The following is a 569,342-nucleotide window of genomic DNA, read 5'->3' as shown; positions in this document are numbered from 1 at the left end:
AACCGTTGATTTAAGCCGTAATCTTTAAGAAATTGACCAATCACAGTCGAATGTGAGAAGAATAATCGACTGTGATTGGTCAATTTCTTAAAGATTACGGCTTAAATCAACGGTTACGGCTATTATAAACCAGCCTAAGCCGCTCAGTACCAGTCGAACGTGATTGGCTCTTTCTTTTAGAACCAACCAATCAACGCGGAGTGTTGATAAGACGAACTCAATAGTTGTATCTGCTGAACGCGGCCATTGGTCGCGTTCAGCATACCAAGACTATACTATGCCAAGACGCTGCGCTGAGTCGCAGTCGAATGTGATTGGCTCTTTCTTTAGAACCAACCAATCAGCGCAGAGTGTTGATAAGGCAAACTCAACAGTTGTGTCTGCTGAACGCGGCCATTGAGCGCTCGCTGAGCTGCTTTTTCCGCGCAGAACCGGCAGAACATAACCAATTTTTCGTCTTTTTCCTCTTTCCACCGCCAGAGAGAAACCTGAGAGAGGCCATCCCGGCATTTTTCGTCAATTTTTCTGTGTCGCATTTTCCGACGCGCCGCCTGAGAAAGTGCAACTCAACTACGTCGTTTCGCTCGGTAACCGCACATGGTTTGCGTCCGTGCTAATGGTTCGTGTCCGAACTAGCCACACGGAAAAAATTTTACGATTGTTGCAGCGCAAACCGCAGATGAGTTTCGCGTTCACGATTAGAAACAAATGCTTTTTTTTGGGACAGCTGCTCTCCCAAGTTGGCAATGCAAGTTCATATTTTTTAATTTACTATAGCTCAAACGATTGCTCCCTAATTGCTCCCTCAGAATCGACGATTGCTCCCCTTTTAAGATTATTATTTTTTGAGATATTTAATAAAAACGAAAAATTTCTAATTTTTATTGAAAAACATATTTATAATAACTCTATGCAACTTTATAGGGCATAGAACGATTGCTCTTTCATTGCTCCTTATTGTTCCATCATAATTTTAATGATTTATTGCATTTTTATTGAAAAAATAACAAATTAATCATTTCACTATCGGCCGCCTATTGTAACTATGGCTCGGCAGCGCATGCGCATGCTACCATAACTATGCGCATGCGCGATGGTATCTGTTAGAGCTTTTACGGATACCATAGCGCATGCGCGTATGGCTTCTGCTTTCTGCTCATGGCTCCTGCAATTTTATGTGCTTCCATCTTAACTATTTCTCGCTTCGCTCTATTGGGATTTTTAATCGCTCCATTTGTATAATTAATTTTGTATGATATTTTAGCAGAGAACTGTTTATTTTCTTGGAAAAATACATTTCTCACAGTCTTCTGCAAGTATATCCAACATAAAACGATTGCTCCTTAATTGCCCATCTGTCAGCATTGTGCATGAGCCCTTATTGACGTTAGGCTTAGTTTCCACGCGTCGCGTCATCTGTCGTTAAAGCCTCTTGCACAATGCCAGGCAACAGGCAATAGGAACAGGGAATAGAAATCAGAAATCATGTATAAATGCAGAATAAACAGTGACACAATCAATAGACACAGAGTTTCAGTCACGTTGGAAATTCTGTGCCTATTGCCTGTTGCCAACCAATCATAGCATTCGAACTTTTTAGGTTGTAATTAACGATTTTTTTAGTTATTTCCTGTTCCTATTGCCTGTTGTCTGGCATTGTGCAAGGGGCTTAACCAATCTAAACATCCCATTGCAAATAATGTAATAAAATAAGATGTTTTGATTGATCGCGACGGATAACGCGATGCGTGACGCGCTCAGTGGAAACTCGGCCTAAGGCTGAGTTTCCACTGAGCGCGTCACGCGTCGCGTCATCCAATCAAAACATCCCATTTCGATCCCGTCACAAGAATGTAATGAAATGGGATGTTCTGATTGGTTAACTTGTGACGACGCGACGCGTGACGCGCTTAGTGGAAACTCAGCCTAAGGCTGACGCGGCTTAAGGCCTAAGGCTGAGTTTCCACTGAGCGCGTCACGCATCGCGTTAGGCCCGGTCTACAATGGATGTCGGAAGTCGGAGTCGTAAGAAATTGACCAATCACAATCTATTATTCTCCTTGCGGTCGAAAAATAATGAATGGTCAATTGATTGGTCAATTTCTTACGACTCCGACTTCCGACATCCATTGTAGACCGGGCCTTATCCGTCGCGACCAATCAAAACATCCCATTTTGATCCCGTCACAAGTAATGTAATAAAATGGGATGTGTTGATTGGTTAACTTGTGATGACGCGACGCGTGACGCGCTCAGTGAAAACTCGGCCTTAGTGCCCATCTACAATGACTACAATAGGTGTTTTAAACCCTAAGGGTGCCTCCCCATGCAGGACGGAATCTCGGAAAACGGAATCTCGGAATCATTCTGATTGGTTAGTCCCATGAGGCTAACCGTTAGCCTCCGCAAGGAAAATAATAGATTGTGATTGGTCAATTTCTTACGACTCCGACTTCCGACATCCATTGTAGACCGGGCCTAACGCGATGCGTGACGCGCTCAGTGGAAACTCGGCCTAAGGCGTCACGCATCGCGTTATCCGTCGCGACCAATCAAAACATCTTATTTTATTACATTATTTGTAATGGGATGTTTAGATTGGTTAAGCCCCTTGCACAATGCCAGACAACAGGCAATAGGAACAGGAAATAACTAAAAAAATCGTTAATTACAACCTAAAAAGTTCGAATGCTATGATTGGTTGGCAACAGGCAATAGGCACAGAATTTCCAACGTGACTGAAACTCTGTGTCTATTGATTGTGTCACTGTTTATTCTGCATTTATACATGATTTCTGATTTCTATTCCCTGTTCCTATTGCCTGTTGCCTGGCATTGTGCAAGAGGCTTTAACGACAGATGACGCGACGCGTGGAAACTAAGCCTAACGTCAATAAGGGCTCATGCACAATGCTGACAGATGGGCAATTAAGGAGCAATCGTTTTATGTTGGATATACTTGCAGAAGACTGTGAGAAATGTATTTTTCCAAGAAAATAAACAGTTCTCTGCTAAAATATCATACAAAATTAATTATACAAATGGAGCGATTAAAAATCCCAATAGAGCGAAGCGAGAAATAGTTAAGATGGAAGCACATAAAATTGCAGGAGCCATGAGCAGAAAGCAGAAGCCATACGCGCATGCGCTATGGTATCCGTAAAAGCTCTAACAGATACCATCGCGCATGCGCATAGTTATGGTAGCATGCGCATGCGCTGCCGAGCCATAGTTACAATAGGCGGCCGATAGTGAAATGATTAATTTGTTATTTTTTCAATAAAAATGCAATAAATCATTAAAATTATGATGGAACAATAAGGAGCAATGAAAGAGCAATCGTTCTATGCCCTATAAAGTTGCATAGAGTTATTATAAATATGTTTTTCAATAAAAATTAGAAATTTTTCGTTTTTATTAAATATCTCAAAAAATAATAATCTTAAAAGGGGAGCAATCGTCGATTCTGAGGGAGCAATTAGGGAGCAATCGTTTGAGCTATAGTAAATTAAAAAATATATGAACTTGCATTGCCAACTTATTTCCGGTGCAGTGGAGTCGTTTGCGCGAATCGCGGAAAAGGCTCCATTGTGCGCCGGGGCCGCAGCATATCCCCTCTAACTGGCTAGTTCGGACACGAACCATTAGCACGGACGCAAACCATGTGCGGTTACCGAGCGAAACGACGTAGTTGATGCGCACTTTCTCAGGCGGCGCGTCGGAAAATGCGACACAGAAAAATTGACGAAAAATGCCGGGATGGCCTCTCTCAGGCCACCGCATATGCCTTGCCGATGTCGCGGGGACGCCGACACGTCATCCAGTGTGAGTTTGTCAGAGAGAAACCTGAGAGAGGCCATCCCGGCATTTTTCGTCAATTTTTCTGTGTCACATTTTCCGACGAAAAGTGCGTATCAAATACGTCGTTTCGCTCGGTAACCGCACATGGTTTGCGTCCGTGCTAAGGTTCGTGTCCGAACTAGCCAGTTAGAGGGGATATGCGCGGCCGCGGCGCACAGTGGAGCCGTTTGCGCGAATCGCCGGAAAAAATTATGTTACTTGTAAAATATGCAATGAATGATCATAGAACCTTTCAATGTTGACTTATAAAAATTGCAAAAGTGTATATTTATTAAAAATTAATGATAGGAACAAGTATTTGATTGAAATTAAATAAAATTCAATTTACATTTAATTTACGTATAAGAGCAAAGTAATTCTTGCGTCGATCATCGCTTAAGTCTAAATTTTTTTTATGTGATTTACTTCTTAAACTAGTTATTAACGGATCGGATGACACGAGCATCATATGCATAACATCTTTATTTGTAAACAGACGGCTACATTTTCTACTATGATTAAGTCGATATTGTTTATAGTCCTTAATTATTTCTTGCCTCTTGAGTTTCTTCGATAATGTCCCAAACAGGTAACGCTGCATTTTCCGAGGCATTTTCTATAATTTCCTTACCGTGAAGAAAAATTTTATGAACGGTAATTGGCATAAAGTACCAAGAATATTTTTCAATAAATATTTCCGCTGCCTTGTACGCATAAGAACCGAATTTTTCTGAATTTATTCTTCACCACAATTAATCGTTTGTAATATTGTGAAAATCTTCTGATCAATTTCTCGTCAACTCCAGTTATTTCTGCTGTGATTTTTGGATCAGCAAAAAATCGTCGAGAAGTATTTCCGTCATTAGATGATCCGGAACCTTGTTTAACGATGTCTACCCTCAGTCCAAGTTTATTATAAAAAGCGTCTTGTATTCTTTTTTTGTTTCTTCTTTTTTAACGCGTGTTTCTGGCGTTGTTGACCACTTATTCTTGAAAGACAAATGTAGGCAATATGTAATATACATTCCATGAATTTGATTCGTGCGTGCAAGGGTGACATTCCTAATTTGAGTGCTTCTTTTCTTGTTAGACCTTTTATTAATTTCTGTTAAGTTGTTCATTTGAGATGGTTTGGAACCGCAAATGAACCACGAAGATGATGAAGGCGTGTGGGTTACAGCTTGAGCTACCTTACCGTCTATCATCGTAAATATCATTTGATGATTTATTTGAATGTGGTTCCGAACTTTTCTATTTCTGTTTCTCGTAATTGAGCAATTTCGTCATCTATACATACGTTGCTTTTCACTTTTATTTTTTTAGCAGTTTCTTTTGTGTATTCAAATTGTATTGCTCTGCAATATCTCGTTGAAGAAGGGTCGATCATTATTCCAAATAATAATATTTTTATCGTAAAAATGAAGTAAGACGTATAAGGGCATCATCTGTGACTAATTCTTGATAGGAGATGGAAAAGCTTTTCATGTCTTGAAAGGAGAAAGGAACGCAACGGATAATTGTTGTTTCGAGTGCATTGTTGCTGCAAAAGTCTTTTATAACAATTGGCACTAACTAGTTATTGAAAAATATTTATTGAAAAATATTCTTAGTACTTTATGCCAATTACCGTTCATAAAATTCTTCTTCACGGTAAGGAAATTATAGAAAATGCCTCGGAAAATGCAGCGTTACCTGTTTGGGACATTATCGGAAGAAGTTCAAGAGGCAAGAAGAAATTAAGAACTATAAACGATATCGACTTAATCATAGTAGAAAATGTAGCCGTCTGTTTACAAATGAAGATGTTTATGCATATGATGCTCGTGTCATCCGATCCGTTAATAACTAGTTTAAGAAGTAAACCACATCAAAAAAATTTATACTTAAGCGATGATCGACACAAGAATTACTTTGCTCTTATACGTAAATTAAATGTAAATTAAATTTTATTTAATTTCAATCAAATACTTGTTCCTATCATTAATTTTTAAAAATATACACTTTTGCAATTTTTATAAGTCAACATTGAAAGGTTCTATGATCATTCATTGCATATTTTACAAGTAACGCAGCCTATCCCCTCTAACTGGCTAGTTCGGACACGAACCATTAGCACGGACGCAAACCATGTGCGGTTACCGAGCGAAACGACGTAGTTGATGCGCACTTTCTCAGGCGGCGCGTCGGAAAATGCGACACAGAAAAATTGACGAAAAATGCCGGGATGGCCTCTCTCAGGCCACCGCATATGCCTTGCCGATGTCGCTGGGGACGCCGACACGTCATCCAGTGTTGAGTGTTGTATACCAATATAGATTAGCGGTCCGGTACGTTAGACGTTTGAAATATTGAAATTAATAAAAGGTAAACAAGTTGTATCTCATAATTGTAAATCAGTATAGAAAAGAAACTTGTAATAGAAGATTTATGACATTATATAAATATGCAAAATAAAAGTACTTTTCAGCTTGAATATCTTATTTTTATCAAATTATTTTTATCAGATTATTTTTATCAGATTTATAGAATTATAAACTGAATATGTAACGAACAGACATCACGTGAAAGATATCACGTGATTTTGTGCAAATCTACTGAAATATAAAACGTATTAAGTAAATTTCTGTCAATTTTAGGAAACCAGGAGGATGAGGAACATTGATGTCAAAGCTGTGATTCGGGATTTTGCGCGTACCATTGCAAAAGCCAGAGAGCTGAGCGAAACCCCTGAGGTTAAAATCGAGCAGCATGATACATTTTTCAAGGCAAAGGATGGAAGATTAAAGTTACGAAAGTTTAAGGTTGGAGTAATTATTATAGTTTTTCAATTAACACATCTCTATTTTCAGCAGATTAAAATATATACTTCGCTCAGAACGTATTACTCTTTAAGAAACAATCGAAAATTTATGATACTTTTAAAGATTAGAGAGAGAAAGCATACAAGTATAAATTTTGATTCCTGTTTTAACGTTACATTGTATTATTATCTTAATACAAAACTTTTTTTTTCTCGTCCCATAGGATGGTGCGGCAGAGTTAATTTTGTATAAGCGACCCGATGTTTTTGGACCAAAATTATCTACTTACGACAAAGTAGAGCTAAATGCAGATATCGTAGAATCGATCACAAATATTTTGTCCCAAGCCATGGGTGTGCTAGGAATTGTTAAGAAGACAAGACTCTTGTATATTGTGGGGCAAACTCGAATCCACATTGACAACGTCGACCGTTTGGGTGATTTTATAGAGTTAGAGGTTTGTAAATCTACTTGTTACATTGTATGTTATGTAGCTGTATTCTGTATTAGTAAAGATATAATCCATTTGCAATGATTTATTAATGCAGGTAGTGCTGAAAGAAGATCAGGACGTAGAAGAGGCACGGGACATCGCTGAAAACCTCATGCAGAAACTGTTCATAAAAGAAGACGATTTAGTCGCAAACGCATATGTAGATATTCTTAATTCCAAATAACTATCGTTTATCCTGCTGCTTTCCCATACAAATGTAAAAAGAAATAATACTTGCTCGAAGATATAAAGTATAATATTTTTGATAATAAATTATACGTCTCATCACAGATGACAAAGCAGTCTTTTTTTTTTTTATAATGGATGCATGGTACATGTATCATGAAATAATTAATTTTTCTGTATGCCGTTTGCATTGATTATTTTAATGAAAAGCGCTAAATTATACTTTTTACACTTAAAATAAGTATATAATTATCAGCTGTCGGGCTGTCGGAGAGAAAGAGAAAACAGATGAAAAGAGATCAGCTACGAAGAACAAACTTCTTACAATTTGAAAAGAGAAAGAGCGAAGACACAGGCTGCATTCCGATATTCACTGTCAGTACTGCAAATCTATATTTTACGTCACGTATACTGTAGATTTTCAGTACTGAAAGTTGCTGACAGTGAATATCGGAATGCAGCCTAGAATATTCGATACTTTTGAAAGTGCTGAAAGTGTAACAGACCTACACTACAGTCATCGCGTCGTGTTCCGTCGGGACGGTACGTTTCCCAACCTCAAACAACATCGCTTTAATAACTTTAATTAACAAACGGAATTGCATTATTTTGTAATCGCAAGTGTCGTATTTCGCACGCCTCAAAATGTCTTACATGCTATCGCATTTGGAAAACGGCTATCAAGTCGATCAAGCCATTCTATCTGAGGAAGACAGAGTCGTGGTGAGTTTGTCGAATATTTCATTCACAATGTGTTTCAGTTTCACTTTTATTCTCTATCGTCATAGATGAATGTTAAATCGATTGCGACAGAATTATTTTGAGTTAGAATTCACTGAAAATAATGTCGATCTTTTTCCAGGTGATTCGCTTTGGGCACGATTGGGATCCGATGTGTATGAAGATGGACGAAGTTCTCTATAATATCGCAGAAAAAGTCAAGAATTTTGCCGTTATTTATTTGGTGGATATCACAAAAGTGCCAGATTTCAATAAAATGTAAGTAAAAACTTATATTCTCGTGAGTTCATATGTTGCATTAATAATTAATTTTTAAAGATAGATAAATTTAGTTAAAAATTAATTATTTTAATTAATTAATATTTATTGTTGAGATATATCGTAATAATATAATATTTCAATAATATATATTTAACAACAATGATGTATACTTTTATAGGTATGAGCTGTACGACCCGTGTACAGTAATGTTCTTCTTTAGGAACAAGCACATCATGATAGATTTGGGTACGGGAAACAATAACAAAATTAATTGGACATTGGAAGACAAACAGGAAATGATCGACATCATTGAGACGGTTTATAGAGGTGCAAGAAAAGGTCGAGGTTTAGTTGTTTCTCCTAAAGATTACTCTACTAAATATCGATATTAATGCTATATTTATTTCAAGGCGAGCTGTTACATGGAAGAAATCAGATGTATCTGATTTTGAATGGACAATGCATTGTAAGCTCTGTTGTATAATTTATATTGCACATAAATAATAAAATTAAAAATAAATAAACTAAAATGAATATAAAGGTGTACAAGGCGCATAAATATGAATAAGTGTGTACATATAGTTCTTGTCAATAATACATATATTTTGAAGAATTTTATAAAATTTCTTATTTACTATCGGTTTATATTTATAAACATACTTTCTGGCTACAATATCCATCTCTGGCATTTAAAGTGTTTTCTAGTTGGACTAGAGATCGTTTAAGGCATGTGTTAGATAATAATGCTGATAAGCATATTTAGTATCACATAATATATTCTGACGTTTGGTGGCATGTACGTTTGTGATTATTTATAAAAAATAGTACGTGAAGTATATACATCAATCCTCCATAAAGTTATATTTACACGTAATTACAGTTTATATTTTGGTCTAATATCTATACATTCGATGATCAACTTAACAAATAATTATACATAGTTCAGTCGTCTCTCACTTATCTGCAAAATATGTCGACTTATTAAATCACTGTTGTTAAACAAATAACATGAAAAATTTTTTTAATGTAAATTTTTTAACAAAGGTGTCAGACTTACCATTTATTACATTTTACACGCTATCGCCAAGTATATCAGCTGACCTTGAACAAGTTAATAATGGCAGACTCTCCTGCATTAAATTTTCCCTATTTAGCTTGTATGACGAGTCTCTCAGTGGTTTAAAGATACAATCCAGAGTTCGGGATTTTCCTGAAAAATAGCATTTGCCAACATTGTCCTAACGATAAAAGTAATATAATAATAATATATATCTGATATCTTTTACTGACCTACAGTAATGTGATGAGTTTTTGCATTTATGGCACCCGTCGATTTGCACTGCCTCAAATCTTAAAGTAAAATTATGTTAAATAAAGTCTGTCGCCATTATATAAGTGATATTTAAATTAGATATATAATATTGAACAAAGTTGTGTTCCCTTTTCTCGTCATTTAATTTTCAATATAATATGTAACAGTTTAGACTCGCAAAATTTTCTTTCAGTCTTACCGCTATTTGTTATGTTTGTTGAAGTTGACTGAGGAAAAAGATTGAAGGAGATTGATCCCAGAGACTCCATAGATACGGAATTATGTTTTTTTACTGGAACAATATGAATCGTGCAGTACATTAGAAAAAACTCATTGCTAGAATGCTAAATAACAACATAAACAATTATGCAATATAATACTGACTCAGAAAAGCAGTTCGGTGATTATAGCTTTTTCAGAAAAAAACATTACAGTAATATAATTTTACTTTTTAACGTATATGCAAAAAAATAATCACTGGCTTATAATACAATTTATTCGTACGATATTGCATTATGCCCAGTGTGTAAATGATCATAGTAAACGTATGTCAGCTGCAAAATTACTCTCAAACCATACACACAGAAAAGCAATGAACATGTTATATGTTTAGCGCTCAGAGAAGAATTAAATAACTGATAAATAGATATATGAATGGATTAAATGAAGCGAGAGAGGAAAGCAAAGCGAAAAGAAGACAACGCGATCCAAGCATTTGTTCCTACCTCATCACGTATTAGATAGTTGGAGAGACTCTCATTCTGTAGTACAAAATAGATTAGTATTATTTCTATCGTGCTTTCTTTAATACTATTAATAATAAAGAGTAAAGAACGTCTAGTCTGCTATAGAGAATAGAGTATATATGTACAGGTGTTAAATATATATTACATACATATTTCAATATTGTTGACTAGATTTGTGTCTGAATTTGTTGTATCTTTGGCTTTCTTAGAGGTGTTCTCATATACTGGCTCAACTGGTGGTGGTTTGTCTACGAGAATGCAAGATAATGAATTTTGGAAAAGTATACACTAAACATAGTATATTGTAAGAGATACTTACAAGTTTTTAAGAAGTAAGGATTTTTGAGTACTTGCTTTATACAATTATATATATAAGCGTATTGGCTCTGAAAATACGAAGACATTTTTTCTGTATTATATGAGATTATGCAAATATTAATATATAGAATATTGTAAATAAATTGTAAAAAAAATATATATATAATGTGGATTCTACGAAACGTGAAATCAGTTTTTAGTAAAATTTAGTAAAATCCTTTTTTAGTAAAAATGTTTTTTTTTTTTGCAATTTTTTAAGTTCCAGCATTCGATATCTTATTCTAACTAAAATATGGATTACACGAATTTTAGATGCGTTTTTTTTGCTAGTTTATTCTAATACTATTTAATTATGTAATTACTTACTTCTCTTTGTACCATATTTATTCTATGATGTCGCAATCTATATACAGTTCCGAATACATCTAATTTCCTATTATCTCTAATTTGTTGCAGAAGAATATCTATCGCTATTAACGTTCCTGTTCTGCCAATCCCTGCACTGTAAAGTAATGATATTTTTTTTTATTAAGAAGTATAAATCAATCAATCAAACAGCTCTATTCAAGGAAAATTTATTCACACCTGCAATGAACGACGATAAAACCTTTATTAGCGGAAATATTGCGGCGCATTATTTGGCAAAAATTGATCATCGCATCGAAATCTTCTGGAACATCGTGATCGGGCCAGTCTTTAAAGTGCAAGTGAGTGATAGTCCTTTTTTTATTTTCCTGCAATTATTCGTATCTTTTATAAATACATTCTTCGCATAAAAATTTTCTAAAAACGTGCTATTCACATTAAGGAAGATAAACCTTTTGTAATATAAGCGTTCTTTGGGTATGCGTCCTGAAATCCAATTCACTCGTACATCGTATCATCATGTTCTCATATCGAAAAGATTCTCCTATTGTCGGATAATATTGATGACATTTCTCCTGAAAAAAAATATCAATGTACAATAAGTGGCATTTGGTATTATGCAAATTTTATCAAATTATTATCGACGATTATAATTTACTTTGCCCTTCTCGACCAACTGCGTCAGCATAACTACAATATTAACGTTATACTGATTGACCATTCTCCAAAAATCGTAAGTAGTTTCCTCCTTTGGACCTTGACAAGCTATGTATTCATCTTCTCCTGTATATCCCTGATGCAAAATGAATTTACATTACACATACACATTTTTTTCATTCACGTAAAAAGATCTGTTTTTGTTCTTAATCAATTGCGATTTAAAATCATGTTTTTATTCATGTTCCCTAGAAATATTTATAATGCTTTTGCTTGAGCAAAATCATCTCAATCATTGATAGAGGAAGATTGTCGAATTAATATGCATACACCACATGTGCGTATGTAAAATATTTACCCTTATGAATGATGCGTTGATATAATCCGTGTTCGGATCGTTATCTATCACTTCCAGCTTTACTCTTGAGAAATCATCTGAAAGCATGAATCATGTATAAGTCGCAAATCGCAAGTCGCTAGTGTGCGCGAGTGAATTGCAAAACAAGTTCGTACAGGGCAAAATGTCGGAGTAGCGATTCTTCTTTCGGTTAGCTTGCAGACAGGCCGTATTCGTGGGCATCTGCAAGTCGACGCTGAGTGTCTGAAGCAGTCGAAATTCATTGCTTAGTTTCCCAGGATTGTCCACCAATTGCTGACAATGGCTGATGAATTTCTTTCTGGTGAACGGCGCGGGCACAGGCGAGCCAGGCATGTCAGAGTGAAGAAATCTTCGGAACACTCTGAAAGAGAAGAGATTACGGCGAACGTGAATTATTCTATAAAGCGCACAAAGCAAAAAGACGTATTAATATATCTTATCGTATATTTAGTCAATAAATGCGCGATCAAAAAATAATAAGGATAAGATACGTGTGAAGAAATATGCATGTATATGTGTGTGTGTGTACGCGCTGAAAAAAATTTCTCGTTTTCTCGTTTAAACAAATTCAATGATAAGTTTTATGTGTAAGGTATTGACTGTTTTTTGCTGTCTCTCAGAGAGCCTCGTTATTCCGTTCTCGTCGAGTATACAACCACGTTACGTTTGACGAAGGCTGTCTATTGAAAAAAGAAAACGAGAATTAAGATTCTTGTGCAATCTGTATATATCACACTGAGAAAAAAAATTTGTCAATCCCAAGAAATATTTAGTCCGATACGTTCAACTAAACATTTTAGTTAGTTGACTAAACATTAGTTGAATTAATTAATTCTTGATTGAAGAAACAAAATAAATTGTTGAAACAACCAATATTTAGTTAACTAACTAAAATATTTAGTTGAACGTATCGGACTAAATATTTCTTAGGATTAACAATTTTTTTTCTCAGTGCACGATAAAATAACAATATGTACGGTAAAATAGCGTGCGTAATAAAATAATAATATGTAACACACGTAATAATACATATACATGTACGTAAAGTAAATGGATATTAGAAAAGTGATCGCTGAATGTGTTTAACGTTTTCCGCTGACGCGCTTGACGAACGCTGTCGAAGCAACGAAGAGAATCGTGAACAGAAGTGCGCAATAGCATTCGCATTTTGTATACACATATCTTTCCTTCGCCGGTGGAGCGTAGGCGACTCATTCATAGTAGGGGAATAACGAAAACTTACGCAATGAACATACGCGCCTGGCTAGAAACGGACCCAAGGACTCGATTTCTTCTCAAAAGTCAGAGTCATAGCCGAAACTCCGTCGATCTCCGCGACGACGCTATTTCTATTGTCTCACACGCGTCTCGCGCACGCTTGAAAGTATTTCCGAAGTAATTTAAAAATATACCGTCGACTTTTCGGAACTCAGCAATAGCACGCGGTAGCCCGACGTTTAAACCTCATCGAGCACCGAACGCCGACCGTAGTGTACTGTATATCTTAGCGTGCGATAGACGTGCGTGCATCGCGCGACCTTGCTCACACTCTAGCTATAGTTCTCTCCTGTGAGTCATACAATAAATATCGATCATTGTTCATGAACGCGCGTGCACCTGTTCGGTGGATTTCGAGCCTACGCATGGCTTCGCCGTGACGTGATTTCGGTTGGGCCGAATATTATTATTGCAACTTTCTGCTTGAAATTTTTTCCCAATGATTACGAAAATCTTATCTTATCTTATTTCGCTGCGTTACGCGGTGTAGAACGAGTTCCAATTATCTCCGATCGAGATATATGTATCGACATCGTAGTTTGTATCTTCAATCAAGATACAAGAATATCCACATTGATATGCGTTAATAACTCCTTTTTTTTTATCCGTTACGCATGTTACACGTAATGAAATCGTGACTTACATGTACGGCGAGCATCTTCGCACGAGCAACATCATCGTCACTAGTATTCCCATGAAAAGAATGCCGAATACAGCTCCGATAATGAGAGCGACATTCAGTTCTGCATCTGATGGTATTACGAAAAAGAAAGGGAAACGGATGAAATAATATGTGTTTCACGTATTTCTGTTACGTAAAATGTTTGCCGACTATTTGCCGGCCAATGTTTACGAGATACTCACTCGTTTTTATCGTGAAAGTCTCGGAATCGGCGTAACCACCGTCAGTAAACGCCCTCATTCTAACATGATACCACGTGTCCGGTTTAAGAGGCCCGTTGCAATACATCCGCTTGTCGTTATTGGCCGAAATCTCCTTGCAGGTGGTGTCATCGCCGATCATATACTTGACAGCTTTCATGTAGTCCCCGTAATCAATAATGTAGTTCGCTAAACAGAGTCACAGATATTTAATAATGCATGCGCGACGGGTTTCAGGTTTCAGCACTTTGTAAACAATCGTCTTGCATCTATCTACGGGGATATCACCTACGATAAGGATTCCACTTTGGCATTGTCGCTTGATACGTGATTGAGAAATCGTTCATCATCGCTTCCTCCCAGGAGGTCGTATTGGGCCAGTACTTCCTCTTCATATCGAATCTCATATGCGACTGTATTTTATTGTACCCCATCTTCGCCACCATGATCGCGTAGAACTTGATTTCGCCGCTGGTATTGGGGAATAAGGGCAGCAAAATAGTGGCGGTTGTTGTAGATTTGTGCATCTTATATGGATCCAAGGTGATAGATTTAATTTCTTCATCTTTGGGCTGTGGTGGTACTACGATGGAAAAAGAATCTTCTTAATTGTGAAATTGATCGCAGAAAAATTGAAGACACGATTACGTATAGGGATAGCTCGGGGTGTGCAGTTTTTTTTTTATCTTACGTGAAGAACGCGGTGTTAGTAATAACATAGATAGAACTCTATCTCGACATTCTGATATAAATTATAAGTCCAAAGCTTAATATAATAGAGGAAAAATTATTAACGACAATTATTCACACTAATACTTACTGCCGGCAGGATACAGCACGTTTTGACTAACTGGCTCTCCGAGAGTATCAATGTCCTTAACTTTGGCGGATATCGTGAAGTTATAATTATACTCTCCTTTCAACTCATTCAGATTTATCGAACACATGTAATCGTGGTGACCGTAATCCGTGCATTCGTGCTTCTCGAAAATAAAATCGGGTGGATATCCGTCTCTGGTACCAAGCCCCAATATGTCAAAGAATTCGAGTTCACCGTTCAATGAACACGGCAGGCCCCATGTCAGAATCGTGTCTAATACGTTCGTGTCATTTAAATTTTCTCTGATCGTGATGGACGAAGAATTGAATTTCGAGATTGCCCCTGGAACTGAACAATCACAATCATAGTATTCAAATCACAGGAAGAAGCTGAAGGTTCAATATTGTTAAAATCCATGTTGTTAAAATTGTTAAATGATGTTTGTATGTAATTGCATAAATATTTTATTAATAATAAAGCTAATCGTTTATCAACGAATGTTTATGTAGTTCGAGTTATTTGTATCAAAATTTTATTTTTGACAAAATATTAATAGTACACACAGAAACACGACTTAGTATTTTAAGGATTACGAATAATCTTGCATTATAATGAAATCAAGAGATATAAAAAATAAAATATACCTGCGCTATTACTTAAACATGTTTTAGGATCACTGCTGTTGCTCCACCCTTGCCCTGTTTTCGCTCTCATAAATATTTTGTAACTCGTGAATGCCTTTGCTTCAAAATCATACTCAAACACGCTGCCGTTTACATTAAGTTTTTTAGGATAATCTGTATCTTCTTCGCGAGGGCACCAATTTGGAGGCGGATATTCTGATTTCCAATCGATAACGATTTCAAATTCTTCTAAATGACCGGGCAAGTAATCCGGTTCTTTCCAAGATAAAGAGAATTGCGAGTCCGTGATGTTTTTGATGGAAAACTCAGGTGGAGACGGCACTAAAATTGTAACACGAAATATTATCTAAATTAATAAACATTAAGTTAATTAATTATTAAATATATCCTGCAATATTAACCCTTAAATGCCACACCTCTCAAGAATCTCGTAAGTTCACTGAGGGGTCTAAAAGACCCCAGCATGAAAAATGTTTCCTTACTCATTGATTTTTTTATCTTTAGTTATGACAATTTTTTTCAATGTTGTTCAAAGTCTGGAGAAGAGTATAAAATGCTAATATTGTTCAAATTTCAATTTCGACATAGTATAAAAAATTAAGTAAACTGCTAAGTGTACACACGGGTAAGTCAATCACTCAACTATCATCAATGGGAGCATGAGCTCCATTTTTGGCAAGAACATTTGAAAACATTTCATTCTAAAGGGTCTGGGGTCCGCTGGACCCCACTGGTCATTTAAGGGTTAATAATGCGTCTAGCAAGTGTAATTCATAAAAGAACTTAGTCCCTATTAATAATTATGGCTAACAATAAGATTGTTAATCTAATTTAGTAGTTGATCATTTTACTTTTCCCTATAAAGTTGATTTCATAGAAAATATTAAAAGATCATTTGTCTAATTGTTTATAAAATTATATTATAGAAATAAGAATGAACGAGAAGTTAATACCAATGTTCTCAACATCATAAAATGTCTTCGTCAAATTATTTTTTCACAAATTTACTTATTTTTTACAAGATTAATCTGATACATATTTCTTGGAATGTTAATCAGATGTGTAGTTGCAAGATTCATTCACTAATAAATTAAGTTAATTGAATTAAATTAATCTTAAACTAATGAGATAGTGCATGTGCGCTTACCGTCCTCCAACGTTGTGGCATTGACTCCGTCACTTAAGTCGCTGAATCCTCCGTTATTAATGGCATGCGCCCAGCAAGTGTAACTTGTGAAAGGACTTAGCTCCTTTACGGTTATATTTAGTACGACAAAAGGATCTGCAGCAGTATTGTGATCTATATCCATCTTGAACACGCGATTCTCAGGGTCATAACCTTTCCCCTTTTTTTCTGTAACATTGCACCTAGTTATTATAGACGACAGCTGGCAATGATTTTTCTCTTTTTTAATGGTCCAGAATATCAACAGGCTTCTGATACTTGGTACTACTCCTGTAGTAGCATGCGAAACTGGTGGATCTGTTTCTGAAATATTGGAGAAAATTATTTTCATTAAATTCATCTTCAAGCCGGAACGTTGACGAATTAACATCGGATTGTATACCGTGTGTGATATGAGGAAAAAAAAACAAGAAGTCTAAGTTAATTTTGCTTACTGTATGGATGCGGGGAACCGCTCTTATCTATCATGTTTCCCTCTTTATCGTCTTTATTCACAGCGCTGATGAACACGTTATACTTCCCGCAAGCGTGCAAATGCGAAATTGTCACATTCGTATTCGTGGTATTGTCGGTATACTTGAAATCGTCTGTCTCTGAAATCGTGGTTACACGATAATGCTTGAGGCAGGCCGTGCCAGACTCCGGCGGCTCCCATTTAACGAATAGCGAAAAATTGCCGGGTATTACGTGGAAGGACTGCGGCGCCGACAATACTGCAAATTGTCCGTGTGTCAGAGACGGATTTGCCGAGGATCGAAACCGATTGTCCCGGAATTGGCGGAAAGTGGGCATAGAGACGGAGCACGCTTCGACAGAACTTTAATTCCGGACTCGTTCGCGTCGAGCGGTGAAGCTTGATGGGATAATCTTTCAATTTCGCGGGAACAAATTGATCGCAAATTTCACAGGCATTCTACGGTGTCTCTACGTTTTTCCACCAATTCCAGAGAACGGCTCGAACTTACTCGGCGAGGCTGTCTCCGCGGTTTGATCTACGCCGACGGACTCCACGGACGGCGTCACCGTTTTAACGGTGAAACGATACTTTGTGCACGGCTCGAGATCGTTGGCGATGTACGTCGTGACGGAAACTGTGGTCTCATTGCAGGATTTCTCGTCGCACTGGGCAATCCAATAGTTGGATATGCATTTCGCGTACATCTCGGGCGCCTGCCAAGTCAATTCGATGTCGTTGACGCTGACGTTGCCCACGCTCAGGGAGACCACGTCCCCGATTTCCGGAACTGAGGAGAATCAGCGCGGTAAAGATGTTCGTTAATTAATCTCGTATTTCAATAGAGGTAGGACATATTACGCTCAACAGGCCACGTGTACACTCACTGGCGTGATCCGTCGTGGCTGACAGATCGACTCCGTCCGACACCCAGAATTCGGTAAGAATTTTCACCTTGAACGCATACTGCGTGCATGGATCGAGATTGGTAGCGTTATGCCAGGTATTAGTCTCATTTGTCTGGATGCAATTTTTATCGTCGCATCTCTCGATGGAGTATATCACCGAGACGTTCGTCACGTCACACGGAGATTCCCATGAGAGAGAGATCCATTCTGTGCCTATCTCGCCCGTCAAGTTAAACACTTCCCTTGTATCCGCTGAAGAACAAAATTGCAAAATATGAGTGCGCAGAATGTCCCGGGACGTATCGTAATGAGATACTCGCTAATAATCTTGCGAAAAATTCAACCATAATTATTATTAAATTGTACAAAAAAAAACGAGAAAAAATATGATATTTTCCTGAATCTTTTGGCTTAGTAAATTTACCGCTTAGTGGTTTCATGTCTCGCTTATCGCGACATAAGTATGCGATCAAAATTTACACTTTTTCTATATTCTATCTTGTAATACATATTTCTGTTTCCGCATTATTGTAACGTTTAGATTCATCGGCATTTTCTCTATCAAATACTCGTTTTTAAAAGACACCTTCTAATCTCTTAACTTAAATAATTGATTCTTATATCAGTAGGATTTTTTTTTCATTTTAATTACCGCTTGCGTTTATCGGCCACGTCGGGTCGCAGATCGTCATATTGATCAGACTATCGACGGTAATCACATCGTCGGGCACAGTAGTGGACCTCGTAGTCTGCTCGACAGTCGTGGATGATGAGGATTTATCGTCATCGGTGACCGGCTGGAAATCAGTCGTCAGGGGTTCCACGGTGGATCCGTAGAGAGTCGTGATCGCGTCGTGGCTCGCGAAGCTATTCTCCGTAGATCTAGAAATGCCCTCGTAGATCTTCCCCGGATTTTCCATCGCGTCCCCATCGTAATCCAATCTCGCCGACCCGGCGGCGTCCCCGGCGATCGTTGTCCCTTTCGACGCAAGTGCGTCATCGTTGCAGAGCGCGCGGAGGAAGTGGAGAGCGAGAACGAGGAATATCGGGCGTTTTTCAAGGATCATGTTCTAACGAACGCTGCAAACAAAGCGGAACTGTTCGCACCGTCCCAACTGTCGCGAAATAACTTAACGCGTGCGTCTTAACGCGAGAAAAGCAGAAATCAGGAGCGAAATCCCGCTGAATCGGCAATCAAAATTCATTACGTTCGTTACATTCGCGTTGTTTGCGGAAGTTGTGGAAACTGCGAGAGGACCTATTTTACGTTGTATTAATTATATAAGTATCGAATAAAAAGTATTTCTATTTCAGCTTGGGAATAAACTCGTGAAACTTTTACGTGACTTCAAGCACAATTTTCTCTCGCAGGCGCGTCACGACGCGATATCTTTCAAGTATCCGTCGCTGACGCAAGAGGCAAGAGTCAAAAGATTTCTGTTAGAATGAAACGCATCCTAGTTTTAACACAGAACGGATATGATTTGGAAAAAGCAACGGTGATTTGCAACGGTCATATCTGTTTCCTTTCACGCCCGTCCGAAGGACCGCATATGCGTCATCGTTCGAGGATGCGTCCATGCGTCCAGTTTTTTCCTCCCGAAACCCGACTTTTTGGACCCTCCGCGTATTTCCACACGCACACACACACTCTCTCTCACTTTGGCAAACGGAAATTTATTTCCGTCAAGTTTAAATTTAAAATTGATAAAAATATGTGACATTGAAAACTGCAAAACCACGACTCGCTCCGACGCTTATATGCTCTAAGGCCATTAGTTGCGCGTTGCATTATCAATATACATATATTATACACTGTACATCGATATTGATACCGTCGACATTCAATCGATGCACCGTTAATTCGGAGCGGAAATCCCCGCGGGAAAACTTGGCGAATTGCATCAGATGCTCTTTGTTTTTTTTTTATCAACCACCGAGATTTTCACCGAGGATTACGGAGGCACAAACACTCGATCGCTGCCGATCGCGATAATTTATCCGATAACACCGCGCGCGATATTGTATCGGCTCGCAGGTCTGTCGGTGACTGTGGAGAATGTCAGTAACTCGAATCATTCGCCGTCGTTGTCGGCTGTGCTTTCGATAATCATATTGCCCAACTCGACCGCGCTCGTTGACAGCCTTCCGCCCGGTTGGCCGCTTGTCGCCGCTCTGCTAGTTGATATCACTGATAACGGGCTAGAGTCCACTCGTCCGAGGAGAGTGCACTCTTTTGCGGCCACTTTATTAATCAAATACAAGCGCCGCCGGCCGTTCCAATCCCCCATCCCTATACGGCATGGGCACGCACAATTTTTTTCATGTTCTCTCCGTCCGCGGGGAAGGAATGGGAAGGCCGCCGGCGCGGGCGATCACTGATTTTTCCATCCCGCACCGATAAATCCGCGTTCCGATATATTGCTAACTGAATTCGTGAAACCTCTAATGTCCATTCACGTCTTCGTGGTTGTCTTTTCCAATTCGAGAAACGGGAGGCCGTCGTTCCGCATCGTCCAATCGATTTTTTCGCAATCGAGAAAATCAAGTAAATTTAGCTTCTTCTAAAAGATGCAACTTTTGTATTTATTTCGTTAATTTTTTGTGATTCTAGAAATTCGAATTTTTCTCTAATTTCTCTATTATTTTTTTAATTGTTACTATTCGGTCATTATTTTTATTCACCTTTTTGATGTGAGACAATCGGTTGACGATCAAAACACGGTTTTTTTTTCATTTCGTAGCGATCAACGTGCCATTTCTGCAATTTAATCGATGACCGTCCTTACTAAAAACTCCGACTTTTGTAATTTAATACTGCAAACGGATTATCAGCGATTTTTTGCGCTTTAATTGCACAATACAATAGTTTGAGAAATATAACTAAATACATCTCGAAGTTATATACGTGCTTATCGCGTGTCACGGAAGCTGACAATTTTATCAGAAATAAATCAGGTCTCCATATCAGTAAATCGTAATACGAATGGCATTATCGTCTATTATTTATCAATTACATTTATCTCTTCTTCTGTTTTTATTTTTTCCTTATTTTCTTAGCATTGTTATTTTCAAGACACGTTTCGAAATTTTGTCATAAAATTAGAATAATTGGAATTGTACACTCATATATTAAGATTAAATGAAAATAAAAGATTCGTCATTTATTTAGCAAGGCAACAAAAATCTGCCTTTATCTTCAACCGCTTAAATTATAAATTGTACCGAATCTTGACAGGCAACGACATAGTCTTTGTCTTTCTTTGTTCTAAATTTAAATATATATCAAGAATTTATTAATTATATATACATTATAGAATATATATTATATACACTCCCTCTCTCTGTACTCTGTATTAAATTATTTTATTGAAGCATATAAATATAAGCTGAAAGTGTTCGCAGTATAAGGTTCGGAGCAATTTCGTATCGGGGTCTCGGACGATCCATCATTATCTCTGTCTCTCGAAAACAAGTTCCAAGCACATTCAAACTCACCCGAATACTTTACTCCATCGATGCTCATCCAGGAATCCTGCGAGGAAACGAATCGGAGAATGCGCGGAGCCAGTCAAGAGAATTTTGCAAGGATCACGGGCGTAAAAGTGCGAAAAAGAGGGAGGCGAAAAGACTAAACGCGGGTCCTCGGCTCCGCAGACATCTGCTTACGAAGCGGAACTCGAAACCATGTGCCTCTTCAAAGCGCAGCGACCGCCACCGGACTGCCCCCACAAAGATCGTTGGAAATAGCGTGGCTGTGGTGCGTGCCTGTTCAAGCTTAGTAGACCTCGGTGGTAGGACCCACGCACGCATACACATGTACACACCTACACGTAAACGCGGTCCCCAAAGAAGCATCCGTGAACCGGATCCAGGGTCCGGCTACGTCCTTTATCGCGCGACACGTATAGGTCCCTTACCTACCACATACCTTTTCGACGCAGTTCTACCTTAGCAGGTAGCTACTGGATAAATGATAAAGCCAAAAAGAATTCGAATACAGAAAAAGAATGCGAATACCTCGAATTACTCATCTAAAATATATCGGAGCAATCATGAGATACGTTATCGCCAGCTAGACATATGTGCGATATTGTTATAGATTTTTCTAATCTCTTTCTATTTTATTATGAATTATGATTATTAAATTGAGATTTCCCACTTAACTATTGAAAAAACCCAATATATTATATATCAATAATTACTTCGTAAATATTTTACAGTAATAACAGCATATGTTCCGAGCAGATTCTGTCTGCGACATAGCGAGATTAGGCTTTATCTTTTTGTCTTTATCGATAAGTTTCTCAAACCAACAAATTCATATTGCTTTAAACGTTATCAAATACTTATAACACCGCAGGATTATACAAAAGTCTAGTCTTATCATAGTTCTAAGAATTTGAATCAATTCTAAAGTGTCATTGAACTTAAAACATCGGAAAGCATTTATTTGTCGCACGTGAGAAAGAAGAGCAAATTTATTGATTCTTTTGTCAGTTTTATTACAACGAATATACATTCGAAATGTATCGTACCAAGTGCAACTTAGTACAGCCTCTGTGGTGGTCCCATGGTAGACTTAATGTGAAGCGAACGTACATTCTGCCAGTGTTTCTTCAACAAGGAAACAAGGAAGTTTATCGAGAGGTGGACATTTTGCACCATCTCATCGGGTGTCATATCAACGTGTCCGACGGCTACCGACAGACACAACACCTGTAGAACAAAAGCAATCATATAAAGTACGAACGAAGTTGTATATTAAAGAAAAATTTTAAATAGAAAATATTGCGGGCAACGCACCTTCTTCATTTGGAATTTAATGGTGGCCTTAACTTCATCGATTTTGCCAACCATCGATTCCTGGTGAGACAACAGCCCAGGGAATTTACCGGCCTTATTTAAACCAGGACCGAGAAGACGGGGAATTTGCTTGATCAATGACTCGCTAGCCAAGAACGCATCGTATTTTTTTGCTGCGAAAAGAATACAAATACGTGGACAAATGTTATTCACGTTTAACCCTCAACAAATTGCATAAATTTAAAACACATTAGCTCCTCTGTCAATAATTTTGAGAAAAGTTTCTAGATTTAAAAAATACTTATAAAAAAAAAACAGACAAAGGTTTTTGAAACAGATCTTTTTGAATAAGATACGTGTATCGACACGGATTGAGGCGCAATGATACGATTCACATTGCCCTCACCTAGTGAAGAACCTTTAATCTCCTTCCTCTTGACGACCACCATTGTTCGAAAGTTAAGCAATGATGGTGCTTTTGGGAAGGTAACTCAATTGTTCGAAACAGCGAAAACGCATTATTAACATACCGAGTTTCTTGACGAGCTTTTTGTTCTTGTTAAGTTTCTTCAGCGCTTCCGCATCCATGTACGGAATATTATTAGCTTTAGCTTCGTCGCAGTGCTGCTGGTCGCCAAGAACACATACTTGCATTTTTGGTCTGGGAATATTCTTCAACCTAACATAATGAAAATCAATAGTGATCGAAGTTTAAGTAAATGCGCTTGCGTCTGCGATTTTAACATGATTACACATGGTCTCTGCAGTATTTATTCTCATAACGAAACTATATTGTTAGAATAAAAGTTTATATCACCCATACAAATATAAGAAAGAAATAACAATATCTAGAGTCCCAGTATTCTCAGATTTTAATATTTTACCACATGAATTGTTCAGATAATACATGCAATAAAAAAGACATCATAGAATTCTGGTGACTCCATGAACTTTAGCTGTATTGATGTACATCACATATTGCAGCCTGTTATATGCATTTATTGATTGCCAAAACGAAAATGTATAATATTTCCTAAGAATTTCTTAGGACTATTCTCTGTTCCACCTCTTCCTTTAAGGGCCAATTTCACCAACCACGGTTAGCTTAACCGACGGTTAAAGTTAGCAGTATTGACCAATACTATTGGTTAATACTGCTAACTTTAACCGTCGGTTAAGCTAACCGTGGTTAGTGAAATTGGCCCTAATAAGTGCGATGTTCCAAGAATAACTTACCAACAGGATTATGATCCTGTATTTAAATAAACGGTATAAATACCTCCCCAATTAATTTAAGACCCTGGGTGCAGGTCCGCTAGATAAAATCTAGCTCCCTGACGCAACACACGAGGCAATTTTCATATTCTTCTTAGTGAAGGATATATCGTATCAAAAGACAAGAAAAAATGCCTCAGTCAGGTAGAAACATACTTGACAGTGCCCGAGAAACGCTTGTCCTTCTGCGGATCATAGTTCTTCAAACCGATCTGCAACTCTATGGTTTCCAAGAACTTCCTTTTCTTATCTTGCGAGTTTTGGAGCACGGCATTCACGCACTCGTAAAGAGTGTCACGGGAGACCTTCGATCTGCAATCAAAGCGAAATAAAATACACGTGCTACACGTGCTGAGTTGTCTTTGCAAGTTGAAAAAAATTTTTATAAAAACGGCAAGTACCCGATAACCGACGGCGTTTCTTATTTCGCGTATAAAAAGCGATGAGAAAAGCTTGTGCTGTGTTCAATACACATCAGAATAAGGCAAATCTGTGCAAAGCAGGTACAGCTTTTAAGATTTCAACGCGACGCACGTTAGCGGTCATATTAATAGTCGTATTAAGAAATATCTCAAAAATAATATGCATTTATCGATAAATGCGGTTCGACGCGTTTGTTCGTAATAAGACGGCGAACTTGACGCCAACGATCGCTATTATTCGATAGGATTATATACTCACGTCATTTTATCGGGTGGAGAACGACGAGGAACGAGGACGCGACTAACCTTCCCAACGAGCAATACCGGAAAGAGAAACGAAACGTGACGCGCACAGGAACGCGTCGCTTAGGTTGCACGAGATGGCACGAGATGGCAGTTCTGCGGCGGACGTGACTTGTAAGTTTATTTATGTTCTAGGCATTTCCGGAATCTAAAATTAGGCATTTTTTATCTAAAAATGAAGAAATTCGTGCGTTAATTCTACAACGTAAAAAATAATTAGAATACGTACGACAGTAATAAATAATAAATAATAAATTTAATATTGCGTCGTCAAGGGTAACGTAAGACGTAACAGGAAGGTTTGACCAATCGCGTTGCTCGATTCGGTTATGGACGGCCGAGTCGAGCAACCTGATTGGTCAAACCTTCCTGTTACGTTTTACGGAAAGTGTGTGTTATAGCCAACGTCATCCAACGAGTTTCTCCCTCTCTATTTCGTTCGTTCACGGCGGTTGAGCGAGGCATCACGTGATTCACGTGTACGCGCTTGACAGGTGCCGCGACCTACGGCTGGCCGGCGAAGCGCAAACGTTGCGCGGCGGCGCGCATGGATGCGCGCTTGCGCGAACGAACGGCGGAGGCGCGCGCGCGTCCACGTCCAGGCGATCAGCTGTGCGCGTCGCGGGTCGGGGATTCGATTATCTCGCGCGTAGCGGAGGGGTGCGGGTGACGCGCTCCGACTGCTCCGAGAGCTCCGAGTGGACCGAGTGCCGAGTGCCGAGTGCCGATCCGCGAGTGTACTTGTTGTGCCGTCGTGGTCGTGGGGATACGATTAGACGATTCTCGTCAATCTCGTGCGTGTTGTCGCGCGCGCGACTCCAGCACCCAGCAGCCCCCAGCTAGCGGAGCGAGCACAGCGAGGGCATTCGAGGACAATCGAGGGCCGGTCGTGTCGGAGAAGCGCGAGCGAGCCGATCACGACGCGGACGACGCGGCCGCGGGATCGGCGCGGCGGGATGTGCCTCGGCCTCGGCGGCCAGCGGGGCATGACGGGAACAGGTGACAATAGAGCCGCGCCATGTTAGATTTCACGAGATCGCGAAACGCGCGCCGCCGCCGCCGCTGCCGCCGATGCTGCTGCTGCCGCTGCCGCTGCTGCTGCTGCTGCCGCCGCTGCCGCTAGCTGCCTCCTACCGCCTGACTACTACCGTGGTGCTGGTACTGTGGGGAAAGAGTGAGAGAAAGGGAAGGAGAGGAGATTTACACTTTGTTTTCCCGTCTATCGCGCGCGCTGCTTTCCTCACGACGGTGATCCACACGAAAATCATCCAAGCTGGATAGGTTACCCGAGTATCTCCGCGATACCGTGGACTGGTTTATGGGGTAAGTCCTTCTGTGTCTCTCTTTCTCTCTCCTCGCGTTCTCTTTCGCGTTTACCGTCCACGCGAATTAAATAAAAGGCTCCGTGTTTCTTCCCCCCCTGTTTTTTTTTACTTCCCTTCCCCTCGTTTTCATGCCGCGCGCTGCCCGACTTGTCCGCGGTCTCGTGTACCTGCTCCGCTCCTCCGGCGTGAGGTTAACCTCCAACCTGAGTTAACCTGCGTTCGCGAGCGAGCGAGCGAGCGTGCGACGTGCGATCGCTCCGTCTCCCTCGCGCGATTATCCGCGCGCCGGGCTCGCCTTTTCCCCGCGAGGAGAAAGTAACCGCGGCGAGAGTCCCCGTCGGTCGCTGTGCGCGTCGCGCGACCGTCTCCGTGGATTATTCGACGCGTCGCGTCGCCTCGAGAACGTCCTCGTCATCGTCGGCCGATGAGTCGAGGTGACGCGTGCACCTACAGGCCGCCGAAAAACAACGCGTCCACGCGGCGTCACCGTTGAACTCTCTTCTCTCTCTCTTTCTCTCTTGGACGGAAGTCGAGTTTTTCCTCCAACCGACAAATTCGATCCCGGATCTGTTACCCTTCGTCCTGTCGCGTCCAGCTCCTAGCCCGTCGGTCGTTCTCGCGTTTCGACATCGAGTCACCTTGGCGCGATTAAGGATCGCGATTGGGAGCTCGAACGAAGCGTTAACGGAGCCTTTCCAGTCCTTCGGCATTGTTTATTTCCGTGATCTCAAAGTCGCACTGTGAAGCAAAGTCCGCTTGCGGTCAAGCGAAAAATAGGAGCTTGTTATCTATTTGCGGAACTTAATTTACAAGCAGCCGTTTGTTTTTGGCGGAAAAAGGTTTTTTTTTCAGATATTTGCGAGAGAGTCTTCTTCCGCAGTTTCGGAGTTTATACGTACAATTCACAGTTCAACATCCAGATACAACGATATTTTCCGTTTATTTATTTACTTTGGATATGTTCATTTACTTGTATCTTATATTTAACGGACGTTAATATTTAAATTAAATATTTAAATTAAAACCAATGTGATGTACGTGGTGAAAGAAGTTTTGAAAGATTGCCAACTAGTTGAACTTCGGCCCATCTACTGCTAACGACAATATTATTTTCGTAGTCTCGTATTCTTATTCTTCATTGGGTAGCGTTAAGTGTACAATAATACTCGACGATAACAAAGGCGATATCAAGTACGACGGAGTCACATTTATCAGGTTTAATTCGCCGAGCACGCGAACCGCTCGTATAATGTAAGAAGACGTCGTGTTACAATTACTGTTGAATCGATGATGGAACAGCGATCCTCCAGTTCCTTTCTCCCAGTTCCATTCCACCGGGATATCGCGAGCCACTTCGCCGAGCTCCCCGGTGCGGGCTTTTTACCGGCAAATTTATGCATAAGGTTTCCTTCGTGACACACTATTTTATATATATTAAAGTTTGCACGTTGGACTCTTCCACTCGTCACGACGAAATGGAATCGCGCGAGTAATTGAAGATTTCACACTCTGCTTTCGTCGAATTTAAAATGCGATTTTGGTAAGATCGCGAGCGCCTTCGTATTTCGATCGCAAATATTTGCGTGATCTTTCGAAAAATCGACAAAACACCTTCAGGAAGTTAAAAATCATCCGAGCTTAAAAATAATAAGATTATCAAGCCAATCGCCAAAATCGATTTTTTTGAAAACGGACTCTCGTACAAAAGGACTCTCGCTTCTTTTTTTTCCGCATTTATTTCTTCACACAAAATCATCACCTTCCCAATCATATCGTCATTAATGAGAATAAGTCGAATAAGTCGATAAGTCGATTAGCTTTCGAAAATCAACGACGTTTCGCACTTTATGCGCATTTCTTTCGGCGATGATATCACTTTAAGGGCCGCCGGTCGCGCCGGCCTCTCCGATTCGGACGCTTTCCTTTGGACTGAAGATTTAATTAGCGGTATCTGCCATCGGAGTTAAACGGACTTCGTTAAAGCGTAAACACGTCGCCGCGTCGTGTAAATCGTTATCGTGTTATCGGTTTGCAAGGGTCGGAAAGCGTGAGCGTTGAACGCATATTATGAGAATCTTGGCGCATACATCATTGTAGCGGTAAGCTTTTTGATTTTGTAAAATATTCTAAAAACGAAAGTGGATGTATGTAGACGGAGATCCCTCCCCGCGTGAAATTTCGATTCTTTTATAAAGAAAAGGTCATCGCCTTTTATAACTTTTCGAAATGACGCGCGATATTTTGGTGCATCGTCGTTTGTCGCTCGTTGCAACTCGAAAGGCAGGGTGAAGGGTCTCTCTCGTGGTGTTAATTTATAATACTTGGCTGGAAACGGCAGTCCGAGTGTCTCTACAGTCTACCGAGGGAACGAAGTCTCTGGTTCGCTGGCGCGAAACCGAACGTAGCGATGACTCACCTTGATCTCTCGCCGTGCGATTGGCTTGCTCGGTGATTCACGTACGGTTGCGCGTTCGCCAAAACGCGCATTCGTGACGTGATGTTTCCAGCGCGATGTGTCGCGCGTGCTGATTCTTCCCGATCCTTGATGGAGAACTCTGGAGCGAGTAATCGGGACGATCATAGTTTCGACAGCGAGCAGAGAACCCGAGCATCGACTCGATCTTGCATCACAAGCTCGATCTTGTAGTTTAGCTATTCGTGTCTCTGCTCTCGTTTGAAAAACCTTCTGCACTGAGGTCACGCAATTTTCGGATTAATTCAGACGATATTTATGATTTTGAGACTTGGCTCGTTCCTGCCACGATGCCAATCCGCTCGATTACAGCACGATTTGGTAAATTTAAATCCATTTGACGAGCACAAGGAAAGGTGTTTACACGTATGCGTGACGTGACTCATAAAGATGTCCAACCCACGTGATTAATCAACGTAATCACCGCCTGAAAAATTACGGCGGCGTAGCGCGGGTTGTCTTCCGTAATGAAACAGGCAGTGAAGAAGTAAATGTACCAGTTTTCCGAACCATCGAATTCTCTCACACTTGCTTGAACATCTGTTATCAGACGAGTCGTTCGGCAGGAAGAATTAATTTAGAATGCCAGAAATACACGACATTAAGATGTAACGAACTGGCGACACGTGTCGAAAATTACGATTTTTTTTTCAATATTTTTCGTACCATCTAAATATTTTGTGCTAAACAAATTCCCTCGGATTGCGCAATATTATGAACCAACCAATCGATACGTGGCTGGTTCATGATATATTCTATTCTTTTCTTTTTCTGTTTTTAATTCATAGTACTGTCTCGATATTACACTACGCGATATAGATGGTATAAGCGAATAAACAATAGGTAAATTAGGTATAAGTACGCCAATAGAACGGTCTATTGAGTGAATTAAACACGTGCCCATAATATATTCATTTCTCTACGATCGAGAATATCAAGCGTTGCCTTGTCAGAGTCCGTTTTATAGTCTCTACGGGTCGCAGGTCTCTACGGGTTTTACTTCGGTAATATCGTTTGATAATGTTGAATGTATTGCAGCGCAATTAACATCAAATTTCCAGAGTTTTACAGATGTTTGAACGCAATTTATTAATCCTTAATCATTTATGTGGATTTTACCTCGACTGGAATAAAATATACGAGGAAAAACTATTTTTTTTTTTTTAATAATACTTTACATAGCGTGGCGCAATAAGTTTATTAAAGCGTAAAGATGTAAAGACTCGGCGCGTGTGTTTTACTACGCAAATATTTACTTGTTGACTATAGTTCCGCAACACGTATGCTATCGCGAGACACGTCGGGTGTTTGTAGTTTCTAGTTTATATAAATCCTAAAACGTAGTCTACAAGTTTGACGTCTAATTTTTCTTATTTATTTAGATTCGATATTAATCATAAATCCGTTCTCAAATCTTTTCCAATTTGTGCAATCATTTCCTACTTTACAGACGATATCTTTTAGATTTAAAAAATATAAATCTTTAATCTCTTTCGTTATATAGCCTTAGTTCGTTACAATTAAAAGATAATCACGTTTTTTGCAATTTCTAAAAATGAAACAAAACATTTACTTCTTACAATCTTATAAACCAAAATAATGTCGAAATACGAAAAACTGGGACGACATGATACCCGAGTACGTTTTAAAACATCTCGAAAAAGTAATTGCGATTATGGGAATTATCCTAATTACATGTGGACGCCTTAATTACGGTTTAACTTCACGTTCGGTTTCCTTAGTTTTACCCAGCTTAGTGTTAATGAGAGTTTCGAAATAATCCTCATTTGGATCATTGGAATTGCTAACGCGAACGAACGAGAACGTCTTTTACTTAAACGTAACTTTACTTTACATGATAACCATTTTATCGCTGGTTTTTTACGATAGCGGCAACCCTGCCAACCGATGCTCGCGATTGCACGTGAGCATCTTGCCAGTTTTTCTGGGTAAACAGAGTTATCGCGTTTATCACAAAATATCGCTGCAACGCTCCGTTGTCGTGCTATCGAGGCCTTCACTATGCAGACCAAAAAATTACGGTAAAGCTAACTGGTCTCTCGCCAGCGATGAAGCTTATACGAGCATCGTAATAAAACCCAATGTCCGGGGGGCGAATTAATCCTTATTTAAAAGAAAAATAAAATTAATGTTTGCTCAATTTTAAGGTAATTTTTCAAACAAATTTTTTATTTGAGCTCAGTTATCGAGACATTTAAATATTTAATGTAAAAAATTAAGAAGGTATAAAAAAAGAGAACATTTAATTAAAAGCCTTATTAAAGGGAAGACTTTCAATCGGCTAAAGAGCACGTCTGCGAAATTCAACGAGTTTACTTTAGATTTAGTTGCATGAAATATTAGAATATATATGGTACTTTATTCGAAGATGCATGCAAATTTACACTTTAATAAAACATTCGCCTGCCTGACTCTAGCACCATTACCATTTTTTCACTTTGATTTACCACCCTGTAAGGAGTTAATCAGCTGATGGGAGAAAAAGAGGTGGGCGCCGTCAAACGATGATAAATTACTGAATAATAACGCCGGAATTAATTTTTTTTTTTACATCCCTTCGGTATAATTATATCGAGATGTACGTATGTCATCGTCTAAGGGCTACATTGTTTATGCGACACCCTTGTTCACGACGCCGCGCTACCCGACTACCTAAAGACTCCCGAAGGATGCGTCGCGGTCTGTAAGTGCTCAGGTCGACGTCACATTTACTTGACATTCATCCTTACCCTCGTTATCTCCATGCTCATTTTTCACGATAATGTCATCCGACGTTTTTCGTTGGCAGAGGCATATTCGTGAACGGAGAAATGTCGGGTGATTCAGCGAGCGAGCGAGCAAAAATAATCGGCCTCGCGAAATACTCTCGCTCCGCTGGATAACAACCGCTGCTCGTTATCAATAATCGATATCGGCCGTTATCAAGGTACGACGAAGATCGATAATAATATTCTATTGCTAGCCGCTATCACGCAAAATTTGACGCGATGAAGTTATATCTGATGATTTATTTATACGCACCTAGTTTCAGGAAAGTTTTTTGGCGTTTCTAGGCTGCAGATGAAAGAAAAAAAGAATGCTGTATGAATATTTTGCGCCAAATATCATAGATCATCTTTTCAAAATGTTATTTCATGACCTTTCTGTGCCATACGATTCTCGTTGTTTCTAATTTAACTGTTTTTTTTCTTTTTCTCTTTCTCCATCGGTATCAATTGTTATCGGTCCGATAAAAAAATGTTGAATCTGCTCATGATGTTCGATGACGAGTCGATAGACGAATAATATCGATAGCCTGTCGAATTTAAGCATCATCCGTGTCGCCAGGTCTCCCGATTCAACGCGCGCTAATAATAGCTTCTTGTAGCATTCGCTCGCAATTGGCGACGGTATATCGGCCAGTTTGAGAGACGGCCGTGCTGCACCTCGATATCTATTCGCTATCGACGTAATTAGCATTGATATTTCTCTTCCAACTGCTGACTACCGCCTTTATTCTTAGTAACATTTCACCGTCGCGTCCGTCCGTTTCCGCCATTCAAACCGCGAGGGTACCATCCATCTCGTCGGCGTCCTGTAATTCGTCCGACAAAATTTTCTCTCGACAACTTATATATATATATACCTCTTCGATCACATATACATGATACCGCACACTTCCGCATTATTCATTCGCGAGTTGTTGTAAACGTGATTAATTTTCGCTGCGGATGGACGTGAAATCGCGGGTCTGTAATATACGGGAATAAATGCTACATTTCAATGCTTCAATTTCAGTTTTTATTTTAGATTTAATTAGAATCGGAACTCGAGTGGTTGGAACAATGACGTGTAAGTTTAGGCTCGCAAATCACTCAGCTTCTGCTTCTAATTGAAATTAAAACTCGTTCAATGATGAAAATCGAAGAGAGTCGTCTCAAATCTCCATCTCTTTCGGTATTTTTTCTATAATGGAATCGTTTCCAAATTTGCCAAAAATTGACGATTGATTCGTTAAAAATGAAACACCCCATTATATATACCCCTGTAGTCGGAGTGAGCCGATTGTGCGTAAAAAATCGATGTCACGGGGTGAACAGTTTTGAAAGCGGACTCACGCAGGAAAAATATGATGCACGCACTAAATGACCTTAACCTTTCACATTTGCAATGCGAAACTCGTGAACCAGTATCATATATTTATTCGCACAGATGGAATATATTAAGCACTGTGTGTTGTGTAGCAATACATAGATATACGTATATACACCGGTTACGTCCCAAGCTCGTCCGGATGCACTATCAGGATTAGCACTTGCAATGTCGCAATTAACAGAAACGTTATACATTCCGCCTTTAGCCCTCCATTTGCGGAATAATTCTAATACGCTCCCGTTGTACAATCGGTTTTAGCCGAAAAGAAGCTTGAAAGGAATTCCTCACCGAAAATTGCCATTTACACGCGAGATTATATTTCAATTACCGATTTGATACGAAACGCTCTTTTGCCTGTCCGCGCTATATTATATAGCAAACAGGCATACTGACATGAAGTCAATAAGCGAAGAAGCAGTCCGGTAGCAACTCGTCGACGATTAAACCTTTATGTATTTTATTGATTAGCCCTCCGAGACAACGGAAATTGGGTCAAAACTCATTGTTGAAATTTTCAGGCATACATATGTCACGCAGTTATGTTTCGGCGGCATTTGGTTATTTGTTATATTATTTATAAAGCAGACTTATTGTTAAATTTATAAATGCGTAAATATATACATATATAATTTATGAGTGTTTGATATAACTTTGTTATGATACATATGTGTATAAGTTATACGCACATGTATATCATATTGCTCATATATGTGCGGAATTTACTTTTATTATATATTCTCCGAACATTACAAATGCATTCGGCAAATGTTTTCTACTCGGGACGCAACGGCTTCTGATGTACTTAATAATTTTATCGAGTACTCTCTCGCTTCTCTATCGCTCTTTGGTCCAAGTTAATTCTCTCGTGACATCTCTGTTGGCCCTTCTTTTTGGTCGGGCGCTCAACGACCCTGACGAGGAACTGCTCGACTGACAATGGACTGCTCAACTGGGAATCCGTGATCTCTCGCGTTGCGTCGCAACACGGTAATAAACGAGGAGAACTTGTTCGGTTTCGGCTCGGTCAATCGTTAATTGTATTATGACGAGTCCGTTCCGACGAGGACACGAGCTAGAAAGGGGAAAGGGGGGGACGTAAAGAGAGGGAAGTATAGCGGCGATTCTACCATACTCTGACCTGAGGAAGCCCCTGGTACTATTTCTCGTCTTTCTCTCCGTCTCCCTCCCGCCGATCTCCGCTTCCTCCTGAACGCGGCGGAACCCTCTCTCCCTCCGGCGATATAAACCGCGTCTTCCCCTTTCTCTTCCGCCTTCTCTATCTGTCGTGGTGGTGGCCGCCACGGCAGTGGCAGCGGCAACGGCAGCGGCGGCGAAGGAGGAGAGGACGGCCGCGACGTGGACGTTCGCGCGGTGGTGGTACCTGGCGAACGGTGGCCTGCCTGCTTGTCTGCCTGCCTGCCTGCCTGCCTGCCTGCTCGCTGCCTGGAGAACGGCTATGTCAGTCTGTGCTCCGTTGCTGGCCTAGCGGCCGGCCAAGTGATTCCAACCAATCAACCGGAGCGGAGTAGATATATATTTTACCTTTTTCTTTCTCTCTCTCTCTCTTTCCTTTCTGTTCTCCCTCCCCTTTCTCTTTCCCGCCCTTTCCATTGTTTTATGCCCCAGGCCCATTTGCCCGCGCTTCCCTGGTACCGCCGCGCTCGCGTCCCGATGTTCGGACTGGGGAACAGGAAGGTCCTCAAGTACTCCGCCATCGAGACGTCGCTCTCTATTGACGTCGAGGATACTGTCACGTGTTTCTGCAGGTCAGTTTCTACTTACGTCTTGCTCCGACGTGACGACGAACGCTACTTGCGTTCCCTTATACGTACATACCGGTGACGATGTGTGTGTCGGTACGATGCTGTTAGTATTAGCGATAACGTTAGCGTCCTCTCGAGCGTTCCCATGAAAACCAATCAGAGTTGATACAAAGTGCACTGACAATTTTTATGCACGTTTGTTAAAGGTATTCATCTGTCGGTGATATACGGTGGTCAGCACGGTTAAAATCAGTTGTATCGCGAAATTCTTACAAGCAATACCACACCAATACCAGTTTATTTTATTATAACCTTTACTTCGATATTTTTGTTTTATGGTTTGAGACAAATATCTTATATAATATATATATGTTTCTAAAAGGTATGCTCAGTAATTATATATTTCTGTTGCTTTTAAAAATACGAATATATTATCATTAAAGATGTATTAGATTGCGTAGGAAATGATTTTATATCAATGATTTTTATGATTTTATTTCATTCGAACGTAAAAAGCTTAAAGGTAGAAGGGATTAGAAATTATTAAAATTAGGGTAATAAGAAAAATATTCTCACAGAATCATCGTTTCTAAACTTCGAGGCCCATCAAAATCTTAGATTTTTAGATATATTTCTTTATAATGTCTCTGTCTCATCCAGGACGTGTCACAATTCTGAAATCACCGTACAAATCAGTTAATTGTGACTGAAAATCATTATATTCCGCGAAAGAATGCGTTGTCATTTAAAACGGTTTCTTTTTATATGCTGTTGTCTTTCAACTTAAGTTGCCGTTATCTCCGTCTGAAAGATAGAGGTACGCTGTCTCATTGCTATCGCTGATATGTGGACTTTTGTTAACGATTCAACGACGTAAAATGTAACGCACAAGGAAACTAACGCAATTATCTTCGATTCATTCTTCAACAATTAAACTTGCGTCATCGCAAAGTAACGACATTCACAATTATTCAGTAACGTCTTTCGTTTTTTTTTCTCTTTTTTTTTTATTGTTACGAAACACTCGCAAATCGCACGTGGAAGGACGGCACCGCTTAACGGAGCGGCATTCATATGCCTGTCCGATAAAAGGAAGTGTATTCTGGTCATACCTTTCTCATAAGGCACGATAAGGTTGGGAAATATATGAGAATAAAGTGCATATCCCCCTTTTTCGCAACATCTGTTCGCGAGAGATACCGCGGTGAAAAAATGTAAATGGGATACGAGAAGGCTGCTCGAAAAGCCGTCCACCGAAAACACGAAATATCGTTTTATCAGGCGGTGAAGTTGTTTCTATGAAAGGACGAACTGGCAGGTTTTACTCCTCTCGACAAGGTCTAAGGCGAGATACTCTCGCCCACGAGGAGGTGAACGAGTATTGAGATGCTGAGACGCGAGCGAAATGTGAACGCCTGCTCTCATACAATTTTACGAAATAAATCTCGGAAGAAAATACAAGAAGCTGCAAGAATACGGCTACAGTAAACCGTCTTATCGAACAACTGTTTCTCGCAGAAGACTCCGTTTGCACAGTTTGCTTCTCGCTGTTTACTTTAATGACGTACGGTATTTAGCGGCATTATCTTGCGCTGAACAATCGCGTCAGCTAAATAATATCTCGAGACTTTAGAAATTGTCTGCGATTTTGTTGGAGGATTTCGCGTTATCGCACATAAGGGATTAGTCGGGAGAACTTGAATTCATTCTCGAAAGCGTATTTAGAAAACGATGAAAGCTTCTCGTCGGACGCAATATCTATCTTCCTCGAAATCTAAATTTAATTTGGAGACAAGTTCTATTATGGGAACGAGTTTGTGATCTCGAAGTAATCTCAAAACCCACGGAGACGGAAATGCCAGGGAATATTCCTACGTTAGACGGTTAAACACAAAATCTTCCTATCCCCCCCCCCCCCCAAAACGGGTATATTTTCCCTCAAAGTGCGGGTTCTCGCAGCCGCATCAACTCCGTCGTATCGCGACTTTGTTCACGTATCCGTGCGACGTGATTACGTTGCGGACGTGTGTGACGTGTCGCATCAGCACGTGCCCCACGGCACGGTCGTCCTGCGCTCGAGGTGGTCAAAGAGGGGCCGGCGCCGGGCCGCTCTGCGGCTTTCGAAACTCATCATCGAGGATGCTCGTATGCCGTAAGCCGGTTTTTCGTCGCACTGCCCGGCGCGTGGTCTCAAAACGCTCCACTTTCCTGACGCGAACCGACGTGTTCTCTTCTTCCTCGTTATGGATTTTCGGCCGTCCGAGCCACACCACCGCACACGGGTCATATGACTCGACGCGTTTTGAGCGCAGAAGATTTTACGCGATTTTCATCCGTTTTCGTTCATTTACATAGCGTACGACGGCTGCGATATAGCCTGAAAATGAAAATTATAATTAAATCCAAGCGCAAATATCATGTATGATATTTGTTAATTTCGGATTGCTTCGCAAAGGATCATAAATTATATACATCTAAATTTAACCGAACGTTAACTTTATTACATTACATGACAAACATCGCTGCGATTAATTATCGATCCTTACTCATACATGCGCGTTATATGTATATAGTACTTTATTTTACGAATAAAATTTCAGTCGATGTTTCCTTGGCAAAGTTGCCAAAGACTTAATTAGCGCGAGAGTATATTTAAGTTTCAAGGTGGCTTAAAATGAAAAAGTCTCAGCGAATTAAGATTTAAATGCGTGGATAGCTAATGGAACTTGGTTTTCGCCGCGTCTTTGAAGAAAAAGTGGTCTCCTTGAGGGAGGTTGTTAAAGTGATCAAATGAAAAAGAAGGAAGGCCGTATGAAAGAAAAGAAGGTCGTATTGTCGGAAATGCACATTAAATATTTAAAGAAATATACAAGACAAGTATAAAGCTTCGTACTGCGTTTATGATTCTTTTTCTTTTATTTTCGTCTATCGACCGTAGAAACAAGCTCCCTTAAGGAGACCATATACTCTTCAGGAAAATACCTTGTATATCTACGTCTCTTTTCGAAATGCGTCAGCGTAGTGCAGCATACGATTAAGGCTACGTCAATATTTGCATTTAGCAAAGTGCTATTGGATGGGCAAGTTTCACACTTCGATATCTTCCGCTTGGATCGATATCAGAATTAAGACGACGACGACGACGACATGACCTCGTTTTTTTTAATGACGACCGTGTCCAGTTGAAGACATGGGATCGGCCGTGATCGAGTACAAACATTGATTTCTAAACCCTGCGCACGTGGTTAAAAAGAAAATAACGCCCTTCGGGGATAGAAATTGCGTCGTAGTTAGAGAAAAATTAAAGTGCGAAAAATATTACGTTCTAGAAAAATGAGCAATCTATGCGTGCGCTTTTGGTATATCTGCGTTTTAATGTTACAGGGTGGGACACGACGGGAAAGGGAGAGACCGCGAAATTTATTACGACCTAGTGACGCTGCGTATGATAATGACACATCAAAGTAGTGGCGTGACGTTTATTTCCGAAATGCGAGACCGTTGATGGCTCATTTGGCTCTAAGCGAAATGAAGCGGATTGATGAGAGGAATATCTCGCTCGCGCGAATGCGTGCCAGTTTCTGTCGCGTGGCAAACGCGTTGAATTGGATCACACATTTTCATTAAGCTGATTAACATCCTGACATTGACACCGTGACAAGGTCACGGTAGAAAGAAATCACCCATCAGCTGTTACCTTCATCTGGGGTTTTTTTTTTTATGATAGTCATAGTTGGTTTAGCGCGTTTGCCTGGCACTTACTCCGATATCGCGTTGCCAATCGATTAATCGCCAGAGGCGATTACTATCACCCGCGTATAATCGCGAATACGTGTTGCGATCTTTTTTACCTGTTTATCAAAAGATTCACTCTGCGTCGGGAGGCGCGCGATGGTCCTTTATCCTGTAATATTCGGTACGCGGCGAACGAGCAGTTACGTGGGCGACACGAAACACGAACCGATTAATGGACTTCCGGCTGGGAGACGCCAGGCGCGGCGAGACGCGACGAGAAGGCCGGTTTCGCGGAAACCACAGGCCAACCGCAAACTGTCGTGCCACACACACACACACCGCAAGACGGGAAAACCTCCGTCTGAGCGGAAGTGTTTGCACGCAAGTCGATTGTGCGAGGAGGAAGCGTCAGATTGACGCGCAGTGCGGAATTTGTCCAATCTAGAAGAGCGAATATAACTTTAGCCATTTGTCACATTCTTAATTTAAAAGTAGGAAAATTATATTAGTTTCATGTTCGTTTTTATCACTTTGTGGTGCTCAGCAAAGCCCATTTGCGAAGCCCAGCCTTGAGAACGTCGACAAGGCAAGGACGGAGGTCGAGATACGTAACTCGCGAGAGTTACTTGGCGAATCTCGCCCCCGTGGGAGTGGTGGCGCATGATGGGGGTAAACAAACGCGAGGGAAATGTTTATCGATGGGGCAGTGCCGTGACGTCACGCGGAGGCGCCTTTGAGGCGCCAACGTTCGTCCGTCCATCGATCCGCATCCTGTAAGGATGTAATCCCGCAGAAGAGGGTATAAGCCCAGTGGCCCCCTGATGGCGCCTGGCGCCAACCCCCGACCTATCCCCCGGTCCCCTCGCCCGCCGATCGTTTCGATAATTATTTCCCTATGACTGCGATCTCCCGGACGACCCGGACGTTCCGCGTTGTCAAAGCTAATGTACAGGATTCAACCTCAAGGATTCAACCTCTGTCCCCTAGCTTTAATCGTTATCGATCGCTGGCTTTTGGTCGTTAAAGGACTCAATGCGGAAACCGTGGAGTCTAATCTCGAGGGCCTTGTGCTTTGCGCTATAATTTCTGACGTGGATTACTCTACCGGATCTGCCAGATAATCTCCCGGTAATTATCGATGCGGCATCTCGCTTTATCTCTGCCAAGTACACGTATATAATCATGTTTGATGGCTAGTCTGCATATCTCGTGATAAACAGGTGCAGGGATAAGCGGGGAAGAGCCTTCTCTGATCAGCATCCATTGAAAATCACTCGCAGTTGTGTATGAAGAAGCTTTTATTGTCTGAAACAGTTTTGGAGATGGCAATCTCTATTCATACCGATCATAGTGCCGCGAGTCTGTCTCGTATCACGATTTTCGTTCTCGCTGATGCGTACGGCGATGGCATAACAAACGAGTTATTTCTTTTTGCTATTTTTGAGGCATGCTGCATCATCGACCATTTGAATATAATTCCCCGGCACGAAAATAGATACATCGCAATCGTTTCGTGCACGCTTCTTCAAAGATATGAAACTAAAAAATTGCTCGAAGTATGCGGGATATTTTCGTGCTCTTTGATCTTCGAAAGATTATACCGCCTGGTAACAGATCATTCAAATCAAATAAAAGTGATGAAAATTTCTGGCAGAACCGGAAGCGTTTGTGTTTCAAAAGTAGAAACACATAATTCTGCAGTCCTGCACTCGTCGCCGAGTGAGCTTCCGCTTATATTGCATTACGTTCGTTTTGTATTTGAAAGTATAATCCGGAGTGGGGAATTAAAGATTTCGAATTTTGAATAATCACGTAAAATCGATCGAGGAAGACTGATACGCGATACGAAGATACAAAGCGACACATGATCCGAGGGAAAGATCAGAGAGATAGAATGGGAGAGAATATACCCGCGCGCTGCGCGGAGCGATGAGCAGCGAGGCGCGGCGGGTGGCGGGGGTGGAGCGGAATATTGATTGTCGCAGAGTCAGGGTTCGGGGCTCGGGACTCGGGGGCACCGCTACCCCTCGCCGCCGCGCCACGCGCATTGCCCGCCGTCCGTTCGACAGTCAGCTGACTCGTGTTACCCGACTCACAGCTGATCCGACACACGCCGCCGCGCCGCGCCGTGCCGTGGTGGCGCAACCACCGTCGCATTGCCGCCCTCGCGCTTCTCTCCCTCTTTTCTTTCTTTCTCCTCTTCGCCGACCCTCGTCCTTCACGACGGACATCTCTTCCCTCTTCTTGCCTCTATACCCTCCGTGCATACCCGTGACTGTCCCTTTGAAGCGCAATACATTTTAGGCTCTTTGAGGGAGAAAAGCGAGAAAGGGAGAAGGGAAACAAAGTAGTACGGCAGAAAATGCGACGGGAATAAATAAGTTTCGCGTCCTCTCGTGAATAAATCGAGTTGACCTGAACGTGACTCCGAAACTCGCGGATATTCCGACCGGCCGAAGCCGGCGGAACTAATTTCATTGGACATTTTGTCGGATATCTCGTTTTCCTCGTTGGGGAAAAGGGTAAATGGCGAGGGTGTCGCACTTTTGTGGCTACGCGCGACGCACTCCGATCGTTGCGGACGGACACGAGGCGTGTCCAAGTTAATTCAATTTTGCAACTGAAATTGGTATTCGTTTGACAAAGCCCGTTTTTTATGTATGCACACGTTGGATAGATATTTCTGGCTTCTGGCATCAATCGATTGATCGCTACTCGCCATAAATAACTTGTTCATTGAAGAAAAATGGGCTTCTACTCAAGCTTGGTAATTGCAGGAGCTACAATTTTTATCCTAAGATCCAGATTTAAAATAAATTCTAGATTATTTTTACATATTTTTATGTCTTACACATTTCTCAATTTTTCAAGGACATGGGTTTGATTATAAGTATAAATAAAATTACGAGAACACGACACGATAGCTTACACGATAAAGATACGTAAAATGGGTTTTTGATACTTGATTTTTTAAGTACAAAATGTATAAGTGTATCAAATATATTTGTAATATTCCAATTTTTCTATTTCTAAACATACTATACTCGACAAAGGCATTTGTTCTATCTTTGCGCTTTGTGTTAAACGTTCCGTATGGCTTTAATATAAATATCGATAGTTCCTCTTTGCGAAGCTATCGGAATTTATGTGCGCTGGTCAGTGTTCCGCGGTCATGCTAATCCCTTCCAGCTCCGAGTTAGGCAAGGGAAGGTCAGATCTGGCAGAGATCAACGCGCTCATATCTCGCGATTGCATTAATATCACACGCAATGTCGTGGAGCACGAAACAGCGTCGACGGAATAGCTTATCGGACAGAAATGTGCATGCGCGAGCATGTATACCTCGGTCCTGCGCATATAGTCGAATAATTGAACGAGATGCTGGGAGAGGAGGATCTCCCAATATACATTAAACACAATGTGAAACAAAAGAGCATCGATAAACGTTGTTAGCTCAATAACTGATTTAAAATAAATCTGATAATAAAATTAAGGCGATTAGGTAAATTATTTAAATTAAATAAATTTAAGTTAGGTTGGTGCGACAATCAAACAGGGACGATAATGAAAGGCAATGCTCCTGATTCTAGGCACGTTTATCATGTCCAGAAATTATTTGGCACGTCTAACACGAATCGATTGAATAGTTTACTTCAAAGCACCATCTCGTTACTGTGCTGTCTTTTAATAATCGTATCTGGGAGCCGTAGTACTAAATTCCATTCTGTAATCTTTGTTAACTCTCGTTAACTCTTTCACCGTTACAAACATATCAAAGCGGGAAGTTCCGTATTTGCTTTTCTCTGCTCTGTTAACGAATCATTAATCTTTTCTCGTTGTTTTTCAAGATTTCGAGAATCCAAAAAATGTCGGAGCTTTTCCATCAGGAAACGCACATAGCGAAACTGTCGGTAGATATTTGTTGGTATCCGGGCATCGGCTCTAATTCGCGCTGCACATCGGCGCGTTTCAGCTGTGGCTCCCTTCGCCCTCCCACCGATATAACGACTCCGCGATCTCGGCCACGACACTCTCGGCAGTCGCGTCCGTGCGCTTGACGGCGACGCGTCGCGTTACGTCACGTGAGGTCGGGTTTGCGACACTTCGAGCTACGTTCACTTCCGGAAGGAAGAAGAGAAGGAGGAGGAAAAGTCTCCGGATCGCCGACTCGCGGCCGCGAAATGCGCGGACAACGCCTCGTCGGAACGACGGCCAGCTCGATACGTACGATCGGCGTACGGTTTAGAAAGTTTACAACGGCATACTACTCCCGCCTCTCTCGTTCTTTCAACGTGAAAGAGAAAACGTCTTTCCGCTCGTCGTGATCTGTCATATGGTCCATATGGGTCCATGACAGCGATCTGCGGACGCGATGCAGCGTGATTCGATTAGGGAATTAGAGAAGGGCAGGATAGGGTGCGATGATCTCGCGAGGAAACGTTCGCAACGTGTATTTTTTTAGACAGGCTGATTAATGAAAAGAATATTGACGAGAATAAAAATGAAATATACATGTAAAACACTCATAAAATTTTTTTTCTTTAAAATATCTATAGAGAGTTTAATGATGCCTTTTCAAGTCTGTTAAACTGAAAAGAATTGTTTGCCAGCGTTTTTTTTTACGTCAGAATAATTTCATTGGATTTTGCGCGATGAACATCCCGGAAAAGAGTGGAAATTATTATCTCTGAGAGAGTTGGAAATTAAACAGAGGATTATTATTATGTAATGAAAGAGGGATATACATAAGAGAAAGAAAGGAGATTGAAACAATATAAACCGGAGGTTAAATAGACCTTCTGGCATGCCTAGAAATTCTCGTGAATTTTTTAGAAAACGTTATGTTTTCGGGAGCTCTAGGGAACGAGAAAATAAGGTGGTCCTTTATTTACTCCCCTGATCCTTCGGGATTCTCGCCGAGAGGCCGACCGTGACGGATTCTTTCTGTCAGAATCGAGGCCGAAGTAGCTGAATTTAGTCCCAAGCAGATGGACGTGGAATTTTTTTCTTAATTCCCGCGGGATAAAGAGACACTTAAGCGTTCTTGAAATAGATCGCCAAATTTAGCAGCGTATTTCGTTCACAAAAATAAATTGAAAATGTTATTTCATATATATTATATTGTATATAATATAAATAATACATGAATTTTATATTCATATTACGTAAATTTCGCGTCGGAAGGGAAAATCGCAACTTATCTTTGTTCGGTAAATCGCTATTCCCGGGTTGCATGATTAAATTTTGGACGAAGACCGACGTGACCTCGTCCGGGTCAGGATCAAGGACGCAAACGTCACGGCTCCGTCGAGTTGTTCGAAATCGTCGGTATAGCTATTTGGCTCGATTTCGTTCACTTCGCGACGCATCGACGCGATGCGGCCGCGGCGACGACGCTCGAGTTTCCGCTCGGACGGCTAACCGGGTTGATAAGTCGCCAGTGCGCACTATTATTTCTCGTTGTCTGTCAGTAAATTGCAGCGTAGTCATAATTGTAAATTATTAAAATAAGGTAGACTTACGCGCTGAGAGATCTCTCTATTTTTTAATCTACGGGAATTATTATAAAATTATTTTGCGTGACACACACGCGCCCTCGAGGTTTTTATATTAGTCTATTTTTTTTATCTTTTAAGATATAAGATATTTCTTGAGGGACTATTTTCTCTTTGTAAAAAGCAGATCGTAAAAGGAAAATGGTGATCGCATGCATCGTTTTAATCTCAGAAAACATAAGTCTCTCTCGACTTCTGCCGCGTGTGTTATGAGAGTTCGGTCTAGCGCAAAGTTCGCGTTTTACCTGCGCACGGATAACTCGCGGCAGGAAATAATGTTGGCGGAAGCAATGTGGACTTTTGCGCCAATAAAACAAGCGCTCGCGAAAAAACGAAGGCAAAGTATAAAGTACAAAACGAGCGGCCGTCCACTGAATGAAACGCGTTTATTCGTACTACGTTCTTTAAATGACGTTGTGTATAATGATGATTTACATTATATTGATAAAATTTATTATATTTATATTGTATTTCGTTTTTGTGCCATATTACATTTGATATCACCGTATCACAGTAAGCTAGATTTCGCCGATAATCCTTTACATTCAACACTCATTAACGTCAACAAAATCGCGATACCGAACTTCGTAACACGATAGCTGCGTCGAGTTCTGCACGTTTGCGGGATATTGCGGGGCGTAATTCCACATGCGCGAAAAGTTAGTTAAGGCACGAACTCGCCCGAACTTATCCGCCCTCGCTCGAGGTACTCGTCACGAGACGATCATCGATTCTATTTTGGCCGACCGGTATCGCTAATCCCCCCCAGCTCCTAGCTATATTTTTCCTCGTGGCGTTACGGACGCACGTGTACGTGATAACCCAGTTCCTGAAAGACATCGAAGCGACAGACTCGCGACGATAGCTCGAAAAACGAGAAGCCTGGCCGGCCTGGCGCCGCGCCAGCTACGCGTATTGCCCGAATTTTTTTGGATTGGCGGATCGCCGCGAGGACACGCCGAGAGAGAGTACGTAGAGGAGAGAGAACGTGAGAAAGCGGGGTGAAATGCAATTTATTGATACTCCGAAATGTAGATTCCTCGGAAGTAATAATTTCGCGGGGGATAATAATTTCGTATGTGCAGCCTCGTATCTGCTACGCTGATCAAAATGGAAATTTGGGACTATCAGTATACCTACATTAATCCGCACAGTAGCTATACGCGGGTTCTGTTTGAATCATTATTCTTTTCCGATAAAACGGTTCACCGAAAGCAAACGCTCGAATTTTGCTCCAGATCGACGATGAACGATCTTTCACGACTACCGTAAACGAGATCGATTGTCTTCCAAGCAGCGTGTCTTCCGCAACTTCCGTCGTCTTCCCGCGAGCTACATATTTCTTCTCGAGCCGAATAGTAGATCGGGCGTCACCATCATCTATGCTACTGAACAAATCGCCAGACCTGGTAAGCCGATGAACACGGCGAGATGAACGAGAGTCCGAGATTAGTTTAGCTAGACCGCTTTCAATTTGGAGGAATTATCCGAGGAAATTATCTGAGGGAATAACGCACGTGAACTCTCTGAAAGAACCCAAGTATGCATTTAAGATGCATGACAATCAAGTGACACTTGACATCAGTCTCACGTTCTCAGTACGACTATCAAGTGATTTGCTGATTACTCCTCGTTTTTTCAGCACGGAGTGAGAAAATATCGTTACTAAGAAACTTGAACACATTTATAGTACACGAGTATTTAGAACAGATTTTAGAGAAGAAGAAAAAGAAGAGGAGCGCGGAATAGAGAAGAAATCAAAATCTAGACGGATCCGACCGATTCTCAAACCTGCCATTAACAGGTGCATCGAGAAAGGAGATTCTCCGATATAATCCCTCGATACGAACATTCCGTCCTCGATACCAAAGAGATTATTTAACACGCTCGGGGATTCTCGGCCGAGTGATAGCTCGCCACCGCGCACCGGTCTCTGCATAAGAGGGAGATCCAAAGAAAGCCGTCCCGGCGCGTGCTGACCAACGTTCGATGACAAACGAACAAGATTTGGTGCCTACCCAGCGTGCGTGAGCGGATCCTCGGGCACGAGGGCGGCGCGCCGAGGCCGAGGAGATCGTCCTCGACGACGACGATCGCGACGACGAAGACGACGGGAACGATGCTACGCTCGCCGGCGCGCGGCGCCGTCACCGTCCTACGGGTGCCCTCCTCCGCTTCCGCATCCGTTTCTGCCGCGGCGGCGGCGGCCGCGGTGGCATCCTCGACGGCCACGACCGTCTCAGCGCCGCCGACGCCGGTCCACCACGGCGGCGCCGGTACCGGGGCCGGCAGCTCGAGCAGCGCCTCCTCCTCGCGTCTCTCTCTGCTCGACACCTGCCATAGGAAGATCCGGCTCTTCGGCGAGCTAGTCGCGTGAGTTTCCTGTCCTCTCCGCCCTGGCCGTCCCCCTTTCCCTCCTTCCCCCCCCCCTTCCGCAAAAACGATATCGTGTTATAGATACATATGTGCATATGTGCGTGCCGTAACGTGGAAATTAGCCCGGTGTAATTAAAGCGCATCTTCTACGCGAGATATACGGATTGAAATGGGAAGAGTCGAGTGTCCGTAATAAATTGCCGTAACATATGCCCGAGGCATCGATAGCGTCATAGACGAGAGAGTATTATTGTACGAGATGACTGTTGTACGCGATTAGAGACACACGTCATTGGACAAGGATAAATTTGTATATCTGGGCTGACTTACGTCAGCCTTTTTCCTTCTATACGGAGATGCAGCTTCTTTCCAGGAGCATGGAAAGCATGTGCGCGCTTTCTGGAGAGAGATTTGTGCGCGTGAGCTTTGGATCGTGTAGACGTGGCTGAACCTCGTTGCTATCGTTATTGCATGTAATTGCATTTTTCACTGGCAGGAAGCTGAATGTGCGACACGGCTGCTGCGTACTGAGCAAGCTCGAGCCGAAAACCAGTTGTTAATGTTTAGTCCTCACGTGCAGACAAGAACACTTCTCTATGTTAGTTGCGTATTCTTGTGCGATTCGCATTAATTGGAACTACCGTTTACTTTCTTCATTTTTACTAGAATATTATTAAGTTGGTGCAAGAAATTTCTCTTTCCATTTTTAAGGAAAATTATGGTTATCTGAATTTTTCGAAAAAACAAATAAAAAAATTATTTTTTTTTTTTTATAGAAGGAGCATAGTCAATGATAACTATTTTAGTTTGCTAAAAGTGCTACAAAAATGTATAACTTTGCTTTTAACTTTATTTGACAGATTATACGACAAATCTTTTGCACCCACGTAATAATAAGATTCTACTGTATTATCTCGCAATTTCATATATGTATGTGTATCTATATGTATCCACTAATAATTATATTTAAAAAAATAGATTTTTTGTATTAAATACACACAGGATGTCTCTTGAATAAAGTTCCGATAACAAATTATTTGGAGTAGACTTTCCTTTTGCGAAGGTTCAATTAATCAACGTCTCAGGTCTCAGTTCATAATTTGTTTTATATTCTGGCATCAAACGTTAATTAAAAATTTGCAATTTATGTCCAAGAAATTCAATACCATTTAAATTTAATTAATTTTATTTAAAAATACTTTCTTGTTATTTTAACGAAAAATTTTTTTAAAGCTTATAAGAAATATTGATTAAAATTTGATATAGCAATATAGTAAGATATCCTGTGTATTATTAATATGTAAAATATAGTGTTTTATATATATTATAAAGTTAGAGCTATATTACTATCAAAAGTAAGGTAAAATTTCTACATTGCGTACGATAATGGCGCATTGTAATCGATTTTTATAACTATTTGTAATTTTCCACTAAGCAATACTATTTTGTGACTTTTTCCATCGAAAGATTTTTAATTAAGCGATGTTGGAAACGTTCTCTAGCGTCTTATTTACGCAGAAAAAGAATTCGTTCCTGAGAGTGTGATGTGAGAAACACCACGCTCGGCTTCGCTGATAAATTAAAGAGAAATTGAATAGACTCGGGAAGCGTCGAGGGTAATCGTGCAAATCCGATAATTCACCGATTTGATTAATGAATTCGTGTCAGCCGATTAAAGACGAAACGCTTTGTTCAATCTGTTCCGGTCAATCTGGAGACCGCAAATTAGCGGTCTCCTATGAAATCGACAACGATGGTGCGTTGTAAAAAAATTTCTTGGCACTTTCGTTGACTTTCCCGGAGATTTGCTCTAAACGACATACCGCACTCGATATTAGTGTATTATCTTCTGTGACATTATCATTTATATTTACGATTGGCACGTTTTCATAATTTTAATCTTCAATTATTTTCTCTGTAGTTCAATATTCAATATCAATTCTATATTCTACATAATAGATCCGATTTTTTCTCGCTTCTTTTGCAAGTATTCTTTCATTACTGTATAAACTGTTGAAATCAAACTTACTTAATCGTGAACTCTATACTCTTTTGATAACAATAAAATGTTATAAAGAACAATCTCTCCAAGAACCGATCAATTTGGTTTCGGACAACGTGCTTATCGATCTCATCCACACACGAGGCTGTGCTGTGTTACATGTACACATTTGCGCCTTTTACACGCGACATCCGTGATTCTGCTTGGCTTGAGCGTTTTGAAAAGAACTTTTCCATAGAGGAATTGTCTCACTGACCGTGCGACCGCTTTCTCGTTTTGCAGAAAGGCCAGACGAAAGGAGAAGGATGCGGGAACCACGGAGGATCCGAAATTGTACCTGGAGGAGGCCGCCCTCGAGAGGCAGCTACCGGAGCTGGACCTGAGGATGCTCGTGGACCTACCGCCCGGCCTGGACTACAACGAGTGGCTGGCGTCGCACACCCTCGCATTGTTTGACCATATTAATCTCGTCTACGGCACGATATCCGAGTTCTGCACCATGACGGGCTGTCCCGACATGACCGGACCCGGCTTAAGGTACGTACGTGTCCCCTTGTCCCCTTCAGCTCCGAAAGAGGTTTTCAAGAAATATAGTGTCTTTTAATCGTGCGATACTTTTATTGGAGCGTAAACATCCATTCGGCTCTTTCAGTAACTGGAACTGTCAGTTTTTGTCGTGGTTTCTATCCCCTGATATCTATATAATATACGATCTTTGCCAAATGCACAGTCACATTGTCATCGCGTTTCCAACAAAACATCTTTCATCAACGCAAGTTTGATCGAAATTGTTTACGTACGTCATTTGCACGTCATGTCATTTTGCACTCGAAACAGTCGATATCGATTTGTGACCATTGATTTATTGTTCCAGAACGTATCTGTGGTTCGACGAAAAGGGAAAGAAAACGAGGGTTGCGGCGCCACAATATATAGACTACGTTATGACATTTACGCAACGCACCGTTAGCGACGAAACTATATTCCCTACAAAATATGGTAAGTTGTCTTTCCCTTAACGCTATGTATTTAATTCATTCTACTTGGGATATATATCTCAATATAATTAATTAACTACGTTATAACTTAGTACGTAACGCTCCCAAGATTTATTATTGATCGAACGGTTTATTATTGACCTTATTCGCGTTTACGTTATATGATCAAGCGACCGATGTTAATTTCGCCGTGATGTTTTTCAGCAAACGAGTTCCCGAGCTCGTTCGAGTCGATAGTGCGTAAGATCCTGCGGCTACTGTACCACGTAGTGGCACACATCTACCACTGCCACTTCAGGGAGGTGGCGCTTTTGGGGTTGCACGCTCACCTCAATTGTGTATTCGCCCACCTCACGCTCCTTAATCAACGCTTCAACCTTATAGACCCCAAGGAGACGGAGATCCTGGGGGACTTGGAGGCCGCCCTCTTGGGTAAGTTTTATACGTTGCCGTCGCGACCGTCGCGTCGTCGCCGCCGATGTGGTATTGATCGATGCCGATTACGCAATGCCGGCGAGAGATCCGAGACTGGATTGCGCATTTTGAGCGACGGAATATTTCTTTCTTGACGATCAATAGGGGGTCACCTTCATCAGAGAATCTTCTCGTTACTATAACAACTACATAACTACCCTTAACGAAGCAGACGATTGAATCACAAATCGATGCTCGGATTGAGCTAGAGAATTTGTTTAAAAAAAGATTGGCTGTGTATGGAAGTGCTTTCGATAACTCCCGTGGTGTTTGTTATCGAAAGCAGGGTTGGCGACTATCGATACATATATATATATATAGAGAGGGAATGTTTCTTTGTCAGTTATGGGTCAAAGTTACGCGCGATTAAGGGACGAACCCAATTACGGTACATTAAGTTTATATTTAGTCTACTACGTTATACAGCCCGGAGAGATACACGTTTGATTTTATGTTATTGATCCCTCCTTTGGCTGGTTGCTTGCAGGTGACTCGACATCCGCGCCTTCGCAGACCTTAGCCATCCAGGAGACTCCGACCACCACGAACACTAGCAGTACCACCTAGATCGCTGCGATGCGTCATAGCGAGCGAGCAGAGGTTGCAGTTCCTGAGACTAGGTGACGATAGGCGATACGTTCGTTCATTCGGTTTCATTTGTCTCCTTTTTTTCTTTTTGTAGATTACATGCGAAAAATAAGGTTTATTGCGATACGATCGGCCGGTAAAAGAGAGGAGAAGTATGAGAGAGTGAGAGAAAGAGAGTGAGAGTGCGAGGGAGAGAATGAGAGAAAGCAGCGATTCTGTAAAAATGAGAAAAGATATACCAGTAGTACCTGTACATAGCAAAGTGTGAACAACTAAATGATGTAATTAGGTTCCTCCGTTTGTTGTTTGTGAGATTGTACATAATTTATTAAATGGTAAGATACACGAGATAGGGGAAGAGAGAGAAAGAACGAAAGAAAGAAGATGAGAGAGCGAGAGCATGCACGAAAGTGACAAAGAACATTGATTATTATTGACAAAGCTAGTTGCTATAAGAGATAATTTGTTCTGTAAAAAAAATGACACAATAATAATATTGTAAAGTTAAAATAATACCAAATATATACCTGGTGTTAAGGCATGTGTTGTTGGTGATGTATCGAACGTGCGTCACGCAGGAATGCAGATTCCTCTAAGGAATGGATCTGTGATCCTCGGATTCGCGAAAATCCTTTGAGAATGCTAAAATATGAAGGTTATTCGACCAATCTCCGTAATCGAGCAAAATTGCAATTTTATAACTTTCACATTTTAGCTTTGCTATTGTCGAGCATATTGTGTTTGCTCTTCAAGAATCTTTAGTCAAGTTACTAAAGCTCGATCTTCAAGAGTCTCCAATTTTCGTTTACGAGCTCAAGTAGCAGTGGTCGGGGCGTGAACGTGCTTCACCTCCACGAGCCTGATCGCGGCGCAGAGATTCGCGATTTCCCTCAGGAACAGGCCCATCGCCTCGGCTATCGGTTCGCAGAGGTCCCTCAACGACGTCGCGATATTGTAGAACAAAATCAATACAGGTTGCACGAGGGCGTTAAACAAAATAGACAGCAGTGGTTTCACAAAATAATCCGCTATCAATTGAAGTATCCCCACTGTCAACGGCCGGATTACGCTGTAGAGCACAAAGCGTAGGAGCTGCAGAATAAAGGCCGTGACGAAGGCGATACCGATGTGAATCGTGCCGAAGATCTCCGCCCAAAAGCGGGTCGCTGCCTGATCGGTCTTTTCGGCGCACTTGTCCGTAATTAGTACAGGATGGCAATCGGTTGTTCGATAATATCTGCGAGAAGTATTATATCCGAGTAATTAATTACTGTTTCGTTAATCTTTTGATTGTAATTAATTTGGAAAAAAATTATTCTAAAAATTGAAAAGAGTTCGCTGCAATAGAGCACATGAAGCAAAATTGGGGAACATTCTTTATATTCGAGAAATATTCTCGTCGAGTGGTCGATACCCACGCGGAGCTTCCATGGTCAAAATAGTAGATCTCGATCTTCTCCGCTATTTCCTCCTTCTTGAGTTTCGTTTTCGTTGGATATTTAAGTGGTTTCGGTTTGCCGGTCTCGTCCTTGGCGTTTTTACTCGGTATCCCTTCCGACAGTTCCTCGCGGGAAACGAAGGGTTGAAATTCGTGCGGCGGTTGCAATGCGTCGAGGTGTTGTTTAGGCGTGCCATTTAGACGCTGCTTTGCGTAGTGAGGACACTGAACTTGTTTCAGCTTTATCTCATACATCTTGTCCCTCTTGCCGTTTCTCGGCCGTTTCCAGCGGCTCCAGAACGGACGCGATTGCGGTTTATCTGAAAAATACGATCACCGTTACACTGTGTACCTTCGGTGCGCGTCTCGACGGCGTCTCTAGGTACCTTCCTTGAGTTTCACAGGCAGAACGTAGCCGTTGCTGGAACGATAAATCTGCTTTGAGAAATAAATGAGCTAACGAGATAACGACAAGCGCAACAGCGTTACATTTTGTGACTATGACAATGGCACGGGAAACTCGATTTAAGTTGCGTCGCAGGTGGCTGACTCTTCGACTTCTTCCGCTGCGACTGGCGATCCAATCTTCCTGGGACCGCAGATGGGATATCGGCCGCCGCGGCTACGCAATAAGTTGCGACCAGTGATGCATCGGAACACTTGCAGTCCGTTTCTGCGTGCAAGACGCAAATAGAATGATTGTTCAACGATAAATTAAAGTAAATAGGATAGACCTAGTGTAAGATAAAACAAGGGACTAAATCATAGACCTCCATCCATGCAGATATTTTTTCGAAAAAAAAAATTGACAGTTTCGCTAAAAAATTTGCTGTCAAAAGAATATTTGGCGTGATTTTCGGGCGCTTTGTACATATATAGTTTGCTTTCACAGAACGCTTGAAAAAAAATGCAGCAAATATGCCTTTGGGTTTTTCAACGGCGTTGTTCCTCTTATCGACCGTCTCGGTGCAGACCGCATTTACATCAGAATTTATGGCTGAGGTAGCGTCATCCGAGCGCAAGGACGTTAAATTGGAAGGTTCCGTCGTGTCGGCGCAAGAACAATCCTCTCCGGTAACCATGTTAAACGCATTTCCTCACGTCAAACACATGAAAAATTAAAGTAACATCAACATCGAATAACGCAAACCAAACTGCAACACAAACTCAGAACTCGGAACAAAGGCGATAACAAAAGCGACCTGCAATCGTACATACGTTGCGTATTCAAGTCATATCAGTTATGATCTTGGTATAGGAATTCGAATTTAAATATCACAGACACACGACAGTCATGATGATAGATACAAAAAGAGTCCAATAAAATATTCGCGATAAATTATGGAAAACGATTTTGTTATCGCGAATGAAAGTCGATTGCAGAGCGTTATTCTGAGAATTATTTACAATTAAGCAGGCATATTAATTCAGGTTTATCTGTCGTAACGTGTTATGGGAGTAATGTGTTACGGGAGAAAATAAAAAAAGGAACATATAGAGATATTTAATTTTGCTTTTCGGGAAAAACATGACACACGTACATACATATATCTGCGTTTTAAAGTTTCTCTCAAGTGAGGTAAGTATTTAGACACATTTAGACTTTTATTTACATCGAACAGAGCTGGAAGCAGAATAGGATGATTATCGCTTAAAAAGTAAATAACGCACCATCTCATCGTGTATATATTATGTTATAATTCGTCAAAAATTTAACAGCAATTCGAACATTCAATGCAGATTACATATGTTTTTCGTATTACCTCGCAAATCACAGTAATGGTAAAGGTGTCGCATCGTGAATTACAACTTTATATCTGTAAATCCGTTTTTTTTCTTTTTTTTTATTAAATATATTTCGTATCTTAAAATCTTAAAATTATCTTTATGGAGCTTAAGAAAATGTAGCAATGTAAGAAACGTGCGTGTGTTAATAACATCCATTGTTATGACATATACATATATGTTTCCCGGCTGTAAAAACGTGTTATTACTTTTGTATCATATTATTTCGCTTGTTTAACGACGCATTGACACTCATGATTTGCGAGGATGGAAATCGGTATAATTAAGCGAAAATCATTATGCGCTCATATCGTTCGTTTCTCTCTATCCATCTGTAAATTCGGCAAAATTATATCGATTTCGACCTAAATCTCCAAATATTACAAATACATTAGAAGAAGTTAAGATTAGTACAGCTTACTTCGACGGTTAGATCTTCCATATAGGAAGTAATCACAACACATAACAAAACATATCAATGCTATTGTTTTGCTACTAATCTCATTTGGACTAGACTGAGAAATAAAAGTAATTAATGCAACAATTGAATACAGCCGTCCGACGCAAAGTAATCCTTTTGACAAATATAATTGTCCGACAAATTATATTATAGTACAATCAGTTGGTATCTTCTATATATATTGCTATATTTATCATATTTATACACGTATCTTTTGCTAACAACATTGACATGGAATACTCGGTTTGCAGAAATCGTGTGGTTGCTATGTGAAGTATATCCATATTAAAACTATCTGTATGTTTTTCAACATTTTGTACACGAATGTTTCTTATCGTTCTGTACAAGAAGTCGTCGGGCATGAAAATATGTATGAACTAATACAACCGGTAAATCGAATCTAGAGTTAAATGTATATCAATGATCTCGAAGACGTATTTACTTGAATCATAAAAAGTCCTTACGTTAAATTCGATACTAAAATAAAATTGAAATACTTATTTATAGACGCATCAAATCAAATATAAAACATTTACATACAAATAAACAATCATTGAATTTCCTATAATTGAAGGGAACAGAAATTTCATTAATAGAACTAGCATTTAAAATTTAAACGCACCATGCATCTCATGCATGAATGCGTATTTAGAATAATTCTGATATTAAATATATATTTGTACCTATATATTAATCATAAATCAAAGCTGTACTGTGCAAATATCCAACCTTTGATCGATTCGCTTTTACATTACAACACTTAGCGAAATTAAGAATTATCAAATTAAAATTATTTTCCTTTTAAAAACAGGAAAACTTTACATTAAATAAAACGTAAAATGCACTTTTCGAGCCTTAGAGAAAACCATTTTACGTTATACTTACACAATTTTAATTTTTATGCGTGCATTAAAAAAATTATACTTATATAGTATACTTCTTCATCAATCAACTTATTCGGAATCAAAAGATTTAATGAGATATTCTATAAATTGACATTTTCTACATCCTCGTTATAAAATGCTACCGCTTTAATTGGAATGTACAAGCAATAATTTTCATTTTTTTTCTGCAATAATTTGTACATATAATTTGAAAGAATTATCAGTTTGGAGTTAAATACTAAGTTACAATACACAGATCGATCTCTGTCGTATTTAGTCAAGTTAAATAAATTTCTTTGTAGCGTAACGATACTCTAGACTTACTCTTTGTTTAACATATAAAAAGCGACTTTGTGACTTAAACGCTTTTGACAAGATATGCTTCATATACGCTATAACACAGTCCTTAAATAAATATTACGAATAATTTGTAATATTGATTTGTGATCTCGCAAATATCGTAATTATTATAAATATTACATTTTAGTCGCAACAGTAACCAATACGAATAATAGTTGATCTCAACAGAAGTATGTGATGTCGAGTACATAAATGCATTTCAAGAAGCATAACATGGCACTTAAGTCAGGTAGACTCTCTTACAAATTCGAACAATATAGAGTAAACAGTATAAATAGCTGTTATGTAGTTCTCTTTTGGCTATATAATTCTATCGCACAGCATTTGATTTTCTTATGCGTTCTAATTTGCATAGTTTATAACATTTATAGCGATGTCATAGGCCCCACATCTTTATTATTTATTTTACTTTTACGCCTTACACGAATTTTTAAACATTGCATCATATTTGCATGTTTCGTTATTTCTTGTCTATCAATGAATTTTACACGTTTGTATATTTATTTATTTTTTCAATTATGAATTGTAGAATTTGTCGAGAATTAATGCATATAAATATTCTTCGAATAGTTGCATTAATGAGAAATATATAGACTTCCAATTATTTTATCGATAAGAAAATAATTGTAACGACAGTGATCTTGTAGCTTAAGTTACTAGTACAATTAGAAGTATCAGATTTATAAATTTATAATCACTGAATAGTATATATATATATATATATATATATATATATATATATATATATATATATATATACTTTCAAATTCTAAGTGCGTTTACTTCTTGAAAAAGCAAGTTGAATCATTAGTTGCTATTTATGAATCGCAATATTAAAATTAGATGAAATCAGGAATGAGCAATAAATGTCAGTAAATGAATACGATTCAAGATAAATATTTACAATATGTGTTTAATATAAAGAGTAATTATTTTATAGTTTGGTAAAAAGAAATCTCGATATCAGAGATACAAATAGGATGATGCATAATTGAAATGATTGATTGAAGAAATTAGTAACCCTATGCTGCCCAATTACAAATTAGTTTTCTAATCTGCAATTCTTTTCATATGTCTCTCTCTATTTATCGATAATCATAGTTTATATATTACAATAAAAGTTAAATGATACAGAAACTCTTTCATGCTTATTATGTTTAGGCAACAAAGAGTTAATTTAAATCATGAAATTTGTGCATTTTTATCGTTTAATCACTCATAGATATCTTTAAGTAGAGTATAGGTGGGATATGCACACATTCGCAATGCAACAGTCTTTTACGACATATGAAATCGAAACATATGACATCGAAAAATTGTTATTCAGCGATTGCTGTATAATAGAGCTTAGAGAATATGCGAACGTAATCGCCCGTGTATGCATAATTACTGCCGTCCTGGAAAGTCACTTACATGTTTGCGGCAACTCTTTGGTGGCCCAAGGAGTACGTCAGGCATAAGTGATATGGTGTATGTATGTATGTGTGTACAATTAGCTTCTCACGGCTGCTTACAGAACTTTAAACATACTGAAAATTATCTTTCTGCGCGAGCAAAGGTAACTTCTCGATGCTTTGCTTGAGATCGAAACTGTGCAACCAATCCGAGCTAGGTTTCGCCTTCACTCCGCAAAAGCTGAAGTTGCAAAAGTCAGCGGCATTCTGCAGGGCACCGCGATGGAACGGGTTCCCCTGCTTGAAGTGTTTATAACGACCGGCATTCATACGTTCATTCGTTGTCATTCCCAGGACCATGATCTGCAAACACATAAAAAAAAAATAAAATCATGATCACTCGCAGTAACATAATGTTCAAAAATCAAAAAAAGCTTCCCATTTTTCTTTATATAAATGTTTGTTTATATAAAATATATTAACATAATACAATTATATAATATCGCCGTACCTGATAACATTGACACGCCAACAAAGTCCCAACCCAGAAAAAATGAAGGGACGTGTTGGCTGCCACCCACATTACCCAAGCATCGCAGGTAGCTGCAGCTACTAGATAGCTGTCCGCGCTATGACCGTTCGTTAAGTTCGACCAACACTCGAATTGCCAATATTGTATACTGGCAGATAAGATAACGATACACAATCCCAGCAAAGACGCCACAAATCCAAGGAAATACTTGTGGTTATGTGCACCTGAAAATTGTAGGATGTAATAAAAACTATTCTGTGTTTAAATCGTCTTACACTTAATTTTCATAAAACATGTGTAACACTTAATAATTTCCAGTAAGACAAAAGAAGTATAAACAGAATAAAATAAATAAGAAAAAATAGTAATCTAGTATCAAAATCTAAATAAACAGATATAGTAAACTGATTATCAGTCAGTAACAAAAAAAATTATGTTGATACTAAATAAAGTATTTGTATCCGCTTACCAATACAGTTATTAACCCATGGACAATGATGATCGAATCGCGCTACGCAACGATCACATGTGGAACAATGTTTAGATCTCACGGGTCTTCGGACTAGACAACTACTGCAGAACCATTGCGGCTCGAAACCACCCGACTCAGCCAATTCAATTATCGTCTGCAAATAAAGCTACGTGTACATTTGTTATTCGTGTACATGAAATAGTTTTACAATAGTGAAAATGACAAAACATTAGTACATTCAATTTATCCTCCTGAGTAGCCACGATAATTCCGGGATCACCCCGCCAAGACTGCAGGAAGCATATCCAGAGAGGAACGGATCCACCGACTAATAACAACCATAAATACCATGCTGCATGGATACCTAGCCAGAATATCCATGTGACGTATATCCACATCTGAAAAAGTAAAGAGAAAGAATCAGCTATTAACTATACAGATCGACAAGCAGTGAATCGATACCTATATGTATTGATGCAATTGTTCATTAATACATTAAAAAATGTCTAAATAAGATATATTTGTGGACGATAATGTTAATAACTTCTAAGCAGTTATTGCACTTCTCATACGCCTTATCTTATTAAAATCTTATTCAGATACATATTATTAAACATGTATTATCATGCGTGTAAGCATTTACAAGAACTTAAATTTCTTAATATTATGACTAATTTTAAGTATTAATTACATCGTTGCACACTGCTAATAATTTTAGTTTATCCATAGTGTTATTGTAATATTTATTTAATATTGCGTTGTAACACTATCTTTAGGCTTATCACCTTATCAACAAAGTGTCTTATCACATTTAGCAGCTTATCAGAAACTAATCGTACGTAAACGTTTTTGATTATCTAGAATACAATTCGGAATTACACCTACCTTGGTTGCCAAATAAATCGACATTGGCAAAATGAGAAACAGCCGTTCATCGAACACGAAATGGTTCATTAGATACACCACTACATAAAGGGTGATGAAGGCACCTAGTTTTAATAAATAATCCCATCCACTCTGTAGAACCATACCGATCACATAAAACGCTATAAATGGCGTACTGACCATGCAATACCAACGAATTCTCTGCAAGAAAAATACACGATGATGTTACAAGAAGAGCTGAATTCTCTCTTAAAAAGCGTATCAACTCTGAAAAGAAATGCACCGATACATATTACGATATACTTATGACACATTATCATTACCTTATCTCTACACCATGTTCTCGTACGACCTTGCTTCTCCTTAATTTCGTGACTGATTTTATGCCCTAACCACGCGGCGCCGATGTGCGGGCCTAACAACGTCATTGGAGTTTCATTTTGAAAATTGGGCACGTCTAACGAGGCTCCGTGTTGTACCAAGGTGGAAATTGCCGTGTTGTTTTTTGCTATAATAGCCCAATGCAGGGCTGTGTTACCGTGCAGATTATCGGTAAGTGAGTGCGACGCACCTAGAGTCAACAACAGTCGTGTTGGATCTAGACTGTAAAAAGAAAGACTTTTTAAAGTAACCAACATAACATTATTCTATTGGAAAAACAAGTCGTTTGTAGAACAATAATTCGGTGCTCTGTGTACCTATTGACTTTATAGGCGCTCCACATAAGGGGAGTCATGGCACTTCTATCCGGCATATTTGGATTGACGCCTTTTGCCACCAAATAAGCCACTATGGCCGTGTGGCCAAATTGTGCCGCCAGGTGTACGCAAGAGAAACCTTCGGAATCCCTCAAGGTTGGATCAGCACCTGCCCTCATCAGTATTACAACAGTGGAGAGATGGCCCTGTCTAGAAGCACAATTGAAGACTAATTCTCTTTTTAAGTTCTTTTATTTTTAAGTAATCTTGTAAATTTACATTTAAAAAATGGAGATTAAAAAGCTAAAAAGCTAAAAAAATCATAGGAAGTTTTATGCGTTGCGTATAATTGTTTATTTTTTTAAGTTTTCAATTATTCTTATTGAAATCATAATTTCACTCAATTGGAATAATATTGACGATTTGTTAAAATACTGACCTCGTAGCCCAATGCAATGGCGTGGAAGCTAATTCACCGCCAACAGCATCGACTACGGCTCCCTTTGCAATAAGATATTTAACAATATCTTTGCGATTGTTTATAGCAGCCCAATGCAACAATGTCACAGTCTCCGAATCCGGCTGGTTCACGTCGGCACCACCTTCCACCAACTGTGTCACTCGATCCAACGCCCCATACTGCAAATACACTTGGTCATCTTAATCCATATTTTTAGTAATGCAAATTGCATGATTATGAGCTTATTATAAACTTTCGAGTTATAGCATATATATGGATCTTCATCTTTTCAAAGTATGAATTCAAGATGTAAATAGATTCTTCACAATTCGGCTATTGAGATTACCTGTGTAGCTCTGACAATATCGAAAGAACTGCAATCTTGGGTGGCAGGTCGCACTGGTTCCTGATGAAGGGTGCTGGGGTCATCGGGCTCACGGGTGCCCTCGCCCTGGCAGGCGGTTTGCATTTGCAGCGCGTACATGCTATAACCAGCACAGGACAAAAACATAAGTGTCTAAAGATTGCATTAGCATATAGAAAATATCAATGCAAAAGATATATTAAGTCGAATAAAGTCAAAAGCAATATTATACAACTTTGAAGTAATTTATATTTATGTAAATAGTCATCGCTGGTTATTAGTAAACTTTTTTCTGGCATAGCAAAAACTACTCAGTCATAATTAATATTAACCACTGACACAATCCATGAAATTCCCTGTTTTTTTTCTCTTTTCTAATATAATAGCTAATATAAACTTTGTTTATTTATTTATCGATAATCTCCTATGTAATAGAAATAGGAAATAAAGTTGATATCTTTTGCTTCTTTTTGTAAAATACATTCAATGATCAATCGGTTGTCCTTTTATTATTTCTCTTGCAACTAGACAAAAAACCCAAGTTTTCTGCCTGAGGCCTTGCCGAATTGAAAAACCAATATCCCTGACTCGTAATGCTCATTCCCCCATGACGCACAATGTACTAATGTACTATTTCGTATTCGTGTCATTGACTAATGTTGCACGCTGCGGTGTATATAAATTACGCTAAATCATACGTGTTCAAGGCTGATTGTAAGATGGGTCATTCTTTTTCCAGCTATGTTATCTATAGGCTGCGGTCCACTTGACGCTACAAATGCTTCGAAGCATTCCTCTTCTCTTTTCTTTCAATGAAGAAAGAAAGAGAAGAAGAACGCTCCAAAGCATTTGTAGCGTCACGTTGACCGTAGCCATAGTCAATGAATACCTAAGACATGATTAGATCTACATGTTTAGTTGCTTTTAAAATGTACGAAGTATATATGTATATATTATATATACTACATCAAATATATTATATTTATTAATATATAATGCTTTAGAGAAAGGTAAACAAAAGTCAAGATACTCATATATAAAAATCTGTTTCTTTTAAGTATATTACATTAAGCGAACGAGCCATAAGAATGAGAGGAAAAAGAAGGAAAATGTCTTGTTTATATGTTCGTTAATTCGATATACTGTATCTATTCATTTAACCCTTAAATGCCACCCGTGGTCCAGCGGACCCCAGATCCTTTACATCGATATATTTTCAAATGTTCCCCCCAAAAATGGAGCTCATGCTCCCATTGATGATAGTTGAGTGATTGACCTACCCGGTTGTACACTTACAATTAGCAGTACTCAGTTTACTTAATTTTTTATACTATGTTGAAATTAAAATTTTAACAATATAAGCATTTTATTCTCTTTTCTAAACCTTGAACAACATTGAAAATAATTTTCATAACTAAATATCAAAAAATCAATGAGTAAGGAGACATTTTTCATGCTGGGGTCTTTTAGACCCCATGTGTCATTTACGAGATTCTTGAGAGGTGTGGCATTTAAGGGTTAAAATTAATTAAAGCTCAAACAATTTTTTAAATAAAAAAAAATCAATTTTTATTCACATTTATATTTCTTGAATCGCGAATCGCAAAGACAGATCCAACGATTATGATTTTTTCGTCTTACAGCACTATCCACTTATCGTCTCGATTGTAGAATCGGAGTGACAGAACATTTTTATTTATTACACCTGCGTATCGCAAATCTTTTCTATTTCAGACCGTAAGATAATCCAAAGTAGATAATTAATTACATCAGTATCGCAAGATAAACAGGAAGCGAGAGTTAATTTTCTTCTCCGCTCGAACGATTCGGAACTCCAAACGCAAAATACCCCCGCATTTTTTTCGCTCTTGGTTTATTTTCGGCGTTTGGAGGTGGACGCGACGACGCGACTCACCCTCGAAACTCGCCCTCGACACCGACCAGCGACACGTTCTTCCGTTCCCAACAGAGGGAAAGGGAGGCGGAAAAACCGGCGGAGAAAAGCACTCATCGCCAATACATTCGCTGATCGATCTTCGGAACGCGCACAAAAATAAATCGCTTCACACATACATACGTACATATAGGAGGAATTAGGGGAAACGGCCCGGCCCGGCTTACCTCGACGACGGCGTTTATGCGCTGTTAATACGTGGTACGCATAGTAGCGGGCGACGACGATGACGACGACGACGACCGGACCCCCGGGGTGCGAGGCGAGGAGTCAGTTTTAAGGGACGAATCGTATCGTGCTTCGTGCTGCACCAGAGAGTGGGGCGCCGGCATATCACACGCGCACACACATATGCACGAAGAAGACCACGGCGGACGGCGGCCGAGCTACCGGGGGCGGACCTTTCGTCAACGGCACCCTCCTCGATCGCGGGAAACGTGAATTATGTGAATCGCGCGACTCTTTCACCGCCGTTGGAGTGACTCGTCCACTCGTCCTCCTCTTCGACGAGTCCAGAGTACTCCAGAGACCGGCGTCTCGAGCACGAGCACTGAACGATCACTTCCCGCTTCAGAAGTGGAACGCCGCGGTGCTGGTGACCACCCGCTCCGTCATCGTCACCGTGTTTTTCACGGGATTTACGCGACGATGAGCACTTTGGGGGCTTGGGCATTGGGCAGGGATATCGACCAAACGCTACGCCGTTCAACCCGTTCGGTCGGCAATATCGGCGATTATTCGGCACAAGAACCGGCGGATAAAGAACATTGTGGAGACATCTCTGTCATGATGATGGTATACGTTTTCGCTGCATTCCGAAATACATCGAAAAGAAGCGTTCGTGTTCGCGAACGCTGACGAGTGGCGAAAACGCGAAGCAAATGCGAGTGCACATCTCGTTGACGCACGTGGTGCACGCCTCGTTTGAAATTCGTGGCGGTGAAGTGAGGTTAGGAATCTATTAATTTGGAAAATCAGAAAATTCGACACGATTGCGATGGAAATTGAATCCATTAAGAAAAATCGTCCTAAAATGAAATCGAAAGATAAATCTGTGATGGCCACGAATAAAGACGAAGCCCAGATACAGATACGTTTTGTAACCAAGCAGCAGAGGTAAGAAATTATTTTAATTCTTTCTTTCCATCGCGGTCGACTTAAACGGAGTTTATATTTTAATTTCAACGATTCTAGATATGCAGTACCGGATTATCCCTTAGCGGTTCATAGCTCGATAGTCATCGACGAATTAAACAGTTTGATAAACGAACTTCTGAGAGGTGAGGAAAGATTGATCATGAAAAAAGAACGTCCTGATCACATTGAAGACCAAATTGATTGTTCGCAGAGTCGAATGATGTCCAGGACCAAGTGGAGTTTGATTTCCTGGTTTGCTCACAGTTTCTACGTAGCTCTTTGACAGAACACATCGCTGACAGAGGAGTTTCTACGGAAGAGGTGGTAGATGTGGAGTATGTGGAGAAGCATCCTCCACCAGAGCCAAAGGATTGTCTGGTGCACGACGATTGGGTATCGGCTGTTGCTGTTTGTGGAAAATGGTTGGTTCCTAACTATGAGCCAATTAAACCAACAGACCAATTTTTACAATATGCTTGGCATCTGAAGCGTAACTGGAGTAATGATACCTCGAATGATTCTGTTTAGGATCCTAACTGGTTCTTACGATAATATGCTACATATTTGGACATTGAAAGGCAAACATCAACTTGTAATTCCTGGACATATATCTCCCGTCAGAGCAGTGGCCTGGATATCTCTCAATGACGATAATGCTTCCTTCGTTAGGTAATTTGATATAAAATATAGAGTCAATTTTGTGCCATTGATATATCTATGAATTTCCTGCTCCTATGTAGTCAAGTATAGGTTTAATCAAACCAATATGCAAAAAACATTTTTGAGATACATGGGTGAACCTTCAAGCATATCGCAGTGACAAGTGTTTAACAATGATTTTACATTTACACAAATATATAGCGCATCAATGGATCAGACGTGTATGATATGGAGTTGGGATATAACGAGGAATTCTGTGGAATGCGTGCATGTCTGCAAGGGACACAGAAGAAGCATCGAAGCGGTCAGCGTTAATTATGATAAAACATTAATGGCAACTGGCGCCTGGGATAATATGTTATACATATGGTCAACATGTAAGTATAGTAGCGTAAGAAATTGAACATCTTATTTTCTCAGATCTCAATGCATATTATTGAAAAATTAAAATTATGCAATGTTTTTCATAAATTGTAATATATTATTTTCTTATTTTAAAAATATGATTTTAATGCGAAGAGAGAAAATTAGAGATTATAAAACAACCTGAATATGGATATAATTTGGCAATAGTGAAACGTTAATTATTCAGACAAACATCTCTCTTTCTTTCTTAAGCTGCGCAAGAAGAAGACGATACTGGAGAATCCGCGTCGAAAAGGGCAAGATCGGAATACGCGAGTAAAACGAAGGTATGCAGATTATTGATGAACATCAGTTTAATGTTTAAAATTTTACGAGGAAGAGATCATTTATCCTGATCGTTGCATTTGTTTTACGCGCAGACGCCAAAATGTGCGATGAAGGGACACAAGCAGGCGATCAGCGGGATCGTGTGGTCCGACAAAACGGAGATCATCACAGGCTCGTGGGATCATACCATAAAGACTTGGGATACCGAATTAAACGGCATCAAGCAGGAAATTCACGGTGACAAGTGCTTCTTCGACATCGACTATTCGCCACTGTCACGTGTTGTGATAGCGGGATCGGCCGATCAACATGTGAGGCTGTATGATCCGAGATCTACAGGTGCTTGAAGTCTCTTGTCGATGTTTTTCTAATTTTTCGATCTTCTTTGACAAAATCAGGGTTACGAATTTTATTGATAAAAGTGAATATTAAATTTTACATTATGAAAATTTATCTCGTCTTTGAATTTCCAATTTATCTAACTTCTTACTAATTTGGTGTACACTAAGAGAGTACTTCAAACTTCATTAATTTGTTATTATATATTTCAGAAGGTGCAATCGTGAAAGCTAGGTTCACCTCTCACACGCAGTGGGTGTCGTCAGTACGCTGGTCGACTGTGGACGAACATCTCTTCATCTCGGGAGCATATGATAATATCGTCAAGCTCTGGGACACCAGAAGGTTGTTCACAGATTAAAATATCTATCTGGAAAACTGTTCTCAAATGCTCCGTTAAAAGAACACGAGGATTTTGTATAATTTCGTTCGGTTGTGCACGGTCGATTTAACTTTCAGAATTGTTCTAGAGAGCTAGAACTGCTATCTTAATGTTAAATTATAGATTACTCGAAAAAATTATCTTCAAATTAAAATTACGATCAGATTCAGATATTTATTGCAATCGGAGAATTAAATCAGAAATTAAACTGAAAATTGGAGAAATAATAGTATTATCCGAGATTTATGCGAAATTAACTTTTGCTATGCCTTTTCAGCCCCAAGGCACCGCTGTTCGATCTCCTGGGACACGATGACAAAGTCCTCAGCTGCGACTGGTCGAATCCTAAACTGATAATGTCTGGTGGTGCGGATAACACACTAAGGATATTCAAATCCAACTACGTAGAGCACTAATTCGCACTAAACAAGGTGCGATAGAAATTGTTATAAAACATTGTGCATAATCGATATCGAAACGATCGGAACTCCTGTTTCATAAGATTATGTGCTTGAATTTGTCACATTAGTTAATAATTTTTTAAATTTAGAAAATTAATAATAATAAGAAATTATTATTAGGCAAAAGGGATGTTCCAATCTCTTCTTGTAATGACCATGTAATATTTTTATCTTTTGCGTCTGAGAAATTTTTTCTTTGCGTTGAGTGTGCTTTTTATATCGATCTTTGGAAACGAAACTTGCGTGTAGTTACGAATCCATTGAGAAATCGACTCTATATTCAATCACATGATAATATCGTACGTGAAGAATATAAAGGCTTGATCGATGGTACAAATAACAACAATTTATCTCTTGTAATAATGAAAAGGAATAAAAGCAAAAATATTAATAAAGGATCTGTTTAAAAAAATCGGTTGCTTTTTTTGTTCCTGGATTAGCAGCCGCTCTCTCCTTTCCTCTCTTCCTGAAGTTCTTTCTTCAAGAAGAACCGTGCCAGATGGGTGAAGTAAGAGTCGTGTCGGTCGGCATAAATCCCCAAAAACAGATCGTTTATTGATCAAAAATAAGGGATGATAATCGTGACGAATCCGGGAATTCGCTTTTCCCGCGCATCGCGAATTATTTTATTATTTACCAAACCGTTTCTTCATTACTCGTAAGTAACTCTAAAAAGACCACCGATTCAAGTGCACGCCCCTATAGTAGAGACACACATAGGGTGTTACGCGGTAATAATACAGGAGCAGCGGAGAACGTGCATCCTCTCCGCAATAGCGCACGCACATTTTTTCCCTCTTTTTCTTTCTGTACAAGTGTGTGGCGGTGTGTATGTGTGTGTGTGTGTATGTATGTATGTGTTCCTTATAAGCGTGTGCTGTGTGTAAAATAGGCAGATGACGGTTCTTCGACAGTACGCGTTATCTTCTTTTCTTCTTCGAAGTTACGCACACACCTACGTACACACATGCGCACACTCTCTTCCTCTCGTTCGTACACTCTCGTCGGCCCCTCTCTCTCTCTCTCTCTCTCGTCGCACGATTGTTTTTTAAATCCTTTTTCCCTTTTTTTTTTCTTTTTTTTTTTCATTTGTTTGCTTGTTTATTCTCCGAAGACCCTATCTAAAAAAATCCCCATATTACTATCTTTCTCTCGTTCTCGCTCGCTCTCTCTCACACACAAAGACTAGCGTTTTTTTAAACGATCCAAAATAAACTAAGGGCACTTTTTAGTGGCTTATGCCCCTTGTGTCGTCGACGTCGCGTGTGTTGCGTTCTTTATTTTTTTTTCTTTACGTTTCTCTCATCTCGAGCTTTTTTCATTCTTTTTTTTTTTTAATTTTTTAATTTACTTTATTCATGAAAAATCTAATTCTGACTTGTTTCTTGTGTTAAACTTTGTTTTATTACAGCACCTATTCGACTTCCTAAGAGTCTCCCTAGATCTCTTAACTAACTATGACACAACTTGCCTTAACGTCTAAAGATTTTTTTTTTCTTCACATTACATGCTAAACGCTTTCTTTTCGCCTCTTGCCTTAAAAGTACTCTCGAAATTCTACAAATTGATCCTCGCGCGCGGATTTAAAAAGAGTCCTCAACGTCCGACGACATCGTTCCCCCTTTTATCGTCTGTTCTTTTCTCTATCTCTCTCGTGATCTTGAAAAGATAAGCGGTACGCACGGGGTACGTGTCTCTCGTCTTCCGTCGTAGAATTACATTACAAATTCCGCTCCCTTCGTCGGTTCGTTCGCCGTCGAACACGAAGGACGAGCGGAGTACAAATGCAAAAAAGAAAGGAGGGACGGGGGGGGGGGGCACGGAGATACATCGGGGGAGGAAGAGAAGGATGTGTAGAGGAAGAAACCCAAGATGTCTCGAATAATTACAGCTAAGTCGCTTAACAAACACGTGTAAAACAATGACTTAAAAACTTGGAAAGCTAAGGACTGTACAAGCCGAAGTACAAGACGATGATCTAGTCTCACTTCGGACCTCGCTTTATCGCTATTCACTCTCTCTTTCTTTCTATCTCACACACACACGCACAAGTACACGTATTTCCTTTCACTCTCTTAAGCCGATTTCGACTAATGTTATTTTACTCTTAAAAACATCCTATATTTTTTCGTCTCGCTTCTCGCTCAATCAGTTTCTCGCTCCCTCTCGTCTCCTTTTCTACAATCAGCCTATCAACTATGGTACGCCTAATCTAAAGAGTGTCTACGCGAAAAACTCTAGAGAAAAGCTTTACGGAAAGCAGCATTGTCCGCAACGGCAAGAACCGTTTTCCTGCCCGAAACTTGTTGGCGGCCGGGCTGCGGAAGCCCGAGAGCTTCCGCGGCGAGGGGGAGGGTTCGCGTTAGAGGCAAAGAATCGCATAGGAAAAAAAATTCGTATGATTTTTCGCGTCTGACGTCCACGTGATCCAACGTGGGGGCACCCCTCCGAGCGACTAGTCGGGAGGAATCGTTTCCGTGCGCTTCCGGTCCTCGGATGGGGGGGCAACTCCTGCCGCGGAAATCCCACGAGTCCCCGCACCCTATCGAGTGCAAGAGCCCACATCCGGCCAGCCCACGCACCCGACCCGCGGTGCGCAGCAAGCAAATAGTTCCTTACTATTTATACAATTATACAAATAGTTCATATATATGTATATATACATATATATATATATACATATATATACATATATATACATGTATATATATTTATCAATATATGAATAGCCAGTCAGTCTTGACGGGTGCGAGGTGCATAGGCTGAACGGTGCCCCACGCCCGTGCCCCCCGTGCCCGCGACAACACACAGAGGGAGGATAGGGGACACGGAGGATGAGAGGCATATTCGTATCCTAACTACTATGTAACTAAACTATTGTTCTACCTATCTACGTCTATTTATAAACTTAGCCGCTTCTTAATCCGATAAAAGATCGCCCCTTTCCTATTATCTCCTAATCCGAGCGAGTGCTCGCTCACTCGTCGCTTAGCCTACGGTTTTTTTTTTTTTTAATCATCAAGTTCAACTCTACCTATGCGAAAAACATGTCGCCGCAAGAAAAAAAAGACGCGTGTCTGCGCGTTCTCTGTACATAATAACTATACTCTCGCTCGCGATCGCTCTTTCTCTCCTTTTCATTCTAACTCTCTTTCTGTTCCGGCTACCCTTTTTTTCCGGATTTACTCTCGTGGAATCTCTTTGCCCGCATCCGGAGATGCTAGACACGCAACAGATTGTGTCCGCCGTTCTCATCCCCTTCTTTCCCTTCTTCATCCCCTGAACCAATCGGCGCAACTATTACTGCTGCTCTGTTATACTCGCTTTTCTCCCTCTTTCCTTTTCTTCGTTTGGTCAGTCACGATAATTACTTTAGTTACTTTTTTTTTTAGTGTATACAAGTCTCTATTTAGTAAAATTCTCAAAATTTACTATTAAAATCACATGTGGATTTTTTTGTCAGTCAAGTGGTGACAATCTCGCCTTGTGTAACAAATACACAATATGCACTCGCTAATAAGTGCTCCTCTCTCTCTCTCTCTCTCTTTTTCGCACTTTCCTCTCAGCACTTTCCATCTTTCACTCACTTTTCTCTCTCTCGCTCTCTTTCGTACACAATCTCTTTCGCACTCAGTCACTCTCCCTTTCACACTTATTCTCCGCATTCTTTTTTTTTTTACTTTTTACTTTAATGCGTGGACTCAAATCGAGTAATAAAGTCTGTCTCTTAAAAAATAGCGTATTCCGCCTTTCTACTTCCTCGCCTTCGGCCTTTTTTTCGTCAATTTATCTCTCTCGTTCTCTCTATTTCTCACTCTCACTCTCTCGTCATCGTGATGTACCAAAATAAACTAAATATATTATTTACTTCAAGTCTCAACAGTGTAAAAATCTTTCATACGTTTAGATGACGTCAATAATAGTAAATCGTTAATTATAATAATACAGCATCATTATTGTAATATTATAATAATAACTACGCGACTCATCTCTCTCTCTCTCTCTCTTTCTCTCTCTCTTCGCTAAAACTCTATCTAATTACCCGCTCGCCTTCTTCACCTTTATCAGTTTCTCGTATGTCGCGCGAGTAGTCTGCAATTCTCGCGTATTTTTGGTAAAAAGCTTTCTTACACTCTCTCCCTCTCTATCGCTTCTTCACTCGATTCTCAACTATCAATCCTAAGTCGGACAACGCGAAACTTCGCCGGATGCACGAATAATGACGATAATGGCAATGATGATGATGATGATAGTAATGGTGATGGTGGTAGATATGGGAGAAGAGACATCCAGAAGAAGGGGAAGAGATGGAGATCTCATTGGGCGCAGGTTGTAACGTGAAGAATAATCAAGACTCAAACGGGGCTCAACACGAAGGTATTTTAATGAATTCAAGTAATATAAGCGTTTACTTTTGCAAATTTCCAAATTCTTGAGAAAATATACTCATCTCGGTAAATACAATTATCCGCGCGGTCGCAAAGACGCTCAGGAAGTTCAATCTTCCTCGATCGAATTTTCCGTTTGATCATTCAGACGAATACTTATTTTATTTACAGCCATCAATTTCGACATCTCGAAAGATGACAGAGTGTCGTCTCGATTACTCTCCCCTCGATCTGTCTGTACGCGCGTGTATCTGTATAGGCGTGTATACGTATACATGTGTACGGTGTAGATCGATGCATCTTTGCGTTTTTACCTTTCGTTTATTCTTTCTCGACAGTATATATATAACGCGTTCCTTCGATAAAATAAATTAATTTACATTCTAGTTTCTCATCATGTAACAAACCTACTTTTCTTCATTTTTTTTTAATCTCTCTTTCAGACACATTTTCAATCACTCACTCTCACTCTCTCTCTCTCGCTCTCTCATTATCTCGCGTTCCGTTTCTCGACTTGTCGCGATTTGATTTTCCTAGATTTTTTCTTTTTTTCTTTTTATTATTACGGACTGTCTCTGTGCTGTGTGTGGATGTCTATTTCATTTTCTCTCATACAGTCCGACAATTCCAATTCGATAATGCATGTAATCACGCGTACAAAATCTATCAAATTGACAACGAAAACAAATGTATAGAGATATTTAACACAAAAACAATTACAGATATATTAATTAGAAAATTAAGATTTGACTCCACATCTGAATTTAACGATGCGTAAAAATATATTATAACAATTTTCTCCTGCATATATATATCTTTCTCTTTCTCTCTCTTTCTTTCTCGCTCCCTTTCTTTCATTTAACGGATCTGTGTGAAAAGGCACAATTCTAAAAAAAATATTTGTATTCACTGTACAATTAAAAATTGATATCGATCCGTATTTAACTCGCAATCATCGTAAATATAACACTCTAAAAAGTACTGTTCCATCTTTTTTCCGTCTTTCGTACAATAATTGTACGTAGATCCTGAAAATTGCATTCCTCCCCTTGCCCGTTTTAGAAACAAATTTTACCGTCGTATTTATCTTCTCCTAGTTTGTCTCTGAAATTTAATCTATAATAAAAGTTCATTGTCGTAAAAAAAAAAAACAAGGAAACGCAACGCGATAGAGATGCGTGGTGCCGCTAGAAAAATTGATGTATTCCCGATTAAAAAATACCTCCGCGTAGCGATGCGCGCATATACTCGGTGTGGAATGTTTCTGAATGTAAAAGCAGAAAATGAAAAAAGAACTCGAAAAGATACGTGAACTTTGATGAGGGTGCGGTGGTAAATATCTGTTTTGTGTATTTTATGTAACCTGTACGCGAGAGAACGGATGAGGTGAAGTGCGCTATCGCGGAAGATGAATTGTGTTCACGTGCACGTACTCTCAACCGCAGACAAGTATCTTCGCGAGTTTCGCGAACAAACACCTCCTCCTTTTAGTCGTAATTATGAATCTTTGAATCTCTTCTCAAAAGGCCTGTTCGTTTTAACTGAATTGTGCAACAAGTTCAGCTAAAACGACGAACAGGCCTAACATTACATCGTCCTGGAAGTAGTGCATCCTCTCTTCTCTTTCACACACATTCTCTCTCTTTCTCTCTTTCTCTCTCTCTCTCTCTCTCTCTCTCTCTCTCTCTCTCTCTCTCTCTCTTTCTCATTCTTGCTGTATATTATTATTATTTACTATTATTTTCTCGGGAAGAATTCTCCTTTGTATATTTCTGAGCAGTATTACTTTTTCTTCTCCTTTTCTCGTTCTTTATAGTTAACACATTCACACACACATTCTTCCTCTTTCACTCACTCATTAAAATACTTATCCATACTGTCGAGCTCTCGAGATTAGCTTCGATTAGCTTCTGTCATCTGTCCGTAGTAAACATAATACCTAAAGTTACATCATGGAAGCCTATTAGCTTGACACTAAACTGTTCTTCGTAAATAACTTGGTTTTTTTTAGTTACTGTCGTGTATGATGTCTCTCTTTCTCTTAGTGTATGTATGTGTGTACATGAAAGTGTACGTGTTGTACATCACGTAGCTTTAACGGAGCCATACTAGTATGGAAGCACGTGCCATTCCACGCGGATGACACGTGATCGCTCTCGTACTCGTCTTCCTGTACTTCCTTCAATTATATTCTCTCTTTCTCTCTCTCTCTCACTCCCTCTCGCTCGCTCGTTCGTTCTCTCTCACTCTTACGCATTCTCTCAACATTCACTCTGCCTACTCGTTGCAAAATATCATCTACTTTCCTCTATTTACTGTTGGATAAAACGTATAAAAACGCTGGCAAGTCAATTTATCGTGAGGAAGAATCTTATTCGTTACGTAATGTAGTTTTTTTTTTTTCAAATCTATTCTTAGTGTAATCCGCTCTCGTATCTGTTGCTCTTCTTCATTCTACGCATATCTTCATATGTCAATCAGTAATCCTTTCCTAATTCATGTAACCCTTAGCGCGATCGTACATCTGCAACCGAAAGATCCCTTTATTGTTTGTTTGTCGTCTTATTACGAGCTAAGGGATTTGTATTTCGGTACAGTATTGCATCGTATGGCGTAAAAGGAAGAAAGAATCCTGACCTATTATAAACCGTGGCCTACTTAGGCTGTTGAGCCTGGTACTGCTGGTAGGAATCGTCGGGGGATGCTGCGTTACTCGTTTGCTCCGACTCGCCCAGTGGCATGGTGTGAATAATGCTAGGGGCGGGATAAGTAGTGTAAGGATAGGGATGCGGGCTCGCTATGTACTGAAAAAAAGAAACGAAAAAACGATCAGTTGTCATTTGTCACAATTGACTCGAATTAATCCATCCCAACAACACAAATGTCCGAGAAACATCGTAAAGACCTAGCTTAACTCTAATGTCTCTATCAACTCCGTGCATTTTTAACACATTCAATCTAAATATTTAAGACATTCTGGATCGTCGAGATTTTTAGATTTAAATCTTTCTATATCGTTGAAAAATAGTTTAGACTTCAATCTTTGAGACGTCTTTCTTGGAGATTTATGTCTGGATAGCTGTTAAAAAAATCGAGAGAAAACTTACGGAACCAGTGCCGAGATGCAAGGTAGACATTTGCGTGGTAAGCTGAGGAATCATACTGTACTGCGGATTACTAGGATCAGCCGACGGTATCATCTGTAATGAAGATCGACAGTCCAATGATGAAGCAGAAGCGATAATCAGCAAATGATGAAAAAAATCCGAAAAAAAAAAAGAAAAATTCATAACAAAGCTAAGACACAAATTGAACGTGATCTTTCTAAACGGAAAAAATGCGTATCCAAAAACGTGGTTGATAATTAAATAATTTCGTAGACATACTGATATTTCAATTCAAAAGACTAAGTTTTCAACTAAGACTAAGTTTTAAGATTAAGTTTCCAACAGTTGAAACAACACTAAAATGAATGCCATTGAATTCTATTTTAAAGGAGACAACGCGTTAGTTTGGATCGAATTGCCTTATATTCAAATTTGAATGTTAAATCTACAAAATTTATCGTGTCCAATCACATATGTATGCGAAATTACGCTAAGTTCTCGAATTCGAAACTCGATATAAAGGCATTCTTCTACCATATATGCAAAGCAATAAAACAAAATGAACGAAAAGTGTATAAAAACTCACGTCAACCTGTTGCATATGTGGCGGGGAAGGGTGCACGAGGTAAGGAGCCACCCAGGGAGTGCCTGGCACACTGTAACCAGGCAATGCCTGACTGTAGTGACGACTGTACTGTGTCAAAGCCGTCGCTGGAAGCATATGAGTCGTAGCAACGCCATTCTGACCAACGCCGCTCGTGTCGTAGTTCAATGTCATATTCTGGAAGGAAACATAAAAATAATGAAAATTTGCATTGGCACTACCTCAATCGCAAAAAGATTCGCTTATTAAACCTTTTGAGATTTGTTTCTGAAAAGCACGTACCTCTCCGGTTTCTCTCCATATTGTACTTTTAAACAACGATTTCTTTTTGTTTCCACCATCAGCAAACTTAACTAATAATGAATCCTTTGCGCCTGTTAGGACTTTTCCATTAAACATTTGGATGATTTGTTCACACTTCTCCTTTGATTCCATTCTGTAATGCAGTCGCAAAAACACTAGATTACTCGTGTATTCTAATGTATTACAATTTCAAATCAAGAGATGCGGTAGCAATATAATTAAAAATTCATGTCTCGACAAAAGAGTCTGAACGAGGAAGAGTTCCTGAAGTTTAAAATGTTTTTTTTTTTTTAATTCAATGATTACTTATCGGAAAGTTACATAAATTCGTATTTGCCAATTCAAAACTCTTTAATTTTATTACGAAGATCGTATTATGTATTGTATATAAAATAAAAATTTACCCGAAATATAACCGTACATTCGTAAACGTAATCCGCATTGTATTATAACCGACGTTTTTAAATCACATCGTAATGTTAAATAAACCTGCAACAATATATATGATGCGCTAATTATTTTTATTCTCTACCGATGAAACGAATCTCGCACCAAGTAAATACAGCCGTCAGGAAACTAGTGACAATACTATCATAGATTTTGCGAACCTTGCGAATCCAACTCCTTTGCTCTGGCCAGAAGTGTCGCGCAGGATACGGGTAGAGATAACTTGTCCGTATTGAGCGAGTAATGCCTCGACGTCGTTCTCTTTGAAGTTCAGCGGCAGATTGGCGATGTACAGATTGGTGGGGTCCTGCTCCTGTTGCTGGGAAGAGAGTAAAAACACTATGCAATTACATAAAACAGGGCGACACAATGGATATAATGACTTCCAGACAAATCTGAAGCGGATTATCATTTTAACTTCCACGACTGTCGTTTCTATCGCCGCTCTCTCTGTGAGTTTGATCGATCAAAAATGGATGCACAGGCAAGACGAGACGATAATGCACAGACTCGAAACCGATTGAACACGCCTGCGAAATTTGTCCAACTATTTCAATACCATTACTGTATCGTTTATTACTTTCATCATCGACACAGATTGACGTGGAGTGATACGAACGAATGATAGGAAGAATCTTGCGACAAACGAGTATGCGGCGACCGCGCAATTTCCTCGCTTAGTCTGGAACGTTAAAATGATATTCGCGAGTTTACTGAATGACGATCGAAATAATAATAACATACGGAAATAACATACGAAACAGTAACGAGATGTTTCTAACTGCGATAACGCGGACACGTGCGATAAAAATGAGTTCAAATGCCGGACGCGTGAAAAAAGTATCGATAGCCCCGTTGTAAATAGCACAAACGTAAAAAAAAAAAAAGTTTCTACCAACATTGACACTACGAGGAGACCATTAAGCAGTAATCGCCGTCTAAAAATTTCGAAGAAAGAGTGCAAAAACAGGGAACAAATGGGTATCGAAGACCGATATCGGAACGTGGTACCGACTGGACGCTTATTTAGTCTCAATGTCGGAAGGTCATCATGCTTCATGGCAATTACGTTACCACATTCTTGGTGGCTCTCTAAATTTGCTTGCTTCTAGGGATGCATTCGATTCATCTCTCTCGGCTAGTGTACTTCTACCTCTAAAAATACGGCTCTCCCGACTCTGCGTTTTCCGCGCGCAGAGAGCATGCTAACGCGAACAGGTATTAAATTATATTCCATACACATACACATTAATGATACCCGCGTGAGGACTCTAGTCTGTCGAAAGATCGCGTCGGTTTTTTCTACGATTCCAGGATTTAGAGTCCCCCAAGAAGTAGACACGACAGAGATAAGAGCAAAGTGGGCGTAGACAAAGTCAGACGTAAAAGTAGTCTGAACGAAGATGTAATAAAAAACGGATAAAGGGATCAAATAGGAACATACAAAAGTATCGAATTGTAATGATATAAAATATACAAATATAAAAAAAGAACATAGATTGTAAAAACTTCTCTACTGTGGTCACCAGCCAAAATATCAGTCGAAATTCTATTAAAGAAGATATTCTATTAGATTTTCTATTTAATTTATATGGAATAATGAAACCAGAGTACGTCGCTTGTGCATACACTTTGTCGCGTTTTTTCCCCCGTGAGACGGAATTGGACAAATTTTCCCGTGTATTGTGCACGTGAGGTGAAATTTGATATGAAACGCTTGTTTGCGCAATGGTAATCGTCTCGAATTACCGTGACATTTCGAAATTTCATGACGTATATAACCGATACACACTGTAAATGTATCATAGAGCGTCCGCAAAAAAAAAAAAAAGAAAAAAATTTCAATTAAAAACACGCGGCCAAATTTCTACACATCGGCAGCATAAAAAAAAGAGAGATAATCGAGAAAAGTACCTACGAATTACATATCTATCATCACGTTTCTAATGTTATTTACATGTGTCGGAAATCGTCTTCGTCGTTTTTACAAATAACCATTCAAAGCGGTAATAAAGAATAGGGTCAAGTAACATGTGACATTTCATTGGAAACAGAAAGAGAGAGAGAGATAGAGAGAGAGACAGAGAAAAACAGAGAGAGAAAGAGAGAGGGAGAGGGAGAGAGAAAGAGAAGCATGATAAAGAAAAGCACAGGCATTTTTACATATACATATATATATATGTATAAATATATATGTATAAATATATGTATATACAGTTATATATCATATATGAGTAATGAACGAATGTGAAGGAAGAGAGCAACTCTTGACGAGTATAGTGTCGCACAAAACACATAATATATGTGAAGTATATAGACGTACATATACATGTGTTCATGCTCCGATTTTTTGTATTATGAGTTCCACAGGAGAGTATAAGGTAAAACAGAACAAAAGAGGACAAGGAGGAGAAACAAGAAAAGAAAAGAAACAAAGAGAATGTAGAAAAGAGTAGAAACGTATGCGTGTCTGAAGACTGATGAGATATTATGCACCCTCAAGCATATTTCGAGATCCACCACTTTTGTCAACGAATCAATCAAAAGTATTCTACGATTACTTGAGTATATACTTATACTTTACGACAATTTACTTCAATCTTGCGAATGCATTAAAACAAAAAAACGAATAATGAAAATATCATGATATATAAGCCAAGCTGATGGCATTTAAATATATATGTATACACATATATGTATATACATACATACATACATATATACATATGCACATGGATGTATCCACGTGCGCATATGTATGTGGGCTGTCGCGAAATGAGACAGTTATTAACAAAGCGGAGCTCTTGCTCTTTTTTCAGTAAATGTATGCGGACTCCAAGACCGCCGACTTTCCGTTTTCACTACCAGATTCGTTATCAATCGCACCGTCATTCATTTCGCGACGTCCTGTATATATGATCAGATACAGTAGAAACTCCATTATACCGAATGCCATTTGACCGAATGTCTGATCATTTGAATAGCACAGGAAAAATATGCGACTGTTCGGACGGACGTTTTCTCGTAAAAGCGACTGACTCGGACAATCGTTGAACGTTTTTCACGCCGTTCGAATGATGGAATATTCGGTTAAATGGTGTTCGAGCAATCGAGCTTCCGCTGCTTTATGTCTTAATTGTACTTTTATATTCCGATAGAACAGTTCACAGATTCGTCGAGAATACGACCTATGCTATCGGGAACTTTTCTATAAGATTCAACAGCTTGATTTATCATTGACATTTTCTGTCGAGTAGTTCTGCTCATTTTATCTGATTCCAATTATTTCTTTTATTCCGTGTTTATGGCTCTCTGTAATCCTCTGTAATAAAGATCATTTATATTCATATAATTATATTTGTTGCACGAATAACATTCACATTTATACGATTTACACGAAATAATCGATTTGATCTTTTTTTTTTATGTAGTACAAGTAATGTTTAGTTACCGAACGTGAGGTCCCGTACTGTCTGAATCTTACGACCGGCTCCCGATTGCACGTTTCAACCTGTAGGTGTGTTGTGATTAAAGTTTTATTATACATTCGTACATATATGTAAGACAAGTGTACGTGTGAATCTGAACCAACCAACACCCCTCCCCCGAGGAAAGACAACGCCTATATCCGGATTTAACCACGTAACCCTACGGGTATGGGATTAATCGACAATACGGTACTGTATCGCTTTTAGTTATATCATATCGCATGCGATTGACATCATCATATCATCATCATTGTCACACAGCTGCTGATCATCACACCCCGTGCTTTTTACCACGGTCAGCTTAAAGGAACTATTCCATTGGAGTTAGTTGTATGAGGACAAATGGTACAAACAGGCGGGAGGCCGATACTCTCTCGTTCGGCATTGTGTGCTTTTTCTTTATTTATAGTTGTCTCGAGCAGGAACGCGATTTAATGCAAGAGAACGTGAGACTGAGACGACTGTCGCAGAGCAGAGTCGGGCGAAGTGCAATCGAATCTTCGATCAGCTAATAAGATCAATTCGGCATGATTACTAAATAAAAATGGTCTTTACTCGCGACTTTACTCGAATTACGGAATTTTTGCATCAATATGCAAATTATCATCGTCTTTGATGATAATTTGGAAATAAACGATCACACACCGCCGAACACTGCTATCGAGTCGACATTGACAAGTTCAATTTGATTTTATGGTTTGAGGTAATACTCTTTCTTTTAGACTGCTAACATTACACGGAAAACATAATGAATATATGTTGCACAATATATCGATGTTACTATACTAGAACTACTATTGATACGTCGTTTATGCTGCCATACTTCAATGCAATACTTTTCTTCTTTTCTTTTTGTTATCAAATTATTCACCGAGTTGGCGAACAAGATTTTAAGTCAAGCTCCAAGGGTGGTATTCATAGATGGAAATAATCGTAAAATATTTTTGATATCTAATAGCAAACGTATTTACCAGTTAGCTAAACAGATTTGAACTCATGAATATTATTATCAAGTTTTTTAAATTTCACGAATTAATATTTGGATAATCATAATTATTAACTGATCATAACCACTCAGCTTTTGTTTATTATATTGTATAATTATTGATTCATAGTAAATAATTTTCAAGTTGTAATTAATTGGAATATACTTTGACATCTGCTAAACTGTTTGTCCCTCGATTATAAATGCTATTTTTCATAATATATTAGTATTATAATTGTATATATAAAAGTTATACGTTAGACGAAAGCAGATAATATGACACCTGAAAAGATATATTAAATGTGTCATCCTATCTAAATAATCAACAATTGAATTTATCGTTTATCAAAGAGAATATTTAAAGACTTCGAATTTATAAAAAATAAAAAATAAATGACAGATAGATATATTCATGAAATCATAATCCTGCATCAAATAATGACTATGAATACGACCCTAAACTTCATGAATGTCGACGCGTTATTGAATTTTCACATAGAGAGGTTCAAAATTAATGCTGAAATTCGCAGAATGCAATTCTCATGACATGGCGTTGTAGACATATGTCGACATAGCATAGTATCGGCTGTATTTGTGGCCGAGGTATAGCAGCAAGCACCGATAGAGGTCTGGTAGGTAAGGTACGTAAGACGGAATGACAGACAAAGAGTATCAGAGAAAATTGCTAGATAAATAAAAGAGGCAGAGAGGAACAGAGACAGGCTCTCAATGGAAAAAATATTACAGTCCCCGGTATGTATGGAAATACCCGCAGAGAGATATTATATACATTTATTAGAAATACATACTGCTATACAAAATATAAATTCTCAATCAAATTAATCGTTAATGATTTACGACTGTTTCTTTCAGAACTTTTGCCGAATTTAGTTTCTGGGATTATGTGACCCTCGAAATTTGGATTTAATTAAATTTTATTTGAAATAGACGAAATCGTAGACTCATTTATCTATTAAAGAGAAACCGATGAGGAAAAAAAAACATTTTATTTATATAATAAAATATTTTTCCATTTATGATAAATCTTTTCGTGTATGAAGTGAAGACTGAATAAAACCAAATGTGAAGCGATACCTTTTCATTCACGAGAACTTAACTTTTAGAATTATTCTTTAACAATAATTTATTAAGAGTGATATAAAGTAATCAGAAATTTAAAAAATAATAATATACAGTACGATTGAATACTCTGCAGAACAGTTGTTTCGAATGCTACGCGTAATGGAAGAGAAATCGATGTCAAAAAGGCGTCGTGTTTCGCATCCGGAAACAGCGTGAGAAGATCTATCTCGATCGGCTCTCCGACGAAACGGCTTCGCAAATAAAATGGGACGATGAGAAAGGGAATGAAGAAACAGATGGAGAATATAACAGAACGACAGAATGGATAAACAATGATAGAGACAACGGAAAGATAGAGAGATAGAGAGACAAAGAGACAGAGAAAGAAAGAGTGAAAGAGAAAGAGAGAGAGGTTTACTGTTACTTTGGTATTACTCTGTACTTGCATGCACAACCACGTACACTGTCCAGTCTACGGAGCAACCAGATACCCACTTTCGCCATCTGCGCTTGGATGCCCTTGGCGACCAGTGCTTTCACAGCACCCTCTGCCGCCATCGGTGACTCGAAGTCTACAAATCCGTAACCTGCAAGACAATCACAACGGTATAAACCCCCGTAGATAATTTTGTCATGCGTAAGAAGACGCAAATAGAATATTTTGTCCATCGCGTATTATCTTAATAGCGTTATAAGATTTCGCGTAACGCTAATTGGAAGAGATACAAGATAAATGTATCAAAACAACGAATTTTGCTAAATTAAGTCCAGGAAGTTAAAATAGTGAAGAATGAGAGTGCGTGCAAATAATTACCTTTACATTTGTTTGTATTTTTGTCTAAAATCGCCTTGGTGGAAGTTATAGTTCCATACCTGCAAAAATATTGAGTCTTTTGGTCTGATACATTTACACTAATTTATATAATCACTACACTTGTATTATATTAATTTCAACAAGTAATAAATCATTAACCCTTAAATGCCCCGTGGGGTCCAGCGGACTCCAGACTCTTTAGAATGAAATGTTTTCAAATGTTCTTGCCAAAAATGGAGCTCATGCTCCCATTGATGATAGTTGAGTGATTGACCTACCCGTTTGTACACTTAGCAGTACTCAGTTTACTTAATTTTTTATACTAAGTTAACATTGAAATTTTAACAATATAAGCATTTTATTCTCTTTTCTAAGCCTTGAACAACATTGAAAAAATTTTTCATAACTAAAGATAAAAAAATCAATGAGTAAGGAGACATTTTTCATGCTGGGGTCTTTTAGACCCCTCATGTCATTTACGAGATTCTTGAGAGGTGTGGCATTTAAGGGTTAATAGTAATAACCATCATAAACTGTTGACACAATTGTTAAGCTATACTTATTACATAATAATTTAACGATTTAAATTTCTATAATCAAGTATATTGTGACAAATAACGTCAATTTACGTTTAGAATGCCAATAGCTCAATGTCAGAGTAGTCGCTTGTTAAGCAAAAGATCCGGGTTCGATTTCCGGAATTGCCATGTGGCATATATGTAACTGCGAGAATTTTGAGTGAAAGTTTCGACTCGGTGTCATATAAGCGAAAAAGAATTTATAACATTTGTATAATTCATTACGATAGAGACCTACAATCACGTGTACAACGTTACTTACTGAGAACACATATTAACGAGGTCTTTGTCAGTCGTATTCTGGTTGAGGCCACGGATGTATAGATTCGTTTTAGACAGCTGCTCCGCTTGTTGACCCTGCATAGCGTTGTTGCTGAGATTCGTGCTCATCGTCCCGCTTTGACTGCCGGTGGCACTACTGGAGCTGCTGTTAGTGTTCGCCGGGGATGAAGCTGTAGGCACCCGTTGTCCACCGTACTGCAAGCACCATCAATACTGTGCGATAACTGAAGATGTTCGAAAAGAGCCAAGGACAATTGATTTTATACAGAGTGTGCCGCTTTTACCGGATCGACTATCGATCGACGCGGCATGTATTATCTCCAACTCTCGTGTTACACAACAGGCTAAATCACGTATCTTTACATGAAGTTAGCATCCCGCTTTAACTATCACAACATAATCGATAGTTACACGTAACAGAAATATGAAGTTGGCATTCCATATATTCTTCACTCTCTATTATTTTTCGCATTTAATCACTTAAGATTCACTTTGAAGTGTAGCGGAAGATTTCAACAATTCTCTTTGACTCCACGTTATTTGCGTGGGGTGTAAAATAAACCCTAGCCTTAGAAAACTACAGACAAAGTTTTTTATCGATTGAATGCTGCGCGAATTGTTTCACAATTAAAGAAGAACTTTTGCACTTATCTTTATTTAGAAGATATAGAGAATATTTTCAACCTTTATTTAATTGTAAATCAAAGAGAACAATAAAAATAAAGATGTAACGTTTGGGATGTAATATACACCCCACTTCGCCATCTCACGCAAGTAATGTAGAGTTAAGAACGAGTGATAATTCTATATATTGAAAATAAAAGTATTAACTTCTCATTAAAAGGACAGCGCCGAAAATGTTACGTATATTTGCAAACAATTTATATTTGCTTCCTCGGTCCTCATTTGTAAATACCGTACGTAGAGCCATTAAACGCTTATCAAAGTGACCTATCTTCTCGTTCACGGCTCTCACGGTCGCATGCCGCACGACGGTCTCATGTTTACCGTCACGCGGAACAAAGTTGACAGGCTCTACCGCGATCGGAAGTAAGAAAATGTTGGCGAATGCGACTTACCGTCGCGTGCTGCGCGTACGTGGCGGTGACGAAGGGATTCGCGGATGCCGGTAGCTGCTGAGGACCGCCACCGGCCGCGGCAGCCACCGCTGCGGCCGCCGCGCTCGGGTAGCGCGTGTAAGGCGGGTACGCGGCCGCTGCTGCCGCTGCTGCGGCCGCGGCCGCGTGAGATGGTGCCGTGCTCCAGGCGGCCGCACCGCCTCCACCGCCGCCTCCGCCGCCACTCGCACGATACTGCACCGGATTGCCGCCGCGCGGTCCACCACCCGTGTTGCCCTTCAATCCGTGGCCACCGCCACCGCCACCGCCGCCGCCACCACCGCCACCACCCGCGCCGGCCGCGGGTCCCACGCCGACGCCGCCTGCATTAGCGGCGCCGCCGCCACCTCCGCCGCCGCTGCCGCTACCGCTGCCGCCTCCGCCGGCGCCGCCGGCGTTACCGTTGTTGGCACCCACGTACGTCGGCCTCGGTCCATTCGTATTCTGAAAATCGAAAAGAGAACCTCAGTTAAACAGAAGTCTTTTTCTTATTTGATCGTTCGTAATCAAGTAATTATTACATATGGTCTTTTTGTGATAACCCGATGAAGTGTGTATTTATGATCACGAAGAATTATTACAAAGATACACGGAATAATTGAAGATGTAAATGGGATTTAAACATTTTATTGAACAGTATCATTCTTTTTTTTTCTTTTCAGATGAAATTGTAGGTTCTGATGACATCAAACAATATTTACACTCAGGAAGTATATATAAAAAAAATATAGGGGAGACCGGGGCTAACTCGACACTGGGGCAAACTTGACACTAGGCTTTTTGCCAATTTAAATCTATCGTAGAAACTTGCCTTTCCTACTGTAAATGCGTCTTTATGTGCCAGTATTATCAACGGAATTTGGTAACATTCTGAGTTATAGTGTAATTTTTAACGCGACATAAGCGTTTTTGATAGTAAAAAGTAATTTTTCTGATCTCTCGAAAATGGTCTACTCTTTCATCGAGTTTTCGGGCAAAACTAAGCGACGTACAACAAAATTTCCTTAAGCAATTTTGTACCTGAAGGAACGCTCTTTAAATGTGTACCATTAAATTTGCTTAAAAATTTTAATTAATTGTTAAAAATTGCCTTTGAAAAAATTGTGTCGAGTTAGTCCCGGTCTCCCCTACGTCTTAAAAAAGTTATTCTTGGAATATATAATAAAGAATATATATAAATATAAAGTATTTATATATATAAAGTAGAGAAGTTAGTTTAGCAAAAGTATTTAGCTAGTTTAGCTTTCCGACAATGCTTGATAATTAAAGAAGGAAAGATAAACGTAACGTATATTATCAGTTCTGGTGCAATGCCGCCGTTCGAAATGACTTGTTAAGAACGTCAAGTACGCTTATCAGTGAATTCTCTTGTTTGAGATTCAACAATTGGACGATGATGCGCTCTTATCGTGTAATAAGTTGATCGGTCATCGTTACCATGTTAATTTTTCTCTTAAGGAATCAAGAAAGACGTCTTCAATTTAGCATTCTTGAAATAATTGCCACTGCTTTCATGACCAATTAGCAATAGTCTTAAACGTAAATGTATTACTCGTTCGTTAGTAAATAAAGAAATCAACAATTTACAGAAAAGAAAGCAACAAAAACGCGCTTAGTATTCATCTGAAGAACTGCTAGAAAAGCAGTACTTCAACACAAGTTGCTGAATTTCTTGAAACTTTTCCTTCGATTAAAGGAATAAAGTGCGTGGGTAAAAATATTCTTTGATGGTTTAAATATAAACCTGATTTAAAAAAGGCGTGTGAAGTTGAAGGAAGTTAGGAAACTTAAAAAATTCATAATCTCAAATACGATTAACAATAAAAAAGCAATTCGCCGTCGATTTTTCGCTCTTGACGGTCACAATCCATCGCGGCTGCAGTGACCGGACCTTTAATATCGATGCAACCGTTGCGTCAGTCTCTATCGATTTTCTCAAGCGAAACGGCGTACTATTTTAGAAAGCGATCGCGTTTCGCCGGCCCCATAGTTTCCCCGCACACGTCGGCCATGCACGTCGATAAGACGAGAGAAAGAAAGAGAGAGAGAGAGAAAGAGACCCCACCCGTTATCGTTTATCAGTGACCTCGCGCGGTCACGCCTCCCGATAACGAGGAAGAACGACCGTTCGGTCTCCTGCACCTCGCCAACTTCTTCGTCTTCGAACGCTTCATTCCCGCTGATTCCCGCGACGGTGCACTGGGATGCACCTTTCTAACAGCATTCAGGAGCGCCCGTATCGATTCGCGTATCTCTATATATCGACACCGCCAGCCGTCACTTATCGCACAACTTTCCCATTTTCAACATTATATGTCTTCACGGAAATTTTACCGAAGCGAGATTTACGTGAAATTGATTGAAGGAGAAATACGATCTTATCATTTCATTTACGTTCCTCCGAAGCCCGCTCCTCAAACCGATTTTGGGCAGCTACAAAAAATATCTAAATTCATCTTTTTAATCCCCCTACATGTGTGGGAAGTTTTATTAAAATCAGAATTTTCCACTTCGCGAGGTTCCCTTGTTAGACTGCTTAGAGGGACCGCGGGATGACTCGATATTTTCACGGAGGAAGAAAGATCGGCTTGCGACCGGCCGAAGAATCCGCGGTTCAAAGTGCATTCAACGAGGAACACCCTGTGTATAGTTAGATATGACTCATGACGCATCGACGGAACGATATAAAATCAGACAGGATGATTCGGCCGTGGTAAGACCAACGACGGCCGCATGGTGTATGACGCGGCCCTCGGTGATGACAAAATGCGCGATCGTGTCGTGATCTAGCCAGAGAAAGAGAGAGAGAGACGACCGACCGATTGATCGACCGACCGGATGTCACTTCCTGCCCGTGGTCTGCCCCGAGTTATAACGCAAATTTCGTCCGTTCGCTCTTTCATCTTCATCTCCTTTCCAAACTCGCATTCTCAATGTGCGACGTTTGCTGCATTATTTACCATAATCGTCGAATGTCCTGACGTCAGGACGTCAGAAGAATAATCATGTGAATAATTATTTTCCGCGTCTATTGTACGTCGAGATAAATCAGTTCTTCCTTCGACAACGTAACGTTTCGCAACGATCGTACATATGTATTATTCGTAGCAAAATTCGGGTCGCCTGCTGCTGACCTTGCTCCTCCTTATCGTAGTTGTCGTGAGCAGTCGAGATCCGAGGTACGTCGGGATGTCGCGGATAACAGGCCGCCGCGCGGGGACTCTTGCTTCAACGACACGCCGCTTACTATTTTCATTTTATAATACATCGTTTATGCCACGAGAGATGCGAGAAGCGAGCGAGCGACGTTTATCATATCGGTGTATGCATTATCATGACGCGGCCGCTAATTGGACGCGCTCCGCGAGCGTGTATCTCGCGCTTTCTTCTAAGGACGTCGAGAGGAATGAGATCCAGGATGTGTACCACATAATCGGAGCAATATATCCAAGTGCGCGTGCGATCTCTCGCCTACTTTCGGACGTGTCATGCTCTATTAGCGGGCGGACGCGCGCCCGCGATAGCCCGGAATGTGCGAACGTTTTCGGTTTTCCTTTACTGTTATTTTAGAGAAATTCCCGTCGCGAAGTACCCGTGATGCACGGCGGAAGTTTCACCGAAGGCGACCGCAGGCTCTTCGCGAGTTCAACTTTGTCTGCGAGATATAATATAACGTAATAAAAAATTTATGCATGTGATATAAAATCCAAATTACGCACGTGTCTCTTAAATTAAAAGACAAGAGATATATTCATAAGTAATAAATAATTTTTAATAATTCTAGATGCTCTATTTTCAGATAAAAAAATATATCTTGTTATTTTTAATTCTAAAAATATCACGCGTAATTCCAACGATTGTTTAATAAATATTGTTCGTACTTCCGTCTCATGAAAATATCATTCACCATTGTAATTAATAATTTTCAAAAAATGCTTAGAAAAATTTTAGATAATATCATCCGATAAAAAGATTAATTTAGTATACGTCGCGAGAGGATCTCGGACACCCGGTGTGTCGTGGTCGCGCGCGTATTCTTCCAAGGTGAAGAAACGGTATGCGCGGTATGCGCGCACTCGCGCGAGTCGCGCGTGCACACGGCGCGAGCGAGAAGGAACTCTTTCGTGCGCAGGCAGACAGATGCATCAGAGGTGTAGTCGCGCGAACTGCATTTTTTTCGCAGTTCGTCTTGAGTCCAGCGTCCGAGAGTAACTCTTTCCGGAATTAACAAAATGAGGGAACAAGAGCGCGCGAGAGCCGATCTCATTGAAACGTCTAAATGACCGAGGAATTCAATTCAGCGAGCTGATTCTCCTTCTTAATCCAATTCGAGAAAGCCGAAAGATAAAATCAGATCGCATCAAACGCGCGACGGAAAATAAAATCGAGTCAAATTGTATAAACTGAATGTAAAAATTTATCATATTTATCTTCCGATTGACGTAACTCGACGTTCGCGGCGTTGGAAGTTAATCCTTGGACGGTTGAGGAGACAAGAGTGGGCTGCGTCTCGCGCGTCAGGCACTCTCGCAAATGGCTATAATTCACCGTCGTTTACACACGTACGGAGCGCGTACGGTACGTCCGTCCTCGGGAAGGCGGCTCGGCGTCCCGAGGCTCGTAATCGGTCGAGACGAGAGTGCCGCGGCGCGTTGCGCTGCCGGCCGCCACGCCACGCCACGCCACGCCGCGCCGGTGGCGATGCATCCGACCATCCGTCGCCAAGGAACGACATGCATCGCCACGGGAAGGAAAGCTATGCACGTTGCCCGCGTTTCCCGAACAGCACGTATCGTCTACGTGAGCGGTGGCGTGAATGCGCGCGCGGCTGCTGCTGCATTGGCCGCATATGCATGCTGCTCGTAATCGTAAAAGAACGAAGCGAGAGAACGGGCCGCGTAACACGGATGCGCGACGCAAGCGGATGCAAACGTTGGTGATCGACCGATCGATTAGGCGCTACTGACAATAATGAATCTCTGTAACAAAAATTAAAACGATAGTTCTCTCCATAACAGTTAAAACATTAATATCTATAAAATCTTTTCATGAAAGTATCACTAGCATTGATCAGGAAACAAGCAATAAATTACTTCAAGTTTTCCTAATTAATAAAAAAATTAAGACTTGAATTAAAAAGTAGAAAATTTTCCTTTTTATTAGTATATCTATATTTTTTTCAATAAATTACACATATACTAATAAAAAGGAAAATTTTCTTCATTTTAGTAAATGGAGTCACCAGTTGTATGCGAACTAATATTTACTAAAATGTAGGAAATTATTTTCTCAGTGAAGACTGCCGACAATTTATCATCACTTAAAAAAAGTTAAAAAATCATATGCATTGCCGATAACTTGTGCGAAATATTTTAATATTGCAAAACTTGGATCCAGATTTTATTTCAACATTGGTATATAATTTTTTTTAAATTAATTTGAGCAATTAAGGATCAGTGTACCTACACTATCTGTTTAGGTCTATGGATCTTTCTAAAAAGTTTAAAAAAGCCTCTCTAAAAAAGGAAAAAAAGGAAACAAACAGAGACGTGACCCAGGCTGACTGCCTGGGCGTCTCGGATTTGACACCCTTTATCCGATTTTAGGCTGGCGGCGGGTATTATTAGCCGGCGTCGCATGCTTCCGTCTCCTTATAGCGCACAGGGGACAATGCTGGCGAGAGATATATGGGTAATATAACGACGAAATATACCGACGGCTTTCGTCAATTTTGCGCGCCAGCCGAAATCGAGGTGATTACGAGTTCGGATTTCAATGATACATCGAAGATCAAGATTATCGCTACAATTTGGAGAGATTTTTCGAGATTCCCATAAACCGCACGCGAACGTATCGCATAACTTACGGCCTTAATTTTAATAATTTGCTGAATTTAGAGAGTTGATTTTTCCTTAGAAAAAACATCGAGGCATTAGTATTTCCGAGATAAGCCATTTTTGAAGGGAAAGTTTTTTTTACGAAAAATACTTTTAGAATATCGTAGATATTTCTCAAGATTTTAATACATTTTAATAATTTTTTTTTTATCTAAATACAAATTTGAAAAGAAGTTATTGAACTATAATATTAAATTTATTGACTTAATGGGGTAGCGTAATATCTACTTAATCTCATCTCTCTATTATAATAAGTATTATAGTAAGTCTTAAAATGATCTGTGTGAATGCTCGGAAATTTTTCATGCATGATTTTCGTTTGAAAGAATATTCACGAAAATACACTTGGGACTATATCCCGAGACGATCACGCAGGCTAACGAACTGCCATTTTTGTGCGAAGGTATAAACGACGTTACGGTTACAAATTGAACCCTGCAACCCCCGTGGTGAGAGTTTGTAAACATGGTCAATGAGCCTGTCGCATTAATTTAGTAATTTAGTACACTTTCGTCATTGTTGATCATACAATCTATTTCTTTTATTTTTGCCTGGTCTACTGCCTTACTGATCTGAGACAAGTAAATCCGAAACCTGCAGATGCAGAACATGAAAACAAGCTTCGTCATCTGATCGATGATCATTTTGTCCTTACAATTAACATCACTATTACCATAATAGATTATTATAAATATACGATTGTCAGCATTATTATAATTTCTGTATTATTTTATCGAATTCCAATTAAATTTTCTATAAGTATATAATTAGAATTCACTTTTTTCATATATATAAATATCAAGGACGTAAATTTATTTCATCTCGTTAAATAATTTATTGTTCAAAATATATTCATTGTCAAAGAAACAAATCATTTTATCGACTGGAGAATGTTTCTCTTGTACAAAACGCAATTTTTCGTTGCGATTAACAATCGTAAATTAATAAACAATATTGAAAATATAATTTTTTATGTCAGGAATGCAGACAATAAAACAGAGCTGGTATTGCATATCGATAACCAATTATAACATTTCAACACAGGACGGTATACATAAATACAGATAATACGAAATCAACTCCGATATAAAATCTCACAAACAAAAAATGGATTTGTTTTATATTATTGCAATTTACATGAATTAGCAGGTCGCGACTACGCGAATTTATTAGCTTGTACGATCTAATTTTATTAGTACACTGCGACGAGCATGATAATTCAATTGATACGTCGCGAATATTTTTAGATTTTGAATGTGCATTTTATATCCATATGAGATGGCAATATAAAAGAATTTTATTTTATTACAATTAGTTCTTTATCTTAATTTTTCACTTATAAATCACTATCTTCGTTTAGGAAACCTTTGAAATATGCACGATATAAGCATTAATCTATATGATCTCGTGTCGAATCGGATATTATTCTACTAACAGACAATTACTACTACTAATAGTCAATCTGATAATTGTGATGATATAAATTTTATAAGTAATACATAATTATCTTTACACAAGAACACAATGTAGTATAATTTTTCTGTGGAATATATAACCCTACTATAAATAAATATAGAAGCGTTTATTTAGTCGCAATTTTATCTTTTAATAATAATAAAATATTTAAAATTGTATTCATAAATATTCCAAGTTTGATACTAATAATAAGCTGCCTATACCTTGACGGTAGGTTTGACACCTATGACACCTATGGAAATCAGCTTTTTGTCGATAATGAATCATGCAGCCACGAGACCGTCATGAATCATGCCATTGTGAGTCAAATTCTCGAAGCAAATGTGTGTGTTTCTATATGTATAATATCTATTAAGATTTAAATATCTCTTCGTGTACTAAAGAGTACAACATTTTTGTTACTCTTCTTAGCATAGTTTACGCTAAGAAATAATTCTCTTAATAACGCTGCTCCGTGGCAATACCAGATTAATGTCGATTGAGATGAAAGAAATATGCAAAATATTTCTATGCGTTCTATACTTTCTACACGTTCAGATGGAATCCTATTGTTCCCTTCATAATAGGCAAGTTTCGCCCTACGCAGTGCGATCAAAAGTGCTGCTTTTCGCGTTAGATGATGTAACGAAGGTACACGCCATGCAGACAAGCAGACGATAGACCTTGACTGCGTGTATCTAGGCCGGAGGCCTTCTCTCTCCCGCTCCCTCTTTAACCTCAGACCTAGATCGTTTCGCCTCGATCGTAACTACGAGAGACTGAAGAGAGAATCCTTATCCGGCCGAGATGCGATGCAAAATTCTTCCTAATTTCCATGAAAAAAAGCTCAGGGCATTTTCGTTATACGGAAGGTTTCATTCGAACAAAATACTACTATTTATCTACGTAAAATATCTTTTGACTTCTCTCCCTGTTAAAAAAGAATCTTTAAACCTCACTTTCATAGAAAAGATGACTGATAATAAACTTTTGATGATCGTAACTTTCCTCGTCGAATCAAGTAATTCTTTCTTTAGGCATTTTTCTCGTATTCGATATACTGGCATTCGATAAATATTTCGAACACTGTATAAAAAAATTTAGCAAAATTTTTGAAATATCTGATTCCGCAGCTTCTTCGAAGAATCATAAAAATTTCCAGTAATTTAGATATAAATAATATCTCGAATATGAATAACATTTAAATATACCTATTAAAATATAATTTCTTGGACGGTACATTATTATTTGCCGAATTATTATGCCGAATAAATGAAATATCTTTGTTCTCTGAAACCGGGCAAATATGTCGCATCGTCACATAGTGACCGGATAGCGATTCGATTTTCTTCAAGAGTGTCTTCTAGCGACCACGACACGTTAGAAAGGCCACGGCGCATCGGATAGACGGACAGACGAACGAATGGACGAATGGACGGACGGACGACCTTGACACCGGCGACCGGCGCGGCGTCGTCATCGGGTACCGTTGTGCACCGCGTGCCGCCGGCCGGTAAACTTCGTGAATGGCGACCGCCGAGGAGGTGAAACGAGGCGCCGAGACCGCCCAAGTATGCAGGTGGAAACGATAAAGGTGCTCACGCTCGCGCGGATTTCAAGGTTTAGTTGCATCGCCAAGGTGCAACCCGTATTTCACACGTATCACTCGTGTAGAAAACAATTTTAAAAAATCAATTGGAGCGACACCTTCGCAGAAAGTTAGGAAGATTTTTTTCCAAGTTGTTTTCGTGCATTTCTCTTGTGTTTATAACAATAAACCTCTTCCGCGAATAATTCGATTATACCTAAGGACATTTTCTCTAAGAGAAAGGTGTGTCGGAGGTTTGTATAAGCGGCTAAGGCAATTTTTCATCAATCTTCGAAATGACTTTTCTCGGGAAAATAGTCTCGAAGAAAGATCCATCATCTTGTTCCTGCACAAAGGATCTTCCCTTGTTCATCACGACGCCTTGTTCGGCGGCACTGATTGCGCAATTATGCATAAGCGCGTATTTTTCCAAGGACTTTCTGACACGTGCGGCCGTACGTTTTGTAAATCGCAGCACGAGACTCCACTGGAAATCTTTTCCAGAAACTCTGAAAAGTCGGTGTCAGAGTGGAGACGTGCTCTCGACAGAGACGCCGTTGACACGCGTAAGATATTGTCCACGACGCGGAAAAGGACGGCGAACATTCATAGGGGATTGCGTCAGAGAGCGGCAAAGGGGTGCGGTAGGGTGGAGAATAGGCGCAGCAAGGATGATATCGATTAACCACCACGGCGGTGGCCGACGCGATGCCGAAAGGACGAGCTCTCTTCTCCTCTTTCCACCGGAAATCCCTCTTCGATCTCGTTAATCTCGTTTTCGCGCGCCTTCCGGTCTCGAAATAATCCCCAGCCGACGGCCGAACGCGATGGGGTGCGGAATGGAAGCCAAGGGGTGGGGTGATAATGACACTAATGCGGTCCGCGATATCCCGCGGCGCTGACAGAACTTTCCTTTCTGGGGAACATGATCCCCTCAGAAGAGATGCTAAAAAAACAACCCCAATCTTCTACCTATTAATTATTTATATTATTCTCATATTAACACTTGTATTAAATATTATATACTTTTTAAAAGTTTATACCGATACTTGGTTAAATACCGATCCACTTTTACTCATGAATCATAATTAATTCAGTCCATTATTTATAATTAAATGATTAATATCAAAGTACCTTAACTGCGATAAAAGTAGAAATTTTCTATATCTATTTACCTTTCTATATTATTCTTTATATTTAAAGAAATTAGGACTGTCGAATTAATTTAACACCTTCGATCATGTACGAGGCAGTGTTCAGTTCTAATAAAAGGAAATAGATAGGCATAGATACTAAGTCGCGACACTCGATAACCGGAGTACGGCTTCGGTTTTATTTTCGCTCCAATGCCCACGGCAAAAACTTCGGTTCGCCGCAAAACGAAGAGAAAAAGGCAAGTTTTGCGGTGCGCGCCGAGTCGTTCACTCGGTGCAATGACTAGAATGCATCATAACTGTCAACAACTCGAGCACCTGATCGGTCTGAAAAGTCTGTATTAGTCTATTACCTTATAAACGTTAAGAAAATAATTATCTGGTATTCATTATTAGAAGAAATGTATATAAGGGAAATATATTTAAAACTGAAAGACTATGTCTATGATACCGGAAAAATATTAAATATTTGATGTTGAAAACATTGTAATGTTGAAATATTGGGCGTCAATGAATTTCGCAATATTTCTCTTTTCTTTTAAAAAATGGTAACTTATTAAAATTCAATATATTTCAGAAAATGGATTTCTCGTAAAATATCTTACATCGTTAAACGTTTCCAGCAAAAACAAGGAAATGCCGGAGTCAGTTACATCCCGGCACAGGCTTCTATAGTTACGAAATAATTAATTTATCAACCATTATAAAGAGTCCACAAGAGAAGATTCTAAGGTACAACTGCAAGAAATAAACGCAGATTCTTCTCCTTCCAAGAATCTCGTGTAATCCAAGAAAATTGCATCGACAAATAATATAAATCCAGAATTATTTTTGTTGTTCACACTTTACATGGGAAGCGAGATATTGCGGATAATTTATATTCGCATAAAATTAATTTTTCCGTAAGAATAAATATAAATTTAAATCTTTCTTCGAATCTATGTGTAATTTTATGACTCATGCATGTAACATAAAGTTAATTGATGTCATTTTCTATCTCTATTATATTATTTCGGACTACAAAATGTAATCGCATTGTGACGAATGCAGTGGCGATTAAACGGCGCATCGACCTGTCGCTCGACTTGAAGAATCACTCCTTGAGAATCTTGATTAAATATTTGACGAGCGGAGTTTAAAGTACGAAAAGATGGCTACCATCTTTCTGATTATCCCCGACAGTTTCAGCGTTCATCACGGCAACGATTATACAATTCAACAAAAAAAAATCGATAAAGCGAAGCGCGGATCAATCGTGCCGAACGCATTCGTATGCACATTTAACAACGACGATAACGAACGATTCTCCAGCGATTTGCAGTCCGACTTGGGAATCCCGTATGCAATGCCAAACTTGGCGAAATCGAAAAAGTACGTTCCTAATTGCGCGCAACGGAAAAAAAATGTGTGAATGCATAAATAATGTGACTAAAAGTTGAGAGAATTCAATCGAAGCTCGTTTAAAAGGCTATATTAAAATAAAAATCGCTTTTGAAGATAACTTGGAAAGTTAATTTTTATAAAGCTATTCTTGCGACAAAAATTACTTGTTTTTTTTTTTAAGCACGACCATCCGGTTATTTATTACCGCCGTGTATTGGAACGCGATAAAAAAATGCATAGCAACGGTGACGCGTAACAGGCTGTACTGTAAGAACATTGGAAAATTGGGAAGATAACAGCCCCGCAGTGTCGACGAGTAGCTCGAAAAGACAGTAACTCGTCGTGTTGGGCGACTTTCAAACCCGAAGGAAATCCGCGCGCGTTCGCTTTCTCTTTATCTCACGCGCTTATTTAGTCAAAGCGCGATTGTATTATCAGCACCTTCGATAAGGACACAAACAAAATGGCACGGTTATCTGTCTACAAAAAAAAAGCGATAAAAAGTAAGAAGACAGGAGTTTCGTACCGATATATGCGATAAGCGGCCGATCTTATCCGACGGTTCTTCGAACCTCAACGTAATGCCGGTGACAATAAATTACCGTGTATTCGAAGAAGCAAAGTGTACTCGCGATAACGTTTCTCTTATTTTTTTCTTCGCATATAATCCGACGATCGCACTCATATATGTATAGGCGGAACTTAAGGCTCCTGGGTAGTCACCGCGGCCATATTGGATTCTTACTATCGATGCGAGGAAAACACCCAATTTTGTTGTGCATGCCATTTTCAAATAAAAAGACATTTCAATAAAACATCGCTATAGATCGTTTCAGAACACTTCCGAAATTGGCCGAAAACTACCCTTTTCCCTCGACAATAAACAAACAGCCATAAAACGAAGCCTAAACATACGGGAAAAACAGCCGTTTAACGACTATCGAAAGGTGGTGAAAACGTTCCTTCCGCATGCAAATCTTACTTTTCGGCCAATTTTACGACTTTCACGAATACGTTAAACGTTAGAGCACAAGCACAGAGCGAATAATAAAGAAATAGCACACACAACAAAATAGGTTGTCAACATGTCACAAAGGACAGAATTCTCCATTGGAGAGAGTTCTGATTTCTGCCGCGACGGTACGTCGCCACCGTCAACGCAGAGTTCTCGGCTCAGGGACCAGGAGCCTTAAAATTCCTCCCGATATTCCTTTGTCCAACCATTGTTATCTATTTTAAAGAAGACTTTTACTCTCTCGCTTACAAAATAGGACCTGCACTTTTACGCCAGCGCGCAGCGATACTTACTACCGTAAACCGTTACACGGTTCACAACTGTTCTCGGAGTTCTTGGATTAAAAAGACAGTTAGATCTCTCTTTTATATCGCGAAACCCTTTAAAAATTCGCACGTTCATATATGCACGTACGCGTTACAAAGTGCAAGGTGCTTGTCCGATACGTGATGCAACGCTCATTAATCAGCGCATATTATCTCGTGGCAATTAATGCGCGACCTAAAGCCAATTACGAGCGAGCGAGGTGCGAAAAGATTTAATTACTCGGCAGCGACGCGCTTTTCGCGCTTCTCACGGAAAATTATTTTGCGATTATCACAGTTCCGTGATTAACTTCAAGATGTATAGATATATCATTTGATCTTTATGAGATTATTTTTATATCGTGTGCGTTAAACAGTTATTTATACTAAATTATTATTAGAGAGTCTCGCGTTACATCATATATAAATCTCGATCTCTTTTGCATACATGTACATACTGCACTAATTACTTTACTTATTACTCGCGTTACGAATTTACTTTACAGTTAACGTGTAGAATTCATCTAATTGTGCACATTTAAAAACTAGAACTCTGACGTGAAACGCGAGGCTAGGCGTTTCAAAAGCCACCAGACGGTAACGTCGGGCCACCCGGTATAAGAATCGCCCAATTATCGCACCGTGGCAGAAACTGTGCGCATAAAAGAAATCTAAATTGAGACAGAGCTCGTCGCGAGAGATGAACAGCTGTTTTGTACAATGACTCCTCCCGGCGATGATCACGGCAGAGTAGCTTGAACCCGTTCATCGCGCGATAACCTCTTCTCGACGACGACAGTTGCGAGGGGTAAACCGACAATTCAAAATTTCGCGTGAAATGAATAGCAAAATAGATCGTAGAAATGAATAGATCTATTAATGAATAACTCAATGAGATTGTACGTTTCTTCGATGGAATTCGATGAAGGCTTAGCCGTTTGAAATCTGAAGGACTTGAAATACTTAAGAAGTCCTGTAGATTTCTAAAAATTTACTTTTAAGAATACAAGTTTTTTTTAAAGGCCGGCTGAGTTTTTCAACGACTTTCTCAATTTTTGGGTTTAACTTCCGAGTCTCTGAAGGATTAATTACCGGTTCTCCAAGGGATAGCGAACTGTCCATTGAATTTCTAGCGTTCGGCTTCTCAGGTTCCGGACTAAAATTAGCAACCTGTACAACCGAGAGAGAACGCCGTTGCAACTTGCAACACGTACTGCGTACTTACTGTCCGTCGCCGAATTCCTACTCTCGTCTAGCGAGACGCATGCCTTTCCAGACATCTCTTTCGACCCCCGCTCTGTTCTCGTCGAGTCCGTTCTAACACTCACTTAGAAATTAATTACCTTGCCACGAGTGGCACATGCGTCGCATTTTTGAGATACCATAACGCCCGCACCTCGTTGCCGATTCCACGATTTTGCCGCGATCTCCCGCTTCTATTCGTAAAATATGGAAAACAACTTAAAAGGCAACAACTACATTTGGCTTAAATTTGTACTGGCTTTCAATTTAATCGTCGTGCGTCCGGTTAGAAACATGTGAAACAACTTTAAGACTTCTTAACGCATCTTTCCTCAAGTGTACAACGTAAAAATAGCTTTAATTAATTCACAACTTATAAAGTTAGATATTCATTTGTTTCATAATTGACTATTCTATTTGATAACTCTACTCTATCGAATCTCAGAAATGTATATTAATATAAAAGCACAAATATGCAGTATATAATTACGTGTACTTTTGTATTGTTACTACCTGCACTGTTTCACGAGAAATATTTCGACTTAAAGATATCGACACTTCTGCTCATGTGTTTGACATTTCACAATTTATATCAGTAACAGATTGTCGATAATAATGACGTGCTTGCTAATGGTCGAGTTTAGAGATAAGCTTTGTCTCGTGCTACTTTGGGACACAATCGGAGAATATCTATTGTTTAAAGAATGTGCCCACTTCCGGTTGTGTTTTAGAAAAATAGAGGATAGAAATACAGAAACCCCCTCGGAGTCGATCTCTAATGGGACTTGACGGACCGCGACGCAATCTTGGTCAATGTAGCACAATACAAACAGACACCAGACCTCGTTTATCTCGAAACGGATTTATCGTACACCCTAAATAGCGCCAAGCCGAGATAAGATCCTCCAAATGTGACGTCCAAACGAATATATCGATGTCCGCCGAGTTCGTAGGACCGCGCCAACACGCAGGATTACGAGAAAAGAGGGAAATGTGTGGCCGAAAGGGGGCTTGGGACGGATCGAGCGTTCGTCGCGAGAGAGCGAAAGAGGAGCGCGGTCGAGAGGAAAAGAGAAAACGTGGAGCGGACAGCGTGGGGCAACGGAGGGAGGGTTACGGCAGGCATAGTGAGACGGTCGAAAGAGGCACGGACGAACGGACGAACGGACGGACGGACGGACAGACGGACGAACGGACGGGCCGGGCGGGGGAGAGAAGAGAGCGAGAGAGCGGAGAGACAGAGAGAGAAAGAGACGACTGGGTGGGGCAGCAGCCAGACGCCCCGCGGCAAACTGTCAAACTACACCGGCGGTTCCGCAAGCCGTCCTCCGTCCTCGTCGCCGTCGGCCGCCCCCATGATTAAAACTCACCATGGCTTTTCCGCGACTACGCGGTGGTGTGCGCGCGCGCGCGCGCGCACGAATGTTCCCCGACGCTCTTCCTGGCGGAAGAGCAACTTTGGGAAAGCGTATCGTGGGAAGAGAGAGAAACGGAGAGAAAGAGATAAGAGGAGATAAGAGAAAGGGGGAGAGAGGGAGAGAGAACAGAAGATTAGGTTAGGTTAGGTTAGGCATTCCTCTGCCTACAACGCATCATGCTTTTGTGCTCGTGATGAGTATTTATTGGATGTTATTGGTTGAGAGTATTATGGATAGCTTAATGATAGAGCAGTCGTTTATCGAGCCTGAGTTCGATTTCCAGTTTTGCCACCTCGCGTATAAAAAAAAAATGTTTCAACGAAAAGACAGTCTTATTTCTAATTAGAGACAAGAATCGGAAACGGAAGCGAGATACCAAGGTAACTGGACAATAAATTGTGATATCGCGTCCCTTGGAGGGCAGAAAATTCAGATAGCGAGAAAATTTGCAAGCGCAAAACGTGAAGCGAGTATCAAAGATCATCTCGGGATCAACATATTCTACGAAGAAAGGACTTACGACCCTCTCGGTGGAAAGGTCTTTGGGCTTTCAGGGAAAAAGAAACGCAGAAGATATCGCGACAGAAATTACACGGCGATACGCGCGACCGATAACGCGGGGAGAGAAAAAAAGGGAGGGAAGATGGTAGAGAGACGAGAGGGATATACAAAGCGTGAACACGGCATCGAGAACTCGTCGCGCGCGCCACGTTAGCATGCGCTCGCGCGCACGACGGAGCTGCGCGAAGTAAGCGGCGAGTTGCACGCGCACTGCGCAACCCGCCGTCGCCGTCGATCGGCTGAGAGGATCGAGAAAGAGAGAAAGAGAGAGCGAGAGCGAGAGATAAAGGGAACGAGCGTAAATATGTATGTATGTGTATGTGTCGGAGACAATCGTGTACTCACCATCATTTTATAATTGATCTTCCGCGCGGCCACGTTTTCCATTCTCACGGACATGGTCGCGATCCCGATGTGGCTGTTGCTGCAGGAAGTAGAGGAATCCGTCACGTCGTCGCCCGCTCGTCGGTGGGACGATACAGCTACAGCCGCGATGATAATAACAATAACAAAATACGCCGGCGCGACGCTGCGCAGCCTAAAAACCACCGTCAGCCGTCGCCGCCGGTCGCTTTCGTGCCGCCACTCTGGTTCCTTCACCTCCTCCGCCTTCTTTTTTACCTCCCGCACAGCCGCCGCCGCCGCCGCTTCCTCCTCCTTCTCCTCCTCCTCCTCTGCCTTCTCTCCTCGTTCGTCGGCGCTTCCTCGCCGCCGTTCCTTCGTACGTCCTCGTCCGCTCCGCGGCCGACGACGTCGTCACTTGCCGCACTGCAACACCGCGCGACGAGCTTCCTCGCTCACCGGCGACACTGATGGGACAACTGAGCAGAGAAAACCACACACTGTAGCGCGCTCGCACGATACGATACGATATGATACGGCACGGCACGGCACGGCGCGACACGGCACGTACGCACAGCAGACAGATAGATCACTAAACGCGAATTCGTGCACTCTCTCGATCGGCCGGTGGAAATCGGAGTAAAGCGGAGAGCAGAGGGAGAAAGAAAGAGAAATACGTGCGTGAGGCCGGCGACGTAGTGTAAGAATACCGGGCGAGACGCTGCCGCTCGGCTCGGCGTGCAGTGACGAGGGATGGCCCAATGGCGGCGTAGGAGGGGGTGGAGAGGACAGGGACCGATCCGATCGCACCGTACCGTACCGTACCGTATCGCACTGTGCTTATGATTTTAACGGGCCTCGCCACCAGCAATCGGACGTTGTCGTCGTCGTCGTCACCGTCCTCGTCGCGAAATCCAACGTGATGATAAATCGCTTTGCGCACCGTCGGACGGAGAAAGACGACAGATACCGAAAGAGTAGGAGCACTAGCGGGAGAAAGAGCGAACGTGTGCACGGTTAGAAACGAGGAAGAATGCGAGAAGAGGGGAGGGATAGAAGGAGAGAAAGATAGCACCGTACGTTGGCGATTCTGTAAGTGCCCGGAGGAAAAAGCGAGATGGAATGACGGGAGGGGACGAGAGGGAGAGAAGGGAAGACGGAGAAAGAGAGAGGGAAGGGGATAAGAGAAAGAAAGAGCGAGCGAGAGAGAGAGAGGCCGCTGCCGATCCGATGGCGATGCGAGCGACAGATGTCAAGAGGGTGTGTCGTGATCGTGGCGAGCGCACTTTTCACCGATTACCACTCGTATCGCTTTTAAATTGCCGCACAGCACGCCCCGGCGGCCGGTCGGTCGGTTGGTCGTGCTACACTCTCGCCGCTCGCGTACCTTTTCTCCGTCGCTCAACAACGGCGGCGTCGTCGTCGTTGATTTTCTTCTCGTTAATCTACACGCGTATCGAACGAATGGACGAACAAATAAACGAACGTACGTACGTAAGTGTGCACGCACGCCACGCATGCACGCACTGCACACACCCGACGAGGGGTTTCCCGCGGAGAGGAAAAGAAAATGGGGGAGAGAGGGGGGGGGGAGAGAGAGAGAGAGAGAGCGCACGCCGCTGCGCCGCACCGCGCCGCGAAACGGAGAGACTAACGGCGCCGCGACCGACCGTAAATCTGCACCGAGTGTAGAACGGAGTCGCGCCGCGCCGCCGCTTGTCGGGGCTCGGGGCCGACGGGGCCGCTTACTCGTTTCTGCCGCTGCTGCCCGGCCGCCACTGTCGCCGAGCGTCGGAGGCGGCGTCGATCGGCGACGCGACGATCCTTCCCGTGTTTCTCCTCTCCTCTCGTCGATCCGTTCCCGCGGGGAACGTGACCAGCGGAGCGTCCCCCTCGCGCCTCGCTCGCTACTCTCGACCTCGACGTCGACGTTGCCGTTGCCGTTGGTCGTCGCCGCCGCCGTCCCGGCCGTTACGACACGCGCTCAGCTAACTGAGCTAACTAGCCGTCGCTTCACCGAGCACACACGCGCACGGGCACACACATGCATATACATATACACACACGTACACGTACACGTATACACATACACACACGCACACAGGGAACGGCCGCTCCTTTTTCTCCCAATATTCTCTCCGCCGCTTCCTCCTTCTTCGCACGCTTCTTCCTCCGTCTCGTTACCGTTCTCCTCGTTTTCCCGCGCGGCCTTTTCCTCGCGTATCACTTCTCTCCACTTCTTCCAGAGTAGAACGGAACGGGGGCTCCTTTCCCACTTGAACGGTGTCGTACAACGTACACCGCGTTTACCCGTAGCGGGGTGAGCAGAGCACACACTACTTTTAATTTAACGGCGCGTTATTACAAAAATAGAGCTTGCGTGTAGAGCGTAGTAGTACGGAGCGATGTGAATGTTTTTCTTTCTCTCTCCCCTCCGCGTGTTTCCCTTAAATAAGATTAATGTACACGTGGTTAATTGTTACTATAGGAAACATTTAGTGTGTGTGTTGTCTTGTAGGTAGAGACTAAGCTACTGCCCGGCGAGGTGCGCCCATCTTGCCCGAAACTGAGGGTACACGCCGACGGGCGGCACCACCGTCGGCCGCCACCGAACGCCGGGGCCCGGGGCTCCGGCGGCCGCGCCTGTCTGCGCTGCCGCCACTCAACACACGCGCGGAACTACGCGGCACTATACGCGCGCCGCTCCGGTCGCGGCGGCGCGCGGCTTCGGCCGCGAGCGAGACAGCGCGAGCGGTCGCGCGCCCGACCCGACGAAGATCGACTACGCCCGGCGAGCGCGCGATCGCGACGAGACTTCGCGAGACGAGACGCGCGACGCGCCAAGGGGTCGGGCGCGCGAGCCGGTAACGCGGCCAAGTTTCAACGCGCCGCGGTTGGCACTCGTGACTCGTGCGAAACGCGTGGAGAGCCGTGGAGCCGCGAGCGCCGCGGCCGCAGGGTGGAGGGGAAAAGATGCGGCGAGAACGAGGAACGAGCAGGACGAGGAAGAGGGAGGGAGGGAGGACATTTCACATTCATTACAATCATTACGCTCGCTTCTCCGAGAGAGTCCTACCGAAATTCTGTCTTCTGTCCCAAAACGGCTCGTTTTCACCTCGGAATAAGAGGCGTATAATGCCCAATGCCGAGTTTGTACTTATCGCGAGAGAAACAGGGGGGGGGGAGGGAATGAGAAGAGAAATGCCTTTATCAATAAGTACGTAACGATCGAGCGCGACAAGTGCCGAACGTCTTGAGAGTATCGGGCGGGCGGTGGCACGTCGCTGTAAAGGTCAGAATTGTTGAAATAAACTTGTCAAGTGAAAACGTAAAGAAAGCTACATAGGTGAAAGAGGGGGGGGGAGAGAACGGAAGAGAGAGGAACATCGAAGAGGGTTGAGTACGCCTGCGGGTACGCTCACCCCCGCTCATCCATTCACTGCAGCCAGGCAAAGATCGAACCGCGTGTTTAGTCTGCTCGCTCGCATAAAAAAAAAACAAAAAAAAAAAACCATGCGAATTCCCGTCTCGAATGGATGGTTTACGTACGAATCAATAACATCTGATAATACGATGATAACGCGAGAAACAGATCTCCGAGAAGGCGTCGCGACGGAATCTTCAATTCGTTCGGCTTTCTCGAGGCACGCTAACTCGCGACGAAATTTTCTCTTCGGTAACGAAGATTCAGTAACTCTCGATTTTAATCCCCGTAGCCGAGTTTCAATTCAATTTGCGTAGCGCGTTCATTTTATGCGGTTCGTTTGCCCAGCCGCGTAACAAAATCCTGCTTCTCTAGGGAGTTTCCGGCATTCCGCAGCCGGCTAGCTACCTGAAACGGACGAGCTGTTCGGGAGAAAGCGAGACAGTGGGAACAGAGGGACACGGGGAGAGGGACGAAGAGAGCGAGAGGAAGAAGCTGGCCCTCGCGCTCTCTTTCCGCAGACCGAAGGATCGATTGTTCCGGTCCTTTCGCCGTCTCTGCAGGGATGCTGCCGGCGAGGTTTTGTACCTAGCCAATAGAGAAACTCGCATTATTGTTTCTTCTTTTTTTCAATCGACGGGCAAACGTGAGAACGTTAAAAGACCTCTAATACAATTATTTTCCCCGCTAATGAGGAAAAAGTCGGTTTCGACGAAAACGAGAAAGACAGGAAGGGCGAAGAACTGTATTTTTTCCCATTCCACACACGTATGGAGAGAATGGGAATCTATACGTAAGAAATGAAAATTGAAGAACTAATGGGACAATAACATATAATAATTCAATACATTCTCGTTGAAATAATTTATTTACATACATTTTACCAAGCGCGTTCGGAAATTTACACCTGTTCGAATATAATAAATCAGTTATCGTTAATTTCGAATCGTCTTCGAAATGCAAATATTAATTAAAAGCGCGAATGCGTCAAAGTTGAAACGGTCGTTCCAAATTCAAATGTATTTATTTGTAGAGCTTCGAAAGGTAATTCAGGATAATAAATAATATTCCAACCCAATTTACCAAAAATTTGTATATATTAGCAACATCGCGGGTGAAGAGAAATCGCGTATTTATCAGATGAGACGGGGCGGTTTCCTTCTCAATCTCCCTTCTCTCCATATGCGCCCCTCCTCCCCTCGCTATCTCCTCTCCCCCTCTCCCTGCCGTCTTTCTCTTCCTCTATCTCCCAATTCCTTTCCCCTCTCTCTCTTTCACACATACACACACACACTCTCTCTCCTTCTCTCCGTACGCGAAGTTCCTTCGCACCTTGGTCGCGGAGCGTGAGCGCGTTTATCGATCGATCGTAGAACGACCTCGCTCACGTCTCCTACTCCTCCTGGAGGTCAGGAGTCGGCGGGCTGGATTTTTCCACCCTACCTCCCTTTCTCCCTCCCTCCCTCGCCCTTCCGCGCGATTTTCTCTTCTTTTCCTTGCAACGCGACGCAACGCGACGCGACGTGACGCGACGCGACGCGGCTCAACTCCGGTGCGGACAGCATCCCTCCGCCGCCGCGCCGCGACGCCCCGCGCCCTTTGCCGGTCGTCGACTCGCCTGTGCGCGTCTCATTGACGAGCCGAGTGCCACGCGAGTAAATCGATGCGCAATTGTCACGAGAAGATAATGATCGGAACACATTAATCCTGGTTATTGAGATTTCGACGAAAAATAGGAAAGACGAATGATTAATGATGCCTCATTCGCGAGAAAAGAAGAATCTTTTACTCGGACAGAAACCTATCACGAAGAGACATTATATTTGTATATATAGTCGGATAAATAATTTGAAATATATGTAAAAATTTATTTGAATAGCGTTCTACTCCGATGAGATATTCGTCACGTCGACGAATTATTCCAGAACTAAATGAGTGATAATAGGTACGCAATTAAAATTAGGTGATAAATTATAAGAATGCTAATGGAAGTAGATTGAAAATGGATTGGAGCAAATGAGAAAGACACGTATAATAAATTTCTGATCGCTCAATGGTTGAAATGATCAAAATGATGCAAATGTGCTAATGACAAAATTCGACATTTTCAATTAAACATGTAGAATTAATATTTTAGTTTATTACTCCTCAAAAAGAGCGGTCGCAATTCGGTTAAGATACTCGTATTTACAGTTGCGTTTCTGCCACGAGAAATTCGGTTGAAACTAGCTTGGAGATGGATCTTGGAGAATCAATCGGATGCTTGTGATATCATAGTCGTAATCACGATTCGAGAAGCTCAATCTGCTCAATCTCGAGACACAGCCTTGAGATCTATTTTACGCGATTCAATAATCAATTATCGTGATGTCTCGTGATGCCCCACGAATGAAAACCGATTCGTTGTAGGCAGAATCGCTTCCAATCGTGAATTTAAAAGTTTATTATAGAAAACTTTATTGATCAAACCTCAAATGGAGGATAAAATCGAACTACACCGGAAGCTCAAACTGTTAAGAATATCGAGCTGTAAAGAAGTCTATGTAACTTATTTACATTACAAACGTCACTGATATTACCGAGTTTCTCAGTTCGGAACGACTCTCTATGCTTGCTGATAAAGATTGTCGTGAAACGCCTTGTATACATATGTATATGACGCTGTGCCAGACAATCTCTCTCCCTGTCTCTCCTTGTCTCTTCTTCAGAATATCGCTGTCCTGTTAAAGCCGTGGCACACAAACAAACTTCCCAAGTAGCAAGTCACAATAAAGTCAAAATGATGTCAAAATGACTGCAAAACGACGATTTTTTATCATTTTACCATCATTTTACCATCATTTTGACGTCATTTTGATTTTATTGTGACTTGCTGTGCTACTTGGGTTGATTTAAGCAGCAAGCAAATCAGCCAATCACAGTGTCAAGAACTTAAGACATAACGTAAACGGTAGCGAATCGAAACTGACGATTTCTTTACTGTTTACGTCTTACCGCTTAATTTTTTTGTGTGTGCCACGGCCTTTAAGCGGTGCATCATGCGCGATGCGTCACAACGCGGTCGTTTGCCACTCGCGAGGGCTCGCATCGTCATCGAGGACGCCCGGCGTCGTTGTCGTCTTACAATTAGTCATCGGGCCCCGTCCATCGCGAATCCTCGCTAGATATTCGTTCATTCCCGTCGTCTTCGTGCCTTCGAAAGACACTCAAGAGAGCGGGCCGTCGGTTTTGACCGATGTCTCTTGTCGTGTCTGTGTGTCTCTCTACCTTCGCATCTCTCGCTCTCTTCCTCCTCCTCCCTCTCCCTTCTGTCTATCTTTCTTGTCATCATAAACGCACACAGTCCCACCACATCACGGACAAGGTCAAGGTCGTTAGCCTTCATTCCTCCGGCGTCCTCCTCCGCGAACCTCCTACGAGGTATAGCCTTTCTCCCTCCCTCTCTTTCTCGTTTATTCTAATTAATACACTCTCGCGAGAACGTTAAGTATATTTTTAAGTTCGGCTCGAAACCCTGGAAGCCGTTTGCTTTGCGCTTCGCGGATCCACCGCTTATATGCGTTAAGTCAACCCTAAGAGGATTGCCGTTTAGTTCGGACAAGCGTATTACTGTTTTCCAACTTGTCCGGGTAATTGACATCTCAATGTATTAAAAACTAGCAATTTAAATATTGATATTGTGAACACTGTTCATTAACATTTTTCGTAATAAACTATTTATTAATAACATTATTTACACAGTTACACGTTCCATTGTACTATTAATACCAATTGTCTTTAATAATGATATATTTGGCAAAAAAGAAAAAACTAAAGGCTTCTATGTAAACGCTTGAAACTGAACGTTTAAACCTTTGCGTAGTATAGAACGATCACAGCGCGCAGCGGCTCGATCGGCCTGAGATGAGAGCGAGCAGCACTTGGGACATTCCATTGCTGCCACTCGTGCGAACAGGTTCCCGAGCGATTGGAAAAAAGAAAACGATGAAAAAAAAGGATGGTGGAAAGACGCTGGACGAAGAAAAAAGAAGCGATGTGCGGACCGGCGAGCTAAACAGAGTCATTCGCGGCGGATCGTTTGATGTAAATAATGAAATCGCGAGACCAGATTGGGCGGGCGTCGATTTCGTCCCTATATATTACCGAGAATTCCCGAGAACGGGAATCAAAGCCGACACGTCGTTTTTCCGGCGAATTCGATTTTTAGATACGGAAAAATATGCACTCCGCGCAGCCGAGTGAATATAAACGCCGCGATTTTCGCTTATTTTTGTTGGATCGAATCTCGACGTCGCTTATTTTGTCGCTCTCTCCCCGTTTTTACCTAAATTAATTTACTACTTACAATTAGTCATATTAATCAGTTTACCGAAATTCGATGGCTAAAATCCTGACGCAGAATTTCACGATCCTATCGCGTTCAGATCGTAGAATCTGTTCTTTCAGCTGATTTTACATTCTTTCTTCTGATTGTACTTTCTCTTCCTCTCCTTTTTTTCCAGGGAGTGGCTGAATGTACTTATATTTCGTTTGCAGATAGTTAACGTCAGCGCCGCTGAAAAGAACGCAGACTTCTAATTCAAATTGCCTCGCGAGGATATATTGCTAATAAAGGACCATTATTCTGTTGTAAGATAATTACCGAGCCCTCTTCCTGATTGCAGGACGGGATCAGTAAGGTGCCCCTCGGAAAATTCTGCTAGTCATACCGAAATTCCCAAGGAGGGAGGGAACAGCCGGGTCAACCGGAAGTCAAGGCCACGCGGTCAATCGCCCGGTGATCCGTCGCCGTTATAAATAGATACCGAGCGCCCCGGTATCTCTACGTATCTGCATTCGTATGTCGCATGCCGCGATATCCGAGTACCTCGTCAGTATGCCTCACGAATGCCGTCATTTTCCCCTTGGATGAAAATTTTGAAAATATATTGATCTCTCTCTCTCTCTCTCTCTCTGATATTTAAAAAATGCATTTCTTTTTATCTATCAAACAAATCTCTCTCCTAAGCTGTTAATTAATTACTTACAAATGCGGAGCTTGTCGAAATGTCGTATAACTGGGATAACTGCTCTGCGTGTGCATCTTTGATGCACTCACGCCCTTCGCCTTCGCATGCATTATATCGATCGGCGACACTGTTGCAGCAGCTCGAACCTGTGCGAAAATGTTTCCATTAGCGTAATTAATCGAGGGGCAGAGAGGGACAGTCGCGTGGCCGCGTTTCGCGTTTGTTTTTTAACAATTACCTCGGAAGGGGTAAACCCCTTTCAATTTTATCCTTTCATTTCCCCTTCCTCCCTCCCCCCCTCTCCATCCCATTCGACAAAGCTCGCGCATAAAATTTACCTGGTAATTTGCATACCATTAAAGCGACCGCATCGGCCTACCACACGACAGTGAGTGGAGTTTGACGGTTTGACGTTGTATCGGGCGGTGCAGGAGGCACTGGCGATTGGCGATTCAATCATCTTAATTATCCGCACTATTTTCCGTCCTATTTACGCCGTTTATCCGGCATGGCGGCGTAAATCAACGCAACCGAAAGGAAAGCGAGACAGAGCGTCCTAAATGCAACGCAATTTCTATTCAGTCAATTCGGAGTCGACTGAATATTAAATCTTTTACACTAATAAATTTTTATTTTCGGCATGTTCTCGTAAAGAAATTATGTCGCTGCGATTCGCATTATTTGATCATTAGGGGACGTGTACCTCGTAAAATAAAACCATATCTCTCGGAATACACGTCGAGACGCACATCGAGACGGGACGATTCGGGGGACGTACAGCCGAATGATTATTATTACCGCTTACCGCGTTCTCTTGTTTTCGTATTTGTTGATATGTTATCGTCGGGACAGAGAGACCGACGCGACGCGCGCGCGGATTACGGACTCGCGTTTTTGTCTTTTGGGGAAAGTGGTGGTCGATATCCGCGTCCGGTATTCCGAGGCGTCTCTCACCCTCGTTGCACAGGCACCACGGTGGTACCCCCCGAAGATCGTTCGGGCAATGACCCCGAGATTATATATTCCGCCGGTGTGCGCGGGGTGGTGCCGTAGAAGGGGACTCATGCCCTCCGAATTCGCTCGTGGAATCGCACGGCGCGAATCAACTCCGACGTAACGAGAATCGCGCAAGGGTTCTTTCTTCCTCTCTGAACAGTGTCTGAATTAAAAATTATTGTTTACGAGATAAATATAATTTCTTCTTACAGCTTGCAGTTTCCACGGCAGGAGTAGACAATTTCGTTTCTGTTTTCGACAACTTTTGTTAACAGTATATGATTTTGGAGATTTCTCTTGTGATTGTCTTTCGTCCATGACGAAAAAATATAAATATATCTACAGATGTTCGTGATACAGAACTATTCACTGCAGAAATGTTTCTCGATTTTTAAATCGCCTCTATTTCGCGCAAGAACCTACTTCGGAGTTCTGAAATATAATTCAGTTATTTAGAGCGCGAGAAATATCGGGTATAATTCTGGAATTCAATCGATAAACGACAACGAATCCAAACGGAGCTGCATTACATATGATACATATATATATAGTACGTTACAATAATATACGTTAGAATATTAAAAAAATAACGTATATATAATTTCAGACTACATAGTTAATAGTATATTGAAAAGCAACTGTTGCATTATTTATTGTTTTTCGATTTATCTTCGCCTTTAGCTTCGTCGTTACTCTTACTATTCAATAATATCACGTACGTATTGATTTTAAATTTCTCTCTGTCTAGAAATCTATACGTTTGTAATATAAACCAATGTGCCTGATAGCAGCTTTAGAAATAGCTTCGAAATTATGGAAGGTATAGAATTAAGGTGAGAACAACGGCTGAGGTAAAATACGTTGAAATTTTCGAAGATGCGTCGATGCAGGTGGTGCATTATCCGTGTCTCGGAAAGGTTCTCCCGCTCGTAGCAGACCGAAGGGAGAGCAGCAGCGCGCAAAGGGACGAAAGGACGAGGGCGGAGGGCGGAGGGTAGAGAGAAGTCGGGCTGGAGAGAGGACGGAGGGACAAAGAGAGAGAGAGAGAAAGAGGATTCCGCGCGCTTCGTCGGGGTGGTTGCCCTCGTCTGCGCTTTGTGGGAAATGGCCGCTCAATAACGCGTAGGTCCTCCTCGTCCGCCCCTGCTCACCCCGCCTCGGCGAGGCAAGGGCCGATGCCCCAAAAGACAGGCGTCGAACCAACCCTTGTCCTAACCGTCCCGCTATTCCCTCGAAAAGGTCAAACCTTGCCCTTTCTCCTTGTCCCTCCTTCGGTAGCGAAACCCTACGGGTCGTAACTCGTAGGGACACAAAAGAGTGCAGGATGGCGATTGGCCGAGGTTGCAAGAAACGTCGCGGATAAGAGCTAGACTCTTTGTGGATCGCGATGAGGATTGTTCGAGGATACAGTGCAATAAGTATTTTCGAAAAAGTGTTTAAACCTGCAGAGTTCGAAAAGATTTGGATTATTTGGAAGGGAGAGGTTCAACAGCTGCATTCGCGTTCAACTTGTCCTAGGTCAAATGTATCACTAATGTATTGATCTAGGTAACATTAATTTGTGCAAACTATTAAATTACGCCTATAATAAATGTGTTTTATACATTTATATATCTTTTTAAATAAGGAAATTACTTTTCAGTGTTGTGAATGTAAAAATAAAACAATATATTAAGTAGATCTCGGAAGAATTAGATGTTTCTAATGGTGAAGCTTCCAGTAGCACAGATTTCACAAAGTATACAGTTTGCTGTGATCGAAAATTCATTGTGCAACGAGATTGTTGGATCGGAGTTTCTCGGAGGAGAGTCGGATCGTTTAACGAAACTACAAGACTTGCAAAATCGGGGTAAAGGCAAGGAATATGGATTAACGTATCGATCGAGCTGACGAAAAGCACCTTTCAACTTCCATCTTTAATCGTATCTCGTCGTCGTTCCAAGCGTACTTCCGGTCAAACCTATAGCAGTTTCCTTATAGATCCAATACGCGCATGTCTCGCGATTTTATAGCGAGAGCCAAGGTGCGCGAGATCATCCAGTTTTCGACAGAGGAGCGAGAATCGAGCTTCCCCGGTTTTTCGCCTTTTCATTATTTTTTTTTTTTTTTACCACTCCGCCCTTTTTTTCGTCACCGATGAGAGTTCGCCGAGCGAGATCGATGAGCGCTATAACCCGTCGCGCGCGAAAACACCGGCGAGGGCGCGGCGGCGGGGCGAGAGGAAAAGGCATGGGAGAGGGAAAGGGAAAGGGAAACGGATCACGGGGTGTATCGATCTCGCCCCTAGGGACTCGCGGCAGGATTAGGACGTCACGGTAGCCACCCACGACGAGGCGCAGGAGCGGCGCGAGGACCTCGTGGCCCTTGGTAACCGGTTATATACCAGCGTTGCCGCGCGCGCCCGCTTTCTCTTATCTTCTCGCCTACTCGCCTCTCTCATTTCGCTGTCTGTGTTTCGTTTCTCGCCTCGCCGAAAGGCTACGGTCCATATTCTCAACTCTCTTTTACTGATAAAAGATTGTGGGCCTATGTCACTAACGGAAAAGCGCCCTCGCGTAGGTACGAGCCGACGATCGCGGCGTGTCCTCGCGCGAGAGTTGCACGAACAAGGGCGAGGGGAAGAGGGCGGAATATCGCGTGAGCCGAACGATGGACGATGCGAATTCGTGTAATGTCTTGCGCAGCACCTATCGCAAATTGGAAAACTGTTAAGAATGGACTTTCGAGTTCTTGTTTTCGCGTGTTGTGCGAATTAGGGAGGAAAGATCAAAAGGTGTCAATGAAGAGTTTTTTTTTTTTCATGAAACTCTGAATTTTTAATCTTTGAACATCAGAGATTAACTCTAAAGTCGAATGTGACTTTATCAGCTTCAATAGTTATCTGTTGATTTTAATCCTTTTAAGGGTCAGTTGTTCCAACCTTTTGGTAAACTAACTAATAGTTAAATCATATATATGTCTTTGTTTATCCTATACATTAAACAAAGATAGACATATGATTTAACTATTAGTTAGATTACCAACAGGTTGGAACAACCGGCCCTAAATGTTAAATGTACTTTGAAATATATATAAATTAAAGTTTTACACGTGATCTCTTTCCTCCTCATTCGCTTCATTTCGAAAGATGGGTCCGTTTTAATTCAAAAATGCAATTCGTTATCATCAGAGCGGCTTCTCCGCTAATCCGGATTATTAGTACCCTCGAAATCGATTTTTCCAAAAATAGTCGCGGTCCGAGCGGGATGCTATATTTAGAAACTAGCAGACCCAGATGAAGATATTGGATTATCCATCTGCTCCTTGGGACAAATGCACCGCACCGCAGCCAGATCCTCTACCTCTACGTCCAACGGACGCTCGGCTGCTCGCATAAAAATATAGCGCTTTATTCTCCAAGTTCCATATTTCGACATATTAAAAGCGTCTAATTAAATACCGAGAAAAGGAGCAAAAGGAAAAAAAAAATGGATCCAAGTGCAACGGGCATGAGATTCGCTCCTGCGCGACACCGGAGTCGGAGCATCCGCGGCGGTGACGCAACTCGCGCCACCCCCGCGACTCGCACCCCTCGCGTCGCGGCGCGGCGCGTCGCGTCACACCCATCGACCCATCCAGCTTCCGCATACCTCGCGCTCGCGCTCGCGCATACCCTCAACCTAACCTATATCACTTTCCTTAGGTCGTTGATCCTGCGGCCGCGCGCGCGATCGAACGCACGTCGCACGCCGCACGCCGCACGCCGCCGCTGTGAAAATACGCGGCGTGCGATTTCGCTTCGCATGTGCCGAAAAGAGCGAACAGGTCCCTACCAATACCGCGGCCTCCATGGGAGGGGGGGGGGGAGAGGGTGGAGACGTATAATTCGCGTCTCCGTTAACGCTTTCACGCTCGCTCATCATAGAATATAGAAGCCGCTCGGAAAGCAAGACGCCATTATCATCGTTTAACTTTTGATCTCGCCCTGTTACATCCGACATTTGAGATAGAAAATGTAAATGTCAATGAGACGGGAGTGGCTGTTTCATTCAAAGCTGTATTATCTGTACTTTCCCGCGATTTTTACTTTTTTAAGCTCTCGCCTCTCAGCAAAGAGAGCTTAAAAAAGTGCGCGCATTTTATTTTAATTCTAAAACTTCTCTAATTTGATCTTAGAATTTGGGTTATTTGGCGCGTTATATCTTCAGTAACTTTATGTAATTAAACATCAGTACGAATTGATAACATACCGGAAGTTGAACTACGATAGCTTTAATTAAGTATAATACAAAACACAAAATGCAATGTAAATTGCTGGAAAAATATAAAATATATGGAGTTCCCCTATAATATAATACAAAAAAATTACTATGAAACCGGAAAAACATGTAAATAGCAAATTCTTTGGAAAAAAAAAATTAATAGTCTGACGATTTAAGGGCCAAACGCACAGACAATGCGGCTGAAACGAACAAGTCGAACAAGTCCAAGCTTTACAAAATGGCCGAAAAACTCGTGGCTCGCAAAAGCGCGCGCGAGGGGAAAAACCGATTTCAACCTAATCTAACGGGAAACGGGACGTAACTTCAATATATAAAGTCAATACAAAAATTATATTATTAATATCTTATAATTATTTTGAATCTTATATATTTTTCTACGTTCCGCTCTCACATCCGGTTAAATGTCACTTTTTTGTGAAACAAAAAAGAGAACAATGGAGATAACTCAGGCACACGGGTATACTCCCTTTTCCTTCTAACTCGCTAAGATAGAAAGAGATGGGAGTATACTCGTGTGCACTCGGGTGACGTTTCCGAACGCAACCCACAGATAACGACATTCACATCAACGCGATCGGCGGTCGGTAGAGGCCGGTAGCCGGTACAGCCTCGCCGAATTCATCCCTCAGCCTTCGGCGCGCGAACGGCACGCGAAAGTGGCCCTTTCGAGTTCGCTCGTAATTCGCAATGATTGTCCTCTCCTCCGGCCTCCGGCGGCTCCGGCTCCGGCTCGGGCCGGCGTGTCTGGCGACGTCGGAATTGCGACGGTGCTGGAGGCAGTGGAGGCTGGACTCTGGCGCGCTTGACCGCGCCATTTCGCCGCATTTCGCCGGCGCGTTGTCGAACATGGCCGAGGTGACGACGATCGCGGGTAACCGGGGTAACGACGACCGGGAAACGGGAAGGCCGCAGTTCGGAACGCGGAATTTGCCCCACGATGGAAACGTCTTCCAGCACAATGCATGGTACGTCGCGGCTCCAGCTCCACGCGCGTATGCGATCTGACGTTCGACCGGGCGCGTGTCCGGCCTAACCTAAAAGAAGCCGCGGAGTCGAAGAAAACGCATGCATTAACCGTGATGTTTATTGCGGTCGTTGTTTTTAGACACTTGAAGATATATATATTTTTTTATTTTGTTCGAAAAGTCAACGATTGATGTTACATTGACGTATATTTGTTGTATGACAGGTGTGTCCTAACCTATAAACTGGGACATTTTAGAGTCGACTCTACTTTCGCGATGTTATTTCGATGTGATTTCATGCGTAATAAATATTATATTCAGTATTTCATGCTTTATTTTTATTTTCCTTGTTTCCCCACGGAGCATGCATCTATTCTGTTTTAAATTTAGTCAAGACAATCGGATTTAATAAGCACATGATGATCATTACATTTTCTCTATTTGAGTATTTATTTTTTACTTTATTTCACATTTTGCTCGTTAATTAAAATTTATTTTGTTCAATATTAGAATTTATTGAATTAAAATATTTTTTATTTATTACCTAATTTTATATATATTTGTTTAAAATTGCTAATACATTCAGTTATATCTGATATATTGAGCATAAAAATATAGAGTAAAGTGTAGATTTTGTTTTCAATATATCTACTAAATAGATAGTTTGCTTAATTGTTGAATATTTGCTATTCTAAAAGGGATAACATCACATGGGACGAGGAACAAGAGAAGTTAGCGCAACAGAAAGTGAATGAGAATTCTATTGTTACGATGTCACCTGAGCAACTCTCTAAATATGAAACTGAAGCGGATAAATATTGGGACAAGTTTTATGGAATACACAATAACGGGTATGTACGCTCTAAGAAAAACGTTTTCTCTGTGTATTAAATTATTTAGAATATTAGATAATCAATCGAATATTGTTTATTCGATGAATCAGCATGATGAATTTTTACTTAATATATTTATTATTTCAGGTTTTTTAAAGACAGACATTGGTTACTGATTGAGTTTCCAGAATTAGCGCCCAATACCGTAAAACAAGACACATTAAGGCCCATGAGAGCTGCACTTACGGACGAAGATAAAAACTATGGAGATAAACACATAAAAATTCTCGATTTACCATGTAAAGACAACTGTAGAATATTGGAAATAGGATGTGGCGTAGGAAACACCGTTTTTCCTATACTCATGTATAATACAGACTCAAAGTTATTTGTATATTGTTGTGATTTTTCGGCGAAAGCCATTGATATATTACAACAAAATCCTGCTTATAATGTAGATAGGTAAAGTGTTCTAAGAATTCATTTAAATTTATTTAACATTGTCTAATAGAGTCTATAGGATGTAAATTACAATTGTCCGCTTTAGGTGTAAAGCATTTGTCCTGGATGTAACTCAGGAAACATGGACGACTCCTTTCGAGCCCGAAAGTCTAGATATCATCGTACTTATATTCATATTGTCTGCCATTCATCCCGATAAGTAAGTTTTATATTACTAATTATTAGTTATTGTATATATATATATATACACACACACACAATATTTTATTTATTTATTTATTCTAACTAAATTTAGTTAGATGAATATATACATAAATACATATATATATTTGAAAACATTTTATATTACAAAAATAATAAAAAATGATATAAATTATATAAATACCAGTAATATGAATATATGAAAAATAGCAAATCAAAAACTTATTCGAGAAAAGAGACATAGAAAAGAAAGTTGATATATTCTTTGATATTCTATAGGATGCAACATGTTGTACGGCAAATATATAGATATCTGAAACCAGGTGGAATAATTTTATTTCGTGATTATGGCAGACACGATTTAGCACAATTAAGATTTAAGAAAGGCAATTGTCTCGGCGAGAATTTCTACGTGCGTGGAGATGGTACCAAAGTATACTTTTTTTCGCAAGGTATGTAAACAATCTAAACATCCTTGAAATTTTAATATATTTTAATGCTGTAGAATTAATATTGTGATCTAAATATCACTCTTATTGCTATATAAGCCAAAATTTTTTTCTTATATATTACTATTTCCAAATTATAATTACTGTAGTCCACTGAACGTTTAATAATTGAAATTTGATAATATTTTACCGAAAATTATCGCAAAATTATTTCTACAATACTCATTGTATTAAAATATCCATTGTTCCAGAGGATATTAGAAAATTGTTTACCGGTAATGGCTTCATTGAAGAACAAAACTTCATGGACAGAAGACTGCAAGTTAACAGAGGTAAACAGCTGAAAATGTATAGAGTGTGGGTGCAAGCAAAATATCGAAAGCCGTCGTAGAAGCTATGTAATGTGAAAATTGTTATCAAATTTCCTCTGAAGAGGCGAAGATTTACGTTAGAAATCAGTAAATAGAATTATTGCATAGAAATATATTTTTATACATTGTTCTCGCGCTCTTTAAACGTTTGTCCCATATAGTACATTAAAAATTGACTTTTGTTTTAAACACAACTTCCCAAATGTAATAAGTCAACTTATCGTCGTAAGATATTTTAATAATATGTACAGACTTTTTTAGACTATTTACGACACTATTTGAAACAACGTAGATAAATAAAAAAGAATTGTCAACATATGAACAATTATGTTAAGATATTAATAAACGATACAGCAATATTGTTGTTAATCTTTAAAAGGATTTAAACATCATTAAAATATTCTCATATCATAAAATATTACATTTTTCGCCAGATCAATATTCATTAGGTTTAATAGAGAAAAAATTAAATTTAAAAGAAATTAATTTCTTTCTGTAATAATAAATTAATAATAATCGAAATAATGATGTAAAATATCTTATATTAATTAATTTTGTTGTAACGATAAAATATATGTGATATTGAGGTAAATTATAGGGTCCTTTTCTCGCCAATTAGAAGTAAAATGAGAAACATGGATTGGATACAACAGGGCAGTGTAATATTAAAATAATTTAATTGCACAATTCGACAGTTGAATTTTAACAAACCTATGCATGTCTGCTGTCGTTTGCAGTCATAGCGGCGTCGTCCCTTCTCTAAAATTATAGAGTATTAATTAAAATATTAATTATAACTGTCAGAATCCATGAACAACAAAAATGTGCCGCAACAAACCCACAGTTGAGTTCACGGATATTATTTACACTTACATAAATATCAAATTGATTCAAAAGCTTCGTCATTTTTTCATTAAACTCTATTCTAATTAAAGGTAGAAAAATATTGAATTATTTAAAAGATAAAAAAACCTTTCAATGTTTTTGCGAAACGCTTCTTAATAGAAATAAAACTTCAAAACTATGAAGTTTTAATTTTATTTGATGACTAAGCTTTGGCACCAATTCAATATTAACTTCTAATAGTATATATCAGAAATATATTCGCAATTTATTATTTTCTTTAAATAGATATTGACCGAAAATGGTCTACTTAAAAACGCCATGGGTGAACTATGCTATCTAAAAAATATGGCGAACATGAAAAATTTCATTTTATCTCACGAATTTGTTACAATATGTGTTATGAATACGATACGGTGGAGGTACGGAGGATAAAAACGCCAGTACGCGAACTTCATAGACATGCATATACATACATACGTTAATTGGACGGTGTTATGCAGGAATGAGTTTACCTAGAATATTAAAAAAGTAGAATAAATGTAAGTGTACTTAGTGCATACTACTGTGACGGCAACATGAAACTCAGAGCTTCAGACTTAATTTATTCAAAATTGCTACTTTGGCAGGTTAACTCGTTCTGGCATAATTTTGTCCAGTGTATTGGATAACCGCATTTAACGTTGAATGGTTCTACAACATCGCGCTGGATTATATCCTCCTAAACCGACCAACCAGAGATTCGTGAGGGGAAGAAAAGAGAGAAGTTTTTACACCCCTCGTCCTTTGCACATCTGAAGTTTCTCTCTCGCTAAATATTCTAAACGCTTCTCTTTAAAATCACTGGCCGTTGGTTTGTTGGTCGATGTCGTTTAATAAGAGAAGGCCGAACCCGATTTCGCGAAACTTAGCTTTCTACGAGTACACGAAAATGTACATATTCTATGTAATACAACAATTGACGTGATCATGCGACAATTGGAAATGGTCATTCTTCGTATTTTTCTATAGTACCGCTGTAGAATTCAACTTGCTGAAATGATAACTTCTATTATAGGGTCCGATCCCCTCTATAATACATAACGTTCGAAGTTGTTCAATCGCATCTCACGTTTATTGTTCTCGTGATCATAGATAGTAGACAATGGATGGTACCGTCAATTTGAAGTCTATCTCGTAACATTGCAACATTTGCAATGCTGGATGATGTCTACGGATAAAAGAATGTTTATCATTCAATAACAATTCAATTAACCCTCCGTAGTCACACTTATTTTTTCAAACAAGGAAGTCACTCTGGGTCATTTTGACCCGAGACGAACTTTGACCGTTCGCCATTTGACCATTTATCCACCGATCGTGTTGAAAAAATTCTCGAATGCACTTGCGATATTGCTAAATTGATTGCTATAAAAAAGAAGGGCCTCAGGAATTTTTAACATATAAAAAAAATTCGCGAAAAATTTGTTTAAAAAAAAAAAAAATTTTTTTTAACTACAGCTAGAGGGCGTCATGCCCGCCAATTTTCAAGTTACGCGCAAGATATTTACGACCAAAGTTGAGGCTCGGGTCAAATTGACCCGGTGTGACTACGGAGGGTTAATAAAAAGTTCTTTTTTAGATTTTTCTTACTTTTCACTTTAAATCGAATAAATTTGTAAATAACATTATAAAAAAGAAATAAAAAAATAAATCTAACGATGAGAAATAAAAAGATTAATCTCACAATGAAAAATAAAAAGATTAATCTCACAATGAAAAGTAAAAAGATCAATCTCGTAATGAATTTGCGATAATAATTTGTAAAATCCATTTTAAATATAAAATATATAAAACGAAAACTTTTTTTGTTTTGTCTTTGCATCAAACCTTTTAAATTGATATTTTACTATTAAAAATATTACTATGACTATTATATAGTTATCGCGGTAATATACAGATCCTTCCAGAAATAAACGACCAAACATAAAGAATTTATTCTCATCTTGAAAAAGTCATACAGTTACATGTCCAAAAATGCTGTTTTTCTTTCTCTCTCTCTTTTTCTTTGAGTTATACATACTTTGCTCTTACAGTCTGCGGTAGAATATTGCGAGAACGCTGAGAAAGTTCATAAAAGTTTAATCTTAGAATAAACCTTGTTCTTTTCTTTTCATTCTAAGAGATGTGTGTCGCAGCTGAGAAACGCTTGACATCGAAGCCTCATGCCTCATGTCAAGTAATACTGGAATAGCACGTCTCTTGAAGTTTGGCCGTTTATTTCTGACGCATCCTATTTTCTAGTCACGGCCTAGTATATTACGTCATCTGGTTTCGCGAAGATCCTGATGCGAATAAATAAGCGTCACGAGGAATGATCGATTAATCTATCGTCGTCGGGATGCGATAACGGAGGAGACTGAGAAAATACGACAAGGGCGATTAATTCACGACGCGACTCGCCGTCGTGCGAGACTGAGTTTACTTTAGAAGTACAAGGGGGTGGTCTCCGCATACACGGAAATCCTAAATCGATGGGACTTAGGATGGTAGTAGGTTACGTGTCGCTCGCGCCTACGAGAATCAGGCGGGGTCACGCGATTGGGGCTGTGCTGGAAGCAGCTTCCTCGTTGCTGTTCTCGATCGGCTTATGCGATAGGTGGTACGCCCGCGCCTTTTCCTCCCACAGTTTTTCACCTTCCAACACCCTGAAAGGCAGAAATTAAATATACATGAATCGAACAGTTCTGATATTAAATAAAATAAGAGTATAAGGAATAAAAAGCCCACATTTGTTTAGAGCTTAAAACATGGTTTCTATAACTTCAATTGCCTTTTATTCTTCCAGAAATCGCATACGTTTACAGAACTTTACCGTCAGGCGTTACTTTCGTTTTTGCAAAGAATACTTTAACGCTATATTAAAGAATTTAGAATATTTTAGAATATTAAAGTGAATAATCATTAATCGGTAAATATTTTTTTATGCGAATGCTGATAAAAATCTACAATGTAAGATTCTCTTAAGCTTGAATAGTTACTGAAATCTATTGTTCGACAATTCTTAATTAATCAAGTTTGAAAGCTCAACTGCGATATTTCGTGCGCGTTGTATTCCTGCAATATGCTAAAATAATTTCGTCCTATTTCGGTTTAATTCCGGTGCACCGTACACCGTTTGAATATACATCGCTTGTGAGCAATACTATATGTAACAGTAACAACTGTAACAGTCATGCGGCGTAACAAATGGGCACGTACCGTCTGGTGTTGTCGCTAACTAAACTGTCCGGTGCGCCATAAACGGGCGGATTTGCGTAAGGATCGTAGCCGAGCACAGAGAGCATCGGCGCGATGTCCGCCATCTCCCGCACCACATCCTCGGGAATGTTACCAACCCATTTGGTCAGCGCCGCCAGATTTACAGGCTTTATGATTTGGTCCGACGATCTCTCGACCCTGTCGTCGAATGTGATTTTAATGTTCATAATGCGAAACATCATTTTATATACACATCTATAAATTTTGTCATACATTATTTACATATAAAGAGACACGGTATAGTCGCGTATATCTCGCGCCAGGTATTATACGCGCAGCGAGATTATTTATAACGTCACTCTACCGTATGGTAAATATTATTCTAATGCTGACAATGCAAAAAATTAATTCGTCGTATTATTATTATAACATTATCTGGTATTAATAATGCGAAGGATTATTTTATTACATTGCCACATCATTTTCGCATTATTAATATGAGAAGCATTATATTGTCACATTATTACCTCGTGTCAGGATTAACAATATTATTCTGTCATAATACATTACTTTAACGCGCGTACATGCGTCTCGCTCGAATTCTGGAATACTGTTAGATCTAAATGCGCTGCTACTTCCACCGCTCTTCTCGCTTACTTGCTCAGAGGCACTCCGCCGGGTTTGTTAATGAATTCCTCGTGATGCATGACGGACTCATTCCACGGCACGTCCAGATAGTTTAATATCTTCTTCATCCATTGGCGCGGATGAAGCACCAGCTGTTCGTAAGGGACCATCAGACATCTCTCAGGTCCCAGTTCCTTGCATTGGCCGTACATTACGGAAATCGCGTGATTCCACCTGATGAGAGACTGCCGGTAAGACGATAAGTCGAATCCCGTTATGGTGACCTGTAAAGAGAGAGAAGATAGATTTTTCTTCTCTATGAGGAGAATCGTATTGTACTATTATATGATAAGAAAAAAAAACGAGGCGAAAAAACATATAGCGGCGTGCAGATTATAAAAATCTGTAATAATAAAAATAAAAAAAATCACAAAAAGAAATTAATAGCAAGAAGTTTCTCAGTAAAAGAAAGAAATATAACCCGCAATTTTATTTAAAACATAACTTGATAGAGAAACGACATAACTGTCGCAAATAACCGAATATATTTTTAGGGGAAAAAAAAGAGAATAACGTTACGCGAAGTTCTTTTTTACCTTCCTGGATATGATGGAATGCACCGTCGCGCGTCCGTCGCGCACCATGAATATAAATTTTGCGTTCGGGAAGAGCTCGAGGATGTACGAGCCCATCTTCAGGGTGAGTGGATCCTTGTTGCACAACCTCGGCGCAGGCTCGGCGTGTCGCGCTATTATTTCCAAGCAGAACGCCGCTATCGCGCTGTCTATCACCTAAAGAAAAATAGCACACTCTCGATAGTTCAAGCCCCGTAGAATCCTCCTCCGTTCCGTGTCGCGCGTTGTAAAACGCAGCACTTCCCAAGTTTCGTACGTGTAGATTTTAATTTTAATTATTCATGAGAGATGAGAGTTTGGAGAAGTTATCGTCGACCTCTTACATCAGCTCTTAGACTAACACGACCAGCTTACGATTTACACGGAAAACTTTATAATTTCATGTCGCAGTGATGTAATTATTCAAATAGCGCACGCAAATTTTTTAAAACCTTCATTTAATTTCAGAGGAAAGAGATGCGCATTTAAATACCGTGCAAGCGCCCCGAATAAATACGCTGCGCTACAGCGAGAAGTCTTACAGATTATACTCCTCGCGTTTATCAAGTGCGCAAGAGAGGTGTACCACTCTCGATAAAATAGGAAAAACGTTGAAAACTTTTTCCTACTGCGAATTTTTTCGTTGGACGATGCTTAAATTATTCAAATCTGTCTCCGTGTTGAAATATACCCTTTTCAGCGCTTTTCAGAACGCAGACTTTACCTCTTTCGAGATCCCCGCCTCGGTGAGCCGTACGTTTTCCTTCTCGGACTTGGACCAGTGCATCTTCATCTGGAGAATCCGCGGTATAACTCTGGTCTCTTGCCCGCATCTTAAACAAAATCCGCAAAGATATTAGATCGAGGGTGATCCTCATTTTAAGATCACTCTAAACAGTCTAAACGATTAATAATTCGTATCAGATTTCAGAATAAAATTCCAAATTTCATATCGTGTATTTACATATGCGTATTTTAATACTTTATGATTACACATATATATGTAAAAAATATATCTGGTCTTGGTGATTACAAATTTTATTTTGCAACGTGGACGATGCTGTTATATCATATGAATGTAAATTTCTTTACTCCCTTTTGCAGCGTTTGCTCTCATGAAAATTTATAAATATTCTGGACGCTGTACCAGAGACAGATATATCAGCTACAGAAAATCAAATCGAGGCTAATACAAGTTTACAAGTGCTGACGCCTACACGACAACACAATTATCCTTCTTCATGCACTTTTAACGCTTTCCACTCTAACTGAATTGACTTTTATTCATTTATTTATTCCGGCAGTTATATCATTCTAAATGGTGATTGCGACACTTACCTCACGTCAGGATGCGCGTCCAGCATGGCACGCATTAGGGTTGTACCTGATCGTGGTACACCGCCGATGAAAATGAGCGGCATGTAACGGTCGTACGTGTACGTCTTGCGATCAAACGGCCCGATCACGTATTTCTGTTCGGTAAATTACAACATAACAATTAAAGACCGTACGGAAAATATTAGCGAAACGGTTTCTTAAGCTCGCTTTAAACAATCTACAACTCGGGATGTTAGAATACAAAACCCAGAATAGAATTTTATTCATAATTTTATGTGCGACGTAATATGACAGACATTTAAAGAATCAGAATACACGTATGTACAATACATATTAAAATACACGTGTATATGTATCCAAATACGTGACAAAAAAAAATTATAAATAAACTTCTATCCTATGCGAATCGACGTGAATCATGGATCGTCTAAAGCGGGCTTTAAAGTTTAGTCTGCAGTTTCGTTTTTTGTGTGGGTCTTCGAAAAAGACTGCTGACGAGTGGTTTATTGAAAATTTGTCTGCTGACCTTTTTCATGCTTTGATGAACTTTTAACGTCAAATACCTCGGCAACGGCATACATGTCAGATCAGAATTCAGTTTACGTGACTTGAAATTAAACGAAGAATAAGAATCTGTCATTTATTTACTGTGAAATTAATTTACGAAAAACACCTTATGCCTTCTATCGTTTGTAATTAGAAAAATTATGACTGTGCATACCTTGTACTAAAAAAAATTTTACGTCTACTCAGGTTAGCCCGCAACATGCATACCGTTATCTCATTGGGTAACTGATACAAGCGTTGTACTTAAAAAATACTTTTTACCGAAGTTACCCTCATAAGTAAGTGGGATATAAACTCTTCCTCGTCGTTCGTTCCGGTATTTTACCGTAACTACCTTAACGCAATTAAAGTAAGTCTACAAGAAAATTAATAAAAGCGCCTGCAAGTCGACGTCGGACAGCGGAAGTAGATCGGGAAAGGCGCGGAGTTGGCTCGGAAGTTAGACTCGTCGTCGGTGTATCGACTTCGTCGGTAGCAGCAAGTTCGTCGAACTATTCTTCAGGAACGTCGGACATCCCTTTCTGTACGCCCGGTAACGGCAGTTTTGGCGTTGATTAAGGACAAGATGAAGCTTCAGGAGTTGTGCAGTTGCCCGCCCGCTAATACGTGGCCTGACGGTTTAAGTTCGTAGACATATTTCTTTTTCTTCTAATCTGGCAGCAATGAAGCGTGACACGATACAAAACACGATAAAATAATTATCTCTCATTTCTTCGTACATGTTCTCAACAGTATGCTTTGTTCGTAATTTATCATTTAACTCTTTATATCGTCAGACTTTTTTAAAAATAAGAAATAAATGTCCACTTTAATTTAATTTAATTAAAAATTGTTTGGGACGGTCTTCTTTAATTAAAATGAGTTCTATGTTACCTTAATAACTTGATATTTATTGGATTTTTTTCAAATATTCCGAACATATATATGTCCAACTGAACGTCAAAGAGTTAATAAAGTTAATAAAGTATCTCTGCGTCACGGCAAAAAAGTGGAGCGATACTTTGAAGCAGTCGAAAATCAACAACGAAGTTTCTCGTTAAGAATTCTCGGGGAAAACTAACGAAAATTATGAGGACTTCGAAAGACGAACGCTTATTAAGTTGAGAAAAGTTTCCGACCGATATCTCAACTGCTATCAATAGAAGAATTGTACTTTTAACGGCGGAGAAATATCGCCGGAATAAATGTATAAGGCGCGCAGCAGAGGAGAGATTCTACTTCGAGGAGAGAAGAGATAACATTTAATTTAAACGCAAAGTATATTCGAATTGAAATGAGTTCCGTCCACGAACCTCATTCGGCCGGGCCACGTATTCGATTGGTAAACTTGTTCGAATTCGATTGCGCGAAACGGACCATTTAACAACTGGGCACAATTAATACTTTAACAATCATTAATTGCCGATTAATAATGTATGGACACTGCCGCGCCAGCCGCGATAATACGTACCACGCTCGTATTATATATTATCGCTATTATTATTAATTCCGATTAATTATTATTGTTATTATCGCGCCGGGACGGGGAGAAGAGGGCCAAGGGAGCGAAAATGAAGTGAGGTTGTTGCAAAGTGGATAATTAAAATTTCTCGCTTAAATAGAGAGGATAATTTCTGATGGAAGTATACGAAGGCGCATTTTCAATTATATATTTAATGTTCTCCCAAATTCTAATTTTATTTAATCGCGAAAGAATTTACTTTCTTTATCTCGTCGAGTAATCGGAAAAAGGATGCGATTTCTATCGAAGGAACGGAAAATTACTGATTGATCGAAATCCCCGATAGCGTTCTTACCTCCTTGCTGACCATCACAGCCGCGGGCATGTACCTGGTGGAGCCGCAAATAATGCCCAGCTGGTAAAGAGCGAAGATGAGAAGGAGGCCTACCAGGCAGGCGATGGGCCCCTTTCGGCCGCCGCGGCTCGACAGCAACATTTCGCCCGTCGCGCTAAAAACCACCTCTCACCAGGTACTCCGTGAACAGTCTACTACTACCTCATTGTATCTGCAATGCAAATAAAATCTCTCTTAATTTCTCCTTTTAATTCTTTTTCTCACGGGACGGGCTTTTCTCAGACATTTAAAGCATCAGAAGTTACGATTTCTATTGAAGGCGAGATTGAAAATTTTATTCTCGCTAGTCCTCGATAATCTCGGGGAAAGTACGAATCTAGTTCCCGGACTGTACACGGTAGACCGTAATGAGCATTAATTTCTGATCGTCTATATGGACTTTTTACAGAGATTCTTTTATGTAATACTTACTTCGAAGTGGCGATCTTTATTGAACGTAAAATCATGCATTTATTTTCTTGCGTCATTAATCTCGGCATATTTCTCATATTAAGACTTTAAAATAATTAATCAAAAAATTAACGGACTATCAAGCAATGATCTGGACGTGATCGCCAATATCTGGTTCACGAACGGACCGCGAAGAATTAATCGTCCAACCTCTCGGAATCGAAGATCGTCAGCTCTGGATTAAATCGAGACAAGTGAAATAGCGTGAAGAAATCCTGGGGGTGATTTTCGAAATTCACTGATCGCCTCGACATTTCACATGTCGGCGTGAAACATATACGCGCGCGGCTCGTTTTACCACGGCTTTTCTCCTCGCGTTTTCTTTCTCTCCGAGCCACTTTTCCAGCTCCCATGAATTTTGCCCGATTCTTCCGAACATGTGCCGTCGATATTGTTTTCGCGCTCGGTACCTTAAGCTCCGTATTTGTCTAGCATGTCGAATTGTCGTAAAATTGATATCCGTGCAGCACCGTGGCGGGAAAGAGAAAGAGAGATCAGCAGCAATGGGGTCGATGTTTACGACAACGTCTGGCTGCTGGCACTCACAAAATATTGTACGTTTTTTCGTACGTTCGCAGTATCTGAATGATATATCCCTAAAATACGCACCCAGCCGTGCGATTATATGCTAATGGACGAATATAAAGAGCCCGGGCATCAGGTGATTGACGTGTATCGAACCTTAAGCTCGAAAAAGGACGACTTTAGGGAGTGTCGACAAACGAGATGGCAAAGATGGAATATCCTGGCAACTCCGTCAGGGATCATTGGCGACTCGCAATAAGTCTACGATTTCTTGAGAAATTTATAAGAAGAGGATCACAAGCTTCGAAGCATGACTTTTACCAATACTCTTATTAAAAAATATATATATAAATAAAAAATTAAAAAAATTGCGATTTTTTTAAAACAGTTTCACGGAAGAAATAGTCTCTTTTATTCTGTTACCCAGACCATGCGATATAATTTGAACAACGATGTTTAAACGAAAGTTGAATTAAAGTACGCGCCGTATTGACTTACAGAAAGACCTGCTGCAATTTTACTGCCTCGTCAGGAAAGTGCCGAGAGTACCGGGTCAAATTTCCTTCTTTTTTTTTATCTTCTTTTACGTTTAAAATCACGATGGGCCTGTAATCGTATGCCGCTCGTCCTTGATGTGTAAGTTTAATGGAAGTTTAACGTGCCTTAGAGTAATCCGGCTATTTTAACCGATACCCCATTATAGCCGACGTCGTTGCTTGACTGGCGGGCTAACGAGAACGAATCGATCGCAAGACAAAGGGCGGGCCTCATTTGAGTTTCTAGGAAAGTTATTGATTCGACCTAAATCGTTCGATTCCAATCCATAGCAAATCCTTCGTTAATACTACGCAATGTGTGGCAGCAACAATTAGCAGCTCGAAATTAGAATTACTGTAACGGTATTAAATTACAGGATGCATATTTGCTATGAAAATTATCGATAATCAAAAAAGTTTGCGTTTCTGTTTGGAAAAATGTGTCTATAAGTATTTAATAATTTTTTCGCTAAAAAATCAAGAAAATAGGTTCCATATCACATTATGATAGAAATAGATAAATAAATCCATATAATTAATTAAAAAATAAAAAAACATGCCAAAAATAATCCAAAAATGTCAAATGATATAATTCCATAATATCAAATCTCGTTAAAAATCATGGTGACAGAATTGCTGCAAAATTTATCTCAATTAAAAAAAAAAGCGTCAGATAGAATTATTATTTCGCTGTACGTTTCGGAGTTTCGATTTCGCCAAACAGTAACTTTGCAATTTGACATGCAATAGCGGGGAAAAATGGTGATTTTTGTTTCAAAGGGCGGCTGCGAATTCAGCGGAAAGTTACGATGTCCATCAAATATTTGGCTTCCACCTTTCACGTATAATCACGAACGGTCCGTTTCTCTATCAAGCTCATCCACCGCGCCGAACGCCGCGCCGGCTCGCTCGCAATTTAAACTTTAATCGCGAAAGCTGTGGAACAATAGCGGCTACGATACAGGGATGCGGACAAAAGATATGCATTATAGACTGGTTCTGGAAAAAAAAATAGAAAATCTCCATTCATTCGAAACTGCAGCGACTACAATATCAACTAAACGCTCGAAATGCAACATTTTAGACATCAGGAGGGAATGGGAGAAGAAATGAAAGGAAAGAAGAGCTCAATTGCATGGAAATTGGACAAGGATTCTCGTAGTATCCGGTTGCACATAATAATTAATGTGATCTTTTAAAATTAGTTTCGTACTAGAGCATCCACAATTTATTACGGGATAACGCAATTGAAATTCATCGACGCGTGATGCACGTATAGTAATAATTGTAATTATAATGACAATAATAATAATAATAATAACAACAGTCACAACAATAATAAGGGATCCCGCAATTTCACCTCCCGTGCGTCATTTTAGCTACCGACTGTCGTTGTATATTCGCAACGTTTTCAAATTCAGTCGAGAGCTTTTACATCACGTCGTCAAATACCCATGGGCTATTTTGTGTTTTACTCGCGTCCTTTAAATATTTCATGTCAATTACTCGATTTCCCGACTATTCGTTGGAAAACGAAAAAGCAATTCACGTGACGGGATATGTGGCCGTTCGGTAAAACGGCCGCGTTTTTAACGCGATTTAATTCTCGAATTCAAGGAAGATTCGCTCCGTTTTATTCGTATCGTTCATTATCACATAGATGAGACTTCACTTAGGCGAGTCGCTGTAGTTTATCGAGATTCCCCTTTGTTCCCCGCTATCGCTATCGAAAGTCGATGGTGGCACGAATTCTGGCGGAAACTTCGTAACTGCGCGTCGGGAACAGAAAGCAGCGGTCAAGCTTACTTAGCTCGACATTGGCCATTCTTTTTCACTTTTTATCCTCGCGACGAAAATTCCTTTATTACACTGCTTCTGAAAAGCGTCAACCCGTTAAAACGGTATTACGTCTACAGCGCCGGCGAAAGAACGGAAACCGGCGGCTTTTTGCAGCGGACACCTCCAGCACGTTTCGCATATACGGTAAAATATTAAAGATTCATACTGAGAATAGTGAGAATATTACGTAGGTGCAAGAATAAAAGTAATAAAAGTAATTCATCGAACTTTCAATAAGCAAAAATCGATCCTAAATTCGCAAAAAAATACATCCGTAAAGTTTTATTTTACGGCATATTCTGTGACCTCACTTACTCTACTATATATAATTTTAGTTCATATAACATTCTCCTTTCTTATTGTCCTTTAGATTTAGATTCTAGATCACTCTCTAAAATATTAAAAAGTATTAAGTAAGTATTAACATATTAATAATCAGTTATAATAAAATCATAATCATAACGTACTTCACTGTAATTTATATATTTATGTATAAATCGTAGTAGTTTAATATCCATTGTATAATAATCTTGAAAGGCTTAAATGATTAAAAATCAAACATATAAAGAACAAGCACAAAGCCATTGTACAATATTGTATAACATTAAAAATTGAAAAATCTTCTATTTATATACACGCTTTAATTAAGAGCGAAAGCTGTAGCTTAGAAATTCACCGAACGACGATAAATTGCTCAGTTTACATATACTGAAACGTATTCTCTGATTCATCGATTTTTAACGGGGAAACTGCCGGGATCAGCGGTCGGAAACCGAGCACCGGAAACCGTGAATCCGCGCAAATGCAACATCGGTTCGCGCGTGAGCTTGCACGCTAATTGAAAGCCCGCGTTCGTACTCGCGCGCTCGCGTGCGATAAACCGCAACGAGTTAAAAGTTAAACAAATGTCAAATTTAATTTGACTATGCGCCAAAGCTGATGCACCCTAATATCGTAAAATTGACGGAAAGTTCGCATGCTTCCTATACGAACCCCGGAATCGAATTTGGCCCGCGAAGATAATAAGTAATAATCGTCGAAAACATTTCGTTAAACAATTTAGATCTTCTTTTGTAAGATTTAACTGTAATTTTAAATACTGTGTATTGAAATCTGTAATATTGTCTGGAATAACAAAAGAAAGAAGGAAAAAGAAGAAAAAATGAATTAAGGTGGTCCTTTCGTGAGAACAATAGGTACCTAAATAGATAGGTACCTAAATTTGATATATGTTAAATATACAGTAATAAGGGGCATGTGTACGAAAAATCAAGTGAGGTTACCGACACTTTACAAGAAATAAGTCATTCTAAATGTGCGTTCGCGGAGCGTGCCATTGTCATTCTATCCTTGTTTACATCTAATGAACGAGAAAGATAGAATGATGCAAATCGCCACGTCCGAGGTTTTCAACGAATAATACATGTACTTAGCGATCAGATGAATACATTATTCATGTCTTAAAATATTCCCTGAAGTTTCCGGATTTCGTACATACCTTGAAAATAAAGGCTTGCCGAATGTTTTGCTCTGATATATGAGGTTAAATAAGTAGTGGTCCAATCGCATATTGCTTTACTCGTACTGTTATGCCTGACCTAACCTAAATCGAGTCCAACCGCACTACTATTGTGATATTTTTTTAATTAGTAAATAATTAATACGATTAAATCGTGCGTGTAAAATCATATTATATTATTATAATTATTGGGATGTTGTGTAATGTTGTCAATATGTCTGTTTTCAATTACCTCATGACGGACTGTTACTTGACTAGCTGGGTCCGCGAAAGGACCACCTTAAATAATTATTTCTTTGATTTTTATCGAACCTTTTCTGACAGTTCTCAATGTACGGCGTGAATTTCCGAACTCGTGGCAATTCCGATTGTCTCTTCGAAAATAAATTCCGCGCTTCGAAGTCCTTCCACTTTTGCAGAAGAGTACCGCCGCAAGTTTTCTTCTTCGGGGAATTCGGTTAAGGCGCTCTGGATGTTATCGATCGTCTCAAAATAATGTCCTTTCGGGTGATTCCTCAGTCCACCGAGGAGGAAAGAAGTTGCCGTTTGGCGACGAAAGCGACGAAGGAGAGTACACTGGGAGCACCGAAGTGTTTTTGAGGTCAAAAACTCTCGCGAAGGATGCATTATCCCGATGCAAAAGCGTCAATGTGACACCGACGTGTTCTTTTCGATCCCATTCTCTCGCGAAGGATCAACAATTTTTGCGAACGCTTGAGAGGACGTCATTTTTGTCTGAGTCGACGACAAGGCGCTGCAACCAGTGCAACCGACGCTCTGAAAAATATCGCGGAAAAAGATTCCAGGCATCGTAATAATATCACGTATAAAAATCTTCCATTCTCGGATTTTCGTACGAGCCGAAAAACAACTGTGCATGCCACATGATTTTTTATTATCTCCATGTTACCGATTTTCCGCGATAACCCCCGCGAAAAGCATCGACGAACAAATTTTAATTACGGCATAGGTATTCGCGAAATTTCGGAATCCAACCTTCCCCCCCCTCTCCCAAAACTCTCGTTCGCGTAACGTGTTTTGTAACCCTTTTAATTTCGCTTCGGCGCGTTACATTTTGGTCAAGGTATAGACCAGCCCTCGAGCGAGATTTAATCGTTCGATTTATCGTTTCGCAGCGAGAAATAATTCGGATTTGTCAGGCTATCCATGGGGAAGGGAGTACGGCATCGATCGGCATCAGCATCGACCGTGCGAATCTAACGCGAACGAATATCGCGAAAATGAAATTCCGGCTCGCTTTTATTGCCCCATGTCATTTGATTGCACCGATCTCATCGGCCGGTTTATTATTGATGGTACAAATTTTCGCGAAAGTTAACTGCTCGCCGCGAAACTCGCCCGCCGGCTCGTTTGGTGTTCCAACACCGTCATAGCTGGGATGAAACGGGATGCAGCCGGGTTAAGCGGGTCAAATGTGGCTCCGCTTTAACAATACCCACTTAATTGCGCGCGAAATGTTGCCATTAACCTTTATCCTTTTACCTACAAAAAATGTTTCCTTCAATTTCATCGATAAACAACATAGAAATGTATATCCCAGGTAATCGGATTAACAATTATTGATCGCGGCAAAGCCCACTTTAGACGATCTATAATTCGCGACAGAATTCAGAACGGGATTCCATTTATGATTTTATGTGCCATGCATCGTGATTTGTGCATGTGCACACTCTGATATATATGCGTTCTGCATTATACACTCGCGCATTTCAATTCTGCAAATGTTTTCTGCTTTATACGGCGCGCATTAAATTATAAATAAAATTCTGTCAAGAGTAACAGATAATTTTTAAAATCGGTGTACTAATTTTTAAAGCGAGAAAAATAAAAGAACTTGAAATTTTTGATAGCGATACTTTTAAAAGTATCGAAGTATTGTTCGCGTGAATTCACGCGAGTTATCGGTGCCTCTGCAATTGAGTAGTATATCGCATTATACGTGCTCAGTAATGTAAATAATTCATTAAATCATAGTCATTAATAAATTATGCTAATTCGATTACTCGTGATTGATCATGATTTGATAATCGTTAATTTAATGTTAAATCAAATTACGTTTTGCTCATTCGCGTGTGTAACCCGCCAGCAATTTTTCTCGTCTGCAACGTATCATAATTCAAAACGACTACCTCACGTATCGGAGAATTATTATCCGCTGGGGTATATCCCGTATCCTGAGACGGCGCCCAAATGAAGTTAAGCCACGCGATCTCGCCGCAAACGTAACCGATCGATTTTCCTCACATCGAAACGGAAGATCGGGTCTTGTAGTTTCATCTAGCGTCTCGGAGAGTCCAGAGCAATTTTAGACGATCCATTATTCCCGACAGAATTCGCAATGGAACTCTACGTACAAGATGTCCCAGAACTATTAAGAGCGTACAATTTGAATTTACAACGGGTAATAATAATGAGTTTATGCATTATCACATTGCGATGTAACGCGTAAAAGGAGTGGAGGATAGTAGATGGAATTTTCTGCGTAAAAACTCTGCTTTTTTGATACTGTCTTTTACATGTATAAATATGATCTTCCAATAATAAAAATCTCAAGACCAATATGTATTATAGTCTTAAAACGTAATATTTAAAAAATAACGAAAAGTTTTAATAGAGATCTGGGACACTATTGTACAGTTAGAAAGCAGCTCCTATACATCCTTTTTAATTTCTACAACTTAGTAAACGCGCTGCAGAGACGGCCAAATCGTTTTATATAAAAGCTGTCCAATTTAGTTTGTCGGTCACGTGCTAAAAATAGATTTTTTTTATAACGAACCCGTCGTTTGCATGGCGATCGTTCTCAATTTATATCGAATGCCCGCGGGCAATGGTTCGTAACGAATTTTTAAACGGCTTTTTAAATAACCTACGTATATTGCATTTCACCTATGTCTCGTCCCATTACCTCGATTGAGAACATAATTTTTCGGCAGACGTCACGGTATAATTGTATTCTTGAGCATCGATAACTATATAAAGTTGCGATATATATTTATAACGATAGAAATAGATATATATCTGTTTCTGCCGGTTATTTAATTGCATTTGTAATTAATTTTGCTAATTCAATATAGTTCAATATGATATATATATGTGTGTGTGCTAAATCATATTGTATATATCTATATAATTATGTAAAGATTAAATTAATTAGTATTTTGGATTAATATTTCGTTAAAGACCTGCAAATTGAAAAACAGATGATGTTCCACTAATTATTTGCGGCTTCAAAGTTTAATCCGCGGAAATTGCTTGCTTTCATATTCAATAGTTTACTAACTCGGAAGCTATCAATTTCTCGACGTTCTCACCGATAAACACTAACATTTTGCAAAAGATAACGGTTACGTGATCCATTCTCCGATGATTCTAGGATACCTCATATTTGCATTTAAAAAGTTCTCATTGCAACGGATTAAGGCGAGCGTTAAATAACGGGAGGAAAAAAACAAAGATGCAAGAAAAGTCTTTTCAATTTCGAGCCGATTACGAAACTCCGTATCTCTACTTAAAGTTTAAGGGAAACAGGAAGCGCCTAATGCAATTTCCTGTTGAATGTAGCGTTTGCACGGTATTCTGAGAAAATCGATAACCCTCAGAAATACATATCTGTATAGAGAAATATCTCTCCTATCGCGCTTTTCGACGCTTCAGGATATTAGAAACGTGCGTGGATTGCGACGAGAGCCGGAAATGGCCAGCGGGCTCTCGATACTTGGATCGAGAATGCTCCGAAATCGAGAAGCAGCCCCGGGTAGGAGGGGAAATAGATTTAATCCCCTCTTGGATCTAGCTGCGGGCTCTCGCAGACTCCATCTGAAACTGCAACTTCCTGCGAGGCGGACAGTTGAACGAATAAACATTTGCAGAACATCAGGGTGTTATTATATCCCGTGACCATCGTGTTTATCCGATAATTTTCTTTACCCGATTACTTTTCTTAACGGCTCGCAAATAATAGAAATAATAAATGACGAAAGTAAGTTACGCAGTAAAATCTGCAAGTAATATCTTAATATTGCTAGATAAACGCATTTCCTCGAACGATACCTTCTGCCTTTCGTCTACTGCCACTAATCTTCCTTTTACGAAAGTTCAATCTCTTCGGATTGTGGCAGTTACGATATATCACGGCAAAACTTTGCGAAAATATACTTGTTGTCGACAAGTTGATTTGTATTTCGTCCAAAGTGCCCGTGGGAAACGATGATTTCGTATTTCACGATCGTAAATTTCTTTTACCGACGCCTCGACCAGAGAGTGCACGCGCCATTCTTTCGAATACGCGCCGGCTTTTTACATCGTTTTGCTTTCGCTTTTGTCGCGCGCGAGATGTAACCTACATTCGGCGAGAAGCGAGCGATAAAATACATATAGTGCGTATTACATCTCCATAACGTGGCGAGAGATGCGGAAAAGGAACGAGGATGGAGGCTGCATAGGGCGATACGCCTGATAAGTATATTGCATTTAATATATTTTTACTACATTTAATATATATTCTGGTTCGACCCTTTAACCAGACGAATGCCTGTCGTCATAACAGTTTCCACTTTTACTAGTTTTTATGATTGAAACGAGGAAAATTGAATTTAATTTACATTGCACCGTCGAGAAAAAAGGACGATGGACGTATAAATAGTGAGCAAATTATTAGATTTCCCATTTTGTGCGCGGCTCTGATTTTTTATTTATTTAAATACTTAACTCATCGACGTTCTAAAAATGTGCAACTACGTGGCTTTAAAAAAAAAATGTTTTCCTATAAATGGATTAATTCTGTAATCAGAATGACGAATTTTATCGTATCTAGGATTTAAATAAAAAACGTCGAAGGACTTGCGCATCGGCTACTATATCGACGTACTGTCGTATATCCACGCGGGATCATATATCGGCACAAGGATAGGTCGATATTTTCCGCGCGACTTTTCGGCCCGGAAAACAGTCAAAAATATATAGAAACGACCTCAAATCCTCGCCGGAAAATAGAGAGCCAAAGAATAGGTACGAGTTGGGAAGCCGCGTTCCCGGAGCTTTGCCGGAGCACTCAATTTTTCAATACCGCGAGCGAGCAATATATGTTCTCTTCCTATTCGCGTATTTGTATTTGCATCGCCCCCCCTTTTTGTTGTCGTTCATGGACGCTTTTATACGCGAGACAGAGTCCCTTCGCCGGGGAATAAACAGAGTATCATCGAAAAGAGGGCGAAGTAATTAGAGACCGTTCGCGTCCGAAGCTAACTGCGCTCGAAGCGAGAGCGCTTTTGTAAAATCGGCTTTGAAAATAAGAAAAAGTGCGTAAGCTGACAGAAGTGAAAAATATGCGCGTAATATTCCTTATGCTTTTCTTTTCAAATGCGCGCTTTCCATATCCGCTCTTTCAGGATAAAATGACGAGACCGATGATAAATATCGCGATAATGAAACATTTCAAGTTTCACAATTGCTTCGGTTTAACATGAATTTTAATTCGAATATAAAAACCGCATATTATTAACTTAACTATGAATTCGGTTTAATGACATAAATTTATTTGCACATTATTTTGGAGAAGGATCTAATTGATTTTTCCGCCGAAAGAGAGAACAGTTCGCTGCAGGCTTAAATAATCTGTTAACAAAAGTACGTGCAGGAGATCAGAAACCGCCGGCAAATGCATTGTAATAATACTGATCCCGGTTGTATTTAACGCAAACGACATTATAACGATTATATAATAAACGCTGCGATTCCTCTATCGAGTTCGTAGCGAAAGAAATGAAAAATCGATACTATCGCGAAACAGCCAGGAACCTCTCGCCGTTTGTGAACGAGAAAGCGAGGAAAGGAAAATCGGCTGCATACGGCTGATAATATTCAGATACTTTACGCCATTTCTTCTCGTCGACTTTATATAGTCGAAACGTATATCGTTCTACAAAAATGAAATAAATCCTCTCTTTTACTTTTAGCTTTGAAAATATTTTCTTGCGAAATATAATATCAATAAAAGAGGCATTAATTAGAGATAATTAAAATAAAATGTAATCTATTAGACTTTCAGCTGCGTTTCTATTATTCGTTGGCTTACGTTATAAAAGCGAGTCCATTAATTAACAATCTACGAACACAAAGATATATATTCGTATTGCGTAATCCACAGGCTTCTACGTATTTATAGTCTCTCTTGGAGACTAACGTTTCAGATCGGCACCCCGATGTTCGCGCGAGTTACAATACCCACATGTATAGCACACGATATCCGGTTGAATCTCCGTGATCCCAATTTATAGGACATCCGGGGATCTCATGCGGGGGATAGCATTATCTTTCACGACTTTTTCGCTAAGGAAAAGATTATGCCAAAGAATCCGTAGTTTGAAGGAACATTCAATGATTTGAGGACAACCTGCACGCTGCGGCTTTCTGCCGCGAGATTAACTAAACTATTTTTAAAATCGCGTGCGATTGTAGCGATTAGTTGGATTTTTGCTGAGAAAAAAATCGTTTTCAAATGTGTATCAAAAAAGGGGAAAAAATCGGCGGCCATTAAAGTGTGCGGTAATATCGCAGAATTACCGATAATGTCGTTTCTCGTTTAACACCTGGAAAGGGAGACTCGGGGGTTGAAAAGATATGAAAATGCAGCGCAAAATCCCTTAATCGCTTTTTTCTTCTACGCGCATTTGCGCGTAATCGAGCGTGAATTAAATGCAAAGAGTTCGGTACTCGCGTTACGTTCGCTCGCTTTTAACGAGGAGCATTTTCGGCACTGTGACTTAGTCAATCGCGTTTTCAATTGTAACAAGTGAGAGAAAGAGGGAGAGAGGGAGAGTCAGATAGAGAAAGAGAGAGAGAGAGAGAGAGAGAGAGAGAGAGAGAGAGAGAGAGAGAGAGAGAGAGAGAGAGAGAGAGAGAGAGAGAGAGAGAACGAGAGGCGTCATTGATACTGCAAACGGGAATCGGCTTAAGTGTTTTAGCTGCATTTTAATTGTGTCGAGCTATCGAGCGCATCCTGTTTCGTTATTTTTACTTCGCGAAAAAACCCGAAAGGCTCAACAAATAAAGATATATCTGAAAATACAGCAGATACAATCAATGATAATTTAATAAATAATTTATTAAATAATCTAAAATTGTTCCTGTGGCATCTTATACAGTTAGAACTGCTTTATATCTGGTACAAAATGCAAGAAGATGCATGAAGATATATTTATTATATCCTCTTGAACATAAAAAAACAATTATAAATAAATTAAATAGCATTTACACAGTATAATTTACATTTTATTCTTATAATTAATATTTTTATCCTTTTCAATTTTTTAATTTTTATTTTTCCCTTTGCTGTGCCTCACAGTACAATTACAATCCTTCCTCCCTACCTTTGTCAACGATCCGTCGGGAAGAGACGCCTATTCTTCTTGCTATGCGATGCAATGCGATAGACAGTCATCGATTTTGGATCTATCGAGAGATCTACAGCGTGCTTTATGGCATGTCGCAGGATTCTCGCGAGGGATATCCGGCGCACGTGTGTCAGGAATAGTCGCCATAAATAGAGATTTCCGTCGTTGGATCGATCTCTCGCCGGAAGGTAACGTTATCCTTTTGTTGCTTTTGTCGTGATTTCTCTCGTGAGCAATGTGTTGTTGTTTATCGGACCTGTCTCACAAAATATAGATTGGTCATCTAATAATTTAGCAGCAGCACTCGACACAGATATTGTCATTCGGATCCGGCCTGTTTCTGATGTATTTTCGATATAAGATCAAAATGTTGCTGGAAAAATCAAGTGAGATCTTTTGCATGCTTCATTGGATGAAATTAGCATAAAAATCTTGTGTATTAAAATTTCATAATATTTAATACCAATATAGTATACTTTATTGCTAAATAAATATAATAATTCTCGAAGAAATAAATTTACTGTGAGAGTTCAAAAATATAAATCTAAAAATAACAATGAACGATAAACGTATGTTTTTTCGTATAAAACAAAAATGTGATATTGTTAAATATTATTATATTATTATTGAAATAATATGTATGATTTAATAAAATATTGTAAAAAGCTTTTAAAGAAATGGAGATATATGATGAAACACGATCACATTGCATCCAATCGTACGAAAATCAACATATTCACCGTCCTATGCGGTTCGGGAAATTTTCCTTTTGTGCACAATAAATATTAAGCGACACGGTAGTCAGAGTGGCGGAATATTCTACACGTTATATCTCTTTATTCTGATCAGTAGTCGCGCGTTTTATCGATCTATCGATCTGGATACGAAAGGCGAAACAAGGGCACGAATGACGTTTTAAGGAGGGCAACGGCACCGTTCATCGATGAATAATTCAGCCGTTGCATGTTGATTTGCACGACTCAGTGGAAACGTCGGATTCGATTTCGACATCGATTCTGTCGTTCCCCGATGGCGCGCTTAAAATGAGCTTCCACTCCGCTCATAATTCGACACGATGAATAAATGACACAGGGTGTGCCTGTCGCCTAAAGTTGCCGGCCGACGTGACACTTTAACTGCAGGCACCGGCGACAAATTGGAATCGATTTTTCCGCGGCAGTTTCTTCGTTGATATCATTGCCTCAACGGTTTTATTATAACGTTAAGAAATAACGAGAACTGTCACGTATAAAGGTCACGTAAAAATAAATTGGAAAAAAAAAGTTAAAGTTTAATAATATATCTAATAGTCAATTTAATTTTCTTTCTCTCTTTTTCTCTTGGAGAAATAAGCAATTACAGAGAAGCACGCTATTAACCTGGGATACCAGGTATACGGCGCCTCAGCGACACGAACGTACCGGAAATTAGAATTCTAATTTCCGTTAGATCAAAACGCGAATCCCACAAGTGTACTCGTCTCGCGCGTCAATGCGCGCTGCATATTTCAATGCGAATATTCGCGCCGCGGTCGCGATATACTACCGCGATATTTCATGCGCGCTCTCATAGAGTTTTAACGCATCGCGAGATAATTAGGTCCTGAACAGCCGACACCGCAGCGCCGCGCCGCGCGCCTGGGCTGTGACGTGGGATTTTTGCGCTCTCGGAAGTATTCGCGCCTCCCTTCCGCCGAATTATTTATTGCCGTCCATTTATCTCTGCAAATACGCCGACAAATATAAATTGAAAGATAAAGAAACTGCCTCGAGCTAACGCTGAAACTTAACTAGATTTTTTTTATCGTTATACTTTTCGTTCCGCGCATTATTCCGTGGTAATTTATCGGGTGGAAATTTATTGCGAAGAAACAGGGCTATCGAATAGATGTAAATTCGCTTCGTTAATGAGCTCAACAGGTGCGTGGAGAATGAACATCGACTGGAGATTGAAGCCTTTTAACTTCACGCTTGACAACAGCGCGCGCGCGCACACACATGTTCGTTCTTGTCGGCGAAATTCACTTTTAATCGGATTATGTATGTGTCTTTCCATCCTTCGTGAGGTCAAATCGCTTTGTATTGCGAATGGAGGAAGCGAAAGAGAAACGAGGAAAATCGGAAGGTGGACTTGGTGAATTAAGCGCGAAACTAGCACGGGTGAGATGAAAACGGAAGAATCCTCCAATTCTTTCCAGAGGAAATCAGAACCGTATGGTAGTGAGAAGACAAGGGAAGAAGATGCGCTTTTATGCTCTTCGAGCGAAAGAGAATTTCGTTGGAAACGAACGCCTCGACGAAAATACGTTTGACATAAGAAGATGGGAAATGCTTCTTCTTCAAGTTATTGCATTGACGCGGGCTTCAAAATTCTAATTCGTTTCGCGATTAACGCAAGTAGAAAATTATAGCGATATTTAACAATAAGAAAATACCTATAGGTCGTAAACATTTAATTTCAAAAATATAGATGCTTTCGGAACAAAATAGAAACTTTATTCTGTAGATCAAATATTTTATCATACGTTTTGTACTTTCTGAAAGAAAATATGAATGTTAAATTCTCTCAGGACGTAACATGATTTTTTTTCCGCATATAGTGATTAAACTGATTGACCGCGCCATGTTAATCTTTCCAATTACTGCTCGAGCTTAATCCTAAATTTTCCGAAAAAGTGTCATCAGAATAAAAATGTCAAAAATAAATTAAAATGCCAAAATGAAAATGGAAAATGAAGTTAAACAAAAGAGACACTATTTTTCCAACAAAAAAGATTATTGTTAAAGTAAAGAGCGAATGTATTAAAGCATGTGCTTTCGAATAGTGGTTTTGCAGATCGATGTTACGTCTTGAGAGTTAATCCAGAACTAGTTCGCTTAACCGGGTAACTTTTTGGTCACACTCACCCCACTTCGCCCAATTTGACCGCTGATCTTGGATTGGTCCCGGAATAGTTGGTAATCGCGAGACAACGGCAAATAACGGCAATCCCTTCGTCGAGAAGCGGCGCAACCTGCTGAGAGATTTAATTGGCCGTTAAACGATCGTTCGCTCGAGCCCACGAGCTGAACCGGGCTCTCTCACTCTTCGTTCAATTAACACTAATTACCCGTAACCGTGGTTATAACCGATATACATATATATACTGAAAGACGAAAGGACGCGCACGGTAATAGTTCCCGATAAATCGATAAGCCGTAAGACGATACAGAATTGAACACGAATGCAAAAAGAACGTTAACGTTAGTCTTGCAAATTTTCATCCTGGATGCTATAAATGTGATTTTGACTAACGTTAAATTTTTCCACTTTAAATTTTTAGCTTTGAAACGTCCTGCGCGATATCGAGAAATATTGTGCTCTCTCTATTTCGATATAAAATATAATTATCCCGCAACGATTGTAAACGGATTATATTACAGAGATCTTACAGAGAGAGATATATATATATTATATATATATATATATATATATATATATATATATATATAGTTTTGAAATACGAGCTTGTGGGTGCGTTATTGCGTTTCGGATACAAACAGACCGGTCTGTTTGGTCGAACCCGATCAAATGCTGCTGTGACCAATTAACAAACGTTCCGCGCACAACGTGGTATTCTCGGATCGCGAACAATGTCGAAATAATTAGCATAGCGAACAACGCGCCGTGTCGGAGAATAAATGCATTTGTTAGAAACAAGATAAATCAGAACTTTTTGTTATATATACATACATATACATATATATGTACATATAAACAAAAAGCCCTGATTTATCTTGTTATATATATATATATATATATATATATATATATATATATATATAATCGCTGACATATTATTTATATTACAGGAAGTAGAGCGGTGAAGTTTCTCTTCTTCGTAGTGCATGCGCCTCATATTTTTTCTGTAATTTGTTGCACCAGACTATCTTGATTTATATTTATTTATTAACTTTGGTAGTGACATAGCCAGAGATACGTATTGAAAGAGCATTTCTCTTGCACAATAGCTTTTTAGCAGATAATTAATATACGAACAGCGCTGTGTCACAGGACAAACGCGTTCGTTAGAAAACGAGACCCTTCCAATCCTTTTAAACGAGACCATTATGGCTTAATAAATATATACGCAAACATAAATTTTATAGAAACTGTGTGCGTAAGAGCGCGTAAAATAACTAGGATATATTAAGTTATACAGTTACATAGAATAACAAAGTATACGTGCGCTCTGTATGTGTGTTTGCTTAATAATGGTGACGTCAAAGGGTTGATCTTTCCATATTTATATACAAGTATTGTAATTTTCTAACAATTTTCCCAGTTTAAATACGTGACACACTCATGCAAAATCTTTTGATACCGCATGTATGTGTGTGTGTGTGCGGGGGGGGGGGGGTGTGTATATAATATAAAACAGAGATTTTATTAATATAGATAATAAATGTTTCGTGTAATATAATTTATTATCTAGAATGTCATACTGTTTTTTGAATACAGTTTTTTAAAACCTGTTATACGCTCGCAAGATATCAGACGTCGCTTCATAATATCTCTTTTATAACAGTTCTCTTTTACGAGCGCAAGTAACATTGCAGCAGATCGTTTATGCGCCATGGATTATAAGTTAGCGAAAAGCGCTGTTTCGAGGATCGAATGCATTCCGCCGCGATGGATGCGAGGGATGAAGAAGAAGAAGCAGAAGAAGAAGAAAAGGAGGAGGAGGGGGAAGAGACGGGGGAGACAGGCAGCTTATTAAATTCTCTAGCGAAATACATACAGCAAAACGAATACGGCTACTCTCCCTGGGCTCGAGTTAATAACTCTCTCTTATATACGGTGTTCCAAGTCTTAGTGGAGCTACTTTTCATCTCCGAATTCTTTGACCAATTTGGACTTGATCTTTCCTCGAAGCGGAAATGTCGAGGAAGTTTCTTATTCATTCACAATTTTTTAATCTTATAATAACCTGAATTTTTTAATTAATTGCAACCCATTTCATATTAAAATGTCTTATCTTTCGCCCTAACAAGAGTGCTTTCTTAATATTAAATACGATCGAATGTTATAATATAATTATTTAAATGTTATTAATAATATAATACACATTATTTAGTATTAAATATTTAAATGTTTCACTGATTAATAATTTCTGCTTCTAACAGTTTATTATATTTGACTAAAAAAATATTCTAATCAATTTCCTAAAAGTAATTTTTTGACACTAAAATATTTATAAATGTTCTACCAATGATTAAAGTAATCGTAGTTCAGAGTCAATGTTTCTCGTTAGTAAATTTCTTAATGGAGTTTAACATGCTCGACAAAGAAACCTCCATCCCAGAGGCATTAAACGTAATTGAAAGAAAATGCGTTCCGTTCGTATGTTGTCATTTCATTTGTTTTTGCACGCTACGTGTGCTGTAAGAAGCCCAAGATTTACACTCCATTTAAAAAAAGCTTCGTCAGAGCATAGAATATCGCGCTACACCGATAAAAGCAGCAAGGGTGGTCTCCTAAAAGCTGTTTGCACGCCCTGGATATACGTGAAGTATCTATGTAAACCGGATGAAGCTGAAAAGTGCGCCGCCGCGCCGTAAAAGGCATGTATACAGGGTGTCCCAGAACCTACCGGATATTCCCTTAACCATACCATATTTGGACAATTTGGAGCAGACTTTCTTGAAAAATGAATGTTTCAACAGCTTCGGATAACCGCGCCGGAAAATCCTTTCCTCGGAAAATATCCTGTACCACCGCTATCATCGCGGTGATACAGAATTGAGAGAGATGTGCGATCTTAATAAACAAAGTTAAGTTACGTCAGCTTTTGACCTTTTTAATTTACCTTAATTTATTAATTAATCTTTATTTAGGCATGCGTTACATAACCATAATTTTACTACCCGAGCATATATATATATATGTATACGTAATTCTTTCTCTTATTTCGCACTGTAGCATATCTCACGAACATAATGAAAGCTTTTGCAAAAACATGCGCTCGTCATGAAAGCACCCGGAAGATAAAAACAAAACATGACTGATAAACATTGAGTGTTTTCATAATTCGTCGGTCTCCGGCGGGCTGTTAGTTCTTTCTCGGGAAAGCGGAAAAAGTCAGAGTATTTTTCTTTGGCTGGAAATATCAACAAAAATTTGAGTAATTTTAACTAAAATTTTGTGATTTTTTATCTCTGGTTAACCTATATAATACAAAAATAAAAAAAAATTATTTTAAAAATATACATTAAAAACATTTAATAATACAATACGTATATTACTATTTGATAATATAACGTAATATAATATTTAACATACACATTTACTCACGAAACATCGATCAAATGTTTTACACCCCAAAATCTTTTCAAAAGTTTTTTCATAATGTACAAGAAGAGAAAGAAGAGAGAAGAATAAGTATTTTACAGTTTGCGTATTGCTAAAAGGGTAAATAAATAATATATTTTTAATAAATAAATCATATGAAAAGTTTTTCGAAGCACTTTATCTCACGAAGCATCGTATTTAATATTAATGAAGTAGTCATTATTAGGTAATAGAGATAAAGATTATTCTTAGCATCCGCGAACATGAGAATTCGGGTTTCGGTTTCAGTTTGAAGATATTTCATGTGTTCAGGATATCCACGTGTATCCACAAATTTACAATGCGGCCGTTCCGTTATCCTCGGGGGAAATTACACTCGCGGCGGTACGATAAACTTCGAGCCAGACGCTAATTATTACTCGGAAAGGCAATCTATCCGCCCGTGTAAAAGTCGTATCGATTACTGCGTTAGACGGTAATACCAAAGTTCTCGATATTCCGCCTGGTGGCGGGATATGAAACAGGAGCTTCTCTCTATCACATTAAGTAGAAAAAAAATAACTCGCGCGAGACACTCGATCGATCCGTCCGATTGTGGAAATACGGATAACGTTAATTGGTCGTAAATATTTAATTACGTGCTTAATTGAATATCGAATTGCTTGCGAACGCGCGGAAGGGAGTTCGAGAAGTATATAAATAAATTCTCTGTTAAATAGATTTTTTATTTATATACTCGATGAATGTCGCGCTTATGAGACGACGGGAGAAAATAACGGAAAATATAGCACGGTAAATCCAGCACGCGTGTCACGCTATATCTCCTCGCAGCCGAGTTTTCTGAAGCTTGGAACTTTCGTGTAACGTCTCGAAAATCGGAAACTTCCAATCGTTATCACAAAGCCTCTTGGCGTCTACGAGTGTAAGTGCATGTTAGGGATAGTTGCGAAGACATCTTGTCGCCTGAACGATAACAAAAATGATTTATCCGGCGCAGCTGGAACCCGTAATAGTTGCTGCCGCACGGGACGGTTACTGTGGATGCAACGCTAGATTACACCAACGTATTTCCCAAAAGACACGCGGTATACACCAACGCGGACAGTCAGGCATTTCCCCCCTGGGGAAATACGGATTGAATTGTTGATGTTGAGTAATACCCAACGACGCGCTGTTATCGAAAAGCGATAGCAACGATGCGCAATATAACGGCTAATCTCATAGACTTCAGATGTAGATACGCGATTAGTCCAGTCATTTGGTAGTTTTACCTGGAAAGTTTTCCGGGAGTTTTGAAAATTGGTAATTTTATATATTTCGATGTGCTCTTTCCGAATTTCAACTTTGCCACCTCGTATCTTTGCCGCTCGTGCCGCCATATTGGAAAAATGACGCCTAAAGCAGTTTTTTGACAATATCTCCTTTCCGACTCATTCCACGATAAAAACATTTATATACAAAATAAAACTAGAGAAATTTCCTACAATTTATGTAATAACCTTTTTTTTCGTAAAATTAATAGTTTTGGCATACGAGCGCCGCAAAGTGTAGTTCAACACGCGTTTTGGCCTAAAAACTCATTTCCACACCACCTTGAGGTAGAGTAAGCGGCGCGTTTTTTTTACCGTGGTATCCCCAGTAGGCCTAGTCCACATGCAATTCACTATTCTAAAATTTAGCGCATTCTTCTTCGCTTCGCTGTTCTTGATGGACCAGGTGTTGCGAGTTCATCGTCATTAGTACTGATCGAAACGTCACAGACCGAAATTTCTTCCACATCATCCGCGATGGGATTATCAGTTTCATCGCAATCCTCTTTGTTCTCGATTTCATCATACGTTTGCTCGAAATAGTCTCCGTTTCTTCCTCTTCGTCGCTATCTTGTGATGGAACTTGCGAGTTAATTATCACAGGTACCACTACAATTCGTGCATATAACTGAGCACTTTAACCCAGCCTTTCTGCATTCACAGGCTTTTGACATCTTTTTTGACATCTTTTTTATTTATTTATTTAGTGCTCCGTTATATGCACGAATTGTACCACTACAATTCGTGCATATAACGGAGCACTAAATAAATAAATAAAAAAGATGTCAAAAAAGATGTCAAAAGCCTGTGAATGCAGAAAGGCTGGTTAAAGTGCTCAGTTATATGCACGAATTGTAGTGGTACCTGTGATAATTAACTCGCAAGTTCCATCACAAGATAGCGACGAAGAGGAAGAAACGGAGACTATTTTCGAGCAAACGTATGATGAAATCGAGAACAAAGAGGATTGCGATGAAACTGATAATCCCATCGCGGATGATGTGGAAGAAATTTCGGTCTGTGACGTTTCGATCAGTACTAATGACGATGAACTCGCAACACCTGGTCCATCAAGAACAGCGAAGCGAAGAAGAATGCGCTAAATTTTAGAATAGTGAATTGCATGTGGACTAGGCCTACTGGGGATACCACGGTAAAAAAAACGCGCCGCTTACTCTACCTCAAGGTGGTGTGGAAATGAGTTTTTAGGCCAAAACGCGTGTTGAACTACACTTTGCGGCGCTCGTATGCCAAAACTATTAATTTTACGAAAAAAAAGGTTATTACATAAATTGTAGGAAATTTTCTCTAGTTTTATTTTGTATATAAATGTTTTTTATCGTGGAATGAGTCGGAAAGGAGATATTGTCAAAAAACCGCTTTTAGGCGTCATTTTTCCAATATGGCGGCACGAGCGGCAAAGATACGAGGTGGCAAAGTTGAAATTCGGAAAGAGCACATCGAAATATATAAAATTACCAATTTTCAAAACTCCCGGAAACTTTCCAGGTAACCTCTTCTTTTACGACCAAATGACTGGACTAGATGCACAGCAATGTATTTGGTCGGTTTTTTCCCCTCCTTTTTTTCGGTTCCGGCGATTAATTTGGTCTTTCTCTCTGCAAAGCTTTCCGCAAACCGCATCGATAGTCCGAGACTTTGTTCGTCTCTCTAAAATGTAATTCCCGCTTAGCTCCTGGTGTAGAACAACAATGAAATAAAGTCAAAAAATAGATCCGGCGAATTAATTCAGATTCAATTTGATATTATGTGAATTTATTATTAATTGAAAATTGTCAATTAAAATTGATTTCTTCGCAGGCTATATGGATTATACATAAGTATACATATAAAAATAATGTATAATATATGAATGAAAGTGTAATTAAGACCAACCGAAATATGTACACGTTGCGTATACACGGATCGATGCCGCAACTTCATCTCCTTAGAATGTAACGTCGGATCGATCGTCGGAGGAGAGAAATGGAATCGCACGCCAATTATTTCCCCGACCACGTACCACCGGGATTGGATGCTAATGTATTTGGGCTTCTTATTAGGAGAAAAGCTTCACGATTCAATTAGCGTCGAGTTTGCCGTCGTGTCTATACGCGTGATGGATTCGCGAGAACGGAGCTGCGAGAGACGGTTTCGCACCGCTTTATAGGTTCTCGTTGAGTCTTTCGGCAACGGAACATTCGCCGTCGAACTACCCAGCGTTTTTTAAATCAATTTTTCTGTCGGACATCCAACTTTTCTATCGGGCTGCGACCAGCGAGATGCGTGGGACACACGCGCTGTTTTGTATTCGGCGACCCCCGAGGCCGTGTCGCATTGGAGAACACGATCATATGATATGATTCATATCGCGGCAGATGCAGTTTTTAACGCGCCTCTTATCGCGGCGCGCGGCGCCGTGCCATTTGTCGATTATTAATTCCGAGCTCGATTCCGCCGGCGGCGACGACGGAGTCGTATATAGCTAAATTAATTACGCGACCGTTTGTTTCGTCGTGATTACAATGTCCCGCACGGACGTCGTTGAAATGAACCAAAATGAACCAAACGAGAAACGGGGACCGATCGCGATGTAATACGGCCATGCCGGTAACACGGCGCGCAGAGTTATGCGGGACTTACTACTTTCCGGCCGCGCGTTTGCATTGTAATGAAAGTACCCGCGAGCTAAGGATTGAAACTGCTGTAATTTCTCCGACAACCAGGAGAGTGTCTTTCAAGCGAAAATTAAAACAGCGGCGATGCAGCTGTAAGGTTTATTTCCCCGTAGATTTGCACTACGTCGATAATTAAACTCGTCGAAATCGTACACCAGTTCCGATATTCCCGTCGCTACGATATATCGGACTGTTGCACGTAAAATATCGCATTTCGAAAGTATCAGTTTCCTCGTTTGCTCTTATATAGGGAACATCCCTCTTGATAATCAGACTACAAATCACGTGAACGACGTAACGGGATTTGCAAATCATGCCGCAGTTTGTGCAAAAATAATTTTTTAAGTCGTAGCAAATGTTCAACGATGTAATATTCTGCTAGTATTTTTTTAATAAAAATCGGATACGATTGTAAAGGCAGTTTGTGGTATCCAATATCTTGGTGCAACTCCGATCATTAAGCCGCATTTTTTGGAAACAAATGAATCGATGAAGTAAAATACATAGGTAAGAAAATAACAAAAACGTAATGCGAAAATGCAATAAATTAGCAAAACCATGGACATTTTAAAAATTCTTCTCGCGATACGTATTCCATTATATCCCATAAGTTCCGAAACTTGGCCTTTCAACTTCAATTTTGTACGACTCGTCACGTCGCGTCGCGACGCGAATTTTTCAACGAGTTCATCCAGCAATTTCGTTACAGCGCCAGTTCGTCTAACGAAAAAGTTACTTTCAAAGTTACAGCTTTACAGCGTGAAATTGCGGCGTCGCCGTTGTTTCCAGTTCCCACATGGCGGACGGAAAAGAAAGAAAAAAAAAACAGGGGAAATAAAAACAAAAAAATTCGTACGCTGCCCTTTTCCTTCCCTTGCCGCGCGTGTCGTCGACCGACCAAATGTCGATAATCTTTCTCGGTCCTTCGGGACACGTTTCGGCCCGTTTTTATCAGGGCGCGTCGCTCGAAAGTCCGATAATCCAATTTGCGGCCGCCGCGATTTCCGTCCCCGCGAACCTACGTCGTCGGTTATGTACGAGGACACGTTAATGCTTCCGCGTCGGGGTTTTACATCGTACATGTTAATGAACAATTTCGTTACGAATTCAGTTCCGCTGCGCCTTCCCCGCGTGCAGGAACTGATAATGACCCAACGTAAAATTCTCGGGTCTGCGCGCACACAGACCCAGACATTTCAATGCAATTAATACGGTTAGAATAATTAAATACAGTTAAAATTCGTCCAGTCGCGAATCTACGTGATACTTCGATCACGGAGACAGACAAAATACTCGGAAAGGGTGAAATTTCCAGGAGATTCGAGCAAGGAAAGACGCGGTTGACAAAAGCTGGATTAAAGCGAGAAAGCTCGGCGAATACTCGCGGCGCATTCGAAATAACGCTAAGACAATGCGAGGAACGTAAGACCGTGGAGGAAGAAGGAAGAAGTCAGGTGAGAGGGGGAAAATCTTCTCTCGACATATCTCTAAATAGCTTCCTTCCGCGTTAGCCGCGCGCGCGTATATAACTTTCCGCTCTCGCGTTAGCAAGGGGGAGGGAACGAATGTTCGCCGCTATGAGCGCGGCGATAAAGGCGGCACGAATATTCCCGGATCTCCCGCAATTTTCCAGAAGAATGCCGCCGGCCTCCCCTCCGCAACCGATGCGAATCGGATTTCGCACCGGGATTTCCTCATCCCTCCTACGGAACCTTATTCGGGCGCGTATATTACCTCCTTCGAACAGATTGATAGCGCGGTCTCCGCCGCCTTTTCTCGGACCCCACGACAATTTGCGCGGATAAATATACACAATTTCTTTTCTACTTTCTGTAGCTTTGCATTCTACACTTTTCTTTCACTTCCTACGCCTCTCTTTTCTTCCTTCGTTTATTCTTGCCGTTGTTCTTTCATGTCTTTTCTACTTATTCCAAGATCCGTGATTCTATAGAAAAGACATGAGTCAGTTGAGTCAGTACATAATATGGATTACGTGAATTGATATTGCAGATGATATAGGTAGAACGCTATAAGAGCATTTCTACTTATTCTACACCAAGAAGCACCGTGCTAAGAAATTATTAGGCGGGTAGATAAAATCTTAATGTTACAGTGGGTTGACCAGACTATGTCTCACGGTAAGCACCCTATAAAATAGTCACTGCATGTGATAGAAGATACAAGAAAATGTAACAGAACTCTCTCTCTTTGCCCCGTTATTTTTTTATGAAGAATCCAATGATGAGGAAAATTTTTATTTAATTTTGCCAAGTCATTTGGATCACTACACATTTTGAAATAGAATATCATGTAATTTATTTTTAATATATAGACTTTTTAAAAATAATTTTTGTCATTCTGCTTTTTCTGTCATATTTTTTATTCTTTATAGCATTCATTTTACAGTGAGTTATCTTTTATTCCGTTCCACTGGAGCACATTAATAAAATAATTTAATTTCTGGATTTTATAACAGTTTGCAATATACATATTATAAAATTCAACCATTAATGATGTACTATTATATTCATTAATAATTTAATTCTCGAATGTATTTTCTTTTTGAGCGTAACACAAATTCATAGATTAGGTAACAAAGTGATTTGGAGATTTTCTGAGTTTTCTCAGATAGTAGATAACAGGTAAATATTGACGAAGATCGCTAATATTATTCAGGCTAATATTATTATTTCAAGTATATGAGGTAAGCTACGATAAATTAGGGAACAAAGTTGGCGAAAATGTAATCGAGTTAATAAGTGCTGAGTGTGATTACCGGATAATGAAATTAGCGACTAATGGTGATTACATAATAAATAATCGAAAAAAGGGTCGGTAAAAAAAGACATTTTTGAATAAAAAACGAAATAATGTCTCAAAGTCTGCGTTAATGAAACAAGTCCAAATAAAATCACGTATATTTGATATCTCGCAGAAAATGATTCCATCCACCATTATCTACCTTATAATTGTGCAAATCTAAATTGATGCAACCGTTGCAATATAAGAATGTAATATATGTAATAAACATATAAAAAAATATAAAAAAATAACAGCAGGTATTAAATATATAAAGTAATGTAAAATGTCAAAGTGTAAAGTGAAAAGTGTGTACATAGTGCAATCGTTACATCGACGATTTACAATAACGGTTATTTACGCGAAATGTTGCGCACACATTTTTCTCGGTTATCGCAAAAACGCTGGTCGACGGGATAAAATATCGAAGTACGCGCGTTATCTTCCACGCCACCATTAATGCACCGTGCGGTCTCGTAAATATTCCGACGAAACTTTGCGCTCCCATACGAAAATGGGGAATTATACGGGCACGTGGGACTCCCTCAGGCACGCCTGGATCGAAAGCTTTTTCTCCAAGAAGAGACAATATCAGTGTAGACGCTGCTTCGATCTTCGCATTACTAACTCATGAACTTATTCGAAAGCATATCGCGTTTAATCTTTATAATATCAAGAAGTTTTAACGCAACTTGCATAAAATTTTATATTAAAGTTTGCGTTTTAAATTTTATTAACTTTTTCAACTAAAATATTCTACGGATAAAAAAAAACAATACAATTTTTCAATAGGTATTTTTTCAATATATTTTTTTTATAGATTTTTAGAGAGAGCATTCTTAGGATCTGCAGCGAGAGAGTTCTGTTCCCTTAGGAGGATTTACAAGCTGGATTATCCAACGCTTCGAAGGTTCGATATTTAAGGGCGAAAGTAGGTGAGAGTATGAGTTAAAATTTTGAAAGAATCTGTGAATGTTTAGAGGAAAGTTAACCCCTTGCAGCCCTGTATCGAGGGTGCACTCGACACTGTGATTTACGAGAAGCTTGTATTTTTCCCAACGCTCGAAACGGTGAATGATTACACCCGGCAAACTACATTGCTCGAATGTTTATAGAGTACTCCAAATGGCGGAGATCGATCATTGTGTCAGACTATTGTTGCGTAACACTGGTCAACTTAAAATAAAGACAAAATATTTAACATTCGTCCTCGATTACAATTATCGACTGCATACGAATGTCGATGCCGAAAATTTTACGGAACACATGTTTTATTTTTAAATCTCTCCTCTAATTTTCTTTTGGTTCTGGTCAAAGCGAAAGATTATAAAAACAGCTTCTTGTTTTTTGAAAAATGTGAAAAACATTATTAGTATTTTAATTACATATATATTCTGTTCCCTGGAACATTACCTGAGAGGCATTGAAGATAAAACCGACGATGTTTTTTCTGTAACGACCCAATAATTCGAATCAATTTGAGACCGAAATGGCCCGGAATGCAGACCACCGAAAAGCGCGGGTGCCGTTAACGCGACTATATTTCCGTTACAATGATCATAACGATAATGGGGAGGTCGAATTTGGCAATTACGAGGCGCGAAGTACGTCGATCATAGTTGCCGACGGCAAACTTCCTAATTGAACGCCGCTCGTTAAACTTACTCGCATCTGCCGCGCGGTGCATCCGCTAATTAACGGTGGCCTCGTATTTTTCGAGCCTGACTCTCCCGGCGAAGTTAGAGCTTCCTCCTCCGTGTTAAATACGAACGACGAGCTAAGATCGAATTTCATAATTGGCCGGAGGTTCCTAGTACCCCGTTTTTCATCTGTCCGAGATAATAATCGTTCCGTAAATTGGAAAGAGCTGAGATCTTGTCGCAATGCAAATCGTGACCGCAAGAGGAACGAGAGATCTCGAGGAGATTGTGAACCGAAGTAATAGCGATTCTATAACGATGTTGCAACATTCATTCTTACAAACTCAAAATGCTAAAGTGCAGTATGTATACTTTTAATAACGGAAAGATGCTGAAACGAAGCTGTTATTTTATAATTGAATGGACAGAATGAATTAAACACAATTTCTGTTTGTAGAAAAAAAAAACACATTATTTTCATTAGCACATATTGCAAGAAGGATATTTCAGCAATTCCCTAATTGTCATCCTGCACGTAACTGAAAATATCCAAACTCTTGGCTACCGACGATGTCAGATACCAAATTCGTTACAAGTAACTGTAGTGTGAACGTTGGTGGAAACTCGAATAACTACGGTAGTCGAAATGCAAACGGGACCAATCTGCGCGAGTCACGGAAAATGTGGTCGTGCATCCCGCTGTCCGCGTTTGCGCCAGCGATGTAATTAAAATGTCAACGTACCGCAGCAGGACTAGGCGTGCCGTATGCTCGGTTTCGTCGCTGTATATATATCCGTGGCGTACGATGTTGTGTGCATGGGCTTTTACGGTTTGTTTCCTTAAATCGACGGAAATTTCGCGACGACGGGCGCCAACAAGCGTCGAGGCTCCGCGCCAGCGCGTCGAAAAGAAAACAGACTCCTACGTGGAGCTCTTTCGAGAGACTTACTTAGCCCGGTTTCAACGCGTCACGGGGCACGACTGACACGCGTGAATATCTCGACACAGGAAATTAGTTGCAAAATCACGCGATATTCCAGCTGCATTTGCGAACAAAGGTCGTGAAAAAAGCGCGACTGGTTCCGCTTCCATTTTGATAACACCACTGAAATTTCCATCTGGTGAATTCGAAATCGTCGCCGCGTTGGAACCTCACAAAGAGAAGGCGCGTTCTTGTAAATTATATTTTCCCATCGGATAAAATTTTTTTGTAATAAAATGCCTTTTTGAGATTATAAAGGATATGATTGAAACTGAAAAATGAATCTTTATAGTAAAATGATTCTTCAATTATTTTTGGATCGAGAAAAAAAAAAAAAGATTTTTCTCAAAATGTGTAAAACGCACATACACGTTTTTAGAAAATGTTTTTCTAAAATTAGTGAGGCTCACGCGATGTATATTTATATATGGAGATAAAAAGTTGGAATGTGGATGCACGTATATCTCAGCTTAAAGATTGTGAAATAAATGGTCAAAAGATAAGAAAGATAAAAATCAACGGTATACATATGGTTTAAGAAGATCAAGGAGAATGGAAAAAACGGAGAAAAATGTTTTTGCTAGACATAATGTGAGGTAGAGTTTTATACGGGGTTCTTATCCTTAGTCCTGTCCGAAGGAATTTTCTAAAAAGAATCTAGGTAGAATTCACAAAGATAGTGTCTACTGATTTCCCAGGGGGAGTAATCCCTCTCTACCGCCTTTCTTCCTTTCTAGAAGAAGAGGAACACTTCTGTTCCTTCTTCTTGTGAATCTCTCCGAATTGAAAAGCGACTATTGCCATTAAGACCGAAGCTTGATCGATTTCCAAAAAAGAAAAACAGAGCAAATCGAGTGTTCGGAAACTGTTTGTAAAAAAATCGTTTAATTCGTTCGTCCTTAAGTCAGTCTAAAGGCCTTCACACACGAATTGTTATAGACGTAACGTGAGACATATCGTAAGAATTGACCAGTTACAATCGTGTCTACTCGAAAATGTGACAGAGCCTTACGGTTCGAAAATACTTAATGTGATTGGTCAATTCTCTCTTACGGTACATTTCACGTTACGACTACAGCAATTCGCGTGTGAAGCCCCTTAGTAGAATTGATCTTCGAACGGTTCGATGATTCTAGAAATCATAAATTTTGTAATTTCTACGAGGCATTACGTAATGCAACTTATGAGAGATCTGACTAATCAAACTTTAAAGAAAGATATATGTGAATTGGGCGATACGTTACATATACGTATATTTTTCGACATTTATGAGGATCTTTTCAGATCTCCTTTTCATTCCGATTCCAATAAATCACAGTATTTTTAGGATTATCAGATCGCAGCGCAATTTCCTCGTCCAATCAAGTTCTTATCCTATTTCTCCCATGAAATTACCTAGATCATTATTGCCAATTCTGCCTCGTGACAGAAGTACCTGAGCGATTCGTTAGATCAAGATTGAAGAATTTGTTAGGGCGCACGCTTCAGTGATCGCGGGGGGCAATCTATGGCGACATAGCCGCAGTTATTTGTATGCAAAATACTGGGTCGTTGGCACGGCCAGCCGCCGTCGTCCCCGGGGATTGTCATCGCCGGTCGTCGGTCTAAAGCTTGTCTCGGACAAGCGAAGCAAGCAACGTGTCCCCACGAGTTCTTCTTCCCGTGCAAAGCCGCTGGGATAACTTCCGGACAACGCGCGCCATTGTTTCGCGTCGGAGAACTTGGCCGAATGAAGTGGTAGACTATACACAGAGAGAACCTTGTTGAGAGATGAGTCAGAGAGCGATTATAGCGGTCATAATTAAGAGGAAACAAAGGTGCATCCAAGTAGGTATCTCTTCCCATCTTTTCATAAATCTGGATCGTTGAGCACGAGTTTCGCTCTCCTTTTTTTGCAAGTTTTATATACTTTCATAAAACATTTGTATGAATTATGGGAAAGGCGCAGGTGAATGGGGATTCATAATACAGAAAGTTTTTTGCACGCCACGTCTCTTTTTGTACGTTATGATACGATATATACATTCTTATATTACACGTGTATACGTTAGAAAAAAATTAATAATGTACACATTTTGCAATTTAATTAAAATCATATAAAGTGATAAATTTGCTAAAATGTAGAATAATAAAAAGGCGAAACAAGAAAATGAAAATTTCATTTCCTTTCCAATAGAAATGCTAATCTAAAATCTAAAATAAAGAAAAATCACATAATTCCAATGACTCGTGAAGTTTTTCAGATTTTCTCCGATCTTTCTAGAGAGAAACAAATATCTTAATTTTTCCCGACTTTCCAGAAGAATGACGATCCCGATGCGAAAAGTAGAAGAAAAATAAACGTTCCCGTTTTACACTCTATGTTTCGACTAGAACAATATCGCTCCGAAGCGAGGCGGAAGAAGTAAGTCAGAGCAATCCGGAAGAAAGAAACGGTAAAAATACCCGTTTCCAAAAGCACAGAAAGAAGCAAGGGAGGAACTTTGCGCCCGAGTATATATACCGATACAGCAAATGCATCGACCCGAGAGAAGTTTATCGCCCGTGGGAAATTCGCAGACGCGTCCCCGAAAAAATACCTACGGTAAAACCGTAACCGGAAAAGCAAAGGGAGCAAAACGTTTTCCGGGAGGAGTGACGACGAGGTAAAAAGCCCGGCGCAGCGCGCAGTTGCGAAAGACAATTATACGACTGGAGAACGGGAAGAAGGAGCCAAGTATCTCGCCTCTGCTCTCCACGGTGCGTCCGACGATTGAATATTTCAGCGGAGCCATTAAGAGTCGACACGGGCACGGTTCAACGGAGCACCGGAATAAGGATCGCCGAATTAACAAGCATGCCGTCGCAGCGGATTTCTGTCCGGTGCACACTACCGTCGCGCAGACACGGAATGCCGTGCCCGGAAGTGAAAAACGAAGGAAGCCGAGCGTAGAGCGAAGAAAGTGGTTAATTTAATTCGTCGCCGAGACAATGACGACTACCGGCGAAGAGAAGAATTGCAGTATATACACATAATTATGTACCGAGTATACTTTCTATCGAGGATATATATATACTAGGGAAGTCCACTTATTGTTAGACATTCGACTGATGATACGTCGTTACGTTGAGGCTATGAGGAAAAAATGGCAGAATTCTGTAGAGTAGAGAAACGAAGGAGAAAAAAAATAAACGCAGAAAGATAAAGGATATTGAATTGTAATGTTTTTTTTTACATTTCTCAGAATAATAAGCTATTTCTATAATTTCATTTCAAATAAACATAGGAAGTTAAAAAGGTGAAAACAAAAATATGTTTTCAGTTTCAAATCTGAGATCTTATTAAATTTCTAGGTTTAAAAAATGTAATGTATATTTTTTGATGTACGTAATATAATCGCGAATTACATTAAATAATGTAATCGCGATAGAAAGTACTTGGAATATAATTATATATTTTTTCTTTTCACGTTAATATGTATATGACTGTTTCCTAAGCAAGGAATTTATATTATAAATTATCATGTTACCTTCTCTGAATTTAAAATCATAGAGTGGCGCATAATATAAATTTCTCTATTTGCAAAAATTTACTGTAAAAGATGCAAGTACTTTGCGCAAACTAAAACGTATTTTTGTAAAATAATCACGTTGCTTTAATAAGATAACTTGATTATTAGAAATTTATTTTACATGACTTGTTTCACAAAATTGAAATCTTCGAAATATGGGGCATTTCATGTGCCATGATCCACTGTAGCGAATCAAACATTTGGCACAATACATGCACTGAAAAAAAAATTTGCTTATTTTTAGTAAATATATTTACTAAAATTAGATTTACTTAATTTAAATAAATAATGTTAAATTGTAAAACTTATTAATTTGATTATAGTAAACTGAAGCATTAAAATCAGAAAATGTTTTCATCTTGAAACATTTACTTGAATCAAATTCAGGTTTACTATATTACAGTATAATAGTTATTGAAATATAGTAAATAAATTTTTAAAATACTAAATCCGAATCTTTTAATTTTAGAAATGGCACTTTAATAAATATTTGCTTAAATTCACGTTTCCAAAATTATAAAAATAATAAATAGTGTACTTTAAAGAAATAAATATTTTCTTTAGTGCAATTTATTACATTTGAGGAAACGTATACTGAAATAAAGTTAATATATTCGACAAAAAAGGAAAGGAATATTTTATTTGTAAGCATTTTTAACTCGACGGAATCCTATAAGTTCGTAACAACGCGCGACGCTGCTAGATGGCGTATGATGGGAAACGTTTCTCAAATTTAAAATATATCCAACTATAATATATAAGCAGACCCGCTGCGAGGCGAAAACCACAGAGTCCACTATCGTAAGTGGAAGAATCCCTTCTCTACAAGAGTATTTCTTGGCGTTTGGATGCCAATTTAGTATATGTTTTAAAAAATTTTTAAAAAGTTTTTACTTATATAGGTAAAAATAATTTATAGAAAAATTATTTTCTTAAATTAAATAAATATTATTAGAAAATCGCTAACTTATAAAAAATAAGATTCATATCTCTATAAATATTGACTATATATTGTACAAAATACTTCTTCAAGTTTATGAATTTTTTACTTAATAAGAAAATGCATTTTATTGAAAATAATAAATATAATTAAAAAATTACTAATTAGTAAAAAATAAAAATTACATTTCAATAATCATTGACTGTATTGCAGTAAATACTTGTTATAATTAATAAATTATTTTCTTTATTAAGGGAATTATGTTTTTTAAATAAGTAAATAAGTTTCTTATTTAAAAAAAACGCGTTCACAGTTGCATGCAAACACGCGATTTACTAAAATTAAGCTAAATTTTTTTATTTTAGTAAATTTTTTTCTCAGTGTGGAAATTGCAGACAATACATATAGAAGAATGAAAAAAATAAAATGTAAACAGCGTAAAATCGTTTGAATGGAAAAGAAACTGTTTTTACTATCAAGAATTTTATATAAGGATATATTTATAATTGGATAAGTTCAGTTGGCTAAATTATAGAAATCCTCTTCCTTAGGATTCAATTAGAATTCGAATGCGCGTGGCGAATCTCTTGACGCAGTAGTCTCCTTCTTAAAAAAAAAGAAATAGAAAAACTCTGCTTGGCGCGCACGAGCATTTATCGATTAATGCTGCACTTTTTTTATCACAGCGCAAGGTGGTACTACGTCAACTAACATTTTCACAGGAATTTAATACTCGACTCGCAAAAGCCTCTCGTGGGAAGGTGAATATCTAAGCATGGCGTGTTTTTTGTGATTGCGAGATGACAAATGAAACAGAATGAAACGCTGACAGACACAGCGATTTGAAATTAAAAATCTTCCGACTTCCGCGGTTAACGTGTTGATGCGCCTTTTTCATCAAGAGAAAGAAAGAAATGGGACAGGCTGACGAGAAGAATAAAAAGTGCAACGCAACGTTTTAGCGTGCGACGTGAATTAATAATCAAACGTTTCTAGGATGAGTGATTAACTCGGAAGATAAAATTCACTTAATATAGTTGTGCACTTAATATAAATACATTTAATAAAATACAATTTATACTCTTTCAAAAATTTTGCACACAATATCTTTATGCGTATTAGATTACGTAAACTAAATCTATTAAACATCAGTATAAATTACAATAAAAAATTGTAAAAATATAAAATATCTAACAATAATTCTAACTTTTCCAATGTCTCAGTAAATATTTTTATCGTTTATGGAAATTAAATTGACCGCGGAATAATCGATCTTTCAAGCGAAGAATTTAATTTAAATGGCACAGCGGTAGAAAACTTCTGTATTGTTCTTGACGACAATAATCACCTCAGTAAAACCTGACTACTTTGGTACTTCGTGCCACGGGTCGGCATACGACTTTAGAATTAATATTCAGGACGCAAAGCTCCCAGGGAAGACATCGAAAGTAACGTTTCGCAAGCTCGTCGACTCGCTCAAACGCCCTGAGAGATATCTATTATCCCATTTAAAAATTAGCATCGGAAAGGCAGCCTTTATTCGTCGTTATCTTGCTTCACATGTTCTCTCGTCGTACTTTCATGAATGCCGAACGCGTCTCTTTCTCCCTATCTCTCTCTCCCTCTCTTGCCGAGAGAAGGGTCACACACAGAGAGTGAACTCGAGGCTTTGAAGGGCACGTACATACGCTGGCAAATCGGGGGATGTACCGCCCCTCTCGCGAATTCCGTTTCATCTCGTTAATGCACTTTGCCGGAGTTCGGGGACGAAGTTACGGCAGCGTCGGCGTTACGTCCGATCGAGGTGCTTGTATCGAGAGGCAGATCGAGAGAGAGAGAGAGAGAGAGAGAGGCAGACAAGCTCCCTACATATCTCCATTAATATTCGTTTGAATTGCGAAATGGAAACTTCACGAACGTGCATGCACATGCAACGTGCATGCGTTTCGACAGCTTATTCGGTTCTGCTACTTGCGATACATTTTGTACGAGTTTCAATAATATCAAGTTTTTACTATATGTAAATTACTATGTAAATGTTATATGGAGTTTAAAAAGTGCCTATTATACGTATCGAATTAAAATAATGTGGCATCTTTGTAAGAGAAAAAGATTCAATTTTGTTGAGCAACGTTATCGGGGGTCGGGGGGAAAAAAGCACGAACGAGAAAAAGCATAACAAAATTATAAAGGGTGTTCGATAATCGTTCTTTTGTCACATAGATTAAGCTCTATATATACTTGGAAACATCAGACTCTCCACTTCTATCGTGTTCACGTGTACATCGTTTAGTGAATTTACCGTGAAAATCATCTTTGGCGTGTTTATTACGGCGTAAAAACGTGCAAAGTGACTCTTTTTAAAGGGAGACAAAATTTAATTAGTACGGTCGATTCCGTCCAGCCGCGACGGTAATCCCGGCTAAAAGTTTCGCGCGCGATTCCTGTCTGCGGCGCGTTTAAGCGGAGACTTTATAATTCCTCAAAAATTGCCCAAGAGGAGATGCGAGAGGGTAAGTAATAAAAAGGGAAGACACGCACACCAGGAGACGCGTCAGACACCGGGAGAAAAGAAGAAAGAAAAAAGGAGAAAGAGAGAGAGAGACAATATAACCGAGTTATATTTTCCGCTTTCGCGAACGCACGCGTGGGAACGAGGGAAACCTTTTTCGCTTCCGCTTGTTTCTTCTCTTTGCCGGGGCGCAGAATATTCAGTGCACGGAGGAAACAATAACTCGCGCGTTTTTCAGCGGCTGTATTCCACTCGTGGAATTTCGGTCAAGCGATTAGGGAAAAAATTTATAGGGTACACCTCTTCGTTGTACCTCGCACAATTGAATCGGCAAAAGTGCAGAAACAAAATATTTTACGAAAAGTTCTCTTGTAATGGTATGTCGCTAAAATTAATTCTTGCTTGACAATAATTATTACGGAGTAAAATGCGATCTAATTATTGTGTATTTCCAAATTTCGCATAATACTTTTCTAGCAGCGAAATATTTAACTCTAATTGATATTAGTAAATCAAGACTTAATTTAGATCCTCCTAAAAATAGTCAATTTATAAAAATTGATATTTAAAATTTAAAGTTTATGGAAAAAATATATTTTTATATTATTTTATATTTGCAAGTAGTTTTTCTCTATTTTTTGAACATCATTTTTCTGTAATTATTTATAATAAGAATTATAAAAAACTAACAATTTTTCTCAATTATAACTATTTTTTTATTTCGATAATATAGATTTTTATATTCCTTATTATACGCCATACATTTAAAACTATGTTGTTGCATGATATCGCATCATAATTGCCTGGGCGGGGCGGTAAAATTTCATTTTGTTGATTATAGGGAGACAGATTTTCTTCTGCGAAGAACGAGAAGTGTTTCCGAGGGCGCACGATCACCAGTCGATCGATGAGACGACAAATGACGATGGCCGAACAAGACGAGCCTGGAATACCACCCGTGTTGGTTCAAGGCAGCTACGTCTAGGTTTACATTAGGTCCACTTCCGTTCGATTGATTATTCCGAATCGGTTTGCTCAGTCGGCGATTTCTACCGTCTCGCTAAGAGACCCCTATCGATCGCCGGCTCGATTTCTCATTAACGAACCACCGTGTTATCCACCGTTACGATCCACAAAGAGCTCGGAATAACTCATCGCACGGTTTATCTTTCTCCCGAAACTTTTAGAACTTTCAACAAAACGGTAGCCTTACAAAAACGACAAAGAAAAGAAGGATATAAAAGTATTATCCGACATGCTCTTTGACGAGACGAGATCGTCGCCAGATTTCTCATAATACTCGTAAATAATCTATTATATCCCCGGAGGAAAATATTGCGAGAATCACGTTTGGTCCACGAACGAGCGGCTATTTTCGAGCGGACTCGCGGAGGATTAAGAGCGGTTGTACACACAACCGAACCGAACAGGTGTACGAGCTCAACTCGTTATTCGAGCTCAGCTCGTTACTTCTCACTAAACGCTCTTGTATTTCGAAGCGAGCAAGAGGGAAGGAATATTTACTACGCTCGGAGAAAAGAAAAAGAGTCTAGCGAGTTGAAAAATAATCTCATTTCGGTGGTCGAGAGGCCGTGACCGGTCACGACCGTATCGTCGAAAGAACGAACGTCTTCGTCCCTCCTCCCCTCGTCCTCGTCTTTCGACCGACGTTTATTCTTGGGGAAAAATATTTTTAGCTACCGACGACAAGCGCCAACGTCTGCCCGTCGTCGTTACGCCGATTAATAACCCCTTCTTCACGAGCACCCCTTTCTTTCCTTCCCTATTTTCTTCCTTTTCCCGCTATCCAGTTTCCGCGGCTGCCGCTGAGGTCCATTTGTCTGCGGGACTGTTTGGGCGACCACATTTCTCCGCGCTGTACTCGGACAATTGGCGAGAAAACTCAGGAACCTTCCAATTCGCAAAGAGAATAAAATCGGGACACTTGCACCTGTCTTCTTATTATCAAAAATCGTTTTGTCAAATTATCTCATTATTAATTATTCTCTGCATATAAATACACGTGAATACTAAAGCATTTCGATTTAGCATATTTATTTCTTTCTCCGGAAATTATAGAAAAAATCTGCTTGACAAAATTTCTGATATGTGCAAAACATAGTTATAAGTTGAAATTAAATGTTAAAGTTAATAGATATATAAAATAAAAAATTGTAGCAAGATACATGAACCAATGTTGGTAATTAATAATATTCGACTTACTACTTTAAAGTTTTTACTAAAATAAAAGGCAAATAACTTTTGTAAAAGACACTTTCTAATTTATCAGAAACTGTATTTTTAAAAGAAATAACAATGAGTCATCACAATCGTGTAATATTAATATTTCGCAGTGTACAAAATTGCGAAATTTATTTGGCAAAAACCATTTTTTTATCGTATTAATTTATCATTTATATTTGTGTTAATATTGTGCAACTATTATATTTTATAGAGATATACAAGTATAACATGAGAACATAAAAACTACTAAAAATTTAATCAACGGAATTAAAGTAAAAACGCACTTTTTTAACACAATTTTGTTTTAATCCGGATTAATCCGGATTTTCAGAGATTACTAAATTACCAAAGAGCCTTAATAACAAAATTTTTTAAATTTACAACTTGAGTGTATGTATAAAATTCAAATATTTTGTGTGGTTTAAGATTGCGTATATATATAAATTTTTTTTACGAAATAATTTTACATACCAAAGAAAAATAAGAACTAATTGCGCAACGTTCTTTGTTTCCCATGGCTGTTAATTCAGAAACTCTTAGTACTTTAAAACTTTACTCAGAAAAAGACATTAAACTTCACGAGACATACGTGCCCGCTTTCTACCAATTTCGAGATACTCTGTGTGTTCGCAGACTTCGCGGTTTCTCTCTGCAGTGGATTAATCGTGCGTTAAATAACGAAAGGAACAAACAAAAGCGGAAAGAAAGCTCTCTTCCTCCTTCTTCTCGGTCGTTCTAATCGCGTTAATGCAAGTTCAATGCCGAGCGACGAGAGCATTTATAAGAGCGCCGCGAAAGGAACTCAATCGCTTTGATTTTTCACTCCAGGAAATTACCGCTCGCTGCCATCGGAAGCTTTCCCGTTCAGAAAGCGAGAGAGTAGAAAGAGAGAGGAAGGAGAGGAAGTGTGAGAAACTCGATTAGCCGCGGTAATTCCGCTCTGTTTTATTCGACGCCGAATCGCTTTCGACGCTCCTTTAAGAAACCTTTATTCGAATTTATCTCGCGCTCATACCAAGCGATCGCGCTATCATCTCGCGTCAAACGTATATATACATGCCCTTTTCCAGGATAGCAAATTCTTTATCTGAATTCGAGATCGAATTTTCCTTAGCGAGAATGTTTTCGCTAAGGAAACTGTTCCTTTTTCCTTTCACCACAAAAGATGGTAATATTCGAATTCCTTTGCCCTCAATCTCTCATTCGTTTTCCATTTCTTCACGTTTCTCTCTATTTTACTCGCTTCATCTTTCTCTCTCTCTCTCTCTCCCTGCTTTCCTCTCTCTCTTTTTTCTCTAATCGTTTCTCCCTATTTTTCATGTTTTCTTCTTTTTCTCTCCAAGTCCTCTCATTTTTTTTATCTTCTCATTGTTCACCCTTTCTCTCTTCTTCTATTCTAGCGGATTGCTTTCGACGCGTTTTCAAAGAGTCTTTATTTGAATTTATTTCGCGCTCATATAAGTAATCCATCGCGCGCAAAGAGCAACCCTTTCACGACGCCGTTCCCCGCTGGGTGGTTCATGCATAATGCATTCGCACCAGCGGATGCTGGCTTACGCCGCCGCGGATAGAGCGGTATCATTGTTTGCGAATCATTGAATCGACCGAAAGCATTATCGTGTAGTACGATACAATTGTGTATCGAGAGTTACGAAAAGTTTGGAGGTTTACTACATTAACCACATAATACTAATCGCAGCAATATTAACCCTATAACGATATGTAAAATTGAACGATCTTTCAAAAACAATTTTAATGTATTTGAAGCAAAAAATACTCTTGTTAAGAAATTTTGCGCAACGGAGCTATATGTTTGTAGTAATTTAATTTCAAGAACGAGTTAAAATGTGCGTTGAGAAATAATTGGGAAAGTGCTGGAAAATTCAGCATTATTATACATACCCCTGAATTTTAATGATGTACGCTATTTTCTAGAGTTGAGATCTTAAATGAAGTAATTTTCAACCAACGTCACGTAAGACCAGCCGGCTTACCAAACTTATTTGCAAGCTAAATCTTGTTTCTCTTATGCAGAAAGACAGAATTTCATTCGTCGCGCCTTGTGAATCGCTAATCAAGCGGTAGTTTCTGAATCCATTAGATTCGCCTGCCATGGGTAAGAATTTACGAAACTTTGTTCACAAAGTAACGTTACTTTCCCAAATAAAAGAAAAACACTGTAACTAGTATTTCATAGCGGAAACGCTATAATAAAATGTTTGTAAATTGAAATATGATTGTATTGATGTAGAATTGTAGAATATATGTCAAAGGTTATCACGAAAATCGCATCCTCTGAATAAAAGCGTCCTTCGTATAAGTTGCGCTGAATGAACGATAAGATGGTTTGTTAATGAATTTACAAACTTCGCTATGGCCGCTGATATTGTTTTGAACCGGTCCGATAGAGTGTATGAATTATCTATGCGCGTTAATGCGCGTGAAAATCCTTTAAGCAGCTTTAGATGGCCGATTTGCCGCGAGATAACGCTCCATCGGCATAGAAAATCAACAAATTTTGCACGTATTAACGCAAATATATCCGCCTTTATCTCGAAAATCTAACGAATAATCTAGATATTCGACCAATGTACTATTAAAAATATCATTTTGGAGATAAAATTGATTCTTTCGGAAACGTCGAATGATCGAAGCAAGTTCTTTATTTTAAAGAATTTTAAAGAAATTGTAAAATGAAAACGGATACTTTAACCGACCTTTGAAATCAATTTTAAGAATTCCTTATCATTTTTCAATCTCTCGGCAGGAACAACTTTTTTTCGGGAAAATCTCGATTAAGCGTGCTTCTCCATACGATTTTCTAACGTTTCTGCATCTCTCCGATGGCCAAGAGATAAATTAGCCGAGGTATTTACGGATCGAAGTATAATTCAATTGATTTTGGACGCCCTATATATTTGGTTCACCGAATAGAGAAGTAAGAAAATCTTAAGTTCCTTAAATCGTGGAATGCTCCTGTCCGGCAGAGAACGATAAATCAGCTCGAAAGTTTTTCCCGCGGCGGAAGTTCTCGCGGCGCGACGGCGGATCTCATCTCGATTAATCAAAAAAGTGGCGCTTATCCGCGAGCTGCGAATTGCCATTAATATCATTCGGTCGAGTCGCCACGCGACGTCAAAATACAGTGGTGACGCGCGATGCGCCAAGTAAAGTTTGTTCGCTATATATACATGAAAAATGGCCATCCTCGACCGATAACTTGATAAAAGCGGAAATTTGGCCAAAGTACTACGAGTTCTGAGATTAATCGATCAAAATGGGGTGCCCCAGATCGGAGCGAAAGCCATCTTTCATCTGAATCTTTGATCAGAATTAGAGAGCTTTCGGTTCAAAACTGTCTTGAATCCTATATCATATTATTCCTATATATCATATCATTATAAATTAATCTTTTACTGAATTAATATATAATTATACATTAATCTATACACACATATATGTACAAGTATATTTACTGTATTATATACACTGCACATTTACATATATTTTATATTAAAATATCTATAATTAATTTTATCAATCTCCTTTTTTTAAGACAATTTAGAAATAAGATCTTCGATTTTAAACTGGTTTCCACGACAAAAAAAACTTCGAGATATTCGTCGCACGTTTTCAGTCCGTGATACCAGATATCTTTATCCTCACATTTCCCAGTTACAATCTAAACAGTCAAAGTTTATTTGAATTTTGATAAAGAATAATGTTATTACATTTCTGAAATTTAGATTCCGAAATTTATCTTCAATCATTTATCGACTACAAAATTATTCTTTTGATTTTCATATTTTTTCGAGGAGCTGAGATGCGATAGGAGAAAATCTTTAACACAGATTTTCTAATTTGCGTAATTTTCCCATCATGTAGCAATTAAAAATCGTAATGCATATATCGCATCGTTCGACAGATTATATTAAATCCTTTTACACCACATTAACCGGATGAAAATGCTTAGCATATTTTCTACGCTCTGAAAGCTTATAACGCGTGACGCGACCTCGTTTCTAACATTATTATGGTTCTTTTCTTATAAAAACCATTTTGGAAAACTGGTATACTCATATAGTCGAGTGAACTTTAGAGCCAATTTTTCTTTGACAGAAATATCAAAAGAAGTTTCTTGTTCATATATTAATGTTCAACGTTAACTTCTTTTCGTATCACATAAAATTTTTATTAAAGTAAAATTTATAATCAAAGAAAATGATTCTTTATTTTCAAATTCTCGATATGTTTCTCAAGTCTAAGTATGTATTTTTTCACTATTCGGTATACCTACAATATTTCTCGATTTGAGGTAGCCACTATCTTATCGTTAACCGCGACATTTTGGTTGCCTATCCACGTGCGTATGTATATTCTTTCTCTCAAACCCTGTCCCAATTGTAAGTTATCGATTCCAGCGATCGGGCGAACGAACCTGCAAATTCAAACGCGAACTCGGTCACCGGGAAGATGGAATGGCACGCGATAGTTGGGGAAACTTTCGCCGAGTTTCCGAGTCACGGGAGCGGGAGCGCGTTCGACAAGGAAGAAGAATCTGGAAAGATTCGTCCAAGTTTATCGCGCCTCCATGCGCGAAGGAGGCACGCGCATTCCGATCTCGCGTATCGCGATCTCAACCGAAATTTCGCAAACTTCGACACTGAAGACGATAAAGACCGACGCTATTGCTACGCGAGTAGAATTGAGAATTTCCTGATATCCTATACCAGTCCTCCGATCAATATCCTCCGCTTTTCCGGATCTTCGTTAAACTTCAATTTAATAGATCGTTTGACACAAAATGTCGTCTTTCGGAAAAGTTGCAGTTCCATCTTCTCAAAAGTTATCTAAAAATTATTTATGTATGAAAAGTAACACTTTTTTAAGAGTCATTAAGAATTTTCTTGATATCTTCTAACGGTTTCGTCGGATTTTTCTCAAATGAGTGATTCAATTAATGTGCACTTTCGCGAATTACCGGTCGGTACTGTATGATTAAAACACTAAACTAGTGTAACGAGACATGCCAACGGTTCTCGTTTACCGGAGGCTAAAGAGAAACGCGTGCCGGAGGACCGACAATTACAATAGAAGCGGAAATCGCGCCTTGTTTCTCTCAGCGCATAGTTACACGTTCGTTAGTTCCATTCTCTTTTTCTCTCTTCTTCTTCTTCTTCTTCTCTCTCTCTCTCTCTCTCTCTCTCGCGTTCGTTCTATTTTATTCTTCTTCTTTTTTCAATGTCAACCACCGTGATGAATTAGTCGGTGTCCTGTTAGCGCACTCGTCTACTATTCATTTATTATTTACAAGTCGAATAAGTCCTCCTTTTTATTATACGCTACGCTATATCTCGGACATCTATGGATCTCATCGATCACATCGCGTTACCGTTACATCCATCTTGTTCTCGCTTGTTCTTACCTTGTCTCCAAACTTGTACTCTTGCGACATTGTGTCCTCAGTATCTGCAATCGCCTATTCAATCCCAGTCTTAAGAACCTGAGTGATGTTTGCAAGTTTCTAAACCTATCCTTGAATAAATTGAACTTAACTAGACACACACATACATTTATCGCGTCGGAATATAATAATCCAACGGCACTTTATATGGAACTCCCAATTTTAATCGTACGTGAACGGAAGAGTAAATTGTTAAAGAGCTATTGTTTTACGCGCATGACACATCAATGATAAAATTAGTTAAGTTCACGGTTTGATAATCATTAATTTTAACCATCGCGGAGAATAACTGTTTGACTTCTCATAGCACTCGTCGCGTCTCGAGAGATAATAACGCGTTAGACGGAGCTGCTCGCTCGAGAATCTCACCATTAAAATGGCGAAGCAAGCAGGTAACTGTGTGTAAATACAAAACCATTGTGTTCGTATGCCCACACTCGGCGTACGTCGTGAAAAAAATAAGCACCGAGATTTGCCAGCCACATCGTGTGTCTCGCCACCACAAAATATTTAATATTCGTAAAATGAATATACATACGGGATATGTTTTGTTCCTCATATTCCGAATTGATTTTAATGAACGAGCTATTATCATGCGTCGACTGTTTGAGTTTATAACGATTATTTGGGGAATAAAATTTAATTTAATCGAGAAATCAATTTGAATTGATTTAGTCTTCTTGCCATTGTTCTTTATCAAATGTTTATGTTCCGATAAAAATGCAACAGCGTTTTGAAAATTCAAGAAAATTTTCCGTATGATTTTAAAAAATCGAGAAATAAACCGAAAGAAACAAGGTAATTTATTCCCACTTTTTTATTTACTAAAATTACGTGACTATATACATCTGGGAGTAAATTTATAATTTCTTCAATCAAAATAAAGATGAACTTTGTTATTCAGATTTAATATCAGATTTTGTAATTTCTTCTAAAAGAAGCAATAAATTATTCATTCAAATTTTCGTTTAAAAAAGAATCAACTAATTTCCAATGTAACAGTTAAAATTTCCTATTTGTCGATATCAATTAATTACTATAATGTACATACAGTACGTACACATAAGAAACAAAAAATCAATAGAACGGTATTAACAAATTAAAATCACTAATTTGTAAGAGTCAAAGCTAGCGATATTATTTAAAATAAAATAACAATAAAATATAAAATTAGGCAGTTGTAAAATCAATACGTTCAACGGGATGTGGACAAACGCGAGTGCTTGTTCAGGAGATTTTTATATAATGCCAAACATATACATATGTTCGAACTCGAATCAAAGAGAAGAATAAAGAAGTGGGATCCGCGCGGCGGATTCAAGGGGTAAAAGAAATTGTCATGCGGCTGTCACATATCTGGACCGCAACCGAAGATGGAAGGCGTGTGTGGTGCGACACGAATGCGCCTCTATCCCATCGATCAGAAGCACCGACTCACCTCCGTGCAGGAAACGCGTGAAATGGAGTGCGCGCGATAGTGCATAAAATACGAATATCATCCGCGTGCGACGACCCGCCCGCTATACCATCCCAGCCCCGCTGGAATATTCGGGGCCGCATGGATATCAATCTACCGATATATTATCGGTGTATCGACATACCGGGACGCCGCGCGCCGCTTCGAAATATCGACACGCTCATCTCGCTTTGTTGCGCAGCGCGCCGCGATATTGGCCGCGTTAACGTCGCCTGCGTTTCGCGTGTATGCCTTTCCTCGAGAGCAGCACATTGTGTCGTATATAATTCATCTCGCACCAGTCGGTCCATCGATGGATTAGAAATCATGTCGTATCCTGGGAGGAAAAAGTGTGCGCGCGACATTTTAGATCGACCTTTCCCTTTCTCCAAGGAAATTAGATATTTCCGCTTTTACGAAAAAGCGCCGTATGCAGATAATGCAACTCGATTGAATTGCATTTCGCTTATTAAAATAATTTACAATTTTTACGATCAACTGAATGACACGATGATGAGATGCACTCATCTAAATTACGAATGAATTACGATTTTCCTGTATTAAAATGATTAAATTACCGAGATATTATCCACGAGTTCGCTTTTCGAGTATCGACGAAAATTAATTTGTGACATGGAATACGCTATTAATAGCCGTTAATGTGTGAGTGAGGTGCAAATCCGTGCCAATATCTAATCGAAAAATATCACGCGACCATTTCCATTCAAAAGATTGCAGATTAAATCCCCTGGAGCGCACATCGTATTGGATACACACACACACACACACACACACACACACATACACATATGAGTAACAATATTCAAAGAGTCGACGTATTTTCTACTTTCGAAAATAATGATTAAAATAGTAATTTGGATTAAACTCTTCAAATTAATTTTGAAATTTCAAAGAATGGGTGTCTCGAAAAAGACAAATGTGTGTATAAACGTTATGTTACGTATTTTTCCACGATGTCCTTTATAGGCCGTGCAAGTCACTCTCGTTCGTCGAATTCTCGCGTTGCAGATATCCCGGCTCATGGTTCCGCTTGCCGACTTTTTGCAGCGAATTGCACGGGCGGCAGAGGGGCAATAGGCAGACACGCCGTACCCCGCAAAACGTTATTACGTCCGACACTTTATTCGCTCTATCGCTGCTGGCACAGACGAGGGCATTCCTCTGAATTCCGCGAGTGCCGCGAGCGCCCGCGCGATGTAATTTGCTGCGGCTATGTAAGAGTAACGTATAGCGCGTATGTGTGTGTTTGCATTTGTATTTGCATCGATCGTATGTCGAGATAATTACAACGCGGCACGTGTGAGTGTCGCGTCCTTCCACTTTGATAAGAAGTGCTTCGTGGATTGCAATCCGGACACGACCCGGCGTACAATAGAGACGCGCGCGCGTCCAAAAAGGAACACCACCGAACGCCACCGTGCAAATTAGATTCAGCTTCGCTTCTGGTTAATCCCTCTGGACATCCCGTTATTTAACCCTCAGATATCCGAGCATTTCAAATTAACGTAAAACATTGCGCTTTTCGAAGAATTCCATTGCTTTAATCAATTAATGAAGGAAGAAATTATACAATTATTACTATTAAATTAATGCACCCAATGCACCTAAAACAATCTGGCGATCGCTCTGCTTCCGATCTAATTAGTAAACATATAATTTTATATAAGCTTTTCTTAACTCATAATTTTAATATTCGATAAACGTGCGTTCACATGTAAATATAACAGTTTACACATGTATTATGTAAATATAACACATGTAAATATAACATGGCAGTTTAACTCTTCGACATTCGAATCCATTCGAATTTGGATTATTTAAAATTTAAAGGGATAATTTTCTGACTGTTCCTAGAGAAGTATGAAACTAGTGTATATAATTTTTTAGGCTTGGCCTAAAGCGCTTGGTCCGTCGGGTTTCTCAAGTTAAATTACCAAAAGCAGCGTATGTGTTTCTTCATACGTCGTGTTCTATTTGTCTGGTATGCGTCGTTGGACGCACACATGTGAATACACGATGATATGTCTCTGGTCGCGTACAAGTATTACATCCGCGCAACTCGCGCGCGTCCAACAAGTCTCGCTCAAAGGGGACGTAACAGTACGTATCGTGTGTGCCTGAAACACGTCGCGGCAATCTCGTTACCCAGCTAAAGACGTCTCTACCCCTCGGCAACATTCGAAGACGTCCGGACCAAAACCAATTTCGCTTAAACCTATCTCGGTGCTGTTCTTTCTCCTTTTCCTTTCTCCGAAACCTCTCGCTTCCAGAAGACTGTTCCCCATGTGCCAAAATAGCGCCCGGTATTTGCTAAGGGCGTCGAGAGATAAGAAAATTCAATTGCGTCGCAATGTCGCACGTCAATGGTGTTAAAAAGACACGGTCCTGAAAAAAGAAATCCGCCGTTCTTCTCTTTTTCGCCGAAAAATTCTCCCCAAAAAATTCCAGCGGGTTGTTGCACGTGCCATGGAATATTGCGTACCAAAAGTTTCAGTTTCGTGTAGTGCTCCGATAAAGTCAACGTTTTCCGATAATCGAATGTTATGTATCGCGTTAAAGCGATATGTTTCTTTTGCATTTTAAATCCTCGTGCGAAATATTTGCAATTTTTTGAGTTATTCTAAAATTTTGAAACCGTCGGAAAAGCTAGAAACTCTTTTTCTCGCATGATATTATACTCTACAATTTTGAAGTTTCCAAGTAAATTGTTATTAAGTGCAATTTCAAGCTTTATAAATTAATTAAGCGTTTGTAGCTTATAACATCGTGAACTAAGACGAAGTTTGGAGTACTAATAATCAAATTAGTAATCCCTTAATTCCCTTTTAACGAAGACAAATTTTCTCTTGTGTAAAGATGTCCTCGTGGAATCTTCTTGTTCTTATAATCGACGTAGATCGAACGAGATTAAAAAGCGATTACGCGATAACGAGCAGTTTAACATCAATATACTCTTAATGATTCTGTAAAATAATTGAGTCTTGACATCAATGGAGTGCGACGTGCCCGCGCGTGTTAAACACTTATATACTCATAAAGACGTTCAAAATCCAATTCGTCAAGCAAAATTCATTTAAAAATCAATTTGCAAAAACACGGAGCGATTTACACTTAATTTCGCAGGCTGAATTTGACATTGATAAAATTTAAACCCAGAATATTTTTTGATTATAATTCTCTTTTTAAAAATTCATTATTTTTATCTTATTATTTCAAATTTAAAAAACTCGGATTTTTATTTATATTTATTGAATGAAAAGACAATCGCGTTTGTCTTATTATTCTATTTGCGGATTTTGAGATACGACTTTGTTCATTTCGTAAAAAATAAAAATTATAAATTTAGCAAAAGCCTGTGTAAATATCACTGTAGCAGCGTTAAAAAAATTTTGTAGACCAATGCTGACAGAAATGAATCAAGCGACAAAGGTTATTCTGCGAAACGTGGAAATTGTTCCACGCTATCGTTACCGGGATAATTCCTGATGAAGCGCTTAATAATAGTAAAATCAGTGTCTGCGACATTACACGCGCGCTAATAAGGTGATTTCGAGCACACATTTATATATATCCGCATAGGCAAGGTAATTAACGCGATAGCAATGTCAAAATGTCGGCATGCCGACGATTACTGTATGGTGCATTTAATTCGCGCGCTAAACCGGCCGGAACGGAGCTTTATCCACTTTGCGAAGACGATGAAAATTACATCGGACTTACGCACAGAAAGAAAAGGTATTTACTCGGATGAACGAAACGCAACCATCTCCCTCGCAACCAGCTTAAATATAAATATCGCACACCTCGATCAAATTACATGTATACCTAACAGTAAATTCTATCTCTTGATGCACCTGCAGCGATAATTATTACCGTTGGATATTACACAGAAATATTTCGAAACTGTTCCGTAACATGCTGTCGGCTATCTATGATTAATATTCAAACGTTACATCGTAATTAAAGAAATAAAATAAAAAATATGGATGATTCAAGATATATTAAAAAAAAAACCTTTTGTATTTTATTTAAGTTACTGTTGCGTACACTGCGAGAAAAAAATGTTCTGGATTTTAGTAAAAATTAGTTTGCATACAACTGTGACTCTATTTACTCAAATAAAGAAAATTTTCCTTTTTATTAGTATATTTGTATTCACTAGGAAAAAAATATACTAATAAAAAGGAAAATTTTCTTTGTTTTAATAAATGGAGTCACAGTTGTATGCAAGCTAATATTTACTAAAATCCAGAACATTTTTTTCTTAGTGTATAAGTACGTAACAAAAGTACAGTATGGAGCTGTATTAACTGCATAATTTGTCCGATCGAATTTGTACTTGTTTTGTCTTGTCATCGTTAATCGAGAAGCTAGTTCGCTTCGTTCTGCTTTTCTTTTTTCGACATAATCTCACCGTTGGGAATGCGAACTATCGACGGACGAAATTTCATAGGATTTTAATTACGGGCGAAAAAATCGATTTCTAATTCCCGCTTCGGTGGTGCGCTATACAGAACAATTCCCGCAGGTTTGCGAAATGAGAAGAGTAAAAAGGGAATTTTCCCCGCTGTAACCGACCGATTTCACCCTTAAGTGGAATGTTTTAAAATTTCTCACCGACGACGAGACGAAGGGAAAAAGCGTAGTTCGGCAAGAAGGGAAAAAAAAGACAAGCCATGCACGAATTCGTGTGAGTATGTGCGCTTTTTTTACGCCCTTTTTTGTCGCGGCGGAAAAAAACGCCGCGCCGCGGCGCCGTAACGCTCTGACGATGTCATTTTTTCCGGCAAACCAGCGGCGATTCTCTGGCCGCGCGTTTCACATGAAATATTTTCAAATAAAAAGAGTGCAATTAAAAAATGACGCGCGCACACGGACGATATTTGATAGCATTACAAACGCGTGACATCGCGAAATTATCGCGCGGAATTGTTGTGGGAATACAGAACGCAAAATTTCATAACCACAATTGTGAAACTCACCCTCGAGATCCCTCGTTGGACGCACGGCTTCCACAGGGTCGTTTAATCTTAGGACAGGATATGCCTCACCACGGGTGATCAACGACGCTTTAATAGTCACCTGTGATACAACAAATACAACTCTCATTCTCGGCTCCCGAGACCATTTCTCATTTGTATTGTATTAATCATATATAATATACGGTGGAATATTTTCCATTAGGAAAAAAAATTGTCGTATTTTAATATCGATATCGCTTTTGTATTAATATCTAGAATATTTATCTGTTTATTGATTTTCACTTATTTCTTGTCGTATTAAAAAAAGAATAAGTAAGTGATGTCAATCAACCGAATTGTTAGCATCTTTTTAAAATATTTATTTTTACACGTTTATAAAAATACTTTTGCACTAAGTGTGTGCTAATAAAAATAATTTCTTCTGCAATGTTTAATTCACTTTTGGCTACTCATTAGAAAATAACAGCTATTTAATTTCAGCACTTCCCGATTGTTTATACCCTGCATATTGCCGGACGAATGTTGATTTCCTTATTGCCGGCCGTTCAGTCAGGTCTTTCGACAATACGTAAATTAATCGACAAATTAGCGATACCACTCTCGGTTACTGCGAGAGACGCGATAGGGCTCCGGGTTATGCGACGGCCATACGACAGTAATGGCGCTCGCAGCTGACGACGTTAATAGAAGGATTTCGGGGGTGAGCTTCCTCCCTCCGCTCGCCGGACTAATTAACCTCGTTATATCGCCGGTCCGACCAACAGGACGCTACTCCTGTTTCCGATGTAACGATCGTCGTACCTCTGTACGATCCGACCCGACGCGAGACATCTCGCCGTCGAGAGAGTTTAATTAATCTAATGACGGTCTCCGTAACATCCTTGAGTGACCGATGTAACCCGATGTGACGTAAATACACGAGGATATACCGGGTGCCCCCAGTCCGTTTTTTGAATCAATTTTTTATTAACAAAAGTATCGAAGTAAAGTCATTATTCATAAAATTAAAGAACAAAAAATTCCGATAAACAACGTTCTCATTTGGTACTGACGCTGAACGGAAATTGTTTCCAGACCGCTCGAAAAATCCGTCATTCAAAAATAATGTAGCATCAGAACTGAACCACGCATTATTTACCGTCACTAATTATAACCTTAAAATTTTAAAGTATATATTTTTATGTAAGAGTTAGTATTGTAAACGTGTTCGTTGAACTCTAAATAGACAAAAAATATCGAGGCATTGAAATGCGAATAGTATTTCTCTAAAAGTTCAGCCTGGGGAGACCAGATGTTACATAGGTCGATGGTAACTTTAGTTTTAGCAACTGTCGCGCATTTGTTACTGTTCCATCACACTGAGTGTCACAACTGACGATCGATGGGTTCAATCGAAATACGAAAGGCCACAACTCGCGATTCGCGACAAACACGACGACCACCGTCACAAATCGAATTTAGCATTCGAGGCAACGTTTCGAAAATCCGCGAAAAGTCACAATTTTATTTCCGCCGGACGAAGCGAGATTCATGTTTCAAACTATCCAATCTATCATTTTTTTTTAAATCAAAATAATCAAGTACCTAATATATCACGAGCACTGGTAAAGTACTAAAGTATACAAATATTGACACAAAAAGATGATCCTACATTAAAAAACTAAAAAACAGAAAATGTATGATAAAATTATATTGTACATAGCCGTTTTAAAGAAAAAAGGTTGGTATCAATCGATAGGCGGAAGCCTACATGGTTCAAAGTAACGAAGCCCCCTCGGTGCATTGCTCCGACGGGAGACATTAACCGGAAGTAACTCCGCCTCTATCAGATGCCTCGTCATACTGTTCATTACTTATCGATCCAACCAGCGAAATTGAATTTAGCGGGAGAGGGCGACGGGAAAAAAGATCGACGTAGTATTAGGGGGGGGGGGAAAAATGAGGGATTGGCAGGGCAGGAGGCGGGCAGGGTGAGAGGGCACGTTTCGAATCGTGCGCCAAGAGCAAAGAGCGAAGGGTGCAGGGCGGGGAGGGACCGGTCGAAATAACCGAGACGAGAATCGAGGAGAAGCGAGTCGCGCTCTCTCGTGGAATTTATCGCGTTAGTACTACGAGCAGGGCGAGCGAGCGAGCGAAGCTCTAACACTCTCGACACCGGGATTCCAATTAGCCACTTTAGCCATTTCGCGAGATCGAATTCTACCGATTCTCGTCTCGTTCCTCTCTTCAGTCTTCCCCTCGCCTCGGTCCCTTACCTCGCGAGGCATCGCGCAGATCTCGCAATAGCATTGACGATGTTGGAGTACCTCGCCTCCGAATACCCGATTATATTGAGCATTACGGGTATTAAATGCTTACTAATTCGATATCTTCGGTAATGTAGTATAATAGAATCTTCATCATTTCCATTAACCGAATGTTCTACCGTTCGAGCAAAATATTCGACGTGTGGAACATTGCTTCTTCTATCGAATTAGAATATTGCGCTTACTTTCTAAAGGTGCGCTTCCTGACTTTCAAACGTTAAACAAAAGGTTTTAAAAAATGACATAAAATTAACATAATTTCGGTTAGAACTGCACTACCAGACTTACATAATTTAGCAGACGTGAGGGGTCCATAAACGTCAGTTTTGCGCAGATCGTTCTTTTCTTCGAAATAAATAAAGTTAAGCGTCGAGAAAGCGATTGTTGCTCTCGGAACGACAAATCGAACTCGAAACGGCGAGACAATTTAAGTAATTTTATCGAATCCGTTTTCTCTTCGTGTTAGCGGCGTTAGAAAAGCGAGCTAGACCGAACTCGTTGTATTGACTCATTCCGCGAGCATAGAATTCCGGTGGACGGAATTCTCTCGACGGTGCGATTTCCGACCGTATAACCAAGTGCAATCGTTAGATGTGCGCGCGCGCGCGCACGTTCACGTAAAATAATAACCAAGAGGCGCGAGCTCCGTTTTGCACGTGTTCGCAATTCCTTTCTTCTCTTTCTTTTTTTCTTCTTCTTCGTCCAACGACTCCTTTTTCCTTCGACGGTATTTCGCTTTTACGTTCTCGTGCAATAACGAGGTGTTGCTGCTTTTCATGTTCACACTCCTCCCTCTCTCTCTTTCTCTTTCTCTCTCGGTTTTTTACTTTCTCCACAATGTTTCTTCTCCATGTCTATCGTCGACTTCCTTAACGTCGCTTTATGGAGAATGCTCACTGCTGTTTCGCGTCTTGCGTTTCGTTCAGCGAAACGAACTCGCCGTCGTCAGCGAAAAAAATTCATCTTCACCGTGACGCGAAAGAAACCAGCGACACGAAGTAATTCTTCATTGCAGAATACGTAGAACGCAGCCTGGCACATAACGTCGACGAAAGGAAGACATAACACAGACGAAATTGCGGATTCCGCGACAATATTGAATGTTTCATATATTTCAAATATCTTTTCCCACAGAATTTCGAAATTTTTATTTCGCATTCAAGTCAGGTTTTTCGAAGTATCCTGTGATTCGCACCCGGCATGCGAAATATGTTTTTACGATATTTTCTCCATCGGGCTCTGTCTATAAATAACATCGATTCGTGAACCAATCAAAATACAGAACCCTATATGGCCTATATTATTTTTTTTTTTTTCACCATTTGATGGATACAGTTTATAAAAGACAAATTACCGGCAGATTCTAATTTCCTTTTAACGAGAGACGATATGTGTACATCGTGCATCATTCGATTACGCGAAGTGTCCCGCAGTTTGGTAGTCGTGGTATTGGATGAAATTGCGGTATGCGTGTGATTGTACGTAAACTGCGTTTGTTGACAGATGTATTTAGCGCGAGGTCCGAGGTGACGAGAGGAGGAGGAGAAGAGTGTCGCACGCACATATTGTGTCGCGCGCATACCGCGTCGCCGTTCATCGTTTCATTCGGGCTCGTTAACCATCGTTAGCGCTCCCGTCCGTTTCCCTTGTCGACTAAACCAGCGCGCGGCTCGCCGCAAAAACCGCGAAACGCGCGCGACAAAACTGTCCCGAACGGAAAACCGCAGCCTTACCGGCAGCCACGGCGCGGCGGCGGTCGCGTCTTTCGTCTACGCTCGTAACGGTAATTGCGCCTGACGCTCGCACAGGTATATTCGAGAACGTCGCGCGACTCGTGCGGCCTGTCCTTCGCTCATCATTTCCTTCGCAGATGAAGGACAGAAGAGATTTCTGCGTATCAACGACAAGAGACATTCTGAAGAGAAAGGTTTATGAACTACCACATTTCTTTGAATTGTGATAAATGCAATTGTAATAATTATATAATCATAACTTTCTGTAAATTAATAATTATAATAATGCTTCCTATTTATTTTACTTAACGTTTTCTGGGAAGCGTGCGTCGCATCTTCGCGTTTATGACTCAAGGATCGACCTAGGGGTTGACGCGACGCCCGTCTGGAAGAGCGACTCTGCTCTGACTAAGTACCTCTTCGGAACACACAGCGTGTATTCGTCGACGCGACGATGCTGGTGTCGTCTCGTTTGCGGCCACGGAGACTCTCGCAATCATTGCGTCACAAATTGCCCCGCAAACGTCTCGCGGAGCGTCCCAGTAATCTCGCCGGGATACGGTCGTGTATTCACGTCTGTCGCGCCATGGGGGATCGTAAAGTACGAGTACACGCATATACACGCTCGTAGAGCCGGGCGGAGATTTAGGAAAATACACGAACTACGGAAGAGAGGATCTTGCCGAATCCCGCCTGTCGCGATTTACTCGTTAATAGTTAGCTTGCCGTACGGGTTGTTGTCCCGCTGTTAAATGGGTAATGACAGAGAACTCGGATAAATTTAGTGTCTTTAGCAGAGGTTTCGAGGAAAGACGTCGCGGTTCTGTGATCCTTGACGTTAAATATCTTCGTGGTGAGACGTCGAGTTTTAATGTCTCGCTTAAGTAAATAGCTTTAAATTAAATGGCGAGTAAAATGTCAGTGGCGTTCTTCGTCAGTATACAACTCCGCTTTAAATATGCCAGTATTTTAAATTTAAATTTAACAATCAATATTTTTTTTAGAGAATGAGGAGTCAGTTTATTTATGATAAATCCCTAAAATTTATTACAATAAGTACGTATAAGATGTGCGCAACTTGTAGAAAATTTTAGAAATACATACGAGCGATATTACTTTCTTTATAGTCCAGCAGCCACCGCCTGTTTTTTTCAGTGATTAATAACAGGCTAAATCTTCGTGAGTAGGTTCGATTCGACAAGACTCCCAAGTTCTTCCTTGTGAAAATTCTCGATAGAGGTAGCTAATGAAGTGCACAGCACAGGTGTAAAACATGTCAATTTGGTGGGGTGCCGAAATTGTCTGACTATAACAGTAAGTTTTTTATTGAAATGTTAAGATAATTGGATAATAAACTCGGAAAAAAACAATTGTCCTACAAAATGGATGGTTTGACTGGAGCGTCCTCCGCTCCGAATATGTCCAAATAACGAGATCATAAAAATTATTAATAATCAGCTGATTTTTTGTATGCAGCTTAGTAAATATTTGTATAATTAAATGGCCACATAGTCCTACAAATTTGGTGGTACGTTTTCCCAGTCCTACGCTTGGAAGTTGTCGATTCCACGGTAACTGTTATTAATGAAAAAAGTGTTGTCGAACCGAACCTACTCACGAAGATTTAGCCTGTTATTAATCACTGAAAAAAACAGGCGGTGGCTGCTGGACTATTAACTCCTCTCCGTAATTTTTGCAAATAAGCAGATACATTAAGTCTTTCGTCTTCACTTTAATCTCCTTGTCAAAACATATAATAATGTAACAATCAGTTTATATTATTAAGTTTTATGGAAACCTTACACAGATGTAGTTTCTCAACTATGTATAATCATACATTGCTTTGAATGCTGGAGAACTATACGGAGGATTGCCCCAAAGCGTTATATGGAGTCCTTCATAACACCTCCGTCGAGTTTACCGGCCCGGGTGGTGGTTCATTATGCTCCTATGCCCGACGAAAATCAGATTGGCAAGCGTCAACGGATGTCGGAGAAATCCCTTCGTCCTTTGTCTAATATTTGCCAAACAATGCGCGGGACATTCGTGGTCGGCGAGTCCCGGAAACGATCTGGCGTCGATCCAACACCACGCACGTAACAAACCTTCCTTGGAATGTATATAGCTCGAACGTCGTCCTCATTATCGTTTCAAACCGTCACCGACGAATACGAGGTCGGATATCCGGAAATTCGCTGCCCGCGTGATCCATGCGGTGAGAAAGAGAGAGATCGGCGGAAATTTCTTCGGATTCGTCGAGATTCACCACCGATATTCCGTCGAATCACGAACTTTCCGAGGGTTTTCGGGATTCTACAATCTGCCCGGAATTGATGCCTCCCGACTATTGAGGTCGTTGCATACGAAATGTCGGAGCCCGAAAGTTTCAGTTTTATGGAACGCTGAGAACGCTCGCTTATAAAGTAGATGTCTTCCGATAATCAAATATCACGTGTCACGTCAAAGCGACGCGATTCTTTTACGAAAGTGCGCTGCAGCTTCCGTGAGATGTTTTTCAAGTACGGTAAATACGCGAGAATGCGTAAATATAGAAAGTTCGTACAAAAATGTCACTTCACGATTTTAAAATGTGATATATTATAGAGGAGATAAATTCGTAAAAATTCCATTCTTACGAAGAATTGTCCATTAAATAAATTTAACATCCGATATAAGTTAAGACACATTTTCAAGTTTTGACTTTATTCAAGTTTAAAACTCCTCGATTTAATTCATTTCGAAAAATATCTTTTAGCGAAATAGCGTAGAAAAATATTTGTAACTAAAATCGCACAAAGTGTACTGTTTATTGACGCCGATCGAAAATTGTGTAAGGTGAGTCATTAGAAACAGAACGGTCGATCTCGAACACTCCCTACACGGAACGGTCTTGTCGATTGAATCATAATAGGAGACTTGCAATCCGGTCTCGCCTGGTCGAGCGCGTATAGCAAACATCAAACGAACGCAACGGATGGATATTGGAACCGCGCAGGTTAACGATCAGCGTTACATCACGCATTGACTCGAGCATTGACTCGAACATTGGCTCGATCTCGAGTTTAAGGTCAAAGACTTTATTTGCTCCTCTGTCGGTCGGTCGGTGCATAATGAATGCTATAGAGCATGGCCGAGAGAACGGCACACTGCGTTTAACAGCATAAATCACGAAAGCGTTACCTGAAACGAGATTCGCCGCACAATCCCGGTTCGATCCTTCGCTACAATTCCGAGTTTTCGCACCCTTTCCCCCCACACGAAACGTGCGATAGACGATCCTCCACTACGTCGAACAGAATCCAATTATCTCGCTTTTTGCCCATCGAATCACGGTCGTAATCCGCCGCAAGACGAGGCGAGTGGTGCCAATTTTCGTGCCGCAAAAACATCTCGCTCGTACGTCGCGGAATCACGGCGGCTAGGAACAGATAAATCTCCAACTTTTGTGAGACGCTAATTTGAACTGTTAATTGAATGGCAAATCAAATTAGAAAGCTGCGTTTTTCGATGTCTATTCGTTACAGCATTTGCAGCAACGTCCAATAAATCTATTGTCCCGCAATATTTCGAAGATCGCACTGAACGTAAATCAGGCTTTCTTTCTGAGAAAGCCAAGAAATATTACTTCAAAATACTTTCTCATAATTATTTGTTAGAGCGTATGTTACAAAAAATTGAAATTACACGTATTTTATAAACTTTTATAAGCCAAGATTTTATCCTATAGCTCTAATAAGCTTTACGCGTTTCTATCGTCAGCGTGCTTTAAATTTTTACTATGTCGCCTGCGACGACGTTTCGTTTATCGGCTTCCTCCCATTCGTTACTCTCGTGAAACATCCCGAAATCTCTCTTCTATGGCCGAGATTGAAGGCACCGTATCTCGAATAGCTGCTTTCCGGATTATCTCGCGCGCATACTAATCCTCGAATGGCGCGATGTATGGAGCCATTATTCTAGCCCGGGTGTAAGGTTGTGCCTCGAGTAAATATATCTTAAAACAAAGGGAGTTTCGCAAACACGCGACGTATACACGAAGCGCAAGTCTCGCACGCAGATTTCAGTGTGCATTCGCGGAAATCTGTACCAACGACCGTAAACACAGGTCGCCGGTAAAGTTCCGATGAAACTTTAATCAGGTCAAACGAATTTGCACGCAAAATATTCCGCCATCAGGAATATAAAGTACCTTCTATTTCTTTATAACTGTATATGGATATATACACTTTTATCCCAGATTACTTCTTCCGTTTAATAATTCACTAAAATGTCTCGAGGCGAAACGTCACTCACGATCAGACTTGATAATTCATGAAAGTACTCTTTGACAGAAATTCAAAAAAGGGATTAAAATGCGTAATAATACAATAAGAATTTAGTAGACTTTTTACTGTAATAGTACAGTAAAATATCCAATAAATTATAAAATATAAAATTCACAATTATTTATTTAATTCATAAACTTTGTAAATTAATTATAATTAATAGACACTGTATAATCTAACGCTTAGTAGTTTACTAATTTGAACTCACTCATAGGTTTCTGCACAAGAGTAATCCAGAATTAATAGCCACGTATTTCTCTCCGAAAATTAAAACTCCAAGAGACATTAATTTCTCTCGTTCTACGCGTTTCTACTTGTATAGCTTTTAAAATCACACGAGAGAAAAATGTTTATCGAAATAAATACGAACACTCGAAATATTCGTAACTCCGCCTGCATACCTCCTGTAGTGACTATTCATAGCTATGCAACTAGGTACATTTTTTCCGAGTGCCCGCACTTTGTGTACTTACGCCGCGTATATAAGCGTATAAAGGTAAAATACTTTCGCGTTGTAACGACATAAAATTCAAAAATTTTGCAACGCCGCGCTGGCGAGGCAAAATTCGCGGGACGCGCGCTAATTCGGACATTTATTTATTCTCACCGCGTGCCTCCGGAGAAGGAAAGGAGGATAAATTAGTTTTTCACAACGCGACAACGCGCGCGTAAGTTCGTAAAATGACGTCGGTTAGACAAAACAAAAATGCAGAACTAGCCTGCAAAATTTTATCTGCCTTTTGTAATCTAATGACTAATAATCTTCCATTTATCACGCCTTAATATACGTCACTCGCCTTTGGTACTTTCGCTCAGCGCCCATGTATAAAAGCGATCCTCGCTTTCCTCATTGCCCATTGATGTTTTCATTTCATTACCGCAACGGTAACGAACGAGCGCGATACTTCTACAGTTCTATCTGTAATCCGACACACTTAACGCTACAAAAAGATCGAGAAACGAAGCGAACCTGCCGCCCGCCGCCCGTCGCGTCGTCGTATCTTTCGCGTTTGCATAACATTAACGTTTAAGAGACTTCCTTTCGGGATGGAAATACGACCCGTCTGTCTCTCGCTAGAAAGAAAACTCCGCGTCTCATATTGCGCGTTGATGTTGTTACATTAACTACGTAGCGTTTTCTACAGCGCGATGCCGCGATGGCGCGGTAATGCCTGCGACGCTTTGAGAACCGCTCTGACGAGTGTCAGGTAAAATAAATTCGCATGAATAACGAGTATTTTATATTTTCCGCTAACTAAACTGACACAAGCCGATAAATTTCATGGAAATATTACGTTTCACATTTCACTTACTCTTAATTCACTTATTCCAAGTTTCTTTTCACGAAATCATATATGACATTTCATAATTAAAAAATGGAGTTTTTTTTAATTTGGAGTTGACTTCCGTTCCGCAAGAATGTCGTGGCGTTACTGACTTTTCAATTACAAAATGTTTGAAATCCTGTCTCGTTTTCCACTTTCCATCAGTCGCCGAGAGAACGTATCCTTTCGATCGTGGATCTGTCGACATAAGTATGTAAAACATTGCTAGATAGACTTGCGCGAGTTTTCACACATCATTGCTTTTATCTCGATTGCGTAGTTTACTAAGACGTTGTAAACGCAGTTGTTTTCATTAAGTTGAAAAAGTTTTTAACGTAAGATAGCTCTTGGCTTATACTCGAAATTACACAAGATGCCTCACAATCTGTCCGTCTATTCATCTTACTGAAAGCCTTTCTATTAATTCGAGACAGCAAAGGGGTAACAAATGATTCGTGAATCGACGAGTTATGAATTAAAGATTATTGAGAGTATGACTCGTCAAATAATGATCGGCTATGAATAAGCTTTTAAGTCATCGTTGATTAAAGAAGCATTACTCGCTAATCGATTCTCGAGCGACAATTTCGTTACGCAAGATAACGTCATCCTGTCGCAATGTATAAGCAACATTTCTCCTGTGACCATGAACACTTTCGAACGGAAATTAGTGGAGTGGAAACTGTGCGCTAGTGGAAACTGGTTTCGATGCGCGATTCGCGGCACGCGCGTCTTGTACACGTAATCGAATTAAGTAACCCGAATGCAGTTATATGTTATTGCATTTCGTGTCTGCTTTGTCGTTGCTTCGGATATGTCCCTAATGCGCCTTTAGTCGACGTGTCTAACTGGCAATAATAATCGCATCAGTCAAACATTAAATTGCGTATGTCAAAGAAAAAAGAAAATAACTGTGACTATTAGATTTTGAAGCTCTTTACCACTGTAAAAGCTTTATAAATCATAAAATGAGTTCTTTGAACTTGTTCCGGATGACCAAAGTTCCAATATTGCACGTGACAATAAAAAAATATCAATATTTATTTAATAAAAATACTTTAATTGCACATGATAAATTCATATTGCAATAATATATATATATATATATATATATATATATATATATATAATTGCAAATTTATATAATTGTACAAAGTACATTTTTAGATTAAGAACTTAAACCTGTTTGAGCCAACATTCAGGATCTGCGAAATATTACAATAAAAGGAATTTAAGGAAATCAAGTTTTTTAAGCAAAACATTAATAAGAGACACTTATTCTCATAATTTTTTAATACACAACAGATAAAATATCTTGGGTAATTTCAGCTTTAGTTACCAAGATGTTCCTTTCGAGTTCATGAAAAAGCTCGATATCATGTTTCTTTCATACGCGTACACTTTCAGAATAAACTAGAAAAATAGATAAGGATAAATTCGATCGAGCTGAAAACCTATAATGTAAAACAATATGTAACAAAGTAAGTAAAAAAAAAAAGACTTTTTGATGGGTTTTTCCGCCTCTCGAGTACGGAGTTATGACGTAAGCAGGAGATTTTTTCGCGGGACCCGACGGCGAGCTAAAAAATAAATACACCACGATTCCGTCGTCGCGATGAATATTTCATGACCGCCCTCCGCATGACGAGCGGTACATTTAACGCGTATGACCTATTTGACAGAGATGCGCCGTATACATCGCGACCGTTCGTTGACGACTCATTAACGAGCTTAACGACCGCCGGCATGTTCCGAAGAATTTTAGCGCGGAAAACGGGACGAAGCCTCCGTAGCGCATTATCGCGTCGAGAAATTTCGCAATCGCCCATTCTTTCATTTAAATTTCGGCCGCTTGAAAAAAATGCGGCAATAAATTAATTAAATTCGACCAAAATGAATAATACAGCATAAAGATCCCGGCGAATTTAATTAACCCCGGAGAAATTAATTAAATTCGCCGTTTAATTACAAAGCTATTTATAATGTTAACCTGGCATTTATGATTTACTCCAGTCTGTATGGAACAATACTCGTTGCTGGAAAATGAAATAATTTTTCCTCAATAGAAGTATCGAAACGGGAAATCTGGTTAGAGAGCCATCAAAAGACTGACCTATTTTCAATCCGCACAGTTCTACGCCAGACGAGACCAAACTCTGAAGTTTTTTTTTTACATACAATTTACTTTTTTCCAACTTTTTCCATTTAGTAGTACGGAGTGTTCCTAAAGAGTACGCGGTCAAGTTTTACGCGATGCAAATATTACTCATTACTGATAAAAGATATCATACAGACATAAATAAATGTTCGTTGTGCACGTGCCACGAATTTTCGAAGGATCATGGATCTCTACGCTCCAAAGAGAATTAGAAGAGATTGAAAGAGAGAGAAAGAGAGAGAGAGGACGGAGAAGAACAATGCGGTGCACCTGCCGTCGGAATAACACTGGGAAACCATCCGTCCTTCGAGTATCGTGTAACACGCTCGCATCAAGGCAGTCTCCATCTTATTTAGGCTTAGCGTTGCACAAGCCTTGAAGTTCGTAACCCTCTTTTCAAATCACACCCTGTATACCCGAGCCGACCTCGCGACTGGCGTATACGGGAGGTCATTTACCTCGTAAATTACGAGATACCGAGATTGCGCCCCGCGTGATTTACGTCATGTGCGTAAGGCAGGCACAGCGAGTTTAACTATCGGAAACAGAACTACCGTGAATGATCGCCGGCGAATACGCGACGCGCAGAATTCGGCGTTACAAAGCGGCCGGGCCGGGCCGGGCGGTTTGCGTCGGGCCGGGGCTGCGCGTCCACGATCTCTTTGCCACAAATTCGCGTTTCGCAAATCGTTTTAACGGTGGTTCGATCGATCTCTAATCGAGAGATTATCCGCGCGGAAACCGCGCTCGCCGCCGACCGACCGACCGACCGATGACGGTATCATTTTCATTGAAGCAAAGCTCGTTAAATTGATCGGATCATTTGGTGAACAAAATTTCGGTAGCGAGAAATAATTTTTCTCTCTTTGAATTTCGTTGTTAGCGACATTGTTACGCTATAGCGTTCGTTACGTTGCTCAATGCCTCACTCACATCTTCATTTACTCGGATGTATCCCGCGCGGATAATGGCTAACAGCTATATGCACCATTATCTGCCTGCGCGGATAATGGACGTCTCATATTGTGCCTCGGAATAATCGGAAGCTACGGTATCTCATCTCTCTGCCGCCATGCTCCTTTCATAGGTAAGATTCTAGACAGGCATATATCGTTAACGCAGAACCGGAATACTGCTAAGGCGCCGTCCCGGCAGAGTGACGTAACGACGCGGCTGACGTTCGATCCGTCCGGGCGCAGACGTCGTCGTCACCGCAACAAGTTGCTCGACAAACTCGGGTCTGGAACCCGAGGGGTTCCCACGAGAGGCTGGCTGGAGTCCCACCCCGCGAGCACCAGGAGTACCGTGCACGTATATGTATCGAATGCAAATACACGGCCACGGGGCGCCATGCCATGCCGATGCCGTGTCGCTCGGTTCACGCGGAGGTGACGGTGGTGGTGCACCACGTCGGTAGCGACCCGACGATCGGGGTCTTGATTTATGGCTGGGTAGCGCGTGTTCAAACGTCGGAAACAAGGACACTGTGGATTTTCGCGTATATGCGTTAATGATTCGAAATAGCCGGCTACCGGTGGCTATCCACGGCCCGGCGCTATTTTACCTTCGTCGCTATCGGGTGATCTCCGTATATCACCCCGGAACGATCGCAACAATTATTCGACCGACGCGACGGTATAGGAAACGCTCCCAGCACTAGTCGTTATCAGGTAACGTTCAGGTAAGATTGATCAAGCTAATTATGGGATGAACGCGAATAATCTCTTGCAATAATAAACCTAACGGATGTTGCAGATAAGCGAGGATGATTGAATGCGCTGTCTTGAATGTATTGAGTTTTTCAAGATAAATGAAATTCTCCTCCATATTCCTTGTAGCAATATAACACAGCACAGTTACTCTCTAGCGATAGAATAACATACATATATTGCGCTCGTCACAATCCAATTTTCAGAGAGCAAATTATTCAAGCACCTGCGAGAGCAAATTGCTACGAGACACGGATAGGTTTCGTTTTAATGTTTTGTTTGACGCATTGTTCGCGCGATTAAATGGGTCAATTAGTTACGTATGCTCGCAGGTTTCACGTATCTAGCTGGACGTACACTCATTATTATCGTTGTGCCCGTAATAACATTTCGCGGCGTTATTGACCTACCAATTATCCCAGTCCTGCTTCACGACGGATATTATCATGTTACGAAGATGAAATATGTATCATCATAAATTTTATCAGATAACGAGGCTTTTTAAACAGTATGTTTAGGATAGCACATATATAGTGCACGATAAAAATAGTAATTTATCTACGGTTTGTATAAAACCGCAATGAAGTAAAACGCTGTTGCATTGGAACAATAAAAAAATAATCCTTAAGCCACCGTGATAAGCTCTTCCTGACACATACGAATACAGTTAATTATTCTTATCGTGGAGTACGAATAAAAGAAATGCGGAAATATAATAGTAGGTAATCTTTATATATATTGCATGCTTTATAAACGATATTAAAGACGCTCGAAAGTGACTTTTCATTTTTTAAGAAACGTGAAAAGCGTTATTAAACTTCTTTTTCAATTGCACGCGTTTAGTTTCCCGAGGAGTGAAAATCGTTGATACAAAACCAGCATTTTCTATGCGGCTCGGCTCGATGTACGACCGAGAGAGCGACATCGGAAGAGAGGAAACCGGCGAGTCGTACAGCAAAAAGATAACAAAAAAAGGAAAAAAAAATCTCGCCGCTCGTTTCACAAAACGGATATACTCCGATAAAGAGCAGTAAACGTGATTGCAGGTTATCCGTAATCAGGTGGAATATACTTTGTAATTGCGCTTCCTTTGCGGAATAATCGCACGATGAAGATACAAACGCAGATACATTTCCGATAAGCCTGCGGAAAACGACTCGGCGGTTTTCCGTTTGGATTATTTCACTCTTCTTGTCAGGCTGACCACTATTGTTTTTGCTCGCCAGCCCGTATTACGTTTATGATATTGACTTACCGTGCCGCAGTGCAGTCCAGCGTTGTGTGTGTGTACATGTGTGTGCGTGTGTGTTACGCGCCGCGTATATATTTTGCGTACCGCCCGAGCTTCATCGCGTCTTTCATACGACGTACAATATTGTAACGAGAGACTCAACTTTGCGGCGCGACGAGAATAATTTACGATACTCCTTCGGCACCACGGAAGATGTGCCAACGAGCTTTTGTTTCGTAAGATGAAAGTGTACACGTATTTTCAATTAAATCCTCGATTCTCCTCCCTCCCGGCTTATAGATTACTATCTCTTTATTTCACAACAGCGTCCATCGAGATAAATTAGTAAGATAAATTAATATAGTTAATAAGCGCGCAGTTCCACGACAGTGCACATCTGATTTTCCGCGATCCGATCTCTGTTTAATTTTTAACTTGCATTTTCGCTGACACTGATCTGTGAAATCTAACAGTATACTTTATATTCTTTTACTTCTACAAATAATGAAGGTAAATTTTATTTACCTTTTTAAATTAAATAGTAAGATTAGTTTTGACGTCTGAAAGATCTTTAAAGCTACATGTTTCTATAATAATAAATAAAGTAACGGTGAAGTATATAAAAATTATCGGTAACAAATTGTATTGTTCTGAAATTAATGAATAATAATTATTAATGAGATTATTTACAACAGAAATTAACGGATAACAAGCGTGTAAACATTTTGCCCATATAGTATAATCGATTAGCACCGGAACTGCACAACGCCAACCGTTGAAATATGCTCGACAAATGTTTGTACAAATGTCTAAAATGCCCGAAATATCTGCATAAAATTACTCACGAAATGCTAATGTAATATCGTGAAATAGCTTCATTCAAAAATCCCTCGCCGGGAATTACAGAATTAGCTAGAGAGTTTCTCTTTACAGTAATTAAATCTTGTTCACACAGGATGTTTCAGAATCCCGTCTCGTATATTTTTAATTTTTACTTATAGATTCTTCGACAAATTTGCATTTCTTGCTGCCCGTTTTTCCCCCGAACAATATTTCCGAGAAAATCATCGTATATACTTGGCCAAAACTGTATAACATTTAACGCTAACTATCCTTACGATTAAACGTTGAATCCAAACTTCAGAAAAGTAAAGTCAATTTAGATGAATAATGAAGTTTCGTTATATTTAATTTAACGTTTTCAGAAGTTTCATTCGCATCATCAAACAATCGTTTATGTTTTAGAACTCTATTACGGATTGCTTCGACATTTCAATTAAGGCACTATCAATTCTTAACAAAGAAATAAAGTTATTAAAACTCAGATAATTTCAACTTATTAATGATTCTTTCCGTTTGTAGCCGCACAATTCTCCCATAAAAATTCATATAAAAACAACTCGCAAATACGTTACGTCGAAAATAAAGTCTCAGAATTCTAGCCGTGAATAAAAGTATATATTGTTATTTCGTGTAAAATTAAAAATCGATGGATATCAGCTAAATAGTCCGCGAAACGTTGATAAAAAAAAATTCACGAAAAAAGCTGATAAGAGAAAATTAATGTTTTATATTGTATTGTTATAATGATAGTATTTTGTCCATAACGTGTAAATGTTTATTTATTATTTTAATGTTGCGTTCAATGCTGAAACCCCTTCATACATAAGGCCGCACTTATCAATGACTGACAAGCCATATTCAGCGCGCGCGCGTGTGTTTTACCTATGATACGATATATTTAGAATTTAAAATTCTAAGATACGCGCGCGCGTTAGAATTTAAAATGCCGAGATACAAACGTTAGAATTTCAAATCGCAGGGTCGACGATATACTTTCCGGTGTTGAATATACGTAAAAATTGCGTCAAATATATAAAATGTATAAACGAGCACAGCAATTTGGAATGTTTATCTACGAATGCATCAAGTACAAAATATACATTTACAAAAATACATCCTTGAAATTGTCGGTCGTCACTCGCGAATATGCGTTTGTCGGCCCCGTCGAGGCCGTCGGTCCAGGAAGTCGCGACTCGCCGCGCGAGTCCACTCCGGAAAGACGCGACGCCATCTGACGCTTTCTCCGGATCGCACGTCCTCTTCGCCACCGCGCGAAAAAAAAGCCTATTTACGTAACGCGAACGGTCGTGCGTCGTGCGTCGCGTCGAGACGCCAGGATGCGGCGCGGGTTTTTGTCGTCGGACAAAAATAAAACGGCGCGCGCGATCTTTTCGCGTGACACGTCCCGCGAGACGCGCCGCGCCATTCAGCGAACGGATCCTATATTTCCACGCATGGCACGGTCATCGACGCATCAGGTGTCAGTCACCCCGGAGTCGCGGAGTCGCGGAGTCGCGAGAACGCGAAAGTCTCGTATGCGCGCGGCTGCCGGCTGGTTTGACGCACGCACGCACGTACGCACGCACGCACCGTCTCTGTGAGGACGAAAATTGCGACGTAATACAACTGATCGCGCCACGGAATCGCGACTCGCGAGCGGAGCGTCGTGCGATCGTACATGCCGTTTCGCGAGCGTCATGTACATATTGTACATCATACATATAAATAGGACGATTCCCCGCGAACGTCGCGAGAAACTTGCCGGGGAAAGTATAGACGTCAAAAACTTTCCGTAGCGGCGAGAATCTCGGAGTAGTCTCGGAGTCGGCGAATCGCGCCAGCTGTAGCGGACGAAGATCGGCGGCGAATCTCGCGGTCACGCTCGCGAGAGAAGAAGGGCGAAACGAAGATCGCTACTTACCCGGCGTACCGTTAACCGTGGCAATTCCAGCCGTGACCCGTCGTGACCGCCGCGGCCGTGTCAGCCTCGTCGTAGTCGTGGTAGTCGTGGTCCTCGTCCCGCGTGTCGCGCGCGCCTTTCACCAGTTTCGCAATCGACGCAGAAGATGCGGCGTCCTCGCGGATCTCCTCGTTCCTCGTCGCGGCGCCGGCTTTGCTTTTTATTTTCTCGGATCACACGCGACGCGCGTCGACCGTCGTGAGACGGTCGACGGACCCCGCCGAGAAACGCACGAGCTTACGCGGACACGCACGAGCGCGAGGACTGCGAGGCGAGGGCGGAAGGAACCATTCCGAACTCCGAACTCCGTACGCTCCAATCGGTCAGCTGCTACTGGCCGCGCCGCCAGACGGCCCGACCGACGACGACGACCGACCGACAGCGAGACGGGAAAAGGGCGGGCGGGGGCGCGAGTCGCGCGCCGCTTCGCAGCGCCGCGCGAAAGCTCCGCCGTGCCCCGTTCTGCCCGCGCCAACGGATGGCGCTGCGACCGTTGCACACCCGCGATTTACGATTCACGATTACCTCCGGCAGATAGAAGCCTGAGAGCCAATTTCACCAACCACGGTTGGCTTAACCGACGATTAAAGTTAGCAGGGTGGATTTATTTCTATTGGTCAATCCTGCTAACTTTAACCGTCGGTTAAGCTAACCGTGGCTGGTGAAATTGGCCTTGAGAGAGGCCATCCCGGCCTTTTTCGTGAGACTGTCGAAAGCCCCTGATGTACGCTACCGCCAGTACATCCATTTTCGAAATTAGTACTACGTAGCCACTTCATTTTCCGACACTGCCGATAAAACATAATTTTGTTGTGTATTATATGTAAAATATATTTATATTATATGTAAATATCTAATAGCCCTTTCTCCCTCTCTTACTTTTTTCTTTCACTTTCACACTTCCCAGACAGCACAAAGTCCAAAATCGGGACATAAGACGTATTTTAGCCAAAAGACATCTTTTAGACGCCTTATGTCCCGCTATTGGACATGCGCGCTGTCTGAGTTGTTTCAAATAAAAGATATGTAGCAAAAACAATTAAAAAAGGCCAAATTTCGAGCAATAATAGGTGTTGAAATTTATATTATAAATTTCAACACCTATTATTACACACCTATAATCTTTTATATCATAAAAGATATGTATCTCCTATCAATTTAAAATTCCGAATACGAGACAATAGGCCTTTATGGAAAATATCGTTAGCAAAACGAATAATATTTGGGGAACAAGCAACAGAGAATGTTTTATAATTTTTAAATATCTTGACGACGACGGTTTATCGTCTTTTATGATATGCGCGATCACCGCGCTGCAAGAACAATCGCGACGAAATTTTTACAAACGATACAATTTAATGTTAATTTTCTATAAAACATAATAAATGATCAGTCTCTAATATATTGAATATATTTCTCTATTTACGACTTAACACGTATTAACTCATTATTTCTAATACATGTATTTATAAATATACATGTTTTGAATTTTTTTTTTCTTGTTTAATTGTTTCAAATTTTCAAGTTATTTATTGATATTAATTTTATACGTTTTATGCACGTATTCTTTAAGCTTGCAGCTAAAATACGACGATATTTGGCAATATTTCTCTCGACTTTTCCACTAATTTACTGCGATATTTGTGACAAAAATCACAAATACCTACACTTATATCAAGAATCACCAGATTCTTGCAAAAATTAAACATTACAAAATATTTAGCATTTTTTATTGTAAAGATTATAAAACATCGCGTATAATTTAGGCTCAGCAGAATCGGTTTTTCGGTTCGAGAAAATTTTCAAATTATATTTAGAAACAGAATCGACATTGTCGAACACAATTTCAATATTAAGAGAGGGAAAAAATGTAAACAGTGTGTGTACGTATCTTATCCCAAACGTTGCCGTACATCATTTCGACTGTTAGCTCAGTCGAGGAACGTATAGTGATTGGGATCAAACATTCAACGGCACAAGTACCACGGCGAGTGTAGCAAATATAGAAAAGCGAAAAGATGTCTGAAATGGCTATAAGAGCACAATTTGTAATTTGTACGTATCATAATATGTATTCTTCATGTATTATATCCTTGTAAATATTGCACAAATAATATAACAAAATCCGTTTCTTAAATACACGATTATAATCAGAAATGCTTTATATAAGACATTTAAATTTAATTGAACTATTATATCCTAATAAAGGTAATAATAAATAAGTATACAGTATAATATCGAAAAGCATCCTCACGCGTATATTTTTATTATAGAGTTACGTTTAACAGCTATTCGTAAATATTGGAAAAAGAAAGCAAATTATAATAAAATATACACGTATCTTTAAACGTATTATTACATTTTTAAAAGTCTAATAATTCTATCGTGTTCATTTAGTACATCAATCAGGTACGATTGATTCGGAAGAAAGTGAAGATCTTTTAGATCCACGCTTCAATGTAAAATATGAAGAGTTTTTCCAGATAATAGCAGATACACCCAACGTAGAAGTGGTTGATATCACAGTTGTGAGACCAGTTAAAATTATTATAACGGTAAATATACATACAATAAATATATATCACAAATATTTATATTATTAGTCTTTAATTTTCCTTTATTAATATGACGTAGAAAAAATTACTTTCAACGTGTACAAATAACAAAGCTGATATTATTTTCATCATTGGTGACGTTGAATCCACTGAGAAACGATATGCGAATGAAGCGATTGAAACTGTTACTGTTGATCGCAAAAAACTATCTACAGATTTGATAAATTTGATGACAAACATGGAAAAAAAACTGAAGGAGATTACGCATTATAAGTAAACTTTTATTTTTATTTACGTTGTAATCTTTAATTTTGTAACTCTTACAATTTATTTATTCTCACAACTAGATATGGAATACGCAACAAGACGTTATTCATTAATTTGTCTGGCTTAAACAACGATAAAAGAGAGTGCTTTACAGCAATTTTAGATATGCTGCCGAATATGACGCATTTGATACATGAAAACGAAACTCAACGTCCTTCATTATCTGACATTGCATGCTCTTTCAATGATGAATTTCCAAAACAGGTAAAATACTTTTATCGATTAGAACGTTCTGAAGAAGACCATGGTCGAAATGTAAATGTTATATATATATACATATTTTTATTAAATTTTAATTTTAAACTAACATATAAAATTTTTTTGCTCGAATTTTGACCGTTCAACTTTTTTTAGCTTTGCTATTATCGAGTGTATGTATCTTGTTTTTATTAAGTAAAATACTGTTGAAATTGTAAAATACTGTTAGAAAAACTTTTGTTAGAATTGATAATTTGTAACAAATTTATAAGATAATATAGACTACGAAATTTATTTGCATAGGGAAAAGATAAGAATGCGAATGAAAATCTTGAGACATCCTCTGTTTCGCTTACATCTTCGCAATCATCACTTACAGAAGTAAAACACTCTATACAATAAATAATGATTTTATAACATTATATATATATATAAATATGCATACATATACAAAATTAAATATACTTACAGAATATGAATGATAATCCAAACAATTGCCACAAGCAATTGTTCCCCACAATTCTTTTAGAAGAAGCATTGGACATATTGAATCAGGTAGCACAGGCAGGGATGGATAAAATAAATCATGAATCGGTGAAGATAAAGGATGCTTATGGCAGAGTACTATGTGAAAACGTACATCCGAATTGTTGCGTGCCACCATTTAGAACTTCCTATAAGCATGGATACGCAGTGTCGGTAAAAGATGGAAAAGGATTGAGAAGAGTGCAGGAAGGAGAAAATAGAGTAAGTTGAATCAGACGCACATACATATATGTATAAAATATGTAACAACCTGCAATTATTAAAATTAACTAGAATTAAACGAAACTTTTTCAGTTTCCTCCGCTTCCGCTTCAACCTGGAACATGCGTATGGGTGAATAATGGAGCGCCTATTCCCAATGGTAAGTGATTATACATTAAGCTGATCTATTTATAGTAAAGAAATTAACTGCCGTATCCGATTATAGGAGCAACCGCAGTTGTTCCAGAGAAGGATACGAAACCATTAAAAGAATCCCCGAACAACGACAGCAAGTATATTGAAATATTGATTGAACCAAACAGCGGACAAAACATTAAGTACAAACTTAATAATTTCCATACGATAAAAATTCTATTTCTATTTACCAAAACAGTTAATTTATTTGTCTGTATATCTATTTTAAAGACCTATAGGTTTCGACATATGTTCCAAAAAAAATAATATTATTCTAAAGAAATTTACACGTATTGGCCCAGAAGAAATAGGACTTTTGACAGCTTGCGGCTGTAAAAACGTTACAGTCGCTAAACAGTTGTCTATGGGTGTATTGTCCATCGGCGATAATTTAGAAGAACCTGGAGAACCTTTAAAACCAGGATTTGTCTATGACATTAACAGAATAACTTTAATCTCATTACTAAAGCATAATAGCTACTCTCCTTTGGATTTCGGAATTGTAAATAATAAGTAAGGGCGTTTAAAAATTATTCTAGCTTCGAATACACAAGCTATTATATATTGCTATATAATATTCTATATACTTAAAATTATTATTAATTTTGTTACTTTATAATTAATTAAATACTTAATACATAGTGATTTATTTTTTCTAGATGTTCGTCTATTCGGGAGAAAATCGAGAAAGCTTTAGAAAGAGTAGATATACTTGTGACGACAGGCTCTATTAATGACAAAGATTTATTGAAGATCATTTTAACGAAATATTTGAAAGCCGAAATACATTTCGGTACCATTTATTTTTCTCATTATAATTACTTTAATTACCAATTTATCAAAAAGAAAACATGCATACCTATAAATACATTCAATACATTGTATATCATTGTATATATAAAAACATGGTATAATTGTACGCGCTCTTTTAGGTAATGTAGATATAAAACCAGGAAAGTCAACGGCACTAGCAAGTTGCAAGTTCAATGACGAGACAAAGTATTTCTTATGTTTGTCAGGAAATCCGACATCCGCTTTCATTGCCGCGCATATGTTCCTTTTGCCCTTTGTGAACAAGTTGCATTGCGATTTATCTGCAGACCCTGTTGCAATATCAGTTCAAGTAAGATTGTTCTTATACATATTGCGTAATAGTAAAATATACCTCCTATTGTTACGTTGTTATAAAATTGTAGACAAACCCGAGAAACGCTTTGTTTCTTTTACATCATCGTCGTAGATTAGCGTGGGCAGATTTAGAGTTCGATGATATAAAAAAAATCACAAAAGCTTCCGGGATGGATAGTTTCTCCAAGAATAAACTATGTAATATGGTATGTTCAAACGCACTTTTACTATTACCAAAGAGAAAGCAAGATGAAAAGCTACTACCTAAAACCAATAATACTACGGCATTACTTATCGACTATCCCAGAAAGTTAATAAGTCTATTACCTTATCGTCTAAGATCTAATAAAACTCTAGAAAAAGTACAACATAAATACAAAATCTAATAATGCTTCATTAATTATTTTTACTTTTAAGTTTAAAGTCGTAAAAATCTCATCATCATACATGATTGCAAGAATAAATATTCTAAATTTCAAGTAATTTCAAAAATATTGTATGATCAATGTTTTCATCAATTTTGATTTTATCGCTTTTTATATAGTTTTTAATTATACTATACGTAGATTGTAACTAGATAATTTGCGTTTGCACATTATATCAGAATTGATGGATAATACTTTTGAAAATGCTTCTATAAATTTAGAATGTAATAATAGATTTTCGCAATTTTCATGTATCATAAGTCCTCATACAATTTTTTTAAAAAATGCTCAAATTTTAATTTGTTATAATATAACAAATATATGATGTAGTGTATATGTGTATTTTCACAAACAACTGTTTTACTAAAAATAAATGTAACAGAATTTTTATTATTTAATTAAATAATAATTATTAATATTTATTTAAATAATAAGCGTTTTATTTTATTTCAAATAATTATCTATTATTTGATTAATTTACAATTAAACAACTTATAATTTCCAATAACTGATGGTTAACTAGACATGTATACAAATGTTATAATTTTAATTGTAACGCATTTGAGCATTATTTTAGTTACATATGACAACAGTTATTTTTATTTTATTTTATTTAAATATACATTTATTACTTTATTCTTATATCTGCATTCTCTTTCTTTTATATATAAAAAATGTATTTGTTATGTTGTAATATATATAATATGTCACATATATTGTACATATGTATTACATATGTTTAATATACACATATATACAATTTATGACACATTGTTCATATACTATGTATTATTATTATATTATTGTATTATAATATATGTATAATATAGTAATGCATTATTAATGTATTGAAAATATAATAAATATGTTAAAACCACAAGAACATATCTGAAATTTTGTTGCTTTGAGTTTTCTTCTCAAATGTAATAATAGTTGCACTTTTAATTAAATTTGTCTTAATATGTGTATATATATATATATATATATATATATATATATATATATATAAAGTTGTCATAGGTATTCAAATTTAAAAGTTAGAATAAAATTATCATTTTTTATTCTAAGGATTTTAATATTCTCAAGATATCGCGTATAATTTACGTTCGGCAAAATTGGTTTTTCGATTCAAAGAGAATCTCACTAACAATAAAGTTAAATTTAAAAACAAAATCGACATTGTCGAACACAAAGTCAATATTGAGAAAAGACAAAAGTATAAACAGTATACCTCATCGCAAAATGTTCCCGTACATCAATTCGACTATTAGATAACATTACCTCAGCCAACAAACAACAATTGATATCAGACATACTGAAGAAACGACACAAGAGTAGCACGGCAAATATCAGCAAGCACGGAAAGATGTCAGAAAAGGCTAAAATGACAATAAGAGTTAAAATTATAATTCGTATGTACCGTAATATAATATGTATTCTTCATGTATTATGTCCTTGTAAATATTTCACAAATATAATAATATGATAAAGTCCAGTTTTAAGTACCTTAATATAATCAGAAATGTTTCAGTATAAACATATAAAATTAGTTAAAACATTATGTTTATACATTAGAAATATAATAAAATACCTTATTTAAAATGTATAATAATAAATAAACCTATGCAGTACAAAAGTAAACTATAACAAAACACACACACACACACACACACACACACACACACATACATATCTTTAAACGTAATGGCGTTATTATATTTTTAAAAGTCTAATAATTTTATCGCGTTTATTTAGAATGTAAACCAGATACATTTGACTTAGACCAGAATGCAGATTCTTTAAACGAACCATCATTTGAAAATTTTAAGGCAAAATATGAAAAGTTTCTGGAGATGGTAACATATATACCTAACACAGAAATAGTCGATATTATTATCATAAGCCCAGTTAAAATGATCATAATGGTAATAATTGTGCGCAGAGTGAATACGTAAAATAAATGATTGTATTATTCTTTAATTTTCTTTTTTATTAATATGACATAGGGACAATTACTTTCGTGTATAAATAACGAAGCTGATATTATTTTCATCATTGGTGACGTTGAATCTACTGAGAAACAATATGCAAATGAAGCGATTGATAGTGTTACTGTTGATCGCAAAAAACTGCCTACAGAATTAGCAAATTTGATGACAAACATAGAAAAAAAACTGGAGGAGATTATGCGTTACAGGTAAACTTTTATTTTCAATTTACGTTGCATTCTTTAACCTTGCAACTCTTACAATTGATTTACTATCAGAACTAGATGTGGAATACGCAATAAAACGTTATTCATAAATTTGTCTGGCACACACGAAGATAGAGAAACATGTATAGCAGCTATTTCAGATATATTAATAAATGCGATGCATTTGGTGCTGGGTAAACGAGAAACTCAACATTTTTCACTTTCTGATATTGCATCATCTGCTTCTGCAAGCAGAGATAATGATTTTCCAGAGCAGGTAAAATACCGTCTATGTTAAAATTTATAATTTATAACAAATTTATAAGATGATATTGGCTACGAAATATGTTTGTATAGGGAAAAGATAAGGATGCGAATGAAAATCTTGAGAAATCCTCTTCTTCGTCTACTTACTTCTTCATGTTCACCACTTACAGAATTAAGATACTCTGCATGATAAATAATGATTTAATATTGTATATATGCATGTACAAAGTTAAATATACTTACAGAATATGAACAATAATCCAAACAATTGCCATAAGGAATTGTTTCCCACAATTCCTTTAGAAGATGCATTGGAGATATTGAATAAGATAGCACAGGCAAAGATGGATAAGATAAATCATGAATCGGTGAAGATAAAGGATGCTTATGGCAGAATACTATGTGAAGACGTACATCCGAATTGTTCCGTGCCACCGTTTAGAACTTCCTCTAAGCATGGGTACGCAGTGTCGGTAAAAGATGGAAAAGAATTGAGAAGAGTGCAGGAAGGAGAAAATGGGGTAAGTTGAATCAGACGCACCATACATGTGTGTAATATGTAACAACCTACAATTATTAAAATATTAACTAGAATTAAACAAAACTTTTTCAGTTTCCTCCGCTTCCGCTTCAACCTGGAACATGCGTATGGGTAAACAGTGGGGAGCCTATTCCTGAAGGTATATATTGTAATTTACATTACGCTGATTCATTTACAGTGACGAATTAATTGCCATTTCTATCCGGTTGCAGGGGCAACAGCAGTTGTACAAGTGAAGGATACAAAGCCATTAGAAGGATCCCCGAACGACGACAGCAAGTATATTGAGATAATGATTAAACCACAACACGGACAAAACATTAAGTACAAACTTAATAATTTCCATACGATAAAAATTCTATTTCTATTTACCAAAACAGTTAATTTATTTGTCTGTATATCTATTTTAAAGACCTATAGGTTTCGACATATGTGACAGAAAAAAGGATATTATTCTAAAGAAATTTACACGTATTGGCCCAGAGGAAATAGGAGTCTTGGCAGCTTCCGGGTGCAAAGAAGTTATAGTCGCTAAACGGTTGTCTATAGGTGTGTTATCCATCGGCGATAACTTACAAGAACCTGGAGAACCTTTACAACCAGGATTTACTTACGATATTAACAGAATAACTTTAATCTCATTATTAAAACATAATGGCTACTCTTCTTTGGATTTCGGAATTGTGAATGATAAGTAAGGACTTTTAAAATTTATTACGACTTTAAACATACAAGATATTTTATTTACAAATAATTATTAATTTTGTAGCTTTAATAATTAATTTTAAATAATCAATACATCAATAATCAATAATCAATACGTAATTAATCTTTTTCCAGATCTTCGTCTATTCAGGAGAAAATCGAGGAAGCTTTAAAAAGAGTAGATATACTTGTGACGACAGGCTCTATTAATGATAAGGATTTATTAAAGAACATTTTAATGAATTACTTTAAAGCTGATGTACATTTTGGTACTTTTTATTTTTCTCATTAGTTAATAATTTATGAAAAAAAAGATATACCTCGTACAAAACTGCACCTACTTTTTTAGGTAATGTAAATATAAAACCAGGGAAATCAACGACACTAGCAAGTTGCAAGATTAAGTCTAAGATCAATTACGAGACGAAGTATTTCTTGTGTTTTTCGGGAAATCCGATGTCCGCTTTGACTGCCGCGCATCTATTCCTTTTGCCCTTTGTGAACAAGTTGCATTGCGATGCAAATACAGAACCTGCTGCAATACCAACTCAGGTAAAGTTGTTTTCACATATCGCGAGATAGAAAGATATTCCTGTTACTATATGACGTTGTAAAATTGTAGACAGACGCTTCGTTCCTTTTACATCATCGTCGTAGAATAGCGTGGACATGTTTACGATGGCTCAATAAAAAAAACGTCGCAAGGGCTATCAACACGAATAATCGCTACAAGGATACACTGTGCAATATGATAGGTTCAAACGCATTTTACCTCTTACCAACGACAGAGCAGAATGTAGAACCGCTATTTGAAACCAACAATATGAACGCGTCACTTGTTGACTATCCCAAAAATGTCTATCATTCGTTACTTGAGATGCATCTTTTGAAATAGAGAAACTAATAACGCTTTATTACTTATTTTTACTTTTATAAGTTTGAAGTCGTAAAAGTCTCATCATCACGAGTGCATGCTTCATAAAGTATATCGCGAGTTTCGCGGAAGAACCGTTAAATAAAGCTAGATTCTATAAATTTTACATCACAAGTACTATATCACAAGTACTATGTGTTCATTGTTTCCATCAATTCTGATTTCATTGCTTTTTATATATTATATTTTTAATTTTACAATATGTAGATTATAATGAGATAATTTCCGTTATCACATTATTTCAGAATTGAAGTTTCATACTTTTGAACCTGTTTGTATAAATATAGAATAATATAGTAATGCGCATTAATATATTAAAAATATAATAAATACGTTAAAAGCATAACAGCATATCTGGAATCCTGTTGCTTTGAGTTTTCTTTTTAACGTATATAACAATAGTTGTATTTTTAATTAAAAATTTTTCCTAATACTGCAACGACTATTGTATTTATTGCAATGTATTCCTTTTAAATTTCTAATATAAAAAGGCATAAATTATTAATTCTGTCGTTATTGTATATTTCTCTCGTGTCAATTTATATTATCATTTTTTATTGTGATTATTACGAAGATTTTTCAAGATTTTAAGATATTGCATATAATTTATGCTCGATAAAATTGGCTTTCTGATTCAAAGAGAACCAACAATAAGTTATATATATATTTAAAAACAAAATCGACATTGTCGAATACAATTTCAATGCTGAGAAAGGACAATAATATAAACAGTCCCTTATCACAAAACTTTCCCGTACATCAATTCGACTGTTAGATAAAATTCGTCGGCTCAGTTGACGAACGTGGCAACAGATATCAAACATACGGAAGAAAAGGCAAAAATAGAGCGGCGAGTATCAGCAAACACGGAAAGATGTCCGAAAAGACAATAAGAGCTGAAATTATAACTCGTATGTACCATTATATACATATATTCCTCATATTATTATATTCATGTAAATATATGGCATATATAATATGCCATAAGTACATTTTTAAATACTCTATTCTAACCAGAAATGTTTTAGTCAAAACATTTAAAATTAGTTAAAGCATTATATTTGTACATTAAAAATATATTAACGTATCTTATTTAATATCTATATCTATAATAATAAATCAGTCTATGAACAACATGATACTGAAAAAAATTCTCACGTAGAGTCTTATTATAGAGTCACGTTTAACAACTACTCGTAAATATTGAAGAGTACAAATTACAACAAAATTTACATATATCTTTAAACGTAATGGCATTATTATATTAAATTTGTTAAAAACCTAATAATTGTATCGTGTTTATTTAGTATATATGACAGATACAAATAACTTAAAAGAAAGTGAAGATATTTTAGACCCACGATCCAATGTGAAAGTTGAAGAGATTATTCGAGAGGTGGTAACATATATACCTAACGCAAAAATAGTCGATATTATTAATATTGTAAACCCAGATAAAACTATCATAACGGTAATTGTGCGCACAGTAAATACGTATAATAAATACTTGTATTTTTCTTTAATTTTCCTTTATTAATATGACATAGAAAGAATTACTTTCAACAAATAACAAAACTGATATTATTTTCATCATTGGTGACGTTGACTTTACTGAGAGACAATGTGCAAATGAAGCGATTGAAAGTGTCACTGTTGATCGCAAAGAACTGTCTACAGAATTAACAAATTTGATGACAAACATAGAAAAAAAACTGGAGGAGATTATGCGTCACAGGTAAACTTTTATTTTCAATTTACGTTGCATTCTTTAACCTTGCAACTCTTACAATTGATTTACTATCAGAACTAGATGTGGAATACGCAATAAAACGTTATTCATAAATTTGTCTGGCACACACGAAGATAGAGAAAAATGTATGGCAGCTATTTCAGATATATTAATGAATGCGATGCATTTGGTGGGTAAACGAGAAACTCAACATTTTTCACTTTCTGATATTGCATCATCTGCAAGCAGAGATAATGATTTTCCAGAGCAGGTAAAATACCGTCTACGTTAAAATTTATAATTTATAACAAATTTATAAGACAATATTGGCTACGAAATATGTTTGTATAGGGAAAAGATAAGGATGCGAATGAAAATCTTGAGAAATCCTCTTCGTCGTCTACTTACTTCTTCATGTTCATCACTTACAGAATTAAGATACTCTGCATGATAAATAATGTTTTAATATTGTATATATGCATGTACAAAGTTAAATATATTTACAGAATATGAACAATAATCCAAACAATTTCCATAAGGAATTGTTTCCCACAATTCCTTTAGAAGATGCATTGAAGATATTGAATAAGGTAGCACAAGCAGGGATGGATAAAATAAATCATGAATCGGTGAAGATAAAGGATGCTTATGGCAGAATACTATGTGAAGACGTACATCCGAATTGTCCCGTGCCACCATTTAGAACTTCCTGTAAGCATGGGTACGCAGTGTCGGTAAAAGATGGAAAAGGATTGAGAAGAGTGCAGGAAGGAGAAAATGGAGTAAGTTGAATCAGACGCACCATACATGTGTGTAATATGTAACAACCTACAATTATTCAAATTAACTAGAATTAAACAAAACTTTTTCAGTTTCCTCCGCTTCCGCTTCAACCTGGAACATGCGTATGGGTAAACAGTGGAGAGCCTATTCCCGAAGGTATATATTATAATTTACATTACGCTGATTCATTTACAGTGACGAATTAATTGCCATTTCTATCCGGTTGCAGGGGCAACAGCGGTTGTACAAGTGAAGGATACAAAGCCATTAGAAGGAACCCCGAACGGCGACAGCAAGTATATTGAGATAATGATTAAACCACAACACGGACAAAACATTAAGTACAAACTTAATAATTTCCATACGATAAAAATTCTATTTCTATTTACCAAAACAGTTAATTTATTTGTCTGTATATCTATTTTAAAGACCTATAGGTTTCGACATATGTGGCAAAAAAAAGAATATTATTCAAAAGAAATCTACACGTATTGGCCCAGAGGAAATAGGAATCTTGGCAGCTTCCGGGTGCAAAAAAGTTATAGTCGCTAAACGGTTGTCTATAGGTGTGTTATCCATCGGCGATAACTTACAAGAACCTGGAGAACCTTTACAACCAGGATTTACTTACGATATTAACAGAATAACTTTAATCTCATTATTAAAACATAATGGCTACTCTTCTTTGGATTTCGGAATTGTGAATGATAAGTAAGGACTTTTAAAATTTATTACGACTTTAAACATACAAGATATTTTATTTACAAATAATTATTAATTTTGTAGCTTTATAATTAATTATATATATAAATAATCAATACATCGTAATTAATCTTTTTCTAGATTTTCGCCTATTCGGGAGAAAATCGAGAAAGCTTTAAAAAAAGTAGATATACTTGTGACGACAGGCTCTATTAATGATAAGGATTTATTGAAGAACATTTTAATGAATTACTTTAAAGCTGATGTACATTTTGGTACTTTTTATTTTTCTCATTAGTTAACAATTTATGAAAAAGAAGATATACCTAGTACAAAACTGCACCTACTTTTTTAGGTAATGTAAATATGAAACCAGGGAAATCAACGACACTAGCAAGTTGCAAGATTAAGTCTAAGATTAAGTCTAAGATCAATTACGAGACAAAGTATTTCTTATGTTTGTCGGGAAATCCGATGTCCGCTTTGACTGCCGCGCATATATTCCTTTTGCCCTTTGTGAAAAAGTTGCATTGCAATGCAAATACAGAACCTGCTGCAATACCAACTCAGGTAAGGTTTTTTCACATATCGCGAGATAGAAAGATGTTCCTGTTACTATAACGTTGTAAAATTGTAGACAGACGCCTCATTTCTTTTACATCATCGTCCTAGATTAGCATGGACATGTTTACGGTTCAATGAAAAAAACATCGAAAAAGCTTTAAACATGGGTAATTTCTACAAGGATAGACTATGTAATATGACAGATTCAAACGCACTTTTAGTGTTACCGGAGAGAAAGCAAGAGCTATTATCTAGTACCGAAAATATACCAGCGTTACTTATCGACTATCCCAAAAGTTTCGATTGTCCATTACTTTATGAGATGCGTCCAAATAATAGAGTAACTAATAACGCTTTATCACTTATGTTTGAAATGGTAAAAGTCTCACCATCTTAAATAAATGCATGTGTCATAAAATATATTCGCTAGTTTGGTGGAAGAATTTTACCGTTAAATAGAAATTTTTAATTTCAAATAATTTCAGAAATATCTTTGATCATTGTTTCCATTAATTCTGATTTTGTTGCTTTTAATATAGTTTGAATTTTACGACATGTAAGTTGTAACGATAATTTTTGTTTGCACATTAGTTCAGAATTGATGGGTAATGCTTCTAAACATGTTTCTATAAATTAAAAATGTAATGACAATCGCGTTTTTAGCCATCATACGTATTCATAAAATCTGTTCGAATGATTTATTATTATCAATATATTTTATTTTGCAGTAATATGACGAATATATGATATAGTGTCGCTATATTTACAAATAATTGTTTTATTAAAAGTGAATAAAACAGAATTTTTATTCTTTAATTAAATAATAAACGTTTTGGTTTACTTTCAATTAAATAATAAACGTTTTGTTTTATTTTAAATAATTATTATTTAATTAAAATACAATTAAACAATTTATAATTTTCAATAATTAACCGCTAACTAAACATATGTAAATATACAATACAGTTATAATTTTAATTATAACACAACTATTGAGCATAATTTTATCTGCATTATTTTAGATGTAACAACAGTTATGTGATCTAGTTTTATTTAAATGTACATTTGTATTATTTGTACATATGTATTATTTGTTACCTAATATTTCTTTCTTTCGTCAAATAGTAGTAAACACTACTGTTATTTTTGTTGTATTAAAATTATATAGATATTATATATTATATATATATTTTACACATATATTATATGTGTATCATATATATATATATTATTATATTTTATATTTATCTATATATACAATGTATGACATATTGTTTGTATACATATTGTAATTATATAATGTGTTATTAATTTTATAATGTATTATATAATAAATATATTTGAATACTACAACAATTACTATGTTTATAGCAATGTATTCTTTTTAAGTGGATATCTAATCCAAATGGATACCTCTTTTTAAACGTAGAAATTAATAAATATTAACCAGAAAATTTCTTTTAATCTTATTAATAGACGATTAAAGAAAAATACAAGCTAAATATATGCTAGCTGAATAGAGAAGTGAGCAAAAAAAAAAAAGAAATAATATTAAATACGTATATATTTGTTTAATCTCTTATAATCTTTCTACACCTTTTTCAGTTTTCTTCTTTTTTTCGTTTTTCTCGTGTTACTTTTTTTTATCTCTTTTCAGGAGAAAAAACGGAAAAAAATAAGACATGTTACGACATCAACGAGATTACAATACACATATATGCCGTATAACGTTAATAATTTAAGAAAAATACAGTATAAAAATCCGGTGGAAGAAAAATAATTATTTTAGGCGTATTTCCTTTTTAATAAAATACTCTACTTTATATTTTTTCAATTATTCTCCTCATTATAAGAAATAACTCTTTTTTAAGTTAATAAATTACGAGCAAGACTAATTTGTTAAATTTGTAAAAAATTAAATGTTGAATTTAGCAGACGCCTGCTCGAGATAGAACTCGTTATTTGAACCATAAACGAAAAGATCCACGGCATGACATGTGTGCAAAATAAAACCGACATTGTCCAATTACAATCTCAAAATAAAGAAAAGAGAAAAAAATGTAAACAACATTCTTCATCGCGAAACTTTTCCGTGAACTATTTCGACGGCTAAGTCGAACTCAACTGACGAACGTGAGAATTGCGATATAACAATAACATACGTACGAGACGGTAAAATTCTCCGTAATTTTCAGCACATATGCTACAAAACAATATTAAGAAGCTAAAATGGTCATCAACTTTGAGATTATAATGGGTATGTACTGTATACTTCATGTATATTATATTTGCGAATTAAAGTCCTTTAAATAATTGATTATAATAAAGAATATTTTACAGAAAAGTATATGTTCCATTATTAAATATGGCGTATACATATGTGTACATATATATATATTAATAATGGAAAATGTAATAATATCTTGCCACAGTTTCTTTAATCATTGTCATCACTGAATCACTGAATGATTCTATATAGTACATAAATAAAATTAATTTTCACATATTTCATAATTTCATTTTGTCACGTTTAATAGTTTAACAATTTCTTTGTATATATCGAACCGTATTATAATAAAAAATACGTTCGATACTCTAACTTAACTCAATATTCCTGTCGTAATTGTCAAAATTCTAATTCTGTTACGATCATTTAGTACATGAACAGGACGCAACAAAAATAGATATAGATTATAACGTTGAAAATGTGCTAGTATCTATACCTAATGCACAAATATATGACGTGACAGAGGCTGATCCTGTTGAGACTGATATAATGGTAACTACAAATATATTGAAAATTTTCCTTGTATTATTGATCATTGAATTTATTTTGCTTATACATGATACAGGAAAAGCTACTTTGTGCGTGCGATGAAAATAACAGTGACGTTATTCTCATTATCGGTAACATCGAACCTGCAAAAAGACAAGTTGTAACTGATGCGGTTAGAAATTTTAGCGATAGCAAGCAACTTTCTGAAAACGTAGTACTATCGTTATCAAAGCTAGAAACGAAACTGAACGATAATTTGTCTCATAAGTAAATTTTTATCCTTACTTATGTACATATGTTAAAGTTTTTAGAATTACAACTCTTACAATTGTGATTTATTCTTAGAGCTGTATGTGGAGTACGAAATCAGTCGCTAATCATTGATTTAACTGGCTCAAACAAAAATCAAATAGAATGCCTCGCTGCAGCTGCAGATACGATGATGGAGGTCATACATTTGATATGTACGGATCAAGATGAAAACGTGCCGCTACATGACGTTGTACGTATTTCGGATAATATTTCTATAAAGCAGGTAAAATAACAGTATTTTACTGTCTATGTTAGAAGTAACAATATGCAACAAATTTTAATATTGTGCATTAAATCTCTTAATACAGGAAGAGGCTAAGAGTGCCATCAAGCGCCGTAAAAAATCCACTTCTCCGCTTGTATTATCTCCTGTAAGTCAGTTAAGATACTTTCCATATTAGTGACAATGTACAAATTTTATGGTATTGTATAATACGATTAAATCTTTTTACAGAACGCAAGCACAATCAAACGCCATAAGGAATCATTTCCTATGATTTCTTTGCAAGATGCACTGCTCAAGATTCGTGAAGTAATAATGGAAAGTGTAGAGGAAGCAACTTGTGAAATAGTGCAACTAAGTGATGCTTATGGCAGAATATTGTTCGAAACTGTAAAAGCCGCTTATGACTTGCCACCATTTAAAACTTCCACTAAACACGGATATGCAGTACTGGCAGCTGATGGAAAAGGCTTAAGGAAGGTGCTGAACGTAGAAAATACAGTAAGTTCTACCAGACTCGTATATGTGACAATTAAGCTAGAGTTACGAAATTGAACTTTTTCAGTTCCCTTCGATATCGCTTGAACCTGGGAAATGCGTGTGGGTGAAAAGCGGATCGCCTATTCCCGATGGTAAATAATTGAATCATTACCGATCCATTTATAGTAAAGAATTTATTGCTGTTTCTATTCGATTGCAGGAGCAACAGCGGTTGTACAAGTGAAGGATACAAAGCCAGTAAAAATCAGCGACGACACGTATGTTGAGATAATGATTGAACCAGGATACGAACAAAATATCAGGTACGAAGCTCAATATTTCCAATAAACGCAATTTACGCAATAGATTTTATCTCATTATTAAAACAATTAATTTATTTGCTTGTTTATCTATTCTGAAGACCTATTGGGGACGACTTAATGAAGGGAACAGTTGTCGCAATTCAAAACGCGCGTATTGGCCCAAAGGAGATAGCACTTTTGGCAGCTTCCGGTCGCAAAGATGTCCGAGTCACTAAACGTATATCCACAGGTGTGTTGTCTATTGGAAGCAACTTAGAAGAACCTGGAGAAGAACCTTTGAAACCAGGATTTGTCTATGATGTTAACCGAATAACTCTAATTTCGCTACTAAAAGAGAAGGAGTTCTATTCTTTAGATTTCGGAATAGTGGATAATAAGTGAGAATCTTGGAAATTTACTCTAATTCAATATGTATACATATATGCTTATATTATAATACTCTTTATTTAATTTATTGCTATAATTAAAATACTAATTATAATCGTATATTTTTATTCCTCCATCAAATACAAGTAATTCGATGAATAATAATTTATATTTCAGATTGACGCCTATACAGAATAAAATCGAAGAAGCTTTAAAAAAAGTAGATTTACTTGTGACGACAGGCTCGACTAATGATAGAGATTTATTGAAAACCGTTTTGGAGAAATGTTTTAAAGCCGATATACATTTCGGTATGTTTCTTTCTTATATCTTAATTACCAAATATATCAGAAGAGAAACATGCCTCTTGCTTACAAACACAAAATGCATTTCTTCAGGAAATATAAATATAAAACCGGGAAAATCGACAATATTTGCAACGTGCGAGATCAATGACAAGACGAAGTTTGTGTTATGCTTGTCGGGAAATCCGACATCCGCTTTCATTAGCGCGCAAATGTTCCTTATCCCGTTGGTGAACGAGTTACACTACAGTTGTGCTGGGGAACAGGTCACATTATCAGCTTGCGTAAGATTGTTTCTCGTGTATCGCGAAACGAAATGTAATGTAACACTATTACAATTTTGTAAACTTGTAGATGAAAAATCAGTATACCTTGCATAGTCGTCCTAGAGCTGCGTGGACGATTTTGGAATGGAACCAAGACGAAGAATACCCCTCGGCTTTCAGCAGGGGAAATGCCATCAGTGATAAACTAGTTAGTGCCACAGGTGCTAACGCACTTTTATTACTGCCGGCAAAAGAGTCCGCAAAGGAGTCGTCTAAAACATTTGCAACAGCCATACTTGTCAAGTTACCCAAACAAATCAATGATGACATGAAAAACTTTTGTAATGCTCAATTACCCAAGCAGGAAGAGAAAAAATAACCACAAGAAAAAGGTTTGCTAAAGAATTTGGAGAAGTAGCCTTACTTGTCTAGTTACCCAAAAGATTCAGAAGAGAAAAATTTTTGTAACGGTTACGAATTATATAATAAGAGAAGCATGTACAAGATATTTTAGGATGCATATCGCATTGTTTAAACGTGATCTTATTTCTAGCGAAAATGATGAGGAAGGTCATCATTCAACTTATTTGCATTTTTAATCATATAACTATTAAATATTATTTTACTTGAGCACAGCACAATAATTTGATTTTACTTCATTCTTAATATATCCTACCTTTTTACCTTTTTCTATTATTATTTAGTCATATAATATATAGCTATATAAAATTCATGAATAGCACCTGCTAGAACTACGTTTTATTTTGTTTTCTCCCTATTTATTATAAACCAGAGCTTCAAAAATATTTTGCGTATAAGAATCTTGCATATATAAAACATATTTTCTTAGAAATGTTATAAGAATTGAGATTTAATTATAAAAAATTCTGAAAAATGTATAATATTTCTCAGATACTTTCAGAAATAATTGGATTTTCGGAACATTTCAGTATCTCTCCGTGTATGAAAGTTTCTGTTAAATTGGGCAAATTTTCTCATTTTTTCAGATTTCTACAAAAATATGTTGACGGGAAAAATCTGAAATATTTTATTAATATATTATTTTATCTGTTTTTCTGAAAAATGTCTCAATTTGTATTAAAACATCCGAAAAATTCTGACCATTCTGAGAAAGACTTGAAATTTTTATAGAAATTCTGATTAATAAGAAAAATTCCGAGACATTTTTCCACCGGGATTATTATTACCAGAGAGGTTCTCTCTTACTATTATTAATTAAAGAAGCCAGTCTTGGATAAATTTTTCCTTATCAATTATTGATATAACCTTATCAATTGTCGAATGAATACTCAACCTCATCAACATTTACCTTGTGCACTTCTGAGACGCTTTTAAGTGCGGAAAGTGTACGACAGTGCAGCTACACTTTCGCCGTGATGTGGAAGCGCAAAACAATATGGCCGCTCGCTGGGGGTGGGGAGTGAGGACGGCTGTCAAAAATCTGAGAACGGGTGTCTTGATGCGCGAATAATTATCGGGATCTCTCTTTTTTTCCGTTTCGGAAGAGACGTGTCGTCCCGCGTGAGATAAAACGGAATAATGTTGACGGCAGCCGCGAACATGTCCAACAATGGTGGCTCCTACAGCGTCGAGAGGCCACCCACTCCAGACGGATCTGTGGATCTCTTGGAGACAATGGAGCTCCCTTCCTTTCTCAGTGGATTATTCAACTCCGATTACAAGAAGTAATTAGTCTAGAAGTGATCCGTGTAATTTCGTTCGCGTGAACGATCGTTCCTTCAGGAAATGCAGAGCGATAGTTGGAAGTCAACTTTGGAGATGAAACCTGTCATGAATATTGAATTACTGTCATATCTTGTTGCTATTTATATCTTATCGCAATTTGATTGAACATAAGAGAAATACATTTAACACGAAAGAGACGGACATTTTCATAAAAGCATATGCGTTTCAGGCATGACGATCTTAAGGAGATGCTGGACAGTAACAAGGATGGACTCAAGTTGGAAGCCATGAAACGTATAATTGGGGTACGTAAGTGCACGATTTAGATTTAGAACTGACTGGCAGCCATACCGGCAATAACTCGGTCTTTCCTTTAGATGGTGGCCAAAGGAAAAGATGCATCGGATATGTTTCCAGCTGTTGTAAAAAATGTAGTGTCTAAGAATATCGAGGTAAAGAAGTTGGTGTACGTTTACCTAGTTCGTTATGCGGAGGATCAGCAAGATCTGGCACTTCTGTCCATATCAACGTTTCAAAGGGCTTTGAAAGATCCCAATCAGTTGATAAGAGCAAGCGCTCTAAGGGTATTATCCAGTATACGGGTTTCCATGATAGTACCCATCGTGATGTTGGCCATCAAAGATTCGGCTAGTGATATGTCGCCGTACGTCCGAAAAACTGCTGCTCACGCCATCCCTAAATTATACTCGCTGGACCACGAGCAAAAGGAAGAATTGATAAACGTACTCGAAAAATTGCTGTCCGACAAAACCACCCTTGTGGTAGGCTCGGCAGTAATGGCTTTCGAAGAAGTGTGTCCAGAGAGGATAGATCTCATCCATAAGAATTACAGAAAATTGTGTAATTTGTTGGTGGATGTTGAAGAATGGGGCCAAGTAGTTATCGTTAACACGCTCACCAGATACGCTAGAACACAATTTGTTAATCCAAATACAGACGTAAGTATACATCGTTAAGAACGCGCGAGAAAATAGGATAAATGGTTCTAATTAAAAATGATAATTTTTAATATAATCACAGAATTTAGAAGAAGACGAAAATCGGCCATTTTACGACTCCGATTCTGATTCTTCCAATACAAAGAAACCAAAGTTTATGTTAGATCCCGATCATCGTTTGCTGTTAAGGAACACGAAACCTTTGTTACAAAGTCGAAACGCATCTGTAGTAATGGCGGTCGCTCAGTTATATCATCATGCAGCCCCCAGAAGCGAAGTTATGACCGCTGCAAAGGCATTAATAAGATTATTGAGAGGCCATAGAGAAGTGCAGAGTATTGTGCTTCATTCTATCGCTAGTATATCAATTACGAGAAAAGTAAGTACGGCACCGAAACGCGATACAAATTAATCTGCAGTATAATTTAACTTGCATAAAATATATAATTATATATTATATATAACTGATATATTCGTGCTGTTCAACAGGGAATGTTTGAGCCTTTCTTGAAATCGTTCTTCGTGCGAACTTCCGATCCTACTCACATAAAACTTCTGAAACTCGACATATTGACAAATTTGGTGACTGAAACTAGCATCAGCGTAATATTGAGGGAATTTCAAACGTACATCTCCAGCAGTGACAAGGAATTTGTCGGTGCCAGCATTCAGGCGATCGGCAGATGTGCAAGTAACATCAAGGAAGTGACCGACATGTGTCTCAACGGGCTGGTATCATTGTTGAGCAATAGAGATGGTAAACTTTTATTACAGCCTATATACTATATTATGTTTCATATTATACATTATGTCATATTAAACATTACGTTATTTTACTTTTCCACAGAGGCTATTGTGGCGGAAAGTGTTGTGGTAATAAAAAAGCTCCTGCAAACGCAGCCGAATGAGCACAAAGACATTATCGCTCATATGGCTAAATTAATGGATTTCATAACGGTTCCACAAGCCAGAGCATCTATCCTGTGGCTCCTAGGTGAATACTCCGACAGAGTCCCTAAGATAGCGCCGGACGTGCTCCGAAAAATGGCGAAAAGTTTCGTGAACGAACAGGATATAGTGAAGCTGCAAACTTTGAATTTAGCTGTGAAATTATGTTTGAACAATCCCTCGCAAACAAAGCCGTTTTGTCAATATGTCTTCCAACTTGCCAAATACGATCAGAATTATGACATCAGAGACCGCGCGCGTTTTCTACGGCATTTTATCTTCGAGGAAGAGGGTGACGCGAAGATGCTTCCACAGTTCGCAAAGAGAGTTTTCCTCGCACCGAAACCGGCACCAACTTTAACATCTAGGTTCAAAGACTCTGAGTATCAATTGGGCACTCTATCTCACTACCTAGACATGCCGTGCGTGGGATATCGGCCTTTACCGCCTTTCCCGGATGTTACGCAAGATCCATCCGTACGAGACGTCGCACCGTCTACCGCGCAAGAGCTTAAAGAAGAGCGACATAATAGGAAAGAAAAGGAGAAGAAGAAGAGCAAGGAAAAGGCGAAACCGTTCTACAGTGACGAGGAAAGCACTCCCGCTGAAGGTACTATCCGATAATAATTAACGTTTACGCATGTGCTATATGTATGTATACTTAAATTTTCTGTCTTTATAATTTCAGAATCGGATAATCAGTCATCTGATTCTTCGTCCAGCGAATCTTCAGACGAAGATAGCGATTCTTCAGAGTATACAAGTGACTCAGATAAATCCGAAACGGGCAGTGGAAAGAAAAATGAAACAAAATCCGATGATTCCGAAAGCGAATCGTCGAGCGGTGAAGAGTCAGATTCGAGAGACGAAGAAGAAGAAGAAGAAGAAAGCGAGACTCAAGAGAACGAAGAAGAAAAACCGAAAATTGTTAAGCAAGAAGTGAAAGAAAAGCCAAAAAGCAACTTTGACCTGCTATTGGATCTGGATGACGGTTAGTTTGACGAGAAATGAATTGAAAAAAAAAAATTAGCATTAATGCACTCATTATATATATCTATATATATTTTTTTTACACAGTTGTTCCAATGACTCCTGTGATGACGCCTAGTTTGGGTGGTTTTCTTACTCCAATTAATTCAACAATCACAGATAATGTTCGAGAAGTATCGACATCGTATGTTCCATTAAAAAAGACTACTTTGTTAAATAGTATCATAGGGCACGGTTTAAAAATTGAATATAGATTTACAAGATCGCAGCATTTAGTTAGTTCAAGTTTGGTTAGTATCGAATTAACGTTCTCTAATGAAAGCAACGATGTCGTTAAGGAGATTCAAATAGGAAACAAAGTGAGCAATATTCCAAATATTGTGTAACATGATTATTATTATGAAATAATATATTTAATGCGTACTTTCTTTTCAGAATTTGCTAAAGGGTATGTTTATTCACGATTTTTCGCCAATATCGTCGCTCGATGCAAGTGCCACGTTATCTTCGACGCTAGGCGTTAATTTTAATGACTCTACTCAACCGGCTAATTTCAACATCGACTTTGCGATTAACGACGAAAAATACTCATGTCCGGTCAGTATCAAATCACCGATCGGAGAGATAATAAGATCTGTGACCTTGCCTGAAAGTATGTTCAACGTGGAGAAAGCTAAATTGAAAGGCATGAACGAGCACATAGCGAAAATACCGTATTCTGGGAACAAAAACGCTCTTTTTCAAAAAGTGTTCGAGACTGCAAACGTCGCAAGAATATCTAACGAGGATGAAGTTATGCGGTAAGACATGCATTTCTTGTTAATCTAATTGCATTCATTTCATAAGTATCTAAAGTGTATTGTTTTAAATCTTAATTAAATCTAAAAAATTAAGCATCACAAATGTTTACAGGTTCGCCGCTCATACTTTAGCGTCTAAATCATTGGTATTGGTGACAATAAAATTCATTGATGCTGGGCAATTGGAAGTTTGCGTGAACTGTGAAAAAATGGTTATAGGATCAATTTTATTGAACGAATTTAAGAGTAATTTAAAATAAAACGGATACATGCTATTTACGAGATTAAATAATATAGGTGCGTTTCGTACACATTTATGAGGCAATGAGTACTCCTTCCTTCGTTAAGCGATGGTAAATTTTTTCAAATAATATATTCCATTTAATTTTTATATACATACATACGTATGTATGTACATATGTACGTATATTATATATGCATTTCTCTAGATATACGTATATGTATAAACATGCATATACAAGTATAATGTACAATACATAAATACCCTGTTACGCCATTGTGGTGGCTTTTATAATAAATTCTAATTGCTTTTTGTCATAACGTTGCTCTTTTCAAAGTACACCATATCAATTGCTGAGACCCGCTGATATCGCAGTCCGCGATCTCCCAGAAACGCAGCCGGTACTCCTTGTGACTCGTCAGGAATGCCTTCAGTACTATATAAAAAGCCCATGTGCACATTATTATAAACACGTTAAAATGCTGGAGCTGGATACTCACTTCGTAACATTCCGCTGGAGATTGGCTTCGAGAAACCGATATCTTCGTTTGGAAAGCGCGCGATTACGTCGGACAGAATTCCCGTACCGAAACCCTGGTTCCTATATTCCGAACGAATGTACGCGGTATCTACTACAGGCATCACGTATCTCTCTTTCGTCGAGAATATTTCCGTACCTAGGGGAATAATTAAGAATGTTATATATCGATATTTTCTTCCTGAATTTTTCCTAATGTCACGTAATTACCTGTAGGTTTAACGGTATAAAACCCGATCGCTTTGCCTCCTTGCCACCTTAGTAATACGACATCGAATTCGCCCACCATAGCGTACAACGATTCAAGCTTTTCCGGTCGTGGCGTGTCGAATTCTGGATAAACAATCTGGCTCAGTGTGTAAAAGAGCACCTTATCACGATCCGCTCGGACCTCCCGCCATTCATCGTCGAGTCGATCACAATAAGTATCGTTAACGTCGATTATCTCATCGTTCAACGTTATAGCTACGAAGTGATCGCCGTCGACGCAGTCTACGCGACGGACATCGCCTTGAATGTTCAAGCTCCGTAGATCGAGTTGGATCGTTCTCGTCTGTGCACATTTCCCGCATCTACGAATCAATCGCGTTAGTGTATCGTATCTCATTACAACTTCTTTTTTCGGATGAAAATGCGAGTAAGAACTGTGATAACGAATTTGTGTTTTACAGACAAAAATTGAGAGACAGGCTCGATGAAAAGATTCATTATATAATCGACTAGTTTTGACATTGACGACGCGGCAGGCTAATTGGAAATGAGCGACATGAATTCGTAGAAAACAAGTTGATTCATCACCTCGAACATATCATCTTGAGCAGACCGAACGAAGACGCGGGTAACGTCGTGATAAGAGAGAAATATTCGACCGGATCGGCCCACAAAAAAGTGAAACTTATTAACTGATAAGGACAACGACTCAGTTGTCGTTCTTGGACTGCTTTATCGATGATGTACGCACGTGACAAGTGTGGAATTTGCAATTATTACAATGCACGCGGGAAACAGTTCTCAAATTCGATACCAAATCTTTACGTACGCGATTTCACGAATCGATTCTATTAATTTCGTAGCACAAGAAAAGTGAATCGACACGTGTTTTCTGTGTTCTTAATACTGTGTTCTGATACGAACTATCGTGGAAACGTGCGTTACGTTTAAATACGTACAAGATATAGGACTCGCGATATTTAAAAAATCATATACATTTGTGGGAAGTTAATTACCAGCAGAGAATCAATTGAGGGAGACAATTAGTGCATCTGAAAAGGCTTTATCTGTTTCCTGTGACAGCGAATACATAGATGTGTATTACTTATCGTTAGATTCTTGCAAGGTTAGTTGAAATTTCCCCTGATGGAAATATTTTGCTGAAAGCATTGTATGAAATCGATAAAAAGTGAAATAAAAGTTATTAAAAAATTACTTAATATGTTTTTCAAAATAAATCGTAACTTTCCTTATGAAATGTAATACTAGAAAAATTAAAAATAGAAAAATTAAATTATAAGTACACTATAGAAAAGTAATAATAAATTTTTTGAAATATTAGATTATATATATAGATATAAAGTGTACTAAATTTAACTGAAAACTGAATTTCACTGAAATATTGATAGAATAATAATGAAATGGGATCAATTGAGAGAGAATTTCGAATACATTTTAGTAAAATTTCTATATTTTCAGTAAAATATTTCCATTAGGGTATAATTACGTATTATCTCCGTTCATAATTTTTGCATAATATTGTTGATTATAGGAGTAAATAGGAAATTATTATTATTTTGTGATAAGCGCATCATTCCTAACTGCCCAGCACGTTTTCCAGTGCTGATAAGAGCCGACTGAGTGTACGATTGCACGAAACCGGTTAAGCGCACAGAATCACACGTAATCTTGTCTGTAAGTACACGAGGAATGCAGCGGCATTCGTTCGTCGTTATCGGAAGACAAAGAATCCGTATTTTTGTGCTCTTCGTTATAGGTGGGACAGTGAACTCTATTACCACAGACTTCTGCATGATTTTTCGCAACACGATTATTTATAATCGACGAGTATATATTCCTTGGACTGGCCATTTGCGATTCTTTTCGCGTGAACTTTAAAATCTTGTAAGACAGTAACAGATATTAATTTCTTCGTTAATTGTCTAGATGTAAAATTTCAGGGAGATTTCTGATTGCAATTTGGGAAAAAAGTTCGTATCGCGCTGGGTGAAGAGCATATATAGGATGAGGATCGAGAACAGAAATCTGCCTTATTGAAGAATTCCCATCGCATGATTATCATTCAATTCAAAAAAGAAATCCTACATTCATCATAAGTGATCAGATTAGGAGGCAACGCAGTGGTGTAACTAATCGCGATTGCAATCGCAATGGTGATCGGCGGATCGCGCTTTTCTCTCGCCCGCCCTCTCCAAGACGCGAGCGTGCACACGTCTGTCATTCTATTGCAGATAACGCTGACGCGCATCGCATTTCTCGTTGAGAGACGCGCTTTGATAGCGGCGATAGGATGGGAGCGTGTGTCACGCGTCCACCTATATACGCCCGCGTGCGCGTCGCGTCGCGCAGTCGGAGTCGTACGTCGGTCTCGGTGGACTGGACTCGGTGGAGTCGCTCGGTGGTGCACGCCAGGCGCGTTGAGAGCTGAGGTCATCAACTCCAGGGCCCATCGATCGTGACGTGCCCTGACTGTGCCCTGACGTTGGGACTGTTGGGAGAGCGCGCGCGGGTTCCATCAGCTGGTGTAGTGTCGCGCGTCAGCTGGGCGACGCAGGCGGGACGTGGGACCAGGCAGGACGTGCGCCTGTCCCGATGTCTTCGTCGCGGCTCGGTGAACACCAGCGATTCGACAACGAGACGAGCCTGCCGCTCGACCAGGAGATCACCAATGGCTCGAGCCGACGTAAGTCCGCCCGCGGCATTCTCCGTCGCCCCAGATCCATCTAGATTTCCTGTCGATAATGTGCCTGCGTTACGAAATGGCTGCGACCTTGCGAATCGCGCACCGCTGACAGGAAGGATATTTGCCTTTGACAGTCTCTTTCTCGAACGGGACAAGTCGTGATTCTACTCGGAGACTCTTCGTCGATAACGTGTAGTCACGTAGAAATAGCTTCTCTCTCCAGCAGATGCGCCAAACTATGTTTTATTAATTTTATTAACGTGTGAAAGTAATTTAGCGCAGTATCTATTTATCGAGAAATTTTTATAACTTCTTAAAGGTACGTTATGATCATTGACATATGCTGCGTATTTTCTTCTTGCAGAATATGGCTCCATGCTGTCCTCGCCTTCTTCGGAGAGTCATGTGAGGTCGTCATTTGACAATGCTAATAACGCTAATCAATTGAATTATAAGTACGAAGTGGGTGAAACGAAGAGTGGAAGTATGACTGACAATGATATCACAGGCTTCACCACGCACGACGCGAACCTGCATTGGGAAATGAACTATCACGAAGCTGCAATATTTTTAGAGGTAACTACGTATTGATTGTAGAAGCCTATCTAAAATAATAATAGCTATTAGAACGTAGAAATACATCACAAATACGCAAGCGGAAGATTGAATGCCCAATTATTTTTTTCAAGGATATCTATTGTTCTATGGTATATACATTCTGCAGCACTATTACGTACATAATGTATGTTATGTAATATATAGAGATGTATAGTCTGTTGTTCTTCACATTTTAAGCATTGGGTGCATTCCGTTTCATGCATGATGAGTATAGTGCATCATTTATCCTTGTTTAACACTGGATGAACAACAAGGATAAATGATACACTGTGCGCATCATCGTGAAACGGAATATACCCATTGAATGATCAAACAATACTGCATCGTGGGTTATGCGAGAACTTGAAATATATATACTGAATTATACCGAACTATAGCTCATTGATTACTAAGAGTAATGTATGATTATCATACTCTTTATTATTGTCATCAAAGCGGATTATTCTTTCAGGAAGGTAGAAACAATGAGAAGTTCGATTCTCATCCAAGGCATCCTGAAGATTTGCCGGCATATCTCTTAGTCCATAACAGTTGGTACAATGGATTGGATTTACTGGCTTCGTTAATCCTGCTGTCTCTGGCATTCGTAGAGGAACCTGCCTTGCCATTATTCAAAGTACGTCATGCATGGATAAACGGCATACCACTTTCTTTCACCGATATCTTTCATATATACGCTTTGCTGTAGGTACCAGTGTGGGCACATGGCTCGGTAGAATTACTTGAGTTAATTACTATCGGCGTGCAATTGGCTTTGAAGCTGAGATGGACTGGGTGGGCACCTATGTTAAGACACAAACGTACAATGTTGAAGGTAAAAGATATCCCTCACTCGAAATATTTCTCCGTAAACTTTTTATTACAAATAGAATAAAAATACAGCGTCATAGTTTGACAACAACGTATTTACAGAAGGTACGCGATGGTTGGAAAATTTATTATTTCAGATTAATCAGATTATTTGTATAATCAGATTACGCGAGTAGTTGCTCGTTCGTACACTTGTAACTGATAATTATTATGCAACAATATATAAGAGTATCAGACAGTAATCGTATATTTATTAACGATCAACGACCGCATTGTCGTTGATAATCCGGATGAGTAATGAGTACTGAGTACTGCAACAAATATGTAATGACTTATTAGCTTACTTACATAATGAGTTTTTGAATTAGTGCAATGTCAGACGCGTCGCGATATTCCTCATGAAATTCAAATGAATGGGGAATGACGTACGATTTGAAATGAAAAACCTGACTGCCAGGTTGTTGACTTTCTTCGGATACTTTCACTCATATCGATTTCTGTTTCAGTGCATCACGTTAGCAATCATGTTTCTCGAAGCTATGACAGTCCTGGTACGGCAATCATCACATTTCCGCGTGACCCGCGCCCTAAGACCCATCTTTCTAATAGACACAAAATATTGCGGCGGCGTAAGAAGATTTATAAGGCAAATACTTCTCACCCTACCACCCATCCTGGATATGTTGGGACTTCTTTTCTTCTTGATTATTGTGTATACTGTGCTGGGTTATTACATGTTCAGTGAAATGAACAGAAATTTCTCCACAATGCAAGACAGCTTCGTCAGCCTGTTCGTTCTTCTTACCACTGCCAAGTAAGTAGATACAATCTGACATAATTTAATTTTTAACCATGTAATTTATTGATAACGCAATTTGCAGCTTTCCGGATGTAATGATGCCGTCGTATTCCCAAAATAAATGGTACGCGATATACTTTGTTTCTTATTTATGTACCATGCTGTACGTGATGATGAATTTAATGCTGGCTGTGGTAAACGAGACGTTCACGTCTCGCGAGCGCGACAAGTTCAAGAAGCTGTTTCTGCATAAGAGGAAAGCTTGTCAGCACTCTTTCAGGCTTTTGGTTTCCAAGCAGGACCCTGACAAGATGCGATTCCGTCAGTTCGAGGGTTTGATGCGGTACTATGCTCCGAATAAATGTGCGTATTCAAGATTATATATAAACTTTAGATCTGTTTTTTTATTGAATACGTACACAACTTAAATTTCATGCCATATGAAACTCAAAAGGTAAAAAAGTGATTTTATACCTGCAATAACAATTAACATTATATGCTCTTTATAGCTACGCGAGACATTGTTTTAATGTTTTGTCATATGAATGCATCGGGAAGTGGCGCTTTAAATTCCGAGGAATTTTTGTCAATTTATGATGCTAATACGCTTCAATGGGACTTGCGATACTCTAACATACCATGGTACCGTACTGCATGGTGGCCTCTGCAAACGCTGTCCACAGGCGCCCATACTGTTATCAAGTGGTCGTATTTTGAAACTTTAGTGTGTAAGTAAATGATGCGTGTACATGATTATACATATGAGAAAGCTTTGTATTTCTCTTTATTCGTAATTTTGCAGGTATGATTATTATCGGTAATTGCATCGCCATGGTAATAAGAATCATTGAACCGAGTAACAGTCTTGAAGAATCGGCGCATAGATTTGCCGCGTGTTGGGATACTGTGCTGTTCGCAGGACGTGAGTGAAAATCTTTTAAAATTAAAACATATCTTAAAATGGAAGAATATGATTATAATATGCAAATAAATTTTTACAGTTTTCATGGCCGAGGCACTGGCGAAAACATTAGCTCTTGGTATTAGATATTACCTGAGCTCTGGATGGAATCTTTTCGATTTCGGAACATCAGTAATGATCCTTGTCGCTGGGTGTGCTCTCAACTTATTCCCATCGGCTACATTTCTGGTTCTGTTCCGACCTCTCAGAACGCTAAGATTGTTTAAGATCAAGAAACGTTACCGAGACGTTTTCGGCACTCTCGTAATTCTGTTCCCCCAGATGTGTTCGACAGCGATCGTCATGCTGGTCTTGTATTACTTTTTCGCGATTATTGGAATGGAACTGTTTGCTGGATATGATATGCGTAATTGCTGCAAGTTAGTACCAAATCAATTATGATAATTAAATATAAATTTTTTTCTGAACTCTTTATATATGTATAATATATTGTCTGATTTTTTTTAAATATTCTTAAATATTTTAAATAGGAATACGACCGTTGAAGATTTCTATGAATATTCTGTCAATGGTAGCTCGGCTTTGGGATATTACTATCTCAATACTTTCGACAATCTCATAGCGAGTGGCACTACACTTTTCGAATTAACAGTTGTTAATAATTGGTTTATACAAATGAATGCATACGCATTTACCGTGGGCATGTACACAAGGATGTATTTCATGATATTTTATCTGGTGACCATGATCGTATTGACTATTGTGGTATCCAGTTTCCTGGAAGCTTTTCGATTTAGGATTCAATATAAAAAATCAACTTCAAAACATGACGGTAATAAATATATATTTGAGCTATAGATATCTTTTTTGTTTCATAATTTTTATATGTTCTTGTATATATTTTTTATTTTTTAGAGGAAAAAATGCTGCATGAAGAGGTGGAATTAAAATGGGATGAATTGCAATGCATAATCGAAGATTTTCAAACTCTGGAAAATTTGCGCAACTCTCTAGTTGTCGGAGGAAGCACTCTCTTCATTGGTTCACGGCCGCGAACACGGGAGGTTTTACAGAGAAAGATGTACACACATGAAATAAACGAATGGATAGCCGAAGCAAAGTCCGAAGAAAAGCAACTTGTACCTAATGCAACATGTAACGTAGAAGAGGGGAGCGGTGACGGTAGCTCTGATACCGATCATCTTGTGCTAAACGGCAATTTGCGTCATCAGCAAAACAATAGTATATCTACTCGTTAAAATCGGTGACGTAACTTAGACTGTATTCTGAAAATTAATTTATATAATTCTCGCTTACACTCGTGTAAGTGCATTTATCATTTAATAACGTATCTCGCTTAAGTGTTAGCGAATATGTTTTGATAGTAGGGAAAGATAATGTGTTATATATTACATTCTAGATCTTCTTTTAGTGATCAAATTCTAGAAGATACGATTAAGAAATTTTAATACAAACGAATGACTTCCTGTATAATTTTGATATTACGAACTAGTCATGAACATTAGAAAAAGATTTCATTTTTAGGAAATAATTCAATAAAATAATCATTTTCTTGAACTCACATTGACATGCATGTTGCAGTTTCATAGTGTGTATAATATAATAATTCATGCAGCAAATTTAAATATACTTTGACACTAATTAATATGAGGTATATTCCAAAGAACAATCTGGTACATCGGATCATATCATTTTGATGTCACTTTAATGCGAGAGATAAGCGATGATGTTTCCATTATTTTATCGCGAAGCTTTGACTAAGGTAAATTATTAGAGCGGGTTTGAGGACAGCGCGGGATCCGGAGCAGGATGATCTTGCTTATATTTATTTATTTTCCTTGTAAATGAACGAAATTTCAATCTGCAGAATTTAACATGTAAAAAAAAATGAAGCAAATATCCTTTCACTCCGGGTCGGCTTTGATTTGCGTATCACACAAATACGACATATCTAATATTGTTACGTATTATTAGCGCGAAAGAATATTTTAATATTTTTCCATTTTCAATGTAACAATCCATGTATTTATTTAACAAATACGTGCTTTATTATCCTTGTTAAATGTACAGAATATAGAATATTATATAAAATTGTATTTTTTTTCCTCGTTCTCTTCCACCAGGGAGATATCATTGTAATTAAATTATTTTAATATATTCATATTTAGTTACTAATATATAAGTTGTTCATTTTAATCTATTTTAAATTAATCTTCAATAATCACTCCGCTGCAACCTAGACTTGTCATCGTGACTTCGAAACCTTTTTCCTCTAACTGTTTTGTGAAAATTTTGATAGATCCGTCGTCAGCGTCCTTTGGCAGTAAAATGTATGCACATCCACCTCCACCTGCACCCGTGAGCTTCCCCGCATATGAATGTGTCATTGCCAATGTACAAATCATCTCTAACTTCGGATGTGACACGTTCAATGCGGTTAGTAATCCTTGGTTCATGTGAATGAAACACTACAAAATGTACACCAAAAGATATCTACAATTTCCAGCGGACGATTATACATGTGAGTCTTAAAAATATGTAACAAAATAATATATTGAAATTCACAAAAATGAGGCTTACCGATAACGTCGTGTGCCGATCATCTAGCTTTATAGATCCAGAGAATTGGTTAATTTCATTGAGCGTTTCCCAAGCGTGGTTCGACAGAGCGTCGATGCTATCCAGGATGGGAATGACGATCGAAGGATATAAATCTTTCAGTTCCGCTACTTGTTTCACTTGTTTTTTTGTACTGCGGGTAACATTTGTATTAACCAGCAGAATCTTGAGATCCGGCACTTGTGGTATCATGTCCAGCTGTTTATTTTTAAATTTTATTATTGAACCGTATGTGCATACGCTATTGTCGATTCCGGATGGAGACTCGTGCATAATTCGCTCACAATTTAGAGCGTACTTCGAGATCTTATCGAGTTCGTCCTTGTTAAATGTATTGTGTTCGCCTTTCTGCAACCGCGACCAATGTAGAAAACACGCTGCAAGACATACCGCGAACGATGCCGAACTGCCTAGACCAGAATTAACCGCTAATTCCGTGGATAAGTGCACGTGGAAGGAAGTTTCTTCTATATTAATGTGTTCTTCGTAGGCGATATAAACGAGCAGGTAGAAGAACGCTTGTAAGCTTGATCTCTGCCGCTCAATAAGAGTATCACTGTTATTCTTGTCTATTACATGATCTATCGAATCGATAAAATCTTTCACACGAATATGCAATTCATTTACATCCTTGATCAACGAATAATGAAAATTATTGCCAAAAAAGTAGTCAAAAAATACGCAAAAAGGAAACTTCAAATATAATTTGACATCAGGGAACTCTACTTTAATAACGTCCTCTGAATTTGGCAGTTCGGCGAATTTAAGAGTGGTGCGTAAGTTCAAGCTAGCCGCCACAGCAGTTTTTCCATGTACCACTGCGTGTTCTCCGTATAAGATCACTTTACCCGGTGCGGATATTTTGAACTCGATCATCTTTCTTATGAATAAAAATTTCTTTTATCTGGAAAATTGTAATGTTAAATGTTGAACAGTAGAACGTAGCAATCAAATCTGTACTCACAATTTTCTGTTAGAAGATGCGTATTTATCTGATGTAGGGGAGATCACCCAGATAATAATTATTATCAGTCTTTTGTGTTAAATAAATTAAAAGTAAATTAGAAACACCGGTTGTATCTTTTCATCAATTTTTTATCCATAAAAGGGATTTAACAAGATTCCACAGTCAATTTTTCGTTTTTTCCCATTGTTCTGGCGTAAATGTTGTTAACGAAATGGCATGAATTGTCTTCAATTCTTCTTCCAAAACTCCATACACAAGCCTGGATTACAAATGTTTAATGATTGAAGCTTTATGTTACGAATTTTATTAATAGTTTTATGAGAAGACATTAAAATTTATACATAATCTCAGAATTATATATCACCTGTGACGTAGCAGTGAGGGCTTTCCCTGGAATAAGTCAGAGACGACAACCACCGAAAATTTAGCACCGCAACCGTCGGATTGATCCACTACTTCCTGTAAACACACAACGTATTTTGCAAACAGTATCTTTCTAAAACCACCAATGGGCGTTTCCAGCAAATCCGCGAACAACAATTTTTTTCTTAGCATTAATATTCAATAGACACTAAATGTCAAACACATAATCAGTAAACACGTTTGATAGCGGTACATTTGATTTAACTTCATTAATCGGTAGCGTTTAAATTAAATGATAAAACTCGGATATTTTATCTACTTACAAAAAAAAGACTGAGAAAGTGGTAGGTATAGAGTATTGTTGAGATTTTTTATGAAAATATCGAAAATATCGCTCTGACGTTAATGCAAACTAAGGTGGGAAGGATTAAATCTTGGCAAAGTTCGAGGCTGTGTTGATACATATCTAATTCTCTTATTGGCATATGTAGCATGCGTCCAAACACGAAGAATTGATTTCTGACAAAAACAGTAGGACACAGTAAAGTATGTTACTAATAATGCAGTGTTTTAAAAAAATGTCGGAGTAACGTATAATATTTTACATATTAAATTCTTGATTTATTCTTCTTAGGTTCTAATATTTTAAAAATTATATTACTAATATAAATTACATATAAATTACATATCACGCAGAATGCAATTTTCATTTTTTATATAAACGTAATATGAGATATGTACCTAATTAAATATCACCCTATACATTTAATATTAACAGAAATCATTCGTAAATGTGACAAAATAAAGGATTAAAATTTTAAATATTTAGCATCAAATATTATTTGTACGCTCCGAACCACAAGTATAATTATGCATACACGTGTACGCATACTAATTTTCATAACTTAGTATATTGTTTTTTTTTTTATTATCTGTAGGTACCGCAAGAACTCTAGCAATGGTCATAAATTAAAGTGAAGTTTAAATTTTTGATTCGCACTTTACATTTTGATAACTGTTTATAAAAAGTTTGAGATTCTAAAACCTTATTCTATGTGCTGGTATAACTGTAGGCGAAAGATTCCAAATGCGCAACAGTGAAATATTCGAAAAAAAATTAATAATCTGTGTATATTATTGTGCTGCTAAATTAATCAATATGTCAAGCTTTGTTCGTAACGTATAAATAAAATTATTCATACAGAATTACCAACTTTTATCGCTTTATCGAGCTTTCAAGATCACGATCTCCATGTGTCGACGACGATGTGGAGTAACCGTGAAACGTGTACTTAGCGAGAATCAATTGACATTACGGAAAAGGAACAATGAAATTTGATTCAACTTTACATATCTTTTTTTAAAGAGCAGGTTTATTTATTCTTTACAATTGTAACAATTTACACATTCTTTGGTTTCAGTAGCTTGTTTAATGTGACTTGACTTTGCTTGTGACGATCTCTTTCCTTAATACAAATAGTTGGACGTAATTGAAATATATAAAGAAAATTACAAAGTGCCCGCAAGAATACATCGATATAAAAAGCGGAAATAGATCCGGGTATCTTGCAGGAGGTTTTACAAATGGGCTGACAATAGAGAGAAGCAACGCACCTGAAATAGATCCGTAGAACGCGACGAGAAGCCAAGACTTTTTGCTATAGTTCAACAAGTCTGAGAGAAGAAGCTTACTTTTCTTATGTTGTTTTACCCTACCTTTCGATTTTGATTTATCTTTAATTAACGTGCTGTTTGTTCTACCGTTATAAAATAGATCGGGCCATATCCAAGAGACGGAACAAAAGTAAAAAACCATCGTGCCAAGATAAGCGAGGTACAGCTTGTCCTTTATAAATAATGGCAGCATACTAAAATGTGAGATGATCAAAAACCAGAAGCAAGGAAGAGGATCACTGTGAAAGTACAGCAAAACCGGAACGGCGACTAAGAGAATGGACTTCTCGTGAACTTGAAACGAGAAAAGGAAGAATGCCAGGGCGGAATTTATTAGAGCGAGCATAAATGCCTTTCTTGTAGGTGATAAGTATAAACTGACGCAGCTCGGTAGAACCGCGCACGTTGTTATCGTTAAACAGATCTTGGCTAATTGCTCATTCGTGAAAATCTGTCGTAATTTGCAGACAACATTGATCGCGCACCAGACATTGGCGACTTTGTCTTCGAACACACCCCTGGAAAAGGGGAATAATCTGAGCACCGCGCTGAAAAACAGGTCTCTGCTCTTGAGAAATGGGATCCAGATAACGTAGAACGTTAGTAGTACCGCCAAGGATATGCATGCCAGCATGCGAACACAGTGAGACCAGGATCTTGTTTTGCCAGGTGTGTGACGTCCGAGGATATAGAAGAAAAACGGCAAAGCGTGATACAGTTCCATTTGCTTGTAGTTCAGCGCTAGGACGAACAGAACTGAGCTAACGACGAACGAATCTTGCACTATAACGGCTACAGCGGCGACGAAGAGACCTAGGGATACACAATTGTACTGAAAATGTCCGTGATCTATTAATATCAATCCCGGATAGATCAGTGCAGTCAGAACGGCGAGATCTCTCTTCGTAAACTTGAATATATTGGACTCGTCAAACTTGCAACTACCCCATGAGCACGAATTGATCATAAAGTATACAATTGCCGGCAAATAAATCAAAATGTCTGCAATCAGGACGGTCAGTCTCATGAAGTACTTGTGCGTCGTGCTCTCGAATCCCCTGGATTCTCCCAGCTTCGCGAAGGAGGGATCTATCCGGTTCGCAACGTGACCTAATAGGAGGCTGTGGTACGCCGTTAAAGGTGGATAGTCTAAGCCCCAATACTGCAGATCGTTGTCAGTGGTATTGATGTACCACTTGTCAACGGGTAGATTCAACGTGATCTCCTGCCAGTGCCGTTGGGCCTCGTAGTCTCCATACATAGGGGGCCTGCCCTCTCCGCTGTGGGAATGGTAAGTAACGCAGCATCTCAAGAGAACGGCAAAGGAGGTGATCAAAGCGAGCTGCAGCTTTCCCTGCATTCTCCCTCATACGAGTAGCCACTCGTTTGTCGCTTCGAATCGAAACTACCCGGCAAGAATTTCGAGAGGGGGTTCCTGGCAAAATGGCACGTGGTCATGCGCTTTTATCTCGGAAATAACGGGAACTGAGAAACGAAAGGAGAGAAGAGGCGATGTTCTACATACCACGTGTGAAGCTTTCAATCCCTCGGTCACTTTGTCTTTGATGTACTCCTCGCTATACGGCATATTCAGCCGCGGTTTTTCTTTGACAGCGAGCACCCGGGTGCTACCGAACGCGGGAACTGACGAGAACTAATCAGCAGTCAGCACTCAGCACCTGTTAGCGTCTCCTACGCTGTCTACTTACGTCCCACGTCCCACTACCGACCGCCTGTCGGCCTGTCCCATATCCCACGTCCCACGTTGCAGAATTTACATACCTGAAATATCGATTTCGATATCGATACCATGCGATTTATCTATTTATGGTATCGATCATCGATATAATCACCGGAGCGATCGGAGCACAGTATAATCGGAGCATAAGCGTCAATAGCGTCATACGCGCTATCTGCGCATGTAGTTTTAAAACCAATATTTTACAGAGTAACGCTGCCGGTATACAGCTAGGTATTTCGGTTCGTGTTCTAGCTGCGTCCATCGCAAATTATTACCTACCGACGAAATATTACATGGTATTGAATTTATAATTCGCATTATTAAACATTATTATTCGCATTATTATATATATATATCGCCGCGAAATTACATATTTTTTTCACAATTGTGATATAGGTAATCAAACGCGGATAGCAATATAAAAGTGCAGTTTTAAGTAAAAATCGAGTATTATCGAGTCGTAAATATATGTTTAAGAAACATCGTAATCTTGTCATTATATTATTACTATAATTATGAAATAATTGACGCTCTTTCAATAATTTCTTCGAAATGCCTATCTTGACAGAAATAACCCCAGATAGTTCGGCGCCATTATGCGCAACACGTCACCGCGCACGTATCGGCGATCTCGCGCGAGAAGGGCAGCGAAGCGGGGATGAAGCGGGCCAATCGGAACGGCAGTCGCGAGCGCACACCTCCGCCGACGGGCCAATCGGCGTCGCGGAAACGCGACGGCGTCGGCGGCGCGCTAATCGGGGGAGCGAGGCGCGTCGACGAATTCCGATCGACGCGGCGCGGCGCGCGGCGCGTTATATTTAAGCCGTCCGCGGATCCGGTGGCCACGGGTACGCAGTCGGAACGTGGTGTCCCCGGCGGCGAGCGAAAATCAATATTTCCGTCGCGTCGCGAGGACCGAGAGAGCGCACAGCGGGCCGGTCGCCATTTGCCGTGCTATATTGCTCGCGCGCTCGACCGTTCGTCCCACGACCCACGACACGGCCACGACGACGGGGCCGCTGCTGCCGCCGTCATCACCGGTCAGTCGCGCCTCGCGCCGCGTCGCCTCGCCTCGCCTCGCTTCGCTTCGCGATTCTTGTCCACGTATACGTCCGTCGGTCCGTCGCTAGACACGCGCACCGCGCACGTCGACGAGTGTACTACGAGAAGAGAAGAGACCGAGCCAACGTCATCCAGTTGATCCAGTAGCAGTAGCAGCAGCAGCAGCAGCAGCAGCGGCGGCGACGGCGGCGGCAGGATCCCGTTTCCTGCGCCTACATCACGCCTACAGCCTCGCCCGGGTATCTCGATTTACCGTGCGAGCATCGTCGTCGGCGAGCCGATTATCCGCGCCGATCGTCGCGACTTGTCCTTCGCTCTCCCTCCTTCTCATCCTTCTTTCTCTCTCCCGTCCCTCAACGCTCCGTCCGTCAACCTGAGGGAGAACCAAGCCAGCCTCGGTGAGAAGGTGATATCCCGTTTCGGTGGCGCGGAAGCCGCGTCGCCGACGGCCTCTCTCGCTCGCCAATAATTCGCTCTTCCCTCCCTCTCTCCCGCTCGCCCCGCTCGCTCTTTCTCTCTCTCTTTCTCATCCGCCTCCCTTTCGTTGCCGCGCGCCGAAAACGATGGCGTTTCTGAGAAGTGTTCCGCGACGATGCTGCGCCGGCAAGAAGCTGGCCAAGTGCGGGGCGCCGCCGTTGGCCGTGGTCGGCCTCCTGGAGAACGCCGCGGCGGCGGCTACAGCGGCGACAGCGGCAACGGCAGCGGTTACCAGGGCACCGCCGTCGTTGCGGCTGGTTGCACAGGTGCGTGGCTACGCGACCTCCTCCCCCTCCGCCGCTGCCACTGACGTCAAGAAGCAAGGACAGCAGCAACACACGGCGCTGCCACGGCAGATCGACCCGCTCGATTTGAAGTTTAACGACCCGATCGCCTCGTTCAAAAGCAAGACCACCATGGAGCTGATGCGGGCCTACGTCGTCTACCAGATGTGCTCCATCGAGTACATCGTGGAGCACAACATGAAGGTGAGGGAGAACCGCTTGTCTTGCTTGTTCAGGTTTAGGTTTAAGCTTAGATCCCTCGACCCAACTCCGATCAGTTTGATTTCAGTCATTCGTTTCAGTCAGGCTACGTATATCTGCCTGCCAGCTGCCTGCCTGCCTGTCTGCCTGCGACACTTCGCATTGATATGGGTAGAATCTTTCATCTTTCCGTCGCTTGGCAAAGGAAGAGATTGAATCCAGGGCAGAGCGGTCACGTAACTTATCCCCTAAAGCGGAAACGTGAAAAGTGAAAAGTTTCACGTAACAATCTCTTTCTATTGGTGTTGAATAGAAAGAGATAGTCGCATGAAATTTTGCACTTTTCACGTTTCCACTCTAGGAGAAAAGTTACGTGATCGCTGCCCAGGAAACTTGTATAGATCTATAGCTTAAATATTGTGCTAGTGAGCAATGATAGTTGAAGCGATCGCCGATTAAGCTAGTCGAAGCTAGTTCAAGCCGATTGTGCGAAATTGATCGGACGTAAGTTGATTTATCGTATGCCATAAAGTACATTCTTTCTATTGAATGAAAAATATCGAACTTATCCTTCGAAAGCTACCCTGGGGTTTCAGGGATCCTAATGAAATTTTTTAATTCGTATTTTTTTGTTATATTTTTTTTACAAATTCTGAAATTACTATCATAAATCTCAGAAAATTTACGATCGTTTAAAAAAAACATAACATTACAATATCTTGATATTTTTGAAACTTAAAAGCAAAGAATGGCTGGGGTCCTCCAGACCCCATGTGGCCGGCTTACACGTATGCAAAAAATGAATGTGGCCTGCGAGGGTTAAAATGCACCGCGATACACGACTCAAGTTATTTTTCTTCCTTCTGTAAATGAAATGTAATGTAGAAAGGAATAGTGAAACGTTATTTCAACTTTTTTTTCTCTCTCTAATGAAGAATCTGTTCTTATTTTTAAATATAAACATTTATTTATTCTACTTCTCTCGCAGAGAACGTTGAAATGCAATACGAATTTAAATGACCCTGAATCTTCGAGCCATTTATAAACGACCATTTATATTTATATAAAACGATAAATGACGTGGAAATTCTCGGATGATTTACGAATAGCCAGAATCTTTTTCACAGTCGATTTAACTTCAAACGCGATAAGCTTTGACGATCTCGATAATTTAGCAATGTTCTCCTCGTGGAGGTTTTGACGCATCTGTACGGTACGCACCTGTCGCAGATGCATCTCACACATTCGGAAATGTGAATTTAACTTATTAAAATCTTCAGCCAGCGATCTAATCCCGGCTTGATTTCCAAGTATCGCGATACGTGCCGTACGCGGCGCTCTAAACACGCGCGAAATAACACGACGGTCTCGCTTTGCAATTAATCACCGTATCGCTCAATCCGACAGGACGCGCTAATTACTCGAGCTTTCTAAGCGGCGCGGAATCCCGCGCGTATGTTATGACGTAATCGTCTCGCGAGGTAAATAGCCGGTCGCGACGGTATGAGTTAGCACTAACCTTGGTTAACGTGCCTCTCACCTGATCTACATTATCACGAAATATCTCGGGAAGGACGTCGCTCTCTCTAGGGCAGTCTAGGGTGGTCCCTGTGATCTGAAAAGCGGGTCAGAGGTTGACGCTCGATCGGGGACGGATTTCCGATAGCGGAACAACAACCGGCGCAACAATTCCCGCAGGAGTCGCTCGCGATATCGCCCGAGGTAGAGACCCTATAATAAGAGACTTGCTATAAGACAGCCAGTTTTGATTGTTCCGCCAGTTTTGTCAAAAGCAAGAGAACGGAAAGAGAAAGAGATACAAGAGAGAAAGAGAAAACGAGATATGAATATAAATATCCTTCTCTGAATATAATTATCCTTCTCTCTTGCACGATTTTGACAAAACTGGCTTTTATAGGATCTCTAGCCCGAGCTGGGCCTCGAGTAGCATTTCGTTTTTGCGGTAGGTCGATCGCGGTAACTTTCCAGGGGAAGGGGTCCAAGTATCGATTTACCGTCTTTCTAATCGCGTCGCTCGATCCTGCCTGGCCCGGCCGATCGATAAATCTATCACGATCGCGCGATAACCGTGATCTTGAACGTAATAACTGATAACGCCGCGGACCTTGAGACCTTGAGACCCCTAAAAGAAGGAAACAGGAGGATCCATCTTTTTCTTCCTCGCGTCTCGCAGCGATCCTTCGTCCTCTTCGCCGGAACTTATTTCCGTTAAGTCGCCCCGACAATGGTGTGGCACGACGCGACTTTATTGATTTCGCCGGACACATCGGATCGACCTAGGAATTTTGCCGCAAACCATCGCCGCCGTCGCCGCCGGGGGCAATTACATAACCGCCGCGTCCAAGGATAGACGTGTAGTACGTTCTGCCACGCGGAATCCAATCGCGATTTCCTTACGTTCAGAGAGTCGCCGATTCCGCCGATTTTTTAATCATTGTGCCACGATGCAGCAATTCCTACACGCATATATGCGCTCCTAAGTAACGACTTGGCTGAATTCGAATTAGTTTTGACCAAATTGGTTTACTTAATGAGTACAATTAATTGCCAACAAATTGCTTATCGGCATTCCCATAAAATTACCAGTCGAATAAAATTACTTGTTTCTTAGTTTATCGCTGAAACGACAAATATTCTCTTAAAATCGACACGCTCTTCGCATTCACATAAGTATCCCGAGAAACAACAAGTATCCTGGCGTTTATCTTAATTTGAGTTTGCAAATAATATGCAATTATAGATATAACCATGTTGATCTATTTTTGTATAAACGTTTCGACGTAAAAACTGGCACGAAGAGTTTTGAAAAGGCGTTTTTAATTTGTGTATGTCCTCCGCGAGAATTTCATAAAAACAAGGAATATCATTTAGATATTTCTTTTAATTAGTTTCGTATACAATTGCGCACTCATCGTACGTAATTGCGAGGAAGTAATTAAGTATGTATAACTCACTTAGTTTTTCTGTCGCGCTCACAAAGCAAGGTGCAAAATAATACGACAATTGTTATTAGATACTTTGTAAGAAACGTGGTCGTGCCTTTTTCTGAATGTTCGCTTTCAGAGAAGTCGACCGCGTTATAGATTTTCCGCGTTTGCGTACGTGGTTGTTGCGGAATACATCTTGACATTCGCGAACGGTACGAAATAATACGTCTGTCTAGCTGTCGAACTTTACGTAACGTAAAATTCATTACGTCCGTCGACCGCACGCAATCGCGCGCGATAAATCATCCAACCGGATGTATACGTTGTGCGGGTTGTGCCGCGTTGTTTGATTAACGTCTCGGTCATTCGACGTGGCATAATTCAGCGTCGCAACGCTAATTGTAAAACGTGTCGTGTTTTCCCCTTTACGGTCGAGAAATATTTTTTCGAACGCGACGGCGAGCTATTTCCCTTTTCTTCCTCGTCTCGATATTCCCGTATCGATCGTGCCCGTTCCAATGTCGCGATTCTCCGCCGGTTCGCCGCGAGTCGTAATAATTCTCATCGCGGACGAGCCATATATCGGGCCGAGCCCGAGCCCGAGCATATTCTCGATGGATTACAACGAAGCCATAAATGCGACGTAAAATAAAAAATGTCACGGGAAAATTGGCTAGCGATAATTGCACCGAGCCGTGACAATTAGCGCGGCTTTGATTTTATCACGACGCTCTTATCACGATAGTCTTTTGACTCGTAAATATCGCGAGAGGTAAATCTATTGTTAACTCGATAGCACGATAAAAGGTTAATAATAATAAAAATAGATTAAGAAAAGAAGAAAGATTTTTTCTTCAAATTGCGGATTGCTCGTCGCAGCGAAGCTTTCTACTTTTCTATCGAAAGCTTTTTTCGATTTCGATAGTCAAAATATAAATTTAGGTCGAAAGATCAGAATGGTTATAAGAAGGAATTTTCTCGAGACATTCGGTTAATTCCATGAGAAACCGTAGAGAGGAATTCGCGTGCAGACCTTCGCACATCCTCGTGGATCACGAACGAAAATTGCACGAGAACGTTATACTGCGCGAAGTCGCGTATCGCTCGCCGACACCGATGCAACCCTGAGAACGTGACCTGACCTCAGGGGGGGACGTTGGCTGCCTCGTTCTCTCGAGCCAGACTCCGCTCAGACGGTGTGCCAGACCAAGCGGCACCTCCCATACACTTTCCATAAATATTACACATGATCGAGCACGCCGGCAGCGTGAATTGGAAAATGGTAATTCGTAAAAATGATTTTGAAAGTGAACAGTTTTAACAAACACATAAGATAAACTTAAAATTTAACTGCATGGACAAACTCAATGTAACGTTTAGGATGATCGTGGTCAATCTCTTCGAATAAATACGAAAGCTTTTAAACTTGTTTATTGCACCCCGCTTCTCGAGAAATATATCTTTTTCTTATTTTTTTCCTCAGTGTAATTACCAATGTTATTCCCTTGCGCACATGTAATTATGACATGTAATTATGTTTTCTAACAGCAATAAGCGCTGCGTAGAATATCGATCTTCGTGCGTCGCCGGACTGAGAAATGATACGGGTCACTTGTCGCACGCTGAAGATTTTAGAATGTATCCTTGGAATTTAGAAGAGAAATAAGAGAGATACGAGAGTTGGTATTTGGACAGTTTGATGACATCGAATTGGCAACAAGCTGAGGTCCGGTCTATCTATTCGGCCCTGATCGCACGGCTCTTGCATCTTTCGCGAATTATTACGCTTTCGCGCTGCTTTCGTTATGCAACGCTCTACGATAAGTCGCTCGGCGTCACTGCGTCTGCCGCTCCCGTTTTTCGCGCATCGATTGGACTGTCTCTCGGTCGCCTCTTCTCGAACTCACCCTGGCGTGGACGTCTTCGAGAAGCACTTTTCGTGTCCTTCACTTGAACTCCCACTTGATACATCTTCCTTTGATTGTCCAGCTATTGTCTAACGATATTAAATTGCACGTCTCATCTCTCGCTTGACTAGCGTAAAAAATCGGAGCAGCTCCAATTCCCAAAAAATGGATCGCTCCTGATACAGAGCTTTCTGACCTCTTTGCACGAGGTTGCTTGTGTTTCAGGGCAAATCCAGCGAAACATACCGTTCCGCCAGATTTTTATCAAAGTTGACGGATGCGCTGCTTATGCATTGTATCTCAAAACTCGGCCGTTTCTGGCGCGGCAGTTGGGTAAACGAACTGACGGACCGACAGGTATTCCTTTCCTTCGGCCTCTCTTGGTCGGTACGTCTGTTCTAAAAACAGAAACTTCTCCAGATACGCTCTTGAAATACCCGGATTTCGGTCAACTCCGGCGCGCACATGTGAGTCTTCCGGCTGGTATGACGTAGGAAGTAGGAACGCGACACGAGAGCGGTCATATGTCGTGTCAATCACGCGGGCAGTCCCACACGTGTGCGCGGGAGACGAGCTGGCCGATCGGTATAACGACGCGTACAAGTAATCCCAAGGCTGTCCAGTCGTCTGGCGCCTCCTTGTGCGATCAAGGACGGACGAACGGATGGATTGACCTCCAACGAGTGGCCAATTCGATCCTAGTCGAACCGCTCGCCTAAATGCCAACTCTTACACCTCTCTCGACCCTACTGTAATGTTCCTCTCTCACTTTTTTTCTTCCCCCAATTGCGATTCTAAAGATACCAGCGTTAGATCCCGCCGTCAGTGAGGCAGTAATAATTGAAGAAAATGACATGCTCGTCTCTCGAACTTAAAGAAACACTCGTTTAAAGAATGAAATGAATGTATTGAAGAATTCAACTTGAAAATTAGGATTAGAGTATCATCGAGTATCATTGAGAATCAATTCAACTTGAAAATTAGGATGAATCATTGTGAGACATCAGTGAGACATCCTGCGGAACTCGACGGAATGATTATTTAGATTAAATTGATTGGCAAAGAATTAAAAATAGACGGTTTCGTCGATGTCGATCGGCGTTTCTGAAACAAATCGCCATTATCGATATTATTTCAAGTACACCACGCGCGCCTCTTATCTGTCGCAGGTTTTCCCCGATTATTTACAGACGCACAATAATGCTCGCCTATCATTCTACAGGATAACTCGATCTTTCGATATGATCGTCGTCAGATGACTCGCCGAATCTGAAGTGCAAAAGAAATTAGTTCTTAGTCCGAATCATTCGGTGTCTCGCTAATATAAATCAGAAATTACGAAGACGATAAGAGAGAATGTTATTAAAATAGGGAATGCACTTGACTTTCGAGGTGGTTCGCGGCCAGGAATTTTTCTAGATCGATCGCCAGCTTGAGTCGCAACCCGCGTATCGCCGCACCGCGTTCTCCAGTTGCACTATCGACGAGACGTTGATAATAGATATATATATAGTTCGACGAACCGTGCGACTACCAAGAACTGCATTTATCACTGTCAAACCGTAATAACATATACGTATGTGTCGCTCTCGGTAAACATATACTTGAGGTGTAAGTGGGAAGAATGTAGGTATAGTGTTGTAATTTAATTTGGTGGTAGAATAATGTTTCTCGCATTACCTAAGCCGTACGAGTGGTGGTCTCGAATTGTCTTACCGGTCGTAGTTGTATAACATCATTTTCGAACAATGTGCGAGCTGGTCCAAGCTGGTTTTGGCACACAGCAGCGACTCCGCTTAATCTCGCGCAGCTACATAACGCGACGTCGCGTTGCGTCGGTGACAAAGTCGACTTTTGTAAACCTATATGTATAGATTCGCGGGAGGCCGATCAGCTGAGAGATGCTGAGACATATTCGCGATCAGCGTAATTCTACTCGCTCTTCTAAGTGGACGAAATTTAAAGAGAACACAAACATAATTACAACATCGTGCGAGGAACTCGTCACCAGACGCGTCACAGCATGGGAAAATTTATCAAGCGATTTATGCAGGCACGCACTCTGTTTAGGCTTATCAATAGGTATATATAACGTTGGCAAACGTTTCGGTGAGCTCCGGGAGGCCCTCGAGTTTGGCAAACATAACAATGACTTAAGTGGCGACGTTAAGTACATACATACACTGTCGTCCGTGTAACATGTATCGACCTGCCTATCTGTTTGCATAGCACTTAAGAATCCGCATTTCCAGTTTGCTTTGAATTATCACTTCGATTACGAGCTATCCTATTAATTGCAACTACAGTCACGAGTATTTATGTGTTCACGTCTAGCGAACGATTAAAACTTTTTTTCTAACCGTCGATTTTTGTTCTGTAATTTATCACAAATTACTGTCACAATTGAATTGGATGGTAAACTTTATACCACGTGCCCCTCAATCATTATTATAGATTTTGTGAAGTATACGAAAAGTTTCTCAGGGCAATGAAGCGAGAAGTCTTATGAATGACGGTAAAATTAGAACCGACTTCCAGGCGCGCCGCGTTGCTGGTTTTCGCTGCATCCCAATTTTATTTCTACGATTTCATCTGACGAAACCCGAGCGGATCGATAAGGGGAAAGGATTGTAATCAGCGACTTCTTCCTGTCGTCGCAAGATTGTTTCTATTTTAACAATCTGACTAATCATCCTTCCTTTCACGTGTGAGCTTGCATTACACATTTCATTGCGGAATATACCTCTGCCGCTTATTTCTCATCAGATTCGGCTAATCTGATGAGAGATAACACCCGCGTCTCGCCGATTTATATCGCAAACGTCAAGTTTATTTTTATCTGGAAATTCCTTTACTCGCGCTGATCAATCGCTTTCTTCGCTTGGAGAGCGATAGATTTTTTCTATAATCACACAAGTTTTTTAGGAGCGATCGGAGCTGCAGGTTTTTGCGCTCATTCCTCTATGCAAAGATATAAATAGGTGATATGTGCATATACCTATATAGAAAGGAAAATACCGTCGCGATATAGAAGGGGTAAACAGGTCCAGCAAACCATCCGGGCCGCAATTCGACACACTGATGAAATGGTACTTTGACATTTCCATACATATTACACTCAATAAAATGTAAATGACTGACGTGCCTATACGATCTACGATATCGCAATTTCGCAACGCTATGAATCACAGAGTGTAAATTATGACTGATTATTGTTAGCATCGGACGTCGGTGTTGTTAGCGAGCAATTAACGTTATAGCTTTGGCTCTCATAAATATATATTCGTATATACACGACGTGTTTATATTCATCTGTGTACGCGCGCGTGTACCGCTTGTCTCTATACACGTGGAAATTCACATATGTATACCCCGTCATAATTTATATTTTATCTTCTGAATACCGAATGTGTACTTTATCTACCTACGTGCAAGTAACAAACGTGTTATGATTTTATAAAATTGTATGAAAGCTGGATTTTTTATTTTTAAACTCTTTAAAATGCTATTGAAAATTTTTATTATCTTCCTCTTATATTTTACATACTTTTCATCTTACGTATTGGACCTTTTGTACTTTATAGTATATTCATATTCTTTTTTTAAATTCGACTATGACTTTTAATGACAGGAGGGATGAAAGGGTCAACGGCGTATTATTCCCGGGGGCGAGCATTTCGTTCGTCAGGGGATCGATATGCCGATCTTACGTAATCGTTAGGTGCAATTTAACCCACATTTTTATTGCGAGGGCGTACCTACTGCCTACAATAACGTTTTCGTCTCTCCGCGCGATTACGTAATGCTCGCCCCCGAAGCTGACTCTCGAACGAAGAATTAGCTGCGATTTTATTTTTACATTTTTTTTTCTTCATCCTCGCGCATTACGTTACTGATTGTGAGCTTCGTCAACGAAATGCTGAGTATGTCTCAATGGTTGAATTTTGTACAGTTCATGAAACTGGCCAAGGCAATGCTGGGTGAAAAGCTGTTCACGAAGCTCATGAAGGCGACGTTCTACGGTCACTTCGTCGCCGGCGAAGACGAGGTGCAGATCACACCTGTCTTAAATAGGCTGCGGCAATTTGGCGTTAAACCGATCCTCGATTATTCCGTCGAGGAGGACATCTCGCAGGAAGAGGCCGAGCGGCGCGAGATCCAGTAAGTTATTTGCTTTACATATTTTCGCGATCGCGAGAATTTACGCTATCGCGATTATTGCGTGATGATGATCCTTTTTATTTCTCGTACGGCGTCCTTGCGAGAGCAACGCGCTGTTTTGTAGCTCGAGTCCTGTCGTCAAGTGTGAAATTTAAACCTGCGTATCGCTTTACCGAACTAATATCGGATATAGCTCTCTATTTACATCCGCTTATCTTCGCTTCTGTGCGTGAAGAAGAGATTGGACTTTAATTTCCATCGGTATACGTGATTGAAGAATTGCAATCCGTAGAGATGGAAAAAAAATCGAGAGTGACATCTAAATAGAAAAAAATCTAATGCAGAGAGGCGTGGGTTGCGATGATAACGAGTGTCCCGCCGAATATTCGGTATTCTTCCATTTCAGAGCCTCGGTGTCGGAGGCGGGCGACGAGAAGAGGGAGGGCCCGCTGAAAAAGTATCACGTGGAGAAGTCGTTCGCCGATCGACGATACAAGGTGTCGTCGGCCAGGACATATTTCTACCTGAACGAAGCGTCATGCGAGCGAAACATGGATATATTTATCAGGTGTCTGGAGGCTGTGGCGAGTGAGTCACAGACTTTATTTTTTTTGGCCTTCTGTAGCATTTTAAAATCCTTCCTAATCCTCGAGATCGCCATCTTTGACGGCGCGACATTGAGCTATACAGGATGTCTATCACAGTCCGGCTTAGAACTGATTTTTCAGCTTAAGCTTCTTGAACTTAAATAATCTTGAAGTTAAATAATAAAAATATTTTTGCCGACATGTAAATTAGAAGTCCATATTTTTTTTTATCGTTTCGATCTATCTCGTCAATTAACGTAGACAACGAAGATTAAATTCGTGTAAAGCGCCACAGACCGATCTTTTCCGCATTATCCAGGGTTTTTTTTTTTAGTACCCTTTGACCTTCTTCGGATATTCGAACGATGTAGGTGGCCGAACGGGTCACGTATCGCCATCCATGGAAATCAATACTCCGATTTACTATCTGTTAAGATTACTGCATTGTTATATAACTTGATCTTCACGTGATTACTATTACACGAGCGCGATTATCGATTCGCTGATTACGTGGAGATTAATATTCGCTGCGTGATACTAATTCGAGCGCTGCTCGTAAATGGACAATCAAATGTGTGCGAAGATATATGAAATAAATGAATTGACTGAACGAGTTGGGCAATTAAAATAAAATGAAAATTTAAAGTTACGTTTAATCTAATTTAATGAAACTGTGTAACATGGCGGAGAGGTTGTTTCCCGGGGGAGGGGTAATAGCGTAATTACGGGGGCGCGACTCGAACGTCACGAAGTCGCGTGCAACATCGATCGCCGCCTTCAACGAATTTTCGGTTCTCGTTGACGCGAGAGCACACGCCTTTTCCCGATGACGTGTGTTACGTTGAGTAGTATATACAAAATATGCCAGTGCGAAAAAGAAGGAGAAATAGCGCGTGCTCTCACCGTCGCCGATGACGACGATGGAATGGATCTTTCGAAATTCCACGAGTCAGGCACAGGCCAGTCGTAACTCGGCTATAAATATCGGTACGTGAGCGGATCACCGTTTGCGCTTTTCGCCCAAAATTATGTGACGTAACGTGTCGGAGACATTTAACGGACATAAAGCTGTCACCAGTTGATTAATATCTAAGAAATAGAGAGGAAAATAAAAAAGTCGATATATACTTCAGATAAAGAATATTGCTTCGTAAACTTACTAACTTTTACAGAGGATGAAGTTAAGACTCTACAGCTGAAATATCCCCCCTCCCAGAATATTACCACTCATGCCCAAGCCGATCCTTATCCCGGTAAGAAGACACTACTTCCCTTCTTTCCCCTGGAATCTTCTCCATATCTCCACATCTTTTCTATCATCTTGAAATATCAAGCGCTTTTGTGCGCGCTCTTTCTTTTACGAAAAAATAATTGATTTCATTAATGCTATAACATGACGTAACACGAAATATATCCTTGCAGGCGCTTCGATGGGAATGGGCATCACAGCCGTTAAATTAACGGCGCTTGGTCGGCCGCAACTTCTGGTTAGTAACTTTATTTTTACTGCTGACTTTAATTGTCCATCTGCAAACTTATGATTGTAATGAAATAATTTTTGTTTCAGCTGCAATTGTCAGAGGTAATTATGCGCGCACGGCAGTATACGTCCGACGTTATCGGCGGCGAGGGTGCCGTTCTGACACATCACGCGAAGCCTGATGATTTCAGGAAAAAGTTCGAGGAGGCACACATCAAAGACGAGGAATCGGTGCAAAAGTTCCTTCAAAAAATTCAATCGGATAAGGAAGGGTACGAGATTCAAAATCAAGAATAGAAGCGACCTTTTAATACAGAACGATATTGTAAGCACAATGGATATTTTTGTCCACACAGTGTGATTCACCTTTTTCCGTGGAGCGGTATTCTAGACGAAAATTACGAACTGAGCGAAACGTTCCAAGTACCTGATATTAAGACGGGCAAGATGGTCAGGCTGATGTCACAACTCACGTCCAAGGAAGAGGAAATGTTTAGGAACATGATCAGGCGTCTAAACACTATCGTCACGGTATGCGTTAAGCAATGAAATTTTTTTATTAATTTTGAAGTTCATTTATAATGAACTTCAAATTATAACAAGACTATTTATAATTTTTTTTTGTTTGCAGGTGGCTGACAACTTGGATGTTCGTATCATGATAGATGCAGAGCAGACGTACTTCCAACCGGCCATTTCTCGCCTGACGCTGGAGATGATGCGCAAGTACAATACAAAAAAGGTAATGTCCTAACGTTCTCAGGGGATCGCGACGTTATCACTTAGCTACTTTTCAGTGAATGATATTCTCACTGCCAAATGTCGGTCTACTTCTCAGGCTGTGGTATTCAACACTTACCAGACGTATCTGCAAGAGGCATATAACGAGGTGAAAACGGATCTCGAACAGGCGGAACGCCAAAATTTTTATTTTGGTGCTAAACTCGTTCGCGGCGCGTACATTGAGCAGGTTTGTAAACATTTCTCTTATTCTTTGAATTAATTTCGCTGAATGGCGCGAAATACCGAAGAGTTCTTATCCAGGAAAGGGCAAGAGCGGCAGCTATGGGTTATCCAGATCCCACGAATCCAACGTTTGAGGCGACGACCGAGTCCTATCACAAGACGCTCATGGAGTGCCTGAGGCGGATGAAACAGTACAAGGATAAGGGAGAAGATCCCAAGAAAATAGGAATTATGGTTGCCTCGCACAATGAAGACACCGTGCGTTTCGCGATCGAGAAGTAAGTTTCGCCGCGATTCAGTTCTATCTTTATTCTTGCTGCGAGAGAATATCAACGTGTATCTATATATACAAAATATCTTTCTACGTTTTTTTAGAATGAAAGAAATCGGAATTTCGCCGGAGGATAAAGTCATATGTTTTGGTCAGTTATTAGGAATGTGCGACTACATAACATTTCCATTGGGTATGCAATAATTGTTTAAGCTCAAATGTTTTTCTCACGATGAGGTAAAGTATACACATGCATTGAACAAAATTTCCAGGTCAAGCCGGTTACTCCGCGTACAAATACATCCCATACGGACCGGTTAAGGAGGTGTTGCCGTACTTGTCGCGGCGCGCACAAGAGAATCGGGGCATACTGACGAAGATCAAAAAGGAGAAACGCCTATTATTGAATGAAATCACGAGACGTATAGTGCGCGGAAAGATCTTTTACAAACCCAAGGGCAATTACACTCCGGTTTGAGCAGTCAATTTAGTTGCACACAGACAGAATTTTAAGTATCAAATTTAAGTAGTGATTGTAAATTATCGAGAACTCTCCTGAAAGTACTTGATGCGGGCACTTCGGATTGAAGTAACTTGACAGACCTGTTACTGTGGTACTCGGAAGAAAGAGAGAGAGAGAGAGAGAGAGAGAGAGAGAGAGAGAGCGTCGTGCGCGCTGCGCGCAGGAGTGTGTACGTGAGACTTAAGGGTATACGCAGTGTTATCTATTACGTAAAAATCGCCTTAGTGTTGTATTGTCGAATGTACCGATGCTCAAAGCTACTGAGTAAAGCTACAGTATTCGTTGCTCGTTTCGTTCGTCGTTATTAAAGAAGATGCTAGTGATTGTGCTATAATTTAGTTTCACTCACGAGAAGGTGTTTTCACAAAGATCGAGCAAAGAAAGTTTAAAACCAATCAACTCTTTCCATGGTTAATGCGTAAATTATCAATGGTTTTTTAACGATATTTTCTGTGCACAGTATTAAGGATCGACCGGATCGATCAACGGCTTTTTTTGCTATAAACGCAACGACGATGACGATTGGTAATCTTGCATCGGTGTTTTTAGCATATTTGCGTTCTTTTCAAGTTTTACAAGTTTCTTTAAGAATCTCGTCGAATATTTTCCATGTGTACATAATACACGCGCGCATATATTATTTATGATTCGTGTTCACCTAAATGTCTTATCGTCCATAGTATCGGTAACATTAAAAAGGAAGGGGCGGGAATAGGAAGAAACAAAGGACATTGCGCATAAATCAAGATGTAATTGTACGATTTGCTACCATCTCAACGATTATCGCTCACGTGAACGTAGAACTGTTTAGAGCATTCGCGATGCATATAGCAATCTTACCAAGAAGATTGATAGTAACTGCATCGCGTGCGCTTCTATTAAGCGTAAAACGTCGCTGATGAGCGTTTTAATATGTGGAGAAATGACCATGTTTGGATAAATGAGAAGAGATTAATAACACGCGTATTACGAAAAGATAGTTTTTAGGAGTGCGATGAGATAACAGGGTGAAAGTATAATAAAATTCAGGGGTATCTTAGCGAGAGACGTGCTTTAGCACGAAGCAGGAAAGAGGAAGAGAGAAAGGGAGACAGAGTCGTTCTTCGTAGTGCACGCGTCTCGAGTCACGTGAATACAAAAGTGATTTTGGGCTGGCTAACGAAAGTCGGAGAGATCTGCGAGAAACGCGATATTTCTTTTGTGATACGTTAATAGCCGTAGTTAAGCCACACAATACACGAGATATTAGTCCCATTTCGCTTCAGCCTAAAATTGCTTCTCGAGTTACAAGATAATTCGTAAGAAAAGCGTACGGCGCCGTTGGAGGACACCGCAAATATTATTGGTAATAAAAAAAAAGGATGTGCATTCCGTGCACTCATCCTCATTGTTTCTTTCCAAGGAAGAAGACAAAGGACTGTTTTAAAAACAATAAATTCATGCCGTTATTCGAATAAGAGTTTTAAGTATTAACGAATCCTTTTCTCATCCGTCGTGAGAAAAATTACATCGCGAAGGAAGAAATTTATCGGAGATTAGGCTATGATCTGATTAATGAAAGAGAGAATTGCGTCCAGTCTGATGCGTTTCGTATAATTTAGCGTTACTCGTCGATATCGATGCGGGACAGTAATTCGCGACTTCGAAAATCACGATCATGCAATCAACGATCAGCAAGTTACGATATAATTTAGCCTGTAAGATTGTACAAGCGTTTCCGAGGAGGTTGCGTAGCGCATTCTGATATTCTTAGGCCAGTATTTCCTTTATACTCGCGATAGACGACTCAATAATGTACTTCTCCAATCGGTACTATTACTATCCTTATTTTCTTTTTTTTTTTCTAGCTCGCAGATTGTCATCAGATTATACTCAATCGTTTCGTTTCTCTGGACTATCTATACGCGAGTGCAGTCATTTGTGATCTCCTCTCTTTTTGCTGTATACGTTATGCGAAAGCGTTTACGTTCACAATATGTGTGTATGTAGCCTACATTTATACACGACTGTAATAATCCAAACGAGATACGTTTGCGTAGGGTATTTACTCGCTTCGTAGAGACGCACTGCGTGCGCGACATTGATCGATTCGCGAGAGGAAAGAAAAGGAAGAAAGAATTATATCGAGTCTAGAGCGAGTCTAAAAATTTCGCTGTGAATCATGTGTGTAAATGCTGGGAGAAAGAGAAAAGGAAAATGAGAAACATGATCGATGAAGAAATAAATAAAGGGGCATTGTTACAAGTTACACGGGCTAATAGCTAAAATCTAAAATGTTTCCATGTGTCTATGTGGTATACCGGATGTGCGTGGATGCGTGCGTGCGTGTATCTATGCGTGTATGCGTGTATGTATGTGTGTATATTTCTAAACGTTATACATTGACAAATTTGATTGAGATTCAAGGCTTTCTTCAAAGCCGGCTAACTCGTGCCCTGTCACGCTCTCGCGAGAACGCGAGCTTTACTCGCGGTCCCGTTAAGACGTAAAATGCTGACAATAACTTAGATAGACAATGTTGATGTATATATACATATATGTATATATATATACAGACGTAATAGGTGTATGAGTTCTGTCACTCGCATTTATGTCACTCATTGGAAGTTAGAAGAGAGTGGAGCGTGAGACCGATGATGCGTCCCGAAGATATGAAGGTGTTTATCAGAAACCGATGAAGAAACGTCGCAAAACTTCCGAGTACTCTAATTCGAGTGCTCGGCGTTTTACTGCCAAAGCGTTCGAGTGACAACGAGATATTAATCCATTGCTATCCTTTTTAGTCGAATTTCCCAGTAGTTTTGCGTTCTAAGAGTTGTGGAGGTGATTTCACCGATCTTCTCTTCTACTTCTTATTCTCTAAAGATCGTTCTCTCTCTTTTTACGTGCAATTCTTTCTTTTTGTTCAATCGACGCTCGATAGTTGGCTGGTTTACAGTCCTAACGAGCTCTTAGAAATTCATATATCGTCAAGTCGACGTTCGTTAACGAGGAAGAGAAGATCGGCAAGATCTGCCATGAGTCTCGTGGCGATTAGCGCTTTTAGTGTATTAGTTTACGAAGTACAAAAACGAATGGACAACCAACGATCTCTATGATGAAAGTAATTCCAAGAATTAAATATAGGAGAGTGGAGGGAAGATAAAGAGAGAAATGCGTGCAATTTCGGAAGGGATTTCGAAGCGTGTTCGCTTTTTCTTGGGGACCTAGGCGGGCGGGTGATCTCGGGAATGGCGATTTTGCGCGTCGAAAGTGAATTAAAGCATCGATCGATATAAAATAAGATAATATTTATTATTTCATGAAATACAGATAATATATGCCTTTCCCCAATGCCACTGACGATATACATTCCTTGCTCCGCGCCTCGCTAGGACACCGAACGTTCTTCTCGCTTCCCGTTTTTCCCGCCCCCTTCAAACTCCCCCCTTTTTTCTCGCCCCGCGGACAATCCTTCCACGGCGAACCGGAAGTAAGCAAGTTTTATTGCTGAGTAAAAAGTATGGATTTGTCCGCAAGCGTTTTTGCGTCCTAGCGATTTTTTTTCCTCTCCTTTCACACCTCGGAACCACGCGTTCTTTCTGTCTCTTTTTATCCAGTCGTCGTCCTGCGATCCTTACTCTCGATCAAGCGTAATACGATTAACTCGAACATCGGAAAACATGTACGAGACGCATAAAAAACTTTATCGTAAAATGGGATAGGTTCGTACCGACGGAAGCAGGGGTCCCGGAAATAAACAGTGATGAAGTAATATATTTCAATCCTGATTCGCAAAAATATTGTTAATTTAAACAATTATATATCCTCGGCTTGAAATTATTGTTTACATAAATTTCGGATGATAAAAGTGCGACGTGAATCATGAGACGAAAAAAACTTGGAGAGACTTATAGATTATTTCTTTCACACTAGGGGATCTTGAAATTGTTCTCTTTTCACGGTGACGCAAAAAGTTATCCTCGTCAACGCACTTTCACTGCATATTCGCCGCGTTACTCCGTGATACGTTCGTCGTACAAACAATACGCTATACGTCCCCGTCGTGGGGAGGCAGATGAAAACCAGGCTCCGTTTCCGCCGGATGATGTATGTCAGTGATATGTTACTCCCCCCCCCCTTCCCCCAATCGTTCTAATTTAACATTCGACTCGCCTACACTTGTAACATTAAACGAGATAACACTTATTAATCTCCCTTAAACTTTACGATTACAATTTCGCATTACTTAGCTCCTAAGATCCGTAACAAAAACGTCAACTGACGGTCTGCGAACCGGGAGACGATTGCCGCTAACGCAATCCGGAAGGATGTCCTAAACGTCTAAATGCCTCGTAAACGGGCGATCGTATTTCCGCGACTCGCGCGAATGGCCGCACCACCCCCTTTCTCATCTACAGAATATTAGCGGAAGTCGCCTTTGTTAGTCTGATATTCGGGAGGATATCCCCCTCGTCGCCCGCGATTCTCATCGACAAAAATTATCGTCATAAAAAATCTTACTCGAGTTTACCGTGATGTTTTAAATTGTTAAAGGCGCTTACAGTTATCGCTAGACTCGGCCCTAGGCGTCGATTTGTCTTCAATCTTGACGCCGATCGCGGGCTCAGCTCCGACGCTCGCATAATTTCGAGGGTGATCAGTGTATACAAAAGGATAGGGAGTCGTTTCACTCAAAAAATCGATGAGCCCGTAAGACTCGCACACGAGCATCTACGATAGATAGGGAGGTTTGTGTACGTGTGGGTACGTGTATATATATATATATATATTAATTTATATCGGGAGTCCCACGCGGGACGACTATACCTTGTTGTAGCTTGGCTTGAAAGACATCAGGTACATCTCGACGTTTCGTTACGTCAAACGGTGATTCGCTCGAGTGATACAAAACGGTACGCTCGATATTAGAATACGATATATGTAGATATTACATACACGTGTGTACGTGTATGCGCGTGTCGTTTCCCCGCTATTCAGTCGTGTGCATCGATCGCACCGTAGCGAGAAAGCGTATTTGTGTACATATACATATGATATATATACATATATATGTACAATACACATGTAGTGTCTGTATACACAGCCGTTCCATCCAGCGTTGGAAGAGCGATCCTCGCATTAATCGCAGCTCGAACGCGCCTGGAGAGAGAGAGCTTTAAAGCGCCCATCGATCGTCCCCGTCCTCGCTCCAAATTCGCACGAGAGTGAGAGAGAGACGGAGAGACACGGAGCACAGAACTCTCTCCCGAGAGCCGAGTGCTAAATAGGACACTGCAATAACTCGCAATGCTCCGCGCTCACACGAGATACGCTGGATACTGCGTCGAGGTTGCACGCTGGATTACCCGCTCTCGCGACTAACTCGAATTCTTAGTCGCAAGTTCGAGAGAGGAGTCTCTCTCTCTCTTTCTCTTCTTCATCTTTTTCTTCTCGTGTGTCAAGGCTGTAAAAAGAGTACACGATTTCGTTCTTTGAGTTTTATAGAGATCCGCTTTTGAGACGGAGAGAGAAAGAGAGATGTAATCCGTTATCCTTGAGCGCATCGCATTGGAACGTTGCACTCGCAGCTACCATACACTCGGGGCATGGTAGCACACTCTCGTTTCGTCTATCGAATGACACGAGGACGCTTAGGGAGCAGCGCGTTCGCGAAGGGACGCCTTCCTCACGAGAGCGTGAAGATCGAGGAACGGTCCTTTGAACCGTCCGCGGTCTCGATGGCGCTCCTGCGACGCTCAGGAGGTTCCGCGATCAGCAGCACCGGGTTCTGCGGCGGAATAATATTTTCGTCATCGTCGGGCAGGCCGTAATCGGTGCGGCAGGCGAACGCAACGCTGTTCGCCCTGCGTCGCGGCTTGACCTTTAACGTCGCGCCGCTGGTCTGCGTCTGATGCTGATGTTGCTGATGATGCTGCTGCTGCTGCTGTTGCGGTTGCTGTTGCTGCTGCTGCTGCTGCTGCGATTCCTGCGTCGTCAGGCCGCTGCTCCTGCGGCTACCGCGTCTCGGTATCCCGGTCCACGATTTCGTCGTGGTGCCGGATGGAACGGCTCGTTCTCAGTCCCCCCGGTGTCTAATCTCAGTCGTCGTCGCCGTCTCGACGCTGGTGGACCCGCGCTCACTCGCGGTCGAGTCGCCTGGTCATAAGGGCGCCAACGTCTTGCCACGGCGGGCGATACGACTCTCCAGCCACAAGTACGGCACGACCGCGAGCACCAGGGTCACGGCGAGGCCCAACACGCGATAACGGGTGCACACCGCGCCGTGCAAGCTGAGCGCGAAGGTCAAGCCGAGCCAACGCCAGAAGAGCGATGTCGCCAGCGGCCCTTGCCACGCGTTTGGATACAGGCCTATCACCAGCGCTGAAAAAGTCAAAGATTGAAAAGTCTCTCCCTTGGTTCTCCCCTTCCCCCCCTCGCATTATCTTGAAATAATTGCCGTTTTTACGCAAGAAATGTCTTATTCCTTCGCTGCTCGTTCCATCGAGATACATTTTTAAGAGAACGATACATTTAAGATATGCTATTTTTGGTACACTGTCTCTCTTCACGCTTTTTCTTCTCGCGGATACAAAGACGATATCTCGCCTTTGTATCTTTTGTCCCGTTTTGCTTGTTTGTTGCTCTAGAGTCTAGCACGATTTCGCAATCGGTGTGTGCGCAATTGGCGAACGGCGGCGCCCGGGCGCCCGCGTTCTGACGAAACGCAGACGCGCGCCGACAAAGCGAAGATCGCTTCTGAAACTTTAGTTCGGTTTAATCGCAACGTTCGTAGTTTCCGCGAACCATCGACTGTGACTTGCACAAGCTGTCTTCGCTCAAAACCGCTTTATTGCCGCCTGATATGTCCGCGTGCCACAGAAATTAAACAGATATACGTACTGTATATTAGAGTTTCCCAGATGGAGTTACAAACTCCCCAGGCGGCTGATATGACGTGGAAGAGAGCCGGATCGTCTCCCGTCGGTCTCCAGGTTACCAGAACGAGCAGAAGACAGGCGTGGAAAGCGAAACCCACGACTAGAATGGAGAACGGAGTCTGTTCTATCTCTGATTCGCGATTGACACATTCGAATTAACATAGTCGGACCAGAATTATCTTCATGTTATGTCTACATTTAATTGTGTAAATTGACTTAATTTTTATTTTTTTATTTCTTCCTGTATGAAATTATTACACTTGTCTGACTCATCTATCCGTCTGACATCTTGATTTGTCTTTGATTCTGCATTCTAAAGTATTATTCGTTATTTCATATATCTGTATATGCTTATTTGGGTCCGACTGTGTGCTGGTTATTGAATTTGATGCGTTCGGAATCACTTACCCACGACAAAGTACCTTTTAATGTGCCTGAGCAACATCGAGAGCGTCGCGGCGGCCAGAGCTTGTAATAAAGCCAAGCTCAGAAAGCTTAAGGTCACCGTACCGACGCCGCCTAAAGCGCACACCACGTATGCCTGCACAAAACATGATCTTTATAGCCATTTGATTCTAAGAAAATACGCAGCGCAATTATTCGTCGGTCCGATATGAGAAAATTTTAAGTCAGTCGTCACGTGTTTATGAAATATTTTTTCAAACGATATATCGGCGAAATTATGCAACATTTTGTTGATGTCTCGAAGAAAGAAAATAAAGAGTATCTTTTGACCTCCGAATATAAAATATAAAATTACTTCATAATTGATAATGTCCTTGAATTAGGATTAAATTAAATCTCGAGACGATCAATTATGATATTTATCTCATAAACTATTATTAAATAAAATAAATGCGAATTTTTTAATCGATTTGTCTCATTTACCTCCATAAAATCAGCGTAAATGAAGCCCTGTTCCAAACCGATGAAGAGCGTGAGCGGCGCCGCGAGCTGAAGCTTCGGGTCTTGAAACGCACATTTCACGGATTTGAGGATGTCCTTTACGCTGGCGCGGTCGTGGTTGGCCTGAGGTTCCTGCACCCTGGAGTCGAGAAACGCGCAGGATATGCCTAGACCGAGCACCGCCAGGCCGAGCCAAATGCTGACGAGGACCCTCGACGTGCCCGGCGTGATCGTCGGCACGTAGAGCGATTCGTTGTAAAAGTACATGTCCTCCGAACAGTATTCGGCTCCGCAAACGTCGCTGTTCATTACACTAGAGTCACTAGACGGTGTCAGGTCCGTTAGCCTGACGAGGATCGCGGCGATGAGGCAACCTGGGACCATAGAGAAACGATTAAAGAACTGAATATATATGTATTAAAAATAAGACATAATTACGTAAAAGTAATTAAGTATATCAGTATGTGCATTAATTATTACATGTATAAATATAGGAAGAATTAGAAATCAAATATTTGAGTACACACACAAGTAGTCGAGTTACAATATACACTAATCAAGTAGAGATACTCGAAATAGAAATCATTACGGAGATAACTTTGAATTTTTGAAAATTATATACAATGTCACAAATAAGATAAAAAAAAAATAATGGCTGCAATGTACCGATTGCGAGACCGATATCCTCGGCCAGCTTGATTCCCCGGTTGAGCCTTCTCAGCAGGCATTCGCGCCGCGTCTCGTCGGGGTCCTCTGGACCGTCGACGCAGACCAACGCCAGGCTGGTCGCGGACACGTTGATATGCGATGTCCTCGCCAGGAAACTCGGACTGGCGCAACAACCTAACATCACGTAGCTGGGCACGAGTATGTACCTGGCGATGCGGAAGAAAAAACGCCGCGTGTATAGGTATATGTATTTTTTAAGATATTCGCTATCGTCCGTTAGCACCCGAAGCTTGTGCTTTCGATTCGTTTCATCTCTCTCATCAAACTGGGGTATCGACCAGATGATCAGTGCGACGAATGCGATCGTTCATAAATTAAAAACTCAGAATTCGAAACGTAGCGGCTATCGTACCATTTGGGATACAGATGCACGCCGACGAAGATAGCAGTGACCACGTGGCTCGCGGTGATCGCGAGATTCGTGCCGAGCCGTTGCACGACGATGGGCGCGAAGCAGCTGGTGGCGGCTGCCATCATATAGAGATAGGCGAGGAGGACCGGGCCCATACGGGGCTCGAACGCGCCCAAACCCGCCTGCAGCGGAAAAATAGGCAGGGTGGCGGCCGAGCAGCTCGCGTGGCCGAGCAGAAGGGCCGCGATGTGACGCAGCACGACCCGGCGTGGCGGCCTGGGTCCAGACGGGGCCGCGCGGACCGCCGCGATCAGCCGGCGCACCGACGACGCGCCCGCCGACGAGTTCATGGAGTCGCGACGCCTCCACGACAGCGCCGAGGTGCGCGTCGACCGGCAAGAGATCGGCGAATACGCCGCCATGTGCTGCAAAAGTGAAATAATTGAATAAAAAGATGAGTAATATATGCGTGCGCGACTTTTTTCCTCGGCGTGTTCTCCAAGTCTAGACTCTTCGGGTCTAATTGTAAGTTTAAATCTAGCTCTAGAATTTAAACCTCCCCCCCCCCAGGATCTAAATCTCGATAAATAATGTCAAATCAAACTCTTTAAATCAAAGTCCAGGTTTGATCTTCGATAGGAATCGACTTATTAGGAAATAAACGCTGGATTTTCAAGTAATTTCAGCTAATGTATCGAATATTCATAAAAATTACGATTTCATAAAGATATCGGTCGATTTAAGCTAGATCTTTCGAAATCTCAACAGCCGATGTGCTGTCGCACCTCCAACATGGCATCGTTGTCGCTCAGGATAGAATGATGATGCCCGCTACTTCTCGCGCGTTTATGCGTGTGCGCCAGCGGCGGTGGTTGCGCCGGCAATCGTTTCGGGCCGAGACCGCCGATCGGGGCCGGTTTGTACACCGGACTCCCCAGCTTGTCCTTGGACAGCTCGTGAAGATTCGGCAAGGAACCCATCGTTGTCAACCCGCCGCCGTTCTGTCGCTTCGCGATTACTCGTGTGATGCCCCTCCTCACGCCTCGCGATCAGGCCCCTCGCTCGATCTCATTACGATCGAGTAGCCACCGTCGCGATTGACGTTTTCTTCATCCGCGAGTTGGTCACCTAAAACGGAAAGAAACGAACTTTTCGTACCAAACGCAACAATGCTGATCTACTTTCATATGGATCAGATGTTTTTATACGTTGTTCAAGATTCAAACGTAGTATAGGAGCTAAAGAGTTTCGTGATGAGATTTTCTGCCAACTTGGCGTATGCTGAGATCAACTTTGTTTACTCTGAAAGAGTAATTCGATACACGCGAAACTGGATACATTTTGAGATACACAATCTGAAACCATTAAAATGACAATTATCCATTCTCGTAGCGATGTCTCCTTCGAACGTCAGATAAGGAGTCGCTTAACGTCAAATAAGGAAGTTAGCCATACGAGATTCCCGCACGCCTTGCATAATTCAATCGAATGATACTCGTTACTCGCGCTAATTACGAGACGGAGGAAAAAAAGAAAGGAAAAAAATACAAAAAAAAAACGGAGGAATAAAAATCGTAGCGGTCACCCGCGCAGCCTTGAACGAGAACTTGCTGAGCGAGCTAGCTAGATCGGCGTAAACGCTGTAAATAAATGAGACGTGCGGGCGCGGCCTTTGTCGAACGGTTCCGTCCAATCGCGGTGATCGACGATCGGCGAGCGGCGATCGGCGATCGACAGTTAAAACCGGAAATTCAGACGAATGTAAATTTCCGCGCCAAACGGGTCCGCGATCGCGTCATTCGCGTTTTTTAATTAGCTTCGACGGAAAAGGGAGGCTGACGGGGAGAGAGAAGGGAAGAGAGAAAAAAAGAGGAACAGAATACGAGAACGTGATCGCCACGCTCGCCGCAAATGCGCCGATTGTTATCTACTTACGCAACGCGAGCCTGTAACACATGCAAGTACCTGCTTTACGTACGGAGCGCACACCTCCCCTTGGCACCACGCGCGGTCCACGTTATCGGACGATCGGTGACTAGAAACGATCGGATTTACTTCTCGCCTCTGTTCGTGTTTTAATTTGTATCTGTCAGATCTCCGGATTTGTCTCGCGTTTGGCTGATATAATGACCAAGTCATTATATATGACCATATAATGACTGAAAAAATTTAGATGAAAATTTAGATAAAAAATCAAAACAATTTTCCAGCTACTGCACATAAAGAAACGGAATTTAATAACTACGAATTAGAGTAGCTTCGAAGCGAAGCAATTAGCCTCGCCTGTTCTCCGTTTTATTTCCGTGTTAAATGTCACGAGGCGATTCGATTCCCGAGTCCGTTTAAAAATTCTTCGACTCGCGATGTGGCATTCTGTTAAATTCGTAGTGTCAAATTGAGTCATTTTTAACCCTTCCTATAAGTCGCCACTGCTCCTACTCAACTCAATATGTCGTTAATTTAATTGAAACAATGTTAGCTTGACTAAACTAAAAATGACTCTCTTAAGGTAGCCAAATGCCTCGTCATCTGATTAGTGACGCGCATGAATGGATTAACGAGATTCCCACTGTATCCCTATCTACTATCTAGCGAAATCACTCCCAAGGGAACGGACTTGGAAAAATTAGCGGGGAAAGAAGACCCTGTTGAGCTTGACTCTAGTCTGGCACAGTGAAATTAAAATAATACTGTTTTGTATTAAAATAGTAAATTTCGACACACATAGTAGATGATCACAAATAACAAAATGTTATTTAACTCAACGTATTGGTTTAAATTTCATCTTTTATTAATATTTAACAGTTCAGAACAGAACTTTGTTCCGCGTGAACTGTACACGTGAGAATTGTACCCACAAGTGCTTCTTTCGGAGGGCAAAGCGTTTGAATGAACAGAAAAAGGAAGTGTTAAATCAAGACTTGTACATATACTCGTATATATGCAAGAATCTATAATCTTGAAATGAGATCTACGCATGTATTGTGTTAGTTAAACGAAGAAAACTTGTTTGAATGAAATCATTATATGAAAAAAAGTAGAAATTCTTATAAGAAGATTATAGATTTTTGCGCATATTCGAGTACATAAGTCTTGATTTGACACTTCTTTTTGTTCTTTGTGGGCATTTGTCGAGGGTGAGATCGTCGAGGAATTTTCGGTTACTGACAGGAAGTTTCGGAGAGTAATCTAAGGTAGGTTTGAAAGTGATTTGGCTGACTCGGCGATTCGAACGATTCACATCCGACTCTTCGCCCGTTTCTCGATCATGGATCTTACTCACGTTCAATCTTGTCGGTCTTCCGTTATTTCGACGCGCGAGCCGCACGCGATGGAAGTCCGACGTGTGGAAATCTACCGAAAAAAAAATCCGCAGCTATTATAGGTGGGTGTAGCCGGTAGACCGAAGGTGAACTAGTTTTCGCACGTAAAACTGTACTCCCAGCGACATACGACTCACGTTTTCGCAGAGTCCGCGGAAAATCTAAAGGAAATCCAGGAGAGGAAGGAAAAAAGAAAATGTGGTGTAAATTAGCAAACTGGTCTCTCCGTTATAAAAAGAAACTAATAAAATGATTATTATTTAAACTTGAAAAATACGAAAAAGATGACCGAGATCGATGACGAAGACGAGGAGAATCGCGCGAGTTCCTCCCGGGAGAAAGGGGGCCCTGATAGATCGCAGTTCCGGCTGTTCCCGCCACCGGGTGCCCTGAAAATCCGACGGCCGTGCAGCGTAGCTGCATTCTGCGCGCGGTATTCGCTACGTGGATGCTGAATGTATCTCGCGGCGTTGCAACGACGTGCGTCACAGGGGAAAATGCGGCCGATGCGACACGGTGCTGAATCGATATTTCGTTTTTCAGCACTGTCCGCGCTCCTGACCTTGGTTATTATTCTCGCGTCGGCCCACGTAACGTTAAAGCTGCCGATAATTACGTGGGTTTGCGTCGCCGGGCTCGGGTAAGAGGCACACGACGATTGAGAATGATAAAAAATGCTGCAAACTTATTACCCGACGAAGGCCCAGGGAGATTCGACAGCCAATGGGAGAATTGAACGGTAAAATTTCATTTCCGAACTAAATTGTTGTCGATTAAATTTTTTCCCCGTAGGAAATAACTCGAGGTTTATGATCGGATCGAGAGATGACTCTGAAAAATACTGATATAATTTTACGTTCCTCCGTATTTCGTTGTCTTTCAACCGGAAATTGATGATTTCATCACGGAGTGACCTGATCGAAGAGAATAGAGTCGTGCGCAAAGCGGGCTTTATTTTTCACGCTACGTTACGCACGACGGTAATAACTGTCGGTGAGCGAAGCCGAAGACAACGGAGCGAGGAGCGACACAGCGGTTTATTGTAACACACGTACGGCCGAGTACCGTATACCGAGTATATTTAGACGGAGAACATTTCAGACGGAGAAGCGGTTTTGAATCTTCTTCGAGGAATCGAAGGGACGTATAGGCAGTAACCAGTAACGATATGGGAGAAGATCGCGAGCTTGATGCGAGGGAAGGAACGGAGCTTACGTTTTCGCGTTGCCCGGTCGGACAATCGCCATGGTCCCCCGCCGACTAGGAGCTGCCGAAACTCAGCCAGTTGTTCCGCAGTGGGTCGTCACGGGGCATGATCCCCCCTCGTGAAACCGAAATTGTCGCTCTCATCCCGTGCGGCAGCGACAAGCCTCCTCATCGGCGTTCGAGACCCAAACGACGCAAAATCGCTTTACGTTAAATCCGCGGCACTCGCGGCACTCGCGAGATCTGAGCGTCGCGTCGGGGACTCCTCGTCGCAGCTATTCGCATCCCGAAGTTCGACGTTTAGAGATCACTCTTTGGGATTTGATGAGAGCGAAGCTTTGACGCATTCGATGTAAAGATGACGGTCGCTCGCGAACAAATCTGCACGAATCTGGCGCACCTGCGAAACTGGGGGGCGACGTAACGACGAAATCGAGACGAGGGTTGACGCGTCGCGAGCCGATCGTCATGAATTACGCACGAGTACCACTGTCATACGGTCACTCTGGGGGTGTATTGTTATTAACACGCGAAACATCGACACGAATCGCATTAAATGCGAAATACCCGAAGGACGCGTCCGAACACTCTGTCATACGTGCGCGCGAGATTTCCGTTCCAACGGATTTAACTCTGATATGCTCCTCTTTGTATCCACGAGACGAGAGATGTCAGAATCCACGCAGAAATGTCAGAATCCCGGTATCCCCTCGGGAGATGTAAACACGGGATGAGTCTGCGGAATTCTGATCTCTTCTGACGTAACAAACGAGTCCTCTCGCTTTCGTTTTCGAAGACGCTCTCGAAAGACGTATACAGACGTATACGCGAGCGGGCCGCGAACGCGAGATCGCGATCGACGGCAACCCGGGATACCGATCCGCGACAGGATCCAGATCCTGGGCCGACGAAGGGACGACTCGGAGCGGAGCGGCTCGCCTCTCGGTGTCCGCAATTCGGTGTCGCTCGGTTCTGCTCGAGCCAGCTCGGCTCGGCCTCCTCTTCTGATGGTCGATAACAGCGAGAGTGCGTACTGAGGGCGCGCTCCTTTAATTCTCACCGAATCTCTCCCGAGTGTGATTTCCCTCCGAATCTTACTCCAGCACGCGAAGAATCCCGAATCGCGAATCTTAATTGGTTAATTAACCAACGGGGCCGTTAATTAATCCGATCGTCGGCAAAACCAGTCGCACGATCTGCCAGATTTTGTCTCCCACGACGTAAAAAGCTATCAGTGCACGCCCTTATTTTTGCAAAGTTATAGTTACGCCCGCCGAAAGTTGCAACGCGCGAAAGGAGATAACAAACGCGAACGCTCGTTCAAATTACCGAGAAATAAATGAACGCAGGTGCGTTTAAAGACAATTTGCGCGATAAGCGTTCCGTTTCTGAAACAAAGCGCGTCGGAAGCGAGTTCGGATTAATTGGCTTCGAAATTCCATGTCGCTCGTTAAAAATCAGGTCGGGGTCACTCGTGGACGATATTAAATCCCGTAATCAGTATCTACAAGCCACTAATTACCCGCCGTTATGGGGACGAAGGTTTCCGCTCGCGAATCTAACGGCCTTCCACGGATATGCACGCGCCGCGGGCGTGCAGTTGCATCTTCCGATTCTGTCGCGAGTGCAGTCGTCGACGGTAACGTCGATTGTCGCACCTGTCACGCGTAGCTGTCACGTTTTACAACGGGGGAGAATCGAGCGCGAAGTTGAAGACGATTCGCGATATCGGCAGGTCGTAAAATTAATTTAATCGGTAAGGGAGAAAGAGAAGAAGAGAACGCACGTTGGTTAAACTATATAGCAAAAGAATAAAAAGAATCAAATAAGTCTCGTAATATTAGTTTTTCTAAAAAGCTCTAACATTTTTCTCCTATTTTTTCTACTCGATCGGATCGACAGTCGTTCAATCACTGTCGCGAGCAAACCTTCTGAACGTTTCAATGCTATACCCCTAAGCTTCCGCTACATTTGACTCGGCAAAAAAATCTCTAGTTATATCCGGTTGGATGGATATCTTTCGACGTTGTCGGTTAATAATTAAAAAATTCGGCAGGAAATCGCAAATCTATTGTGTAGTGCGCACATTAGTGACATTATTAATCCGTTCGCATATTAATATTCATATTTATTCATAATAACATAGGAGACTGCGATCAATAAAATAAAATGTTCGAGATTTACGGCAAACGTGATTTTTTCCTGATAAAACAAAGTCGCTTAGATCAAACTTGTGGACAAAGACACGCCGAGCTCTCGAAAGAGAGCGACGCGATGAATAAGCACGGTATCCCACTTGCAATTAGCCTCCCCCGAAGATCACGTTCTCCGATTAGCGATCGCGATCGCGACTCGCGACAATAGGACGTGAGCGTCCTGCTCCCGCCTCTCAAGGCGAAACGACGAATCGCCTTTGTCATTACACAGCGTTTAACAGCCATGACACACGAGACAGGCACGGGGAAGTGTGTCAATGTTACGACGATCGCATGCCAGGTATCTATGTATTTAGGTACGTGTATGCCGGCTCTTCGTGCCGCGGGGTTAATCACCTCGTACCGCTCATTGTGTTCTCAGCGATCGACGTAGACCGGGTCTTCCCAGGCTGTAAGAGCGATCAGCGGTCATCAGGAGTCGCCGGACCGTTTCGCAAGTAGCAGAGATAAAATATACAACGGTAAGATTGAGTGAAATGCCATCGAGGCCCTATAAGGTATCCATATAAATTATCTTTTAAATACGCTAAGAGATTATTACATTCTCGCGTAAGCGTCTCCAAGTACGGGCACGTTAATTATCCGGATGAAACACCCATGATACACATCTTCTGCCGCCAACGCGCGTGACTTCGCGCTCCGAAGGACTCCGCCGTTACCTACGTTTCCGCAGCGAGGCGTCTCTCCGCTCTCCCGCGTCGTTTTCTAGCAGTGATGATGTAACACGAGTAGTAAGGTGCAAGCGGTCAAGTCGCGGCGCGACCTTGAAAATCGAAGATCGAGAGTATCCCCGCCGTTGGTGGTGATGCATGATGATGGTGGTGGTGGTGGTCTCCCACCGTGGCCAAGTGTAATTGCACGTGTGTGTACACCATATCGCGAGTCCTGTCCCCTACTTCCTTCACTTACAATAGACGCACGGAAGGAAGGCCCGATCCTTGGACACTTTCTTATAAATGTACGTTGGTCACCGGCTCGCGCCTCATTTGACGCTCCACCCTCCTGCACGCGGAGGGATCGATCCGCGGGACCGTTCCGTTCTCTCGTTACTTGGTTCCTCCGGTTCTCCCTTCGTCGTCGCGCGTCACGCGGCCGATTCAGTGCCGAGAAGTGGATTTCTTCCGATCCTTTCTAAAGTTCGAGGATCTCGGCCGCGGTCTTACTCGTTAAAGGATATACTCGTGAGTACTCTCTAGCTCAAGCCCTGTCACAATTTCTGACGAAATTTTAAAGTTGAAAACGGCGATATTGTTCGCCCTTTTCAAAGACGGGCGATCAAAAGAACATGTAAGCTCCTCCGCTTGCCATTTGTTGAGAGGCGAGTGAGGAAGTAAATCGATAAAAGATAAACCGCCAAAAGAAGTTTAATATAAGGATATTGCGAGATTTCATATCTCTCTCTTTTTTATTCCGGAGATTTGGATCGAGCGCTTTTTCTAACAGCATATTGCGATATCTTGTGATATACGCAGAGTACCTTTATAAACTACTACCTTCCTTCCTTTCAATTTCTTTGATCATTCCATTCTAACAGAACATCAAGCATGAAGATCTGATAGGTCACATACTTTCACGCTAAGAGAAAACAAAACCGATTCTAAATTAGCTGGACAGCAATAACTTGAAGTTATCGTTCTCCGTAATATTCGCCGAGCCAGATTTTGACAATTGAATTGGAGCTGAACGTGATAAAGTGCGGTGAAAGTAAATCGAGTAAACGTGCGAAGGAAAGACAATACATAGGAATCTGTGCATACGTAATACAACGATATGCGAAGGATCGTATTCGCGCGGCTGTCACGTTTGTTCCGCGCTGTTTATACGACGCTAGGAATGTCAATAGGCAGGAATATAAATCCCCGCATGTATCCGTACGTGAATAATTACATTCGCGCATTTACTCGATTTTTCTATAACGAAAAGATTAACTACAATGAATTAAAATAAATCTATTATTTCTTTCAATGATTATCTATTATTCATTCAATATGATAACAAAAACCCTTGGCAATTCGTAGGTTCGAATAACGAGCAAATTTACTCTCGCTCCGTGTAATTGGAATCCGACTCGTCCTCAACTCTCGCTCTCGATCGCAATCTCGGTGGCCCCGGTGATTAATTAATTAATGTGCGAGCGCGATTATCGCCGCCGCTGCTATTCCACTGTTGTTCCGCGCTATTTGCGAGGCTCGTAACAACCGCGTTATGCCTTAGAGGCCCGTTAGATCCGCGTCCAATCCGGATGCCGACGCACGTTCTACACCCATATAATGTCCGTTCAGCCTTCAACTTAGCGCAGGTCTCTAATTAAAACCCTCCCGCGCGGCCGCTTTGTAAATAGCTTTGCGAATTGTACGATTTGCGATAGATTATACGCATCCGTATCAAATATTTCACGTGGCGTCGATCGATTGTCCTAACATTTATTTTGCGATTTCGGTCTTATTGCACTGTAGTTTCAATCTCGCAATTTTGTGAATGGTGTAGTACACGTCTAGATCTCTAGGAATAACAAATGCGCGTTTATAGGCAAAGAAAAAAAAATAAAGAAATATGCTCGTAAATGTAAACGTTCGCAACGAACGTCAATAATCAGTAAATTGTTCGTAACTAATCGAATCATCGCGGCTGATAAATGTACGTCGCATAAATCTATTCGGTATCACGTTGGATTAGTATACGTACGACTATGAATCAGCAGCCGATATGCAATAAGCAGTGACCGTTGTGAATTTGATAGATAACGTTTTACGTAATATATGTTTATTAGAAGTGAGAATCCAACGTTTTTAAATAGCTTATTAATTGATATTCATCCATAACAACTATTCCGCTTGCCTACTTTAGTTACCGGTTTTTCCTGCTACCGTAATCCCGCCTCTGATCGCGATTGGGTGTTTACGGAACCGTGTGTATGTCTGCGACTATTTGCAGAAGGCGAACGCATAGTTTACTTTATGTAATTAAATTCTATTTTATTTAGAGTGAAGAAACGAGAACTCAGATCGCGATATCGGGTACAACGTGTGTCGTGAGACGCTCGGGAATTTAATCGCCAAAAAAAAAAAACGTCGGAGATTTATATTTTTCATTTACTCTCGGTATAAAACTTTCACCGAAGAAAGGTCGCCGCCGGAGACTCGTAAGAGCCGCTTTTGCACGCTTCGCGGAACGCATCTCCCGTATAAACGACGCCGGTGTCCGTCGTCCCGCGGAATCTCTCGACTGACGCTGGAAAAAATCATTAAATCCAATCGGCCGGAAAACATGGGAAGCTGCTCCCTTTTTCCTTCCTCCCTTCTCCACCCCGGGGAAAGCGAGACGGCGAATGGCTTTTAATCGATCGACGGCGCGCGCGAACTCTCCTCTCGAGGCGATGTATAAATAATGTATCGAAAGGGAGAGCCGGGAGTTGAATCGTTGCCGTAAAAATATATACCCACGAAAATCGTCGTGCAAATGCAGGCCGCGAGACAGATTACAACGGCGCCCGGCGGATTGTCTCATTGATCATCTCGGCGAACGGAAAGATACATATCTTCAGACACACGTGCGGTTCGAATATAAGTTATTCATTCGCAATTCTAATCTCGTATTCCACGCAATTCGCTGTTTATTGTCCGCAGTTCTTCTCGTGTTGTATTCGAGCGTTATTCGAGCAGCTAGGATGCATACACCGTCTCGCCTCGATGCGCTCTTCCTTTTTTTTTTATTCTTACGCTAATTGTTGGCAACGCGTGAACGCACAGTACATAATATGGTGAGGTTCTGCGTTCTGTATCGCGAAGCGCAAAGCTGCATGAATGAGGATTATCGCGAATTTTTGAGCTATGCCAGCACACAAAAAGTATATCTACAACTACGTGCAGGTACATAGATATTTTCTAGCAGAATTTTTCGAAGCGGCGATTCTCAGTCTATCAACTGTGAAATTATAGAGGCAATGATTGGATTTTATCTGGAATCTACGAGTTTCTGAGAACGTGTAATTACGCGGTCATTTATTATCAATAAATAGTTTTTTGACGCACCCGTTCGTCTCGCTCGTCATGACGTTGCGGAACGATTTTTACCTGTCATTAAGTACCGCCTTTTAATTGGCATTGATGTAACGCGAGTTAATGGCACTTCTGAGTAATAAGATATTATAGATACGAGTTATATTTTATCACATAAATATACCCCCCTGAGATATTGCAATCATACATACAAAACAACATCATACATTTCTTTAGTTTTCTATATACACTTCGCAATTGTATAATCTGCGAAGCCACCTTCTAAAAGCAACGTTCGTTTTTTCAAGTCTCAGTTTCCATGACAATGACAAATATTGAAAAATGATTAAGCTTCTAACCAGATTCTAAAATTAGGCGTCAGACTTTTGATCACTTTATTATCGTTTTATAACATTTCGATTTCTTTTTGCAAAAAATCCAATCAATGGGATTCTTCGAAAAGAGATTCTGATAAGATATCTTCAATTCTCCGAGATGTGGAAGTTTGAAATCCGTTCAGTCAAAGATTTTAATTGTAAGAAACGATCCAAAGTAATCTGTGATTGGCAGATGATGTCACGTCTTAGTAAGAATTTTCGCGAGTTTTTTCTCCTTGAAAATATGTCTCCCCGCGCGAATTTGTTATCCGATGGATTCGCCGCGATTAATCGTGGATATACGTGTAATGTGCAATAATGCGATAATGCGCGCAACAATAACAGCATTAATTTCGCGCAATGAAGATTAATTGTATATTATACTCACCGCGCTGCATGTTGAGTTATAAAAAAAAAAAGAAAACGCTTTGCAAGATTATTAACCGTCGAACGAATGATACAAGATATAATTAGACAAAAAAAAATCATGAAAAATTGTACAGTATCGTCCGCATCAATTGATAGATAATATTCTGCGATTATTGATTTATAGATCATTAATTAAGAGTTGGTCGATTTTCAGGTTGTCACGGAGACACAATTGTGAACGACTTTTTCGTTCGAATTATTTGAAATGAGATTATGTTGCGTTAAACTTGCTTGAAGAAAACTTGGTTGAATAAAGTTATATTTAGTTCAACCAAGAAAAAAATGTTAAAATAAAAAGTTGAAATTCTTATATAAGAAGATATAGATATAGATTGTTTCGTATATAAGTAAAATCACTATAATCTTTTTATAAGAGTTTCAACTTTTTATTTCGATCTTTTTTTCTTGGTTGAACTATATAATGACTTCATTCAACCAAGTATTCTTCATTTAAATTTAACTCAATATAATCTTATTTCAAGGTTTCCACGTTAAAATTAAAGATATTTTCAAATAAAAAAATATTCTTTTTCTCTGTGCATCAACGCAGAATCAACGCAAAATTTCGATTTTCTCGGCGATATTTTTATCACCTCAGCTTTACCTCGCATCGCGGAAAGATACCGTGAAAAGATACCGCGCGTAATTTCATGTAGTACACCCGCTCATTACGACGCTATTTATGTCTATCTATCTATCTATCACCCGTCGCGCGCGACCGCGGCCAAGGATTTTTACGTTATAAATCATAGCACAATAATTTCAATAACTTCTGCCTCGCCTGCGACGATTCTCGCGTTACTGCGATGATCGGCATGTACACCGCATTTACGCCCTTCAATCACAATAGTCCGACGACAAATCACCAAGACGGATATCACCTATTCCCATTGACTAACAATAAGGCAAATAACTATGCCTCGCTTGCTTATCGTCGGCTGTATCAGCGCGCCGTTCGCGCGTGTAATTACAGCGGATTGAATTACAGATTCGCAATCCATACGTCGAGCGAGCCTCGTCGCTGACAGAGGCAGTTCCTTCAGCTCCGATCGAAACCGTTGCAAAAAAAAAAAACTAATTTGTCGGTGTAATTTAAAGCAAACATTTCGAGAGTATCGCGAGACTCGACGTCTCACTGCCAAGTTTACACCTTGTTACACCTTGGCATTCGCTACCGATCAGTTAACTATACGGAAATCGACGGACGAATTCCTCAAGCGTGTCTAATCGCGTGTTTTTTTGATGATATTGAAATGACCGTGCCATTCGAGACATTCGGCGAACGGTCACGGCTCCTTCGTCGATCTCTCCCGTTTCTTCGAAAATACCTTTGTCATCTCTCCACGTTCGCCGCTTTGTCTAGCGAAGCGTAACGGTTTTTGTTCGAGATCGATTTGCCCCTATGACGTTCTCGTTTAGCTTCGTCAGCTTCATCTTCGCCTTACGTAATTTATTAAATCAACTTACGTGCGCGACGTAAATTAAAACGGAGTAAAGTAATTAGGAAAATACAATTATGCGAAAGCCAAGGGTCAACGATTAACGAACTGGCTGACCTCATGTTTTTCTTTCCTTTTGCTTCGCGGCCGTTAAAGCGTGTTTTATCGCGACCGGCATGGGCAGCATGCAGCATTGTGTATTGTGACAAGCGTTCTGATATTAACGATATACACGAATGATAATTTTCGTTCCATCTCAACGATTTTGGTTCAAGGTAATCCGGCATGAGGCTCGGTGTCTTAAGCTTCTCGCGCGCGTGCACGAGAATACGAGCTTTTCAGTCCACGCGCTGCTCGCTGATCGTAATTACGCGATTCTCTTTCCATTCGCTTCTCTTCCGAAGACGACACTCGTGCGCGCGCGATAAAGAATGACGTCAACATAAAATTACGATAACGATGACGATCATGTAATTTCTACTGTTATGCGAGATTTCACGTGTCGGTCGTGACACGTGCGAGACCTACGCTCGTCATCTGCCTCGCCTTACTTAATGATCGTCGTTCTTAATGATCGTTGATTCTTTAACCCCAATCTTTCGCAAAGTATCACTATGACGTAAAAAACTATATAAATCTGCGACGTAGCGCAAAGTCTTTAACACAATTCAATATTTGTTACGTATCCCTCTTCGGCTGCAATGTTTGTACAACTATGTTGCCTCAATTTGTATATAGCGCATTATTATAAATTAAGTCGTCAATTGATAAACCGTATCTGCAAATACATATAGTAAAATATAGCAAAATATAGTATATATTTTTTATAATTAAAGTAATGATTCAACAACCTTTTTCCACACATCATCGTATTCTCGAAACTAAATATAACCCTCAAAGAACTCCGTCGGGTCGTTTTCGTCCACCCGAAAAATACGAGCCTGAATATCTTTTTTTATATTTTTTTGAGCCTGAAACTCATTTTTTATATTTATTATAAATTTAAAAAAAAATCACTTTTTTTCAATTTCTTTATGCTAATAACTAAAAAAAAACTATTAAAGAAAAAAAATTTTTAGAAACCAACATCACAGCTTAAAAGAGGAAAGTTCAAAGAATATCCATGAATTTTGCGGAATTTTTTGAATGATATTTAATGTTATTTATAAGTCGAAAGGCAAAAAGGACCCGACGGAGTACTTGGTGCCAAAAAGCACGGAGTCTTTTGAGGGATAACCATCCGAACACGTCATCTCATTTGTATTATACTATATATCACTTGTATTATGTATCTCAATAGTCTCAACAATCCATACTCTACAACAATCCATGTAAAGCGACAAACGCTAATCATGGAATAAAGTATTTGAAAAAAAAAATTTAACGGCGTCCGCGCATTTCGTGGCGTTACTGGCAAAAATCTTCCTAGCACGGCGATTATTTCTTACAAAGACCACCTGCATCCAATTAGACCGTTCTCCGTTTGCGTCCCGGACCCGTCCGGAGCTGGTGAACGTGTCACGCGGAACTCGTTCGCGTCTGCACTCGCTTACTTTTAGGGTCGATGCAACGTGCCGCTCTCGCGGCAATACAGCATTATACGTAAATCGTACCGGTGGAAAGACCTTGAACGATTGCCGGTACTGACCGGCGTAGCCGGCTACCTCGGCCAGGATATTGAAATTAGAATGCTTAACAGCTGTGCCGATACTGCCGATCGATCGGCGTGAATAATAAAAGCAGTTTCATAACGGCAGTCTTACCGCGCTGCGTTTCCGATCGCGGAGTCGCGTCGTACCGTACCCGTTTCGGCGATGAACGCACACGTGACAGGCGATCGGCATCTTTCATATTCATGAACGACGCGACTAGCGACTCGGCAAACGATAAGAACGGCAATTTTTCCTTCTGAAAAGATTAGACGTAATAGCGTTCTAAGAAAACTACATTACAAACCTAACTTAACGTAATAAATCAAGAATTTCTTGCTATGGGAATCCTTAAAAATAGAATTCCCAAGCGAAGCGCGCTTGAAGATGCCACTACGCTCTTGACATCTCGCAATTCAATCCATTGTAATTTATTACGTGCACGCGTGGCAACGTTTATCCGCATTCTATCCGAATAATGCAAGATCGCGGATAAAAGCGTCGATTGCGCGATGGCTGATATCTTCGCCGACGAATGCGATAACCGTAATTCTCGTCGCATGCTAATTATATAATCCTGCACGGCGTACGATCTTGCAATGTAAATGAGAAGGAATTCTTCTTCGAGATATGCATTTTTCAGGTCAAGCAATTGAAGCAATGTTTCGCTCGGTCATGCAAAAATTGTCATTTCTCTACAAGCCTTACGCATTGGCTATAGTGTCGCTCGGCTATGTTCTGGCAGAATTGGGTCACTTTCTGATAGGTAAGTCTCAACCGCATCCTTTGTATTTCTTCATGAATCTAATTTATGCGCGCATTAGTCGACAAGTTTGACTGATTGTGTACATTAATCGACATTATGCGATAATATTTTCGTTATCAGAATTTGATTCTTTCACCTGCGACGTGTCGCTAATTTAACACATATCTTTTTTATTAAACGACATCTGATTTCCCTGGCAAGGTGTGACGAGCAAAGCGATCGCCGAGGTCCTGCACTACGGCGACATAGCCTGCCAATTTAATTCGACGACGCTGACGGTGGCCGAGCTTCCGGTGAAATGCGAAGTCGCGAAGAATTCCACGCAGTGAGTCTCGCTAGTCGTTAATGCCACCTACTCCAGAAAGTCCCAGCTGGGAATACGTCCCGCCGGGAGAATCGCGCGTAACTGTAAGCGCAATTATAGTTTAGATTGCCGTTTCCTCCCGCGACAACTCGATTTCCTTGTAGGTGATTGATTCACCGCGCGCGACTTAATACCGCTAAGTCACGCGTCGAGAATGAAACGAGATATACTGTTACGAGATCATCGCGAGAGGACACGCGACGCCGCGCCGCCGCGACCGCGATTGAACGAAAGCCGTCGTTTATATGTCGTTAACGTTCCGGAAAAACTACTAATTGCAGGTGCCGCGAATAATTTTTTTTCGCGTGATTCACGATACGAGAAGAATCCTCGTGTAAACGAATTGTATGCGATTTGCACGGTGATCGCACGGGCAAATCGATCATCGATCACACGGATCGAGGTCTTGCGCTGCACAGCGACGCAGCAATTATCGCGTTCGTCATCGCGCCGCGCTTACCGCTCGATCCGCTCGTACAACGCGCTCTTTGTTGCCGCAGCTGTGGATCCCTGGAACTGAATGGATCTTATTACTGCGAGTGGAATTACAATGGCCTCGGTATGGACTATCAAATCTTGGCGGGGCCCAGCTTCATCGCGGTCTACACGATCGTGGGTATCATCTTGGGCGTCGCGGCTGATAGATACAACAGGTAGGCCGGTCGAATCAATTTAATTACGCGTGTCGAGCTTTTGCTATACCTTTGACGTTCTTTTTCTCTCGTTCTAGAGTGAGGATGTTGACGGTCTGCACTCTGGTATTTGGCATCGCGATCATCCTGAGCGGGGCTGTGATGGAATACTGGCAGCTCGTTATTTTGCGAATGGTCCACGCGGCGGGGTAAGTCCTGGGTAATAACCAACAGCGCTTCCGCTTCCACTTCCGGCCGTTCGCTCGCAAAACGAATCGATCGCGCCGCGTTATGTTACATTAAAATCCGAACGAATATTACAGGGAGGCGGGATGTAATCCGCTGGCGACTGGTCTTCTGTCAGACTGGTTCCCGGAAAAGCAGCGGGGCCTCGTCATGTCCATTTTTAATTGGGGCATTTATGGCGGTTACGGCATCGCTTTTCCGATCGGTCGCTATGTGCCTGAACTGAATGCCTGGGATCTGGTGAGTTAATATCCGATTTACATTGTCTCCTTTGCATTATATTTTCTCTCTCCCTTTTTTTGTATGGCTTTTCAAAACCAACGTGTTCCGGCGAATAATTGCTCGATATACATCCCGAGATCATTTCCGCGCGGAAGGAAAGCACAATGAAGGTCACGGTGAATTGCACCGATAGTGCTAATGAAATATTTCCGACGATGACGTGAAAGAGTACGCGTAAAAAGTTCGAATTTTTTAGGATTGAACACTAACGCAAATAATACCAACAAGGATAAATTAAACGTTAACTGAGATACAGAGACAATAAGAATTAATGTTAATTAAATTAACGATTAATGAATTAATCAGATTGAGCTGTTAATTGGCAGGGCTGGAGGGTCTGTTATTATGGAGCCGGAGTGATCAGCTTAATCATCGCCGTCCTCACCGGTCTGACGCTGACCGAGCCGGAAAGAAAAGTGGTCGGCGAGGAATCGACCAACAACGACGGGGAACAAGTGTCGGTTTGGAAAGTGCTACTACAACCGCGCATTGTTCTCTTATGCCTCGCCGCCAGCATCAGACATTGCGGTAAAGGGCAATACCTTGAAGCGAAAGGATTGAGATACATATCGAGGGTACATTAGCGATCCAATCGAGTTTGCACTAATCCGACGAATCCGCCTCGCCGTGATACTCACTCTCTTCGTCTCTTCTCTCTGAATACTTTGTCTAATAAAACTAAAATCTATGTTCGAATCTTGTCGATCTAAAGAAGGAAACGAGTTAAATCTAACAGCAGTAATTAAGCCTCTCTTCGACGTTTCGAAATGAAATTTATTCTAATTATCTGAAATTATTTTATTCGATTGTGACTAAATTTGCAAATCGTTACAAGAAGACAATTTTTGTTCTTTCGCAAAATTCCTATTGGCAAGTTTATTTCCCTCTTCGATCGAGCGATTCACTTCCAATCTATATCACAATCTTTTTCCAATCACATGCATGTGACGCTTTACGCAAACAGAATTAAATCGTCACTTTCTTTTTCAGGCGGCCTGTGCTTCGCTTACAATTGCGACTTGTACTACAGAGACTACTTTCCGGACTACGATCTCGGCTGGTGGCTTTTCGCTGTTACGATCGTTATCGGTAGTATCGGCGTCGTGGTCGGTGGGTTAGTTAGCGACAAGTTCGTGGCGAAAATGGGGATTCGTTCGCGTGTAGCGTGTTTGGCGATCAGCCAGTTAATCGCGACGCCGTTCGCATTCGGCTCGGTATACTTCAATCCTCTTTGGGCTATGATCACGCTGGCGATCTCCTATTTTTTCGGTAAGAAGCGACGTTGTGTGCGGAATTAAATGCTCTAAATCAGTTCAAACATTCGATAAGATATCGATATATATATATATTTCATACAGATCGCCTTTGAATTTAACAGTCTTGTCGTTCATGTTTGCAGCCGAAATGTGGTTCGGAATAGTGTTCGCCGTCGTGGTGGAGATCGTTCCTCTGAAGCTGCGATCGACCACCGTCGGCGTTTTCCTGTTCGTCATGAATAACATCGGTGGAAATTTACCGATTCTCGTCGAGCCTACCAGAATGTCCATCGGTTTCCGGGAATCGTTGTATATCTATTACGCTGGCGCTTACGGCATCAGTAAGTAATAAAATAGAAAATTAATTCTTATTGCTATATACCGTAAAATCGTTCGCGTTCACAATCGCTTGTGCCGTCGGGCTTTTTACAGAAGTTCCGACAATTTTTATAAAATCAAACCTTGATATTATTACCATATAAACATTGACGAATATCTACATAAACAGCTACGAAAAACGACCAGCAAAACTGCTCTCGCAAGTCTTTGATCGCGGAAGAGAGCGCGCAGTCGGACGATAGTATCATGATAATTTGTACGTAGGTTCCATTATGTTCTTCTTGACCATGTTCCTAATGGGCAGTCCCGCGGAGGTGGAGAGAAAAGTGGACAAGGAAGCACCGCCGGCATACGACAATAGCACATTCACTAACGACGATGGCCAATTGCCAACGTTGGAGTTGCCGACGTTTCCGGCGCGGCCGCCGATCTACGAACGTTCTCGGTTATGAGCCGGGAGAGGCTCTTGCTCTAAAGAGAGTAATGTAAATAGTGTCTCGAGCTCTCGAGCTATATTGGCAGGCACGAATCGCGTAGCTAAGGATTGGCAGCGTTAACCCATTAACGTCATTCGAAGATTTGTTACAACAAGATTGTCCCACGCCGCCGACGATTGATAAATTGAAATCGATACAATTGATATGTTTTCATTTACGGTGGAAGAATACCAGACGTATTTGTGAGATATTTTTTTACGTCTTTCGTCGATCGGACGTTAATGGGTTAAAGTTCCTCATGCCGAGCCCGAGACTTGCGAAATTGTGCGAGGGCGCGATTTACCAAGCGACAACTGCGATAATTAAGACCTCTGTTTTGTTTGAGCGCGGCGCGTTGAAAAACATTCACGTGCGCACGGCAGATTACGTAAGGCTCTTGATAAAGAAGTTTACGAAAAGCTTGATAAACTCCGAGAATCCTCAAGATGCGTTCTGCGTTCTTAAAATAGAAATCTGTAACGGAGAGTGTGCAGCAGGTGTAATTTTTGTAGAAAAATAAAGATCTTAGTATCTACTGAATGGAGATTAAGCAATTAGCAATCTGCTTTTAGGAACGTCTATTAGGATTGATCCAGGTGTATGATTTACGCACGCACACGCGCGTGCATTCATGTACTCAGAGCGTATTGTATCTCGCAAAAAGTGTTTTATTGAGAAAGTCACATAAATTAATATTAAGCTAATATTAAGTGGCTAATATTGGTTTTGGTGTTATCACATGTCATAGACAGCCTGTTCGAGTTCACCATGGCGGATAATACAAAACGGTAATGACGGTATCGTACATTTTGCTGTACGTATGAACCACGCTGATGAAAACGCTGGGCACAGGATGCGAATAATTCTACGTAGTACGTACGGGATACGGATTAGCGCTTGAGATTCGCCGTTCATCTTTCTATGTACAAATTATTTAATATAAATAAACGAATCTCTACACTTGTAATGTACAAAAGGAATCGCGAAGGGTGCCCTCTCGACGGGGCACGGCGTCGCCTCGGCGAGAGGTCTTGTCATGAGAAATGCTGTGTACATATCTACATACAGAACCGTACGGACGACACATGTTCGACGTTCTGCGTAATAAATAGCGTAATGTAAATAGCTTAAGAGTGCACGCCGCTGCAACCAGATTCATCTACCTGCGTGCGCCAGACGATGCTGCCGCAACTACGCCGACAAACGCAGATAGGAAACGAAGGGAGAAAAGAGAGGGGAGAAAGTACGTGGATGCAGTGCGTAAATAAGCGTAAAGACTAAAGCCTCCTTTCGGGTTCGGCGAACTCTAATACTTCTCGAGCCGGTTAACACCTGACGACTTGAGCGCGATAATGCTCTTAATACTAAAACGGATACTTCCGTTTAATGAATATCAAATAGCGGTTTTACGCGCCAGTTCGCCAATACGCGAGACGCAACGACTTTATGCGTTTATTTTGATTACGGCCATGGTGCCGACGCGATATTACATATTCGGTTTTGCGACGACGCGCGACGTCGAGTTTCCAAACCCGTGTCGTTTTCGAAATCAACGATTGCGTCGGTGCACTTTTATTCTGCCAAATTAGGCCTCGTTACGCACAAGCGAAAGAATGTGTTGTCGGAAGAAAGACGTGTTTGACGTGGCAATTGGATTCGCACGTAGGAGAGTCGAGGACGTAAGGAGACGAGCCGCCGACTGCTCGGAACACAAACGTTCGCGTCGCTCGGTCTCATTCACACCACATTGTCCGAAAATAAAAGGTATCTCTGAAACACTTAAAGACCGTGACGAGTTTGAAAAGTATGCCGACCCACGTACCAAAACATACGCAAACCGTCCTTTCATCCGGCCACATTACTTATTGTCTCGATCGCTCCAAGTCCCTCGACGAGCTCAAGCCACGTACGTAAACGCGGGCATAATTTACGCTGTCCCCCTCTGCATCGCGCGTATTCTTTCTCCCGTGTGATCGCAACGAACATCAAAGGAATCAGTTCTCTCGCGATTTCGACGCGCAGAGCTCTGCGCAATTTCGCGAGATTCATTGCGATTCAACACTCCTCCGTGGACGTGCTGGAGATCTGTGTGCTAGCGCCGCTGGAAAAACTGCTCCTGCAGGTCTCCACGGCGAGAGCGGTGTCAGGGACTTGGACGAACTGCACCTTCTCCTTGGGCCACCTGCTCCTGCCGTAGACGCAGTTGAAGATGTTGTAACGGTGATCCATCTCCAGGTGGCTCAGAGTACTGCTGTGCCGGCGCTTTAGCACCTTCTTCGCCATCAGGCTGCGATTGTTCTTGTAGGAGAGCTCGCGATGAAAGCAGAAGAACTTGCGCAGCTCCCGTTTCACCCGGCGAGACCGATAGCCGAAGAGCAGCGGACTCGCGTAAGCGGCCAAGATCAGAAAGCTGAGCGCGACCACGTCGTATTCGTGCGGGAACATGTAATCCGAGTACTGTGGCAAGTTTTTAATCACGCTCAACAGCACGTACGGTGACCAGCAGATTAGGCCCATTACGATTACCAGCGCGCTGATTCTGGCCGCTCGGGTCTCTTCGCGATACCTGAACAGAGAGCCGTTGCTAATCCGGTGCTTGAGAGTGTTGATGTAGCTGCTGGTGCTGCGTACACTGGCCACCCGGTGCAACGTGCCCGGCTTGCCCGGAGCCGGCGTGATCGTCACGATGGGTGTCAGAAGGCAAGACGAGGGCTCCAAACTATTGTTCCCGATGTTTTCCGCGTTTCTGCCAATCGCGTACGATTCCACATTGACGTCAAAGATACCCGGTCTCGACAAACGGCGACTGGGTCGTCTGGATCTCTTGTTCTCCAAATTACCGCTGGGATTCGGGACCTCGTTTTGCATTATTTGCTCCCGTTCCGTCATCTTGACAGAGATCTCCTCATCGTCGACGCGACGAGTCGTCCTCTTGAAAGAGTCCCGTTCGAGATCTTCCACGTCATCACGCGGTTCCTCTGTCCTCTCGCACTTAGCGACCGAAGACAGGAGGTAATCGGAGGGCCTTCGATCCGTGATCTTGCGAGTTGTTTTAGGAACTTTTAAAGAATCGAAGTAATTGTAGCGTCGCTCGTCGTCTTCGGACTCGGAATCACTCGAGTCCGCCCCGGCGATCCATCGAGAGGATTCCCGGACCTCATCCGTTAGATCGCACGAAGATTTCCGTCTCCGATCCGCTTCCGAATCGCAAAACTTGTTCACGACGAGGTTCTCGTAGGACGAAACACCGCGTCCTCTCTTGAGGTAGTTTGTCTGCAGATCCGCCGCCTCCGTTAAATTATTATCGTCTTGATCGCGCGGCGGCGACACTTCCACCGGTTGCAGTCCTACTGTGAAAACGACCCCCGACGATGTCTTCTCGTCGCTCGGTCCCGTCTGTGCGGCGTCCGAGGATGCTGAAAAAGATCTCCGACGTGATATCTGATTGGCCGAGTGCGCGGTCTCGCTGGTCTCGTCGATGGACGAGAGACTCGAGATCTTGGGTATTCTGCGAAATTCTTCGGGGAACGTGTCAGCGGATTGATGCTGTGTTTTCGCGTAGCCATATGGATCTTCGCTGAAGCTGCCCGACGAAAGAATCGGTCGCGAGCCAGTCCTGCGGGTTCTCTCGGAGTTTCGATGCGCGGCTGAATAGATGCTGAGATAGATCCAGCAAACACCGGCGAACGGAAGCAGATACGCGAATACACTGTGCACGACCGTGTAAATGAGTCCGTAAGTAACAGAGTCACTGGTCATGGTGCGTAAAATCACGGTGGAGTTCTCGAGGAGGTCGATGCTGCTATCGATCTTGATTGAATCGAGCAACGTCGACGTCGCGCTGACGATCATCTCCTCCTCCTCCTCCTCCTCCTCGCTTGTCCCGTTGCCGAAGAACGCGAACGCAGATTCGATCGACGTCTCTGCCGTCGCGGTAACGTTTGGCGCGAACACGCGTTCGCGGTAGGACGAATTGCCCGATAACACCAGTGTCGTGCTGCAGGAAAGCCACAGACTGCGCGGACTCGGATTCAACGCGGCGATCACGCCGAAGACCGCCGAGACCAGCCAGATGGAGACGATCAGCACAGCCGACTTGAGCTTGTCGACTCGGGCCCGGTAACGTAGTGGGTCCACCACGGCGAAATACTGATCGACGGCGATCAGCAGGACCGACAGCACCGACGACGTGGTGACGAGGGCGGTCGCACCTTCCGATATCGCGCAGATATTGCTGGCGGCCGATGCGGCTGATGAGGACGTCGGCGTCGACGTCGACGTCGGATCGAACGGCGACGCGATGTTGTCCGGCGTCGACGTGGAAGTCGTTAGAGTGTCCGCTGCCGCCGGGCCGTCCATCATCAGCAATGGGTTCAGCACCGCGCACGTCAGCAGATTCGAGACCGTTAGATTCATCACGAATCTGGAATTGAACAAAACGGACCGTTTTCAACATCGAACATTGATAATGTCCGACACCTGTGCGATTGTCTTAGATTAGCGAATGATTGATTGAATAACAATAGCTCATTGAAATGTGAGAGGTAGGTATAATCTTTTACGAGTAACAAATCAGTAAGATGAAAACACATTTACAGAAAATGAGATGCAGGATGGAATGTAGGATGAGGAGAGAAGAAGGGAAAGTATATTTTATTATTCCATTTTATACGCGCCAATTTTGAATCAATATATATGACTTATTGATAACCAAAACAAATAACAACGTATTCGTTAGTAAAAAGCGACATTAAAAAGATACAAGACCACAGAAGACATTGAAAAAACAGGAAGCAGAATTTCATCGCTATATTCTTTTGCTGCGCTTTCAATTACAAGTCACGTGTTATCTTGTAACAAACACGAACGTTATCATGTGATTTGTATCGAATCGTTTATTTTTACTCTTCGTGGATGGATTATATTCGCCGTTTCTGCAAATACGACAAATTCGTCTCGGGAACGGAGGCATTTAAAGGATTCATGGTGTTTCGTTTCACTTGTTTGCGCTGTCAATAGATCGACGAGCGAATTCCGTCAACACTGAAGCTCGCTTTGATCTAAGTATAGCTCAGAAATATCGTTCGCGTTTTGCAAAACACGTTGGAAGGCGCGATAATAAATGAATTTTCCTTTTTTCAGCGGTAGAACGAAACGTTACACATCTTCGAGTTGCACTGTTAACAGCGACGAAATGTTCTCAAAATACGACAGGTTTATTATTACATTTCGTTGCAGCGGTTGCCAGAGTTTGGTACTCGGCGAGTAATTGATTTCCTGGCTCAGCAGGTGGAGGTCTACGTAATAACAATGATAGATCCAGTGGCGCGGATCTATTAATACGGCTTACTAATATCAACTGCAAACGTTTGCTTTCGCGGAAATTGGTTGAGTCTCGGGTCAATCGGGTTTCAATAAACGTGAGCTGACATTACATTCGTTTCTCGACGTAGGGACATTATTTGCGATCGCACAATGTTCGAGCTACATTGATTTGCACGAAATTTTATTTGTACAATAAACAAAGGTACTTCGCACTACGACGACAGTCATCTTACGTCTTCATGTACGCGGTTATTTTTACGTTGTCTACCTTCCGCCTTTCAGCATTATGTCGCGTCGACGACGACACACACACACATACGACAACGAAATCACAAACTGGAATATTTAGACTGGCAGAGTCCCACGAGGAGCACGAGATTCGTGTAGTCTATAGAAACGACGCTTCGAAACGATATTTTATTTACGAGCATGATGGAAAATACATCTGTATGCTCTCCACATGCAGAAGGACACGAACGCGGGCGAAAATAATTTTCCTGCTATTGATAATTCAACTAAATCTCGACGTTCTTGACGAAACACATTTTAATGCAATGCAGATTCCTAGAGATTCTAGGAAGAGAGACCCATTCTATTTTCCTGGAAGTACCTATGATATTTAATAAATTCGAGGTATTCGTCAAAGCGTTTTTAATTCTAACACGTTTTCGGAGTAAATAATAATAAATTCTATTTATTTCAGATCGTAGCATTACTGCGCTTTGTTTTATTACGTTTTATCGCGAAAAAGCCATAAAGTTCGGTTGATTATCGGGGAAAAAAATGCAAATGCTGCATGTCACTGCGCACATAAGGTTATTAACCTTGGCATAGAACGCAACAATGCGTGAAATAAACGCATAATGTAAGTATTATTTATCGCTGGCGTCTCGAGCGGATATTACGCGAAAATACGGCAATGCCTAAATATATTATTTCCACCCCTCGTTGTCTCCCGCGCACGCTGATTTTATTTCCGGTTTGGCGCGAGACGCTGCGTACATCCGAGACTCGCACTCGTGAAGCGTTCGTAAGTAAGTATCTCTCTTGTATCCTTTGCGGTCTTCGCTGTCCGCGAGATGATTACGCATTACGTTCGTCGTTGCATACGTCAACAACGTCGCGTTAACGAATTTTAAAAACTGTTGCCCACGAGGATTGACGTAGTTCGCGTAACTGACGGGGTCGCTTATCGACGACAATGTGATAGCAATTTTGCAACCGCATTAACGTCAATGATATTATTTATGCATTATTCCTTTTCCTACGAATAAACAAGCGCGCAATATCTCGGAGATACCATCTTTTTTTTTACATTGAATAACAAAAGTGTTTGGAACACAGGGAGATGTAACAAAATGTTAGATAAAAGTCTCGAGGGATTAATAGCGCGATAGTGAAGGTGGATGACGATGTTTCTCCTCGCAACCGAAGAAAAGGAACGACTCGAACATTTTCAACTTGATTATATGCACGGCACGAAACAGTCGATCCACTAACCTGTTAGAGATGGTGCGTAGTCCTGGCCTAACGAGAAACGCGAGCAAAAGAGTCGCGTTGAGGAGAAAGCAGCCGAAGAGCACGAAGCTCCAGGCCGCGATCCCCGGATTGTTCCACCATCTTTCCAGATTTCCCAGGTCCGCAACCGGTCCTCCTCCAATTCCCGTCGCAGCTCCATCCATTCATAAATAATAAGTGTATGACGGGGCCTAGAACAGAACGCAGTGCCGTTTTCATTAGAATCGGCCGTCTAGCTCGAGATCAAGATTGATCCCTTCAATTAATTTAGCACGAAATTAATTTCATAATATTGACGTGCCGAGGAAACTGCGAATTGAAGAAATTAAATTTAGTTTGAGCGAATTCTAAAAAAGTTGCGGTGGATCATCGCGCGATAAACTCTTCGATCACGGTCCAGCTTGTTTCTCGGACGAGGCTGGACAATTTCCTGTTGCAGAATTGCGCTCTCGAAATGGGTTAATTTTCGCGCGACGTCGCCGTCGCGAGGAAATAGCGCGACCCCGACGCACGACGCCCTGAAGGAGTTCCCGTCGACATGTATTTTTGGACGGATTTTCCCGTACGCACGTGCTGCGAAAATATCCGCGTGGACACGCACACGCCCAATTGCACGCGCGCGAACGAGATTTTGATCGAGATCGCATGGAGATTTTAAGAGAGATTTTAAGAGAGAGAGAGAGAGAGAGAGAGAGAGAGACGAGCGCACGTGACGCGCCTTTTGTGCTCCACTCGAAAAAATGGCTCCCCGCGAACATTGTTGTTTGTATAAATAACTGTCCGAACAAATACGGCCGATTTAAATAATAAAAGAGAGACCAACCTCGGAAACGGAGACCGAGGTTAATGTAATGAAAACATCTTCTGGATATAGTGCGCTGTACGTTTCTTAGCTATCTCTGTCTCTGCCTTTTCTCGCATTTAAACTTATGTTCTCTGTGCTGATAATAAAACAGACTGATCTAAAAAGATCAGTGGGCTGCTGTGCGCGTCACATGAATATAACTTTAAACGGGGAAAAACACGCTTTTGTTCGCCATCGTGGCACTCGGAGCGTGCAAACAAAAAGCGTGAAGATATGTAACGCGTTTCGAAAATAAAGCGACACCTCTCTCTCTCTCTCCTTTACCCGATTGACGTCAAGTAATGTTTTTCGATTGATATTATCGTTATCCGCTCGTTTAATTTCTTTGCACCGCTGTTACTTCAATGATCTACCGCGATTAAGTCAATAATCATTATCGCACATCTTTCCATTTATCTCTCGATCCGCATGAAGTGTTCGCTTTTGAAGTGCCTGTTTAAACGCCTCTCGCGGCGTGATTTTTAATATAAAATATACTATCAAGATAATCATTTTAAAATCATGTCAATCTTAAATTTCCTGGCACTTGAACCGCGACGGTCTATAATTAATCTTGATAAGAAATACTTCATCAGATAAAGATCTCTCATTTAGACTTTATATCGCCCGTTTAAGACGGCCAATATTTAAACTATAGTGTCGTAAACTATTTTAGTGTTAAACGACAATGACCTGAATTCCATCAGTCTTATCTGTAAAATACGCCGAGATTCGCTTAGACTTGACTTAGAAAAATAATTAATCTCGCGATATAATTCCCGATATGATATACTTTTCTTTCGCGGGTGAATGGTAAAAATGGAGAGAGAGAAAAGTCTATATAGCAGTCTTTGTACGATATAAAATGGGATCATATAAGTTCGCACACAATTCTTTTCTGTAATGAAGAATAATGGGAAAGAAGGAAAGCCAACAGAGAAGTGGTGTCCATCATGTCAGCGTGCAGCGATCGACCTTACGCTCGATTGCTGCGAAATCTGGCAGCAGTTCAAGACTCGAGTCGTTGAGAGAACGAATGAATGAGAGAGAGAGAGAGAGAAAGAGAGAAAGAGAGAGAGAGAGAGAGAGAGAGAGAGAGAGAGAGAGAGAGAGAGAGAGAGAGAAAGAGAGAGTGTCTCAAAGGCATCAATCCTACGATGACACGTACAGACAGTCGTTTATTTCCGTTTGACAAAACTCTCACGAAAAATATTACTATATAGGAGATCTGATCACGCGCAACATGCATCTCGCCAGTCAGCAGCCGAATGATTTATTATCTTGGTCGATCATTTCCGAAATCCCATTATCGCATTACTCGACGACGCAAACGTGCCAATGGAAACAAGCAGAATCCCTTGTGATATTTTATGAAGCGAGTGATAACAACAGCTAAGCCGGAAAGACAATTTTTCGTACATACGACGCCCCGTTCTCGTTGTGCAATAAACGCGCGATCCCGTCTTTAACTCGCTCTTATTCCACGGTATCTCTCAGACTTGGCTCCTCGACGCGTGAGAGGGGAATGTCATTTCGAATGTACTTTTTATAACCGGTGCTGAATATTACGAGCAAAATCGTCGCGATATGTTCCGCAATAAAAATGGTAGGTCTCGTAAACGTAAGACATTGCAAGAAGATGGGAAAATAAAAGGCACGCTCTCCTCGCTATATATTTCCGATATACAGTTATAATGTTATTTAGAAAACGTCTTCTCATCTTCAAATTACTTTAATCACCCCTGCTTCTAATTTAATAAAAATTAATTTTGTACAGTCTTTATAGTTTATTTTTCTTTAATATTTAAAATTATAATATATCGAATGACAAAGATTCTCCTTAACTACTAACATTCTTTTTCGTTCAAACTTTAGGTTGATTTAACGCAGCTTCTAAATCATATAGTATACGCATAATCTACTCTCTAATCAGTTCATATATGTGTATTAGCACTCGACCGGAAGACAAACCAACAGCTGTCGCTGTGCGGTTCGTCGCGTGCGATTCGGCGTCAGATTCTTGAGCTGCCGCTATAAAAGGCTCTCGACACTCGACACGCGTACCGATTACGTGAATTTCGCTGCGTAATGTATGCGTCTTGTAACGGCGCTATTTTCACGCGCATGACTCGATAAAGCGCGAAATCGCTTCCGCGCGAACGACCGCGACAACGTCTGCCATTGTGTATCCGTGCCAGGAATAGCGCACAAAAATCTAAACAGAGTCGCGAGTCGCTCATTATCCCGCCCGCCGATTGCGCACGGCGCGATAACAGGACCGCTGCCGCGTCGCCGAGCCGCTCCGGCAGGCGAATCCGAAGCAGATGTCATTGTCATTCCGCGTAAAGCGTGCCGCTCACGTGAGCGGAGTCGACATGGACCGCGATATGTCGGCCCGCGCGATGCGGGTACGCGGAAATGTACATATATCGGGGGAAATTGGCGACGTCGGCGACGGCAGCGTACGCCTCCGGCGGCTCCGATAAGGCGTCGAATCCGCGTTTTCGATGCGCGCGTCAGCGACGTTCCCCTGCTGCCTGCTCGCGGCGCGGCGCGGGCGCTTCGCAACAGGCTCCGAGCAAAATCTTCCACGAGACTCAAGTCGCTGGAGTTTAATAGTTTATCGCTCGTGTAGTAAGAACGGTACAACAACACACAACGAAACGCAATGTCGAACGACGTTTCGAAAGCTCTTCGTATTTTTACGCGACAGTTTCGCCACGAGTCCTCGGACAGCTCGGAGGCGCAGCGGGCTGCGTTCCGGACGCAATTTATCAGGCGCGCGAAGACAAATATCTCGGAAATCTCTAACGCTTTCGAAGGTCGTTCGAAATTGGGTTAACAAGAAATTGGGTGGAGACCAATAACTCACCAGAGATACGTGAAACTCTTAGTCGACGGTAATCTTGACGATACAAGGGCGTGACATGGCGCCGATCGCGTCTATTCCCTTCGCCCTGGCTCTCCGTGCTTCAATCCCGAAGACCTTGAAGATAAAATAGACACGAGAAGCATTATTCTTTCTGTTCTTTCATTTTCCGATAAACAATATTTTTCAACCATTTCTTATCGTCTATCGCGACCACGCAACCCCGGAACATCCGCGAGATGCAATTGGAAATCAATTTTGCGTAAGAAACTATAAGAATCTTTCATAATTGTGATTTCAATATGAAAAAGTATCTAATCTGAAAATATATGGTGTAAGACGTAACGAAAAATTTGGTAACTATCTCTCATTTGAACGCAAATAAAAAAAGGCGTATCGAAAGATGTCAAAGAACGAAAGGAAGAGAGAGAAATTGTAAGTGAGGTTTAAGTTACGTCAGAATTTAAACTCTGCAATCTGTTTTGCATCTTACGCGTTCTCGATGTCATACACGCCCTCTTCGAAAGTAATTATCGAATCTGTTTCTCAATGACGATAAGTCGGCAGGTGCATTCATGAATCGAACAGACCACAGTGATAAGCGATGTTTTGTCGCGTTTATCGAGAAGCTAAGTCATGTATCGACAATGCTCTTTCTGGATCTTTCGAAATACCAAATGCCGGCTGGCATCGCATCGTCTGCGATCGATTCGCGAGGATTGATTTAATTCCGGAAGTCCCGCGAACTGACTCCATCAACGTAATTTTCTGTCGCGTTTCGCTCAAGGTAAAATTGTGCGCGAGCGGAAAATTCATCAGAATAGACAACACTTGGGAAAATTACACGTGACGCTATAGGATCTCAAAGTGCAAGGTCACGTTCGAGCTGCGGATCAAAATTGAAACTTCGAACGATAATGAATTCGATTTGATTTCGATAAAACTTATAAGGATGTTCTGGAAGGTTTGTCAAAATGCTACGAAGTTGATGAAAATTTAATATCATATTCTGTATTCTCTTTCAAAGTTCAGGATCACAAACAGATCGATTCTCAATTTAGATAAAAAGTTTTTGAATATATCCGAGTTTTTTAACACGTAACTTTATAGCGTGGCAAAAAAGTGTAAAACACCAATATAATGATATTTTACACACAAGTAGATCATCGACAAATAAAAATATAGCAACAAAATTTGGAACAATTTACAAAAATTTAATTTTCGAAATTTTCTTTGAAAAAAAAAATAGTAGTAACAGTTATTTACAGTCACTAAATCTACGTCTTTTACATTTCTATTAAATTTGCCGTAACTATTTATATACATTTTTTGTCTTTGGATCCCTGGAGAATTAATATCGATTTTTAAAATTTCCTGCATGACTTTTGGTTGGAACGGTATCTCCAGAACATCCTTAAGACACGGTAGAATCCTTTTGTTACGCGCGTTAAAAAAAAATATACATCCAGAGTAAGATGTTAATACACACATTACCTCGCTCTGTAAACCGGAAGATATATATATAATTCGTTTAAAAAAAACAAGCTTCTCGCAAAAGAATCGCGATTTCGTGAAAACAAACTTTGACCCCCGCCGATTCGCGCGGCGTCTATTACATGGGGTTATAGGATTCATGAAATTTTTTACTCACCCCGTGTCGCGTAAATCAAAATCCATTCGTAAACAACATTCCCCTGAGTGTTCGCTTTCGTCCGAAATTTTCAAGAGACTGGTAATCGCACGAAGTTCTGAACACCATAGATCATCGATGATTTATCCACGAACGCGAAAGTCACTTTAAGTAATTGACAAAAATAAATCTCCCTCGCGAGAGGAAGGCGGTGGAAGTTGTCAAACGCGGCGCGAGGAGGAGACGGCCAAAAGTGGCAGCAAGTGCTTCGTATGTCTCGCAAGAACCAACTGGCACCATGAGCAAACAACGTGAGACTGAAGAACCCCGCCATTGACGAAATGTTTAAAATCACTTTAGGGAAGAATGCAGGGAGGGGGGACATCTATATTTAACGCTATAATGTTAGTACACCGCGAGTATCGTATGATTGCCCGAGAGCCAATGTTATATCTTATCGACCTCGGATAAAGCGTCGCCGGTCTTATTGCAACGCAATCTTGCGAGATTACGCCTCGCGCGTATTATCTAGTCGAGGGACGCGCGCGAGAGAATTAACATACCAGAACGGAGACAGGACAGGTGTGGAAAGTGCGCGTGGCGAGGGCCGGGGTCAACGTTATTAAGATCTGCAATGCATAAAAGTGTCCTTAATCCTTGCCACAGCCGTGGACGAGGATCGTAAAATATCACCGAGCGTCCTCATCGCGATGCAGATGCGTCTTTGCGTCGCCACTTTTTACGTCGCATCTCAGCATCGATTACATTAACGAAACAGCGAGCGCGAGAAGTTGACGCCTCAGCACTTTTTGCAAGGCGTCTCTTGACAGCGACGTTCGTAATTAAAATTAATCAATTCATCGCTCGCGCGGACGCGGAAGCAATCATCTCCTTTTTTCCCCTCGATCCCTTATTTATTATTATGTCGTTCTGTCGTCTGCGTTCTCGCCACTTCCGTATTATCCCGGGGGAAGAAAAAATATTTACGCGTATCGCACGGAATTCCCTGATATCGTATCACCGCCTTCGAATTCATATCGCCTTATTAACAACAAAATAAGAGAGTCGTTCCTCGACACGGCTGCGAGAATGCGTGGGCGCGCGAGCCGGAGTGTCGTTGAATCAGCTTCATTTCCTGGTTGAACGAATACCGAGATGTTCCAAATTCCCCGGCGTGTACCGTTCTCTTCTCCTCTACACGTGTTCTTTTTTTCTACGGAGTCGCGTGTGAACGACATCACGATCGCTGAATCCGAAAATTTACTCTTCAGAGAGTCAATGAATTCCTTTTCCTCTTTGTCAGATGTATGAATAATTTTAACATAAATTGCCGGGACTATCAATGAAGATTTTCGACGTCCGTCCGACGACCGTTGGTGTTTGACAGTCAGCAAAATATTCGCAGCTGATTACTATTACTGCTGACAGACGCCGTAAAAGTATCTTTATACATACATGACGCTGCTTGTTTTTAACTCGCGTTATAATCTTTGTCTCCCAGGAGGTCTTATCCCACTTTTAACGCCGATAAGCATAATATCCAGCGCGATAATCGCGTATATAATAAATAATGCAATGCTACAAATTGCCGCAAAAAAAAACTTAGTCTAGCACTGTTACGAAGCTACTTGTCTGCTCTCGTCGATTATCCCATTAAGATAATTATACCCGTTTAATAGGAATGAAGCTTATACATCTCGTTCCGCGTGTAAGGATACATCATACGGAATAATACATTTTTCAAAGTCTAATCGCGCGCGTACAACAACGGTCTACTTATTTCAGTGCATGTGCGATTGCCCCCAAGTAGGTACGCTAGAATTATTGCAGTTTCTGTTTTCCCGATTATTAACGAATTTAGAATCGACAAAAAAATTCTATCAAAAATCTCGAATAAGCCACGTACTTTTCGTCTTTCTTCGGCGACTTAACGGTATCGTCGAGAAAGCGCGATAATTCTGACACTCGCCAGCGAGTCTCCGGGACGGCAAACAAAGAAAGTTAAACAGGAAAAAGCTACTTTAAATATCCGCTTTGAACATTGTAACCGTCAAATCTAGAACTCCAGGCCGCTCCCCGATAAAATAACGATATTTATCGAGAAAGCGTTTAGAACCACTCCAGGCAGCGAACAAAGAGAACTATGTAGGAACGAACGCAGCGGGCGGTGGTCCTATGCGGGTTTCCGACATCACTGAAACTTGTCTCGTTCTCGTGCTCGACGTTAGCTTCCGAAACAACGCAACCCGGAAACCGCGCGATATCCGTCACTGTCCCATCGAATAATGAAGTTTTAGTATCAGTTATAACTTATAACAAGCGCACAATCTTTCATCAGAAACTTATACTAACTCTACTTCTTTTTTATCCTTTGTAATCTCTATAGCGCATATAAATCATAATACTTTAATAGCAGCAACACTTTACTTCAATGGGCGTATTAGAATCAGACTCCTAATCGGCTAATTAATACATTACAATAAACGTAATGATGTATCGCAACATCGCATGGTAAAGTAATGGAAATGGTAAAGAATGACGCATTCTGACTTCCTTGAATTCATCAGATATACTGTAGCTCTGTTGAAATTTCAGACAAAATGAATAGTAAGCATAGAGCGAACATTGAACCACTCCAAGAGTCGTTCGAAATGGAATCGGTGACTTTTTGACGTGTACTCGCTGCAATTTGTTCCGAGCGGACGCACTCCGTTTTTTTCTCAAGACCTGTCGCGTTTCCTGAGAGAAAAAAAAGTGGACTTCCACCGCTACAATCATCCGCCACTGCAAGCGGCGGAAACTTATGACGCGATCTTGTCGCGAGAAAAATGAATTTTTTTCCGTTACGCGAATAGCTTTTTTCCTTCGAGCTTTCAACGCGCTCGTATCTCGTATCCCGCGTCGGCGCGGCGTTTCGCAACGCCGTGGCTTGTACGCCTCGGATCTCTCAATTAGCGAATTCCACGAGCGGATATCGGCGGACGGGAGCGTCGTCGTTTCATAGGCTTGTTAGCACCTTGGGCGCTGGCTCGCGGCCACTCGCGCGTAACTCGTGTTGCAACCCGCCACTGGTCACCGCTACATCCGTCAGCTCGAATATCGGATAATAGCAAAGATCGGCTTAAAAGAGAGGGGAAGAGGGAGGGAACACACAAAGTACGGAGTGCATTATTTTAAGACGCGATAAATTGAAACGGTTAATATTTTTACGATATTAATGGCGGCAATTAATATCTGACACCAGGATACGCGACGGATTTAATAAACCTCGGCCTTGCACGCGCTGCAATTTTCAGCGTTTCCCCCGCGCGTGTTCTCTCCTCTCTTTATATCTTATTTTTATATTCCATTGTCAGCGCACGGCTACCGCGCTTATCCTTTAGCCGTGCCATGTCAGTGCCGACACCAAGGTTGATACTTTTTAGTTTGGTGCGCTCGTCAACGGATCGCTGATCTTGAAATATCGTCTCGACGCCTACGTTCGGATTTAACGCCTTAAAATTTCGTTGTGGCGAAATGCATGAGCCGTTATTATAATAAGCGAGCCCCTCGAGCGGAATAATTATGCGTCGGATCGCGCGCGAGAGAACGCATCGATAGCTGCTCGCTTCGCCGAAGTTCGCCGCGGTGAAGGTATGATTTTATTCGAGAGAAAAAGCAAACGATACGCGCGCGCGAAATCGATCCGACACGACGCGACGCGAACTCGAGTCGCGTTAATTGCTTCGTGCGCGATCGCGTGTGTATTAACTTTTTGAATGGAGAAGGGTATGTGTAAATCGTTCCACGCCAATTTTTCCGCTAAATCGCAATGACACGTATGTACGGAATGTATATGCGCTGTATCGCGCGCAAAGATCGTATAAATCAAGGTCGCGTGTGCACGTCGAAAAGTCGTGTATCAGCCTCGATCCGGTATTCGTTATCTACCTTTTTGGAATTTATAATTCCATTGATAATTTTTGCGAAAATACTTAACGGCTATCCTCATTTCTCTCTCTCTCTCTCTCTTTCTCTTAAAATATCGCTCATGATCGATCAAGTCATGCAAATAATAATTCGTAAGCAATTTAAACATCGGGATATCAAGATCACATTCCTGCACGTCAAAAGGTTGTTGTAGATTATCTTCGATAACGCCTTGGTACTTCGGCCTCTCGGCTGTTTTCGAGACATATTATCTTGAGAAAGATAATATTTCGGAGGAAATACTCATGAGAGCACTCTCGATATATCATTGACGATCCAAGTGATACGATCTTTGAAGTTACGCGAATAATAACTACGCCCAGATGATCTCAGAATACCTAAACACTATTACGTCAGGATATTCATATAGAACATTACGAGTACTCGCAGATAATTACTTATCGCGTTATGTGCTTTGATATCCGAGCGTCACCGTTGATATCCGATCCGAACACTATAATCCTGTTGACCTGCCGAGGAATGTTCCGACAACGTTCTAGCGTGTGACATTCCCATCTCAGTCGTGTCTCGAATGATTTAGCACCGGTCAGGTAGTCAGCAAATGCAGCCAACAGTCGCATTAATCACCGGTCGCTATAATTAGTTCGGCGGAGCTAATAAGCGGATTAATTCAATTGATATACTTCACCTCACACACATCACACACACACATAAATTCTTCCCTCCAAACCAAACCGTGTCTACTCTCAACGAGTGTACTAGGATTACATTTCTTCGACATTACTATAACGTCGGTATTGCGACGTATATCGTGACACAATGATATATAGAGTAATATAGACGCATCATTGTCTATCAGTTATTTATCTCGCCGCATGCGTCGTTAAACAGAATCAAGAAAACAAATAGTTCACAGAGACTTCAGAGAATTGCTGGGGTGAATTTATCTTAGAATGTAATTCCCACGGATACTACCTGGGCGTTGCTGAATTTACCAGACCCGCGTCATCGTTTACGCTTCCCGCTATTCCACGATTCGGTGTCGTCCGCTTCTCACGTAACTCGCGCGATATACTCCACCTCGGCAAACGCTGATAAAGGCTGAAAGATACAGAGCGCAACAATTCGAGGAATCCGGCGCGTTACAAAAGAGCAACCGGAAAACACCGAGCTATAAAAAAGCTATGTAGCCGGGAGGACATGAGGCCCATTTTGTATGTTCGTCGAATTCCGAACGAACTCGTTATTCCCGGACTTTGTCACGTCGCGATATTCGGTCGTTGCATATACCTCCTCTCTCGTTCTCGCGACGATTGTACTATCGGGATCGTGCCTCGCGTTCGTCTCGTGTCACCCGAAGGAAAGTTCCTTAATCCAGCTCGAATCGTTTAATCGGCGTGGTATGAAAAAATATGCGGCTTTATCGTATCGCGCGGACGTACACCGCACATATATAACCCTCATTGGCCATCTAACGCGACCTCTCGACCTCACATTGTCATTTCTTTCTATGATTGACTTAGAAATCATTGGAAGAAGCTGAAACGCGCGGATAAAATGTCAAGATGCATGGTCCTTTAAAATTGTCTTTGGAATTATATTTATTAAGAATAACGATTCAGATAAATTGTGACATGCCATAAAATACGTGTTATTTTTATAACAAGATACATCGTTTTTATCACAAGATATGTTAATTCCCGTCTGAGTAGAACGCTGTCTGTTCTACGTATACGAAAATAAGCATATTTGAATGCGATTAACTCGACGTGTATTCTTAAACCATTCGAGGAACCCGCCCGGCCCTCACCTTCCACCATCAATAACGGCGAATGCGAAGCGCGCGCGCGCGATTAAATGTTGCAGCAACAGCCAGTGACATGCTGGCGCTGGCATTGCGCCGGTTATCGTTATCATTACCGGCACGATTTGCGCTCGTAATCATGGCACAGATCGGTCTGCACCCATCAGGCCTATGGCGAACTGGGTTAAGGCGAATGAGAATCACTGCTGACCGGGTCAGATTCTTATCAGGCATTAACACTAACTGCATCAGTCAGCGGGAAATCGCGCGAACTTTCCGAGATAATCGCGAGGAAATGTTGTAACGGTACTTTTCCAGGCTGTGCTCCCCCACGTTTTCCTATGGAAATCAAAGATAAGCCGTACGTAATCGACGCGGCGGCGGCGGCGCGGCGTGTGTCAAACGTCAGACAGATAATTAATGCGCTCGACTTGATAGCGACGGTAAGCGGTAACCAACTAATGCGAATGTGCGGAACTAGATTAAAGCCCCACGTACATATACAGATTCACACGGCGCGGCGGCGTGGCGGAGAGATTTCGTATATACCGTACGTCCGATGACCGGTACGAAATGCGATTAGAACGCGATATCGAAGCGTTCGAACCAAGAATATATATACGCGGAGTAAAATGCGTCGCAGTTCGCATGTACGCGTTACGGGGTAATCTATTAAGCGCTGCACGTTACTTTCACTACGGGAGCTCTCGACTTTCTTACTTGTGAACTATAATTATATACGACATAACAGTAAATTTATCGGGTTTCCATTTTTGTTGCCATTAGAAAACTAAAAGAAATAACAGACTCGCGTATTTTGTATAGATCCTTGGCTCCGAGGAGCCTTGATTCCTCGTTCCAAAGACTGACTCTCTATATTTAAGATCCTTGATATCACAGATCCCTGGAGCCGATAGTTTTTCTAATTGTTTATCGATCTTGAAACTTTTATACGCGTCTCCGTTGTGTGAATATTTCGCGTTTTCGCGTGTTTACGAAGCGACGTCGAAACGAAACGAAATAAAATCGCCAAGTCAATTTTCGCGCATATACAGAGATCGTCGCGGTGGTGCGCTCTATTAAAAGACCGTCTGTAACAAAAATAACGGCGCATCGGGTATACTGTTCCATCGTGGATTCGCACAGCCGCCTAATTTCGCTCGGTGGTACACGTACCACCGAGCGGCGTACATACCTGCCAGTCACTTTCGGTCATGTCCGGCGTGATGGAAATTTTTTTTAGGGACTCCTGACGTCAATCGGCCCCGGCCGAGGAAGAATTCTGAATGAGATCCGTGCCTTCCTTTAACGGCTATAATTATTATCGGCCGCTCATTGTCGTCGGTAAGCAGATGCCGCGTATACTGGTTTGCTTTCATTCCGTTTCGCGCGTCCCCCATATAATACGACGAAACAAAAGGGAAGAGAGAAGTCGGTTCTCTTACGATCGAAAGTAAACGGCATTATTGTTTTTACTATTCGACGCGTAGAAAGATTGCATTGTTAACGATGACATCAGTCGGGTACAATAGCAAACACCATGTAAAGTCGCGTGAATCATCGTGCACCTTCCTTAAGTGTAAATGCACGCGCCACGAAGTCATTAAACCTCATTTGACTTGTAGAGAATACCGCGATTCACATATCCGCGAGACATCGATTTGCAGAAGTCGACAAGTATACGCGCGCATATGCGAGTGGACCCGCGAGCGAACTAATTAATCATTTTCACTGGAAATGATACATAAAAGACGACAGCGGAGAAAAATACCTGAATAAAAACATCGCCGTAATATTATTAGAAGCGATAAATATGTCATGGATCTCTAATAAAAAAAAAAAGTGTTTAACGACCGTCGTGTTTTTTTTTCTCCCAATCGTGATGTAAGGGATACGACACATCACATTGGGATTCACGTTCGGAATCATTGGGAATCCGTATCAATTTCTAGATATTACATCTTATGTAAAATATACTTCGCAAATCGGCGAGCACTACTTCTCACGAGTTGAAGGAGAGTTTCGAGATACACGAAAGAGAGAGATATGGTAAGAGGGATCCGTCGTTAATAATGTTTCTACGCGCGTAAAAATACTCTTCAGAAGTTAACTCGCGATTGCGGGGGGTCGTAAATTTCCGATCGCGATACACAGCCGCGCGAAAACGCGAAACGTGCACAGGCGCTCTTGCGCGGCCGTATAATACCCCGTACCAAAATAAACCGCGAAAATTCTACGGGGCAGAAACCGATACCGAAAGCGGCTAGCCACGGCTCGCCGTATAGCGAGGCAAAGGTCGGCTACGATCCCGAACGAAATATATTACGCAAGTTAGCATAAATACGAACTTTCTAAACGCGCGCGCGCCGACGCGTCGCGCCGTCTCCGAGCTACGATCTTGATCCCGGTTAATGTTTTTATATGCGAATTTATGTCGCGTCGATGCGGCAAAACGCGGAGGAAACTTCGGCGGGATGTGTTTCTCGCTCGTCCCCGCTGATCTCTCTCCACCGACCGCTCGTCTCCGAATCACGGATTTTTTTTTAACGCGCACACGCGTCTGTCACGCGCTATTTTGAAATATCTCATCCGCCGCTTGACGCGGACCGTCGAAAATAATGACGCGACGATGCCCCGGATGCCCGGCGACGACGCCAACGGTACCACCGGCTTTCGATCAACGGAATCTTCCGCCTTTTATTTTCGCGTCGCGAGGGGGGAAAAAAAAGAGGAAAAAGGCGAACGGCCATGGAGAAACGTCGATCGGTTCGTTGCGCCGAGCGAGTGCCTATGCTGCCTGGGCGCGTTGCAATGGAACCGCGAGCGTTTCGAATGCTAACTCTTGACGGATTACGCAAAGTCGCGGTCGGTGCGGATAGAAATATAACGTATGCGAAATAAGTCGAGGTTGGGATAAACGGACACGCATATTTCGATCCTTCGTCGTCCAGTGGCCTTTCGGCCGTCGATTTTACATCAATAGATATTATTAGATAGATGTATACACATATCTTTAAATCATCTATTTATCAAAACATACGTGAAACAGTTATGGACAAACTTTACGAGGCAGATTAAACTGCGAACATTATTGCCCACGTAAAAATTATCTATTCTTTTTTATGTTAAAGTATTCCGATACGCGATATCTATGTCATGAAACTGACATTTCGGAATAGCACGTCGCTCAAAACGACCGACACGGCTCCGATGTACCTACGTACTTATACGTACGAATAATTTCTCGAACGGAAAGCTCGGTGTTGGAACGAGACGTGCCTCGTGCCTCCATCGCTGGCCTTTATGGGATATGCGGCAATCCTTACTCGCCGGGGGAAACCCCGCCAATGAGACACACGACGCCTAATGACATCGCGGTTCGCATTTGCATAGCTTAGGCGTGGACGGAGAAATTCGCGCCTCCGCAACCGTTTCGAACTAGCGGGAAAAGTAATGACACGACGCGACACGCAACGTAGTCCGTGCTCCAAATCCAATTTCGAAGTAAACACGAATCTACGGAGCGATCTATGAGTCGTACCTTATTGCAGCGAAATTAAATAAAAATATTATCGAGCGAGTTGAAGAGAACATTTAGACGACAGATTTAAGCACCAGGATTCGGCTGGAATCGCGCGAGACGCCTCTCGGAAGAGCGTGCGCCGGCTCCGTCGAGCGTAAAGGGTTAAAAGCGGGATCGTCAGCGTCGGGCTGACACTCCGAGAGGATAGGTTACTCACCGTAAGAATATCCCCGACTCGGCAGCCTCCTCGTCTTTCCCGCGTCGCGACTCGCAGGTAAATTCAGGCCGACGCGACGAGTGGTTCAGCTCGCCCGCTCGGCTTGGCTGCGGGGAGAGTCGCCGGTCGCCCGCGCGCGCGGCTGGCCGTTGCCCCGAGTGTCAAACGGCACGGACAATGGCTCGTCCTGACGCTCGCCGGCCGCATGTCAGGGGGACGCGTGCTCCGAGCTTCTCGAGACCCGGCAGGCAGGGTAGAGAGACGGAGATGAGTGAGAGAGAGAGAGAGCGACGTTTGCGACAAAGGGGAGTCTTCGTGTTTTTTACGCCCGTGCGCGCCCTCCGCACCACCGCAGCGACGCCACGAGCCCACGAAAGAGACGCGGTACCCCCCGCGCGTGTACGCGCTTCCCCTGAAACGTTGGAAAACGCGCGTCCCACCACACGCGCCGCGCGACGCACCGTAACGGACTGAAGTGAGCGCGTAATACTTCGCGAGAGCGCGAGATCCGAGCCGCCGCGGCGCGCCGTACCGTACGGTACCGAGCGCGCCCGATCGCCGCCGCGACCGGCCGCCGAGACTGGCCGAAACCGTGCGGGATACCGTCCCTCTCGCTCTCTCTCTCTCTCTCTCTTTCTCTCCTCCTTTCTCTTCCCTTCTTTATGTCGCTCTCTGTGCCCGGTCGTTCTCTTCTTTTCTCTCGTCTCTCTCCCTCTCTGTCTCGCCCGTATATGGGATGCCTACCGCAACCTAGCAACGGCATCAGTGGAAACCTCCAACGCGCTCTGGACTACTCTTTCCTCCACCCCCACCTCCGTCGATCTTTTAACGATGTCGACGGCGGACTTTTGCCCTTTGGCAAAAAAAAACCGATCGGAATCGTCGCGATTTGTTACCCGAGCGAGGTGAAAGAGAAGGTCACTCGCGCGGTCGTCTCGACGTTGTGCCTCGTTAGCGAAACGTTTCCGTGCGAGAATTAAGTTCCATAATTGCATTCTCTTATACACACACACATGGGAGACATTAATTAAGGAGATGTCCTCCCGCGTTTCGACGCGTGACAGGCGCGTGATCGCGATTCGCTTCCCGTCGCGCGCTCGCGCGCGCACGAGAGTCGCATCCGTTTACCTTTTTGGAATCTCGCGATGACGTATCCTGACGGCTGCCTGTGCAAATCGCGAATTTGTACGTCGATACAAATTGCCGGTCACATGAGCCAGCCGTATTGATAGACGGCCGTCGGTGATTTAACGAGCGCCGCAAACACACACACGTCGTGCGCGTGGGCAATTTTGCGAAAGGCGGCTTGTAGACGAGCACGTGAGTGCCCGTCTACATAAATTCATAAAAAAAAGGAGACCGCTCGTGCATACGTACGTACACCCGCGCTCCCGCTAAATGCGGCCGCGCGGTCTCCGTATGATTTAGGAATCGACCAGTTTAAACTGGTTAACGCGTCGCGTCTGACCGCGAAGCCCGCGACCGTTAATCACCGACGTGTCGCGAAACGTCGTGTAAATAATAGAAAAATTCTGCGGGAAAATCTGCGTCAAAGCGTGAAACGGGCGTGAGATTGTTCACTCGGTGAACCCACCATACTCGCAGAAAACTCGCGTTCTGTCTTAAAAAAAAAAAAGAGAATGATAGGAAGAGAGCAAACATCCTGCTCGACGATACGAGGCTTCCCTTTTCTCGCACCCTTAAGTGCTCTTCACACTACGTATCGCGGACGCGGATCGGATTGAGATTGCGGATCGCGGATCGTAATCTAGCCAATCATGGACGAGCAGCTCATCTGTGATTGGCTGATATCCGATCCGCGATCCGTAGTGTGACACACGGGCATTACGATTTTCGTTCGACTCGATTCCCGCGTTATTGTTTATATGCCCACGCTTTCTCCCTCTCTCTCTCTTTGTAAACACCCTCCGCGGAGTATCGGACAGTCGGGCTCTGTCTGTACAGAGCGGGCGTTATTTCAGGGTATCTGGCCTCTGGCACGTGTATCCCGATTATATCGACAATTTATTCGGACTCCTTTGCGCGCACGTGTCGCGCGTTCTCCGAGGTCCTTAGTATTTCGAGCGCGCACGTAATCGCGGATCGATACTAGCGACCGTAAAGGTCGATGGAGGGTGGACGAGAGAGACCCAGCGATCACCCTGAAGCCTTAGAAAAGTATAACGAGATATTTTGTAGGAACGCGCAGGTTCTACAATGATTCCTTTGACGGAGAACGTCTGATCTTCGACCGAGGAGTGGCTTCTTTAAAATAACTCGGCGCGAGGAAGCTCGCTCGAGCGCCTCTCTTCGCGGAATAGAGTTTATTTGTCTGGAAATGATATACCGCCGGTGTAATTATTCCACCACGCATCGTCCTCCTGAAAATCGTGCCCACTTCACGTTGCCCGCTCTTCGGACGGGAGTATGATGAATGGACGCTCGATTAACATCGACGATTAAATAACGCCTTCCAATTGACGAGCACGAACGAGCAGCGTGGGTGAAATTACGTTTATATATTTGCGTTCGCTGGAAACGATTTGCGGCTCCGCCTCGCCCACGGAAATTCGATCGAGCGAAAGCGCGGTGTCGAATTTCTTTGTCGGACAGTCGCGCGTATGTCTCGCGAGATCGCGTCGGAGGAACGCGCGAAATATGCCAATGCCCCAACCAGAGAAAAGAAAAAAAAAAGAAGAAGAAAAAGGTCACTCTCGCGCGGCGGTGGAATAACGATCGGCGAAATGAAGCGGATTCGCCGTGGTCGTAAAGGCATCCTGGGGATGGAGAATTAATTGGCTCGATAGCGCGACACGGCGCTTATTTCGGGCGTAAAGTAAATTCAAATGTAATCGCTCACCGTGCGAGCGGGATCGTTTAATAAGACAGATTACGCGCCGGGCACCGGCCATGTCAAATTTACTTCTCATTGTGTTCTATCGTTTGCTCCGCTTATCCGTTTATGGCGTTTACTCACGCCGGACCTCGTTGCTACTTGCTCGGCACGAAACGAGAATGTACGACGAGAATGTTTGTTCAAGTGCCTGCTAAAAAGAGAAGCTGAGAGAAGGCTTTCTATAGTTGGAATAAAAAGACTACTCAAATAGTACTGAAATAGGCGTACTCGATACAAGTATTCGAATAACTGTATCCTCCCTCGGAATACCATAATTTCTATTTCTGATTCTCGCGTAAATTTGTTCGCTGGCAATTTTTTTCTCAATCTCGCAAACGGACTGTATAAATAGACTGAAGAAAATTTATCACGATACAATGTCAGAATACGATTGTTTTCAGTGGCTAGATGTACCTTTATCAAACATTAAGGATTTACAAAATTCATCGAGAAAAAAAAAGATCTCCAACAATTTAAACGTTCAGAAATACGCTCGGTCGCCTATCGATATAAATTCGTTGCTCGAAACGCTGATAAGAGACCTCATTAACGCGACTTTAATTTGATCAGTGCTGCGACGTCAACGGCGGCCTTTGAAAAAAAGCATCGAAGAAATAATTTATAATGCATACGGATCTCGTGACGGGTCGCCCGATTAAATATAGACGGCTATTAAAACCTCCGGACCGAGTAATCGTTTAGCCGAATTCGATAAATGCTCTCGTCTCTGATATATAATTAGCTCCTCAGGAACGAAGCCCCGCGTTCCACGATATTTTTTCCCCTCTGACCCGATTAAATGGGCAGAAAATATATACGCTAAATGCAGCACGACGAAGTAACGGCCGACATATCAATCGTCCATAATAACGTAACAGCTATAATGACATTATCCGCTAAAACGACGTAATTTTAAATCAATAGACTCCGATTTCGTCTCTCTCGGCCAATTTACGCGCTGATCGATCTCGCGTCTCCCCCGGATATCCTTTTGATCTGACTATGGCGAAATGACGCGGCTCCTCTCGTGCGATGCACCGTTGCTCCTCGGCTTAGTTTTCCGCTGAATTTTCTCGTCAGCCGTCCTCTCCCCTGCCTGTAGACCTGCTTCCGTTGCCTGCGACGTCTCCGATCTTTGTCGTTCCCGCTCAGCCCGCCGTCGTGAGGTCTCTTCAGCAAGTATTCCGCCATCTTCCTATCGTTGGAATGGGGTAATTTGGTGGCTAATAGATTGTACAGCTTTTTGGTCGCGATCCGATCTCGATGGCGCGACGTCGTCGGCCTGAGGACGTCGACGCGCGACGTCGCGACCGTGGCGGAGGCGGCGCTGATCGCCCGCATCTTTGCCAGCCGTTTCAACTGACGGCGACGATGGGGATCCCGGATCTCGCACATGCTGCGTGTCCGCTTCATGTTGCGTCGAAGCTTCATGTCGATCGACGGTACCACCGACGTTATGCAGTCGCCATGGGCTTCTTCGCACGACAAACTGTCCGGAGGGCACAACGTCATACACTCGATGCTCTTGTCTTCCTTGGGAGGGCACTCGCAATTCCCGTCGCTCTCCAGTTTGCATTCCAGAGAATCCTTGGAGGTATCATCCTCGCAATCTTCCGTCACGGAATCGCAGCTTGTGTCGCAGGAGCTTCTTCTCGACGGCGGCTCGAAGCTCTCACTCTTGGGTCTACAGCGTTCCAGGCAGCTCTTCGGACAGTCGCCTGTGTTACGTTTAACAGTGTTAATCTTCGAAATTTACTTGCAGCTACGTGTATTTAAGATGCTTTAAAGTCTGTTTATTTATAATATATCTGTTAAATGAATAAATGTATGCATGTAGTATGACGAGTATTTTTCTCAGTCAAAAAGTTATTATTAGTTTAACGTCAGAAATCGTAATTTTTTCCTGAATTAAGGAGCAAAACTAACATGACTAGCATTTTATATTTCATATTAGAAAAGAGAGCTACGTATAATATAATGCTATTTTACCTTTTGTAACCGGCGTAACATCTGTCGTCGAAGAGGCCGTAGGCTCGGTGAAGTCTCGATAGGTTGATGGTGATCCAGGAGACGTTGTTCGAGTAATTTCGGGAGTAGAAGTCTGCATTGTCGGCGTCGTCGTCAGAGATTGCGTCGTCGAGGGCAGAGCGGTTGTCGTTTCGACACGTTTGCTAGTTGACTTGCATTCGATAGACTCGCAGGGTGTCGTCGGGGTAGGTGTCGTAATAAATACGGTCACGTTTTCTGTAGGCTTTCTGTCATACGGAAAGGTAACTGTCCTGACTGTCGAACGTTTCAGTTTCATTTTCACGTCGATGGTTGGTCGCTTTGTCGTAACCGTAGGCGATGTTGTTGCAGTAGTTGTTGTAGGCAATGCAGTACTGGTCGTTGTGGGCGATGTTGTGGTAGTCGTCGTGGGCAATGCCGTAGTAGTTGTCGTGGGCGATATTGTGGTAGTCGTCGTGGGCAATGCCGTAGTAGTTGTCGTGGGCGACGTTGTCGTAGTCGTCGTGGGCAATTCCGTAGTAGTTGTCGTGGGCGATAGAGTGGTAGTCGTCGTGGGTAACGTCGTAGTGGTCGTCGTAGGCGATGTCGTAGTTGTTGTTGGCAACGTTGTTATAGTCGTAGATAATGTTGTAGTCGTCGTAGGTAATGTTGTGGTCGTCGTAGGCAATGTTGTTGTAGTCGTTGTAGTAGGTAATGTCGTAGTTGTTGTGGGTGACGTTGTAGCTAACGGTGTAGTTGTTGCCGCTGTAGTACTCGTTATGGGTGTAGTTGTCTCTTCGTGATGGGTCGTCGAGATCGGCTTTATGGGCGTAGTCATCGGTGTAATCGTGCTGGTAAACTCCGTAGTGTCCCAGGGTTCCGTTGGAACTCTAATTTTGACCGACGTTTTGGATCTGTGCAGTACGACGCTGGGTGGAGTCGGAACTTTGCCGATAAACGTGCTCCTATTTTGAAACGCTGTACTGTAACGCACTTTCGATATCCTAAACGGGATCTCCACCGAACGTCTCGATTCCGGGGGTATCACGGGGTAGATGCACACGTTGCTCAACTCGAGGAAGCCCTTGATGTACTCCTTGATTTCGGAACTTATGAATCTGCAACGTAAAACCAATTGCAGACCTATTCGTAGACAAGCTCGCGGAGCGTTGCAAAGAATCTCAACGGGGACGTCTTTCATATCCCGTAGACTCTCGATGATCCCGTCAATCTTCCGCATCATGCGCGCATAGCGTGGCACTTGCCGCAGATTCTCGTAGGAGTCGAACAGCTCCAGCAGATCGTCGAGGCTCTCGATCATGCGACTCCCGCGCCAGAATCTCGCGTGCATCCGCAGCGATGTCGCGATGCTCTTGGCGAAGTCGATATCTCTCAGCTGCCCGGTGATCTCCATCGTCAGCTGAGCGGGAGTGATCTGCTGATACTTTTGCACCCTGAGATATTTCTCCACCACGTTGAATTCGTTTAATTTCGTCACTAGGTACTTCTTAGCCTCGATAACGTCGTTCTCAAGTAGATCGTCGGGTAGCACGAGATCGAACAGGTATCCGATGTGAATCGTTCCGTTCTCGTACGCATTGCCGAGCAAGTGGATATTCTCGTCGATCGTGCCGACGTCGTCGGTAATGCGTCTCGCAATGAGGAACGCGTGCTTCTTCAGATCATTGTCCAGAGATTTCTCGGCGTACGTGTCGATGTAGTGCTTGAGGAAGGAGTTGACAGTATGGAACTTCCTCAGCTCCTTCGTGGGAATCGAAATTTCAGTCTCCGTGGTTTCGTGAAAGTGTCGTACGAGTTCCTTCTCAGCGAGACGCACGTCGTCGTCGTAGTTCTCGTATCTCACGTTGCAGAGGAGTCCGGAAAGCAGATTGGGCGTGATCGTCAGCGCTTCCCGTTGCAGAAACCTCAGCGTCGTCGCCAGCGAGAAACCTCCGGGATACTGCTTCGATATCTTGGACGAACGGTACATCCGGTACGTGACATTCAACGCGGGCGTGTCGCGATCGTCGGGATGCGAGATATCGTGTTGCTTCCTGATTCTGCGGCACATACTCGCGCTACTCCGCAGACAGGTATCCGTAGCGCGATCGTAGATCTCGGCGCAGATCCTGGACGGTCTCGTGTCCTGATTCTTCAGGACGTTGGGGACCAGGTCGAATACATCGTACCGTCGCTCGAGAATCTCGCGGTACACTTTGCGCAACGCCTCCACTTCCGCTATGCTGAAGTCGTCGTAATAGACGTACAGGAGGCTGCCGAAGGTGTCGAGTATTCGCGCCCGCAGGAGTGCGCCGAACTGCAGCAAGTGCTCCGTCGCCTCTTGCAACGTGTAACTCTCTTTCGGCGCCACGAAATTCAGCTGCTCGAGAAAGTCGCGGGTCGTCAGGATTATGTTGTCGTCCTCATTCGCTACTATCACGTCGTGTCTATGAGCCTCGTAGTTGACCGCCTAGAGAAATTGGGACGTGAAACAACAGTGCCGAAATAGCTAAGAGAGGTCGATTCCTCTCCGTTACGCGTTGACACGTTTTCTTGTAATTCAAAATTTAATTAAACAACGAGTAGTATTTATTTTACTTTGCCTCATTCTTATACGAGAGTAAAACTATTACGCATGTAGAAGCGCGATCAATATTGCGAAAGAAAAACAGGGCTGAGAATCCAAGTTGATAACACGGTGAACGTTCGTTGTGATCGATTATGCGAAAACTGTATCGCCGTCGGCTAATAATATTATCGGCTAATTCTCTAAATTCCATGGCCACCCGTGCGATTTTTTATTTCTTTTATTTTCCCCGGTCCGTTATAGCGAGGGTCACGAAGAATTTAACGACCCATCGGCATCATTCTCATTGTTAACTCGTTCGATAACACACCGGCGATATTGGGATGTAATACTGTTCACGTCGAGCCTATTACCGCTGACAGTTGGCGTCTCTAATTTGACAAACGATAGCCCAATAAATCTTTCAAGAAATAGGTGAATGTGATCTCTCTCGTCTCGGAAAAAGTACACGATTTTACTGCGAATCATAAACGTTCGTGATACTATAAAGATAAATCTACTTTTAAATAGTAGAACGCAACGACATTTGAGTGCGATATATCAATATTCCAAAAGCTTTCAATTACTCGATTCTAATTCTAATAATCAAAATAATTATTAATTATAGATTATACTAAAAATGTACACGGTACACTTTTATATAAATGACATAAATATTAAAATATATTGAAACATATATTTTAGTTAAATAAATTTTTATTTAAATTTATTTTTAAGTATATTAAAATAAATTAAAAGATATTAAAATTCGGCCATTCTTCCTTCTGTCTCTTCGACACCCTAACTTTCTTTCGTGGCAAGGTCGGGACACCCCCGCGGGTCTCACCTGCGCGGATGACACGAGCAGCAGGGTCAAAGTGAACTCGATCCCCCGTACCGCGGTCCGCGATGACATTGTCGGTGCCATAAACTCACTCGCGAGACGACGCAGACTTCGCTCCGACAACAATGCAAACCGAACAAGCTGTCGCGTAGCTTATATAACGTGCGCGTGCACGTCTTTATGGACGTGCACGTGGGTGAGGACGGCTTGTGCGGCGCGGCCGCGGCGGCGGTGCGCTGTGTGGTCCAAGCGCACACGGCGAAATTGAAATTAAATCATGAACATATGGACGATACGGAGCCCACCCTGAGAAACTCGGATTCCACCCGTATAGTTATCTCGCGATCTAACGTGTATCATTTTATTTCCTTTTCTCCACGAGTACTCCGATCGCTCGAAAGCCGCTTTCCCAACAACTCCCGATCTAACGCCACTTGTCGTAATAATCTCGTAAAAAGCTCTTTAAGGGGAAATATACACCTAGAAACGAAAAAAAAAGGTAATTTTTGGGAATTTTTTTCAGGGGAACTATTGGAATTGTCGGGTCGGGGTTTTTTGTAGTTAAAAATACACACTTTCAAGAATGTTTTAAATTTTTTTTATTAAAAAATGTTGCAAATTCACGGAGTACTGGAGTCGTCTACGGAGTGCCGTAAAAAAAGACGGTACCCAGCGGCGCTTCGTCAAAAATCATCTAAAACAAAAAAATCAAATAGAAAATAAAAATAGATACTATAATCTAGTCTTTGTCGTAGCCGATTTTAAAAATATTGATTTTTTACAAAATGGCGGGCGCTTGAACTCAACGTAGCGATTTTCAAGATTTTCAAGATCGCTACGTTGAGTTCAAGCGCCCGCCATTTTGTAAAAAATCAATATTTTTAAAATCGGCTACGACAAAGACTAGATTATAGTATCTATTTTTATTTTCTGTTTGATTTTTTTGTTTTAGATGATTTTTGACGAAGCGCCGTGTACCGTCTTTTTTTACGGCACTCCGTAGACGACTCCAGTACTCCGTGAATTTGCAACATTTTTTAATAAAAAAAATTTAAAACATTCTTGAAAGTATGTATTTTTAACTACAAAAAACCCCGACCCGACAATTCCAATAGTTCCTCTGAAAAAAATTCCCGAAAATTACCTTTTTTTTTTCGTTTCTAGGTGTATATTCCCCCTTAAAATTCAAGTTTTATCGGAAGCGTTCTTATCTATAAGCTATACTAAGCTACTTTATTAAACGTTCCACTTTTCAAGGGTATTGGAGAGACCGGATCGATCTCTCCTGCTGCAGCCCAGCGTCCTGAAAATTAATATTTGATCGGTATCAACCCCGATCGAACTCCGACCGTTTCCACGGGGGCGAGGACGCAAAACTCCATCCGTAAAAGGCGTTCACACATAAAACGCCGTAAGGACGTAAAACGTAAGCGTAAAAAAATCGATCAATCCCAATCAAGTATTTTCCCCTACTGCGGTTACGGACAGCACAATACTTGATTGGGATTGGTCGATTTTCTTACGCTTACGTTTTACGTTCTTACACGATTTTACGTGTGAAGGTCTTAATTCTGCCCACCTTCGGTCGAGCCTGCGCAGTTTCCACTTCAATATGGATTCTTTGAGTGATACATGCCTCGCGCCCAAGGGCGCAGCAATTTCCACGGAATATCTCGTCGGGGAGTACTCGCGCACGATCGCTCGTCGCGACGCCCGAACGTTTTTCGGGGGTATAGCGGTCCGTCGTTATATAGCTGGTACCCGGCGTGATGTCCGAGGACTATCAGCACGCCTGCCAAAGGGCGGAATTGCTGGGCTTGCCGAGGCCCAGCGAGGAGGAGTGGAGGCAGTCGCAAGCGGCGCAGATCGAGAATCGCCGTTGCGACGATGACGACGACGATGCTGTCGATGCTGTAGTAAAGGTAATCGCGCTGCGCCTCGCCTGCGCTTGGCCTGAAACGGTTTGAAACGTTTGAAAATTCCAAGTCCGGGAGGAGATATCTCTCTGGAGATATGCCCAACCAAAGTAGCCTGAATTTCGCCTAATCTGGCACGCCCGTCGACAAAACCATCCGTCTCTCGAGTCGAAAATTTAACGAAAATTTAAAATCTCTTTTTTTTTACGTCGTAAAAATGTAAAACGTCAGGAGCTAGAAGAGTCTCGAGCGACGTACTTCGCAGTTTTCTTCGAGCTTTTACAAATTTCTTTTCCCCTCTTTTTTTCTCCTCCTCCCGTTCATCCACTCTTTCTCACTCTTTCGCGTGTTTATGAACGGCTAATGCACCTACGGCGGCGATATCGCGTTCGCGATAGACGTTAACGTAGCAGAATCGGGTTGCGCGTCCACGTGCGGCGTGCCAGATCAGCCGGAATAAATCCGCTGACGCGGGTCGCCGCGCGGAGTTTGCCGTGGGGATTCATATTAGCGTCAACGATCGTCCACGCGTGTCCACGACATGATTTTCCCTCACACGACGACGCTGTTATCTCCTATAGGACTTGGATCACGCGGACGAGACGGCGGGACGCATCACCGGCGGTCTGGATGAGCTGACCACCATTCTGAGCCACACGCAGAAGAAGCTCAACAGATTCAAGGTGACTTGGGATAATTAATTGCCGTGCGGGCCCGCGCGCGCTCATTTCGCATGTTGCTCGAATTAATTATTATTTTGTCATAACGATAGCGCGGAATTTTTACGACCGATACGACGGGCCGCTTTATGTCCTTACCCGCTCGCTAAATTGATAACGCTTTCCTCCTGCACCGCCGGTTCTCCACCGCGGCCACGCGGCTAAATGAATTGTTCGTCACGAGATTCGTAAGCTCCGCACGCTGACGAGTTACAGATAAATTGACATTACACGCGCGTTTTCTCCATTTTTCACCGCGGGAGAGATAGAGAAAGAGAGAGGGAGGGAGAGAGAGGAGGCTTCTGTATAAAAAAAAAATTCCGCAGACGGTTTGCGGCAGAATGGGAACGTTACTCAAGGTGAAGGTGACTTCTCGCGGCGGAACGCCGCGTCACAAGCCCGAGGAGCCGAATCCCGACGCGGAGAAGCTGAAAAGCCAGGAGAAGCCAGAATCCGATGAGGTGATGACGGTGGAATCGTCGGATGACGCTGTCGTGAATCCCGCGAACAGCGATGATCAGGAACAGATCGACATCAACAAGAAAAGGGCATCTAACTTGGCCAAGGTGGAGGCCCTGATCGTGAAGGCCGAGAACGCTCAACACACTATCCAGAACAGCGGTGTCCAACCGAAGCAGATCGATCTCAGCAAGAAAATGGGATCCCACCTGGATAAGCTGGACTCCATGATCACAAAGGCCGAGAACGCTCAATACAGTATGCAGCATCAAACGAAGCAAATGAAAAAGTTCTTGAAGAAATAATCGCAATAAATGAAACGAATCGCTAATTAACGAATTAACCGGCTGGACGATATAAACTCGCGTGAGGTTAATCATCAACTAAATTAATCGCATCTTCCATTTTGAATGAAAATTCGTATGAGAGAATATTTTGCAGATATGTCACGCGCGTAAATTAATCCCCCGAGGTGTTTCTTGGCTTTGACCGATAAATTCTACATTCTTGTAGATGCGTAGTTGTGTAAGAAAACACGATAAGCAATTTCACAAGCAGCCAGCGCGTATATAGGAAGTCGTATAAACTTAAATTGTTACATTGCACATACGAAGTTTAATTGTTGCATCGAATATTGTGGTACCTTTCTCGCGATATATTTATCGAAATCGCGAGAGGAAAATGTGAATGTGAATAATTGTTATTGATTCTTTTATATGTCGCGCGACGTTCTCTTTGTCGCTAAAAGCCCAATATTGTTACGATAATACATGTATTGTCAAATGTATGTACCTATATATATATATTTATATATAGCGCAACTATATATTATTTAATTTTAAATGGCACTCTTTAAAATATCTAATATAATTTTATGTATATACATATATGCATATATACGAATATTGTTGACGAATATAGTATTGTTACATAGACACGAGTATATTTCCGGTAATTGAGGCTTTATGCTTGAATCCTTGACAATATCGTCATATCAGGTGTAAAAGATATGGAAAGGCATGTTGGCAAATCGCGAGATGTTTTTCTAAATCTAAGTTGTGTAACTGCTGCGTACTAATATAACAAACGACGGGTATATGGTTTGCCTTAATCTTCCTATACTTAAGTTTGACGACGTTAGAGTTCTCCTTTTTATGAAAGTATTTTCGCAATAGAAATTAATAAAAATTTAACATTTATTTTATATTTTTAAAAGTAGGCAACAGAGCTCCATGACGGTACAATTATTGAATTTATTATAAAAAGAAGTAAATTGTCTACGATGTATTACTCTCAAATAATATTAATCACGAACAATCTCAGTCTCATTTCATTCGTACAAATTATTCTCCCAAGATTCTTTTCCAAAAAAATCGACTATAATTAATTTAAAAGCCAAAACTTGGACCGATCTCGATTGGCTATTCTTTTCTACGATAAGAATGACTATTGACTATTGGCTTCCAAATCCATATCCGACCAAATGGCTTCAGTCTCACTCTCCTCGGGCGCCTCGTCGTTATCTGTGTCCGGTAGACCGTCACCGACATCGTAGGTCGTATCAGCCTGTTCCTCACCAACGGTCATATAATAACCGGAATCCAGTTTGCTAGAAGAACTATCTAAGCGATGCATTCCCTCTATAGCTCTCCTGTTGTTTGGATCCAAGCTGGAAATAAAAGATAGGTAAGCTTTATCTAGATTCATAGTATAAATAAAAAATTACAAAAATGAAATTATGTACTTTAAAGCTACGGCATAATGATCTAGAGCCTTCTCCTCGTTGTGTACTCTCGCCCATAAGTCTCCCAAAGTCTGATGGAGCTTGCAGGTAGAGTGAATCTCCACCTGTCTCTCGAGTAGTTCGATGGCTGCTTCTAAATTCATTTCCTGTTCGTATATCTCCGCAAGCAGGTACACCGCGGCTAAGTGGACCTCATCTTGAGACAATGCTTTTTCAAGAAGATTCTTAGCCTTGCTCACTGATACAGGATCTTTCATCAAGACGGATGCGTACAACTGCAAACGCAGAAATGCATAGTTACATCTTTACATTTACATTCAAATTTACAGGATGTTCTTTTTTTAACTTTAACTCACTGTTAAAGCTCTTGCGGTTTGTCCAAGATGTTTGCAACAGGTGCTGGCGATATTCAGAGCCTCTCGCAATCTGTGCATCCCGACAAGACAATCCACCATACCTTTATGCGGCTCATATCTATATGACTTTAATTGCATGGCGTGTCTAAAAAAGATATGCGCGTCCTGATACTTCTTTTGCTCAATAAGAATATTGCCACGTAATATAGTGGCCTCTATATCGTTAGGATTCAGGTTTAATGCCTGAGCAGTGAGAGTATTTGCCCTGCTGAATTTTCTAGCGGCGTACAGGGAATATGCCATGGCAACGTAAATTTCGCCGGTACATTCGTTGTTAGCGGTTATCACCGGTATCAGCCGCTCCAATTCTTTGATGTGATGCATCTTGTACAGAACCGCGGCATATATGTCCACCCTGCAGAAAAGTAACAAAGGATAGGTACGCATGTATGAGGGATATATGCTGTGACAAATTTCTGAGTGACATCGTTGAACTTACCCTTTTGTTATATCTGGCTCGATCTGGCGGGCTCGCTTCAGGCACAGCAGAGCGTTCTTGTCATCGCCAGCGTAATAGTAACACTCGCCCATGATAGTCAATAGATTAAAATTATCTCTGAGTAGAACAACGTTGTCCAATGACCTCAGCGTAGTTACGGCTTGAGTAAATTCTTTATTATGAATATGAGCGTGAGCCTTGATCCAGGTGTTGAGCCACTCCAAGTTCATTGAGCCACTGACAACTAGAGAGTTTACTTCCACCCCATTTACCCCTAAAGATAAAAGACCTTCGGCTGCTTCCAAGGCCAGCGGGCACTCCTTTAGGACTTCTTTGTACGTGGTGATAGCAGATCGCTCCATTCCCTGCTCGTGAAACATCTTGGCTAGTGCCATGTTCACCTTGGCAGTGCGCTGCTTGCCGGGGATGCTCTGTAGCACTTGCAGTGCTTCCTGCAGGTTCTTGGACTTGACTAGACACAAATGGATCTGATACTTGATGTTGACATCCGACGGCAGATCCTTCTGTCCATCCAATAACGGTTTCCCCATGCCTTTGGACTTTAGCAGACACTTGCGGAACTGCAGAGCCTTCTTGTAGAGAGTTTCCGCTCTGCGATACTTGCCTAGGTGAAAGTGAGCATCCGCGTAATAAACGTACACATGAAACTTGCTGTAGCCAGGCAGCAAGTCGGCATTGTGCTCGCTGAGAGAGAGCACCAGGTTCGTCAGGGAGATGACGTTGCAGTATAATGCCTGATCGTAAAGCAGCTTGATCTGCTCGAACAGTCCTGACATGGCTCTTAATCTTCCCTCGAAACAAATTTCGCTTCGGACTACCAGCAGATTTCAGATCCTGCGATAATAATACCGAAAGAGAGCGTGAGATTCTCAGAATTTCACAAAATGTAACATTGTAAGAACCCCGAATCTTACGAAATTTATCGCTCCTATTTTCATTCAGAAACCCATTCGTTTTTCTTTCTGCATTTTTAAGCGAGCACTAGGATAACGCGAATATTCGTCTTTGTTGAAAATATTTGCTTCAAAGTATCGTATGTGTGTGTTTTCAATATCCAGGCAAATATAACCTGAAAGATCGTTGTGGACACAATTCGGAGCAATTCGGAGTAATCTCAAGTAATCGGAGTTCGGTTCGGAGCAGTTCGGAGTCGCTGGATGCGAAGCGCTTGCACGATACACCAACAGAGAACGCTGCGGTATGCCTACACATGACGCGCGCGAAACGAAAAATGTCACTAAATTACAGAGCGCTGTTTTTATTTTCCAAGAACAATGTAATTTGCATCATATTCTAGAAACCGAATATTTAAGAGATTTTAGCGAGGCAGCTCTACCGCAATTATAATAATCGTAAGTTGTTTGTCGTAATAAAAAAAAAAGAAAATTATCAGCAAGAAGATACCGGCTTGAAGTTGTCTCTCATTTGATTTCTTTAGTTTTGCAACAATGCCTATTACATACCTGCCTTAATTGGCGTCGCGAAGTAGAACCCAACGGTCAAATCGAACCTGTAATAAACCGACGTTGAAAGGAAAACGTAAAAAGGAATTATGCAAGAAGGTAAGAAGGTGCAAGTTTTTGTCCTTTGCTTCCGGCTCTAATTCTCGTGTAATAATCTTCCCGCGAAACTTGCAGAAAACGCTCGCGCGAGCACGCAAAGCGGCGGCAGATTCATCGATAAGCTGATCACACAATGGGTGAACCGAACGGGAAGCAATGTTCCGTCACAGCAAGCGGAAGAGGTGCGAATCGCTTTATTTCGAGGAGCGACGAAGAGCCTTTACCTTCTCGTTTCTTCTTTTGTCAAATCTAGTTTCTAATCTTCGGTCGGACCTCAGCCAAACTCCGATTAATTTAATGGGCGATTAACTTGTCGAGTGATATACCTGCAGCATTTTGTTAATGCGGATAAAAACTCTTAATTCTTTGTTGCTTGACACAGAAAGATTAATAAAAAATGTTCAATTAATTAATCGCCACTCAAGTTAATCGGATTTTGATCGAAGCTGCCCTAAGCTGCAAAGAAAATGAATTTCTATGAATGCTTTGCGGGAGTAGCAGGTAGCCGAAAGTTCGAACACGAAGGATGTCGACAACAACAAGCAGCAAGCCCTGCAGAATCACGAACGCGTGATTCAAAGCCTGAAACGAAAACTGAAGGAGAGCCAAGAGGCGGAGGCCTCATTGTCCGCCTCCTTGGAAACGGAGGTGCGCAACAGAGAGGAGATTCAGACGAAGTAAATCCCGCTTCTTCCTTCTTTCTTTTTTTGTCTTGATGAATCTTTTCTGTATTTTGCGACTCGACTTTCTTTTTTGGCAACAACAGACTGAACGCCACTTGGGTGTATATTGAGAACATTACGGAGTATTTCAATTACATCAAAGAGAGCCTTGCCAGCTTTCAACAGCACCGCACTAGTTTGGCCTCCATATATGATAACGTGATTTTGAAACAACAAGAAACCATCCAGAAGCTGCAGCTGAACGACTCGAAATCAAAAGGCGCGTCTTTACATATATTTAAAATATTTGAAACATTCGCGATCCTATAGATTTATGTTATTGTAATAATTAATTTTGTAATCGCAGATCTGGAGAATCATGTCGCGCAATTGAAAAATAATTCGCTACTTCAGGAGGAAAGGTAATTTTCGTTATACTTCCGATAAATACTTTGCATAAATAGACAAAGATTTTATTAAAATCATGTTTTGAATTAGATTACAAGAGGCGATAGCGGAGCAGAATAAATTACGAAAGCAACTGGAGACCTCCGAATGTGAGCTGCAGTTGCAGAGGAATGAATTGGCGAACGCACATGCCGCGGAAAAGCTGACACTTGTTAAAGTTTGTTGTCTCATTCTTCCAAGAGATTCCATTTTTTTGCTATAATCTATTGCATTTTGATTGGAGACTTTTTTAATTTAGGAACAGCAGCGATTGCTATTAGAATATGAAAATGTACAATCGCGACTGCAGATGGTCGAGAAAGAGAAATGTGACATCGTCGCACAACTAGAAAACAAATTGCTCCTTCACGAAGAGAGGTAAGTCAACGCGCCAAACGCGATAAATTGCACGAACAGTAATAGTATTATTAATTGAATAATTTTTTTTTAGAATGCAAGAGGCGATGATGGAGCATAACAAATTGAAAAAACAAGCGGAGAGTGCTGAACGCGAATTCCATTCGCAGAAAAATGAATTAACGAGAGCATACGCTGAAGAAAAGAAAATGCTTATTGAAGTACCTTAAAGAAAAACTCTAAAATATCTCTTTTTCTTTTGTACTTTATCTTTCTTTTTTCACAAATGTGTAATGTTCTAATCCTAATGTTTGTTTCAGAAACAACAGCGATTGCAACTAGAATCGGAAAATTTACAATCACGATTAAACACGTTAGAGCAAGACAAAAACAATATTACGGAAATAATCGAGCAAAAAGATGCACTTATCTCAAAATTGGAAGATGAAGTCTCCATGTATAAGTAAGTATTTAAATTAATGAAATTTTATGAATATTTCGAAATTAGAAATATCTTTTAGATCGTATCTCATTATCAGATACTGAAGTTTAATTTGTTTTTCTTATGACAGAAATCAAATCGATACGATAACGGCGAGATATAACGAGACGAGCGCTAAGTGTGAAGCATTAACGGAAAGGCAACATACGCGGGAGGAAGAATTGGTTACAAAAACGGAAAGAGTAAGTTATGTCAGTTATGTAGAGACTCGTTTATTAATTTTGACTAAAATGATATTATCTTTGTTAATATTACGTTATTTTCCAATTATTTTTCAATATTATTTTCTAGATTCAGAATTTAGAGACGATGTTAAGTGCAGTAAAGCAAAGGGAGGCAGATCTTGTTAATGACGTGAATAGAATAGAGGAAACATTAACTAATAAAAGGGATTATATCAACAATCTGGAAAATAAGCTTTCGAACGTGCAGAGGGACTTGCAACTTGCACAGATGCAGAACACTGCGATGAAGGAGAATCTAGAAAGAACTAAAAGTACCAACGAGTTTACCACTACCGAGCTTCAGCAAAAACTGAAGGCTCTTCAGAGAGAAAAAGAAGAAATTATAAAACGAGAAAGTACAAAGAATAAGGTAATAAATGAGTAAATTTAACATATTAATACAATCCTCTTCTCATGCTCGATATTCCAAGACTTTCTTGAATTATTGAATTTTTATTTCCTGAACTTTTGCAGAACGCAGAGACGTTGTATGAAAATACACGAACCAAACACACTCAAGAAATATCAACTTTAAAGAACAATTACGAAACACGATTAGTCGAATTACAAAAAACTATAGAGTACCTAAATGAAGTGATCAATGGTATCAAGAAAGAGAATAACGCGCTGAACAAGTCTTTGACGGAAACAAGAGCGGACAACACCAATTTAAGAAATAATCATGAGTTTCTTATGCGTCGTAATGATGATCTTCAGAAAAAGTTGAAAGAAGCTGCGGAAATAACGCAGATAAAATCGATTGACGATCGAAAGCCCACGAGTGTATCTACTAAGTACAACGTAAGCGCACAATTATAGTAATTATCGATTATTGGTCGTTCTGAGGAACATAAAATTAACGATACAAAATCTCTATGTCTGCGTTTAATTACGAATTGTCTTAATTCCTCGAATCATGCTTCTTAGGATTCCACATCCGTGAGTTTAAACGATAATAATGAAGATAAGCCAACGTCGCAAACACCGGATTCGATGAGGCCTTCGATGAAGAAGCATAATCAGAACGAGGTATAATTTTTATATGCTATTAAATATAAATACAACACACACACACACACACACACACGCGCCCGCGCGCGCGCGAAAAAAATTGAAAAGGAAATGCTAAAAGTAAAACATGAATGGAGAAGGATGAATAGTATAATGACGTTTTTTTCACATAGGAGAGTTAAGAACTTTTGAAATAAGTGAAAGTGAGAGTACGAATAAACGTGTTTTTTAATATACTTTTTTAGATATGATAATAATCTTATTCATCCTCTCATTTATTTGTCGTTACTGAAGATATCTAGCTAACCAAGTAGAAGCGTTTTATTGACCTGTTTTTTATATGTTTCTGTTTTACGCAGCAAGAAGCGGAAGTTACGTCAGTAACAAGCAAGAAGTTTTTCAAGTTCCGTTCCGTTCAACCTCAACCACGTACTTACGCCAAACGGCGAAGAGATTGAAGAAACTTACAAAAAGATCATTGTTTCGAATGGAACACATCTGAATGAGTATCAGATTCTTTTTGTTCATTTCTTTTATTATTATTATTATACAGGATTTTCTCATTTCCATTCGAAATTAATTTAAGTATTATTTATATATAATAAAATACACAAGATTTTCATTAGGAAATTATAAATGTGAGCTAGAGGTTGTATGTATTCGATGTGGATCTACGGTTAATATCGGACAAAAAAATAGTCGCGTTTACAATAACGTCGTAATATGAAGTCTCATCATCGCGCTCTCAGAAAAAACGCCCACGCACCTTCGACACAGAGCAGACGAGATTGTAGCTAGTGTGGAAGCGCGCAGAAAACTTAAATTTAAACGTGATTCATCGGTTCGCCATCCGACCAATAAATGATCCTCTTTCAATCGACGCGGTCCAAATTACGCAATGTAATAGAGTCGCGCAAATCTCACCTTCTACAAGATATCGTATATGCATTACTTTTTTGTTCCAGATGTTACAACGCAACTTACAAACATATCACTTTCATGTTGTAGGTGTAACGATTTTAATTTTTCACGATTGATTTGTAATAAGAACGTCTTGGAAACAAACTTTTATATTTTATAAACTCTCTCAAGCTCACAAATTAGTCTATATATATCAGCCGATCAGCGACAAACTTTTAGAGTTTCGTCCTCGGGATGTCTATAATTTTCCGCATTTTCTCCGACTCTATCGTCTCTATCTCACGTTCACACGAGAGGCGAGTATCTGCCGTGAAATCTGGATCGCGCAATAATAACCCGAGCCATATGACAGAGAACTATTTAAAAGTAGCGCGTCCCACTTTTCACGAGGGCGACCGTATTTTTTTTTTCTCCATTTCTTCCTTCTGTGTCAGGACCTCGACACGTTGCCTACGCCCTATACTGAAGAGCTATATGTTGGAATATGCAATGTAATCAAACCGAGAACAACGCGCGAGCCGTTTTGCTCGAACAGTTCAAACTATCCTTGATCTGACATTTCTGTCTCCTAATAAGGATCCATTCAAATCATTATTCAGACTTATGTATACAGCGACATGTATAATATCTGTCCCCTTTTTTATTTGTTCTTCATATTCATTCGTTCCCCATCGATTTCTCGATTCAAATTAGAATATTAGAACATATATGTACAATGTTATTATATCAAATTTAAACAGAAAATAAAAGAAATGTTAACTAATTAACTCTCTATCAAACAATTGATTGTGAAAAATTCGAAATATTCTCTTTCCGTTGTATTTTTTAAATAGACATTACAGACGCGTAATCGGCGTCTGAGACTCTTAATAGTCGCTTATTTAATAATGCCAACGCAACAGTGACACGCTCACGCGAATCTTGTTTCGGCTTATTTACCGGATGCTATAATCATTACTAAGCTGCCCAATTTTCATAGCAGCTGCGTCTCTCCGCGATTTCGGAAAACCTATTTCTCGTTTAACTGAATAAGCCGCTAATATTAGAATCCCGAAACGTGTGGAATCACGTACGCTTGCGTCGCTTATACGGGGTGTCGCGTCAACCATGCGGAATATGAGAAAAAGTTATCTCCGATACTTCTCGTTTATTGATCATCGAGCCAACGAAGAAGAGGATAGGATAGAAAGCCTTGAGGATACATCACAATCCACACGAACATTGACGAGGAATCCTCGATTGAGCTTTTGTGTGGACAAACATTTTTTTCCGTCGAAACATTTCTCACAAGAGACACCCCGTATACAACCCTCTTACGTTGTTGGACAGATTTCTCCCCCGACTTGGCCCACGGTGATTCCGAACTCCTCCGGAACGTATAAAAAGCCGCGTCCAGAAGCCGCGGCACTTCAGTCTTTTCAAAAATATCAGGATGGCTCTAGAACGTCAAGTGCGCGCTAAGGTACATATATACATATATATACATACATATAATTTCAATTGTGTGGTGAAATCCGTTTCGATCCGTTTACGGTCACGTGCGTCATACATTGCAGTGATCTATTTTTTCGAGTTCTTTATTTCCTTAATTTTTAGACAGAAAGAAGCTAATCGTTTGATAATATATAGAAAACATATAAAGTGGATCAAAAAGTATTTGCACACCCAGTTTTCTTACAATAATTTTATTCGAAGGATTAATACATAATTACGAATTGTGTCCATAAGTAACTTATTACATGTACTGTATGTAGTGAATTACTGATGAACACAATTCGTAATTATGTATTATTTTTTTATCCACTGTATGTAAAAAGAAAACATGTATTTTTCCGAAAGACGACATGTATTCCGAACTCTTTGAGATATTCTGGGATACTTGAAGATTTACAAAAACCTCGATATCCAACTTCTAAACAACAGTACGTTAGAATTCTAAGATTTGCGTACCATTTTGCGCAGCTTGCGGGGAAACGCAGCCCCGAGCAGGAGAAGGAGGCACAGGAATGGATCGAATCAATCCTCGGCAAGAAGTTTCCTCCTGGTGAATCCTTCGAAGACGTGCTCAAGGACGGTCAAGTCCTGTGTCATCTGATGAACAAACTCTCTCCTGGATCCGTACCAAAAATCAACACTACTGGCGGACAGTTCAAGATGATGGAGAATATCAATCTGTGAGTAGTGACCGGTGAAACATTTGTCATCAATTGTAAATTATGCGGTAACAACATTGGACGCGTTATAGGTTTCAAAAGGCGCTAAAGGACTACGGGGTGGACGACGTCGACGTTTTCCAGACCGTAGACTTATGGGAGAAGAAAGATATAGCCCAAGTAGTAACGACATTGTTCGCGCTTGGCCGGACGGTACGTTTTATTATTATTATCATCACTAATTTTTATAAAAATTTTACAACGATTTTCTTTGTACAAGTATTTTCTTTGTATGAGTAATTTTGACCGATATAATTAGTATCACGATTAAAAATATCAATATCAATATCTTTGTTCATTCAGACATACAAGCATCCTGAATGGAAAGGACCTTACCTAGGACCTAAGCCGTCAGACGAGTGCAAACGCGATTTTTCGGAGGAACAATTGCGAGCTGGCCAGACGGTAATCGGTCTTCAGGCAGGTTCCAACAAGGGTGCGACCCAGGCAGGCCAAAACATCGGCGCCGGCCGCAAGATTCTTCTTGGAAAGTAAATTAAAAATTTGGCACAGCTGCTTGCGAATCCTCTCTTCCAGTCATTAAAGCTAAAACATGTCGTACTTTTTTTGTATGTACACATAAATACGTATATATATTTTTTATTTTACTTTTGTAATTAAATGATAAACGGCTGCTATTTATTTCCCTTCATTTTACTTATGATAGCCAATGTATCTCATCATAGTGAGTTCTAATCTTTTTATAGTTAATCAGAAGATACATCTCTATCAATTGACCCAATAAGCATACTTGATAAACTGATTTTTACGATTAAGGATATATTTTTATGATACTATCTTTATTTAATCAACTTTCTTATCTTTTCGCGCCCTGAGAGTCCAGTCTCGAAAAATGTTAAAAGTCAATGACAGGTGTATGCGTTTCAAAGCAACAAAATTTGTTATTTAATAAGTCGGTTGCGCACTTCAGAACAACGAAGTAATTGTTATCTAAACAATTCCAAATAAAGTTAGTTCTATCCATTCGAAATAACACGAGATTTCTTTTCCCTTTCCAGGAATCAAATTTTCGTCAAAAGTCAGTTTCAATTGACAGTCCCATCCGCAACTTTTTCCCCCTTGTTTCAGCGATCGCCATTTAAGGATGCGAAAGCGACGTCGCGCTTCGCGCTGGAGACGTCGAAAATAAAACACGACGCGATGCAAATTGCGCGCAACTGTGCTGAAACTGTGCCAAGTTGAAGCAGAGCTTTAACGGGGCGCGTGGGATCAGTTCTATTGATATCCGAAAGATGCGTTACCTCGATGTTGCTCATCCAAAACGTTTAAGAAAACGCGCTTCACGCAACATATGCTTCCATTGACATGTATATCTTTGGATCGAAAACGGTGATAATTTGTTATTTACGGCGGCTTATTTATCAGTTGTGCTATTAAATCAAATCATCAGGTAATCCAAGTAAACTTTATCAACGAAGATACGAGCCTATCAAATAGACGGTGCACGATAACGCACCGGGGAGAAATGCGATTGTTACATACAATCAGAACTCTCGAACACAAATGTTCGTATGTATTTACAGAATGAGTGACTTGTGGATAACCACATCGATGTGCCCATCCACAAGTCACTCGTATATATAGAGAGAGCACATACATATATTGAGAAGCGCGCTGCAATAAAATAACACTCTCGCGCGACACGTGGCAGACAAAAGGTACGTTATTTTCTTTTTTTTTTTTGTTCTTTCCTTATATTGCGCGAGAACCATTGATTGCGTGTAAAGACAACCGCTCGGCTCAAGTCGCGAGAGGTCTGCGTTATCCGCACGCTCGCGTGCGCCGTTTAATTCACTGCAAATAATAGATTTCTATTAACCGCGATTAGAAGAGACGCACCAGGTTTTCTAAGAGGCATCTAAGAGATCCTCAAACATTATATTCTTTCGTGGAGAATCTAAAAAATTTTTAAGAAGGCGTGTCTCTCGAATTGGATTCATCCTTCGTCATCTGAATTTTACTGTTTCGATTTCTCCTTCGGAAACGCTATAAACGGTATCGAGGGGGGGGGGAGGGGGAGGGAACAGGAGGAAGGAAGGGAGATGCAAATTATGAACGCGGGCGATGCTGTGACGCCTGTGACGGTGCTGGTCGACAATTCCGCGAGACGAATGGAGCGTGGATGTGGATCGTGCCAGGGTTACGATAGTTTAGAATGCGAGAGCCGATGGGAATATTTCATCGGCCTCGACCCGCCGCTTTCTGACACATCTCTAATACGGTCCACCGATTAGGACGCGACGCTAATTCGGTATCATTATGATAGTTTTTCTCCCTCCTATTTTTTTTCTCTCTTTTTTTTTTCCTTTGAGATAGAGAGCAGAATTAGCTTGGCGGGGAGAGACGCGAGCGTGCAAGAAATCAAACTCTCCATTCCGAGGCGAAAGGGAGAAGGGGGAAATTAGAAGGCGAGAAGCTGCGCTCTTTTATGTCTTTCTTCGTGAAGAAATGCGAGGGAGATGGGTGTATAGCGTGTGTTTTCACGAGGATTTATCGCGATCGCTTATGTCCGGCGTTTAGTGTAAAGCATTTAATTTGCGACGGTTAAGATGAGACATTTGATATTCAACTGCAAAATACATTTAATTTGCGACGGTTAAGATGAGATATTTGATATTCAACTGCAAAATACATTTAAATTTGTTATTTATGTCACAATCATCTGTGATGTAACAAATTTCCGTTCGATTACGAGTGATTACGAGAAAAGATAAACATAAACACTTCTGCACGTTATTATATCTCATTATTACGAAACAAGATATTGGTATCAATATCGCGAATTATTAAAAGAGTAAACAAATATAGATGTGCATGCCGATATATTATTGAATAATCTATATTTCATTATATAACGATATCTTAAAATTCTTTTGTTTGATATCGCAATCTACAAAATTTTGAGACTTTTGGATTTAGAAATTTAAAGTTTCCATTGTGTGTGTGATAATAAAGACATGCACATTTCTGATTTCCCCGATAAAACTCCATGCTAATTTCTTGCAGCGTCCCAGAAAATCAAAGAACGTAAATGAACTTAATTATTTTTTAATTATCTCCGCGGTATCTCGCGCGTTCTTTCGCTGGCAGCGATTGTGCTCGGAGCGACCGTTTCCGGTATGGTTCTCGAACCGCTAATAACGCGCAATCTACGTTTCTGAGCTGAAACTACAATCTATCACCATGATCAAACAACGTAACAAACCGTTCTCCTATCATTCCGGTGACCCACACTCCACACTCGACGTTCAACGATCAAGTGCGCGAAAGATTATGATCGCGCGCGATCAAGATCTCCGTGATACGGAGACGTTGGCATATAAATGAACGAACGCTACCGAAGTATCGCGATGACCGTCGCGCGTTATCTTTCTCTTTCAACGAGGTGTCTACATCACATTCTCTCTCTTCCTCCCTCCGGCTCCTCTTTCCCTTTTTTCCACGGTTAGCAGAAGGATTGCGAACCGGTTCGCATCTATTTGGCTACTTTCTCGGCTCGCGTCGCGGCGTACCGCCCGCGCTATATGCGGAAATAATTTGGTACACGTTAGTTCACGTAGTAACACACAGTCGTGATATAATCACAATAATAATAAAATATTATTATTGCGTTGAAAGAAAGGGAAGAGGAGAGCAAGCGAGAGTAGGGAAAGTAATTGTGACACAGGAACGCTAATAATAATCCTTCGCAGCGACAGCTATAGCATCGTCTTGGGATTCGAGCGATTGTAGGCCCCGAAAGAAGCCAGGCGACTTTTGAGGCATCCTGTACGGTACGGTTGCGAGTAATGAGAGTTCACGTCTCTCCCACTCGCGATATTACCATTGCCTGTCGTCGTCGTCTTTCTCCCTCTGTCGAATCGCTCGACCGATCTCGCCGTTTTCTCGCTTTGTCTCCTCTCGCTCTCCGAACGCGCCGCGCCGTCCACGTCACTGCCCTTCCATCGGCCCGCGATGCTTTCATTTTTATCGGTGACGAGCGAAGCCAGCGTCCAGAGCGTCGATCAGATCTCTGTAGTATAAATCAGAGCGTCAACGAGAGTTCGGCATGAAGGGAGGAGAATCGAGCCTACTTTTCCGTACAGTATAGGAATAATCCTCGATGTCTCTTTACAAACCTTGACTTCCGACAATACGCTCGCATACGCTTAGACGTGGAGCCTTGAGGCGTCGAATCGAAACACGAAGGACGCATAATGATCATTGTTTAGCATCTTCCAGTAGCCTTCGGAAAAACGACATCTCGCACTCGTAGTTTTCTGTCGGAGAACATAGGCTCACGCTCACGCTCTATATTGCGTGTAAAATTACTTAGAAATTGCATCAAACTGCGGTGTAAAAAAAGAAATTGAACGCTCTGGAAGGTAAATAACTTTCGATTATTATTTCCTGAAATCATTAAAGAAGAGCAAGACACGTGAATATTTCATATTTTTATATCATCCTTCGTTTTTTTTCTATCTACTTAAGCATTTTATCTATGTGCATTTAATTTATCATTCGTAAGCATAAATTAGGAGTCATTACTTATTATAAGTATTCACAGAACGTACGAGACCTGTTAAACAGACTGAAGCCTTCGCGACAGCTGTCTAAATAAGAGCTGTATCATCTGAAAGTCTAATAAAAGATATCGAGGTAATGATAATAACACGTCGATTGAAGTCTCAAACTCAAAAGTTCCTTCAACGGCTCGGTCCGCTAACACAGTCAACAAGACAAAAATAAATAAATCAAAAAGGATCTAACGAAAGTTTGAAATCCGGAAAAAATCCAAATCCGCGTTCGATTTCGAGGCGCGAATATACTCCGTGAGTTCTTTCACAAAAAAAAAGAGGAAGAGAAAAGAAAAAGTTCGCGAGATTTCAAAGATTTCACAAGGCCGAAAAGTGATCTAACCTGTCGCGCGCACGACAGGTCACGACAGTGACGACAGGTCCCCTAACCTCTTTGCCACTTGCCACACGGCAGCAGTGGCACATCCGCTCGCGTAGGAAACTCGGCGCGATTATACCCGCGTTAACGCCAACGGGCCGGTCTACGTACGACCGTTGTCGGTTGTACGTCCGTCGGCGGACGCGCGGCGGATCGACAGAGGCAGGCGCGGCACAACGCGAGTCGGCGACGGTGATCGCGCGTAAAAATGAAATGGGGCATTGGGTGAAAGTACTCGCGGCAGCGGCGGCGGCGACGGCGGCGGCGGGTGAGCGCGCGAGCGAGCCTACCTCTTATATCAGATCAGTACGGTAGGCGCGCCTCGTCACAACACCGCGTCCACCTCGCGTCGTTCCTCCTGGCCAGCGAGCTCCCCTGATGACCTCTCTGTCGACCGTTCTCTCACGGGAATCCTGCTCCGTTTCGCGCCCCCGGACTATGCTGCCGACCTGGTAGCCTCGTCGCTATCCTCGCTCATTGACTGAGAGCAGCTTTGTTGTTACCTTTCTGCAGAATGCTGCGCAACCTGTGGTCCCTTTGTGTTCTCCTGTCGCTGGTCACTCTGGTGCCAGCGCTGGAGAACGGCCTGGCCAGGACACCTCCAATGGGATGGTTAGCTTGGGAGAGATTCAGGTGCAACACCGACTGCAAGAATGATCCGGACAATTGTATAAGGTGAGCTTCCAGCAGTCTGGATGATATACGGATAGAATATTCGGTATAAGTGCAGAGGTAATTACAGTGGTCTCCTGTGTGATTCACAGTGATCGTCTTTTCCGGACCATGACAGACATAGTGGTGGCTGAAGGATATGCTGCGGTGGGATACGACTATATTAATGTGGATGACTGTTGGTTGGAGAAAGAAAGGGATTCAAATGGGCAACTTGTGCCAGACAGAGAACGATTCCCATATGGCATGAAGAGTCTATCAGATTATGTAATTCACTGTCAATTGCTCTAGAAGTGTTCGTTACTCTGTTTCAATGTTTGCCAGTCGCATGAATTCGTTATTCTGCACTTGGTTCATTTCCCAGGCTCATAATGCTCTTTTTGTAACTGGGTAATTCTTCCACTAAACGCTTCCTTGTTTATCAGGTGCACTCAAAGGGTCTCAAGTTTGGTATCTATGAGGACTATGGTAACTATACCTGTGCTGGATACCCAGGTATATTGGGCTACTTAGATGTAGATGCTGCCACATTCGCTTCCTGGGATGTGGATTATGTCAAGTTAGACGGTTGTTACTCACATCCCATTGACATGGATAGAGGTACAGTTAAATCCTATAAATAATCATGAGTTTTTTCTTTCTCTCAATTAAATAAATCAATATTAAAATGTGATATATTTACGAAAGGCTATCCCGAGTTTGGGTTCCATCTGAATCAGACTGGAAAGCACATGATATATTCTTGCAGCTGGCCTGTTTACCAAATCTACGCTGGTATGAAGGTAAGGCATCGATGCATTTTCTTCGATTTATTTCTTCCAGAAGCAATCACTCTGACGGTTCATCTAATTTTCAGCCAAACTATACCGCGATTGCGGAACACTGCAATCTCTGGCGCAACTTCGACGATATCCAGGACTCCTGGGCCAGCGTAGAGAGTATCATCGATTATTACGGTAATAATCAAGATGTGATTGTGCCCATCGCCGGTCCCGGGCACTGGAACGACCCGGACATGCTGATCATCGGCAACTTTGGCCTGAGCTACGAGCAGAGCAAAACGCAAATGGCGATCTGGGCTATACTAGCGGCGCCGTTGCTCATGTCCGTCGATCTCAGGACAATCAGGCCAGAATATAAAGCCATCCTGCAGAACAAAAAAATTATCGCTGTAGATCAAGATTTGCTGGGCATTCAAGGTCGACGGATATACAAAGTGAGTGACTTAAAAGCTAAAGTGTCGGTGCCTCAAGTATATTGATGTGACGTATATGTTGTCATGAGTCAGTTGAAATGCAAGATTAACGGTCATATTCAGTTATATTAGTGGTAATCGTTCGGCTGAAACCATCGAAATGTGTCTCACACGGTGTGATTTATTGATAATTTACGATTGCAGCACAAGGGCATTGAAATCTGGGCAAGGCCCATCACCCCAGTTTACCAAACCTACTACTCGTACGCGATCGCGTTCGTTAACAGGCGGACGGACGGCACGCCGTCGGACGTGTCGGTCACGTTGAAAGAGCTGGGTCTACAGTATCCCGGAGGATACCGAGTGGAGGTTCGTAAGCGTCACGTGCTAACGGCTTAATCCGGAATACATATCTTTAGGAAAAGAATTCGGAAGTGATCGTGATCGATGTACTTTTCAGGATCTGTACGAGGACGTGGATTACGGAGTGCTAACGCCACAAACCAAGATCAAGGTCAAGGTGAATCCGTCGGGCGTAGTGATACTTCGATGTAATCTGAATATAGACGACGTGTTTCGCTATACGCCGTATTCGCCCTTCAATCAGGTCTTCAAAGTTAGGCAAAATTCATTTGAATGATCGTACGTCGTAACGTATTACTTTAATTTCTATCGGCGTTTTTATATGCGCGCGCGTGCGCGTGCGTTACGTTCTATATTAACATAATATATAATATAAAGAATAGGAAATAAAGAATTTTATAAACTTTATTCAACCACATTATTTAATACGATATTCTGTATCCGTATTTACGCTCTGCGCTTTCATATCGTATCCATATAGCGCATCTGTATTACTTTACATATCTCCCTTGACTTTAAATAATCCACATTGGACCACTTGCACGTATAGTTTGCTGCGTTTGATACCGAGCTAATACCCTCTGTCGAACTAAAACTCGATTCGTAAAAATCCTCTTTTTAGACGATCGTAAATTCAAAACGATCGATATCGCATTTGCGTTAAAAAGAGAAAGGTTTCTTCGATTTTTGACAAGAAGCAATCTGGTCTAACACGCGCGCGTCTCGCCGCACGTGCGAGCGCCAAACGCATCTCTTTGTATTCGTCGCTTCCAACTCCCTTTGACGTCTGTAACACGTCACGAGGACGCGCAAGAATACTACAAATGTGCAATCGCGGAGACGTTCTTCACGGGGAGAACGTTCTCTATTATAAGTTCGCTATAGATACCGCGTGCCGCACGTTTCTCGCGCATCTACCTACGCTCCCCCATCCACCCGCAGCTGGCAGGAGAAACATATCTCGTTACACCCACTCTCTCTTCCGCCCTTTCCTCCCTCTTACGCTGGTAATGCGTCACAGCGACGCCCGCGTCGCGTCGCGTCGCGTTACCTCGCGCGTGCTCCCTTCAACCCCCAGCGGAACCGCAGCCATTATCGGAGGGTCGGTCGGTCGGTCGGCTCGATTCTTCGCGAAACGCGCGTCCATCGTGCGCGTGATACACCCTTTCGTCGCGCAAACGTCCCGTGTGAAAAAAAAAAACGAGCGAGCGCGAACGAGCGAGCGAGCGAGGAGAAAGAAAGAGGGGAAAAGGAACAAAAAGGCGAGATTCAACTAACGCGAGGGCGATGTGAGAGGAATCCGTTTGTCGGCGCGATGAGACGCGAACATCCGCGCGACGCCGATTTCGCGCGAGCAACATCAGCACCAGCACTAGTACCAGCCGACGCTGCCACCGCTGTCGCCGTCGCCGACCCCGACCCCGCTGCCGACGCCGTCGCCGCTGTCACCGCGCTGCTGCACCCTCTTGCCGCCACAGCAGCGTATCGCACCGCGAGCATGAAGATTCCGCCTCTCTCATGACCCAGGTAAGTCTTGGAAGAAAAATCGTATTTTAGGCATTAGAACCGTTTAAACCTGGCGTGTCCGATCCACGTCCTCGCCGTCGGTCTCCCCGCGGGGTGATGACGGTCTCGCGCGATTAGCGATATGGCGGCCGTCGCCGGCCCGAAACGGATTCGCGCGTAGGTAGTCTCCCTCGCGAAGAAATTGATTTTGCCTATTCCAGGGATACGAAGGTACGCGGTTGTTTTACGCGATAAGGTTGATACGGTCTTATCAATATCGAATATATAAGGTGGTCGATAGCTTTGTGCTTGGTGTCGACGCTTGGGTTGCTCCGATCGCGGTGACTCCCGATTCGTTGCTATTCGTCGGGTACTCGGCTGTTTTTGGATTACCTCGATATCTGAATTCCTCAAAACTTGGATTTGCCATGTTGGCGATCGTCAAATCGGCATTAATAGGCCTCGAAAGGGTTCTCAGTCATTGACGTAGAAGCAGAGCTCGCATGAATGAATAATGGCGCCACATCGAATCGTTTTGAACACGGTGACGCGTTTGGTGCTGCGTTACAGAAGGGAGTCGATAGTCTGCGGCTGTTCGCGTCGATTACACGCAATCGCGAAATTCCATTATCCGATATTGTCGAATCCTTCTTTATTTTGACGCATCTCGCGGCCCGAATTTCTGAAATGGAAATTGATGAATTGTTACACAAAATTTCGAAAAATTATTACAAGTGTTGCGAAACAGTGGAGGATTCGAAAACAATATTCATCTAATTGCTAGCTTCAATTAATTCTGTAATTGAGCCATGCTGGGGGCAGGCGTGTTTCGAATTTGTTAGATAACGGATAGTTGAAATGCGCGAATTACATAATTTTTATTATATAATTTGTTGTATTATTTGCACGCGCGTTGTAAAATTCTTTACTGATTTTCATGTAACTAGCTTGCTCTCACAATTAATTCCATCGCTTGTTTACCTGACATTACGAAATATAATGCCGTCTTTACTCTCCCCTCGCCATTGTGTTCTCGTTGAAATGACTCTGATCTAATCTCATTATACCCGTATTAGATACGCGAGATAACACGATTGTTGCGCCTCGCAAAGCTCAATTAACACATAACCGGGACGGGAAACGCAGAGACGGGATACGCATATGGATGACGTGGTGATTCCAAGTGTCACCGCGTACAAATCGGTAGGGGCACTCTCTATTTATCATATTTCGTATGTAGGGCGGCGCAGATAAATCGATACGCGGCACTTTCATTCATGGCTGCCTCTCTCACGGTTGGCACATTGCCGTTGCTCTACGTACCACCCACGCCGTCGAGAGACCAACACACTTACGACCCAGCCGTTACGTAGCGCGTAGTCTAACCGTGGTGGCACAGTGGTTCTCCTTCTCCATCGAACGGGGTGGCGAATGTTCGTCGGGTGCAATATCTCATCATGTTGCGGAAATCTCGGTGTCCGTATAGTACAAAGCGCGCGTCGACTCCTAGATCGTTTCGCTCACCCCAAATATCCATAGGCAGCGAGAAATCTGTAATTTAGAAAAAAAAAGCTATGACGGTGCACCGATCGCGTTCCTCGCGTTTCTCTTTAGTTAAACAATGATTATCTAATTAAATTAGTTTGCGATCTACGCTCGACGCGATCGGCCCTTAGTCCTTGAACGGACAGGCGACGTTTCGTGACGTAAGCACTCGCGTGGGATGCATTTCACATTCTATTTATAAGTCGTTGTCATTAGTAGCATGCAGACGAGTCTCTTTCTCTCTCTCTCTCTCTCTTTCTTCTCGATATAAGCGCATTGTAGCCTGACAATAATTCAATCGTTGAAATTGATTGGAGAGTGAGAAGCGGTGGCTGTAGACTACGCGTTATTTCTCTGTTCGAAAGATTTTATGTTGTTCGAAGTCCGGAAGTCCAAAGAGAGGCATTCTAACACGTCGACGTGTGTCAAAGATCACGAGTCAAAGTTCAGTTCAGCGCGACGCTTGCACGTGTCTCTCTTGAGAATGAGCTCCCGTAGAATTCTTTGCGAATTAATAATCGCATCTCGTGCATCACTGCACCGCGCCGCATCCCTCGGAAGCGAGCAACAGCGCGCACGTCGATATTACGTCGACGTACACGTCCGCCCGCCCGTCCATCCATCCACCTATCTATCCATCCATCCATCCGTCCATCCGTCCGCCCGCCCGCCGTCGCACCGGCCGTTCGTTTGCGTTGAGTGACGACGGTTGACATTGGTCGTCGCGCACGAGGCATCCGGTGACATCCTTTAAATTAGTTAAACTAGTGCATCGCGAGAGAGACTAACCCAGTTATGCGAAAGGGGGATATCGAATAAATTCAGCGCGCAGCCGCGTATCGGAAGCCTGCGAACGCATATACACACGTACTCGGCCCTTACGTCGCTCGCTCGCACGCGACAGGGATGAAGGGAACCACGCGACGTGCGAAGGGGGAATCACAGGGAAGATGAAGGCGGGGAAGAGCGCGCTGCTCTTTGAAGTCGGTCCACTGTGCCTCCGACGGCGTTCGCCACGGCATACAATGCGGGGGTGGCGGTGGCGCGAGTGGAGAGCAGCCCTCGCGCCAGGCGGATTTTCCGCTCGGTGACGCTCGCCAAAGGATCTATTTAAAGGATCGGTTTTCGGTCGTCTATCTTCGATCGCGACTTTTGACTTCCGAGCTCCCTTTGAAACGCCGCAGATCGCGGTGTCCCGGTGTTCCCGGTCATCGAGTTCGCTTCGTGAAAATTCCGTGTCGGCCCGATCTTCGAACCGTGTTCTCCATGGAAAGGAGCGTCGTCGATCTCATGACATTCCTGGATGTCTGCCAGCTCTATCTGCACACCAGAAAGAAATCCCGGAATCTCTGCACCCTCTGGGCAATCGTGACGTTCATCCGCACGGAGGATTACACCGGCGACTTTTTGCGATGGTGTCGAGCGTACACGGTGCCCCGTTTGCGGTACCGCTCCGATGATCGCGCCAAGAAAACGGAGAACACGGAGAAGTGCAGGCCCGACAAACTGATACTCAAACTGCTGCAGGAGCTGTTTTATTGCGGATGCTTGCCACCCTGCGAGATTGGGCTATGAGCAAAAACGCGATGTGCGTTATCATCGTATTATACTGTGACAAGTATAGGCGTAGCCTTCCCATGCGTTAATCCGGGTATTCGGTAGCCTGTGGGCTGCGGTCCTAAAAATCAACAAAGTAATTCGTTGACATCTCGGTAGTTCGTTAGTTGAAGGAGAATCCGTTCACTTCGGTGTAAATACCTCGGTACCTTGTTTAAATCTCCACGTTCCTGTCAAATTGTTTTCTCGATCTTCGAGTGCCTTCAATCTTCGAAGTTGTATCACTTTTCGATTGTTCAATTTAGAGAGGTAAATGTTTCTGTGTGCAGCATCGTGAGCGCACATGTGGACGAGGGTAAATTACCTTAGCGAGAGGGATGTCTGAGAGCGACGGAGAGCATGCAGCTCGCTCGGTGGCCTTAGAGCAAGCCTACGTCCACGAAGTATACGAGCAATGTGCCGAGAAGACCACGCAAAGTAAACACTGGCCACGAGTATACCAGTTTCTTCAAGAGCTCGAACCGGGTGCCCTCGTCTGTGACATCGGTCAGTCAAAAACATATTGTACTTTACGTGAGATGGCTTTTTTTAACAAATAAGTTTCATTGATTGTGTTGTGTAAACGCTTGTCAATAGACAATGGCGAAGTATTCATCGCATAGTTAACAGAGTTTGCGTTCCGCAATGCTTTACATCATTATATTACCTCTCCGTCCATGTAACAACGTTATGTCGCTATATCTAGGTTGCGGCAACGGAAAATATCTCAGCGTAAATCACAGCGTTTTCAAGATAGGAGTGGACCGATGCAAGCGTTTCACGGACATCGCGCGCGAGAAGGAAAACGAGGTGCGTGTACATATCACTTATATGTAATGTATATAGAAGTTTTTTTTATTTTTTAACCCTTAAATGCCACCCGGGATCCAGCGGACCCCAGACCTTTTACAATGATATATTTTCAAATGTTTCCCCCAAAAATGGAGCTCATGCTCCCATTGATGATAATTGAGTGATTGACCTACCCGGTTGTACACTTAGCAGTACTCAGTTTACTTAATTTTTTATACTATGTTGAAATTGAAATTTTAACAATATAAGCATTTTATTCTCTTTTCTAAGCCTTGAACAACATTGAAAATAGTTTTCATAACTAAATATCAAAAAATCAATGAGTAAGGAGACATTTTTCATGCTGGGGTCTTTTAGACCCCATGTGTCACTTACGAGATTCTTGAGAGGTGCGGCATTTAAGGGTTAACTAATTTATCACAGCGTTAATCTCTTTTTTTATATTTCATTATAGAAATTGTATATTTTCTGCGCAAGAGAATTTGAAGAACTGATTTCGAATTCATGCGTGCAAATATTTTATTATGTATTACGGTTGAATATTTTACTCACGGAATCACTTGTTTTTGTACAATAAGGTTCTAATCTGCGATAATTTGGCTCTACCATTCCGAGAAGAGAGCTTCGATGCGGTGCTGTCGATCGCCGTGGTGCATCATTTCGCCACCACGGAGAGGAGGGTACACGCATTGAAGGAGCTGGCGCGGGTCCTTAGAATCGGGGGTCGACTCGTTATATCCGTCTGGGCTATGGAACAGAAGCATAGAAAGGTAAAAAAATTTCTCCTCTTTTACTTCATTTTTTAATTAATTAATTTCTTCCTTCAATAACCAATATTTTAAATGTCTGAATTACACGAATTATATTATTATTATTTATATATATTCACAGTTTGAATCGCAAGATGTTTTAATACCGTGGCCCAAGTCGCATTGCATGAGCACAGCGTCAGATGGAACGAAGCATTCGGGTGTATCGGACGGTAACGAGAAGCGAGATGATGATGCTGCACAGAAATATCCGTCATTCTCCAAGAGGTGAATTTTTGATAAATTATCTCACCGATGTTAGGATTGATCCTAGCATGTTTAGTTCCGTATTCGTGCAATTTCCTGTAAATATCGTATGTAGGTCATAACTGTCATGATTTCTTGTTCCAGAAATAACCAACAAAAATGTAAAAGCAAGAGTTATTGGATCGATCCGATATTCAGCTTGTCACCATCCACCAGTAGTCTCTCTAGTCCGAATGAGACTTGTTATAGCTGTTTCCGGCGAGCGTTACAGGTAACTAGATGAGTGAGTGAATGAGAGAGAGAGAGAGAAAGAGATAGAGAGTGATTACCTATAAATACAACATTTTAAACTCGAGCACCTAAAAAGTCGACTAAAAGTTTTTGTTTTTAACAATATTTAAAGACATTTCTCTATTGATATCCCTTCTCACAATATTTAGTCATCACAAAGTTAAATGTCAAGTTAAATGTCAAGAGTTGTTCACTTGAATTTCTTCATTTGACCGCTGCTACTTTGTTTCGAAGATAAATATCAGAAGGAAAGAATTGAATTTTTCCTGTTCCGTTACTTCCAGATTATATTTATGGTATATTTTTCAATTACTATTGTTATCCATGATTAGCAAGTTTGCGTGATTATTTTCAGAAATTAGCGAGGAGCAGACGCGGAGGTGGCGGTCGTGCATGGTTTCCTGGAAGTTGGCAGAGCGGTACGAAGAGCCGGCGACACTACGACCCTGAGGACTCGACCGATGTGGACGAGCTGCCGATCGAGCTGCGCCGCGTAGAGACCACGCATACACTGACAATGACGAACAAGCATTCCGCGGATACGCTAAGCATCAAATCTAAAAGCTTGGGCGATATCCTGGAGATTGAACGGCTCGATTTGGTGCGTTCCCGGTCTAGCATCCCAGGTTTCTACTCGACGTCCGAGCTGATCCTGGACGAGCGATCGGTTTCATCATCGTCGAGCAGCTCAAAACCGCGGCTGGTAAAGCAGAAGTCATACGTAGAGGAAATCAGTTTGGAGAATCCCGAAGACACTGCCATTGAAAACCTGATCAAGGACCTCCCGGACTTCTCCTGCCAGCCATTGCGCAAGCGTAACGTACCGTTAAAGCAGAGCTCGATGAACGAGGAATTGATGTCGACGGAACGGCTGGAGGAGAAGGAACGAGTGCGCCGGAATATCATGAAGCAGGCGTCGCTGAACGAGGAACTCATCTGCAAGTGGCGAACATTCGAGGCACTCAAAGATTCGATCAGCCCGGTGAGCGCCAGTCGGCGCTTCCAGCTGCTAAAGGACGGACTCACCAATAAAATAAAGCGCTCCACAACGAATATCGAGAAGGTCTCTAGCATGTCTATCAAGAATGGCTTTGTTCGAATGCTGCAGGGATGGAAATCCTGCGAGAGCGAATCGGCGTCCGCCGAGACGGCGGAAGCAGCGGCGAAGTCGAAGACAATGGACAATAAGGTGCAACCAGTAACGGTGGTTAAACGTAGCATCGAGGGTGTCGAACGTCGTCTCTCGCGCGAAGACGGCTCTGACTCGTCCAAAGATAGCAGTCTACAGAGCGACACCAGCGTGGACTCTGAAGACAGTTTCGCATCTGTGATTTACGTGCCGAAGCAGGACGTCGCTGCCCCGGCACCGCCGGCGTCGTCCTCGGTCAATGAGGTTCCTCCCGCGCCGCGACCGGCGGCGTTGCAGCTCGGCACGACGTCGGCACCGCCGTCGCCGCGTGTCAAGCAGCCGCTGGATGGTGGTCAATCATCTAGATTCAAAGTGGTCGGCGTGTCACCATTGCTAAAACAGCAATCGACCGTCACGAATACGAGTGTGAGTACGCACCTCGGTAATGCGATAAAGCCTAGTGCGCCGACCGTCGTCTGCAAGGAAGCACCCGATGACATTTTACAATCACCGACGTCAGACGGAAAATCCCGTCTCACATCGGAATCGGTGAAACCTGACGTGGAACCGGACGTAGAGCCGGACACCACGTCGCTGATACGTACCTTCCACGACGTCCCCAAGGTCGGTCGCGAGCCGATCGCGAACGAGGACGACAGCCGAAAAGCCAGATTGAATCAGATTAAGGAGCTGCTCATAGCGAAGCCGGGCTTTGCAACGCGCGCTAGACCGTCGTTTCCTTTGGTAAGGCGTGCCTCCACGGCGGCATCCGGTCGTCTGGAGACAGTCACGAGGATTTTACCACGTTTGCTATCCCTGGAATTGTTCAATCCGGAGACCGATGATTTGGATAGCGATTCCAGCGGCGTCTCGTCGCCGGAGTCAGTCGGCTCGGTGATCAGCGTTACGTCGGATGAACGGTACATCGCGAGGAGGGAGGCTGAAGAGAAGAAAAACAACGCACAGACAGATGAGAGTCTTTCCAAGTCAAGTGGAGACGATATATCAAAGAGGACGAAGGAAACGGAAAGTAGTATACGTGACGATGAGTCGCTGAGTATTGGAACAACGTCACTCGAGGATTTGAATACACCTCTGGATCCTCTGCACGACATCTCGTCCGTGGACTTCGAGAATGACACGCCCTTTGCGGAAACCGAGATAATGCGTGACAATTCGCAAGATAATTTAACAACTGACACGGTCTATCCCACATCGCGCATTCTTCTGGACAGCGGGAAATCCATCTCCTCGCAGTCTATGAGGCTTCTGGAAGCCGCTGCCAACGTGGCGAGCTCCCTGGAGGATGCCGTGGAGACAGCGATTCAACACAATGCCCAAGTAGAACAATTCTCCCAAGTTGCACAACGGCAGAACAATGATGGCTTCTGGTCGAACGTGCGAACGCGGCCATACTTGAAGCAGGATTGTAAATCCGCTTCGGTAGATTTGGGCGGCTACGCTGACGAATCGAGCAGCGATCTTATACGAGATATCAGTCGGTACTGCCAGAACTCGTCGTTCGATTTTTTCGAGGTCTGCAAGACGTCGAGGACCACGTCGTCGTCGTCGTCGTCGAACGTCGCGGAAAATAACGTGGATGCGGAGTCGGACATCACGGCCTGTTGGGACGGATGCAATCAAGTACCTAAGGAGACTTCGTGGATCGTAAACGAAGCGTACGCTAGGAGTGGACACGACAAGTTCGCCAATGTGGTCCAATCTAAACTGACACCTAAATCCTCTGGATCTCTCTGCGAGGATACCATTTTGGAATCCGAATTCGATCGTAAATTTCCATACGATTCCAAGTACGAGGTCAAGTACGAAGCCGAGCCCAAAACTACTTTCATATCCAAATACGATGAAATGTTTAGAGTCAATCGCGAATCCGAAGAGAAATTAAAAGCTGAAGTCGATCTCGTATCTAGATTCAATCCCGAATCCAATAGTAATTTCGTAAGTGATACCAAAAAATCGTTTATCAATGCTGAAAGCACGCTCAATCTCCAATCGAAAGCAGGACGTAAATCTAACATTAATCAAGAGCACTGTCGCTCCGCCAACCCTTCGTCGTTGTTGCGCAGCAACTCGGACGACACGTTGGACTTCGTGATGGTATCGAAGACGGGCGAGTTCGAGTGCGAGGAGGCAGCGGAGAGCTCGAAGGCGGCCGGAAAGTGGCGTGCCTCTCAGAGCGGATTGTCGATGGACTCGAGCGACGTAGGCGACTCTCTGATAGAGAACGCGACGACGAGCCTGAGTGACGGCAGCCAGACGGCGTCGACTGCGAGACTGTTCACCGGCAGCACGGCGTCATTGGTATCGAATCCGAATGCAGGGAACACCCGTCGGTGCTCGATGGAGCGACGAAGATTGCAGGAACGTGGCCGTTCGTTAGACGAGATGTCGAGCGAGACGAAGAGGCGAGAGGGCTGCCCAGTCACCGTGAGCACCGACACCCTAAGCAATGCCTCGTCCCAGGAATCGTTGCCCTCCGATCGCGGCGGCGGTTCCATTACCTATCATCAATATTATCACGTCTTTCGGGAAGGCGAGCTGGATCAGCTGATCAACAAGTATGTTGAGAACCTGCATATCATCTCATCGTATTATGACCACGCTAGCTGGTGTGTCGTCGCGGAAAAAGTGCAGGTCTGGACTATATGACTTCGGATACGGATCATCCTATGAAGGACCAGCGGCTGTCACGATTCGTTCTCGGCCGTCTTCGCCAAGTTGTACCGGGTGTCTCGATAGGAGATGTCAGCAAGAAGGGATCAACTAGGTTCAACTTAATAAAAATTCGCATCTGCTTAGTTTCACTTTTCAGTCGAAAATAGTTCTCGGTTTACTAATTCAAGAAAACGAATCGCAAATCTAAGAAACTATACGAATATACAATTCCTAAATCCTTTGATTTTTAATGTTTAACACGGTTCGCACCATTTAGGATTTGGATTACGAAACGGCGTGTTGGAAAGAATTCTTACTTTCGAGATAAAAGTACTGATCCCTCTTTTTTTGGGGCACACAGTACACTCCGGTGGACGAATTAAATGAGGTTAAGCACGAGAAATCTCGGTTCGAGTGCGAGGTTTACGACTCTAAATCCGTACACCTAAGAGTCCAAGGATCTCAAAATTCAGGGGTCCAAGAATCCAAGGATTTAAAGGCTCAAGGATTTCATAATAATCCAAGTTAATGAGTTTAATCACGAGTTGACTTTCTAACGGTCCGTTCTCAAAAACTCTACGACGACCTATATCGCTATTGAAATATCGCTTTACGCTCGTTGAACATTCCTTTCACGTTTATCTCATCGAGATATATCTGTCCGTGATGTCACTGAAGTGATGTGACGCTGAAATATAACTTTAAAGTATAATAAGAAAGATTAATATGGTATAAACGAATCAACACAATTAAATTGATACGTTATGAGATATATCCAATAATAAAATAGGAAGCATTAAAAAAATGTTTATCCACTTTCTTTTGGTTTTATTAATTGGCTTCTATTAATAATTGCAATAACTTTTCATGTCCACGGCTTGTTTGGCTTTAGCTTCACTTCAGGGACGTTTAGGACTGTTCATTTCATTTATCGGAGTCGCACATCTCGGAACAACGATTGCAGAAAGCACGATTCTTCGAGGACACATAAGAGTAAAAGAGAGAGAGAAAAGTATTATTTGCTCGAAGGGTGTTCTCGTTTTCTCGAAGAATGGTGCGATCTGATTGTACATGCGTTAAGCGTAAAAGTTCAGTAAAAATTCAAGAACGGCAATTGACTCCCGACTGTGGAGCGCGTATTTTCTAGCTTCTCGAGGAACCGACAATATCCGAACGCTTGAACGTAGATATACCTCAATAATGCGAACGTTCCACTTCCAGAAATGTATACATGCATACTTTTACACACGTGTTTGCGTACATACATGTACTAGGGTATCTCTTATTTGTATAAAAAATTCTTGCACAGTGATGGGAGCATCGCATCGGCAAATTAAATTGTCGGTATCGAAATTGGCAACAAAATTAGAAAGAATGATAACATTTCGAACTTGGATGATTTATAGAAGGAAAGAAAACGCGTGGAATGTGTGTGCGAGATATTTGCAATAATCGGACGTAAGCAAGTAAGGGACATCCTAATACACATACCCATTCACATACACACACGTACATATACACACATACAAACACATACGGCATACGTACGTACATACGTGATATATATATTAGGATATAAGGATTCAAGGATCCCCCAATGATCTAAAGATTGAATGCTTATATCCTTGGATTCTTCGCCCTAAGTTCTTCGATTCCTCAGACCGTTCAACTTTTTTCGTTAGACCACTTTCGTTAGAACACACTTTTATTACCGACCTCCTTCGTTCCGTGAGTGCTCACCTCTTTGGAAATCCTCAGTTTTCCCACGATCGTATTCCAAAATCCTCGAACATTTTAGTCCGCGCAATCTTTAGATCTGTAATCCTGAAATACACGAAAGGTCTCTTAGCGTGTTGTTATATTTGACAAATTTTTAAATTCGTATACAGTAAGACATTCGGCGACTGAAGATCCAAGGATCCAAGCATCCGTTTTACGGTACCGTATACTCACACGTCGCATAGAGCAGGGCATAAATGTAATCTAAGCTTCGTTATTTTTATGATCTCAATTAGTTATATCGTAGTCGAGAACCAAGTTTTTATCGCGACCCTTTAACCGGTGAATCGGACGCAATCCCTTTGCGCCAGAAACAGACCTCCTGCAATGAAATTGCCGATGAAATTCCACGATATCGTAGGATAAATTCTCATAAGATATTGTATATCGAGAGTGATATAATAGATACTCGCATCGGATCGCTAAAGTTAACGCAATATTACATTAAGGACTTTTTAAGGACAGGACGGGAAACCCTGTCTCTCGTAGTTTTCGGCGCACAATATGCGGCAGAACGCACTAAAAAAAAAAGAAAGAAAACGAAAAAAAAAAAACGAAAAAGAAAATACAATGGATAAGGGCGAGCTTGGAATTACTGGTTAAAGGGTGATTCGATCGAGATGAGGCACAAGCTGCCGTTTCCGTTTCCGGAGAACCGTTCGGTTAGCCAGACGCATTTAACAGAGGTAGTCGACGATGTGTTTTCTTTTTCTAATTTATGGAATGATTTACACTCGTACCCGTTTCGAAGGAGGAAACGCGTATCAGAAGCGTGCGTGCGTGCGTGTATGTATGCGTGAGAAAGAGAGAAAGTTAGAGAGAGGGTAGACCAAAGACGCAATCTCGAGAAAGAGAGAGAAACCGGTGTAAATATGTAAAATAAAGTGTTCCTGACGTAAACGCACAGACGATCGTCAGAAGGCATAGCTCCAACAAGCGGCAATTTCGCAAGAGAATTCTCTGTCGGCCATCCAGTTCCTCGTTCCTTCCTCGCTCGTCATATCGTACAGATTTCCAGGAAGCAGCGGGATAAATTTTAGGAGGAGAGTCGTTCTTAATAAATAAATTCTTAATAAGTAATTTATTCATTCTTAATAAGCAATTCATTTATTCTTTAATAAGCATGAATTCTTAGTAAATATAGCGACCGATGTGATCATGTGATTCGACTCAGGTTTCCGGGATGCCATGGGAGAATAAATTGCGGAAGAAAAATCTGCACATTTAATAATAAGCAAACAACGCCTGACATGTGCTTTAACGCAGAGTAAATATTAACGGTTATTAGGCATATGAGATCTCGCTTGTTGATGGAAAATGTCAATATTCAAGAATTATTTTAACTTGGACGACTGGACGCCGGAGTGCAAACCAAACGGATTTTCGTAGCGCGCCAGCACTTGGTCTGATTGGCCGCGTTCAGCAGACACAACTGTTGAGTTCGTCTTATCAACACTCTGCGTTGATTGGTTGGTTCTAGAAGTAAGAGCCAATCACGTTCGACTGCTACTCAGCGGCTTGGTCTGCTGAACGCGTCCATTGGTAATTGGTCAGTACTTTGTCGGTAACGACCACCGGTAATGAGGGAAGCGCGGTACTTGCGCGAGATAAAGCAGGTAGGTTAGATACTCGCGGAGGGGTAAAGATCGATAGTATTGGATAGTATGTATCGATACTTTGACCGAGAACGAGAAGCCGCAAGGTGCTCAGGTAGCAATTAATGTCTAAAAGACATCATAAAGACATCTTTAAGATTTCTGGCATCTTAAAGACATCTTTATGATGTTTTTTAGACATTAATGCTACCTGGGTGACGACTGACGAGTGACGACGTCGCGCGAGAGATTGTTTCGAACGTTGGGCTTAAAAAATTTTCAACGATAAGCGTCGAGCCTAATCTAATCTTTTCACATATACTTCGAACAAAATGTTCACCCAATGTTATCGTTAATGTGTGATAATTATCAGCGCGATACGACGGCGAAGCGAATTTGCAGCGAATATACTGCGAGCAAGATTTGCTGTTACGTAGCTCGACACGCTTCTTTAAACACTTTTAAAAGGTATACTTAAAAATAAATACTTAAAAGTATTTGAAGATAATCTGGTAGCTGGGTAGAGCTGCTTCGACCAAGTTCCGTTTAGCTTAATCGGCGATTAACACCTGTCGAGCAACACCTGCGGTGCTTAATCAATGTGGATAAATTATCTTTTAATGCATGGTTTGACACAGAAAAAAAGATGAATTCAGGAACGATGAATCGCGAATCCCCCGTGATAGTAATTACTTGGCAATTAACGCTCCGCGGAAAAACTTTCCGTCGAGGAAGGAGCGAAGCCTTCCCGGGGAAGAAAGGGTTTTAATCGTGCGCGCTGCTGACAGGGTAAGTCTCGCAAAATTTCAACTATTTCATTATTCGACGAACAAAATTCAATAATATAGTTTCGTGGTGGATGTCGGAGATATTCTAGAAAAGTGCGGCATGCCGTTCGGTTACAATGCGAGACTTGGAGCAACGAAAAACAGATAGAGCGATAGCCGACGAATTCAAATTTCGTTTATCAGGACGTTCGAGCAGAGCCGAGGCGAGGGAAGGAGGCCAGCTAGTCCATCACGTTTCCCAACGAACAGATGTGAGAGAAAGATCAATTTACGGGGGCGGCGCGGGCGCAAGCTGAGAGCTCTCGACCACTCTCGACGACGGACAACGGTCTGACGGATCTTCGCTCCTCGCGCAGCATCGAAATCGGGCAAGCGCTTAAATCGGGTCGTCGGCATCGCTCGCGCCCGTCGCCGACGGCGCGGCGGCGCTCGCTCGCCCGCTCGCTCGTTGGCGCGTAATCGGCGGGAGGAGGCGCCGCGCCGAGGCCGCCGAGCGCTCGAGGTGGCGCGTGTCCGGGTAGCGCAGTCTACCGTTGACCGTTAACCCTTTCACACACGCGGAGGGGTGCGTGGTACGTGCGGCAGCGCTACGCGATATCCTCTCTCGTCGTATACGAGATAAACGTGTCGCTTCCTCTTGCTCGTGCTCTTTCTCTTCTCAGACGAGACTGACGAGAGGAAGGTCCGGACGTCGAGGGACGTTCGCGCGGACCCCATTCCCATCCCCATCCCCATCCCCATCCCCGGGAGTCTCGGGCGAGTTTTCACGACGCTTCCCTCTTCCGTTCCTCGACGATGAACGGAAACGCGAAGAACCAGCGGCCGGACGCCGATGACATCGACGGCGCCTCCCTCGGCGCCGACATTCTCAACCCCTTCGTGCATCGGCTCGAGCTCGGCTCGACCTACGAGAAGCTCAAGGTCAGTACTTACCTCGCCGGAAACGGCTTCCCTTCCCCGGGATCGATGCTCGTGCGATCGCGTTTTAGGGGATGCCGCCACCGCCGCCGCCGCTGGAGAAACGGGTGTGCTTCGATCGCGGTGCCGAGAAAGTGCGCGTGAGTGTTGGAATGGAATTGCTTCGCAGTTTTACGCGAAATTTGCAGGCGTCGTTCTGAACGACGGAACCGACGAAAGTGGTGATGACGATCGACGTCGACAAAATAATTCGGACGAGAGTCGCGTGACGAGTTTCAAACTCACGTCACGAAAACAATCGCTTGGAAAAATAGCCCGAAAAATTGAATTGTTAAGGAACCTACATTTCTCTCCAGCGATTCGAGTATCGCCTACTTTCCCGTCCCGAAATTGTAAGACATAACGGCACGCATAATTCAGAATATTCAGATGTAACAATATATGTAATGATTAATCAACACCGCATTATATAACAACGCATTGCGGTTCCAGGCCGTGTGTCGAAATAAGAACGCAGGAGTAATACCTATAGCGAAGGAAAACATTCGACGGGACGGCCGAGGAGATAGCGGGCCGGTTTTTCCTCCAAGTTGGTCGCGGCATGACTTTCACGCAGCGGGAATCGGCCAGGTCGTGCCGTCAACTTCGCGTCTATTACATTCGATGGCTCCGTTTTTTTTCTTCCGGACAAAGGAGATTTACGCCCGCTTGTTTGTCATCTCGCCCAATGGTCCACGACGCGAGGCGTGCGCCTCGTGCATTATTTCCGCCCCACTTTCCTCGGCACGTTGTCGCGTGAGTTTCCACGCGGAACACAATATGAATGTTAGTCACGTGCGTTAACCGTGAACAAGGTCATTACGAGCTATCGCGGTATACGTTCACTTGGGTTAGATGCTCCGATGCCTGATAAATTGCAATTTGGAAAGCTTGACACAGTATGCTGTATCTCTCCTCGTTTTATTGTCGAAACGTGTGTATTGCGCTTCCTCCTTCATCAAATCCGCTCGCTCTGTCACGTCGAAACGTGTCAATGGGGACATTTCAACATTTGCAGACCGCAGTTGTTTGTATACACGCAGATCTCGCCTTCCTGTATATACGCAGACGCAGATTTTGTTCGTATACAAACTTTTTATATTTAAAGGTCTAAAGACCTATTGCAGAGCAGGATTGTTTACGATAAGAGAAACAGGAAGTGTTTTTCGCGCTCGTTGAACCTGTTTCCTCGTGTCCTAGTTCAGGTTTTGCGAAAAGCAGGACCCGTTGACGTTTTTTGCCGTCCACATATTTTGCGAGTCATTAAAATAGCAGCCTACGCTTTTCTAGCCGTTAAACCGTGATGCGAATTGGTGCTCCATCCGTGGACCGATGCTTTCTCTTGTTAAAACACCAGTGAAGTCTTGAGCGCGTGTAGAAAGCCCACATTCTAGATGTGGCGAGTGAATGAAGAACGGCAACATCGTTCTAACGGGACTCAAACTGGAAATATCGTTTCGAGAAATTGAGAAAATCAAATCGTATTACATTATTCTTTTAATTTATATCACATTCGCTCTCTTTTTTACTTTCTCCTTTTACTCCAGATGCATTTCGCTTTATAAACATGTTCTAAATAATTACAGCTTGTACACATTAATCTTGCACCTTAATGTTACACATTAATGTACGATTTTCTAGTACGTCTTGTTGCGAAACAGCGCAAAATGCGGCCCTTAATATTTACAGTTACATCCGCGGGACAACTTTCTATACGCAAAAATCAGCGCATGACGAACGCGTGGAAGGCTTCTTTGTTAGTATTTGCGTGACGATTGCGTTATCGATTGGAGCAACTTGAATCGAGTGTTCCTATTGATCTTCGTTAAAAATTTCTTTCCACATTTGTTTTAATATCTGTACTTACGCGAAATTCGCCTTCAGTTTCTTCTGTGGTCAGTGTCCCAATTCTCGTTCACCTTTGTTTGCAGGAAAATTATGTCATTGCAATCGCATTCGACTCGATCTGGGTCAAGAGCGATATTTATTTTTCTCATAACATATAAATTTGATGGGCATTCCCGGTAGAGACTTACTTTTGTATCATCACACATCCGGCGCATCAGTCTCGAGTTCTCTTCAGTAAAATGAAGCGAGATGGGACGAAGAATGGCTAAAGCACGGCTGATGTGCACCTAACGGAACGGTGAAACCTAACGAACGGTACTCACATCCCATCTCCTTTCTGCTCTTTATTCTTTCTTTCTCTTCCTTTTTACGAGACGGAAAGCCGAAGCCTTCTGGTGGACGCCTCGTAACCTTGACCGCGTGAAACAGAAGATAAGTTAGTCCAAGAACCAATTACTTACCTGCGTGTCCCATTTTACGATCCTGCGATACTGCTGCGAGGACATTCCGTCGATTTAAAATGAATTTTTAATGTCGCTCGAAATGAATTTCCTTAATGTGTTTTAAATATTGACGCCGCGCGTCTATACATAGCATATTTATACGTAAACTAGAATGTCTGTCTGTGTATGTTTCTTATTAATTCTTGAACCTTTTTACCGAACCAAATTTTGTATAACTTTATATTTTCTAGACCCCTGCGGAAAATATAGGCTACCATAAAATCTGGATACCTTACTGTCTTCTTTCCTTCTCTTGACTGCGATAATTTAAGTTTGACGCATTATTATATAAGTATAAGCAATATAAGAAGCTTGCAAACTTATTCAGTTTCGTTATATTTGCGTTGCGCATTATACATGGTAAGAAAGCTGCGCAATGACAGTATAACGATAACGCTTTTTTATCATATATAATATATGCGCAACGCAAATATAACGAAACTCGTTAAGAGTTACAGAATAGGTTCAAAAGCTTCTTGCTATATCGTTAAGAAACTATCGTTACAGAATAGGCCCACTCTGGACAACACCGGATAGTTTAAGTTAGTTTAAAATACGTGAATGCCTATATAATTTATTGGACATTAATAACTGCCAAAGCAAAGACTTCCGAATTGATAAGTCAAAAAATCAAACTTGTTCCAGCTGATTTTTCAATTTTACATTTGTGACAAATAATCGGAATATATGATACTAATTAAAATGTGTAGCTTAATTTTTATCGCGTCAAGTTATACCATTTTAATTTCAGAATATTGATATTGAATTTAAAATATCTTAATTTCTTACTAAATTTAAAGTTGGCTTATAGATGTGGGAATTTAACTGATTTCTAAGATAATTTACACGGTAATGTTTTGGTGTTTCAGACGATATTCCTAACAATCGCCCTCCTGCCGTTCAGGCTAGCCGCAATCACGACTTTGATGATTCTTGCGTGGTTATTGGCCTGCTTCGGTTTGCACGGATTGTCCGAAGAGGATCTTCGGCGAGCCCCTCTCAAGGGATGGAGGCGGTATGTTTGAAGGAAGCCAAGCGACGGAATAATCGCGATGAGAAAAAGTGGTCCTTTTCCACACTTTTTTATTCCTTATTCTTCGAAAATCTTGTCTCTATCATGCTGTTCATATTAACACTACCTCTCGGGGTCGCTTTTTAATCTCTGTGTGGCTACGGTATAATCTTGCTTTATTAACAGACTAAACCCATGTTACTTACATCTTCGGATATCAACGCTTAGAAATCTTTAAACCTAGACACTTCTCGTATTTAAAAAAATACTACTTCTCAAAAATATTATAGATTTAATAATGCTTATAGTTTTACAGTGAACCTAGTAGATTCGAATTAAATGTACGATTTGGAGATCATATCCCAAAGCAATACGATTATATCCCAAAAACAAAGCGATACGACAGTGGGCTTCGGCTGTCCATGAAAGAGAGAGAGGGAGAGAGAGAGAGGTCGAATATATAAAAAATGCATATCCCTCCATACGAGACAAGGTTGTCTCTTCACCTTTAACAAAGTCCTTGTCTGCGATTTTATAACTGTTATTAAAACATTTTCGTACTTAGTGAAACGTTTCGTTCGTATGATATCTGTCCTCTTGTTCATTCAGTGACCCGCAACATTTTGCAATGTGGTTATTTCTAACTTATTAGCATCAGCAAGATTGATATGCGGTTTCTAAATTTATAACTTAATTATCAATTAATTTTCGAATGTCGTAAATTTATATGCATATTATTTAACAAAACATTTTCTCTCCTTCTATAGTATATCAATATCATATATTTGAACGAAAAAAACGGTAGTTAGTTGACAGTGAAGTTGCGGTACTGCTTATTTATATCTCTTTTGTAATTTAGTCATGCGTTACTGTCAAGGTCTTACGATAAGAAAAGTGTATGAGACGACCTTGTACCATAATGCAATATTATGACGGGTTCAGCTGGAAGAAATATTTTTAAAGTACTTTTAAAAAGGTATTGCACATAGTGGGGGATTGCAAGTTTCTAAATTATTCATGAAACGGATACATGGTTAGATTTATACGATTAGTGTCACTTTCGAACTAGCACTTATTTGAATAAGAACATAAATTAATGCTGTATTATTAATTAAATCACATAAAAACTGTAAAGATTAAAAGAATTTCTAGAGAATGTTTTCTAAACTCTATCATAATATTTTCAAGTATTTTCTAAATATTCCTGAAACTTGTCTAGATTTAAGGATTTTTGCGAGATAAAAATACAAATCGTTTATCGAAATCATAAATCTCCATACGCTTCCCTAAATTCCGAGAAACGCTTATACGAGTCCCGCTAATCATTTTAGACTCCCTTACGAGAGTAGAAATAGAGAATTGCATCGGACGATGGTGCATGCGCATTGCAAATTAAACCACTTAAAAACAGAGACATGCGCATCGTGATCTGCTGGATGATGCGGGCGTTATTTCTCTGCGGTGGATTTCATCACCTGAAGGTCAAGGGCCGAAAGGCGGAAACTAAGGATGCACCGGTGCTGGCTCTCGCCCCGCATTCCAGCTTCTTCGATGCACTTCCGGTCGTGTACCTCGGCGGGCCGAGCATCGTTGCCAAAGGGGAGAGTAGCCGTCTCCCTTTCTTTGGAAGTAGGTCGTCCACCATCGCATTGTCATGTGTTGGTGAATTAAACTGATTAATAAGAGAGAAGTCGCTATATTTTTTTCAAATCAAGGCCGATTTAAAAATGAAGTAAATCACAGTAGTCGATCAACGTCGGCGAAACTGCGAGAGAAAACTGCTGATTTTAAGGCCAAATTGTAATATAATCAGTTTTAAATTAGATTCGCGACCTCTCTTCTTGTGGGAATGACCGATCTCCGCTTGATATTACAAAATTGCTATCTAATCATTAATTTTATTGTACATTATATTCTATGCGTATATGGTGGATGGGATTTATTTTTCAATAACTAACTCTGACAGTTTTAACAATTGTTGCTAACGTGGTTTTTATACAATATATGTGTTTAATTTTATTTAACAGGTAACTTAATCGCGATTAAACCGAAAGGCACTAACTAAGGATTTTATTAAATTAATTGAATAACACTTGTTGAGACTCCCTGATGCATTACGAAGTATCCGTATTTATTAAATTTCAATGTTATTTAAAAGCTAATGTTATTTAATATAATGTATAATGTTATTTAAAAGCTATAGATCAAGTTATAAATATGTAGAAATAAATTTGAATATCGATACGCGTACTGCATTAGAGAGAGACGAAAAGGAAGTGCGCAGGAGGCGCGTGTACATTGTATACAATTTAAATTCTGCGAAGCGCACTAACGATCATCGAAACTTGGGTTACTAATCGAACGCTTTCACCGTCTTTTTGTCCCTTTTCTTTCCGTCGCTCAATCGCATAGAAAGTTCATCGGACGTACTCGCTTGTAAACGCATTTCGCTCTTTCGTAGTATATGATTCAAGTATCAGCCGATACACTCGGCTGTCGCGATATCCCGCGTTCTCTCCGTGATGATACTATCAAGTCGTGGACACGTCTTCCTCGGTACTACGGCATTTAAATACTTTGGAGTTATCCAACGTTCGAGCAATTCCACTGCATATACCTTGTCGGTTGAAACCCGCAGAAAATTAGTACCATGGATATGTTTCGTGGGCCGACTCACTTACCAGGCCGGCGGGATGAAAATCGTGGTCCGAGGGAAACAGGCTTCCAGATCGGAAGCTCCGATTCTGGTCCTCGCGCCGCACTCGACCTTTATCGACGGCGGCATCGTTTACGTCACCGGATTCCCTTCGATCATCGTCAGACGAGAGTCGGGATTGAATCCGTTTATCGGAAGTAGGTGATACACTTTTGTTTCTTTTAATTTTTTTCTCTATTAGCTCCTACGTACATACATCTACGAATTTACTAATCATTCGAAATATTCAAGATATTACTTATTATGACATTGAATATACTTGCGCGTGATTAGACTTGAGCCGAGTAAAATTATGTTAATATCAAGGTACGCATACTGAAGAAGTTAATGAAATCATCGAGGCCCGTGCTATAAATACGCATACCGAAAAAGTTAATGAAATCATCGAGACTCACGCTATAATACGTGAGATCTTTTTAAATGAAAAATTAGGTCTCGAGCATCATCGGCATTGTTAGCAAACGTAAAAGTGGCCTGTAATGATTATTTCAAAATCGCCCAACGATAATTATTATGTCCAATGTGACACGTACAGTATTGTATATCGTATTGTTTTCCTGTCGCTTATAGATAAGATAACAATGTCAATTAAACACGCTCAACTGCAAATCTTCGTTACTTTATGAAGATCGAATGTCGACGATTTTTTTTATCAAAAAAATTAATTCCTGATATCCTATTAGAAGTAATAGTGTTATGTTTTATATTGATTAATGAATCCCATTCACCATTGTATAACGAATGATTTTGGAGAAGTTACACTTGTAAGAATTCAGAATTCTATTACCTAACACCCTGAGTTGCGGTTTAACGAAACAATGATCCGTTTGCTTATGCAAACTTGCAAAAGAATCGGTCTCGATCTTCTGTAAGGATGGCGTAATGAGTTTCCGGTCTCGGTTGGTCATTGACTGATCGACTTTAAATAAGCAATCGTGACAAATCGCTCGTAAGACTTTCTTACAGGATGTGTTACTTCAAAATAAATTCTTACGCAACGAAGCTAAAGATAATTGGCTCAATCAATCCGAATAATGTCAAGCGAGATCTATAGCGTGATTATTAGTAAGTATTATGAAATCGACTATACTTTCCCGCACCTTTTTGATGTTTGATGTACGTAGAACTTATCAACTATACGCAGCCAGTCTACGTTTGGAGGGAAGATCCGAATTCCCGCCAGAATACTATCAAGGAGATTATTGAGAGGACTACTTCCAAGGAGGATTGGCCACAGGTAAGCAGAATATTAAACTATTAGTGAAGTTTTATAGCGTAACTGAATGTGTAAGCAGCGAGAGGAAGAGAGAGAATTTATAAATATACACATTGAATATATAAAAATAGAATTAACGCGCATGCTGTAGCACATTCTGATGTGGCCTGACGTTTACTAATGCACATTACGATCTCTTAAGATGTTCCGCGTATATATATTACAGCAGTTGGCGGACACTCCGAAAATTTATTGTAACTCGAGAAATAAAGTCTAAATAGGATTTGTGCTCGAGTGACATTTTTTTTCTCCGCTTTGTATTCGTCCCTTGAAGTATTGACATGATTATGAGTCACTCTGTGACAGAGTTTGTAAAGTTTATAGAACTGAGTTTATAAAGTTTGCGGAAGTTGTAACTTTTTATGATATTCTCAATAATTCATGGGTGCGAGATGCACGTAAGCTTGCAATCAAGCCGCTACCCTCGCGTCTGCTGGTGTAATTGACCCTACTATTCTCCACAGGTTATGATATTTCCCGAAGGAACTTGTACAAACCGGTCGTGCTTGATTACGTTCAAATCGGGTGCCTTTTATCCCGGTGTGCCGGTGCAACCTGTGTGCATCAGGTATCCCAACAAATTGGACACGGTAACGTGGACATGGGAAGGCCCTGGCGCGTAAGTATAGAGAACTATCTTCTTTCTTTTTATTTATTTTTATACATTTATTTTTTATCCGCTTTGTCTGTTATCTGTTGCCTTACATCCGTTGCAGATTGAAATTGCTATGGTTGACGTTAACGCAGTTAAACAGTAGTTGCGAGATAGAATTTCTACCTGTCTATAATCCGAGCGAGGCGGAAAAACTGGATCCCAAGCTGTACGCAAACAATGTACGACGTCTTATGGCAGAGTGAGTTTTTTTTGTGTGTGCAACGGACCAGGAGTCCCGAAAGTGTATGGTTCCTTGGAAAGATAATTCTTTTGATTTTACAGAGCGTTGAAAATTCCCGTTTCGGATTACACATACGATGATTGCCGGATCATTAGAAAGGCCCATCAGCTACATCTTCCGCATGCGTCCAATATTGTAAAAAGCCATAAACTTCGGTACAAATTAGGGTAGGTAGCGAATAATAATATGACCATTACGTAATCTATGTATATTAAATCCCTATCAATTAATTAGGTTGTTAATAATTTTGATTCATGTATAGTTTAGTGGCATCAAAAACTGAAGAAGAACTCGTCCAGAAGAAGACGACGAACTTTGGCGATGTAAATCTGCAAGAGTTCGCGCAGATCCTTAGATTGGACGACAAGGATCCAACTACTCAACAACTGTTTCGCATTCACGACAAGGTCCGCATACACATAATATAAAATTTAAATAATGCATGCATAGATGATATAATTTAATTTAAAAAAAATTATGTATATTTTGCAGTACGGACAGGGAAAGATCGACCTTGAGGAATATATCTTCACCGTGTTGGCGACGGCGAACGCGTCTTCGGAACTAGACAAGGTCGAGATTGCATTCGACGTAAGTGCAAACTATTTAAGTATAAGTCTACCATATATACATATAATATGTAAACTTTTATTTTTACGCGATCATATTGTGCTATAGATATGCGGCTCGAAAACAGCGTTGTGTTTAACCCAGTCGGAACTCAGAAAAGCCTTGAGGTTATCGATACGCATGCAACCGGAGGAATCCGACAGTATCTTTCAGCTCGCCAAAAGTGACGAGAGCGCTTGCACAGTGACCTTTGGTAAACACATGATCACAAGATTTATTTTCTCCCAACAATTAAGACTCTTGTTTCGCAGCCATATTAAATGTCAGAAGAGAGAATTATACATACATTTATTAATACGATAGAATAAAAGAAAAAATTTTTCTGTATATCTTATCATTTTATATTAGCAAATTCAAGTGATAACGTACGAAAAAACTGATTTATTTGCGATGTATAGCGTAAGAAAAAAGAATTACAATTTCTCGCTTCTGACATTGTATAAATCGATATGGATAAGAAAACAGGCGTTTTAATATATCGCGAGGTGGAGAGTTTTTCTTCAAGTCTATTTATTTCTTGCAGACGATGTTATGACGCAACTGTCGAATCGAACGGAGTACGCACATTTATTCGCCGCGAGTAACGAAAGCTCCAAGAAGGCCATTTGAAAGTGTCTTTTAGAGCCCGATGTTTCTTCTAGAGAACATCGAGGTAGACCTTTCCTTAGCCCTATCTGCTCCACTCCTGTATAAAACCGTATCCAAGGTGCTTCGAGGGTTTTTAAAGCAAAACTAATTTGTCGTCTACGGAAGTTGCAGTTGCATGTAAGCGGCAATTTAGACAGCTAGCTCACGTCTTTCCTATAATCTTGTAAATTAGAAGAAGTCGAGAGAATTTAGTAACTTAGAATTTTAGAAACCTAAAATTCTAAAATTCGAGCATTCTAAATGATTATAGATTGATAATTCGTGAGTAATTTAGCTATGAAGGTCCTAGAATCCGTGGATATGAAAACTCAAAGATACGCGACGTATCCTAGACTCCGAAAATTTAAAGATTCGAGGATTCTACAATTTAGAGGTCGAAGATATTGAAACTTGAAGATCGAGAGTTTTTGGAAAAATGGAAAGCCTGGATCTGAAGAAGCAACCGTCTTAGTAATTGTACATTTAAGGATAAATTAGAATATGGAGATTCGAGGATCCTATGAGGCTTATTTCCAAGATCTACGATTGGCAAAATCCGAAAAAGGCAACCGATTCTTGCACTTTTTGATGTACAGTACATATTATATACAGTGATCCGGTCATTAAGCTTCTTGCTAACTCTAAGGGATCTAAGTATCCATGATGTAGGGCTTGGACGCGCATTTAGAGGAAAAGGAGGGCAGGTAATGACATAATTTATTTTTCGATCCTGTGGTCCGACATCGCGATATTCGATGCACATGTACAGATATGCGATCATGCACGAAAATATACATATGCGCTAAATTGTGTACATACTTGTTGCACACCATGAACCGGCATGTATGTAAACACATACATACCAATATGTATAAGAATAGACGAAGAGATTGTGCGAATCGATCGTGTATGCCGTCTGCGTATGCGCGCGCAAGTGCATTCATGTGTGTACGTATGTATGTATATAGAAAGAAGATATGTGTATGTGTGTATAGTCAGATTACCCACTTTGTAATATCTGTATATGAACAAGATGGCCAAAGTTTAACAGCGCGCACTGTTAGCGGTCATTCTGAGTTAAAAACAGATATATTGAGTTATAGAACATTTTACTACAACATATGTTGAAATAACAGTATTTATTGAACCGAAACTGTTGCTTTCAGTGCGTCGAATTATTCTACTGAGACAATAACTTTTAGCCAAAGAAACCGCTTATATTTCGTTAAATGGATATTATATAAACGCGCACGCGCGCAATTAACAATTAATGTTTAAAATAATTTTAAGTTTAATAATTTTTTTAATGATAAATGCAATTTGTTACCGTGATATGCATATTAGACTAACTGACAGTAGGTAGTACAAGTTTTTAGCACAAATTGAAAGCGAGTTAGACGAAACTCAATAACTTATATGGCGACGTGAAGAACAAATGCAGCGGTAGCGAGTAAAGTATTGGCAAATCCTACGCTAAGATGCAAAAATTTTTAAACGTACGATGACTTAGAGATATAAATTATTTAGGTCTCAAAGTTTTCACGACGTTTGGCAAACGTATTAACGTGCGTTTTCATGATCCCATATTTCCATCTATCCGGTTAAACAATCCACGGTTAAACAAATAAAAAATGCAAGCAGTATTTATATATTGACGCTTTATTAGCATGTAACTTGATTCAAGGTATATTTAAAGGATATTACAATCGTGTGACTTCGGAGTTATTGATAGCCCGTAGTTTTCCGTCGGAATGACTAGACCGTCTGTGTCTAACTTGAGTTGACTGACTATGGGTCGATGGGACGTATCCCGCCGCCTCGTCGGCGCGTTTATGTTTGTCCAGCTGAACGAATCGTGAGCTAGGTCCACCGCCACCGCCACCGCCGTCCAGACACTCGCAGCTCAGACTCGCCTGGTCGACGTCGCCTTGGTACGGCCCCGGTGGAATCAGCAAGCTTTCCGTTGACTTGGTCGGCTGAAAGTGTCGGCTGACTGTCGAACTCGTCACTGTAGAGTATACAGTGCTACCGCTGGCACCGCTGTTCTTTCGCTGTACGCTGATCGGCGTCTTCGATCTGCTGGTACCGCCACCGCCACTGCTGTGCGACCCCTTACCAGGACGTTCCGCGCTGTGGGTCTTGATGGTCACAGTATCCAGATAACCATAACCGAAGCCGTATCCTCCGAAGGCTTTGGTAGTCAGATTATCCCAAGATTTAGGCTTAGCGTACTGAAGGCACGGCGGTGGTCGCTGGTGCACACTCGGGTCCCAGTACAGGGTGTCGGTACTGAGGCTAGTCGAGCAGGAGGCGACGCTCTCGGCTGTCGTCGAGATGTCACTACTGGTAATTGAATGAAGACTATGACCGGATGTGCGAGGGCAACTGTGAGTGTTAGGTTGCTGCTGTGACTGTTGGTCTCGTTGTCCTTGAACGTGATGGTGCTGCATGTTGGCTTGTTGCTGCTGTTGCTGTTGCTGTTGCTGCTGCTGCTGCTGTTGCTGTTGATGGAGAGCCTGCTCGTTGCGGGCGCGCCGTTGTTTCTCGCGACGTCGACGACTAGGCACACAATTCGGGTCGCAACAGGGACTGGCAAGATCATAAGCATCTAGACTAACGGTGTCGGACTGCTCTCGGCGACGATTCGCGCTGGAGATGCAAGCGACGCAGAGATTGTTTTGAGGAGCCGAATGTAACGACGGTCCTTCACCAGCAACGGACGATTGCTGCTGTTGCTGCTGGCAGGACTGTTTGTGAGATTTGCTCTTCGCGGGTGTACCCATCATACCGTTTGTCTGGTGGTAACTGTGGCGCAAAGAGGTCACCGTAGATTCGCTCGACATCTTCGAGAGGAAGTGATGATGGTCGCTGCGAGAACGAGGCGGTCCGACTGTCACGAGGCAAGCGGCACTGCGTGGTATAAGACATGGTCGCCCATCCGCGAACTGAAAAATACGTCTGCGTTCAGATTTGAATCGCGCGAATGTAGAAATGATTATAAAATCTTATTGTAATTATATGACTGTATATTTGGAAATTTTACTGTGTGTGTGTGTGTGTAGCATCAATTTTTTTTATTTTTATTACAGAAACAAATATCGGCTACCACGTTATAAAGTAGAAGATGCTCGGTGGAGGTTGCCGGCCGGCAGCATTGAATCGTGGAAGAGTTGAAGCTAGAAGAAGGCGATGGTTGATTGGGATTAGAGCCGATGCTATTAGGCGTTCTTTTGCGCGCTGGCAGTGAATGGGTCTTCCATCGTCCCATTAGAATAGACCGTTCTCTCTCGCACAGCCTCTCCAGTTCGCCCAGGCGAGATTGGAGAGCGCGTTGTAATTCGATATAACGCATATGTAATTCCACCTGGAATCATCCATACGTTTAGCCCACTAAAGTCCAATTTGTGTTATCGTCAAATCAGAAAAGATTACGTTGAAAGTGCAAGATTATGAAAACTATCGACGACAATCGGGTTTTCGCTTACCTTTCTGACGCAATCTTCGAAAGATACGACCATCCGCATTCTGGTATCACAGTTCTTGATGAAGTTGACTAGGGTCTTATGATCGGCTCTGTCCATCTCATGGCCGTTTATAGAGAGTATCACGTCACCCTCCCGCATACCAGCTTTGAATGCTGGTCCATCATATTCCACGTAATCCACGTAAGTTACCATCTCTATTTCCTGCTCCCTCTTGTAATGTATTCCGTAGCTCTGTCAAATCGATAAAGATCAAATTATTAATAATTTTAGACGCTTGAGACATATTTGTAAATAAAATACGCTTAATTTGTTTTTTTATGAGTTTTTAAAATTTTAGATTACGCGGATATTTCAATAATAGAACGAGCGGTCGTAGACTCCGTTGGAGAGATCGAGATATCACGTTTCTTATCTAATGCAGTAACAGAGTAACAAATCAGCCTCACCTGTAACGTGAAACCGTACGTGCCATTCTTCTTCTCAACAATGATCGTCCGGCGACGTCTGTCTTCGTCAGCGCGTGCAACTCTATCGGACTTGGTTCTCTCGAGAACAGCCTGAAGAGAAAAAAATGCTTATCGCTAAGTTTATAAATGCGTTTGAGTCTATTTTATGCAATTTTATACTAAATCTGATAAATGAAAAGAATTATAGTAAGCGCCGTCATGCTTGACGACTGATGAAATTTCTGCGACTCTCTAAAATCTCTAAAAGCGACGACGAATAAGCGGAAGGATGTACAGGTAATTTTAAAATCAATGAACGTCTGATCAGGTCGACAATACGTCGGTATACGAATAACAATGCCTCCATTTTCTTCTCGGTTTAATTGGATATACCGTGGGGCGCGGGAGAGTATAGGCAGAAGCAACTCGAGGATAATTACACATTCGACGACGCCGCTCCATTCCTCCTCGTCGCTGTTATCGACACCGGCTGCCCGTCGTTGCCCGGTGCCGGCGGTGCTTGTATTCTGCGGCGAGCTGTTCATGATCGTGCGAGGACGTCTGTGGTGAGCACCCGGGTCCTTGCCGTTGCCGGGGTGCCATCAACACCACGGTCAGGCGCCTCCACCGAGGTCGGCGAAGGGTTAACACGCGTCCCGACGCCGCACGACGCCGCGACGGCACGTCTCTGTCGCGGAGCGGTCGACTATCTCACACGTTCATCGCGCAGACGCAACAATATCGGCCTAGCACCCTACAGCGTGATAAGGGGTTGGCGGGGATGAGAGCGGTGGTGTCGTCGACCGGGCCTCCCTTCCTCTCCTGTAGTAGCATCCCTCTGGTATCATCGCGACGCCCCCCGCAACGCTGAACAGGAATAAACGGAGATTTAAATACGCAGGAGCGGATGCTGGATGAGGATGAAAACGATACGGTTACCAATTGACTGAGAGCCTTTGCTATATCGAATATCTTGATTTCTGAATTTTTTATCTGTTAACTTTTAGAAACGTTCTGAGCTTTTCTCCACTCATGTTAAATATTTGATATTCGACCTGGCGCAATTACAAGTCCGTTCTTCTTTAACGGCGCAGCCACATTTTCTAACAGTTTCCTTGCTCTTCGTGATATCCCGCACACCGCGACAACACGGTGCACATTTATCCTTCTTGATATCCTCTGGTTTTTTTCGCTGGCGTTCATTGGCGCTAACATAGCGGATCCTTGCAGCTTCTCCGCTGCCATCGCCATTCTTAGGAGAGCACACGCATTTTATCTGTCGTCTATCTGAAGCGGAAGTGACCCTCTTACATAGATACACAGGACTATCATTGACACCCTTGAAAAGATAGGGTTCCTTGTTGTGAGGAAGCTGAAATTGCGTGACAATCTTCTTGCCGAAACACGAGGCGCGAATGAAGACCGTGACTTCGCCTACGTGTTGCCCTGTCGCTGTGGTAATTTTAAAAACGTTCTTCATCGTTTTGTACGGATTACTGCGCTGAGAGACGTGCATGCTCAGCAGGGAGTTCATGAGGTCGTGAAGTTGGATCTGGTGAGTGCCTATATCAAAGAATATATCTTTATAACATTTAGGTGAAATTCTAATCTCTCGATTAAAATCTGATAACAATATTGAAGAAAAATAATAAAATAAAGCAGGCAAAAATTCACAGACCGATTAGCATCACGTCCGGCAAAACTCCTGGCGGTAGTTCCTTGTAAACGGACATTGTTATAGGGAAGTTGCACAATGGTTTTTCTAGGACATTGTCTGGAAGAGCAAATAAGCAGGACTTGCCCTTTTTGAAGACTTGCGATCCATTGTGGATACAGGCACAAGATTCTGTTGGTGTTTCTTGATAGATATTGATAGGGGGCAAGTTCAATATCTATAATGATTATTATAATAATATTAGCGAATTAATAAATGGATTAATAAGTACGGAGTTCAACTTTTACTTGAAACGAGACGCATGTTTTGGCCGGCAATATTTCATCAAAGATCGCTCGTATTGTAGGAATATTGACTGTATCAACTAATAATTCTATCAAAATCAGTTGTGCTCCTTCCATTAGTTTCTCTTTCCGTTATATATTTCTATGTAAATTAATTAAGAGATTGCGGTTAATGTAATATATATTTATATTCCTTTATTTATTTTTATTTTATGTTTACTTATTTCTTTAATGATTCTTAAATCAATAACTTCTTCATTAATAGATCATACTTTAGCGATTTTTATTTACTTATTGTTTATATCACTTTAATTAATTTTGATTGTTATTGACGATAAAAAATTTTAGGTTGACAATTATACAAATTATACTGAAGTAAATTACGAATTTGAACTTAAAAGCTAAGTTCTCGATATTAAGAGAATATAACGTCCGAAACAATTTATTTGACTTTGATTTACCTGATCTCGTATAATTCATCTATATAATTGATATTTCTTTTTATTATACTTACTGCAATATTTAGTACAAAGAAATGCGGTTTAATACAATTAAATAAATACATGTTTATTGCACAACAGTTGTATAAAAATAAAAAATTAACAATAGGAAAAATATCGTAAAATAAATCAGAATGAATTAGACTTATTAGAACTTGACTCTCGGATAAAGAACTTGAATAATGAAGCGCGTCACTTTTTCTTCTTAATCTTTTTCTTATCCTTCAGCTTCAGCGGTTCTTCATCATGTCCTTCTGTCTGCACATCCCTGGTTTCATATCTAATCGGGGGCCTTCTTTCAGGTCCTTTCGGGGTCTTCATCTCTAGCTGAATGTCAGATTTCTCGCCAACGCCGACGAGACCTTTCTTACCGATTCTCAGAACAAAAATATCGTGGTCGGGATCAGATGGATCGCCTGATTTCGTCGCGGCGGACTCCGCAGCAACTGTTACCGTAGGTTTCTTCTTGGCAATGCCGTCACCGTTGTCAAAGAGACCGGATACCTTGAGGACTACCGGCTTGCCGCAAGGCTGAGATGGACTACACCGGACAGAGTCCTTTGATGGCTGAAAAATCAGAACTGAGTTTAGATGCCTAATCGAGAAATTATTTCTTTCTGAAGTACGTACTTTATTCTTTAATTTCCTTTCAATCATCCTATCGTCCTCTTTCTGTCTTATTTTCTCAACCCTCTCTTCGACAGCTGCTAATTTCCCACATGGTATACAAGGATATTTCTCTGGTATACACACGGGACAAGTTATCGGGCTTTGAAGATCCTCGCTGGAATCATTGAATATATCAATGGTGTGAGAGTCCACTTCGCGACACTTGTACAACAAGATCCGATCGGCCTCTCTAGCGCCGAAAACGAATGTCGAGGGATCCTGCGCGATCGGTGCGTCAAATTCCGTGACAATCATCTGTCCGAGGCCGGAGATTCTTACGAAGATGTCAAGATTTCCCGACAAGTTGCCATTGTAAGTCAACGGCACTTGACCGTCAAATTCTTTGGATGTCGTGAGACTATTTTTCCAGTCTTGCATCATTTCTATTCGCAAAGCCGCGTACTGACCGGACAAGTCCAGCTCGCCAGTACCTACTAGGACATCCGGCTTAATGGCATCCGGCATTTGCTTCTTCACCGTGATTTTTAGGATCATTTTTATCGTACGATTCATAGCCGCCTCGGAATCAATGGTGAATAGCACTGATTTCCCAACGTTGAAGATTTCGACTTCGTTAACGATGCCCACCTGCGGTTGGAAAAGAGGGTCCACCGGAGTCACCATTAGATCGTTCTCGTCCACGAAGTCGAGGAATCCAAAGTGAACGCTGGTAGGTACGAAAAACATCTGGTTCAGCTTGGCCAGGCGGTCGCCTGACGCCTGTTTCACGTACAACTCCAACAAGAGCAGATAGTGCTCTTTGCATACCCGCGCAGGGGCTTGCTCGTTGCTGTCATACACGTGCGTTTTGTTCTTTCCAGTTAACATGATTGATTACAATTTTTTTTTTATGATACTACGTAAACAGGTTACTCTTGTTAAATGATGGTTTATTTAATTGCGATTTGACAGCATGACGAATTTTTCCGTTAATTAAACAATCTGTGAAATTAAATAATACAATGCGTGGAATTTTACTGGATATAAATTTTAAACATCGAACATTTTTGGAAATGTTCGTGATCGAGAGATTGTCGGCAGTGCTGACAGCTGCGTTTGCCTAAGTTCAAGTTTCAAATATGTCTTTTAAGTCAAATGATCGATAGGGGAATGAACAAGAAAATAAGCACATTAATTTACGACACACATGCCGATCTAATTAACAATTTATTACTGCTTACTGCGCCAGATAATAGCCGTTAGCGACCTTAGAAGAATGATGCAACGCTAGTGAAGTTAGAAGTAAACTTTTTATGGGTTACGTTTGTATATTTTTAAAGCTCGAGTGTGTTTCTTCGTTTTGAAAAACTTCCATTTTTAATTAAAAAATTAGATTCCATTTAAATTCTTGGAAAACTGAAATCTTTACAGATTTTTAATTTCTTAGATTTTTAAATCTGATTTCTCAGAGATGTCTTGAATTTTAAACGCTGCCACATCTGCAGACATTACAAGCAATAAGATTGTTCTTAATAAAAATGTAGAACAGAATACGATAGAGTATATAACAATAGAGTTAATTGTAAGTTGTACGTGGCTTTTACGATACGGTAGCGAAACTGTCGCATGCTCTATTATCGTATTACCGGTATAATATCCCGGATATTTAATTTCAGACATAGTTGGCGTTCTCACGCAAAACCGCCAATTTGTGGGTCACTTGACAGTCTTCGTCATACGATCGTTTATGCACTCATCCGACTTTTTCGTGATCCTGTCTACGCTGTCTACCCGACCGATTGTTTGCACGATCAATGTTTGATTGGACGAAATTGCGGTCTCGCCATCGCCCTAAACGAGGACCAATTAATAGTTTAGACGGCTGTGAAGTTCAGCAGAGGTATACAGTTGGCCAAAAGATGCCTATCTCTCGACCTGAAATAATCGAAACGAGATCTCTTGGTCATATGAATTTCTGATAAGCTGGCTCAGTTACAAAACGTTCTATTATATGAGTATAAAATTTTCCAGCGTAATTTTCCATCGAATGTGTACTTAAGAATGCTATACCTTTGCATTTAGATAAAACGGTAAATATTAAGCGTATATCTTCAAGAAGAGCTGCATCTATTCGGCACCACACGCTCGTTCGTTCCGGACGGTCCATATAAGTATACGGACGTTTATTACATTTCTAGGATGCGATAGCGAAGAATCGCGTATCCCACGCGCTCACGTTGCACGCATCGCACACGCGATAATGAATAACGCATGGCACACGTCGTAACGGATAGCCGCGCGTCACAGCGGCCGAGCGTCGTGACATCGGCTCGCCGAATTTCATCATGCGCTGGGAGCATTTGAATCGAGGAGACGAGGAGTCAGCAGGCCACGTGCAGGCCAGACTTATTGTTAGACGCCTTCGCGCGCCCGCCATTTCTGGCGCGTCACACGATACGGATTTAGGTGAGGGACGATGTGGAAGCTGCAAGTTCACATATTTTTTTTCTTTTATTCAAATCTCGTTTAGTTCCAGGATATTCAATGAGATAGCTTCGCTCTTTTTGACGATGAAATGAAGCGAAGAATGCGTTTCCTGAAAGGTCAAGAATAGCGCAAGAGTGCATCCGCGGTATCTTGCGGTACGCAAACTCATGAGGATTATCTGCAATTTCGTAACGAAGGTTTGGGGGAAACCCCGGAGTTTTGTGCAATTCATGATGAAGTTCGAAAGAGCGATCGGTGGGAATCGATAACGGCGGCCGAGCGACGACCTCTGCCACAAAGCCTCGGAAGATGGCGGCGGCGGCGGCGGCGGCGGCGAAGACGCGGTGGTGAAGGAGGCGGTGTAGCGGTGGAAAGTAGCCAAGTAATCAAGTCGCCACGGCAGTTGGCGGCGATCTTTCGAACGGTTCGTGAGTATCGCACGAGACCTGCGTGGGCACTACCGCATGAGAACGGCGCGCTCCGTAACTCGTGCCTACCGTCGGACAAGCCTGCGCTCAGGAATGAGGTAACCGCCGGCGACGGGCTCGATTCTTAGGCGTTCTCAACACGTAGAAACTATCACCGGCGAATAACTTGGCAGGTGAGCGTTCCGTTCCCTCGATCGATTCTTCGATTCCCGCTTCGTGGCAACGCTACAAGAATAACGAAAACCTTATTCTCCATTCATGATCCTCGGGTCTTTCCCGTATCGATATTTTCGGATTGACTCATTCATGCGCACGAGATCTCGACTTCGAGGCCGAATATGAGAAACTGTGGCATATGATTCAGAAACAAAAAGACGAAAAGCAAGTCACGTTATTATAAAAAAAGATAAGATACGACAGTTGCGCGACGGATCTATATATATACGTATATATGTTTCTTTCCTTGCTCCGATTTTATTTAATTTTGTTTTATGTATATATTTCTACTTTTTTTTTTATAGATATACATACAGATATAGAATTGGAAAAATGTATTTAAAATGTAGTTATAAAAATTAATGATTTTCTTATATAAAATTTCTCATGCTTGTGTCCGCAAGTTTTTACAATATTGCAAGTATTATAGTGTTATCATATATTTTTGCCAACGTCATTATTATTACCGCAATGCTAAAATTAATTTTAACATTATCATTATTACGTAATGTTGTATACACAATTAATGAAACATATCACCTATTCGCTTATATCTCAAGTCGTTTCCCGATACTTGTCGCCAAAATGAGTCACACGTAACGTACGAGTATTTCCTTGAACGTAGCAGCTACTCGCGAAAGAAACCACATGGAGTAACCGCGACTTGTACGGCCATGACGTCTTTATCTTATATGCCAGTATGTTCGCATGATGTAACGGCGTGCCGATATTTCGGACGCTCGCCGGTAGCCGCTCGCGCATACCTCTCTTCCTTTTTCCGCGGCGTCGCGGAAAAGGCGGCGTTATCATTGTGCAAATTTTAACGTAATAAGCTGACACAGGTGTGATTGGATGTGCCGGATGTGCGGGCGGAAAGAAAAGATGGTTCGGCTTTTGAGGCAGACAGCGACTTTCTGGCCAGGTGGTAAACCAGTTTAGCGGCTCTCATGGTCGAAACTCGTAGTTTCACGCTTCCACGAAGGATGATATCTTTATCATCGTTGGATTTTCTCGCTATCTCGAAATGTAAACCATTTCGGACCTGGCTGCGCTCAAATTCCTCGAATACTCATTCCAATATTTTGCAGTTGTCAGTATATACGTTAACACATTCTTTAACGTGTGAAATATCACGCCGGCGATACAGACTAAAGCAATATGTTGACTCTGATTCGGAGACACATGAAACAAATTGCTGATTTGCAACATCTGAAACGGCAAATTCAAAACCGATATCACGTTTCTGCCGGGGAACACGAAAGTGCGCAGAGCCCGCCCGATTTCATTCTTCTCCAAGAAATTAAATTCTGTGACGCATTAAGTTCTCGCATGTACATACCTTATTCGCGCGGACGGTCTTTCGTCCTATAAATGTCATCAAGTCGACGTTCATCGAATATCGGATATATTTAGCGGCTCCCTGTACAGGTATATCTTTAGCATACTCCCAAGTATCTCATGTCGTCCAGATTTTACTCATCCTGAAATATTTTTCATGATTTCCTCAAACGTTCCGTAAGCTCGAACTTTTATTTCGTTTCAATGGAAATACTGGCTAGTTTAAAGCGTTACATTATATCTGTTCGTTGCGTTGGTATTACTTGTAAGTACTTTGAGGACGATCAGTTGTATGTACATATAAGTTTACGCGGTTTCACAATACTAACCTGGTGTTGTATACATATATTCCACATAGATAACTCCGGCGTCCGCCTTGTTTTTCTCCCCACTCGATTTGACGGTTTATGAAGAGTTTATCGTTGACCCGTTGGCGTGTGGTAAAATCGAAAGCTTTCAGTTATGAAGAACGCAACCCTTGGAGTGGTAACTTCTGATAAGGTAATAGATAGTTACCATGTCGACTTGCGTTTCCTTAACGATGTTATTTGCAATTTGATGCGGTTCTGCTGGATTATCAACCCAGTTTCTTATCGTGATACCGTGTGCTTATTCTTCACCGCTTTCAAGTAGGAATTTATATTTGAACGAAGCATATGTTTTTACGCCACGCGAAAAATGTGAATACTTTGTCTATCTTTAGTCCCATAAAGCGCAATTAATTATTTATACGCAATTATTTCAGTGATTAAAGTCATTTAATTGGTACGCGATCTCATGTTTTTTTTTGTTTAGTTTTACAAAAACGGTTATCATATTTCTCGCGGCCGAACGATAAACAAGCGCGGGATAGGATGCGGAAGCTTCTTTCACAGTCCTCTTGCAATTCTCTTACAAGTCTCTTGCAATTCTTTTGCAATCCCGAAAAACCCTCTCTTCTCCGCACGTCTAAAATTAATCTCCTTTTCAAAACTTGGCGACGACAAAATTAGCGCCACGCGCGATTAAATTTACTTGGTTTTACAGAAAATATATGCGACGTTTTTTTCGCTGTCCAATTGTCTCGGAAAGAGGTCAGATCAGTTCTGATCACATTTTAGGCGCAGAATTAACTGCAATTAACAGGAAGTTAAGCTCTAGGTTTAATGACCGATCTAGCAATTGTCAAGCGGGTAAAGGATCGAATCAACTAATGACAAGTTAATAGATCAAGCTTATTACGGCGACTTGGACCAGCTTATCTGATGCAGTTATCTGCTCTCGTAACTCATCTTTTTCTTCACTAGGTCGCCCGCATAACAATGAGCTCTTTTGATATCGCAATAAGATAAATTAATAAGACACGCGGTTGGTGTACGTCTAATCTCATTGTCAGGTCGGTCGCACGCTCTACACAACAGATACGATTAGATCGCGGACTTTGTCCTACAACCTGGAGCTTTCTATTCCGTTATGAGAGGCCAAGGATTCGTAAGGACTTTTTCAAGAACATCGATCTCTAATTATTTCGCCTGATTATCTCGTGAGTTTAAGTGCCATTTAATGTAAGAGGTTCCGTCACGGCCGATCATGTTCGATAACAAGCGACAACAAACATAGCGAGGATAGGTCATTGTCGATTACGGCATTCGGCAATGATATATATATATAATATATATATATATATGTGTGCTCTCGGCAAGTATATACTCGATCACAAATTACCACTAAAGCAAATAAATCGATGAATACGCTTAGATATCCATTCGTTTGCTCACATAAAGTCACGTAGGAAGTTAACGGTCGTCTTTCTGTCTCGTTTCAAAATAGAGCGTTTGGAGGGTTGTCTTGCCGACGGTTTAGTGAGTCGTTGCTACCACTATTTTTACCCTCGATCTTAATATCCGACATTGCTCGACAGAAACTGTTACCATGATGGTGTTTCACCAATTCTACCGTCACTGATCAAGACTCGGCGAATGTGTTGCAGAGAGATGTGATTTCAACGTGAGAAACATCGTTAGTTCGCTCTAACGTACATAGGAAATTTGCACTCTGTACTGCGAACTCTCGTCGCATTTCTTTTAGATTTTGTATGCTACATCATCTATTCATACGTTGTGAGCATGCAATTATAATTATATATATCATTCTTGATATATCATCCAGACATTTTAACTGCTAGACTAGCAAGAAGGCATAGAATAGAAATGACAATAAAGTATAATTAGAAAGAGAATGGTTTGCTTGTAGAAAAATCTCAAGAATATTCGCGTAATTCAATTCTTAAGAAAAATACTGTTATTCGGGAGATCTCAGATATGACACATTGAGAGAAATTCTGTTCTGCAGGAAATACCGAGCGTATAACTCCTTCGTTACATCTGCCCTTTGCCTCTTCTAATAATTAAAGTGTCAGATTATCGCGTTATCTATATGCTCGCACATATGTGCGCGATTGTTTACTTTATCCAAGCAAGGCCGAGTTCACGAACCCGGAAGTGGCAAAAGCTAACGCTCTTTCTACATGTATAATACAATCTCGTTTAGCATGATTGAATAGCCCAACGCAAGTATCTAATCACATTGTAATCTGATCCTAAGTAAACGAAAGACATCAAAATAATCGCGGAATTTAATCGCTACTTCAAATTCTCTTGCAATTTAATGTTTATGTAGCTTAATATAACTTTTTTAGTGTACAATAACTTTCCTATTTTTTTTTCTTAAATTGAAAATTATGACAATTACAATGGCGACAATAGCAAAAGTTTTTAGAATAACGGTAGTGAGTCAACAATGTCTTTTACGTCTGTACGATAAAACACAGCGAATTGATATATCAGGTGAAAACGCGGGACTGAAATATAGCATAGCAATTTTGCATAACAAATTTGCACATCTATATTTACTTGTCAAATAATGTTGCAAAGTGACAAATAATGTTACTGCCAACTGTAGGCCTGGAGTTATCTTACGTGTGCTATTTCTCGCTTTTAAATCACAAAAGTTTCAAAGGTCGTGCTTCAGAAGATAAGAATTTACGTAACATAAAATGAGTCTGGACCTGTATATATAATTTATCGGAGGAATTCTGTTTATCAATTTACCGAAACCTTAATACTTAAAAAATGTGCAATAACGTCAATATAATGCAATAAATTGTATAAATAAAAGTTACGTGTTGCGATATGTGCTCATAAATTTGCTGAATCCGTGCAAAATTTTCGCAAAGCGACGTAATCAAAATATTGATCGTTTCTCGTATGTATTTCAGGTGACGGATAATACATCAACAAACAAGTCTACAATGGTAAGCCTCGATTCGCAAGACACAGCTTTATCTGTTTGCGTATATTTATAATTTATTCACATCTCTATTTGCGTCATAATTATCTTACGCAACTCATTCACGCTGATATCATCTCATGTCATTACAATAAACACATTGCATTATAATCTCGCTTTTAACGTAGACCGATGTAAGAGAGAAGCCGCCGACAGAGTTGGATACCTTCCTACCTCAAGATGGATCCAATCTCAAGGACGGCGTTCTATCCGTCAAGTAAGATTCCGATTGATTTCAATTGCAAATGTTAATTGACAGTGAAAAGAAATATAACTTATAATGCATAGGTATGCGGAATATAAGATACTAAAAGCTTTGTATTGACTTATTTTCAGATATAAAGTACAAGTTGCGCCACGCGATGTCGAAGTCACATTGGGCGATGAAAAGAGTTTCGATCCCTTCGCGGAACGCAAAGTCGACAATCCGACAACGTGAGAATCAATATCTTCATCCTTTTAATAATAATCCTGTGACGTGAATTTTATTTAAAAAAAAATGGATAAAATTATTTTTATGCATTCTTTTCGTAGAGCGAATTCTGTCGTTGCACATCTGATAATATATTCGCGCAAAGAATAAATATACCATACAGCAATTACAAGTTATAAATAACCAAGACGGTATCATTAAGAGATATATATCATTAATGGTATCATTTAATTAAAATAATAATTTTATCTCTCTCTCTTTCATGATGTAATAAAAGTCAAATAAATTAGACGTAATTAAAATATATGCTAGACATATGTAAATTCTTTCTCTAAGTTTCTTTAAACTAGATATTATTTCACCTTTAACAATTTCAATAATATGAGTTGATTGCCACGAGCAATGCGACGAGTTGTAACGCAATACGAGAAGCATTCGCATTTTTATCATGGTTAATAATTTTTAATGATTCGGAGCGACACGATTAATGCATAAGCAACTGAACTGTATGACGCTTTCAGGGATTGCGATACATTGACGCACTTACTAAAAGCTTCTCTTGGCACTGGAATACTGGCTATGCCCATAGCTTTTAAAAACGCCGGATTGGTGCTGGGTATCTTTGCCACGATACTCGTCGCATTCGTGTGCACGCATTGTGCGTATATTCTGGTGAGTTTCATGAGATAAATGTTTAGTGTTTAATCGTGTAGTTATCACTGCCGATAACCTTTTAGTTCAATTTTTTTGTAAGATGGAACTGAACGTATAATATCCATTTCCAGGTCAGATGTGCGCACATGCTTTATAAAAAAACCCGAAAGACGGAAATGGGATTTGCTGAAGTTGCCGAGACAGCTTTCAGCATCGGACCTCAATGGGCGAGGAAGTTCGCGAAACCTTCCAGGTTATTAATTTTGTTTTTCGAAAAAAATAATAATAATAATTAAATCCTTTAGCAACGTTTTTAGCTAACGGGTCATTTTCTCTTTCGCTCACAGATATCTCATACAAATCAGTCTGTTTACCACGTATTACGGCACCTGCAGCGTGTACGCAGTAATCGTGGCTGCTAATATCAAGCAGATAATCGAGCATTATCAAGACGTTGACGCTGGCGAATACAACATCCGGTTAATCACCGCTTACTTGCTGGTGCCGCTGATACTTCTCAGCTGGATACCCGATTTGAAGTACCTCGCGCCAGTTTCGATGGTGGCGAATATCTTTATGGGAACAGGACTGGGAATAACATTTTACTACCTCGTTTGGGATTTGCCGCCATTGTCTTCAGTGCCTTTAGTAGCTACGATCGAGAACTTCCCACAGTTTTTCAGCATCACTATCTTTGCCATGGAGGCGATTGGCGTGGTGATGCCCCTCGAGAACAACATGAAGACGCCACAGCACTTTACGGGAATCTGTGGAGTTCTCAACAAGGGAATGTCCGGTGTTACGCTTGTATATATTTTCCTTGGGTTCCTCGGATATGCTAAGTACCAAGACGAGACATTGGGTAGCATCACTCTGAATCTACCGACGGAAGAAATGTAAGAGTTTAAGTTGACAAAATTGTAATTTGACTCATATAATAACATATATCCAATCTCATTTTCTATATTTTGGTTGTTGATCATTTCACAGAGCGGCGCAAATTGTGAAGATACTGATTTCGTTAGCCGTCTTTTGCACCTTCGGTTTACAATTCTACGTGTGCCTTGATATCGTGTGGAACGGAGTAAAAAACCGTTTTGAAAAGAAACCGATTTTAGCCAATTATATCGTAAGGACGGTTCTAGTAACAGGATCAGGTACATAACCAGAGAGATTTTGATTTTCAAGTATCTACAAATTGTTGATATACCATGAAATAACCATTCTCGTATTACAGTTCTCCTTGCTGTGGCAGTACCGACGATCGAACCGTTTATCGGCCTAATTGGTGCATTTTGTTTCTCCATTTTGGGCCTTCTCATTCCGGTCTTCATTGAGACCGTAACTTACTGGGACGTCGGCTTCGGACCAGGAAACTGGGTAGCCTTGAAGAATGTAATTATATGCGTGATAGGTTTAATGGCATTAATATTTGGATCACGCAGTGCTATAATGGATATAGTGAAATTGTACTCTCGATAGGATATTTTCCGATTTTTTTTATCTAGTGCAAATATTTCAACGCATATGCAACGAATTTTTTTATCATGTCTTACAATTAGATCCGTCTTCGATATAGCTAGGTATTTTAGAACGAATCCAGCGTGACAATAGGCTCACGGACAGATGTTATTGAATTTCTGGACAGAATCGATATATATTTAAACTGTATATATTAGCTCAGACCTTCTGATATATTTCCTGACAGTAGAATCTTCTAAAAGCATCAAATATTTAGACCCACGTTAATCCTAATAGGATATTTTTTTCAAAGAATTAATTTATTTTTTATTCCTATTTATGTGAACAAAGAACATGGAAAATTATCAAACTTATAAAATAACGTATACGGCTATATATTATATTAATTATATAGGACAGAAATTAAAAACAAATATAGATTTAGGAGCAATGGCAGTATTCATTTAACAGGAGAAAATGCAAAGTAATAAATGATCGTGATAATTCATTATCACGATCGTAATGTGCGAGTGTATCCTAAAGGATGCGTGAAGTTCCTGTAGGAAATAATTTCTATATTATCGGAATGTTATATTATTTAATTTCATACAAAAGTTCCGTATTTAAATGAAATTATAATTTAAAAAGTTTCAAGCGCTAAGTCGTCAACCTATGGAAATCCTTTTCACAATCTTATTTGACAGAGATGTTTCGATAAAAAAGTATATCAAGCGTATTTCTGTTAAATTCGCTCAAGCGTGCAATATAATACGGTATCAATTTATATGTTAATGTTTAATGTTGCAAAAATATACAAAAAGAAAACATAGTAAAATATATTTTCGTGAAAAAAAGCTATTGAAGGATGTGGAACCGCATTTCGATAAAAAGTGCCGAGTTGCATGAAACGGATGCGTGTTATTTGTATGGAAAAAATGTTGCTCAAGTAAAATGCTTCACGCAGTCTTCCTACATTGCATTTAAAATTAACATCAAAATATACCTTTCTGATATATATATAGGAAACACGTATATATATACCCTGTTCCTCTTTTTTACGAGTGGACAAACGTTTGTATCAATATAAGCGAAAGTTGTACTATTTGTAACAGAGTTTGTAACACATGGCACTGGCTGGAGTTACGTAAAATATAAATAATTTTACATTTTGTAAAGACAGTTTTGTTCCTCAGATCATCTTCCATTGTTCATCTCGCATAGAACATCAATGCTGTTGCCATGATGCAATTATGTTTTATTATCATGACTAATCATGTAGGAATTGAAAGAGAAATAATTTGAACGTTCTATAAATAAAACAATCTTTTAATTAGTCTTCTTTTACGAACTTATAGAGAACTTATCACACAAATATATCATATATAGAAAATAAAATATTAAGACTACAGAATAGAGCAGAATAGACGTTCTTTGCTCATTTTCAATATACAATATAGAATTATGTACACCAGGTATTTTGCAAACGGTCGATATAAGATCCAATTAGCGACGGCATAAGAGCTAAAAATTATTTCTCTAGCGGCGCGTAGTTAAGTAACTTCTCGATCAAATCCACATGTCCAAGTAGCATCCTGCGACAGCAGTATCGCTTCAGACCTAGGGCGTCCAAGGCGTCTCTATAATATACAAATCATCCCCGTAGTCGCATTTCATCTATTTCTCTCGTTTGAGATATCAGCATTAAGATGAGACGATAGATGATTTAGTAAGAAGCAAGAAAACTGCATGCCAGTAGGAGTAGATTGATAATTCAGTTTCTAGGTTAGAAATGAAGACCGGACGCTCTTACCCTTCGGTGTACTCCGCTTGAAGAAGTCCGAGATACGCCTCCCACTTGTTGCCAATCACCTTTCCGCAAGTGAAGCACCGCACAGGAATGATCATCGCGATGGCTCGCGGTTCGCAGCTCGGTTTATTTCGATCTTTTGTAACGACGACGATCCGAATCTCGTGCACGTGCAGGGAAGCGCGCAAAAAAGCGCTAAAGGCTGACTCGGCTAATTGACGTCGCGTTGACGGCGCCACTGTAGTCGTAACTCGCGTGTCGCAAACAACAACAACATTCAATAATCGCCGCTGAAAAAGGTACTTTGATTATCGAGAATTTTTTAAATTTTATTCACATCAGATTTATATATACAAAAGTTTGTGATTTTATCGTCTTTCGTCAGTCGGAGTTAAGCGCGCGAACGTCTTTCGGAAGAACGGCCGGAGGCACCGACAAGGTACTTTTAACCCTCCAGCAGTGAGCAGACGCGTGGGATGTATTTTGCAGGTTTCTCTCTGATTTTATCCACAACAACATTACGCGCAAACGGCGCAAAGCACGTAACGATATAATATATCATTAGGCTTCTTTTATAATTTATTAATATCGCCATTACAAGTCTGCAGTTAAATTGATATCGACAGCCGATAATATCGATACGCATCAATTATCCTCGGGCCTCGGGGGTTCATCGCACTCACTTATCCAGGGCTATCTGTCTCTACGTCGTCGGTACGAAGACAAGTAGATCGTTCGTGGCGAGTTGCGAGGAGCGTTGGCCGCCATTCTCCTACGCGTTCGATGCACGCCGAAGTCGAGACTCGAGACTCGAGCCGCGTCGCGGAGCGGAACAGCTGCGATCGAAGGGGTCGCGAGTCGCGATGGCTGGTGGGAGCGCGCGCTTTCGCGAAAAGGGGGGGCGACCGACGGTGGTGTTGTTGGTGAAGGGGGGTGAGACGTGAGAGGGGGAGAGCCACGATCCGGATAGCGGTAAGCGGCGGCGAATCGGCGATACGCGCGCAGCGTACACAGAGGCACACGCATGTAAGTACGGACGGAACAGGACGGAGGAACTGGAAAAGGCGGCCCGCGGTAGGGGAGAGAACTCGCGTCGTAAACACGCACGCACGCACGCACGCACTCGCGTACGTACATACGGCCAGCCGGAGCAAATGGAGTGGACTGTGTCGCGCTTTCTCCTTTATCGTCCGCTGAATGGAGGCACGCTGTGAGAACACACGGTACTCGGCCACGCTCCTCGGGATCTTCGTTGTAAGGATCGCGCGTCGTCGGGCATAGCGGTGCTGAGCGGTGCCGAGGGGGGAAAAGAGAGCGACGGTTCGTCCATCTGTCTATTTGACTCGCGGCACTGCCGCGGCGGCGGAATTTCCCCGCGCCGGATTTGCGTCGCCGAATCGGCCGAATAACGGCGGCGCGAAGCGACGCGACGCGACGCGACGCGGGACGCGGCTAGCGGCGAGCGGCGCGGTGACAGCGCGGATGGGTTATGTCGGCGGTCGCCGTGTCCGACGACTCCAACGCCGACGTTCCCGTATTCGACTCGCGCCTCGCGCCCCCCAAACGCGCCAGCCGTCGGCGGACGTTCCTCGGGATCGCCGGGAGTCGAGCCGTGCCAAGGCAAAGCGGAGCGGAGCGTTGCCCGCGTCGCGCGTCTTCCGCGTCGGCCTGTTGTCAAAATCAGCTGCCATTGCTGGCTCTCCTGACGCTCCTTCTCTTTCTCTATTTTCGCTCGCCATGCCAGACGTCGCGTCGGCGATCTCGCGGACGCTCGTAATTCACCCGAACGCTCCGCGACGCTCTCGCGACTCGCTCGCCGAGTCTACTCTTCTCCGATCTGTCTTTTCGCGCTATCGTAGCCTTGGGAAGGAACCGTCGATAAATCGTCAGATTTTCTTTTTATACGATTGATTTGTGGTCGAGGTACATTGTTTTGCCTACATTTTGCAGCCGATAAATCTTTGATCCTTCGGGAGAATTCTGTCTCGTGAGACAACAAAGAAGTTGACAAATAACTTTGTTAAACGGACATTGATGCGCGCTTAGAAACGTATTTATTTATATTCATATAGTTGCCAATGTTTTTATTCATAGTGCTTGAGGATATGTTGCAGGCTCGAGAGACTGGAACCTCGATTTACGTCCGCAAAGCAAAGAGAAGAAGACGTCAAGCTAGAGCACTTGAAAAAGTTAGTGTGAGAAGCAAGTGGGTGGTGAATTTAATTAAGGACGATATAGAGAGCAAGGGTAGAAGATAAGTACTAGAGTGGTAAATGCAGTGGCTGCGGAAGCGATGGACCCATCGATGTTCGTCACATACACTCCTCAAACAAACGGAGTTCCACTGGAGTCCAAGCTTGCTACCTACATGGTAACTCGTCATTTTTTTACCACAACGGTAATAAGATTATCTTGGATAATCATTATGTGTAAATCGTCGCATACAGAATCGCCAAAGTTCTGGCATAGTTCCGAGCACGAACTCAGTGACCAAGCATTTGTCCAGTCTTTCTCTGGACCCACAAAAGAAGGTAACTGCCAGTCCCGAATTTGTGCCAGGAAGAGGCCTTACGGGCAGCAACAGCAGCTCGCCGAATCTCTTTAACAACTCCTATACCCATTCGCAAGAAAACGTGGGTGGCACTACATACTTCTATTTTGGGAGTGCCGGTAGCGAAGCTGTCGGAGCCGAGGATGGCACTGAGGCTGTAAGCACGCCTGTTTTAATCTGTTTTAAATGACAAGATGGATAACGATGAGATTCTTGCATTATTCCTTTATCTTTAATATATAGATCGGACCCATGGCAACAGGTCACATTGGCTACGTCTATCCGGGTACTCCCTCGCATCTACAACCCGTGAAAACGACGAAACCATCCTCGTCCAGTAACTCCTCCGCTCCATCCACACCTCCCCCTCAGGCCGCTTCTAGCTTCTTCGTCGGCGAAAGCTTGCGACTGGAAATTCTGCAGAAGAACGCATTGACATTGGCACAACCGGATATAGTACGATTTCCTGACTTACCTAATGAGGTTGACAATTATCACGAGTTATGTCCTTTGGAGCCAATCCATAAAACCACCTCGACGGCCCTTGGATATCAAACTTCCACGTACAAGGCCACCAGTATCAAGACTGGCACGCGATACTGTTTACGTCGTATTCATGGTAAGTTTAAACTTCACTGGTGGATACTACCAGTAAATACCATATATATATGATATTACCAGCTTAGCGGTTTACACTCTGTTGAACTTGATGTTCGTAGAGTTCCGACTCAACACCAAGTGTATGGTATTGGTCGACATGTGGAAGCGATTGTCACATACAAATCTGGTTCAGCTAAGAGAAGTCTTTACCACCAAGGCGTTCGGTGATCATTGTCCGTATTTCAGATATCCTCGCGTTTATTTCGTACATCCTATACGTGCGCATTGTGTCATCTCACCGACCTTGTTTCTTTTCACAGCCATGGTTTTTGTATATGATTATCACCCTGCTTCGGAGACATTGCTGAATAAACATTTCACCTCGACGGAGCTTAACGGTTACACCGACCCGTTCTCGTCGGATCCCAACGCGCCACGGCCTTATAGTCATACCAAAAACACCATTCTAAGACAACAGCATAGTAGCATGCTACCGGAAAGTGTTATTTGGAGCTACATCATTCAACTCACTGCCGCATTTCGTGTTATTCATGCCGCTGGTTAGTATCTATATATTATTTAGTACCCTCTGATTTTCTTAAAGAATAAGGAAATATATTTTATGGTATACGTATATAATTTTATCTTTATAAATTTTTGAATTTTTGTTTTCAATTTCTCTCGCTAATTTAATTTTGTGTTCAACAGAATTAATCTAATCTGTGTTTTACAGGTTTGGCGTACAGATGCTTAGATCCCACTAAGGTACTACTTACATCGCGGACACGACTTCGTTTGAGTTGTGTCGCTATTCCAGACGTGGTCACTGGAGATGGTGGAAACAACACGAATCCACTCACCCTCATCCCACATTATCAGCAAGAAGATTTAGTAGCACTCGGCAAGCTGGTCTTAGCACTGGCATGTCGAAGTCTTATCGCCGTCCGTCGCGAGAATATGTCAGCCTCCATCGAGCTGATCACACGTTCCTACTCCACCGACCTTCGAAATCTTATCCTGTATGTCCTGTCAATTAGTTGTCAAATAGTTTTAATAGCATCACTTGATTTAAAGAGCATGGTAATAAGTATAGAGTTATTTATTAATCCACGAAAAGAGTCTTTAGCGTATCTCCTAAATTTGTTGTGGTTAATTTGATTGAATTTTGTCATATGCAAAAATGCTAATGTGTCTCGATGAACAGAGCAAGAAAGAATTATATGATTTCTAAATTGTCATAATCCAGTCTATAATGACAAATTAGAAGTATGCTTAAATAATAAATATGACAAATTTTTAGGTACTTGCTGTCAAATCAACCCCGTAAGAGTGTCACGGATCTCATGCCAATGATTGGTGCGCGATTTTATACACAGTTGGATGCCGCCCAGTTACGATTAGATGTTTTCGAGAACGAACTTGCCAAGGAACTGGAAAACGGACGGCTATTCAAATTATTGGTCAAGCTAGCAACTATCAACGAAAGGCCGGAGCTTAATATGGAACCTACATGGGCAGAGACGGGCGATCGTTATATGCTCAAATTGTTTAGGGACTACGTATTTCATCAAGTGACAGCTGATGGAAGACCCTGGTTGGATCTCGCGCACGTTGTAGCTTGCTTGAATAAGCTCGATTCAGGCTCGCAGGACAAGGTAAAATAATAACTCTTGAGAATCTTTGAATGTACATAAAATATGTGTATACATAAAATAATCTTAAAACGTATCATTACAGATATGCCTCATGTCTCGAGATGAGCAAAGTGTCCTAGTGGTAAGTTATGCGGAGCTACGGCAATGTCTGGAAACGTCATTTGGCGAACTGGTACAATCTACAAAAGATGCTGTTTAAGGATGTGTCCTCGATAGCGCATACTCCGAACCATAAATGTGATATCATCACTTAGCGGTACTATCATTTTACTCTTTATCAAGATGCTGGAGAGTGAGAACTGTCGAATTGTGTTTGGTGATATAAGAAATAACGCGCAACTCAGTTTTGTATACATGATTTTGCTCGTCGGATCAATTAGGTACGAACGCATTATAAATGCGTTGCATTTAGGATGTAAGACGTTAAATTTTCGGGTCTTTAAGTCTTAAGGATTTATAGAATCCTTAAATCTTTGGGTTTTTGGATTTTCCAGTTTGGATCTTAGGATCTTTCGACGCAGGAATTCTCATTTATGATGTTTGGTTCGCTCAATCTCGCATTTCAAAGTGTCGAGTTTTGTAATCCTTGTATCCAGGGTCTCGATTCTTGCATTCATTCGCAAGAGAAGCGTAGGTGTAAATTCTGCTCTTACAGAAAAGTTGCAAATTGATTGATTATCACATAGCTTTTAGCCAAGCAATTTGTAGATTTTCCTGTGCCCCCAGTTGAATCTTTGAATTCTTGTGTCAAATGATCCTTGGATCTTTGGAGTTCTGATCTCTTGGAAGTTTGAAGCGTGGGTTTTGAAGGGTATCATGTGATTTCGCGAATCAGCGAGGATTTGGATTCGCTGTAGAGCCCATTACGGTACTATACAAAATTGTACACAACTTAACAATGCAGTAAACTCGTAAGGAATCTTAAGACAACACCTAAACACGCTCGGTGTCTAGGATAGAGACCTTAGTTTTTAGGATACAGCATTAATGGTAAGCATTAATTTTGAAATAAATGTTTATTTTTGAAAGCAATCCTAACTAATGTTGTCATTATTTCTTCCTTATCACTGAAGTAATTCTAGATTCCTATTATCCCTTTTTAATCGTAATGTCTCTTGTAATCAGCATTTTTATTTCAGTTAGATTAGAGATTACACACGATCGGAGAAACGATAAGCTTGGTGTGCTCGTTTATATTCCTCAACATCTCAGTGCGCTGAAGTTTTAATTTTCAACGACAAAGGCTCAGTAATTAGGCCCTGATTTCATTTTGAAACGTCCTGTACGATTTTATCCACATAGTTCTATTTCTATTTATCCAGTCGCCTTTCTCTTTTCTAGGAGGGATGATCACCATGGTGACGGTGACGAAGAAGGGGAAAGATCGGCGAACGGAGCGGGGAGGATATGCATGGCGCCTGAGGGATGCCGGACTCCGGACTGACTCGGGGAGGGGGATGACTCCGGTCGGCGGCGGCAGCGGCAGTACCAGTGGCGGCAGCAACACGTAGTAGTAGCAGTCAACGGTGTCCAGGCATCGCAACGCTTAGAAGACATACGGGACATCGAGATCTGTTCTTCGTCCGACCCGCTGATCACGGTGCATCACGCAGTTGCGTTACGGAGCGAATCTCCTACCCGCAGCATCCTCCCCGTTGAACGTGTCCGTGGCTACGTAGGCGGGTAATTACGGAACCAACCGGAAATACGTTTGGAAGTCGATCAAGCTTGATCCTCTACTTGGCATCCCCGTGGCAGGTGAGTCTTTCGTGCGAGAGGAAGAGAAAGAGAATGAAAGAGAGAGAGAGAGAGAGAGAGAGAGAGAGAGAGAGAGAGAGAGAGAGAGAGAGAGAGAGAGAGAGAGTGAGACTGAGAGAGAAGAGGGAGGGAGAGAGAGAGAATGAGAGAGAACGGAACGCCGCCGCCGACGCCGCCGCCGCCGCCGCCGCCGCCGCCGCCCGGCGTTGCTGATCGATTTTCCGCGAACGAGCGGAGCGGAGCGGAGACCCGCCCCTGATTCTCATCGTTCTCCTCCGACGGAGCGGTGGAGATCCGAGAATTTTTTTGCGCTCTATCGCGGGTCCAGCTCCCGCAGCGCGCGCGACCGATCTGAGACGAACCGAGGACCGAGGGATCAGAAACTAAAAACAGCTTTTCCCATTGTACGCGCGTGTCTGCGAGACACAACGACGATCGATGCTCTTTCTGTACCCGCTCGCGCCCCTCTCAATATGCTCTCGCTTTTGCTCCGAATCTTGAGTCGAGCTCTTTATCTTCCTTTATCTGACTCTTTACTGCCTTTTAGGATTCAATGTAGGATCAGACGTCTTACCTGAATTCCCAAAATCTTTTATAGACGTGACCTTTATGTGGTTTATCGAATAATTAAAGTATTACGGAGTATTGTGAAGTTAACTGAAACGATTAGTGTCTACACATACAAGATAGATTTCGGAGACCGCAAGATAAGATGTAATAAAAATTGATAAGATTTCGAGTCTATGTCGAGGCATCGATAATTCCGAGGGGCGATAACGAGGGCGATAATGTTGTGCTGAGATTTTGCGATGCGGTTGGCAAAATTATATTGCTCAGAAACCCGAGGAAACTATCGTTTCCGCTTACTGATTTTTTTCAGCGTAGGTAGAAGACTTGCGCGTTTATTGGGGACCACCTTCGCGCTTCAGAACGGACGACAAAATCACAGCAATTCCGAGCAGCGCGGGCCGCGACGCGAAATGACGACCAATTCGTTCTCGTTATACTTCGCCTACAGTCGCGCGACCGACGAGTGGGTCTGAGTGGATCTGTAAAACGATGCAAGATTTTTTAGGGCTGTGCCAGACACGCTGCAACCTTTTAACCCTTCATTTTCGAGCTATTTATAAGTTATGTCGCGCGGGCGCAATGGCAGCGGGCATCGAGACCCCAAGAGATAGAGCTTGTTTCTAGGCGACGCGACGTCTAGCTTCTTGCTTTCTAGGATCTTACAGCCGCTCCGCAACACCTCTCGTGCACCAGACCAAATCAACTCCGTCCTACATACCGTATACATATAGAAGGTAAATAAAAAGAAGGCTAGATCACAAGTTCTGCGACAGACGGACAAAGAAGTGAGACGAAGTGGCCATGGTAAAATACACACATCGAATTGTTTCTGTACTATTTTTTGACCGGCCTGTAGAGCTTTAGCGGACGAGAAGACAAAAGAAAGGTCGAAGGGTGAGCTATTTTTGTGCAACTCACATAAATTTTCTTTTCCATTTTGCTGCCCCCGATGTTGATTGGGAAATCAACGATCAAAGGACGATAAATTGGTATACGGGCGTCGCGTACGACGTAGCAGGACTTGTATAAAAGCCCGTGAAATCGGAGTTAAAAACTTCCATTCTCCTGCCTGCATGAGTTTGAAAACAATTCAAGTTCTAAGGTACTAAAAGTTTCTAAACTTTCTAAAAGGAGGAGGATCCCAAGGAGCGGTAGTCACAGCAAAGTTTTCCGAAATCCCGAGGAACGTACATCCCGACAATGAGAAATAAAAGTTCTTGCGCCAACAGAATTTTGAATCAGCGAGGAATCTGTTTGCGGTTCGCGAAATTCGATTGTTGCCTCCGCGAGAAGAAAGATGCTTTATTGTGTGCAGCTTAGCAATCTTAGCATAATTGACTGTGAAACGACAGCGACGGGAATCACGCGAACGTTTATTTCGCTTATAATTCGTACCGTCAATCTTCTTATCTTTTATATCGCATGCACAACAACGTGCTTTATCTGCGGAGTTTATTATTATTCTTTTCTTTATTGATAAATTTTTGTTGATAAGCTCTAGACGCTCGTTCTTACGTTCCCCGAACGGTTTCGTATTTTTAACGCCGCGCGCGCGATACTCTATCTGACTCTATCAGCTATACGTGACGCTTCGACCTGACGATTTTTTTCTCTTTTTCTCTGCGCGAGTACACGGTCAGCTAAACACCTATTTATCTGATACATATGGTCGAGCGAAAAAATGGACGGTCTAATGTTTACATCGCAGACTTTTTAATTTTTATCGAGCGTTCGCACGATACTTGGGCTTTCTCCGGTTGACCCGTCGAAAATAAAGGTCTTGCTACTTTTTTGTAGGGATGACCACTAGAACTAGCACCCACGCGCGCGAAAAGGAAAGACAAGAGCTCGTGTACTTGTGCTCGCGAGTTGGACACACGGAGAGAGCGTATATCTGGACATCGGGCAACGTTTCCTTGCTCTCGGACATGTTGACCGCGTGTTCCCGCCGGTCTATATTCGACGGCATATTATTTGTTCGCCGATATCTATCTTTCTCTCTCTCATTCCGCATCTCTTTTTTTACTTTTTTTCTCTCACTCTCTCTCCCCTTCCTCTTGCTCATCTACATCACGACGTTGCTGGACCGACAATAGGTTCGACGACGAACTTGAACAAGGCAACTTCCGTTCGCCGTCTCATTCGCGTCCGGCCGCTTCTGATGCGACGATAATTTTGTCAATTCCGTCAATCCAAACGCGCCGCCGCGGACGATTTTCCCTACGGATTGTATGAATATAAGCGGAGATTCGCGAGGGGAGGAGAGCCAGCCGGCCGACCGACCGACCGACCGACCGACCGACGGTGGTCCAGCAAGATTGCTGACGAGTACTGATTGTCTCAATGTCGGCTAATGGCGAGAATGACTGTAAGGATGCGTGCAGCGAAATGCGTCATGTCCAAGTTCTGTGGACTCTCGCACATCCGTTCTTTTAATAGATTATGTATTTCTTTGATTTCTTCTAGCTTCTCCTTCTACGTTCTATTCTCGGACTTACATTTTATCCTATATCTGTATATCCCAGGGCCTTTGATCCGACGTTATTTGACACGCCATGGCGCGTTTCAGTCCTCTCTTTTTCCCTGATCTCGGAATCCCTGATCTTGGGATCGCGAGTTGGAGCCCTGGGATCTGGGAAGCTTTTGAAGTCCATGGTGTCTACAGTTCGTGAGAGAGCTCCGTCTTTGAATCTTGAATACGCTCCTCAGATTTAGAGCAGAGCAGCTGAGATTATGTCGCTGCTTATTCATGAACTCCAACGTTACACAGAGAATAATCCATCATCGCTCGCCGATGTGGAAATATCGGTCGCTGAATTCTCGCCGCGCGACACTCGTCCAACTATCACTGATGATTAATTAGTGCCCGCGGCCTTGGTGATCGCCCCGATTCATCGTCGTCGAAGGCGCATCATCTCCAATCGCGTGCGAAACGATGACATCGATCTATAAGGATAGACCTTGAGCCAATCGTTTATGAGTTCGTATCGCCGCGCACCCTCCAATAAATCAATCTTCGGCTTCCGCACGCTGGACTGGACAGGGCTAGTGTACAAACAGTCGCTTTTCGCCGGATTTGCCTGGACGTCAAAATAGATTTTAGCCGTAAGCGCTCTGGATTTGTTAACGTTATGAGTAACGCAGCGAGATGAGAGTTGCGATTGTTACATATATTTTGTACGGTTGAAAGCTGAAACAATGAGACATCTAACTGCCTGGACTTTAATGCGTTGCAACGTTTGAGAATTATCGTTATCGAAATCGACGAGGAGTTTCCGGAGCTATCGCGGAAACGCAGACGAGATTGTCAAAACGAGGACGGCGTTTAATCGGCTGCGCACAAAGTATTCAACGTTAAGAATTGAAATGCGAACTGTTCATATAACAGTGGCGTAAGATTTTATTTTTAGCGATCCCGTTCTCGCAACGATGCTACGGCCGGGGTTAATTATCCTTTACGGTACTCGTTAAGGGCCACTTGTCACCATCGCGGGAGATCGAGATAAGCGCGACGGAATCGTAACGAGAACGGAGCGCATCGCCCCGAAAAGTTTAATAACCGCGTTTAACTGGGATTCCGCGAATTCGTCGTCGACGTCGCGGCGCTTCTTTCTTTGTGCCGGCCTGCCTCGGTGCCTCGTGACGTGGATCACACGAGTTATCGGTGATGACGGGCTGCTTTAATGGAGATTGACGGACTGGCTTTAATTAACGTCAGCGTGAAATCCAGCATAAAGGAGTCTTCGCTTCGCCGACTGCCTCGCGAGAACGAATGCATGTAAAAAAAAAAAAAAATCAAAGCGCGTCACTGTGAGAAGCTTATCCCTTTCTCGGTTCGGTAATTTACCGCCGTTGATTCGCCACGATAATCAGTCTATTGATACAGCTCGGAAGGATACCGAGCGGTCATCTCTATTGCGAAATTATCGGATTCACAATCTGTGGACCACATATTGGAAGAAATATTTATCGATCTGAAAGCAATCCGCTTAGATTGCTCACACATATCTGCTAAAAATTAAATATGAAATCTGTAAGCGAAGAGTGCTTGATGAAGTGTTTTCTTTTCTTCTTTTTTTCCAGGATGAAGCTGTGCTGGAGTTTGGCTCTCGTGGCCGTCGCCCTGTTGATGATTCTTACGACCACGCGAGCGGAAGCTGATCTGTGGGAGGAGGATGACAAGGAGGTGCTTGTACGAACAGTGCGCGGTACTAAGGAACGAAGTGAGTGCTTCTTTCTGTAATTAATCCGTTACCTCCTTTTACGATCGCGACGTTATTTTATCGAGCGGTTGCTAATATAGACCGTCTATATATATAACATACGTATATAAACGGCGTAATTAGAAGTCGTTCCCCATCGACCTTAAAAGTCCCTCTCTGCCTTCCTCTCTTTCTCTTTTTCTCTCTTTCTCTTTCTCTATTCGCTTGATCGACGTTACGTCCAATTGTTTCTATTGACGTTTCGCGTCTGCTGATGCAGCATCCGGCAGCTCCTCGTCGTGCAGATACGTAAAGGGTCAATGGTCGGAATGCGACTCGAATACCAACACGCGGTCACGCACTCTGAGTCTCAAGAAGGGCGACAAATCCTGCGAGCAGACCAAGACTATACAGAAGAAGTGTAAGAAAGGTGAGTTGTTCGTGATTAATACGCATCGTCGCAGGAAGTGAATTCGGGGATGTAATACGTTTTTTTTTTTTAATTTGACCATAGCATGTCGATACGAGAAAGGCACGTGGAGCGGATGCGTGAATCAGATAATGACGAGAATCGATAATTTGAAAGCAAACAGCGATACATCCTGCGAGAAGACGCGACGACTCACTAAGAGGTGTAAACCGGAGACCAACACTAAGAAATCCGCCAAAGGTAATTTCTCTCGTTCGGTCGATTGATTTGCCGGACTGTGGCAGCCTGCGGAGGGTGAGGGAAATTTAAGCAAGCGCGCGAACCTTTGTTTATTTCTTTTTGTTTTCAGGTGAACGATCGAACAAGAAATCGGGCAAGCAGTAATTATCCGCCGATCTCCAATCATTTCTTCTAATCGGGCAACGAAAGCGCACTCTCATCTCTACGACCCCCTAACTTCTTTCAATTGCTTTTCCTATCGCCAATTAATTGTGAGGCAGAGCACAAATTTGGATCGATCGTCGATCGAAGCATTTTTCATATATACTGCCTAGGAATTATTTGCATTTCGGTTGCAGACGCGTGCTGCGCGTAACTGTAAACCGTTTTTCAAGGTGCGCTGCCGTCGATTAATTACTGTTAATAATTATGGGATGGTGTTTACGTTTCGGTGATCACATCTGTTTTCGGCAGTGACTCGGTTATTAACCCTTCTAAGATTTCATTGTGCCGTTATCACGGTGTAGTTTATATCGAGCATACGTTACGCATTGAATTATTATAATATTATTATTATTTGGCTTAAATGTTTCGATTTCGATTTCTAAATAAACATAGTAGATTGGTTACACTTAATAATAGATCTGAGTTTGTATGGAAAATATCGCGTTCATAAACATATGCCTGTCGAAGAGACTCTTCTATCTAACCCATTGACATAATTTGCAACGAGTTCCCCTGTAGAGGAGTTATTGATCGCATAAAGGTATTCTAAAAATGGACGTTGACGAGATCTTGGAGGGTTAAGCCGCGCAATCAACCGGAGAATCGATTGGGAACTGATACGTAACATGTTCGAGATGACGAAAGCTAAACACGGCCGATCGTCCAGACACGTAGTGATGCAGTTTGTGCATTGAATTTTCGCAAATTTATGACACCCACGTTTCTCGACGCGAAATTTTTTTCACGACCTTCGACATCAGATATTTAAAAATCTGCAAGAATTCAGAAATTAGCTTTCTCAGCGTGTTCTTGCAAAATCTGCACCACTGGTTGTTCGATTAACGAGCGTAGCACACATCGTAAAAAGCCCCCCTGACTAGAAGCAGCCGCCATTTCGGAGGTTCGCAGAGGATAAGATTATCCGCCAAAGTTGTTCTCTCGTCTTCCCGCACAGCGATATTATATTATTATTAATATTATTAATATTATTGTTTATCACAAAAAGCAGCAGCCCCCATTTGACTTAGCTGCTGATCCACTTAAAAATCATGTACAATATTTGTCATACTAAACAGCTTTCATTCGATTGTCACATAAATATACAATGTTCGGTGTTCAAAGTAACTGTGTCCTGTATCATGTAACATGCGCGAGATATTCCGACAATTATTACGCCGTCGCGAAGGTTCGTCAGTTTAAACAAGGATGCTCGTGCAGGAAGTTAAGTAGCATCCGCCCCATGTGGGATCTTCAAAACGGTCACGGCAAATCAAAAATTGCGAAATCAAAATGAACGATCAAAAGAATCAAAGCATCAAAGTAACGTTTGTCGAGAGAATCAAAGTAAAATGCGGAAATATACTATATCCATATATTCAACAGACGCAGAATGTTCGCGCGAGCCTAATGAATTTTTCCGGAATCCTCCGCGCCCCGCGCAGGACGTTGTCACTTCCGATGTTAATATTCGCAGTTAACGTTATAATAATAATGTATCAAGTGATAACTGGCAAATATGGAAACTCGCCAATGAGCATGAAAATCAAACTGAAATAACTCGTCGTCTCATCAAGCATGCACGCTCGCGCGTGCAAGAGAGAGAGAAAAAGAGAGATAGATCACTGGATATCTTTTCGACGCCACAAAAATCAAATCCCTCCTCCCCTGCATACAAGATTGTAATTCGTTTCTAAGTCTAGATATATAGCCGGAGGGCTCGTCGGTGTGAGAGGAAGTTAAGCTGTTTGCGCGTTTGATATTGCACGCGGGTGCGATCCGCGACGTGCGGACGTATCTCGCAAGAATGCATAGGGATAGGTGAGACCCGGGGAGAGAGTATTTTTCACGTACAATAATATTTTGAAGGTGTCTCTTCCTCATCTCCATCTAGATCTCCTCCGATACGCGACGGAGGCTCGGTTCTTTAGCTCCGAAAGTCAGAGGGTTGTCGCGGGGCGTTAAAGGGAACGTCGTGCGATTGTCGGCGAGTTCGTCCACGCATCGGATCCCGAGGACCTCCAGGAGTTCATCTAAGACCCTGTGGACGCCGTACGCGCGGAATCGCGCGCGCGTCATTATCAAGCGCCTAGTTCTAGCTCCCGTATTACAGCATATCATCATTACGCGTGAAGCGAATCTTATCGATAAACTAGGATAGCGTTATCTCCGTTTTATGGGCTCTTCGCTAATTACTGTCTCCATTGATCCTCCAACTCCGGTGAACTCAGCTCCACCGGATCACTCGTCGTTCCCCTCCCCACAAATTGCCAAGGTCGAAGCTATGTTCCGCACCGAGAATCAGTTCGTACCAGGTGGGACACGCCACGGAAGTGGACTCGTTACGTGCCGGTTGAAAGCATTAAATGTGTCTCCTATGAACGTTGCATCTATTTTACAATGCTAATTACAAGCACGATCCGCACGGAGGTCACTCGCGCAATTCCTCTCGAAGGGGATCCTTCGAGTGTCCGAGACCATTCCAGAAACGCGCGATCGCTATACTTTTTACAAAATGCGCGAGCTTGCACACATGCCTCGTAGTTTTTCGTTAAAAATCCTGCGTTTTTAACGATCGTACAGGATTGCGCAATTCTGATGCATTCAAATGAGTCATCCGGCACGCAGTTATCTCGGCAATGTAGGATAGATGTAACGAGTCCCGTGCTTGACTTCTCTGTGTGGAGCTCGCAGGAAGCTTCCCATGTTTTAATCGCATTGTAACATAGCATGATAGAAAGATACATCAGTAAACCTAGAGACTAATTTTTCAGATCCTTCGATAAAATTACACAGGACGTTCCGAGAGGTGAGTGCGTACGTCGATAGCAAATGTCCGTGTTCCCTCGGAGAAATTTCGAAGCGGATGTCTGGCCTGACTGTCCAAGTTTTTACCAAGTCGCAAATTAAATCCCGCACATCGATACTCCGCGCTCCGAATTCCGAGACTGTCGGGGAAAGGTCACGGTACAATTTTAATTTCAGCCTTTAATTAGTTCCGCTCTGAAAAATCCCTCTCGATATATTTCTTCCAGGACAGTCTTTTGCTATCTGCGCGTGCACTGATGCGTCCTTCGGAGCAAATCATAGATATTCTAGATATTATAATAAGAGAATCGTTCAAAACTTTGTTCGTTAGAATTAAACTAATTAGAGGCATACGAATCGCCGTTCTATTACGGATCGTTGAGTTTCACAATCGTCGATCTTGTTGATGGTTTAATCTCGTTAGTGCAACTATAGAAATTGCAATAGGCTGCTCTGACCTATTTTCATTGGTAACAACAGGACGCTAAAAAAATTTTCTACGCATTTCGTTAAGGTTAAACAAATTCGATTGTACACTTTCCAAAGACGCCAATTTGTTGTACGGATCGATTAACTGCTTCGCAACGATTTAGATAAACGATTGTTAAAAGTATTTGTATAAATCGCTGATCGCGCGGTTGCTTTATTACGGACAGTTTCGTCATTCAGATCGTATAGCTTAGGATAGCTCCTAAATTTTCGATGTATCGTAGCTCGATGAAATCGGTGATTTTCTTTACGAACTACTATAAAAATTGTATAATGCATCTACTTACTTATTGAAGTAATTGTGTAACCACTACACATGTAACAAAAATCCAATGTTGTCAATAAAAGTAAAATATTATATATATACACAAGAGCGATGTGATCAATTCGAATTGCCGGGAGTCGACCGGGATTCGCACAACCAATTTCGTAAAATGATTTGGAGGTAGAGATTTTTATGACATATATTTTTATTTTTTATTCGTAAAATTTATGTCGATATACAAAAATTACAAAAGTGCTCGATTATCGATATCATATTAAAAAATTGTTTCGAACAAAAGTATATTTAAAAATATCAAAAATGGACGGACGTATAATTAGTCATTCTTTTTCAACAATGTCTTGCTATAAATTCCATTTTATAAAAGTTCTTTAAGAATTGCACTAATTTCCGAAAAGGAAAACACACATGTCTATGTTAATATAAAAAAAAATATATTAGTACGAATATATAGTAAATGGACGGAATGTCAGATCATTCAACTTACACACCAACATTGTATCTATGCAATATTGTGTCAATATACGAGATGTCCCAAAAAGGCCAAAAAAAGCAATATAAATAGTTTGGAAGTTGTTTACGTTTGACTTACGTCAGCAAAAGTACTCTCTAATCGGGAGTTTTACATTTTTAAAATGAAAACAAATGTACGGATACATTTTCGGGACAGTGCTGATCTGTTCTCACGCCATGGAGACAGATAGTTTTCTCGAGTACGCTTTGCCCTCCCATTCTTGATCGGACGGCAACGGCTCGTGTCGTAAGTGGCAGAGACGTGTGCCGTACTTCAGCAGCACGATTATAACGCAAACTACGAAGAGAGTCAGGCAGGCCGTGGCAGGCCAGAAAACATGCAGGCCCATAATAAGGAATTTTTTTTAGGAATTCTGCTGCTTGAGATTATCGCCTACTTGCAATTGGTGTCGCGTGCAGTTATCGAAACTTGCGGAACAAGTCGCTATGGTGTCTAAATCAAATTTTTTTGATTGTATAAATTATCTTGTAAAAAAAAATAAAAATTATTCTTAATATACCTAAGAGCAGGGCAGCGTGCCTACGAAAACAATGTTGGTGGTGAGAGTTTCAGCGTTATGGTAGCCAAGTTAGAGGCTTTACAATGCAATTAGCTGAGTGCAAAGGGCTAATTAGACTCTATTGGGCTCAATTAAACTCTCGACTTTGAACGTATCCTTAAGCGTGGGCGTTACTACTGTTGTTCAACGCTGCTCGCTAGTTGGTGTTGTCAGCTTTAGATCTCACTCTCGCGCTTTTGCATCTCCATGTACTCCTGCGGCTGCGGCGTGGCACCCTGAGACTCCGGATCGTGATACTGAACAATCTCGTGCCTCACTTGAGGATACTTGATGCGACCGGGCTCTAACTCGCTGAGGTCAAGCGGCGGCGTTTTGTGCGGCAACACGGTCCATAGAGGCTGGATCCACCTATTGCCTAAATCCCAATAGGACAATACTCTATTAAAAAATAAAAAGAGAAACTGTATCAGTCGCGCACGCCCGCAGGAAGAAGCTACGTTAATGAGTCTCCGCGGGTGCAGACGGGTGGGAGATATCAGACTCACCGGTGTGGCGATTCTGCCAGTAGTCACGGTGCCGCGAGCACCAGCAGAACACGATGTTCAGAATAAACAGAACTCCGCCTAGGACAGAGCAGAAAGCGATTGTGACATAGAATGGCGTAAAGTCGCCGTATTCGTGCCCCTTGAAGTACGGATTCTTCAGGTACTCCTCGCGCTCGTCTAGAATGGACATGTCACAACGTTAACGGTCTCGTCACTCGCTCGCTCTCTGAAAGAAAAAAAAGAGAGACGGGGGAGTCCTGTTAGCGCGGTAAGAATGTCGCAAGCTACCAGGCGTGGCTTGGCGTGGCGTGGCATGGCGTGCCACGCAGGATGTGTGTGTACACACGGTTTACGCCGCGTACGCCGATCGATGAATCGCGGCTATCGTTATCGCTATCTTTACTACGGCACGTACAAATACGCGCGGGCAGATAAAAATGGGTATCGATATAGGTCACGAAAAGCAGGTGCGCATACGTACGCGCGAATTCAACGGTAATCACGCGCGTCCTGTGCATGGTACACTATACATACCTCGATGGCGTTTCCTTTTTTCTCTTCTCTCCTTTCTTCGCGTCGTCGACGTCAGTTTCCCTCGACGATATAGCGGTATCGCGGAAGCTGGGCGACAAGAAAAGAAACAGGTTGTCGGACCGAGCCCGCATCGAACGTACTCCGGAATCGGAATGTTTGAACGGCGTTAGATCACTCGTGTTGGGCGGGGCATCCCGTTGAGTGGGGGGAGAATTATTTCTGACTTGCGTACTGCTTCATCTCGCCGTCGCGTAAAGTCGCTGAACTCAAGGCCGATAAGTTCGAAGTTGACTATACCGAAGCGGCAAATCGAATAGCAAGAATCGACAAACAGTAATAGCTAAAAAGACCACAAGAAAAAAAAAGAAAATTAAATATAGAAATTTGAAATTTGATTTAGCGTCCATTCGCGTATCGTTAATGAAATTCTTTATCCGTGTACTGAAAACGATGTCCAACCAACTTTGTTCCGAATTCCGAAGCCGTGTGACACGACGCGAGATGCGGAGTCAAATTGTCGGTAAAAGCGAGATCGATCGTCCGAAAGAATGTAATCGAAAGTCAATATTATCGAATGCGATGTATGTACTACTACCTCGGTATTCATATAAATTTCGCGAAACACATGTATTAAATTCGATATATCAGTTTTTCGTAATCTAAACCGCCGCGCCGGGACCCGGTGCGGCGGGCGGCGATTCATTCGTAAAGCGCAGTCGTGCGCGCCGCGGTAAACACGAGTAGTGGGGGTAGAGGAGCGGTATGCGACGTCACGCATACCGTGCGGACCGTGCCTAGACACCTGTAGCCCCCAGTTCGTCCCTACCAATCGCGTTGACGAGAAAACGTTAGCCGACGTGGGCTGACGGGCGTCGAGCAGATCGTACAGCTTCGTTCGCAGCTTCTTCGTTGTAATTTTTCCGTTGCCGTGTAACCAACAATAAGTACGCGCCGCGTCGCGAGATTAATGCCGGGAGTGTCGTGATAAAGGTCGAAAATATTTCGCGATCATAAGCGATGATATCGGTCGATTTTCGTGAACGTCGCGAGTGAGTGACGCGACGTCACGGTTGTTTTTGGCGAGTGAAGTTGGCCGTGCGATTTACGAAATTCTCTTCGCTATGTCGTCGTCTACCTGCGGGACGGGACATCGCGGCACGGGCCGACGGGCGTCGAGCAGATTGTATAGTTTCGTTCGCAGCTTCTCCCCGCCGTAATTTTTCCGTTGCCGTGTAACCAAGTACGCGGCGCGTCGCGAGATTAATGCCGGGAGTGTCGTGCAAAGTGTCAAAAATATCGCGCGATCATAAGCGACGCGATCTTATCGTCGATTTTCGTGAACGTCGTGAGTGAGTGCGCCAACCGGCCAACGGGCCAACGGACCAACGCTGCAACGGAGAAGGACCTGGTGAATAGTGCAGAGGAGGAGGAGGCCTGGGGAGGCATCGGGCGACGGCGGAGCGACCGTGGGGTGAGTAGTTGTTAATTTTCTTATATATTACGGCTCGACTATACAATAGCCGCAACAGTATGCAGTAAGACGTAAGCAGTAAGCTGTTGACTAATGGGATTTTTACAATTCAAGAATAATCGACTGTGGTTGATCAATAGCTTACTACTCACGTCTTACTGCATACTCCTGCTGCCATTGTAGACGACGCTTTATATTTTCTGTCCTGTCAATTCTGTGGTGGATTTCGCCACTTTCGAGGTTTAACTGGACGGTGTTGTAATATAAAAATATTTCTTTTGTTACAGATATACGCAGATTTACAACTCCGCTGTTGCGCATCGGCCGGTGAGCTCTTCTTTCCCTCTTTTTTTTTTTTTTTTTTTTTACTAAATCTTAGCGCGGATTGAGAGAGATTCGCTGAATTTATGAGACTTTGGTTTTAGGAATGAGAAACTCGGCGAGGAATTAGCTTACTCGAGCAATTCTTTAGACTACGAGCGAATTTTGTGAACGGGGGAAGATACATTTCCAGTAATTAGCCGCTCTTACGACTGCGAATTTATGTACAGGTGGTCATCTATTGAGAGATAGAGTCACTGCCGATTTCGCGGCAAGATCTATCGGATAAAATCGTGAAGTGCAGTTAGTCGAACTGATTGTTGCGTCGCGTCGTTGATCGCGACCGCGCATCGTGTCGGAATTTTATTCGGGATGCAGCTCGTCGACGATGAGCGGGCTAGCGCAATATTTGCCTCCCCCGTAATCAGGCTCGTAAGAGCGAGGTTTACGGCTGGCGAGCCTATGCAAAAACCCAATCATATCCGCGTATAACACGGCGGGAGAAAAATAGCGTCACGTTGCGAGCGCTCGGGTGTCGCATAAAATTCCGGATCGACGACAGGGATTTTCGTCCGATCGAATGACTGAGTCGCGGATTTATATGTTGCAATTTAATGGTGACAACGAAGCAAGCATTGATCGCTCGCTCTTTATTGCTTTATTTTAATCATGCAGGTGTTTTTGAGACGCGACGAGCGCGTGATTCATTTACACGCGTCGTTGTGCAATTATAAAATTGTTCTTAACAATTTCAAGCAGAGACCCGGACCGGACGAAAATATCGGTTCGATTCCGGTTTCGGTACATTGGTTTCGGTTTCTGTTTCGGTTTTCTAGCTAACAAAAGTCGGGGAGGGAACGGAAGAGTTAAGGAGCGGGCACGCATTGTCTTCACGAGGGCGAGGGTGAGAGAAAGTGTGTCGAAAAACAATGGGCTGCAGCATCCGCCCCCGCTCGGTATTGCGCAAATTACATTTTTTTGTAATTTGTATTAAATTAAATTATTTACATATTATCAGCTTTTTATTTAATGATTTACTTTTAATACGTAATTATGATAATAATTGTATCAATAATTATTTGCAAAGCATTAATGGACTTTAATTTAAAATTATAGATCTATTTTTCACATATATTTTGCATTTTGACAATTAGTAGTCCTGAGTAATGAGGAGGGGAGGGAAGTGGCTGACCACTTTTATTTACATAAATTTCAAAAATATTTTCTACCTTTTAACCTTATTTTCAAAAATCGGAAATTTTATTAAGAGTTCCATTTGCACCCACAATAGTTCTACAGTTTCTGATAGATTTCAGAAATAGTTCTGTCGATTTAGATAAAAATATAACGAGTGAAAAAAATGAGGTGCTAATTTTCCGTGACATTTCAAGTTTCGAAAATATTTATTTTTATCACGGAATTCTATAGTTCTTGAAGAGTTCTATAGTTCCTGATAGGTTTCAGTGATAGAGTTCTGGTCTTTAAATATTTTTAAATAATTTTTTAATCTGACCGCTGGCACCTCAAGTTTGAAAAAAAATTGATTTTTATTATGGAATTCTAAAGTTCTCGAAGAGTTTTACAGTTCCTAATAGGTTTCAGCAATAGTTTTGGACTCTAAATAGTTTCTTAACAATTTTTTACTGTGACCGCTAGCACCGCACACAAGAGTAAAGTCATGAATCGCAGGCAGTTTCGATCGATTTTTTGACAATTCTCGATGGTTCTCACATAGTTCCAACAGTTTTTATAGATTTAACAACAGTTCCGGCCTCCAAATATTTTTTTAACAATTTTTTACTGTTACCGCTGGCACCGCACACAAGAGTAAAGTCATGAATCGCAGGCAGTTTTGATCGACTTTTTGACAGTTCTCGATAGTTCTCGCATAGTTCCAACAGTTTTTATAGGTTTTAGCAATAGTTCCGACCTTGAAATATTTTGTTTAACAATTTTTTAATTTTACCGTTGGCACCGCACCCAGTTATGCAGATCACTGCCCAAAACTGTCGAATAGGCAGGCAGACCGATGATATCGACTGAATTCGACCCTCGATCTATTGATCTATTGAGAGAGGGAGAGGGAGAGGGAGAGAGAGAGACTTACCGGACCGACGAATACGACCGTTTTATTCGCCGGAAAGTCAATCAAGGGCTCGGTAAAATCCTGAGGTGCGTACATCCCTTTTCGCCTTCGGAAAATTTATTCGTGAAGTAAGTGGCCAATTTTTTCTGGTTCGTGACGTAGTAATTAATGTTTCATCGCCTCTACGTAGCTGGTCGATGAACGCACTTCGATTAACATTTCGTTGGTTTCCTCCGTTTTTTGGCGTTCGAAATTGGGAATATCGCCCATTTGAAAGAATTCGCCGTCTCTTTTCTTTACGTTGCAGCAATATTGGATCATCGCTTTGGTATTTTTGGTAATTTGCACGTTTGTTTTGTCGGGAAATTGCTTCTGGATTGCGGATATCTGGGATTCTTAAATCCGAACATCACTTGTATGTGTTTCATTCTGTGAGCGTCGCTGCTTTTTTTCTGGCCGATCAACCACTCTGCTTGTTTCATGTAAATGTCTAATTTCTTTAATCTCTCCTCCCGCGTTGCACCCGTTATGTACGCGTTGAATACACGCGCGCGCCGGGAGTGTTTGTACATACGGTCGTCAAGCTTACTCTAAAATTTCGGGTGGTCGTTATCTACCTGTAGAAGCTGGATTCTGGTCACCAAATCGTCGTGATCCATCACGACACACCAGGGGGTTTCTCGTTGATGGTCTTCTCTCACTGTGGAGACCTTGCGGCAGTAGAGCCTACGGAAAGATACCTTTAAACGATCGAGTTCCCCGAACGAAGGTTCTTAGGCGCGCAAACGCTATTCATAATACGGTTTTAAATCTTTTATGTGGATATTTCCGATAGGTTTACCTGACGAATTGGCGAATTTAAAAATGATTGGCCAAAAAATTTCTGGCACGGTAAAGGTCCACGGGTCAACGCAGGCACTCGTGTGTGTTTGTCCTGTTTTAATTAGATGTAATGGTATTAAAATATTAAATATGCAAACAATTAATTTATATAATGTAATAAAAAAAAATTACTCACCAGCCGTTGTTTCGTCGCACTCGGTTGGCTCTGCCACTGCTCCAACATCACACGGTTGATCATATTCGTGATGTCACTTACGACGGTCTATAGTCGATCACACGGCACTTCTAAATTTCACAAGCGCAAAGTACGATTATTCCGATCGAATGATTTTGATTGTGACGAACGCGAAATAAAATTCTACGTGCCGTTTTTGTCGAAAAAATTCGACGTTGCTTCGACGGGACGCCGCATATTTTTTCGAGAGAAGACGACGTCGCGTTTTACGGCGCTGGTTTTGATTTTTTGCGCAGTCTTCTCTTCTCGTTTTCCCAGTATTTGCCGAACACGAAGCGGTTCAGATTTTCTGTGCTTTCATCTAAATCTGACTGATCGCTTGCGATCATTACATTTTATTTTTTCGAAAAAATATACTCCGACCCAAGTTTATGACCAATGGCAAAAGTGGTTTTTAAAAACTTAAATAATAACTTAAAATACAAATCCACAATAATATAATTTATCTAAATTATTCTAATAATTCTGTGAGGTCTCGGAGATTCCATCCACATTTATCGTAACTTTAGCCAAAATTCAATTTATTTATTTATTTTTTTTTTATCGATTGAGAATTGATCAATGAGTAGGCCCATAATGTATAAAAGTCGATAGAATTAAATCGATGCGTTCCGTTTCATGCATGATGCGCATAATGCATCATTTATCCTTGTTGTTCACCGAATGTTAAACAAGGATAAGTGATGGATTATGTGCATTATGTGTGAAACGGAACGCACTCCTAAGGGTTTTGAGATATACAATTAGGGGACAAAAGTCCAGAAACGCGAAAAAAGGAAGTTGGGCTGGGGTTTTGGAGACTTCACTGTATTTAGGGTTAACAAGCAGCACTGCGTTGCTGCATTCTCGATGCTGCATAACAAGGAAGAAATCGATATAATTCACATTTTTTTTATTTAAAAATATATGTGCAGCACACGGAAAGAATGGCTTTGCTGAAGTGTCTAAAAATTTAGCTGAATACAGATCTGAAAGTAATTTTGTTGGATTATCAAAATAATTATGTAGAACACCTAAACTGATTGCTAAAATGTCAAAATTTTCCACAGCATTATCATGTTTCAGCGACTTACTATAATTATTTTATGGTGCAACAAAATTATTCTCAGATCTGTATCTAGCTAAATATTTAGATACCTACAGTCGTTTTGAATTATTTACTGGCGACGAAAGTTACTTGTTTTGCTTTTAGATACCTACTTCAGCAAAATCGTTCTTTCCGTGTACAGATGGCGTCATTAATGCTTTTTTAGTTGTGTTCTGGCGATTTCTATAGTGCACGTTACATGTACTATGCCTTCAGGTGGAAGGCATTAATGACGCCGTCTGTACATATTTTTATCAGGGTCTAAATATCGCTAATATATATCACTAATGTAAAATGTATATAAAATAAGTCAGTTGTTGCGATTTGTACACGCATTAGTAATCTAATAATTTTTTCATCTGCGAATGATGTTGGTATATTATCGAATCATTAGAGAATCTTAAAATCTTGAGTTCGACTGATCGAGATTCAGCGGAAAGGCAAATATGTACAATGGATAAGAAGCAAATTTCTGAAGAAATTCAGGATGTCTCTATTGAGATTACCCGGAAAAGAAACCTGGAACAGACAGTATCTGAACATTTTTACCTAATTCTCGTCGAGACCGTGAACGTGTTAGAACGTGTTTTATCTCGAAAAATTTTTAAGAATTGCTAATGTAATCAACTGCCTTTGTTTCTAAGTACCAACCGCTTTTGCTTTATCGATTTTGTATTTATAAATTATCACCGAATAGAATAATGGCCGATTCAATCCCGAAAGGGAAAGTAAACCAAAAAGCATAAGAGGAAGAAATGGAACATTTTTATCTTTATTAAGGTATATTAAGAACTATTCTCGAACACACATTGAATCTACTGTACTTGACCACGCATAAAGAATTGATCGATTTATGCATCTTTCTAAGATCATGGATACGATAAAGTCTCCATCGTTTCCAGAAACAGATCAATATATAATTCAAATGAATGTTACGCGTCAAACTGGTTCGCAAATAAGTGTAATGAATTTTATATATGTACTAGTAAAACATTTAGCGTTCATAGTAGTGGTACTATGATGTATCCCCCTGAATCAGCTTTATCATTAAATTCCACTTTGGATGATATATCAGTTAATTAGAATTTCGACATCTATGTTTCAGTATCATTTTACAGATACGCTTATAATAGATTGCAAGTTTGAAATTTTTCACGATCTAATAAATAAAAATGTACGTATGAATTTACAATCATTCACACAGTAGTATTTAACGGGATGAAACGTTTTGAAGACTCGACCGTTGAATTTGAGTCTAAGGATGAGAAATCAGTGAAATTTATGGAGAACAGTATTATAGCACCAATTTCGAAAATGGATTAATGGATGTACTGGCGGTAGCGTAAAGGGCCTTTCGACGGTCCCACGAAAAAGACCGGTATGTTACATCAAAAGAATTGTTGTACGTCACCAACAGTAACTATTTTAAGAATATATATTTTACACATGAGGGAAAAGAGAAAGTTATGACAAATGGATTAATAACGAGATTAATAATGAGTTATTAATATTTATTTTAAAGTAGATTAGTGTAAAGTAGATAATGGCATTTAAAATTATCATGTGAACATTATTTGTTAGAGATCCTCGTGACCGATTTGCCGGAAAGAATCGCAAGTCTGTACACGGAAAAAAAAGAAGTTGCTTCAATTAAATGTCGATGTCACGGGCTGCCACGAGCATATGTAGTTAATTTAATTGGATATTATTGGATAAAATAATTAAAAAGTTTATCTGATGTTTTTTGTTCATTAATATTAATGTGTTGCATCAATAAATTTTATCTCAATAACACTGATGCTGTTGATACATCATTTTTTTTCCGTGTATATTTTCTTTATTACCTGTAGCACAGCGTGATCTTGCGATCTCGTAATATCAGGAATTGAGCGCGAATTTTTAGAGCTATGTCAACGACAGGAAAAATAAAATGTAATGATTGCAAGCAATTGGTTCCGATCGGTCAGATTCAGATGAAAGCACAGTAAATCTGAACTGCTTTGTGTTCGCTTCAAATACTGGGAAGACCCCTGTTGAGCTGGCCCTCCCTACCTTGCAGAAATTAAAAAACAAATAGCGCAAAATTTCAAGCTATTTATGAGCTTTCATATCCCGCAGACTAAAATTTTTGAGCTCGTCACTGAACAGGAATTTAATATTTTTTATGGGGGGCTGAGTCAACGTTTAAAAAGATATTGAATTGATCTTTACGGCAGAATTAGGAGCTATTTATGAGCTTTCGAAGTAATATAGTTTCGATTTTTGAGCTCATCCCCTTAACCCCGAAACAACCCTTTAATTGATTCAACTCAAGAGAAAAATGTTGAGAAAAATTTAAATATATCGTATCGCGGATATAATTCATATAGCGTATAAACTCTAAGAATAAACTCTTAAAATACGCGCATTTTGATTATTGAGCTACAACCCCTTCGCAAGAAAACCACCCCATCTTCTCGGCTTAAGAGAGAATTGTACTTAAAATACATTACTACAAGTAGTGATTGATTCTGCTGATAAGAAAGAGTACTTCTTGAGACTGTTAGGGATCAGGGGTAGTTTTCCATCAAACGGCTAGGGTACATAATCTGAAACTTCATATTTTCGTGGTACAAATTATCCGGTTTGATTCTGCCGATTTGGTTCTGCTAGCTTAGAAGAGGTGACGAATTTGAAATATGAATTTATGTAGAAACATATTTATTGGCAGCAAGAATGATTCTGGAGACGTAGATTAACGATAAATAGAATGTATTTCTAGTCACAATGAACGTTCTCGCGTAGCCACGATGCACATGTTTTCTAATGAGACGTCAGGGGAGGTGTAGTAAAGCAGCTCGGCCTGAAATCCCGCGCTCTCCAGAAAGACCAGGCGACCCCAATTCAGCAACGTTTTAGCTTTACGCCCGATACTCTCGCGTTCGTCCGACCTCGAGGACTGGCTAGCAACCTGTGCCGGGAGATGACGTGGCGAGTTAACGTCGCTCTTTAAAGCCGCAGGTCGAGAGCCGCAGGTCGCCCAACTGACTATGCTGCACAGAACGGGAAACTCGTCCGCAATAAAGTCGCATTGTCGCAGGTACTCCCGGCCCACGTATGAAGAGTACTCGCATTTGTGATGGCAGCAAAACGCGACGATCAGGCCGCGTACGTCGACCTTAGGTTCGCCGTTCATCGACTTCACCAAACAACGTATCGTCAAGTCTAAAAAGCGTATCATTATAAGTGTCGATATATGACATAAAACAAAAATGGAGCTTTAGCTCAGGAGTGAAATGAGTGTACCAGTGGCCGTGCCACAGAGATGCTTCGCTATGCCGACCTTGTACTTGATCGGCTGGATCTCCGCGATTTGGTTCAACTGCAGATCGGCGATATCGACGCGTACTCTTTTTATCACGAGGCGACTCTCCTCCCTTCTAAGCTTATTGTCGCTTTTGTGTCGGTGACTGGAACGATCGACTAGTAAGATGCAAGAGTTTGACTTGTTCTTTATAATCTGCCCCAACCAGTATGTTAACTGAGCTGTTTAAAGTACGATTTTATTTAGTGTTTTTATCGCAGCGCAACTTATAACAAATTGTTCGAGAGACAGAAACGAAATTCATCCGAATCAAAGAATGCTGTCATAACCGAAATGTACCTTTTCCAGCCCCGAATTCGACGAAGCAAGTGTCATCTCGCACGAGACCGGCTTGCTCCAGATGTCCCAGCAGAGATGCATTTTGGAGCAAGTGCTTTCTGACGTTCCTGCCGCAGGTCTCGTCGCTCAATTTGTCTTCGAGCACGTCGTGCCTCAGAATCGTTCGAGAAAACTCTGGCAGCTTTTCTGAAAGGGACATGTCAGAGAGAGAGAGAGAGAGAGATACACGAAAGCGGAAGGGATTTTTAAATTCAATTGTACCATAGGCGGCATGAATCTTTTTTATCACCGTCCCCACGACGGACTCGTCGAGTTGCGACAGGGGCACGCGCGGCGGCGCGGCGATAGTCTCCGCGTCCAAATTCGCTCCCTCGACCACGAAGGCGGGCCGCGCGTCCAGCCTCCGCTTGGCGTTGCACACGCCCAGGTGCCTCGTCAGCTTTGAACGATAACACGTGCTGGAAGGCAAAAAATGCATCGATACCACGCTAGGCTAATTTCCGCTTAGAATGTACAACACGATCTCAGTTTTAATGAATACTTGCTGGGTGGGATCCAACGGACACGGCACTCTTTCGTCCCCGGCGTCGGGGCCGGGGCCGGCGACGTCCCGCTGATGCTCGCCGCAGTACCGCCGGCCCTCCCGCACCGTCATGCGGCAGAACCGCTTCTTGCGCTCGACAAAGTACATGCAGTGATTGCCGTCTGCCATGTTCCTCACTTACGAAAATATTCTCGGACACTTTTGCGCTCGGAGGAGATCGTCGCAGGTTAGGATTACCAGTCTGTCGCGGAGTGACGTATAAATTCGATATTTCTACCTGTCCGCCGCTAGATGAGCGCCACTATTCACTTTTCTGCCCAAGCAAATCGGGATTAGCTCTACCGGCGTTCCTAACGAGGACGCTGCAGACGCGATTATTTATGTATATGTATCCGCACGGATCTCAAAATCGCGGATCCCGATATTCCCGATCGCGAGCCCTCGAGGCTCGAGCCGTCGCAGTCGTCGCACGCGCGATGAGAGCGCAAAAAGAATGAAACAAATAGCTGGGTAGCGATTGTCGCAATCGTGAGACGTCTCAGTGCTCCCCCCTTGAGACGCCGTTTGTCCTTGAACGCAATCGAGAACTCAAAACCGATCCTCTCGAGCGCGCTTTGAGTCGAGGCTACGAATCTGGCCACACGGTCAAGTCTTAACTCTTCCTCTCGGGGGTCGGCGGTTTCCCGGATTTTTCTTTTCTACGGATTTTCCCCGAATACTTCGAACAATATTTTCGGATTGCCTTGGTATATTTATCGTTCGCCGCCGAGGGACCCGCGAGCGAGCGCACGCGGGTAATTCGCTAATGTAGAGCTTATACCCCGATACCAAGCCCGTCTCAAAGTTCACCTTTTGCCTCCCCTCTCATCTTTTTGCCGCCCGCCCCGCCCGACCCCCCTCGCTCGTCCTCCGTAATTCCCTTTTCTCGTAGCTCGTTCTCTCTATCCCGCCGCAACTTTTCCCCGGTCCCATTCGGCCTCTCTGGGTTCCGTCTCGCGCTCGCGGCGTTATCTATCCTCTTGAAGCGAGCTATTACCCGATTGTTTCTTAAATAAAATATCATCGGAGTCCCGTCGCCAACCACTCACAATAATAATTGCCTCGCCAGTGTGTCAACCGATCCACCCTCGCGCGCAACCCCTCGTCTGTTTCCCCGGATTCTTCATTCTCCCCCTTCTTTCCCCTTTTCCTTTTATTTTTCCACCCCGCCCGCGCCGTCCGTCACGCGGATATACGCTATACGCCGCGAGAAAGAAATTCGACGGGGCGTTCGGGCCCGTGCAATTTGCGTAATGTCATCGTATAATGACGTGGCACGTCGCGTCGCACGTCCGTTTACGCATTTAACCGACGGGAACGCGTCGGCGTCGGTGTTTAAATCTATTCTTTAAACCTTTAAACCTGTTGCTCGCGAATAGCTGATTATCGATGATTTCGCGATGCAGGTGTTTCGAAAGCCTAGGAGTTGGACCGTGCCGGTAACGGTGAAACTCTATTCGCGTTCCCCGATTATCGTCAGGACGGCAGAATCCGCGTTTTGAAAACTCTACATCGGATTAGTTAGACGCCATCCGAAATACTCGGACGGCGGCGGGCCGCACTCCGCTTCGAAACACGTATGCCCGTATTTACACGGCCGCGAGCGCTAACGATCCCTTTTTGTCTCCCCGGCAACGTCCCGCCGGCGGAGCGTATAGCGCGGTGTTAACAAGCAGAAGGGATTAAGGAGTAGATGAACAAGTGGTCGTCATCAACCGAGCTCCGACTGCTCCGAGCTCCGAAGCCGAGACGCCCACAACGAGGAGCGGATTTTATTTGTCGCGAAGGAGCTGATCGTCTCGTTCGCGTCTCGCGATTCTGCATTCGCCGATCTTTATTTCGCGCGAGATTATCCTGTTTAAATTCGTATGATCAAATTATACTCAATTTGAGTCATTTTTAACCATTCCCGTAGGTCGCCACTGCTCCTACACAACATATATGTCGTTAATTTAACTAAACCAATGGATTTAAAATAATTACTACTATTTTGTGTTCAAATAATAAATTTCAATACGTGTAATTAAAAATAACAATGTTATCTAACTCAAGGTATTGGTTTAAATTTCACCCTTTATTAATATTTAACGGACGTACATGTGTCCGACCATATTGCGTTTGTGTCGTTCGATAAATAGGTGGCTAAGCAACTCCAACGGAAACCCGTGTTAATTAACGTTGAGTTTCAGGACTGATTTACGTGGCGTCTAATTAGCGGGCCTGCCGGCGACGTAGTAGGCATTTTGATTGGCCGCGCCGCGAATAGAACGCGGCCCGATTGGCCTTGCCGGCGTGTCGTATCGATTGTTTTCGTTTCTTCTCTTCCTCCTCCTCTGCCTTCTCCCCGTTCCTCTCGTTTCTCTTTTTGTTTCTTCTTAAAAACAAAGGAATAGATGCGCCAAAGCGCGCTCCCGAAACGAGAAATGCTTCCAGACTGCGATGCAACGAACGATCATGAATAACGGGAAGGCAAAAATCGTATAACATCGCGAATCTTATTTCTAACAATCAGTATATAGTTTAGGAATTGAAAAGAAATAAATGAAAAGCGTTTCGACATTATTCGCTTTTCTCAGCGTTCAAAGATCCCGATTTTTCTCGTTAATTCGAATATTGTTACCATTTTTCTTTCGCAACCGACTAGCGTGACTGCAAGACGAACTCCGTCACGCGAAAGTGAAAGAGTGTGGGAAATCTCTCTTCTCTCGCTAATTAAACCGCTCGCGTCGCGTCCTAATCTTTTATTTGCCGACTGTCTCGCGAACGTATCAATTAAATCCGAGGTCAAACAGGCGCGATTACCGGCGTGCATCTCGCGCGCGCTTGTACACGCGTACTGTTAATTATGAGTATGTGTCACTGACGTAATCAGTTAACGTTCTTTCGGAGAATACCTTCTTTTTCCTTTTTTTCGGCGGATCGAGAACGCGCGCGATTAACGCGAGAACGCTAACGAGACCTTTTGACGCGTCCGTCGCGAAAATTCGATAGACGCTAATTACGATTCCCCGAGACACAATTCTTTAGATAATACGACTGACAGTCGCGATCTTGAATACGATCGCGAATATGGCGCGGCGGCGCGATGCATTTTGAAACGTCAAGCGTGTGCAGTTTCTTGAAGTTTTGCGGCAATTAACAGTCGACGGCGAATAACAAACTGAATTTAATTAATTGCATAACTGCGAGCGGAGGCGGTCCCCTCCCCTCTCCCCCCCGCGCCGTCTCACCCGTTTCCGCCGGTACCTCCGCCCAACCCCCACACTTCTAATCGAAGCGGGGTACATATTGTTGCACCCGTTGCGCTCTGCCCCTCATCAGCCCCACCGGCAATTAATTATAGCATTCCAGGTTAGCCCGGGAATTAATTACGTCCAGAAGTTGGACGCTGGCGAGGGGATCGTTAGAAATCGTCCTTCGTTAGAGTTAGGCGGGCACGGGTCCAGGTAATTATTGATGGCCTCCTATCAGGTCGCTCGTTGTCCCGATAACGCGCGAATCGAATTTAAAGGGAATTTTGGGGGAGGGGAGGGATACCGATACTTTTCAGACTATTTTTAGAAAAACTGACAAATGTTGATTACGCGAGCGCGCTGCTCTGGGATGTCCTTTCGCAACTCTCGTCGACGAGATATTAGAGCTTTGTTCGTTCGAGACAATTTTCCTACCTTGTTAAATATCTATCCGACTGGAGAATGTCGAGTCGTTCGCTTGCTCGCTCGTTTGCGCGCGCGCGAGCACGACCGCGCTCGTCGCCGTGAAGTTGGCTGAAAACCGGCCTCGCGCCGAAACGAAACATTCGAATCATTCGAATTAATTCAGCCACTTGGGAGCGGGCGGTAAGGAATAATGGTTTCGTGATCGATTTTCCCTCCCGCTTAACTCGCTTAACGCTAACCGAATCAACCGGCTGCTCCTCCCTTCTCTCCTTACCCCGCAGTCACGAGTGTAATGAGAATTTTTACGTTGCTTGATAATAGTCGCCTTCGTTGAATACAATCCTGAAAGAAAATCTGAGATTGCGGCAGAGTACCGGGTAAATGAATGACACCAACCACAGGTGAGGGGTTTCCTCCCGTTTTCTAAAAACTTGTGATTTTTTATTAATTAATAAATCGTGTTCGCGTACGATTGTGTGTATGCGCGTGTGTGTTCCATGGGTGTAATTGTATTTTACAAGAGGCCGCGAAACCACATACAGATGTCGGGTCCCGATTACGAAGAAGTCCGAGATTAATGAAATAACAAAATTAACTATAGAGACGCGCGCGGGACCGGGTCGTCGCGGTCCGCGCGCGTGCCACTCGGCCGGGCGGGATGGGACGGGCGTGGGGCATGGGGCATGGGGCGTGGGGCGTGGGGCGTGGGGCGGAGGGAAGGGACTTTCCGTGCTCCTCGCGCGATCGTTTCCGGGCCCGCCAAGTGCGTGCCGAGTGCGGTACGCAGCGCGCGACGTCGCGCGTCGCAATTCGATTCACGATTGCCCGAGATCCCGTGACGCGATCATGCGCTCCGTACGCGAGTTTTGCGACGGCGCGGCGCTGTCCTTGAACGGTTGCTTCTCGTTGCGCAAATCGGACGAGCGAGTCGCGCGACGGGGCTCTCAGCAATCGTTCTCGGTCGCGGAGCCGTTTGGCGACGAGACGCCGCGTCTCCTCGACTTCGCGAAATCGCGTGCTGACGAAACGTCAAATAACGAATAAAAAAGAAAACGGACGAGAAACGATACAGAATTTAACGTTATGTACATTCGAGACGAGATTTAATTCGATTAATCGACGAAACTTCGGATAGATGCCGAAACCGAGATTCGTAAGGAGCGAGCGTAGAGCGTATTCCGTCGTTACGACGTTACGACGGAAAACGTCGCTGCGCGACCGCACTCGGCGATGCAGGACCACGGAAAACCATGGCACGTCGCGTATCGGCCGATCGCCCGTGGAATAAACGCGCGGGTGCCCCGTTCGCCGTTCGCGCTCGATAGTAAATACATAACCATTTATATCACACAAACTTTTAACAATATACAAAATGTACCCTATATACAAGATTAAATTACACGAGCCAACGATGCACAAACCCCAATCCGACACGCGCACGTGACAACGAAAGGAAATTCAAGCGAGCTGAGTAAATTTGCTCTCCGATTATACATGTTCGAATATACAAGTTGTCCGATTAATAGAAATTTTCTAATTTATACGTCCGAGATATGTAATAAAATGGAGTAAAAATCAAAATTGAGACTCATTGCGAATCATTTTTTATCTCGTTCGTGCGTCTGGTCCAAGATCTGTGATGGCAAGCGCCATTGCCCCTTATGTCCGAGCCGATGTCGAAATAAGAGTTTGTGCATTCTTGACATAATCCGTCGGCGCAACTTCCTGCCCACTCTACATGTACACGTCTGTATATGCCGCTCTTCACCGTTTCCGTCGGCGTCGTCGCAGAGTCATGAAATCGATCGCGATCCTTGGCGGCGTCGATTCTTCTTCGAGAGCGTCTTATCAGATTCCGAATCCTTAATATCAAGCCGTTTGCACTACCATGACTCTTCAGCGTCGTCTTTGCCCAATTTCCGTGATAACCGCGGCATGATCCGCTCACGCACGAACTGTGACACAACGATACTGAAGATTTCCAAATGCGAACGACGCTCGATCGGAGATCGGCGTTGCGGTGCACGCGCAAACGTGCGCGCTCTCGCGAATCATCATTTAAAATGAGAGTATTTGACGAATGAAACGAGTAACAGGGCGATTTTGCTCCTATGATACACATCTCGCGCCGAAACTTATTCCCGCCTTTGAATCCCTTGTACTTTGAGCTTCGAGCACGTTGCACGCCAATGTCATTTCTTGCTCGCCGCGAGTTACGTCACTTAGCGTATGCGCGCAACGGGTGTCGTCCGCGTACTCTTCGGTGCAGCACGCGATTACTCTTCGGAAATGCTTGACGAACGTCGAGAATTTAAGAACTGCGACAAAGAGGAAATTCGTTAAGTTAAATCTCGTCGAAGGATCGATGCTCTTTCGATCGAAAGTTAGACTTATTGTAACGTTGTTACTGGCAAACAACGGTTTCCGCAGACAATCCTGCATCGATCAACTTTAACAACCAATGCGTAACGTACACTTCGCTAAACGAAAGAAAAAGAGGGAGAGAGAGAGAAAAAGATATTTCTCGGGATAATTGAACTCTGTTCTCTCCTCGAGAACGACACCGATTACTTTTGTACCTTACATGAAATTTAGCGAATCGTAATGTACTTATGATTACGCTAAAATTTTATCCAATTGTACCGACACCGTGGAAGAAGGATTTCGTTTTGTACGTATTAAACTTAATTGATTATGCTGTTTCAAATATGATAAATTTTCAAGAAAGGAAGAGGGAGTGCGAAAATGCGAGCGAAATGAAGGAAGGGAAGGGAAAGAAAGGGAGGAGAGAAGCGAGCAGGCGCGGATGCCTAACAAGAAGGATTCGAATGATAATTCCGTGTCGTTCGTCTCACCTCGACACTCAATTAACGATGGCGGGAACAAGGGCCGCCTAATGAGTTTACGAAGCGCGGCGGCGGATCGACAGGAGAACGGTGATTTTGAAAGAAAAATAATTTTCTAAGGGTCCAGAACTGCGTGCCCCGCCGTCGTTTCGCGTTCGATCTCTCGTCGAATTATCTCTCTTTCTCTCCTTTCCTCTCTCTCCTTCCCCGTTCGATTGCCGTCTGTCTTTCTCGCGCGATTAGATCCTCGTTGATCGCACGTGTCGAATTTAGCACGCGACGCCGCGGCCGTTCCGAAGACGCGTGTTGTCTTCCAAGTGGCGACAACCAAGAATCGACGAAACGTGCTCGCGGAAACTTAGAAGCGACTAAAATTGTAACCAGAATTGAGATAATCTCCCTAATCATAAAATGAAATAGAATAACGCAAAGATTTCGGACATCGGAAAATAATTTGGTAATGATCTTGAGAGTGACATCGACGGGAAGAATTATTTTCATATTTTGCAAACGTGCGAACGCCTGTTGCAAGTTGTGCCAGTCGTAGGTGTCAACGAATTCTACATTTCACATCTTGTGTCAAGGTAATTGCAATACGACGACTGCAAAAGATTTTAAAGAAGAGAACTGACGTCACTACTGCGGCTGATGGTAGATGCACGATGGGTCGTATCTTAAACTTTCTTCGATTCTTTACAATTGAGCAAAGATAATTATTAAGAAGACCGGCGGATTCGTGGCAAAAGTGCTTCTGCAATGCGGTGTCGAGTGCCGTCTCAACTTGTCGCAAATGTGATCAACATTTCCGATCAAAAATTTGGACGCTATCTTCTGACGAAGAGTAAGATCTAAATTGCTGAATTAACTTAAGGATGCTTTTGATATTCACAACATCAATGTGTCAATATTAATGCGAAAACTCTTGCGTGCAAACTCTTGTTTGAGTTTTGTCACTTTGTCATTCCAGAGGTATTTGCGGTTCTGAATTATCCAAATTCAAAGACGTTCAGAGATTTCCAGCATTCGCGGCAAGTTCGGACGCACTCAACACGTCAACACCGTCAGAACGCAGAGGCGCTCGATATTCGCGGCCAGTTCAATTATGTTCAACATCGCGGCACCGCATGTTGGGAGACATTCGGCTACCACGGCAAGTTCAAACACGTCAATATCACGATAGACACTCCGACTCGTAGAGTCGCCGATGGCGGTTCCCAAGGGACACTACGCTAGCCCTTCTCCCCTCTTTGTGATTCCTCTGAGGCGTCTGGGCTCGCGACGCTAGATAAATTAGGTAGGCTCGTTCTTCATCGCGCTGTCCTTTGGGATACGGTCCTTTTGCGGCGGGCAGCTCGAGTCTAATCGCAGGTATCCTGAGCCCAGGACGACCAGTCCTGATAGCTGGACGCCTGGAGGTGCGATTGCTGAGCCGCCAGACCCGGATGCACGAGTGCCATCTGGTGATGGTGGTGATGGTGATACTGATGATAGTGCTGATGACCCGGCGGAGGCGGCGAATAGGGATCCACCCCGACGGCGACGTCCACTACGTCTACCTGAGGCGAAGGTACGACGGGGGGCGTCGGCTGCGGAGAGGGTTGGACCTTTTTCGGGCGACCGACCGGGTTGCCGCCTCATTCGCGGCTCCTTCGAGGCCTGCCGACCTTACCTTTCCTAACGGGCGCACCGCTGTTTCCGGCCGCGCCTGCCGCTGCCGCGACGCTCGTCGATTTCACGATCTTGTGCCAGTCGGATTCGCAAACCGGCGTGCCCGACACTAAGTAATATCTGAAATTGTGAGAGTCACGTGTCACGTAAAGGCTTTCTTGCCGGGCTGGGTGAAGGTTGCCCGAACGTAAGATAAGAAGGATGAAATTCACAAACGGAGGACTCACCTGTCGCCGGAAACGAGCTGACCGCCACACTTATTGCAGCTGAAGCATTTCAGGTGAAACACCGCGTCGCCGGCTCTCATGACCAACTCGTTCGCGGGTATCGCGTTGTTGCAACTCGAACAGACGCCGCTGCTGCCGAACAATCTGCAATAATAAAAAAAATGTCCGATTAAGACTCGGTTCAAGGACGCGACGTGTCCATCCGGAATCGTTATCCGCGAGGAGAGCGTTTGCGAGAACGTCCGCGCCAGATGTCTGATTACGGCATCAAGCCCACGATTATTTTTCAACAATTTCGTTCGCGGTTTTGGACACGCATCGAGTTTCAATACCGGCGCGTCTCGTGCCGCGCGATGCGACGCGATGCGCGCTCGTATCCTGCGTTAATGGCAGTTAAATGTTTGCGAAGCGGTTGTCAGCCGTATACCCGTTGGCTCGTAAAGTCGACTGTTTATGCAGCAATTAGCTACGTAACGATACGTAGGTATGTCGGACGGGGATTCGAGGTGAGCGCCACGATTTCACGTCTCTCTCTCCAACGCGCCGACGGCGTAAGGAGCTCCTCTCCGCGAGGGAGACGCATCCGACGCACGGGTAACATCGCACACGCACTCGACCATCCTTCTCACAGCCGCGACTTCAAGAAACGAACCTGAAAATCCCGCATCGAATCGAAACTCGGGAAAGGCTCGCCGAGTCTAACGATCTGTCTCGAGCTATAAAGCCGCTTGCCGAGGCGAGGTCGCGCGGCATACGTGCCACTGTCAAAATCGAACTTCGCATTTAACGCTAATGGAATATTTAATTAAATCGACTTTTGAAACGCGCGATATAGCCGACATATCGATGTCTGCGTCGGATTTTACTCCGAGAGCGCGCATAAGGCTGTTACGACGACGGAGCGGATTGGATTTGAGGTTTCTCGTTATTAATTTAATTACCGGCTGACAGTTCTATAATTAAATTGCTAATTTATCTGCCCGGGATCCACAGCTGATCGCACGGCCAGTATCTCGATGATTGCTCCCACGAATGACGTTTCAATCTTTCCCTTTTTATTCTCTCCCTCTCCCCCTCCCTCTCTCTCTTTCATTTTTCCCCGCTTTTTGTTCTTTCTTTCATTCCCTTTTATTTTCATTTTTTTTGCGGTTTGTCTTCAATCGTTTGCAACGGTTCAATTATAAATGCGCGTTCAGCTGATAAATTCTGCTGAAATATGCGGATGCAAACAAGCTTAGCGCGTCGGTCGATTTTGCCTACTCCCCGCGACAAGAAAATGATAATGCACAAATTTTGAAACGCACGAGACTCTCTTCGGGCGCAGCGTTACTTTCTCGTGCATAAACCGACGCGGTTCGAGAAAGCAAAGTGTGTCGTATACACGGTGTTTCACGCATTATTAAATACGCTGATCGACTATAAGGCGCGTCTCGTTTATCTATATTTATATAATATGCGAATATAAAAACGATTGTTCAGAAACTGCGACATTATTCCATCACGTATTTATATATTAATTCAATTTTCTTCAAACCAATTAACCATTGATTAAAACTCTCGCGCCTTACGTAAGACGTTATACCTATATCGTCTCGCACGTGGGCGAGATACTAATCAAAGGTGGTTTCCTCGGCGAGTTTCGCGTCAGGTGTCTCGTAAATAAATCGAAGTAGTAGATTTTAATTGCGGCCGCGATCTTTATCAATTCGGTCGTATAATATCTACTTCCGGGCCGAATACTTGGCGGACTAATGAGCGGAGAAACGCGTGCGCCCCGCTCGACCGAATCGCATTTTCGATTTCTCCATAATTGCTAATTAGAGGCCGACGGCCAAGTCAATCAGCTAGAACGGATAGAAGGAATTATACAGCTGATGATCGAGGATCAGCCATAAAATCTGCTTCTCCTTTCTCCTCCTCTCCTCTCCTCCCCCCTCTCTCTTTCTCTTTCTCTTTCTCTCTCTCTCTCTCGTTCTGGCCTCTTAATCGTCCGACGCCATTACCAGTATCATTATTCACGCGTGTTTTACGTGACCATTCTGGAAAGCTGATGACAAGCAAGAATTTTCGATTATCCATGAGCTTATTTATGACAGTCATAAAAAATGTCAAACAGAGCGCGCAAATTATTCGTTATTTTACTTAATTATCGTTACTTGAAACGAGCCCCTTGCTCGGGCTCATTAATAGTTTAGATATATTTGATGACGACTATATTGATCGCAGCAACGTGATAGTCGAGCGGTTAATTAAATGCCGGCGCGGCGGTAGAATTTTTTGTCATCTCGACATTTGTATACATCTTCAGTCGGTAATCAGAGCGTCCTGTATTAAATTAGATATCCGAGTGTTCCGTCCTAATAGGCTGAGTGAGGCATACGTGCTCTGCTGGTGGAGTAATTGATCGAAAGTAACTAGCGAATAACGGTTCGACGCCAGTGATGAATGACAACGAACACCGTCTGTTATGATGCGATATTATCGCGCGCGCCGCGCCGCACACGGCCGACTAATATATAATAACAATCTCTATATATCTTTGATAAAACATTGATCGCGCCAAGATTTATCTCACTCGCACGAGGGCCGTACATGCGTGTACTTAAAAATTTACAACCAAATATATTTTAATTGTGAGTACATATAGTTAATTACTTCCTGTACCTGTTTTATCCGTACGGTACAATTTACGTTTCATTACGTACGATCTCCGGAGGAAAACCGGACTCATTAAAGAATCCGCCGTGAAAAATACGATCTGTAATTTATATTTCATAATCTCTCACGGGTGGATCGCAAAAATTTGGCGATCCAACAATGCGCCGCGCTGCGTGTAGAAACGTCAAACGCCGAGGCCCCCGGTCGCCGTCGCCCGCGGCGTTTAATAATTTTAATGAGCGAAGTTCACTGCAGTCCGCACTAAGAGAGTAATTGGCGATTACGGTCGGCGGGGCGATCTTTAACGAGCGGTCTACGCAATTTCTAATTAGTTGATTTCACCAATGATAATACGAGTGCCTCGCCTTCCTTGTCCGACTCCTCCAACTTGATACGCAATTTGCCGCGCGCGAGCACGAGCTCCCTTGCGTTTTAATTGCGACCGACGTGTCAATCTTGCCCGCTCTAACAAGCGTCTCTAAAGGCGCGTGTCACGCGTGTGCGCATTTCGCAATTCCAAGCAGCATGCAGCAATTCGATCCGAACGACGGACGAGATCTCCCGCAATTAATAAATTCAGAATTGATCTGTAAACCGTTTCACGGGCACAAGATGAAATTTATGTAAACCTTACAATATGATTTGATTGCGGTACAGTACGAATTTTTCTCCGCGATTCTATGTTATATCGCGACAACTTATAAAATAACGTAACCCACGATTTCGAAAGATTCGCGAGCAAGTGCGCCCTCCGCCCTACGGATCGCCCTCTCATCCAGGCACCCTCGCTCATTATGCGTGCCCCTTTGCCGCACACAGCAGCGCGTACACTCCGCCGCTAACAAGAGGGAATAAGAGAGAGAGACACACAAGGACGTGCGGGTGCGCGTAAGCCGAAACGATGTATTCACACACGGGGAGCGCGCCCGTGTGTATGTGGCCGACCCCCGCCTGTTAATGAGTTAGACTACCTTACCCTCGGCACTTTAATTGTCTAAAGCACAAATTGGGCGGCTTTAATTAGCGTAATTATTTGGTTCGTTTGTCCGTTTATCCAAGATCCCTGTATCGAGCGAGGGTCGAGCGGGCCGCCCCCCCTCGCGAGACTAAATGGATTCATTAGCGCTTTGTGCTATTAAAAAATCCAAATTTCGGACTGGCGTGGCGAGGATCCGAGCCTTTGTGGGCGCCTTCAATTTCATCCGCGTCTTGAACGCGTCGTTCACTCCGCGCGCGAACCTCTTTGACGGTCGTCGTCGATGGAAGACGGAAATTGTCGTCCCTCGTAGGCAAACCGTGCGTTTACAATTATCCGATCTGGCCAGGATCTCCGTTGTATCGTTTCGGATCTCCCAACGACGAAGTGTAAAAACCCTATACCGATTATTTTCTTTGCCAGGTCACACATGTGCAGGTACTTGTACAAAGCTGTAGGTTGAAGGTTGTTGCCTTTTCTCGGGACATTTTGTGCGACATAATAAACACGGATGCAGGTCAGCTTCTCGCACGAGCAGCACAAAATCTGCCGCGTAACGCGCGCGCGGTAGGCATATGCACACAACGGGCGAAACACATTCTCCCGCTGCTAGCTTTAATTTTTCTAGATAATAATGATTAATCGCGCGGCCTCGGTTTCCAGTTTAATTAAAAAGCTATGCGGTCGCCACTCTTTCCGTCCCTCCCTCTCCCATACACACACGTGCGCACGTACACTCTGCCTTCCGCGAAACAGCCGACTGGCAAATTAAATTGAAATTGACTAGGTCTGGTAATGAGGTGGCCTGCAGGCCCAGTCGCGGCATTAGTCGGGTGTGGGTTCTAGAAAATGAGTTCCGACTTAACAACAAATTGCCTCGGTGAACTTCCTTTCACCCCATCCTCCACCCGGGCTCCCTTCTCCCCCTCACCTCGATCTCGCTATCCTCCCCCCCATCCTCCCGCAATCCGCTCGCACGCCGTCGCCGCCACCGCCGCCACCGCCGCCACCGCCGCCGCGCGAGGACTCGGTCCACCCTCTTCCTTTTTGTCCTCCTCCCATCCCACCTTTAATGTTCCACAAACGAGCGGGCTCCTAATAAAGTTAATCGATGCGAGGAAGAAAGAAAAAAAGGAAGCCAAATAAAAACACGCGGATCTCCTTCGATAACTATTTAATTTGGTCAATCAAAATTCCTATTAGCCGCCGTGCGCAATTTGGAAGTATATGGCGAACAACGCGCGGCGCGGCGCTCGTATTAGAAGCTGTCTGAGATATTGAACGACGATGGTAGCGACGGAAACGAACGCGCGTCGAGATCGAACCAGCGAGACTGTAAGGTCATTCACGATGCGCGATTATCCCTAAATTAAAAAGAGAAGCGATACGCGGAACGATTGCGAACGACGGAGGTAAAATGATAAAAGACAATTAAGTGGATATTCCGCGATATCGCCATAAACGGTTTCCTAACACCACCGTGTACCGTTGCCGAAAGTTACCGTTTAATCCCCGAGCTTATCGTTATTGCATATCATGAAAATTAATTACCGCTCATCTTCATTCTTACTACAGTCCGTCGCACTTAAAACATCCCACGAAATTTCCACCGTAACTAAACGCAGAAGGGCGCTCGCCTCATCTTACCTCCCGCTCCCGCACTTCGGGGTGGCTCCGTCAAAGTTGGCGAGCGGGCACGACTATAATAATAATCCTATTTCGCGACTGCGAGCGGCATAGCAAATAGCCGCGCGATCCGAATCGACGAGGCAGAGCGAGAAGAGGGTTAGGAGGGGGGCGAGGGGCGGAGGGTGGAGGAGGGAGGTGGAGGAACAAGAGACGATGAGGGGGGTGGATAGCGAACAGGTCAGGGGTCGTTCCGATGGGAGTTCGGGGGAGGGAAGGGGAGGGGGTGGTTGTAGCGTGTACCCAACCTAATAACCGCGATCAGCCATCGCTTATGTGTACCTAATATATCAAATTATGGCGGCGTGCCTTGAATGACAAACCACTACGCTAGACATAGAAAGGGAAGGTACCAACGGCAGGAATATCTAGATGTCAGTCATATCGCCCTTTGAGGAAGCCGCCTCTTCGTTCCGATCGCATATCCCTTTGACATATCGCCGGCCCTTCTTCCGAAACACTTTATCGATGTCATCGTTGAATGTACGTTGAATGAACGCTGCATTTTGTCCTCGTGCCTCAAAATAGCGCGAGCGGTGAAAATTGAAGCTGAGCCGTTCGAATTTAACGGCTCATTGTCAGTCTCTGTCATATTTGTCTGGAATACGCCTCGCTAATTTATTCCGCGCTCTTTAATTATGTATTCTCGCGGCCGTCACGAGACATTATATAAGCGGACGAATCGTATCTCTCGCTCTCGCCGGTACACAAGGCCGTTTATTAGGTATTAGGTAACGCGCATACGTATATACACATAATTACGCCGCAAGTACGTGCAAATACACCCAGTCAATTAACCACGAAAACGGACCCATCCCTCCGCGTCTGCCCGCCCTCCCTTCCTCTCTCTTTATCCCGTAGTCGTAGCACATTCATATCTCGTAAATCCTAAAGGCCCTCTGCAATGCGCTTATGTTGTTTGTTACCGCGTCCGATCCACCCTAAAACATCAGTCCACCGACTGGCGTACGATCCTAATTAACTCTCGCAGAAAAGTAAATTATTATTATTCTTTTACGCATCCGGGTATATTAAAACGACGCCTAATGCAACGTATTCGTTTTGTTCTTGGCTGGCGTAGAGAAATATCGAATTCGTGCGGCTTTTCAAACGAAATTGCTTGAAGAGAGAGTTAATACTCGTATCATACAGACAATCTTCGAGCAGCTCCGAGACTATTCTCATCTGTTTCTCCAAATGGAACAATTTGACAAAATCGGCCGTAATTTATCGGAAATATTGTATATCTATCTTTTGCCTTGATCGAGGTGCGTGGGTGTGCAGTCTTCTGTCTTTTTATTCGCTTCGCTCGTTTATTTTCTCTCCCCTTCCTTTCCTTCTCTCTTTCTCTCTCGCTCTCTCTTTCAGTACCTTCTGTTTCATTTTCTACAAGCAGTCCACCCTCGTTCTCTTCTTCTCTATCTCTTTCTCTCTCGCACATACACGCACGCGCGCGAACACACACAACACAACACACATCAGCAAACCGCCTCGTTATACAGATACACGGATGCGTCTCGTTTCATCCCTGGTAATTGCTTATTAAATTCCTGGGGGTTGAGGTAAACATCCCCCCCCCTCCCCTGCACTAACCCTCTTCCACTTGCCTCACTCTCTCGCGAAGCTATCGCCATTTCTCCATCTACCTGCAATGGATGGGAGGGAGAAACGTCCGACAGAATTGTTTTCCCCTTACCGTGAAAATATGCCAGAGGGCGGATCTTGCTGCGTAATTGGATTATTAATTAGATTGTTAATGAGACAAATTTCATGTCGAAGGGGATCGTGAACGAGCCGGATGACGAAGCGTCGCGTCGACTTTCCGGTCGGGTTCCTTATTGACGAATCTTAAATAGAAATACTGATTTAAGAATCGCGTGTCTGCGGAGTCGCGTATCTGCTTTATTAATGTCGAATATTAACTGAAAGTTTTAATTATAATTGTTTGGATTAAAATATCGTTTGTGTTACGAAACGTTTCAATTACATTGAAACATGAAATATTGATTTTGCATTTGTATACATATCGTCTTGCGCAATTTCATCTTTATGTGCATATTATATGCATATACAATACCGCGAAAACCTGCACTAAGCACTGATAGTGTTCGTAAAGTCAATTCTTTGTTTGTGTTAATTTTTATTCGATGTGATTTTTTTTCCGGTCGGCATACAGGATGTGAGAGGTGTATGAGCGTTACAATGTAATAGCGGTATACTAATTTATCGCGGCCACAGCGAAGTTATTAAGCCGTCAACGTAAAACGGCTCGGCGCGAAAAGTAATTTCCGTTTCAATTTTGATCTGATCCACGAGTGACGCCGGAAATTCGATGACGCGTTTCGGCCGGCCCATAGTTGGCAAGATTAGAACTCGTTTCGAAATGCCCCGTGCCACAGGTGGTTGCCAAGTGTCTCATTCCGCGGGTCGCCAAATTTTCGACGCGGCGTATCGGTTTTATTGGTATATCGAGTATTTTCTTCGGCCGCGCGAGCGCGCGGGCGTGTAGTCGCTCTATAATGCGATCGAGTTTTTGTGCGTCCATTTCACGACCGCCGCGCTAGCGGCGGTATCGTACGACGAACAATCGTGCGAGAGTTTTATAAACAGCGTTTTATCTCGTCGAGTTCTCTGAAACGGACGCATACGGGATCTTACGCTCGGGGAGCCGAGAAACCAGTCCGATCGATTAATCCGCCGGATGTACGGCAACGAACGATACTGTGAGAGACGTCAAAAAATATTTGGAGTAACTATTTCCCGGAGTCCTCAGGGGGACTGAAAGGGGGCACGAAGGAATCGTATAGACAGACGGGGGTTTACGTGACGTTGAAAATCAATGCGCGACTTTTACAAGTCGGCCAACAATGGTCGATATTCGTCGTGACTTATCCCCACCGACGCGGGTCCTTTCTACGGTCTCTCGCCGCGCGAGGCAATTATTCTTAATTCGGGTCCCGCGGCCTCACACGGCATGTCGTGGCGCCCCCTCCCCTTCCGTCTAAAAGAAAAAAAAGACGTGACACGCCGAAACGATGGCAGAAGAAATGTCGTTCAATCTACATAATCATTAACAGAAAGGAAATTTATTTAATCCCGCGGGCGACGAGGCAGGAGGGGACTCGTTATTTCCCTTGAACTAATTTGAATAGATTTGCCCCGCGAACGCTAAATTAGAATCCAATTTCGGCGTAATTTTGTGCTATTAAATGCGATTGGACCCGCCGTCCCAACCCCTCCGCCTCGCCTGTCGGCGATCCCCATCTCCGCTACCGATACCTATGATACTCGGTTTATTGCGATTCACCGTACGCCTCTCCCCTCTCGCCTCCCTCTTCGCGTGTGCCGCCGTTCCTCCCGTCTTTTTGTTACGCAAACTACCTCCGATAGGGATACTGCTTGTTAATTTCATTTAATTAAGCGCGCGGGTGCGTGTATATATACACGCAGCTGTTGCGGCATGAAAGACTTGGTCGCATTCGGCCAAGTTGAATACCGCTAGTTTTAAAACCATTCTTAAAGATAGCGCGCGTATTCGATTTCATGACACAGACACAAAACACGAGAGCGTTTGTGACGGCACGCAGACGAATCGCATGAAATAATGGGGGCTTCTCTCGACGAGGTATTAAATAATCGTCCAATCAACGTTCCCGGGGAACCAAAGTCTTCTGGGAGCAATCTGCATGTTAAGAGGTAGTTAATACCTTTTTGCCTAGCCGGCCTCGGCCGGTTCGTCGATTTCGCGTATGTCTTTCCGTGAGGTGAATGCGACTAAACTCTGGATTGGCTCCCTTTAAACGCGCATCGGGCCATAGAGTTCAGCGTGGAGTCCTTTGCTGATGTATGTCGCAACCTGTCGCCCGATTGAGGGTGCTAATCGCTTGTACCGTAGCGAATAGGTGCTGTCTCGAAGCCTTAAAATTCGCCTTACCGAAGCAATTAACATCTCCGCGTTTACTGTAAAGTGTAAATCTTACGTAACGTGTGAAAGACGTGTACTGAAGATGTCAAAGAAGCAACTGCATTTTCTGTAGAGATTATACTGTTATCAACTGTTTTCGCATCCTCTGGCGCGTGCCACCGAATTTTTCATTCTGAATTTCACTGTAAAGGCAGGGTCGATCGCTACGGCCGGGCCGCACCGTCCAGAAATGCGCATTTTTCAAGCTCTATCTGTCGGACACACCGGCGTGCGTTATCTTCCTCTCATTCGTCCCTCTCATGTTCAGCGAAAGAAGAGTTGCGGTAGGAAGGGCGCGGGCGGGAAACCGAGCGCGGGAGTAAGTTGCGGGTGGATGGCTGAAAGGGGTGAACGCGCCGCGCCGCGCCGGGTAAACCAGGGTAGACTCTAGTAATGAGGGAATGCGTGCCGCACGCCTGATAAGGGTGTATCTGCCGCTGCACTCGTGTTTACACCGTGTGACGTCCGCATTACGTAGCCGCGACTGTGCAATTCTTTTTTTTCCCCTCCATTTTATCAGACGCCCGATAAAATTTCCCGCATTATTCTTCTGGCTCACAATCTCGGAGGTAACACGGAGATAACACGGAGGACATGTATCGCGTGCCACAAATGAAACGATTTGGAAATTCCGTAAGGAAAACTCCGTAAAACCGCATACACATTGACGCGAGTTATTTCAAATCGTCGAGTATCGGTTGCGTCGTGCCATCGCCGTCCTGTCCGTCCATATTCCACCGCGGTGACGTGAAAGATCTCTCCGAGATTGTGGATACTTTTCTCGAGCCATATTCGGGGGGCCATGAATAAAAAATTGTTATCACGTCTAGATACAGAATTTGTGGATTGTCCTCTCCCCGCTATGAGCGGTTAAATTTACTTGAGGCAAAACTGCCCGTCGTTATCCATGTGCCAGAATATCTGACGTAACATTAGCGACGTTTCGCTCGCGGGGCATTTATTATTTAGCACTACGAAACAGTTTTACCGCGAGACGGAACCGAAACGGAGTGGAGGAAGCATCGATTTTACGATTACACGCGCGTGCACGGTGGGGGTCTATGTGTTTAAACTGCTCCTAGATATGTATCAATACGAGGGTAACAACCCTGGCGCTTATAAAACGTTGTGGGCTTAATATTTCAGAGATTCATTAATATCGAAACGAGAGAATAAGCCCGTCACGAGAGACTTTACGCGGAATCATTCTTCCGCCTCGCTCGCGAGAGTTCGTAATCATTTCGAGGAGCGATCGTGATAAGATTTGTCGAAGCAATCTCGACGCTATATCAACGCGTGAAATATAATATTTAAATCAATTACAGCTACCTAGTCTCTAAAATTTACCAAACGTTCGGAATAAATTCATGCCCTCACGCCTGTATATTTGCGCTATTAGGTTTGAAAATGTCGCCACTTCTAGAATATCGTGGCGGAAAACGTCGACGTACGCTTTATCCTTTTATTGCGCAACGATTACGCATTCGACAGCGCTGTAAATCTTCCGGTGAGTTTTCCATCGCGCATAGCTAGTATTTAACTAACATCGCCGCAGCACGCGCGCGAGCGCGCGCCCGTAATATCATCCGAGTCGCAACGACGGATAACTCGATGCGCCAAAGTGCATACAGGCCGCGTAATGTCCGTTGCGCGCTCAACAAAAGTTTCTAAACGGTACGGTAATAACAATAATAACTTTTGCAACTCCGTCGCCGCGCGCACACGACGACGAAACGAAGAGCTTCGCTCGCTCACTTGCTCGCCCGCTCGCTCGCCCCGCTCGCAACCGCCCAGCCTGCGGCGCGTAAATTGAACGTCCAACTTGTATTTATATGATAATAAGCGCGTTTAAATATACCCAGTGTACCTAAACTCGCTACTTAAATATCGGACGATTACGCCGGCTTTCTTCCGGACGTCGCTTTACCTTATGCGCGCCCGCGCATTACGAATCTATATACGCGCATACACACGTACACACGACGCGCGTCCGCCGCGTGTCTATATGTATGTGCGCGTAATAACATCCCAGTAGCCTCGTATTTACATATTTAGAGAGCCCGCAACTTTCCACGAGTTTCAGTTAAACGCGCTTTTATCCCGCCGGAGAGTATCTCTTCCTCTCGTACTTCCGCTTTCTTATGGGCCACCTACCAGCCTCTCCCCAGTACCCTTCGTCAACTCCTATCCTCTTCAAGTCCATTCGTACCCTTCGGATGAGCGTCGCGTCCGAGTTTGAGTCCGTGGAATAATTTTCGGATGATCTCGCGTATTTTTGCGCGCTCGATGCTCGCTTGTATACCGTCGATATATATTCCTAAGACTACTTCGCAACATTGATACTTGAATTTTTCCACGAACGAATAAACGGATTTCGTCGTTTTTCGAATGTTCGTTTCCCTCTCTCTTTTCCTCACGCATTGTGATTCTCTCTGCCTTTCTCGTTTTCTCTCTTTCGTCGTTGCCCGAAATGGCACGGGATCGGTGAGGTGATACAGGAGGGTGGTTATAATTTTAATGACGGCGTGTCCGCGCGCGCAGACTATTAAGAATACGCGTCGCTAGAAACTTTTAACGAGACGCCGTGCCGCCTCTCCTCTCCTTTCCTCTCCGTTCCTCTCTCGAGCGTCTCTCAGTTCCGCACGGGACCTCGTCAGGCGGTACGAGAGGGAAGGAGAGAAGACCGGAGGGGGCGGGGGGTTATGCGGTAGAAGGCGACTCGGCATTATGTATTTTATAATGATCTCACAACAAAATTGCAATTTGCAGCGGGCGATGTCGCATCTTCTACGCGCGCGCGCGCTTTCTTTGCTCGTCTCTCTCTCTCTCTCTCTCTCTTTCTCTCTCTTTCTCGCTCTCTTTCTCTATCTTTCTGTCTTTCTCCTTTCCCTCTTCTCTCTCTCTCTTTCTCTCTCTCTCTCTCTCTCTCTCTCTCTCTCTCTCTCTCTCTCTGTTGCTCTTTCTTTCTCTCTTTTCCTCTCATCCAGCTTTCTGTCCTCTCGCTTACAGGGCTGGATCGCGGAGCGAATTGTTAGACGCTCCGAGAGATTTGCGATCGAAGTATAAGGTTTTTTTAACATGCGTGGAACCGACTAGGCGAGCGATTTTTAAAGGCCACGCGTCATTAAGGAGGATCCTTTTATCCGTCCTTTCAATTTTTTCCGCCTGTTCTTCAACCTTCTCATTTCATTCAACACATCGATGCATCTTAAATGTTCATTAATTTATCGTGCTTGTGATTTTTTTCTTCCAATGCAGCTCGAGCTTCGGAATGCAGCAAATATATGAATATATGAATATATGAGAAAAAGGTACACTGGGAACCCGGAACAATTCTTACAATTAGTTGCGACTTTCGCGAGGTCGATCAAAATTCGTATTAAACTTTAAAGCGAAATTCACTTCGATTGCATCTCGGATTCGGTCGGATTCGTTGCCCGATTTACGTCGTCGCCACGTGGATTTCGTTCCTCCGAACGGCCCTGGCGACGACGACGGTAGGTCGGCCGGCGCTCTCACACCTGCGTGCGAGAGCAGCGGTCCCGCTTTACCTGCCTCTGCGATTCAAAAGAAGTCCTTTCTGTGTCGTCACTCCTCAACCCTCCTCCCCCGCTGGGTCCCGGCCCTGCCTGGCAGCACCTTTTTCCCCTCCCTTGTCTTCCCCGCGTCTCTCGCGCGCTCCCCGTCATTTCCCCGGTTTTTCTTTTCACTTCGCTCTCCCTCTTCTTCCCCTGGCCTTCCTTTCCGCGCTCCCTTTTTTTCCGGGCACGTCGTTATCTACTCGTTTAACTCCACCGCTCGTGGTCTACCTCGAATCAAGTATCACGTGCACCTAATGGCGCGGATTTAAAACGCGCCGCGCGGTCAAAGAACGGCGGGGCCCGAGCCTGGCGAGGGGAGAATCATCGGCAGCCGGTCATTGGCTATTTAATGCCATTTTGGTATTTTTATATACTCGCGCATACTTTAGCATACATCTAATTTACATTTAGATATAATATGGTAATGCATCCGTTAATTACATCTGTGGTTATCGTATTAATTTTATTAAAAGAATTTTCGGTCCTTTGACGGCAGCGCCCGACTACGCTCCCTGTATCACGCCGCCGAAGACGAGAGGGAAGGAGGACGGCGATTTTACGTTTTGCCCTAAATGAAAACCCGAGATATCGTCGCAACATGGATACTTATACGTATATTTATTATGTATCCAGCAGCATGTACGCGTGCATTTGTGTTAACGCACACGCACGGTGCATACGGTATTAGTTACGACTGATCGACGGCTCTGCCGCGCAACTCGCTTGTCACGGGGGGGGGAGAGGGGTGGCTCGCGCGGAAGGGAAACGGAGTACGCCGGGATGGATAAACGGGGTAGGGCGGGGGTTGGCGTCGTTGGCGATGGAGGTTAGACCAGGAAACAAAGCGCGCAATCGGAACGTTAATTACATTAAAATGAATCGGAGATCGGACTGATCGAAATTGTCTTGCGTCGGCGCCGGACGATCGCAACAGCAAATGCGGAATCCAATTTTCCAAGTTAGATCACGATAGACCGCAATATCTCTCACCGCTGAAGAAAACATTCCTCTAAACGTCTAAACGGATCTTCTTCCGAATCGAATCGAGAGACGCCTCGACCCAGATTCGCGGTACGGACACGACGAAATTCGGCGAATGTCTTTCTGACACCGTTTCATCGTGGAATTGGCGGGGCCGATTAATAGAAACGTCGAATTCACTTCGACGCATATCGAACGCAAAAAGACAAATGCGAACCGCTCCGACTTCCATTATCGATAGCGCCGGCTAAAATACAAACAGCTTATCATCGGCGTTACACGGGCCGCGCGTTACCCTTCTCCCGCAATCGTTATCGTCCGCGTGTAAAAGTAGCGCGGACATCTAACTGCAATTTGCGAAAAACCGCCCGCGCGAATTAACGCTCTCGTGTACTTAATCCACGCGACGCGGCGCGATAGGCGCGCGCTCTCTTTCTCTTTCTCTCTTTATCTTTCGCCGTCGCTATTTTCCTCCCAACCAGCGTGCCGCCCGGGACAGTTTCATTAATGCGCGCGAGTATGTGCAAATTCATGCTGATCCTTCGTTCGCGCCTAATGAATCGCCCGGAATATTGTCGCGGGCCTTTGACAACGATACCAAAGGATACCTGCCTGTTTCTCGATAACAACAATACGCGCGAGCATTTATTGTATAATATTTTAAATTCTCAGAGTTTTCATTATAGGTAACTCTCATAATCCCCCGGCCTTTATGCGTCGGCAACATACATCGAACATTTTTATAAAACATAATTTATACTGAATTTAATCAGATTTCACATGAAAATGCTACGACTCTGCGAGTCGGAAATTCACAATCAAGAAGAGGAAAAAAAAAAGAAGACTATGTGAATGACCATGTCGAGAGGTACATTAAATCTTGATTAATATCCAGGGATGCACTTGGAAAAAAATGTATAATTTTCCTGACTTAGAAAAAAAATCCCGGATTACCTGCGAATATTTCTCAACCGGTCATTCATCGGTCTGCTCCACTCCATTTTATTTGCGTGTATCAATTAGATCCGCTTTTTTCCGCGCTGATAACATCGCGAAACAGGCCCGGCCAGGCGGACGGACCGACCAGCCTCAATAAATTCTCGTTCCGAAAAACCTACGGGCATCGTGCTGTAATTAGCATGCGTGCGACAAATGAAAAATGATTGCGCTGCCGCAGGTACGCAAACGCGCGCGTGCACTCGTACTTTCATATCTTGCGCGCTGAATGCACTCGCGCCATTTTTCGTTAACGCCACGTTTCTCGATTGACATGACAAACCGCAATGTACGGTATTTACCGGAACGTTTCCGCTATTACGGTCGCTATTGATTCCTTTGATCGTTAGCACAGGTCCCGTGACGCGTATAAAAAAAATGTTATAAAATTTATTGCTTAATTGCGAATATCTATTTCTGTTATCTTGATATCCCCGTGCGCAAATTTCCTTTTTTTTTGTTTCTCGCACATTTTTCGTTGATTCCCTGTACGCTTTCGGGATTAGTTACGCGCGGAATATGAGTATCGACATTATCGAGCGGTTTTGTCAAAGGACACCAGGGCGACGTCGGGACAAATACGTTTCGAAGCACGACGATCACGCTATTTATTATTCAGTGGGTGGAAAAGGCTCGCCCTCCCCTGCGTGTATTTCGATCGCAGATAAACCTACCCGCGAGCGTAATGCGGGCTTTACTTTGGCGATTAGGTGCTTTTCCATGAGCACGCTCGATTTGTTGAGTGGTCGAACCCACAAAGGAAATAATTTGTGTTCTAAAAATAAATATCATAAATTAACAAAACAAAAAGAGAGAGAGAGAGAGAAGCCCTTTCCTGGCCCTCCTTCGGGGAAGTCCCGTCCCCCCGACTTTCTTTGTGCATTTAAAGCGTGAAATAAATTCGTAATACCTAATGAGCGAGTTTTCCGCGAGAAGATTATTGGTTACTCGTAATACTCGGATCTCTGGATTTCAGATCTCTCATGGTTCGCGCAAGAAGAGTGCCGATTTTCTTGAATAGAACGCACGATCATTAAAAATATTAAATCGCATTTAACCGCCGCACGATGGCTATTATTAACCTCAAAAGCGGCTTGTCAACGCGCGGCCGGCATAAATGCCACCTAATATCTCGGCAATGATAAATGTGTCGGACATCTTCCTCTTTTTCGTCGGGACGACGCGCATAAAACGTTCTCTCAAAGGGAGACCAAAGCGTTCCGCCGGATTCCGAGCAAATCTACCGCGTTTGCTCAAGCCCGCGCGCGCGCACGCTGCACTTAGCTTGTTGTATTTAATTACGAACGACGCAGTTTACGCGAATGTCTTCATTTGCACGTACGGTCGATCCGCGAATAATGCGATTTCTCGTTACAAGTCCACGAATTTATGCTCGCAGTAAATGTGACTTAATTCTTTTTTCTTAGATTTATGCAGAAATATGGAGATGCACGGAGTATAAGAGCGATAGTCTTATATATCCGTAAATTATGTAAATATCGTAGTATATTCTATGCGGACAACGCGTATAATGGCTCCTCTTTTCCATTGTCATCGAAGTGAAGTTCTCCTATTCAAAGAAACGGAACTTAATTTACAGATATATTCTTAGCGTTACGGTATTGTCCCGCTCGCGCTTTCTCTCGATTACCAATTCATTGGCGAGTTTCAACTCTATCTCTCGTACGAACTTAATTGGATTCTATCCTGTTTCTGCGCGATTTCTTAATCGTCAGTCTAATTAAATTCGTAATTTACCTAGAAATATGAGGAAACATGTCATTACATCGGTTCAACCACTGAATTCGATTAACTGATTAATTATCATCGTAGATCAGGTGACTGGTGTAGCAAAACGATCGAGCCGGGAGCACTTCCCGATCGAGTCGATCGTGGTCCTCCGATTGGCCGAGGGTCTTTCTCTCTCTCTTCAAATCCATCTATCCATCCATCCGTCCGGGGAACATCGTTAGATCACACACAAGGGCCTGTTCAAATATCATTACCCGGTTTGCTGCGGAGTCAAACGCGAATATCGCGAAATCGCGCAAATATTTCATGAATCAGCCTCTACCATCGCGCGTACGCGCTGCCACCGCCAGCAGCGTAACCACCTTCTGCGGTATTCTCTTAATTTCCCCCGTGAAATCGCTGTCAAGTTGAACGGATTAATTCCTCTCTATTTGCCGCGGCTATCCGCCCCTCCTTCCCCCCTTGTCCACTTTCTGCTCCCCTCCCGCGCCTCTCCTCGCGTAATCTTGTCGGAATTGTAACGAACGGTATTGATTTAATGGCCGAATTATGCTTCGATTAAACTGTCGCTCAAATATCTTCAGCTGTTTGCATACAATCTTAATGTAAGATCCCGGTTGATATTTTACACTCCTTTCTTTCTTTGTCATAAACTTGTGCTTTTTCGAAAAAATTCCAGGGTTCGAAGTTCGAGTCATCTAAATTACTTTGTATACCTATATGTATGTATATATAGTTTAATCCCCGGATGATAATAACAATAATAATATTGAAGGAGGAAATAAATGCGCCGCGCGAATTCTCATGCTGATCGAAGCATGCTGCAGTCGTTCAAGTCTTAGTCGAGAGTGAGGATGGTCGCGTTTAATCAGTCGGTCGACTATTGCGACTGTGGTCTGCGGTAACTTGCGAACTAATCGTTTTGAATATTATCACGATAATCGTCGTCACGACGCCTTCTTTCTTTCCGTCGGCAATCTTGCCGTCCACTCGTTAACGCGCGCCTCGGCCATGAAAACTGTTCTCATCATCGTCGTCGTAGAAAACTTTTCTACTGGCGAAAATTACAATAATTACGAATCGGTGCCACGGGTGTGCGCACCCCCGTATTCACACGTATACATGCAAGCTTTAGTGCGTCCTACAAAAGGCGCGTCGACACGCGATTCTGACTCGCATTAACGCACCACTCGAACCCGCGGCATTATCTGATCTTTCCGAGGAGTTTTATAAATATACGTATGATATACGTATGCGATATCTCAAATTTATAATACTACAGTACAGAAAAAAAAAAAATTAACGTAACATTCTAATGACCGGATGCCGTGTATTCGATAGCGCTCTATAAATTCATAAGAACTTGTTGTTTCGGAAAATGCAACGATTCTCAAGGCACCTCGTCGCGCCTTCTATTCTTACGATCTACGGAGTCACGCAATTTTGGGATACTAACGCGACCGTTCATCGAACGGTCATCGAACTCAGAAATTACCAAGTTCGAGGAGCGACATGGCGCGAAGCGGCGGCTGCTGACCAAGGGCAGGAAATTCCCGACTCGAGCCGCGGTCGAAGCGGGTGGCGGCGGACGAAAGGGTGGCCAGGGGGCCGGGCAGGTGGGGTGGTGAAAATTTCAGCCCGGTGGTTGCCCGAATTAAGCGTCTAATTGTAAAGGCGACATGTGCGAGGGAACCGCCCGCGCCGGCGGGGTGGCGGCGGGAAGTAGTGCGGCGAGCGCGATGGGGGCGAGTAGGTCGGACGGAGGTGAGAAGGTGGCGGGGGGTGAAGGTAGCAATTAACTTCTCCTCGCGAGATTAGAGCGAGATATTACGAGATATCGAGCGACTTAACGGCAACACGCGAGAGACTTCAAAGGCAGTAATAAACTGCCTCTAATGAACCCCTTATCGCCCGGTGCCACCCCTCCGTTCCCCGCTCCCGCCCTCTTCTTCGTTTCCCTCAGCACCTCCGGCGACCTACCGTCTACGTACGTGCCTCCCTCGACGCGATGCGGGCTGAATCGAGCGCGGAAAATACGCCGTGTTCTCTTCCGCGCGAACGCGATCGGCAGTCTCTTTCTCCGTTATCTCGTCGTTGTTATTATTATCACTATACTGTTACCCTTGTCACTCTGATGTTACATTGCTATTACTACCGATGTGGATGAAGTATGCTTCGTCACAATTTCGTCACTCTGTTATTTCCTTCTTTACTTTAAGTCGCGCTTATTTCTTTTCAGATTTAAAAAACCTAATGTATATACATACATATATACATCTGTATATATATTAATCCAGAGAGATGATAACTATAATAATCCGTAATTACTAATCGTTCTATCATGTTAGTACATTTCGCTGATTAAATTAAATCGGTAATCGGATTGAAAGCACAAGTGGACAATCTTAAGATCATCAACGAAATGTTGTCCGTTCTGGAAAGGGTTGCGAGGGTGTCGGAGCCAGTCTATCTGTCTTTCAGTTCGTCCTCGACTCGTCGGCTCGTCGCCGTCGCTCGTCGCGGCGCTGCGCCGCGCTACGCGGTATGGCGCGTCGCCGGTCTCCGTCAAGCCCAATCATGTTGATTCAACAAAGTACCTACCTACCAAATTGCTGGAATTTGGTATTCGGCCAGAAAGATGGAGGGAGAAGGAGCCATCGGAGCAAGCTAGAGGGCTGGAAGCCGTCTGATTGCACATCTAGGACAAACCAGCATCACGACGATGTCGCTCCAGCGGAAAGCCGAGCGATGATTGGCCGCACACACATTCTCTCTCTTTCTCCCTCCCTCCCCTATTTCTCTCTCTCTCTCTCTCTCTCTCTCTGTCATTCCCCTTTTCCTCGATCCCTTCAACCTCTCGTCCGTACGCCCGAAACCCGATGGCGTCGGGGGCTGGGGGTGATTGGACGCATCTCGGTGATTGTGGCACCCACCATCCACCCCCTGCACCCCCTTCTCCCCCTCTCTCTCTCTCTCTACCTCTTCCCCCTTCCTTCTCTCACTCTCTCTATCTCTCTCCTTCCGTTCCGTCCACCGCGCCATCCCTCCTACACGGCTGTAAATCGAGTTTACCCTCTTGCCGTGGCTCAGCCCTTCAATCAAACTGATTGAAACATTCCTTGAATCCAAAAGAAACGAACCGCCATCCCTTCTCTCTCGCCTCTCCAACCTCCCCGCTATCTTTCCGAGTCGCACCGCGCTCGCTATCCTCTCCATCCATCTGTCTATCCACTCGGCCCGCGCAGATATATTCGTCGTTCTCTTTTCGACGAGGCGGTTGCAGCAGACGCTGCTCCCGCGCAGGAGACACCCGATGGTGTTTCGAGACAACCGGTTGGTTTCAATTCCGACAGTAGTTTGATTGTAAAGCTGCGCAGGGTATAGAACGCTTAGCGTGATATGATGCACCGAGTGTTCCGTAAGAACGTGCTATTGTTGCCCGAAGTGAGAGTCATACGCGAATGATAGTCTTCTGATATGATCCTATATACATTGATTTGGATTTGTCTGTTAAATGTGATTTTTACATCCTTAAATCCTCTCGAATTGCTTTATTCTCCTAATTCATCTTCCTTTCTGATATCTTTTCCTCTCTTTGAAATTAATTTTAAGGAACAAACTCTCAAACAGTTTATCGCGTCTCATTTTTCGACGAAAGCAAGCCGATGGGCGCCGGAACGGACGATGTTAGACCCATCCCGAGGATGGGGACGTCTCGTAGTCAAATATTGATACTAGGCCGGACTAAATCGCTCGACTATGCCAACAGATTAGGACGTACGTGCGCCACGGTTGAGTAATAGCAATCGCGCGATAAGGAAAGGACCGACGAAATTGAAATACCAACGTTAGCGTTACCGATCGACGCAATCGATAACAAAAATATCTGTCCGTACCTATCAATGCCCTCCCCTTGCTTTTCGCGTCTCCGTGTTGCATAATGATGTTTTAGCGGCGGTATTATGATGAAACGTAGAAACACGAACGGCCGAGCGCGCTTAACTGCAGCGTGAAATGCAAGAAATGTCACTCCTCGTGCGGATATAACCGGTTAGCTGAGTAAAAAAAGGACTGACAGTTCCATTACCTCCGGTACGAGCGCGGCCGGGCCAGGTTGTGCCGATCTATTTCGGGGGGACTAACTAAGTTCAGCGTCTGTTTCTCATTAAATTGCGCTCTGACCTCGAATCATCTAAATTTGGAACGGCCACGCCGATTAGGTGCATGGTGCATATTCATCACGGCGCGGCAATCTCCAAGTCTCGAGCCATTCATCGATAAACGATCAACGGAGAGATGTGCGTGCTGTGTCGAGCACAATGCGGCAATAATGGGCGAGACAACGCAAAGAAATATCGTTAAATATACCTAAAACACGTCCCATTCTTTCAAGTATCTTTTGGAGATAAGTCGTCTGGATAAGTGCACACGAGGAAAATATTGTAATTAAATCTTTTTCCTAGAATCTGTATTACTACTACAATATTTATCTTATCCACACGTAAGTACAATTTTTTATTCTTCATATTTATCATATATCTCCGATATATATTTTCATACATATTTCCTACATTCCGATTTTTCTTCGAATTTTAATTTTGTACCTAAATCATGAAGCCCTAAGTTTTCAGATTTACAGGTATATTTAACTATCACAAATGGTGTCCTCATATTTTTTAACAATACGTTGAATAATTGCCATAACTATTGGAGAAAAAAGACGAATATGATTACGAGATATGACGTAAAACGGCAACTTCCTAGTTCCGTGGCTATTTTGCACGAGAGGAATGTTGATTACACGATATTGGCTCCCAGGAATCCCGGCACGGTATAAACGAACGCGCGGCAAGTACCACGATAAATTAGCCATAATGGCCGCGCACAATAACAGTATTTATTATTAATAACGAAGCGTCGGGCGTTGTTATTAGTTTCAAGAAATTAGACGGTGCCGATTCTCTGTCGGCCGCGCGGAGTCGCGCCTGCGCCGGCAAAGCCGGAATATCCGATGTCCTGTGTTGCGCGACGTAATATCTAATTTAATGGAAGCGATAATTTCTGGTTTATTCATGAGTAGCCATCGCTATCAACTCTTCAATGCGATAAGCAGCGATATGCGAAGAAAGCTGCGCTATCGCCCGAATATCGAGGACATTTCCCATGCATATAGAGAAGGATCTTTCTTATTCTCTTTTTTTTCTTTTTGTTTAAAAAATGTCTCTGCTATTTTTTTTTATTTTAAATTCGGTATGGGTGGTCCGGCTCAAAAGAAATTAGCAATACGACTCACCGTCTGTAGTCGGCTTTGCAGAGGATCATGCCGCTTTTGGTGTAGCAGGACTGGCCAACCTCTCCCAATACTACGCTGCAACACTGGCACTTCAGGCAGCCAATGTGCCAGTACCGGTCCATCGCTAGCAACAGCCATCTTTCCACTATTTGTACACCGCAGGCGGCGCATTGCCGAAGGCCCGTTGACCCGCTTGGGACACCTTCTTGCTGCAACATCAAGTTTTCATTTTTTGTCATTCATTGAACACTCTGCGACCTTAAATTCATCGCGATTCATAATTTATATTAATTTAAAATTTAGTTAAGGATATACTATGCAGTTTAATTAAGTTGTATTAAGAGTTAACGCTGTTACTACTACTATTACGTTTTCTCGACTTGAGACAGCAAGAGAGATGGCTGGTTACGAAGTTCGAATAAAGAAAACGATGGCAACGTACTTTTCAAAGAGGACGCGCGTAAGAGTTGCCACATACGCCTTAGAAATCGTTTCTAGCCCATTATAAGTAGAAATTCAAGCATCGTGGTAATTAATGCGAAACAGAAAGTCATTAACGGGCACTAAATCATTACGGCGTCTTAAGTGCGCGCTTATTATGAATGCTTACTCGTGATTATGCAAACACACGTAAGCGAACGTAACTCTTGCTCGCGGGACCTACAACTTACTCGCTAATTTCACTTTGTACAACATTGCTCAATACCGTATTGTTGCTAAAAATACTTCAATTTACCATTAAATCAACGAAACTACGTTGATCTTGTACGCGTACTCGAAGCGTTTTTCTTAGTCGATTATATTTAAGTAGCAAAATGATACATGTATTTTTATACGTGTGGAGTAAAAGGTAAATCTGTAGAAAGTATGAAAATAATTTCCTCATCTGCGTTATTTATACAAACGTATAAATATATATAAAAAAAAGAGATTAAAAACATTTAAACAAGTATCGATTTCAGTACGAGCCGGATGCGCCGTTGCGTTGTTGGAGCTAATAGACTTCTAAATTAAAAGTTCAAGAATTACGCATTCCATATACATGTACTTAATGTGTGTGCTTGTATTTGTTACACTCGCATATTTAATATCTATCGACGTAGTAATTCCGTGGTGTAGGATGACTTTCAAATAGCAATGTCTGCCCGTGCAGTTATGCGAATAGTCGGACACGGTACGCTACGCACAGCAATACCTATTCGACTTGCGTCAGGGAATACGAGAGCGAATGCGTTAATTGCTGTTGTGTTGCGTCGACGAGCATGAGTTCCAAAAAGCGTGTCTCCCGCGCGAAATGGAAAAAAAAACTTCTCGACTGCGACCCGTACACTTACTTTGATTTCTGTCTTGATGTTGCCGGAGAACCACTTATTCATCCGCGACGTAATCGTGTTGTAGTGATACGGGTATTGGACCTCCATGACGCACTTCACTGTGTGTCTCTCTCCGCGGAGCACGAGGCAGGAAAAGAAACGGAGTGAAAAGAAAAGAGGGAAAAAAAAGGAACACCGACGACGAAAAACCGATCTCGGGCCGCACTCCGGATTCACTCGTCCAATGATATCACTCGACCTCGAACAAGTTCCCGTTGCGATACACTCACTTTCCCCCACCGCGATTTACGGGATTTCAAGGATCCGGAGGTCCTCGGTTCCACGTTGAATTTCACGGTACTATGAAAATCAGAACGGAGCGCCTAGGATCACAGGCGACTATGAGCGATCTTCGCGAAATTCGCCACTTTCGGCGACGCGTATCCTCGCGCAATGCGGTGCACGGACGTGCGCAGAAAGGGAACGAGAGAAGAAACGAAACGAAGCAAAGCACGGACGGGACCCAACTGGCTGGTGCTACGGGTCCCCGAATGCCTTGCGGGCCTGCGCGGGTTCAGGTACCTTGGGCTCGGGGTAGGGAGAATGTAAAAAGGCGAGTCTAGAAAGTACCCAACCGACGCTGTGAGAGAAGGCGAGATAAAGACAGAGTGAGGGATCGACGAGGCGAGGGGAAGGGGAACAGAGAGAATCGAGAGGGGAGGTGAACGGAGGACCCATTCGTGCGTCAGACAGAGAGAGACCCGACGGCTGGGAAGGGGCGAAAAAGGGGAAGGGGTCTTTTCCATAGCACCGGTTGAGAGAAGAGAATGGAAGGGAAGGGAGAGAAAGAAAAGGAGAGAGAAACAGAGAGAAACAGAGACGGACAGAGATGAGAGAGGGATATATTCTGGGACAGGCTTCCTAAGTGCCGTGAGCCTTACAATGTTGTGTAAAGCGAAAGTTGTGGCAAATTTTCAGATATATTACGTATACTTTTACGGTATACAATGGCAAAAAATTAAAGAAAAGTAACAAATTAAAGAAGCATAAAAAGGAGAAGATATAATGTAAAAAAAGAGAAAGAAAACAGGAGAATGAGATATAAAAAGAGGTAGAAAATTGAAGTTCAAGAGTGAAAAGAGACGGAAAACAATGAGATAAACGGAGATCCGTAACGATAGAAACACATAAAGGAGGTAAAGACACAAATACGAAAAACATACGGGACTCGAAAGAAACGAAAGAAAGAGAACGATAGAAGTGAATACAAGGAAGAAGAGAAGAAGAATAACGAATAGAGAAGGTCCACTAGAGAAAGAGAGCTAAAGCGACGCGAGAGAATAAGGACGAGTTCAAGACGGTGACAGAATGCGAGTGGAATCTAAGGGGAGGACGAGATTGAGAAAGTATAAGAAAGAACGACGGAAAGGTCTAAAAAAATTTGAAGAATGCATGAATACACTATTAAAGTATCCAAATATCCGAAGAATAAGACTTGAAAATCGAGGCTTGATTATTCAAATCGTAAGAGAAAATACGAATTATGTTGAAAGTTTTATAATTTTAAGACGCGTAAAGAATGAGCATCTTGGTTTTCAAAACGGACACTATTAATATTGGACGATGGCTCATCTGTTTCTCTATACACAAGAAATGCAGGAAAGTTGTCGCACTTTTTTCAAAAGAAGAGACATAATTTAAACTTCGATCGTAACGAATCGAATTTCGTACGTTACAGATGCAGAAATAGCGGAGGAAAGATTAATCGATAAATTATTCAGAAAATAAGAAAATGCAAAAGAGCTTTAACCAGAATGTGGTTAAGAAAAGAAAAACTCTGGAGTAGCAATCGCCGAAAAACAGTTTACGAAGTAAAGCAACAGATGTACACGTCTTTAGGCGCTGGAAACCGGAAGACAGGGTACAGTCAACACAGAAAGGTGAATGAAGAATGAAAGTTGGAGAAGCAATGTATACTCTGAAAAAGGCAGAACGTTGTGTGATGCAAGGGAAGGGAAGGGAGGAAAGGGAAAGAGGCAGGTAAAGCATCGAGCAGAAAACTGCAAGAGGGAACCGCGCGGGCCCCTCCGCCCCTATTCAATTATATTTCTCCATCATAAATGCCTATATTGTTACGTTTGTCAATGGCGGGGTAAGTGAGGGTCGGACGGACGGATAATACTGCCGAATTGTACCCTGTGACCCTACGTTATACCGTTCCCAAGTCCTTTATGACGAAGTCGGAGGGCTTCGGAATTTTTCACCACTCTTCGTCTTGGGAACCACCTGTATCGCTATACATTTCGTTGTACGAGAAATTAAATTTTAGAGACCTCTCGTGTAATGTGTAATATATACACATAAAAAACTATTAACGAAGCACCAATATTTAAAATAACGTTCCAGAGACGCGCATTATTAATATATAAAATCGCTTCGCGCGAAAATGTGGTACTCACCTTGAGCGTGCAGTTATTGTTGTGATTAACGGGTGGATACGCGGGATGCCCCGGCATGTGAGGATGAGGGTGTCCAGGGTGATGTGGGTGATCCTGCATCATGCCGCCACCGCTATGATGATGCCCGTTGCTGCCCATGCCTTGTCCAGGTTGTAGGGTACCGTAGGGGGTGGCGGGATCACCGGCACCACCAGTATGCTGGGGTGAGTGCGGGCTGGGTAAGTCGGGGGTGGTCGTGGTGCCGCCGCCACCGCCACCTCCGCCACCTCCACCGGTCCCATACGCGTGATGCGGCCCGCCGGGCCCCGGATGATGCGGACTGCTCGAGAGCGAGGGATGGTGGGGGTAGGCTGCGGAGTGGCCCGGATGGTGGGGGTTCATACCAGCGGTTAACGCGCTCGCCAGTTTGACCGATGAGAGGGTGGGCTCAGGGAGCCCACCGACGGTTTCCAACGGTGAAACGAAGAAGAGAGGAGCGGCTGTGCGGCGCTCTATTGCGTCCCCGCACCGGCTCTTTTCTTCCGGTACTTGGATGAAACCTGCAACAATAAAATAAAAATAATTTTTAGCTGCTTGATTTTGAGTCTGACGTAAATATCATTGTTTAACGGTAAAAGCTAGTTCAATATATCGATTATCTTTTTCTTTGGTAATGATTCCATAATAGAATCTTAATTGCTAAATAAATTAATATTACAGAACGGTGATATTTCGAACTTTACTTCCTTTCTCGAACTTGGTCTATCGTTGTCACAATTCTTATCTTGTTTATGGCACGATAAAATTGTCGGACCGAAACGCAAATGCGAGAAAATTTCTTCAACTCTCCGAGAATGCATTAGAATTCATGAAGCAGTCTGACCTATTCTTTGTCAAAGATTGTGAGATCGGCAAGAACGGCACGCCCATTTTAATTAGCAATAATTTTCCTTCTCTAGCTCAGCGGGTGTCAATCGATCTTCCATTCCAAATTTCTATCTTTCTTTAGGACGCAAACGTCCTTTATTTGTGTGGTCAGCCTTAAGGGCGGAAGGTATCTTCCGTATTCTTTGTAAGATACGTTAGCCCATAACGGTTTTCTCTATAGCACTTAACGACGTATGCGTTCGCATAATGATTAATGAATAATGAAGGAGGAATAATGATTACATTGTAATGACGAGCGATAATAAATTCGTTGGTTCGACAGTCTCGCAAGGACAGAGATGCGTATGTAATATCGAAAAATCTCTTTGTTACGCTAAAGGGATTTTTCGCGCTTCGTTTCGATGAATGCGATTCTAGTGTACGCGGGGAAAGTAAAACTGTCGGGTGTGCGACCTCGGTGGGAGAAAGTAATTAGCGCGCGCGCGCTGAAGCATATATTATTCCACGATGCAGGCGCACATCGGTACATCGGAACACACTCAGGCTCTTAATACGTATTTAATTAAGTATGCCGTGGTAGAGAGCGTAGGAGGACGCGCGGAGGAGGGCGGACGACGGGGGAGTTTATAGTGGATATCAGTATGGGCAACCATAACTCTCGCGCCTCCGCCAGCGAGCAGCGTGCCACTTATACGAGCACCTACCGCGATGGAATTTCATCCTCGCCGTTACCACATAAATCTCCGGCGCATTAATGCCCTTACGGACTCGCCCGCTCCGCGTTTCTGCGTGTCGGCTTCTTCTTAATGCGGTTACTTAGGTGCTGCGCGCGTGTCGCACGGCGCTCCGTTCGCAAGTCGCGACGATTCCAACTGTCGCGTATTATCGCGTCGATATAGATCGAAGGGATCACGGATCGCGAAACGTTAAAATCTCGTGTCAGATTGCGCAGAAAAAGCTGCGGGATTGTCGACGTTGTTGACGAGTAAATCGAAAACACAGAAAGCGCGTTTGCCCGAAATCTAACCAAATCGATGTCATTAAAATATCAGATTTGAGTGTTCGATTCGCCCGTCGACTTGTGATTTCAAGTGCAGATGCCGATGCTCCTCGTCGTTCGTTATCAGCTCGCTCCCACGTGTTTACGAGGCCTGACCTCTCCGGAGACGTTCGCCGTGCTCCTCGCGGAAGCGCGATAGCCGAACGATAACAAGATGATAACGAGGGAATACACCGGTAATTACCGGAATGATAATGACAAGGAGAACGACGAAAGCGCGTAGGTGGGTGGGAGGGAGGAGGGGGAAGGAGGCGAAGGAGGAGAACGGCGGAGGGCGATCGGCTGCGATAGGGATAATTAACGATCGCAATCGTACGAAAATGAGGACAGGGCGAGTGCGACGACGACGATAACGAGCGGTCCAGCGATCTTATTAGCGATAAGCGTCGATAACGAGGACGCCCCGTTCTATACGACAGCGAGCGGAAAGAAAGTCAGCCTAAGGATTAATGGCGATCCTCGCAGTCGGCGGGGGTGGAACGTTACATTCCGGTGGATGACATTCCAACCCCCTGGTGGCTTGCCTGTAAACCATTTCAAGGTCATCCACGATATTTTTTTTTTAATTTTAAACGTTAATTGAACGTGGCTGACACATAATAAAATTAATACAATTTCAAACCAAACAAATAGGACACAAAGCAGCACAGAATTAATTAAGCAAAAAACTAAAGAAGAATGAAAAACATTTAACTCTTCCTTTTCTATTAAAAAGGATTCCCGCCCCTCGATCCGTCGCAGTTTACAGATTCCACGTTCGAATTGAATTTTATGTTTGATCTAGTCAGTTGTAACATACGATTATGCAAGGACGAATTGTTAAGAATTATACTCTATAAGAAGATGGAAAATTCAAGACATAAAATATTTTTATTGCAACGTTGCAGTTAATCGATTGCATTCAGCTTTGGAATGAATCTGCAAAGACTGTACAATGCTATGTATTGTTACATACCTATACATTGTTTATAAACGCCGCGTTACGGTCAATATATCGATTGTACATGCGGCTTACGTCGCTGTAATTCACTTACTATGCGAAATCGTCGAACTCTCTTTGTCCTTCTCGTCGTTACAACTTTCTCTCTCTCTCTCTCTTTCTCTCTTTCTCTTTGCCCTGATCGGGTCCTCTCTTTCTCTTTTTCTCTCTCAGTTCCGTCTCCATTGCTTTTAACCTTGAACTCCCTCGTTACCGTATCACGCTCCGTAGCACACGACTCCTAGAAGTTTTAGAGATCCTGGGGGAATCCCATTATGAATTCTACGGATCTACTGGCACTTGTACGAACACAAGATGGTGGTGTAATTGCTCGACCGGATCATTGGGCGCTCTTTTTAAGAGATTTATGATTTTTCTCTCGCTTATTTGTTGATCCTTGTGTGTGATATTTGCCATGTTAAAAGATAATAGCGTGTAATTAGTCAGCACAAAGTTAAATAAAAATAAACGAGTTAATTCTTAACGAAACAATCTTTATATTCTATATACATATACCATTAAAATTAAATTGGAAAACATTTGCATAATTTTTATAATTATTTGAATTTGAATTTTGCATAATTATTTGACAAGAATCTCAGAAAAATTGTCGGTTAACTCCTTCATCGAACAATCGAATAGAATTGATGAAGAAGAAGGGAAGGTTGGAAACTGTCAATAGCGTTGGCGGGCATAATAGACGCGGGCCCGACGGCACGCGCGACGGGCAAAAATTTAATTAGCAAAAGCCCGAAAATTAATTGCGCGCGCCGTCTTATTGTACTCTGCCCTCGTGCCTCGGAGCATTACCCGAGCGCGCACCGTCTATATACACAGGGAATGTAATATTCACAACAGCCTATATCCGAGCTAGCAGTCAGGGTGCCCAACCTCCACCCACCCTCCGTTCTCTTCTTGCACGGTAGGTAGATGCCAGGGCCGAAGACACGAAGGGCGCGTCGCACCACTTGGTCACTAAAAACTATCTAGTCTTTGAACTATATCTAGTCTAGCTTGGACTCTCCTTTGGTTCTTAAAAAAGACTTGGATTTCCTTTACGAATCGCTTATAGATTCTTGAACTTTCCTTTTGTTTCTTTTTGATTCATAAATTGTCTGTTTGTAAGTCTCCCTGGTGTATTAAATCTTTGACTTTCATTTTTCTTGATTTTCTTAAACTATTGAACTGTATAACTATATTTTCTAGATTGCTGAAATTTGAAATGTATAAAATTTTAAACTTTGCTGTCCTAAATTTCATATCCGTCAACGCTCTCACGCATTAGTAGAATCTTGTTTTTCGATGCGCCGTCGTTAATAAAATTTGAGTCTGACGCAATAAACGCTGTTAGAGCTCCGTTAATTTCGGCGAAATTTGTTCAGGGTTGTAAGAGACCGTGTCGTCGGCCCTGACAGGTGCCTACGCAGCCCTCGGTGCTAAGAGCGATGTACCGTGTGCCAAGGGTTGGTGTTAGTGTCGATGGTACCGTGGTGGTGGTGGTACAGCGGTGGTACCCGTGAGCGTTTAGTCGGAGACGCCGCTACGACGGAGGGATAGGGTGCGCGAGGGGTTAGGGGTAGCGCCGAGGGGGTGCAATATGACATTATTAATTGCTCCACAATGCCACCGGCGTGCAGGCACGGGGGACACGAGGAACCGGGGCTTTCCCCTGGAGCCGACCAATTGCGCGGCCGTCGTGCGGGGGAAATTTCATTAAGTGGATTCTTATAGACGCGGTTTTGAGATTAACAATATGATATGTGCGCATCCTCCTAGCCGTAAGATATTAGATCCGGTTGCTCGGCCTCTATATTGCCGGATGGCTGACTGAAGCTCCTTTACGAACGAAGCGATTGTAATTGCGTCGTCTGCGCGCGATCAATTACGTTCAGTTGTATGTTCCCCTAAATTATCTCCATATTCAAACGTTTCTTTAATTTATAATTCAAGCTTCATCCATAAAAAATGGTAAACGCATTATTTTGACCGTTTGCCAAATCCATGAGATTTTTTCGAAATATTTATTCGTACGATGTAATAAATCAGGGAATGTAGCGCATTCCTGCCTTGAATATAGGAAATATCTGTCAGTATCTTCCAAAGCGCGGAACGAAATGCGCGAAACGCCATGCATTGCGCTGGTCGCGCGCATCTAGTAATCGTATTACATTTATTCGAGTACGCGAGCGCGTAATACCCGGTATCTAGTCGTTTCAGAATCAAAGACGTCCAGTTGTTTGATCATACGATCTAAGATAAACGGCGCGATCCGTCCGTCAAGTATAACGACTCTATATATACCGTAAGTTCAACGTTCGCGCAACAGAAGCGCCCAGATTATCTGTATATTTTCTATATTTCCTAGTTTTTCCACGATATGAGCTCCCGATGATGGATTAATTCCCGTCCTTAAGGTAGCATTACGTTACACTGTTACAACTACCAGCTAAGAAATACGAACGCGCTAAATAGTATTAACTATGCGGCCACATCGAATATTGGGCAAATTTGTCGAATACGCCGAATACCAAATAGTTGCCGAATACTCTCGCTGCATCCCTAATAGCAATTAAGCGCGCGGCAGATTGAGCGTGAATGCGGCAGCTCGCTCACATTCAGGATTCATCCATTAATGTCGATAATAATCGACATAGAATACTATTCTATGGATTGTTGCCACTTATCTCGACGGATCTCGCTGCAGGTTTTTTGTCGATAGAATAAGAGAGAAAGAGAGCAAAGGATGTTCGCCGTGTGATCCCCGGCTAACAGAACTCTACGTTTCATCTCGTATTTCCTTTAACGTATCACCGCGGCACCGGTGCTCCGAGGGGTGAATTTGAAATTTTTGTCGTTCGCTCTCTTTGCCAATATGTTTCCACCTCCTTGTAATGGTGGTTTCTATGTATCAACTGCTTTATATTTTTCTTCATTAATTCGCCCGGTCGACGAGTTGGTTAACGAACGATGGGGGTGACGAGGGGGCCAGGGGTGCAGCGGCCTCTGAAGCAAAGAGATAGTGGGAAAGGGGTGAGCGGAGGGGAACGGGTAGAAAGTTGAAGGTAACCGACACCCTTTCGCAAAAAGTAATTGGTTAATGCCTCGGAAATGAGTTTAGTTCCTTTTTGTTCCACCAACGCGCCGCTCCTTTTTCGACTGTTTTTCTTTCTCCGCTCCTCCGTTTTTCTATACGCACCTATACACACGTAGCTACTATGTGCTATCCCCCTTCTCCTCTTCCACCAGACTGTACGCTCGCCCGCGCGCGCACTCGTTTTTGCGCTCTCCGCGGTCACATTGTGAGTGCCTTTGCAGCGACATTATCCGAAGTGTAAAAGTGTCATTACAGTATGATGGAAGACGACAATGTCGGCGAAGACGAAGTTTAACCCTCCCGGTGCAAGCGCGCGACGTAAAAACGTCATAAAAACCAAATGTTTCACTGCGCCTTGTTTCAGTTAGATGTAGAATTTATATTAATGAAGTCTAGTTGTAGCGCAACGTGCATCCCCCTCGATCAGGTAGAAGTAACATTAACTCCTGCTATCCGAGGGAGAAACGCGTAGTCAAGTAATCATATATTATCATAATATTATAATAGAGGTAGATACGTTTATGTGTGTGTATGTGTCTGCACCGAGAGTTGAAAAGGAAAATATCATTCTCATTCCTTCCGAGGGCGTCGAACGACTTCCGAAATATTATACGATACGATTTCTCTTGCGACACAGATACCCCCGCGTTAAATCGCCGTCACATTACCGCACGCGCGTGTACAAGTCTGTTGCACGGCTTAACAATCATAACGGGTAGCGCGTCCCGCGTCCCGTCTCGGGAGCATGCCAGTCAGATGTCAGCGGAGATTTAGCGACAACTTCCTGGCCCGCGCCGCGCCGGTCCGCAACCACCACCCACCCCTCCGTAATGCCGTCGTCCCGGCTGTAGGACAAGTGAGACAAGAGAGGCGTATCTCTGCGACTCGTAAAGATAACCAGGAGAGTAAATCCCGTGAGCTTCCCCGAATACTGTACGCGGGGAAAGAGGCGAATTCATTAAGCCGCTGATTTACCGACACCTTCCGGTGGTGGCGAAATTGTGCGGGAAATAACGCGATTCGTCTGCCTCTGTGTACCCCTGTACGGGGCGTTCATCCCGCGGCAGCGTAGGATAAAAGGATTGATTGACTAATGGCTGATTGAAGCCGGAAATGACGACTGAATTGACTAAAATTCAAAATGGTAGAACGGCGAAATGTAATAGCAATTACGTGGAAACAATGAGGACACACAAAATTAGAAAATGTTTGTTGTTGAATATTATTTTATTTTATAAAACTTCAATTTCAACTAATTCTATGGATTTCGACGAGTAGAATCTAACGGGTCTAATTCATCCGTGTTAGAATTAACGAGAAATAAGCAAAAATCAGATATATGCCGTGTCCGTGCTACAGCACGAAGGAGGAACGCTCGAAGGGTTCAAAGGTCGCCTCGCGTTTGGGTACGATGGCCGCCAGGATGCTCCGTTGCTTTTAATAAAATGTCTCGGAACCGGCTTAAGATCCGAGACGCGCGTTTTAATAAAGGCGGCAGGCTCGAGGACGAATTCATTAGAGATCGCTATTATATTATATTTCGGAAAGCTGCGCGCTGTCCCGCGCGCAGTGACTCGCGAAACTTTCTGCCTGGCGACTAATTATTGTATTATTAATTGTTAATTATAATTAATTGCGCGTCGGCCCGTGACCAGGTTAATTGACATTGATTTATGGCTTTAATTAAAGGTGCCGACGCGAAATGTCTTACACGGCGCAGGGTGGTTTTAACAACACCTTTTAAGAGTATCCCGGCCCCCGCGCTCGCGCGCGCGCGCGCGCACTCTCCGTCTCCCTTTCCTTCCTTTTGTGTAACGGCCTTTAGACGTGGCTTCCTACGAGATCGCCCATTGTCGGATCGAAATTAACAATAAGCCGCGCTGCCATTTTTCACGCGTGACTTATTTGGACATTAAATTAAACTCGAGCCCGGAGGAGGAAAGTGCTGGTGTACTGATACGCGTCTTTAAGAAGGAAGAGAAAGTTTTTGCAATAGCAATTTTTTAGAGATAACGAGCAAAACGTTAAATCGCAAAACGTTAAATCGCTCGTTGCTGTGACGACATCAGGGAATAATCGAATATGATTTATAAAATCGTTCACGATAAATACGATTTTCATAGAGATATTCAATCTATGTCCGTGTATCACGCTCATGCGTGCGTATGCGTACGCACATGCACGCATGCATACGTACATCGAGGCAGGTGCTTAGGTTCAAGGATTCTATAAAGACCACACGCTAAGATCACCGTCCATTTCTTAAATCCTCGCATTTTACCCTTTGCTGCCTCCATCCTCGGTGCGCGCGAGCGAACATCGACGCACACTCGCGCGCGTGTGTACACGATCGTCCCCCTCTGCCCCCACCGACACTTGGCGTCCCCACAAGGAGGGTGGGGGGGGGGAGTAAAAGGCGTTCTCGGATCTCCAGCCATGTAAACCGGTCGATCTGGTCGTTCCTCCCCCACCATGCCGACCACCTGCTCGCCTAGCGAGGGCCTTCGGGCCTCTCCAGCCGCAACGCCGAGCCCTGCCATTAAATTTATTCGAGTCCCATTGAGGCCCTGCCGAATTCACGCCACTTAACGTTCGCCGGGTGATAGGGAGTCGCGATGCTATTCGTTCGCGCACAGCCGAGGTAATTTTATTCGGATAAATCGGGAATTTATATACCCGTGGTTCCTTTCGTGGTTCTTTCACGGCTTGCCGCGAGAATTTAGAAGTGAGGCGAAAGTAAGAACGAAAATAACATTCATGCCTGAATTTATATTTATACATTGAACGGACAACGCTTACGGCATATTACGGAGAAGGAGGATCGATAATTGAAGAAAATCGCAAACGATAGGTCCTACGGACAACTGGCAGTCACTCTCACCGCGAGAACGAAATCTCTGCGAAAGTTCTACATAAGAGAAAGAGCGCGCGTAGATGGTATTCGCTAAAGTAGTACTGGAAATGGAGCTTTTATACGAAAGTACTCCATATCACTTTATTTAAGATTTACCCTCTCACTCGCCCCTTTCAACCCCCAACAAGACTCGTCCATTTCGCCGGTTCTCCCCCCCCCCGTCCGTCCTCCTCCTTCGCTTGGTTGTTCTACCATTCTTAAGCTCGATCCTCGCTGCTGCTCGAGCGCGTTCTTCTGTATTGACGTCTTCGCCTGGTTCCCTTCGCACCACCCTCCGCGTTTTGTTTGTTTATCCCACTCTTCAACCTCTTTAACATAATCCATCTGCTTAGTGTTTCGTCCCGGGAATTGGACGAAGCTTTCCGGCAATTTATCGCGTTCTTTCGAGCCGCTGTTGCATCTCGGCTCCACTTTGCAGTTGCGATTGTTTGCCAAGCTGTCAAAGTCGTTCTAGACTGCAACGTAACAGTAGAATTTGCGTTGATAAAGTCGTTGCGTTGAAGCAACGGACGTGAAAGTCAACGTTTTTTTACAATTTTGATAAATGTCTTGCGTTAATTTGAAAACTCCCGTGCTCTTAATAGATCGTAAATCTGGAAATTTTCCACGTGCCACGCATGATGATAAACTTCTGATGTAACTTTCTCATTGTTTGTGCTCACTCAGTATTGCGCGATATCAACGAACTCTCACCAAAACCGCTCGTTAAGCCTAACAGCCTCCTTTCCCATTATATCTTCTTTGTCTCTTTGCCTCTGCTTCTTCTCCTCTACTCTACTCTCCTCTCTGTCTTTCCCTCCCTCTCTCCCTCCCTCTCTCTCTCTCTCTCTCTCTTTTGTCTGTTCTTTTAATCGGTCCTGGTGTCACTCGCCAGATAATTGATATTGATACGCAGTATGCACGCTCGCTGCAACGCGGTACAGTTTAATTAGGCAGAAGCGAGGAACGAAGAAAAGGAAAGCAGGATTGCTCTTATTGGAAGAGCCGCTCGGGATTACGTTATAAATACAAAGACAGGCAGAGAGAGGGGGAGAGAGAGGGATGTAGGCGAGTATTATTTGGAGCCTCCGCCGCTAATTGGAGTAACTTTGCTTCTCAAACGATTGTTTATCGTCCGAGGGGAGGACTGACGCGCATTCTCCATCCTACGCGACTAAAGGAGGGTGTAACCCGCGATTTTATGGGAGATCAGGCTAATTACGTCGCTCAAACTAGCCAGGGTCTTGCTTTGGACCGCGAAGAAAAGTCGTTCCGCTCTTAGGCTTATCCGCGAGTCTCACTCTATTCGATATTTATATTGAAATTTTTTTATTTATTATGAATCTAACGCAATAATCAACTAAAATTTCTAATGATTAACTGCATAGCGATATATCTTTATTAGCAATATATCTTTACAATTCGGTATAAAATAACAGAACCTATTTAAATCTATAGTTCCGTTTCGAAATCAACGTTATTTCCGAATTAATCTATCCTACATCATAATTGCCTTTCGATTTATTCTACACATATATCTGTATCGTCCGCGGGCACAATGTCATTCAACCCCGAAGGTTAATAAAACATATCCATCCGTTATCCGTCTACTTCTCCCCCTGAGGTCGCGTATTTATATCGGCCGCGCCATTATCCCACGCAAGCCACCCCCGTGAGCGTGTCACCCGTCGCCCCGTCGCCCCGTCGTCGTCTATAATCCCCGTAGGTCGCGGAATGCACGAAACCATGGAATCGGTCCTCGACGGGGGCTTCAGGGCAGTATGGACGGGGCTTCGTTTTAATTAGCAGTAAACAGCCTCCATTAAGCTCGAAGCAGTAAATCACCTACACTTATACCGGCGCTACCCACCCACCGCAATCGCCCCGCCGCACCCTCGCGGCGGCCTCGTGAGCCATCTTCGATCGAGGGGAGTCGCGCGGCCGAGGGTGGAGGGCCGAGAGGGCGGCGGACGAGGACGGGCACGGGCTGGGGAGGGGGATACATTACATTTCAATTTGGATCTGTCCGTCCTTCTTGCGGGAGCGGGAGACGAGCACTCCGCCATGGACCAATGCGCTCCGTCGAAATAGGGAGAGCTTGCGAATTTTCCTGGCCAGCCGTACCTGCAGGAGCGCCTGTATCGCGCGTCGAGGACAATAAGAGGACCTGGAACTTACCGATATGCTCCGGAGCTTCCGGGAAATCCGGCTGCGTTATCGATATATCCTTTTACGTATACAGTTAGAAACTAGATCGTTCGCGCACTTAAACAGTCATCGTGTCTCGTGAGTTTTTACGATTTCATTAGGAATCTCCAAATTTTGGCCCTCGGCAAGGATAGCGCGAGATAAATCTTTATGAGATAAAAATAGAGACATTAGGTAAAGCGGATAATGAATTCTCGGCGAAATGAGGGAGGCAACGTGAACGGGATACAGGATCGAAATTACGTTCTCGCGTAAATACGTGCCGTATTCAATTTCGACTGCTGTGAGAGTAGGAGGATCAACGTTGTGCGAAGGAAGTCGGCGTCTCGCACACTTGCTCGCAAAAGCGGAACAAATGTCTTGTTTATGAGGGTGGTATTGATTGAGACAGATGTAATGTAAGTTGCATATAAGTTCCGTTATGTTCTGTGTAGCGTCATTTTTATCCTGGACCCCTTATCCCTTTTATTGTTTAAATTTATTATTTAATACTCATTAACATTCGATGTTATTTCATCTCAAGAAATATATATAGTTCCATCTGTAGAAATAATATACGTAAACAATTTATTCTTGTAGTATAAAATTCGCAAGAATCACCAAAACCTGCGACGTTTTCGACGTAAACTCCGCTGAAAGGATCGATACACACGCTTGTAAGTTCGTGTAGCAAGCGAGAGCGAGAGCGTGGCAGCCTTATGCCGACCTGCTCCGCGAGGAGGAGGTCAGAGGTCGAGGGCTTCGTCAAGTCAGGAACCCGTCGATCCAGTTTCTGCCTGGAATCACAGTCCCGTTTTCACCTCGAAACCCTTGAACTCGACCTGGCGAGTCGCCGCCGCAACGCTATTCCGCGCACGTAGATGAAGAAAAGCGGCGCTTTTATATGATCGCTTTGACATTTACCGAAAACAGCGCTTTCCACCTGTGCCGGGAAAGTCACGGAGTCTTCGTGCGAGTCGCGCCGATTAACGCTGTGTAAATCAGTGGTGCTCAGTCGTGACCGACCGTGCTTTCTTCAATCTGCAGTTGCGCACAATATGAAATCAGTGTAAACGAAACGCTGTACATATTTCTCATTTAGACGGAAAGACGTTGAAAGTTATGTCGCATTTTTGTTAACGCGATAATAAATTTAAAATTTACGATAACGCGATAATCTTGCAATAGTATACACAGAAATATTTTTTATGAAACAAATGTGGTTATATTATTACATTCAACAAACTGAGGAATGCCATACGTAAACGCTTAGTAAGGCGGAGAGAAAGAAATCTCGTAGCCCTTGTCGTGCTGGAGTGCACGGGACCAATGGGGCCCTTTGTAAGGTTGGGCCCAACAAACGACCCTTTGTCCTCCGCTAAAAGGAGACCTCCGAAGTGGAGAAATCGAAAACTCTCGCTCTGCTCGTTGAAATTTATTGTTTGTTTAGTCCGATGGCTTTGTACGCGCTTCTGTTCAAAAGTTTTTCGATTTCTAAGTTGCATTTAAGGAAGCTTTCGATCCGTACACCGTGATTCTTCGTGAATGCATTTCTCGAAATAGTTGAGTACTTTTAAATGGACACAGAATATCACAAATTTGTTATAAAAAGAGGCTATATATTTTTCTCGCTGTCAATCATAATAGACATATTGTAATTATTACAGGATGTTCCAGTTGTATTCAATAATGTTGCATCCAACTTCTCATTTACTATAAATCCTTTTAGAAAACATTTCGCATACCTCTCTCAAGCGACAGGAACACGCGCGTGCGCCTCAAGCGGAATTAATTCCGCCAAGCTCGACTCCGTGTTCTAAACGGGAGGGTTAAAATCCATCCCACGGCTCGCGTGGAAAAACGCATCCCCCGTCCCGCGGCGACTAGTTGTACGAGGAAAAAAGGGAGAAATCGAGGGAGTGAAGCGCGATCTGGAGAGGAAAGCGAAGGAAGGGATGGAGGGGGGGGGGCAGAAGGTGGAGAAGAACGTCTGCGAGGAGCAGCAAGGAGGGCTAAGACGTTGTCCCGCCAACAGGTGGCAGCGGCCTCACACCCCTCTGGCACCACCCCTCTCCCCCTCCTATCTCATCCTTCCTGGCAGCAACCACGACGATAACCCGCGGCGACACCCGATAAAACGGGTAGAGAGGGTTGGGGGTCTACGATGCCGGGGTAAGTGGGTCGGGGACGAAGGAGGAAAAGAAAAACACCGGAGGGATTATCGGCCTTGGATACACTACCAGCCCTGCCCGCTACCGCTCACGCACATCCCTTCTTAACGAAAGCAGCTCTCCGCTAGCTAGCACATTCACCCGACACGACGCGACGCCACGACGATTCTCGTGCGGGACGCGAAAGATCGTATTCGAGATCGGAGTAACGGGCACATTTGTAACGTAAATTCGTGAGTTACCCAAGTTCCGTATTATCTTTTACGAACCACTGAAAAAGCGCCTCGTTTAATCTTCCTTCATCATTTATTTATGAATTATCGCGCATAACAATGGAGCACACGGTTTCGTCACGCACAGTGACCATACGCAATACGTTTATCAGATGACAGGCTGGCTGCTTCCTCGTCAAGATCCATTTGCCTACGAGGACGTACAGCTGCATTATCGTGCCGTAATGTCAAATACTAACAGCGGGCCGCAGCGAATGGTATCATTACGGCATCTCATAGCGGGCCATCGCCATCCCACACCCTTCTGCGTAACCGTATTTCTCCGCTGCAGGACACGCGGCGCCGAGTGCTGCAGCAAACAGGCTAATGCGTCTTAATAAAAGCATTGACTGACGTGTGCTTGATAGCGGAATCACTTTCCTTATTGTTAATTATTGCTAAACATTATTGTATATCTATATTTCGTGGCCATAAATCGATCGAGCAATTGGAATTGACTTAATTAGTTTGTTCAAGTTTATTGCAATCAATAGAAATATAGGATCAGAGAGGGAGAGAGAAAGAGAGAGAGAGAAAATGAATCTTTCTACTGGTTATATTATTTCACTCGTAAATAGCTTCATCTTCTGTCCCTTTCTCTTTCTGCTCGAATCCACAATATCCTAAACGTACCACCGACCGTTACTCTCGATGGTGCAATATTTTTCGAAGCTCGATATTTCATACGTTTATGTACTATCGCCAACAGTGTATAAAGCGCGTTTTATCACGTGTTTTAAAGCAAATCCCGATGGGGAAAAAACTTGGTCTATGAAACCAGAATTTACCATTACATACAGAATTCCTTTTCCATCGTTATGACAATATCGGCGACAGTAATAACAGATATACCTGGAAATATTTATGTGCCTTTCCTTCTTCCTCTGTCTCACCGCATGTCGCATGTCACGATTCCACCCACGGTACTTATCCAATCGGTCACCATTCGTAAACGACGTGTTAATCCTCTCACCTCCGAGACACACGGTTTTTATATTTTTTTAATTTACGCCGTCGTCGAATAAACAAGCGTTTACACACATTCGTGCGATTCGGTACCCGTCGAGGAAGCGGACCTATACCTGGACGATTCTCTCTCGGTTAATCTCGGTCGCAGGATCTTCGTGAGATATCTTAAGAGCACGGAATCAATTATCGCTACTTTCACCGCGTGGGCGCGCCGCATCTGGCGTGTCCGGCTCTCCCACGTCCACGTGTTCCTCTCGAGAGTTCCTGCGTGTATATGAGAACGCGCCTATAAAGTGTCGGCAATCGCTGATACATAATACTGTAACGCGGAATTAACGATGATGACAACAACGACCGTTAACATGCCCGAAAGAAATTCCAATAAAAATCCATAAATTTAACCCGAGTCGCTGATAATCCGTGTATTCGCGCGATGCACCTGAGTTCCCAAGGAGGAACGATCGAGATTGGAGGAAACCGAGGAGAGAGAAATCTGCGCGCGTCGAGCGTTTCGCGCCGCTTTCATCGCGATCTCGCGCGAAGTTTAATGAGATAAACTCGCGTCCGAGCATTGATCGTGCATGATATTGGAGAAGTATCCGTGTACTTTGGAGACACGTGCCTTCACGCGAAAAAGATCACGTATCCGCTTCGTAATTTGGACGCATGTATACTGCTTTTAAAGTTATGTAGCGGACTCGGGCGGTTTCGAGGATCCCGAAATAGGTTTGTCGTGTCTTGGTTACAGCTTCCGACGGGATAACCCAGGATAATCTCATTGTTAGCGTGTACGTAGGTGTTGTAGCAGCCGTAGTTTACGTAATCTCCCGCGATATACGCCACACATCTCGGTGAAGACACAGCGGAAAATAAAAGGACAATTCCGCCTACGAAATGATACGCGGTCCGAACGATCGAAACACGTGAGAGCGCAGCTTACTCACCTCTTAGCTCGTCTTTATACTAATTGAAATTAGTGATAGATGACGAGTGAAAGGAAGGACGAAGAATGGAAAGGCAAACTTACCGGGGGGAAATAGGCAAACAAGAAGCCCGCCGCGTTTTCGGCTCGTTGCCGGCGATGACTGGCGAATATCTTTCGAGAGCAACGGTGTGCACGTGTTTGTACGCGTTGCGTTCGTGTGCGTGCGCGTGTATGGAGACACACCCGAGTAAACGAAAGAGCGTCTATAAGCAGTGATAGTTATTAAGGTGTCGATGATGACGGGGAATCTTTGCGGTCTTCAGGATTCACTTTCGTCGGCCGAAAGTGGGATCAACGTAAGACTTCTAATAGCGATATCGCATTACCGAGCGCTTAACCACCTGCAACCCAAATTTTTTTCCCCCCGTTTCTAGACGCTTACAGGCGTTTACGTTCTCATATACGATTTCTAAAAGATTTTCGGCCACGTGGAATAACGGTATATTTTTAGGTTGTCAAATCATACACGAACTTAAAAGTAAAGTTTGTCTGGTTCATGTTTATTTTGAGCTTGCCTCCATGGAGTAATCTAACGCACGTAATTGTGCATCATTTATGCTCGTTGAACCAAGAAGGAGCAGTGGGTGATAAGAAATTGCTTGGAAAATTGGCTTATCCTGATCCTTGTCTACATTTTTCCAACCCTTCTCCGCTCTCACGCTGATAAACGATATATTGACGACAACACCGACAATCTGCCACGCCTTCATTGATAAGATATCTCTTTCCTTTTCCTCTTATTCTATATTTAGAAAAAATGCACCAAACATAATCTGCTTCTCATAGATATAAAGATTGACTTTTTCAACACGACGACATGTATATTGAGTGGAGAATGATGTAATCTCCCCAAAATGATATAATCTTAAATTTCCGCTCGTGATTTCTCCAGATAGAGATTGTTGCCAGGGAAATATCCTGGAGGATGCCAACTCAGGCGGGGACTCGCGAGAGCGAGTCGTCGTGACGGCGCTAACGCAGCGGGAATCTCGTTTCGAACGTTAACGAAGTTAGCGCGTGGTGGGCCCGCGCAAAACGCGCGCGTCATCGAGCGTAATGACCGATTACGCGGGACGAGTGTCATCGGCATACCGACCGTCCGGACCGACCGGGCCGGGGCGGCGGGCCGGCGGCGGGCCGGCCAGCCATGACGATGACGTCGCGGCGTTACGCGCACGGATCGTTATTGAATTATACGCGATGCCCATAATCGAATGATCATTATGTCGAGTTAACGAGCTGCGTTAAAGGCAGCGGGACGCGGCTGCGCGCGTGAAGGGCGACGCAGGATGTTGCGGACGTCGGTCAGCGATCCTTCCTTCGTCTGCGCGGACAATCGGCACGCGGTCGCGTTGAACGGATTTGAGAGGGAATGATTTCGGAGTGCGTTAATTTTTATCGAGTGAGTAGTGACTCACGGTTGAAGGGGATTCATGTGGCTAACGTCTCGAATGTCTAATTTGTTGCAACCCGCCGTGCGAAGATGGCCGCCGAGTCAAGGGGTCCAATTATAGCCGGGGCGCAAAGAGTTAATTAATTGGCGTTATTTACCAGAGACGGCATACGATCCTTCTACGCGCCCGCCGTCTCGTTGCTTTCTTTCTGGCGCATCTTCCGTCGCGATCCCGCGCCACACGAGTACGCGGGACTCATCGCTGCGCCTGTTTGTGTGCCACTCACACCGACTCACCACCCTGCCACCCCCTCCCACGTGTCCATTAGAATATTAATGCGAATTGATGCACACGTGTCATTACCGTAATGAGTTGGTTGCTGCTGTCCATGAGTGTACAAAGTGTCGTCTGAAAAGCAATCACGAAATTGCGGGTGTCTCCCCGGCGCCTCTTGCTCTCCTTTCCCCGTCGCTTCGCCATCCCTTATCATCCAAGTCCCCTTAGAGACCGCGAAGCCACGAGAAGCTCTCGTTTTCTCGGACCACGTGCGTATCGCGATCAGAGAGAAACACGACGTCCCAAATTTTCGAGAAACGGCTTGGCTAAAAACATAAAATTCGAACATTCTGAGAATTAGCTTTAATTCTTTAAGTAAATGGTTTGCAAGATGCACATCGGATCATGTTGTCTCGAGGACGTGTGTTAAGAGCACATGTTAAATGTTCCAAAATCAATTGACACGATAAGCCGCTTTCCGTCCACATGTAAGTGTCCCCTTGCGAAAAGACATAAATACGAAGGTGTCGGATACCTTCGGCCGAATTGAGGAAAAACAGGAAAAAGACCCGTCCATCTGAAATTAACGACGACCGTTTTCGACGGCTTCTTTCAGGTAAAGATCGTCCTATTATAAACAAAATAGGTTGTGACCGTTACATTTACAGTTTTTGACCAGTTCTGAGATTTGGCCCATTCCCAGGCAAGAAAACACATCCGGACAGGACGGTCAGTAAAGATATTAGTTTTCAAGAATAGGTTGTATTAGAAGTTAATTCGTTGTAAAACGTTGTGTAAAACATTTTGTCAGCCTATTTCACGAATTACTACCGTTACATTAGTTCTCATCTTGCCGATTATATCTTATTCATTAAAATAACTGCTACACTAATAAATAACACGAATAGTAATCCTATTTTTATTTAATTTTGTAATGTGGTTTTCTCTGTATGTCGCAGTGAACAAAGGATAGTGAACGGATAGGTGTGCAAATATTAATTTTATTTTCAAACACGGTCCTTTTATCGAAGTGTAAAAATTGATGAACCGTTAATGAATAAATAAATTGTTATACCCGAGGCAACGCGCAACTCGTCCCGTGTTTATTGACCCTGTTTTGTTTAAGTCGCCGAAAATCCGCTTGGAAAAGTTCTGCGTTAATAAGTAAAGCTCGTTAATATTTACACAGTCGAATATAGAGCAATGGTTCGAACCGATAAATCGAAGAACTGACTGACTAATAAATGCTTTCGATTAATGCAAAACGACATCCTATGCGAGCAGATATACACTAGAAAAATTTTGGTTAAAGATTATTGACGTTTGATTGCGTCAGTATTTTTCGTAAACGAGCAGAAATTTTTTGTTTCATACAAATAGAGCTGCATCTAATTAGAAATTAGACGTTATCTGATTAGTTAACATGAATCTCAACTTAACTTACTATGTTTACTATAATTGTATATTATTGTATATTTTAACTAAAAGGAAGTAACAAAAAGAACGAGTGCTTGGAAAAATATAGAGAAAAAACTAAGAAAGATGGGGAGAAGAGTAAGAGAGAAAGGCAAGAGGGACAGTGGGGAAAAAGAGAGAAGAGGGCGGGGTACTGAGAGAAGCGAAGGACGGGACGGTTTTCGACGAACATGGGAGCTATCGACGAAACGAGCTGTAAAGCGATCGTTAGAGAGTACGGGGACGGTACGGTATATACGATCGTATCGGCAGCTAATGGACGTACAATTAACGTGGCGCGCATCTGCGATTGGATCTCCGTCAAATGGCGATAAATTAAGTTAATTAGCTCGTTACACGTATCACCCAGTGGCTCTTGACGCTGGTCACAGTTTGACGAATGTGACGCTCGTTAATCGCTTCGACTTGCTGGACTTCCCAGTGTGCCTCGCGATCTCGATCTTCCCTCATCGTCGCGAATAACACTCTCCATGCCCGCATCGGCGAACTAGAATGTAAGTCGGCTAACTTTCGCGTAAATGTCGAAGATCAGATTCGGAATCTCGAATCAAATTCGGGATTCGAGTTCAACGAGATCGTCGAAAGATTGATTTTTTGCCAAATCATCGCTGTTGAATTATTTAAAAAAAAAATCTCGTTTCTAATATCCCGTTTGTGGATGTAGGTATCATTGGGTTACTATCACAGAGAGCACGCGAACTCGAGACGAGGTGACGTATAAGCGATGGAAGGATTTCGCCTCACCCCCTCTCCCTCCCCCTCCCTAACGATGTGTGCATCGCGAGACTGCATCACCGGAGCGGCGCACTTGCGGAACGGAAAATAGCGCATTAGCGGCGGCAGCTGCGTCCGAATTGAACTGTTATTCGAGAAAAGCGAGAGGGGAAGAGACCCTCGCAAAAATCTCGCGCTACGTTACGAGAGTAAAGCTAATCGGTGAAATCACCATTGCATATTGCTCGTGCTGTACGTTTTCGGAATAAAAATCACACAATCACGGTATCTAATACCTTCAAAGCTGACTCGAGGACTCAAAAGGGAGACGGTGTGCCAGCGTGTGTCGCTACTATCAGTTTATCAGATTCTGGCGGTGGCTGCGACAGCTGTTACCTCAAAGTATGGTAATTTCGCGTGAAGATAGAAAGAGAGAGAGAGAGAGAGAAAGAGAGAGATGAGAAGAAATAGAGAAATGTGAATGAGATCGAAATACAGGGATAGTAAGAGAAAAAAAAAGACAGGTAGAACAAGAATATTTATTTCGCCCTCGAGCATATAAACATATTGGCTCTGTGCTCGAATTTAAAAAAGAGGCCACATATTCGACGAAAACGAAGGATAGTTGCCTTCATATTTTATTGTAAGAAAGATAAAAGATAACAAAATGCAAGAATGTAAAAAGGATTTTACCATGTAGTTTCTGGTGTGAAACTCCCTGAAACCATTAAGAAGTATAACATACGTTGTAATAGTTGCAGATGAAAAGAAAACGTGTCGTTCCGCAAAATAATAAATTAAATTATAACTGCGGGAGAAGAAAGGAAAGTACAGTGGAGGCCGAAAACAGAGATGAGGGTTTACAAAGGCCGGGTTTTCATCCCAAGAAACTGGAAATGGTAGAGAGGGAAGGAGGGAGCCGGTGTACAGGCTGCCGCTATTGGAAAACAGAGAAACGAACGGTGAGACGGGCAATATCTGTCAAACACATATTTTTTCGGATTTATCACGCCCTTGTTTCCCCAAAAGCCAATTTAATTTTCCTGTGGTAACTATCGCTGGCTTTCGAGGGGAAGATGCGCTCGTGCCTTCAACATCTTGCAGGTCACTCGCGTAATATTCTAAAGAGCATATTTATATTAAACAAAGCATTTTTTAATGAACAAATTTGAAACGTTTGCTAATAGAATTTTAAAACGATGGTCAAGTTAAAGACAGGCGCGAAAGCGCGTCGAAGATTACACGTATCTATCTTCAGTATTTACCTACTTCCCGCTTATCTAGTTCAAACGAGAGTACGCGCAAACCTTCTCGGAACGGTTTATAAATTTTCAAACTTGTCTATGTACCGGATGCGCTCACAGAAGTTCGAAGAGGTTTAATGAGAGTCATCGTGTCAAGTTTCTCGTAATGAATTTTTTGTCTTCGAAAATAAAGCGATTAAAATAAAGTTGGTTAGTTTGATACTATTCTTCCTGTCGTTAAAAGGAACGCTGGTAGGAGGGGGAGGAGGTAGGGTGTGTTTACGTAGGGTCGTTGTAATTCAGACTGCGCGTCCCTCGCATCACCCCCGCGAGTACGGTTTCAATCGCCGCAATTTCATACGCGGCTACGTTTATGCTGTCGTGTTTCACACGCCGAGTGCCTCGCCATAAATTTGCTCGGTGGATTCTACAGGGCTGAAGATCGTGTCCTGGGACGCAGAAGGGTCGCCTGTCGTCCCAAGGCGCTCCGATCGATTAGGCTACTTACGCGACTCGATTTCTTTGGAATGCCTTTGCGGGAGTTTTGCTTCACTCGGCCCGTTATGCCTAGTCATTGATAATAATAACCATTGTGCTTTTTAATAACGATTTAACGAGACGAAAAAGGATGATAATTTCTAATTGCAATTTCTCCCGCTGTTATATAATATTCTAGGACCCATTTATTCAGCCATACGTCACGTTCTTCCGTCTTCCTGTCTCCCGTCTTTCTTTCTCTCTCTTTCTCTGGCCACCTCTTTGATTAATAAATTCCAACTTACAACAGCGAAACTACCAGAATGAACGTCGTCGAGGCTAAGAAACGAGCCTGCCTCTCGCGATTCGCAATATGGTGCTCGTATTTCATATCGTTAGGGAGGCAGAGTTGGAAAAGGAGAGAGAGAGAGGGAGGGACGGAGGGAGGAAAGAAGAAACAGCGAGGCGACATCGCAGTGGTGCTGCAAATTTCATCCAATTACGCACTAAAATGCGCCGGGAGCCAATAACCGAATCATAATCCCTTAGTTTTACACGAAAGCGCGAGTCACGGCAGAGGCGGAAGGGTGAGAGACAGGGGAGGCGAAACGAGGAGGGGATGGGTTGCTCGCCGAAGCGGGGCAACTTTACTACGCAAATTAAGGCGAAGTGGCAGTCAGTAATTTTATGTGCCCATCTCAGCTACTGATATTGAATTTCCTTAGTCGCTTAATCCGAATCTTCGAGCGTGAGCGGCGGAGAGGAGGGCGGTGGCGTGACACCCTCGGTAGCTGGTGGCAGCGATCTCGCGAAATTGAAATCATTACTTTACGGGCGAATCGGGAGAAGTGGATATACCGGGTGGATCCCGACCGGATTTTCCAAAATACCCACCGCCCGTGCAAATTGTCTCGCGTTCTATTTTTTTTCCACGACGGACAAGCGCGAGCCTTCGAAGCTCGGCCATAGATCCGAGATTGGATTGAACGGATTTTTGAGAGATTCCGCGCGACCGCGGCCATTATAAAGTTTTCCGATGGGAAATGCGCGCTGTTGTAATTGTCCTCCGATTTCGGATTTTTATAAAGAAACTTGTATAATAATGTCAAATTAGTTAAAGAAAACTATAGAATTTTCGTCCTTTAGGACATACGTCCTACGTATCCGAGTATCTGAATAAAAATTAGGATATCATTGTCCGTCGAGATCTCAGTCGGACATCCCAATATACACGTTACGGAGAGAATTAATAAGCCAACGGTGTCCTCCTCGGCGACGGCGACGTCGCGAAGGCCGATCGATCGACGCGGCGCGATACACGCGCGGAATGAAAAAAGAGCATCCGGACGAATTGATCTAGCGGGGTTCGATTCGGGCGCACAATACCGCAACTCGCATTCAATTGCGCCAAACAGCTTTCTTCGGCCCCGGCAATCTCCTCTTCGACACAATAAATTTATGGTTCCATTCAGACCTCGTATACACACGCACACGTAAGCGCACGCACGTACACGCGCGCGCAAACGCGTACGCATTACAATAAGACCGCGGCCTGTTTAATAGAATAATTAAGGGCCCTCGTACAGAGCAGCTGATGCCCAACGGGCGTGCTCGCGCACGCGGCCGAGTATGTGTGCGTGTATACCATGCGTGCGCGCGTGGTGTACGTGGATGCGTGAGAATATAACGTATGCTGGCTTACCCGGCTGGCATTGTTGATTCGTAGGGTACGCATTTTGTACAACGGGGTCAGGAGGGAATTAATGCATTCATCCGAATTTCAAACGGAATTAATGCGCTCGTCAGGAATATCGCGCCAGCGGCTGCGTTCGTCTCTTAATTTGCAAAATCATTATCTTTTTTATTTCTCTCTCTCTCTCTCTCTCTCTCTCTCTCTCTCTCTCTCTCTCTCTCTTTCTCTTTGTACCATTTTTGCTGCGCTTGGAAATATCCGGCGCAAATACAGCTTGAATTATCACGACGATTCCTTAAAAAATAGCTATTTTGCTGTAAACAATGTGCAGGTCTATATACGTGCATATCGTCAGTCTCATGAACGAGCGTTGTATGAAACGGCGATAAATAATTGCGGCGCGCGAGCGCAATATTGCCGCGGTGGTAGAAATAATTATCGCGGCGCAACACGTGGCCGCAGATTATCGAAAAATCGGGCTGCTTAATTGGGCGAGGCGCGCGCGAGCGAGCGTTATTAATTCCCTGTATACGGAATAAAACGGTACGACGATTAGAGACGGTATATTTTATTGTCGAACAATCTCAGATAAATCCGGCAAGACCGGATGTAAAATTCCCTTGTCTTTGGATATAATCTTTCAACGCCCGCTATCTTATGATATTTAAGACGTTTGATCGTGAAACAACGTAGAAAATATGATTTAATGCGAATTCCCTCGTCGTTCCGTCTGACGGATTCATACTCGCGCAGAGCAAAAGGGTTGCTGGGGAAGCAGGAGGAATGATGGGAAGAAATGCGGATAGGGAGATGCGAACGGGGCGAGTGACGAGGGGAGAAGAGGGGAAGGGGAGAGAGAGAGAGAGAGAGAGAGAGATGGGAGAAGGGCAGACGTTTTACAGCGGCATTTCGAATGGCGGTGCAAAATCGCCGTGCAATTTTCTTTCCGCGGGGAGAATCCACCCGCGCGGGCCGTACTCGCGCGAGGGGAGGGAAACGCGTATACCGCTCGACGTTCTCCGCGTGGCCACGTGATTGGTCGTAAACGCCAAAAATATGCGCCGATCGGCCGGTCGTCCGGCTAGCTTTATGGTAGCGCCGGTATGCCGGTCGGGTTTTATGGTTAATTTTTGCAATTTTGTAATTGCCTCGTGGCCCTGCGGACGAGCGCTTTTCCCTCGTCCTTCTCGCTCTCCTCCTCCTCCTCCTCCTCCTCCTTTCCCTCTTTCTTTTTCCCTTTGGTCTTCTTTTCCCTCTATTTCTCTCCTACACTACTTCTCGAGTTGCCTGTTCCGCCTGTAGGTATTATCTCGTCTTCCAGAATTCGCCTGACACATGAGGACAATTGATAACGCGAGAGTGCTAGATGTTTTTCTAGATAACAATAACGATTCATCTCGACGTTTTCGAGGGCGTGTTTTTGTGTTGGTCGTGATACGCGATCATACATAATACTTTTCACGTTATTGCTGCACTGAACAAAGTACCTGCGCCAAGAGCGTTCTCTGAACTTGCAAAATATCGTATTCGTTCAGTCAGAGACAATGTTTCAATAAACTTAGGGTTGTCGGAGGTGGCGTAGAAAATACCGTGATATCGAAGCGAGGTATTGTACGGTACTATAGGATCGTTAACAGTCCCGCGCTGAGTGTGTCAGGCGCTTGTGAGCATCGCGGAGCGTCTCGCACCGTGAGACCGCAAATAACTGTTCCCATCGGAATTCTGCGGTCTGCACCTTGCCATCGGCGCGATATCAACGCCTTGACACCGACGTATTTAAAGCGTATAACCGAAGCGGGACCGCCTCGAGTGGGTCATCGATCCTCTCTCGGCGAGCAACTTTTCGCTCTTGCCGCCCTGCGATCGCGATAAGCCTCACGCGCGCCGCGCCGCGCCGATAAAGCAACGCGACCGCAGTGCAAACGATGCGACGTAATGCAGGTCACGACAGGCGATCGTGAATGTCCGCGATGCTCGGCCACGACAGAACCGAGACGAATCGTTTCGGCGACGGCGCCGACGATACTTGGATGACGCTTTACTATTGTCAGTACGACACCAATCATTTTTTCGTCCGGATCCACCAAATACACTATTATTCGAGCCTTGAAAAGCTACACGAGAAACGACACCCCGACAACGTTACCCATAGTATCGTGTAGGTTGGCGACTGTACACACCTTCCTTCCGTCCTTCCTTCCCCAGGAAGTGGAGTCAAGTGAATCCAACGCCGCCGCCGCCGCCGCCGCCGCCACCGGAAACTCCGCTAATGACTAAACTTGCTAATTTCGGCCAATTAGGCTTTCACTGCTTCCACCACGCCCGCCTCCCCCTGTTCCGACGTTTCCTGATCTCCGCCTGCTCGACCGCCTTGTCTAATGCGCGCCGCACTTACCTTGACCGATAGACGCTAATTTTATTGCGCACTGCGGCGCACTCGCATGTTCCCGTGGTGGCTGTGCACATAGGGAAGGGACAAGGGGAAACTACAAACCCCAGAACCCAGAACGGCAATATTATCTCGCAGAGATATACTTTAAGTAATGACCCGTAAAACTTACACGTATGTCAGAAGCGACAATACGTACGTGTATGATATATCTCATCTAGATTGTCGCGTCCTAGATTGCATTAAAATATGATATCTCTCGCTGGATTGTCTGAGACTATTCGTGATTCGATGAGATCGATTTCGAGAAAAGTTTGTGGAGAAAATTCTATTCGCTCGTTTCCGCAGGGACAGAACTGTATCGTCGGCGTATATAAGGCATTAAATATAAAATATAAAACTGTTATTCCCTCTCTTTCCTCTTTCTCGCTCTCTCTTTCTCTCTCTCTCTCTCTCTCTCTCTCTCTCTCTCTCTCTCGCGGCGAAGATGTGGAATGGCAACTGTGCGTATTGGGCGAAACTGGGTTTGACCCTTGACGGCCCCCATAAATATCCAACGTTGGCAGCTTGTTACTTTGCGCCACGTGAATCTCGAGAGCCGACTATAACGCCCGATATTCTTCGGCGAAGTTCAAGACATTGTACCGCCTAATCATTGCAGCTTTTTTATCCTATTGTCTTATTTTCTTTAACTTCGAGAATTCTCTATAAACGCATCTGCATGCCCAGAAGTATAGTCGTACTATTTATCTCGTTACAATAACTTTCCTCGAGTGCTATTCGAGGTTCATGAATCCAAGTTCCAAGACCGTAAAAACGAAGGGTTTATCAGTCCATGAATCTCCTTATTTAAGAACGCAAAGAGTAATGAACTTAAAAATCCTTAACGAGCTAAGAAACCGAGTTCAACTTCCGCGAGTATTCCGACGGAGATCTAAGAAGAGTCAGAAGAACAACTTGGCGCTCGAATTGTTCCGATTTGAAATTTCCAAGAGCAAGGATTGCGTCAAACGAATTCAGCGAACATGGCGGGCCAATACATGGAAGAAAGCCGCTTTCTTCCTTCGTCTGCATTCCTCAGTAATTGCGTGCCATGGTCCTTCGTTGTTGTTTCTCTTCTCTGCCGCCTGTTTCCTTCGTCCGAAGAAAGGAGAGCTCGCGTTCACGCGCGCGCGCTCGCGCGCACGCCTTTTCATTTGTGCGCCCTTCTAGGATACACTTATAATAGGTGGGCCGTGCGTGGCAAACAGGGAAGAGGGCCGCCGCGACGCGCCTAATCACTATAATCGTCCTCGCCAATAATTAGATTATTTTCAGTGTCTTCCCCGGCGCTGTCCCTCTCTCGTCGGTGATTACCGGCCTGAACTTATCATTACATCCCCACATCGATCCTCGGTCGCCTCGGGCGCGCCCTAAGGGAATGACCGTGTTTTTTCGTGCGAGACCAGGGCAATAATCTTAAGACATTTGATATTCCCGAAAAGATAGATTGGGACATTGTAAGCTATCCTAAATATCAAGCTCTGTAAATTTATTTTTATACAAAATAGATGGTGGAAATAGGAGCATTATTTCATATCTCGATGTAGGGCAAGATGCCTGGGATTATGGATCCTTATTTAGACAGACTCGCGGCCGAGCTAATTAAACGAATTAGTAGTTGTAAATATTCGCAATAAATTTCCAAGAATTCTGGATACAAATTTCTCATGACGTTCTTGCGACGACAAAGCAGTCGTAATTTTCAGAGTTCCGCTACGTCGATTGGTTCTGACGCACTTCTAGAACGTTTCGGTACTTGTGGACTCAAGGGTGTTCATTATGCCACTTGAAGGTTTATTACGAGATACAAAATACTCTACTTTATTGTCGTCGACCGGCTGCAGCAGAATTCTTGAACCTTCCGCGTAACGTATTATTGCCGCGGAATTGGAAGATGGAAAGCCCGAGGGCGAGTCTTGGTCATCATTACCAGGTCTCTTTGAGAACGGTGCACAACCTCACATTTTTTTTATTAATAATAATCAGAGTTACACTTTCCAACGTTGCGGGATGGTGATATCGGCGATCTCAAGGAAAATAATATATTAATAAGCAGAACCTCGTGTGTAAATTTGCCGAGATTGCATTTCTTGTCTACGATGATACGATAATATAATAGCGTAAAAATTTTCGATGTGACTTTGAAACGCTTTGTCTCTGTCACTTTTGGACGTTTGATCGATGACTGCAGATGGAATTAAGAAGCGTGATAGCATGGCATTCCAGTTTAGACTATCGATCGTTTCATTTTTTGAAGTAATTCCCCTATATTTCGACAGTTCCTGAAGATTCCAAAGTACGTCTGTATGCCCTCCGCTCGTAAAGAAACGCGGCGAGTTAACGTCTTGGAATGAAGCATAGCGCCGATATTAATTTCGCGGGCTACCCTAACTGTGCCATTTTATTGCTCCTTAAAACAACGCCCGACGATTTCGTAATATCGTCGATTCCAATGAAACAGCAATTCCCGACGATGCGATCGCGCGGTGCACATGTGGGGGAGAGACGGCAGAAGGGGACTTTTACGATCTGGCAATTCGCGAAAGAGTTCGTCAGCCTAAGAAATTAAATATTTCTTATAGGCTAATCTATAGGATCGCTTATAGAAACTTCCACCTACGTCTATTCTATGCAGACAATAGTAATAGTTGTTTCTGCAAAAGTTTGAACGGAGCGTCACAATGCTCGACATAGTAATTCACGTGCAAGCATGAAAGGCCCATCGCGGATCCACGAAGATTCAATGGAAGGGGAAGCCAGCCGATGGTAAGAGAGGAAAAGAGAGAGAGAGAAAGAGAGAGAGGGTGGAGGTATGCGGATAGGCGGACACGCAACTATACAAAGACAATGTGTTTGTTGTCGATTAGCGGGAGGACGAGGTGAGGTTTTTACGAGAGTTTGGGACGGGTCCCGACCCGGCGAAGCGTAGTCGTTTACAGCCGGAAAGAATCGGGGCCCGTGGCCCAAATGACCCTTACACCCTCTCCGGCTTTCCCCTACCCCCTTCCATTCGTACCATCCGCCAACCTGCACCGAGATTTACGGCAATTCGCTTTTTGCCTCCTTTAAGAGCTTTCGTATTATCTTACTGCCGCCGTTTCTGCTTCCTCCTGCGAGTAAACCTACTTTACCTCCAACCTACCACAAGTTCTTCTCGTTTCTCTCCTTGCTCTCCTCAGCTCTCCTTCGTCCGACAGTATCTTCCTTCTCTTCGATACGAACGAGTATATTTGTACAAGTAAGTACGAGCGGATACAGGTGTAACGCAGACACGAATGCAATGGAACACCTGAGTCCGTAATTATTTCGGGGGGAGGGGGAAGGGGAGAGAGAATGGTGACGGTGGAGAGGGAGTAACACCGCCGGGAGACTTTAATTATATCAAATTCGATTAGACCGATATATACGTGTGCGCAGGTTGTAGAAAATCTTCTCCTTACGAGATTGTCCTTACAAGACTTTACGAAGGTCCTGCCCGTACCTAAGAGCGCAATTTTTCAAAATAGCAATTCCTAAAACGACGAACAGACATACTTTCGTGAATGGCAGGTCGTTATACTCCTAATCTCGATGAAGAGAATTATTGTTCGCGCGCCAGCGCGAAGTAAAGGTCAAAGATCAAAAGTGAAAGGCTTGCATTAGATTGAACTAATTTAGAAATTAGTATCCATTGGCATATAATGTTAGATTTGAACGCGATAAACGATTGCCCGATCGATTTTCAAGTCGAAGTGAAAGGCTGTATACATTCGACCATTTAATAACAAATCTATCTAAACGATTAATTGGATTCGGCTAATGTCTAGTGCTTTTACAGGCATTCTGTAATTTATCGTCGAGATATGAGAACAGGAAACCTAATTAATATAACAGCTTTCTAATAATTTCCCGCAGAATTATTATGCTTCTCTAAAATGTATCTAGTATAATTAGCGTATCTGTATACGTTTCTTTTCGTTCGTACATCAACCGGAAAGATCGATAGCTGTGCAAGAATGCGATACCGTTCGACTCGCCGTCATCGTCACATTCCACGACACGCGGGAATCTCTGGCTGCGTAGAATTCTAAGATCTCCTCTGACGTCTGCTTAATTAATTACCATCCGCGGTTTTAATTAGCCGGGGCTGCTGCCTGCGCTCCCCTGGCCTCCCTCTCATCCCTACCTCCCACCAGCTGCCCCTCTTTTCACGTCGTTCCATCTCGGTTCTGGTCGTGGAAAATCGTGAGAGTTACGTTAGCGAGATCTCCTACAATTATACGCACGCATACGTCGCTATTTCGAACCGACCGTAACGTGTCCACACTTTCAGTACCCATCAGATAGTCGCTATTCTTCGTAATACTCATAAGTGTGCATAAATGCGTGACGTGCAGCGCACGTATTTCTTATTATATAAATTGCGATGCCGATATTTCGAGCGCCAACGCGAACGTATAAAAAAATACGTTACTTTTTGTCTATTTACAGAGACCATACAACGCTAATGGCCGATTCAATCTTCAAACAGACAACATCAAATTATTGACAATCTCCTAAATACACTTGATTTACTTTCGGTATCGGCAACGTGGATTAGCACTGATGACAGTTAAATTACTTCCACTTTTAACGAGCCATGAAAAATCGATCGTCAATTTAACACTCGTTAACGAGAATTTGAGAAAGGTTGGTGAACTCGGCCATAAGAGTCGTTTACTTCATCAAATCCCATTGAACTCAATCGAATCATTATCCATCCTTACGTGCGCAGATATTTTTAGATTCCCCATAATATCTGATTGCTCAAAAATATTAATAATTTCCTAATTTGGGTTATATTCCAACATAATTAGAGTAATACCTCATTTATAGTTAAATTATCAAAGATTGTGCGCCAATCATCAAGAAAACAGAGAAAGAAACGAGCGGAAAAGAAATGCTAATTTCACGCGCACTCATGCGATCACTGTTTATTATTATGCGTGCTAATGGAGTTCTAAGGGTTCACAGGGCTCCGGGCACTCCGATTCGAGAGGATTTTGTTAATTCCGCGCTAGGATGGTTTTAACCGTGGGTCGTAGTACAAAAAGAGAGCGGGGGTGAGAAGGATTTAAGAATATGCATAGTTTCTTTACGAAAGAGGGAGAGAAAAAAAGAGAGAGAGAGAGAATTCAACATCTCATAAGTTCAGGTAATCTCAATGTTCCTGATACGTTTCTATATTCCGCCATTTTCTATTCGCCATTTCAACCGACAAGAAATTTACATATCATTTAAAACGTTCCGCACCGTTATAAAATTTTAAAATATTCAATTACATCCTGTCGTCCTCGTTCATCAAATTACCTTGAATATCCATAATATCGATAAATATGTACATTATTGTTGTTATCGTTAACATAATCGTAGCGATTGAAAGATGCGTTCCATTAATCAACTGGTTGGTGGCAATATTGATGCATCAGAATGTTAGAAATAATAAAATGCGTCACACAAGTCATATAATATGTATATATTATATACATATATATCAAGAACCCTATATTTCCGCCCCTCTCTTCATCAATATACAGAGTAATATTCATAATGTAATGGAACTGCCGTAATGTAAGCTAATGCATCCTGCAATTTCTTGAAAGCACTCGAATAATTCAGCAAAGGCAATGTATTCCTAATATACTTAGAAACTCTCTGATATATTTATCTCGCAGTTAGGAATTCGCAACCGTTTTACTGTCTAAATTGTCCAATATCTATCTCGCGTCATGTTTTAAATAAGAACGGAAACACACCGTAATCAAATTTAATAGTGCCAGCATGCGGTCGATTATGTAAATGTCGTTATTACTTGTGCTATTATCTTATTCGCATTAAAAAAGACGATAAGACTCATTCAAATAACAAACATTAGAAATTATATTCGAGAGAGAGAAAGAGAGAGAGAGAGAAAGAGAGAGAGAGAGATAGTGTGTGTGTGTGTGTGTGTGTGTGTGTGTGTGTGTGTGTGTGTGTGTGTGTGTGTGTGTGTGTGAGAGAGAGAGAGAGAGAAAGTTTAAACAATAAATATTTTTAAGAGCGCCTGTGTTTTGTTACTGATAAAATAACATTGCTTTTAAGAAAACATAAACAATGTCAGGAAGTTTATCGGTATTACTACATGAGTACATAAATAGTGTCCCCATATTTTTTTTACCCTTCATTAATACCGTTATATATAAAGTAAAATAAAAAAAAAGTGTCGCACCATTAATGTTAGAAATTAACGATAGATGACAAGCGGAATGAGTATCACGAACTGTCTAGCGCACGCGCGTGCATACACGCAGAGATTCGCACACGTCGTGGCGTGTTCATACACTTCACACATACGCACGTACGTACACCACCAACCGATATAAACTCACATACGCGAAACGGCTTTTACTTAGGCGTTCCGTTACCATACATTATCCCAGAGTGCTCTACGGGGTGAGTAGATTGAGATTCGCGACAGGTGGGCCGCACGACCCCGCGCCATATGAAATTGACAAGTTTTTACGCGGTTTGCTGTAGAATTGTGAGAATCAAGTATATCACATATATATATAAAAAAAAAGACCAAAAAAAAAAAACAATAAGGGGCATCAGTGTCGCATATCCCGCATGTTTAATGGATGCGTGGAGACCAATCAAATATTCCAAGATGTTCGGTATCGAAACACGAATCACCCTGACTATGCGTAATATGTTTGAGACGGATCGCAAGCATTCATCGGCGAAATAAGACGAAATAAACTTATAGCCGACCGCCTGGCATTAAAGTTAGTTGGAATTTGTTTTTGCTACTCGAGGCGTATAAATCGTTATTAAAAATCGACGTTTCCGCGCGGCCGCACAACTTTTTATAATATAATACGATAATTAAAAATCCGCAACATTACTTTCGGGCTTAACTTTGTTATTACTACGGCGGACGCCTTGGTGCATTAGCTTGAATACATCCATGAATATTATCCTGTACTTCGCCGAGGACTGAGGAGGGTGTCTGGAGACGTAGAGGAGAGGGAGGAGGAGGAGGAGGAGGAGAAGGAGGAGGGCTTGCGAGGGGTCGGTCGGTATATAAGGTATAAGGTAGTCCATTAGCGTTAATATTATAAACGTTAGCTGCCCTCTGGCCATCCCCGTAACATACTCACGTGCGCCTGCGTACCTCTCTTCCCCTTCACCCGCCGCCACACAGTCCCTCAGCACACATTCTATCTGCGTTCACCACATACCCGCTATCTTCCTTCCACTCTCTCTATCGCGGGTGTACACTCGTCTTCCGTTTCTCTCCGTCTCTCCTTTGCCTCTCGATTGCGCGCTCGCTCTCTCCACGTCTCCATCTCTTTCTTGCTGTCTTGCATATATTTCTATTTTTCACGTTCTCTCTCGCATATATGCACCCATCTCTATCTGTCCTCGTCATACCCCCGTCATTCTATCTCTCTCCGTTGAAGCGGCGGTTTCCAATGCGCCACCTTCTCTATTTCTATCTTTGTTTTGTGCCCGCTTTATCTCTATCTAACTCGCTCTCTCTCTCTCTTTCTCTCTCTCTCTCTCTCTCTCTCTCTCTCTCTCTCTCTCTCTGTTCCTACTTTGCTCTCTCATTCCTGTTCCTTCTACCTACACTCGGTTATCTCTGCCTCGGTGTTCTCCATCTCCCTCCCTCGTAAATTCATTTCGTCTCTTTTCGAGCTGTATCCCCTTCTTCGTCTCTCCATCTCGTAGGAATCCGCTCCGTCCCTCTCGCTCTTGTTTACTCTTCCTTCCTCTTTCGTTCACCGCACTCAAGTTTGCCTCCACGCGCACACGTGTGCGCGACGCGTACTCCCGACGAGTTTACACGCACGTAGGCAGGCACGCACGCACGCATGCACGCACGAGCGAATGCACGAACGCACGCACACGTATGTCTCATGAAGAGTACAAATACAAGTCAATACGAGTGGCTAGTACACGCAAGCGAGCGCGATCGAGTAACGCGAGTGCACCGTATATTGTGGCAGATTTGATAGGTTTATATCGCGAATTAAGTTTTAGAAAAGAGGCAAACTTTGTAAGAAAAAGATAAATTTTAAAAAATATATGAATGAAATAACAGACAGCTATATCGAAATGACTCCTCAACATTACGGCTCTATCTCTTCACCCTGTTATCGTATTTTGGACGCTTTATTTATTATTTTAATCTTATCTGCAATGAGTACTGATTACGCAACAATAAAATTAATTATTATTATATCCACGCTTCCATAAGCCATTCAGAAATTGTCGGGCGAGAGGCTAATTAGAAGTGCGAAATTTGCGAACGTTGAACAGGTTTGCTAAAATGTCGGCGAAACCGCGAAAGCATCGATAATAATGCGTGTTGATGGTCCATTTAGGTATTAACCTCGAGCATAATATTTATCTGCTCGCTCTAAGTAATAAATCCTCTTTGTGATTAATGTATCGAGGATTATTTCAGAAAAAGCGCTCTCTCACGCGCGGCTTCGACGTTTTTATAAGCCCGGATTTATTCTATTAATTTTCATCAATATGTATTCGACTATTAATTACGTATATACATGTAAAATTAATTTTTTGCATTTCAAAATTGCATTATAAAATACACTATATGTCCACGAAACATATCGACCACTCTTGTAGCTGATGTTTTAAATTTAAATATGTATGTATTAAAATCTGCCTTGTTATATATACTTATTTTGTTTGCTGAAACTGTTATCTGCGATAAAACCCGAAGAATTATCAATAGGCATTCAGAAAATGTACGGCGCCACATGTTTATTAACACTATCTAGCACGATTACTCCTACATTTATCATAATAAACATGATGTAATCGTATAAATTCACGTGCTAGCGTGATCAATCTGTCAGCCGTCAATGTTTTCTCGCTATTTTTGCACAGTTATCGTAATCTTCATATTTAATTTCGAATCGTTTTTGGCTCGATCACTGATAAAGGAAAATCTTCGTCTAAGTGTCCTCATTATCGTAGCGGTTGGAGAGGGTAAGGAGAAAACGAAATCGACATGGACTTGCTCGCGCTAGCAAACGTCTCGTCGGGAAGTGGCAGTTTGCAATTAAACGACGATGTTATCGTAAAGGGCGGCCGGCTCGGTTCAGTGTGTACATGGCAGCGAATTAAAATGTAAATACTTGATTAAAGTTAATCCCGGGCAGGTGAATAAACCTGGTATACAAAGACAGAGAAAGAAATACGGCGATTCCATGGGGCGGTGCGACGGAGGAGGGGGGGAGGAAAGCGAGATATCCATAGTGGTCCTAAGGGGTGCTTTTTATTGCCGCTTTTTATTAGCTGAGTAGGTGTACTCCGTTCCGCCGTTGCCCCTCAACTCTATCCCCGAAGCGCTCCGAGCCACCCTTAGCCACCAACCATCCATCCCCCTCTCCCGTCCCGGTTTCCTCCCCCTCCGACGTCGCTTCTCGCGATCCACCGCCTGCGGAGTCGTGCTGGCGTGTGGAGCGCGTCGGAGGGTTGATTAAAACTAACGTTGCGCCAAGAATTACCCTGTGAGATTGAAAATTAAATTAATATACAAAACCCCCGCCCACCCGGGGCTAATTAGTTATATGATAGTAATTAAAAGTTAAGTATATCTTCGTGCGCGGACGTTCTAGCGTACCTCCCGTCGCTCCCGGCTGTCATCCCCAAAACGGCCGTGAGCAATCCTTTAGCCTCGAGTGGATATCATACTTTAAAAAACAGTGTCACTCCTGCTAACAAGCCTTTCGGATATTTTTGCGAAAGTCATGCTTTTGTTACATCTAATTATTAAATTAACTTTCACATATTTGAATTCATTCAGAGTTTATAACTCTTAGATTAACTTTTGCAATTTCGGTGTTTATAGTATATATACCGAAAATTCGATATATAGTATATTTGAATTTACGATTTACATAAAATATATAAGCTATGTATCGCTTACTATCTATATACTGTTTGAGTGGCGAAATTATTGCTTTTCAAGAAACTGTGTAAATTGGTACAAACAAACAAATATATTTATGGATATATCAAAAAATAAATGGATACGCACATATACACACAGCTGGCGTGGCATTAATTCTCGTTTGTTGCGTGCTATCTTTAGACGAGCGATCGGTATCATCGAGTACCTAGTAGCAAAAGACAAATTACCTGGCCGCTGCGCGATCTCACACGGCGCAACCTTGATACGATAGCGCGCGTAAACGCGCCCTAGTTCTCTGCCAAACTGAAAATAGTCGGCGAACTAATATCGCGACGTTGGAAATATTTTATACCTACATACGTTGCGCCCGGCGCACTCATATTCGAGCAACTTTCCTTACGAGTTATAACGCGCGCTTTATATCCGCCTTCGAAAATAATTTCGCTAACCGTGATTCCTTGGGGGAGCGCGGCGGCGTATCGCAATAACGCCGGGGAGGGCGGAAAAAAAAGTCTCCGCGAGTCTCTGGAAAGTCGCGAGTCGATGCGCGCCGCGGCCATCACTTCGAATTTAGTATCGCGCCCCTTCCGTTATTTTCTGACGAGAAAATTTAGTCCGGCCCGCTTAACAATTTTCGCGGTTTGGTAATGGACCTGCAGGGAAATTCCTGATATCATCTAAATGCAGGTTAATCCGCAGAATTACAGAATTATGGAGAATTATAGACTAATACTCCTCATTTCTGATTACGCCAGCCATGAGGTTTTAATTGGTTCGATCGGCCGTTCCCGCGTATCTGTCATGAGATAGCATCATGTGAGATGTACAGTATCGTCCAGAAGTCCGCCAACTTCGGCTGCTATAGACAAGTCTTTTATATGCACATCGTATTTACAAAATTGTGGACGATAATGTGATCGACAAACAAGCCTTATCGCAAATGGGGCCCGTGATTTTGAGAGAAATCGGGTGGAGAAAAACCTCGCCAAGCTCGATAAATCCAGCGATAACGCGGATAAATCGCACGGAAAGACACGTCCGTTTGCGTCCGGTTGCGTCAATTTGCAGTTAATCTCGCATAACTAATAGAAAACGCGTGCCAAAGAAACGTTAATTGACCAATCTCGTATTTGTTTAACGCAACCCAGAAGCGTCGCGTTCGAGATATCTCTCATAAAAGATCTCACAAGCAAATGGAGCTACGCGATTTATTGTTAGATCTATAGAAATTGTATTGTAAAATTGGCTAAGAACCATGTTCACAGTCAACTTCTTTCTTAAATAAATTTAGAAATGGGGTAAGCTCGAGCTTGTTGTATCGAAAATCGAAGTAGCAGTTTCGCTAATTATAATTTAAAAATCAATGACACAATTTATGCTATTCCCCAGGAAGTCATAAGGGACGGTCTTTGCAAAGAATATTCGGGTTCGACTCGAAAGTTAAAAACCGCTTGGCGGCGGGCCAGGGCTCACGTAACTTGTTTTGCCAAAGCTACACGACGCTTGCCGGCCTTCGCCTTCCGCCACAACGGCGACGTAGACAGTCGATTTTCGAAAAAGGTTAACACCTAGTCGCCCGGATCCGACCGCGACGACCACGTGGCAGCGGACGCGCCTGCGTGTCCCGCTCTCTCTCTCTTTCTCTCTCTCTCTCTCTCTCTCTCTCTCTCTCTCTCTCTCTCTCTCTCTCTCTCTCGCAATACCTTACTCGGAAATTTCTTCTCAGTCTTCTCGTAGCTATCGGTCGACGCGATGCTTCAGCCGCGAAAAACATTTCTGTCTACGAACAGCGAACAGAGACAAGAGGAATGCAGACGAGTCGGCTCGTCGAGCGAAACACTCGGGAGAGAATCGCAGAATTTGAAATATTCCCGAAAGGTCCCGTAGATCCAAGAGCATACGTTTACGTTGGTGGAGACTTTAGGGTCCAAGAATCTAAATCAGCATTTAAAGATTACGAGGGTGCAAAGGATTTAACGATCTAAGAACGAAAATGTGTTTAAAGATCCGAGGAGTTGAAACACGAAACCGTAAGCTCACACAGTTGTCACGAATTAGAACTGCGACAAACGCGTGCCACGAACTGTGCTGGACATTAAACCCCTGAGGGTTAACGCCACTCCTGTGAGTACAAACGCGGGAACTTTGGTCGAAGAACGAGAAATATTTTGATTGCTGCTGTGTAAACGAGGACTTCACACGTGGACACTAACCCTTCCCGCCTACAAAGACAGACTATATAGGGACAATGTTTTCCCATTTACAGATAGATGACAAGTGTCTCAAAAGAAGAATCATAGATACTAGACACGAATAGATATCGCACGAAGCGAGCGAATGGAGAAAAATCCTCAATCAAAAAATATAATCTCGTGTTTCCGAACTTTTTTGAAAACTGAAAATTATATTTGCAATGAATAGTTTAATTTTTAATCACATATTTGCCACGAAACATGAAATGTTTAACTACGGCATGTATAAATAAATGAGATTCGGATCAAATCATATAAGAGCGATTTTTAATTTATATATATTGTACGCACAAATTTAATAAAATGTGAATTTATATTCGCGCAGAAGCGAATAATTTTTTAATTTATATTATCTGCAAAGCTTTTAATATTTAATTAATAAACGCATGAATAAGTAAAATCTGAATTCATGTGACCGGCCCATTAATTTTTCATTTATATATTTTCCAGTAAATAGAGATGGTGCTTACATTTGCAATGGATATTTTAATTTTTAAATACGTTAGAAATTTATGAATATCAGTTAAATTTATATGTAATGTACGCAATTTTTAATATACATATGTATATATATATATATATATATATATATATATATATATGTATAAATATATGTAGGTACATATGTATGCAAATAAATAAAGACTAAAAGAATATTTAAATATGAAGAGGAGACAATTCCTTAATTCTTTATCCCTATGATTAATGAGTACAATATTTTGACGATTGATTAATTGATTAATATAAATCTTCCTCGACTTCTAAAGATAAATTTCGCAAAAAAAAATCCTAGAAATCCTAGCGTCTGAAGTTTCATGCCTACAATTGATTGGTTTCTCCGTAACGCATCGATAAATCGCCTACAGGAATCGGATCATCGAGTCGGAGTGAGAGTTACGCGCTTATCGGCTACGTCAATCTTCCACGAAGTGATAAAAAGCTAAGTTATCGCGAGCATATACATGATATACACTCACCACGATCGCCGGCATGCGTAGGCTGTTGAGCTGATCGAACCGCTAGATCCTCGGCAAGATCGCGAACCAGCACTCTTTCTCACTTTCAGAAGACGACGACGACGACGATTCCACGTCGCGAGTCTCGTAGATCGGTGATTTCCTCACGACTCTCTTTCTCTCTCCTTTCCCTCTTTCTCTCTCTCTCTCTCTTTCTCGCGCTGCTCCTCACACACGGCACACACAAGCGATCCTCACGGCGCGCCGCGCAGCGACGCAGCGACGCGCGACGGCATCGCGAGCAGGTGTCCACGGGACGAGTCCTCGTGCCTCGCGCTCGCGAGGATCCTTCGTCCTGTCCTCCTCCTCGGGCTATCGATCTCGGGAACGCACGCACGTCGCGCTGCTCGTCGACCACCGCGAGCGCGCCCGCCAATGCTCCAGGCTTTCGCTTCTCGGTCTCGGACGCGCGCTCCGCTTCGAGGTTCCCTTTCGATCAATGGGACGGTGTGTGTTGGTACGTTTTCCTCGTACGTCGATCCATGAAAGATCGTGCGTCACTGATCCGTGTTTAATCAACGGTGATTACATTATATGGACTAAAATCTCTTCTGTTGTCTTCTAATCGAGCTATCACGCGACGATTGAGACTAATGTCAAAGGCGATTTTCCTCCCTAGGATCGCGAAACACGAGGTGAATTGCGTGATCAATCGATACGACTCCTGCGACACCTTTTCGATGATTTCCTACGTTCTTAGATTCCCGATTAGCACTCGGAACTGGCTTCTTTCCAAGTCGGTATTGGATCAACCGGAACGATCCTTGAATCTCTCCTCGATCGCAAACACATTTCAGCACTCCGAACGCACCTCCGTGATCCGCGAGACCCGACTGATTTGAACGCGATTGGATCACTGAGAATGTACCGTGATCGCGCGTAGAATTAACTCTCAGGATACTTTCGTGTGTGCTCCGAACAGCAAACGGCCGCCGCGTGTACGCGCGCCTCCGAGAACGCGAAGAGAGCTCAGCGGAGAGCTCGGAGTGTGACTCTTACCGACACATTCCGCGAACTGCACTGGTACTGGCTTCACTGGCCTCGACTTTTAATCCCGCGGACCCTCGCTCCGTCTCGCGCACGCGGGCGCTTAAGTCAAGGTAAACCGGAACACGGCGAGTGAGCACGAGAGCACGTCGCGGGGAGCACACCGCGCGACACGCAGAAAACGGAGCAGCGACAGACCGATTCGCGCTGCACGATGTCGGGCGAACGAGTGGCGGCCGGAGGAGCCGCCGCGTCGTCGGCTTTCCCCCACTACGCGGCACGCATCAAAGTAGCGGGGCAAGCAGGGGAGAGCGCGAGAGAGCGCGAAAGAGCGGCGCGCGCGGTAAGGACGAGGACCGGGCGCGGGAGGGATGGCGCGCGGTCTTCGGAACCGCAGCGGTGGAGGGAGCGGTGGATAGATGGACGTCAGGGGCGTGAGTGAAGGAGGGGCATCGATACCGGTCCCTCCACGCCGCGGGGCCCCTTCCCCCCCAGTCAGAGGCGCCCCTCTGCGCCGCGGCGCGCGCTCCACGCGACTTTGCGAGTGAAACATTTCGCGGGTTTTGTGGACTGGCGAGAGGGGTAGGTGGAGGGAAAGAGGGACTAAGGGGCGCGAGGGGCGCGAGGAGCCGAGTAAGAGAGAGAGAGAGAGAGAGAGGGTGAGGGTGAGGGTGAGGGAGGGTGAGGGAGAGTGAGAGGAGCGAGTGGAAGAGAGGATTGGGTGGGAAGACAACAGTATTCCCGTTAATTGAACGACTCGCGCGGGGCGGAGGAGCTCGTCGCGGGGAAGCAGAGGGGAGGATTACTTGCAGTAATTACTTATTTTTATTACGCTCCGCCTCGTCGTGTCTCGCGCCAGCGAACGGCCGCGCTCTCGTAGCGACATGTTAGAAATCTTTTCTCGCGTCCGCGATATTGCGAGACGATGGGCTACGTACCGGAAACCCGCCTCGAGTCTCCCCTAACTAAGCGTCTTAACGTTAAATTAAGGTGAGAGAGAGAGGGAGAGAGAAAGACGAAGAAGGAAAAAAAGTGAGGGACGGTGTCTACAATGTCACGTTGTTCGTAATTTTATTCAAGCTTATAGCAAGGATAATATAATTCCGAATGGTTTACTCACAAATGTACACATGTATAAGCAATACAATCTAGGACGTAAAATCATCATTTTCAACAATTTATGTCTCTCTAATCACGAAAGAAATTAATTGTTTGATGTTATTTTATTGAAAAATTCGATCTTTATTTTCTTCGAGTCGAGCAGCGCGACTAATCGTGCGACTATGGCATTCCCTAATCGGGCCAACCGGATACTTGAGGCCATCCGACGGGTGAACGAACCGGTAAGGAACTGGATAAAACCGTTTCGGATCGACGGTAAGTCGGTATGCGATCGGCGTCAGTTTTTCGAGCGATTACGTAGGAACACGTCGAGTCATTATCTTCGTTCTTTTTTTACCGTGCCGAACCAGGTCGACTTATAAAGCCAATTTACATACGCGATATGCATTTTCAATATTAACTTCGTTTCCTTGTCCAACTCAGTTTTTCATTTAATGATCGCTTTAGCCTTGAAACGCGCTAAAAGTATAATAAACATTAGATTAGAGCGCAGTGACACTAACAACGCTATCGATAGTCGTATAATCTGTGTGTGTGTGTGTGTGTGTGTGTGTGTGTGTGTGTGTGTGTGTGTGTTTGTGTGCATGCGCGCGCGCGCATATGCATGGAGCGATACGAATAATACTTGTATCTTGTTGTGAATTGATATGTTAATTCATCGAACACGTAACATGGATCGATTGTAGCAGCAATTACTTCAAACGTAAATTCAACATGACGTATTTATACGTATATAGAACAGATTTGTGCATTCTAGGATTAAATTCCAGAAGTGGAAATGGGTAAATAGCCCTCCCGAGTTTCAACCGAACGGTTCGCTCCGGTCCTCCGCAATGTTCACGGTTGCTGGACCAGAGTGCACTTGTCAAAACTTTTATCTTAGCTCGCATCTACCAGCGAGAGAAAAACACGGAACGGAGGTGAGGACAATGGCTGGTCCTGCGGATGGTCCTGTCGGAGGAGGGCGAAGAAAAAGGAAAAAAAAAAGAAAAATCAGCCGACAGAGGTCTCGGATAATTGCGGCGGATAGTTCGGAAAGGCGCCGACTGGCCCTCCTTGGCACGCCTGTCAGAAGATATTAGGATTTCTATCGCGGATCCTGCCGTCCGCAGGACTCGTTAACGGATCTTAGGATTGTTCCTTTCGTAATCCAATAAGGATGAGATTCTATGCCGCGACTGTTTTTTTTTTCTAGTCCGTTTGAAGAAACCGCCAATCGACCAATGGACGGAGAGTCGCGGCTCCAACTTTCGACGATCAACCCCGCGGCTAATTATAAAAATTAAATTACTTAAATCTAGATTACGTCTTGGATGTTTTGCATCCAAATAACGTACTCAAAAGAATCTGTACGGATCGCCAAATCTCATATTCAGAAACAAGGCAGAGATATCATATCGCGACTCGTGACGCCCGCAGGTATATGTCTTGCGGTCACGTGGTGGTGACCTTAGCTCGTTTCTGCTCTAGGGTGGTCGGCCCTTTGGACAGGTCAGTTCGGGATTCGGAAGCTGTATTGGGGCGGGGCGGACGTCAGATGGAAAGCAGTTCTAATTTGATACCAAGTCGGGAGGCCAAACAAACAGCTACATCTGATAGGCTTCCAACTGACATATCAACCGAAGCTTTGATGAGAATTACTACATTATTATAATCATAATGTATATAATAATTATCATATTCATAACATTTTGCTAAAGAATTTAAATTTAAATTTCTAAATTTTTAATTTCTATTATTCTAACGGAGAAGATAATACCCTATAAATTTTCTCTAAATTTTAAATCCACGTTTATATTACAAAGGGTAAATTTTAACTAACGGTAAACGGTAAACGGCACATAATGAACCGATATGTTCGCTGTCCCGCATTATCACGTTCCCTTGCGGGAGAAGGCTTCGAAGCTTCTCAGAGGCCTCGTCGATTCTCGCGGGCGACTCTTGCTCGACCTTTTTTCCGCAAACTTCCGAAGGTCATTACGAGGTTCCCGAGAACGCTCGGGACTCGTAAAGCCCCGTCGTAAAAATCGCCAAAATACACGCACCTTACATGGTAGCCTCGTGTAGGCGGGTGTCATATCCCCGCAAAATCATTGCCACTAAAAATCAGGGGTTTTCGCAGCAAATTTATAACGGTCGTCCAACGGACGGCATCGTGTGTGTGCCCGTCAAAGGTGTTGAATATTTTTTGCTATAAAAGAAGCAACATGCTGCTTATTAAAATCAAAACGCAAGAAGCGCATTCCAATTCATTTAGAAGACGTGTTTCCGCCGTTCGGAGTAAATTTTGAAATTCTCAAGATTACTAAATCTTTACTAAATCTGTTCTTCAATGTTTCCATTATTATAAATTGTTTTCTAATAGCGAATATTATTGACTAAGTAATTTAATAGTTCCTAATTAGCAACATTTTTTAATTTGATCAATTTCATCCCGAGAAAATAAAAAGAAATATGTAGGTACGCTTTATTATTCATGGATGCTTACTCTATTTTCGATTTGATTGGAATTTTGACAAGTTTTTCAATCGACAATGCGTATCAGCTTTGAGGGAAATCCGTCGCTTTTAGAAAATGCGAGCGGCAACAAAAAGTGCGGGTGCACGTGGAGCTTGAAGATCGGCCGGGACTTTCCCGGAGCAAATATGTTTTCGCGGTAAATTTGGTCGAATAAATGTGACGTCGTGGGGCACCCTTAGCTTTATTAGCCTTTCCTCGTCCCCTCTCGCCGTCCCTTTGCCGCGGTTCCCTCGGCCCGCGAGCCGACTCGATGCATGATCCCGATCCGTATATAATGTGCATGCGCGGAGATTTGCGAGGCATTATGCGCGCCCGCCTCCTCGAAATGCAGCTCGCATATGCGAGCGCTCGAGTACGCTTCGAGTGTTCACGTAAGCTACGTAGGAAAAATATGTTCGACGGGGTGCACTTGTGCGAGGGTGGGTAATTGGCTCTCTTGATCGCAGGACCGCTTTTCAATGTCCCTCCCGTCCCTTCCCGCCCTTCCTCGTCGACCTTCCTTGACCGTCCGCGTTGCTTCCGCCATTTTTGGTTCGTGCCTGACCCTCATTGTGATCCTATTGATGGATCGTTTCTGATTTCGATACCCATTCGTACAAAATTCGTGGCGCATTGTTTTCAATTATTTTCCCGACTTTCAGTGCGTTTTTATTTCTCCCTTTCCAATCTAGAATTATGCATATTGCATTACATTAATTAACGGAGGTTAACAGGACAATTTAATAAACGTTACAAAAGCAACCAATTCAATAAAACGCGGCGGTATTTTAATTTACGCCCGATCAATTATCGACGTGATTTACTGCGTAACGTAAAATGATGTGGCCGTTGTATGCTATTCGTTAAAAAGTCAAAATCTCGCAACACAGGCTAATAAAAATGCGTCGTACACGCACAACAGCGCACACGGGAAAAAACATTACATGCGAGCGAGTTACGCGGAGCGATAATAGGAAAATACCGCCGACGCGGTCGCGTTCGGCTTCGACATTAAGTCCGCGATGGCGATAATGATAATAAAGAGGCGGCCAACTCGGAAGACAGGTACATCCCTCGCGAGGGTGGTGGTGCAGGGGTGGCACGCGGGGAACGAGAAAGCGTGTCGAGCCATTTCGCGCCGAGGGATGACACCCGAACACGCGGGAAACAATGCCGTGACACGATGTAGGTAATACAATGCAGTGAATGGTCGCGCGTATCATTATTCTGGTGCTATTGTTGGCTGCCGGATGAGAGACATTTTTTTAGGATATCCTTCGACGGAACATCGTAGACGTAACAACTATACTAACACTAACAATAACAATACCAATAATAGAGTCGTAGTAATAATATTTTCTTCTTTTTTAAACCTAATACATCTTTCTTCACTTGTAAAATCTGTGTCTATCAAAATAAGAATTTAGAAAGAAAAATCTATTTTTTTACGGATGCTTACTGCATTTAATGTATTATATATACGCTATTGGATAAAAGAAATCGTTTTATGTGCGTCATTTTTCACTGTAGTGACGGTATAATTCGAACATCCATCCGCGAAACGCATTGTGACCGAAGAGTAGGAGAGAAGAATTTCACTCGCGAAGATTAAATTGGCTAGCGGGTCGATCTCGCGGGAGTCGCTGAAATCTTAATTCCTCGTGTCGGTACGCTATGAAAGAGGGCCCCGTTTTCATGGAGCAAACCTCACGATTGTTGCGTCGTCGTCGCACAAACACGGCATTGTACATACGGTAATTATATTTACTTTTCTAGTTTTATTATTGATAACCGTCTGAATACGGAACTCTCTACCTCTTGATCGTCGGTTTAGTAATTTATGTTAATCGAAAATTTTCTTCTGTTAAGCTGTGTTTTGCAAAAGAAATAAGTTACAGACTAGATAATCCATTAATGACAAATGGAAATAACTGAAACGACACGCTTGAAGAGACTTGAAATTGTAAAGGGGATATAGATTAAATTATTAACCATAAATAAACCAGAAACATTGGAAGAATGCCAGATGTTAACGAGTTTAAATCGCGCGCGTTTCAGATCGTTATGAGTGCGAAGATGACACCTCGGTGAGGATGGAAAGACTTAAATAGGGGCGGGATAGACGATTCTGGACAGCTGGATTCGCTTGTTCCCCGTCGACGGAAGTGACGTCGCAGCCGGAAATTCGTACTGGAAATTCCGATGGGTTCGAGAGGTCGAGGAAGGGAAAGGAGTGCAACAATCAGGGTAGACCCGGCATTACGTCCCATTCATCCCCTACTAGCGCCCCTTACCACTCTCGAACCGTATTTGGCTGACAATTCTTCATTTGCGTGCAGCAAACTCTCTGCAACGTGGCGGCGGCGAGGCGAGGTGTTCGAACGGGGTGTGAACGCGAAGAACGTATTCGAAAACCCGACCGAATGATTGTCAAGTATAATTAAGTGCAAAAAGATCTTTTGCCTCGCAATATTCACACTTTGTGCTGAATATATTATTTAATACGTAAAGAAAAATGAAAAGCAATTTTCCATGGCACACAATTATTCCTTGTATAAGTATATTGCAAATATCCTTCAATTCTTGAATAATTTAGTTCTCTAAAAGTATTACATATTCTCTATGTGTAAACGCGTTACTCTTCTGCGGACATTAAAATGTTTTCTGAGACACGTATTGCTCTAGTAGAAAATACTTGCTCACTCGTAGACATCGCTACAACAGGCGGGCATTTCGCACGACATAGTTAGGTTGTACATGTACATATATAGAGACGTACGTTACATCGTCACTTGGCCGGTATTGTCAGAGCTTACCAATCAGCAATACGAAATTTGGTGATTCCGCGATATCTCCCGATCCGGTTAGAGACCCATCTTTAAGCTAATTTCTCAGTAGCCGCGATATGTTATAAAATATCGATGTTAATATGATCTTTATTATTATGAGAGAAAATGCGCAAAGAAAATATAGGAAAGAAAAGTCGTGCAAGAAATGAATTTACGAGCAAAAAAGAAAACAGAATTTTGCACGGTACAAACTGTGCTTTGCATGAAGCTGTTCCCCGGTTTCTGATCAGTCTAATGAATTATAATTGATTGAGCTAAGACTTGTTTATCTAACTGATTAATAAAGCTGATTATTCTAATTAATAGCGGTATTTCGCATCGGAACGAGTAAACAAAGACGCGCCATTACTCGGTCAAGATTCATTAAAAGCGCAAACACGTCGAGCGTTTGCTCGCGGAAGCGAAATCCGCACGTTTTCCGATTCCGCGCTCGCGCGGTTAATTACCCATCGCGAGGTGTTACATGGTGAAATGTTTCGCAGGCGAGTAGTGCACGCCCGCGCGCGGGCGCGCGCGCTTCTGCGCTGATTACAGCGCGTTTACACGGAGAAAACTTCGGAATTATTCCCGATTATTCAAATTTGAGATCCTTGCTGAGTGCGCGCGCACCGATTCAAATTTATGCAAAAATCTGACAACGCGAATCCCCGCTCTTATTAATATGTATCAATTTGACGACCGCCATCTTTTTTCGCGCCGCGAGATTGTCGCAGGGAATGTCCGCCCGTTATTCGCGCGACGCTCTAAATTCTTGATTTATAATCATCTCCCAGAATAATCGCGGTTTGTTGTTTCATCGATTAGAAGGCCAAATTGGAACGCCGTATGCGACGCGGATTAAATGCGATCTTTTATTATATCGGATGACAAGATCACGCGATCAATCACAAAAACACACCGCGTAACTATCACGGCCTTAATGCGCCGGACAAAGACGACAAGAGTGAACGAGGCGGGCCACCCGTAGGGAGCGAGGAATGTGGATAGTGGAACTGCAGGACCGACCGCATTTGTCCTCTCGCCCTTCGTTTAGCTAGTACTTATATTAAAACATTCCTTAAATCAATTATTTCCGACTTTAATCAACGTAGATCTAGCAATGCTGAAACATTTATTGATACTAAAAGTAAAAGGAAGCGAGTATTTTCTACTTTTAATAATTAATTTTATAATGGTTTCGCAAAGTTTGAATCATGAATGTATGGATTCTTTGATTTATCCTAATCTTTGAGATTTTGATGTTCTTTCCCTTTTTGCATTCTGTTTGTCAGGTTGCTTCTGGGACTTCCCAGATCGCCCCCTTTTGCCGCGGCTGTTGCCCATCTCCCGTTCTGTTACGGTCTATCCCATTATAATTCCATGCACGCGCGTCCTCCCGAGAGATGGAAGAGTGTAAAACGACGGGCACCTGGGCAGAGAGTTTAGCCGGTATTGTCGGGAGACAAATATGAGCTAATACGTCATCCCAGGACCTATTCAGACCGTGAAGCCGACGGCGACGGTGATCACGAATTGGCCTACACATAAATGCGCTTTAATTATTCCTTTCCACCGCTCCTCCTACCTGCTTTCGTGCTCAAGAAACGCTCCTACAAACGCGACATAATAAGCGACGCTCGTTAAAAAGAACGAGCTATTGTTGGATCTTCGTCTACCCGGCATTGACTCGGAACTTCGGATTCTTTGTTGGAATAGAGCTTCAAGTCTAAACGTCTTCGCTTGTTGGCGAATGTATTATCATTTGCTATTTCAAGAGACTTATCTATAATTATTTAAAATACATCGTGTACAGCTTGACGTATACTTATTTCGATAATCTGCCTATGCTTTTAATTTTTCTGTATCTGTTGATGAATTTACGATTAGTGATACCCATGTGTCACATTAGAAGTGTAACGTTTATGCGCGAGTCATATACAGCTACGTGAATATATTTTGCGAAAAGATCGTCGGCGCTAACGGCAATTTCAGAAAATCCATCGTCGTTTAGGCGAAAGTTAGGTAGAACACGCCGTCGCACTCCCGCTTTGTTTTTCTTCTCTCTCGAAGGGGCAATCGCTTTTTTTCTTCCTCCCTCGGGACTTCCGCCTGCGGCTGTTCGGGTATCCTTTCACGATAAACACAAGCAATGACTGCGATCAAAGCATCACGAGCCATGTAATTCGTGCAGACTGGCAGATAATGCTGCATCAAATATGCCGCGTCGTTTAATTATTGTTGCCGAAATAAATAAATAAATAAATAAGTAAATAAATAAATTTGTTCGCCGCACGCATTGTGCACAAGTTGGTCGACCCGAACGTATACGTCGACATTTATTTCTCTCACGAAGTCGTGATATTATATACGCAATTAACGACCGCATCCCTCTTCTCTGTCCACGTTGCAACGACAGACAAGTTGATTATTAAATATCCGCATATCGGAGACGATTAAATTGACATTTGTAATTGTTACGATATGTTTTCGATGTGAAGCAGAAAAAACAACTTGTGGCTTTTTTAAATATACACGTTTATTATTGAAGTTTTCCATACTTATTGCGAGCTTATCGAATTTCATGAAATAAATGATAAACTGCTAAGAGATTTTAAAAAATTATTCAAAAGAAAATCTAAAAAATGATGTTAATATTATCGCTCTAAGAGATGGTAATGGCCAGAGAAAACTCGTGTCCTCAGAAAATAATCTCGTGGAGATTAGAGAAGTCGCTTAGCGCGACAGTATGCTGCATTCACATGCAAATGCCTGTCAACAGGTATCCACCTCTGCTCTTCGCTTATGTGCGATGTGTTCTTCCAAAATCTTGACGGTAATTAACGTAATCTGCCCGATAACACTGTCTATCTTAAAAATTATTAATTAAATACACTCAGAAAAGAAAATGGGAAAATCTAATGTAACTTTATCATTCATATCTTTAGATTCTAGTTTGAGAGGAAGTTTTATCTAAGTAAAGTCTTCATAGGTTGGTTTATATGCTAACCCGCCGCTGATAATACTGAGATAAGATTCCAATTACTCGAGATAGCCTGCACGATGTAATAAATGTTTAAGGATAGGGCTTTTAATGAACTGAGAGAATTAAAACGGTTGCTTGTGCGAGAATAGCATCGAAATACAAAATTATTCTTAATTTCCTATTTTGATGATTGATCTGTAAGAGAATTAATTTGTAGTAAGTCAAAATATATCTCACGCGTTAGAAGAAGCAAAACTAGGGACTTGCATCTCTCTCAATACATTGCGCGTTAATCGACAAACTAAAAAAAAATCACAAGTTTTATCCTAATCCGTGAAAATGCTGATCGTCTCACCGATTCGTTAGAGTTACACTGTCCATCGCTATTATTATTCAAAATGTCGGAGTCCGAGTCGTGCGCGTCGTGAAGAGGGATTATCGAATTGTAGACAGAGGAGATGGGCGAGAGGAGAGGCAAGGCATTCTCAAACTGTCGAATCGAATATCTGGGTAATGGCTTTCTAGGTCTCCCGCTGCCAGAGCAATACAGGCCCGTCCTCCACGACGAGCGCGCTTAAATTAAGGACGGACCCCTCATTTTCTTAAAATATTAAATCATCGTCCTGGTGTCGCAGCGGGGCTGCCGGGGCCCGAGGAATTAAAATTCATTGGTCGAAGAAACCCATGTCACCGGCCGAGTGCCATCGTAAATACCTGTGGCTCCCTTCCCCTACTTGTCTCCATCCCCTCTTTTCGTCGATCAGAACGAGATTGTAGCAAAAATTCGTGAAGCTGTAGATTTGTGACTAGATTTGTACATACGTTTGTGATTCTCGGTTTGGATAACGGAGCAAAACAGATGACAGTAAGTGTGAACTTGTCTCGCGTCACAAGCTAATAAAAAAATTTGATCTTATGCGATATTTATATATGATGTGAAACACAATACGTAATGTCGTAGTATCAGATTTGATGCAATCTATCGCTAAATCGTGGTAGATACAATCTACTTATCTATCTTCCAAAATTATTGGAGCATAAAGGATCGAACGCGGTGTAGGTTTCCAGACGACGGACGTGGCGGTGGTCTTCGTGTAGTAGAGACACGCATTCCACGTATGCGAAGGGCCTGAACGGGCCTTAGGACTGGCTTAGTCCTGATGCGGATAAGGAGAGGGTGGATGAAGAAGGGGACACTGCGACAAAGGACATTCTAAGGGAGCGATTCATTCCTCCTCCCTCCCACCCTTCTATCTTTTTCTCTCCTTTTCTCCTTACCTGAGAGAGACTGCGGGATCACGGCGGCCCGGCGTTGCCGGTTCGACGACTTTGGGCCTTATGCTCTGCACCTACGGCACGGGATCTTATCTCGGATCCATGCTACGGCGCGTCGCGCCATTTTTTGCGCAACACATTCCACGATTTCGAAATGATCGATGTCTTAAGCGGATCGTACGTTGATGAAACCGATTAATGAGGATTTTAGAACTATTAATAACAGTGATTTAAAACGATTTTTTGCCATCATGTTTTCTTGATGGAGAAGGCAACCTGCCTCGATACTTTTTAATATCATCCAACAATCCTCATTAAAACGATTTCGAAACGGTGGTCGTTCACTTAACAAACTTGCTTTTTGTGCGTAGGCTTTCGCGTTTTTCACCCAGTGAGAAGCGTCGAAGACGTTTCGGGAGGTCGGGTTGACAAATCGAGAAGAACATTTCGCGTGTCTTCTCGGGCGAGACGACAGACGAAAGGAGGAGAGAATGGAGTGAGTGAGAAAACGAAAACGGAAGAGAGAGAGGAAGAGATCTTCTCCCGAGAGGCCGGAATAAGAGGCAGAGGAGCGGTTTTGTCGTTACGCGAGTGTTGTCATTTTCCTCTTTCCAGAAGAGGCCATCTCAAGTAGAGGGTATAGGAAGAAGCTAGCCAGTTCCTTTACCAGTCAATGTCTTTTTGTGCTTGTCTTCTGATTGGCATTTTTGCGTCAGTTCGATTTGATTGACTCACTGCGACGTTGCACGGTCTTGGTCAATTAATGTTTTAACAACGGCGTTACGTTCCAATTACATCTATCCAAAATTGCATATGCGTACGTTTGCCTCGAGAGAAGTTTCCGCGTAGCCGTGTCGTGAATTTCGAGAATTGGTTTTGTATAGTGAAAATGGGGTCAAAACAGTTTTGAAAAGCGTTTTTAAGAAATCGCTTTCTAATTCATACATCGATGACTAACGCTAGACAAATATTACAGAGTTGTAATTCTACATTAAAGACTCAAAAATGTTTATAGTAACTTTTCTTTCCTAATTACATATAGCTTTTGAAAGGAAAAAAGGAAAGAGAAAAGTGGATCGCGCGAATTGGCGCCACTCGCGGCGCAAAGCGCAATATCGGATCGAGCGAGGCGGAATGATTTCCGCGCGTATAAACCGACCGAGATTCGGAAGACCGGAGACGGTAATGGAGGACGTAGTACGCTGGAGGGGATATCCCTCGCAGGTATCTCTGGCGGACAGACGGACGACGATGGGGTTGAGAATGGAAGCGAGAGACGATGGACCAGGCGGTCGAGCGGTGAGGTGGGGGATTAATTAATAACGTCGGTAATTGGACTCCGTTCGATCTAAGATAGCTCCTATAGCCCCCTTCTCGTGCATACCGTGGGGGATACGTTCTCCATACTCGAATACACTTGCGACACTCGCCGTCCTGTTTGCGTCTTATGTATTGCTTACTGGCGATCGATGATTCTGAATTTATTTCGTTCATCCTCACTAGCGTGTGAGTCACGGTGCACCGGATAGCAGACTGATTTAGAATTGAACGCCAAAGTAATTCTGTATTTATTTATTGAGATACATCATCATTCGGGCAGATACGTGTAAAATATGGCATAAATCTGACGAGGTAAAACGAACAGGATAGAAGGCAATGTCATACCGTCACCGTCATTAACATCGTCGATGTGTCGCGTACGAGGGAGCCAGTGCGTTTATGTGAGGTAAACAGTGCGTGGACGTGATTTAATTGAAACCCGAGGTGGCTCGGCGCGGCACGGCACGACGCGGAGCGAAGCGGCGCGGAGCGGAGCGGAGCGGCGCACATTGCCTCGCCGGAGCTCAGTTGCATGACTCAGAGTGCTCAGTCAAGAAGTCCATTGACTTGCCGAGTGACGTAAGCAATTAGTGCGCTGTTTTGTTTGCGCGGGTACACACAGCTCAAAGTTGTTTGAGTTCGAGTTCGAGTGCTGCACGGTTAGGCTCGGCGACTCGCCTCGAAAACCCTTCCACAACCTACTCCTTCGCCTTTCCAGCCGTCTCTTTCACCTTCCCTCGTCGTCCCTCTTCATTCCCCCCCGTGTCTTCGTCTTCTTCTCTCGACTGAGCGTCTTCTTCTCTCTCCGTCTCCTTCGCCGTCCCCTGCTCCTACGCTCTCGTCCACTCTTTCTCCCTCTAACTCTTTCTCTCTTTCTCCCTCGCAATCTCACGCTTTGTCTCTGCCGAGTTCGTTTCCTCGAACCTCCTTCGTTAAATCCAAATCCGAAGGTCTGTAGGTCGGCCGCTTTTTTGGGCTTTGATTCGTGTTACCGCGCTAAATTGCCACCGCAATGATCTTAATCGCCTTTTGTCTCCTCTTCTGCTGCGCGTTTCGTCGGAGAATACCTGTCTCCGTTTTCTTCCTCCTTTTCGTTTAATGTAAATATTTAGTAGATCCTTGTTGGAACTCATACACGACATTAATGAAGCACTGACTTAATTTAACTTCTTCCAATTTAACTGCCGGAGGGACGCAAATGAATTGGAACATTCAAATATCTCTGTGTTTTAGTCAGAGTTATACAACAAAGACCTATTTATTGACATTCAATAATACTTAACGTACTAATTTAGAAAAAAAAATTATAAATTATTTGCAAAAAGTTGATAAAGAATGCTATAGACAGAAGTTGACTGAACCGAATCGGCAAAATTGCAGTTCATTTTCGCAACATGAGCATTCTAACGAGCGTGCCAATCACACGCATGTCGGGCTAAAAGAAGACGGACGATCCCCTGCGGAAGGGTCGGGGGTCATCGTTCGAATTCCACCAGCGATGCCCAATATGGCCGGCCCGAGAAACCGGCCCAGATCGCGCCGATTTTCGATCGCCGGGCCCCATCACGAGCGCGTGCGTACAATAATAAGCACGGACGAGTTGTATCGCGAGAAAATAATGTGAGAACGGTCTCTTCCTAAGCGCATCATTATCTCCCTCTTCCCACCGCGAGCCGATCGATCTGTCGAGCCGATTTCAAGCCGGGCAGACCCGCAATTACTATCTATTATCTGTCGGCGTGGGTGTAGGTAATCTCGCGATCGTGTCGAGGGCCTCTCGCCTTCCTTCTTCTCGGTCGGGATGAGGCCAAGGCGGCAGGCTGAACACCGATACTTTGTACGTTCTTTGATTACCTCGGATTTACTCCCCTCGTTTCTGTTACTTCGGGATTGCTTCCTCAACCTCTGCTGTACTTCAGCACTATCTCCCCCTCCCACCACCCCTGTCACTTGAGCGCTCCTTCTTCTATATAGTTTCTCTTTCTGTATCTCGTGTGCATTCTCTCGCATGCCGTTCGGATATTTTATACGTTTTAGGCGGTTGGAAAGATGAACAAACTTAAATAAAGGGATATTTCACTTGTAATCTCTACGCTAGAAGAAAATAATTTTTGATCCGAGGCCGCATCCCGCGTCAGTTCCGACGTTCAGGGGTTAACGGCGCTCGATTGCGCTTTCAACGTTGACGTGAGTTCGTCCAGCCGTATAAACGCGCCGCCAGGCGATACGCGGTGAAAAATCCATACCGAGTGTCCGGCGCGCACTGAAATCTGCATATTATGAAAATTCGCTGTATGAGCGCGAGGGGCTGCGGCGTGGCGCGGCTCGTATCGCGGTGTTTCGAAATAAATGTCCACGCTGATCAAATTTAAACGTAATACTCTATAAATTTACATCGCGCGCGGCTCGCCTGCGTAGTTTGCCCGCGCCCGACTTCACGCTCGACAGACAGCCCATCGCGTATTCGCGCAAATTTATCGGAAGGATCGACGCGATCGCGTACATCGCAAATATTTATAAATGCGACGAATTAGCTCTCTCGCATTTCCCGTACACAACGACGCGAAAGCGCGTTAAGACTTTTTAAATCGAGGACCGACACGGGCTCTGTGAACTCGCTTTTCTTCAATATTGGATAGCTGAAAACATTTAAATATTTTCCTCGACATTTAGACGTAATTGTAAAATGAGAGATTTGCTCAAACAATGGCAATAAATAACGTTAATAAACACTGTAAATTTCTATCAGCTACGGAATCGCTTGATAGATCTGTGAACTAAACTTTAAAAGATGCATTAAATGGTTGACGTAAACGATAGCATTTTCATCGAGCTCGTTCTAACGGCATCGCTAATTACGAAGAGGCGTCTTATACGATTATTATACGACTAATTTGCGAGCGTTGATTGACACTTGAATTTTTTGTTTATTCTTTCCGTTTTTGGTTAGTCATTACATATTACAAGTATTTCCGCACACACACGACAGACTTATTTATTATATATTTCTGGTTGTAACTCTAGCGATCTGTTAGAGTCAGATATATATTTTCTTACTTTCTTTATTCAGACTTCAGACGTCGCCTATAGCCTTGCCGGATCAGATCCTTCTTTTCGCCTCATACCAGGGCGAAAGGAAGGATCTGTTAAGGATTAACAGAATCAGAACTGCCAGCCCAACTGTCTTCGGTCGAGCAATCCAGCGTATCGCGATAATTGCGAATTACGCGCGCTTCGAGGTTCGAGAGAAGGAAAGTAATTTATCTCGGCATGCCCACTCACAGTCCATAAAAATGTAGCGAGATGTTACCGAAGGCGAGAAGGAGGTCGTTGAAACGCGCGCGCGGCCTCAGATCCTTTTTTCTCCCTCTCTGTCATCTCTCTTCTTCTCGCTCGCTCTTGTTTCTCCCCTCCTGTCCCCTAACTCCCCGACGCGGTAATTCCCATTCCACATCCCATTCCCCAAGGGGTTAGTTTTCACGCGGGTTAGGCGAGTAATATGAGCTGCCACTCAAGGGCCGTCCTGTATTACCGTTCGAGTAATTATGGCAAACCCTCGCACGGACGCGGCTGGCACCTTCGGAACGACGAATACATTGTAGCCTTATGAGTTGAAATTGTTGCCGGAAAGAGGAGGAGAGCCGCTCTCGTTCCTGTCCGCCGGCCCGATGGGTAATTAACCCGGAACCTCGGAACGTTTCGCGACAGGCTGATTCCGCTTATCGGTGAAGAACTTTCCGGATCCTAAAGCGCAATTTTCACCAGTGATTTAGAACCATGATTCTATATGAGAAATCTGTCGCGCCGCGGAATCTATAGCAATACTTTTAATTTGTGAGAAATCCTAATTTCCATATTTATTAATATACCATCGTTCCATTCTTACGAATTGAAGAATAGTCGCGATGGCTTGATTTCGCAAATTCGCTTGCCAAATTGCTCTCAGTATTTCGCTTCAAAAAGAATTCTTGGCTACTCGAAAAGATATGTTTTCTAAATGCTCAAACTTCGCAGCCGCGTGCACTGAAGCGCACGTGCGGTAACGCCATTAATCGCGCTGCATTCTCGCGAAAACGCGTGTGATTTCGAGGGCGGGCGACTCGGAATCGATGGAGCGCGGAATCGGTCGCGGAGTACCGACCAATTAGTCGGCCGATGATTGGCGCGTGTAAACCGAAACGATGACGTCGCTGGCGAACCGACGCCCCCGCCGTTCGTGAACCGGCCCGGACCTCGGGCTCCACGCACACCAACGCGGTCCCCTCTTTCTTGCACGCGCGTACACTACCAGATACGCATCGAGACACGTACACGCACGCACACACGGCCATCCCTCTGTCCGTCTCGCTCTCTCGCATCCGCGCGCGCGCGTTCCCTAAGTACGCCAGTGTCTCCGTCTCTCTCGGTATTGCACCCATAGCGTGTTTCTCGGGAGCGCGAGCCAACAAATATCCGTGTGGACGGTTACAGGGCGGACTAATGGAATTGATTAAAATGTGTTCGATCAACCGAACCGCGGCTTGCCCGCCCCCGCCTCCTCCTCCTCCTTCTCCTCCTCCTCCTCCATCTCCTCCTCTCACTAGCGCGAAGCCACCCACTGCGTCCCACCGTATCCCTCTCGTATACCCTCGGCTATCCTATCGTGCCTGGCTGTAGAACCCTGACGAGCGCAATCGAATATTTGCGTTTAGGTAGGCACGTCGACGCGGAAAATGCTATCTTTGTCAATTAATTCAACCTGTTGTCCCAGGTCAGCCGCGCGGGCTTTGCTCTGCTCCTACTTTATCTCTTTCTCTCTACTGTGGTCTTCTTCTTCCTCCCCTCCCCCCTCTCTCTCTTTCTCTCATTTGCTCGCTCGTACACATATATTTTCACGCCTTTCACCGTTTCTTGAACCCGCATAAGACGCGATTGGGAAAATTAGCGGTTTCGCAGATCGCTAAGTGCGAGAAAAACAAGTTATTTTGGAAAATTGGGTCCCAAAGCGGAGCCATAATGAAACTTGTTACTGCGCTGACCTTATCGCAAGTTTAGCAAAAGCTTCGCATGAAATAAAGCGGGAGAATATATGTATCGTCTGATAAATTGATAATAAATAACTTTTCTCTTGTCTGCAATGAAACATTCTATGGATAAAATAACAATAACGGAATAATTTCCTATAGATTTCCTTTTAAAAGTACAACCTGAATGGCGTATTCGAAGAACTAATTGTAAGCAAAGAGTATGCTCGGATTTTTCCGATGGGAATGTTCCGGAAGTCAAACCGGATCTTCGCACCATTCTGACGACTCATAAATTCGTCGAGTCAGTGGTATCGGATAGTTCCCAAGCGGATTATCGGGGCGCCATGCTTACGTAGGTGCGTGCGCAATTAACGACAGTGAACCGAGTATAATGAAGACCGGTCGAGCGTAGTCGGGCCAACGCCTGCGAGAGAGAAGGAGAGGAGCTTACTGGTACAAGCGAGATGATAGAGACCAGTTCATTAGCGACACTCACGACTCGCCTCGGAGACATCTATTTTATTTATTTGCTTATTTTTCGCTCCTTCGTCCGCTTCGTTCACGCGTTCACCGTCCTCGATCAGCCAACGTGAATACGCGACTGTCCCGTTTTATTTCTTGGCCAATCTCGCTCCATTCCCTTTAAACCTTTGCCATCCGAATTAAATCGGGTGTCCGGAAACATATATAAGAATATAATAAATAGCTGATCTCTACTAAAGCTGGATTTCTTTTTTCGTCAAGAAAATTTTGGGTGCAAACTTATTTACGTTTCGCGTAATTTTGTCAGACGCATTGATAGATCAAAGACGCACAAATAATTGGACATCATTAGAGTTCACGTTAAACACTTTTTACGCCTTTAGGAATAATCTTACAGGATTACTTTTTAGTCTTTAAGAGTACCTATACATTAATTAGTCTTTAAAGGTTCTTAAGAGAGCTTGAATGCTTTCATGAATCTTAAACAATGACCACTGCCGAGAAAGGAAAATCTACAAGCGCGTTCTTTAGAAAACACGAAGCATTTTTCTCTATTCTTAGAAAAAGAGAGAGGGTAGACCTTTAAAATAACCAAAATGAGCATTTACTAAAAGGTCTTACTAAAAACCTAAGGTCAATTTTTAGAAATAATATTAGAGAGATAAATTATCCCGCACGATATTATTTACGGCCAGCGTTGCAGCTTCAACAGTTATAAAACGGACACTTCGTTACCGTCGTTGCGGTATTTCGTTCAGAATTGAATTCGCGGAGGATGCGGGATCCTCCATTGGCTCGATTTAATAGCCTACCGCGTGTCCCGACGAACCACGGCCTCATCGCTCGTTCGGCTTTATTCGCGAGTAGCCGTTTAAGCGGCTAACTGTATAAATGAGAGAAACAGGATTCTGCGGGACACAAGAAAGAGAGAACGAGAGAGGAAGAAGGGAAGGGAAAAAAGCCCACCACCACCACCATCAACGTCGCCGCCACCGCCGCCGACGCCGCCGCGTGGAAACCTGTCCCTAATTGATAGGAAATTCCTGCGCGCGAGTACCTGCGAGATTTTTCAGCGCCCCTAACAGGTTGGAACTGGATACTTCGCGACGATTTGTAATCCGCGCTGCTCGTTCGCGACCAGGGCCGTCCTCTTGTCATCCGATGAGCCTGAATCTAGCTAAACAAACCGAGTTTTTTTCTCATCGCCCGAGAACTTTGTACTTACGACATTCGACGATCTAAAAAATTACGAGACTTTGTAAGTAAAGTACAGAAAACGCTTAATCAGGATAAGACCAACATAAGTTAATTAAATTTACTCAGCGACTAATACTAATTAAATTCGCCGATATCGCCGGATTAACATCTTTATATATAAATTAGTCAACTTATTTAAAATTTCTTTAAGACGTGTCGCTCAAATCGCAGACAGGGGGATACAAGAAAAATTGATGCAATCGTTAACGCATTAAGGGTTGACGTCGCGGTAGCTTCAATTTTACGACACACACTTTGCAAATTAATCGGCAGCCATCTAATTGGCCTTTAATTGGTCCTGTGTAAATTATAAATAAATTCCCTGTGTGCGCATTAAACGACGAAAATAAACGTATCTCTGCGGATTGGCGCAGCGGGGGGTTTGTGAAATTTCGCCAAAGTTCTCGTAAAAATGTGGACTTTTGATAGTTTGCTGGGTCCATTCGGTCTTTTTTATTAAATACGTGATCCGCGAGATTTATGCCGCCAATTAACCGTGTCTCGCGCATAATGAATTTACATTAATGCGCGCCACGGTGAATTAATCACGCGCCGCGCGAAATGCGCTTTAAATCAGAGAAGTCTCGCATTAATGCGATTTACTCGGGATTTTTCTCGATCGGAGAAACGTAAATCGAGAAATGTGAGTTACAAACGAGCAGGAAACTTAGAGTTCTGAAATAAACGCATTACTTATCGTTTTAACGTTATCACTGAAAAATAGCCAAATTTGTGTTTCACATTAAAAGAATATAAATAGTTGTTATTATTATTTGCCATGTACTTGTGATTTCTCTCTCTCTCTCTCTCTCTCTCTCTCTCTCTCTCTCTCTCTCTCTCTCTCTCTCTTTGTCGAATAAATTGCTAAAAATGATGGTTGTAAAAGAATCAAAGATTTATACCGAATGAAGCGAGAACGGTAATCCCGTCGGGGTGAAGCAAACGGTAAACTAATTTTTTCGGGGAGCGCAGCACGAACGTACGCGTCTTTATGGGTGTTTCTGATGACGTCTACCAATTTTCCGCACGCTCACATGAAACGAGCAGGTACGTCACTTCATGACGGGAGAGTCGTCACATTCGGCACGTTCGCGCAAGAAATATGACTGACGTCGTTCCCCCAAAAGTGGATTGAACGAGAGGGAGCCATTTCGTGCCCGGCGGCGTCTCCGTGCGTCTTTTTTTACCAGGCAGTTCATGAAAAGCTGAGCGGTATCAACTGCCGACCACGAACACGAAATCGTCGCGTCGTCTCCGTCAAGTCGGGGACTGCGAAATTGAGGCGCATTCTCGAACTCTGGCACGCCGCGGCTCACGGATGATGACAAGAATCGCGCAAATAGATAAGTTATTAGTCTGAAAATTTTGAAGAAAATTCGAAACGATTAACATGTCAATGTATTAGGGACATTAAAAAGGACGATTCCAAAAAAGTGGTACCTTTCCGAAAGGTATCTAGAAGGTAACTGAAACACGGACAGAGACAGAAACTCCCAGAGATGGAGTGCGCTTAGCGGGTTTGCGTACCCTCAACTCTCTATATCTCTCTCTCTCTTTCTCTCTCACCGATAACACAATAGCGTACAGTCAGGAGGCTGTCAGACGCACTCTCGTATCGCGCGAATAAAAGTGTATTAAAGCTGTCAACCGCATTCTCGTCGATTAACCAAAGGAACGCGAGAAACACTTGGCATATTCATATAACATTCTTGTTTTATTCACGCGGTATCCGCTCGTATAATAATCCGTGTTTTAAAACGCGTATAGCATCGAGTGCGCGCAGGATTTTACATTAAATGTCTAAAGTAAATGTTGAAAAATCACCGAGATTTTTTAGAGAAACGAGTTTCGCACACAGTCAACCGCGGCACACAAACTGCATAGTTCTGTACATTGTATAGTCACGTGAAACCGAGGACGATCGACGGCGCGCGAACGAGAATCGGATAAAAGCGCAACGGGCGAAAACCCAGACTCCAGAATGCGAAAGTCGCTACGTGCTCGTAACGAAGGTTGCGCGGTGTCATTCATCGCGGCTTTTCCGGCTGTTTATCGCGATAGTCTGGCGAACGGGAAGCGGCACAATGGCCGTACACGAATGGAACAAAGAGTCGACGCGACGCGACGGGGCCAGGTATCGCCAGGCGTTGCCCGTTGTATCGCCCTCGTAACGTCGTTCGCGGGCGTCGGGAGTGATAAAGAGACACCGCCGCGGCGGTGGCGGCGGCGGCGGCAGGGCGGGACGAGTGAGGTAGGGTTCGACGTGCGCGCGGAACACAAAACGACCGCGAATCGCAGTTATAGCCCGATAGATCCAAAAAACGCGTTTTGGCTCTCGTAATCGCACGCCGCAAACGAGCGCCCAGCTCAGTTTGTCCGCCGAGAGAGAAAGGACCTGGCGAGAAAACAAAAACGAGCGAATCGCGCACGGTGACAATGACGCGACACCATCCGCGCGCGTTCTTCGACACTAGATCAACTATAGCTTATAGATTCGTTCCTCTCTGAGATTAGTGAATAGCCTCGATTAAATATGTCAAAAAGTCACGAATTTTTTATATATCATTTTGTCGGACAAAAACAATGTCGTGTCTTATGGTTAGTACTGTTTGTCTTAACATTTACAAAGCGGAGCATTCATCAGTTAAAGAGAGATCGATGAACGAAGGATATTTGATCGAGTGCCATTCACCATCATCGTATAAACGACACAGCTTAGGTACATGAGTCCTCATTGAATAAAGCACTTCATGTGCACATGTATATAGAAGCATTCTGACTTTACATAAAAAATCTTCGAGAGACAAGATGTATGCTATTAATCACGTTTTCTGCAACATTTATTCTGAAACTCCCGCTCTTCTTGATTTCTTTAGAGAGTCGAAGCTGCGTCACCGGACACGTGAAAAAGTTATAGCACGGACGCATGGAGAGATACGCGTAATAAAACGCAAACTTTTGCACGGCAAGCATCGCAATGGTGAACACGCGCCAGGCGATGAATGCGCAGTGGTGAACACGACTGCTTGTATATACAGCGAAACTACGTTATTGTTTCGCAAAACCGAGGTTTGCGCGATTGATCCGCGAGTCGAGATAACTGGCGTTCCTATAGGACCAGTACATATGGGTCCTACTGCAGCGATATATCGCCGATGTGAGTACGTTATGATTATATTCGTAGATATTAATGATAGAGAAACTCAGATATATATAATCTGGTTATTTTCGATTATATATCTTTCATATAACTTTGCACGATACAATTCGATCTATATAACGAACCATTAATTCACGAAATTAAGCCTCTGTATCGTTTTCGGAACAAGTTCTTCTGCTATTCGAAAAATTGTTGGATATTATCTGGAATCATTCGCCTCTTCCTCGCGTGAACGGCGGTGAACGTGAAGGAGAGCAAGATTGCCTAACAAGTTTTTCGTCGAGTACAATGCAGCCGGATGATCATGCGGCAGGACCGCCGCTCGCGCGGCAATCGACGCAACGGTATAAATAAGACTAACGTAAATCCTGATCATCATTGGTCACCAGCTTCACTTTACTGCCTCTTACAATTAGTATAATGGCAAATTATTATTTATCACGCGGTTCTAAAGATCGGTGGCGAGGAAAGCTTAATCGACGAACGGAACGAATGTACGAGATCGTAAATTGTAGTTTCGCCTGCGATTTTACTCGCCTCCCGCGTTATTCTCCGCGAGCACATCCACATTCGAATTACGATCTGTCGAAGTCAAATACCTTCAGAAAATCTGCTCTCGCGATGATGTATCATTGAATCTAATACTCTCAGGTCTAAACATGTGGGATATCTCCCTTGTCGACAGCGACGACCGCAAATGTGGGGTCGCTGCGCGATAGGAGAGAATAGAAATCAGCTGAACCGCTGATGGCTAGATATTTCCGGAATTCGCAGGTGATTGCCACAATTGTGGCTTTCGATGGCCACAGCCTCATCGTCGGCTTCGATGGATTCAACGAAATACAATGTATAAGGTATACACGCGGTTTTGCATAAGTATTCCTGTCTTACTTATCCTATCTTAGGACGGTAGACTCGAAAAAGAAGAGAATGTGGCGCGCTCGGGGTAATATAGAGACAGAAAGAATAGACCGTGGAATAGGAGCACTTATGTTCGCAGGATTTATTTCGGGTTAAGCTTTAAAGACCGATTCTGTCCGGTTTATGTATGGGGCCGCGATGGCCGGAGCGGGAAATATCGTCCATGAAAAATTTACAACGCGGTATGCCGGCACCGTGCAATTTATTTCGTCATTTATAGTCGTCGAACGACTCGTGATTCCATTCGTGAGACAATTATCGTGCTTGACTTGCTCTTTCAAAGAGGCTTGTCTGCGCTTTCGTTGTGCGTATACTCAACATTTTCGGTTGACCGTCGGTTAATTTTTCACAGCGTAGGCAGTTGGAAACGGGCTGCTGGCCAGTGATCGATGAAAATTCACGTTCAGCGCGATCGAAAATCTACGGAGGTGCGCTGGCCGGCCTATTACAAGCCTTTCCGAAACAGTGGCGTACGTGAGGAATGGATCGTACGTGTACATATAACCGCGCGTTGTGGTCTACGAAGAATTGTATCGATTGGCGCGGTCATGAAAAATCGAGTTTACGATAATAAATGCAGCTTACAGCGATCGCGCCATAATTTATCTATAACGAAACAGAAACGATGCGCGGGGATTTTGGAGCAATACGCGAAATATGATAGGATACGCGAAAAGAATGCGAGAAAGTACAAGAGCGAAAGTGAAGCGTGATATATAACGACATGCAACACAATAGAAAACAGCGTATTACTTTTTTTTTTAATTATGCCGTAACGATAATAGTCCCCGAACTCGCTGTACTTTATACGTCGCGATATTTGCCGATTCTTGAATAGAAACTCCTGCCTTGATTTATTGTCATTGTCATACGCCGGTAAATTCTTTAAAGCTCGGGTTGTGAAGCTCGTCCGCGCAGCGTGTATATGAATTTTGAAGTAATTCTAGTCCTTACTCGGAGTTGTAATTCCTGTAGTAGATTTAATTAAGATAATGAGCTCGTCGTGTACCGTATAAAATCTCGTAAAGCAAAAGTCCTTATTAAAGAGTACCGGTGGAATAGCTCCGTGTTCGATGTCGGAAATAATTGAGGTCTAGCTGTCGCGAAAATGGCTCTCGTAAAAGAGACATCTTAGTTTTCGCAAAATATGGTAGCGTCTTTAATTAGCACATCACGCCTAGGTATATTTTCACCGAGAAATCTCGTTTCGTGTAGCATGCTGTGGTATTTTCCTATCTCTATTCTTGTTTCTAGACGACAACTCCATTAAAAAAATACACGATTGTTGCGATTTATCGACGGCGTTGATAGATAATAAGTCCGCTAATTAATGCCAAAAGCAAGCATCGCGAGTAATTACAAATTGATTTAGTCGCCAGGAAAATATTTCAAATGTAATTCGAAATTAATTTCTATATGACTCGTGATTTAAATTTATAATCCTATTCAATCGGGGGCTCTAGCCCCGGCGTTACTGCCCATTACCATTCTAATTTCGATGGCCCGTCGCATTAACACACATTTACCATCAACATAATAAGAGCGTGAGTGAAATTACAAATTGTAGCACGCATTAGGAGTGCAATATTTTTCGAAACAGAAAAGATAGTACTATGTGAAATATTTAGACACTTTTAAAAGCAGTCAATAAATATTTAATATATTATATCTAAAGAACTTTTTATTGAAAGCTATAATGAAAGCTATAAATGTATTTTTTTTTTTATAAAAATTCTAATTTTCTCCCTCTCTCCTCACATTTTCTAACTTTAAAATAAATTCGATCGTTGGGGAGAAGAGAGTTCACGACGAGCATCGATTCCTATCGTGCGTGTTTGATCGCTCTCGAAAGTAATAACGATTATCAGAACTCAGAGTTAGCTATCAAATTCGATTCCGCGTCACCTGACCAGCTGCCATTGCCTTATTAACATATAAATTAGACGCCGCGCATCGAGTCTTGCTCTTCGTTTTCAAGCATGACACTTTTTTCCTCTGCTAAAACGCGAAAACTATGATTGAGCAAGCGAAGGGATCGTTTTATTTTCAAAGTACACCAGCAAGTAAATAAAAAGAAAAATTTTTGATTCCGACAATTCTTTTTATTGACATCGATATAGAGCGATATTTCCAGTTACATTCCTTTATTCAAGCAAACATCGCGACTGAACGCATCAACGGTAACGTAATCAGCCAATTATCGTCACAATCGATCTCGAGAAGTCACACTTGCCGCGGAACGATTCTACGAGGGATTTAGTAGGCGATAAAGAGCCGAAGATAAAGCCACCCTCTTTCCAAGCTCCGACAAAAATCGTTGGTCGACGGAGCTGGAAAGGGCCGACGACGCGACGCGACGGTCCCGCGCCGGTAGGGTAGCTGCCTCTAGTACCGGCACCTAATCAAGCAATAACTATTTGTCAGTTCCCCGGGCAACCTAAATCCAAGCTAATTCGACATCCGTGTCGGACACAGATTCGCTATCGGGTATCTCTTTCTATCTGGACGACAGCATATTCGCATTAGCCCCGCAACCCACGCTCGATCGACTCTCTCGACCACCGTCAGCAGTCCTCCCCCTCCTGCCCCCTCCTCGGCCTCCTACCCTTCGCCCGCCACCATCATGATTCTCATTCACTCCGAACGTCCCTCGATCGGCCTCGCCGCGTCTCTCTCTTTCTCTCTCTCTCTCTCTCTCTCTCTCTCTCTCTCTCTCTCTCTCCTCTCTCTCTCTCTCTCTCACTCTCTCTCTCCTTCTCTCTCCCGCTTTCCGCTAAGTACGCCATATACTCGCGCGCGCGTCACACCATAGGACGAGATCTCGACACGATTAGGGCGGTACTCAATTCGACGTTTCGTCGATTCGGTCCTTTCTTTCTCCTCCGCCTTTACGCCCCGAATCCGCAGCTCGAGTGAGTTTTTCCTCGGATAAGCGTGGCAGCGTAACTCTTCCTCCCGCTAGGCGGGAGCGAGCGGGATTTTCTGCGGACGAGCCGAACGGGCGGGAGGAAATGGCTTTCGATTCCGGGACGGGTTCACTTTGTTAATGTGACAAATCGAGACGCCGGGCTTCGAGGGGGAGTCGACCTGGCAGTACGTTGCGCAGATCGCTCTGCGGGAATCCACGAGAGAAGATTCCCGGAGAGAGATTCGCGTAGCGCGAGCGCGTCCCGATGTCCCGACGTCCCGACTCCCAGTCCCGGCCTCAACGCCAACGACCGAGCGAGCACGTTCATTTTTTGATGCTTCGCGGAAATACGGATAATGGATTAGATTGATGCCCGGGTCTACGTAAGAACGCTGAGAAATGAGACCGTCTGAAAAGCCACGGTCGATCTCGGACACGATTAGGACACGCGTATAGACGGTTGCCAGAGAAATTTGCATTTATTTCGCGCTGACCGACCATTACGCCCGCGCGCAACTCCAATAGAACTTCGAATAACTTGAAATGGACGCGAAGGAGAGCGATATCGCCAGTCCGGAGCCGGGAGGAAGTACTGAAAGACGAAAGATCGTCATCGTCGTTAGTCATTCCCGCTTGAATATGCGTGGAATAAGATCTCAGGAGAGAAACCATCTGTCACACAATGCCGCGCTCGACGTCGCGCTTAGACACTCGATAAATTATCGCGCGATGAGAGCCTCCCGCGAACTACTTCACCGATACCAGTAATCGCAAGGCGAGATAACGCGGGGCATCTCCTTATCAAAACAATATTTCGGCGTGTCTCGGCCGAGACGCGCGACAACACTATTATCCCGAGAGATTATTATTCCAATTCCGAGATTTAATCCAGAAAAGCGTGTCGCGAACGCGCGCGCGCGCGCGCGCTCGAATATAAATATAGATCGCTACCTATACGTATACGCGGAGATTCGACGGATGTCCCGGGTGGGTTCAATTAAGCCCCTATTACACTTTTACATGGGCCCGCATTAAGGCTCGCAGCTGGTCGCGAAGTCGGATATTATTTATCGGTTGACTTACGCCGAGCTCATTTGCCCGACAAAAGGGCCCGGGAAGGCCGAGATGGAGCACGGCCGTCATTGGCCGGGCCCCGATGAGCCTCGTCGGCGATTGGATGCTCGCGCGCTCGCGCTCAGTCTCTCACGAAAACGGTCGGACTGGTCGGACACCGTCGGCACGACGAGAGATGATAGAATATCTTATTAGTCGGACAATGGGCAATCAGAGACGCCATACAGCCTCTCTGTTAGCGGTCCAGTCTCCTCCGGCCGTACGTCTGTCTGTCTGTCTGTCCTACATGCAGCCCGTGGGCATCCAAGGCCGCCGGGGCCCCGGGGCCCCGGGGACCCCGCGCTGCCCGGTCTCAGGCCGCCCGATTCGCGAGTACCCTCTTCCTCTTCCTCGCCTTCGCGGACGCGCTAGAGTACAAATTAAAAGCTCGAGATGATACATATCGAGTGATATTTTTCGCTCGATGCTCAGACGACTAAAAAAGAATCGATCGACTTGGAAATCGTCGCGACGCGACGGCGAGAAAAACGACGGCACTATCTGACGTCGCGCGTCGATCGTCGTCAATTATCGCAATTGTTTATACATTGTGATTACTCACCGTACGAAGCAACAAGGCTACTGTAATATGCCGACGATCCCTTTTTTATCCAAAAACAATGATCCGGAATGTCCGATGTCCAGGAAAGCGACGCTTCCTCGAGTTTTTCAAATGTGGTCCGCTTCCGCACTTACACTGTAAAAAAATTTTGTAAAATTACAGGTAATTTTGAGACCCACTATAATAGGTGTAAATTTCCACACATTTTTAATTTTTGTAATTGTAATACAAAATTACTTTTTCCTTCCGTACTATAATTTTGTAAAATTACAACCATTATATTGTATAATTACAACTATTAGTGGGTCTTAAAATTACCCACTATAATAGTTGTAATTTTACAAAATTTTTTTACAGTGTACGTACGATGCATTCGCGACGATATGCGCGTTGATTTATTCGGTATTGTCGATTTGTCGAACTCGACGCCCTTCTGACCAGCGAAAAAATTCGAAGATGCGCTGGAAGAAATTATTACGTGTCTATTACTTCTCTCCGCGTACACAGCGTACACTCGCGACGAAAAATAATTACACTAGCGATAACGCTCTTTAAATTAGAGTATATATTCCAATAAAAGTTTATTTACTTGAATTCCTCCTTAATCGGGCCGATAGGTGACGCGACAATGAGACCGCCCACTGCCGTGAAGTTAGGGTGGCGTCCTGTGACCTGTGACACATATTTTCCGCGTAACCAATCAGAAGCGCGAATATGCGTAACCGAAAATGCGAATAGCTCTTAGGCGACGTGAAGCGACGCGCGATCACGTGATCACACATTTTTCAATTCTCAGTAAAAGATGCGGCAAAAACACGAGATATGTTTTTTTTTTGTAGCTAAATACACTTGACGTCTTTCCTCTTTTCCCCACTTTGATCGTTAATAACGTGACGGTTTTATTTACGGAAAGTGTAGCGTCGTATGAAATTAGTTGTAAAAAATAGAGACACGATTCTTAAGTACGGTTGTGTTTAAATTCGAGTACTTATAATTTATACATACGTATATTTGGTGTACCGTGTATTTATTTTAATCACAGAGATACCGATAGAATGTGAATAACGCGGAAGGAATGAGGCGATTGATAACGGTTCTTGCGGCTCGTTCTCAATCGTTTTATCAATCGTGAGCGTGATGTCGAGAAAGAAAATGATAGGTGAACGCTAAAGAAGCAATTTATCTGTGACATATTATTTTCGTATGCTCAATACGTCGCGATACATCCCCGTTTGATATTTCACGATGCCCGATTTGCGCCTCGAACGATGAAAAACCGTAAACTATATAAATCCGAGTATCGAAAAAACGTACAACTAACTTTACACGATCCACATTCGCACAGATGTCCGTTGCGTATCGGCACCTGATTGGTCGCGAGCGAACGCGTGTTCTAAACATGACTCGCGATACACACATATATGTATTCGCTTTTATGGCGTTGTCTTGAAAATTTCGAACGATCAAATCCGAGTGTATGGCCTAGTTTACACCGATCTCTTGATACGCGTATCAAATGGTATATTTGAGCTGATCAATCAATAATCAAACTAATTTACTAGTTATTTACTATTTAATACGCGTATCGAGTGATTGGTGTAAACTAGGCTTATGAATACTATGAATATACTACCCTACAGTAAAACATTTCTTCCGATATATCTGACCGCGCGTCGATAATGCCGTGTTTGGATCACGAGAGAGAGGGGAATGTTTACGCGGTCTCGGTACGTATGTACATTGGAGCGCGTCATAGGACGTAAGGCGTTTAATTGCGCCTGGAATCCGAAAGAAAGCGGTGCGGTGCGGTGCGCGTGATTTTGCGCGCGCCTCGGCGTCTAACGTCCCGTGTGACGTCACGTTCGCCCCTTCGCGCGCTTTTTCATGGAAAGCTTCGCTCGCGGCTTACGGAGTATCACCTCCCGCGCGTTTATACCGTAGGCCACAGGTAAAATTTCGCACATCGGCGATCGCGACGCGTGGGAAGAGTCGTGTCGAGCGAGCGATCGTCGCGGCACGTGAAATTCAAGTAAGTGATCGCCGTACGGTACGTCGATCAACCGTGATCAATGGCGGTCGGTCGGGATACTTGGCGTCGTCGATGCACTCGTAGCGTCGAACCGGAGTCGTTCGCGACGACTCGTTACAAGTACATTTCGTATTTCTCTGACTCGTTCGAGGGTATATCGCGAGCGGAAGTGATCATGAGAGTAGAAAAGGTCATTCGGTCCATCGGTCATGGTACGTGACGCCTTCTTTGAGATATTCAATGTCGATTATCGCTGTCTTTCTCGTTTCGTTTTACTGTGCATCGCGAGAGTGACCAGCCAGACAAGTCGACGCGTGGAGTAAACGTCATTTTGGGCATCTCGCGTTATTTTGAGAGTTGCTACGGGATTCTATGACGAATTAGCATGTAAAGAGTTATGGCGACGGAGCTAGTGCATTTGTGCATTACTCCGGTCTAGAACGAATCGTAAAAAACCGTGTTGCACCGCCATCTTGGCAAGTGTCCCATCACTTTCACTTCCGAACTCCGAAGTGCTCCGAAGTGCGTCACGAATGTATCTAATTGGCGGAGAATGCCGAAGAAATAGTCGATGGGTGACCGTTGCATCTTCGCCTAAGGACGCCATTCTCCGTAATGCCCATATCACTAGCGGCTCGCGGCCGCGACTGCGATTGCGATTTCGTCTCTTGACCATGCAATGAGAAATGTCCGAATTGCCAGCAGCTTCTTTCTCATTGGTCAAGGGACGAAATCGCAATCGCAGTCGCGGCCGCGAGCCGCTAGTCTGATTTGGGCTTAATGCGAGTGGATGCAGCTTCTACTCAGCAGCGTATCGGCCTCTTTGGTGAGTGACCAGAGTATCAAAAATATTCGACCCAATATTAAAAATACATAGAATTCCGTCGCTCTAGTGCAATCTGTACATTTATTTGCGGTAAAACGCGGTTCTGTGTCTCAGGAAAAAACGTAATTTTTTTAAAATGAATTTTCAATCATATCTCATTCGATGGCGCGGAATCTCGCGGAAATAAAAATATCAAACGGCGAAACGGCTATAGAGGGAGAGAGAAAGAAAAAAAAAAGAAAATAGAGGAGAGAGAGAGAGAGAGAGAGAGAGCGCCAAGATGATTTATCAATTCGATTAAAGCTTATAAGGAGCGTACCGTCCGTTTAATCTTGATCGCGCGGGCGCACATTTTTATATACTGCGTCGTATCACGCGAGGCTGACTCTGTTGTTCGCGCGCCGCGGATTACCTCCTATTACGGGATTTATATTCGCGAAACAGTTTCCTCGAGTGCGCGAGTCGCGTCGCGTCGCGTTGCTCGCGCTGATCGGCTTCGTCGCGAGGCGCGCGCACCCGATCATAAAATCGGGAGAAATCTGCCCGCTGGTTTATTGCCGTACCGTGATGGCGACTGACGCATAAAGCGGTACATTAGCCTAATTGGCCCAATAAGCCGAAAGATAATAATCCTACTTATGATTTTAATGATGGCGCAACACCCGTACTCCCAAAATCGCGCCAGTCATTAAATCTTGCGGCAATTATTTCCCGTTAGTATTACAATGTGTTATGTAGGGAAGTCGAGGCGTCATTATGACATCGATAGATTGTATCACCAGGCAACCCTATCATCGATCGAAATTGAATGTATTGAAAAACAAGAATGTTCTACCGTGAGTTTATACGTATATCGTTTAGAAAAAAAATATCAAACATGCGTTAAATACTATGCGCGCATAATATTTTTTGTTATAAAAAAAAAAGAACCGTAAGTCATCACATTGAACGAATCAAGTGGATAGAGAGGAATCGATCGTTCCGCGAACGTGGGCACGGCGAATCCATTCGTCAACTCGGCGTACCATCGCACGTCTATACGCAGCAGGGGAGAGTTAACGCGCAGCAAGGGCGCTGCCCCCTGAACCTGGAGGGATTCCTCAACGCGAATGCGAACAGATCGCCCTCGATTAGAACTTCCATTGGCCGCGATGATCGGTCCACTATCCGTCGCGTTATCGCACGCGCCCCCGAAACAAACACGCACGACGATCGATTCGCGATCGAGTTGGAAGAGCGGCGAGATTCCCTGGATCGTATTTCGAACGGGGAGAAAGATAGCCGGACACGGACTCTGATTTCTTTATCGCACCATCGCGGACATCGCGATCGAATGGGGATTTCTAGCTTTTCCAGGGAGTTACGCGTTTTTTTCTTTCCCTTTTCTTTCTTTCTCTCTTTCCGATCGCACGGGATCAGATTGTAGACCGCTCGCCGAGATCGCCTGGGGCGCTTCTTCCCCGAACTTAGGGTTAGTTTATCCTTAACTTTGGCGAAGGGGTGCTACCGTCGTATAAACGCGTCTCGACTTTATCTCGGTTTTAAGCGTCGCGACAGGTATATAATCGTATCGGAGCCTAACTCTTTATCTGTCGCCGTATTTGCTCCACCGAGACTATTCCTTGAATAGCAATCACAGGACATCGCAATTTTAATAACGATCAAGAGACGCTACTGCGTCTCGCGAATTGAATAATAATAATAATAATAATACTTTGAGCGAACGAATGAAAAGTGTCTTGAAATCTCGCGAAAAGATCTTTTAAGATCTCGGCGTAACCGTAAGATTTTCAATTTCCTCGTTATCCTTACGAGCACAGTTCTACCTTCGCGACTATATATCGAGCCCCCTTTCTCCTACCGCTACGGGGCCGCTACGCCAGCCCCATTCATTAACGTAACACGATTTATCAATTAGCGTAAAAGGCAGCGATAGATAGTCGTTCTGATATGTTGCCCCATTCTACCATTGCGATCTTTCCCTCCCTCTTCCACCTTCCGCACAACTATTCCTCTTTTTTTCACGCGTAACTTTCTTTCCTCCTCTCTCTCTCTCTCTCTCTCTCTCTCTCTCTCTCTCTCGCGTATAACTTCTCTTTTTTGTTTCCATCTTGTCATACTTTATTTCCTCTTTAGATATTTACTTTATTGTATCTTATTTTTCTTAAAATTAAATATATTTATTATTAAGATATGCAATGCGCAAAGAAAATTAAGATGTAATGCAATGATTATAATGGATGTTCGCATAATTTCCATTAATAATTCTATGTTTAAATTATCCGAGCCAGTCTCACGTGATCTTGATTTGAGTTACAGTTGTTTTAAGTACCTCTCGGGGATGTTGATGGGAAGGGACGGTTGTTATTATATCATTTGGTAGCCGCGTAATAGCGCACAGTCGCATAATAACATAATTAATCTTAGCGTTCGTGTATCATTAATTCGATATAATATAATTTCAACGGACATTATGTAATGATTAGATTAACCCATTAAAAACTTCCGCAAAATTAGAAACGAAATAGTGCGTATTAAATGACAGAAGATGTAGTAGGAAGTGTTCGGAAATTGAAAACGGAAGGTTGAAATGATTTAATAGTTGGTCGAATTAAGGGATATAAAGACAATCTATATTTTTGTATATACTCTTTATGCGCACATCGTGTCTGCACCTGCAATATTAAACTTTGATGCTGGCCTTGGCTCAGGTAAATCTTTCTTTGTTCCTTCTCTCTCTCTTTCTTTCTCGTTGATGCCACCTCTTCGGCCACTTCCGGCGGATGATCGCAAGCCGCAAAGAATGTAGTCTGAGAGTCTTGTTCATGGTCCCAAACCGTCGGTGCGCAGCGAGGCACGAAACTGTTATTGAAAAAGAAATTAATTCTTCGCCAATCTCGTCGTACCCCGTGCTTCCGCTCGATCTCGATCGAGGGAAAATCGTGGATCGACTCATGAAGCCCTTCTACGAACCGAACTGCAGACGAGTCCCACATGTTTCGTTCAAGCCCCCTCAAACCAGGCGTAGATATGTATTATTATTATTTCGGGTGTATCGAATTTTATACCCGTTTATCTTCGTCTGTCTAAAGCACACGTAGAAATATATGAATGTTGGAAAGAGAAGCGCGCGCGCGGCACGCGGAAGTCGATCCAGCGCAAAAGTTTTCCTTTCCGGCCGGCAGTGGCCATCGGAATGTCGTTTTACCGGTACACGCTGTCGCATCGCGAGGCTTCGAAATCCCCGGGATAAAGTTAGGGCTCAAGCCGGGCAAATGCGAGTTTGAAATGTTGCCGCCGGACGTGCGCGGGCCGGATCTGCCTTCGGCATAATACTCTGCTCGGCCGAGCGAACTTTATGCGAATTTTGGGAAAAAATTAAAAGAGAATTTCCGCTGTTAGGTACGGAGGACGGTCCGTGCGATACGTGCGGAGAATTCGCGAGAGTGGAACGGGGAAGAAGAGCCAGCCGACACTCTCTGTTAAAGCGTGGATTGTTGCGCGTATTTCCTTCGGGACGCAACTGCGATCGTGACGAGTTTAAAGTTTAAACTTTTACTTTCCCGCGAGTCGCAAAAATATTTTGAATTTGCAATTTTCAATCGATGGTCTTCTTGGCTGTTTCAATTAACTCGCGATGCATTCGCAGCGCACGTCCACACGAGCGATTCGCATTCTGCAGGAATGCGAATAGCAGGGGCGTGTCGACGATTTGCGAGAAGGATCGAAAGTACAGCGAGAGAGAGAGAGAGAGAGAGAGAGAGAGAGAGAGGGGGGGAGATTGGGGGGCGGGGGAGAGGGTACGAGGGGGAGGAGATTCTCTTCCTGGGCCGATACTTATAGTGCCTGGTAATGAAGGTGTTATTAAATAGATTGAGATTAATTGCGTGATTAGTGCTTTATGTGTAATTGGATAGTGAGCTGAGCGGAATCGCCGAGAAGGAATTAAATTGGTGTTCGTGTACGTGTTTATATCCTGAATCTCTTCTTCTTTCCTTTCCCTCTTTGTCCCTTTCCTTATTAGTCTTATTCTTGAGGTGCGCGATCTTCGAGGCTACGGGTCCGTCGTTTTCTTCCTTCTACATCACATATGAAATAATCATAATTGAAATAATCATAATCAGATTTTTCTTGCAATTCGATAAATATATTTTATTCGTTATTTTAAAATTTATAAATAACATTTTGTATATCGAAAAAGCGACTTTTTCACAGGATTAATCATGAAAATCATCGTCGGACGACGTCTAGGGAAGAAACGCATAGAGCAGGTTGCGAGACAAGATCGGAAGAAAAAAAGGACCGTAGACGGCCGCCAAGAGGGTGGTAGAGACGCGCGCGGCGCGGTAGGAGAGGGTTTCTTCTTGGCCCTATTAAAAAGCCCGTTTCCTCCTCCGTTTCTAAAAGCCTCTTATGGCACTCGAGGCAACTGCGAAAGCACTTGAAAGCTCCTGAAAAGCCCGACAACACTTCCCTGGTTGAGTGCCGCGTCCCGCTAGGAGGCCGCCGCGACTTCGCACCCTGTCAGCTAGATACCCTCCGTTCTCCGTGTGTTGCAATATCGACTCTATCCTATGTATTAAACATCGAGTGGCCTCCTCGCGCCGACTCCGAGTCCAGTCACGATGCGACATACTCGAATCAAAGAAATTCCTCTTACGATTTCTGACTGGCGTCGTAAACAGATCTCGCGCGATAATGTCGTCGCATCTAGCAAAACATTCCCTCCCCCGGCTCCAAACATCGCGTAATCGGATCTATCAATTTGGATTTTGCAAGATAACGAAATTGGAGATTGCCATTGAAAATCTTTAAATCGCAGATTTAATCTTAGAAGCAATTTCGTGCGAATCATCATCGTAATGTCAGCGGCCAGCGTTATCGATCGGCTCAAATTGGACATCTGTATTCGAAGTGACATAGTGCGGTAGTTACCGCGAGTCTCTCTTCAGAGTCTGCCTGCGCGAGGAAGTCGGACGATATTCTAATGTATTGTAATAAGGCTCGCGGGGAAAAGCCACTCGCGCGAGAACCCATTGGCCCATTTTCATTTAAGACGCCTAGCGATTGGTCGTAGACTCGTAGAAGAAACACTGCATTATGTATGTTCCCGTTATCTCCGCTCGAGAGAGCGCTTCAACACGCGGATTACCAACACCTTCTGTCCCTCTCTTGTCCTTCTCCCGCGTCGCTCGATTCGTATAGCTTTCCTTCGATCGCGTTCGCCTCGGAACTTGTTTGACAATCTCCACTCGATACCGAAACTCAAAAGCACAGGGTCAATTATTAATTAAATAAAAATTGATCGAGGAATCATAACGCGTCGAAAGTCGTTTGAAGATAGAGTAATTCTTATAAATTGACTACAATAATTAAAATCGCGCAATTTATTTAAAGATCTTCGTGTTGGTTCACCCGGTAATGTTAAATCCACCGTTTAACGTTTCCGTAACCGATCTAGCATTCAGGATGCAACTAAATGAAACAATTCCTGGAATTCTTCCTGACTTGACTGACCGTGGTAAGGCGAGGGTCGGTTAATTTCTGGAAAGGTCCGGGGCGCGGGTGGTGGTGTTGGAGGCTCGCTTAATCTGGCGCAGTTTAGACAATTTAGCGCGGTTACCCGGTTAGCGTCAAACATAACCTCGCCACTTGGCCGGGTGTAAAGAATGGCGGCTGTAATGTCGGTCCACGCTCCATGCCGCCGAGGGGAAGCGAAAGAGGAAGAGACAGGGTTGCGAAGCGTGAGCGCGCGGGGGTGAATGGGACGGCTGTGTGCTTACCGGTTACCGAAGCAGAAGGGTAAGAGTAGAGGGGCTGCTACTGCTGCTGGTCCGCGCCGGAATAACCCAGCTCTTTAATTTAAAGCCGCCGGACAGTAATTAAAATAACCACCCCCCGACACACATACTCCCCCAAGCGGTGCCCAACTTCAAGAAAACGCTTTCTCGCCCCCTTCGATTCCGTGGCTCGTGCGACTTTCCAAGATAGTTACGTTGCAACGTTAATATACGTATTAACTTTGCTTTTCTGACAACCAAATATGTTTATTCTATTATTTTTAGATTATCACTATATAGCTTTCGTAAATTTTCGAATCTGTATCTTTAGCTTTCTTTAACGATCAATATTAACGTACACATATATAGTTGTATTATTACAGGCAATCCGTTTTGAATTATATTTCCAACTGTAAACTGTCAGACTACGTGAAAGGAATGATTAATTATTTTTAACACAATATACCGATTGTGAATAGCGATATATATTCGGATCTGGTTTGAGCACCTTTCCGCTTGTGGTTCTTCTTGTTCGCGATTACAACGAGAAGGGCCGAAGTCAGGGCGAAAGCGTAGCAAAATGGCAAATTTAATTTTGTCCGTCATGTCCGAATTTTGTACGGAATATTCCGTTTTATTCAAGTATCGTGATAAAAAGAGTAAAGATCTATGAATTATAATTTAACGTCTTAAGGAAGAGAACTATAGGAAATGAGATATTACGTACAATATGATTTAATGATAATTTCGATATTATAAAAGCACGGCGATCTTAAAATAAAATCAGGTAGCCGATACGGTCAGTCGAGAATTTCGATTAAATGTTTCATCAGCGTAGTATCGGTGCAATTTTCGAGTTGCTGGATGACGCGGTATCAAATTGCAGGTAATCACGGAAATTAGAAACGCACGTTACGCGCCCGAAGCGTTTAAAGGCGTATAACGAACCGGTTTAATAATTCACTTAACTGAATATACTTTTCCATCACCGACCGCTCGAAGTAGGAGATTGGCTGCGAAGTGTTGCACGAAACGGGGGCAAAATAAAAATTAGTCAAAGACAAGGAGCGCAAACTCTTAGGACGGCGAGCGGGATGATTTCATTCGCCATAACTGACCGTTCCCCCAGGATTATTATTTTTTCATCAAGACTCGTGTGAGGATGAAGGGAGAAAGAGAGACGGAGAAAAGGAGAGTGAGGGTCCAGACGGACGGGCCACCCCGAGAAATTGCATCTCCAGGGTGGGAAGCCCTCCTTCCTACGTTCCTTCCACGGGTAGCCTTCGCGAAATATATACGAGCCGGCAAATTGAAAACTAGCGATCGGCCCGCCTGAATAAAATATCGTTTAAATTGATCGTAACACCTGGTATATCGGCCGCCGGTTATATCGACGCTGGTGCTGGTCACGATTGCAACTTTAAACGCGGATCAGCTTACCCTCTTATGATCTAGAATGTGCATCTTAAATCAGTTCTTTCGTGCAAGACAATAATAGAACATGCAACCAGTGATTTAGTGACATATTTTTTCCTCCATTTCTCTCTCTCTCTCTCTCTTTCTTTTTTTTTTTTTGTAAAACGGTATACGTACTTTTCTAAAAATATCTTCTACAGTTGATAGTCGCTGGAAAAAAATCGGTAGCTTCTTTAATTAATATATGCGCTTGTATCCCTCGAAACTGCGAAACAAATCGAATGGGAAAACCCTGGCATAACTGCATTTTAGGGACCGCGTAACGATTGCATTTAACGAACTCGTATCGTTCATCGGCGCGTGGGCATCGTTGCGAAGACAAATAAATTAAGTGGATCTCGATGATGGCATCCATTTTAGCGACGAGCAATAATACAAAATAACGTAAGAGCGAATCGATACGCGCAGATCGCAACGTACAATTGGAATATACACTCGAGCCTCGATATCGCTTGAACGTTATTTCATTGTTCACATTCCAGCGCAATCAGAGGCGGAAACACTTTAAACGGAACCACTTACGTTCTTCGATTCATCAGGGGTTAATATCGGATTACCGTCGGTATTTTTAACGGTGGTCGTGTCGCTCTTTGTTTGTTGAACGCGATACTAGTACATTTTTCGCATACAAATAAGACAATATTTTTTTCGCTCAAATTTATTGCCCTTTAAAGTTCGCTAATCTCATTTGTCCGTCGTCGATTACGTCGTGGATATGCGGATATTGGCGACATATTGCCAGCATTGTAGCAGCGAAGCCGAAACTTTGATCCAACGGCGAAAAGACGAATTACTTTTGCACCGTCTCCCCGCATTCCCCGTCCCTCCCCATCCCGTTGGCGGCATTCAATTAGCAGAAATGACGAATCGTAATTTCCCCGAACATCGTTCGATTCAATCAGGGTCGGACGAGTCCGGAGAACACGAATTCGTGCTTTCCAATCGGGCTGATTGGCCGGAGCGTCATTGCGATCGATTAGGAACAGCCGAGGTGGTTTCGGTGCACACGCGAGAGGGACGGCAGCGGATGCTCCGCTCTTTCCCGCGTAATCCGTCGGATTAGTCAATTATGTATAGCATTACGTCTCCATACATTTGGACAGGTCGCATAGGTCGGACGAGCGAGCGCAAACACAAGGAGAGTCCTGAAGGATGCACGGGTTGAGAGATAGACCGAGACAGGAAGGGGGGAAGGGGGCAGCCAAATGAAAAAGAGAGCCTTTGTGTTTGGGATTCCTGCGCGGTATAGGGGCGTGGGAGGGATGGGGGTGTGAGAGTGGCGGGTGGGATGCAACTGCAATTTGTACCTCTTACTGTCCGCGGGAAGAATGGGTATTGTCTTGCAGGAGAGAAACGAATTGAGCCTCTATGAAGCCCGGCGTGCGAATGGGAATCGATATTTTTAATTTCAGTAGAAGCCAAACATCTACGGCCAGTCGGCTGAGCATCTCCCCACGTTTCGGGCATCCTTCACCTTTTCGCGGCTTACATATCTGGTAGAGACGGAAACGCGAGGTGAGACGACGCGCCTGACCCTTCGCCGCTTGTGACACCCGCTAATTGTAACGAGACGGTAAACATCGGTAGCGCCGGAGTTTGTCTCGAAGGGCCTCGTTGCACGTTATAGCTCCAAGTAACACGACGCGCGCAAGATGAATTCATTTTCGGTTATACGTGCGCAGTGGCGTGTGTGGCCGTAATCACGACGCCAGTTCTCGCGACGTCGCGCGTCGTAAGTGATCGTTACTACGTTTACGCGAGCGTTACTTTTGTAGTAACTTACGATAATTCACTCGTTTACGCGGAGTAAATTATCGTAAGTTACTAAAAAATTCCGTTTACACGAAGGAATTATCGTACAGTTACTACAGAAGTAACGCTCGCGTAAACGTAGTACGTGACGCGTGGTTTAATTCGAGATTTATCGTGCTATCTGCAACCCAATGGTATCAAAACTATCTTAAAACAAATCTTTTTATATACGCTTTTTTCAGTCACAAAGACTCTCGTTGCGACTGATTTAGTTTGCGCGAGTACATTCACGCCCTATCTTCATCCAGAGAGATTAGCGCCGCGTACATCAAAGAGTCGCACCCCTGTAACGTCGTTCCATCTTGAAAAATTCGCGCTCACGTCGCGGTAATTACTCGTCGCGGGCGCGAGCTTCTCCCACGCGCGTTCTCCGAGAGAAAGAAGTCGAGAGAGAAGACTTTTGATTGACTCCCGTGGTCCTTCGTTACGCGGAACGAAGGGCATACAGCACGGCCCACACCCTTTGTTTTCCGAATGCAAATAAGTAGCCTCAACCACTCACCCTCTTCCTCTCTGCCGGCCCCTTCTTTACCTCCTCTATCCTCCCTTTCTATCTCTCTATTCGTCCCTCGCACAGCTTCTAACTCTACTTCGCCGTCTCTCTCTCTCTCTCTTTCTCCCTCTCGCTGCCTCCCCCTCTACGTATCTGTGTATGTGTGAGTACACCCCCTGCTCTCACACCACGAAACGCAGAACACAGCGCATGCATATTCATACGTGGACCATGGCTGTGTGTGCACGAGAGGTTATTAATTAACCGGAAGCCTAATCAAGGCTCGTAGTCGAAGAGGGTAGCCGTCTCTCCGCGTCGGTGAAACCACGCCGAAATTGCGGTCCCTGATGTAGGTGGCGTAGGTTTGATCGGCTAACCGCGAAAAAATACGGATACAGTAGGAAAACGGTAAAGACGCGATCGCAAATATACAAATTCGATTTCAAGACACATTATTCAAGATAGTGCGGAATCATAAAGTATACATACATTTAAACCGGCATTTATATACCAAAAAATATTTATGGTAATTTTACAATGGATTCCAAAGATCGTTAAAAAAATCACAATAGCGTGAATGGATGCAAAGAATATTGCAATCCAAGATCATATGCCGATAACAACTAGAACAATATCGCATCACTTTTTAGAATGTGACTCGAGCATAAACGTTGTGCGAGACATCAACAAAAAGTTAATTCATCTTCAGCGTTTCTATTAGTATATGTACCGCGCGCTACGTTACAATATCTCAGAAACTCTCTATTCTTAGAAAATTGTACTATTGAATTGTATCATTAAAGATACACTGCCAATTATTGCAAAATTTTATAATATTTCCTAGGCTTACTTTGATTTTTTTTTTATGGAAGCGTATGTTAGTGATGACTGATGATACAACTGAATATTGATCGCTAACGATCTAGAGCTATATGACAGATCTGCTCATTGGTGTTGTTACATTGTCATAAGCTTCAAGCTACTTTGATTTTTCAATAAAACAAAATCGCACATCGTTTACTTTCGTATCGCCGAAGGACGTATCGTATAACGGGACAAATAGCGGAACGACGCGTAACGATAATGCATTGAAAATGTTTCGACGTCAAATTACATGTGCGAAGTAATATATTTCGAAATCCTAATTGGCCCGCGCACGCAACGCACGCTCAAAATGCATCCTGTCGACGAGTTATCGATACGATGCATCGATCAGGTATTTCCTCTCCCTTCCATTGAAGATTATTATGTCCCCTCGTCGTATCTTCTCAGAAATGGATATATCGGCGTACGCGAAGATCGGTATATATACATATATATATACATATATAATATATAATATCACACCCTATATATATATATATATATATATATATATCAGGGTATATATATATATATATATATATATATATATATATATATATATATATATGTATGTATGTATATATATATATCTCGGGTGTGGTACCTTACACGGCAGACCGACAATCTCGCGCCATTACGATCGTATAATGATCGTTATCCGAGAGCACAAAGGGTCCAACAGTGGTGCTCAGCTAGAACCGGCGTTTATCGTCTGATCTGCGGCTTCATGCCGGCTGTTTGCATGCGGCGATCACACTTCGCCGCAATTATGATCGAGAGATAGCTCGATCAGGGCCGCATTTACGCGTTGTCGCGCGGCAAGCGCATTTAAATCCACTAGAAAAATTGCAATTTACGTAATTGTCAGCTAAGGTCCATTCTCTAATTGCATGCATTGTTAATTTTTTGATAAGAATAATTACTCAAATCGTTTCAACGCAACGAGTAGAGCTACACAACAGCTACTGCGTGGTAATAAGTATGAATAATCACAATCGCCGAGTCTGGCAGCATGATGTCTCTTTGACGGGACAAATCTGTTAATGCCGTCGAAACGGCCGCGAGCCGTTAAATCGACGAACGAATTTTAATTTTTCCGGAACTGTTTGGCGAGTCTGATATCTTCTGCAAGCGGCCCTGAAGGCAAACGGGCTTTCTCACCGCGAATCCGCGATCTACGGGGTGTACGGTAAGGAAGATCACCCGGTTGATCAACGAAGCCGGCTACATGCTCGTATGTAATTTATATTTAAATAAGTTCAGGATTGAAACCGCAAGGTAAATACGAGTTTCGTCGAGCTGCACGTGCACGCGCTGGTTTCCTCGTGATAGTAGTATTGCGGTCACCGGACGATGCATGGGTAATCGATCATCAACGGAATCGATAGTATCAACTTAGCTGAAATGACTCCTTGCACAGTTCCGAAATCGCACGACAATCTTTTCCTATCGACGCGTGACATTTCACGTGCTCTAGAAACTCAGCAAACTCTAGAAATGATCGATTGCGAAAAGACACGCGACGAGCGTTTGAGAGCGGTGTTGATTATTTACTTAAATTTTTCTCATAAATTCGTGGATTTTCTCATATTCTTTCTCCCCTCTTTCTCTCTTCCTGGATTGCACGTAACGAAAGACGAAAAGCGGAAACAATGTAAAACAATAAAGGGGTTCTTACCATAACGGCGCGGTCGGCGCACCGCGATATTGTATCCGGAACTGCTTGCAGTTCCACAGGGTGAGGGTTGCCTGGCGCGGGCGAGCCAAGGAGGGGTGCAGCACACGGGTCAGTTGTCTAATATATGTGATAATAACTTCGAGACGGGGAATCGAAGGCGGCGGCGTGCGAATCTCAGATCTGCATATATGAATTGTCGGCCCCCTTCTCTCCTACCCTCCTCTTACCCTATTCCTCCGTACTCTTCCGCGTGTAGGCTAGTACGGCCGTGAATTTCGGGATTGAAATTTGAAATATGGAAATAATAGGAAACGACTTCGATCGCCACTAAATACGAGCATTTTAAAGATATGATCCGCGGAAAATCGTTTTAAGGCCCTGCCGTTTCTTTTTCCTTTTTTTAAGTGAATGGAAAAGCTGCCGTGCGCGCGGAAACGCGCGCAAGTTTATCGACATCGCAAGTGTCTTGTGTTTGACGAACCATTTGTCGATCTCTCCGCGGCGTGGACGCGTCGGGAAGAACAACATTGTCCAGCGTTGTAACATTTGAACGGTAAACACTTCGGCGACAGTCATATTTTTTACTAATTTTTGTTACAGCGTTGTTATTTGAAGTACTCGTCTCTCTCTCTCGCAACTATTATTACTAATACAAGAATCGGGAGAATCGCGAGCACGAAACGAATCGCGCTCGATTCGTATTGGGAGAAAACCGCGCATAAAAACAACCCAGCAAGATCGATGCCGCGCTCGCGAATCGGTTACGGTACGTGTTTCGCGCACGTAACAACGAAATATGAAACCGACACAAACGGTCGTCACTGCCTGAAATCGAGACTTCCCTGATTCTGCCGAATTCCGACATACTCTGTAATGACCGACCTCTTTGTGCTAGAAACTCGCGTTAGAAATTCAGTCCCTTGTACAATGCGACAGAGCAGGAGCAAAATGGTACAAAAATAAAAAAAAAAGGAAAAAAATAACTGCGTTTGTATTCAAACGTGATCAGGCACGCATTCGATTTTAATCTATTTTCGTTTAAAACGTTTGTAAAAATGTCATAATCGCAAAAATAGCCTTTCGCGTTTGCTTAAATAACGATTTAAAGAAATAACAGGTTTAGGATCGCCGCCGTCGAGAATAAACTGTTTCCTTCAGCGCACGATGTGTTTTCTGAGATCGTCATGCCCCGCGTTTTCGCCCTTTCCCCTTCGAGATTATATGCAACTTCCTGAAGACGACTAAGGAAAGAACCAGACCGATAGCCAGGGGTGCCTCCGTTACGGCAAACAAAGTCTTTGTTTCGAGAATACAGAATCGTCGGAATCGTAACACGGGACATTAACTGGGCGGAAAGCATAACAGGGAACGTTCCGTCGCACGGACTAGATGCATAATGTGACATAACATAATGCATGTTTTACTTTGAGCCATAATTACGAGATGCAAATATACTTCGTTATTGATTGCAGTAGTAAAACTGGTATTTTGCTGTTTTGGAAATTTGAATTCTTAGACACGTTTAAATCTTTACTGTTTGAGTATATTTCAGAGCCATTATACGCATTGTTCCTGAAATCTATAAATTTAAATATATATCATTGTAGCTTCTTAAATAGGAGAATAATAAAATTATTCGCCGCGTGTATGGTACAAGTTAGCTTATTTCTGATTTGTCTAATTATGACTATGATCGTCAGTTTCGTAAGATATATCACGCGATTTGGTCTGGCAGACCAACTGGAGTTTAAAACCACGCGACTCCATTTACGACTTAAGAATCATCGAAAGAAGATATAACGACTGTTTTCATGCACCTTCCGAGTCCACAAAATGGAGAGAGAGAGAGAGAGAGAGGGGGGGAGAGAGAGAAGACATGGCGGAGGAGGAAAGAGGGTGAGTGAGAGAGAAACGAGCTGGCGGCCGGTGCAGTAGAATTATTAATTAAGCACACTAATTAAGCGCGTTCATCGTGCTCGCCCGCGGGGTCAGCCAGTGCGCGCATTGTGAAAGGAGCACGCGATTACAAACGCGTTCGTTAATAAATTACCTTTACGCTAGAAACGCTGCCTTCCCCTCCCCATTCTTTTCCTCTCTATGCTTTCGTTTAGCTATTAAAAGTCGTTGTTCGCAGCCGTTTATTACAGTAAAAGGCCCGACCACGTCACGTGAACGTATCTTAACTACCGAGCGATTATGCCTCCTCGATCTGCGATGAATAGGGAACAAAACTAATGGAAGAGCGAAGAAATCTATAAGTATCGTTTAGACACTTGCGTAACTATGACCTTCCTAGAGTGTATTCTGAATTATCTTTTTACTATCGTAAAATGTCTAAATTTATTTGGCATTTTTTAAATATAAATAAGCGAGAAATCTAGTATCTTAAAATCAGCGCGTATTCGTGAAACTCGACATGCCGTGAAACGGCAAGAGGAGACACATGGTCCAGTCGCGGCTGTCCGATTCTTGCAAATGCGGCCGTAACGGTACCACTAAGTAGCGATCGCGAGCGTGTAGCTCGAAGATGCGTCTTTAATGATCATCGAAACTTCCTGGTTCGCGAGTCTCTCACGCGAGAATCTTCCCTCCACCCTCCGTCGCGTCGCATCGCGTCGCTCGGTATACCATAAGTCGCTTAACGAGGGAATCGGCGGCGTAGGGGCGGAGGAAAGGGACCAGGAGGGTACGACATTATTAACAGTCTCTCGTTATTTATTCCTCGTTAATCCCATGCATTTATTACGCTGCCGTACTGTGCTTTCTCTGCGAGCATTCGACCTTCCCCCTCCACTTCCTCTACGATACACGGTCGGGAAGTACGCGACTTAATGAATCGATTCGTTAACCCTGATAACGACTTTGTCACCAGTTTTGCAAGAAGCAATCAAACATCTCTCTGTTAATTCGGTAACGCTCCGATCAATAATATCTGCCTTTTTCAATTAATATTATATTTTTTTTCGTTGTTAGATCGAGCAACTGTATGTATAATATTACTTTTCACTATTTATCAAACATTAGAGAACATGAATATATTGATTAATTATGTGTAATTTTATATGATTATTTATTAATAAATAAATATTTGACTAAGAGCAGGATTAAAAAAAAAAAATATTTCAAAAATGTAATCGAGCGTGATCAAATGGGTGTTCCTGTTCTTCATCTCGAGAATCGTAGGAATTCGAAGCTTATATCTTTTTGGACATCGACTTGACATAATCTCGGGATTAAGATTCACATAGGTGTGAAAGATTAAATTACAGGCGAGCCGGTACAATAGGATAGTACGCACTTGCGTGCGGAGAATTAAAGCAACAAGATACTGTTCAAGAAAAAGCAAAAGCATTTTTATTGCATCTTTTTGTTCATCAGATAAACGTCGCATCAACCTCAACGGGCATTTATTAGAATATTATATACTTTACTCTGTGATCATAGCGCGCAAAAAAAACTTCAATTCAGTACCACGGTGATGAAATATCGCGCACATCTCTTTCGAAATTTTATTGAAATGTGCCTATACATGTTTGAATTAATTTTGTTTAAAATTTATTTGTGTTGAAAGAACAAATCTTGCATATCTCGTGCACAAAAAATGAAACGCATCGTATGCTTTTCATTTAATTAATTTGCGTGATATTAAAAGCAAATGAAATTCTATTAATGGTTAAAGGAAGCAGAAAAAGGCTTTCTGATATTAAATCACTGCGAGGACAAAAGGGCCAGTCACAGAGCCCTACAGAATGTAGGTATAGGTGAGTAAATCTAAATCTAAAAAATATCTCGACAAGAACTGACAAATTCATATGTCAATGCTTCGGTTCACTTCAAAGTATAACTGAACTAAAAATTGAAACCACCAACGTATATGAACGCCAAAGAGAAGTTAGATTTGTGAAAGATCTAAAATTTAGACAAACAGTTCTTGGAGTGGAGGGGGGAGGAGCAAATAGGTTTATCTCGAAACCGTGGAGGCTCCGTATTAACTGATAAGCTTTCTGGCAAAGATTGCGGGCATCTTTCATGTGAAAAACGGGATTGTTGGGTCTCGAAAGGGGAGACACCTGTCCACGTGCATCCCGCGCGCAGCCACGCCGCATAAAGAAGTTCATTATCGCGACGTTTAATTATATATTTATTTTTAGAGTCCTTTGTCGAGCCCGGAGTCCTTTACTAGGAAAAGAGTTACGCCGATTCTCGGTAACCCTTCCCACCGTCGCCCATTGCTAGCTGACTGCTAATGAATTTTCACCTTTTTTCGCCTTATTTGCTCATTAGTGCTTTACCCTCGCCTCGTCCGCTTCCTCTCTGCCGCCCGCCTAACGGCGGCCCCTTCCCCTTTGCCTCGCCGCGCCCTTAATCCCGACGCGACGGCCGTTCCTTCGCCCATATGGGCTTCGGTGTGTTTAGCATGCTCAATGCGCGAGTAAAAAGGATTCAATAATTTAGTTATGAATACGTCTAATACGAAGCTCGTCTGCGTTTAAAGAGATGGCGGATTTTCTATCTATACGAAGCTGTGCATGGTATAGATGAAAAAAAAGAAATGTGCCTAGATACAGTTTTGTTTCTTCGCGCGTCGAATTGCAGGTAAAGTTCGTTTGGTTATTCGTGCGTATTGAGTTCTCGACCGCTCGATTGAGTTGCTCGGATGATCGAGTTGCTGGCGGCTCAACCAAGTCCATTCTAATTTAGACATTTTCGAGTGGTGGCAGCGGTAGCGGTAGCGGCGGCTATATTTGTTATATTTTCACTCGAATCATTATTACGTGGCACCCCATGCGTACCATACGAGGGGATTACGCTTCAATCCGGTTCGCTATAAATTGGGCGATATCGCCGTTCGTATTGACGCTCATACACGTGTACAGCTGCGTTCACAAACTCGGCGTTATCGGACGTTAGGAATTCTCACCTTTGGGAATTATTCTAGCCTATTCGATTAATCTTCGGTGTCCACAAGGCGACGCAGCTCTGTCGCATTCTCTGTCTAAAGTCCCCGAGGAACGATCAGTTAAAAATCGTCTTCACATCGACGGGTCTTTGCACCTGAAGCAAAGAGTCGCGCACAACTGACTACAACCGTCGGTAAAACTTTTCCACGTCTGCTTCCGGGCTCGTTGGGAAAAAGGGTTGCGACGACCGTGCAAGAAGGCACGACGGTGAAAAGGGGAGAGGGAGCAAAAGGTGCCTCCGGAGGGCAAATGACGGGAAAAAAGGATGCGCGCGGAGGAAAAGATCTGGGAAAATCGTACGTCGAAAACGGCAGAACGAGACTCGTGGAATCGCGGCAAAAGAAATATCGTCGGTCAACGGAGATAATCCGTATCCTGGTAGTAACGACGATAGGGTGGACGTTGCGATGGGGGAGCGGTGGGGGAGGGGAGAAAGAAAGGAACGGCGAGAGGGGGAGGGTAGTCAGAAGGGAGGAACTACCCTTAGCTGGTTTCCCTCAGGAGGTTTTATAATGGCGTCCAGTTATTACCGCAGAATCCACGGACACGACGCGAATCTCCGACAAGGGACGAAGACCGATTTAACAAGTGCTCGAATATACGGCACGAGTGCACAAATGGAGGAAGGAGAATCTCGGTAGAAAAGATGCGAGATATCCGACAGTACGAATCACTGATAAGGATTGTCGTTAGTCCGATAACGATAGCACAGAAATAGGGACGTAACCGCGCTCCCCGTTGTTTTTGACTATAAAGATACGTGGACGCTCAATAATGCGAGCGTGAATAATGACCGTAATTAATATTAGGCAAAGCATGTAATTTACCATCGTTGAGAAGATTTATCGGCAGCAGGCAGCTGCGCGAGCGACGTCACGTTTAGTTAGCGTCGCGATGCGTTCGCAAATTACTTAGCCGTGCCATTTTCAATCCGTATCACTCTAAAAAAAATCCCGTGTCGTTTGATAACTTACGAAATTATAGTTGCAGTTATAAACTAGATGTCGAGACTAGTTTCGGTAAAAGCAAATTCTTTCTATTGATTAATGATTCGTGAATTTCGAAAAGCTGCGCGAACGTTCAAACAATTATATGCTGTTTTGGGAAAACACGAATCTATTTGAAATTCCAGATTCTCGCCACTGGAAATAATCAGTACAAACGGACCTTCTTAATTCGATTTATCGACCAGTTTTGATGCGCCGGATAATTAAATGTTGAAAATCGATCGGACGTGGGCGACGGATGATATCGGCGGATTTTCGCTTTTGACGCGAAAGCGAGCACAATGCGCGATAAAGGGTAGTTCATTTGCGCGCCGCGCGCGTTTATAACCGTATAATATAAAAAGCTCTCAATTAAAAAGTCGACTCCCCGTTCGAATAACCGCACCGGACGCAATGCGTCAGCGCTTTTTTTTCTGATTCTTGCGTTTCATTAAAATCACAATGTAATTGGTAATACGATAGTACGTTTTTTCATTAACACTGCTGGGGCATTATGATTATGGTGAAAGGGTTCCACAGTTGCAGTTTCCGACAGCTACACCAGTTTCAAAAAATAGGAAATGATTAAAAGTTTGAAGGGGAATAATCTTCGAAGATAATGATTTTTCAAATAATCGGATAAAATGCATTTTTGGCAAAAATTCAATTTATCAAGTCCATCTTAATGGAACAAATTATTTTAACGATCTAAAAATGTGCGGTATTTTTCATGTTGCACGATGTTTGCATTTGCGTATGATAAATTATACGTATGGTAGTACAAAACATGAAAAGTAATAAATATTGTTTTCTATCGACTAAAAAAAAAATAATTTCGGATTTACCGACGTAACGAAGGCAAAGACGCAGAATCTCTTCCGTATTGCACTCGTGCCAAAATTCGAGCATGTTGGCTAATCTCGGCTTGAACTAGAGAGGACTCCCGCGAGCAACGCCATACTTCTCTCTGATATACGAGATGTCAATTTAATGGTATCCTCAAAATGGGGTCCCTCCCTGATGTTGAAATTAGACTTTTCAGAAACGACCTAGAATACGCAGCAGAGGGAGATGAGTGTATCTGCTTAATTCCCCCCTGGTTCAAAAGCTTGAAATTCTAAGAACACAATTATTTTGCAACTGTAATCTCGAAACTAAATGATATATCAATATTGCTCGCAAATGTATGAATTAAGGTGGATACATTTGGGTGTCTACACTACAACGTGCCTCTCCCACGCACACGTGTACGAATACGTAGTACGTCTTGCGACGTGCCTCCTTTTGATCTCTTTTGAGCCCTTGAGTGCAATCGAGGCCTCGAGCTTAAGAGCCGCAAGAGGAAAGAGAAATGACGCTTCGCATGTGTTTTGACTAATTAACATACGTGAAAATCCTCTTAATTGGGTGATTAAACGCCTGCGAAGAGACTCTAATGGGAAACAGGTCTTCCACGCCTGGCCGCGCCTTTTATTTTCGATTCTTGCCGCACTCTTTTATCTCTATCATCGTATTCGCGAAAGGCGGACGTTACCGCGAACTCTGCTCGCGTCTAGTATAGCCCGATGCACAGTCTAAGTCTAATCTGGTCTCGCTTAGCCTAATTTTAAGCAACGTATTCCAAGTTAGCTCGGTCTGCTCTAGTCTTGTGTTTAGTCTCCTTTATCCCGAAATAATTCATTCAAAGCTAATTCGATTCGAAGCTGGCAGGAGTGCATTTAAAAAGATTACGTTTTTAAAAATTAGATTTTATATTTAAATGCCTCCGTAGAGGTTGTGCCGCGACATAATTGACATCACAAAAAGAAGCAACTTCGCTTACTTCACGACCTTAGAAATCGTTGAGCAAACCATTTTCGTTGGGTGGACGCGTTTATCACATTAAGTCTCTTCTGACCATTACGAGAAATTCTGGGACAAATTTTTTGCTGTCGCATGGTATATCGCGGACTAGTATGTTCGTTAACGAAGGAAAATCGAAGAAGAGGTGGCCAGGTGGAAGAAGCGGAGGGCGGCTATCTATTCAATTATCACCTTGGAACGGCCGCATACGTATGAACAGGTAATCCCATTTCACGACTTCCGGCCATTCTCAGGCTTTGAGCGACGTGTCCTGTGACGTCACGTGTGTGCTATCTTCGACTTCACGGATGCACGGCTTAGCTTTGCTACCCCATCACCCCCTTAGTCATTTTTTTAATTGCCAAAATTATATAACAAGCTCAACATTTTGTTTAGTTTTAGAAGATGTAAAATGAAAGCTGTGAGAACTGTGTCTCATCGGCAATATGATGTGGTTAAACTAGATTAAGAGACTACTGGCGACATCAGAGTAAACTAGATCAAGCAAGCTGCATCAAGCCAGTTCTAATAAACCAGATCACATTCGCGATCAGATTGAGTAAAATTATATCATCGACGGTTAGATTAAAGCAAAGTAGTGCTTGCGTGTTTTTTTTTTTTTTTCAAGCAATCAATTTCTTTGAACGTTTATTGCTAATCAACTTGTAAACGATCGGATGATTATTACTTGCAGGTATCTGTGATCGGGATAAAGGTTTCTTCAGATATAAGCGAAGCACAAGTCCGTGCTACTGGCAATTTACTATCTTCTGGTAATTAACCGCTTCCTTAAGCCGAGTCGTATCTCCCCTTATCTGTTTCAGCATATCTGCCCTACACACGTGTATACGCGTACTGCGTACATTCTAAACAAAGAGCCATTTTCCCACATAGTATACCGTGAAATTCTACAATTGCGTGTGCGTGTACGGCGTGTATGGCGCACGAGCGATGAAAATCTCTGTAGCTATTTAAGGCGGAGGTGGGCAACCTTTTTGAGGGTCGATTCAAATAAAGAAATTATCATTAAACACACATACAGTTCATGCACGCGCCACTTATTATCATAAAATATGATTATATAGTTCGAGAACTGGAGTGCTTCTCAGAACTAAACGCGTTTTTCTACGTGTCGGTACTCTTTTCAGGAATTTTAAAATACCTTTCTTCGCGGACCGTTTTTCGAACAGCCGAGTATAATTAAGCTTCTGTGCCGTTTTCTAGCACGTTCTTTTGTTCCTCAAAAGGAAATCCGGTATCTTTAACGGTTCTCCAGAAAAATTAGGAAGGCTCGCGAGGAGAGCTTTTGCCTAGGCGAAATTAAAATTTATTTTATCCGCTTGCAAAATTTACGAACGCAATAACAGAAGCATTAATATGATAATACTAGTCAAGAGAAGATGGACGAAGCTTTATTGACGAAACGTATTCTAAAGGCGCGATCCGAAATAGTACAAACTTGTATATTAAATATTAAATCAACGGTCTGTCCGATGATTAAAATCTAATTATTCGAAATTTCAGTTGCAATTTTTTGATCGTATAAAGGAGAATAAATTCCTGTTAACCGCGATAAAGTAACAACCTGACTTTGACGACTCAACTAAAGACTAATACAGTGCTACGTACATCGTCTGCGTATATTGTCCAAAAACAATCTGTGAAGTTTAATTGCGAATAGTTGGAGTACGTTTCAGGTACAATTGACCGACAATGTCTATATTTTCGAGTCTGGTCAGTTTCAAACGCCATTCAGTAAAGATACTGCTTGGAATTCGAAAGCGTTGTATTTTATTTTTCGTTCTCGGTTCAGGAAACAAAACGTGTTATTCTCATATCGTCGAACAGTCGCTCACGTACAAAGGTTAACGAACATATACATTGAAAAATATTTTTTTCAAATCTGTTAAGAATAATCGCTGAAAATAGGCTTATACTAGGCTTAACGTGTACATCAGCGCTTAGTTTGGCATACGATAAGACCTGCGATAGCTAGATCGGGCTGGATTTCCCTTGCGTGCGTATCGATACACATACACGTCTATATGGAAGATTACATAGAATGTCTCGTAGTAGGATGGAGATAGGTGCCTAGAATGAGAAAGAGAGAGGGAGCGAAGAAGAGGGTGGAGAAGGGTGGCTTAGTACAATTTCTTCGAATCAAGCGAAAGCCAATTACAAGTTTAATTCAGAACTTTGCACGGGCGATAATTAGCCGGTAAATTAAATTTACTTTCGTTTCAAAACAATCGTGCAAGTTTGCCGCCCTGCGTGCCGCGGCGCAGCGCGTCGCGATGAAACGTCGTCCTCGTCCTCGTCCTCGTCGTCGTCGTCGTCGTCGTCGTCGTCATCGCCGTCGTCAGGAACAATCGAGAATTGTACAAAATTAATTATGCGGAACAATGACGTCGTAATGTCTGATGTTCTTCATCGATGCGGTGGTTTCTCATTGGCGTGAAGGAAAAATTCTATGAAACGTGATTATATATGAAGCAAAAAACACTGAATTTTGAGAGTATTTAATACGTTTTTACGTTACAATTGATATTGTTTAGAGTTCGTTTCTTTAATGATAAAAAGATTGTTATAGATTGCTGTTATAGATGAGAAAATAAAACGCATTCCACGCTGTTGTATCCGAGACCCGCATGTGAAAGCGACTTTACGTTTCCTGAGAATTGATCAATACTCACGCGATTAATTCTGCTGAGAATGTATCTGCGCGCTCTAGTAATTACTGTTACAGATACAAATACCTGCCTCGGCCGTATATTATACGAAGCAACCCTACTATAGAGCGGGAATGCGCGCCGTGAAGTGATTTCTTCGCTGAATAATTTAATCCTTACAACAGGAAAATATTAATCTACGAATTTCGAAATTGCGAAATTTCGTAATGCATTTTGTCACGCTCATTCATTTACTTAAAGTATAGAAGACGAAGAATTTATTAATAGCAAAATGTCGTTTAACGGTAAATCAATTAACGCTATCGGATTTCGAATAAATTAATTGCATGCATAATGTAATAGTATAATTCACTCACCTAAGTTAGGCAAAGGAACCTCCAACCATACTCGACAACCTGCAATCAATTATTTTATTCTCATATAAATTCTCATATATTCTCAAATATTCCGGTAGAGAGAAAGAGGTAATATATTTTTCTAATGTATAATAAAACACGCAGATAGCACGTCGGAGGATATTTTGTCAATATCAGTGACGATATCGAGCTACGTTACATTTTTATATCATCCTTAACTTTTAAGCTATTTTGAAAGAATACGATGTGTGTGTGTGAGTGTGTGTGTCATTCTCACTGCTATATCATTTACATATCGCTCCGCTGTATTTCTAAGTTATTACCATGTCACTTCCCTGTTATTTCCGAAAGATTTCTGTATCATATTGTTATGTACGTTTGTTTCATACATATTTTCTAATCTTATAAGATATCTATATTATGCATACGTATCACTGTCTTTGCACGTTGTTCTAAACATACACGTGTTCTTTATTCGAGAATGTTTAAATTAAGGGAACGTTGTGTTTTTTCTGTAGATAGCGAGGTGTATTCGACTCTCAAATAATTTTTTTACATTCATACATTCTGCGTGACGTACTGCAGTCAGTCTTGGGACGCCATAATCGCGGGTGACACGAGCGATCAGCCCTCGCGTTATACCCAGGGGCATCGTTCTACAACGTATGTTTCTTTAAACAAGCCGCTCTTTCGAGTAATGGTCTGCTGGGCTCGGTACTTTACCGTCTTCTGCTTTGCATGTTTCAAACCTACTAAAACTCTCAATAATCCGATCGAGAACTCAATTCCGCGCGACAAACGTGCCGCGTTGTCAAGCACGATATCAAGTATAGGCCGTTATAAGAAAATCATATATCGCTCGATAAGTACGTCTCGCTTTCCGATCCAAGTAATAGTGCGATTCAAGACTATAGCATTTTATTTTTTATAAACAAATACATAGATTATTTTTTTAATATTATTTCTGAGCACAATGATTAGAAATAATATCGTAGGCTGTCTTTTAATTGAACGGAAAATGGCGCGGCAAATTCGATCAAGGTTACATAAGGCGGCTAGTTTTTCGTTGCGCGTTGTCCGGCGACACTCAGGCATGAGGTGCACGGTATACGTACACCACTGTGCAAACGTGGAACGTCTTGAGATGCGCATACATTACGGACACGCGATCTCTCGTATAGAACTCGCACTGAAAATTACAATTTAAATGGCCGCCGTCCGTTCTCCCGTGTCCGCTTATCTTCTCGTTTTCATCTAAACATCTCATTTTTATGCGCCATTGAAATTCCACGTCCCTTCTTTCGCCGACGCGCTCCTCGTCCCTCGGTCACGCGATACGCCGTTGTCACTCCGCGGAACTTTTTCGCCCCCGTGGCCGCGCCGCGCCGGTTCGATACACCATCGGGGGTTACTCTGTTCGACCGCGTGCAAACTCGAACACGCACGCAGGTCGTGATGAGTCGGCACGATCGCGCACGCACGCATATACATACATCGACGCCTCGGATGGCGCGACGTACCGTACCCGTTCAAGACACCCTGTGTATAAGTCGTCGTGCGGTACGAACGGTACGTGGCATCGCGTTGCGTCGGGTTGCGTCGCGTTGCGTCGCGTCGCGTCGCATCTCGTCGCGTCTCGTCGGGCACCTGTGCATATCCTGTGCGTTTCCAGCCTGCGAGACGCCCCGCGCGCACTCTTCGCAGGCCGGAGAGTTGATTTAAAATTGATTTATGCAAATTGGCGCTGCACGAGCAATTAACAATTCCTTGTAGACCGGCTCGAGTATAGCTTTTCGACGAGGGGAGGCTGCGGGGATGGTTCGGCAAGGCACCGAGTCCTAGGACTCGGCGGTGGAGAAGGTCGAAGGGGGGCCAGGCATACCAAGGGAAAGGGCTGGCTGCACATAGCCGAGCTGATGAAGGACGAAACACAGAGAATGCGCGATGCTCCGAGAAAATGGAATTAATTTGCTAGGATTAAATCCGCCTAGCGCCGCGCTATAGAACGCTGAATGTTTCTCGCGTACGTGTGCGGACTTATTTAGACAGAGAAAGAGAAAGAGAAAGAGAAAGAGAGAAGGGGAGGAAGACAGTTCGTGAATGTCTGAAGAAAACGATGGGCGGAAAGATATGACAACAATTTCAGGCACCAATTCGATAATAGCGTTTCGCTTGTATTCTCGAGTATCGAGATGGCTTAATTTATAAATTAAAGTTTTTAATCTTTTTAATGTAATGTATACACAAGAGCAAATAACAAAAAGTAAACGAAGCTACAGGATCAGAAAATCAGGGATTGTTGCGCAAGACGAATGGCTACTTATTTTGGTTGCCTGCACACTGCCCACCCTTAAAGTCTTCCGCATCGGTGCAAATGGACGTCGTTCGTTTATATATTCCCACGTGTCCAAACAGGTGTCTACGCATTGTTCCGGCAGCGCTTTCTCTAACAATCCTATTTCTAGAATTTATCCTGAATAGGTCGACTTACTCCAAACATACGCAACCATGATGTTAAGGGATTCCAAAAATGTAGTAAGTTAATGTTATCTAAAATATCGATATTATTTATCACACAAACGTCAGCCAAAAGAAAGGCTAATTTGATCAATATGAAACTTGTAACGAATATATTGCGTGACGGACGTTGAAAGCGGTGAAAAAATCGATATTGCTCGTATTGAGGCGTCTTCGTTAAACATTCAGCGTTCGTTAGGGCCGGCACCCAAGCAGAAGATTATTTACGCGACAGTTAAGTCGTCCTGAACAGTTTCGTAGGGTAAGCTGAGTTCGGTTGACACATGGAAGAGGCGGCCAGCCAGGAATGTGCTAATGAGATCATTTAGCTGCCCCTTCCTGGCCCCTTTGCACTCTTTACCCCGCCCTCGCGTTTACCCCGGATCTACGAGGGAAAGAGACTACCATTGCTTGATTTACACTAACGCGCCAGGGACGTATTTAACGTTAACGAAGGCTCCCGCGCAGCACAGGACTTCTTTGACTAAGTAATTAATGGCCGGCGTTACAATAAAGTATTCCGTGTAAATATATGATGTGTAGTTGTTGAAATATCCAATTCTATAGCGTATCTAATATACAAAGGACTGAGCTTTACATATAATTACTCAGTTGTGAATTAAATCAAGAGCGGTTGAATATTATAACGTTAATCCGTTAAAATTATTTTCGTTAGATGTAAATTAATATTTATTGTATATATTATAAAATGTTAATTTATATAGCGATACACCATTTAATAAAATTCGTCTGTGAATAGTTTGTATGAAATATTTCTCGTAGCGCAAAATAATCGAGTTGTTCACCGCGTTCGATTCGTGGATCCCAATCGTGGAACTTTCGGGAGACAAGATATGGCCACAATAAAGCGGCGTATAAAATAATTGGCTGTAAAGTTCTGCGCTCACGTGCGGAGCCGGGGATGGGACGGGGATGGCGTAAAGGGCGAAGGGAATTGCGTGGCCTCCCTCTCCGGAGCTCTCAGAAAATTCCGCTCGGGGCTCCACGATCGTAAATTTCTCCGAATATTTTATTGTGTGACAATTTTTATGGTAATTGTCATTATAAATTTGCTTGGATTATTTATGCTCCGGGCGCGAATAAAGGGAAGGCTTAGGACGTAGGAGAGAAAGAAGGAGGTTTGAGATGGGAAAGGGTTGTTATTCCTTCCATCATTTGGCATTCGTAGGAAGATCGGAGATCACGACGCGTAAATCAGAACGTCGATGAGATCTGCGGGGTTCAGAAGGCCACGTGAGAATTTTCGAAGGGCGCCCGCTGAGAAATTCATTAAGGAGCAACTTGTTCATGTCGCAACTGTGTGCCACGGAATTTCGCGAGCCAGTGGACACGGACATGCGTCTCTTTGCCCGCATCTTCGCACACCTTTACTCGCGACAGTCCTCGTGGCTGATTTAAACGATCCTTTTCGATGCGCGCTTCCCGGACGTTAAACTGCTCGCTAAAGACGCGCTGGTAACGTGTAAACAATCAAGGAACTTTGGTGGAGGCGCGTCGAGATCCTCGCTGGGATTTTACGAGGCGGCGTAATTTATTGCTATATAGAATCGCTCGGCGTGGGCGGATTATTAGAATCTGTAAACAGACCGTGTCATCTCGTACACGCGAAGGGCTGTAGATTGGAGCCATGGCGCCCTGCGATTGACAACCTATAATTGGATGCGCTGTGATCGTAAATGGCGCGTATCTACCGGTTAATGATTTTACACGCATGCAATGTAATCGAGTAATCGTTACAACAGACCTCAATAATCGAAAGTTAGGAAATAGTGGTATTATTTCATGAAACTCATATGCGATAGATTTTCTTTCCTAAAAATTATATTCTGTATAGAACAACATTTGCGTCTTGCGTATTGAATTTTCTTTTCGCGGTGAACAAATTTGGCGCCTTGTTTCCTCGAAATTCTCTACGAAAATTTGACGCAGCAAATTCTAATTTGCACGGAAACGAACGTTAGAGCCTCGAGAATCGTCGCGTGGGACGCGTCTCATACTTTTCTTGGTTTTTCCCTTCGACGCAAGCAAACGAAATGAAAGCCTCGAAAGGTCCCGAACTAAACAGAAAGCAGGTTGCGCCGAGGTAAGACGTTTAATGAAATCAGCACGGTGTCTGTCTCTTCTCGTAGACTCTCCTCGGCGCTGTTTTAATTATACCGGGGCTCTCTCGCTAGTTGCGCATCTTCTCTCCTCTCTCTCCGCACCTCCGCTCATCACGCTCGTTGTGCCGCCGACGGGACACGCACACCGCGAGACCTTTAGGATGATTAGACGAAGACGTTACGAAATTAGTATCCTTGCAGACAAAATTGTCGAAGGGAGCCGGTTGTTACGCGCTCGCGCGTTCCTACACATGCGCGCGGCAAGCCGCTGTTTCTACGTTTCCAGTTAGTTGCGGCATGTTGGATGCGTTTGTCGAATTTACGGGGCGCGTCTACTGTCGAGCGATTTAAGAGAAAAACCATTTTTCTCGGATTGGCAATTTTATTTAATTCGGCGTTTCAGAACGAATTATACAAGGCAAAACGAAGACGTGTCTTTATAGTATTTCTTAACGTGAAAGACATTTCGATTAATTATTTTATTTATTCTCAAAGCACTTCATCCGTAATGTCTTTTTAAATTATTATTGCCTCTCTCGAGTCATTCTCGTTTCATGTTATCCATATTTCATACCAAAGTCGTGTTCATTCATTCGTCTACCGTTTCTCGATTCCTCGCGATCGATATTCCTATGTTAATTAGGATCGAGCGGCTCGCCCGCAGAGAAGAACGTATATCCCGCGAGATCGATGATCCACGACGAGCCGAATGCGGCGTATTCGAGGACGATTCGGTTCGATTGCGCCGACAACGCCGGGGCATTAATTAGCGTGCATAATTGTTTACCGGCGCTAAACGGAGCTGGATCAATATTTAATTGAATGCCTGCTAAATGCCAGCTGCATCGCCGCGGCTCTCAAATCGAGCCGGTTCCTCTGAATAACGGCCCCTGGGATACAATGCCCTGAGGAGGGGGCGGAAAGGGGAACATCCCCTTGTCGTATACGTTGTTCTACTCGGTACCTCATTCCACCCCGCGTCTTTCTCCCCGACTGAGTAATTATGATTTGAAAATGATGCATCGTTTTTTATCTCACGATGCGTGTGTTCTTTATAGGGGCTCATCAACTCTAATTTATTAGACGTTACATTGTGGTCACGTGTGCAAATATATCACAAAATTTACGTACGCCGTAAATTTGCAAATCAATTGCGGCAATTTTTGCTTTTCGTACAGAAGCTATAGTTGATTTCCGTAGTTCTGAAACACTGTATCCAAATATATGCTGCATATACACGCTTTGATTAACCCTGTTGCAGAAATTATTCTCGCTATCTCGAGATTATGTTCGCGGTTATATTGCATCCGTGAAATAAGAGTCAGCGAGCAGGGATAGCACTTCGTACGAGGGTTGCAACGGTGCGAGGAAAACAGGCAAATTGCGGCGGTCGACAGACGGGGCGAGGGGGCGGAAGGGCCAGGTTCGCGTGCCAGTGCTTTTCCACCCGGCTTTCCTTGTTCGGAGAATTCTGACGGCTCCGCGTTCGGGGAGTGGCTCCGTGTAAATTTGTGTAATTAAAAAGACGCCGCGCGTCGAGATTTTCTTTTCCCTTGTCTTACACTTGGAAAGATGTACAGCGAGAATTCAATGTTGAGGAATATTGGTCGCGCGAGTGAGTTCTCAGTAAATACGAGACAAAAGAAATTTTGGTGTGCTTGCTCAATAATCAAATATATTATTTATGAGCCGAAGGAGGATCGACGTTAAGTGAAGACTTCAAGGAATGATTTAGAAACTTTTAAGGAATTATTACAAGCAAATGATGCGAGAATAACGGCGTTATTTTTTTTTTTTTTTTACAGTCGGAAGACAATATAAGAGCGGCGTCGGTGCTCGCGGCGAACTCGTTAAATCCTCGGAAAGTTACTTTGAAGCGCTCGCGAAAACTCTAAAGTATCTACAAGCCCATTGGATAATATCGGGTTGGGGGCTCGGCAGTAGGGATGGAAACGATTACGATCGTCATAGTCGTATATTAGCATAGACGAAAAACAGACTCGTAAAACAACCACCGCGCCGCGTTGCATCGCGACGATTCTGTTTCCATGGAAATCACACGTTGCGCGATTTTGACGTCACACTCGCGGAAACATGCAATATTTATTTCCTCGTTATTAGCAAAACCGCACATTGGTTCATTATTTTTATCTTCGCTTCGCTTCTCGTCTCCTATCGTCTTGTCGTATTGGTGTAGCGCTGTTGATTAAACGCCAAACGGCGAATTTTGCTGATTAAACGGCTAATAGACAGGAGACTAAAAAAGTCCGAGATTGCAATTCTTTATGAACGCTAATATTTGCTCTATCATAGAAAAGTTCCGAGAAGAATTAATTGATATTAATCGAGGAAGTATTACTCATATATATAAGTAATATGAGGTATACTGTATAATGTCGTGGGAATTGTTAAATAACGAATGCATCGGCTGGTTTAGACATGTTTACTGTTACTCTTTTCGAGAGAAGTGGGTACATTGCGCAATGCCGGCGCGATATATGCAGTTATTTTTAGCTGCCGGCACATAAAGTAATTGAGTGTCCATCACACAACCCAATGTCCGTTCGTTCGCCTCTTGCCCTTCCTCCTCGCCCGATGGTTTTGCACATACCGTATAATGCCTCGGACATGCTAGTGATAAATGATTTCGCCAGATTGGTAACGTTTAGTTGTGTTGCGTGTCTTGGCAGGTTTGGAAATTGCTATTCCGCAAAATCCTCTCTGGCTTTTTTTCCCCGATGATAGATCAATTGTATTCAGCAGGCGTATTACAATTCCGCCTCCCTGGAAAGCGTTCTTCCATAATAGAGATATTTCGATGGCATTTTTTGATCCTAACACAGCACTTTGATTTAACAGAGAATCAACGGTAAATTATGAAGAATAAATATCATAAATTAATCTCTCCTCTTTATTTCTAAATTTCACGGTATTCTATGTCATTAACTTTGTTTTACGAAATCTATATTAATTCGTTTTCTCCCGTACGAATATAACTTACCGCGAAAGCGTTTGCGGCGGGCGTCTATTTTAAAGTTCGATAGTTCCAAATACGGCGCATCCGGGAGGCGTTCGATAAAGAAGAACACTGATGTATAGGTCGGCGCGCCTGTTCCGTGTAGTTGTATTTAGTAAATAGTTCCAAATGCGGACTTCATCCCTCGCCATCCTCCTCGAGTTCTCTTTTTAATCGCTATCTAACTTTCTAACCATTTTTCTTTGCGCTGATACAATCTCTAATATTCTCCTTCCATCTCGTCATTTTTGTTGGTTTCATATGACGATTCTAGATTTAGGAATGTATGTTAACTTTTTGTGAAGCTGTTGCTTGACAAATTTATGGTATCTTCGTCACGCGATACAAAATATAGGGGGACATAGCACGCGGTATTAATGGCCGCATTATGACCTTTGAATGAAGTGAGAAATAAAAGGATCGAGCGTCAGGCAGCGAGATTCCCAGACGGTGCGAGCTCGACTGTTGCTCCACGCTCGCTACCCGTTCGACGATGGCCCGTCGTGCCTATCTCCCTTTCGCTATTTCCGGCGCTATCCGTCAGAGCCGGTTACGGAGACACCGAACGCACGCTCCGGCGACGCCCCTCGTCCGATGCCATATGTCTTTCACAGACGGCGTGCGCCGAGTTATGTCCCTAAAGAGGTTTCTATTTACATCGCCACTTCTCCACGACACGTAGCTGTCTCTTTCTTTTGATCTTGCTAGATCAACAGCGTGAGAAAACGTCTTACTAACGGAGCGTTCAGGATTTATGACGACGCGACTCTTCCGCCCGCCCTTAGCCTTTTTTTTTATCCGCTCGTCACTATTATCGATATCGCGTCGATGAACGAAGCGAATTCGAATAATGTCGATTCGAAAGAATAAAATCCAGCCTCCGAGGACATCCTATACTCCTGTTTTTAGAGCGATCGGTCTTAAAACAAGGAGTTACGCGAGATGAGCGTATTTCAGAGTATGTAATGAAAGATAATATGCGTCGAAGAGAGTAATACGCCGATGCATCCAGCTCTTTGTTGATACGCGGATGTATCTTCGTATCGGGCGTATCTATCCGCCGCGGAAAGGACACATATTATCCCGGTACTTGTATTCCATGCATTAGCGGGGACGGAGCGCTAATGCAGAAATCTGGTATCGGTTAATTAATAACCGTAAAACTCAAACCTCGCGTGCGCGCACGCCCGCACGTTATTTGATTTCGTCGGAGATACCTCTCTTCCTCGCCCACGCAAATGGCATGAAACGCGATACCTTAAAAAAACTTATTGGCCCGTAAGTTACCGCGAGACCTGTCTAATATTCGCTAATGCGATGACCGGTGCCATTTCTTCCTCTTTTTTTTTCAACGGTAGCATGGAAACCGTACACCCGCGGAACGAGAGGAAAATGTTCGGAAAAATGACATGGTTAGATGTTAATTGTTAATTGTTTCAGTTGACTATAGAAACACCAGGACTCAGATTTTTAAGTCTAACCTGCACATACGTAATCTACTTACGATAAATTCTCAATAAATCATATGAGTGCGATTGCGAGTTTGTATGTTCTCGTGAATAAAATTTGGCCAGTGTTAACTATCGAGTATCAGACAGGTGTCGCATTTTAGTTGCTATTGCGATTCAGTGTCGTTCGATTACGAGCGTCGACCACAAGTTCGATTAATGAATCGCGTGTTAATAACCAGAATGCTGTAGAAAAGGCTGGTTGTACACATACAGGCACGGGTAGGTCGCGCGTTGTGCAGGAGAACGAGAGGAGTTCGGGGGAGGGAATTTAGTCCCTCTTTCCTCGGTGAGATGCGGTCGGGCACGGGAATAGGAACGGAAACGGGAACGAGCACGGGCACGGGCACGGGCATGGGCACGAGCACGGGAATGGGATTGGGAACGGGTGCGCGGGGTTGCGTCGCAGTCGCGCAGTCTGTACACGAGGACACGCTCTCGCGTGCAGCCCTCGCCTTGGGCTGCGGAGGAGCCTCGCAATTTAACCGGTTCGACATTCGCCTCGAGCTCTCGTAATTGGCAGGACGAATGAAAGAGCTCCGCGCGCGCGGACGAGGACGAGTGGCCGGGATTAACGATGGCGAATGGATCAGAAATTCTCCGCGAAAATAAAGTAGGTAGTAGGTGGCCCACCCGCCTGCCTACCGCGGCTGAGTGTAGCTGTAGTCCGTGGCCGTAGGTACGAGCCTTTGTTTGTCGTTCGCTCCAATTACCTCCGGCCTCTCCCGGTAGCTTCATAATTAACTCCCACTCATTTAACAAACTTTACTTTTAATGTTTTAAAAATAGTAATTAGCAGTGGCGGCAAGAGAGGAAGAAGGAGGATGAGGAAGCGGCGGAGGAGGAGGAGGAGGAGGAAGAGGGATAGCAGGGGTAGAGAGGAGACGAAAGAGGGGTTGGAAACCTGGAACGGGCGGACGGGAGACGAGGTAGAGGGGGTGGAAATGGTGGAGGAAGAGAAGATGGAAGGAGCGTAGCGGAGCGGAGGAGGAGACGCCACGTCGGTGGTGGTGGTAATGCTGGTGGTGGTGGTGCGGGGGTTGCAAAGGGGGTGTAATTAACTATCATGCAACCCCTTCCCAACAGCAGCAGCCGGCGTAGCAAGGAGGTAATTGGACCGGAGTCTTATACGTGTGGAGCGTTGGTGGGTGGGGGACGGGGAAGAGGCTGCCAGGATAAAGGGTTGCTTAAAATTGCACACAGTGCTGCATTATGGAACCTCTGACGAGCTTCCAGGGAACGGCCGTACGGATGGCGGCGTGGAAATCCATTAACCCCCTCCCCTTCCCGCCACCATCTCCTGCTCAAACTCCCTCCTCGACCCCCATCCAGTCGCGAATTAATTGCGATCGTCTAAGGACGAGTCTTTGTCGGAGTCTGCCGCGACTACCTGCATGGTCGAATTCGCGATCCAATTTGAGGGATGCGCGTAAACAGAAGGTGGCTGCCTGTCTTACAGCTCAATGAGAAGATAGGTCGACGTTCTTTCGAGCAACTCAATTATCGCGTGTTTGGCTAGGCGATCGTGTAGCTAAATGGGGACGGTCAGGCGATTAGATGATTTGGTGTTTCGTTACTAGTAAATGATTGCCCCCACGTCCCCTGCGTAGTTCCGTATCAATCTCTAAGCGACAATAGCAGTGTCAGCCTAACAGCAGATTGGCGTCTCGACGCTGATTAGTTGGCGACACTAACGAGGCTTCGCCGTCCCCGTGAGGAAACCTGTGGCCTGGCCAAAGGTCTTTAAGTCCTAATTAATGCTGCCGCGATTCCGCCCTGATACGACGTCATAATCTCTCGCAGATAATACCTTGTTCTCGCGTTTTTTTTCTCGCCAACTACTTTCGTAGCGAAGCGAGATTGACTCGATTCAACTTTGCGGCTGCCTGGATGTATATCCGGTTAGAGTTTTGAATATAATGGCAGGCAACTACTAGAACTCGGAAAGGTGGAGGCGGCAGCGGATGGGAAGCTGCTGGAAAAGGAGGGAGGGAGGGAGGGAGAGGTGGGCAAGTCGAGGGCTGCCTTTGACTAGTTGTTGTAATACAACAGCAATTAGCAGTAAACCTAGCCCTCCCTGCCGAGCTACCAACCTGTATGCTTCATAGTGTTTGCCTCGTCGTCTCGTCAACGAGGAGACGTGAAGAGGTTTAAGCCTTGTTTAACTCGGCAATACGAAATTAGCAATTTCCTTAATGCAGAGCAAATTATTCGGTTGCGGCGCGTTAAGTCACGTTTTTTCGCAATTCACCAACGACGACCTCTATTCTCATTGCCAAATGATATATCGCCTGAGATGCTTTGCTACGCGTTCTTTTTCCGCGCGATTAATCTTAATTTAGTAAAAATAATCATGATTCATAGTTCTTATATGGAGTAACTATTAGCGTCTGTAGTTAATAACTCTTTTTTCGCCTTTTCTGTCGACGACGGTGCCTAATGGACGGCTTTCATTATGCAGATCGAGCAGGTGAGCTCGTGGGTTTTAAGCGCTTTTAAGATCTCGATCGGTTGTTACTTGACCCTCCGCTCGATCGGCTGATCGCGAGCGATTATCTATATTTAGCCGGGTGTGATACATATTAGCCCGCGGTCTTCTTTCTCGGAAAGAAAAACACATTTTATCGAAAGCAATCTCGTTTGTTAATAAGTATAATATTCAACGGTACTTTAATATTAGCATAGAAAATTGCGACTGTTGTTATCCAACCAGCAGCTGCAACACTGTGTGGAAATAAATTGACGCGTAGGAGGGAAGGGGGAGGGATTCGAAAAGTCTGAGAGGGATACCTCTCGAAACTATAAGATGCGAGAGTGGCTATTTTTTATTCACGCACACATCTCCTTCATGCATCTTGTGCCACGCGGGCATCGAATTATCGCGAGCATTCACGCCGACGGATATTTACAACGCATTTAAACGAAACACCTGTTTCCCCTCGAACGCGCCCCGCTCGCCTCGCGCGTAATGCACCCTCCCGCCTCGCCCCTCCGTCGTAACGTCCGCGGTATCGCACGGTACGTGGATGTCGCATAATTCAGCCGATGTGATGAAAATAAAAAGCTACTCGAGCTACTCGGCGGAGACGGCCAATTAATTTGCGCCAAAGTGAAACACGCTATTAAGTGAGCCACGCTCTCGGTCTCTGGCGTCCCGAATTCTCTTGTGTATCGTCGTCGTTTAGTTCCTCAACTTTTAAAGCGCGTTACACGTAAGTGCGAAAAGTGCTGGGTGTATACGTCTCAACCTATTATTATATCGTAAATCCGAAAGAGAGTCCCGAATTCCGCGATACGCTAGAGCGAAATCAGACGTGGCCGTAATGCAAATACTCGTAGTGCAACAACCACGTACAACGGCGGTACGTATAGCTACATTTTCGCCTTAAACACCAAACCTCGTCGGACGGACGGGACCCTCCATTTCCAAGGATGAGCGCGCGCGCGCCAGGTAGACACGGCCCTGAGGCAACACCGGCGGACCTCGATAAGCATTCAGATTAGCGTGACGCCTCGAATGTGTTTACGTTTAATTACACTAAGAGTCTCCATTAGGCTGGACCGCTGCCAGGCTCAATTCGGAGACCGCTCTGTTTTACCGAGCGTAGGTGCACCCACTTAACTCGCCCCCACCTTTCCCCCTGTCTCCCCCATCACGATCCTCTTCTTCCGTCCCTCTTTTAATCTCTACATCTTCCGCTCTCACCTCTCTTTCTCTGTCTTTCTCTCTCTTTCATTCTCTCCCTCCTTTCGCCAGATCCGTCGATCTCCCTCATTTTTGTCTCCCCGTCTTCCTTGCATCCCACATTCGTCCCTCTTTTTCTTACGTAGGACATGAATGCCGCTCGTGTGTTTCTTTTTACGTCTCTTCCTTTGCGCCCGTCGGCGGCGCGCAGGAAGAAACTTGTTTCGGGAACGGGAACTGATACAATTCTATGGGGCATCACGGTCCCGGCGCTTTTCAAACACCACTCGCGGCAATGTCTAAGCTTTCAACTCTCTCGATCGCCCGCGACTGGATTAGTCGATTCGCTACGATCTTGATAAAGCGGCCGACGAGGGCGACGAGTTTGTTAAATTTTGCATTACGTGAAATTCGAAAAATTTTTTTACGCACGATAAGAGACAGATATAGTAGACTTAAAAGAAGATGAAGATACATTCCATTGTATAAATTATTTCTAACTTCTCTAACAAAGGAACAATTCGATGACATATGTAGAACTATCGAATTAACGAAGAATTTTCCAAATTATCATTCTTTAGTTAGCATTTTTTTTCTTTTCTCTAAGTAGTTGCGTTGTAAATCGACGGACGGGTATCGAACAAACAAGGGGCCTATGGAAGAAGCTCGAACGTGTCGCCGTGCAAACAGCGCGCTCAGTTAGCAGCCTAACGTCTCCTCGGGTGGCCGGCGCGGTGAGGGGAGGGTTGGCGGAATTTAAAAGCGCTTTTAGCTTTTAGCCCAGGCGATACCGCTAAGAAAACGTTTTAGCGGATTTCATTTGCCCCGTCGCGGCTTCGTAGCGGCCTGCCGAGACGATGGATCGCAAGAAACAGCGGAGGGACAGAAGGGAAGGAAGGAGATAGGGGAAAGGTAAAGGGTGAGAAGAAGCGGTGGTAGAGGCGGTTGCTCCGAGGGATGTTGGCAACACCGGTTATTAAGTAGATGCTACATTGAATGGGTGGATGAATATTTAAGACGTTCAACAAGTTGCGGATTTTTCTTTAATCAGGCTAACCTGCTGGTCCCCTCTTTTTCTACCGTGGCTCGGCTTTCTCATCCTCCTCGCCGGTTTCTACTTGCTCAAATTATGGCGCGAAACGAGTCAAGCTGTTTATGCAGCGAGAGAGAAAGAGAATCTCAAGGAGTTCGCTGCTTGACACACTCGGTCACATTTTACTAGTGATCTTTTTGAATATCTTATCGAAGCTCTAAGAGGGAAAGAGGTCACGTTTTAATAAATTAAAAATCAACTTCTCTGACGATGATTCTTTTGTAATCAGACTATTACGGGAACCGCAAGATTTCGGGGGATTAAGAAACAGTCTCGATGCGTCTATTTAGATTTTGAAATCTTTTTCAGTTTCCGTTCTCTCTCGTGTTCCAGTGCTGATTTAAATGTGGCTCACGCGGCCAAATCGATCGATCCCTCGTTCCATGTCCATCTTCGGATTGGTCCGCGGTAGCGGATAGGTCGATGGACAATCGGCAAGAATGAAGTTTTATTTGCGTCGTGTATTACTCCTCGCGAGATAGCGTAGAGGGGAGGGAAACGTAAAGGGGCGCGAGAATCGGAGGAGATCAGCGGGGCGGGAGAGCAGAAGGAAGGAGAGGAGGTAAGAGGGGGAGGGCTCACGAAACACTCTAAATCCCCGAGGCAAATAGTTTTTCTTCGATATCCGTCGGCCAGAAACAAACAAGATTCTTTATAGACGGAGCAAACCACTCTTCTATAAGTACACCCGCTCTCTTCGCCTTTCCGCTCAATCTCTCTCTCTCTCTCTCTCTCTCTCTCTCTCTCTCTCTCTCTCTCTCTTTCTTTCTCTCTCTCTCTCTCTCTTTCTCTCTATCTTTTTCTCTCTGTCTCTCTTCGTCTCTCTTCGTCTCTCTTCGTCTCTCTTCTGTTCCTCTTTTTCTCTCGCGGCGAGATGTCTGCCTGCCTGTATGTGTGTACGTACACGCGCAGGCGCGTACGTTGTTTGCGCGCGTTCGCGAGTGCTCGCCAAAGTAAAGTAAGCTTTTAGCGGAGTGGCTGATTTATCAATGTATTTATTCCGAGATATTGAATTCATTTAGTTAAGTAGCGCCGGCGGGGGCGGCCTCCGCCGCGCTTTCTACAGCTATTTTCACCTTCGCGTATAGCGTGCTCCATGAAGGACGCGAAGCGGTAGGTCTCCGTTCGCGAAGATAGCCCTGGATTTTTTCCCCGATCCATCATATAAAGCAGGTTAATGAGCCGCTTAATATGAAAAATTACCCCCCGGATCAATAAGTTCGTTAAAACAGCTGGCAAATGCTGAGCGTTTGGTTTCCAGTTGATTAATAGTCGGATCATTCTTCGAAAGTGGCGTCGTACGAGCCTTAATCACCGTATTATTTAACATTGAAAGTTAAAAAGACTAATAAGAGACGCAGATTGAGTGTTCGCTGGTAGTAGTAACCGTCGTTTGGGACACCCGGTGTATTCGTTCGATACCACGGGCGTCGATATTACGAATAACTAGTTCAATCTTCTCACTCCATCTGAAAAAATTTGCGCTATTGGAAATAAAATATCGCGCGCAATTTTTTATGTAATATTTTTATTGTGCATTTCATCGATTTGCGTCAATCTATGCTTCAACAATTTATCGCCACACATGACGCTTAGTAATTTGAGATATTCGAAATACCTTTATTCCCGGCTATTAATAATATTGCTAAATGCATTAAACAAGCGCGACCGCTTTGCCGAATAAAAAAACATAATGCAACAATAAGCCGGACGCGCGCGGCTTATGAACTTTTAGGTATTTATTATTTGCGAAACGTCGTGATTTAGTTCCCGTATAATGATTAATCCTCGACAGAGTACATTTACATATTACAGCATGAGTAATTAACTTGAGCCGAAAGTATGACAAATGTTCTGAATTAATGATGTATAATTAAATCAAGTACCGCGCGCGGATTGTCTACGTCAGCTACATATTTCCGTAATCAGCTTCTCTCATTTAATTTGCAAATTAACATTCGTAACGCGCGAAACAATTATTTCATAGTCATTTCTAACATAATTAAATCAATCACATCTAATACGGAGTTGCGTATTAAAACCAGTCATCCGCGCACACGGCGAACGTGGGAAAAGGACGTTAATTATTTGGAAAAGTTTTCTCATCGGTGCAACGTTTATAATCCCGCAAGTTTTATCATCGGCAAGATCGTCCATTTGCTCGTTTGCGTTAATTCCCGTTGGCCGGAGGGGGTGTATAACGAAAGGCCGAGAAGGAGCACGCTCTCGCGCGACTAATGTCATTTCTAAGTACACACGCCTATCAGCGCGGCATACAACATACAATTTTCCGATGGCGGCGTACCTGCGCTTTAACTATCCCTCGATCTAAATGCACTCTAATGGACTGCATTAAACAGAGAGACGGTCGAGAGGGGTTTGAGAGGCGGGGGGGGGAGGCCGAGAGGACGGAAGGGTGAACTCACGACCGGTGCCGGGCACTTTCAAAGAGACGCCCAAGAGACACGCCGTCCGTGAAAAGAATTCTTTTCGAGGAAATCGCGATCACTTTTTTTTTACACATAATTAAATGTGTCGGGGCAACGATCGATTAAATCGGAACGTTATGCTACAAGCTGAGGAGGCGTTACTGTGAAAAATATTTTGCTGAAAGTACTCTACTTTTTTCTACGCAGGCACATACACAAACAGTGTTGTTTGATTAATTACATTTAATGTATTATAAACTTCCCCGCCTCTCATTTTTCCTCCTGTATCTGTCCGAGTATCGATGAAATCAAAACGTACACGACAATGAAAGAGAATTTTACCATTTCGGTGATTTCACTCAACCAGTGAATCGTCCAGTTTATCCAAGCATAGTTTTTGGCTAAACGGTTCGGCCGCGCCAATCATTTTGTTCACTGATGCATTATACACTTCTATGCATGTCTTTTTTTTCTATGCATGTACATAAGCATCGTGTAAAAGACACAGTAAAATATTCATTTTGCAACAAGATGCATTAACAATTGTCTGCTTTTTCGAAACCTGCTACTTATTACTATTTTACGAATTTTTTTACTGTTAGTACAGTAGCTTTTTTATACCAGTCCGTATACGAACCAGTTTTCAACAATATCCCAAGATGAAAACAATAAAACTTTTAAGTGTATGGAAAGTAGTTTAATAAGATTTTATTAAACAAATATTATAGTGTTTTAAATTATATTTTGTATTTATAGGAAGAATAAAATTATATCTTTAAACATATAACTTTTAATTTAGCGGGCAAGTAGTTTTAAAGAGAGGAAAGAAGGTTTTAAATCGTTAAGAAAACGAGCATATCAAAACATGAGATTTAAAGAAGAAAAAATCCTCTATCACGATACGCGAAAAATGTGACGCGAGTAGTGGAGCGAGGATGAACGCGCGGTCGGGTAGGTTAAAAAGAACGAACAACTAATGACCGGAGTCGTTGAACACACGATGAATTAGTTATTCCATATGCAAATTTGGCTCCCTCTTTTGGGCGATTTCGACCGCACTGATCGCGATCGAAATCCGAATCGCGCGTTCGTTGCGCGGGCGTTAACGCTGGAAGGTATCCGGCCGCGGGTCACGAATTTATGATTGTGGCATACCTCCGGATGAGAAAAATCGCGAGAACAGAGAGAGAGAGAGAGAGAGAGAGAGAGGGGGGGGGGGAGAGAGAGAATGAACGAGTAAAAAAGAGAAAGAGAGAGAGTGCGAGAAAAAGAGAAAGAGCGGGTGTGTGACGACGCTGAAAAAAATGCCAGCGACACGCACGAAAATAAAAATGATTACGTACCCCACCGCGGACGTACGTGCGCTGCGTGTCACGCACACACGTACGCGACGTATCGGAGGAGCAGCAGAGGAGGGAGAAGAGGAAGGGGTAGGCGTGTGCAGGGATGCACGACCGTTACCGCGATGTTTTGTAATTTAAATTAATTGAAAAATATGCACTGTGTGTGTTGTCCGATCGCGCTCGTGTCGCTGGAGAGAAACAGCGGGCGAGAGGAAACGCGACGCGGGGAAAAAAGGGAGAAAAAAATGCGTGAACTGTGCGGGGAAGAGAGTAGGCTACCAGTGAACGAGCGCAGCGCGCGGAAACTGCAACGAGAGAAAGAGAGAGTAAGAGAGATAGAGGGACAGAGGAAGAAACAGAAAGAGAGAGAAAGAAAAAGAGCAGAGAGCGACAGAGGGGAAGTGGAATGCAGGTACACCGCGGGCCAATCATTCGCGCCGGTTGGCCAATAACTTATTGGTTTTTCACGTACGATTTGATTCATTATCATTCTGTTATTTATATTTGTCCGACCTGCTGCGGATTTCGGGGATTTGCGCCGCGAACGAGAGAAACGCAGGGAAAAATGCAGCCGCGTCCGGGGCGCACGCAATGAGCGAAGTTTCCGAATTGTGTCGCTCCTCCGTCAAAGCTTATCGTTCGTAACCATATATAGTGATATAGTTAAGTAATTTCAGTCAATTGCGACTCGTCATTTTAAATTCGCTCGGTATTATTATATACTGAATAGCATCTAATAATGCTCGCGACAGGCATTTATTAACATTTTTATTTTTTAACGGTTATTAAGCTGACACAATGTAGATGAAAAGAAAATTAAAGCCCTAAAATTCTCGCAGTCTCCTTGCTGGCGCGAGAAAGAAAGCGAAAAAGACCAGCACGGAGAACTCTCTATTTATTCGCGGCAGAACTCGACGTCCGCCGATATTTCGTCCGGAATACGTTTGCACGTAGACAATTCCGGAAAGTCTCGCCAGGACTCGCAGACTTCAGGACGCGCGCTCCTTTTCCAGGACGAGGCGCCTTAATCATTCACGAGGGCCTGACGGCGGGCGCGCCTTTAAACGATCCAACTGAAATTCGTCCGGACGTCCAACGTCCGAATTTAAATCCTCTCAAATATTGAACGCGCGCATCCGGCCAGGCGTACGTGTACACTCGTAACTTCTTTTCCTTCCCATCCCGGCCGCCATATATCTATATACAGCCGTTCTCTACTCCCCGGCCGAACGCACCCCGTTAAACCCACTCGACTCGGCAGAGAGAATCGTCGAAAAGCGGATATATAATAATGCTCGGATATTTTGGAAAAATGCGCGCGCGCGGCATTGACTTTTGCCGGACGGAGATTAAAAGTCGCAGCACGAAATCCCGCGGAACCCGGGGATTAAGTCGAGTACCCTCTCGAGTACTATGTCGATATTGTTATCGCTCGTTGATGTACACAATTTATCTGTGAGACTCGACGGACCAACGGTATTCCAAGCTCAAACCGTATATGCAATTCTTTATCTATTTGATAGTTTATTAGTAACAATTTCGATTACACAATGCCAATTAAAATCTTTACTTTTTTTTAACTAGACAAAACTCAACTTAAAAAAGAGTGGAATATACTTATTTTACAGTTACATTAGTTTGTTAATTTGCCTTTATTATTTTTATAATTTAAAAACAGTTTATATTCTCCAGCGAAGCATCATCATCGCGGTCTGGTTTTGCGCTTGCCGTGGCACAGGAAATTTGCGATTGCAAGAACGCAACTGCAAGCAAACACTCGAGGACAGGTATTCGTTCGTTACGCGGTTCATAACGCGACCGTGATACCAGCAATAACTCGACCGGGCCTTAATTACTTTAATTAATTAGGAAACGTGGCTTCGTCGAAGTCCGATCTTATGGCGAGCAGTATGTATCTCCCGCATTGCACCGTACGCCAAGCCGGCTCGTGTGAAAGAGCAGCCCGTTTCCATGCCGCGCGCTATATGTGGATACCTGCCCTCGAAATATCTTCATTAATAACCAATCCTTTCATCTAACTTGGTTGCTCTGCAAAAGTCGAGCGTACGATGCTCGCTGTCATTAAATAAATTGAAAGAGAAATATATAAGTGTACACAATTCAACTGTAAAATGTAACGATCGATTAAAAATATTTTACTTACAACATGAAATTTTTAGATCTGCAAATTGATACTACGTTCTATCGAGCCGCGCGTTCTAAGAATTTTAAATTCTAATATCGTAAAACCGTAAAGTATTAATTAATTACCGTTTGAAAACGGCTGGCACGCATCGATGATATAAAAAGTCACTGTTCCTCGCTGCAACAAAATCAAAAATCATCTTCGCCAAGTCACGTCGACCGCGCGCGTTATTTTTTAATTAAACGCGCTCGGTATAAAGAACCAATACGCTCGGTATGTATTATCGTCATAATTAAAGCGGCGATCCCCTGCATGGATATTAAATAAATGTTTTGCAATGGCGGCCGGCAAACAATGTCAAGAATTTTGATGAAACCGCCAAAACGCGTTTCGCGTATTTATCGCGATGATTTTCTCGACTTCGTTCGACAGGTGCGAGACTTCGGGAACTTTCTTCGCGGCCGGAAAAAGTAGCGCGCGACACGAGAACGATATTTGAAATATCTAAAGGATCGATCCCTCGTGATAATCTAGGACGTTATTTCAGTGGTTTAATACCTTTATGGCATGACAAGAACGTTATTAGCATCGACCACCGCCGTCCTTTCCCTTCCGTCCTTCCTCGTTCACTTTCGCGTTCCTAAATTTAATTAAATTTCACGGTTTTTCGCGATTAAGGGACGGCGGCGACGGCGTAGGAGGCGTTACAAAATTAGTTTCGGCCGGGATAATGAATTTCGTTAATTATGCCTCCGCGAATCGGCGCGAGCGTCTTAATCCGCCATCCGCCTGAACGGCTGATGATAAGAAGCGAGCGTTTAATAGCCAAACAAAAAATTACTCTTACCATTATCTCTTTGAAATATATATGTACGTACAACATTCCTCAAATCAGACTCCGCTGGAAACAATTCTTTAATAATTCTCGGTAATCATGCACATATTGTGATTATCGCTTTTTACTTCTCATCGTGCGAGACATGAACACGTGTTTATCATGAAATAACACAGTTAAAGGGTTAACGAACGCGCATATTTCAAGAGTCGTAAATGTCACGACGTCGCAGAGGGGCCAACTTTCTTCTAATTTCATAGCTATTAGTCCTAACGCGCCGCGTCGGCTTTGCCTATTCTAGCACCGATGTTGCGTCGGCACCGCATCGCGCCGGCAAAAAATTAGTGTTTGCGGGCCGATTTTTGCGCACTCGCGTCGACGCGCTAATCCCACCATAATGCTGCGTATAATGGCTCGTTAACCGCCAGATTTATTCGGCGGCGACACGCGTGCGGATTTTTCCGCGACTCGCCGTGAAACGCAAAAACTCACTTGGTCGTGACAACGTGTAATTAGGAATATTCCCCCAATTTCGCGTCGCACGAAATTTCTGCTCCCGAAATGCATGTTGGATTTTCAAGACTCGACCAATGTGCTTATCGTGCTTATGAGCTCGTAAAATGGGTAGATCTTTTCGTTTGTCTCTCTCATTTTTGAGGCGCTTGCAGGAAAAGCTAAATTTGAATTGTAATTGTGCACACGTTCCAACGTAGGTATACAAAGAAGATCGAGAAGAGAATATATTTCAAATGGCAGTCGCGATCCATGAGATTGACGTCTGACGCTTACCCTGGCAAGATCGAGCGTAGCCGTCGCCCTTCTTCTACTTCCTCAACCTCCTCTTACATTTTTCCCTCCCCCGGCAAATTGTCGTCGCGTGCGGATTCCCCCAGGTTTCGGAAAGGACCCTCGCGAGGAAGGCGGTCTCGAATTTCCATACACGCACCGCAGACCGCCGCTGAATATACTCACTTCCGGCAATAGATTTCCTCCGTCCCCAGACCACCCCCGCCGCGCGCACCCCCTTCCTCGGCCGCTGGGCTAGGATAGTTAGTTAGGGGTCGGAGGGGTCGTGCAGTGGCGTACACAATCGGGGCTATTGTGCGCAGTGATTTGTGGGGACGATTTTTTGACTTCCGCCCTCGTGGGTGGTGGAAAACGAGAGAACGCGCCGCGCGCACCACGCGAATTCGCGTCAGCCCTCTCCGCCGAATCAGGAGATACAGCTAAATTATCGGAAAGGCAGCGGGTTAAAGGTCGATTGCCGATTTATTTACGACGACTGCGAGGAATCAGGGGTGTGCTTTGCAACCCCTCCTTCTATCTTCTCGAAGGGCGAATGTACCCAGTTGTTTTTAATCCCAATGCTTATACTCTAGGTTGCCGTATGAAAAAAAAACCGACGAAAGCTCACGAATTTGTGCACTCTTAGCTTTAGCGTAAATTATAGTAACAATGCTTATTACTTTGTTTAATGCACGGTTAATCATTGTAGATCTACGGCTCATAGTTGAGCCAACAAACCGTGCGGCGCACTCAACACGCTGCATCTCGCACGCGACCGCATCTCCCGCTCGCCTTTGCTCTTTTTGTTTCCTCCTCGATGGAGGTCACGGGCCAGGACTCAACGCTATACTTACTGGCCGCCAAGCTCATCATCTTACAGACATTTCATTATATGAATCAGACAACGGCATCCAGCAGCCTTGCCTCCTCCTTTTCTCTCTACAAGAAAATAACGTTCAACGAAGGAGAACAGAGAGAAAGAAAGAGAAGGAGAGAACGACATCCGAGCCGCGATCTCCGATAGGCCCGGTTTAATTTCTGATTGGTATTACCGCAGCGTGAATTGAACGGCCGGCTCCGCGATTATTGCAATCGAATTCGAGGCCGTGAGAGCGCGGGTATTTTTTCACACGCAATTTTTCATCGCGGTGCACGTTATAACGCCAAATCGACCGATCGCAACGCTTTTTCAGGACTCAGGAAAATGGGGAAACCACCGAGCGTATCCAAGCGATGCGATTTTCGAATTGCCGTTAAGCAGCGCATTCGGATGAAGCGACGGGGTGGCGCGTTCGACCAGGGAAACGCCAAATAAAGTATTCATACGAAATACGTAGATGCGCCGGCCGATTATAGGCGGGTAAACATTTGTGTAGGGAGGAGGACACGCGGATACCTGTAACTCGAATCTGGGTTAATGTGTGCGCTTGCGAGTGTGTGTGCTCGCGCGCGTAGGTACCTGCACGTGTAATCAGTGCTAATGCGTCCCTAATGGTGACTAAATACCAAATCATAGTTTGATGCGCTCCCATCAACGACGCTGCATCAACGAAGTGTTACATCGGCAAACAAAATCAAGCCGGTCGATAACGGCGAGCGCAAAAATTCCACGCAAGCAAACGACAAAACGTGATAGGTATTATTGTTGAGAATCAACAATTGTAGACGAATGACATTTTCCCCAAAAAGTATTAAGTATCACGATATATTTGATACTCGAGGATTTCACATTTTATTTATTCCGTCCTAAACACATATTTTGCAAATTAGTCTTTAATAAACTTGTGATCTAAAGCGTACACAGAAATGTCTAATTATGATCTTAACAAGCTTTTCGCGGAGACAGGAAAAACAGCTTACGGCTGGTTTAATCAAACGATAACATCGATATCTCTCGCCTTATTTTTTTTCGCGTAAAAGGTGAACATTAATTTCCTGGCTTAATAAGCGGACCGCGTTTATTAACGAAGCTGCGGCCCGAAAACGGACCGAGCGTGAGCGCAGGTTATTTGTTTCTTAATTAGAAAGAAAACTTTGACTCGCTTCGGAGGCGACGATCATCGTTCCCAACTCCCATTAGAACTCGTTAACGCGGTATTGGAACGATACGTCTCGCGGGAGGGCGTAGCATGGGCCCTCGTTTAATCACGCGAATCCACCCACTCGACAGTAAACAATATTAGCAAAGCTAGACAAGTCTTTTTAATTTCGAAAAAGATTCTCCAAAGAGACTCTTTTTACGGGGCGAATTAAATCCCCCACGAGTTCGTGTAACGTAAATAAAATATTATATGCTTTAACTTGACAGTGTTCACGGTACAATCGCAATGTTAAATACAACATCGCGAAAATAATTATGACAAACATTACGTTTTGCAGAATATGCGCGCCCTCAATTTTATTTTTATTTGTAACTTTAACGTAACACTGTCCTCCGTTTTAGTCGCAACAATTATTCCGGCGTTTAATTTCGTCGTTAAAATTCTCGAGACGCGCGAATCAGGCGCTCACAATTAATTGTACGACGCAATGAGACAACTATTGCACACGCGACAATGGCAGGGAAAGAGGGAAAAAAAATAGAAGGGTAACGGGCTCGCGCCGGTATTAATTTAAACGATAAGCAAAGCGCACCAGTTTTTCCAGTCTGTTGAGCAAACTGCTTACGTCTCCGGCCGCGAAAGAACGACGAGGTGGCGGACTCTATGCAGATGAAAGAAAACTCGTTACAGAGTGACAAGTGCCCAGCATCCTCATAATTATCACATCCAACGTAATTACAGAGTACGTGCCTTATCCTAACCTGACTAACTCCGGCTCCATAAACGACTCCCACGCACGGACAAGGCGGGTTTCTTCTTTTATGCACTTCGCCGGACCATTTAAAAGCGTCACGAAGAGAAATTAATAAATAATTGTAATCTCTTGCGTTCTCGCGCGCACGTATTTACGTGTCACTTGTAAAAATATTATCCGTCTATCTTTAGTCCTCGCCGAGTCCAAGAGCAAAAGACATGCTTTGGCGATTACGTTAATAATTTTGACTTTATTGTTAAAATTCATGTCGTGGCTGAAATACCCGCGTTGCACTCGCTACACGACCTCGCGAAATAATCGAGTCAATTATATGGCCGGCCGGAAGTGTCGTAAAAAATGCATCTACCCCCGGCGATACGTGGTTATCCAGCGCGTCCGTGGACGACAGGCGTCTCTCCGGCATCCACCCACGCATCCAGCGGCTCTTCCGGCGAGAGTTTTATTCATAGCGTCGTCCCGCTAATAAAAAAAACTGCGCATAGGAACATTAAAGTCTTCGCGGCGCACGGCGCACGGCGCAGCGCAGCGAAACGGCAGCCGCTCGGGCACCCTTTTAGCGATGGGCTAATCCTCGCCGGTGAGCACCGAGCAATAGTTTAGTCTGCAGGAGAATCAATGAGCTCTTCCATTGAACGAGTCGATGTATAATTAAGAAGCAAATAATGTGCTTATGTAGCGGGATACAATCCGGATTGGTCGAATCGCAAGGCAAAAATGAATCCCTGGGCGATTTCTACAAATGGAGTCAAATTTTTGAAAATTGAAGAAACATTATAATTAAAGATAAAATTTCCAAAAAGTTTGTAAGTACGTTTTGTGAGGAGTTTAATGCGCTCTCGAAGAATTTCGTTGTACTTTTTTTCGTTCGCTATTACTCTTCCGAAAGATATTCAGCGAATTGACGCCATCGCTACTCGTTGCTGCTCTGTGCGTTCGCGTTAACAAGATACACATTATATCGCTAAAACATACGCGGCGGGCGCGTGCTTCTATGTTGGCAGTCATAAAAAAAAGCGCTTGTACCTTTTCTCTCTCTCTTCATCGTCGCCTCTCTCATCTCGTCGACGCTCACGTACAAGTATCCTACGGCGCGCGGAAGTACTCGCGTTATGTACCGACAAACTCGAATCGAGTATGCTTTACGATCGGTTTATTCGCGGCCGGCTCGTGAGACGCTTCAAAAATGGCTGACGTGACTTCAGCCTCTATTTTTTATTCCACGCTTCATTCTATTTCCTTATCTTTTATCTCTAGTCGTGCCGAGTATCTCTAGACGTTTTTTGCATTTCGATTTTGTATATTTGACCATTTTGAAATAGAAAAACCAATTTCTGCAAAAACTAATACAATACTACTTATTTTGTTTATTCATTTATTTATCCGCTAATGCAACAAGACTTGGCGTTATTATAATCTGATTTTATCGCATGCAAGAAGACAATTTGTGAAACGTTACATTTCGAACATGTTTTCAAGTTAGATCAATATGTTGATTGACATTATGCTAACAACACGATAGGAAGATACCGTACTTCTTGGCGTATTCTAATTATAGCAATTAATGATTTAGCGTTTAGGGAGTGGAAACCAGCCGTGTCGCTGCATAATCATTCGTAAATGCATGTAACAGCAAGCGGCGTTTAAGCGTAGGTAGATGCGCGTCCTATACGCATTGAGTGAGCGATAAATCACGGTGCGCGGCTTATTATGACTGCTAGTTTATGTGAATGAGTTATAGCGAGTGAGTAGGAAAGATCGTAGAAATTGTTCACCGTGATACCTAAAATATCTTAGGCCCGATGATTACGATTCTGTCGGTGCCCGTTCGAAATTGATCGCAAGACGAAGAGCGGTCTACCATTGGCATCCTTAGATTTTAATTCACTATAAGCAAAATTCGCAATAATATTCACGATTACGCTTCGTCACATTCGATGTTGATTCGAGACCAACAAATAAATGCCCAAAATTACGTTGTTATATACTCTCGCAGGAGCGAGACGCTCTCTCGCGTGCACATATAAATATTTCACACGTGACACGTAACGAGTGAGCGAGAGTAAAGCTTAAAGGGGCTCCGTACGCGCATCGCGTCTGATTTACGCGTGAGAGGCGTGCCCTACGGAAGCCGCAATTAGTTTATTAATAATTAGTGAACGAGCTGCTGCATTCATGCGTCGCACGAGTGTATGAAGATGCTTGTAAGTTTCACGAGATTCCTCCCCCCCCCCTCTCTCTCTCTCTCTCTCTCTCTTCCTAGTACGTATTTATTCATCAACGTGAGCGAATATATAAGTAACGTTTCATTATCGCAGTAATTTAAAAAAAGCAACACCTTCGAACTATTAAAAAGAAATGGAAAACCAGAATACGATGTTGAATCTCTAATCTAATTACGTATAAATTCATCGTAATGCACAGACGTAGGCAGGGGAACGTCCACGAATAAATCAGTTAATTACCGATAGAGAAAAATAGAGGACATAAATCGTGTAGGAGCAGACCTCTGGCTTGGATCACGTTTCTCTCGGGGCGGGAATCGCAAATTTGCTTATAACGCGGGTGCCGCGCACGAGTGCCACGGCTCTGGCATCACGTGCTACGTGATTTAGATCGTATATCGTCGGTAAATATATAGCGTAATAGAGAGAGAGAGGGGGGGAGGTGACGTAAATAAAAGTGGTTTGGCAGAGGCGGAAGAAAATTACAACGGCTATTGCCCGCCTCAAAACATCACTCACGGGTTCGTATACGAACTCGGCAACCGACACCTCTGTTCTTGCGTCTTGTTAAAAGCTCGTTGATCCTTCAAAAGAGATTAGATATACCTATATGACATATTTTATTTCCGCAAGGTATATCAACAGCACGCTCTTTACACTTTTTCAAGCTGTGAGTTGCTCGCTAAATACGATTTCTATTAAAAACATACATTTGATACACACACACCATATATATATATATATATATGCACATACATATATCCTTTATAGATAGTTCAAAAAGACTATCGGCTGCGTCAGCGCAAAACCTTGAAATCGTAGGAAATTAAATTTTTTCCTCATAGATCTGAACACACTTGGCCACAAATTCATAAGATTCAATATGCTACGAGCAGATTGCCAGGGCGGGAAAGGCGCCGCAGCGTCGACGTTGGCCACGCGCGAGTGTGGAAACGGGGGAACGAGAGGGTTTTATAGTTTACATCAAATACGTGCCCTCCCCTTCTCTGCTGCCACGCGGGGGTAGCAAGTTTTACACACACTCTCTCTCTCTCTTTCTCGACGTCGTTGCATATTTACCCGCGATATATGAACTAATATCACGTAGCACGTGACACCAACGTAGTGCCACTCCTGACCAGCATTCGCTTTATCTTTTATTATTCGAAACAATATTTTTCAATGAAAATTTAGAATGGATAATCAATAAAATGCTGAACGCAAATAAGACGATGTTAACAATGTAGAGAGCATATACGTTAGGAGAATATGCGCTGAATATTTCAACTCAAAAGCGGCAGAGTTACCAAAATTCCGTGTAATTTTCCAAAAGCGATAACAATAACGTATCTGCCGCTATAGCAAGAGTTTAGAATTTATGGTTTAAGAAGATACCAAGAGACTGACATTTGTTCGTATCCGCTCCGCGCTCGGATCCATCGCTACAGGCGAGGCGAGCGAGCAAGCATACTGAAGCTAAAAGGGAAATGAGAATGAATGTAATAATATATTTAATATTCGCCGGGTCCCTGCCTCCTCCACTCTCGGTATTACAAGTCAACCAATATTCTCGCCCCCGTTCTGAATCCTCCCCTTCATCTTCCGCCCATCCCCATCCTCGTTCTCATACCTACCACCCCGCCGCGTCCGTTATCCCGCGAGTGTTCTCTCTCTCTCTCTCTCTCTCTCTCTCTCTCTCTCTCTCTATCTCTATCTCTCCTCCCTCCTTTCCTTTCTCTCTCTTTCTCTCTCTTTCCCTTCCTCTCTCCCTCCCTCTCTTTTTCTCTCTTTCTCTTTCCTCTACTCTCGTCGACTTTGAAAGTGCACCGACATTATTTCCGCCGTAACCGACGCACCAGCATACGAAGGGTAGGAGAGATGCTTCTCTTGGAACGACAAGAAACAGCAACGATTGCTGAGAATCGAAGAAAAGCCGCGGTAGATGTGAATTTCATCAACTCGTTGCATTCTTTTTCTCTCGCTAAAAAGGATGTCCGTGTCGGTGAAACGATCGATTTTGATTAATTAGAAATATTATCCTAGGGGAAGAGAGAAAAGAAGGTACAGAAATCATAGTATAACAAAATTGGTATTCTGTTTTAATTCGATATTAAGATTTGCTTGCACATTGTCGAACAGACTTATACAATTGAAAAAAAGAAAGAAAACAGAAATTCAGATTTTATATAGAACGTATAATTTGTTACAGGAGATTAACTTAAAAGGGAGATAAGCTGAATGAGACGAGTGAAATTAATAAAGCGGATTGGTCTAATTCTTTTCGTTTGTGTTGCACACTCTATGTAAACGCATACTTTTTGCCGTAAAGAAAAGAGGCAGAAAAAGAACTCGAATCAGCCCGTAAAATGAGCCCGACCACGACGAAACGTAGGAGAGAGAGCGTTTGTAGCGCGGGGACCAAGAGAGGCATAAAGCATCGTCGAGCGTGTGTACGGTGCAAACACATAATCGAGGGTATTAAACGTAATTAACTACCCCTGTACTAAGCATGTAGCGCGGATACACGGGCGAGGGCGCCTATCGATATATCGATCGATTGCTACGCGCTCGTCGCCAGTAAATGTGTATCGAGGCCCTTTCCATTAGCGTACAAGCGCCGCGCTCCCTCTTTTACTTTTGCTTGGCCAATGCACCCTCTGTTTTCGCTCGTGGCAAATGCATTACCTGCGCCGTAATCGTCGCGCCTCTCATTATCGATCTACGGATATTTTAATGTCGATTCACCGTCCCCGTTCGTTGACAAACGAAAAATCTCTCTACCTATCCGCCTACGAGCGAATCGGAGGATCTAGACTTAATTCCGTCCATTTTCGATGGCTCGAGAAAACTTTTACGCAAAAATATATATTTCGTATAAGTATGTATGTCTTCCTTCCACATCCAATGAATGCGTATGTTGTTGAGAAAGGCATCTCGGCGCGCCCACGCACGCGATCCGGGGATCCGTGTCGCGCTGTAACGACAACGTCCAGCCGATAGCGAGGATACGCACACGTGGACATCTCTTGAGTACCGGCGGACTCGCTCGCGAAACTCGAAGGTATTCACCTTACGATTGCACGGGGATTGCCGTTCGAAGCGTAGCGTAGGCGTGCGCGAGCTTGGCACCGTTGGCGAATTAAGTGGTCGCGATGACACGGATGTAAGTCACGTAGCAGACCGCATTGTTTTTCGACGATCATGATCCTAGCGTATACGTGTATATGTGCCCGTGCGCAACGATTCTTTTTTCCTTCAAAAGTATCCCCACAAAATTGCCGTGCATATAAAGGAAGCGACGTGGACAAGTGTATCTCATCACGATGGAGCCAATTGTCACGGCGACCGTACGATGTGGTTACGATAACAGAAGGCGTTCTCTCATAAAATCGCACATACATGTACGCTTAATAGAATAACGAGTTTATCGGAAGCGACTCGGTTTTTTCGTTCGACTACGCTGCTGCGTTTCCCGCCTCCGCGGCTCTCATCGGCGATCGATGAAAATCGATGGCTTTGCTCTTGTCCCCCTTCTCCCATCTCTTCTCGTCGCTCTTGTACACTTTTCAGCCGAGAAACATCGATGCACCTAGCAAACATTTCGTCGCGATACGTCCTGGAATCCGCACAATTCGAATAAAGAGACGTTGTAATTCAATACGTCCATACCGAGTGCTTTATCGCGCTAAACGCGGACGCGACAGGAGTGTTCTCTCGTTCTGATTTTTAACAACGTGAAACGGTTAAAATAACAACCATCATCCTTATTTTTTTCAGGGCGGCATCAGAAATACTGATTCGCGCGCGTTATGATCCCGGCGCTACCAGCCGGAGCCGCGGAACCAAGGTCGATTGGAATTCATAGGGTATCGCGCGAACTTTCGAATTTCCCCTGCAATTTCCCCTTGCGCGAGCTGAAACGAGGAGAGGCGAATACGCCGTGTGCACCGCGACGCGTCGGAAATCGCGACGAAAATTGCTTCAATACGATGTCCCTCCTCTCCTCGTGTCTTTAACAGTTTAAGCTAAGTTTAAGCTAAAAAAGGGACAAAGGAATCTCGAGTAGATTTCGCGAGGAATCGAATAGCCTCCGGAAAGATTCGAAACAGGTAAAGCCTTCGGTCCGTATTCGTAAACGTGGTCGTAATTCCAACATTTCTTTCTTTTTTTTTTTAAGATAAAGATTGAACTTTGTATTATCGCGAGTTATCATTTTTTGCACACGTATGTTACACGAATGTTACAACAAAATTCGCGGCGCACGCACGCGGGCTGGCGGCGACGATTTTTGATTGGCGCACGACGCGACGCGCGCCTGGTTTCGCACCGGCGGATATCCCGGCCGAAATCCGATAAACCGCAAAAGGCTATTTGTTAGAATGAAAAAATCACTTCCTCGCGGCGCGCCCGCGCGCGCTGATAAACCCCGGCGGATCGTATCACCGGCCGCGATACGTCAAAACAGAAATGGCGTGAATTCAATATCCCGATTTCAAACCCGGTCGACATATGCACCGAACCAACCCCTCGCCCTCGCCCTCACCCTCGTCCCTTGCCCTCCCATTCTCGTCCTCGCTCTCACCCTCATTCTCGTTCTCGCCTCGCAGCGGCACAAAGACATGTATACATATACGTGCTAATGTGACGAACGCGCACAGACGCGAGAATTTCAACAATGCCGCAAGAGTGCGAATATTACGAAGAAACACTTTCAACAGGCTGTCAGATAGCCGATTTTTCGTCACAGAGTACACATACTTGTCTTATCTTAAAATTTCGTCTGAAAATATCGAATAGGCATCGCGTACTTATCTTATTTTTAGATTATAATTTTTTTTTTAAGTATACCAAAGAAACGAATGGATTTCTCGATGCGGAAGAACCGAGCGCATGTTACGTCGCATCAAACCGTTATCAAACCATAACTCGAGCGAGGTATCGACTGCGGCCTTGCCGCGTTATCCGCGTGATAAGGGCCTGCCAACCCTTATGAATGCCTCCATTATGCCCTCTCGGGGTATCTTCAGTTCCCTCCCGCCACTTCCTTCCATTTCCACCGCAGCAACAGCGCGCGACTATCCATCCTCGCGCGGATGCAGATAGCGCCGCAAAATTAATGTAACCGTTCGTCTAATAACCGCGATAATGAGAGGGCGGGCCGCCGAGTCGCGGCAATCTATTGATTAATTACCAGCACAGATTGAGATATTTTGCTAGATATTGTTTTCTTGCACGCGAGTATTGTGTACCGTTCGTGTCTGGTCAATCTACATCGCATTGAAAAAAAACATTCACCATTTTTCACAATTATGGTCGCGATGACGATGGACGTATGGATTTGTCTATTGCAAAGTGTTAAATAATTTGTCGTACCCTCTCCGTGCCCTCCGCTTTTCCTCTTAATTAAAAATCATGAATTAATCAGATCGTTAGTAATCAGACGCTCATCTTCTCGCGTAGACGCTCGGTCTCTATTTCTCTCTCGCGCTCTCTTTCTCTCGCTCTCTCTCTTTCTCTGCTCTAAATCTCGCTCTCGTCTCTCGCCTCAAATAGACGTCGCAGTGCTTTTACGGTCCCTTTAGCCTTCCAACCCCATCGCCGCGGCGCGTTCGTTAAGGGTGGATTCATCCCCCAAATTAAATCAATTACCATACTAAGGCGGATTTTCGGAAAGCTCGCTCCCTATCTCTTCCCCAGTCCTCGTTTCCGGCCCGTCTTTCGACGATGACGCTTGTCTCGTATCGTTATTTCTCAAAACTGAACTTCCCGCCGAATACGTCGCGTATGAATAATAAATGCGGCACTCCACCTCTTTTGTACGGGATCGAGGCGGGGACGGAGGCGCCTCGCCTCGCCTCGCCTCGACCGTGTCTGCTACGCGCGCGCCGCAAAATTTCATCGCTCGTAACGATGACGATTAAACGATTTTGCGCATAAATTTCGCCTCCGCGGGCATGTTACGGATGGAATACGGTGCGGTATTATCGGTACGATTCGCGGACCTACGCTCCTTCAATAATCGTTAATTCGACTCGAAGGAGGCACCGACGCGACGCGGGGACGTTTGTGCGCCCGTCGCAAAGAGCATCCGTTAGTTCGGCTGACCTTTGGTCGGCCGTTCGAACCTCGTTTGACTTTCACTCACGGAGACGCTAAAAGGCTCCGAGGTGTATCAAGGAGATTTTGCTTTTAGCACATTCACGATAAAACGCGTCAAGCGGCCGCACGACGCGACGACTCTCGCGCATCCTCCACCATCTACTTTAGCGCCTCGGCACTCCAGGCTAACTCCGCGAGACGTTCTTCGTCGCGGCATATTGAGATCCTGTTAAAGCTTATCAGCCGAAACCGCGCGCCGTACATCAACATCCTCCTTTCGTCTGATCTGAATAGACGTTAGGCCAAACGCGGTCGGATAACGCGCGCATCACGCGACCGAGGTGAGCGGTGCGGCTAAGAGAGCGAAGGAGGCGGAGGTAGTAAAATCCACAAATCACCGAATAAACCAGAACAATGACGTAGTCTCGGGTGGCGGAGGACGTGCGGAAAGGGGAGGAAAACGGTGGTTACTAGGGACCTACGCCAACGCTCTGTAGAAGGGGGGACGTTGAGGGCCACTGTACAACGAATCGCGTACCGGCTGACGATAAATTTGTCCGCGGAGTCAATAACAGAGGCTGTTTCTGTGATTTAATGATACCTGCCGGACGCGTCCCCCGTACACACGCCCGAAATGTTTGCCTGTTTTCACTTTTCATTTCGCGAGGCAAAACCGAGGCTTCCTCTTTGAAATCTCTTCTCTCCTCTTCCTCGAGATCCCAAAAAATTATCAAACGAGAAGGGAGACGTCTGGAAATTCAGTTTTCATTCTTTACGTGAGTCCAAAATGCCGAATAATTAGAATACATTGTTTCGCACGGTTAGATTTTTTTTAGTAATAGTATAAACTGCTTGTATTTTGATTTGCGTTGCTTTTGTTTTACGAAATGGATCGTGGTCGTAATGTTGTTTTGTAATTGTACTATTTGTGAATTCATGCGTGCAATATGAGGTAGACCACGTTGATCGATGCTACTCTTCGAAACTAAGTCGCCTTTGTCGACACAGTCGACGCGATCATCGAGCCATCTCGTCCCTAGAAAACCTTTCCAGGTTTTTCACTCTTTTACTCGCGAGATTCCGCCTCGCGCATTTCGCGAATGGCCGATCGCCATTAAGCGGAACGAAACAGCGGAGAAAGTTAAGGAAAGAAAGACTAGAAAAAAAAAGAGAATGAAGCGAGAAGCGGGAGCGAACTCGACGAGAGAGACGATATGCGAGGCTACGAGAATGAGAGATAGAGAAAGAGAGAAAGAGACGAAGAAAGAGTGAGAGAGTGAGAGGGTGGGAAAGGAGAGAGGGAGAAAGAGCACGCGCATCGTGCCGGCACTTAGGCCTGGCTTTTAATCTTCGAGCCTCGAGAAGAGCTCTAATTAGAGCTGGCTCTAGTTCTAGGTACGAGCTCGAGCTCCGTTATAAGCAAGAGTTAGAGTGGGTACGTCGTAGTGGGGACAGACGACGGGGGTATGTTTAGTTTTTAGCCGAGCGCGCAGTTACACGCGGTGCTAATTAAAATCTTGATTAATGCACGTGTCCATCAGGGCTGCCTCTAATGAACTTTCACGTCGCCTGCACTCTTAAGTCTACACGAAACCGTGATCGTCCCACCTCCCCGCCGCACCCGGGATCGTTCTGATCGTTCGAATGGGAGGAGTATATATGGCGTCAGGCGGATTGTTCTTCGTCATGTACGTCCTTTCTTCGCGCGTACGTTTCGCGCATCAATTTTCCGAACTTTAGCCAAGTTTTCGTCCGGAACGATAATACAAGTTGAATGGTATACATCGTATACCATACGATCGAAATGAATCTAATACGTTCTCGTAACGGTTGCGCGTTAGCGCAACTTCCGTATCTTGCGCGATATCGTGAACGCGTTAAGTTTATAATTCTATCGTGCGTCAAGCATTGCCACCAGAGATTCACAAGCTGAAAACTACAGCGCGCGCGCGCGCGGGCGCACATAAAATCAAAAGTTTCCCTTATTTCGTAATTTTCGAATGGCGAGTTTAAATGGAATGCAAATATGACGGCTCGACATAAAGTTTAATTACGCGCTACTGCAAAAAACAGGAGCTAACATGGCAATTAAAAAAATATTAAACCGCTCGCTCGGTCGCGACGCCGCTCTCTCTCTCTCTCTTTCTCTCTCTTTCTCTCTTTCAGAGTCTTCAGGCTTATTTCGCCGGCTTTTTTGAGCGGAAAATAATCGCTGGAATGGCTTTTACCGGTTAACTCGCGAACAAATATTGTGAGTACGCAGGCGGAATACAAATTCATTATCCGATTCATTGCACTTCATAGGATAGTTGTTTGTAACGCTCAAGTGATAGGTGAGCGCGTGAGCGCGAGGGGCTTTAGATGCATCACGAACAAACGAATGCAAAACTCGCCGCGGAAGTTCTAATATGCGTCCGGGTCGGATTAATGGAGTTAGAGATGAAAGGACTTTTTTAAAGGAATTTCCTCGATAGCCAACGCGCGACACTATTAAATGGCGATAACTTTCTTGTTAACGTGACGTTGATTAAGCCGCAGCTGGCGAGCAATAAAGATGCCGTTGAAAAATATTTATCGAGTACAATCGTAAGAGGATATCTCGTAAGTAATGCGTAATGTAGAGGGACTTGAGCATAAGCAACGATTGATACAATGTCAATACGCATCGATAGCGGCGATTTATCGGAAATTAAAGACCTTTGCTGACGCACAAATTTTACGAGATTACTGGGAAAAGTAGTCTGTCTTCGGATGCAAAGAGCGTTTTATTTATTTAGTAGAATAAATAAGTCTAGAAATTTATATGGATCTAGGAATAAATCAGGAATACGTGATCTCTAGGAATACGTGAAACGAAGATACAATAGAAACGTGGGAGAAATTAGGAAGAGAGAGAGAGGACCAAACAGAACAGAGTCCATTTATTTAGCTTAACCGCGCCACCGCGAACGGTGCATTAACCGATTGGAAGAGCGATTAAGAGCGGCCATTCTTTTTCATTCGGTAGATCGAAAGGTCTCTAACGACGAGGCGTTATTTATCGGCCGTTCCAGCGACACTTGCCTCTCTTTTAATCACCGCTCGCCTGCAGTCCGCCGTATGCGTCTCAATTCGGCCGGCCCAGCTATACGCCCCAGCCCTCTTTTGCAAGTTATTCGTACGATTCGAAAGCTAATCTACATGTATTCAAAAGTTTCTCAAAATCTGGCAGACTTCTCAGAATTCTATGAGGAAGCTCGGAGAAAAGCTTTGGCAGACTCCCGATTCTACGTCCTTTCTTATGCACAATGGCGACTTTCGATCTACATTCCAATCGTCAAAATAGATTTGCTCTCGAGGCGCTTAGGATAGATTGCCTATCACGAAACAAGAAAGTTGTAATAGAACAGGGGAGGAAAGAGAGAGAAGAGGGGAGAGAGAGAGAGAGAGAGAGAACTAGCTTTAATTTGCTCTTATTACCACAAGTAAGATTGCACTACGAGTATTATAAGCTTATCTCTCTCGCACTCCTACTCCCATTCAAAGATGAAGTTAGTCAGGTTACTCAGGAACGGCGGGTTCTTCGCATCCGATCTTCGGACGGCCCGTATCAGAAATTAGGAAATGACCGGATGCAGCTCTCTATCTCTTACTCTCTCTCACTTTCTCTTTTTCCCTCACTCTTGTCCCCCCTTTCTCACTCACTCTCTCTCTCTCTTTCGTTCTCTCTCTCGTTCTCTCTCGCTCTTATTTAGCGCAGCTGCAATAAGAGGGTAGTAGCTGGCTCTGTCCAGTTTCCACTTCAACCCCGCGCACCTTCCTACCCATCTCTCTCGCTCTCCTCTTTCGACTACCGTTTCCTTCCCTCCTCTTCTCGACGGGAGCGAGCCGGAGACCGCGTGGGAGGAGGGAGGGGAAGCTCGGATTCAATTATCCGATATTAAACTGCCCCTAGCCACGTTCGTGTCGACCCCTTTGGCTGTGTGAGTTCAAATGGTTGTTGCTAACCCCTCTAGAAGTATTAGATTGAATGGAGTTGGTGTTGTACTTGCTGTTACCCGGCGGAGATACGCCTAAAGGTAGTCGTTATAGGATAGCGTTGGATTTTCGCGTATATCGTTTCTCTCTCTCTCTCTCTCTCTCTCTCTTTCTCTCTCTTTCTCTCTCTCTTTCGTTTCTTTTTTTTCCATCGGCCGACTCGTTTTCCCGCACCGTCTTGATTTGTTATCGCTGAAAGGGACAAGCGCGTTTGCAAAAATTGGATCTTGTTCTATAGACGGCATATTACTCCTTACAGCACGATAATAATTGGGGACAACCTTTCCCGTCCTTTCCGGTATCTTGGAACGAAGAACCCTTTTTAATTCTGCACGTACCTAAATTTGATATAAAGTCGAATACACCAATAACAAAGCGTAATTAACTTTTGATAAAAAAGCAGCAAAGATCAAAAGTAAAATTCTACTTTCCTCTCTCACTTTTTAATTTTCACGGTGAGTAAAAGCGCACCGTTGATTTTTCACGCTAAACAAAGCATTCAATTCGTACAAATAATAGCGCTGTTATGATTGCGCCCAATACTAAAATAAGAACGTGAACTCGAAATGTACGCCCGATTGTTTTTGCACGTAGGATCATTTTTTATTAATCAAACTGGTGCATTTTACAGTTTTAATCTATCTTGTATTTTAATATCGCATATCGTCGTTGCTTTCTGGACTTGTAAACACAGTCCCACGCCCTGTGTCGCGAACAACTTCGTCCCTCTCTCCCCTGCTCTCAATAGCAGGGGAGGGCAAATACGGACGTCGGGTAGCCAGTAGTACTGAATAAATATAAACGATAACCAATAGTATCTGTAAAATTAATAATAATCATGATCGTACCGGGCTTCCTCGTCCTTGCACGTCTCCCCCCGTCCTACTTCCCCGCTTGCCATCAATCACATCAAAAATTCTACAACTGGTCGATAAAATGCCGCCGTCCGCGCCAGCCGGAAACCCTCTCTCATTCCGATGAGTTTGTAATTAAAAAATTAATTAAACGAAATCCCAATCGGCATGCTGATTTTTTGCTGTATATGGTCGTCGTCATTGTGTACACTCGCGCTGCATATCGCGGGGTCATTATGGCGGCTGGATTTTAACCATTCGTCCCTTTTCAGACCACCCTCTTCGCTCCGGCTTCCCCCGCTCGTTCATCCGATATACACGCGTAAATGCCTATGGTCGATTTATTTGTCTCCCTCCCCCCTCCCTTCTCCCCCGGTCTTCCACTCGTGCGTGAGCCGCTACGATTTGGATAACATTTTTCCTGTCTCTGTCAGATACTTCTGCTCCAGTCCCCTCTCCGGTATCGCACAAGTCGAGTGTTTAGCGATTCACACGTGCTTCTTGCGAATTGCGTACTCTCCCTCGTACGTCGTGCTAAAGGGTTCTTTCTTCTCGCTCGTAAAACCAGTAAATTTCGCGGCACCGAGGGGTCAACGAAATGACCAATCCGCTGTCCCGAAGGGCCCAAAAGAGATTTGAGAATCGCGTGAAATTAAATAACTTCCACGGGGAAGTTCAACGACGGCCTAAATTTATACCGGCGAAATAAATTGCGTCCACCCGCGGCCACATTCCGCAGACCGGCACTATTTTAACTATACGCGAAGGTCCAACTTATTTTACCAGGAGAACAAAAAAGCCAGGAGAGAAACTGTACTCGGACTGGGAAAAAGAGGACGAGACGAGTTTATATCGAGCCATTTGCAGTACGACTCGACAGCACGAATTGTTGGCGCGATTTAATTTGATTCCACTTAATTGGGGAGTTAACAGTTTGTTTAACAACTTGATAGATTAGCTCAATACATTTGCGTTTAACGTTAAAATACGATAAAAGATTGCAGTTTTTTAATTGTAGAGATGCATTCAGCAAGTAAGATATCGAGGATAATTAAATTGAAGAGTTTATAAAAATTGAACGCGGAGTCTCATAACTTTCAAACAAATACAACCCCTTGACGCGAATTGTTGGCGACGATATGTACCAGAATATTGAGCGTGTTTCATAGGAAAGCATTTAAGGTATAGTCGAAAATCGTGGAACGAAAAAAAGGGAGAGCGAGGAAGGGACGGATGCGCGGCTACGAAAAGGTGCGACGAAAGCAAGGAGGAAAGAGAGAGAGAGAGGCTCTCTTTTATTAAACGAAAAATTGGATCGTGCTTGTCGGAATGCAATATTTCGACGGATTCATTTGGTGGAAACATTTCTTCCTCGGGAAAAAATTCAATCAAATCCAGAAGGTGAGAGGTAGTGAGCGAAGGGAACGGGTAGAGATGTAGGAGGTGGCGCGGGGATGCAAACACGCAAACGGCGGTTGGGAAGTAAGATAGACAGGGAAATAGGTACAGAGTTGTGCTGGATGCCAAAATAAAATATTCACAAAATAAGATTCTCTCGAGATTTATCCAAATTTCGTTGGCTAAACATTCGGAAAAAGAGCAATTCGTTGTCTAACTATTCAATTTCTGGTGCCAAAAAAATCGATTAAAAATTATAGTGCAATTTATTTCTGATTTTTAATCTTTTCTTTAATCGATTAAACATTATAGATATGTATATATCTGTATGTAAAAATAGTGCAAAATCAAGAAAAATGTAACGATGTTTTCCTTGAGAAAGAGGATCTAGCCTGGTAAAATAGATGTCTACGGTATCAACGTAAGGATCCTACTGGGTCACGTTTTCATCAAGATGAAGCGGGGGCGGATGCTGCAAGGCTATTGTTTTTCGACACACTTTCTCTCACCCTCGCCCTCGTGAAGACAATGCGTGCCCGCTCCTTAACTCTTCCGTCCCCTCGGCGACGTTCCCCCTCCCCAACCTCCTCATTAAGTAAATCACCATCGTCGCGGCTCGTTCTCGGAGCCAAAGTGAAAATTCCCCCATGGACCAGGCGGGACGAGAGCCACCCCTGGCTGCTACCGAAGGGACGCCCTCGGCTCTTTGTGCAGCCGGAAATCCGAGCCTGAGAGATTAAAACATTGAGATACGCGAGAATGACATTTTTTTTGTTGCGCGCGCCCGCGCGTGCGGGCGAACGCAACTCGGTTTGCATCTACTCCCTAAGTAATGTCCTTTGAGTCGCAAAATGCGCCAGGACGCCCAGGACACAGTTGTCGCGTTCTGACAAGGACAGGAACGCAATGGTTAAGATGCGAGGTGCAAACCAATGATGTAATTCGAGATAGCGGAGAGGTTACGCACACTTTCGCGAGCGCGCGAAAATATAGCTGTGAGATCGAATGGACACCTCTATGCAAGATGAAGATTACGTCGGGACACGGAGGGATTTGCACGTTCACGCCGTACATTATTAACTCGTTTAACTCTCTTGCCGTATGATGCTCATAGATGCAATGGATTATATTACATTTGTATGCGAATATATATGTGCGAAAATATAAAGGCGAGATATTCGGGAATTAGAAGAATTAATTAATGAGAAATGCGTAAGTAATGAGGTCCGTCCTATTTTTCGAGCTGGCACCACCCAGCACGGATCAATTTATTCCCTGACTTATAGTTCTTTGGGAATATCCCTTTCCCCGGCCGGTTTCTCACCACAATTTACGAGATGCCGCGATAGCGTGCGCTTAAAGGCTAAAATGTCATGTACGCTTTATTTATCATTATTTATATATTATTTACATTCTTGACTTTTTTTATTCTTGTCTTGGAATCTACCTTAAAATATTTATAGTTATATTATATTATATCGATTGTTAAATTGATGTTTCCAGGTAAGTCTGTCCATCACGGCATATTTCGGCCTTTAAACCTTCTCGACCGAGGCCTCCATTAGGACGCGCGAGCCGGAGACGCGTAGAGGGTCGTACAGGTACGTGTGTGATTTTATGTGCAACGTTTACGCGCGCGTGTAGGGCCGAGAGGGTTGACTGGCTCCCCGGTCGATCAATAGCACCCCCACGTTTGCGTCCCTGGGTGAATGCATGCGATAGGCACCCCATTGCTATGCCACCCCGAAAGCCACTTTATATTTTAGTGGGAATGTTCTACAACCCTTCGGAAGACACTTTTGAATCGCGACGCGAGGCCACGCTGGTGCGAGCACGCGAGCGAGCGAGGAGCGAACGCGCGCGTTCACGCGTTTCTCCGCGCGCGGCCGCGGCGACCGCGGATCCGCCAAGGTCACCCTCGTCGTATTTAATTCCGCTAATTAACGTGCACGCGCTCCCGCGAGCGTTCGGTGACTCAGTGGAACCCGAAGAACCGCTCAATAGTCGCGATGCAACGTATCGGGCTTGTTTTATCGTGCAGGGTTCATGGCAACAAGATCGAAGATTATACGCGGTTAGCCGAAAAAAGGCTGTGTACGGAGCGGGTTCTCTCGCTCTTTGCGTAATCCGCGTTTGATTTCCTCGTAATGGAAATTCAATCTTAATTAGCGTTCGTGTCTTTGAAAATTGAACGGCTTTGGCAACTAAAATTCTGTAAAATACATAGTGAAAGCGAAAAGATACGGATAGTAAAAAAAAAGTAGGGGTTTGTATCGTTGAAGCCTTACAGTCGCAACGTTACTATTATTATTTGGTGATAGATACATGCAATCTCTGATAATACATAAACCATGTATGTACATGCGTGAGACGCGATAATGTGTCAGATAATTAATAGCATTCTTAGAGAAGATACTTGAAACTCTTATATTGATTTAACCGCATCGATTGTCGATGCGATCGCGAAGAGGTTGCAGCTCGCTACGTGCAGGCAGGCTTACCCCCTTTAAATGACTTAGCAGACAATTTGCCCATTAACTCGGGCAACCTCTACCCGTAATGGAAGCCATTGTTCGACCTATCTTGTCAGTAATACACGCCGTGGCAACGTATGCGTTTACGTCGCGTGCATGTATTACAGGTAGCTGCCGTATGCACGCGTCGGGGACGTCGAGACGCTCGTGATATCGGGTAGACCATATTGTGCGTCAAGATGAGATCGTTCTATTAGGATTACATTAATTAATCTAATATATTACGCCCGATAGTCTCTTAGAAACTTCCTCTGGTGCATCCCCCCGAATCTGCTGCGTTGCGCTTCCCCGACTTTTTGAGAATCAAAATTGAATCTCGTAGTATACAGATTATTTACGCAATTACGGCGCGTAAGCTTATTGATTTAATGGAAGAACGTTTATTTGATAAAACGAACGTTCAGCCTGAAAATCGCAGTAAATTATCTTAATTTCACTAAACTGACAATCTAAAAAGGGTTGCTGACACAAAGAGAGGTAAACTTTTACTTCAAAATATCTCCTAATCTTGAATATAAAAAGTACTTTCTACAAAAAATTCTCTTTTTGAAAATTTATGCAAGATCTATTATGCATTCTCTTTCTTCAAAAATAGGTATCTAAAGCAATATTGTCTTTTTAATGGTCTGTTTACTGTTACTTATACAGTAAAGTATAGGACTAAGACGCCACCACTGGTACCTACGGCGCAGCGCGTCCTGCCGCGATTAGGATAGCAATTGCAACAGGAGGTGGCACAGGACTAACAATGAGATAGCCGATAGCACCGTAGAAACAGAAATGAGAGAGAAAGAGAAGGAAAGAGAAGTATGGGAGGAAGAAAGGGGCAAGACAGAGAAACGGAGAATGTGCTGTTCTTAAATTGTCGCAGAATAAATTAAAAAGGATTTTCAAAGAGATTTAAGATACATTTTGTATTGTGACTCGCATTTTCGTTAATCATAAAACAAATCACAAAATTAACTTTCTTCATTTAATTAGTTTTTACCGCCAGTGAACTCTTTCTTTAGCTTTCAAAGGAATTGTTTTCAAAGTTTTAGCTAGTTGGTTGTTTAAGGCTTAAGATCGTCCGGACATATGTACGTACGGAAACCATTTCTTTGTACCAGGAGGCTCGGACAAAGCAGTTTAAGAATTTAATTGGACGTACTAGAGGAAAACTGTACGGGACTTTGATTTTCGATCATGCTGACCGAAACGTCCGGGAAGAAAGGAGTCACCGAGAAGTTCGCGAATCAAGATTCTTCGCGCAGCGTTTATTGGATCGTGACAAGAGAGGAGAGGCAGAGAGAGAGATAGAGAAAGAAAGAGAGAGAAGGGAGAAGGTCTAGGGAAAAGGGGCCGAGGCAGAGAGCACTGGCACTCTATAAGAGGAGGAGCTCTCATTAAAAGTCGAGTATTAATATTTTAACGGATGCTCGTCACTTAAACTTCGTTGCGGTGCCCAACCAATCTTTCGTCTCGCAGAAAATACCTTCGCAAACGCAGGCTTGAACTTTGTCTCTCGCGATAATTTCTAAGCTTTATAGGTACTAAACTAAAACATGACAAAGAAGAACAGTCCGTTTTCTCAACGAAACTATTTTATTGAAAACACAATTTTGCTGCTTTTATCAAACTGTATCACCGTACAAGAAATCGCGGGTTAAAGTCGATAAAGTCCGAACTTAAATTTACAAAGTGATGCGAAAACATCGCTTGTTAAGGATACCTAATATTTTACAGATTCTTTCTAGTCATCGGTCGTTGCATTTCGACCGGCCCCGCCGTCTCGCTCAAAAAGCGCTCGTCGTATCAGTCGCGCAATGTTCCCTTACATATAGTATCATACACATATACATATACAGATATTTCATTTGAGTAATGAAAAAGTTTCGACGAACACGGACGTTGCACATGACAGAGTTAATTGCTTGGATACCCATTCCTCTTCTCGCGAAAGCGGCTTGCGCTTGTCCAACGTCCAGTTTCGAATAACAGACCGGCATTCTTGCGGCGGTTGAGCGCCCCTGCACCCTCTCCATATTACATCCGGGATTAATATTAAATTTCACACGATGATTGCAATTTCATTACCCTCCCACCAGCGGCTTGCCAGCTTCTTCTACTGTCGCCGTTCGTGCAGCCGTGTAATAAATTGCCCCCTTGCAAAAATCGCAATTCAAATTGCCGTACCTGAACCGGCCGGTGGGACCCGCAGGTGTCTATTGTTACCAGAATAGCGAGCGGATAGTTCCGCCTGATAAGGATCTAAATGTAGTATCGAAATAACGAGACGTCATAATCGAAATGACACAATCTATCTGAAAGCTTCTGACACACGAGCGAGCGAATTTGAAAAGACTATATATACATTCATGTGAAATAAATTATAAAAATTGAATATTATATTATAAAAAAATACACAATAATATTATTTCGAACAATCATTCCTATGCATTATACGAAAGATCAATCGAATTTAAATTGTTGTGCACTCCATCCTCGCTAATTTATCATATATTCAAAGTTTCGATGTAATATGTATACACGTTGGAGAGCGGGGAATCGTAACTCGTAACTGCGGGAAAAATGCTTTGATATATATCGCTAGTTATGATATTCCATTAGTATTTCACCCTCATGCTTGATTCGACGCATCACATTTTTTTTTATTTTAACTGTTTATCGCAAAATATCGAGGAATCCGGGGGGAAAGCATTTCGCGTGTAATATAAACGAAATTAGCGCTCGTCGAAATTAAATGGACCTTTAATTAAATATTTACGTGCGTTCTTTCACACAACCACTACATATCTTCTGTTTTTTAGCAAATATCGACTAATAAAGAGTACATAATTCCTTTAGCTCAATAAAAATTTTTATTTTCACGTGCAGATATTTATTGAGCAAACACGTAAATACATTCTTTGCATTTTTTAATAACAAAAATATTTTTTTTATAAACTAGATAGTATATCACATATAGAGAATTAAATGACGTTTAAATCACATTTTTGCGCTTGTCGTAATTTCTATAGTAATCATCGAGCTATATAAACATAGAAGTATAAAAAAATTCGAATTACAAAATATTTTATTGGTATTTTTTTGCGATACTCACTCCAGCTCGCAGGATCCAGATGATCCAGATGATCGAGCGGCACTGTCGAGTGATCCTGGTCTTACGCGTCACTCATGAGCTGTTCTTGTGCGATTTGACAAGTACAACAAGTATTAATAATTTAATTCGTCCAAACCGAGAAGAGATATTCGAATAATCAAGGTCCTTTATACTCTTATCTCCTCGGTCCTTTAAATGTTACGATATATATTTGCCTTTGAAACGTGTAAGCGGAGAATCAGTCAAGAAAATATTAGGTCTTATGTTATTTATTAAATTATCCTTTTTATCGGTGTCTTTTTTACTAATTTCAATATTGCCACAGTCACAATAATTACGAATCTATGAATTAAACATCTCGAACAGTCTTGTGATGTAATTAAACCGTTCGGAAAGAGCTTTCGCGATCAAAGTCCTGGAGAGCCGGATATCACGCTTCGTTTTTCAGATTAACAAATTTTTTTTGACGATGCAAAAGCTTTACGCACACACCTCTCTGCGAAAAACACTCGTTCGAACAACAGACTGGGTCCAAAGAGTTTAATATCGAAATTTGTTTCTAATGATCGAGGATCGAGCACCTCGTGGTCGCGCGACACTTTCACATGACTCCACGCTGTCAGTTCGTGACTTATGTGAGAAAAGTGCACGTTTTAGAAGAATTTGAAATAGATTTTACCCCAGCAACGCGCGCGATTTCAAGGCCGAAGAAGATTTGCCTGACAATTATTAGTGCTATTGGACCGAGGAAGCAAAACGTGGTCGGCGCGTGCTGAATTCGCGCCTGCTGCGGACGACCGTGCGGTCGGAGAGCCGCGAATCGACTGCGAGGAGCCGCGGTAGGTCAGCGAGGTGCCATCTAGCGAGATCCACTGGCAGGCTGAAGGCTTTTTAAGCATGGGGTTGTGGGGTGGTGGGGTCAGGTGGGGTAGAGACCACGATAAGTCGCCGGGGTGTTCGAATGGGATGCTGAAGAATTTGAATCGTTTCTCACGAATAGGCTGATAATAAAAAAGTAATATATATGTATATACATTTAGAGAATTACAGATGGATTCATAAAATAATGAAATATAAGATAATGCCAGTCCTTTTAGAGATTAGTGGTCCAATAAACACTACAGGTATATTGATGATTATCAGAAATGCA

The 569,342-nt window shown here is 42.3% G+C and overlaps 42 protein-coding genes and 5 long non-coding RNA genes across 98 annotated transcripts; 22 read left to right on the top strand and 25 right to left on the bottom strand.

Moving 5' to 3' along the window:
• Positions 1-6,018: 6,018 nt before the first annotated feature.
• Positions 6,019-7,433, top strand: LOC139818667 (uncharacterized). 2 transcript variants are annotated; one of them, XM_071787488.1, is made up of 4 exons: positions 6,019-6,167; positions 6,477-6,641; positions 6,865-7,098; positions 7,190-7,433. In XM_071787488.1, the coding sequence occupies exons 2-4, from the start codon at positions 6,489-6,491 to the stop codon at positions 7,316-7,318; spliced, it is 516 nt and encodes a 171-aa protein (XP_071643589.1). In that variant the 5' UTR covers positions 6,019-6,167; positions 6,477-6,488; the 3' UTR covers positions 7,319-7,433. The 2 variants fall into 2 exon arrangements, with proteins under 2 accessions (XP_071643589.1, XP_071643588.1); XM_071787487.1 differs by having other exon boundaries at positions 6,051-6,204.
• A 351-nt stretch (positions 7,434-7,784) lies between these two features.
• Dim1 (thioredoxin-like protein Dim1) lies at positions 7,785-11,294 on the top strand. Of its 2 annotated transcripts, XR_011733471.1 has the most exons (5): positions 7,785-8,043; positions 8,183-8,319; positions 8,501-8,788; positions 10,590-10,712; positions 11,155-11,294. XR_011733471.1 is itself a non-coding variant. In XM_071787489.1 (3 exons), the coding sequence occupies exons 1-3, from the start codon at positions 7,966-7,968 to the stop codon at positions 8,712-8,714; spliced, it is 429 nt and encodes a 142-aa protein (XP_071643590.1). In that variant the 5' UTR covers positions 7,786-7,965; the 3' UTR covers positions 8,715-8,945. The 2 variants fall into 2 exon arrangements, 1 of the variants encoding a protein (XP_071643590.1); XM_071787489.1 differs by lacking the exons at positions 10,590-10,712; positions 11,155-11,294 and having other exon boundaries at positions 7,786-8,043; positions 8,501-8,945.
• On the bottom strand, positions 8,905-20,416 carry LOC139818653 (receptor-type tyrosine-protein phosphatase beta-like). 2 transcript variants are annotated; one of them, XM_071787465.1, is made up of 22 exons: positions 18,925-20,403; positions 18,252-18,524; positions 17,876-18,154; positions 17,345-17,623; positions 16,872-17,213; positions 15,725-16,045; positions 15,081-15,428; positions 14,553-14,843; positions 14,243-14,449; positions 14,022-14,127; positions 12,235-12,461; positions 12,080-12,156; positions 11,723-11,857; positions 11,517-11,639; positions 11,284-11,432; positions 11,065-11,200; positions 10,700-10,766; positions 10,530-10,628; positions 9,834-9,926; positions 9,613-9,672; positions 9,380-9,532; positions 8,905-9,283 (listed from the first exon to the last, which is right to left on the bottom strand). In XM_071787465.1, the coding sequence occupies exons 1-21, from the start codon at positions 19,337-19,339 to the stop codon at positions 9,393-9,395; spliced, it is 4,167 nt and encodes a 1,388-aa protein (XP_071643566.1). In that variant the 5' UTR covers positions 19,340-20,403; the 3' UTR covers positions 8,905-9,283; positions 9,380-9,392. The 2 variants fall into 2 exon arrangements, with proteins under 2 accessions (XP_071643566.1, XP_071643567.1); XM_071787466.1 differs by lacking the exons at positions 8,905-9,283; positions 9,380-9,532; positions 9,613-9,672; positions 9,834-9,926 and adding an exon at positions 10,360-10,395 and having other exon boundaries at positions 18,925-20,416.
• A 2,319-nt stretch (positions 20,417-22,735) lies between these two features.
• On the bottom strand, positions 22,736-25,190 carry Rpl10ab (ribosomal protein L10Ab). The gene is made up of 5 exons (XM_071787485.1): positions 25,035-25,190; positions 24,510-24,665; positions 23,609-23,757; positions 23,079-23,251; positions 22,736-22,991 (listed from the first exon to the last, which is right to left on the bottom strand). The coding sequence occupies exons 1-5, from the start codon at positions 25,037-25,039 to the stop codon at positions 22,821-22,823; spliced, it is 654 nt and encodes a 217-aa protein (XP_071643586.1). The 5' UTR covers positions 25,040-25,190; the 3' UTR covers positions 22,736-22,820.
• A 9,192-nt stretch (positions 25,191-34,382) lies between these two features.
• Mob2 (MOB kinase activator 2) lies at positions 34,383-51,063 on the top strand. 2 transcript variants are annotated; one of them, XM_071787481.1, is made up of 5 exons: positions 34,383-34,797; positions 48,745-48,999; positions 49,337-49,461; positions 49,665-49,892; positions 50,422-51,063. In XM_071787481.1, exons 1-5 carry the CDS (start codon positions 34,649-34,651, stop codon positions 50,499-50,501), a joined length of 837 nt encoding a protein of 278 aa, XP_071643582.1. In that variant the 5' UTR covers positions 34,383-34,648; the 3' UTR covers positions 50,502-51,063. The 2 variants fall into 2 exon arrangements, with proteins under 2 accessions (XP_071643582.1, XP_071643581.1); XM_071787480.1 differs by lacking the exon at positions 34,383-34,797 and adding an exon at positions 45,547-46,457.
• LOC139818664 (uncharacterized) lies at positions 50,591-53,499 on the bottom strand. Its single transcript, XM_071787484.1, has 2 exons — positions 51,941-53,499; positions 50,591-51,759 (listed from the first exon to the last, which is right to left on the bottom strand). Exons 1-2 carry the CDS (start codon positions 52,213-52,215, stop codon positions 51,336-51,338), a joined length of 699 nt encoding a protein of 232 aa, XP_071643585.1. The 5' UTR covers positions 52,216-53,499; the 3' UTR covers positions 50,591-51,335.
• A 136-nt stretch (positions 53,500-53,635) lies between these two features.
• Positions 53,636-62,924, bottom strand: Hip14 (palmitoyltransferase Hip14). Of its 5 annotated transcripts, none has more exons than XM_071787468.1 (10): positions 62,376-62,924; positions 60,237-60,375; positions 59,870-60,069; positions 59,431-59,640; positions 59,056-59,350; positions 58,733-58,933; positions 58,084-58,245; positions 57,845-58,013; positions 57,355-57,599; positions 53,636-57,206 (listed from the first exon to the last, which is right to left on the bottom strand). In XM_071787468.1, the coding sequence occupies exons 2-10, from the start codon at positions 60,372-60,374 to the stop codon at positions 56,970-56,972; spliced, it is 1,857 nt and encodes a 618-aa protein (XP_071643569.1). In that variant the 5' UTR covers position 60,375; positions 62,376-62,924; the 3' UTR covers positions 53,636-56,969. The 5 variants fall into 5 exon arrangements, with proteins under 5 accessions (XP_071643569.1, XP_071643572.1, XP_071643571.1 ...); XM_071787471.1 differs by having other exon boundaries at positions 59,056-59,335; XM_071787470.1 differs by having other exon boundaries at positions 57,845-58,001; positions 62,376-62,908.
• Positions 62,925-62,979: 55 nt separating this feature from the next.
• On the top strand, positions 62,980-66,555 carry LOC139818658 (ribosome biogenesis protein WDR12 homolog). The gene is made up of 9 exons (XM_071787475.1): positions 62,980-63,324; positions 63,403-63,488; positions 63,557-63,767; positions 63,874-64,014; positions 64,207-64,382; positions 64,624-64,697; positions 64,791-65,037; positions 65,250-65,382; positions 65,697-66,555. Exons 1-9 carry the CDS (start codon positions 63,206-63,208, stop codon positions 65,833-65,835), a joined length of 1,326 nt encoding a protein of 441 aa, XP_071643576.1. The 5' UTR covers positions 62,980-63,205; the 3' UTR covers positions 65,836-66,555.
• On the bottom strand, positions 66,411-102,017 carry Shep (alan shepard). Its single transcript, XM_071787474.1, is given in 13 exon segments — positions 66,411-72,792; positions 72,906-73,072; positions 73,376-73,468; positions 73,962-74,156; positions 74,262-74,415; positions 74,891-75,048; positions 80,728-80,744; positions 80,747-80,872; positions 81,100-81,158; positions 81,940-82,154; positions 83,039-83,521; positions 99,441-99,916; positions 101,187-102,017. Coding segments are annotated over 11 exon segments (1,704 nt in total). The 5' UTR covers positions 99,495-99,916; positions 101,187-102,017; the 3' UTR covers positions 66,411-72,792; positions 72,906-72,922.
• An 11,690-nt stretch (positions 102,018-113,707) lies between these two features.
• On the top strand, positions 113,708-116,790 carry Mettl2 (methyltransferase-like protein). The gene is made up of 6 exons (XM_071787527.1): positions 113,708-114,093; positions 114,792-114,944; positions 115,074-115,388; positions 115,474-115,587; positions 115,869-116,041; positions 116,290-116,790. The coding sequence occupies exons 1-6, from the start codon at positions 113,816-113,818 to the stop codon at positions 116,427-116,429; spliced, it is 1,173 nt and encodes a 390-aa protein (XP_071643628.1). The 5' UTR covers positions 113,708-113,815; the 3' UTR covers positions 116,430-116,790.
• A 279-nt stretch (positions 116,791-117,069) lies between these two features.
• On the bottom strand, positions 117,070-192,615 carry Tpst (tyrosylprotein sulfotransferase). Of its 6 annotated transcripts, none has more exons than XM_071787528.1 (10): positions 192,240-192,615; positions 174,689-174,788; positions 140,685-140,794; positions 125,435-125,645; positions 123,072-123,205; positions 122,458-122,566; positions 121,716-121,910; positions 121,150-121,403; positions 120,493-120,690; positions 117,070-119,939 (listed from the first exon to the last, which is right to left on the bottom strand). In XM_071787528.1, the coding sequence occupies exons 4-10, from the start codon at positions 125,573-125,575 to the stop codon at positions 119,825-119,827; spliced, it is 1,146 nt and encodes a 381-aa protein (XP_071643629.1). In that variant the 5' UTR covers positions 125,576-125,645; positions 140,685-140,794; positions 174,689-174,788; positions 192,240-192,615; the 3' UTR covers positions 117,070-119,824. The 6 variants fall into 6 exon arrangements, with proteins under 6 accessions (XP_071643629.1, XP_071643630.1, XP_071643631.1 ...); XM_071787529.1 differs by having other exon boundaries at positions 140,685-140,791; XM_071787530.1 differs by lacking the exon at positions 140,685-140,794.
• A 1,508-nt stretch (positions 192,616-194,123) lies between these two features.
• On the top strand, positions 194,124-198,102 carry LOC139818907 (gephyrin-like). The gene is made up of 12 exons (XM_071787936.1): positions 194,124-194,333; positions 194,676-194,833; positions 194,913-195,106; positions 195,181-195,364; positions 195,662-195,739; positions 195,830-196,105; positions 196,199-196,265; positions 196,332-196,443; positions 196,532-196,813; positions 196,960-197,093; positions 197,233-197,423; positions 197,497-198,102. Exons 1-12 carry the CDS (start codon positions 194,297-194,299, stop codon positions 197,812-197,814), a joined length of 2,031 nt encoding a protein of 676 aa, XP_071644037.1. The 5' UTR covers positions 194,124-194,296; the 3' UTR covers positions 197,815-198,102.
• A 1,521-nt stretch (positions 198,103-199,623) lies between these two features.
• Positions 199,624-202,793, top strand: LOC139819127 (gephyrin-like). Its single transcript, XM_071788316.1, has 9 exons — positions 199,624-200,050; positions 200,120-200,324; positions 200,560-200,835; positions 200,928-200,994; positions 201,068-201,179; positions 201,268-201,549; positions 201,696-201,829; positions 201,910-202,112; positions 202,183-202,793. Exons 1-9 carry the CDS (start codon positions 200,007-200,009, stop codon positions 202,453-202,455), a joined length of 1,596 nt encoding a protein of 531 aa, XP_071644417.1. The 5' UTR covers positions 199,624-200,006; the 3' UTR covers positions 202,456-202,793.
• Positions 202,794-203,782: 989 nt separating this feature from the next.
• LOC139819192 (gephyrin-like) lies at positions 203,783-207,111 on the top strand. Its single transcript, XM_071788388.1, has 9 exons — positions 203,783-204,229; positions 204,299-204,494; positions 204,730-205,005; positions 205,096-205,162; positions 205,236-205,347; positions 205,436-205,717; positions 205,850-205,983; positions 206,064-206,278; positions 206,346-207,111. The coding sequence occupies exons 1-9, from the start codon at positions 204,186-204,188 to the stop codon at positions 206,667-206,669; spliced, it is 1,650 nt and encodes a 549-aa protein (XP_071644489.1). The 5' UTR covers positions 203,783-204,185; the 3' UTR covers positions 206,670-207,111.
• A 571-nt stretch (positions 207,112-207,682) lies between these two features.
• On the top strand, positions 207,683-212,647 carry LOC139819075 (gephyrin-like). 3 transcript variants are annotated; one of them, XM_071788233.1, is made up of 12 exons: positions 207,683-208,529; positions 208,930-209,051; positions 209,125-209,315; positions 209,394-209,550; positions 209,669-209,731; positions 209,815-210,084; positions 210,149-210,215; positions 210,284-210,386; positions 210,485-210,763; positions 210,930-211,063; positions 211,151-211,341; positions 211,412-212,647. In XM_071788233.1, the coding sequence occupies exons 1-12, from the start codon at positions 208,502-208,504 to the stop codon at positions 211,700-211,702; spliced, it is 1,896 nt and encodes a 631-aa protein (XP_071644334.1). In that variant the 5' UTR covers positions 207,683-208,501; the 3' UTR covers positions 211,703-212,647. The 3 variants fall into 3 exon arrangements, with proteins under 3 accessions (XP_071644334.1, XP_071644335.1, XP_071644333.1); XM_071788234.1 differs by having other exon boundaries at positions 209,394-209,583; XM_071788232.1 differs by having other exon boundaries at positions 210,930-211,341.
• Positions 209,301-212,795, bottom strand: LOC139819103 (uncharacterized). Its single transcript, XR_011733596.1, has 4 exons — positions 212,654-212,795; positions 211,429-211,595; positions 209,667-209,729; positions 209,301-209,572 (listed from the first exon to the last, which is right to left on the bottom strand). It is a non-coding gene; the product is annotated as an uncharacterized lncRNA (long non-coding RNA).
• Positions 212,743-218,099, top strand: Rb (adaptor related protein complex 3 subunit ruby). 3 transcript variants are annotated; one of them, XR_011733590.1, is made up of 11 exons: positions 212,743-213,029; positions 213,260-213,335; positions 213,408-213,989; positions 214,072-214,368; positions 214,479-214,746; positions 214,837-215,547; positions 215,626-215,928; positions 216,015-216,286; positions 216,363-216,727; positions 216,840-217,080; positions 217,306-218,099. XR_011733590.1 is itself a non-coding variant. In XM_071788224.1 (10 exons), exons 1-10 carry the CDS (start codon positions 212,884-212,886, stop codon positions 216,985-216,987), a joined length of 3,168 nt encoding a protein of 1,055 aa, XP_071644325.1. In that variant the 5' UTR covers positions 212,743-212,883; the 3' UTR covers positions 216,988-218,099. The 3 variants fall into 3 exon arrangements, 1 of the variants encoding a protein (XP_071644325.1); XR_011733589.1 differs by having other exon boundaries at positions 216,840-217,586; positions 217,723-218,099; XM_071788224.1 differs by having other exon boundaries at positions 216,840-218,099.
• On the bottom strand, positions 216,941-218,438 carry LOC139819092 (soluble lamin-associated protein of 75 kDa-like). The gene is made up of 4 exons (XM_071788278.1): positions 218,305-218,438; positions 217,717-218,078; positions 217,469-217,645; positions 216,941-217,404 (listed from the first exon to the last, which is right to left on the bottom strand). Exons 1-4 carry the CDS (start codon positions 218,316-218,318, stop codon positions 217,283-217,285), a joined length of 675 nt encoding a protein of 224 aa, XP_071644379.1. The 5' UTR covers positions 218,319-218,438; the 3' UTR covers positions 216,941-217,282.
• Tpcn1 (two pore segment channel 1) lies at positions 218,238-225,686 on the top strand. 4 transcript variants are annotated; one of them, XM_071788225.1, is made up of 13 exons: positions 218,238-218,842; positions 219,269-219,411; positions 219,494-220,420; positions 220,785-220,996; positions 221,490-221,654; positions 221,727-221,852; positions 222,355-222,662; positions 222,730-223,010; positions 223,157-223,375; positions 223,450-223,569; positions 223,649-223,988; positions 224,100-224,401; positions 224,485-225,686. In XM_071788225.1, exons 3-13 carry the CDS (start codon positions 220,330-220,332, stop codon positions 224,826-224,828), a joined length of 2,508 nt encoding a protein of 835 aa, XP_071644326.1. In that variant the 5' UTR covers positions 218,238-218,842; positions 219,269-219,411; positions 219,494-220,329; the 3' UTR covers positions 224,829-225,686. The 4 variants fall into 4 exon arrangements, with proteins under 4 accessions (XP_071644326.1, XP_071644329.1, XP_071644328.1 ...); XM_071788228.1 differs by lacking the exons at positions 219,269-219,411; positions 219,494-220,420; XM_071788227.1 differs by lacking the exons at positions 218,238-218,842; positions 219,269-219,411 and having other exon boundaries at positions 219,493-220,420.
• Positions 225,614-227,313, bottom strand: LOC139819090 (mevalonate kinase-like). Its single transcript, XM_071788276.1, has 3 exons — positions 227,174-227,313; positions 226,171-227,113; positions 225,614-226,058 (listed from the first exon to the last, which is right to left on the bottom strand). The coding sequence occupies exons 2-3, from the start codon at positions 227,083-227,085 to the stop codon at positions 225,798-225,800; spliced, it is 1,176 nt and encodes a 391-aa protein (XP_071644377.1). The 5' UTR covers positions 227,086-227,113; positions 227,174-227,313; the 3' UTR covers positions 225,614-225,797.
• Positions 227,174-231,123, bottom strand: LOC139819082 (uncharacterized). 3 transcript variants are annotated; one of them, XM_071788254.1, is made up of 3 exons: positions 230,739-231,104; positions 227,541-227,635; positions 227,174-227,435 (listed from the first exon to the last, which is right to left on the bottom strand). In XM_071788254.1, the coding sequence occupies exons 1-3, from the start codon at positions 230,799-230,801 to the stop codon at positions 227,339-227,341; spliced, it is 255 nt and encodes an 84-aa protein (XP_071644355.1). In that variant the 5' UTR covers positions 230,802-231,104; the 3' UTR covers positions 227,174-227,338. The 3 variants fall into 3 exon arrangements, with proteins under 3 accessions (XP_071644355.1, XP_071644354.1, XP_071644353.1); XM_071788253.1 differs by lacking the exons at positions 227,174-227,435; positions 227,541-227,635 and adding an exon at positions 228,896-230,648 and having other exon boundaries at positions 230,739-230,995; positions 231,067-231,115; XM_071788252.1 differs by lacking the exons at positions 227,174-227,435; positions 227,541-227,635 and adding an exon at positions 228,896-230,648 and having other exon boundaries at positions 230,739-231,123.
• Positions 231,124-231,748: 625 nt separating this feature from the next.
• Positions 231,749-248,069, top strand: Slga (proline dehydrogenase slgA). The gene is made up of 11 exons (XM_071788237.1): positions 231,749-232,981; positions 241,786-241,994; positions 242,401-242,582; positions 244,004-244,068; positions 244,149-244,333; positions 244,418-244,592; positions 244,693-244,803; positions 244,900-245,031; positions 245,106-245,305; positions 245,403-245,491; positions 245,571-248,069. Exons 1-11 carry the CDS (start codon positions 232,580-232,582, stop codon positions 245,774-245,776), a joined length of 1,956 nt encoding a protein of 651 aa, XP_071644338.1. The 5' UTR covers positions 231,749-232,579; the 3' UTR covers positions 245,777-248,069.
• Positions 248,070-249,096: 1,027 nt separating this feature from the next.
• LOC139819080 (UNC93-like protein) lies at positions 249,097-261,782 on the bottom strand. The gene is made up of 8 exons (XM_071788248.1): positions 259,267-261,782; positions 255,514-255,856; positions 254,729-255,153; positions 254,314-254,522; positions 253,630-254,021; positions 253,150-253,282; positions 252,704-252,841; positions 249,097-252,184 (listed from the first exon to the last, which is right to left on the bottom strand). Exons 2-8 carry the CDS (start codon positions 255,706-255,708, stop codon positions 251,964-251,966), a joined length of 1,713 nt encoding a protein of 570 aa, XP_071644349.1. The 5' UTR covers positions 255,709-255,856; positions 259,267-261,782; the 3' UTR covers positions 249,097-251,963.
• Positions 261,783-261,915: 133 nt separating this feature from the next.
• LOC139819083 (hexuronate transporter) lies at positions 261,916-274,261 on the top strand. 2 transcript variants are annotated; one of them, XM_071788256.1, is made up of 10 exons: positions 261,916-261,934; positions 270,009-270,131; positions 270,333-270,456; positions 270,996-271,148; positions 271,226-271,336; positions 271,451-271,613; positions 271,982-272,183; positions 272,646-272,924; positions 273,055-273,252; positions 273,515-274,261. In XM_071788256.1, exons 2-10 carry the CDS (start codon positions 270,026-270,028, stop codon positions 273,700-273,702), a joined length of 1,524 nt encoding a protein of 507 aa, XP_071644357.1. In that variant the 5' UTR covers positions 261,916-261,934; positions 270,009-270,025; the 3' UTR covers positions 273,703-274,261. The 2 variants fall into 2 exon arrangements, with proteins under 2 accessions (XP_071644357.1, XP_071644356.1); XM_071788255.1 differs by lacking the exon at positions 261,916-261,934 and adding an exon at positions 262,370-262,654.
• A 6,464-nt stretch (positions 274,262-280,725) lies between these two features.
• LOC139819099 (uncharacterized) lies at positions 280,726-304,368 on the bottom strand. Its single transcript, XM_071788286.1, has 5 exons — positions 303,682-304,368; positions 300,272-302,738; positions 295,387-300,000; positions 284,286-284,399; positions 280,726-280,760 (listed from the first exon to the last, which is right to left on the bottom strand). The coding sequence occupies exons 1-3, from the start codon at positions 303,760-303,762 to the stop codon at positions 299,234-299,236; spliced, it is 3,315 nt and encodes a 1,104-aa protein (XP_071644387.1). The 5' UTR covers positions 303,763-304,368; the 3' UTR covers positions 280,726-280,760; positions 284,286-284,399; positions 295,387-299,233.
• A 920-nt stretch (positions 304,369-305,288) lies between these two features.
• Positions 305,289-308,089, top strand: LOC139819091 (uncharacterized). Its single transcript, XM_071788277.1, has 3 exons — positions 305,289-305,600; positions 306,176-306,277; positions 306,640-308,089. Exons 1-3 carry the CDS (start codon positions 305,448-305,450, stop codon positions 307,075-307,077), a joined length of 693 nt encoding a protein of 230 aa, XP_071644378.1. The 5' UTR covers positions 305,289-305,447; the 3' UTR covers positions 307,078-308,089.
• Positions 308,002-310,492, bottom strand: Apc7 (anaphase-promoting complex subunit 7). Of its 2 annotated transcripts, XM_071788251.1 has the most exons (5): positions 310,307-310,492; positions 309,372-310,226; positions 308,873-309,287; positions 308,517-308,791; positions 308,002-308,441 (listed from the first exon to the last, which is right to left on the bottom strand). In XM_071788251.1, exons 2-5 carry the CDS (start codon positions 310,166-310,168, stop codon positions 308,219-308,221), a joined length of 1,710 nt encoding a protein of 569 aa, XP_071644352.1. In that variant the 5' UTR covers positions 310,169-310,226; positions 310,307-310,492; the 3' UTR covers positions 308,002-308,218. The 2 variants fall into 2 exon arrangements, with proteins under 2 accessions (XP_071644352.1, XP_071644350.1); XM_071788249.1 differs by having other exon boundaries at positions 309,372-310,492.
• A 118-nt stretch (positions 310,493-310,610) lies between these two features.
• LOC139819074 (uncharacterized) lies at positions 310,611-314,700 on the top strand. 2 transcript variants are annotated; one of them, XM_071788231.1, is made up of 15 exons: positions 310,611-310,744; positions 310,831-310,954; positions 311,030-311,136; positions 311,456-311,631; positions 311,721-311,896; positions 311,984-312,038; positions 312,115-312,241; positions 312,323-312,441; positions 312,515-312,641; positions 312,741-312,883; positions 312,993-313,104; positions 313,214-313,516; positions 313,621-313,947; positions 314,074-314,175; positions 314,517-314,700. In XM_071788231.1, exons 2-15 carry the CDS (start codon positions 310,945-310,947, stop codon positions 314,613-314,615), a joined length of 1,983 nt encoding a protein of 660 aa, XP_071644332.1. In that variant the 5' UTR covers positions 310,611-310,744; positions 310,831-310,944; the 3' UTR covers positions 314,616-314,700. The 2 variants fall into 2 exon arrangements, with proteins under 2 accessions (XP_071644332.1, XP_071644331.1); XM_071788230.1 differs by having other exon boundaries at positions 311,453-311,631.
• A 59-nt stretch (positions 314,701-314,759) lies between these two features.
• LOC139819101 (uncharacterized) lies at positions 314,760-316,241 on the bottom strand. The gene is made up of 2 exons (XR_011733594.1): positions 315,224-316,241; positions 314,760-315,084 (listed from the first exon to the last, which is right to left on the bottom strand). It is a non-coding gene; the product is annotated as an uncharacterized lncRNA (long non-coding RNA).
• A 139-nt stretch (positions 316,242-316,380) lies between these two features.
• On the top strand, positions 316,381-318,285 carry Mp20 (Muscle protein 20). The gene is made up of 4 exons (XM_071788280.1): positions 316,381-316,540; positions 317,041-317,252; positions 317,324-317,444; positions 317,595-318,285. Exons 1-4 carry the CDS (start codon positions 316,511-316,513, stop codon positions 317,784-317,786), a joined length of 555 nt encoding a protein of 184 aa, XP_071644381.1. The 5' UTR covers positions 316,381-316,510; the 3' UTR covers positions 317,787-318,285.
• On the bottom strand, positions 317,780-323,129 carry LOC139819100 (uncharacterized). Of its 2 annotated transcripts, none has more exons than XR_011733593.1 (4): positions 322,988-323,129; positions 322,212-322,892; positions 321,431-321,669; positions 317,780-321,324 (listed from the first exon to the last, which is right to left on the bottom strand). It is a non-coding gene; the product is annotated as an uncharacterized lncRNA (long non-coding RNA). The 2 variants fall into 2 exon arrangements; XR_011733592.1 differs by having other exon boundaries at positions 322,259-322,892.
• Positions 318,953-324,885, top strand: LOC139819087 (alpha-N-acetylgalactosaminidase). Of its 4 annotated transcripts, none has more exons than XM_071788271.1 (8): positions 318,953-318,970; positions 322,761-322,922; positions 323,012-323,186; positions 323,345-323,519; positions 323,607-323,701; positions 323,776-324,135; positions 324,319-324,483; positions 324,575-324,885. In XM_071788271.1, exons 2-8 carry the CDS (start codon positions 322,762-322,764, stop codon positions 324,752-324,754), a joined length of 1,311 nt encoding a protein of 436 aa, XP_071644372.1. In that variant the 5' UTR covers positions 318,953-318,970; position 322,761; the 3' UTR covers positions 324,755-324,885. The 4 variants fall into 4 exon arrangements, with proteins under 4 accessions (XP_071644372.1, XP_071644371.1, XP_071644369.1 ...); XM_071788270.1 differs by lacking the exon at positions 318,953-318,970 and adding an exon at positions 321,291-321,391; XM_071788268.1 differs by lacking the exon at positions 318,953-318,970 and adding an exon at positions 321,535-321,676.
• A 587-nt stretch (positions 324,886-325,472) lies between these two features.
• On the top strand, positions 325,473-337,771 carry Fid (fire dancer). Of its 2 annotated transcripts, none has more exons than XM_071788222.1 (7): positions 325,473-326,004; positions 329,415-329,631; positions 329,831-329,934; positions 330,516-330,707; positions 330,829-330,974; positions 331,098-331,224; positions 331,600-337,771. In XM_071788222.1, the coding sequence occupies exons 2-7, from the start codon at positions 329,463-329,465 to the stop codon at positions 335,041-335,043; spliced, it is 4,182 nt and encodes a 1,393-aa protein (XP_071644323.1). In that variant the 5' UTR covers positions 325,473-326,004; positions 329,415-329,462; the 3' UTR covers positions 335,044-337,771. The 2 variants fall into 2 exon arrangements, with proteins under 2 accessions (XP_071644323.1, XP_071644324.1); XM_071788223.1 differs by lacking the exon at positions 325,473-326,004 and adding an exon at positions 328,814-329,116.
• On the bottom strand, positions 325,668-328,803 carry LOC139819102 (uncharacterized). Its single transcript, XR_011733595.1, has 3 exons — positions 326,965-328,803; positions 326,377-326,665; positions 325,668-326,010 (listed from the first exon to the last, which is right to left on the bottom strand). It is a non-coding gene; the product is annotated as an uncharacterized lncRNA (long non-coding RNA).
• A 1,541-nt stretch (positions 337,772-339,312) lies between the features above and the next one.
• On the top strand, positions 339,313-351,323 carry Lpcat (lysophosphatidylcholine acyltransferase). 8 transcript variants are annotated; one of them, XM_071788258.1, is made up of 12 exons: positions 340,296-340,521; positions 340,622-340,924; positions 343,389-343,534; positions 344,943-345,160; positions 347,372-347,484; positions 347,988-348,142; positions 348,240-348,377; positions 348,461-348,586; positions 348,682-348,826; positions 348,912-349,010; positions 349,098-349,242; positions 349,573-351,323. In XM_071788258.1, exons 2-12 carry the CDS (start codon positions 340,793-340,795, stop codon positions 349,656-349,658), a joined length of 1,503 nt encoding a protein of 500 aa, XP_071644359.1. In that variant the 5' UTR covers positions 340,296-340,521; positions 340,622-340,792; the 3' UTR covers positions 349,659-351,323. The 8 variants fall into 8 exon arrangements, with proteins under 8 accessions (XP_071644360.1, XP_071644358.1, XP_071644362.1 ...); XM_071788259.1 differs by lacking the exons at positions 340,296-340,521; positions 340,622-340,924; positions 344,943-345,160 and adding exons at positions 339,313-339,462; positions 346,170-346,384; XM_071788257.1 differs by lacking the exons at positions 340,296-340,521; positions 340,622-340,924 and adding an exon at positions 339,313-339,462.
• On the bottom strand, positions 340,895-342,346 carry LOC139819104 (uncharacterized). Its single transcript, XR_011733597.1, has 3 exons — positions 342,205-342,346; positions 342,036-342,134; positions 340,895-341,611 (listed from the first exon to the last, which is right to left on the bottom strand). It is a non-coding gene; the product is annotated as an uncharacterized lncRNA (long non-coding RNA).
• Positions 351,318-354,430, bottom strand: LOC139819077 (uncharacterized). 2 transcript variants are annotated; one of them, XM_071788238.1, is made up of 5 exons: positions 354,048-354,430; positions 353,608-353,718; positions 353,162-353,392; positions 352,783-353,040; positions 351,318-352,621 (listed from the first exon to the last, which is right to left on the bottom strand). In XM_071788238.1, exons 1-5 carry the CDS (start codon positions 354,150-354,152, stop codon positions 351,377-351,379), a joined length of 1,950 nt encoding a protein of 649 aa, XP_071644339.1. In that variant the 5' UTR covers positions 354,153-354,430; the 3' UTR covers positions 351,318-351,376. The 2 variants fall into 2 exon arrangements, with proteins under 2 accessions (XP_071644339.1, XP_071644340.1); XM_071788239.1 differs by having other exon boundaries at positions 352,786-353,040.
• LOC139819093 (uncharacterized) lies at positions 354,337-355,920 on the bottom strand. Of its 2 annotated transcripts, none has more exons than XR_011733591.1 (3): positions 355,286-355,541; positions 354,547-355,170; positions 354,337-354,474 (listed from the first exon to the last, which is right to left on the bottom strand). XR_011733591.1 is itself a non-coding variant. In XM_071788279.1 (3 exons), exons 1-3 carry the CDS (start codon positions 355,681-355,683, stop codon positions 354,638-354,640), a joined length of 861 nt encoding a protein of 286 aa, XP_071644380.1. In that variant the 5' UTR covers positions 355,684-355,920; the 3' UTR covers positions 354,617-354,637. The 2 variants fall into 2 exon arrangements, 1 of the variants encoding a protein (XP_071644380.1); XM_071788279.1 differs by lacking the exon at positions 354,337-354,474 and adding an exon at positions 355,570-355,920 and having other exon boundaries at positions 354,617-355,170; positions 355,286-355,499.
• A 131-nt stretch (positions 355,921-356,051) lies between these two features.
• LOC139819088 (uncharacterized) lies at positions 356,052-359,326 on the bottom strand. 2 transcript variants are annotated; one of them, XM_071788273.1, is made up of 3 exons: positions 358,746-359,326; positions 356,697-358,610; positions 356,052-356,633 (listed from the first exon to the last, which is right to left on the bottom strand). In XM_071788273.1, the coding sequence occupies exons 2-3, from the start codon at positions 357,561-357,563 to the stop codon at positions 356,259-356,261; spliced, it is 1,242 nt and encodes a 413-aa protein (XP_071644374.1). In that variant the 5' UTR covers positions 357,564-358,610; positions 358,746-359,326; the 3' UTR covers positions 356,052-356,258. The 2 variants fall into 2 exon arrangements, with proteins under 2 accessions (XP_071644374.1, XP_071644373.1); XM_071788272.1 differs by having other exon boundaries at positions 356,052-358,610.
• Positions 359,327-359,624: 298 nt separating this feature from the next.
• Path (solute carrier family 36 member pathetic) lies at positions 359,625-368,194 on the top strand. 2 transcript variants are annotated; one of them, XM_071788267.1, is made up of 9 exons: positions 359,625-359,763; positions 364,401-364,436; positions 364,600-364,688; positions 364,808-364,906; positions 365,426-365,576; positions 365,690-365,811; positions 365,906-366,454; positions 366,549-366,715; positions 366,796-368,194. In XM_071788267.1, the coding sequence occupies exons 2-9, from the start codon at positions 364,434-364,436 to the stop codon at positions 367,038-367,040; spliced, it is 1,425 nt and encodes a 474-aa protein (XP_071644368.1). In that variant the 5' UTR covers positions 359,625-359,763; positions 364,401-364,433; the 3' UTR covers positions 367,041-368,194. The 2 variants fall into 2 exon arrangements, with proteins under 2 accessions (XP_071644368.1, XP_071644367.1); XM_071788266.1 differs by lacking the exon at positions 359,625-359,763 and adding an exon at positions 361,592-361,645.
• Positions 368,195-368,324: 130 nt separating this feature from the next.
• Rpb10 (DNA-directed RNA polymerases I, II, and III subunit Rpb10) lies at positions 368,325-369,649 on the bottom strand. The gene is made up of 3 exons (XM_071788284.1): positions 369,510-369,649; positions 368,830-369,116; positions 368,325-368,656 (listed from the first exon to the last, which is right to left on the bottom strand). The coding sequence occupies exons 2-3, from the start codon at positions 368,922-368,924 to the stop codon at positions 368,548-368,550; spliced, it is 204 nt and encodes a 67-aa protein (XP_071644385.1). The 5' UTR covers positions 368,925-369,116; positions 369,510-369,649; the 3' UTR covers positions 368,325-368,547.
• Pan3 (Poly(A) specific ribonuclease subunit PAN3) lies at positions 369,109-374,664 on the top strand. 8 transcript variants are annotated; one of them, XM_071788246.1, is made up of 10 exons: positions 369,110-369,125; positions 369,212-369,315; positions 370,941-371,197; positions 371,274-371,534; positions 371,621-371,996; positions 372,097-372,210; positions 372,298-372,537; positions 372,711-372,996; positions 373,278-373,632; positions 373,715-374,664. In XM_071788246.1, exons 3-10 carry the CDS (start codon positions 371,120-371,122, stop codon positions 373,829-373,831), a joined length of 1,827 nt encoding a protein of 608 aa, XP_071644347.1. In that variant the 5' UTR covers positions 369,110-369,125; positions 369,212-369,315; positions 370,941-371,119; the 3' UTR covers positions 373,832-374,664. The 8 variants fall into 8 exon arrangements, with proteins under 8 accessions (XP_071644345.1, XP_071644347.1, XP_071644348.1 ...); XM_071788244.1 differs by having other exon boundaries at positions 369,109-369,315; XM_071788247.1 differs by lacking the exons at positions 369,110-369,125; positions 369,212-369,315 and adding an exon at positions 369,661-369,852.
• Positions 374,665-375,092: 428 nt separating this feature from the next.
• On the top strand, positions 375,093-384,701 carry LOC139819095 (uncharacterized). Its single transcript, XM_071788282.1, has 5 exons — positions 375,093-375,390; positions 380,044-380,183; positions 380,443-380,592; positions 380,677-380,832; positions 380,942-384,701. The coding sequence occupies exons 2-5, from the start codon at positions 380,045-380,047 to the stop codon at positions 380,974-380,976; spliced, it is 480 nt and encodes a 159-aa protein (XP_071644383.1). The 5' UTR covers positions 375,093-375,390; position 380,044; the 3' UTR covers positions 380,977-384,701.
• Positions 384,702-385,256: 555 nt separating this feature from the next.
• On the bottom strand, positions 385,257-385,607 carry Wrm2 (wurmchen 2). The gene has a single exon (XM_071788285.1). The coding sequence runs from the start codon at positions 385,474-385,476 to the stop codon at positions 385,297-385,299; it is 180 nt and encodes a 59-aa protein (XP_071644386.1). The 5' UTR covers positions 385,477-385,607; the 3' UTR covers positions 385,257-385,296.
• Positions 385,608-385,753: 146 nt separating this feature from the next.
• Positions 385,754-386,963, bottom strand: Wrm1 (wurmchen 1). Its single transcript, XM_071788283.1, has 3 exons — positions 386,727-386,963; positions 386,193-386,418; positions 385,754-386,062 (listed from the first exon to the last, which is right to left on the bottom strand). The coding sequence occupies exons 2-3, from the start codon at positions 386,380-386,382 to the stop codon at positions 385,863-385,865; spliced, it is 390 nt and encodes a 129-aa protein (XP_071644384.1). The 5' UTR covers positions 386,383-386,418; positions 386,727-386,963; the 3' UTR covers positions 385,754-385,862.
• A 1,580-nt stretch (positions 386,964-388,543) lies between these two features.
• Positions 388,544-397,219, bottom strand: LOC139819089 (tRNA:m(4)X modification enzyme TRM13 homolog). Its single transcript, XM_071788275.1, has 5 exons — positions 396,958-397,219; positions 396,674-396,870; positions 396,413-396,598; positions 396,055-396,294; positions 388,544-395,973 (listed from the first exon to the last, which is right to left on the bottom strand). The coding sequence occupies exons 1-5, from the start codon at positions 397,122-397,124 to the stop codon at positions 395,531-395,533; spliced, it is 1,233 nt and encodes a 410-aa protein (XP_071644376.1). The 5' UTR covers positions 397,125-397,219; the 3' UTR covers positions 388,544-395,530.
• Positions 397,220-401,073: 3,854 nt separating this feature from the next.
• Positions 401,074-569,003, bottom strand: LOC139819610 (uncharacterized). 4 transcript variants are annotated; one of them, XM_071789092.1, is made up of 8 exons: positions 568,193-569,003; positions 523,668-523,706; positions 497,875-498,009; positions 448,289-448,527; positions 431,055-431,593; positions 427,283-427,491; positions 405,396-405,539; positions 401,074-405,288 (listed from the first exon to the last, which is right to left on the bottom strand). In XM_071789092.1, the coding sequence occupies exons 4-8, from the start codon at positions 448,413-448,415 to the stop codon at positions 405,135-405,137; spliced, it is 1,173 nt and encodes a 390-aa protein (XP_071645193.1). In that variant the 5' UTR covers positions 448,416-448,527; positions 497,875-498,009; positions 523,668-523,706; positions 568,193-569,003; the 3' UTR covers positions 401,074-405,134. The 4 variants fall into 4 exon arrangements, with proteins under 4 accessions (XP_071645193.1, XP_071645192.1, XP_071645195.1 ...); XM_071789091.1 differs by lacking the exons at positions 497,875-498,009; positions 523,668-523,706; positions 568,193-569,003 and adding an exon at positions 469,412-470,799; XM_071789094.1 differs by lacking the exons at positions 448,289-448,527; positions 523,668-523,706; positions 568,193-569,003 and having other exon boundaries at positions 497,875-498,002.
• Between the last annotated feature and the right edge of the window lie 339 nt (positions 569,004-569,342).

The sequence above is a fragment of the Temnothorax longispinosus genome, chromosome 9 (assembly GCF_030848805.1).
Source record: "Temnothorax longispinosus isolate EJ_2023e chromosome 9, Tlon_JGU_v1, whole genome shotgun sequence".
Classification (NCBI taxonomy): Eukaryota; Metazoa; Arthropoda; class Insecta; order Hymenoptera; family Formicidae; genus Temnothorax; species Temnothorax longispinosus.
The sequence above is the reverse complement of the archived record's forward strand: the minus strand, read 5'-3'. Positions and strand labels throughout refer to the sequence as shown.

Bases quoted from the DNA above. Each gene is read 5' to 3' on its own strand.
- LOC139819091 (XM_071788277.1), top strand. From the start codon at position 305,448: ATGTCCGAGGACTATCAGCACGCCTGCCAAAGGGCGGAATTGCTGGGC. The intron at 305,601-306,175 runs GTAATCGCGCTG...TATCTCCTATAG, and splicing joins CTGTCGATGCTGTAGTAAAG to GACTTGGATCACGCGGACGA. The intron at 306,278-306,639 runs GTGACTTGGGAT...AAAATTCCGCAG, and splicing joins AGAAGCTCAACAGATTCAAG to ACGGTTTGCGGCAGAATGGG.
- LOC139818664 (XM_071787484.1), bottom strand. From the start codon at position 52,215: ATGTATGAGATAAAGCTGAAACAAGTTCAGTGTCCTCACTACGCAAAG. The intron at 51,760-51,940 runs GTGGGTATCGAC...TACTTCTCGCAG, and splicing joins TTTGACCATGGAAGCTCCGC to ATATTATCGAACAACCGATT.
- LOC139819074 (XM_071788230.1), top strand. The intron at 311,137-311,452 runs GTGCGAATCGCT...TTGCGGGAGTAG, and splicing joins CGTCACAGCAAGCGGAAGAG to CAGGTAGCCGAAAGTTCGAA. The intron at 312,642-312,740 runs GTACCTTAAAGA...TGTTTGTTTCAG, and splicing joins AAAAGAAAATGCTTATTGAA to AAACAACAGCGATTGCAACT.
- Rpb10 (XM_071788284.1), bottom strand. From the start codon at position 368,924: ATGATCATTCCTGTGCGGTGCTTCACTTGCGGAAAGGTGATTGGCAAC. The intron at 368,657-368,829 runs GTAAGAGCGTCC...TGTATATTATAG, and splicing joins CAAGCGGAGTACACCGAAGG to AGACGCCTTGGACGCCCTAG.
- LOC139819127 (XM_071788316.1), top strand. From the start codon at position 200,007: ATGACAAACATAGAAAAAAAACTGGAGGAGATTATGCGTTACAG. The intron at 201,180-201,267 runs GTACAAACTTAA...TCTATTTTAAAG, and splicing joins CAACACGGACAAAACATTAA to ACCTATAGGTTTCGACATAT. The intron at 201,830-201,909 runs GTACTTTTTATT...CTACTTTTTTAG, and splicing joins TAAAGCTGATGTACATTTTG to GTAATGTAAATATAAAACCA.
- Wrm1 (XM_071788283.1), bottom strand. From the start codon at position 386,382: ATGTCCATTCTAGACGAGCGCGAGGAGTACCTGAAGAATCCGTACTTC. The intron at 386,063-386,192 runs GTGAGTCTGATA...ATTGGGATTTAG, and splicing joins CTGGCAGAATCGCCACACCG to GCAATAGGTGGATCCAGCCT.
- LOC139819089 (XM_071788275.1), bottom strand. From the start codon at position 397,124: ATGGCAGACGGCAATCACTGCATGTACTTTGTCGAGCGCAAGAAGCGG. The intron at 396,599-396,673 runs GTACAATTGAAT...TGTCCCTTTCAG, and splicing joins AAAGATTCATGCCGCCTATG to AAAAGCTGCCAGAGTTTTCT. The intron at 395,974-396,054 runs GTACACTCATTT...TACGCTTTTTAG, and splicing joins TCTCTGTGGCACGGCCACTG to ACTTGACGATACGTTGTTTG.
- LOC139818907 (XM_071787936.1), top strand. From the start codon at position 194,297: ATGTCTGAAATGGCTATAAGAGCACAATTTGTAATTT. The intron at 195,365-195,661 runs GTAAAATACTTT...TTATTTGCATAG, and splicing joins ATGATGAATTTCCAAAACAG to GGAAAAGATAAGAATGCGAA. The intron at 195,740-195,829 runs GTAAAACACTCT...ATATACTTACAG, and splicing joins CGCAATCATCACTTACAGAA to AATATGAATGATAATCCAAA.
- LOC139819075 (XM_071788232.1), top strand. From the start codon at position 208,502: ATGGTCATCAACTTTGAGATTATAATGG. The intron at 209,732-209,814 runs GTAAGTCAGTTA...ATCTTTTTACAG, and splicing joins CTCCGCTTGTATTATCTCCT to AACGCAAGCACAATCAAACG. The intron at 210,216-210,283 runs GTAAATAATTGA...ATTCGATTGCAG, and splicing joins CGGATCGCCTATTCCCGATG to GAGCAACAGCGGTTGTACAA.
- LOC139819192 (XM_071788388.1), top strand. From the start codon at position 204,186: ATGACAAACATAGAAAAAAAACTGGAGGAGATTATGCGTCACAG. The intron at 205,006-205,095 runs GTAAGTTGAATC...AAACTTTTTCAG, and splicing joins TGCAGGAAGGAGAAAATGGA to TTTCCTCCGCTTCCGCTTCA. The intron at 205,348-205,435 runs GTACAAACTTAA...TCTATTTTAAAG, and splicing joins CAACACGGACAAAACATTAA to ACCTATAGGTTTCGACATAT.
- LOC139819083 (XM_071788256.1), top strand. From the start codon at position 270,026: ATGTTTCGCTCGGTCATGCAAAAATTGTCATTTCTCTACAAGCCTTAC. The intron at 270,132-270,332 runs GTAAGTCTCAAC...TTCCCTGGCAAG, and splicing joins ATTGGGTCACTTTCTGATAG to GTGTGACGAGCAAAGCGATC. The intron at 271,614-271,981 runs GTGAGTTAATAT...GTTAATTGGCAG, and splicing joins AACTGAATGCCTGGGATCTG to GGCTGGAGGGTCTGTTATTA.
- Mob2 (XM_071787480.1), top strand. From the start codon at position 46,204: ATGCTACGCTCGCCGGCGCGCGGCGCCGTCACCGTCCTACGGGTGCCC. The intron at 49,000-49,336 runs GTACGTACGTGT...TTATTGTTCCAG, and splicing joins ATGACCGGACCCGGCTTAAG to AACGTATCTGTGGTTCGACG. The intron at 49,893-50,421 runs GTAAGTTTTATA...GGTTGCTTGCAG, and splicing joins CTTGGAGGCCGCCCTCTTGG to GTGACTCGACATCCGCGCCT.
- LOC139819099 (XM_071788286.1), bottom strand. From the start codon at position 303,762: ATGGCACCGACAATGTCATCGCGGACCGCGGTACGGGGGATCGAGTTC. The intron at 302,739-303,681 runs GTGAGACCCGCG...CAATTTCTCTAG, and splicing joins TGCTCGTGTCATCCGCGCAG to GCGGTCAACTACGAGGCTCA. The intron at 300,001-300,271 runs GTAAAATAGCAT...AACGTAACACAG, and splicing joins TGTTACGCCGGTTACAAAAG to GCGACTGTCCGAAGAGCTGC.
- Rb (XM_071788224.1), top strand. From the start codon at position 212,884: ATGTTGACGGCAGCCGCGAACATGTCCAACAATGGTGGCTCCTACAGC. The intron at 214,747-214,836 runs GTAAACTTTTAT...ACTTTTCCACAG, and splicing joins ATTGTTGAGCAATAGAGATG to AGGCTATTGTGGCGGAAAGT. The intron at 215,548-215,625 runs GTACTATCCGAT...TTATAATTTCAG, and splicing joins GGAAAGCACTCCCGCTGAAG to AATCGGATAATCAGTCATCT.
- LOC139819090 (XM_071788276.1), bottom strand. From the start codon at position 227,085: ATGATCGAGTTCAAAATATCCGCACCGGGTAAAGTGATCTTATACGGA. The intron at 226,059-226,170 runs GTAAGCCTCATT...TACATTTTGTAG, and splicing joins ATCGGCACACGACGTTATCG to TGTTTCATTCACATGAACCA.
- LOC139818658 (XM_071787475.1), top strand. From the start codon at position 63,206: ATGGAAATTGAATCCATTAAGAAAAATCGTCCTAAAATGAAATCGAAA. The intron at 63,768-63,873 runs GTTGGTTCCTAA...GATTCTGTTTAG, and splicing joins GTTGCTGTTTGTGGAAAATG to GATCCTAACTGGTTCTTACG. The intron at 64,383-64,623 runs GTAAGTATAGTA...TTCTTTCTTAAG, and splicing joins GTTATACATATGGTCAACAT to CTGCGCAAGAAGAAGACGAT.
- Dim1 (XM_071787489.1), top strand. From the start codon at position 7,966: ATGTCTTACATGCTATCGCATTTGGAAAACGGCTATCAAGTCGATCAA. The intron at 8,044-8,182 runs GTGAGTTTGTCG...ATCTTTTTCCAG, and splicing joins CTGAGGAAGACAGAGTCGTG to GTGATTCGCTTTGGGCACGA. The intron at 8,320-8,500 runs GTAAGTAAAAAC...ATACTTTTATAG, and splicing joins GTGCCAGATTTCAATAAAAT to GTATGAGCTGTACGACCCGT.
- Apc7 (XM_071788249.1), bottom strand. From the start codon at position 310,168: ATGTCAGGACTGTTCGAGCAGATCAAGCTGCTTTACGATCAGGCATTA. The intron at 308,792-308,872 runs GTGAGTTAAAGT...CTGCGTTTGCAG, and splicing joins AAACCGCAAGAGCTTTAACA to TTGTACGCATCCGTCTTGAT. The intron at 308,442-308,516 runs GTACATAATTTC...TTTTATTTCCAG, and splicing joins CATTATGCCGTAGCTTTAAA to CTTGGATCCAAACAACAGGA.
- Tpst (XM_071787528.1), bottom strand. From the start codon at position 125,575: ATGTTGCTGTCGAGCCGCGGCGGCCGAAAGGGGCCCATCGCCTGCCTG. The intron at 123,206-125,434 runs GTAAGAACGCTA...TTTACCGAACAG, and splicing joins CTGTGATGGTCAGCAAGGAG to AAATACGTGATCGGGCCGTT. The intron at 120,691-121,149 runs GTAAGCGAGAAG...ATTCGACGACAG, and splicing joins GGCGGAGTGCCTCTGAGCAA to GGTCGAGAGATCGTCGGACC.
- Fid (XM_071788222.1), top strand. From the start codon at position 329,463: ATGTCTGAGAGCGACGGAGAGCATGCAGCTCGCTCGGTGGCCTTAGAG. The intron at 330,708-330,828 runs GTAAAAAAATTT...ATATATTCACAG, and splicing joins TGGAACAGAAGCATAGAAAG to TTTGAATCGCAAGATGTTTT. The intron at 331,225-331,599 runs GTAACTAGATGA...GATTATTTTCAG, and splicing joins GTTTCCGGCGAGCGTTACAG to AAATTAGCGAGGAGCAGACG.
- Lpcat (XM_071788257.1), top strand. From the start codon at position 339,328: ATGCGAGACTTGGAGCAACGAAAAACAGATAGAGCGATAGCCGACGAA. The intron at 343,535-344,942 runs GTATGTTTGAAG...ACTTAAAAACAG, and splicing joins CCTCTCAAGGGATGGAGGCG to AGACATGCGCATCGTGATCT. The intron at 348,378-348,460 runs GTGAGTTTTTTT...TTGATTTTACAG, and splicing joins GTACGACGTCTTATGGCAGA to AGCGTTGAAAATTCCCGTTT.
- LOC139819095 (XM_071788282.1), top strand. From the start codon at position 380,045: ATGAAGCTGTGCTGGAGTTTGGCTCTCGTGGCCGTCGCCCTGTTGATG. The intron at 380,184-380,442 runs GTGAGTGCTTCT...CTGCTGATGCAG, and splicing joins GCGCGGTACTAAGGAACGAA to CATCCGGCAGCTCCTCGTCG. The intron at 380,593-380,676 runs GTGAGTTGTTCG...ATTTGACCATAG, and splicing joins ACAGAAGAAGTGTAAGAAAG to CATGTCGATACGAGAAAGGC.
- LOC139818653 (XM_071787465.1), bottom strand. From the start codon at position 19,339: ATGATCCTTGAAAAACGCCCGATATTCCTCGTTCTCGCTCTCCACTTC. The intron at 14,450-14,552 runs GTAGGTGATATC...GACTCTGTTTAG, and splicing joins GCCAAAGTGGAATCCTTATC to CGAACTACATTATTGATTAC. The intron at 12,157-12,234 runs GTACGAACTTGT...TCATGCTTTCAG, and splicing joins CTACTCCGACATTTTGCCCT to ATGATTTCTCAAGAGTAAAG.
- LOC139818667 (XM_071787488.1), top strand. From the start codon at position 6,489: ATGAGGAACATTGATGTCAAAGCTGTGATTCGGGATTTTGCGCGTACC. The intron at 6,642-6,864 runs GTTGGAGTAATT...CTCGTCCCATAG, and splicing joins TAAAGTTACGAAAGTTTAAG to GATGGTGCGGCAGAGTTAAT. The intron at 7,099-7,189 runs GTTTGTAAATCT...TTATTAATGCAG, and splicing joins GTGATTTTATAGAGTTAGAG to GTAGTGCTGAAAGAAGATCA.
- LOC139819088 (XM_071788272.1), bottom strand. From the start codon at position 357,563: ATGTTAACTGGAAAGAACAAAACGCACGTGTATGACAGCAACGAGCAA.
- Rpl10ab (XM_071787485.1), bottom strand. The intron at 23,758-24,509 runs GTATGTTTCTAC...TCATTATGTTAG, and splicing joins CGTTTCTCGGGCACTGTCAA to GTTGAAGAATATTCCCAGAC. The intron at 22,992-23,078 runs GTGCGTTGCCCG...TTTGTTCTACAG, and splicing joins TTAAATTCCAAATGAAGAAG to GTGTTGTGTCTGTCGGTAGC.
- LOC139819082 (XM_071788252.1), bottom strand. From the start codon at position 230,573: ATGCAGGGAAAGCTGCAGCTCGCTTTGATCACCTCCTTTGCCGTTCTC.
- Mp20 (XM_071788280.1), top strand. From the start codon at position 316,511: ATGGCTCTAGAACGTCAAGTGCGCGCTAAG. The intron at 316,541-317,040 runs GTACATATATAC...CATTTTGCGCAG, and splicing joins AACGTCAAGTGCGCGCTAAG to CTTGCGGGGAAACGCAGCCC. The intron at 317,445-317,594 runs GTACGTTTTATT...TTGTTCATTCAG, and splicing joins TGTTCGCGCTTGGCCGGACG to ACATACAAGCATCCTGAATG.
- LOC139819610 (XM_071789092.1), bottom strand. From the start codon at position 448,415: ATGATAAGGGATGGCGAAGCGACGGGGAAAGGAGAGCAAGAGGCGCCG. The intron at 427,492-431,054 runs GTGAGTACCACA...TTGATGTTGCAG, and splicing joins ACAATAACTGCACGCTCAAG to CAAGAAGGTGTCCCAAGCGG. The intron at 405,289-405,395 runs GTGAGTCCTCCG...TCACAATTTCAG, and splicing joins CAGCTCGTTTCCGGCGACAG to ATATTACTTAGTGTCGGGCA.
- Pan3 (XM_071788244.1), top strand. From the start codon at position 371,120: ATGGACCCATCGATGTTCGTCACATACACTCCTCAAACAAACGGAGTT. The intron at 371,198-371,273 runs GTAACTCGTCAT...CGTCGCATACAG, and splicing joins CCAAGCTTGCTACCTACATG to AATCGCCAAAGTTCTGGCAT. The intron at 372,538-372,710 runs GTTAGTATCTAT...TGTGTTTTACAG, and splicing joins TCGTGTTATTCATGCCGCTG to GTTTGGCGTACAGATGCTTA.
- LOC139819093 (XM_071788279.1), bottom strand. From the start codon at position 355,683: ATGGAAGGAGCACAACTGATTTTGATAGAATTATTAGTTGATACAGTC. The intron at 355,500-355,569 runs GTAAAAGTTGAA...TAATCATTATAG, and splicing joins AAACATGCGTCTCGTTTCAA to ATATTGAACTTGCCCCCTAT. The intron at 355,171-355,285 runs GTCTGTGAATTT...TCTTTGATATAG, and splicing joins GCCGGACGTGATGCTAATCG to GCACTCACCAGATCCAACTT.
- Hip14 (XM_071787468.1), bottom strand. From the start codon at position 60,374: ATGTACGCGCTGCAAATGCAAACCGCCTGCCAGGGCGAGGGCACCCGT. The intron at 60,070-60,236 runs GTAATCTCAATA...GTGTATTTGCAG, and splicing joins ATATTGTCAGAGCTACACAG to TATGGGGCGTTGGATCGAGT. The intron at 59,351-59,430 runs GTACACAGAGCA...TACTTTAAAAAG, and splicing joins AGCGCCTATAAAGTCAATAG to TCTTTCTTTTTACAGTCTAG.
- Path (XM_071788266.1), top strand. From the start codon at position 361,607: ATGAAGAACGCAACCCTTGGAGTGGTAACTTCTGATAAG. The intron at 364,437-364,599 runs GTAAGCCTCGAT...CTTTTAACGTAG, and splicing joins CAACAAACAAGTCTACAATG to ACCGATGTAAGAGAGAAGCC. The intron at 366,716-366,795 runs GTACATAACCAG...CTCGTATTACAG, and splicing joins GGTTCTAGTAACAGGATCAG to TTCTCCTTGCTGTGGCAGTA.
- LOC139819077 (XM_071788238.1), bottom strand. From the start codon at position 354,152: ATGAACAGCTCGCCGCAGAATACAAGCACCGCCGGCACCGGGCAACGA. The intron at 353,719-354,047 runs GTAATTATCCTC...TTTTCTCTTCAG, and splicing joins GGAGCGGCGTCGTCGAATGT to GCTGTTCTCGAGAGAACCAA. The intron at 352,622-352,782 runs GTAGCCGATATT...CGTATTTTTCAG, and splicing joins ATCTTCTACTTTATAACGTG to TTCGCGGATGGGCGACCATG.
- LOC139819080 (XM_071788248.1), bottom strand. From the start codon at position 255,708: ATGGGTTCCTTGCCGAATCTTCACGAGCTGTCCAAGGACAAGCTGGGG. The intron at 253,283-253,629 runs GTAAATGAGACA...TGTTTTGTGCAG, and splicing joins TTTACGCTGATTTTATGGAG to GCATACGTGGTGTGCGCTTT. The intron at 252,842-253,149 runs GTAAGTGATTCC...TCTCCATTCTAG, and splicing joins TAAAAGGTACTTTGTCGTGG to TCGTGGGTTTCGCTTTCCAC.
- LOC139819092 (XM_071788278.1), bottom strand. The intron at 217,646-217,716 runs GTAATTACGTGA...TTATTCCCCTAG, and splicing joins TTATACCGTTAAACCTACAG to GTACGGAAATATTCTCGACG. The intron at 217,405-217,468 runs GTGAGTATCCAG...CTTTTTATATAG, and splicing joins CTCCAGCGGAATGTTACGAA to TACTGAAGGCATTCCTGACG.
- LOC139819087 (XM_071788271.1), top strand. From the start codon at position 322,762: ATGCTGCGCAACCTGTGGTCCCTTTGTGTTCTCCTGTCGCTGGTCACT. The intron at 323,187-323,344 runs GTAATTCACTGT...CTTGTTTATCAG, and splicing joins TGAAGAGTCTATCAGATTAT to GTGCACTCAAAGGGTCTCAA. The intron at 324,136-324,318 runs GTGAGTGACTTA...TTACGATTGCAG, and splicing joins AAGGTCGACGGATATACAAA to CACAAGGGCATTGAAATCTG.
- Mettl2 (XM_071787527.1), top strand. From the start codon at position 113,816: ATGATTGTCCTCTCCTCCGGCCTCCGGCGGCTCCGGCTCCGGCTCGGG. The intron at 114,945-115,073 runs GTATGTACGCTC...TTATTATTTCAG, and splicing joins TATGGAATACACAATAACGG to GTTTTTTAAAGACAGACATT. The intron at 115,588-115,868 runs GTAAGTTTTATA...GATATTCTATAG, and splicing joins TCTGCCATTCATCCCGATAA to GATGCAACATGTTGTACGGC.
- Slga (XM_071788237.1), top strand. From the start codon at position 232,580: ATGGCGTTTCTGAGAAGTGTTCCGCGACGATGCTGCGCCGGCAAGAAG. The intron at 244,593-244,692 runs GTATGCGTTAAG...TTTTGTTTGCAG, and splicing joins GTCTAAACACTATCGTCACG to GTGGCTGACAACTTGGATGT. The intron at 244,804-244,899 runs GTAATGTCCTAA...TCTACTTCTCAG, and splicing joins GCAAGTACAATACAAAAAAG to GCTGTGGTATTCAACACTTA.
- Tpcn1 (XM_071788225.1), top strand. From the start codon at position 220,330: ATGTCTTCGTCGCGGCTCGGTGAACACCAGCGATTCGACAACGAGACG. The intron at 223,011-223,156 runs GTGCGTATTCAA...TGCTCTTTATAG, and splicing joins GTACTATGCTCCGAATAAAT to CTACGCGAGACATTGTTTTA. The intron at 224,402-224,484 runs GTAATAAATATA...TTTATTTTTTAG, and splicing joins ATCAACTTCAAAACATGACG to AGGAAAAAATGCTGCATGAA.
- Wrm2 (XM_071788285.1), bottom strand. From the start codon at position 385,476: ATGGGCCTGCATGTTTTCTGGCCTGCCACGGCCTGCCTGACTCTCTTC.